The sequence below is a fragment of the Peromyscus leucopus genome, chromosome 4 (genome assembly GCF_004664715.2).
Source record: "Peromyscus leucopus breed LL Stock chromosome 4, UCI_PerLeu_2.1, whole genome shotgun sequence".
Lineage (NCBI taxonomy): Eukaryota > Metazoa > Chordata > Mammalia > Rodentia > Cricetidae > Peromyscus > Peromyscus leucopus.
In genome coordinates, this window is record NC_051066.1 from 103,808,081 (window position 1) to 104,263,080 (window position 455,000).

General features: G+C 45.0%; 5 protein-coding genes, 1 long non-coding RNA gene and 1 pseudogene across 11 annotated transcripts in view; 4 read left to right on the forward strand and 3 right to left on the reverse strand.

Annotated features, from left to right (window-relative positions):
* Positions 1-2,047, forward strand: part of LOC119087889 — a 16,337-nt gene extending 14,290 nt beyond the window's left edge. The window contains exon 4 of the long non-coding RNA XR_005091398.1: positions 925-2,047. This is a non-coding gene — a long non-coding RNA (uncharacterized LOC119087889). The remainder of the gene's footprint in view (positions 1-924) is intronic.
* Positions 1-47,148, reverse strand: part of Nphp1 (nephrocystin 1) — a 50,245-nt gene extending 3,097 nt beyond the window's left edge. Inside the window, exons 1-18 of one of the 4 annotated variants that reach the window (XM_028893389.2) lie at positions 47,036-47,147; positions 40,234-40,307; positions 39,262-39,322; positions 37,131-37,255; positions 33,615-33,816; positions 31,085-31,186; positions 29,863-29,975; positions 29,215-29,257; positions 28,272-28,359; positions 25,703-25,800; positions 22,080-22,208; positions 19,736-19,810; positions 17,869-17,979; positions 15,914-15,996; positions 12,604-12,680; positions 10,203-10,302; positions 4,133-4,245; positions 2,056-2,129 (exon numbers count right to left, since the gene is read on the reverse strand). In XM_028893389.2, coding sequence (XP_028749222.1) covers positions 2,056-2,129; positions 4,133-4,245; positions 10,203-10,302; positions 12,604-12,680; positions 15,914-15,996; positions 17,869-17,979; positions 19,736-19,810; positions 22,080-22,208; positions 25,703-25,800; positions 28,272-28,359; positions 29,215-29,257; positions 29,863-29,975; positions 31,085-31,186; positions 33,615-33,816; positions 37,131-37,255; positions 39,262-39,322; positions 40,234-40,307; positions 47,036-47,104 — 1,737 coding nt within the window. In that variant the 5' untranslated portion in view covers positions 47,105-47,147. Of the gene's footprint in view, positions 1-2,055; positions 2,130-4,132; positions 4,246-10,202; positions 10,303-12,603; positions 12,681-15,913; positions 15,997-17,868; positions 17,980-19,735; positions 19,811-22,079; positions 22,209-25,702; positions 25,801-28,271; positions 28,360-29,214; positions 29,258-29,862; positions 29,976-31,084; positions 31,187-33,614; positions 33,817-37,130; positions 37,256-39,261; positions 39,323-40,233; positions 40,308-47,035 lie in introns of all 4 variants that reach the window. The other 3 variants (XM_028893392.2, XM_028893391.2, XM_028893390.2) reach the window with 3 other exon arrangements.
* A 2,955-nt stretch (positions 47,149-50,103) lies between these two features.
* Mtln (mitoregulin) lies at positions 50,104-51,514 on the reverse strand. The gene is made up of 2 exons (XM_037205205.1): positions 51,246-51,514; positions 50,104-50,529 (listed from the first exon to the last, which is right to left on the reverse strand). The coding sequence occupies exon 1, from the start codon at positions 51,477-51,479 to the stop codon at positions 51,309-51,311; it is 171 nt and encodes a 56-aa protein (XP_037061100.1). The 5' UTR covers positions 51,480-51,514; the 3' UTR covers positions 50,104-50,529; positions 51,246-51,308.
* Positions 51,515-55,521: 4,007 nt separating this feature from the next.
* Positions 55,522-88,080, reverse strand: Bub1 (BUB1 mitotic checkpoint serine/threonine kinase). 3 transcript variants are annotated; one of them, XM_037205207.1, is made up of 25 exons: positions 87,969-88,080; positions 85,685-85,744; positions 85,460-85,598; positions 83,347-83,543; positions 80,825-80,868; positions 79,302-79,402; positions 77,884-77,936; positions 77,614-77,801; positions 75,526-75,680; positions 73,498-73,643; positions 72,136-72,194; positions 70,895-71,023; positions 70,692-70,802; positions 69,883-69,979; positions 68,941-69,022; positions 66,343-66,514; positions 64,272-64,359; positions 62,829-63,037; positions 60,852-60,995; positions 59,644-59,759; positions 59,185-59,346; positions 58,867-59,024; positions 58,598-58,766; positions 57,599-57,705; positions 55,522-56,115 (listed from the first exon to the last, which is right to left on the reverse strand). In XM_037205207.1, the coding sequence occupies exons 1-25, from the start codon at positions 87,992-87,994 to the stop codon at positions 55,920-55,922; spliced, it is 3,108 nt and encodes a 1,035-aa protein (XP_037061102.1). In that variant the 5' UTR covers positions 87,995-88,080; the 3' UTR covers positions 55,522-55,919. The 3 variants fall into 3 exon arrangements, with proteins under 3 accessions (XP_037061102.1, XP_028749237.1, XP_037061101.1); XM_028893404.2 differs by having other exon boundaries at positions 55,523-56,115; positions 73,498-73,724; positions 77,614-77,798; XM_037205206.1 differs by having other exon boundaries at positions 55,523-56,115; positions 73,498-73,724.
* Positions 88,081-101,027: 12,947 nt separating this feature from the next.
* Acoxl (acyl-CoA oxidase like) lies at positions 101,028-393,771 on the forward strand. The gene is made up of 19 exons (XM_037205208.1): positions 101,028-101,259; positions 115,487-115,583; positions 132,013-132,096; positions 136,768-136,854; positions 137,887-137,985; positions 143,772-143,886; positions 144,520-144,606; positions 146,227-146,299; positions 149,960-150,092; positions 172,673-172,707; positions 232,449-232,565; positions 240,777-240,930; positions 273,920-274,009; positions 293,176-293,285; positions 306,542-306,653; positions 332,033-332,120; positions 343,026-343,096; positions 370,155-370,256; positions 392,797-393,771. The coding sequence occupies exons 1-19, from the start codon at positions 101,135-101,137 to the stop codon at positions 392,983-392,985; spliced, it is 1,968 nt and encodes a 655-aa protein (XP_037061103.1). The 5' UTR covers positions 101,028-101,134; the 3' UTR covers positions 392,986-393,771.
* Positions 346,769-346,919, forward strand: LOC114709530 (annotated as a pseudogene).
* Positions 393,772-397,441: 3,670 nt separating the features above from the next.
* Bcl2l11 (BCL2 like 11) lies at positions 397,442-434,174 on the forward strand. Its single transcript, XM_028893395.1, is given in 6 exon segments — positions 397,442-397,499; positions 397,502-397,649; positions 398,462-398,598; positions 398,773-398,862; positions 419,599-419,708; positions 431,256-434,174. Coding segments are annotated over 6 exon segments (627 nt in total). The 3' UTR covers positions 431,340-434,174.
* Positions 434,175-455,000: the final 20,826 nt, after the last annotated feature.

Consider the following 455,000-nt stretch of genomic DNA (forward strand, 5'->3'; position numbering starts at 1 on the left):
CAGTCTTGGTATGGTCAGGGTTATTTCTACCTCCTGGAACTATGACATCCCACCCAATTAACTTGTACCTACTGCCTCTAGGTTGAGAGAACCTATCCAGAGCTACAGCCTTTTACAGCAGGCCAGGTGTCATTATTATTAAAACACTAATCACAAACTGAACTCAGCTAAGTAAAGCCAGGAGACTCACATACTTCAAATGTAAATCTTAGACAATATGGCTTAATGTGAATGCCACTTAGTAACTTAGACTCACTGTCTGGAAAATGGCCAACTGTTTGTCAGTCAGGTATGAAGACTCAACCTTAGCTTTTAGCCCACAGAAAGCAGTGCAGGATTTCACACAGAGGGACTCGGTGGGGATAGAAAGCATGTGTGTGTTTTTTTTTTGGGGGGGTCACTGCCCCCTCACCAAGACCCAATCCTTTCCTTCTAAATCAAACAGAAGCCTATCTTTCCCAGCTCCCTTCAAGTTAAGAGGATCGCATGACTGGTTCTGGCCAATGAAATGTGAGCAGAAGTGATCAGGCTCTTGAGGCAAGGACAGTGGAAATCCCAAGGTCAACCTTCACCTTTTCCTGTAGGGAAAAAGAGCAAAAGAGAGAGCTACTCATTCCAGATGGTTCTAGAAGAGAAGAGGGCTTTCACCAGCCTTCGTCTTTGGGTAACTATGGAATGGAGTCATGCTGGATGACTACCATGAGTGAGGAACAACCCTTTTCTAAACACCCTACCCCAGGCTGCTTCTCAGACCTCCACTACGAAGCCTGCCTGCTTTCTTGACCTCTGACTTAGAAAGTACACCTGGCCCTCTCCTTCTTCCAACTCCCTCCCCCTGCATCGGCCGAGATCCTCAGTCTGCTGGTCCTGTTGTTTTTGTCTCTCAGAATCCAATATGAACATATTCTTGCTCTGTTCTTGTAGGTTCCTCTGATATTAAAGCTGGCAAACTCGTCTTCAACCATAAAAGCCCATTGTTCTAAAGGTTGTACCACGAGATGGGATTATAACTGGACCATGGCTTCCCTTCAAGAAAGCTATGTCCAAGAACACCGGACACAGCTTACTTCATGGATAAAACCTAATAAAACTCCTCAAGTTTCCTTCTGGGTCTCTTCTAAAATCCTTTACCTAGAAGACAAAGAACCTATAAAAGGGAGCTTATGCCTCCCTGTCTCATGACATTGCTCTCAGCAAGAATTTCAACTGACATGGCCACAGTCCTGCTGGACATGTGCTGTTCCTGCCTCTCTGCACTGCCAGAAGAATCATCCTTCAGTGAAACGTCCTGGTCACCCAGCACTCCCTGCCTTCCTCGATCTCCACATGCAGCCTCTGGTCTTGACCACTCATGGCTCCTCCCCATATATCACGCCAGACTGGATCCAATCTGCCTCAAAAGGTTTCTGTTGATCCCCCCACATCTGTGCCATCATCCCTGTCAACAGGTCAAAGTGTGGCCCCAGCCTTTCATTAGGTCCCTTTCACCTAAGGATCTTTAATGAGACAGAGTTCTGATCATCATTTGCTGCTTTCATTAAATCTTTGAGGCTTCCAAAACAAACCTGGCCATGGCACCTACCATATTATCTGTATATGAGCTTTGCATGGTCACAAGGCTTCTCTTTTTGTTGACACTAAAGCTTCAGGCTGAGACACATAAGACAGTGGTTTTGGAAATTCAAATTTAGCCCAAAATCCAAGATTTCAAACTGTTCACTTTAATATCCAGCCGCTATTTCAGATAGCACAGTATGCTGAATTCAATTAAAGAATGTTATGCTCACCCTGACTCTCCTGAAAGTTTAGCCCGCTGTCCACAGACTGCTCTGGAGTTTCGCTCTTAGAGCACCCTCTTGGGCATCTTACATGGCAGAATGTAACAGGCCAGAAAGTACAGTGCTGAACTCAGCAGTCCCCCTGCTTCAGGAAAGGTAGCCCCTGGGGAGTAATATTCATTATGCTTGGAAGGATGAAACTGAGTTAGCTAGACAATGAACAGGAACTGGGAAATACCAGGTTACAGCAGGTTTCATCATAGTACGTGGTACCCACCCTGAGAGCATCCATCACGTCGGGCTGTTCCAGGAGCATAGGGAAGGTGGCCAGCATGGGATGACTAATTAAATCTGAAACACACATCAGGAAGAGTTCAAACTTTATTCGGATTTTACTGTATTTGATCTCAGTATATGTATTCAGGTTAAAATTATTATGCCAATTATTTGCTGATAACACTTTTACACACTTTGACTCCCAAGAGGGTTCAGAGGCTCAAAGCTGTCCCCTTTAATTTTTCTGTGTCTCTACATCTGGGAAGTTCTGAAATGGGGTGCCAGTGAGGGTGGCCATACTGTGTCCTCTGTACAAGAGTATGGAAGAAGGCAGAAGGGCAGTTAGAATTCACTGCAGTAAGCCCTCTACAAAGACACCTGCATCCACTCACAGGGTCATGGGCACTGCCCTTGCCCTGATGACCTCTCAAAGGCCCTTCCTCTTAAGACTACCATAGTGGCAACCCAGGAATTTCGAAAGAGACACATTCAAGCAGTAGTATTTGTTTCTGAATGCCAAGAGCAGTATATTCCACAATCCTGTGCCTCAGTAGAGAACTGCAGAGAACAGCCTCCTTGCCTCTAGGAACGCCAGGAAGCCTGCTTCTGAGCAGGGACCCTGGTGAAGGTTCCAAGTTGTTAACGCCAAGGGCACGTGATGGTTGAAGCCGAGAATCACTCCCTGGAGTCACAAATATTTCTGTGGATGTTTCTGTGCCTCTTTTGACTTTGTCCTACATTACTGGGGAAGACGATGGCGTAGACTCCTCTCTAACAGGGAATATAACAGTCCACAGTGTGAGGCATCACCAGGCTGCCCTGCTCCTGCTCCATCCATGCCTGCCTGCCCTCAACTTCGATCATGCCAGCATCCACGCATTTTCTTGTCTTGGACCTCCAGGCACATCGGTTACTCTAATCAGAAATGATTCTCTCACACATCTCCCCATGGGTCTAGTCCCTTGTCAGGTTTCATTGTTGATATTATCTGCTCATGGAAGCCTTTCTTCTTGCTGCACATCAATTCAGGTCTTCTCGGTGCATATTCTCTCTGTGAAGTTTCCTTAAGACCAATTATTCTAAAAGGCTAAAGGGCGTGTGTTATTTTATTTTGAAGCCTGGTTGCTCCATTAGGGTGGTTACAGCCATACTTATTTCATTCGTCACACAATGGCACAACATCATAGCTCCAGCAGGCAACAGATATCTGGACACACTGATTTCTAGTTTTGGTGATACACAAAAAGAATTAAGATGTTTTACTTTGGGGCTAAGTTCTTATAGCACGTGCGCTCCTCTTGGGGAGTTCATTCATGTATGACAGTTTGTTGATTTTTAAAATTATTCTTAATATTTTACTTGGAAAAAAGTTTTGAACTCAAAACAAATGACCAAGGTTGGGGAGACGGTTGAATGGTGGAAGCATATGCTGTACCAACATAAGGACTGGAGTTTGCTCTCCCCAGAACCCACGCAAATGCCAGTGGGGCCTAACAGCCTACTCATACTCCAGTAGAGAGTGGATCCTAGAACTAGCCAGTCGAGCTGTATGGGAGAGCTCCGGCTCAGCTGAGGCCCTCCCTCAGTGAATAAGGTAGGGATGAAGGACGAAGATGCCCAATACTAAGCTTGGACCTCGACACCCACATGCATTCATGTGCACCCTTGCACATCCACTACACATACACAAAATTAAAGAGAAATACCAAGGATAAAACAGTGCATAGAAACTAGAACACTATTTGATTTACTGACTTGTGACCCACAGACACACTTCAATATTTTAAGAACAGCTATTTGGCATGACTCTGGTTTCTTCCTGAAAAGATGGCATGCATAGGTCACAGGTGAAAACAGGTGATTCCAAGACCGAAAAGAAAAGTGTTTCTACCCAGGCTCAGGATCTGAAAGCCCCAGAATGGAAAATTAGTGGGAAAGAACCGACTATATGTGAGCTCACAAAGCTGCTCCTAAGTGATGTGCTGACCCCAGCACATCTGCAGGCAGGAGGTACAGGCAGGCACAGCCATATACCTTCCAGGGTTACAGCATTAGCACAGGGAACAGCCCAAACTTACCAGCACTTTGCAGGTTCGCCCTGTCTCTCAGGAGTACATCTCCAAGAATTTGTCGGTAAAATATCAGTATATGAGCGGAGCACATACTTCCCACCAAGGTTTCTGGCAGCAGGCTAACAGGAGAAGAGAGGCATTCATTAAACAGACCCTTTCAGTCCAACCTACTGGATTTTTTCTTCTGGGTATGACTTGAATGAACAGTTCCAAGTTATACTTTATTATTGGAAAAAAGATTTTACAGCTTAAAGGAAAACTTACATCACAACTTGGGCACATGAAACCAGAGATAAATGGACTCCTCAGATACACACTTTTATGTCTCAGCACTGGGCTGCATGCTTGTGCTTCTACGCTAGTGTATACACCCGTGTTAAATGTCAAATCAAAAGGAAAGTCATTAATGTGTTGTTTTGGAAAGGGACTAGTGAGCTACAAGCTTGAACAAAAGCCTGTTGCTGCCAAGCCTGATGTGGTGGAAGAAGAGGAAATGCCAGTTCAGACTGTTCATGGGCTGGGTGGGACACAGGAGGCGGGACAGACCTGAAATGAATCCTGACTTTGCTACTTCCTAGCAGTCAGACGAGGGATTAATTAATCACTCTCTGTGTGCTTTTGTTTCTTTATTTGTAGGATGCCAAGTGTAATACCGGAATTTCAGGTTACTGAAAGGATTAAAATGAAGCAAGTGTAGCATTTAATACAGTGTCTAGTATATAGCAAGGGCTCAAAAAAAAAAAAAAAAAAAACAACCAAAAACCAACAATTTAATATTAAAGTTTAGATGGTACTAATTTAAAATAGATTATTATAACTTTGTGGTGCAATATATAAAAAAATTTCCATGGTAAACACACACACACACACACACACACACACACACACAAATATACATAATCTACAGACTATACACAAATGGAAATGGAAAAGTGTCAGTGCCAAAAAAAATCAACTAAACAGAAAGGAAAACTATATGAAAGAAAAAAGTTATAAGACATACAGAAAATAAGTAATAAAAATGACAAAATGATGGCACTCCCCATGGGCAACTATATTAAATGTAAGCGGATCAAAACTCCCCAATCAAAATGTATAGATTAGAAGAAAGAATTTTAAAAGTAAGTTCAACTATGTTATCTACAAGAGGCTTCCTTCAGATGCAGGAAAAACATAATTCAAAGGTTACAAAAAATTAGCCTCAATTTTTATAATTAATCCTTTATTTTAATATCTAGTGAATTTTAGAAGGGACAATGATCCCACAGCTGATGCTCAGGCTTCTGGCTGGTTGGAAGAGGAGATGGGTGTGGCCGTTAGGCTGGAGTGCAGGAGCAAAGGAGTCTATGGGTAAGTAGCTTCACGGAATGGAGAGGAGCATCCCCAGCCACTCCTTATCCCTGCATTTCTAGGGTGTCTTACCATAGTCACATGCACTATTCGGTTCACTGAGCACGAAAAAATACCGACGTGGTATAAAGTCAAGCTAGATTTCATGGGCTGACAGCTGAGGACCACTCACAGTGCCGATGCCACTATGCTGGGACTCCTGGGGTATTCTCCGTCTGCTGTGGCCTCTGTGGGCAGTGCTCCATGGCGTGCCAAGTACAGGGCTCATGCTGGAGACCTCACTGATTCTGCCAGGGGAAGGGGTGGGCCCTTCCTTCCTTCCACTGCCCCCTTTTCCTACAGATCTGTTTGCTCCATCTGTCTGGAGGGCGTGGGCACTCCTTAGTGTGGGCACTCCTTTCCCTCCACTTCCCTTCTTCATGAGGCAATGGTGTCTCATAGAAATTTTCTCATTTTTTCCACACCTAAGATGACCAGAAAGTTCTAAGCTAAAGGCTGAGCCCAAGAAGTGAAAACACACTTTCCTTTAACTCCACCTGGAAATCAGCAAACAGGAACAGAGTGCGGGAAATGGAATGAATGGGTCCAGCAATAACATTCTTACCATACTTTAAATAAGAGTAAACTATAAGTTAAAGAGAGAAATGGATGGAAAAACACTAAACAGATGAAGGAAAATAACTTCGTAGGGATTATAGAGACCACTGCTCTGGACCAATGTTTCCTGACATTCAGAACCCCGAGAGCTTCAACTCAGAACTCTCTCCTCAGGACATAGAAGTATGCCTTGGGTCAGACTGAATCAAGTTAAGCCCCTTTGGAAAATGACTCCAGGTGGGGTGTGGGGGTGGTCCATGTCTTTAATATCAGCGCTCAGGAGGCAGAGGCAGATGGATCTCTGTGAGTTCAAGGCCAGTCTGGCCTTCATAGGGAGTTCCAGGAGAGCCAGAGATACATAGTAGAGATACCCTATCTCAGAAAAAAAGAAAGAAAGAAAGAGAGAAAGAAAGAGAGAAAGAGAGAGAGAGAGAGAGAGAGAGAGAGAGAGAGAGAGAGAGAGGGAGGGAGGAGGGAGGGAGGAAGGGAGGGAGGGAGGGAGGAGGAGGGAGGAAGAGAAAGAAAGAAAGGAAGGAAGGAAGGAAGGAAGGAAGAAAGAAAGAAAGAAGGAAAATGGGACAAGTGTTGGTGGAGTTGAACATGGAGTTACTGTCAGGTAACAGCAACCACAAACTGAGGCTATGGGCCCAGGAGGTGTACGTCCTTCCTTGTTCAAAGAAACTGGTTCAAGAAGTGGGTCTTAGCCGGGTGATGGTGGCACACGCCTTTAATGCCAATACTCAGGGGGCAGAGGCAGGCAGATCTCTGAGTTCAAGGCCAGCCTGGTCTACAGAGCAAGTTGCAAGACAGCCAGGGCTACACCGAGAAGCTCTTGTTTCGAGAACCCAGAAGAGGTGGCTCTGCACTTTGTATCTTCATGTCTTCTGACACACAAATGATATATACCTAGGGCCTATGCAAAACTGCTGGATGGGTGAGGGGCCACAAGCAAGCAGGAGCTGAGTCTTAGGTGAAAATGGGCACCGATGAAAATTCAGTCTGGGCTTCTTGCCAGGGGCTCTGCCTACACTGTTATATGTGTCTTGGCATAATGGAGCCTCTCTCACCACTGAGTAGAACAGAACTGTATTTAAACAGGGATGAAGCTCGTCAACAGGGGAGGATGGGGCTAGAAGTGGGATATACCTGTGAAAGGGGGAGATAATGTGGAAAGTGTCATTACCCTTCTGGAACCCATGGAGAGTGGCTTGTTAGGGAAGTGAGGATGCTGAACAGGAGAACCCTGCCTGTCTTCCCTTCCCTGGTGTGGAAGCTCGGAGAACTGTGTGTAAAGCTCACATGCCTCTCACCTTGAACCCACAGCACAAGTCTCACAGCCCATAATCCTCTGGGCCCAGAAAGTCCATACATGCATGGCCTGGTTTCCATGAGAGCCAACCAGTGCTTGGCTCACATCCACAGGGTGCTCAAAGTAGAATGGCAATTCCCAGACATAGCTCAAGTCTGAGGGTCCACACAGCAGACAGGCAGGAGAGGCTGGGGACAGCGGGAGGGAAATCTCCGAGGAACACAAGAGGACACACAAGCAGGAAGAGCTCTACTTGGAAATCATGTCGCACATCTGTTTCTGTGCCTACTGTGAGCTGCACACTGTAAGGTGGGTCCCTGACGTCTGGGCTTTGGCTCATGACCCTACAACACAGGGCAGCATTCAGCACTTCAGACGGATGGCTGCCTTCCTGACCCCTGTGCCACACAGGCCAGTTTGATCCCGAGACAGTAAAGTGTATCTGAGAAGCAGAATTTGAGCCAAGGAAACAGCATTAAGAGCTGGAGTCTGGCCGCAGCTGAGCAGCAGGCAGCAGCAATAAGAAGGATGAAGACAGACATTTCTCTTATAAAGGCTGCTACTGTGAGGCTTTTGTTTTCTTCACCTTGAAAAGGAACAATTTTTCAAATAAGATTGGCCAAAAGTAGGGGAGGTGGATTAGAGGCTCTATGGATATCTAAGGAGGAAAAAAAAAATAAAAGAAAGCCAAGAGTAGCTAAGATCCACGAGCATATTATTAATGGTTGCCGACAGACTGAACTGTAAGTATACCTCACATTTCAGCATGAGGCTAGAACAAGGGCTGTCTGGACTGAGAGCTCAACCTGGGCTGAAAACAGCCATGTTCGAGGGGCAGACCAAGCCTTCTTTCACTTTCCTGCTTCATTACAAATTTTAAAACCATACCACTCACTTGTGTGCGTGGGTATGCGCATGCCATAGCGCGTACGCAGGGGAAAGAAGACCACCTTCAGGAGATGTTTCTCTCCTTCACCTCGTCTGACTCAGCGGCAAACACCTCGACCTGTGAGCCATCTTCCTGGCACCTCTTCCCCACCCCGTTGACTGGTGAGCAGTAAGCAGGTCCTGGCAGGGTGGCCCTCTGCAGCAGGCTCCACCCTATATATATTTTTCCCTCCCCCTGGCTCCCTACGTGCCCCACAGTCACACCTCTCCGGCCCTTCAAGGCCTATTTAAGTTCCCCGAGCTTACCAGCTAACACGCATGCTCATTTGAACAAATCCTGGAACGGCATTTACATTTATCTATGTATGAAATAATTACACTGGCGCACACAGCGGGCACCACTGTGTCTGGGTGTGTGCCGCATATTATAAATAGAGGCGAATTGTTTTTATATGCTTCCTTTTATCAAGTCTTATTGCAGCTTCGTAGGGCTGACATTGTTTTAAAGTGTGAGCTCCTGGGAGAGATGCTTACATGACTACAGGGCACTGAGTGAGGCGCTGGCAGACCTGAGATATATATCACTCACGTAAAATCATCACCCCAAGGAAATTCAAGTCAAAACAACAGGGGTAAACATTTCTCACATCAGAATGGTCCATCCCCTCCCCCCAAATAGATAATACCGAGTGCTGTCAAGAATGCCCAGTAACTGAAACAGATGCTTTGCTAGGCAGTGTAGACAGCACAGTCATGTGGACAACAGCCTGGTAGCTTCTTATCAAGTTAAGGCGGCACGATATGAGCTAGTAGCTCCACTCCTAGGCATTTGTACCCATAAGGAATGTAGACAGATGCACTGTATGTAAACATTATATGCAAGTATTTGGGGAAGTTTGATTCCTGACTGATCAGATCTAGAAACACCATTTAGAATGAAAAGGACCAAGTTACCAACATACCCGCAGCCTGGCTGAGCCGCCAGTGCATTTTGCTGAGTGAAAGAAAGCAGATTCCGAGTCTACACAGTACCACTCCTGATGGTTTGGAAAAGAGAGGTGTTAAGGAGGAAGACATGAGTGGCTGCTTGAGGCTGGAGCTGGGGAGCCCATCGACAGGAGACAGCTTTTTTCTCAACGAGAGAATGAGAATGCAGGGACTGTTACACCATCATGTACATTTGTCAAGACTTGAGAACTGCTTGGTCAAAAGGGAATTTTCCTACACACGGATTAGTCTTCTTAACCCTGACATGGAAAAGCAGGTCCCTTAGGACAGGGCGACACTGGTAAGCCCTGTCTATCCAAGAGTATCTAAATTATCTAACATGATATCTATCATTTAAAATCCTAGGGCTGGAGAATGACTCAGAGGTTAAGAGCACTGGCTGCTCTTCCAGAGATCCTGAGTTAAATTCCCAGCAACCACATGGTGGCTCAAAACCATCTATAATGAGATCTGGTGCACTCTTCTGGTGTGCAGGAATACACGCAGGCAGAACACTGTATATGTATATATAATTTTAAAAAAAATTTTAAAGAAAAAAGACATTATGCCTCATTAAAACAAAACAAAACAAAACAACCTAGGTGTATATGTGTGTGTATCACATGTGTGCAGGCACCCAGGGAAGTCAGAAGCGGGCATTGTATCCCCTAGAGATGGAGTTATGATGGCTGTAAGCTGCCTGACATGGGTATTGGGAAACAAACACAGGTCCTCTGCAAGTGCTGTTAACCACTGAGCTACCTCCCCTGGCCTTACATCTACCATTTGAGCTAACTGGAGAGGAAGTGAATCGAAGCCTTACTACTATTCTGTTGCCTGTATGGATTTTGGCAGAGTACTCAAAGATGCAAAGAGCAACTGACGAAAGTCAAGAAAGAAGCCCCCACCCCAGTTATCCCCGAGAGGGTCAGGCCAGCCACTCACCTGAGCATGGCCCTGGACCTCCTGTTCAGAGACCGCAGCTTCACCAGCAGTTGAGGCTGCCTCCGCATGCTTATCATCTGACGGAAAACACTGCCCTGTGCTACAAAGACATCAGGAACATGGAGACAGAGCTTAAGTGCTTGGGACAGTGCTCATTTAAACAAATATTCCGTGACAATCTTACAGCCAGTGGTGCTGGATTGCATGAAAGGCAGTGGTCCCCACCCAGCTTCTGTGAGCCTGTCTTGACATGAATGCCTATGAGTCTCGAGAGGGTACCTCACAGGCACCGTGATGGCTGCGCCGTGAAGAAAGGGAGCTGACAAAACACACCTGGCTCCAGGTAAACCCAACAGATCCACAGACTCCAAAGCCCTGTCTCTTCTGAAAGGTGGGACCCTGTACTGTGGGGCAGTGGCAAGGGTCGGGAGCACCAAGCCAGGACCAAGAGGGTGGAGGAGTGCCAAGGTACTGCATGTCTGTGGACTCTCACTCTATGAGGAAGGACCCTATCTGTCTTACTGTCCATTTTCCTGCTTCTCCAGCACACTGCTGGGTGGATGGTATTAAGGGCACTCAGGTTCTTTTGGAGGGCAACCTGACACACATTCAAATATCCTTTGAATTAGCTTGTCCTACTCCTTCTATATCTGTCACAAGTATTATGCTGGCAGTTTTATGTCAACTTGACACAAGCTAAAGTCATCTGAGAGATGGGAACCTCAGTTGAGAAAATGTCTTCATAAGATCAGGTTGCAGTTGGGTGGTGGTAGTGCAGGCCTTTAATCTCAGCACTTGGGAGGCAGAGACAGGTGAATCTCTGTGAGTTCCAGGCCAGTCGGTCTACAGCGTGAGTTCCAGGAAAGGCTCCAATGCTACAGAGAAACCTGGTCTCAAAAAACAAAACAAAACAAAACAACAACAACAACAACAAAAAAAACCAAACCAAAAAAACAAAAAAAACAAAAACCAAAAATCAAAAACCAAACAAAACTAAAGGTCAGGTTGCAGGTAAGCCTGTATGGCATTTTCTTCTTAATCAGTGATTGATGGGGGAAGGTCCAGCCCATTGTGGGTGGGGCTACCCCTGGGCTGGTGGTCCTGAGTTTTATAAGAAAGCAGGCTGAGCAAGCCATGAGGAGCAAGCCAGTAAGCACCAGGCTCCTGCCCTGTTTGAGTCCTGCCCTGACTTCCTTCCATGACGGACTACTGTGGTGATTTCCAAGAAAATGGCCCCCAAAGGGAGTGGCACTGTTGGGAAGTGTGGCTTGCTGGAATAGTTGCATCCTTGTTGGAGGACATGTGTCACTGTGGGGGGGGGTTCTGAGGTCTCCTATGCTTAAGCTATGCCCAGTGTGACAGATCACCTCCTATTGTCTGTGGATCAAGATGTAGACCTCTCAGCTCTTTTCTAGCACCATGTCTGCCTGTTTGCCACCATGCTTCCCGCCACCATGATAATGGACTAAACCTCTGAACTATAAGCCAGCCCTAATTAAACGTTTTCCTTATAGAGTTGCCGTGGTCATGGTATCTCTTCACAGCAATAGAAACCCCAACTAAGCCAAGTATCATTCCAGTGTCCAATAACAAGGAGCTGAGACAGGTCCCCATTCTCCACAGGTGCCTACCTTAGAGTCTCAGACGTGTTAGCAAAAGCCAAACACTCAGATGAAAGTGGCTTAATTTCCATACTAGTGACACATTAAGGTTTTGATTCTGAGTGGAGAGTGTCTCGTGAGGAAACAGTTGCATTCTCGCTCTCCATTGCTTGCTTCCTCTTTAAGGAAGGGAGGGTGATGCAGTTTGGATTGAGACATCACTCAAAGGCCTATGAGGGCTGGAGAGATGCTCAGTGGTTAAGAGCACTTGCTGCTCTTGCGGAGGACCCAGGTTCAGTTCCCAGCACCCACATAGTGCCTCACAACCATCTGTAACTGCAGTTCCAGGGCCTCTGACACCCTCTTCTTACCTCCACAGGCACCAAGCATGCGCGTGGTACAGACATTCATACATACATACACACACACACACACACACACACACACACACACACACACACACAAAACAAATCTTTTTTTTTTTTTTTAAAGACTTGTAAAGAAGAGGTAGTGGGACCTTTTGAGGGTAGGGCCTTCAGGGACACCTTTGGGCCACTGGGAGACATAGGGACCCTTGCCCTTCGGCCCTCCACTTCCCAGCCATCATGGGTGAAGAACTTCTTCACCACACACTTGACCCTGACGCTCTTTGGTGACACAGACCCAAAGCAACGGCGCAGTGACCACAGACTAAACCCTGTGGAAGTGTGGGTCCAAATAACCCCTCCCTCCTTTAACTTGCTTACGGCAGGGTCACGGTGCTAAGAAGCCCCTGACAGAGGGTTACACGTGGGCTGTACCTCTTCTGGACACTGAAGGGTCCACTTCAACGCCTTTTTCGTAAGGAGTGCCGCCTTTCAAGAAGAGTTCATACGTTCTGCAAAAGAACAGTATACATGATGAGTCTACGTCATGGGTGTCTGTGAACTAGACTCAGCCAGGAATACTTTTCAGCACAAAGGTATTCACGGGCACTTTATTCAACTCACTGGTAAATGAGAATCAAGGTCCTGACTCTTTCATGAGTAACATCTTAACAGACAGACGCTCTCCTCAGCACTAACTGCAGAAACTGTGGTTTTCCATGGGAAGAAGAAGGTTCTGACGTCACTAAAATGATTTGACTTTAATGATTTGTGCCAAGAAGTAATGGCTCTCGTTTCTCAAATGTATTGAGTCATTATGTGCAATGAAGTCATTATGAGTTTCTATATATTCCCCACACTTCCCTCTCTCTCTTGCTAGGCAGGCACCGGCTCTCTGAGTTGTTACCCCTGGGTCCCATGTGCTCCTCTTTTATGGAAGTGAAGCGAAAAGTTACTCCCACTCTGCTCCTTGGAGCAGTTGACCTGGATCCACCCACACAGCGCAAATGAACAAAAGTGGAGGCACACTGGTCACATCATTCTACAATTTCCTTCACACGACATACACTGGAGGGGATTAAAGAGAGCTGTGACTCCACTTCTGGAAAGGTGGACATGTGCATTTCCTTATCTCCTCTACCAAGTGCAATATAACCCTAAGCTATATTGTAACATAATTTTAGAGATACTAAGTATAACATACATTTTTAAAAAATTGTAAGAAATCAGGGTTCCATTACAACCCAGTGGTAACAAATGCCCTTTCCTTCCTGCTAGGGTGATGTCAGCTATAACCAGTGGCCAGGACTCTTAACTCTGCCCACTGGTGAGAAAGAAGAGCACGAGGGAAGTGTTGCATAAAGTAATCCTCACATGAGGCCTTGAGACAGGAAATAATCTCCAGATTGAAGAGGAGGAAACTGAGACCTGCAGATGCTACGGAACCTGAACCATCACCCAGGAAGAGCTGGGTCCAAAGCTCCGGACGGTCCAACTTCCCACCCAGAGTCCCAGTCCTGGTCTGTCCCTCTGGCTGCCCACCTGTATCCTTCCTGTAAGTTTACTGCTTATGTCCTTGACTCAAGTCTTCATTTCCCCTGCTGTGGGATGGTCTGTATGTCAAATCTGTTGCTTTGATTGGTCCATAAATAAAACACTGATGGTCAGTGACCAGGCAGGAAGTATAGGCGGGACAAAGAGAGAGGAAGAGAGGAGAATTGGGGAAACAGGAAGAAGGGGGAGAGACACTGCAGCCACCGCCAGGACAAGCAGCATGTAAAAACGCCGGTAAGCCACCAGCCATGTGACAAGGTATAGATTTATAAGAATGGGTTAATTTAAGATAAAAGAACAGTTAGCAAGAAGCCTGTCACTGCCATACAGTTTGTAAGTAATATAAGTGTCTGAGTTTTTATATGTGGATTGTGGGACTGCGGGGCTTAATGGAACCTGGAGAGAAGCCCTCCAGCAACATATGGTGCCCAACGGCTCAAGTTTCCACCTTAAACCTGAGAATATTTAATAACCAATTCTAAACAGAGCCAAAACCAGGTTCCTGCTTCATGTCTCATAAGGGCAGCTAGATACCACAAAACTCAGGTTTGAACACTGGCAGGTTCCTGGCGTGTGTGTTTGACCGGCAGTATGGCGGAAATGAGGCATCTGTCAGCGGCAAATTAAGCTGTGTGGTAGATTTAGTCTTTACTAGTATTTTTAAAAAAAAAGGTTTCTGGGCTATACGCTGCTTTGATAAAAGCTTAGACCCACTATTTCTGAGACTTGATGACTCACAGAACTGGCGGACAACGCCATGTTGGTAAGCTGAAATGGGCGGAGCCAGTAGCCACACCGCCGTTTCAGTCTTATAATGGTGCAGTTTAAAGCAATAGGCTCAAGGTAATATAAAAAATAAGCCACGTAGAGATGGCTACCAAACAGAGAATCTGGATTATGTTCTCTTTGATATTCATAACTGAAAAAAAAAACATTTGATTGCAAAAGCTGTTGAGTTATGCCAAAATGTATATTTTAAAGATACCTTGACTTCAAAATTCGGATTTAAGGATATGTTGCTTTGGAAAAGAGGTTCTGCTTTTGTTTCCACAGAAAGCCAGAGGCTGTGGATTTGTTCCAGATTAAGATACATCAGGTTTGACCAGCCAAGACCCCCTGAAAGGTCTCCGATGACACCATGGCCCAGATGATCCAACATCCAGAATCGTTTCAAGGCAACTGGCTCAGATGATACAGCCTCATGGACTACTCCATGATCCTTAAATTTTCTTTGTGTCCCCATAAGATACAGCGCCCCCTCCAGCAGGAAGTAGTAAGAGAAGCTACGGCCAAATTCCCAAATATACCAAGCTGTCTTTGGAGATGTGTAAAAGTTAAAACCTTCCTTAAAAAAAAAAAAAAAAAAAAAAAAAAGAAAAGAAAAGGGGAAGTGCTGTGGGATGGGCTGTATGTCAAATCTGTTGCTTTGATTGGTCCATAAATAAAACACTGATGGTCAGTGACCAGGCAGGAAGTATAGGCGGGACAAAGAGAGAGGAGAATTGGGGAAACAGGAAGAAGGAGGAGAGACACTGCAGTCACCGCCAGGACAAGCAGCATGTAAAGACGCCGGTAAGCCACCAGCCACGTGGCAAAGTATAGATTTATAAGAATGGGTTAATTTAAGATAAAAGAACAGTTAGCAAGAAGCCTGCCATGGCCATACAGTTTGTAAGTAATATAAGTGTCTGAGTGATTATTTTATACGTGGATTGTGGGACTGTGGGGCTTGGTGGAACCTGGAAAGCAGCTCTCCAGCAACATTCCCCAGTTTAAGATTATCTATTTTCTTGTTAGTTTCTGAGACGGGGAGACGATCCCCTCACCCTTGTGTGTGAGCACAGGTACTGGCCCAGGCTTTGCTCTTATGGCTTCAATGTGTTTACAGCTGTGGGAAGGCAGAGGACTGCAGACCCAGCCTTCTGAAGAATGCCAGGCTCTATTTCCAGCCTGGTGTGTGCGGTGACACCATAAGGACTAGAGACTGAATGCTCTCAGCAGGCAGCCATGCAAGCGTTTCACTCGGGTGAGACTGTGTACTGTTTCCCCATGCTCCCTCGGACACTGCGATCAATATGAAAAGCCCTCTTCCCAAAACTCACTGAAATGGTAACAGAATAAACCTGAGGTAGATAGTCCTAGGAATTTTCTACGAAGTTGCCCATTTGTGAGGAAAAAGAAGCCCACTTACTTTGCTGGAATAGGAACTCCGCTGGCATCAAAAAGCTTAAGAAATACCCAGCCACAGCTTAACTCTCCTCTCTCACCAGTAGACTATGAAATAAAACAGGCACACAGAATGGTGTCATAAGCCATAAGCACAACCCAAGCCCTCTGGATGGAGCACAGCTAACACTCACTCTAAGGACTAAGCTGCCCCTGAAAGAAAATAAGATACGACACACCAGGGCTCCATTTCACCTTCAGGTCAGATGCTAAAAGTGGGACTTCAAATGACAATCCTGCTTTGTCACAGTCGCTTTGAAAGGTCACTTAAACCCAATTCTGAGGTAACTGTTGCTATTAGATCTCCAGTGCTATACACAGTTTGGGGACAATGTCAAATCACAGGATACTACATGACATTTTGAAGCTTTATTTTGTAGGGGGATGGAATATAGGAATCAATAACTCAAGGATTCCCTGTGGAATATTCCTTTACACTGTGTGAATATATGTTGCTGTGATTGGTTTAATAAATAATCTGACTGGCCAATAGCTGGATAGGATAAGGTTAGTGGGGAGAACCAAACTAAGGACACTGGGAAGAAGAAAGGTGGAGTCTGGGGAGTCACTAACTAGACATAAAGGAAGCAGGACATGTACAAAATGAGGTAACAAGCCATGAGCCACATGGTAGAACTTAGATAAGAAATATGGGTTAATTTAAGTTGTAAAAGCTAGTTAGTAATAAGCCTGAGCTATCAGCTAAGCATTTAGAATTAATAGTAAGCCCCTGAGTGGTTATTTGGGAAGTGGCTGCTGAGACACAGAGAAACATGCCTATAATCCTCTGCTAGGAAGCTCAGCCCTCCTGCCAATTGCCAGGGACCACTGGGGCTCACTTGGCTCTTCTCGTGTCCTACCCATCTGTCTTCAAGATGTACAGGACAATGCAGTAAATCAACATGATCTTCCTGTGGCAGCTCCCTGTGAGGCAGCTGTCACGTTTATAAGCTATACCTCTCAAGCTATGCCCAGACACAGGAGTCACTAGTGAGGGTGCACACCGGTGGGCTTAGTATTCTCATGATAACATTAAAGCACACTTAGCCTGTTCCCCTGCCACCCTCTCAAGTCCCTGAGTGAGAACTGTGACCTACAAAGTTAAGAGGACTCAGCTCTAGAAGACAGAATGCCCTCAGGACTTTTGAATTACCTCTGGAAAGTCCCATCCTTTATGAGTTTTTGTTTTTTAAAAGCAACTGGGGTTCAATGATGCTATAAATGCCAACAAATACCCCTTTGCTGCCTTAAATACCACTTAGCAGTACCACATAAAAATCAAGAACCAGGGCAGTAAGAAGGCTCAGTGAGTCAAGCTGTCTGTTGCCAAGCCTGACGACTGGAGTTTGATGCCTGAGACCACATGGTCCAAGGAGAGAGTCGACCCTACAACTGTTCCCTGACTGCCATGCTGTGCCCAGGAATAAATGTAATACTTTTTTAAAAAATGACAATCGTCACCACTCTGGTTCCCTCATAGTTCAATTTCTGATCCACAGAAATCCTCCACTGTGGTTTAAGTGGGAATGTCCCCCAGGTATGTGTGTTTGAATACCTGGTCCCCACCTGGTACTGCTGTTTGGGATTTGGGGTATAAAACCTTTAGGAGGTGGACTGTGTTGGAGGAAGTGGGTCACTGGGGTGGGTCTTGAGGTTTCTAGTCCAGTCCCACTTCCTGTTCATAGTCTGCCTCCCTCTGCTGCCTGGCACGCCTTTCCTGCCGCAACGGAATGAGTCCCGAGAACTGTAAGCCAGAATAAACTCTTCCCCGAAGCTGCTTTTGTCAGGGCATTTTACCACAGCAACAGAAGAGCAGCTAACACAGCTTCTATTATTTTGCTTATAACTCAGACACATTTCTAATTGTTCCCCTTTGATACACCAGAACAGAGTACAGTTTGTCTTTCAACTTTGACATACATTTCGAATGTAAGAAATTCCAAGTTCAAATAATAACCCAAGGTCTGGAGTTGAGGAATTGGACCTGATGAAACAGTCACCATCGAGCAAGCATGGTAAGATGCCAGTGACCTAGAATGACAAGGAGACCAAAGTTACTGACAAAAGTGAAGAGTGGGCCAGGCTTCCAGCCCCAGCCATCCGCAAAGGGCTCTCGCCTTTGCACCGGAACAGAGGGAGATGGGGGCCAGGGTGATGGGGGCCATGGCGATGGCTCAGTGAGTACAGGGCTTGCTGCTGGCCTGAAGACTTGAGTTTGCTCTCTGGACCCACAGGGTAGAAGTAGAGCACTGACCCCTCAAGCTGCCCTCTGACCTTCACTTACATTGTGTCATCCATGCTCACATGGACGTGCTAAAACAGACAAATGTAAACCAAACAAACAGACACTTTCTTGAAAGTAGATGGACCAGATTCACATGTCAACGATGAGAAGTAGAAAAATTTAGCTTCTCTGTTGACAGGGAAATTACCTTCAACTTTCTTAATTTTTTGCTAAGAACAGGCAAAGAAGCAAACGACTTTAAGTCAGTCCCCAGTCCTGTATGTTTTATTTACACTAACTACTGCTCTTTGTAAGCAAAACTAAAGTCAAAGACCAACGCACACTTGTCCTGACTCCTGCCTTACAGACATCCCATTCCCTTTGTTCAATCCATTCCATCTCCCTGGACCCTCCTTTCCTGCCTAGAAAACCCTACCCATTCCCCAAGGTTTACTTTCCCCTGTTCAAAATCTTCCTTGGGCCTAAGGAACGAACCCTCCTCTTCTCTCACCACCACGCTTCCAACATCCTTGGAGCCTCATGAGCACTGTGCTCTACCTGAATGGTACACGGCACCCAACTCACAGACAGCCAAGGACTAAAGACCACAGTGCCCGTGGCCTGTCCACGGCCAGTGTCCACCAGCAGTGGATATTTTAGCTAGTCACAGATGTGTGTGTATGCACATGCAAACTCCCACGTGACTAGAGCATTCAAGAAGCTCCCTCCTCCCTCCTCCCTCCTCCCTCCTCCTCACACACACCCTGGGAAAACAGAAAACCCGACCCTAACACTGCACATGCAAGCGACAGGCAGCAACCGTGAAGGTCTGAGCCAAGGGACCAGCAGTGCTCCCTGGAGGGGGTGAGGGGAACCAAGGGCTTTGAGGAGTTGTGCCACAGACAAGGACGCATGCCACATCAAGAGAGGTGGCTGGGCCTCCAGCACTGCCTGTGTCCTCTCCCTGACCCTTGTGTTCAGACCTGACGCAGTAAGAGGAAGGGAAATGAAGGGCTTCTAGATGGCCGTGGAACAATGGAGTCAGTTGTGGGAGGGCAGCGAATGCTAAAATAATGAGTCCTTGGAGGTAGGAAAAAAGTAAACCACAAATAATACTGTAAAAAGAACAAGAAGAAATCATTGACTCACTGGCGTCTGTGTGAACTGACTCAGTGGCTCGAAGCCCTACCCTCACCCCAGCCTGACAGGATCTGGGTGTAAGGCACCAGACCCCGAGGTGCTGGCTCTGATTTTTATCTGAGGGAAATACAAGAGCCATTAGCGCAGTTGGGAGATTTCATTCTTGAAAATTATCCCAATCCTAATCTTATGTTCTTGCTTTCTGCTCCATCAAGGGACATTTCCTTAAACTGAGAGGGGTGACTCCCAGAAGCCCCAGCTTCAGTGATTCAGGGGCCCCAGGGATCTTTGCCCATATCGTCAGAGAACAATCAAGATTTCCACTTGACCCTCTGCACCGCATGCTCCATCACCACACTTGGGGAGCCTCGGGCTGGATCATACACTCCACAGGTGAAGAAACCCACTCAGCAGATGACTTACCTGGGGAGAAAAGGTCCACGTTTTGGGCTTTTTAGGCTGCCAGACCGCTCGGACCGTATGGATGTTGCTCAGAACCTGAAACGAGATTTTCTCATTGGAAACCGCACTGTAGGAGCCTTTGAGACACCCATACCACAGCTGCACTGGACAGCACCCATGTGTGACCTCTCTCTCTCTCCACGCCACCCCCCCCCCACCCCCCGTATATAGGACAAAGAAAACGGAAGAACAAAAGATTAGAAGGAAGCAAAAACCAAGCACACGGCTGAGGGTGGGGAGCCCAGTGCAGAGCGCGTGTTTAGCACATGTAAGGTCCTGAGCTCCATTTCTACCAACAAGAAAATCAGTAGAGATGAAGTAGCCAGCTGAAAGCCGGGGCCCCGCCTCCAGTTCTGCCTGCTGCCTTGGGCCCTTTAGTGAACTGCTCAGAGAGTCCGGCATGTGGGGAGGCTGTCTCTCCCAGGGCCATGCCCTTGCTTGGTATTAACAGTTTTGGCAGATTTATTGTGGAAGAATTCAAGTCAACAGTGTGAGGATATGCATTTCTACTAGACACACCTGTAACATGAAATCTGTTATAAATCAGCTTCGTGAGTTAATGTCTATGCTTTTGGTGTATGTTTTATTATTTTGATGTATTAGTAAAAAAAAAAAATCAGACTTCAAACAGAAGCATGTTATAGCGGTGTACATCTTCAATCCCAGCAGAAGCAAGAGGATGTATTCCAGCCTAGCTTGGGGAGGACGCTGTCCCAAACACACACACACACACACACACACACACACACACACACACACACACACAAACAAAGCCAGGCTCCTAGTTCTTCTGAGAGGCCAGACTGGGAGTGTGTATCTGGGACCGTCTCCAAAACAAGCAAACAAACAAACAAACAAAATAAAAGGCATTTCTTCTCCTTTGGGTCACCAGTGGTCACCAGTGACACCTACTGGCAGGGGTTTTGTACACAAGTGTGGAAATGAGGATCACTACTATACAGTCCAAGTTCAAATGAAGGATGACCTCATCCATCGCATGTGCAAGTCTAAGACCTCCTGCCTGTTAACACTCTGCCCCGCCCCCATCTAGTCCACACATGTGGTGGACTCCTGCCTCCTCGTCTACCTCTGCAGTGCCCTCCTTCTCCGCTGTAAGCATCACCCCTCGCAGGCCCAGCTCCGCAGCACTCCTGTGCTCCAGAGGACAGTCCTAACTAAGTGCTTCAGTCCTCACATAGCCCCTGAGGATGGTGGGAGCAAGGTCACATCATTTGATCAAGGTCTCCTGCCAGCAAATGGTGGAGCTGCTTCATCGGAAGTGAGCTGGCTCCGAATTTTGTTCACTTGACAATGCCAGCTGGCTGTCCTGACCCCCAAATACTGCAGGATTTCTCTACTTATCTTTCTGCTACTGCTGTTCATAGCAGGTACGTTTCTTACTGCTGGGACAAAATAACCGAATACAGAAACGGAAGGAGGGCAGGGTTCATCGGCTCACTGCTGGGAGTGCACCTTACCATGCAGGGAGTATGGTGGTAATAGAGTGCCTCTAGATGTGGCCTCCCGCCGAGCTCCAGACAGCTGGTCACACTGACCTCAGCCAGGGAACAGAGAGAGCCCAGTGTGGCTGCTCAGCTCACCTTCCCTGCCCTTTCACTCAGCCTGCGACCTCCGTCTATGGAATGTGCCACGCCCATTCTGCACGGGTCTTCCCCCAGGGGCTGGACTCACTCTTCTACTCCTCGGTGTCTAGGATAAGGTGGTAGCTTGGACCACTGGCTTGGAGTCTTCACTCTTGCCAGTGTTTGCAGTTAAAGCTACAAATCTCTATCTAGGTGCTAAGAATTTTCTCATAAAAGATATATTTGTTTTAAAAAGAACCATGCAGACTTTCTTTGGTACTGGGTGAAAAATAGTCTCTAGAATCAGGGAGGAAAAGAGCAGGAAGCTTTGTATAGACATGACAATGCTTTGTTTCCTTAGTGTTGGTTACCCCACTGTACATATTTATCAAAAATGTAGTACTATAGTTAACACCTGAACTGAGTATAACAGTGGGAGGTAAGCATTAGTACCTTAGAGATATTAGCTCAGATATATTGTCTGTGATGTACCAATATCACACTCAACAACTCAAAGAACCAGGAGTTAAATTACCTAATCAGAACCAGTGTGGGTGCATACAGATATGTGAATATATAATGGGGGGGTAGTAACTGCTTAATGTGTATATACTATGTGTGTGTGTGTGTGTGTGTGTGTGTATAAAATACATGGTACTAATAAAATCCTTTCTTCTTATCCCGGGGTGACCTGACTTAGCTCCCAGGGACTTAGTTCTTACCTTATTACCATCAAACAGACAGAGGCGCACATGTCTGCTGAGAACCTGTATGCTTGTTCCTGGGAGAGGGATCATTTTACAGCTCCAGAGGGTCAGAATCAAAGAAATAAGACTTGGCCTTGACATAATCTGAAAGGAAAATTAAAGCACAAAATTTATTAATATTATTTATTATTTATAATAAAATCCATTTTACAAAACATCTTTTATAAATACAGCTTAAGAAAATAAACACAAAGCTGAGTGTAGCAATTCACTCTGGAAATCTCTGCACTTAGGAGGTGAAAGAGAAAGATTGGGAGTTCAAGGCCAGCCTGGGCTACATGAGACCCTGTTTTAAAAACAAGCAAGTGAAGGAATAAAAAGAAAATATATAGAGACTTAAAAAACCCAAGAATGTTACACAAACATATACACAATTTTCAGTGAAGTACACTTAAAATAAAACAGTCATTGCCTCCTCCTCCCTGCACCAAGGCTGAGCAAAGTGTCTCAGCATAGGCCCTAGGTTCCAAAAAGCCGGCTCATGCACCACAGCCTCAACTGAATGTACCAGGCTGGGCTGACTCCTCTAGGGAGACCTTGCCTTGGAGGAGGTGGGAATGGGGGGTGGAGTGCGGGGGAGGGCTCGGGGGTCAGAGGAGGGAGGACAGGGGAATCCGTGGCTGATATGTAAAATGACTAGAAAATCTTCCTTATATAAAATAAAAACAAAAAAAAAATTTCATACAGCTGTATTTCAAAGTTGTATTTTTTTCTCAATTACTTACAAACTTTAACAAAAAGGACATGCAGAACTCACAGGGAAAATAAATGATTCGACTACGGAATCAGTGTACTCTAGTCTCCAGGCATTCCTATAATGTGTGTGAGCATGGACAGTTACTACAGCGTAGCACCAGGACATGGCATTAGTGTCACTCAGCTCAGTCCTCCTTTGTTTGGATTTGTTAGGATTTGACAAAAAGCCCTAATATTTATTCTGTACCACTCCTCCTAAATCCTGATCACATGGTGCTTCGATTCTTCCTTTTAGGCTCCAGGGAAGGAAAGAGAAAAACAATGAAGAGAAATAGCTGGGAAGGAGTGTGCCCGCTCCAATTCTGGACGGTGCCGCCCCAGGGCAGTTGGTAGAAGAAAGCAGACCACGAGGAGCAAGCCAGGAAGCAGCAGTCTTCCGAGCACCTACTTCAGTTCCTGCCCCGAGTTCCTGCCCTGAGTTCCTGCCCTGACTTCCCTCAGTGCCGGGGTGTGATCTGAGAGTTGTAAGAAGAAATACACCCTTTCCTCCCCGAGTTGCTTCTGTTCATGGTGTTTCATCACAGCAATAGAAACTCTGCTTAGGACAACCCCTCTCTGAGGTTATAAAAACTAAACAATTGCTGGGTTGGGGGAGGCTTGTTGGCGTAGTTGCCTATGAGTTGTAGGTTGGTGGGGGGGGCAACACCACCCAATGGAGCTTTTGTTAAGTCGTCACCCATGCTGGGTGTGGCTTTTCAGTGACACAGCTACACAAGTCACCCATGCTCCTGTAAGTGACCCCAGAGACTGACTGGTTCACACTGGACTCCACAGAATTATTTCTTTGGTCTGTCATGGCCCTCTTTATCTGGGGTGAACAGAAATATCTCCCCAGTAAAATCACACAACAGATACTTCACCAAACTCTTAACACTAATATTTATTGAGTTCTTACATGCCTAGCATTGTTCTTTATCATTCAATTCCCATGATAATGCTGTGTTGAAAGAATTATTGTTATTATTATTATTATTAACCACTCCCTTTTTATATATGAAAAAATTGAGGTAAAGAATGATTAAGATAGAGAGAGTGATGGAGAGATGGTTCAGTGGTTAAGAGCACCAGCTGATCTTCCAGACACCTGGGTTAGATTCCCAGCACCCACAGAATGGTTCATGAAAATCTGTTACTCCAGTTCCAGGGGACCCAATTTCCACTTCGGGCCTCTGCAGGCACCAGGCACACATGTGGTACACAGACATACATACATAAAGTCAAAACACCTATGCACATAAAAAATTATATAAAATTTCATTTTTCAGAAAAAAAAGACAGAACAGCCAGAGCTACATGGTGAGAATGTGTCTCAAAAAAAAAAAGAGATTAAGATATAAATTAAGATATAAACTTAGATCTACCACAAGACCCAGCAATACTACTCTTGGGCATATACCCAAAGGATGATCAATCATACCACAAGGACACTTGTTTAACTATGTTCATAGCAGCTTTATTTATAACAGTCAGAACCTGAAAACAACCTAGATGTCCCTCAACCAAGGAATGGAGAAAGAAAATATGGCACATTTACACAATGGAGTATTAGTCAGCTGTTAAAAATGAGGACACCAGGAAATTTGCAGGCAAATGGATGGAACTAGAAAAAATCATCCTGAGTGAGGCAAACCAGACCCAGAAAGACAAACATGGTGTGTACTCACTCATAAGTAGATATTAGCTGTAAAATAAAGAATAACTATGCTACAATCCATAGACCAGAGACTAGATAACAAGAAGGTTCATGGGGGGACACCCTGATCTCCATGGAAAGGAAAAATAGAAGATATTTAATGAGTGGATTGAGGGTGGATGGGGGATGGGGACATGAGTGATCAGGTTGGGGGCACAGAGGAGGAGAGTGCTGAAGGGGAGTTCTGGGGGGCATTTCGGGTCCAGAAGAAGAAGCCTGGTGCAGGGGAATCTCCCAGGGGTCTATGGGGAGGACCCCGGCTTAGACTCCTAGCAATAGCAGATAAGTAGCCTGAACTGGCCATCTCCTGTGACCAGACTGGTGCCTGGCTCAACTGTCATCAGGGAGGCTTCACCCAGCAACTGATGGAAACAGATGCAGACCACAGCTAAACATTAGGCGGACCTCAGGGAATCCTGCAGAAGAGGGGAGAAAGGATTGTAGGAGCCAGAGAGGTCAAGGACACCACAAGAAAACTCACAGAATCAATTAACCTGGGCTCATAGAGGCTCACAGAGATTGAACCAACAACCAGGGAGCCTGCATGGGACTGACCTAGGCCCTCTGCATATATGTTACAGATGTGTGGCTTGGTCCTCTTGTGGGACTCCTAACAGTGGGAGCAGGGGCTGTCGTCTCCAACTCTTTTACAGGCCTTTGGCACCCTACTCCTCATACTGGGTCACCCTGCCCAGCCTTAATACATGGGGAGGTGCTTAGTCTTACTGCAACTTGATATGCCATGTTTTGTTGATACCAAGGGGAGACCTGCCCTTTCTTGAACAGAAATAGAGGAGGAGTGGATTGGAGAATGGGGACAGAGGGGAGGTGTTCGGGTAGGGACTGGGAGGAGAGGAGGGACGGGAAACCAGCAGGGATGTAAAATAAATAAATAAATTTATTTTAAAAAGATATAAACTTAGATTACTTCTTTTGTAATGAGAGAAGAACAGCAGAAAAGAGAGGAAGATGAAGCTGAGGTACAAAGTTCAAATTATAAAGTATCTTTCGGAAACACAGAGTGTATTCTCTGCAATGGATTTGTCAGTTTCCACGTTACATGCTATTTACATCCTTGTCATAGGACAGATGCTGGCACTCCCATGTGATCAACAGAAAGCACACCTACCGTGCCTGCCTTAGCATCCCACAGTAGATCTCTGAAGGCCAGCTGTGATGTCGTGAGATCTGGCTGTAAGAAGTAGCTTGCTCGAAACTGGTTCCCTGCTAAAACAACATCCCCTTTATTTTCTTACAAAGAGAATGGAAGTCAAAATCCCAAATCCATAATGTTACAGGACAACTTAGCAAAAAGTTTCTGAAAAGCCATGTACTCACTAAGAATTCAATTTCCAAGGCAGATGTACCAATATACATTTATATATTAAAACAGGGCGTAAAACTTAAAGATATAAATATATAAAGATCACCTAAAGGCAGCTCTGAGAGTTCTAAAGATTTTTTACACAAAAAGCATGCCTCATGATAAGGATGATTCATTCAAATGTTTGTGTAAAATATAAGAAATTTGTAATCATGTTTTAGAGACTTGAGGAAAATATTACATAATTAGTTTTCATTTTTTTTAATTAATTTTTTGAGACAATGTCTCCTTTTATAAATACCAGTCTGGTCTCTAACTCTCTATGTAGCCAAGGATGACTTTGAATTTCTGGTTCTCTTCCTTCTGCCTCCCACAGGCTGGGATCGTAGGCCTACAACTGGACTGTTTACTACAGAAATCACTACTCACTCAAGAAATAGTTTTGTGCCAAGTGTTACGTTAAAAGCCAGAAACAGAACAGTGAACCCGAGAGATGTGTCCTGCCCTCATTAGCTTACAGCTGCGGAGGGGTCTGACACACGATGCTGATGCATGAGTTTTAAGGTGCTCAAATGTTGCAGAATATTTGTTTATACTGTGAAGATGTGTCTTTGCCAACGCGCCTTCTGATTGGTTTAATAAAGAGCTGAAAGGCCAAGGCAGAAAGAGGTTAGGCGGGACTTCTGGTGGAGTCACCAGCCAGACAGAGAGGAAACAGGAGGTGCAAGATGAAAGAGAGGTAACGCCACGTGACAGAACATAGATTAATATAAATGGGTTAATTTAAATTAAAGAGCTAGTTGAGACAAGCCTAAGCTAAAGGCCAAACTTTCATAATTAATAAGAAATCTCCAAGTTGTTATTTGGGGCTGGCAACCAAAAAGAAAGTCTGGCTATATTCAAGTAGTGTCAAGGGTGCAGGGGAAACTAACACAACCATGGTAGGCATCTTGAGGAAGGATGGAAAGGACATGGGAAAGAGCCATTCCATCAGAGGTAACCTCAAGAAGTCCTTCCAAGGAGAACTGACCAGCTCAGGTACACAGGTGACGCCTGTTACCATGGTTCTTCTTTATAACAGCTTACAGACAGACAGATGTTCTCAAGCACTGGGAAAGCCCAAAATGAACAAGGAAACAAACAACAGGTGGAGAGAATGCTCTGGAAAAGTCTTGCTACAAAGAAGGGCTTAATGGGATGGGGCTTTGGGGTTGGTCTTAAAGGCTGCAGGATTGGGTGTCCTGCTAATACTGATTGGACATGTACCAACAGGGGGAAGACTGGGAAAGGTTGGCTAAAGATATAGAGAAAGGCAAGTGTCTTAGTCAGGGTTCCTATAGCAGGCAACAGGAAGTGGTCTGTCTTACTGGGCGTGGCTTGAGCCTATGAGACCTCAAAGCCCACCTCCACAGTGACACACTTCCTCCAACAAAGCCACACCTCCTAATAGTGCCTTTCCCTTTGGGGGCCATTTTCTTTCAAACCACACAGTAGAAATTGTGTTTGTGAAATAAGGAAAGGGGCTGGAACCCAGAGCAACGCACACAGCCTGGCCATCCTCAGTGCCACAGGGAGGACAAGGAAGGGATGGACACTCAAGAGGGTGAAATCCAGGGCTGGGGAGACAGCTCAGTAAGTAAAGCCCTTGCCATGTGTGTTGTAGAATAATCTCTTTGTACACTGTGAAGATTTGTCACTTGGATTGGTTTAATAAAAAGCTGAATGGCCCATAGCTAGGCAGGATTTTCGGGGCAGAGAGGATGCTGGGAAGAAGGGCAGAGTTGCCAGCCAACTAAAGGGAACAGACATGAAAGAAAAGAGGTAAAAGCCATGAGTCACATGGCAACATGTAGATGAATAGAAATGGGTTAATTTAACTTATAAGAACTAGTTAGAAACAAGCCTAAACTATGAGCTGGGATTTTATAATTAATAAGAAGTCTTCATGTCATGATTTGGGAGCTGGTAGAAGGGATAGAAAAATCCACCTACACGTGTGAGCTTGAGGACCTCATTCTAGCCCTCAGAACCCAGGCAGGGACCAGGTGTAGTGTCGCGATACACATCTGTGGTCCCTGTGCTGGAGGGCAGAGATGGAGGAGGGCTTTCTGGAGCTTGCTGGCCAGCAAGTTTAAGCAAACTGAGTGAGGGACCTTGCCTCAAAAAATACAGTAGGGAACAGTTTAGAAAGATGCACGGCCTCAGCACATTTACACATACACACACACACACACACACACACACACACACACACACACACACGGGGGGGGGTAGATTTAGCATCTTCAACTTGTTTTGACGACGACAGAAAAATTACCCTTCAGCTTTGCCTGCTTTAACTGCAAGGGCAGAGAGGCTGAGAGCCTCATGTTACCTTCATCCAGCAGCTGGGAGAGCATGGAAGGCCGGAACCCCGCAGGAATAGCTCCCATTGTGGCTAACATATCAACAGTGTTTATCTGCTGAAGAGAGGAGAATGAAATAGTCTTGTTTCCATTCCTCTCCTTCTCTCTGTGACACTTCAACACCATTGCAGCCATAACCCAAAGGAGGAAAATACAAAACACAGACTTTGAGGTAAGGAATACCGCAGTGTAACCCCCACTTCCTAGAGGGGGACACTCATCACGAACCCTGGTCTCTTAAGGACTCTGACCCCCATACTGACTAGAGTACAGAGCCCTGGGTTCTACGGCAGCTGCTTCAAGAGCATCCTGCACCAAAATGTCCGCTCCTGTCAAGTCCCACAGCACATGCCACTCCACAAACGGTTACCGCTGCCCTGACACGTACTTCAGGGTCAACGGATGCTTTGTGTGTGAACACCTGCTGACCCACTCACAAGCATGTCCTTGTAGTTAAGGGAGGGGGTGAAGGGTCAGGAAGGTGACTCGCCACATTGCTAATGGGGATGGTTTACAGGATTCAGAGGAAGGATTCTCACCATGTTACATAGTATCTGGGTGATGGAATTATGAATAATTTCTTACTCTAATGTCTTTTTTATGTTTCTCAAGTAGCTGAAATTTAGTATCAGTTTTCCCAAAATGATAGAGATTTCATGTAGGAACACAGGATAATTCCAAGCTCTCAAATCCCATCACAGACGAGACTCTCTATTTCTCTAGAAGGACCTAATGAGAAATGCTATTTGGATCACAGGCCCACTAAGGAAGAAGAGACGCCTTATGCTCTGACCACCTTGCACCTCCATGCTCTGAACTCAGTCTGAACTACTAGGTAACAGAGCAAGTGTAGCTCACTTGTCAATTACATCAATATTATTAGACACAAAACACGAGACAGGAAATACCAACCTCTGAGAGAGCTTTTCGAACAGCACTCCAGTGGGAATCCGTTCTAGGGAGACAAAGGAGCAAGGTCAGTGCACAGACCAGTTATGCCTATTCCAACTGGGCAGTCAGAGAACAAAGCATGTAATCATCAATCAGTACTGACAACTCAACAGTCATCTTCTCGGAGGAAGCCAGGCTACGACTAAATGCTCTAAAAATCATTACAAAATTAAAGAAGCAGCAACAAGTGTCTGCATTTCAAGCAAGTGTTGAATTATTTATGATAATAAAAATAAAGCCCAAAGTTTCTGGGGCTGGAGATGGTTTACTTGGTAAAATGCTTGCCATGCAAGTGTGAAGACCTGAGTTCAAGCCCCTAGAGCCGACATAGAAAGCCGAGCACATGCACTTGTAATCTCAGAGCTGGGGAGGTGGAGACAGGAAGGTGCCTGGGGCTCACCGTCCACGCAGCCTAGCCCAGTTAGCAAGTCCCAGGTTCCCAGAGACCCAGCATCCAAAAGCAAGGTGCATGGCTCCTGAGGAGCAACATCCAAGGTTGTACACATACACACACACACACACACACACACACACACACACACACACATGCACATACGCATGCACGCACGTCTCGTTAAGCTGCGCTGATGCCCCCTCCCACCTCGTTACCTCTGCCTCACTTGGGCTCCATCCGCAGTTTCATCCACCACCTCCACGTCCTCCTCACTGCCCTCCTTGCTGCCTTCTTCACTTGACTCTTGCTCGTCTTTCTTAGTGCAGGGCTGGAAAATATTTGCACGTCAGTCCAAAACCAATCAACAAAAATACCATATTTCAAGGAAGGTCTGTCACAGATGAGAATATTTGTATGTGATGGGGAAATCTTTTAACAAATGTTTGCTAGTTTCACTATTTGAAAAAGATGGAGAGGCATGGTAATTCCAAAACTTGGGAACCTGAGTCAGGAGGATCATGAGTTCTAGGCTAGCCTGGGCTCCACAGCTAGATCATGTCCAAGAGGAACAAAAAAAAGGAGACAAGTTTAACCAAAATAAATCACATATCTGTTTATGTTAGATGGAATTTAAATTAAAAATTAAAAGAATCTGTAAAAGTGCTGGAAGAAGATAACCTTGGAATAAGAAAGCCCTTTTCAGAAGTAATATCAAATATAAAACCAAAAATCATAGTGAGAACACTGACCGATTTACCTAACAAAAATACACACAGCTGGAAGTGACCGAAAATATCAAGCACAAATGTCTGAATGTTAACATCTTCATTAAGAACAGCTGTTCCATTCAGTGAGGAATTATATAAGTTGGAAACCAGGAGTATAATAAATGCAAACAAAACAATAATGAGATTGCTTTTGATGGCCACAGCCAGCACTGTCCAACATACAAGAAAACACTCTCAGCGGGTGGCAGATTGGTGAGATAAGTCAAGTCCAAAAACGGCTGTGTGGGTTATCACCGCAGCAGCTGCTTGGTCTCCAACTCTGCATCTCAGTGCTCAAAGAATTTCTGACTGCAAGAATGATCACTGGGCAGGCACTGGGGAGGCTGAGCCAGGCAGATCCCCCAGACTTGGTGGCCTACTTGGCAACCCAGTGAGAGACCCTGTCTCAAACTAAGGTGGATGGTACTTGAAAACAGCACTAACCCCACAGCATCTTTAAGAAGGGAGTGTTCCAGAGCTCACATGCATGTCCCAGGAGGCGGGTGGTTAATGCACAGCACTTCCCATACTTACAGTGTCTTCAAAATTAAAGCTAATTCTCTATCTCAAACCCCCCACTTGCTAACAAGTGAGAAGTACAGCTCCATGCCTTATTACCATCAAAATGGAAATACTCTGTAGCAGGAAAGGCATAAATGACAGGACTAACCTCCAAGTAGGTCCTGGGAATGAGACCCTCATTTCCTTCAGCATCCTTAGCCAGCCACCAACCATCAGGCTTTTTTTCGATTATATGGAGAATGTCCCCTTTCTTAAATAAAAAACAAGTAGAAACTGAACAAGAATTCAATAACCATGAACAACATTTCATTACAAATGCCTCCAAATATGTGTCTACAAAAGTAAAATAAGCTTTATTAATTATTTAGTCCCATTTAAAAATAAAGTCCATAACACTACTAGTGACTCTGTGACTATAAATGAACCACTTCATTTGGTTACTTAGTATACACACACACATACACACACACACACACACACACACACACACACACACACACACACACGAAGCTTATATTCAAATGAGATGCACCTCTTCACTATTACGTGTGTGTGTGTGTGTGTGTGTGTGTGTGTGTGTGTGTGAATGTTTTGCCTGCATGCATGTCTATGTACCACATGTATGCCTGGTGCCTGTGGAAGTGAGAAAGGACTTTGGATCTCGTGGAGCTGGAGTTACAGGTGGTTGTGAGCCACATGTAGGAGCTGGAAACCAAACCTGTGTCCTCTGTAAGAGCAGCAAGTGCTCTTAACTGATGAGCATCTCTCCAGCCCCTCACTATCATTTTTAAGGCATCATGCTATGCCCACACTTTGATCATTCTATAAGAAACATTGAATTTGCTGGGCGGTGGTGGCGCATGCCTTTAATCCCAGCACTCATGGGGGCAGAGCCAAGAGGATCTTTATGAGTCTGAGGCCAGCCTGGTCTATAGAGTGAGATTCAGGACAGACACCAAAACTACACAGAGAAACCCTGTCTCAAAAAACCAAAAAAGAAAAAAGAAACACTGAATTTGTGAATCTCTCTTTGGAAAGTATCTTTCAGAAGCAGCATGTGAATCCTTGAGGAAAATCAGTTCTGTGAAATTGAAATTAAACCAGATGTTGAAGTGAAAAATAGTACTTGTCTAATATATCCCAATTCACATTTTGAATGACATTTATCCATGCATGAAAATATAATCCATCAGCCAGGTATGGTAGTGCACACCTTTAATCACTGCACTGAGGAGCTAGATGCAGGTGGATCTCTTGAGTTTGAGGCCAGCCTGGTCTATATAGTAAGTTCCAAGCCAGCCAGAGATACACAGTGAGACCATGTTAAATATATATATTATATATTAAAAGTGTGTGTCACCACTGACTGGCATATATTCCATCTTTGATTATCAAAGAAGTTCTACCATTGAAGATATTGAGAAACAAAGTCTTTCTTAGAGTATATATTCTGTCAATATTGAAGGTATTCTTCAGAACTGAAAAATAATTTCATGAATCAAAAATGTAAATATATTAGCTGTATAATATACTTGTATATCATTTATTGATTTGTTATTTAATTTGAAATTTGATAACTACAAGGACTAAGATTAATACAGTCTTTAAAATTTTCAACTTATGTTGATAGCAGAAAGTTGCAAGCTTTTTTAATAACCACAAGTCAGGCTGAAGAGATGGCTCAGCTGTTAAAGGCTAGGTTCACAACCAAAAATATAAGGACCACAAGTCTAGCTGGGTGGTAGTGGCGTCGGCGGCAGCGTCGGCGTCGTATGCCTTTAATTCCAGCACTCAGGAGGCAGAGTCAGGTGGATCTCTGAGTTTGAGGCCAGCCTGGTCTACAGAGTGAGTTCCAGGACAGCCAGGATTGTTACACAGAAAAACCATCTTGAAAAATAAAAACAACAACAACAAAACAAAAACAAAAACAAAAACCCCGCCAGTCTGAAGCCAGGCTGACTTAGTGGGAAATGCTTGCCTAGCACACATAAAGCCTATGGTTTGCTCTCCAGCACTAAGAAAAAAATCCCGAGTTTATTTTTCCACCCACCTGCTACTTATATATGGACTAAGCATGAGTGACTGGAAGAAATGACTTTGGGGGGGTTGTTTTGTTTTGGCTGGCCTGGAACTCACTATGTAGACCAGGATGGTTTTAGACTTACATATGTCTGTCTCTCCTTCCTGGGTGCTGGAGTAAAGGCTTGTGCACAGTGCCAGGCTTCTGAAGAATTGCCTCTAACAAAGTGAAGCATGCCTATTACTTCAAGCAACAGGCTCTGTCTGAGGTGAATAATTTCATGCATACCACGATTATAAAATGTACCCTTAATTAGGAGCTATCAAACTATAGCTATTTTGAAAAAAATCTTTAGAAGTAGTCATTTTAATAAGAGAATCTCCTATTAGTGCTACTTATAAGTTACGGTTATTTTTCTAAAGGTTTACTCTCGGGACTGTGTAACACAACCACACAGACAGCTGTCGGGACTGTGTAACACACAGACAGCTGTCAGGAGTGTGAAACACACACACAGACAGCTCTCGGGACTGTGTAACACACACAGACAGCTCTTGGGACTGTGTAACACACACAGACACACACACAGACAGCTCTCGGGACTTTTCTTACCGTTAGGGATGCACCTGCCCTGGCTAAGCTGCAGACTAACACCTACCTTGAACGTCAGGTCCCCAGCCTGCTGAGCATCGAAGTCCCCGAGAGCAAAGTACTTGACGACTTCTGCTTGTGTCGGGGAAGTGTGTTCCTGCCTTTCTTTCTCCTCTCCTGATTCTTCTTCCTCTCCACCAGTTTCTTCAGTTTCTTCTTCATCTTCTTCAGTCAAATCATCTTCCTCTTTGTCACTGTGTGCCTCGTCTCTGTGAAAAACAATTCTATCAACAGGATCACCTGAAGTCACATCCAGGCAGAGTGAGCAGAGAAAGCTTGTCTGGACAAAAGCTGCCCCTGTTTGGAGCTGGAAGGGGAAAGTAGGAGAAGAGTGTGGATGACAGTTTCCACCACTGAGCTGGGCTCAGGGGCTAGAGGGACTGAGGAGGAAGAAGCTGAGGCACTGGACTGTTTTCAAACCCTCGAGTTGTCCCTGCACACACGACTCAAACATCTCTATACGGTGCTCACAGCATGGGCACTGAGTTTAAATTCTGCCTCTACCCATTCTTCCTTGAATAACCTTGGATTAGATTAGTTGGTCTTGTGTGTTTAGAGTGCTGGGAATTGAACAAAGGCCATATATATGTATATGTATATACACATATATACATACATGATGGGTGATATTGTTCTGTATGCTGGGAATATGTGTTGCTCTGATTGGTTGATAAATAAAGCTGTTTGGCCAATGGTGAGGCAGAATAAGGTTAGGCAGGCCATTCTAACTAGAGAGAAAGGAGACAGAGAGAAGAGACGCTGCTAGCCACCAGGAGAAGCAAGATGTAAAAGTACCAGTAAGCCACAAGCCATGTGGCAAAGTATAGATTTATAGAAATGGGTTAATTTAAGAGGTAAGAGCTAGCTAGTGAGAAGCCTGAGCCATTAGGCCATATCATTTGTAAATAGTATAAGCCTCTGTGTGTTTATTTGGGTCCGAGCGGCTGCGGAACCAGTGGGTAAGAGAGATTTGTCCTGACTGTGGACCAGGCGGGACACACGAATTTTATAAATGGTTGTGGGACTTTGGTGCCAGGTGGCAAGCACAGGCAAACTCCCACCTACACACACAGAGTGCTGACACCAAAGATAAACAGGAACAGAAAACATAGTTTCGGTTTGGAGTTTGGAGCAATAGACTACTGTCACTGTCACTGTCACCTCCTCTGCCTCTCCCTCTTCTTCCCCTCTCCCCTCTTCCTTTTCTCTTTTTTCTCCTCCTCTTTCTCCTTCCTGTGTATAAGACTAACAATGTTCAACCTGTCCTTGAGGTCACAGATTCCTTCCTTAATTGTAATGCTAAACCACTCAATGTTTAAATTTTCATCTACTCTAAGTTTTATCTCAGACCTTTTCTTTCCCTAGTTTTCATTCCCCCACTTACCACTCCAATCTTCTAATCTAATAGGTACCTTTTCGTCTATAAATTTGTCAGCATATTGGAAATTACTGTCCTACAGATCTTTTCCAAACCCTCACATGTGGTTCATCCGGTGTCTAGGCATTCTTGTCCCTTTTGCTTATGAGGTATGTTACCATCTTTTAAGATCTGTAGACTAAACCTGATTTACAAAGTTCTCATCCATTACATCACCTTACACAGTGTGTGTTTCAGCTGTAGACGGCTCCTCTGATTTCTTTCTGTACTAGGATTCTATGAACCTTTGCTATCTCTTCCTATTTCTTCTGTCTTTCCTTCCAGGTTGACTTTTCTTTAATGTATCACTCACATTTTCAGAAGTCCTTGCCAGCCAGCTCCACTGTCTTGTTCAGATCTGATCCCACCTTTGCTATCAGTGCTATTCATTTATTTCCCCTTGCATTTTGTTTATGTTTCGGCATTTCTAGTAACTCTTTATTAGCTATTGTGATGTGCACATTTACACACTGGATTATATTGTGTTCTTAGAGTGGTGATATTTTTAATGTTATACAGTTGCCTTATTCCATTACAGTCTACTTTTATGCTTTCTTGGGCATCTACTTCCATTTTGTCTTTATTCTGAGAGTTTCTTCCTTACTTCTAGTTCCTGTGCCTTCCTATGATCTCATTAAGGTCAGTCTCTCTCTCTCTCTCTCTCTCTCTCTCTCTCTCTCTCTCTCTCTCTCTCTCTCTCTCTGATTTTTGAGATAGGGTTTCTCTGCATAGCTCTAGCTGAAACTTGTTCTATAGATCAGCTTGCCTTAAACTCAGAGATCTGCCTGCCTCTGCCTCCCAAGTGCTGGGATTTAAGGCATGTGCCACCACTGCCTGGTTTTCATTAAGGTTTCTTTACTCTAGGTTCTAAGTCTGAATTTTTCCAGCCTCTACAATCTGTTAAACTCTCAGCTTCCACTTTTTTTTTTTTGAGACAGGGTTTGTCTACATAGCCCTGGCTGTCCTGGAATTCACTCTGTAAACCACACTGGCCTCAAACTCACAGATTCACCTGTCTCTGCCTCCTGAGTGCTGGGATTAAAGGCGTGCGCTGCCACTGCCCAGTGCTGTCAGCTTCTTAGTACAGGCCTTCTGCTAGGTCTTCTGGAATCACACCCTGAGAGCTCAAGCTGACATGAGATGTCTGTACTTGTCTCTCTTCAAGTCCTTCCACTCTATAATACCAGGACCCAGGCCCAGTGGACTCAGCAACTCTAAAATGTGATCTCTGACCCATCAGCTCAGTGAGACTGCTGGTTAGCTGCTTAGGGTCCACTTCATCCCCAGGGAAGAGGTGAGGGCAGGACTCACTTTGAACATCTGGTGTATGAAGGATATCAGTCCCGTTTTGTGCGGTGTCTTCCTATAGCTGACCACCCCCCACCCCCAGACCTTACAGTTGTTTCTAATGGAAGCATAAACACAACACTGGCTACTCGGTCATTCTCAATCCTAGATATCAGAAAAATCCCAAAAATGTGCATGTATATTCATCATTCTCCCTAAATTCAGTGTAAAAGGCCAGAGAACAAGCTGGCCATGCTGGCATATGCCCATAATCCCAGCCCTGAGGCAGCTGAGAAAGGAAGACTGCAAATTCAAGACCACCCTGAACTATACAGCAAGAGCCTGTATCAAACAGTTGAGCAATAGCATTTGAAGAGTCTCAATAATTGATTTAATTGCTTTTTTTCGCCACAACTGGATTTATTTAAACCTACTGGATTTTTGTTCTATAATTTGTAAAAACTATTATTAATGCTCTTTCCAGCAAAAACAAAAACAAAAAGCTCATTTCTGCTTTCAACGTTTCAACATTTACGTTCTTTGAAAGAGGGAATGATATAAGTAGACAACCTAAATCACATCCCTTGCTTGAGTATTTTTAACACTGGTTTATTTAGCTTTTCAGATCTCTAATCTATTGCCTCAGCTAGGATAGTCTGAGGGCAGAGACTATGATGCCTCTTTGCATCTCTCACATGAGCTAACACATTCTAGAATCCACAACACATACACACATTTTTGCTCACACTGCCGTACGTCTCGATTCCTAACCAAATATAAAAGGTGGGGACAAAGAACTGGAGGAAGACAGGAGCATACTTGAGTGTGTCCTTCTTGCTGACGCCCACAGCAAGCTCCTGCAGCTGGCAGGTCAGCTTCTCCAGAAGACTGTACTCCTCCTCCTTTCTCTTCTCATAGTTCCCGACAGGTGCAGATTCATCAGCCTGTGAGAGAACATGGATCTGCTTCATTGGAAAACCAGCCCCAGGTTCCCTAGATATATTTAATTTAAAAAGGACAACATCAGGGCTAGAGAGATGGCTCAGTGATTAAGAGTGCTTACTGCTCTAGCAGAGGAAACAGGTTTGATTTCCAGTACCCATGTTCACAACTGCCTTAATTCCAGTTCTAAGGAATCCAATGACCTCTGCTGGTTCCTGAGGGTACTGCATATGCAAGTGGCACATACAGTCAGGCAGGCACACATTCGTACACTTAAAAAATAATAAATATTTTTAAAAAAATAAATAAAAGAAGCCAGGTGTTGTGGTGCACACCTGTGGTGGTATTTGCTCCGCCCATGACCTTGGGCTATATGGCCCAAAGGAGGCGGTGCTTCCTGCCGTTGTACGTGACCTCTTATAAGGAGTTGGAGAAAGGTCACAGGCCCCTTCTCCCTGCTCCTGCTGAGAGGTGTATTTGCTCCAGATCAGATCAGAGGACGACTTGACTTCTGCTGTCTACTCCGTTCTGTAATCATGAGTATATTTCCTCAATTTATATCTTAATTAATTCTGTTACCCATTTAATAGACTCACATGGATTGATTGTAATACACACCTTTAAGCCCAGCACTCAGAAGGCAGAGGCAGGTGGATCTCTGTGAATTTGAGGCCACTCTGGTCTACACAGTGAGTTCCAGGACAGCCAGGACGTTTACACAGAAAAACCATCTTGAAAAATAAAAAACAACCACCACCACAACAAAAACAAAACAAAAAAACCCGCCAGATGCTCAGGTGCAGAATCGAGCCTTCAGAACAGGGGACTCCACTTTAAATGCTCCATGGGGCTTTAGCCCTGGACACCATGGAAACTCTGGTTCATGTTTAAAAATCCCAGGACTGTCAAGAGCAAATTCTTGTTATCTTACTTCGTAGAATCATTGATACGAGAGATATTATGTCATCAAGAGACCTCTTAACCAGGTACTCTCTCTCCACAGAAGCATTTCTAAACTGTAACACACAACTACTCCAATGTAAAAGAAGGGAAAACCCTGTAAGTAGCTGTTTCTAGGCTTTCTGAGGTGGCAGTGCTGGGTAATGTGATCACAGCAAGAGTCTTTTAGTATCTGAGGTCCTGGCTGCTCTGATTTCAAGTAAAGCTTCATAATGAAGCTAATGGGCAACTGTGGTGGCTTTTCCTGGTTGTCCACTTGATACACCTAGCAAAGGGAACCTCAAATGAAGAACTCAGCCATCAGCTTGGCCTGCTGGCATGGCTGTCAGAGGGCCCAGCCCAGGCAGGGGGGGGGCTGTGTATAAGAAAGGCAGCTGGATGTGAGCCCCAGAGCAGACTAGTGAGTGGCATTCTGTTGTGAGATATTTGACTACACTATGTAAAGATGTGCCACTGTGATTGGTTTAATAAAAAGCTAAATGGACAATAGCTAGGCAGGAAGACTAGGTGGGACTTCCAGGCAAAGAGAGTAATTGGGGATGAATCCTAGCACAGAGGAGACATCAGAAGATGCAGAACAAGTCAGAGGTACAGAACAAAAGAAAGCCATGTGGTGAAATATAGATTAATAAAAGCAGGTTAATTTAAGTTATAAGAGCCAGTAGAACAAGCCTAAGCTATAGGCCAAGCTTTTATAATTAATAATAAGTCTCCAGGTCATAATTTGCGAGCTGGCGGCCCAAAGAAAAATCTGTCTACAGCATTCTACTGCGGTTTCTGTTTGTTTCTGCCTGAGTTCCTGCCTTGAGCTCCTGCCCTGGCTTCCCTTGCTGATAAGACGGTCACCTGTGAGTTAAATAACTTTCCTCTTTGAAGTTGGTTTGGGGCACAGTGTTTATCACAGCCACAGAAGCAAACTAGACAGCAGCAATTCAGAGCTGACTGTGGCCAGACTGCATCTCTAAAGCAAACCCAGGAACTTCCCAGCTGAAATTCTTTCCCACTTCAAGTATTTGTATAAAAGATTTCTGTGATTCATCATACTTACCTTGTTTAATTTTTGAAGAGCATTTTTATTTTCATCTACTGCCTGTTTTAACTGGATACATCTAAAATTTTTAAAAGATAAAGTATAAGTCAGTTCTCTTTTGTCAGAACTAGGAAATTATTTTTATTAAATCATTCAGTCTCTGAGTGGCAAGGTGCACTGTTCACCTAGAATACAGTTTGTCACATGAAGACAGCTGAAGTTTACTACCCCGAGCACAGACAAATGGCTTTTAGAGATTTGTGACCAGGTCACCAAATCTGGGCTCCTCAGGCCAGTATCCTAGGGTAACTCTTCCTAAGCTGCTGTTTTTACAGTTACTGTCATGAGGACAGCAAGTCCACACTGTCAGCTATGTTGTGGTTCTTCTGGATCTGTGCTACATCACTACCCAGAAACTCAAGGCTCATCACCACAGGATGCAGCTAAGTACCACCTCTCCCTTCATAGAACTCCTGTTTCTCGGTTGCCCTAAACATTTGTATTGTCTTCCTACTTCAACGTCTAACTTGATTTTCTCGTTTATGTTTAACAGGTATCTCACAGTGTTATTGTGAAGATGAATGAAGAAAAAGTTTGCACAGTGCCAAGTATGAGGCTTAGTACAGAGAAGAAAATGTAAGCAAGCTTCCCTCTTCCTAACACAATTCCGTCCTCACCTTCTCCATTCTAATACAGACCCCTTGAAAGCAATATTTTTACATACATTTTTGAAAAGCTTACCCACGGTTACTTCCACATTATTCTGCATTATTATTTTATTGGGGGGGGGAGTAAGAGTTAGAGAGTAAGAGACTGACAGAGACAGGGAGAGAGAGAGAGAGAGAGAGAGAGAGAGAGAGAGAGAGAGAGAGAGAGAGAGAGAGAGACTGGGAGAGGGAGAGGGAAGGAGAGGGAGAGGGAGCCTCGCTGGATTGTGCCTCACTGTTGAGAAGTGCAGCCCCTGGACAGCACATGAGCAGCACCCGTTACCTTTGGTAAATATCTCTCCTTTTACTCGGTTCCAGAGCACCTGTCAGTTGGCTTTCAGTAACCAGACTATCAACCTATGACAAATGGAGATAATTTAAGACAACATGTTAATTATTGTATAGCCTTAGGAAATAGAATTTACTAGTCTTTCCCCCAATATATAATAAACAGTTTTGAACATGGGCATACCATAAAGTAGAATTTTATAGCAAACAGCACTACTTGGATCCTTTCATTAACATCTTATTATACCTGTTCGTTTTTTTTTTTTTTTTTTTTTTTTGTTGTTTTTTTTTTTTTTTGAGACAGGGTTTCTCTTTGTAGCTTTGCACCTTTCCTGGAACTCGCTTGGTAGTCCAGGCTGGCCTCGAACTCACAGAGATCGGCTGCCTCTGCCTCCCAAGTGCTGGGATTAAAGGCGTGCGCCACCACCGCCCGACTATACCTGTTTGTTTTATGTATGCAGTTTTTTTTTTTCCTTGCAAGTCACCAATGCACGTTCCTCAAATAATCTACCATTGGCCTCACTAGCTAGAGCTCACTGCTTAATGTAAGATTCCCACGAAGGTGCACAAATCTGAAGCACACATTGGTTGCATTTTAACAGATGGATATGCTTTATAAGCCCAAACCTTATCAAGATAGAGTAAATTGCCCTGAAGAGTGACTTTATTTCCTAATAAATCTCCACTCTGTCTTTTCTGAGATACACCTGCTCACTGTCCCAGTACAAATGAGATTTCCCGCTCATAGACATTTCTGAAAAGGGAGTTGGCTAGCCTGGCTCTGGTAAGCCTTCTGAGCCTCGTGCTTTATTTCATATTTCATTCCTTACTGCCAAGTAAGATTCGTAGTCTTGACTATACCAGGACTTTCTCCTGACTTAGTATTTTGAAGCACTCCTTTACCTTTGGTAGGCACCCACCAAGAGGCACGAATTCTTTGGCTTTTCTACAGAGTATGTGGAAAGGCAGTGTCGGGGAGGGGAGACATAAATTGCACTAGCTTCCTCTTCACTCTTGGTGTGTGGTGCCCAGCAGAGTGCTATTAAAATTTGCCCCCAGTGACAGGGCCAGCCATCAAAGCCATGGCCCAAATGACAGGTGATTCTGTGTTCTGTGGACACCGAGATGGAAATCTATTCCTGGTTTTCCCTTCAGGTATCTCTGCAGGAACAGGCAAAAACTAGCCAATGATATCAATGCATCCTTTCCAGACACGGCGTTAAAGGGCTCCTCGTCCACCAAGGACTCTTCTTTACAATCAAAAGACCATCACAGAAAACCACAACAGATCAAAATGCAGAGTTGTGGAGCCCAGCCCCAATGGATACACCTACAACACAACCTCTGCATCTAAGGTTCAGGGAACATTTTGGAAGAGGGGATGGAAAGATTGCAAAAGCCAAAGGAACAGAAGTCTGCTGTGAGACAGTGTCTCTTACACCGACAAGTCTCACCAATATGGCTGTGGAAACAAGACCTGAACAACCAGAAGACACCAACAGTCATGTTTTCAAATGCTAGATATGGTCATTTAAGGTAAGAGTCCCAATTTCACCTTAGCAAATTGTTTTTCACCAAAAATTATGTTTTACTTGAGATACTGTTTTTGTTCATTAAATAATAATGGTCATTGTTAATATGTGAAACAAATATACAAAAGTCATCCAATGTAGAAGCAAGGGATATCACTTAGATACTTTCTGTTCAGATTCACTCCTTGGATGCTGACTTTACCTGACTTCTTTTACACAGCTTTCTATGCAAGAGTATGATGTAAACACACAGCTAATTACAGTCACCTTATCCTTCTGCAGAACTCTGGTCATGGTCTAGCCAGTTGTACAACTGCATTTAACCTCACATTATACTGACTCATGTTCATCTTGGTGTAAAAGTTTTCCTCATGTACCTTTGTCTCTTAATGCCCATCACAAAGTTGTACAGTTATTATCTCTTGACTTATGCTGTGGACTTTTGCCATCTGTTGGATTTTTCATGGCCCCCTTGGATGGATCATCTTCTGAGACACTCTAGCTGCTGCTCCCCTTTCTGTCAGCCTTGAAGCAGTTACCAAGAGACTGATGCCGCCAAACCCCTAAAAGCAGTTCAGATGACCTAAAAAAGGAAACTAATGGGCCATGGGCCATCCAACTCATCCCTCTTCTGGACACCGTGGACATTGCTTTTAGGACTCAGAACTAAACCAGCTGGACTGAAGCCTCCTTTGCATCCATTAAGTTCTCTGTCTCACCAATTCAGTTCAGCTTATCATCCTTCAGGACCAACTCTATTCTTTGGCTGTTGCTGCACTCCAAAATTACAAAGGACCAGCTCTGACTGCGGCTAAGGATGGGGTTTGTGCCCCTTGAACAGTGCTGCTTTCACACCAACAAATCCTAACTGGTTTGAGATGATGCCTAGAGATAGGAGCCAGATGAAATTCAACCACAGGCCTCCTCCTATTTATGGACTCAGGGTTCCCTCCCATTCTGTACCCCCCACACACACACCCTTGTTCACGCTTTGTTCCTTATTATTCCTGTACTTATGTTTTCAGCTTGTCTTTTAAATATTTTACTTACTGAATTTCACCCTCTACCCAAACAGAAGATTCCATACAAGCTCTCCCAAGAGCTCTCGCCCTACAACACTCCATTTGCTCCCAATACATCTGCAAAAAGACACTTTAGATGTCGTGGAGAAATCTGGCTAAAAGGGACCGTCATCCTTTTCATCCCAGACCAGATGCAGTTCTTTACCTTGTCCTCTATTTCTCCCTGTTCCCTTCTTTTGATAGCTCATTTGGTGCAACAGTCCTGACAACGGTACCAGTCACTGCCACCTTGAATTATGTCCATTCTTTCTCACTGACCCAGTCTCCTGCCTCTGCTCCTCCCCCTCCTCAGCCTTCCCAGAAAATCTCTCAGTTTTACTCCACAACCTAATCATCTGCTTACAGTCCTCTAATAATGATTTTCTAAGCTCTTCAGGGATACAGGGTGGTAACTGTGATCCATCACAGCCAATCAAGTTAAGACTGTCTCCCTGCTACACCACCAGAGGATCCCCTCTTCAATGGACCCAGGACTACCCCCTCTGACAAAGACCCTCCTTAGCAGGAAACAGCGAGAACATCCCTGACCTGCATTTTTTATATCCTCTCAGATTAGGCATAGTCTAAATAATAATCTAATAGCAACTAAAAAAAATTATCCAAAAACCCAATAATAGCTATTATATATACATACATACATACAAACACACACACACACACACACACACACACACACACACACGAACAGGGGCGAGGGGCAGAGGGCAGAGGAGACTGAGAGAGCATCTTGCTATGTAGCCCAGGCTGGCCTTGATCTGTCTCAACTACCCAAGTGCTGGGATTATAGGCATGTGCCACCATGCCCAACTAATAATTATTTTTATAACATACTTCTGAAGCTTTCTTTGGTTTTCTTAATGTCTCTGTAAATTTAAAATAAGATCTAGATCCCCATATTAAAATTCTACTAAACTTAGTGGAAGTCAGTGTTCTACTAATTTATTTGTATTCTCCAGAAGATAGTTTGCTTTTTTTTTTTTTTAAGATTTATTATGTATACAGTGTTCTGTCTGCATGTATGCCTGCCCACCAGTAGAGGGCAGCAGATCTCATTACAGATGGTTGGGAGCCACCATGCCGTTGCTGGGAATTGAACTCAGGACCTCTGGAAGAGCAGCCGGCGCTCTTAACCTCTGAGCCATCTCTCCAGCCCATAGTTTGCTTTTTCTTCACCACTGTGATTCAAATATAAAGTGGTCTACATATTTATTTGTCAAATATTTTGTACTTTAAATTTTTTAAATTTAAGATTTAGCTGACAGACAAAAAAATCGAAGTTGTATATTGTTGGAACACTGTCCAAGAATGGAGTCTGAGAGAATTCTGAGTGCTTTTGAGAAAACTCCCAAGAAAACTAGAGTCTTGTGACCTCAGTTTCTTCAAAACATTGAGTTGTTCTTGGAATATGTTTTCAGGCTCCTCCCAGGAGTAGTGGATAGGAATGAATTTATTTCAGCTGTTGTTACTCATAGGCTTCTATGGAAACACATTGTTTTTGCCACGTGCAGCTTGTCCTGGTGATTGTATAAAGCTTGAACTCATGAGAACTTTACTCACGTGACCTTTCTTAACCGTCAGAGTATAAATTGTCTGAGGCTCTGAATAAAGTTGGCTATGGTGTGAGACTTTAATCCACCTCATTTATTGACTGCATTCTCCCAGGTTCCACTGTCTCTAGCGCAGAAACTGTACATATTTAAGGATGATGTCTGAATACACATGAACATTTAAATTCAGGCTAGTCTATCTATCTTCTCAAAAGTATTTCTTTTTTTCTTTTTTTATTATTTTTTTTCAATTTTATAATTAATTTAATTTTACATATCAGCCACGGATTCCCCTGTTCTCCCTCCTCCTGCCCCCCTGCCCTCCCGCCTATCGACCCCCCATTCCCATCTCCTCCAGGGCAAGGACTCCCCTGGGGATTCAGTTCAGCCTGGTAGATTCAGTAGAGGCAGGTCCAGTCCCCTCCTCCCTTCACCCTGGCTGAGCAAAGTGTCCCAGCATAGGCCCCAGGCTCCAAAAAGCCAGCTCATGCATTAAGGACAGGTCCTGGTCCCACTGCCTGGGGGCCTCCCAAACAGTTCAAGCTAAACAACTGTCTCACTTATCCAGAGGGCCTGATCCAGTTCCATGGGGGCTCCTCAGCTATTGGGTCATAGTTCATATGCGTTTCCACTAGTTTGGCTATTTGTCCCTGTGCTTTTTCCAATCATGGTCTAAAAGTATCATTTCTTTATGGTGAAAACATACAAAATTTTGTACTTTTAAAACAAAAGTCCAAAACTAAGTAACATGCAAACTCCATTAAATCTCTTACTCTGTTAGAGATTATTAAATTATTTAGCAAAAAAATACTTGGTAATAGATTACATATTTAAAAAGTAAAATAGCCAGGTATGGTGGCATATGCCTTTAATCCCAGCACTCAGAAGGCAGAGAGGTTGGAGGAGCTCTGTGAGTTCAAGGCTAACTTGGTCTCCTTATTAAGTTCCAGACCAGCCAGAGTTACATAATCAGACCCTGTCTAAGATAAAACAAGAATTTCTGAAAAGAAATAGACAACCCATTAATTGCTATTTATTTGGTTATTTTATCACTTTTTTGAGATTATAATTACATCATTTCCCCCATCCCTTGGTTCTTATTTTTAAGAGTAATAGGAATTCAGTGCCTTGAAAAAATACATATAAAGGCAAACAATAACCATTAGCAATTTGCCCTACATACTCCTGTCCTGTTTCCTTCTATATCTTTTTATGTATACTATATATAACAAATGTTATTGAAGTAGTGCGTATTCCATTTCACAGTCTTTTTCCTTTTCATACTTATTTATGTGTGTATGAGTGTTTTGCCTGCATGTGTGTCTGTGTACCACATGCATGCCCAGTGCCCTCAGAGTCTAGAACCGGGCGGGCATCAGCTCCTCAGGAGTTAGATAGCTGTGAGCCACCATGAGGGTGTTGGGAACTATACTAGGTCCTCTGGAAGAGTAGCCAGTGTTCTCAACCACTGAGCCATCTCTCCAGCTCCTCACAGTCTTTTTCTAGCTTGATATCTTACCACAAATATTTACCTCCAAACACCAAAAGCTCTAGCGAAAATATGCTCATAGCACTATCAGATTCCACCAGACAATACTAAGTAAACAAGGAATCGGAAATGACATCACCGAGGAAAACTGCAGCCTTGCCTTGGTAGTTGTGTCTCCTGACCAGTCAGAATGCCCCTTTGTGGTTAAACATCCTTGAAGCTGCAGTTAAGATTGTTCCTGTTATAACAGAACCAAGGAGGCCAGAACACGTTCTCAGTTGCCACACATGTACCATAACAAAGTGTCACATCCTCAAAGAATCAGACTTCATTATATTGCTTATATTGCAATTCTGACATCCCCTCACCCCAATACATGGGCATTTCTAGGGGAGCATCAGAAATACCCTAAAACGATAGTCCAGTCAACCGTGATTTGAGAGAGAAAGAGGGTCATGGATATGCCATTCATGCCATCAATATCGATTAAAAGTTGTTAAAATCTACTCCTCTCCAGCTCCTGCAGCCCACTCCAGCCTCTCTGGAGCATATGTTTTGTTTTTACTATGGAAACTTCTGTTTAAGCTTTGTGTCCTGCCACTAAATCCTTTCCCTCAAGACAAGAACTGAGAATCCCTGTATAACAACAATCCATCTATGGGTTAGTTTAATCCTTCCCCCAATACTGATCTTTTATTCATACCCAGTTTTTTCTATTATAAGCAAAAAATGTGGCGAACACTTTTTGTATATCTGCCTCCGTCCTAGTTTTAATTACAAACGGTAGATTCCTGGAAATGTAATCAACCAGCCTAGTGTCTGATTACCTTTGAAATTAACTTTTCTCCTGTCTTTGGCTCGTTTATTGGATCTCAGGTATTAAGACTATTCGTTGACACCTGTTACACTCGACTTTGAGAAAGGGATGGCTTTCCAAGGAGAGCTGCGCAGGACTGGGGTGGAACTGGCTGGTTTAGACATGGGCGGCAGGGGTGAGGCGGAGGTTCGGAGCTGGTGAGTCGTTAGACGGGAGGTGTTAGCTGACCCGCAAGGCTTTCTGGAGGTTTTGTCTGTGGCGGGGGCCGGGGTTAGAACGCTGCCGCCGGCGCTCGGGTCTGGGATGTGGGGCCCTCTCCCCAGCACCTACCTGCAGCTTCAGCTCCTGCCCGCGGCGCCTCAGCGCCTGCAGCGGGTCCCGCGGCCGCCGGGCGAGCATCGGCCTAGCCGCCGCCGGCGGGACCGCGCCGGTTGCCAAGGAAACCAAAGCGGGAGCTCAGCAAGATGACGCTATCAGCAGGCGCCGCTACCCAGCGCCACGGGATTCGCTAAAGGACCAGAAAACAACGCCTCTGGATTCTTAGGGTGGGTACGAACCTCGAGTCCCAGACTTCTTCTTGTCACTATCACGACCTTGTACCATGCAGTGTTCAGTTCTGTGCAGCTTTCCGACGCCTGTTCTGCGAAACTAATCTTTAAAAACAGTTTAAGTATGATAAACTACTTAGTTAATGAGAGCTTTCTTGTGACATTTGTGGGACTCATGGTTTCGCTGCATACTGTCACTGGATAGGCGGTTTTATTTGAGTTTTGAAAAAGCCCCACTGTGTAGCCCTGAACTCACAGAGATCCACCTGTCTCCCTAGGGTTGGGATTAAAGGCGTGTGCCATCACACTTGGCCCAGAGGCGGTTTTAAATTCTTGCCATTTGGGGTATTGCTAAAATGTCTCTCCCAAGTTTTCATGTGGTCCAACCTGAATTCTATGAGGGTGGCGATTCTGTCTCGTGCAGCAAATAGATATTTCTCAAGAGCCCCCGCTTTTTTGTTCACTCTGAGGAAAGGTGGTAGTATTTCCCGAGACTCAACCCTCTAGATCCAATTCCCAAACTCCACTACAGCAACCCTGCACTTATGAACGGTGATGATCCAAGTTCACCAGCTGACCATGTTATCCCCAATGTATCTGATTGCTATTGTGACTCCTGGCTCCCAGTTTACTGATTCCAATTTGACCAAGATAGAAGTACCATCTCCATGGAAGACTTTTCCGGTGTGGGGAAGGAGAGAACTTCATACATTTAAATAAGAGAAGGTAGAAGGGAAAGATATGTTGACACAAGTGATGTCTCAAAGGGGAATGGTCCATTATAAGGCTAAAGACACACAGGACATATAACATGAACACGTAGTAGAAAAAACGAGATTAGTATGGCATAGGACACCAACATGTTTAGAGAGGGATGCTCAGAGGAGACACATAAAAGGAGGTTGAGTGTATCTGGATACTGCATGTAAGCAATTAGAAAAGAGGGCTGAAGATGTGGCTCAGTGCTGAAGGGCATCGACTGCTCTTGCCAAGGACCCAGATCCAATTCCGAGCATCCAAATGGCAGCTCGTAACTGCTTTAAAACTCCAGTTCCAGGGGGAACTGACACTATCTTCTGGCTTCTGCAGGTACCAGACATGCATATGGTACACAGATACGGACTCGGGCAAAACTCACACAGATAAAATTGAAAACAACAAAAACCAATGCAAACATCAGGCCTTCCAGGAACAGGACCAGAGACAGAGCTGGTCCAATCACAACTTAGTTTAACCCTGGATTTTCAGTTTGGGACAAAATGTGAGGGATGTTGACTAAAAAAACTTCCCCCACCCTGGGGCTGGAGAGATGGCTCTAAAGAGATTGGTATCAGCACAAGATACCCCAAGATGGAAGCTGATGCCATGTCATGCACAAGTGTTGCTGAAGATAATTCACTACAGAGAACAAGACAGCTCCTTGTCTCATTTGCTCTTCCATAATGAAATTCCAAAGGAAACTCTGAAATATGCTTGATTTTGTCTTTTTTTCTTGGTTTATACCTTGGGATGTTTGTGCTTTGTTTTTTTGGTTTTCTTCATATTGGATTAAGATTTTGTTATTTCTTTATTCTTGTTACTGTTTTAATAGTTTGCTAAGGTTACACACTATACCTAAGGACTGCTGTTTTAAAGCCCCTGTTGAGTAAAATGAATGTATTTTTATGAATAAAATGCAATTTCCAACTTTTCAAAAAAAATTTCTCAAGATGAATTTCTCAGAGGAAGAGAAGGGGGGGGGATGGGGCCGCGACAAAGGACTGCCTCTGGCTAGAGAGACAGACATGGCCCACAGACAAATGGTGCTTTATAAAGGTAAAAAGGAGAAACCCCATGTTGGGACGAGGTGTTCAATTTTGATTGGCATGTCAATGGGAGCTTTTGATTGCTGCACTTCAATACTTTGATAGCTGGACCTTGGTAGTCAGCCTCAGGAGGAAGTGGCCAAATAAGGGAATGGACCTTAGTGGTTAGCTTTAGAAATGTAATCTAGCAGTTTTTAGCAAGGAAGTGGGAATGGGGGAGAAGGGTAAGGCCTGCAGGTCATGTTGCCATGCTTGGACTGGCTAGAGTCCCTTCAGGCTCAATTAGGAAAATGCTGACTATAGATGCATGAAGATCTACCACCAAACACTCAGTATCCGTGTAAAAACCCGAGGTGGGACAGGGCAATGTGTAACACAAGTGCTGAGGATCAGGGTCTTGAATTTGGAAACAGGCAGACCAGACCAGCCAAATAGGAATTCCCAGTTGCAGTGAGGGGCTGGAGAGATGGGTCTATGGTTAAAGTCCCTGCTGCAAACGTGACTAGTTAGGAGTCCCAGAACCCACATAAGTGCCCAAGTGGAGCAGCAGTCCCTAGGCAAACTTTGGATCTACAACTACATATATATTCACATATGCACTCATAAATGTGCAGGTACATCATATTATACATACATGAGGAAAAGGAAAAGGTGGAGAGCAATCTATGCAGGTACCTGAAGCTGACCTCTGGTCCCCACACAGATATATACCACCACCACCTACAGGCAATAACCCCATTTACTCTACTTCAAAGATCCTCAACTAAGTCTGGGTGAGGGATGTTGACTAAAAAACTTCAGCCTACTAAACAGGCTGGAGCTCTAAGAAGCAACATTTTAGCCCTTGATGGATTCACAGAGTAAGAACAAAGTTAGAAATAATAAGGCACAACAATCCTAGGAAAATGGGTAGTGGGGTTTCCCTGAAGAATGAACTTTCTTAATTTTCTTATGTTAAATGGTGCTGAGACACAAAACTGATTTTCTTAAAAATGAGGACAGTGCGTCAGAAATGCATCTTATAAATAAACAACCAGGGACTTGGTCACTTGACATGACTGGCATTTATCATTAAGCTCTACTCAAAGGTTTCCCCTTCACATGTACATTCCACGTCAGCACAACTTGACATTTGCAGTAAACTTTCATTCTCACATCTATAATGTTTACTTCAGTCACTTGCCACAGCTCCTATCTTTTCTGAATACATCTAGAAAAAGGACCCATAATGGTCCCTGGGTCAAATCTGCCTCTAGGCTGTACCAAGAATGTGAAAGATTCCATAAGAAGATCTCTGCTTTCAGGATCCAGAGCTCTTGCTGCAGCAAACTGAATGGTAGGCAAAATACTCCTTTCCTTTGTGAGGAGGGAAAAGATTCAAAGATATTTAATTTTTTTATTCTAAAAATAGATTCATAAAGTGCAAGAAGAAATGATTTCTTTCCAGTGCTTTATATCCATCTTCGACAAGCTGTTGAAAAACAGAAAGAATAAAAAAATCAGTAACACACAATCTTTAAATTACGGTACTGTGAAGGTAAACCAAGAATGCTAAGAAAACTACAGCGCTGATGAACAGCTATGATGAAACGCAAGGCTCCTAACACCTACTTTTTCTATTCTATCTGGCTACCAAAAACTTAACTTTGAATTGAAGTTTGCAGAAACATCAAAGCCATAGCTCTACAATGGGTCTATTAAAAATTAATTTGGCCAGGCAGCGCATGCCTTTAATCCCACCCAGCACATGCAGGAGGCAGAGGCAGTCGGATCTCTGTGAGTTCGAGGCCAGCCTGGTTACAGAGTTCCAGGACAGGTGCCAAAGCTACACAGAGAAACCCTGTCTCGAAAAACAAAACAAAACAAAACAACCAACCAACCAAACTAACAAAAAAAGAATTTGGGGTCTGGGGCGTGAAATGCTTCACAGTTCCTTCTGTCCTCCCCGCCCCCCCCACTTTTTTCTCTGTCCAGTGTTTTCCATTTCTTAGTTAAATGTTAAGGTGCAATTCTATCGCACGTGGTCAAACATTCCATTAAACTGAGCTGTAACACCGGAAGAGTAAGTAACTAGAGAAGACAAAACTTTTCTGAGCTCTAGGTGCAAGCCACGTTCCTGCAAGCCGTGCAAACTAGCCGTGCAAAGGCGACCCAGGACTCCCCCGGGCGTGCAGTCACGCGGCTCACCCGATCCGGGCCGTGTGGGGCGTGGGGAGTGAGGATCCGGAGAGCTCCGGCCGCGGCGCGCGCTCAGGCCAGGTCCAGCTTCTTCTGAGTTGTCGCCAGCTTGTCCTGCAGCCTCCGCTTCCTCCAGTCCAGGTAACGCCTCCGCAGCCGATTTGCCTGCCAGCCCAGGACCACTCCAGAGGCGAAAGCCACTAGCACCGACACCTGCAGCGTCCTCTCGGATACGTCCGCCATTGCAGCCACCGGGTACGTAGAATGGAGTACGGAAAGGCGTAAGGATCAAACGTCTCAGCGCCCACTTAGGGCCCGCCCCGAGCATGCGTGAGGCAAGGGAGCAGCGTCCCGCGGCTCTTGGGTCAGGGAGAAACTGACCAGTATAGAATCTTACCGTTGCTGCAAGACTGTCTTGATTTCTGGATAGGCTCCGCATTTTTTGTTTGACATTAGACATTGCCTTGCATCATAGCTAAGTTGGTATCATCTACTCCTGTTCGTTTTTCTTAGCAGCTGAATAACTAAGCTTTCTGGTAACTTGATTTTAAAACAATAAACGAATAGAGAAAATTTTTAATAATACATTTTAAATGAACGAATGTGGACGGAATTGCCTTTAGTAGTACATTTTGTTTATCTCAGCACACATGATGTTATGTCAATATGTAATCAATCAGCTTCCAAGTTACTAGTGTCAATGCAATAACCACAGCTCTCACTCACGTTAAAGGAAGTCAGAGTTTATTCTGGAGCCATTATGAGTGACCATGGCCTGGAGACACAGACTTAGGTTACTCCAAACTCCGTGTTCCAACGTGGAAGCAGTTTCATTAAGTTTTATAGATTTACAGAACAAAGAAAGTCATAAATCAAGGCAAATTTAAAATACACTGGCAGTTACAATAAGATGGAGAAGGCTTTTCTATAGGCCTAAGAAAGCATGTGTTTGAATCATTGCCTTGACTGATACAATCCAGGACAGGATGGTTTGTTTTGTTTTCAAAATAAATACCTATTTGGGAATCTCCCCTACTTACCTTTTTATAGCAATGCAAGTGTGAAACCAATTACGTGTCATTAATAGAGAGGGTTAGCATACAGTTGGATCGATACAGATGCAAGAAAACCAACAATGTCAATAGATAGTAACATAATTTAAAATAGCCATATCAGGAGAGTATCAAGAAGTTTAACAGATAAACATTGGAAGTGTTCCCACTGAAGCAGAAGAATGTCCAGTAGCACCGCACCATTGTTTAGATAAACATTGGAAGTGTTCCACTGAAGCAGAAGAATGTCCAGTAGCACCGCACATTGTTTAGATAAACATTGGAAGTGTTCCCACTGAAGCAGAAGAATGTCCAGTAGCACCGCACCATTGTTTAGATAAACATTGGAAGTGTTCCCACTGAAGCAGAAGAATGTCCAGTAGCACCGCACCATTGTTTAGCATCATTTTCAATCTTTAACACAAAGACACAGCAAAAACAGGAATGACGCAAATACACGCTGCTTTCATAAAGATAGTAATATGGCATTGGGTGGTGGTGGCACACACCTTTAATCTCAGCACTTGGGAGGTAGAGGTAGGTGGATCTCTGAATTCCAGGCCAGCTAGGGCAACACAGAGAAACCCTGTTTTGAAAAAGCAAAACAAACAAACAAAAAACAAAACACAAAAACAAAAACCAAACCAACCAACCAAACAAACAAACAAAAAAAACTACCCGCCCAACCAAAACCCAAACCAAAAGTAATATGGAAACTTCAAAGAGTAAGCTGAAGTCAACAGGCTTCATATTTTCAAACTCGCAGCTTAAAAAAAAAAATTAGCATGTGGAGGGGGCTGATTTAAAATAAACAACCACTATGATGGGACACCTCGTGCAGCCTTGAGGCAGGGGAAGGGCTTGGACTTGCTTCTACTAGATGTGCCTCCCCATGGAAGAACTTGCTTTCTTGTTGCAGGGAGTGGGCAGGGGAGGCTGGGGGGGGGGGCGGGAGGAGGGAAAAGGGAGATCTTTGATGGTGTGTAAAATGAATGAAAACTTTTTCTTAATAAAAAAAAATAAACAACCAGGAAATAGTCCTAAATATTTAAATTAGTACTAGTTTTTGAAAAAAAAAAAAAACTAGAGGGCCTTTTTTTCAATTGAGGATAACATTTTAAGACATAAAAGTCAAATGCCATATAAGATTATAAATCAGGCTAGTGCTGATTGGACTAAGAGAGCCTTCATCCAGTGACTGATGGAAGCAGATGCAGAGATCCACAGCTGAGCGCCAGGCTGAGCTCCAGTAATCCAATAGATGAGAGAGAGAGGAGGAATTCTGTGACCAGGGGACCTCGAGATCATGATGGGAAAACATGCAGAATTACCAGCCACACTAGTGGAAACACATGAACTGTGGACTAATAGCTATGGAGCCCCATAGCACTAGACTAGGCCCTCTAGATACGGGAGATAGTTGTTCAGCTTGAACTGTTTGCGGGGGCTTCTAGGTAGGGGGATCAGGATCAGTTCCTGGTGCGTGGGCAGGATTTTTGGAGCCCAGTGCCTAGGGTGTGACACCTTATACAGCCTTGGTGCAGCAGGGAGGGGCTTGGACCTGCCTCAGCTAAGTGTGCCAGGCTCTCCTGACTCCCCATGAGAAATGTGGGATGGGGGGTGAGTTGGGGGGAGGGAGAAGAGGGAAGAAGGGGATATCTGTGGTTGGTATGTAAAGTGAAAAGAAAATTTCTTAATAATAATAAAAAGACTATAAATCAGTCTATAAAGCAGAACTCTAAGTTCATTTGGGATAAATAATTTGAAGTTACATACAAGCCTTACAAAAGGAAAAAGAACATACAGAAAATGGACAAATGGGGGTTCACTAAAAAAGAACACAAGTCTAGCTCCCCCTCCAAAAAAAAGTGGATATATTTGGCCTAATCAATAAGAGAAATGCAAATTAAGACTACAGGGAAATACAATTTACCCGCCAAACCAATGAGTCAAAAGCCTGACATCAGGTGGCAGCGGCACAGGAACAAGGCCTTGTGGACCCCGGCATAACGACTACGGGAGCTGGTTGTGGACATTCCCAGCACTTGGGAGGCAGAGGCAGGCGGATCTCTAGGAGCTCTAAGCCAGACAAGGCTACTTAAACCAAAAGCAAAGCAAAGCAAAAGAACAGCACATGGATGTAGGCAGAACCTTTCTGACTAGAACTCCAGTAGCATAGGAAAGGAGACATTGGCAAAGTGGAGACAGTTTACACAGTGGGGAAAAACTTTCTCTCACTGTAAATATATAGAATATTCAAAGAATAATAGAAACTAAGTGCGCGCGCGCGCGTGCGCGCGCGCGCGCACACACACACACACACACACACACACACACACACACACACACACACGATCTGCCAGTCAATAAATGGGCTAACATGAACGTTCTCAGAAGTAGCAATGGCTTTCAAGTACTTATAAGAGAGCATTCAATATTCTTAGCCATGAGAGAATGCCAAACCAAACTACTTTGAGTCTCTCACCCTCATCAGAACAGTTACCACTAACAAGAGACAAAATGCTAGTGAGTATGAAATGGTTGAAATGTAACCCTGTGTGGCCACTGTGGAAATCAGTGTGGAGGTCTCTCAAAAAAGTGAAAACAGAACTGTTTATGACCTGGCTATCCCACTCCTGGGTATTCTACCAGAGAAATCTGATCATCCATATTGATTGCCCCTCTCTTCACAACAGCAAGGAAATGGAACCAGCGGAGATGTCTATCAACTGATGGCTGTGTAATGAGAATGTGGTATCATACAGAATGGAATTCTATTCAGATGTACATCACGAAATTTGTATGAAAATAGATGGAGTTAGAAAGTATAAATAACTCAAGTTAGAAAAACACAAAATATGTTTTCTCTCATATGCAGACCCTAACTTACAATGTTTACATGCATATAAGTGGAGTCAACAGTAACAGTAGGCTATGAAACTAAAAAGACCTTGAGAAGGAAAAAATATGTTGAGGAAGGAGGAAGGGACATGGACAGATGAGACATGGAAGCAGAAAGTAAGCTATGGGGGAGGATGTGTTAAGAGTACAAAGCAGGGTGGGCTGGAGAGATGGCTCAGAGGTTAAGAGCACTGGATGCTCTTCCAGAGGTCCTGAGTTCAATTCTCAGCACCCACATAATAAATAAATAAGTATTTTTTTTTTTAAAAAAAAAAAAAAAGAATATTTTTTAAAAAAGAAAAGTACAAAGGGGTCAGAAGGATGGGGGAGAAAAATCAACAAAAAAAATTTTGTCTGAAAGTGCCATAAGGAAACCTAATCATACATATGCTAATTAAACATAAAATTTAAGTCTTTTTGGCCTACTTTGGACTTAAATAGGTCAGTGTTTAGGAAGGTGATGTCTAGAAAGCATTAAAATTTGAATCATTCTCATAAAAGCTTGTATACAAAGAGCAACCCAACTGATTAGCCTGCTTCACATGGGTCTCCTTACTTTGTCGTTTTGTTAGACTATTTATAACAACTAGGTCACATGGATATATCTTATGGGCTTTATTTTTTAACATACATACATAAATAAAAGTGTGGAAAAAATAGGATTCAAAATGGGAGGGAGGGAGTTTTAAATTTACAAAGTGTTTTTTTGGATAAGGTCCATATCCGTATTTTATTTTCTCAACCGCTTATATTCTGAGAGCAGCACAATTAGCCTATTACGCAGGGTCTTAATCTTGTTGGAATACTGCTGTTCAAATACTTTCTTCAGCTTTTGTCTCAACAAATCCAAAGATGGAAGATGATGACAATCGGGTATGTTCAACATGGTGTGAAAGAATTCCTCCCACATATCCAAATGAGGAAGCCTGAAGAGACAAAGTATCACAATGGAAAAAATGCAACTTTGAACACACGCAGCAATCTGTTCCTGCATCTATTTCCCATAGGTGTGGACATGTTAAAAGAACAGCTCTTGCCCATTTGTGTCTTAGCAAACCAAGAACCATCACAAACAGGAAGAATTAAAAATCCAACCAAATGTCTAAATATACCTCGTTCTAAAAACATGATTTAAAAGTCTTCTGGCAATAGTTCTTCAGTAGAAAAATCACCTTTTAAAGAAAAATCTGTCTTCTTTTGTTTCCTGTGTACACCACACTGCCAGAATCTGATAATCTAATTATGTGGTTCTGATAAGCCTAACTGCATACGTGGCAAGATATTTGGAGAGATAGGCTGTGCTCTTTAGGATAGAGCTTACACTTAAGGGTCTTAGCCACTTATAGTAAGTAGTTAAAGTTAACTAAAAAACAAAACAAAACAAAACAACAAAAAACAAAAAAAACCTCCAAAACAGGGAGAGAAGGCCCTGGAGAGAAAACAGACACACTGAAATCTCACTCGACATGGAAACCGAGAAGAAAACTTTGGGCTTTTTTTATGCTACTGGCTATAGAGAGAAGCCTTCTGAACGCTCTGCTCCTTTGACAATGGGCAAGGGAAACAACAAAGTGAATGAAATAAAGTACTTGCTGAACTGGATGGCTCTATAAAGAATAAAAAACAACTAAGTTTTCTTTTGGGTTCTGAATCTACAGTACATGATGTTTATAAAATTTCTGCAAACGCTTTCCTTTTCTGCTTTGATAGTGGGTGGGGAGAATGAGAGAAACCTCAGTCTAAATTTTTTCAAGAATTTTCATGTAAATTCCATTAGGCTAACATATGAGTGGCTTTTTTTTTTCTGTAAATGTCTTTATATTTCAAAAAAGTTAATGTTGTATATGGAAACATGCTTGCATAGAATAATCAGCTTCAATTCAATACCACAGAGGTATGTTTACAGTGTTACTTTAGGGACAATGCTGACATGATAAGCTCCAGACCAGTCACTAACCTTCAAGTATTTTATAAACTAAAGTCACATAGGGCTGGAGTTTAAAACCCTGTCTTGTAATAGAAGTTACCCCATTCTATTTGTAATTTACAAAACAGCTTCACCTATATTATTTTGTTTGCTTATAAGATTTGAGCAAAGCAGAACCATCATTCCCATTTGCATAAAGCATTTCTATTTACATAAAGAAGAAAACAAGCAAACAAAACCCCAAGGCTCACCAACATTGACTTCATTTAGAGTAAAGAGAAATAGTTAAGAACAGGATGCTAACCCACATGGCCAGGAGCTCTCACTGGTTTCACAAGGCATTGACTGCTAGATTTGCTCAGTGCCTAATGTCAGGAGTATGCTGTTACCACACTGCCCAGGCTCATTTCCTGGCTAGATAAAAATTTACTATTTTGCTGTTATTATTTTTTTTTATTGTAGTACCAATGCCAATAACCTACCTTCTAAAAAGACCTTCAGGTTTCCAGACTCCTCCTTCATTTCTTACTTTCATATAAGTCCCAAAGAGCATACAGTATATTGTTGCAGCAACTCCATAGTAATCAACCTATGAAGAACATAGATATATGCAATGTAAACAGTAACTTATATGTGAGTATATTAAAATACGTCTCTAACTTAAAGCTCAATAACCACAGGGTTTTTACATTTGCAGAATTCTCAAATCCAGTGATTTGCTTCTCTGAGCGCTTATCCAAGCTTTCAGTGAGGCTTCTATGAAAACAAAACACTAATGCCTCTGAGGTAACCCTTTGGGAAGCTCTATCTTCATTTAAATAATGTCCTCAAGTCCTTTGTTCTATCACTTGGTGCAAACACAATAATCTCTCAGCCTGGCAGTTGTTCCAATTCTATCTCCTGAGACTCTGGTGGTATTGTACATCAGTGCCTCTGTGTGATGTGTTCATAATAGAAAAGAACGTTCTAGTGTGGTCCAAATCTGTGGGGTGGTCCAAATCTGTAGGATAGCAAACTATCTACAATCCACTCCCAGATCAGCATTCATCTACCTGAAGCCTTACTGGGAGTAACCGACTAGATATAAGCCCCCCCACCCGCGTCCATTTTATTATGGTCTTCTGGAAGCCACAGTTCTTATCTGGAAACTAGGCAGTTGGTTTAACCCAGGCTCAAAATCTTTACATTTACCCTAATTAGTAGTATCTCCTTTACTTGCCAACTAATATTCTACTTTGTTAAAAACTCTGAAACTATCTCACAGAATGTATTTAACTTTTCTGCTCTGTTGACAGACTCTGTACTAAGAGAGGAAGACTCTTCAAAAGTAGAATTTCTTCTTCCTCTTTCAGCCTTACATTCTACTTTTCCTTCAATGCCCAAGTGCCCAGTTCAAACTACCTGGAGCTCTAAACTCATTTTGAAAGTCTGGTAGGTGTAATAAAGAACATGTTTCCAAACCTCTTGCTTTCCTTCCATACCTGGTAGTTCCATGGCTTGTTACTGAGCATCTCAGGACACTGGAAACCAGACGTTTCACACTTTCCTGTAAATGCAGTTCCCTTGGGGAAAAGTTTCATATCTATACTCTGACCCAGGTCAATCAGTGCCAAGCCAGTAGCCAAGTCTTCATGATCCTGCTCCAAAAATCTACATTAAATACAAACAAGGACCAGGATCCATGAGCACAAATAACAAAAGGATAGCAGTGAGATGGTAGGGAAGAACTCCACAAGAATGTCACACTTGCCTGTGTCCTAGTATGAAGTTATCTGGCTTAATGTCTCCATGAATGATTTCGCAGCTGTGGACTTGTTCAATCATGTAAAGCATTCTGATAGCGAAAGTGATGACGAGAGCCTGGGGCATCACTTTTTCTGGGGTATTTTTATAAAGGTTAATGGCATTCTAGAAATAATGGATTTGTAGAGAATTAATGAAATTTCAAGTCAAGGGCTTTATACCTGCTTTCTATTCCAATAAATGTTCCAATTGTGAAAAATAGTACAGGTAAAAAGCAGAAATGCACATGCATTTCATGTTCATGTCATGAAAATTAGACACTTACTAGTAATGTCCCATAGCTGTAGAGCTCCCCTACTAATATGCTGCCATTCTGGAATACGTGAGCAGAATAAAACTTGATGAACATGTGATGCACTGCTGGCTTCAGCCTCTCCATCAGCTGCATCCCAATGTAGAATTCCCAGGAATTGGCAGGTTTCTGAACCTGCAAATCAAATCAGGGATGTGATATGCATATCCTTATCCATATTCTGTATAAGAATAGCAAGAAAGCAAGTTAAGGATGTGACAAAACTCGAGGACAAGCTAAGGGCTGGTCAGCAGTATAGGGCTTGCAGGATAATCTTAGTGTAAGACAATTCTGAGTCTTCATAGGATAGCTGTGTTTAACTGTTGACTGAGGCCTCATTGACATCAGTATTTAAAGGGGAGGAGGTAAGGGAAGATCACAACTTCTAAAATTCACATCTACATTATACAAGAAGTTACTCAGATCATTTACCTTCAAAATACATTTCTGTTTACTTTTGGTATCTTTCATATCTCCATGAATAGCTTCATAGACTTGGGCAAAGGCCCCTTCTCCAAGAAGGTGATTGACATAGACCAGCAAAGAACCTTGGAAGATAAGGATGTCAAATTGACAAAAAGCCATAAGGACTATCAAAGTGAAGAATTCCTGGTACCTGAACTACTTTAATAAATACAAATGGGTATGATCTGGGGAAGTTTTCCCAGACTTAAATAAAGTAAACCATATACCTGTCATGAAAGAGCCTCCTTAACAAATTCTCCATAACGGCAGGGTGAGGGCAGCTCTGATGGCCCAGTATACTTATATGTGTGGCCTTGGGTCCTGGCCCTTCCATTACCTGTTCTGTCTGCTCTGTACAACTGTTGAGGTATTACAAAGACTATGTAGAAATCTGTAATGCTTTTTGGAGAATATACATATTTTACAGGAGAATAAAAAAGACATATAATAACTTTATTAATATTTGCAATAGTTTAGAAAGGTTAGGCCAATTTTGTATATCAGAAGAGTTTTGGATTTAGGTGGTTGTGAGCTGCGCAACATGGGTACTGGAACCCAAACATGGGTAAAACCAAACCAAGGTCTCCTGAATGTGCTCTTTTTTGGTAGTGGTCAAGACAGGGTTTCTCTGTGTAACAGTTTTGGCTGCCCTGGAACTTGCTTTGTAGACCAGGTTAGCCTCAAACTTACAAAGATCCGCCTACCTCTGCCTTCTGAGTGCTGGGATTAAGGCATGTGCCACCCCACCAGGCTCAGAAAGTGCTTTTAGCCTTTGAGCCACCTCTCCAGCCTGGAGTACATGTTTTGTTTGTTTGTTTGTTTGCTTGTTTGTTATTTTTTGTTTTTTTCAAGACAGGGTTTCTCTGTGTAGTTTTGGTGCCTATCCTGGATCTTGCTCTGCAGACCAGGAGATCGGCCTCGCTCTGCCTCCTGAGTGCTGGGATTAAAGGTGTGCGCCACCACTGCCTGAGTACATGTATTTTTAACTCTGATAGATTACTGCCAAATTAAAGTCCCAACAGCAATCAAAATTCTACTATCACAGCTTAACAAAATTTCTCAATACTGTAGATATTAATTCTTTCTTGAAGGCAGAAAGGGTAGGGAAATCTCAGAGTTACTATCAGTTTCTCACAAACAAGAATTCAAAGTTCTATTATCCATAAAATTCTTACCCAATTGGAATTCTGTCTTGGGCTTGATGGCTGGAAGTTTACATGGCCACTCAAAAGCATTTGAATAGGAACTCACTGGTTTAGATAGCCCAGACAGAAGTTTAAGAATCAATTCATCATCCCATGGGTTCTCAATAGTAAAGTCTTAAATAGGAAAAATAAAAAAGAAATAAATTCAGCATTCAAATATTTCAACAGAAATTTTAGATAAATAAGATATTCATTAAATAAGCTTTCAAAATCTTACCCTATGTAAAGCACTGATTCAATAATAAAAGAAGCTAAAAATGGTAGTTCTGTCATTATTGTCACTTTAGGTCTACAAATTTAGGTGACTATGCGGCTGTGATAAAGGGAATCAACTAGCTGCTTCCTGACTCATCTGGAGTTGCAGGATTCGTGCCTTCAAAAATTAAAGCTGCATGCACACTTGGACACTATTAATTAGTTGCTTCTAGTGCTCAGACATATACTCTTTTACTGCTTCCCCACTAATATACAAAGTACACTACCTACATACAATTTGCATGAGAATACTGTGTACACAAGAGAATAAACAATCCCTAAAGGAAGACAAAGCCTTGTCTCCAATTTCGTATTATAAAACATTCTATCAGTGGTGGTTTGAAAAGGCTACTCTCCAACATGAAAACTACTTTCTTAGTATATACAGAACATAGTTCTGAGATTTATTAACTCATTTAGTTCTTACAGTAAGTCTCTAAGGTATACTATAATCTTCACTTTAAGATATATTTTAATTTTTTAACGTGTATAGATTTTTTTTGCCTGCATGTATGTATATGGGAAGGCATCAGATCCCCTGGAATTGAAGTCCCAGACAGTTGTGAGACCATGTGGGTGCTGGGAATTGAACCTGGGTCCTTTGGAAGAGCAGCCAGTGCTCTTAATCCCTGAGTCATCCTCCAACTGACCTCTACTTTAAACAGGAGCACCATAAACTTGGTTGGGGAGATGGGAATTGGAGCTTAGAACTTAGTCTATTTCCAGATTCTATGTTCTCAATCACTATGCAAGGCTTTCTGTATAAGGGACAGAGGAAGATACCTCTTAATATTCAGTCTTGACTGATGTTCTGTCACATACAGGGGTGAGGGTAACATTAGATTATATGTTTGACACATAGTAAACTCTCAACCTTAAACTCTTAAAAAAATTTTTTTTTGAAAGAGTTATTTGTATGTGTGTTTGCCCACATGTATATATGTGCACTATGTGTATACCTGGTGCCCAGAGAGATCACAAGAGGGTTTCAGATGCCCTGGAACTAGAATTATAGATGGTTGTGAGCCATCATGTGGGTGCTGAAAACCAAACCCGGGTCCTCTTAAAGAGCAGTCAACAGTTCTCTTAACCAATGAGCCATCTCTCCAGACCCCTAATTCCTTTTTCTTTTTCTTTTCTTTTCTTTTTTGGTTTTTTGAGACAAGGTTTCTCTGTGTAGCTTTGCTCCTTTCCTGGATCTTGCTCTGTAGACCAGGCTGTACTCGAACTCACAAAGATCTGCCTGCTTCTGCCTCCCAAGTGCTGGGATTAAAGGCGTGTGCCTTTAACAGTAGCGATCTTGGTATCTTTCAAGATTAAAATGGATTGACTGATCTCAAATGTGTTAGTAGTGAATTATTTTGTGATGCAGTTACAAGTTTGTCTAAGTTTATTTTCTTTTTTTGTTTTGTTTTGTTTTGTTTTGTTTTTGTTTTTCGAGATAGGGTTTCTCTGTGTAGCTTTGCGCCTTTCCTGGGACTCACTTGGTAGCCCAGGCTGGCCTCGAACTCACAGAGATCCGCCTGGCTCTGCCTCCCGAGTGCTGGGGATTAAAGGCGTGCGCCACCACCGCCCGGCCTAAGTTTATTTTCTATTCAGTATATTTAACTCCCCACTCTGAGTTCTTTCATGGAATAGCTTTTCTATGCTATTGTTCTTATGGCATAACTAAGATTGAGCATGTGTGCATACTTGGAGCATTGACATTTCCAAGTGAACTAGTCTGCATCCATTCAACTTGGAGCCCAGCGCTGGCATCTGGTAGGTCCTCCATGGGCACAAGGTCAGTGCTTGTGCATTTATAAGCCTCAAGGCCGAACACTGCTTCCTGCGTGAGTACACCACCTGTGGCAGGCTGGCTAGGATAATGTAAAGATGATGAAAATTTCTCCTGAATTGGACTGGATGTGCAAAAAAAGAGAAAACAAAAACTTCACGTGATTAGAAGCCTATTAGATTTGATCAAAATAAAATAGCTTCCTTTCATTCTAAGAACACTATTCAAAATTATCTCACAGGTTGAGTTGATCAAATAACTTTCATTAAACAATATGTGTAAATACTCAAGCTACTAAGATATGAACAGAAATAAAACCAAAGCCATTTAATGTATTAGGTAAACAGGTAAGGTGATATATTTGATATTTAATAGGAATTGTAGGGAGGAATGAGTTTTTCCCCCAAAGCTACACTAAGACAAACAAAATATCATCATAATCCAACAAGATTCTGATACAATATCTCAGCACACACACACACACACACACACACACACACACACACACACACACACAATGAGGATTCTCATTCATGTATTTTATATTTGTGATTTCACCTATGTGCTAAATTTGTAAAATCTACATTAATACTTATGTGATTTTGCTGTCATTTGCAAGCTTACAGCACAATGAAAAACTGTCAGTCCTGGTTCAGGTCAAATAGATGATATTCTACCTAATTACTTCAGCTCTCAGCTGTCTTTGTGTGTGTGTGTGTGGTATGGTATCATGGAACTCATGTGCTTTTAATCAGCAATTCCATAAACTAGAAGTTCTATGACTTTAGATCAGCATTTTGTCCCTGAGACCTGATTTCCTCATGTATAATAAGGGTTTAACAGAGTAACGGTCATAACTCAAGTTATTGCAGGGATTAAGAGGACACAGCACATAGAAAGCATAAACACCGTGCCTGCATTATAATGTATGTATCTGTTACATGCACCAGCCTAATCAAAAACAATGGAACTTTACTTTTGCAGCAGTACCTAAAGAGGCTTAAACATCCCATCTTCTCGTAAGAGGCACTGGTTTTCTCAATTAAATGGGTGTGCAAAGCACAAATTATGTGTTTTTTTAGTTTTGCAACAGTTGACCCATCAAAAGAGGATTCACAGCTTGAATCCTGGATTGAATTTCAGAAAATGTTAGCTCAGGGATCTGTTACCCAAGCTGCTTCTCTAATTGCCCTGATATACCAAGTGCTTAGATTCATCAGTGTGTTTACATTAACAAATAATTACCTTCTGACTTAAAGCTACCATTGAATAAAATCTTATTAGCCTTAGCACATTTGAATACAGTATAATACTCTATCTTAAAAAGCAATGGAAGAAGAGAGTGACAAACACAATACCCAAGCTTTCTGTCTTTTGAGTGGCCCACCATGTTTTCTTTACAAGAATCCAAAGCCATATGTGTATACTGTGTGGCTACCACATTTTCTGAAATATAAAAACATCATAGACAGACATATTACATACACATGTAGACACAAACACCATTTGATATGCTCACAAAGGTTGGAACTCCTTTTCATACTGACTTTCACTACAACTTCAAAACAGTGCCCCATAGTAAAAAGTGCTATGATCAGAAAAAAAATTACTTAGGATTCAAAGAATAAATAGCAGGTCCACTCTAGGCAGGATGACCAGCCCACAGACAGTCACTGGCAGGAGAACTTGATATGAGGACACAGAGGGAGACTAAAAGGCTGCAACCCTTCCAGTGGGCTTTATATAGAGTTTTGTGTGTCTTTCAGTTTAACAAACTGTTGAGTCAGCATTTAGTTGACTGAATAGATTTAGATACTGGCAGTAATTAAATCACTGTTTCTTCTAACTTAAAAACAAAACAATTCACCTTTATTGACATGACAATAGATGGGGCAGAATTATAGACTAAACTTTACCAAGTGGTTTAGTACTCTGTAATCCTATCTGTTTATAAACAAGTACTAATACTTATTAATATGAGAACATTAGCTTATTTTTACAGAACCACCGTGGCAAATACCCTAAGAATAGTAACTATAGGCACTTCAAAGAACTCTTCTTGGATTAGTTTTCAATTTGAACAACTTAAAACAAATTTTACTTGAGCAGCAAACTTGTGATAGCATTTAAAAATAGTCCAAGTGTGAACTAACTTCTCCTCTAAGATTGAGAAAAGGAATAAAACATACTGGGTTAGTATTCTAAGAAAATATCCTTATACTCCATAGTTATTGTTTAGGTTTTTAGGTCATAATCCCATTAGAATATCTTCTATCTAGTGAAGTTAAATTTTCCAGCAGTTATTTACTTACTGTTCTTAAAATTGTGTTTGTGTGTGTGCTTTAGTGAGTGCACGCCAGAGCATATGTATGGAGGTCAGAGGACAACTTGCAGGAGTCATAGTCTCTCTTCTTACATATGGGTCCTGGAGATCAAGCTCAGGTTGTCAGCCTTGGCAGCAAGCACTTTTACCTGCTGAGCCATCTCAATACCTTGGTATTGCTTTGGTAAACGATTATTCTTTCTGAAAAGTCCTGACAGTGCTATAAGTCAGCTAGTAAACTGACAGTTATTCAAAGGGCACACTGCTTCCAGACATCACAGTTTATACCTTTTAGATGGGAACTTAGTACCTAATGTCTGTGTTCAATGTAGTAACATTGGAGAAAAATTCAAATGTAGATCGTTTACATATTTTAAAAATTATTTCATGTGGATGGGTGTTCTATTTGTACAATATATCTGTGCATCTGAGCATGCAGTACCTACAGAGGCTGGAAGAGGCTATGAGATCCCCTGAAACTGGAGTTACAAACTGTTGGGAGCTGCTATGTGGTCCCTGGGAACCAAACCCTGAAGGACTGAGCAGTCAGTGATCTTAACTGGTGAGCGATCTCTACAGCTCACACATGTATATCTTTTATATAAAAGTTACAGTAGACATGAGATTAAAATGAGGACTGATAGGAGTTTTATAATTCCTCTCTTGAAATCATCAGATAAAAATATTAAAATGTGATTTTCTCTGCATAGTATACTTGTCCATATGTCTAAAGTGATAAAATTTGAAGATAAGATACTTCACGGACAAAAACTGGTTATTCACTACTAATTAACATATGTTCATTGTTTCTAATATTTAAACAACTTAATTTTTTTGTAGTAGCCCTTTCTTTGCCATCACAATACAACATACTTCTGTTGGATATACACCTTTAAGTGACTGTAAAGGTTTTTTCCCACTTTCTACCTATTTATTAAAATTTTAAAATATAGACTGTGAAGACAGAATGTCAAAAAAAAACAAACAAAAAAATCCCAGCAAAAACAAAAACAAAACCATGGATACACACATAAGTGGATTTTAAGATTCTTTACAGTTTAAACAGTACACTTTTGCAGAAGATACTAAAATAATTGAACACACACCTTTATCTTCTGGAATCTGCACTGAATCTGCTGGGAATTTGTGGAACGGTGTAGATGAAAGCTGGGGAGCAGATGTAAAATCTGTACTTTTAGAACTGGGAGCTATGGTTTTGTTGTATCGATAACCGCATACTGTTGAATCGTCCACAAACTCATCAATGTGAGGCACTTCCTACAACAGAAGATGAATTGAAAAGAGCAACGCCTGCTTTGTTGATGAATTTGACATATCAACCCTTTAAGTCTGGCTGTTAATGTAACCCTGGAGTACAAACAATTCAGGAGGTAAAGAGGATCACTTGAACTTAGGAGTTCAAAATCATCCTCAACAACATAGTGACCTCCTGTCTAAAACAACAAACAAACAAAACTCCAAATATTTTTAAATTGAAAAAAAAAAAAAAAGAGGATTTAAAAAAACATAGATATAAACCTCTTGATTTTAGCAAACTTCAACAGGGCTGTATAACACCTGGACATGTTTTTACTTTGTAAAAATTCATTAAATTTGAAAAGAGTTACAGAGATAGTAAAGAGTTATTTTTCTTCATTATGTTCCTTTTCATGGCAATCTTGTCTGAAATGTGCTTTATTTAAAAAAAAATACTAGTAACTGGAGCCCTTATTTGATTTCTCTATTTCCTCCCCAATCTCCAACATAGGTCAACACATTACACATGGCTGTTCTGTCTACCCAGCTGCTCCTGTCGACAACCACCTATGGAAACAAACCTTTCTTGCACTGATACTTTAGAATAGAGGTCAGGATCTGTGACTGTGCCTCTAGTCTGAACTATAGAGGCTTCTATACTAGGCCTATGTATTTTAGAGAGGACTATCAGATCAAACTTTGGGAATATGTGTCATAAACACACCTTACTATTAGTGAAGTTAACCCAACCACTTGGCCAGGTATCCCTGAGGTTTTCTTCACTAAATTATTTTTCCTCTCCCCCTGTCTTCTTTTGATACAAATCACCAGGACCTGCCCATACAGAAAGGGAGGTAAAGTAAACTCTACCTTCCAGAGGGCATCATCAAAGAATTAGTGGAGAAATACTACATTTACTTATTTGTGAGTGTGTGTACTTGGTACACACATGTACCTGCTCACATGTGGACGTCAGAAGACAACTGTGAGAGTCAATTCTTTTTCTACCATGTGGGCCCCAGGAATCAAACTCAGGTCTTTCAGGTTGATGATAAATATCTTTACCTGCTGAGCCATCTCATTGGCCCTCTCGGAGAAATGTTAAACCAGTCTAGTAATTGATAATTTTGAAAAGATGCTTGGGAGCTATGCAGATACCGTTTCTTCTCAGTGACATTAGTAGTCATCCACGGGCCTTCCCTATAAGCAGTTACTATCTTAGTGTTCTAATGGTGACCTTCTAGATTCCTTGGAATGCTTCTGTAAGGGAGATTTGTCCCCTGTACCCTATTGTATAAATATGGACACATATTCATACAACATTATTTCTTGGGTTATAATTTAATATTACTTGACTTATTTGCTCTTTCAAATCATCCCAGGTTTGATCACTGACTTGTTCCTGTGCCACCCACCTCACTTTACAAAAACACAAAACCAAAACAATCACATCCTTAATTTCTGGCACAGGCTACCCCAGGCGCATCTTCTATTTGCCCTGGCATGGCCTATAGAATCAGACATTTCTTTAAGAACATAATTACAGGCTAAGTTTTAGAATCTGTAGGGAAAGAGAACTAAACTTGATAAATCCCTTCAGTTCTTAAAATGCCACATAAACAGTTTATACATCACATTTTAAAAAATAAATTCCACCATCCCTTCCAGTATTGAAGGAAAAACTGGACGGTTCCAGTTTCTGCTCAGCACCAGCATATATAGAAAATGTACCTTTTTTGTTTTTTAAAGCATGTAGCGGAATAATTCAACAAAATGTAGTTTTGAAATAGTTGCACTGAATCTAAAATCCGGTCCATTATTTGGGAAAATTGTAAGGCTAAGTAAGCAGTTTATCAAAAGATTGAGAGCCTCACAATAGTTAATTCAGTAGAACCTATCATGAACTTAAAACAGGGAGCCAGGGTTCAGCAGCATGTCTCAGAAAGGGTTAAGTTAACAGTGAGGAATCCTTGCTGGTGTACCACTGTCACAGGGGCATGTGGAGTATGGACAAAAAGCATACATGGGAATACTCTGGGCCATGGTGACAGTCTAGATGCAATGGCTGCTAACATACAAGAACACTGCGGGCCAATGAACAGGTGAAGCTTGTCTGCTGTGGTGTACTTGATCTATTTTTCTCAATTTTCTAGGTTTCTCACTAATATCCCATTGTAGGTCTCAATTCTTATGTCTAAGAAAAAAAATATACTGCTGGGTGGCACCTACAAGCTCAAGGAATGGCTCTTGAGAAGTAAGGATCACATAATTATTTTTATTTTCTCTACTTATTATAGAATTCAATTTTGTTGACGAATACATTTTCCATACAACATTGGATTTTCCAGAAGTTGTATACCTTATGCCATTTGATAAGCATAATCATTTGGTAAAAATAAAAACAGATCCTAAGAGCTATTTCACTGATAAAGCAGATATTTACTTACATTTGATGTTGAAGGAAATTTGCTGACAGAGCGTTCTCCAAAGGTCCTGGCTCCTGCGGGCTTATTTTTAGGCTGTGGTAAGCTAAAGAAAGATTTGTATAATTATGAATCATAAAACATACTCATGAAGTAAATAAGCTTAAAAGTGTTAGAAAAATTTTGTCATTTATCCTACTTAATGAGTTAGTGGTTTTACAGAGATTCCTTATTTTTACAGCAATTATAGCAAAACTGGCTCCAAACTGAGTTAACTGTAACAGAAGATATTTTTATTATACTGGGTTCCAAATTTAAGAAGCAAGTGAAAACAAGGACCTTGGCCAGCAAGATGTCTTGGGTATCAGGTAACATTTAAGTCTTATTTATGGTGCCTGTTCTAGATATGGATATCACTTCTGCAAGCTGGTCATGCTGTCTCTTTTCTACCTCAGTATGTAGTTCCTCCATGCCAAGATACCTGTAACTCACATAGCTTCATTTGTTTTAACTTAGTGAAGATTCCTGAAAACACCTCATTCTATGCCCTGATCTTGCTAATGGGTTGTTCTACCTTAAAACATTTTCTCTGTGGTTATTACTCAACATAAGCCACTTTCTGTTCTACTTTATTGGCCCTGCACTTTATGGATGTACAGGCAGATTCATCCACATTTAATAGAATTTCAAATCCAGACAATCCATCTGTTCTCTGACAACTTATAACTAGATTACATTTCTTCTTCAGCTGTGCTTCTGCTACAGGAAGTCTGTTGTTATGGAACTCATGCATAGCACATAAGAGGCTCATTGGTGGCATCAGTGGAACTCCAACCTAGACCACCCTATCTCCTTACTGCCTCACAATGTCAAGTCCTAAAAGGCCCTTCTGCAGCATCTTACGGCACATGATGACATGTATTCCACCCCCACCCCTGAGTTTATTTCAAATAGACTTTTCTTTACCCATAATTTTCTTTGTTTCCATCTTCAAAAATAGGAAAAGCAGATGACAACGACATAATCTTATTAACTCCCCAAGCGCCAGAAGATACTGCATTTTCTGCAAGAAAACAAAAATAGCATCTCATTATTATCTTGTGAAAAGGCATTATTCTTTAGCAAGCAACTTCAGCTACATATAAGAAAAAGTACTGAAATCTTCAAAAAAATACTAGGTCCTATGTAATGACATAGATTCAAGGTCACTGGGTCTAGCTGTTAAGGCCCAATGGAGATCTTGTCACAAACAGTGCAGTGTCTGCCCTCCTATAATGCTGCTACAGAGCTGACTCAACAGAAGTGCACAAAACAAAAGTTGTGGGGATTTTTTTGTTGTTCATGTTCTTTAAGAAAAAAATTAATGTTTGAATGTTAATTTCCAGTCTTCCCAATTCTCACTAGACTCTACTTATCTTTGTCATGATCTTTGGCTTCCAGCACTGCTGGGCTCCAGACTCCACCTAGACATCTTTCTCAGGAGGTGCTTAAGTCTCATGTGGAGAAATTAATTTCCTGACTGTTCCTACCCATGATGCTTTTGTTCTTTAGCACTCATTATTAAACAATAACAAAAAAATCCAACTTAACAAAAAAACCCAAACCAATATCACACGCACTGCAACCTTTTCAATGAAATTTATTCATTCATTCCCTGCTCTGACAAGGCACACTATTCAAAGGCAGGGCCATATCTAAATCTTGATAATGGCTATAGCAACTTCCTGTGATAATGTGTACTAAACTTAAGGAGAAGCTTTTAAATAAATCATTACTTTGAAACTGGGCTTCAAATGCATCTTCATTTTGATCTAGAGAAGGCCACTCATCTTTATCATCAGAAATGTCAGGAAGTGTCGGAGCCTGAAACATATTCATGATGAAACCTTATAGAACAGAAAAAATATATGTCAACAGGTTGCAAATCAGTTTTTATTAATATGTTGGAGGCACTATGCATACAAACAAAATATTTTACCTAACGCTTCCTTGGTGTGCACAGTTGGTGATGGCTGCACTTTGGATGGTGTTGCTTGAACCATTCCCAATGATGTGTTTGGAGTTGTATGAAAAGAATTAACGCTGGCAACCTTATTTGTTTCACACACTAGCAAAGGAATGGGACAAAATGTACTATCAGTATGCCATTCAGAACACATTAGAAGGCACACGATTACAGTCATTACAATTAAAAAGTTTACCAATGTCAATAATAATTATTGTTTCCATTATCATTGATTAAACTTTCCAATCTTTGTAATAATACCATGAAATAAGGTCAAGAATTGTTCTTTTATAGAAAAAGAAATAAAGGTCACATCAACTTAGGAGTTTTGTCATGAAAAAAATCCTTAGCTCACAATACACCAACTGCTACTTGCTTATGGTCAGAGTGTAAATCATTTCTTCCTACTATGTTGTGAATCTTAAGGATGTTTTCATTTCACTCAGCTGGTGTTTGCTCAGACTTTATTTCTCTTTCTCCTTCTCTTCTTGGTGCTCATCTAAAGTACTGACATCTGTGGTGCTTAGAACATAACAGGAATATTGCTGCCCGAAAGCTCCACATTTGCCATTCATTCTGCTGAAAGTGGGCTCACCAAGTTGGCTGCTTACTTATCAGTCCTTCCTAGTCACCTTCTTTGAAACCTAACTCTCCACCCTATAATAATAGCTCTTTTCTTGTGGAAATTCTCACCTTTTCATCATGACTACCTAGCTAACCACTTAGAACATGCTTTGCATTTATCGAGCATGAACAAAATCTTGGTACAATAGGTCTCTATTTCAAATAGTCCTGCTCCTACTGTTAGTGGAAAGGATGCCAGTCACATAAGGAGAGGAAGTGAATGACCAAACTGTGCCTTTATTATTTAATGGACAAAACTATCTTCTATGAAAATGCCTCCACTGTGGTACCAAACAGAATATAATATACTAACTAAACTTTGAATCACCTTTCCCATCTAACGCATTAACTATGACTTTCAGATTAATACACTGAGAAGCTTAATAGAAAAATGCCAAAGGATTCTGAACTAGGAAGATGTGACTAATAAATGAACTTCTATTGTTGCCCAAAAATTGTCTAAGGCTTTAAACATCATTCTTACCCTCTGAAGGGGAAAGCCTTCCTACACCACAGTCACAATACAGACACTTAGCAAACCAAGAGTCTACCCAAACAAGTTGGATGAAGTTAGTATAATGCAACGCTACCTTCTTTTAGTTCTGGTCCACTCTGTGGCATGAATTCATGAATACTTTGATTCACACACCTGAAAGAGAAATCTCTTGAGACACACTGACGAATAAAAGCACTTTACACATTAGAATTTTTAACTAACTCTCAAGAAACAATAAAATATTGTCAACAATGCTAAGTCTGTTAGGGTGAGGATAAAACTGCTTAGGGTCATGGTATAAGTAAATGAAATATTTGCCTTTGAGAATATTAATTCTTTCAAATAAAGATAACCACTGAATGTTTTTTTGGGACCTACTGGATCTGCATTTCAGCACACTAGCAACCACCCCTCCATGTGGCAAGACAGAATAATGGCTACCCAAATTCAAACACACTTCATTTATGGTGCATGTTAAAGCCTAAGACCTAGTTGCAGGTACTGTGTTAGTGGAACTAGTACTTTTCTTGTACTAGTTACCTGGAACCACTAGTAATGTCCAGATTTTAAATTAATAGCAAGGAGGGTGAAGGGAAAAGGTGGCAGACCACTTACATAATAGTTTGCTTTTAAACACACTGTGGCAGTCAACCTCATCTGCCTAATCCTGCCAGAATTCTCTTAAAGAACCTTATTAAAATGTTAAGCAAAAAAGTGCAAATGACTTTTATTTTTACAAATTCCTATCAAATCACAAGTAATAAATAACCAAAGACAAGCCGGGCGGTGGTGGCGCACGCCTTTAATCCCAGCACTCGGGAGGCAGAGCCAGGCGGATCTCTGTGAGTTCGAGGCCAGCCTGGGCTACCAAGTGAGTTCCAGGAAAGGCGCAAAGCTACACAGAGAAACCCTGTCTCGAAAAACAAAACAAAACAAAAATAACCAAAGACAAAAATTAAAACAAGAAATTTGTTGTTATTATTATTTCTGAAACCTAGAAAATTCCTTCAGAACTGGGGAATATTGGGAGATAGATCTTGGCACAAAGAATCATCAGCACAGATCTCAAATAGCTTCATAGCTTCTGAAGGAAGACAAAGAAAACATGAGAATGTATGTCAAGTAACTTTCTGTGCAGTAATAGTGTGACAGGTATGTAGTCAAAGCTAGTAAGTACTTTCAGTTTGCAGTTTACAGCTATCTATTCTGAAGGTACAGAGAAACTGCCTGAAATTTATAATTCAAGAAAAAAAGTACAAAGTAAACAAATACTGTGAAAGAAGTGTGGAATTAAGTCTGAAAGATTCAAGGCCAATATTTTGAATCTTTTCAACATACTTATAAAATTTTAAAAAACAAGAACCATTCATCTTTTATACAACATACTATAGATCATGAAAAGAAATTATACATGCCATTCACATTACTATCACCTCCAGAACAACATTTAGCTTACCTGGAGTCTGTCATTGACTGGCCACTTACAGGAATAGGAAGAGTTGGCTGGCTGGCAGCTGGGATCATCAAAGCACTGGTAACAGCATTTACCATAAGAGGAACAGAAGGAGCCTCCTGTGGTTTCTCTCCTGAGTTCTCTGAGGCCTGTTGATTGATGGATGGAAGACTTGGAACTCTCGGTTCCTGCTGGGAACATGTATTCAGTCCCATGCATACTGGATTAACCTTTCATGTTGAACAAAAAGACATAAAACAAAACAAAACTAGGAAGTCTTGAATATTACTAATCAGTCATTAGAGCTTCTCAAAGTACAGCAACAAAAGACTAGCCTCTATGATGGTTTCTTAAACACGGACACACCAAAAGCTTATATTAAATTATTATTATTATTTTTATGTGTGTGTGTGTGTGTGTGTGTGTGTGTGTGTGTGTGCGCGCGCGCGCGCGCGCGCAGTGTGTGTATAGGTATACACATGGGTAAGTCAGGGGACAACTTTTAGGAGCTGGCTCCCTCTTACTTGTTGGGCCAAGGTCTTAATTCTCTGTACCATATATTCCACTTTAGCTGGCTCACAAGCTTCCAGGTAATTTCTGTCTCTGCCTCTCATCTCACTGTATGAGGGTTGGGATTACAGATGTGTGCCACCATATCTGTTTTTTTTTTTACATGTGTTGCTGGGATCAAGCTCAGGTGATCTGGCTTGTATAGCAAACACCTTCACCGGCTAAACTATCTCTCCAGCCTAGCATCTTATACTTTAAACCACTGAAAACAAATTGGCTTCTATAATAATATCAGCATTTAATAAGTAGCTCAGTTGGACATAGCAGTTCATGGGAGTCCAAGATACAGGAGAACTGCAGGGAGGCTGAGGCTAGTCTGGTCACCTAGCAAGTTCCAGGCCAGCCTAGGCCAGTGTGAAACCCTGTCTAATAAAACAAAAGCAAGAACGGAGGAGTGAGAAACGATACAGTGAGATCACCGTGGAAAGGAGACTACTAGGAGCAAAAGAATACATGGTAAATGGAGGACCAGAGAAAAGAAAAGGAGGGCAACAGAAACAAAGTATGACAATGTCACATGAAACCCATTACTTCTTATGTTAAACTATAAAAAAAGACACTTGAATCACAAAACAAACAAAAAGTGTCCTATTTCTCTTTACTTAATTTTGGGAAAAGACTAAAATTAATGTTATCAAATCTTCTTCACAGTGATCTACTCAGATCTTCTTAGTAGCCATTTTTGTATTTAATGAATAGGATATATTTATATTAATTTCCACAAAGGCACATGGTCCATAAGAGGAAGGATAAACACACTCTTAAAATATCTGCTTTTCTATTTACACGGAAATAGAATGTAATAAAAGACAGAAAGGCTAATTCCTTATCTTACAGAAGCATTCTTACAAATTCTAAGAGTTATCTTAAGCTGGATGTGGTGGCATATGCCATTAATCACAGCTCTTTAGAGGCAGAAGCAGGGGCATCTCTGTCAGTTCAAGGTCCATCTGGTTCACATAGCAAGTTCCAGGTCAGCTACATATTAAGACTCTGTCTCCAAACCAAAAAAAAAATCCAAAACCAGTAATTTAAATGACCCACCTCACAAATTAGTAAAGAGTGAAAACGGTCCCGACACAGATCAACCACCCCATTAGAAGTACCACAGATCTCAGGGTCTCTCGCACTTTTGGCGACTACAGAGACTTGGTTGAGCTAAGTATTTCCACCCTGTCTCTATATTTCTTTGCTCATCCTTTTTTTTCCCCCTGTGTAGTCCTGGCTGTCCTGGAACTTGCTCTGTAGATCAGGCTGGCCTCTGCCTTCCAAGTGCTGGGATTAAAAGTGTGCACCACCACAGTCCAGCTCATTCCAAATTTTATACATCTTTCTGTATCAAATTATTTTAAAACTCAGTAAAATTCCTAGCTAAATTAGAATAACTATAAAAACAGGGCACAGAGAGCAACAGCTAGTAGTCTTAGGGATAAGCTCTAACAGTGAAGAATGTGGACATACTTCAGGCCTGTTCTGGGAAGTAGACAGGTGCTCCTTGTGAGACAACTCCACCACTTGATGCAATTTCTTGTGAAGTTCATCCATTTTCTGTTTTAACAGTTGCTCTTCAAAAGCATTTGCTTCTTTCCTTTTCAAATAATGTCTGTCTTCACTAACTTTAAGAAACATTAAAAAAAGCATGGTTTGCTCTCAAAATTTCAGAGTATTACATGCAAAGTGATCAAAAGGTCACAATTTAGGACAGATATTTTTAAAATCAAAGTTTTCCATATTTTTCGATTTTAGAACTGAAACTTATATTACCTTTTAATTGTAATCTTTACCTGTCCTCACCACAATTACTATTAAATACAGGTCATATGTTATATTTTAAAAAAAGCCTGTTATACGATCAATAATATTCAGCAATGGTAGTCTAATACTAAACATTTCTTATAAAACAATCATATTGTGCTACAAAACACTTGACAATGATTTTCCACTCATTTTTATTTCTAATCACTTTATCTTACATATGTGCTTGTGTTCATGTGCACATGTATGTATGTATATATGGCTCCAAAGCCTCAGGAGCCATCCCTTCAGTTTTGTTCTCACTGGCCTGGAGCTAACCGAGGAGTCTAGGCTGCCACTGCTACCCGAGTGCTGTGATTACAAGTGTGTGCCATAACACTTGTCTTTTTAATGTAGTTCCTGGGAATCAAACTCACATCCTCATTATTGCATGGCAAGCATTTACTGACTGAGTTATCTCCCCATCCACCAATGTCCCCACTTCAGATTTAAAAAAAATGTAACTCTAGGCACTTTTCAAAGAAATACTGAAGCATTAAAGGGCATAAGTCCCAAGCAAGGTATATATGTGGAGGTCAGAGGACAACTTGCTGGTTCTCTCCTCCTACCGCGTGGGTCTTAGGGTCAGAACTCAGGTAATCATACTTGGTGGCTTTTAATTTTTTTTTTATTTTTGTGCGTGTATACACGTACATGTTTGTGATGGTGCCTACAGAGGCTAGAGGTGTTGTGTCCCCCTGGAGCTGGGCATTACAGGGTGTTGAGTCACCTGACATGGGTGCCCAGCACTGAACTCAGGTCCTTTGCAAAAGCACTAGCAGCTCTTAACTGCTGAGCCACCTCTGCAGCTCACCTCTTTGGGGAAAAGTGTACTAGGGTCAGACTTCAAACAAATTTCTAATAAAAATCAAATATGGGCACACTCAATAAATCAGTCTGCTTAGAGACTACATGTTGTGGCACATGAACAATTCAAAATGTGCCCTCCAACAAATATTGACTTTTCTCTATAGTTGATTAAATATAAAAATAATGAACATATGGGCAGTTTAGAGAGTTTTCTGCTCTTGCAAAGTTCAGTTCAGTTCCTGGCCCCTGTATCAGAGCACACAACAACTTCTTCTGGCCTCTGAGGACACTGTACTCATATGCACAACCCACACTCACACATAGCTTTAAATTAATAAAATTTTTAAAAAGATAGTGAATAAAAGGCTCACATAGTAGATCTAGTCCAAATAACCTAGAGGACATAAAACCCTGAGTGGAACCAAGGTTCATTTTCCTCTATGTTGTTATAGTAAAAAGCAAGTGTAAAGGCACATTTCCTTATGAGGAACAAAAAGTAGTATTTATTCCATAAACAAAAATAACCTGGCATGCTGATCAGAAGACTACTTCTGCATATTTTTTTACAGTAGATGCAAACTTGGAAAATCTCTTCTGAACCTCAGTTCTCAATCATATCCTTGCACGAACAAATAAATGCTCTACAAATTTAGTACTACTGTATACAGAGGTTCAAATTCACACAGATGAGAGTGAAATGCTACCTATTTCACTAACGCAAAGGCAACACCAGTAAGGATGCTTACTGTGGTGCTGTTTCTACTGTTACCAGTTCAGCAGTGGAGCCTACAGTCAAGCCTTGCTGCTAGGCTAGTGTCTACCAAAGACTTCTAGGCTTCTGACAGAAGGAGCTCAAGACATGCATTCTCTTGTCTTTCATTCAATTATGTGATTGCTCATCCTTTAAAAAGACACAAAATAAAACAAGACATTGAGTGCAAATACCCCACTCTTCATGCTTTCTCCGTTGATTGTATTTCTGGGCCCTTAGTTCTTCAAAGGAAAATTCTGAATCCCCACGAATAAGCTTTTCCTTGCAGTACATAACAACCTGCTGAGTGTCAGCCTTGGGTGCCACAGATGAACTGACAGAGCATTCTGATTTTGAAATCATGATCACTCTTTGTTCCCTACTGGGGAGAAAGACACCATTTACAACAGTGTACTCAAGTAACTTGAAGGAAACTTAAGTAATAATGTATTCATTGTACTTGCATATTAGACTCTTTATCACAAGCAGAAGGTGTCACACCAAAACATTCTGAGCCCTAAAAGACAGAAAACAAACATGAGCACTCATTTACCCAAGACAAACCTTCACACAAATTACTTCACAATTAATCTGAAAATGCTCCATGAGAAGGAGCCTCTTAATCTCAAGTAGATTTCCATGTTTATAGAAATCATGATTAATAGCTGGAGCTTTAATTGACATTATTTTTACTTAACTTTTCAAACTGAGGTCCCCCAAAAGAAAACACTTTAAATTTAAGACGTTAAAATTCCCTTCTGGTATTTCTTTACTCTCAGAAGTTCCCAATAGTAGCAATAACCCTATTCATCAACAAATATTTATTGATATTTCACAAATATTATACAATGAGCTAGGTTTGGGGAATATGACCAAAAGTAACACTCATTTCATCGGTGTAAAAATCTAGAGTAGGAGAAAGAATGAGGGTGGCAAACATTGTAAGACATAAATTGTGACAATCTGTACAATCTATCAAAGTTAGGCATGCATGTTCTATATAGAAATATGCCGCATTAGTGAAACAGACATCTTAACATTGGATTAAGCTACAAGAATGTCCTAAAGAATGATTGTCTATGAAAGAGAAAGATGCTAAGAAACATAAAGCTGAAGAGGAGATTGGAGTATTTTTATGATTATAAGTAGGCAAGGCAGAAGAGATTTTGATGGGTTAAAAATATTTAGGGGGATGAAAAGTAGGCACAAGTACGAAGCTACCTTTTCCCAGGGAAACAGCAGATAAAGATGCAGTTACCTATGTAATGGTTGGTAGCAGAAAATGAGAAGATATCTCCTGCTATGTTGCAGAAATACTTTGTATTTTTATAGCTATGAGAGTGAGATAGACACATCCCAAATTTGAGGAGAATGAAGTTTAAAATCACAATAATTTGGTATTAAAGAATTAACTGGTAAGTACATGAGACATATAATATCAAGAGTGGTGTGGAACATAGGGAAGAAATGCTTGAAAAGTGCCAGAGCTCTGGTTGAGGTTATGTGCATAAATGTTTGAGGTTCTGGGTTTTTTCTAAAGCAGGGCTCAAAAACCATCAAATGTGATCCAAAATAGAAATTTCCTGGGCCTACAAAGAGGCCAGCAGAACAAATAGAGGATATTAGGAAGAAAGAAACTGCAGACAGGGGTTTGTGTGGCAGGCAGGTATCCTTAAGTCTGACAACAAGCTATATTGGAGTTGAACAGATAGAGGATGAAAAGGCTCAGCGCTGCCATGGAGTGGTGGCTGAAATGGAGGTCAGTCACAGGAGACAGGGCCAATGGAGTTAAGATGCAAAGGCAGACATAAAAGATAGCCAGAATGGCTGTCCAATAACATCCCTGATTTCTAAACAGCATACAAATAAATGTCCTTGTTACCAGACTCTTAGGAACACAGGCTGAGTTCTTTCCTGGACTTGACTTTGTTGTCATGACTTGGTTTAAAATCTGTGCACTCTGCAGAGGTTCTGAGGTTGCAACTATGAGAGAAAAGAAAGTGAAATGAGTAATAAATGAAAAGTAACATTAAACAGAATTAAAACAATACATTCCACTGTTCTTTCAGTATGTTGTATTTAATAAAATCTATTTGAAGCTGGAGAGATAGCTCAGCAGTTCAGAGCATTTGTTCTATTGGAAGACTGAGGTATAATTCCCAGCATTCACATGGCTCACAGTCATCCATAATCTAGTTCTAGGGAATGCGATACCCTCTTCTGACTCATGTGGGCACTAGCCATGTATATAGTGCAGACAAACATGCAAACAAAACACTCATACATATAAAGGAAAAGATCTAACACATAAATAAAAAAATTACTTTAAAAATCAACCCATTTTAAATTGTCAAAGGAAAATGGACTAATTTTCAGTGAAGAAAAATATTTGAGAAAAAATATTCTAACCAACTCAAGAAGTTAAGATAATACCTGGATGGAATATAAAGCCTAAGTGGTTATTTAAAACAAGATGACAGTGACTGTTGTTGAAATGGGATCTTTATTTCTAAGGGAAAAGAAAAGGACATGTTTTTAAAAGTCGCATTTACACCTATTTGATGTCAGTTCTGAACAGATGGAGAGGCCAGCATATCCCTTCTTTGTGTTGTAGGAAATTTAGCAGATATTAGAATGAACAACTGTATTTTTTAGAAGTACTTCGACGTTGAAGAATCCTTGTGGAAAATAGTGATTGTTTCCCGTAATATGTAGAGTTTTTTGCTGAAGGGGCTTTGCAGCCATCCCACAACTTTGGTTACAAGAAGCTTCAGGAACATCATGTGATGCTCTTCTTCAGTAAGACATGTAAATCAAGATTGGGGACCTTGGTATGAGGAAATACTTTGTGTAATAATCAATAAACACACCTTTGTATGGCTTTCGGGGTTCATTTCATCACAAGAGGCTGGACCTTCCTGCTGCCACATTGGCCTTAAAATTTCATCTTGGGAGTGCCTTCTTTCTTCAACTGACTCATGCTATACAGTGCACCCCAACATCTCTGGGATAATCTTTTTTTTTTTTTTTAAAAAGACAGTATACTGTTATGTAGCTCTGGCTGTCCTCAAAACTTATGTTCCTTCTGTGTTAGCCTTTCTTCTGAGTACACTACACTATATCTAGATATTAGCTTATTATTTTTTGAGGTAGATTCATTAAGTTTTGCTTGCAGGTTTGCTCTATTATAGTACTATGACACAGCCCCCCTGCTATCCAGAGCTGTTTTGTGAGATTATTATCAAGAGTGCTTTCCTATTACCCAAAACAGTAATTTGGTTTTTGGTTTTCATTAAATACTACATGAGGCTATTTTTAACAAACAAAACAAAACAAAACACACTTAGTGCAAATTACAGACTAAATTTTCAACAATCTAGACATTTTAAAAAAGTATTATTTTACCTTGAGCTTGCAAATGGGCTCCAGTAAGACGTGCCTGGAATAGACTAAAAATAGAAAATACATATAGATCTTAATCTTACAGTTTTGTTTTTTGTTTTTTGTTTTTTTTTTTTTGGTTTTTCAAGACAGGGTTTCTCTGTGTAGCTTTGTGCCTTTCCTGGGACTCACTTGGTAGCCCAAGCTGGCCTCGAACTCACAGAGATCCGCCTGGCTCTGCCTCCCGAGTGCTGGGATTAAAGGCGTGCGCCACCAACGCCCGGCTAATCTTACAGTTTAATATACATCTATATTGAAATGGAAACTAAATATAACAGACAATAAAAACAGAAAAAGAAAAACTGAGTTTCAAGTTGCTTTAAACTTCAGACACAAAATTCTGGGAATATTTATATTAGAAAAGTCTTCTTTTTACACAGTTTATATCATTATTTTTCAAATTCACCTAGCACATGCATCTTCTTTCTCCATGAACCAAGTCTGCAGATGTTAAAATTCAAAAATATTTCAACTATTACTTCACATATTTTATAATCTGAAACAAAATGATTATATTTCAAAGAAATCAAAGTATAAAACTTAGACCACTGTTTTGAAAGACAATGGGTTATATCACTCATGCTCTGTAAAATATCCACACATACATCATTTCATAGCACTTTTGCATACCAATTCGACCTTTTAAAAATTGTGTAGCTCCCAAGCCTGACATTTGTGGGTAATGAAAGCGAGAGTGTATATTGTATAGAGAAGAAATGCACACCTAAGCACTAAATTTTGATTGATTCATAATTCAAACTAACGGTTAACAAAACCACTTTACCTGATGGTTTGAAAAGGTACAAAATTAGATACTATTAAAGAATTATTGTTAACTTTATTAGGTTACATAGAATAAGTCCATAGATAACTTTTGTTTGTTTGTTTGTTTCTCTGTGTAGCTTTGCACCTTTCCTGAAACTCATTCTGTAGCCCAGGCTGGCTTTGAACTCACAGAGATCCACCTGGCTTTACCTCCTGAGTGCTGGGATTAAAGGTGTGCGCCACCACCTCCCAGCTATGGATAACATTTTTAAAGAGGATTGCAGTGGCGTTTGAGAGAAAGGATTCTCCATCAGTACAGAGACAGTGAGATTTCTGCCAGGCGTGACCACCAGAGTTCAATTTCCAGAAACCTCTGACCTCCGTACACTTGCAGTGGTGTTCTTGCCCCAAACAAATAATTTAAAAAGACAAACAAATGTCATTAGTACAGAAAAAAAAAAAAAAAAAAAAAAAAAAAAGATTAAGGTTAAGAGCACTTGCTGCTCTTGCTCTTCCAAGGACTCAGGTTTGATTCCCAGCACCTAGATGATGGTTCACAACTGGATCCAATGCCCTCTTCTGGCCTCTGTGGGCACCAGGCATACATATAGTTCATATACATACATTTAGGCTACCATATTTTAAACAAACAAACTGTTAACCATTAAACATACTGATTTTTCTTATGTAAATTTGAAGATTCTCATAATAATTTTTTTTTAAAGCACAAATACTATAGTAAAACTGAAAAAAAAATCGGTAGGTATATTGAATGCTGGCAAGGGGTGTAATGCATAGATCTTCAATTCGTCTAATAAGAATGCAGAAGAAAAATCTTTAAATAGATGGTTTGGTTTTATGTCCCACATGCCTTGAAACTGTTTAAACATACTTTTATTCAATTATTCCAATTCTAGATGCTATCAAAACAAGATAAATGTAAGAAATATATTATCTTTAGGGGCAAAGATCTTGACATATAGTATGTATGTAGCAAGACTTTGTAAAGCATGTTTGCAATTCTGTAATATAGCAAGAAAAAAGTTTTCTATATTTTCAAGTTTTCCTAAATGAGGCATTTTTAATAACAGAAAAGTAACAGAACAAAAACATGTGTGCAAAAAACCAAGGTATTCGTTGATATGCAGTATTTACTATGGTTTGAATTGTCACCAAAACTCACGTTGAAACTCAATCCCCATTGGGAGGATTTATAAAATGTTATCTCCAGCAGTGGTGGCACAGGCCTTTAATTCCAGCACTTGGGAGGCAGAAGCAGAGGCAGAGGTAGGTGGATCCCTGTGAATTTGAGGGCCAGCTTGATCTACAAAGTGAGTTCCAGGACAGCCAGAACTGTTACCCAGAGAAACTCTGTCTTGAAAAACCACACACCCACACCAAGGTTATCTCCAAAATGTGATTAGATCAAGAGAGCTCTGTCTTCATGAATGGACAAGTCTATTCATGGCTTAATAGGTTATTCTGAGGGGACAATTTGTTCTGTCTCTTGTATGTGTCCTTCTTGTGATGTGAAATTCTGTATTGCCTCACAATTCTGCAGTCTAAAGTGACATTACAAAATCTGTCACGCACCACCCTAAGAACAGCATGAAGCTCCATGCTTGCATTCAGACCTACAATACACAGACAGTATGACTTACAGTTTAAGTAGATATACAAAATATACACAAAGGAAAAGGTGGGTACAGACTGGAAACTACCTGTACTGTTGTTGTAGTAGTTCTTTAGGTTCAGCCTGGTTCTGAATTCCTCTCCGAAAAACAGCACTGGCATGCTGCAGTGCTCCCTGGGCTTCCAGATGCCCCGCCCAAGATACATACAGAGGAGATGACTTGGTTCCAATTCCCTGGTTGTACAGGAACTCAAAAAACTGATGGAGGTCATTGTTGTACTCAGCCTGCAGAAACCCAGAGCAGAACCACACAAAAACAATGAGGTATAAAGAGATAGTAAATGGATATAGGGGGCAGCTAGACAGGGAGAATGACTTCTAATCTTCCACATTAGGAAACTATGATTGATAATTTTATATTCCAAAATAGCTAATAGAGAGGGTTTTGATTTCCAACACACAGAAATAGTAACTATTGGAGGTTATATACCAGTTATTCAGATCACAATGTCATACACTGTTTACATGTTGTTACTCTATTTCATATGAATAACTGTTATACACAAGACAACCAAACTACTAGGCTGAGTCTGTCCCAGAACCCAGAAAGCCCTACATTGTTTTGTCTTCATGAAAGTCTAGGAATGTATTGTATAGGTAAAGACATTATGTTGTTTTCAGATGATAAATCTAAAAATTATCTCTTCCCTTGATATTCAAGGGTTATGAAAGTATTTCACAAAATACTGATCCAGTATTTCACAATGATCCATTACATGAATAATTGCTTTAGTCTTAACCTGAGGTTACACAAGTTCCACAGGGTGCCTTTAATTATAGTATTTTATAATTTAGGGAACAATTTCATGTGCACTTTATTCCATATGATTTTATTACTAGAATTCATAGCCCCAAGCTTTCATTTCAGATTAGATTGAAGAAGAGTCCTATTCTCTTTTAACAGTTGGTAACAATATTTTTTTATTTTTTGGTTTTTTGAGACAGAGTTTTTCTGTGAAACAGTTCTGGCTGTCCTGGAACTTGCTCTGTAGACCAGGCTGGCCTCCAACTCACAGATCTGCCTGCCTCTGCCTCCTGAGTGCTGGGATTAAAGGCGTGCGCCACCACCATCTGACTTTAGTAACAATATTTTAATTAAAAACGTGTTCCCAGTAAGGATTATTCTACATGTACTGCATGATGTACAAATCTTAACTGGTTTTCAAATTCTTTTTAAAATGTGTTGCTTGTTATATTTTTATTATTTACAACAATTTTTAAATTTAAATACATTTTGACCATATTCTTCCCCTCCCTCAAATCCTTCCAGATCCTCTCCTCCTCCCTACTTACCCAATTTTAAGTTCTTTCTCAAAAACCCAATACAAAAACAACAACCCCCCCACTCCCCGTGCCCCAAACCTAGAAAACAGAATACATCGATGCTCAAAAAGGAAAAAACAAAAAATTGCAACCAAATAAAAGCACACAAAAAATCTGCCAAGTCCATTATTTGCTGGTCAGCTACTCCTGAACATGAGACCTGACACTCCACATCAAAGTTGGACAGGACAAACCAAGAGAAGGCACAAGAGTCAGAGACATACTTGTTCCCACACCCAGGAATCACATGCACTCACTGACCTGGAAGCCATAATATAAACATAAAGAGAGTCCTACCTTCTCCTTTTAGTACCACAGTTCGTCTCTGAGCTCAAACTCCCAGAGACCTTAGCATCTAAGAGCTCTTGCTTATTTTCTCTCTCTCAAGCACAGTTCTCCTCCTCCTCCTCCTTTCCTTTTTTTTTTGAGACAGGGTCATGCTACATACCCTTAACTGGCCTGGAACTCACTATGTGAACCAGGTTGCCTCAACTCAGAAATCTGCTTGCCTCTTTCTCACAAGTTCTGGGATTAAAGGTATGAGCCACAACTGGCTTCAACCACATTTCGTATCCAACCATTCATTTAACTTTTTGTTTCTATCTCATGTTCCTCATACGAAATGTGGTTCCTCAATATTTCAGAAGCTAAGACTACAATACATACCTCTGACTATGTCACTTCTAAAAAAGTTCATGAATATAAACAAGAAATTGGTATGGAAAGGCAGTCTAAAATGATCTTAACGGGGGTGGGGGTGGGGTGGGGGACCAAAAGTAAAACATTATATTTAGTTATCTACCTGAAATTATACTCACAAATTTTAAGCAATAATTGATGAATCTTGAGTCATTATGGTACCTCTTCTTATCTAAAAATTCCTTCATTAAATGTTGCAATAATATCATCAAGTATTCTTTATTTTCAGGAAAATTCTCTTCTATCCACTTCATAAAGCTAGAAAAATATGGATATTAGTATTCCACAGGGTAGCATATGGTTCCTTTGTTTAAAGGAAAACAAACAAAAAAATACACACTAACCTTTCCCATTCCCCAAGTGGGTCATTACCCTGGTAGCTTTGCATATGGGCTTCAAACATGCTAGAACAGAAAAGTACATACATGAGAAATTAGGAATAATTCCTAGAAGCCAAAGATAAATTCTATATTATGTCATCTATATGCTTGAAAAATGGAAATTTTGAGTATCAACCCAAACATCACATAAAAGGACAATCATTCAGAGGTGTTCAGAAAAATCAGAAGCAGTATTTGCCCCCAGGTCAATCTAGATTTACTGGTCCCTAATGTCACCGCCACCCAGTGGGACCGAGACAGGTCTACTCAGGCCCTTCTCCTTATTCTCAGGAGCATAGACAAGACAGGGAGTTAGAATAAGATGCAAAGAAAGCCTCTCCTTTGGTGGGACAGCCCCAGAGACAGTTTGCTTGAGTCCAAATCTAACCCTGTCCCAGAGGAAAAGCTCACGATGACAGTGCTGGTAAACACCCACAGAGCTCCTAGAGGGCTTTCCTTTCCTTACTTCCCCAACACCTAGCCTCAGCTCAAGGAGCCAAGCAAGCAAATCAAATTCCAATGACCTCGGGTGCTAGAGGGGTAAACAAACAAAAATCATAAAAACAGTGCCGTGTCACATGAAGTAATAAAAAGGGGAAGGGGAGTGGCAAACTAAGGAGTAAGCAGAGGGAGTGACAAGTGACCAATGCTAGATAGCTACCACAGCTGTGTGAGGGAAATCAAAAGGCTGACAGAACTTGAAGGACAAAGTCAGGTGGAGCAGAAGAGGTGGCAAGTTCTATCTGCATTTTAACAGTCTTTGTTCTTTCACGGAAAGGAACAGGGTGGGAACACAAGTAGGAATGGGTTAGGGAGCTACAGCAGAGTCCTAGTGGGTAGTATGTGGGACCAGGAGAGAAGAGCTAGTACAACCTCAGAGAGGCAGGATGGGAAGAAACTCTATTCTGAATAGGAAGCAAGTTGGAAAACCATCATAGGTTTTCAAACTGAGAAATGATGAGGGGAAAAGAACTTAAAAGCAGCATTTTTTTTTTCCAGAAATGACTAGAAAATCAACCTCCAAATGCAATTCACTGGCATACTGAAATGGTTATTCAGAGAAACTATAGACAGCAATGGCTTTTTCATAATTTTGTGCACAGAAGTAGTATAGATTTTAGCAGTTCTAGTATTTTTTAAATTAAGTCAAGGAATTTCACTTTTTGGATTCTTTTCAGCATGCCTGAATTGCCAGCACCACTACTTTTGCCCTTTGAGGTTCTTATTTAGCAAAATAAGAATACAACTATTTGTCCAAGGTAAACATTCAATAGCCTCACACCAACCCTACTCCCTGGGAAAATGGCTTACGCACACTGTCACTTAATACTAAAACATCTATCGTTAAAACAAGCTAGCCTTTTAAAAGTCAAAATACCTAGTGTCTTTTTTTAATGGGGAGGGGCTTTCAAAAGAGAATATTTAGTAGATATAATTAAAAATTAAATTGCTTTACGCCAATAGGTTTTGGGTACCTGACTCTTCGGATACCCAAAGGGCTGATAAAAATAAAATTTTACTTCCTGTAATATGATTTAATAATTTTAAAAGTTTTACAACACAGGCTGGGTAAGGCAAATAAATAAATAAATAAATAAATAAATAAATAAATAAACAAACAAATAAACAAATAAATAAAACAAAAGAAAAAAAGAAAAAGGAAAAGAAAAGAAAAAAAAAGCAATCAGTGTGGGAACTTAAAAAAAAAATCTGCTTGCAGGTAGAAACAAATGACTCCCATTTTTTTTTCCCCATAAAATTCAGCTTCAGTTTTTTTTTGGTTTTGTTTTTTAAACCTAGCAGGTAAGTGAGAAATAGTAAATTCTTTCCCTAGGTGACCAGCGTCTTTATTAAGAGACTGAAATTCTCTCCTAAACACCCCACCACCCAGGGTTCGGGGACTCGAAGGCGGGGCGTCGGTCTGGAGGAGGTCGGTTCCCCGCGGAGAAGACACCCGCCACGTCGGAAGGTCCGCACGCCGCCCAAACCCCGCCACAGGACGGCGGCCGGCTGCAGCCCAAACCCCGCCACAGGACGGCGGCCGGCTGCAGCCCAAACCCCGCCACAGGACGGCGGCCGGCTGGCAGCCCCCGCTCGCTCGTGTGGCCCGGGGCCGCCGCCTTGGCTGAGCCCTGCTGGGGCCCAAGGGAACCGCTGAGGAGAAGGCCCGGCCGCGGCACCCGGACTCAACCGCCCTGGCCGGCTCTCAGCGCCGCTCGCGCCCTCACTCCCCCTGAGGGACACTTACCGAAAGACATTTTCTAGGTTGTCCATGACGAGATAAAGCGCGCACGGCGGCGCGACGCCGAACCAGACGCCGCCTCTGGTCACCCACCCCGAAGCCGATTCGAATCCCCCGCGCAGCCGCAGACGTAAAGCCGAGCGTTGGCAGCGCGCCTGGTCATTGGTCTCAGCTGAGGGAGAGCTGGCCAATCGCTGGGTCCGTTGCTAGGAGACGAAGTCCCGCCCCCGGCACCCACAGTTCCTCCCACTTCCACCTAGCCTTCTAGGGAACCCTGTCCTAGGTGCCGTTTCCGTTCTAGCGAGACGCTAACCATTTTAGCACAGGGATTATTATTGTTATTTTTAGAAACCATCTCAATTGCAGCTGGGTTACAAAATTACACCACCAGGCTGGACTTGAGGACTCTGTGACTCTTTGCGCCTTCTTGGATCCTGAGAGTCGCGAATCTTTGCTTTGCTTAAATAACAGAAATTGCTTAGCTGGCGAGCGGACTCAGCGGGTAAAGGCGCTTTCCGCCAAAGCTGACGGTATCCCGGAATCCACAGGGTGAAAGGGAAGAAAACCCACTTCCTCATGTTGTCCTCTGATCTCCACACGCACGCTGTGGCACTTACACATATAACAAATGAGGAGACTACAATCATCCTGCGCATAAACTCACACAGTCAAACCCACACATATGCATAAAAATAAGTAGTTTTTAAAAAAGTCCAGATATCCATGAATAAATACATAACATGTTCACGTGTCCTAAGAGTGAGTTGAGAAATAATCTAGTCTTCTCTGCTTCTTGAGTTTTATTACTTCCCACTTTGCCTCTCAAGGCTCATTTGACCAAAGCAAGTAGAACATAAAAAGCTCATGTGATTACCTTCCTGTTTCTAGCTGTCCAATGAGTGTTTCCGCTCCCTTAAGTTGCTAAACAAGATAAATTGCAGCTCTGGACAGGTAGATATTTCCTAATCTAGAGAAAAGAACTAAGAGTGACTTCCCATTTGATTTCTTAAAATCATCTAATTAGAGGGATGGTTCTGATACGTCTTTTATAGCTTGGCACTAAAATATTGCCTGTAATCATGATAGTCGCAGATATCAGAATATGGTAAGCACCACTAGGGAGTTCTGGGTTCTTGTGGTCCATGTGGAAAGTAGCAAGCAAAATAAAAGATTAAGAATACACTTCCCAATCCCAGCACTTGGGAGGAATAGACAGGCAGATCTCTGAGTTCAAGGCCAGCCTGCTCTACAGAGCAAGTTCCAGGACAGCCAGAGCTGTTACACAGAGGAACTCAGGCTTGAAAAACAAACAAATGAACAAAAAATACACTTCCAAAGAGAGAGTGGTCGAGAGCAGAGAGAAAGCTTAGACACTTGATGTACAAAGGACTGGGGCTTTTGTGTCACGTTGTTGGGCTTTTGGGTCATTTTCATAGCATGAAATTTCATGTGCATGCTCTGTTACGTGTAGTCGTCTTTATAAATCCATGCATGACATGTGTCATTAGCATTTTTGTGTTATAATGTTACCTTCAGGCACCCTGGGGTTCAGTGCCAGTGGCTCTGGACAGTTCCAGATGGCCTCCGCCTGGCAGTCTCCAGCTGCCCTTTTGCCAACAGGTCACTCTCATATACTAATTTAGTAGCCTTTGTGTAAGGCCTGGCCTTCACTCTCCACAGAACTCTTTTGCCTTAGTCAGAATCTGAATAACACTCTCTAGTTTGTATTCTTGGGAGCGAACGAAAGGATAGAGGAGAGGTAAAGTGAACCTAAGTTACATATAGACACATCTACTAGATGTCTAGTTTGGGTATACGTGGCGTCCATTTTCTTGTATGTTATGCAAGCACACACTGTGTTGAACTGAGGATTTCTCTGGACAAAAGCTTCTAGTTAAGATAACGTGGAAAACTGTGGTAGCTTGGTTCATCATAGAGTAGTCATTTATGCTTTTCTATTCAGAGTCTTGTCTTACACATGCTGGGAAGTCTACAGGGCACTGTAGAAAAAAAGTGTGGCCAGTACGACTGTTCGAAATTAACCATGACCTGCCCCCCACCCCAGAGCTGTGGCTCTTTAAACCATGCCTCCAGTCAAACTGTCCTCCCATCCACCCATCAAAACTGTCCTCATTACCTGGTGGGACTCACAAGCGAGCAGCTCCTGTGGACAGACAGCCGTGGGTGACCCCTTCTTTGGCCACGGCCCCTTGTAATGTCCTCCATAACCTTGCCGTTCCTGAAGACACTGTGGTGGCTCTTTCTGGAGTCTATCCCTTCCCTCTCCGTGGACATTTGTCTAGAATTTGGGATAAGAGGTTTCAATACGTAAAAACTGTCCATGTGTTCCCTCCGCCACTGTTGCGTTCATCGTGAGCCTGACCCCAGAGCAACAGCGTGAAGGAAAGCTCTAATGCCTGCCTGTTTTGTTCCTCAGAGCAGCTTTTTTTGCCCCGCTCCCAATTTTGCCATTTTTCTTACTTCACGTTTCTGAACAATTCTGAACGATGACCATTGGAGGACCCCACCCCCACCCCCAACAGTGTCCTCATCTGAAAAGAAGGAACTGTCTGGACAAGCCCCAGGGTATCTGTAAGCTCTTGACTTTATTATGGCTCTATGATTTCGAAAATTCACACACTGAAATGCTGAGGACAGGCTGTACCTTGCTACAGAACCAAAGCCCTGGGTGGTGACATTCATGCCCTGGAGCCTCCATAAAAGCAGCATCCATTAATGAGGTCCTGGCATCAGTCCCACAGAGTGTAACTCAGCTATGTGAGCCCTGAATAGGGCATTCAGGAGGCCGCTAAGAGCCATGTGCCCTTGGGCAAGTCATTAAACATGGCTGGTTGTTCATTTGTAGAAGCAGCTTAAAGGAAACTGGCCCACCAAACGCACGAGGCTATGCTATAACCTACCATCAACCACCGCATGTGGGAATGCCCTCTAAATGACCTTGCTGTATTGGGAGGGAGAGTGTTGGTCTGCTATTCCTTCCAGGGTCATGAGGACAGGTGCAGTGCAGAGAGAAGTCAGAGACAGTTTTAGAGCCTTGCTCTTGTACTGAAGACCTGGACAGCTCTTGGGGACTAATCCTGATGCCATCTCCAGTCGACTATAGACCAGTTCATTCTTCTCCAAGGCTAATCACTGTTGGCTTTCTTCACACCAGCTTTTCTCCTCAGATCTTCATCTGGAATCTCTCATGGGAGAGATTTCTGGGGCTGGCCCAGGATTAGCTGGAACGTCTGCTCTGCTGCCTCTGACCTCTCCGATCTTCCTGATGGCACTGAAGGACTCCTAGTCCCCAGCTGGGTACTTTTTGGTTACTTCTTTGTAGAGCTGTTTAAGAGGCTCCTCAGCATTCTGGAGAGGGCAACATCTTTGTCCAGCTGTGCTGCCTGTCAGGTTGAAGGCTTTGGAAAAAAGGAGAGGGCTGGGGAGGATCTTGGAAAGCAGGAGAGGTGGCTGTCAAAGCCAATCCTCAGGAAGCTGCTGGATGGGGTGGCAGAGTAGGCAGCACCTCCACGTTCGACCCATAAAGCCATAGCATCCTCATAGAGGTTCCTGTCACACACTCAACTGCATTTGTTTGCTCTGTAGTGGGTAGCTGACCTGTACGAAGCCAAAGTCATACTAGAATTATTGCTGCAGCTGGAAATGAGGGAGAAACAAAGGTAGTCCCCCCCCCCCCCCCGTCTCTCTCTTGTTTTCCCAGACAGGGTTTCTCTGTGTAGTGCTGGCTGTCCTGGAACTCACTCTGTAGATGAGGCTGGCTGAAAATTCACAGAGATCCACCTGCCTTTGCCTCTGGAGTGCTGGAATTAAAGGTGTGCACCACCACCGCCTGGTAAAGGTAGTTTCTTATGGTTAGAGCTGAGAAATATGAGGTTGGGGGCCTGTTGATCTCTGTAGTTCCTACTTAGGAACTAATGGGCTTTGGTCTGCCCTAAGAGAAGAAGACAGGAAAGACAGTGATAGAGAGAGAGGAAAAAATTTACAAATATAGACAGAGAGTTGAGACAGCTAGTTCCAGTGTTTTGTGATGCTCTTCACACCAATGACCTTCTCCAGTTATGTCCAAGTTTTCCTTGAGTTTTGTGAATCAAAGCATTTCCAATTTTACTGAAAAGAATTCAAACAGATTTTCTCACGGTAGTCACCAGCCAGACATAAAGGAAGCAGGATATGAACATGCCCTGCTGAGAAAAGGTACCACCACATGGTAGAATGTAGATAATAAATATGGATTAATTTAAGATGTAAGAGCTAGTTAGTGACAAGCCTAAGATATCATCTGAGCATTCTTAGTTAATAATAAGTCTCTGTGTGGTTATTTGGGAGCCTGCAGTCCAACGAAAGACTCCGCCTACCAATGGCATTCTAACATGGGGCAAGGCCACGTATATTCACATAAAACTGATAAAAGCTTAAGAAAAAGTTCCAGATACACAAAAATAGAGCCAAGCACAGTTTCCTAGTCGCAAAGTCTCTCACTTGGGCCCTTGTACAGAGAGGTGTCTCCTGGCAGCTGCCTGCAGGGTTAAGCCGCCAGTACACCATGAACTAAGTCCTGTGTCGGGCTTCAGGTTTTGCTCATGCAAATAGAAAAGTTTACAGATATGCAGTAAAGACAGATCCAGATTGGGGAAAAAAACCTCTAAATGGGTTACAGTGTGTTTAAAAATGTATATAGGCTTGGGATAGAAAAGAGAAAGGATATAGACAGTCATAGGAGAAATAGTTTAAAAATAATAAAGTCTTTAAAGAGAAAAATAAAACAAAGAAACAATAGGCCATGTAGAGATGGAAAATATACAGGGAGTCTGGATCTTATATGTTATTGTGTTGTTTTTAAATCCCTTGATTGCTGATGATCAAACAATAGCTATTAAGTGACATTGGATTATGAAAATTACTGGGTTAAACTATCCTATATATTTAAAAAATATCTTGACTTCAAAATGGAAGTCAAAAGACGTGTTACTTTGGGGAAAAGATTCCTATATATTTAAAAAATATCTTGACTTCAAAATGGAAGTCAAAAGACGTGTTGCTTTTGGGAAAAGATTATGCTTTTGTTCCCACAGAAAATGAAGGGATATGGATTCATTCAGGGTTGAAGAAGATCAATGAAGACCCTTGAAAATCCTGGCCGCAGACATAAAGAAATAAACCTAGAAAAACTATGAGACATATAATGTATATTTTACCTGCTCAAACATAAAACAAAAAATCATCTTTGGCTGATTGTGTACAATACACAGTCCATACTTGTATTAATGCAAATATGTATGTTAACTTCCAAAGTTTATGTATTTTCAGAGCAAGGGGACAAAACACCAATAAAAACAGATGGCCCAGGTGATCCAATATCTTAGAACACCTCTGTTGCAGTTTCCTCAGAGTTTTGCATCCAGAACAACTTCAAGGCTGCTGGCTGAGATGATACAGCCTTACAGACTACTCCAGTCAAGACTTAACCATTATCCTAAATTTTCTCAGGGTCCCCTAAAGATGACAGTGCCCCCAGACAATAGGAAGCAAATCTAGAAAAAAACAATGCCCATATTCCCAAATGATGTTTGTCTTTGTTTAGGGGTGTTGTTGCAACTTATTATTTGTCATAATAAGGGAAAAAAACCTAAACAGAGGAGTTAGATTCAAAGTTCTCTTTCTGAAGGAAAAGGGGTATATTATAGAGAAATTATGAGATAAAAAGGTAGATTACTGAATCTACTCTAATCCCCAAAGCAAATATTAATCATATGTATTTTACATTGGTATGGATTTTGGTTTATTGATAGAAATTTAAAGTTATTTTTGCTATACTGTATATCTGTTTTTACTCTTGTTTGGGGTATTATGTTTATGCAGCTCACCTAAAAAGGTAATGTATAATTAAGAAATAGAGGTTAGTAGTTAGTTATTTATAATAATCAACCTTGCAGTCATATTAGGTATGTATTCAAGGTTAAACAGATATATTTGTATGGATAGATGGTCTTCAAACACTTCAGAGACTTACAGAATATGGCATTTAAAATATTTTAATAACATAAAGCTTGTCTTGACAGTGAGATATGTCTGCTCCTGGCAGTCCAATTTACTTCAAAAGATGATCATGGGCATTGAAAAAAACCTTTGTATGGAGTTTGCTTTCTTTGTGGCAAAAGCTAGCTACTGGGCAAAGAAATTACCCTTGCCTCAATTGCTGACAATACACTGTCCAAACTGGATCATCAGGATGCAAAAGAAAGCAACTGCCAAACTTTGCCAAGACAAGGTAGGATAGTCCTTCAAAATTCCCTGCTTCTCAGAAATGTCTGTCAGATATACTAGGCCTATAGTCCAAAGATAGATGCTCCAGTGTTACAGAAGAACTTTGGTGATTGTCCAGGCAGCCAGATGTCCCTGTTGTTAGGTAACATTACACCCTTCTGGAGTCTTTGATGGAGTTAAAGACTAAATGATTAGACTTAAAGTTTTCATTAGTTATGATAAAAGGCAAATTAGGTATAAAACTTTAGACTCACAAAAATAAGATAGATGATTATTTTTTCTAATTTTGCCAAATACAAATAAACTGACTATTGTAACTATAATTCTTATTTCATAACTGATTTTGTTGTATATAATTTTACTATGTTAAAGTTAAAACTTTCCTTTTTAATTAGACAAAAGGGGGAAATGTTATGGAATAATTTTTTTATACACTGTAAAGTTGTGTCTTTGCTAAGGTGCCTTATGATTGGTTTATTAAAGATCTGATTGGCCAGTAGCTAGGCAGGATTTTGGGAGCAGAGAGAATGCTAGGAGAAAGAAGGGAGGAGTCACAGAAATTGCCAGCCAGATGTAGAGGAAGCAGGACATGAACATGCTATGATGAAAAAAGGTACTGCCACATGATAGAATATAGATAAAAAATATGGGTTAAATTAAGATGTAAGAGATAGTTAGTAACAAGCCTAAACTATCAGCCAAACATTTATAATTAATAATATGTCTCTGTGTGGTTATTTGGGAGCCGGTGGTCTTGACGAAAGACTCCCTTCTGTGGTTTTTATTGACTTATAACTGAGAATGGATAACAGCATGAGGTGACTGAGAGAAGCCATATTTTGCTCCTTCTCCCCTGCCTCCTCTCCTCACATACACATACAAACATACATATGTGCTGGTGGCCCTGTCAGAGGAGCAGCAGGTGACAATTGAAGTTCGAGGTATCAGCCCACCAAGAAGAAAATCCTTGATGGGTGAATCTCAGATAGGCAAGGCCCCAAGACCACAGACCCTGAATGTCTTTTTCTTCTGCTGTGCCTTCACATGTTTGCCGCTGCCATCTTTCTCTGGTATCTGGTGTGGTGTGAATGGGTGTGGGGAGATTCCCCATTGCCTGTAATGTAGTGTGTTTGTCTCATGGAAACATCCCATTCTACTGGGCATCTGTACCTGTAGATTATTATGAAGATGATTTCTTCTTAAGCTGTACTGTCTTAATAATAATAATAATAATAATAATAATAATAATAATAATAGTTTAAATAGAGTTTTGATGATTAAAAATATATACAAGGATTGTCACAAAGCTAGGGCCTATGAGTTTCACCTAAGGAGTTGCATATAGATTGCAGCTCAGGTTATTGATTAAGGAAAATAATTGAGTCCCAGGAGCCAGGCTGGCTCAAAGTCTTTTAATCTTAATGTTGGGAGATGTGTTCACAGGTTTTGAAGTGCATCATAGCTGAAACAAAGCTTTGAAAATAACTTAAAGTTAGACTGAGATGTTTTTGTCAAATAGCTTTGGGGTGAAAAACCCAAGAAAATCTAAAGTTCTAGAAAGGTACATAGTTGAGTGAGGAACTCTTTAAGGTCAGGGAACAAGAACAAAGCAGCCCAATTATCATTAGTTGATATGCCTTTCTTGCTAGAATTGGTTGGTGACCAAAGGTGGTGATTAAGTCCTTATGCCCATTTCTGCCCGCTCCCCACGTACATATGCAAGCGTACACATACAGACACAGATGAATACACAAACACATGTACACCTATGTAGAACGAATCCTAAAGGTCTTATTAATAAAAACAACACCGGAGCCAGGTATTGAGGTAAATGCTGAAAGATCAGAGAAACAGAACGGGCCACAGCTAACCTCACTTCACCAATTCCTTAGCTGATCTTGTTTCCTCAAACTGGAAGCCTCTGTGTCCTCACCTGAATGGATCTCAGCTGAACTGATGCTGAAAGCCTAAAAGCTTAACCAGTTCTAGTTCCTGGTCCTCATGCCTTATATACCTTTCTGCTTCCTGACATCACTTCCTGAGATTAAAGGCATGAGTCACCATGCCTGGCAGTTTTCAATGTGGCTTGAACTCATAGAGATCTGGATAGATCTCTGCCTCTAGAAGGCTAGGACTAAAGGCGTGTGCTACCACTGCCTAACCTCTATGTTTAATATAGTGGCTGTTCTGTTCTCTGACCCCCAGATAAGTTTATTGAGGTGCATAATATATCAACCACATTTCCCCTTTTTTGTTTAAAATTTAAAAAAAGGTATAACAAATGTAAGAAAAAGTATATACAATATATACACTCAAGAATTACATTAACAATGTTTAGGCCATTCACATTTGACAGATTCAGACAAAAAACTCCATTATATACATTAACAATGTCTGGTCCATTAACATTTGACAAATTCAGACAAAAAATTTCATTTCTTATCCTATTTAAAACAAGTAGTTCCTTTTTAAAAGTAGATTCAATTATCTACTTTTTAATCTTATTATATCCATATTCTCTCTTTTTTCTTTTCTGAGTAGATTCAAAAGTCTACCTTTTTCTTATCCCACCTACACACACACACACACACACACACACACACACACACACACACACATACACACACTTTTCTGCCCCTAAACACTTCAATTTGCTTTTAAACACAGAATACACAATATTCACAGTGCTGTGATCAAAATCCGAACCAACTCGGGTACAGTAACATTACACAGACCATCTTTTTTTCTCTCTCACCATTTGCTTCAAGGTTTCAGCAAGCCACTGTGCAGCAGTGGGGGACCATTCACGTAGGGTGAAGAAGAGGTTTCTGAAAATTTAAATGTCTATGCTCAACCTTTAGAACATGGCAAGAATGCCATTGAGCCTTTAAAAAAACAAACAAACAAACCTAGGTTCTCTGGTACATGGTTAACACAGAAATCAATTATCTAAATGAACAGTGATTATTTCTTTCCATTTATTGGCCCAAGATTAATTTGGGGTGAGTGTAATAGTTTGAATAGTACTCCCAACACACACAAAATATGTTCATTTGGAACATCAGAAGTTCTCCTTTTTTGGAAATAAGATTTTTGCAGATGTCATCAGGTTGAGAAGAAGTCATACATACTGGATTAGGCTGAGCTCTTGACCCAGTGACTCGTGTCTTTGTGAGAGAGGGAACTTTGAAAATAAACACAAGGAAGAAGGTCACACGATGAGCAAGACAGTTATTAGAACAATACAACACAGCTACAAATCAAGGAATGCTGGAGATTTCTGGAAGCCACTAGAGTCTATGAAGAGGTAAGGAAGGATTCTTCCCTATAGCTCACAGGACAAGACACTGCTGACAGACATTTCAGCTTCAGACGGATAGCCTTCCTATCTGTGAGAAAACAGGTTTCTGTTGCTAACCTATCAGCTTGTAGTATTTCTGCAGCAGGAAACTAAAACCGTGGCCAGCGGACCTATTTAATTTAGCCAAGTGACTCTAAGGCAACTCTCCTAAGTTGGTTATCTCACAGATTCTCCTTGCTAATATTAAAAGATTCGCAGGAAGTGCCTTGGAGATGGCTAAGGAACTTTTGATTCTTACTGCTCTGGGCAGGGAAAAGGATTATGTGTCTCTGGCCCTTGGAAGAAGGTCTGGCATGTGCAAAGTATCTTCTAGTATCCTCCAGGATAGTCTGGATTATGAGTGTCATCTCTAGTATCCTTTGCCAATCAAGGGGAGTGGATTTAGGTTTGGTCTCTGACGCAGAAGCCTGTAAAGCTTCACATGGGCATCATTTGGAGCAGTGTGGTCTGGAAGTGAGGAGGGGGTTGTTTGTCAGAGTGAAGTCTGTTTGTCACCAGCGTTCAAGCTGGACCTTCGATTCTATCCTTGTCACAGTGTGGAGTTTGGAGGTCTTGATTCCTCATTAACCTTTGTCCTAAAAACAGCTCCCCCTCCCCAAAAACCTCTCTACTACTCAGGTTTATCTTTTCCTAATAGAAAAGAAGTTATGAAGCAATTATCTCCTCCACCCCGAAAGTTCCTCTTTATTCCCTTTCACTCCACTTGCAAAACGATTGTGTCTTTCTTTTGCTTTGTTTGTTTGTTGAGCTAGGGTCTCATGTAGCCCAGGCTGGCCTTGAACTTATGACCTTCTGCCTTCATCTACCAAATGATAGGATTACAGGTGTGTGCCACCAGGCCTGACCAGCTGTGTCTTTTCTAAGCCCACTTCTTGCTAAAAAATGGCTATCATAGCAATGTCAGCCACATACAATGTTCTTTTGTGCTTTTGGTGTCTCCTGGAGCCATGGCTTCATTAAGCATGCCACAAACAAATGACGGTTTTCTCTAACTCCTATCACTTCTTTAAATTTTTAAAATATTTGCTTTATGTGTGTAGTATTTGGCCTACATCTACGTATCCACCACATGTGATCCTGGTGCCTATGGAGACCAGAAAAGGGCATTGGGTCCCCTGGAACTAGAACTACAGATGGTTGTGAGGCACCATGTGGGTGCTGGGTACTAGACCTGCATCCTCTGCAAGAGCAATAAGTGCTCTGAACTGCTGAGCCATCTCTCTGTTCTCATCATCTATCACTTCTTAGAATGAACCTCCTTCCAATACCATCCTTCCTGCCCATATATATGGGCATATATATATATATATATATATATTCATATATATGGGCATACACATATGTACACAGACACATTATTTATGTGTGTCTATATTTAATATTATGTGTACATATTTAAATTCACCAACAACATTCTTCCAGTATCTTCCATAGACATGTAATGCACAATTCTCCAAAAACTTATGGTGACTTGTAACAGCAGAAGGTTTCCCCACCTCTACTTGAACTGCGTGCAATAGAAGACAGGGCAGTCACTTGTCTTCCTAGTTTCTAGATCTTTAGGTCAGGAGAAAATACATCCTGACTGATGCAGTGACCACTGTGCCTCCTGAAGGGACTTTGGACTTGATGCTGTGACAGTGTGGGTCCTTGTTGCCTCCCTTGCAGAGAGGGGAGTTCACTCTACCTGTGGAAGGCAAAGAGTCGCTAAAGTAGCAGATTCAGTAGTCACCAGCACTGCTCACAGACTGATTTGGGTGTTGGCCTTCTGGGCATGCCTAGGATGTTACTTTCCCAAGTCAGCAGTGAAATGCTTTGCCTGATTAATTGAATCTGGATGTCACCTGTGTTCTTTCCAGCTGTGAAAGTCTGTGTGGCGACACATGTTGATGATCCTATTATTTGGGACCTGAAGTGAGAGGACAGAAGTAGAATTCCCAGGTGGCATGGGCGAGAAATAAACTTTTGTCTTTAAAACCCCTAAAATGTGGGTGCTGATGGTGACCACACTACACAGAGCCATATGGTATTGTTTCCCATGAAATAACGGAGAAGATGCTTCTTCAGTTTGGCACACATAGTACTTGACAACATCCTTACTATAGATTGGAAGAGACAAGTGTAAATGAAAAGATAAAGAAAATACAGAGAAATGATTGATAGAGGGGCAGAGCAGAAAGAATGACCCTGAGCCAACCACTCAGTCTTCTGAATGCTCCCACCTCCTGGATTCCTATTACGTGGGAGCAGGGATGTTACTCTCTGCCATCAGGTGGGTATTGCTTCTTGAAGTTACACAGATGGTGTGGTAGACGAACAAATGGCCCACCAATAATGCTTATGTCCTGATCTCTGGAACCTAAGAATATGTGGCTTTTTTTTTTTTTTTTGGCAAAGGTGACATTGCTGATGTGACTTCAGGATGTTGAGATAGGAAGGCTATCCTGTATTATACAGGTGGAATCAGAGTATATGAGTCATTTAAGAGGGAGTCAAGAAGGCTAGTGAGAAGAAAAGAAGACGGAATGCTGGGAGCAGAGGTTGGAGTGATGGTCTTTGAGGCCAGAGAAAGGAGCAGAGAGGCAAGAAAGCAGGTAGCCGCCCCCCCCCGCCCCCCAAAGCTAGAAAAAGCCATGGGAACAGATTTTTCCTCAGTAGCCTCCAAAGGGAACCCAGCTCTACCAAAACCTCGATTTTAGCCCTGGGAAATCCAGCTTCAATTTCTGTCTTCTGGGACTATAAATAATTACATTTGTGCCTTCTAAGGCAATCAACCTGTGGTAATTTGTGAGTCAAAGGAAACTACTCCTTGAGGTGGCAACCCCTGACCTGAAGACAGCACAAAGTTGCCTTTGAAAGGAAGGGAGAAGTGGACATTTTCTTGTATATGACCACAGCAATAATGGGGAGAGATAGATAGTTAGATAGATAGATAGGTAGTAGTAGATAGATAGAGATTCCTGGTGGGTGAGTTGTGTTCATTACCTCTGTCTGTAGTTCCCAAGTACCTTGTCCTGCCATCCTGTAGGTTTGTACAGCCTCCAGATGGAAGGTACATAATGCCCAGTTTGGGGTGGTGGGATCTGAGCAGAGGCCAGACCACCTCAGGTCCTGGGAGCCAGGCCAAATGGCTGGGCGGGTGCTTCTGCTGAGTAGATGAAATGGCTTAACGCTGAGCATCTGGCTGTGGCCCAGAGAAATCAGACCAGCATCCCTTTCAAGGAGCTGACGCTTGCTTCTAGTGATCCACAAATCTGGAGAGACAACTTACTGGTGGGATAAGGGCTTAGAGTTCATGAGTGGTTCCTAGTAAGGATGGGAGAACACCGGTGGAGCTCAAATGCTCTGGACAGCTCTTTGCCTCAAGCCTAGGAGGGAGGGCGTGTGAGGGACAGGTGAAGAGGGAGGAGACAGGCCAGTCAGCTGGGAGGAAACCAGTCTAGTGGAATGATAGGTAGGAGGGCCCATAAGCCGAGAGTTCTGAGGAGGTGTGTAGAAAGAACAGCCTGCAGCCTCAACCACACAGATGGAGCCGACTCCCGACCTGGGCCTTGGGGACTCGTCCCTGCACCGCTACCTGGACGGAGAATTCTGGAGCTTCAAGAACGAGCTGCGCAGAGCCCTGGGGAGCTCTTCTCTCTTCCAGCCCAGGTACCCAGTGGAGTGGCGACTCCTGTCCCAGCCTGGGTTAGCCAGATTTGCCCCTGGTGAGGTCGGGTGGGGTGTGAGTTGTTCCTTAGTGGCAGCCAGCTTCATCCTCACCTCTGGCGAGGAAGGGAATCTAGCAGAAGTGTGGCCACAGCCCGCCACCTTCACCTTCCTGAGCTCCTAAAGCTGTCTGTCCCTCCTGCCACAACTCTCTCTGGATGCCGAGTTAAGGTTTGGGCTGGCTGGAGTAGGTGCTCAGACTCATTTTGCATCTAAATCTGCTTCTGAGTTTCCGCCTGGCCTGGCAGAGTACCACCGGAGGCGGGCAGAACCGGCAGAAAACAGAGATGGGGTGCTCGCAGCTGGGATGGACGCCCCGCCGCCGGGGAGGGGTGGGTACTGCAGTCTGGGTGGCTGAGCCAGTGCGGAGGAACCGCAAAGCTGGGGAGGGAGGTGATAGGTCCGTGGCACTGATATTGACGCCACCGCAGGCCAGACGGGGAGACCCAGGGGTTGGTGCAGCATAAGTTTATGGATGTAGAAGCGGCTCAATCATGAGAGTGAGCACTGAAACTCTTTTTCCTAGGTTCTGCTGGGTCATTGACCCCGTTTCGGAAATTCTGAAAAGCCTGATTACAGCCACTTTGTAGTTTTAGCATAGGAAAACCCCAATTTAAAATGTTAATATCATGCTTTCCACTTGGAAAGTGGAAGCAGGAGGATCAGGAATTCAGCGTTTTTCTCAGCTACATAGATCCAGACCAGCCGAGGCCACAAAGACTCTGTCTCAAAAACAAAACAACCCCCCCCCATCAAAAACACCCTAAAACAAACAGACAAAACTAAACAAAAGTCAGTGTGTTCCAGAGAGAATTAACCGACTCCCTCCTACCCAGTTATCTCAAGTGTAATTTGTCTCTCTTGAGAGCCTGGCCTTGGTGGCACACACCTTTCATCCCAGCACTCGGGAGGCAGGTAGATCTCTGTGAGTTCGAGGCCAGCCTGGTCTACAGAGCGAGGTCCAGGACAGCCAGGGCTACACAGAAAAAACCCTAGAGAGAGAGAGACTCCAGCTGCTTTCCGTTAAGACAAACACTAAAGAATTTATGGAAATGCAGAACAGTTTCAGTTTTCTTCTTAACTTTGTTTTATTTTGAAAAACAGTTTTTTTTTTAAATAAAGCACACTTAATGGAAGTATTATGTTTACTTTAAAATGATTTAAAGATTTGAAGTCTTTTCTGTAATAGCATCTAGGAGGATAACTATCAATAAATATAACTCAACCAAACAAAAGGAATTGAGAGGCTTCATTTTAGGGGTTCAGGGAATCCCTTTAGCCTATATTCACTTCTGTATCACCAAGCCTTCAGTTTATTTCTGGGCCGATGGCTCTTAGCCTTTCCATTTGGGTGACTGTATTTTAAAACATGGAACAGAATTCTACGATCCAAACTACTGATGTGGGCCAATAGAAGGTCACCAGCTTATATATCACACTGCCTCTTGGGGACAGAGGTAATGGCAAACCTGGATTGCAAAACCTCTGACTTCCTGTGTGCAACACTATAGGGTACTTCCCCCATCCCTACCCTGAACACTGAGTTCCTGACTGAGAGTGTAGCTCAGCTGGAGAGTGCATTCCTAAGGCTCAATCCAGGATACCACAACAAAACGAACATACACCACCCCCCCATACACACTCAAATGGAGATAATGTCTGAGCTCCTTGGCTGCTGTGAAGCATAAAAGAGAAACCCTTGAGTAGGGTTTTAGGAAACATTGGTTGAATGCTGTCCTAGTTAGGGTTATTTTTTATTTGGCTTACTCTTCCATATCATTGTTCATCATTGGAGGAAGTCAGGCAGGAACTCAAACCTGGAGACAGGAACTGATGGAGAGGCCATGGAGGGGTGCTGCTTTCTGGCTTGCTCCTCATGGCTTGCTCAGCCTGCTTTCTTACAGAATGCAGGACCACCAGCCCAGGGATGGCACCACCCACAATGGGCTGGGCCCTCCCCCATCAATCACTAATTAATAATTGCCTTACAGGCTTGCCTACAGTCCCATCTTATGAAGACGTTTTCTTTATTGAGATTCCTTCTGTCAGATGGCTTTAGCTTGTGTCAAGTGGACATAAACTACCAGCACAGGTGCATCCCCCCTTTTCTTTCCCTTTTACACTCACAGGAGAAAAAAGACAAACCCCGCTATCCCAATGTTTTGCCATTCTTTCTTGCTTATTTCATAATCTCAGAATCATAATAGCATAGATAATATTTTTACTGTTCCCTTCCCCCAGCCCCTGAGTGGTTCAAGATTCTGATATCTATATGAAAGTTCACTTTGTGCCATCAGATTTCATCTTTATGGGGTTAGAAGGTCAGGGCTCTTATTTCTGGATGAATATTCATTCTGCTATTGCAAAATCTGCCTGGAAGATGTAACTGTGAAATCTGCTTGTCCACGAAAGTGGTGTTAAGCCTCTTGTCGTTAATCCCTTTCTACACCTCCCCCTCAATGGGTCTTTGAAGTTCAAGTAGGTATTGAGGGTGGGATGGGGATTGTGTCAGCCCAGTTCTTTGAGTGTTCTGTACACAGTGGGAAGTTTGTGTAAGGTCAGACACTCTCAGAGTAAGAGTCCAGGAAACAACTTTTCCCCTGAAGAAAATAGTGTGAAACTTCCTATTTACTGAGATACTCCTCAGGGCAGGTTTTTGTCCTTGGTCCTCAGCAATAAGGAGCAGCAAGGGCTTAGCCCACTGCCCCCTACTGAGGAATGGTTCTTTCTCTTTCAAAGACTTGTTTCCAAGGCATATTTCCTAGAGTCCTCCAGACCCTGGGAACTCCCTAGCTTGCTAAAGTCTATTCCTTCTCTGTGGGGGGCCAGCTCCCACATTTACTTACCCCAGGGACTCTTGAGGGGTGAGGAATAAGAGATTTAGTTAGAAATATAGAGGAGAGAGACAGTTAGGAACACAGGATAGCCTCAGGAGGGCCTGGGTCAAAACCCACCAGCCCCTTCTGTCTAGTCTAAAGGCTTTTAAAGGAATGCCAAGGGGTGGAGCAAAAGACCTCTCCCCAGCACAACCAAGTGCAGACCATCCCAAACACCTGGTGACCATGCACATGGTCAAGCCATCCCCTAATGCAGCCCTGTTGTGTAAAGCAAGCTCAGACCTCGCTAGGAGACCTCTGTGGGCTCCCACACTTCTCTGTCATGCTGTTGTGATGATAGCATGCTGTCTTTCCTGAGAACAGGATTTTAGGTGACTTAAGGCTTGTGTGATCTGAATGTGGTTTTGCTCTGCAAGGATTCACGGATAAGATGTTTAGTTCCCAGTGTGGTGATGTTAAGTAGAGGTAGGACCTCTGGCATCTCTTAAGATTATCCCTTGCACATTCTCTGCCTTCCTATTTATCTTTTGGTTACATGTCCTGACAAAAGTAACTTAAGGAAGGCTTATTTTGGGTACCAGTTTCAGGTTTCAAGCATCACTGTGGAGGAGTCAAGGCAACAGGAGCTGGAGAAGGCTGGCCCTATCACACCCACCATTAAGAAGTAGAGTGACAGATGTCTGTGCTCAGCTTACTTTCTCCTTTTTATACTGTTCAGAATCTCAGCCCAGGGAATGATGCCGCCCACAGTGGGCTGGCTTTTGCACTCAATTTACTTCATTAACATAATCCTCCAGAAGTATTGCCAGGGGCTCATCTAGCAGGGGATTCTGGATCCAGTCAAGTGGATAACTAAAACTATCACAACATGTGTGGTAGTTTAGATGATATTGGCATCATATATAGGTTCATACTATTTGCATGCTTAGTCCGAAGTTGTAAACTATTTGAGAAGTATTAGAAAGACTAGGAGGCATGGCCTTGTTGGAGGAAGTGTGTTGCCAGGGGCAGCCTTTAAGGTTTCCCAGGCCCAGTCTCTCCCACTCTCTCTCTTCCCTTCCTCTCTTTCCCTCCTCTCTCTCATCTCTCTCTCCCTCCCCTCTCTCTCCCTCGCCTTCCTCTCTCTTCCTCTTCTCTCCTCTCTTTGTCTCTGTCTGTCTGTCTCTGTCTCTCTCTGCTTGCAGATCAGGATGTAAAGCCCTTAGTTACTTCTCCAGCACCATGCCTGCCTGCTTGCTGCCATGCTCTCTGCCATGATGATAATAGACTATTTCTTTGACACTGTAAGCAAACCCCCAACTAAATGCTTCCTTTTATAAGCTGCTTTGGTCATGGTGTCTTTTCACAGCAATAGAACAGTAATTAAGAAACCATGTGATTTTGTTTTCCCACCCTTGTGATACCACCTACCATGTGATCTTTGCCAGAGCAAAAACTGGCATCATGCCCATGCCCTTGCACCTCCCTCTCTCTCTCTCTCCCCCTCTCTCTCTCTCTGATGTGTTCATGTGTGAGTCTGGTTGCATGTGTGCCGAAGTGCATGCGTGGAGGTCAGAGGACTAACGTTAGGTGTTGGTACTCCCCTTTCTACACTGCTTAAGGAGTCTCTCGTCTCTGGTTCCCACTTCCCATAGGCATGCTGGGATTACACACTGTCATGCTATAGCATCCGGCTTTTATGTAGGTTCCGGGGAGCTCTCCTCAGGTTATTAGGTTTGCAAGCAAGTTCCTCTACCCATTGAGCCATCTCCCCAGCTCAAACCTCTTTTCTTTATAAACTATACAGACTTTGTTATTTCATTATAGTAGCAGAGAGTGCCCTTATACAAGGCTTCTCTCCGGGGGTTGAAGGGGTTGGGAAAAGCAGTGCGGAAGTGAGATGTGCTCCTAAACACTTCTCATTTTGTTTACTTTCAAGCAGAGGCTCTGCCACGGCAGACCAGGTGGTGAGCGGTTGCTTCATCTTAGGGGTATGTCACACTCTTCAGCCAGACAGCTTCAGAAGCCCTGTTAGTAGGTGTTTCTGTTCCTCTAAGGCCTTGTCATGCTTCACAAGGCTCCCTTTGGATGTTTCCCGATGTTTCTGTATCTCCTTTCTCTTCATTTCCTTCTTTTTTCTTCCTTGGAACAATTCATCTTTTACTTCCTGCCTTTTTCATGTTTAATTTTTTTCTCAATCTTATTTATCCACATAAGTATTTCATACTATTCAAATACCCAAAGAGTCAAATAATATTGGAAATAACGTTTTCTTAATGGTTCCCTCTCTAAACACAATTTTAAAATTGTGCTAAAACACATATAACATAAATTTTTACTATGACGAACTATACATATACATATACACATATATACATGTACACATATATACATATGCATACACACATACATATATATATACTTTAGTGGCACTGATTACATTTGCACTGTTGGGCTACCATCACTACCAACCATCTCCAGAACTTTCTTATCTTCCTAAACTAAAACTCTACCCATTAAAGACGAGTTCCCCCTTTGCTCTTAGCTCCTGGAAGTCATCATTCTGACTTCTCTCTATGACCCTTGCAGATACTACACATGAAAGGAACCACACAGCACTGGTTCTTTGTGACCAGCTGGGAGAGACGTGATCCAAAGGAGATGTGCTTGTTCCACAGTTCTCCCTCTGACCACTGGATGCCCGTTCCTTGAGGGCTATTGCTGCTTCTCAAGGCAAATGGGAATGTGTGGCTGTATTTGTGTTCTTACTGGAGAGAAGGATGGTCCTGGTACCACCTTATGGTTGTGAAGTAGTCTCTCAGAAAAGATATGTGTGTCCTTTTTTAGGTTGCCAGTGTATGTATGGGGGTCCCTAGCTACAGTAAAGCTTCCAAAGGTGGCTTCTTCTCACCCCATCTCTCCTTCACTTCTTCCTCCTCTCTTTTCCGTCGTTCTTTCAGAGAAGAGATGAAACTTAGAGAACATACAATTGTTTATTTAGGTGTTCACTTCAGTAACATTCAGTGTATTCAATGTTGTGCAATCAACACTGTGACTTCATTCCAAAGTTTAATCACTCCTGGAAACATTCTGTAACCATTCAATAATCACTTCCTGTTTCTCCTCCAGTCTGCCCTCTGGCAAGCAGTGATCGACTTTCTCTCAATGAATTCTGCTTCATGCTGGGAAAATGGAAGCCCATCAGGGAGAATCCAGGGCTCTGCAGACCAGTGTTCTTTCAATCTTCTGCAGATCTAGAACTTAGCAGGATAAAGAGGTCTGGGCGCCTTGTGTTAGTGTGTTGTGAAAGTCTCCCACCCACTCCTCAGCCTCTGCTCTTTCATGCAACCCTATCCACTCATCAGGCAACAGATGGCACTTCCTGGCCCGCCCCAAGGTGTCATTTTTGAGTGATAACATTCAATCCTTTACTCCTACTTGTAGGTGTGACTCACGGGATAGGCGTGCTGATTGAAGGGCAGAGTATTGCCTCTGAGGTCTATAGGTACTGACCCTGCACCAGGCAGAGAATGTTCCACCTTCAGTCAGGCCTTGTCTGGGCACCTGTCCAGCTAGAGAAGGTGGGTGTGTGGGGGTAGGAGAAGGAGAGGGGAAAGGAAGAGGCAGAGAGAGGTAGGAGTAGGGGAGAGGTGGCAGGAAGGGATGAAAGAAGAGCAGCCTTCAGGTGAAAAGGACTAGGACACCTGCCTATGAAGGACACTTCATTGCCAAGGGGCTCTGGACCCAGAATACATAGGCCTGTGTGTGTCAGCACAATGTAAATGTTTTATAATTTACTTGGCTATTAAAGATGACAATAAGGGAGAACTATTGTGAAAAGCACAGAAAAGGCAGATTAAATAATTTGGGAAGGGGATCAATAGGATTTGATGATTATAAAATACATTTACATGCTCAGTTTGAGGAATTCCCTTGCAGTGCTGATGAAGCAGAATTCATTTCCGTTGCTTCTCCACAAAGCATAATCTTACTAAAGTCAACGTTTGTCCTCCCAGCACGCCCTTCTCAGCATCGCAAGAACTAAAGCAGAGGCCACAGAGAAATGTTGCTTCTTGCTCTTCCTTGCTCTAAATGGCTTGCTCAGCTTGCTTTCTTAGGCAATCCAAGATTGCCCATGGGTGGCACCACTCACAGTGGACTTGCAAGAGCCTTCTAGATGGCAAGGACTCTTTGTAGGCAGAGCAAGGCATCATAGTGGTTGAGGATGTTTCCTTATTCCTTGCCTGGCAACCTCTGCCCTACCACTTTGTTATCCCTACTTCTTGTTACAGGTTAGTTTTGTCTATTTTTAGAATTTAATATAACCCGAATCATTCAGTTTGTTCTCTCAACTTTTTATGGTGTGTTCTAATTTAATGATCCAATCCTACAGTACAATGGGATGAAATGAATGAACTATGGATATAACAATCACTGGAGACAACTCTCATTAGCCATGCTGAATGGCAGAAGCCAGACACAAATGAACAAACACATAGTGTATAATCCAATTTCTTCAATATTCAAAAGAAGTAGACAGTAATTTATGGAGGTATAAGCCAGGATAGCAGCCAGCCTTGGTCAGGAGAAAGGAAGTAGAGGCTTACAGGGAAACTGAGAGCATGTTCTGTATGCTGGCTTGGGAACACCTTTCCTCCATTGACTTGGGTAGGGAGTTACACAGGTAAACGTACTTGGCAATAATTTCGTGAGATATAACTTATAAGGCATGCCTATGTTCTTGATACATTACATATTATTAGAGTGTTTTAAAAATAAGATGCTAGAGGTGAAAAAAGCAAGATTCAAGTTCCTGTCTCCCAATTTTGTATGCATGTATGACAATAATGTATGCACTTGTTATTTGTGCATAAGTAGGAAGTTACTCTAAAGGGTAGCAGGCTGTGTGACATTACAAACTGTCTCATATCATGTCTGGGCTTTGGAGCTTCTGATCTGGCTTGCTATGGCTCAGTCTCCTGCAAGACAACATTTCGGTTGTTGTGTAAGGCTTGACCAGAACTGGGAGGACCACTCGTAAGATGGTCCATTGAACACGGTTGTGGATAGGAGGTCTCATCTCTTCCTGCTGTGAATCTCTTCAGAAGGCTGCCCAAAGACCCTCATGTCATGATAGCTGGCTTTTTCTAGAGCCAGTGACTTGAGAGAGCTCAACATAATGTTTTCCTGATTAACACATGCCATTTATGTGTCTCAACACTACATCCCTTCTTATTTCTAATTTGCCATTCATGAAAAACCATAGCTATTTATCTGTTCTCCTATTGGTGGAGACCTGGCTGTTCAGCTTGGAGTTTTTCCACATTAAGCTGGTATGACAGCTTCCTGTAAGGATTATTGTGAACACGTGATTCCATTTCTGTTGAGTGAAAATGCAGGACTGTGACCATTGGGTTAAAGGATGGCTATATGTTTAGTTTTTATAAAGCCTGCCAGATCGTTTCAAGGGCTTATACTACTTTACACTCCCACAGCGAGATAGGAGTGTTGTCTTTACATTATAGCCTCATCTCACTCATCAGCAGCTGATAGCATCACTTAAAGCAATGTTAGCTGGCCAGATGGGCACACACTGGCATCGCATTATGGTTTTAGTTTGCTTTTCCATGATGCCCGTTGACATTGAGCGTTCTCTTCTGTGTTTGCTCGTCATTTGTGTATCATTTTATGTGAAGCATCTGTTCAGAACTCTTGGAGTGTGTGTGTGTGTGTGTGTGTGTGTTTCTGTGGAATTTCATCCCTGTGTATGACCAACACTACAGTCAGGTGCACAACATCACAAGGTGACCTCTTTGTGTTTCTCCTGTAGAGTCAACCTCTTTCCACAGCCCCAGCCTCTGGCAGCCACTGAGGTGTTTTCCATTTCCATTATTTTTGTCATTTTGAGAGTGCTATAAAATGGCATTTGCACAGTATTACTTTTTTTTTTTTTGGTTTTTCAAGACAGGATTTCTCTGTGTAGGACTGGCTGTCCTGGAACTCACTTTGTAGACCAGGCTGGCCTCGAACTCACAGAGATCTGCCTGCTTATGCTTCCAAGTGCTGGGACTAAAGACGTGCACTATCACTATGGCCACTACCACCACTGGCATTTATTTATTTTTTATGTATGAGTGCTCTGTCTGTATGTACACCTGCATGGGCATCAGATCCCATTATAACTGGCTGTGAGCCACCATGTGGTCATTGGGAATTGAACCCGGGTCCTCTGGAAGAGCAGCCAGTGCTCTTGACCGCTGAGCCATCTCTCCAGCACCGAGGATTAACCTTTTTGAGATTGACTTTTTTACGCTCGCCTTTGAGAGCCATCCAAATGATGCTCGTTTTGTATCTCTGTATGGATACAGCACAGTGGGCCTGTCTACTCCCCACATGAGGGACATTTGGATTGTCTTTAGGGCTTTTCCCCATATGCAAAATGTTTTATAATCATCTTTTTTAGTTAGCCTAGAAAATAACAGATTTCATTATGACACTTTCATATGTATATATTATTGTACCTTGCTCATATTTTCCTCTTGCTACCCTCCCCCACCCCCTCACCGTTTCACCTTTGCCCCGAATGTCTCCACCCCTTCACACAGAGTTCAATCTAAATCCTACATCTGTAAGACTGTGTCCAGTTTTGGATGGTTGCAAATAAGCTGTTTTAAACATTTGTGGACAGTTTGAGTCTTGTTGTTTGATAAACAAAAGGTTTCTTTTCTCTTGGGTGGATACTTGAGAGTGGAATCATGGGTTGTATGTGAAGTACATGTTTAATGCCATGAGAGACTATCAAACTTTTCCAAGTGGCTGTACCGTTTCACAATCCCAACACCAGTAATGAGACATCTGGTGGTTTGGCGTCCTTGCTCACGCTTGGCATGATCTATTTTTATCTTAGCCACTCTTACAGACATGTGTGACTTGACTCTGTTTTCACTTAGACCTTGTGCCTTGGTCTTAGCTTTATGAACCATGCTTCCTGGAGAGAGCTCTCATTTTGAGAGTTCATTACTGCCCCTAAAATACCCCCTTCCCAGCAACTCCTCTCTCAGGACAGGTGGAGCCTCGTATCTTTGACTTTAGTTCCTGCTAGTTGCATGCCATAATGCAGAGAACTTTTCGGTAATTGGTGTTCTCAGTATTCTCTTTTTCAAGAACAATCCCACACAGAGCACTGGTAGCCGAGTCAGGTGAGGGAACTGCTGGGGTTACAGCTGGACCTCCTCTGCCATGTCACTACTCATCATGGCTGACCCAAGATGTCCCTGAGCATGCCAGACCTGGCTCCTAATTCTGGCGTGAGTGCCATTGACTCTTAGATTTAACAAGTCTCTTAGTTCTGTGGGACCCCTGTATGTAGAGTGAGACCGGGGAGCAACATCTGCCACATCTCCATATTTTGCAGACTCAGGAAAACAGAATAGGAATTTTAGCTGCGAAAATACTAAGTAAACTGTCAGGTCTGACTTATATCCCATTGCTATACAAACGGTGTTTGAAGTGACCAACAAAGGTCTTTAAATGAGGAAAATATACCATCAAACCTGCACATGCTTAGAGCTTTAGAGTGTTTGTGACTTTGTACGGCTCTGGTTTACCAGCTGCCTAACTTCTCAGTCCCCTGCTTTAAAGACTGTTAGACAAAGCACAGGGACAAATAACCAAACGAATGGAAACACATGAGCTATGAACCAAAGGCTGAGGGGCCCCCAACTGGATCAGGCCCTCTGAATAGGTGAGACAGTCGATTGGCTTGATCTGTTTGGGAGGCATCTAGGCAGTGGTACCAGGTGTTGGGCTTGTTGCATGAGTTAGCTGTTTGAAACCTGGAGCTTATGCAGGGATGCTTGGCTCAATCTGGGAGGAGGGGACAGGACCTGCCTGAACTGAGTCTATCAGGTCGATTCCAGTCCTCGGGGGAGACCTTGATCTGGAGGAGATGGTAATGGGGGGTGGGCTGGGGGGAAGGGAGGGGGGCAGGAAGGGAGAGAACAAGGGAATCTGTGGCTGTTATGTAGAACTGAATAGTATTGTAAAATAAAATAAAAAAATAAAAAAAAGACTGGTAGACATTTAGGTGGACTATAGTGATGAACAAATATTCATGTTTCCAGGTGTTCCCTAATGCTTTTCATCCAGCTCTGATTTGATCTCTGTGATAACTGTAAGTCAGTTGTGGTGACAGTTCACATGAAGAACAAGTTCCATCTAGTGGTTGTTTTAAGTATGTGCTTTGAAATGTGTTTTACAGTCCAACAAGAAGGTTCACATTTACTGCCAAACCCGATGACCTGGGTTGGATTCCCCAGAACCCATGTGGTGCAAGGAGGGAACTGGCTGCTTCAAGCTGTTTTCTCATCTCCTCATGCACGATGCCATGTTTGGTTTTCAAAGTCAGAACTGACTGCTGGAGGAATTCAAGTTGGAGACGTGTTAGACTAGGGCTTTAATCGCCGGAAGCCTGGCGCTGCGGTTCTGCAGCTGTTGTAACGAGGCTTCCAGCCGCTGTGAGTGGGTATGGCACATCAGCTTTACAGAAACAAGCATTATAGCTCTCGGGCAACTGATATTAGGGCTCTCAGCTTGGGGTGTCTGAGACCTTGGTCCTTAGAGCTTAGAAGTTCCTGAGACCTCTTCCAGCGACCAGGACCCACAGCTTTTCTTCTCTGGCAACAGAAGTCACAAACTTCCGTTGATTTTCGTTTTAGGCTCTTTGCCCTATCTTGCCTTCTCTGCTTCCACTGTCCTGGTTCTTTCTACCCTCGATGATCTTTGACCTTTCCAGCTGCCCTTTTGTCCCTGTGGCTCTTGATGGCGGCTCTCTTTCCAGCTGCTACTACCACTCTCCTGATGCTTTGTCTTCCCGTCACGTCACCAGCTCAGCCCACTCTACTAGGACAAAGGTCAGAGTAAGACAAGAAGAGACTACCCAAGAGAAGCCTGAGTTGGAGGGGCCCAGAGGGTGTTTAGGGTGAAACTGCTTTATCTGATGTTGGATGCATGCAACTATAAATTTGTCTAAACCCATAGACTATACTCCATCAAGAATAAGTCCCAAGGAGCCAGAGAGATGGTTAAGAGCTCTTCCAGAAAACCCACATTCAGATCTCAGCACCCACATCCCATAACTCATAATTACCTATAACTCCTTGGAAGTCCCTTCAGCCACGAAAGACGGTTTCACGGGATTTAAGACCTGCTTTGATCATTCTTTTGTTCTTGAGCTAAGAACAAACAAACAAACAGACAGACAGACAAAAACCAAACCTGAATCCTCTCGCCTCAGGCCTCTGTGGCTTCAGATGAGAAATTTGTTGCCATCCCTGTAAATCTTTCCCTTTGCATTGGTTCTCTCAAGCTGTCTTCCAAATTTTTGCTTTTAGTTTTTAGACTTTGAATTGTGATACATCTCAGTCCATTCATGAAAGTTTTCTCATGTGATAGACTCATCTCCCAAAGGTTCCCACCTCCAAATGCATCACTTTGGTGATTAAGAGTTGAAAAGGGAGAGGACCAGCTGGGGCAGTGGTGGCACACACCTTTAATCCCAGCACTGGAGACAGAAGCAGGCTGATCTGTGAGTGCCAGGCTAGCAGCCTGGTCTACAGAGCCAGTAGACAGCCAGGACTACATAGAGAAACCCTGTCTCGGGGAGGGGGGGGGAGAAAAGAGAGAGGACACAAATCTTCAGACCTAGCACTTTCTCATGGAGTTCACAGACTTACTCCCTGTCACCTCCATAGGTTCTACTTTCATCAGAGAGGTGTTTTTATTTTTTAAATTAATTTTGGCTACCATATTTTTCAGTTATATAATTCCTATATAATGCCCCCCTTTCAAGCAACTTATATTTCTTTGGTGAGAATTTTTCCATTTGTTTTAAGAGAGTTTGAATTTCTTACAGTAATATTATTTTGATGCTCGTTTTAAGATCATTACTCTAATATTTCAGTGTCTGATTGTGTTAGGGTCCTGGAGAAGTCCCACAAAAGACTACCAGCCATGTATGCAATCAACAAGAGCATTTATTACCAGCATGCTGGAGCTGTCCACCCTACATAAAGGCAACCCTGAGAGAAGCTCATAGGCTCCTTTTAAGCATAGCCAAGGGGAGTTTTAGGGACAATTAGGTCATCTCAGATATGATTGGCTTACATGAATGACAATCATATTAGTATGTTCTAATTGGCTAGGGCTAGTCAGGGGCTAGTTAAGGGTACAGCTTTCCCATTTTGGGGCAAGTTTGGACAAATCCCAAGCTCTGTCCTTATTTGAGCTGCTGTGGAGGCTGGCTGGCCTAGTACAAGCTGACTGTGGGGGCTGGCTCAGTGGCCCAGGCTTGGCACATCTTATTTCCTTTGTCCCTGTTGGCAGGGGCACCAGTGATTAATTGCCCTTTGTTTGTGGCTTCCTCAGAAACTGTCTGTCCAGTTTCAAGAGGCAGGAATTAAGGCCTAGTTTTTAACTGAGTTATTAGGACAGGCTGTCATATTTGCCTGGCCCTCTTAGATTCATCTTGGTATTGCCATCATACCGTCAGAGACAGAGGCTAATATCAACCCTGGATGAGGTTCTTCTAGGCTTCTGCTGTGATCTGCATGGAAATATTAGATGACACAGAGGAAACTCTCCTCTTAGGTTTAGGCTTCTTGAGAAATAGATGCCAAGATGGAGCTAGACATGCCAGAGACTTAATGGAGGAAAATAACTGTGAAGGACAAAAGTATTGGGGGATTGGTGAAATACAGATGGGCAGGGTGGACCCTGTGATAGGAGACAGGAAGAGAGCTTCTTGGGTAGTCCCTGACACAGCACAGCCTAACCCTTTGCCACAGTTATGACAGAATGTGGGTGGGGTAGGAGAAGGGCAGAAGTTTCATACTGGGCAAGAGTAGTTTTGACACTACTAGGTCAAGCTCAATCACCTTCCTGGACAGCCAGACAGGAGAGTAACTTCCCAGTGACTCTGAACTTCATTCCAAAGCATGGTGGTGGAGCCAGAGACTCCCTGACTTGACTCTGAATAATTCTCCCCACACTCTCACAGTCTAGTCCTTATACCACATGGGTTCTACTCTGTGCCCCCTCTCTCCACAGAATCTGTCCTTGAGTCATCCCAGGCTGCGAAAGTATCTGCAATCTTTAAAGCTCTGTAGAGGAGATGGAATGGCAGCCTAATTTTAACTCAATCTTATCAGGAAACCCCCCCCTTTCTGCTCCCAGCCAACCTCAGGTGTTGTTACACACCCTGGGCAAAAACATCTGTTCTCTCAGAGCTCTGGATTTGGTTCTGGCAACTTACAGACTCAAGGTCTTAATGCCCGTGTGGTATCATTTCTGTGCAGGTATGATTTAAGTTTGGATGAAATGAGAACTTTGACAAATCAGCGAGTGAAGTTTGTCCTGAGTCTCCCTCTATTAAAGCATGTACTCCAGGAGCAGGTAAGTGACACCATTATTTCTGCAGGAATGTGAGCGTGTGAATACGTGTCTCTGTCTCTGTATGTGTGTGCCTGTAAGAAAGCAAGACATGTTTTATTTGCTTTTACAACGTTGTGTAAACTCATTAATCATGGCCCAAAGCACTAACACAGTCATTAAGAGCAGAGCGTGTTCTGCAGCCCCCTCTCTGCCTCAAACCCCAGACGGGGTCAGTTTTCTTGGACCACGTATTTACTCCTCCCAGACTAGAGAAGAAAAGAATCACAACAGAAGTAACAAAATGTCCATTCATAAAACTGGTATAACTCAGGTCATCAAATAAAAATTGCTGACACATGACGAGCAACTTATTTAAAAAAAAAGTTGGAAACATTTTAAACTTGTCCCAAGTTTATGAGTCTTGGTCATCTAAAAGTTGCCATTTTTATGTCACTGATACTGTTTTAGTCAGCTTAGCCTCATGATAAAGAAGGAGCAGAAGAGAGACAGTGAGATGGGAGTGTCCTCTGCCGTGCTAGTGTTAGAAACTGTATATTCTGTAGTTCTATATCCACTTCCTTCTCATCCAGCTCAGCAGTTTCCTTAAAACCTCACACAGGAAAAAGGCACTTTCCTTCAGAGCCACGGGGAGGGGCCTGAAGACCTCAGTGTGGGAGATGCTGAGAGCTGAGGGTACCTTGCAGGAAGCTCAGCCTCTTGAGAGGTGGGGGTTTTCCTCTGTAGCTCTCATGGAGTACCAGTCAGAGCTGGAGTTGGGCTCAGATCCAAATGAGAATAGATCTGCCAATTCCTCACCTCCGAGTACCAGTCCTGAGGAGATGTAAGGGCTGACTCCAACATTTCAGGAGGGGATTTCAGTGCCTAAACACAACTTCCCCTTAATGTAGCCAGCAACCTTGAAGTGACTGCACTGCCCTTCAGTGGAGAACATGTAGAAAGATGTTTACTTAGAAAAGACAACCCCTCACATAACAGAGCACATGGTTGGAAAAAAGCAAAACAAAACCATGTTTCATTACAGCCATTGCTCAAGATTTTAAAGCTAATAAATTGCCAATCAATATGCACTTAGAGCTATGAGTATACATAAACCCCCTGTTGTAATTATTTTCCATTGGCAACTTATAAAAGGAAACATTTAATTTGGAGCTCATGCTTGCAAAAGGTTAGAGTCCATGGTTACAGAGTGTAGCCAGAAGTTTCTTCACTCTCACCCAGCCCTCCATGGTCTAGACAAATCTCTCTCACCCAAGGTCCCACAGCTGCTCGGACCCAAGTAAACACACAGAAGCTTATATTATTTACACACTGTATGGCCTGTGGCTTTAGCTGCTTGCAGCTGCTCTTTCATCTTAAATCAACCCATTTTTATAAATCTATATGTTGCCACGTGGCCGTTGTTACCTGTCTGCTGACATCATATTGCTCCTTCGGCAGTGGGGCTTGTGCTCTCTGCTTCTGCCTTTCTTCTTTCCTGTCTCTCTCCTTGGATTTCCCGCCTGCTTCTAAGCTGCCTTGCCATAGGCCGAAAGCAGCTTATTTATTAACCAATGAGAACAACATATATTCAAAGCATACAGAAAGACATCCCCCAGCAGTAAAGGGTTCGAGTCTATAGCAGCAGGCAGGCAGTCAGGCATGGCGAGAGAGCAGTAGCTGAGAGCTTACACTGTGATGTATGAGCACAAGGCAGAGAGAACTGAGAATGGCCTTTGAGACCTCAAAGCCTGCCCCCAATGACACACCTCCTCCAACAAGGCCGCTCCTTCTGATCCTTCTCAGAGAGTTCCACCAACTGGGAACCAAACATTCAAATACATGAGCCTATGGGGGACAGCCCCTTTTTGCTCTCAGCGCTGTCATTAGAGATCAGAATTCATTCATCCACTGTGGGGCTGGTGGGAAGGTAGACTCCTGCCATGAGACCAGCCCTCTGCCCCCTTAATCAACCCATTATATCTAGAGCTCAAACTAATGCCAAGACTCAAGACACTGATGTGAAAGTTGATCCTTTAATGAGGCTTGATAATCACTTTCCTGCTTGCTGACTCTGAAGGATTAACCTTTGTAATCAAATTCTTAATGAAGTGTGTTGAACCCTCGATTCAGTTACCTTCCTGTTTTTGCAGCTCCCCTAGTGGCTTTAGGCAGCCTGGACCACTTTCTGTCCTGAATGAATGGATCTAATTCCTCCATGAGGCTCAGGATTAGCCCTTGAGTATCCTTCTGGTTCATCTCCTTTTGATGAGTTATTTTGACACATTTGGCTCCCTTCTCTGTGTGAATCTGCAGAAATCAATGAAACCGAAGGAAAGCAAACCAGTTGTCAGTACAGCAGGCACATCTCACTGGGCAGATGTTATGAGACTTGGCGGCACATCTGTGTTCGAAGGTTCTCAGATCCCACCCTCAGACAGCTGGACAAGCTGTCTACATCCCAGAATCCTAGAAGTGTTATATGATTCATGCTGCCTCTCAATAAAAAATATCTAGTCATGGCTGTCCTGCCCATTCAGAAAGCGTACCAGGCCTTTCCCTCTTTCCCCGGCCCCTCTGCCATATTGCTGTTAACTTTTATGAGTGAGCCAGTGAGCTCAGAGGCAGAGTGCAAGTGTGGTGATGATGTTTTCAGGCACACCGTCAGGGAGCCTTACTTGTTCCAGTTCTTTGCAGACAGTCCACAAGCCAAGAACAAGCCATTCAAAAATATTTCCATTCTGCGTCTTCTCTGTGTGACACAATGTTTCAATCATCTTAAAGGGGCAAAACATTATCTGAGACCAACTAAAGTGTGTGTGAGTGTGTGTATGTTCCGCTCTCCCTCTCACTTCATTCCTCCCTCCCTTTTTCCTGTGTGTGTGTGTGTGTGTGTGTCTTTCTCTCTGTGTGTCTTTTTTTATCTCTAGCTTTTTGTATCTCTCTGTGTGTCTCTGTATGTTTCTCTTTCTGTATCTCTGTGTGCCTCTCTCTCTCTCTCTCTCTCTCTCTCTCTCTCTCTCTCTCTCTCTCTCTCGTGTGTGTGTGTGTGTGCGTGTGTGTGTGTATGTGTGTGTGTGTGTGCGCATACATAGAAACATAGGATACATAGTGTGAACACCACCACTGCACACTGTACTGGTACCTCCTATATGGTTTCTAGTAACATCAGCTTTGTGTGCCTCAGCCAAGAACTTTCTTGTTCCCCTGGCAATTCCAGGATTGGGTCCTAGGTGGAGGCACTGCTGTAGCCCAGTGAAGAGATTAAAACCTCAGGATGATTGTCCGCTCTGTGGCAGGCCTGGGGTAGGAGCTTTCATTCCTTCCTTTGGAGCTGTTACGGTTTGTATGTGAAATGTTCTAGGGGTTCATGCACTCGAGTCCTTGGCCCCAACTTGAGTTTTGTTTTGGGAAGTTATGAAACCTTTGGGACACAGAATCTAGGTGGTGAACCTAGGCCATTGGGGGCAAGCCTTGAGGGTTACGACCAGACCGTCTTCCAGTCCTGTTCTCTTTTAGTTCCTGACACATTCAAGCTCTTGCTGCCATGAACTCTGCCATGCTCTCTTTGCCTGCCATGATGGACGGAGACCATGAGCCAAATAACCCTCTCCTTTAAGTTGTTTCTGTCAGGAGAAAAGTAACTGACATAGGAGCCTGGTCACGTGTGGCAGCATCTTTAGAGACACTTGTCCCTGGAAGCCGATAGAGACTGAAGGTCTATACAATCATCATAACAGAGAACGACGGCACAAAATTAAAACTCACATAATTTGCAGCAACAGCATTAGGAACTTTGAACTGGTAATTGTACTAAATGTTTATCACATTGTTCATGGTGTTCCCAAGTACAGGTGAAAAAGACTGGTAATTGACTTGAGGTGAGTTGTGTCAATTGTATGTGGAACTAGTTGAGTAGATTCAAGCACAGGTCATTGACTTATTAGGCTTTTCAGCCTGATGCTGCTATACATTACAGTCAGCTGGGGAGCACTGAAAATTCTTCTAGCAAGTCCCACCCCTGACCCAGAAACTATCTCCAATTAATTACGTCTCTCAAGGAAAATTCTTCAATGGAGCCTCACTGGGCATACAAACAACACTTAAGGATAAGCCTCATGTCCAATATTGGATGGCCAACACAAAACAAACTCAGCAGTATTTTGTTGTTTATTTTTTTCCTCTTAATTCTTTGTCTGGGCACTTTAAAAAAAACCTCTTTTGCTTATATATTATGGTTTCCAATTTTGTGTCTTTTTAGGATTTCTCTGTGTGTGTGTTTCTAAATTTGTGTTTTTTGTTTTGGTTTTCCCCATTTGTTTCTTTGTTTTGTCCTAATCTGGTTTGTTTTTTATTTTATATTGCTATTATTATTACATTATTATTATTATTTTAGATGCCTGTTTGTTTTATAATGAGGGAAAGAAAGGGCATGGATCTGGGTAGGTGGGGAAGGGTTGATGGAGGAGAAACTATAACCAGAATGTTTTATATGGAAAAAAATCTATTTTCAATAAAAAATTTCTTCTGTCTAGACTTTTGCCCTGACCAGTGAAATTAGCATTTAAATCACTGGGTGATTCAGAATGCACCTAGGGTTTAGTACTGCTGCGCCATGCTTTCTTCCTGGGACCCTTGCAGTATTCTCCCAAACTGCTCCCATTCATCAGCCAGTCTTTCTCCTAGTCATGGCCCAGGGTTGGCTCATAGGGACATTCTAACTCAACATTTCCTTCTCCAGGAAGGAAACAGCTGGGATCAGACTATTCTTGGCCATGTATGGGGCTGGCTGGGGATAAATTCTTGGATAATGAAATACCCACCCCATGGCTGCTCCTCATCTCCACCATCTCTCCTGAGACTGAAAGAAAAGTTCTCCCTGTAAGACCTGATGCCACCACCATCTCGATAATCTGCATAGAGAGGGGCACTGTACCATGACCCAGACCAGTGGTCCTTAGGTATGCATGGTCTGAAGATCCATGGACATCTCTGGGATGTTTGCAGGTGCTATCTGAAAAGTAAATGCCCAGTTCCCTAGGAGTGTGATGCAGGGTTTGCATTCCAAACTAACCCAAATGGCACCTCCCTGCAAAATCAGATGTGAAAGCTGAGGCGTCTTTAATTAGGCCAGCTATTCAAAGAGTTTGTAAAATGTAGGATAACTCTATTCTTCTTACTGTTTTTTTTTAAATTGTGTTACTTACAGAGTTACTTTGGTATGCAATGAGTTTATTGTTATTTACAATGAATAAGTACCAAATTTATCTGTTCTAATTACCAACATGGCAAATTGCTAGTTATAGCCATAAATAAAAGCTCCTTAACATTCTCAGTAGTTTTTCTCTTTCTTTTCTTTTCTTTTTCTTTTTTTTTTTTTTTTTTTACAATTATTTATTTACTTATTTATTTGTTTTGTGTGTGTATGTGTGTGGACACACATGTGCCACAGGGTGCATGTGGAGGTCAAAGGCAACCGGTGAGAGTAGGTTCCATGTGTGTCTTGAGGATCCAAGTCTGGTGGTCAGGCGTGGTGGCAAGCACCTTTACCCACTGAGCTGTCTCATTGGCCTCCCAGTAGTTTTTAAGTGTAAAGGGGTTCAAGGACCTTGAAGTTTGAGAAACACTGATTTAAATCATCCACAGTTTCCAGGAAGCCCACTCTTAGGAGCTTGGAGGGGACTTGGAGAAGACCGATAGCCTGATACCCGTCTGTGTCTATCCTAACTATCTATTACTTTCATCGGAAAACTCACTTTTGAGTGTTTTATATTTAGAGAGACGTGAGTTGGTGACTAAGACAGAGTGACATTCTAAGGTCAGGTCGGTTCACCTCGGAAGGGGTTTGAGAGTGAGGAAAATGGTTACTTTCCTGATGACCTCTGAGAAGTAAGACTGTCCCAGGAAGTCAGGAGTGTGTTTCAAAATTCCAGCTGAACAGGGACTATGTCAAGAAGCCAAGGAAGTCAGTCTGTCATTGGTCCTTCACGACAATCCCATCCTGTTCAGGCCCCAGACACCAACTTCGGTCCCTATTGGTCATCTGGATCATGACAGAGAAGCCTTCTCCCACCCCGACCTTGTGCCGGCTCCTGACTTGCTCTTTCTGAGATCTTTCCTCTTTGGCCTTGGCTTTGGCTTCATTTTTGGCCCTCTGGCTTCTGTTTGTCCTAGAACCCTGGCTTTTCCTAGCAGGCTGTGACAGCCTGCTCTGGATCTTGGTCCTCTGTGCTGCATTTGGCAGGAGTCTTTGTCCCAGCTCCAGCTCCACAGGCTTGGATGCTCGCCACTTGGCCAGCACTCTGGCCAGGCCAGCCCTGGCCCCATGGGATGCTGTGGAGGAGTTGAGCAGAGATGACAGGATGGAGTGGACTGTTTATAGAAGTCCCTCTGTATAGATTGGCATTCGAAGTGTGTTGTCATCTGTGAGGACCACAGGGATTTCTTCCAAGAGCCTGCCAGGGAGTGAGTTGCCTGCCAAGGGACTCTAGAGCAGCTGGGATCATGGTGCTGTTTATTTCTTGATACTGTGACCGTTCTTCACAAATAAAATCTTTTTATCTGAAAACTTAATTACGACTTTTGCAGTAAAGTATTGTGTGAAAGGTAACAATAATTATTACTTGCTACCATTTGTTAGGCCCCTTCTGTGTGCCAGGTGAGGTAATTCACTCATTTTACAGTTATTTACCAGCTCCTTGCTGTGAGCCAAACCCCAAAGGGGAGGAAGTAAGGCAAGTATTTGTGGAGCTTATATTTTAGTATAGGAGGAGACACTGTGGAGTAATAAACATACACATTTATGGTATACCAGACAGTGATAGACCTGTAACTAAAATCAGACAATAAATTGGAGAGAAAAAAAGATTAAAATTGTCTTTGTTGGCAGATGATATGATCTTATAGTAGAAAACTATAATAATTCACAAAAAATATGTTAGAGCTAGGAAATTCAGCAAAGTTTCAGGATAAGATCAATATGCAGAAATATTTTGCATGTTTATATGTTAAAATGCATGATCAAAAGAAAGTTAATTTTATTTACAAAAGCATGACAATAACAAAATGCTAAGGGATGATATAAACTGAAGAGGCATAACACTTACATATTGAGAACTATTCAGAGTGCATCCAAATTTAAAACTTTTTTTTTTTTGAGACAAAGCTTCATTTTGTAGCCCTGACTGACCTGAAACTCTATATAGATCGGGTTGGCTTTGAACTCACAGAGATCCATCTCCTGCCTCTGCCTCTAGAGTACTGGGATTAAAGGCATGTACTATCATGCCTGGCTTACAATTTAAAACTTTTGTGCATCAGGGTGATGTGGATTGAATGTATCCCTCCCAGCTTCTGTGCTGAAAACTTAAGGTCCACCATAGCTGTGTTGAGAGGTAGGGCTTTTGGGATGTGGTTAGAATATGAAGACTCTGCTCCTGTATTAGTATCTCTCTCTATACAAGAGAGATTCATTACTGCAACTTTTAGGCTGTGATGCAGCTATTCTAACAATGGCTATTTACCAACAGAAAGTTCACGAATCCAGTAGTTGTTCAGTCCACCAGGCTGGAGATCTCAGCTGGTTTCTGTATATGCCAGGGTCCAGAAGAAGCAGGCTCTAATGCTGGTGAAGGAATGGACTTGCCAGTGAGAGCAAGGACAAACAAACAAAGCAAAAGGTCCTTCTTCTATGTCCTTTATACAGGCTGCCACCACATGGTGTGGCTCAGATTCAAGGTGGATCTCCCCACTTCTAATGATTTAAGAAAAATCCCTCACAGAGGTACCCAGCTGCTTGGGTTTTTGTCAGTTCCAGATGTAGTCAGGTTGACAACCAAGACTAGCCATCACAGCTTCCATCAAAGGGTTTGCTTTTCTCAGTGGGTTTTATGGTTCCCATAAGGGTGAGTTTTTGTTCTGTCTTCCACCATGGGATGGTACAGCAGGATGCTTGTCAGATGCAAGACCTTCAGCCTTGAACTTTCTAGGCTCCATAACTATAAGAAATAAATTTCTGTTCTTTATAAATTACCCAGTCTCAGGTATTCTGGAATAGCACAGAATGGACTAATGGAATACTAGCATCAGAGTGAAGAGACAGTCCGTGAGATGGGAGAAAATACTTGCATATCACTTTTTTTTTTTAAGACAGATAGCTGTAAAATGTAAAGAACTCCCTCAATTCAACTACAAACAGCCGTGTTAAATAACAGGTGGCATGATCTTATATGTAGGAAACAATGACAATAATTTGTTTTAAAATGGCCAAAGGACTTGAAAAGACTTTTCTCTAATGAAAATATGCAAATGACCAATAAATACACGGAATGATGCCTGACCATTAATCATTAGGGAATTGAAGATCAAACCTGCGGTGAGATACATATTTCTTTACACCAGCGGTTCTCAATCTTCCTAATGCTGTGACCCTTTAATACAGTTCCTCATGTTGTGACCTTCCCCCATCCATAAAATTGTTTTCATTGTTACTTCATAACTGTGATTTTCTACTGTTATGAACTGTAAATATCTGATGTGCAGAATATCTGATATTCAACCCCTGTGAAAGGGTCGTTTGACCCCCAAGGGGGTTGTGACCCACAGGTTGAGACCCACTACTTTACACCCTTTAACATAGCTATCTATAAAAAAAATGAGACAATCCCTCAAGGACAGAAAAATGTGAAACCCTTATGTGTTGCTGGTACTGGGTAAAGCTATATAGCATCTGTTCAAGACACTGTGGTATTTCCTTAATTAAACATTTCATTAAAAATTAAATCACATGATACAGAAATTCCATTTCTTAGTATATGCCACAACAAGTGAAAGTAGAGTCAGGTAAATATTTGTATATATGTGTTTTGATCACAGTTATCCGGAGGAGCGGAGCTTTCTTTATGTCAAGGCTGCTCTGAAGGTACTGCTATTCAGCTAATCCTTCCGGGAAGCACCGCCACAGACCCTTGGAAGCTGGGCGCTTAGTTGACTCCAGATCCAATCAAGGTGTCAACCGACATTCACCGTCACACCACGTTAACAGCATCATTGTGTACAATAGCTAATGTCTGTCAGCAGAGGGAGGAAAGAACAAAATGAGGCATGTAATGCAAAACAAAAATATTTAGATTTTAAAAGTAAGGGAAAGTTGACACCTGTTCCATGGATGACTCTTGCAGCCATTATGTCTAAAAAGAATGAGGCTGTCACAAAAGGACAATTACTGTGTGACTCTATGAGGGGTGTATGCAGTAATCAGATTCAGGGAGACAAGGACTAGAACGCTGGTTATCATGGGCTGGGGGAAAGGTAGATGAGGAGTTTTTAATTGGTTTGGCTTTCCTCAGAGTGGGTAAAAATGGGAAGCTTCTGGAAGTTCTGAGTGAAGCAGGACGTGATCGGATATTTCACCAGGAGCCTTCCCAGCTGCTGGGGCAGGACTGATATTGACAAGAGTTGAGGGGATTTTTACTTCCCTAAGAGAGAGCTGGTGCTGGCCAGGACCAGACTGGCTGTAGTCAAAATGACTGAATTAGAGATCTGAAATCCGATTGAAAAGGCAACAGGATCTGCTGACAGATGGCTAGACAGAGCGGAGAGGAGAATGAGGACCGTTCTGTGCTCAGCTTGACACGGAGTCAGGAGTCAGTCTTTACTTATGATTGGAAATTCGAGATGTATAGGATAGGATGCAGAAAATCCTGAGTACAGGGATGAATTAAGAGCTGTGAAGCTGGATGGAGCTCCACATGTGTTGGCGGAGAAGAGGAGGCTCAAGGACTGAGTCTGGTGGATTCTGGAAAAGGATCAGAGTGAAGACTGGGGTGGGGGACTGGCCAGGGAAATAGGTCACAAGCAGAAGAGAGCTGCAAGTAATTTTTATATGTTATACAATGTGCTGTACAAACTGGGCATGGGGGTACATGCAATTGCCCAAGTAAACTCATCAGAAAGCTGAGACAGGAGGATAAAAAATTTAAGACTACTTTGGGCTGCATGACAAGATCTTGTCTCAAAAACAAACAAACTCCTCCTAGGAAAATTATAAAGAAAAGTTTATTCCCTATTTTACAGGCCACAGGCCATGGGGCCAATGTTTACAGGAAAAGGTTAACCTATCTAAGGTCAAATGCTAGAAGTAACAGAGGCAAAAGTCAAACTCCACCTGCTTGATTCCATAGCCCAAATGTAGTAAAGCTCTACCCCCGCATTGTGTTCCTGTTGTGAGGAGGAAGAAACAAAGGCTAGAGCACAGAACTGCATAACTCAAGAGAAGAAAGAGGCATTCTCTGTCTTTCAAGTGCCCCTGATCTATTGGGCCAGGGCTAGTGTGGAAATGGCCAAGTGAGGGAGTGTGCAATGTCAGCCCACCTGGGCACGCCTGGATGGATGCCGGCCATACGAAGCTGCAAAGGCTTCGACTCTTAACTGTATGTAGTTACATGAGGGTAGGGAGAAGATACTCTAATGAAGATTCCTGGGCAGAAGTCATCCTGACTTTTGAGTATGAAGACAAGCTGTTGTGATTTGGGATAATCTCAACATGGGTATGGATAACACCGGTGGCTCCTGTGGCATCCTTCTTACCCCGTGGCAAAAGTAAGCTTGAACACAGGACTCAAGGCCAACCATCAGAATCTAACTTCAGGACCAGTGAGCAGGTAAGGGTTGTCATGCAGGTGGAGAAACCAGGTTTCAGATTCATGCTGGCCATGTCCAGCTGAGGTCATGAGTTCTGGGCCATACAAGGTTATTTTCTCTGGTTCCTGTACGGGGATCAACTTTTTCTTACCCCATGTTTCAAGCTCATTTCTTCACCTTCTAGTCATGCTGTGAGGTTTGGAGAAGTCACACAATTACAGATAGAGATTATAGAAAAATTCACAAAACTCACTGGAAGAATTGTTGAAAATTCACATTGTCAAGGTAAGATATGCTCACTTCAGGAAAATTAAAATTATCCACACACACAGACTCATAATAACATATCTAACTAATAATGGGCTTATGTATGCCAGTCTTGTTGTCTTTTTCAGTGCACTTCATATATATATATATATATATATATATATATATATAATATTCGTTATTATATATATTGCTTTTAAAATTAATTTGGGGTGGTCAAAATGTAATTTTCTGTTTCATTTTGGAGTCAGATAGATGAGGGTTCATAGTTGGCTTCTTCATTGATAAACCCAAGCCCTTGCCTCTCTGAGCCTTGGTTTCCTTCATGCACCCTAAAGGGTTCATGGGAGGATCACATGACATCCATGTGTTAGGTTCTTCAGACAGTATTTGGCAATGAATGAGCACTCAGTGATATTATGATTTACTATCGAGTTTTTAGGAAGCAATCTTTTCATCTTTCAAAATGTACAGTGACTTAAGCAATTTTTGTCCTTGGACAAAAATGGATGAGCAATCATTAATTTCCATTGAGACTATTGTCAGATGCCTTAGTTTGCATTCACAAGAAAGAAACCTCATGTATTGAGCTGGTAAGGCCAATAGAGAAATTCATTATTACATGCTGTCAGTATCGACTAACTCTGTGATTATTCTTTAGCTGGAAAAATTTCCAAATGTAGGTACGTGGGTAGGGACTTAGGAGGCATCTGTTGCCAAGGGAATGTATATCATTTTGAGTTAAGAATTTGGAAGAATCTTATTTTGTCAGAATGCTGCAGTAATGTGTTCATGAAATGAAAACTAGCCTTAGATAAAGCCATGGGAATGCCACTTTTATCAGCCCTGTACTGGTTTCTTCTGGAGTAGCCAAAAGTTCCTGGGAGGAGAAGTACATGAAGTACACAGTTAGTCTTTGTTACCAAATGTTTCCAGCACTCTGTTAGGACACTCTACACTGTGATCCCAGTAACCATCATGGGACATGAAAGCCAGACAGAGAGGCTGCACTGAGATGATCAGATTTTCTTGAGATGGTAACTGGAGTCATTGAAGGTTCTCATCGTTGGGAAAGGTGTGACATGAGACTGATTTTGGAGGTGTCTGGTGGCATCATCACAATTTACTGGTTGATTCCAAACACATATGGATGTGCAAAGGACCTAGAATGGTTAACACAATTCTGTAACAGAACCAAGCTGGTGGGCTCTCATTACATGATTTCAAGGCTCATTAGAAAGCTTCTAAGATTATGTCTCTGATAAAAAGACAGATATATCAAGGGAACCGAATAAAGAGCCCTGACAGAAATGTACATTTGATCAATTGATTTATTTTTGATAGTGTTGCCAAGGCAACTCAACAAGAAAAGAAATATCTTTGTGATAAATGATGCTGAAGCAAATAGAAAAAAAAAAAACCCTAGATCCCCACCTCACACCACATGCAAAAGTAATTTGAGGTGTATTATATAGCTTTTTAGAACACAGATTTTAGAATCAGCTCACAGAAGAGCAAAGATTATCTTGTTGACTTTAGGACAAGCAAGAGTTCCTGAGGGGGTGGGAGGAAGGAGGGAGGGGAGAGCATACTCTCTAGGCCCCACTGAATGTGTACAAGCTAAAGGTGATAAATTGGTCTTCATTAAAAATGGAAAATTGATGATGACCTCTCATGAGGACATGCCTCTCACAAAGGATCTCCTTCATCCTTCTCTGGAAAAGTAGAAGAAACACAAGAATAGGTGCCCATGGCAGGCCCCAATTTCTGCTTCATGGATGTGGAACACCCCAAATGCTATAAAACAATGCCCTTGCTGTGCGCAAATGGCAGTCTTGTGTGCAGGCTGCTCCGCTGGCCTCCATCAGCCCACAGGTGGAAAAGCAAGGCTGATAGAAGGCTGCGCCTTCAAGAGGAAACAGTACTAAAAGTGCCCGAATTTACAGCTACTGTAGGCTGCCTGTGGGTGCAGAGGGTCCTTGTGGGCATGTTAACATCTGAGGGAAGGCAATGCAGATTCCACACTTCCAATAGTTCTGGACCTTGTTGACGTTCATTGAGGAAATATACATGTGTTTCAGGGACGTCTCTGGGTTAATAAGACCTTTTTCTTCCCAGAATTTGTAGCAGAATATCACAGCTTAGAGATCTGCCACATAAATGCCCTGAAAGAGAGTATTTTAGGACAAACTGTCTTCCTTCTGTTTGAAACTAACTTACTACACAGACACATTTGATGGCATGGGCTGCAAGTTCAGATATAATAAAAGTTTGAATTATTGGCTGTACATTTATGGATTTACTATCATTTCAAATGATGATCAATTTACATGACTCTATAATCATTGAGTTGGGTTTGAATATATCAAATGTGAATGAAGGTAGCTATTGACACAGCAGACATATTAAAAAGGATGCAAAAACCACATTGACTAATGATTGATCACAATCAACATAGACAGTCCAGCTAGTGCTGCCAATTTAATGACAGGATAAATTTGCCAATAATGAATATTAATTAAACAATTAGTCAATCAAAGTCAAGAAAAAAAGAGAATTTATATGTGTAGATGATGTTTGTTAGAAATATATGCCAGCAATACGGTCAATCAAACGGAACCCAGTCCAGGTTTCAGGACTTTGATCTGACTTTTTGAAAATGAACCAGCCCCAGTGCACACTCGAGTTAACACCAGGGAATAGCAAACCTCCACTGACGTTTCCCATCAGCTCTAATCATAGCCATGGCTGTCTCCTGTAGAGACAGGGGAAGGAAAGTCAGCATAAGAAACCATTTCAAATGCTCCAAGATGGATGAATTCAACACATGTGCTTGCAGTTAGTTTCAAACTCGGGAGTGAAAATGGCCACAACTGGATGTTACTAGTAACAAAATTATATTCTTTTATCAATAGCATGAGTTATCAGAATGAAGGAAACCATCTACACTCAGTATTTCTATCTGTCTGTCTGTCTGTCTGTCTGTCTATCTGTCTGTCTATCATCTATCTATCTATTTATCCATATCATATCATCATATCCATATCTATCTATCTATCTATCTATCTATCATCTATCTATCTATCTAATAATTATTTAGAGACAGGGTTTTCTATGTAGCCCTGACTGGCGTGGAATTTCTATGCAGACCAGGCTGACCTGGATTTTTCCTCTGCCTCCTGTGTGCTGGGATTTCAGGCATGTGCCACTATGCACACACTTTAATGGTTTGGGTTTAGAAAAAGCAGAGCAAATGGTTGAAAGCATAGGGATGCTTGTTCATGTGACTGTAGATAGCATGACTCAGGAAGGTGACACAGGGACACCTTGACACAATGGTGATGAGTGCTCTCTGGTGGTAAAAAAAATAAAGTGGTGAAGACTGGGCCACCAGAGCTCTTAACAATGAAGGGCAGCGGTGGCAAGACGTCCTCAGCAGAGCTCCGAAGCTCTGGTTTCTGACCCTTGTGACGCTCACCAGGTAACTCTGGTTGGGTAAAGTCACTTGATTTCCCTGAGCATAGGCTTTTCCATCTTTTATGTGGGGTCAGGGTCGTTCTGAGGATTGGTGAAACAGAGGACACTGGGCCATTTGAAAGAGTCCGTCGATATCTGCTACAGTTGTTTTTCATTATCTGCTTGTAACCGACTCTTCAGTGCGATCCCAGGCTGGAGCCACGCGATGGTTTCTGCGAGAGCCTGGAGGTATTTTAGGAAATAATCAATACAAGATGTGTTGGGTTGCAGCCATGTGGAGAAGCATAAATCTTGACAGTATGGTGTTTGATGGAATTAATAATGCTTGAGAGAAACATTGTAAAAACCTGTGGGAGGGAAAAATATGGAGGATGTCTAGGGGGAGAGTTGAAGCCAGTGTGGAAACAGTGCTCCAAAGAAGGTTGATATCATCCTGCTGCTGATCATCCTACATGTGGATGTGTGTATAGAAACATACACTAAGACATGCACATGTATTTAAAGGAACATGTACATATCCACATATGTGTATATATGCACACACACACACACACACACACACACACACACACACACACACACACGAAGGTTCATGCACACAATATATACAAGATAGATGTATCCACATCTGGATACACAAATACATGTGTGCACAGACAGATGCACATGCAGGCACACATGACCAATCAGCACATGTTTGGTTGGTGGGGGTCTTAGAAGAAACTGGCCCATGAGGACAACTAGCATGATTCCAATAATGAATAATTCCAAATTGTCCACTCAAGGGGCTACCACCTTCTCAGGAAATGTTGCTTGTGGTTTTTTTTTTTTTTTTTTTTGAAAAGTGTGTGTATGTCTGTGTGTGTGTCGGTGTGTGTGTGTGTGTGTGTGTGTGTGTGTGTGTGTGTGTCTATGTGGGTGTGGGTGTGGGTATGGGTGTGTGTCGGTGTGTAGGTCAGAGGTCAATGTTGGGTGTCTTTCTCTGTCGCTTTCCACTGTATGCTTTTGAGACAGGCTCTCTCCCTGTATGTAATTTTGCTAGACTGGCTGCCTAAAGGCTCCTAGCATCCTCCTGCCTCCGACAGAGTCTCTGCTGCTGGAATGACAGACACCCACCTGTCACCGCGTCTGGCCTTTTACACAGGTGCTGAGGCCCTAGACTCAGGCCTCAGGCATGTCCAGCAAGGACTCTGACCCACTGAGCCCTCTCCTAAGCCCCGCTCTAGTTTGTTTTTTATGATTAAACAGTGGAGAATGGTACACCCACTGAGCTTTGGAAGTTGTTGATGTTGTGACAGGGAGAGAATCAGCAGGGATGAGAGACCAGGATCTCATGGTTTTAAAATCATAAATCAACCCCAGGGGTGGCCTGCGCTTAGAAAGAGAAGACCATGGCTTTTCCTTTATCTAAAATGCCCCAGATTTTCTAAAGGATTTTCTTCACCTCAGTGTTGCTGTGTGAACACTTAGAGAAGCTAGGCAGGGTGTCTTGGCTGCCTACACTGCAGGAGAAACATCCTGGGAGCCCAGGGGCAAGCTTGGTCAAGGCTAAGTAGAGTCTGGGGGAGGGCAGCGGATGGGGACAAAGGATCTGTCCCCAGGCTGACTTCCAAGCAGGAGCAGCTGACTTCCTGTTGTGTAAGAAAAGAGGCCACAGGGCTCTTGGTGGTGAAGCAGCAGGTAAAGGCACTTGTTGCTGACCTTAATGATCCAATTTAGATCCTCAGGACCCACCAAGAGAATTGACTCTTACAAGTTGGTCTCTGACCTCTAAACATCCACTGTGTTGCGTACACCCCTAAATAAATGGTTATTTTTTTAAAACTTAAAAAAAGAAAGGAAAAAAGTCCTTGAAAACCACACCCAAATGGCCAGAGACCAAAGGCCACATTGACTCAAGATGAAAACATTTATTTTCAGAAGAGCAATGAGATTATTTCCTAACTAAAAATTGCTTTGTGTTGTTTTATTGTGAAAGTATTACACATATCACATACTATTTAAAATATCTATTTCGAGATCAGAAGACCAGAAGTAAATCTTGACGTTGGGTCTATTATATTTTCAGGAAGAAAAAAGGAAGAACTTCGTCAGCCGAAGCCTGGCCCTGGGAGAAGTGCTCTGCATGGTGGATGTGGCCACGTGTGTGAAGGTGCGAGGCCCTGGGCATCTCACCCTTCAGGAGCTGAGGAGGGGAGTGACATCACTGTGAGCTCTCAGTGTAGTTAGTGAATGGGTGTCTGTAGAGCATCCACATCACGAGCCATCTTCCTGCTCTTTCACTGTCAATCACCACCCATTCCCACATCAGGACCCATCTTCCTGCTCTTTCACTGTCAATCACCACCCATTCCCACATCAGGACCCATCTTCCTGCTCTTTCACTGTCAATCACCACCCACTCCCACATCACCACCCATCTTCCAGCTCTTTCACTGTCAATCATCACCCACTCCCACATCACCATCCATCTTCCAGCTCTTTCACTGTCAGTCATCACCCACTCCCACATCACCACCCATCTTCCTGCTCTTTCACTGTCAGTCATCACCCACTCCCACATCACCACCCATCTTCCTGCTCTTTCACTGTCAGTCATCACCCACTCCCACATCACCACCCATCTTCCAGCTCTTTCACTGTCAGTCATCATCCACTCCCACATCACCACCTATCTTCCTGCTCTTTCACTACCGTCATTCATTCTTGTCTTTGCTTTTTATTGTTTGTTTGCTTTTGAGATAGTTTTCCTATGGCCTAGGCTGGCCTTGAACCCCTGCCTCTGTCTCCCAAGTACTGGAATCACTAGTGCATGTCTCTTTTATTGCTTGGTTTTTCATACTGTTTTCATTAATACACATATCATGTATTAATTGATTATACTTGTTTGTCTTAATTTCTTTAATTCTTTTCTTTTCTCCCTTCCTTCCCTCCCTTTTCCTTCCTTCCTTCCTTCCTTCCTTCCTTCCTTCCTTCCTTCCTCCCTCCCTCCCTCCCTCCCTCCCTCCCTCTCTCTCTCTCTCTCTCTTTCTTTCTTTCTTTCTTTCTTCCTTCCTCTCAGACAGAGTTTCTCTGTGTAGCCTGGCTGTCTTGGAACTCACTCTGTAGACCAGGCTGGCCTCGAACTCAGATCCGCCTGCCTCAGCCTCCCGAGTGCTGGGATTAAAGGTGAGCATCAATACTACCCGGGCTTCATCTGTCTTTATTTCATAAAGACAGTACCCATAAATGTCTGTGACTTACTTTCTTCACTTATATATCACTGCTGAGATCGATCTATATTGTCACAAGTCATTGCCTTCATTATCTTAAATATCGGGTTTTGAAAATTAAACCCTTTAAACTTTTATTAGTTTGTTTATTTTTTACTTAAGTGTATCACATCATGGAGAGCATTACTGCTTTCTCATCAGCCTATGTGGAAGTTCGAAGGTATTAGCTACTTTTGCATTACAGTGACCCAAGTGCCTGCTGGAAACAACCCAAGGAGGAATGGTTTATTTTGGTTCACGGTTTCAGCTCCTTATGGCTCAGAGGGCCTGGTGAAACAGGTGATGCCGTGGTGGCAAGAGTGTGTAGCGGATAACTGGCATCACCACAGAGCAGGAGACAAAGAGCAAGACAGAACGTGGGAAGGGAAAACGCATCCCCAAGTACTGCTCCTCTTGCTATAACCTTCTGAGGTGTGACTAGGGTGTGTGTGTGTGTGTGCGCGCGCGCGCGCGTGCGTGCGTGCGTGCGTGCGTGCGTGCGTGTGTGTGTGTGTGTGTGTGTGTGTGTGTGTGTACTCGCACATGCGTACTCACATACGGAAGCCAGAAAACAACTATGGTGTCATTCCTCGGCCATATTTTTTATAATTAGATTGTTTATGTATTGAAAGAAAGAGAAGAGGGATTGGGGAGGAGAAAGACAAAAGGGAGAGGGAAATCAAGAGAGAGAGAGAGAAACAGACAGACAGACAGACAGGGACAGAGAGAATATGAACGCATCATGGCGTGCCTGTGGAGGTCAGAGGACAATTTGTTGGAGTCACTTCTCTCTTTCTATCATGTGGATTCTGGGGACTGAACTCAGGTCATCAGGCTTGGCAACAGTAACCCCTGAACCATCTTGCTATCTCCTGGACACTCTTCTTCTTCTTCAAAAAAAATTGAGACAGGGCCTTTTGCTGTCCTGGAACTCCCTGAGCAGGCTAGGTTGACTGGCCAGTGGGCCCTGGAGATCCTCCTGTCTGCTTTCCCATCACTGACTGAGACTCCAAAAGCATGTCATGGCACCTGGATGTTTTTTATGGAGGTTCTGGAGATCAAACTTGGGTCTCTGTGGTGACAAGGCAGGCACTTTGCTGACTAAGCTCTCTCACGGTCCACCCCAGGAGCCCTCCTTGGTTATCTCCCAGATGGTGGCTTCATTGGTAAATGGAGGTGAGGTCATCTTCTCTGGTGACCAGAATCTCCTTCTCATCCCCAGGTGTAAGACGAGGCTCTGCCGAGGCTCATCATTTGTCCCTTGATACTGTCCTGACTTCAGATGCCAGCCTCTAGGCAACCCCAGGGGCAGCTGTGGGGGCTGCTGCCAGCCCTTTCTGGGCATGCTGTGGTTATTGCTTCAGACTCCTGATGTTGCAACCATTCTTTTCCCTCTATAGATTGTGGAGAAAGGAGAGAGACGCACCCAAAACAGTACACGTTGAGTACACGTTTGCAGTTAGGGTTTTCGTAAGGTGTCTCAACTGCTCTCCTCAGTTTGTCTCAACACAAATGGGCTTCCTGGTGTTCTGTCTCCTGAGGTGTACCAGGGACAGGACACGGATGGTTTTACAGCAGTGAATGCAGTGTCTTCTGGGAGGAGAGTTTGGATAGATGTCCATCTTTTGTCAGCTGCAGCATCTCTGTCCCGGTATCTTCATTTGAGCATCCCCTTCCTGGTTCATGCCAACTCTTGCAAGCTCCAGAATGACAGCTAATGGGCTTTCATGCACATAGTTACTCAGCCAAAGGCCAGGCATCTTCCAGAATCCCTCTTCCCTTCCCAAATCCAACTCGTAACTTGTTTCCAGAATTTATACTGAATCTCTCCCCTTGTTTCTTCGCTGACCAACATATTCCACCATCACCGCTACCTGCCTGCCTGACTCGGTGTTCTGGCTGGAAAACTGTCTGTGGACCTCTAGGAGCTCTGCGGCAGACATGTCAGGTCAGAGGTCATCTGCTCAGGAATCCCCCTGGACTCTTCCTGCACTTGGTCCGCCTTGGTCATGTTGTCTGCCATTTGGAGACTGTGGTTTTGTGAGGGGAAGTCCCCACACATTTCCTGACTGAGTGAGTGAAAGTGACATAGATGTTGTCTATGAGCCGGCCACTTTCCTTCGAAGATGTGGGTCACTCAGGCCTAACTGCTTCCTAATGTAGCTAGTGCAGGAAGCTTTTCAAGTATGCGTACAAAAATTCCAGTTTTTCCCATTCTTCAGGGGAGGAAAAGTTAAAAAAAACCTAGAAAAGAAATATATGATAACATATACCTTCGCCATCAGACAAAGAGATTTAGGAGTGGAAAATTCAACTTGTTTTAGTTGGAGTAAAATATTGTCCTTAAACTAGACACAGAGAAAAATTATATCGTTTTGGATTGATTTCATTTTCCAAATGTGTGGGTACAGGTGACTCATTCAGTTACCAATGACTCCCCACCACTGCCTCCCCCACCAACAGGTCCAGTTTAAACTTGATTGAGAAAAATAGGCTTAATTGCTAGAATTAATGAATTTCACAGGTGAGGGAGACCTGAGTGCTCGAATCTCTTGGCCATCCTCTTCCTTTGACCCCGTGGTTGTGTGTTGGCTTCTTTCAGTAGGTTGTGGGCGATGTCAGTAAGTTGCCTGAGGTCTCTGTCTCTCTGGATTCCATTGTATCTTGGTAGCCACTGGGAATGGTCCCATTGAGATCCTTGGTCTGTTCCTGAAGCCACATCCTCAGGGCTGTGGGGATGATGCAGCCCAGCTATATGTAGGACACACTCATTCTTAAAGCCACCTGAAAGCCCTGCAGACCCATTCTAGGGAAGGCTGGTCCTCAGGGGAAATCCAGAGTGTGTGGCTCGGAGAGGGAACGGATGCTGAGCTCAACACCAGCACATCTCCACACACTTCCGCCCTTTTGTCTTTGCGGCCGGTTGTCCTGCTCCTTCCATGTGGCTTTGTTCTAGATGTCTCCTCTTCTGCTTTGCGTTTTTTGTCAACCCGATGACGTAAACTAGAGTCACCTGGGAAGAGGGGGCCTCGACTGAAGAATTGCCTCTCTATCAGATTGGCTTAGGTGGCATGCCTTGGTGAATGTTTGATGTGGGAAAGCCAGCCCCTTGTGGGTGGTGTCACCTGGGAAGGTGGCACTGAGGTGTATAAGAGCAAGATGAGAAAGCCATGGAGATCAAGCCGGTCAGCAACATTCCCCAGTGGTCTCTGCTTCAGTTCCTGCCTCCAGGTTCCTGCCTTGGCTTCTCTCAGTGATGGCTGTAACCTGGAAGCTGAAAGAAACCCTTCACTCCAAAGTTGCTTTTGATCATTATGCCTATCATAGCAGCAGAGACCAAACTAAAACACTTCTCCTTTTCCCCTTTCTTAAATCTCTGCTTCCTCCTCCCCTCCCCTACCCCTCTTTTCCTGTCAGCAACACTTCATCAGGGCTTATAAAAGGGCAGGTGAAGACCTGTGTAGCATGAAGGATCCCTAGAGATACCCCTTGAATGGATTTGGCCAGTGGGTCTAGTTTTTGCTAAGCTGTTGATTGTGGCTAGTCATTGTTTGTACTTTCCTTGTTTCTAGTGTGGAATCATTTACTTGTTATTTGGCGGTGCCATCAACAATCTTGGAAGTCCTGAACATGTTACCAAGTGGTTTCAGCAACTCAAGGTATGATGCTTGCCTTAGTATGTTGTTGGTTGTTTTTTGATCTTTTGGGGGGGCCTGCCACCCAGTTCCCAGATAAATTACACATGGAGGCTTATTCTTAATTATAAATGCCCAGCTTTAGCTTGGCTTGGTTCTTGCCAGCTTTCCTTAACTTTAAATTATCCCATGTCCCCTTTGCTTCTGGGCTTTTCCTGTTCTCTTACTTGTATAAATCTTACTCTTACTCCGTGGCTTGCTGTGTAGCTGGGTGGCTGACCCCTGATGTTCCCCTCCTTCACTGACTCCTATTTCTTCTCTCTTCCCAGATTTCTTCTTCTATGTATTCTCTCTGCCTGCCAGCTCTGCCTATCCTTTTTTCTGCCTTGCTATTGGCTGTTCAGTTCTTTATTAGACCATCAGGCATTTTAGACAGTCACTGTAACACAGCGTCACAGAGTTAAAGAAATCCAACATAAACAAAAGTAACACACTTTAAAATAATATCCTCCAACATTAGTAGATAGCTTTTTCCATGGATATTAAAAAAAAAACATAGTACTTTTGTGTGAGTGTGTGTTTGATTAAAAAAAAAACAGAATTAGAATCTGAAAAAAATTTGTTCTAGAGTTTCAAGATTATCTTTTTAAATATTATTCTACATCTGTCATTTTTTTAAGATTAATAAAAATTTATGTCTATGGATATTTTGCCCGAATGTATGTTTGTATACCACATGAGTGTCTGGTGCCTTCCGAGGCCAGAAGAGGATGTCGGATCCTCTGGAAGCAGAGCTGCAGATGGTTGTGAGCTGTTATATAAGTGCTGGGCACTGAACCCAGGTCCTCTGCAAAAGCAGCAAGTGTCTAAACCACTGAGCCAGTCATGTTTCCAGCCTCACCTGTCATGTTCCTGAACCCATAATAGATGTCAACAAAATAATTTTTTTATGGTCGTCTCCAGCTTTCTTCTCCTCTTCTATTGTTAATGGCCTGAGCTCTTCAGTTAGAGCTCATCTGACCAGCTAACTTTCTTTTAATATCCCCTGAACCTCAGGAGCAGAGGTATACTGGGATGTTCGCAATGACAGAGAAGGGCCACGGGAGCAACGTGAGAGGGATCCAGACCGAGGCCACCTTTGACCTTGACAAGCAGGTGAAGAATCTGTTTCCTGTTTCATGCTTCACTGCAACAGGGGACCTGTACAGACCTTCCCATCTTCCTGAGCTGGGCTTCACACCCTCGGCATGCGCTCTGGTTGAGAAGCCGGGGCTCAGAACAGCATCTGATTGTTTTAGAGATGGACATGAGCTCAGCCTTTGAGAACAATGCCAGCCTACACTCACATGCTTCCTGCCACCAACGGACATGGCTCTGTGCATGCACTCTTTAGTGATTCCCTTGAACCGTTTTGGGATCAGCACTAGCCACATTGTTGCTCTTTCCAACAGTAGTCTATGAAGCAGGGAGGAGAGGTCTTGGCTGGTTCTGCACACTGCAGCCCATCCAGAGCTGAGGTTTCCTGATCAGGAGCTAAGTCCTCTATGCTGTCACAGTTGTCCCTCAATATTCATGGGGTCTCACGGCTTCTAGGAACCTCTGATAAGTCTAAAATACACAGACGCTCAATTTCCTCATATAAGTAGCATGGTATTTGTGTAGGACCTGCCATGTTCTCCTGTATACTTTACATCATTTTTGATGACTTCTAATACCTAATATAATGCTGATGCTATGTACCTGTTAGGTGATATCATTTAGGGAATGATGATAAGAAAACAATGTTTGTAGGTAGTCAGTATAGATGTAATTAAAATGTATCCCAGTACATAGTTGGTTGACTCCAGTGATGTAGGATTCATGTGGAAAAGGGGCCAATTAATTGTATTATGCAATGTTCTTGTGTGTGTTTGTGTGGTAGTTTGAATGTAATTGGCCCTTACAAGCTCTTAGGGAGTGGTACTATTAGGAGGTGTGGTCTCGTTGAAGTAGGTGTGGCCTTGATGGAGGAAGTGCATCACTGTGAGGGCTGGCTTTGAGGTCTCCTATGCTCAAGCTACGTCCAGTGTCTCAGTTCACTTCCTGTTGCCTTTGGATCAAGATGTAGAACTCTCAGCTCCTTCTTCAGCACCGTGTCTGCCTGTGTGCCTCCATGCCCCACCGTGATGCTAATGGACTGAACCTCTGAACTATAAACCAGCCCCAATTAAATGTTTTCCTTTATAAGAGATGCCATGGTCATGGTTTCTCTTCACAACAACAGAAACCCTAACTAAGATATGGTGTGCATGTATGTGTGATATATGTGCACACACGTGCACCCATGCCTAAGCATATGGAGGCCAGAAGAAGGGGTAGAGTGCCCTGCTCTGCCACTCTCTACCGTATTCCCTGGAGACAGGGTCCCCCACTGAATGTGGATGGAGCTAGGCTAGCAGCCAGCACACCCTAGTGATGCTGCTGTTTCTGCCCAGCACAGCACGGGGTCACAGCCATGTAGCGCCGCACCTGGCCTTTCCCCTGGGTCCTGGGCATTTAAACTCAGGTCTTTGGGCTTGAGCAGCAAGTGTCCTTCCCACTGAGTCCTCTCCCAGCCCCTGGGCGGTGATCTTAACCATGACTCGCATGGGGTTTCCTTGACAACCTGGAGGCACCACCGTCACTTTTTCTCATTTTTATTCATTTTGTTCTTTTGTTTCTCTTTTCTTTGATATTCTTCCTTTCCCTTCCCTTTAAAATTGTGTGTGTGTGTGTGTGTGTGTGTGTGTGTGTGTGTGTGTGTGTGTGTGTGTGCCACAGCATGTATGTGGAGCTCAGAGGACAACTTTTCGGATTCAGTTCTCTCCTTCCACCACGTGGGATTGAACTTAGGTCTTCAGGCTTGGTGGCAAGTGCTTCTACCCACTGAGCCCTGTCTTTTCCGTTCTTGTTCATGAAATAAACATGTTGGTCAAGACCTTCTCATCTGGTGTCTTGCTCCTTAATGGACCACAGCCAGAGCAAGGTGGAAGCTCTCCTTTGTAGCTCTCCACTACTGGACTCTCCCACCCCCGCCCCCCACTGCCCTTGCCGGATAAAGAAGACCACTGCTGATTTATCTTACCCTCTTGTGTGGTTTCTTATTTGGTACTGGGTATGCCTAAGGACTACGAAGGAGCGACTGAATTCTGATGTGTGCAGCCATGTCTGTGAGCGGGGTGGGGAGGGGCGTCCGACTAGTGTCTGTGCCCAGTTCTAGTCTTCCACTTCCTGCGAGTTTGCCTTTCTGAATCAGGACTTTTGAAAGTAAGGTTTGTTTATTTGGCTGGTGAATCCTCATCAGATGAGTGGCAGTGTTTAGAATGTCATATTCAGGTGACAGATGTCTTAGAGGCTGGTTTTCCCCTACCCTGATGTTCTTTCTCTACAGCAGTCAATGATGTCCCTGGTCATATGGTGAGCAAGGGTTGTGCCCTGCCATGCCATTCCAGCTTCTTCTCTATGGTATGAATGCTCCCTTTAAATAGGTTAAGCAGTTTCTGTTAGTTGAGAATTCAAGTGGTGGGAGGCACTTAGCTAAACACTGAGATAACCAGCCAATGAAACATTTTTGTCCCTATTTTACAGACGAAGAAACTGAGACTCACAGAGGTTAGAAACCTGACTCTAGTGATAGAGTTAATGAGGATTCTTAAGTTAAAATAGAACTGCTTTAAGAGTGTGGCTTCCCAGCCAAGTGATGCTTTATTGACCTGATATCCTGTGGGTTTTGGCTGGCCTCTTTTTTTTTTTCTTTAATTCTTTTCCCAAACAGTGACATTGAGGTGACCTTGCAGTCATTACTGTGAAGGAAAAACCACCCACAATTCTTACTTGTTTCTTCTTACCATTTTTTTCAACAAAAAATAATTGCTTGCATTGGTCCCATTTTCCCCAAACAGTGTAAATGATTTTGTCACCTGGTGGGCCTCCACAGCTGCCTCTTTCTGACAGGGGAGTTGCAGATGAGGAGAATGGCGAGCTCTGTCTCTCCAGTGGGTGGGAGAGGGAACAAGTCAGTCATAAAGTTAGGCCGGGAGGGAAGCAGGATGGTGGTGTGCGTGTGTGTGTGGGGGCACTAACACAGGGGAGTTTTCTCCCTTGGATTCCTGTTTCTCCTTCATTTCCCCTTGAAAGTCATATAGCATATCAAATGAGCCCTCTTTCCCTCCCTTCCTTTTTTGATGGTTTGTTTTTTGGTTCTTCTGTTTTCATTTGTAGGGGAATGGATTAGCTAGTGGTATGGTTAGCTATGAGATAAGCCTTTTATTGTCATACTCTGTGCTAACCAGCCAAAATAAATGAGGTTACGGCCAAAGCTTTTTAAATTTATTATTTTACATTTTATTTATTTGTTTGTGTGTTTTTATTGCACACATGCATGTACCACAGCACTCATGTGGAGGTCAGAGAACACTTTGCATATGGGTTCCAGGAATTAAATTCAGGTCATTGGGCTTTGAGACAAATGCCTTTAATGGCTGAGTCATCTCACTGGCTCCTTTTTTACTTGAGAAGGCTTACTTTTTATTTTACATATGTACGTGTGTGTGTGTGTGTGGGGGGGGTACATGTACAATGTGAGTGCAGGGATCCTCAAAGCCCAGGGATGTGGGTTCTCCTGGAGCTGGAGTTACCAGCAGTTGAGAGCTACCTGACAGGGAGGGGTGCGGAGACCCAAAGTCAGCTCTGTTGTAAGAGCGGTGCATGCTCGTCACCACTGAGCCATCTCTCTCGCCCTCTACCTTTCTCCTGATTTTATTTTATTTCTTTACATCTTAGTGTTTGCAACTTTGACCATTTTGTTGGTCTTCCACAAGTAATCATAATTGTAAGCAGCACACATGCTGGGAGTTGTTTAGATTACAGTTTCAACTCCAGCCTCTTGGCTGATACAAACTTTCCATGTCAAGCCTCTTGCCAGCAGTGACAAACCTCTTCCCCCGGGGTGTATTCGATGAGTACAGGACTGGTGGCCTCCCACTTTCTCCCCTGGCAGCCCTGTGTTTCCAGGGCTCTTCTCTGCCTCCTGACCCATGCACACAGGTTGTTTCTCATTCTTGCCCATCGCATGCAGCCTTGAGTTACCCCCTCTTTCAGAAGCCCTGGCTGGCCAGATAAGCCAAGGGCAATCTCAAGAGACTTCTCAACTCGTCCATGTGTTTTTCTGAAAAGCCCTTGCACATGTTAAAGGTTTTCCTGTACAAACTGATGTCAGAGATTGTTGTCTTAGGCCTCGAGACTGTATTTCTTGGCCCGATGGGAAAGCACAGTCTACACACTTTATAATCTGAAATCTGAGATAATCCTTGTGTGATCAAGAGCATGTTGGTTTAGCTGAATCATGTCTTCTACATTGTCAACTCCAATTAAATGGCCAGTTCAGCTTTCTGCCATTTCCTCTGGGCCCCTGACCTGTCCATAGGTACCCTGTACTTCAGTGCTAGCAGAATGGTCAGTACCTGCTTGGTGAGAGGTTTAAGGGTAACCCATGTGGTGAGTAAGACTGGGGAGATCCCAGCCTCGATGGCAATTATTTCCACTGGTATTGGTTTCCAGACAGTAGGAAAGAGAAGCCTGGGTCTGAGCGGAGACTGGAAACAAACTCTGCCTGCTGTCACTGTTTCTTCAGGCCAGGGTTAGTTTCAGGGTCTTTGGAGCTGGAATCCTTGGCTCTTACTGAGACAAACTGCATGAGGCATTCTAATATTTTCTCAGAAGACCGAGGTTCCTTTACAGGTGTTTCTGTTCCAAGGGCTTGGGGGGCACATGACTCTAGTATGGGACCTTGGGGGCTTTATTGTATTCACTGAATAGTAAGATGTTTGCAACAGGTTCTGAGACAACCAGCCAAAGGCTTTGATAGGTGTTTTCCTTTCCTTTAAAAAAAATCAAAATTAAAATGATTTTGGGGTGATATGCTAAGCAATGATAGGAATAGCTCACAGGTACCTGTTTTGCTTGCAGCCAAGCACATGGCTTTGACCTTTAGATGAGTTGGTTGTCATTTAAACAAAGTTCTTATCATGGCTGCAGACTGGCCAGGCCCGTGCAATAGTGGAAGACATGAGAACTCAGAGTTTACCCAGAAGGGGAAGACAAAATGAAACATACATTTGTGTACTCAGAAACAAGCCATCCCGGGGCCCTGGATCGTTGGGCTGTTCCCTCTTTTCATGGGCACCTCATAGGTGAGGTGTTTGAGGGTGAGGGGTGTGTGGAGAGCTAGGTGACTCTGTGTGTGTGTGTGTGTGTGTGTGTGTGTGTGTGTGTGTGTAAGAGAGAGATGGGAATTAAGTATTCAACCACTGAGCTATAGCCCTATCCCTTTATTTTTATTTTGAGAAAAGGCTTTGCTAGTTTGCCTAGGCTGCCCTTAAACTCACTGTGAGGTCCAGGCAGTCCTTGAAAGTATATTCTTCTTGCCTCAGCCTCCTAAGCTGAGGTTGGGGCCTGTGCCATCACATCTAGCTCTTGTAGCGGTTTTGGTGTTGGGTTCTTTAAAAGCAGAATCCTCAGTATGAGGTAGTTGGATGACAGGAATTGATAATTGAAGGAACAGTTAATACACTGAAACCTGGCAGACGAAGAAGAGGGCACACATCAGCCTGTCACTGTCAAAGACAGAGATGAGGAATGAATGAATGAATGAATGAATGAAAATTGGCCCATTTATTTTTCTGATTGAATTATGCACCAAAAAGGAAAGCCTACTTTCATTTCCAGTCAACCTTCAAAGCAAAGATGGAGGCAAAGGCCATTCACAGAGGGACAGAGCAACACAAAGTTAAGACAATGGCTTTCTGGGAGCCTCTGAGTCTTCTTTACATGGCAGATCTGTCTTACGGTATCCATTGTGTTGAGCTAGGGGTTGAAATGAGCCACATGGAGGCAAATACTCTGTGCCTTCCTCTTCTGTGCAGGAGTTCGTGATTGACACACCGCATGAAGATGCCCAGAAGATGTACATTGGCAACGCCATGTATGGGAACTATGCTGCCGTCTTCGCCCAACTCATCATTGAGGGACGGTCTCAAGGTTTGTTACCAACATGAGAGACTGGAAGAATTTTCTCTCTGCTATTGCTGTTTTCACATCAGTTCTTTACACGGAAAACATGCTTCCCAGGGCCAGCTTTGTCTTGTAAAAACATGCACTGCTAACTTAACCTTCTACGTAAAAGTGATGATCAAACTTGTTGACACTAGTCACTGTTGGGTGCAGTGCCTAGAAATCAGTGGATTCAGAGAGTAAAATAATGTCACATTGCTCCAGAGAAGACATGAAGTTGTATTCTTTTATTTTTATTTTTTGAGACAGGGTTTCACTAGGTAGCCTTGGCTATCCTAGAACTCGCTATTAGACCAGGCTGGCCTTAAATTTACAGAGATCTACCTGCCTCTGCTTCCCAAATGTTGGGATTAAAGACACACGCCACCATACCCAGCTTGAAGGTTTATTCTTTACAAGGGGGAGTCTAAGGCCAGGTATGGTAACTTACTCCTATAATTCCACCAGTTGGAAGGTGGAGGCAGGAGGATTAACTTTAATTAGAGGCCACCTTGGCCTATATGATGAGTTCTAGGCCATCTAGGATTACATATCTAGACTTTGTCTCAAAAACAGTCAAGAGGGAGACCTAATAAGGGCCTGTCTCTCTGCCTTCCTTAGGGCCCCACTGTTTCATCGTTCCTATCAGGGATGAAAATGGAAACTTGTATCCAGGAGTGACAGCCATTGATATGATGCATAAAGAAGGTGAGTCCTCAGGTGGCCCTCCTCTGTCTTTATTTGTGCCTCTTGTGGGTCCTCCAGCCCCCATGACAGCCAAGGAGAATCTAACCACTTTCATCATGAGGAAACCATGGCGGTGGACCAAACTGCCAGGGGACCATGCATTGATGCTGTTATCTCCTTGCTTCTCAGTTTCTTAGTGACAAAGATGCTTTGTCCCCAAAGGGTGTTTCAACTTCTCTCTTCTTAGACTTAGGGCAGGCTTCTGCTCTCTGGTGAGTGTTCACCTCCAGATTGATGTTTGTGTCCAGTCAACCCTTGGTGAGCCTTGAGGACGGACTCAGGACATCTATAACAGGCCTGAGATGAGAGATCTGCTAGGGTTGACTCCTTCTGCTGGGGCAATGGAAAGTTCTGGTCCAGGACTCTTGCCTCAGCTTGTGAATGCCGTCTTCACATGAGCATGTCACCTTCCTGGGCACACATCTGTCTCCAGGTTTCTCCTTCTTAGGAGGACTCCTATCATTTGTATCAGGGCCCACCTTAATGACCTTATTTTAACCTGGTCGACTCTGTAATGCCTCTGTTTCCAAACATGTTTGCATTACAGACATAGGGCTTAGGACTTCAATCCACAAATGGGATCTACAATCTACAGTTCATCCCATGGTACTCAGTGAGACCAGGTTTCCAAGGTGGAGCCAGCTAAAGAAAGGAATGCAGGAGTTAAGGATAAAAGAGAGAAGAAAGAGAGGAAGAGATAAGGGAGTCACATGGGACAGTAGAGGAGTGACCTCAATTCTTCCCTTTGGCAAGCACTGCTGCTAGACAAGGTCCCTGAAGGTCCCTGGAGTGTCAAGTGTCGCTGAGAGCAGAGGGACAGGCCAGGGCTTATGACATCATGCCACATGTTGGAAACCTTGGCAGCTGCGGAAGGACTGCTTTGGTTTTCCTATGTCTTCTGTCATTTACTTTCCTCCTGTGCCTGAGGAGGAAGCTCAGACGGGGAGGAAGCAGGAGCTGTGCTGGGACAGGCTGACTTCTATCTTCAGGGTCCCATGCTTTCTCTTGCCTGGACCCTCCCTCTAAACTTTTATTTGATTTTGCGTGGATGAGTGTTTTGCCGGCATGCCCACACACAGCCGCCCGTGTGCTTGCTGCTCAGGGAGGTCAGAAGGAAGCGCCAGTCTCTTGGAACTGGGATTGCTAGTGGTTGTGAGCCAGCGTGTGGGTTCTCAGAGCTGAACCTGGGTCTTCTGCAAGAGCATCAAGTGCTCTGAACCACCGAGATGTCTCCTCAGGCCCTGAACTTTTCCTTTTACCAATGTTGGCTGCAGGGGAGGGAAATGTGCCCTTTCAGAGCCCGACCCTGAGTCCCTAGCACACTGTGGGGCTGCAAACAAGGAAAACCACATCACCATCTTCCGGTCTTCTTCAGGGTGGGGGTTGGGGATGGGCCAGGTGTGTCTGAGCCAGGGCCCAGAGAACAAACTGAAAGTATCATCACTTTGCCCCCTAACAAAAGAGCACCTGCACTCCTGGAAATGTTTAAGGTTTATGTTTTAGGCCCAGAAGTAGCTGAGGCCATCTTTGGAATGTTGCATAGCTTTCCCTTGCATCTACATTTTTACTCTGTTCCCCCAGGAATGAATGGTGTGGATAACGGAATTTTGATATTTGACAAGGTTCGGATCCCAAGAGAGAACCTGCTGGATAAGTGAGTAGTTTTCTCCTTACGGTGGGTCTGTGTAGAGGATCTACTTGTCCTCTCAAATGAGGCCTCTAGTTTCGGGGTCTCACAGACTGCAGGACCAAGGGGTTTTCCCCCAGATGTTTCCACAACTAACTGGAAAAAGTAAATAAGCAAATAGAGAAAAATTTAAATGCTCCAACATAACATTGCTCAGACATAATGATTGTTACGGGAGACTTTTCTCTGTGACAATCTGTCTAAAAAAAAAGGCCTACATTAGAATTTTAACATAGAAGATCTGCTTTGAGATTCTGTTCTTTGATAAACTTGTAATTTCCATCTAACATTGCATATCAAAAGTACCATAATACTATGCTAAATAGTCAATGAATTATGTACCCAGTCCCTTGTTGTTGGACATTTAGCTTCTTTTTATTTTAGCAATTATGAATAAACTGATGTGTGCTACTTGCTTCCCCTGTGGGTGTGAAAAGTTAAGAGACCACCTTTTGATCATAATCAAAATACACTGTGTACATGCATGAAATGCTCAAAGAACAAATAAGAAATATTATATTAAAAAAAAAAACCACAATACTTTTCAGCAGGGGAGGTTGTTAAAACCACTGTCAGCTGGAGGGAAGATGCCCAGGCGTCCACCAGGCAGTCAAGGTGAATCAAACAGTGAGGTGGAGGGTTCTTTCTCTGGTTGACAGTCAGGGTTAAAGACGCTTTTTGCAGATTCTAGGACACGCCAGCTACCTCAGTGCCTCAGCGGTGTTTCCTGTGAACTCTGTACATCCTGAGCCACAGCTGTACCTAAATCACGGGTAGAGCCAGCAATCTGGGTATAAATAAGTTGTCTGTTTATCTTGCAGTGGATTTTCTCCTTTACTTATCTTTGCTACTTACAAGTTCTTGTCAACAAGTAAATGTGGTCAGCTACAACTGTCAAAGAAAATTGCGCGGGAAACCAACGTAGAATGGACCAAATTCTCTTTGTCTCCCACCCCATGTGAACTGGTGGTAAATAGAACAGAAACAGCAAAGACATCTTTACAGATGTCCTGAAAAATCCCAGCAGCCGCCAGTGCTTGTGAAAGTGGGTCTAAGCCCCCCCCCACCGCCGCCTTCCCTGGAGGGGCCTGTCCATTTCCTAGGCTCTTGGTTAGCATCACCTACTCTGGAGGATGGAAGAGGGAAGGAAAGTCACAATTGGCAGCTCCCATATTCCATCACACTAATCAGAGCCAGCCACAGAAAACCACTGGCCAATGGGAAGGGCTCACCAAATGCACTGGAGATCGGAAAGTCAGATTCAGTGAGAAAGAAGAATGATTGTGGACTTGTGTTGTTTGTAGATAATACATCACTTTGATGAGTCGGATTTGATTTATAATATTATTTCATTACCATTTAAGTTGTCCCTCATACTACAAAACATTGGCTGCATGAGATTTTGAAGGAGTGGTCTTCTGGAGGCTTGGTTCCACATTTGATTAGAAAGTGAACCAGTTAATAGATGTAAATAAATGATTCAATACAGTCTCTCTAAAACATTTTTTCACCTGTCATTTTCATTTTTGAAGAAATTAATAAATTCACCTTAACATTTAGATGCAAGTAGAATTAACCTAGAATTAAAAAAAAAACATCTTTATAAAGAACAAAGTGGGAGGATTCATACTTGGAATCTGAAAGCTTATGACCAAGCTGTGGTAATCTAGATTGTATGGCATTAGCATAAGGGTGGGTCTACGGGCAATGGAATAGAATAGTTCACAAATAAATCCTCATGTTTATTGACAATGATTAGACTTCTGGAGCACTAAGACAAAGAGGAAGAGGAAACAATAGTCTTTTCAACAAGTGGTTCCAGGACATGTGGCTATCTATATTAAAAAAAACAATAGGCTGAAATCTTATCTCACATCACCCAACATACATGCACACAGTTCTTCGAAGAGCCCTGGGGCATAGAGTTAGTGACGTTGGTCTCATGAGTGAGTTATTCAACATGACACCAAAAGTACAGGTAAAGAAAACTCACAGAAAAGTAGAGCAATTAGAGTTTGTGAAAATTTTTAAAAACTTAGTGAAAATAGTCTTTTGAGCTGAAGAAAGACTTGTAAGTAAAATACATCAGAAGGGCCTAGCATCTAGAATGTAAAAGCTATCTCAGTTAATCAAGACAGATGACCAGTTAAAAAAAAATAAACAAAATACGAATAGACATTTCCCCATAGAAGATATTCAGCTCTCTAAGAAAACTCACCAGTCCCACTATCATCGAGAGACTGCTGTGAAGTCACAGTGAGAAAGCATCCTGCACCCCTTCGATGGCTACGGTAAAACATGCAGACAATATCAAGTGCTGGTGAAGTTGAGGAGACATTAGAACCATCACATGTCACTGGCAGTGTTGTGACATGTCTCCATAGATTTGGAAAGTCACTTAGCAATTCCTCAAAAGCTTTTTGTTTGGACTGGAGAGATGGCTCAGAAGTTGAGAGTGTTTGGTGCTCTTGCAGAGGAACCCGATTCAGTTCCCAGAACCCACAGAATGGCTCATGATTGTCTAAATCCAGTTCCAGAGGATCTAATGTTAATCAGATGCTGATTGCATCTCATCTCATCTTCTGGCCTCAGTGAGCTTCTGTACTCAAGTGGTGTGCATTAAACTCATGCAACACACACACACACACACACACACACACACACTATATATATATATATATATATATATATATATAATATATATATTTAAAAAAATGTTTGAAGTTAGATGACCCAACAGTTTTATTTCCAGATACACATGTATATCTGTATGTATGTGTGTGTACATACATACATATATACATATATATGTATAATATATATAGAGAGACATTGTCCATATGCTCATTGAAATGTGTACATCTATTTGTCCCACTTAAACTTGAGCACAAATGTTCATAGAATAATTACTCATAATATCCTCAAAGTGGAAACAATTCTAACATCTGTGAGCTGATAAATGCTAACAACAATTGAGTGAAATAGTAATTCATAAAAAAATAAGTGCTAAAAAAAAAAAAAGTGCTGATATAGCTGGAGCATAGGTGAACCTTGCAATCCTTGTGCCAAGTGAAAGAAGCCAGACCCAAGAACACGGTCCATATTTTGTTCCCAATGATGCAAAGAGTAGGATGATGATCCATAAATGTAAGAAAGTTGCTTGCCCGGGACTGGAGGGCAGATAATATAGAGAGCGACTGTAAATGGTGTGGGGTTTCTCTTCGACTGATGACAATTTTGGAGTTGAGGAGTAATAATGATTGTGAACATCCTAAAACCCACCAAATCCAAATGCTGAAACAGGTGGATTTTATGGGATGTTAATTGTTTTAAGGATGCAAGCCAGTGTGTGTTTGCTCACTTGGGCACTGGCTTTGGTTGATGGTGGTGGTCTTCCTCCTCTCCTTTTTTGGGAGCTGCTACTGCACTGCAGGCTGGCGGTGGTAGAGAACCTGCCCCTACCTCCAACTAGTCAAGTCCTTCTCAGCATTTCCTTCGAGAAGCTCCCAGGATTCCCATTTCTGCGTCTACACGGGAGTCACATGATTTTGTTTCTAGTGGTGCCATACTTTGTTTTGTCTTAAACTCCATCTTCTTTTTCCATCCTGCTTCCCTACATCCTCACAGGTTTGGTTCTGTGGCCCCGGATGGACAGTACCATTCACCCATTCAAAGCAAGAGTGCAAGATTCAACGCAATGCTGGCAACGCTGACCCCTTCAAGATTAGCAGTGGCGTTCAAAGCCATGGGCAGCATGAAGGTAGCAGGCCCTGATTCTAATTAAGTTCACGGCTTATTGTTTCCAGGATGAGTAACAGCATCAGATGCTAAGGTTCTCAAGCCTTATGTGGGCCAGAGATATTCATTATATGCTGAGGGGGGCAGACTGACCGTGAAATCAGAACATTTCTGCATCCTCGAAACTATATTCCATCTAGCTGTATCTCAGATGTGTGTTGCTAGGCATAGTTGGAGAAGCAGCAGAATCACAAAAGATGACCCAGAGAGACGGTCTTATTTAAGACGTGTGTGTCTGCTAGAAAGCGATTAAGCATTAACTCATGTGGGAAGGTCATCATTTCTTTGCTTAGTTCCTTGGTGCATGTTGCTCTACACATGCTATTTGGGTGTGACAATTACCATCACAGGTTAGAGTCCACAAGGCCAGATTTTTGAGGCCATCTGGGTTTCCCCATCCCCTTCCCTCCTGTGCATTGCTTTGGGTAGCGCCTAGAGAGAGGAAAGCTCTGGGTAGAGCCTAGAGAGAGGAAAGCTCTGGGTAGAGCCTAGAGAGAGGAAAGCTCTGGAAGTCTCTTTATCTCTTCCTTGTGCTTCATTGTGTTTTGTTCTTTGGGCTTTCTTAGTCTCTGCATGAGGGAAATTCTGCTTTAAGCTCCACTGAGTTTGGCGAAGCTGGAAGTTAAATGCAGACTCCCCGGTAGTGTGTATCTGTGGCTTGAATCCAGTTTTTCCACCATGAAGGAAGAAATTTCATTCATCTGACTTCAGGCTTGACACTGGCCTGTGGATGACTGAACAGCATAAAATCCACTCTTATGTCTGCAGGGTCCCTGCAGGCACCCTGACCTGCCCCCAGCTGCTCTGAATGGTGCTCCTTTTGTGGGTGGACACAGCTGTCACACTGTGAACCTGAATGCTCAGGACTGAGGCCATGATCTGACACCCTGTGCTCAAGCTTGTTCTGTGGTGGTTCTTATGCAAGACTAGGCGGCTGTTTTGAAGTCTCGTGCCACCAGTCTCTTGGCCAGTCCCTTATCAGCACCATCTGATATGGGAGACCTCAGAGAACTTTGTGATGAAGCCCTGGCCGGACAGCATTCAGGTGCTAAGAAAATGGACGAGCAGGAATGGAAAGCCGATTCAGGGTTGATTGGGGTAGAAGGGGAGGGTCTGTACACTATCTCTCCTTTTTATGGAAGTCTTCCAACAACCACTACTCAGCGATCTTCTGGCAGGATTTCTGGGTGCATAATAATATGCTGGTTGGCTAATAGCCCCAGAGGCCTCTGGGAAACCCTGCACTGTAGTCAAATTTTTCTTTGGGCTGCCAGCTCACAATAATGACCCAGAGACTTATTATTAACTATTAAAGCTTGACTTTTAGTTTAGACTTGTTTTCAACTAGCTCTTATAACTTAAATATTTTTATTAATCTACATTCTACCATGTGACTTTTACCTCTGTCCCATTCTGTGTGTCTGACGCGTTCCTTCTGAGTCTCACTGGCCTCTCTGGTGTAATCTGGTCACCTAGATTCTTCTTCCTCTTCCTCTCTCTCCCTGGAAATCCCACTTTCTCTCCTGCCTAGCTTTTGGCCATTCAGCTCTTTATTAAATCAATCACAGCAGTACCTCTTCACACAGTGTACAAATATTCAACAACACTGAACCCTGGACAGATACATGTGGGAGACAGCATGAGGACATCCACACTGCTGCAAGTCTTGTACATGCGCCATGTGCATGCCTGGTGCTGGCTGCAGCCAGATGTGGGCTTTAGAACTCTTGGAACCCGTTACAGATGTGTGTGAGACATCACATGGGTGCTGGTGACTGAACTTGGGTCTGTTGCAAGAGCAGTAAGTGCCCTTAACTGTTGTGCTGTCTCTACAGCCCTGAGACCTGGTTGTAAATCTCACCAGATCTGTACAGTGTGGGGTGGCAGTTCCAGCAGAGGAGACCAATGGGTGATGTGTGTGTGCGTGTGTGTGTGTGTGTGTCTTCATTTTCTCTTCTCCTGAACATTATCACGGGGCTAGCATTGATTCTCCTGCACATCTCAAGAGCCATGTTTAGATCAGTTCTTTGTGAGTGGTCTGAAATGAATCCTTGGTTTCTGTCAGCGTAGGTATACGATGGTGAGTGTGGGCCCTGAACTCAGGGGACCTGGACTCCAGTCATATCTCATGTGTGTCCAGAAGTGGGCTGTAGGGGAGTCTTTCATCCTCTCTGAAGCTCAATTTTCTCACCAATAAAATGAGACTGATGATGAGGATGGTGAGCGAAGGACCAAGTGTGCCCAGCTCATGGCCTAGAACAGCAATTCTGTGGTTCAGAGAACTGTCGATAACGTGGTTATTGTCACTACTGCTGCTGCTGCTGCTGCTGCTACCAGCAAGACAGAAGTGGGCTGTGGCAAAGGAATAAATGGTCTTTCCCCAAAACATGCTTCTGTGGAGGGCAACCTGAAATGTCTAGGTTCCTGGGTGTCTAGAATAAACAACAGAACTAGAATCTTCCGGTAGTCTCTTCAACTAGATCTCTTCAGCCACTGGGATTACCCAGTGTGCCAGTCGACTTTCTGCTACTGTGTGTAGGGTTCTGAGACAATTAACTCTGAAAAAGAAAAAGGGTATGGAGTTTCAGGCCACAGTCAGGCATCCCACTGCTTCCGGGCATTGTGGGTTGAGTGCATAGACAAGAATGCTGTCGTGGCATCTGGGAAGCAAAGAGACAGAAAGGGGCTATACCAGTTACTTGTCTCCTGCTGGGACAGAGTAGCTGATGAGAAGCAGAGTGAATGGAGGAAGGGCTCCTTTGGCTCTGCACTTCAAGCATATATGGTCTAACATGATGGGGACATCATGGCTGCAGGAAATTGAGATAGCTGGCCATCTTGTGTCTGCAGTCAAGAAGCAGAGTCAAGAAGCTCAGTTCCCTTTCTCCTTTTTATTCAGTCCAGGACCCCAACCCATGGACTAGTGTTCATATACAGAGTACATGGTCCCACCTTCGTTAACGTAGATGATCCCTACAGACATGCCCAGAGAGTTGTTTTCATGGTGATTCTAAATCTCATCAAGTCGGCAGTCAGGATTAACTGTTCCTGGGGCTGAGCTCATGGTGCCTTCTTCAAGGGCACAGCCCTAATGATATTACGTCCTTCTATCAAGCCCTGGGTTCTAAAGGCTCCACAGTTTCCCATTAGTGCCACAGGCTAGATACCAAACTGTCAACACATGGGTTTGGAGGGCAGCATCCGAGACCCCGACTGTAGTACCTAGGCCATGGGGGGTGGCGCTTCCCAGAGCCTAGATGGGGTCAGACCTTGTGCACGTTGCTGTGTCGCTCACCGAATGGCGTTTCCAGTGGCTGTGTTGCACAGTAAGTGACTCAGAGCCACCCCTTGGCAGCTTCTCTTCCCCTGCCGCTCAGACATGTGACGGGTGTTTCCTCGGCTGAAACCTAAGATGCTTCCGTGCCTTCTGCTGTCGCTGATGAATGGAAAATGGATCCTACCCTTCTGCGTGCCTTCTTGATGTATTAGGAAACTGTCATCCAGGCTGCTCACAATGACATTAGCTCAAGGCCGGGCATGCCCAGTCCTTTTAAACTTTGCCCAGATGTCTGACTTTTCATGACTATCTCTCATTTCCATGACATTCCTCGGCGCATTGGGATTTCTCTCAAAGGTTTGCCACGATAGCCATCCTCTACTTGGTGCCCAAAATGCCATGCCCAATTAAATGATCAACAAGAACAGGAGGAAAAAGAAACCGAGATGCTTGGAGTGGGGGGTGGGGTGGGGGAGGGAGGCTTCAAAAAGACTTTTGAAGCCTACTTGGGGTAGCTGGGAAGCCTTTCCCAGCAAGGAAGGGAACCGAGGACAACACCGTGAGTGTGGAGGGTGTGAGCAGACAGGGGTGAGGATGTAAATAGCCAGCTTCTTCTTTTGGATTGATTCTGCATGGAGGTAACTGTTTTAGCACACGACACAGAGAGCAGTGTTGGAGAGTTGGAATCCGCACCTCTTCTCTCTTCTCTCATTAGCTGTCCTTCTAAAGGAAGCATGGTCTCAGTGCTTAGTTAGGGCTTGGGCTGAGTTATTCTTTCTTGAACACACACACACACACACACACACACACACACACACACACACACACACACACACACACCTGGAGAACAGAGGACCAGGACCTGTTATGTTGATGAGAAGTCTGGTGGGATGATGGATGGCTTTAGCCTAGATGATAGGGGTCGAGGGGCACACGTCTGTGTGAAGGATGCACTTTCCAGGTCTCTGTATGGAAACTTCCCAGGACTGATCACCAGAGGGCAGCAAATACCAACTTGCAGAATGTTTCCTTGCCATTGTGTGTTTGCTCTGCGTTGGGTGTCAAGAGTGGCTAGAATTTTGCTGCTGCCATCCGTTTATTTAGCTTCTTATTGTCACTGTGAGCGTGGGGGTGCATCAGCTGTGTGATTGCCAGGCTAAAGATCAAGCTTGTAAATAAGCTAGGGCTATTTTGACGACTTTAGAGTATAATTTGACTCATACATGTCTCTTAAAAAAATAAGCCAAACGATAGCAAAGCTGTTTGTGTCACTTTGGATGGATACAAAAATATTGTTTACATTTTCCACAACAGAAACTTAAACATTTGTCTTTTCTTTTTGAGACAGGGTCTCACTATGTAGCCCTGGCTGGCTTATAGACCAGGCTACCCTCTAACTCTCAGAGATCCTCCTGCCTCTGCCTCCCAGTTACTGGGAGTAAAAGTGTGTACTCAGCAACGTTTATCTTTTGAAAGATTTAACTGCTGTACTTTCCCCCAGAGTCCGAGGCACTGGAGATAAACACAGCTAGAGATAAGCATGAGTGTCTGAAGTGGGTGTTTGGAAGAGTTTCCGTTGTGCACTTAGTTCCATGCGCATGCGCGTGCCGAACAATTTCCTTCTCAGCACTTCAGCGTTGGTAGAGATGACCTGGGACAGGTGCATGCCCCAGAGACCCAGCGTGCACCAAAGGAGCTGGGCACCATTGAGAAGGAGCATCCAGGGTTACCGTGGAAGGGGGACAGAGGTGGTAGTGGTGGGGACCTGGGGCTAACACATCTTCAAAGGAGAGCCTTGGGGTATTGTGGGTTGGAAGGGACCTCAGAGATCATGTCCTAATCTAAGCGCCATACCCCACCATGTTAGGGATTCACTCTAGGGTTTCATGCACTCACAACACTTGGCCTGAGCTGCATCCCGCCCCCACGGAGCTGCACCCCGCCCCCACGGAGCTGCACCCCGCCCCCACTGCATGTCTTTTATAGAAACATTTCTGAGTGAGGCCTCTTGATCCCTGGCAGAGTAACCTAGAGTTGGCGTGCAGCCCATCCCTCCTGAGTCACATATCCAGGTCATATTTACAGATGAACACCCTCAGAACATGTGGCAGGGCTGGAGTTTTTCAGTACTGAAGGAGAGGGAAGTCCTGGGGCATTTACTCCCTGTTTGATGTGGCACAGGAACTTCAGATGCCGCGACCGTGCCAGGAGTTCAAGGATCAGGGCTCCCTGTCACTGAGTCATCAGAGGCTGAGCAGGCATTGGAAACCCAGCTTTCTGAGGCCCCGGGCGTAGCCCTGGCAGCTGTAAGGGGAACTGTGATACTGCCTTGGCTGTGGACCGTTTCCAGCGCTCCTTGCCTGGGTCCTGCTAGGAGGGAGCTGGCCTTCCTCAGCTTGGCAGCCTACTTGCCTGGAACAGAGTGACCTGGGCTGCAGCTGCGGCAGCTTCATTGCCTTATGGAAGCTCTGTCACCTGTCCCTGGGGATCATTGTCTCTGGAAGGCTGGATAATGGCGACTGATGGCTGGCAGGTTTTTCTTAGTGTTTCTGCTTGAACCCCTTTCCAGGTAGGATGAGTGCCTGTGAAGGCCACAGTCCCTTTTCTTCACATTTCACTGTTTCATGCTATTTCACCATTTCCCTTGCTTTAGTAGATTCATAGAGAAAGGGGCCAAAGAGAAAAGCCACAGTCAGACTGTAGCTGGCTATGTTGGGAGCCTCTTGTTAAGGGACAATGTTTTAAGCATTTTATGCACAATGACCCATTTGATCATCTCAGCTGTCCTGCAAGATGGATGCTTTCGTGATTCTTGTATATAGTTGAGAAAGAATGTGGTTCAAAGCAACATAACAGTTTACCCAGAGTTTGTCAGGGCTCACAGTTCACTGGGGTCCAGTTCTTACTCAAAAGTGGGGTCGTTCTCAAGTGAGAGGTCTCCGAGTGTCTTGCACAAGCCCTGCTACCCTCAGCTGCTCCTGGATCATCAACTAAAGATTTAAAACTTGTCCACATTGAAAATCCTGGAGATTCCTACCCAAACTGGAATTTGTCAGGTGTCAGATGACCAGTGGCCGGGCCAGAATGCAGGTCTCTACCCACCTAATTGATCTTTCGTGGGATGCTGACTTTTTCTGATAGTGGTGCCTTTCCCTGGTCCTCAGCATCTATGCACTAGGAGGGCTAAGGTTGGAGGCAGTCTTTATACTGAAAGGGGCCATTTATGATGGGCATTTATGGAAGGTGTCCAGAGGAGTTGTTAAAAACTCAGTCATTGTAATTGTTTTGAATTTCTCTGCCTATTCTACAATAAAATTTAATAGGTCAAAAAGTTTACATTTCATCGGATAAATTTTAAAATATCCTGGGCCATTTAAATCAGACACCACAGAGCTCTGTTAAGAGAGGCAAAATGAGAATTTGTGGATTATTTGTATTTCTGAGTTTCTTGATTTATTAATTTTAGGCATTTCCACATCTCTGCTGTGAGAGATGAGAGTTCGGCTCAATTATGCAAAACCTACTCTTAATTTCCCATTTCACCCTTTTCCTTCGTTTCTGACTTTTACGTTGTTTTTGTTTTTCATGAAGACTACCAGATCACCTACATATATCCTGCACCTTCCCATTTCCTATGCCGACAACTCTGTTTCATGATTCTATCTACTCTCCACTGTGGTCTGCAGAAGTATTAGTCATTTTTATAATGTAGAAACTAAAACATTGATTTTTTTCCTTCTGTACTTATCACCTAGCTCTTGGTTTTTGATTACATTATTAAGGCCAGGGTTATGCATTTGTCCACAATAGAACTATGTAGATTTCCTCTCGCTTCTTGCAATACATATTAAACATCTGGGAGGGTATGTAAATGACTATTTTGTCTCCTTCTGTGTCTTTAGTGGTCTTTAGTTTGCCTTTACTTATGACTGATAATTTAACTGAGACTTGTAAATTGAAAATACTCTCACCCCGCCCCCAAAAACCTTTAAAGGTTTTTTCTCCATTCTGTTTTGCACTCAGTCTGTTCGTGGGAAACCCTGTGTCTCCCTGTAGTGCATCTATACTTTTTCTCTGTGAGCCATTTGTCTTGAGTGTGGGAATGTCTTAGTGATGTGTCTAGGTTTGGATTCTCATTTATCCAGTGTGGCACCCGGCAGACCCTTTCAATTTTAGAGCTTATGTCTCCTTTCTTTCTGGGGAATTTTTCTCTTTGCTTAGAACTTTCTTGTTTGGAGGCTAGGACATTTCTCAGATCACCTCTCTTGTTTATTCCCTCTCTTATCTCTACAGAGTTGTTCTGTATGAAACATTTTCCTGATTTTAGGGTTTTTTTGCATAATTATTTTTACTTTGTAAGACTCCTTCCTGTTGTCTATTTTTTTTTTTTTTGAGTCCGTTGTTTTCTAGGTGTAACTTCTGGCTGAAGATTAGAGTTCTGCTCCCTGAATCACCTTTTCCCCCTCTAATATTAGTGGGGTTGACCAAGCAAATAAAAAGGTTGAGAGACAGAGAGACCAGCAATTACAGTTAGTAAGATACAAATGCTAACATGAGCAGGATCAGAGGGAGTTGCCACCAAGATTAGCTTTGACCATCCAGGGAATCCCCCAAAGACCTAATACTGAAGTTTGAAACCCAGGTAGAAGTTAGTTGGCTAACAAAGTAATGGAATGATGTTCCAGGCAAGGGAGAATGCATAAAATCACAGAGTAGGTGAACAGTGTGGTCTAGTTATGGTGCCACACAGAAATTAACATGGCCTGAGTTTCCATGGATGCTTGAGAGGAGATGGATGTCAGGGAAGCTGCGAAGGAAGAAGATGTGAGGAGAGTTACGGTTTTTTTGTTTTTGTTTTTTGTTTTTTAGACAGGGTTTCTTTGTGTAGCCCTGGCTGTCCTGGAACTCACTTTGTAGACCAGGCTGGCCTCGAGCTCAGAGATCCATTTGCTCTGCCTCCCAAGTGCTGGGATTAAAGGCGTGCACCAGCACAGCCTGGTTGAGACTTACATTTTTAGCCTGACTGTCCCAACTCTTATGCAGGGGCATTTGAAATGTACTAAGAGCCCTAGAACCCTAAATTAAATTTTTAGAAAGCAAACAAAATAACTCTATTGTCTTGTGTGCCGATCCAGAGCTGTGTTCTAATCGTGGGTCTGGCCTGCCCTGGGGCGTTCCAGCCTGGGCAGTGAGTACACAGGCAGAGACGTTTGTGTTTATTTCCTGCGGTGCTTCACTTATTCCTTGGCTACCCTTGCGGACGGCTCATGGGTGAGCCTCCTGGGCCTGACGACACCGTCAGTGTGACTGAATTGCTATTCTGGGCAGATGACACATAGCCCAGGGACGGTCTCTTGTTCTCCAAAGACTCTGTGTAATAGGATTACAGCTTCATAATGCAGTTCAGGCCAAACTTCGGAGCAGCCAGGCTAAGGGGAATTATACCTGAGTGAGAGAAATTGATCCCAAGCCCCAGCAAGGCAGACCTTCTTTCGGCTCCTCAAACAGGCCACACTTTGTCACCTCGGCTCGGTACAGGCTGGTCCTTCTGCTTGTGACTCTGTTTCCTTTCTTAGTCACTGGTTCTTTGTAGGTGGATGTTGTGTTTCCAGGAAAACTCTCTATCCTGTGGAGAACCTACCTTTACAGAAATCTCAAAGTGCCTTGTTTATTACAGTCCCTGATGTGAACTCTGTATTTGCTGCTAGAAGCTGTGCGGGAGGGTGGGGGCATCACACAATACCAGGCCATCACAAATAGGAGGCCTTCAGTAGCTGTCTGTGACCTAGACACAGTCCCATTACAGCATTGCTAGGCATACAGGAAGTCCAGGAGGAGGCAAGGGAGCCATGCATACAGGAAGTCCAGGAGGGAAGGGAACCATGCATACAGGAAGTCCAGGAGAGGGAAGGGAGCCATGCATACAGGAAGTCCAGGGAGAGGAAGGAGCCATGCATACAGGAAGTCCAGGAGAGGGAAGGGAGCCATGCATACAGGAAGTCCAGGAGGAGGCAAGGGAGCCATGCATACAGGAACAGAAGAAGGACCATGCACACAGGAAGTCCAGGAGAGGGAAGGGAGCATGCAAAAGGAAGTCCAGGAAGGAAGGAGCATGCATAAAGGAAGTCCAGGAGAGGGAAGGGAGCCATGCACACAGGAAGTCCAGGAGAGGGAAGGGAGCCATGCATACAGGAAGTCCAGGAGAGGGAAGGGAGCCATGCATACAGGAAGTCCAGGAGGAGGGAGCTAGGCATACAGGAAGTCCAGGAGGAGGGATCCAGGCATACAGGCAGCTGCAATGGGCTGGATTCCTCTGTCCACATGTTCTTACTCAGTGACACTCCTGGTGTCTTTTACAAATGAAAGACAAGGGGCTCTGGGAAGTGAGGCCTCTTGTCAGTGGAGTGCTGTGCCCAGCCATGTCCTTCAGTGATTTCAGGCTCTACAAACTTCATTTCATAGCTGGGCATGGTGGTGCATGACTTTAATCCCAGCACTCAGGAGGCAGAGGCAGGATCTCTGTGGTTTTGAGGCCAGCCTGGGCTACATAGTGAGCTCTAGGATAGTTAGGACTATATAAAGAGACTCTCTCTCTCTCTCTCTCTCTCTCTCTCTCTCTCTCTCTCTTAAAAAATAACAACAAAATCAACCAATCGAACAACCAAACAAACATCCCTCCCTGCAACCCACACACAAACAAAACAAAATAATCTTCCTGTCAATGACCCTTTGTATTAAGGCTTCACTAGAGACAGAATTATGGGCATATTGGGCTCTAAAAGAGCAATATCTCGGTTTCTTGAAACATATGTGTGTCTTTGCTTGGACAACAGCTTCTTTGACTTTGGGACTGAGCTGACCCATGCAATATTTCAAAAATTTCATCCTGTCCATCTCTGTGATTGTGTGGCCTGACCCTTGAATTTAATTTTTGGTTTCAGGGATCTTCCAGGTCAGGTCGTCCGAGTCAAGGACATTAGCTCCATACCAAGCCGCTGAGGCATATTTTTTTTTTTGTGAACTTTCATCTGGTAATAATGTTGGAGTGAGTCAACTTTTAAAAAATATTTGCATATCTCATTTCCTTGTCTAATCAGTGTTGTGAGAATAATGCCCCACTTTTCATGCTTGAATGAACAGCTGCGGTAGTGTGAGGCGCTCGGGGGCTGGCTCACAGCAGCAGTTTCTCTTTCTTACATTTCCCATCTCATCCCAGCCTTGCTTCGACGCACGCGCTGGACTCTCTTAAAAAGAGCCAATCTCTTCAGCGGAACGATCCTTCTGGTGTACGACGTTTGCCTGCGACTTAAAGGGCACCTTTGTCACAGGGGCAGCATGGTCCAAGCATCGTCCTTGGATGTGCATAGTGAAAGGGGTGCTGTGCCTAGAGTCCACTTTAAAGGTCCTATAGAGAAACAAGGGAGCAGTTCGATTTAGGGATGGGTTTTCCTTTGGCATGTCTCTATGGTTACCCATGACCTTACAAATTGTCTTGTTTATAGGTCACAACTAGGCTAAAGATAACAGGAGCCTCTTTTTAAAAACAAATACAATGTCCCTCCTCCTGAAGGTGTTGGTGGGGATTGGCGAGCTTTTATGGTAATAGAGCCCTCTACTTGAGCCTTGCACGGAAGTCCCTCTGTAGATTTTAACGTGATCTTCCTTATATCCCGACAGCATCTAATGGAGGGGTGGACTTGAGGCTTGAACCCAAGGGCCTATTCTGTGTCTTCAGCTAAGGGAGTTACTAAGATGGACTTTGGATCCTTGCGTTTTAGAGAGTATGCAGAGGGAAAAGAAGAAATAGACAGACCGTTGCTCCTGGAGAGAGGACGGAAGGGTGACCGTAGGGAGGGTCATTGAGTTGGTTCGTTGTAGTGGGTAGCCATTCCAGCTTGGATATGGAATAGTTGTAATTTCCTCAGTTATGATAAAAGATAAGTTAGATATAAAACCTTAAACTCACAAATATAAGATAGATAGGACATCTTCTTTAATATTGTAACTGTAATTCTTGCTTGATAATTGTTTTGTTATATGTAATTTTACTATGTTAAAGTTAAAACCTTCCTTTTTAAAAAAAGAAGAAAAGGGAAAGTGCTGTGGATATCACTCTATATAAATAAAACACTGATGGCCAGTGACCAGACAGGAAGTATAGGCGGGACAAGGAGAGAGGAGAATTGAGGAAACAGGAAGAAGGGGAGGGAGACACTGCAGCCACCGCCAGGACAAGCAGCATGTAAAGACGCTGGTAAGCCACCAGCCATGTGGCAAGGTATAGATATATGGAAATGGATTAATTTAAGATATGAGAACAGTTAGCAAGAAGCCTGCCACAGCCATACAGTTTATAAGTGATATAAGCGTCTGAGTGATTGTTTTATATGTGGATTGTGGGACTGCGGGGCTTGGTGGAATCTGGAGAGAAGCTCTCCAGCAACAGTTCGTTTTCCTGTTGTGGTGATAAAGTATCTGACAAGCAGTGACTTTACAGGAGGAAGAGTTTATGCTTGTTTACGGTGTGAGGGATTTCCATCATCTATTACCGCCAGGAAGCCATAGCGACAGGAGCTGGAGGCAGCTGGGAACCTTACATCCACAGTCCAGACGCAGAGAGTGATGAGCGCTGGTACTGCTCGGTCCACTTCCCTTTTTATTCAGCTGATGGCAGGGCGCCACCTGTAGCTAACATGGTCTTCTCATCCAGGCTAACCTCGTCTAGACGGCCTCTTATAGGGATGCCAGAGGACTTTCTCTTGGGTGATTTTTAGGTCCTATTACATTGATAACCGTCCACCTTAGTCACAGAGACACAGGCCTGACTTTACCACGAGTGGAAACTTGACCTTGGTATGAAAGCAGATATTTCTTCCTCAGAGATGGGGAAGAGGATCAGTCTAGAAAGAGGAGGAGCTAGAGAGAAACTTTCAAGGTGGGACAAGAAAGTTGAAGATGGGACAAAATGACATCTTTTGTCCTCAAGGTCTCAGGAGAAGAGGTTGATGTGAAATTTAGGAAGATGCCTGTATTAGTCAGCTCTCTGTTGCTGAAAACAAAGTATCTGAGAAAACCAACTTAAAAGAAGACCATTTGTTTTGGGTCATAGCCTTGGAGGCTGGTTCTGTTGTTTGGGGCCCACGGGGAAGAGTACATTATGGTGAGGAGTGTTCAGCAGAGCCAAGCTGCTCACATCGTGGTGGCAGGAAAGTTGCAGGGGGTAGGGACATATGGGAAGGGAACACGTTCCCAATATTCCCTTCAAAGAGTATCCCCAGTGACCTAATTTCCTTCTGCTAGGGTCTACACCCTAAAGGTTCTACTGCCTCCCAAGAACATCACAGTTGGAATCAAGCCTTTAACACGTGGCCTTTGGGGGATATTCCAGATCCAAACCATGTTTATCGAGGCTCAGCTGTTTAAGGCAGCAGAATACGGGGTGAGAGGCAAAGAGCATAGAGGTATGGGGATCACTGAACGTGGATGGGGATCACTGAACATAGATGGGGATCGTTGAACGTGGAGTCCGCAGAGGCATGCTTTGGGTTAATCTGGGTCCATGGCAGTTCCACACAATATGAAGATGTGATTTTCCCCCCTGCAGATGGAAGTGGGAAATGGGATGGTTGGGTACAATCGATGGACTCTCTAGGGCCCAGCAGCTGCCCTGACCTCTCCACTGTGCCAGGTCAGGTGTCACTGACTTAGCATGTCTAAAATAGGGTCTGTAAGTTTTCTCTAGGCTAAAGTACTGCCTGCTCTCACATGAGCAGCTCATGCTTAACATGTGGGCAGTTATGCTGTACTTCCCTAAGGGTGGGCTATTGACATAAATTACTTGGAATTCTTCTGCCTCAAAATTTGCTTCTTCCCCTTCATTCACTTATTCAGTCGCTTCTTTTTCTCTTCTTTCTTTGGCTTTTGGAGACAGGGTTTCTTACAGCCCAGGATGACTTTGAACTCACATGTAGTCAAGGTTGACTTTGAACCCCTGCTCCCATCTTTCCAATGCTCAGCTTACAGGTGTGTACTGTCACATCTGGTTTGATCATTTCTTTGTATCATTATATATTTATGGATCTTTAATTTATGTTTTTGGTTAGAATCTAATTCTACTCATTTGATTTTGTTGCTTAAATTACTTCACTTGTGCCTACTGGGAAATCTTACAGTTGGCTTATTTCTCTTCCACGTGTGTGTGTGTGTGTGTGTGTGTGTGTGTGTGTGTGTGTGCGCGCGCGCGCGCGTTGTGTGTGTGTTAGATCTTTCTTTCTAGTGCTACAAGGTACTCCATATTCATCTTGTATTTTCCATGCCCCAGGACCAACTGTTTTGCCAAAGAACTCTGGTTTCTCTTGTTGGAGAACATTTTGAGAAACCAAGATTGGAGTGCTGTGTGGTTTTGTTGCTACAAGGGAAATGCATGTATATACCTATGTGTGAATAAATGTATTCACTTATATCTCTATTAAGCTAAACAGGAATTCATATTATGTCTGAACTCTGATCATTATCACATAGATAGTCTAGACTTCTATCATGACTTCTGTGTGAGTTACCTGCTCCAACATTGAGAAACCTGGCTGCAGGCATCTGCCATCCATTGTGGTTGTAGCTGGCTTTCAGAACTGTGGACCCTGTGGGAAGCGTTTAGTTACAGCTTGGCTTTGCAGTTCCCTTAGCCCACCCCGATCTGTCCCGCCCCTCAGTCATGTTGTTCTGTGCTCTTAGGCTCTGCATTCCCTCTGGGCTCTCCTCACCTTCTAATGTTTTGTCTACTTGTTTTGATCTTTCGTTTTCAATTGCACACATTTCATTTTCTCTCTGTGCTGTAAGTTTCTTTCATGTATCTGCTTTGCCAATCCTAAGTGCTGTGTGCTTCTCCTGGTCAATTCTTCTTTCTTCTCCAAACCCTTTCAAACTGGACCTATTTATGATCTCCACAGAGCTGCCGCTTCCAGAATGTCCTACTGATAGAAGTACTCGGCAAGCTGCCTTTCAACATCAGCCCCTTTCACTGAATAGTGCCCTTCAAGATTCATCCACCTGTGCAGGCTTTCCTTATGCTCATGTTTTCAAATTGTGTGTGTGAACACCTAGAACTTGCTCACTAGTTGGTTATACTGGGCCAGCAATCTCAAGGGAAACCCCTGCCTCTGCCACCCTAGGGCTGGGGTTATAGGCTTACACAGCCCCCCCCCCCAGCTTTTTACATGGGTGATAGACATATGCTCTTTCCGACATAGAGACAAAGCTACACGAGATGTCTTCATGCTTTCTACAATGCTTTGAGGCCACGGTAGATAAATGCTGGGCCTCCAGCCACAGTGGAGACTTTTCTTAGAACCCCGAAAGGCATTCATTTCCCCTCTTTACAGTGATTCTTCCCACCTCAGTCAACCAAATCAAGGTGATCCCTAACAGGCACACCTGATCTAAATAAATACCCCCCACAGGTGTGCCAGGAGGCTTGTCTCCCAGGTGACTCCAGATGCTGTCAAGCTGACAGTCAACACTACCCCACTAAGCCTTTGCACCCTGTCCCACCCACATGGCAGGCCAGCGCACCCCACTGTCAAGGTTGCCGGCGCAGGTGACGCTCCTCAGGCCACTGCCCGGCCAGGGTGGCAGTGAGAACAGCTCTCCTGCCCCAGGGAAAAGCTGCAGCTTTGAATCTAGAAGGCAAAGCTTGATTCTGGTGTGGGGCATGAGGCAGGAGAGTGAGGACTAGACGTGTGTGCATTCCTCCGTTTTCAGCTGGTTGGTGCCTGTTTTCTTAGGCTAACTGAATGGCCACGTTTTGGTGTGTCATTTCTGTTAACAACCATCCACGTTTCCACTTGCCTGTCACACCTGCCTTTCAAAGTTTCAGATAGGAGTTACTAGGTTTTTAAAAAGTTGAGTAAATATTTATTTACACACACACACTCACGCGCACACACACACGCCCACGCCCACGCACACACGTGCACTAACAACCCCCCATGTGCACATGTATACACACACAGACACCACGTGCACATGTACACACACACACACACACACACACACACGCCCACGCCCACGCACACACGTGCGCACATACCCACACCCCTCATGTGCACATGTATACACACACAGACACCACATGCACATGTACACACACACACACACACACGCACGCACGCACGCACGCACATGTGCACCCGCACACATACACACACACCCCACATGCACATGTACACACACACACACACACACACACACAGACACACACACACACACGCACACGCATGCACACACACACACACACACAGACACACACACATACACACACACACACCCCACAAGCACATGTATGCACACACACACACACACGCCGCTCTTTTCCTAAGCATGGTTGTGTTGTTTTCTTCCTCTCTCTAGCACATTAATTTCCAGGCCTCCAGGAATGAGCACGCCGACATAGACTCAGCGATGACACATGGCTTGCTGCTTTCCTTCCCCGTCCCGCCCGGCTGTCTTCTCTCCCCTGTTGGTAGGAATGACAAAGAAGAGGTGAGGGCTCCGAAGCCCGCCCTTGGCCTTGATGAAGCCCGCCCACCCTTGCTTGATAACTGGTGGGAACACCTCTCGCCGCTGAGTGGCTGGTTCCCTGCCAGTACTACAGGGCCTGAGTGCACAGTGACTTCAGTCTTGAAGTTGAATTGAGGACACTGAAATGCCATGTAAAGGGCACAGATGGGAGATGCTTCACTCTGAGCTGTTGGCATCAGCAGCACCTGGCAGTCAGTGCCGACCCGTCGGTGCTACGTGCATGGCTGACATCTTTCCATACATCATCGCGTCATCAGACTTGACCCCTGGAGGACCAGAGAAAACACTAACCTTCCTGATCTAGTGGGCTGGGGCTGAAGAATTTGCGTTTCTCACGAGTTCCTTGGGCAGGCTAATACTTAGCATTTAAGTTAATCTGTGTAAGTGATCCCTAGGAAGCAGGGAGTGTGGTCCACATTTCACAGTAAGGAGTCAGTGGTAAAGGTCAAGGGACTTGGCCCCATAGCTCCTGCCTATTCACCATGAGCAGCTCCTATCTCAGCACGGTTAGCTTATCAAAGGAAGTAGAGAAGTAGGGAGAGCCTCAGGAAGTCCTGGGAAGACATACTGAAGAGCCTCAGGAAGTCCTGGGAAGACATACTGAAGAGCCTCGGGAAGTCCTGGGAAGACATACTGAAGAGCCTCAGGAAGTCCTGGGAAGACATACTGAAGAGCCTCGGGAAGTCCTGGGAAGACATACTGCAGAGCCTCGGAAGTCCTGGAAGACATACTGAAGACTCGGAAGTCTGGAAGACATACTGAAGAGCCTCAGGAAGTCCTGGGAAGACATACTGAAGAGCCTTAGGAATCCTGGGAAGACATACTGCAGAGCCTCAGGAAGTCCTGGAAGACATACTGAAGAGCCTCAGGAAGTCCTGGAAGACATCTGAAGAGTGAAGTCCTGGAAGACATACTGAAGAGCTCAGGAAGTCCTGGGAAGACATACTGGAAGAGCCTCAGGAAGTCCTGGGAAGACATACTGAAGAGCCTCAGGAAGTCCTGGGAAGACATACTGAAGAGCCTCAGGAAGTCCTGGGAAGACATACTGAGAGTAGAAGCCTGGAAGAGTCTGGAAGCAAGAATAGGAAGAGCTCAGAAGTCATGGAACATATGGAAGAGAGAGTCCTGAAGAAGCCGAAGGAGGCTCGAGAGTGTCCTGAGCTGTGGAGGTCTGATGTGGTTTGACTGTTAAGCAGAGGCTCAGGGGAGCAGGGGATCTATGTGAAGGACCAGCCTGAGAGGGTGCTGGGGGTAGCATGGATGCCCTGGCCTCTCAGGAGGAAGCCTGCAGGAGAGCAGGGAAGGGGTTAAAGGAATCTGCTCTGTGGGTCATTTCTCCATACCCAGTCGTCTTTGCTATTAACACATCATGGCTCTCTGTGGAAAGCTGTCTACACTGAGGCTGTTTACGGGAGAGCCTGTCTACACCACAGCGGTTTGTGTGGTCTCCTCACGCCATGGCACTGCTTATAAGAAAGCCTTTGCATGCCATGACTGTGGGTACTACCCTGCCCATGATGTAGCATTCTCTCTGTGTGGGGGGCACTCTCTCTTTCTGCTGTGACTCTGTGTGAGTGCCACATACTCTCTCTCTATGGTGTGACTGTATTAGTGACTTTCTCTGTACTGTGACTATGTGAATGGTTCTCTCTCTCTCTCTCTCTCTCTCTCTCTCTCTCTCTCTCTCTCTCTCTCTCTCTCTCTCGTTGGCAGTGTAGAGATATGTCCAATGAGGTTGTAGATGGGTGGTCCCCTTGGCCAAATTTTACTGACATGTTTTATGGCTTTTATAGCATTTGAAAAATATTCAAATTATTTTAAAACACAGGCATTGTTCACAATAAATCCCCTAGTGTCAGCTTTTCTTGAGAAACTGGGAGCTCTGGTTTAGAGGTTGTAGCTGCCCCCGAGAAAGGACCTGGTCATGGCACCTTCAGCACAGGTCTTGGGGCCCTAGATTGTTCTGTCACTGGTTTAGAAAGGTCTAGACTCGGAACACCTTCCACTAGGTTGAATGACTCTGGGGTTTACTGGAGTCCCCTTTGCACCTGCCAGCCGTCTGTGTACAAAGGACTGTGGTGGGATGCGTTTTGGAACAACCCCTTCCTGGTAATCCATGGATTTGGAAGGGAATCTCCCCAGCACCTTCTGTGAGAACTGACACCACTTCTCTCTCTTTTCTCTTTTTTTAAAATTATAATGTGTTTTCAGAATGTGATTTTATAAATTATTATTTTACAAGGGCCACGTTGTTTGCGTAGTGCTTTATAGGTTATATCTGGCCACAGCTGGAGCACTTCTGGGTGTTTTATGGCAAATTATTCTCAGATTACCCTTTAATGCAGGAGGGGCTGCCTGTTGTCTGAGCTCCCTGGGTCATACAGAAACCCCAGCCTTGATACAAAACAGCTGTTTGCGTTCCAAGGAGGAACACTTCAGGCAGAAACAGAAGGGAAGAGGTTTTCATAGCTGGTGGGGGTTTTGAAAAATGTTTAAGTTATTCTTTCCTTGCCATTAAAATGTGATTTAATTTTGTTACCAACAAATTGTGTAAATCTAAGAGAGAAGCACTGTGAAAGGAGTTTCTTAAGAGTGGTCTGGCAATACTTACAGCGTGTCCTGAGGGGGTGCTCCCCAGGGGGGCCAGCACAAAACTCCTGCTGACCTCCACGTCCCTGGGCCTCAGTCCGGCTGGGCCAGGGTCAGGGGGCAACCCCCAGACCCCCCTCCCCTTTCTCCTCTGGGCCCCTTCTGAGACCAGCAACAAAGAGGCCAATTGTCTGAAGCATCCCCCTGTCTGAGGGGCTCTAGGAGCCTTTCTGAATGCCACAGTGTATCCATGCACGTTGGAGTGTATGTGTGATATACATATGTATATGTATGTATGTACACATGTGATGGTTCTTGCCCACATGTGCATGTAGCAACTGTACAAACGCATGCATTCACACATACACACATTTGAGCAAGCATATGTGTGTATATACATTGTGAAGATATGTGTATATACATGTGTGCACGTGTATGTGGATGGATGTGTCCATATGCACACTAATGCATTTGGGTGTGCATGTGTGTGTGTGTGAGTGCATGAGATGCACGCAACTTGCTTAAAGAATTTCTGAGTCATTAGTGCATCCAAGCAGAGCCAGTGGCCTCAGAAGCTGGACTGGCCAATGGTGGCTCCAAGGCTGAGGGAATAAAGGATCTGGCTCACTTCTGAGCAGGTTGCACCAGCTGCCTTTATGTGGTGTTTTCTCTGGTATGGAAAGCTTAGAGCTGTTTCTCCTCACTTGCTTTCCCTGGAAGAAGTGGGGGAGAGCAGGCATAAGCAGTCTCCTCACATAGCCTGTTCTGACCTGGGCTTCCAAGCTAGACCCTCCAGAGATTGTCTGCTCCCTTCCTGTCCCTTCCCGGGGCTGCCTGATTGCATCCAGTACATCTGTGTACAACAACCATGAGATGTCCCGTCCTCATCAACACTGTGAATTAGAGCTCTTTCCTGTGTCCCATCATTTTGGTCCCTAACACAGACTGTTCACAGAGGTCTGTAGGGATCAGTGGCTGGGCCGGCCTTGGGTATATGCCAGCCCTGTCTGATGGAGTCTGCAGGGCTCAAATTTCCTTCTTTATTAAAATTGTCATTCTAAAAAACGTCATCAACACACATTTGACTCTGAAGCTGGGGAGCGAGAAGGAAATGCTTGCGTTCTCTGGTCTACCTCCACAGCAGTTCTCCCGGCTCCTTCTGCTTGCACAGCTGCCCTGGAATAGCTTTCCACTTTCTTTCCCTTCTTGTCTCCCCGCCCCCCTCCCCGTTTCCTCTCCGCTCCCAGCAAGGGCTTATCTTTCAATGTGGAAAAGCCACCAATTAAACTTTACTCCAAAGCTTATCAAAATATTCAGTCGGTGAAATTATCTTATAATTAGCTGAACTGTAAGCCAGAAGTCTTTAAACCGCAGGAAATGTAACGCGACCCAGTGTGTGGCGGGCGTCTGTACAATGCTCATCCCACCTTGGCTGCAGCCGCTGCTTTTCATTCTCTACCCCGCGTTTCCTCCTTGTTCTGTGCGCTCTTAATGGTCCCTGAGGCCTCAAAGAAAATACACTACACGTTTAGCTGAGGTAGATAATGGAATAAATTCAGTTAAGTATAAGATTAACTTGATTTATAATAGTTCTTGCATGCACATTTATATACTCTTGTGTGCATGCATATTCATGTATGTGTGTGTATATATTTGTTGGGGGCTGGGCATGTGTGTAGAGGCCAGGAGACAGATGCTGTTCACCTGTTCTATCTATCTATCTATCTATCTATCTATCTATCTATCTATCTATCTATCTATCAGGAAAGGTCTTTCTCAGGCCTAGAACTTACCATGTAGGCTAGACTGACTGACCATTGAGTCCCAGGAACCTGTCTTGTCTGCTCCTTCCTGATGTGAAGGTTATAAGTGACTGCTACCACATCTAGTTTTTTTTTTTTTTTTTTTTTTTTTTTTTTTTTTTTTTTTTTTTTTTTTTTTTTTTTTTTTGTTTGTGTGTGTGTGTGTGTGTGTGTGTGTGATTTCAAATGTGTATTGAGGGTTGGGATTTAGCTCAGTGGTAGAGCGCTTGCCTAGCAAGCACAAGGCCCTGGGTTCGGTCCTCAGCTCTGAAAAAAAAAAGTCAAATGGGTATTGAACTCAAAGTCCTTCTGCTTGCAAGACAAGCACTTTATCAACTGAGCCATCTTCTTAGTCCCTGCATGCATTTTTTCCCCTGTAAACTTACGCCTGCTTCCCTGGGTTTGCTGATGTCTTGCCATGATTGGGTCTGTATTTTGGATGGCTGCAGTATTATGCTGAACTATTCTGGACCTGTGCTGTTCCAACGATATCCAGGGGATTCTGCAGCGTGGCCAGCTGGACAGCAACTGGGCTTTCTTGTCTCAATTATTTCAGTTTGCTCTCTTTTCCCCCTTCTCTGTTCTTCACCCTTTCTACAATCCCATGGTCTGGAGTCCCTCCTGCCATCTTGCAGCAAATGTGGCAGCACTGGACATGTCACCTGTCACCCTCTCCCCCAACTCTTCTGGGGGATAGCAAGGAAACATGGATGTGTTTGGGGGTCTTCAGGTGCAACTTAGGCTTTCATACAGAAACAATACGGCAGGTGGTACCTAGGTTCTCAGTTACTGTGAGCTTCTAAACGGTGAATGCCATGGCTGGGCATAAGAGGACTCAGGAGACTTACACAGGTTCACTGGACAGTGATCACCACCTTTTCTGTAATGAAGCACTTCCAAAGTTCTAAAAGCAAACTGAAAATTAATTTTGGGATGCACTGATGTTTTCATAGATGGGCATTACAGATAGTACCAGTACAGTAGTTGATATCGATAGACTTTTCTGTATTTGTCAGAGAGCAGGCACACATTTACACAGCTATAGACACAAATGTAGAAAACTTCTCCATCCTTACGTTGCTCTCGAGAGGAAACAACAGTTCTGCTCATTTTAAAACTAGGGCACTGCCATCAAGAGCCTCAATAACTTGCTGTTGCAACCAAACTCAGCCCGCTGCCTTGTTTTGTCGTCCACTGTTTACCTGTGGGAACTGGCCAAGGTCATGCCTTATGATTTTGACCATGCCTATTTGAGAGGTTTCTGTGATACCTCTGTAGAATAAAGAGGAAATCAAAGCCAGGCGGTGGTGGCACACGCCTTTAATTCCAGCACTTGGGAGGCAGAGCCAGGTAGATCTCTGTGAGTTCAAAGCCAGTCTGGTTTACAGAGTGAGATCCAGGACAGGCACCAAAACAACACAGAGAAACCCTGTCTCAAAAAAAAAAAAAAAAAAAAAAAAAAAAAAAAGAGGAAATCACGAAGTTTCATCTCAACCTCCTGTTGCTGCTGCCTCCAGCTATCACATGTACCATCTCTTGAAGTTATATTTCCATGTTGGCCTTGATTTCTTTACTGTCTTTAGAATGAGGCTTGACTGACCTTGAGCTGATGGGATCCCCATAAAGGCTAAGCTGATCCCCAGGAAAGCTCTGGCCCAGGTGTTCAATCCCTCAGTGGTCTGGTGTCTGTGTGTCAGCTCCTTGGAAGGGGTGATGAGGGACCCACTCTTGGCTTTGTTATCTTAATGCAAACCTTAGTATCAGCTGCATGCTGACACCCCATCCTTCCACTACTGTCCCAAGACCTCTACCTTCCAAGTTACTCCCAACTAAGGATGTTTTCTGTCTGATCCACAATGAAATGTTCTTGGCCTTCTAAAGGCCCTTTCAAAATATGATGATCCTTTAAAAGCCAAGTTGAAATCAAGGAGCTATCGTTAAAGGTATTATTTGAGAAACAACAGGGCTCGTTAGGGACTGTTTTAAGATTTACATTTATTATGTGTATGAACGTTTGTCTGCTTACGTATGTATAGGCATCATGTATGTGACTACTGCCCACGGAGGCCAGAAAAGGGCACCAAGTGGCCTGGAACTGGAGTGGCAGCTGGTTGTGAGCCCCCATGTCAGTGCTGGGAACTCTACAAGAACAGCCAGTGCCCTTAACCACTGAGCCATCTCTCCAGACATTAGGGCATGTTTCAAACTGATTGACCATATTGAATTAATTTTCTTGTGAATTCAGCATGTTCTTTCTAGTATTTAATTTGTACCTTTTCTCTTTTTTCTTAATTACAGCTTGGACTGACGATAGCCATCCGCTATAGCCACAGGTAAAGCTTCAAAAAAAATTGTTTTTTTTTAAAGAAATGTACTTGTGGTTTAGAGGTTTTGGTTTTCTTAGGTCCTGAAGAATTTTGAGGTTTGTGTTTTATTTTGGTTTCTTTTGTGGTAGCTGCTTTTCCATGATGTGGACGGCACAATTGAAATTGCTGTTTGGAGGACTATGCATATGGCGGCCGTGGGATGGTTTTAGTTTTTGCTTATGCATTGGATGCTGGCCTCAACCTCATAGTCCTGCTTCAGCCTCCCTAACCCTGGGGTCACAGGATCATGCCACAGCACTCAGCTCTGCCGTCAGTGTTGTTAACACACAGTCTCACTTGTGGCTCAGCGTGGCCTGTCGACTTATGATCCCCCTGCCTCAGCTTTCAAAGTGGTCAGCTCCCAGGTGTGACCACTGTGCCAAGCAGCATTTGCTGAATGACACAAAGATGAGAAGCTATGTTAGGGCACAGATGTGATTTCCACAGATGTGGCGTGTTGAGCCTGAGTCTGAGGACCTGAGTTAGGGAGTTTTACCTGTGAGGCCAGGCCAGGCCTGTTTGTGGAGCCCTTCCCTGCCCACCAAGTCCCTCTTCTTGCCCCTCTGACTGTATTTGGCAGTGCCAAAGCGCCTCTGTTTTGTCTGGCTTCAGGATTTCCACCTTGGTGCTAATCCCATCATGTCAATGAAAAGTAACCATTGTTTTCTTGGGCCGTCGTTACAATCTTGTTCTACGAATGTTTGTTTCCAGAAGCATTCTTTCCTGTTTGTGCACATCAAGACATATTGTGTTGAATGAATTAAAATGAAGGGTTGATAAGCAGCGCCTTCCTCCTCTCATGCACACTGTGTTCACGGCTTCCCCGAAGTGCCACCCTCGGCTCAAAGTCTCACAGCTCAGGTTTACCTGGTCGTGCATTGCTCTGCAAATGGCCCAAAGGAATATCGGCTGCTGGAACAAATTTTCATCCTAAAAATACTTGTTACAAGTTGTGTGTACAGTTTTGATAAGTGTGAGACTCAGACGGCCGCTGAGAAGCAGCATGGGTATGGACAGGAAGAGGGCAGCAGTGGACTTGAACTTCTTGTGTGAGAAGAAAGGTGTTTTTTTTTTTTTTTTTTGGTTTTTCGAGACAGGGTTTCTCTGTGTAGCTTTGTGCCTTTCCTGGAACTCACTTGGTAGACCAGGCTGTCCTCGAACTCACAGAGATCCGCCTGGCTCTGCCTCCCGAGTGCTGGGATTAAAGGCATGCGCCACCACCGCCCGGCAAGAAAGGTGTTTTTAGGAGACATGTCTGGAGCAGGTGGAAGAAGGCTGCCCCACACAGGTCCATGGCTGGGCAGGGGAAAAGCAGTATCTTCCCCTTGCTCGTCACGTGGGCTTATGGCTGAGGTCCCATAACGAAAGGCAGGTATCGAGAGGACAATATACACATTCGTTCAAGATGTTTTCCATGAGAGGGAGCTTTCATAAGGAAACAAGGACCTAAAGTGAAGAAGTTGATTAGATAGGGATATGGTCTAGAGCAGCGGTTCTCAACCTGGGGTCCAGACCCCTTTGGGGGTTGCATATCAAATATCCTGCATATCAGACATTACGATTCATAACAGTAGCAAAATTAGAGTTATGAAGTAGCAACGAAATAATTTTATGCTTGGGGTCACCACAATGTGAGGAACTGTATTAAAGGATCTCAGCATTAGGAAGGCTGAGAACCACTGACCTAGTGGAATAAAGTGATGGACTTTTTCCGCTCAGATCTTTGCTGGGCTCTGGGTGTTTTCAGAGGTCAGGATGTGCCTCTGGGAATTAGGAGGGCACCTCTAAGGAGTCTTACGATCTGTTTTGGCCATCTTCTCTTCCGTGATTTTTCTCATACTAAGGTGCCGTATTTTGCTTGTGTGTTTCTGAGCCGAGTGTGTGAATGGTGTTGGGATGGTGTGTGCACACACAGAAACACTGCTCTGAAGAAGCGTGCTGCCCCCCATCAGACAGCGAGGTTGTTACAGACGATGGGATGCATCTATCTCACTGTGCCCTCAAGACACATGGCATGCACCACACTGAGCTTTAGGCTATTAAGTCAGTGGGAAGCTGGGTAGATTGTATGGGGTGTGTGTGTTGAAAAGACCGAGGGAGGGCGCACGCCTTTCGTTCCAGCAGTTGGGAGGCAGAAGCAGGTGGATCTCGGTGAGTTTGAGGCCAGTGTGGCCTACAAAGAGAGTTCCAGGACAACCAGGTCTGTTACACAGAGAAAGACTGTCTCAAGAATGTAGACTGCTCTAGAATGAGGTGTGTGTGTGTGTGTGTGTGTGTGTGTGTGAGAGAGAGAGAGAGAGAGAGAGAGAGAGACAGAGACAGAGACAGAGACAGAGACAGAGAGACAGAGAGAGACAGAAACAGAGACACAGAAACACAGACATAGATAGACAGAGACACAGAGAGACATAGAGACAGACAGACACAGACAGACAGACAGACAGACAGACAGACAGAGGCAGAAAAAGAAGACCGTGCTTACATTTCTTCTCTCAAGCACTAACACATTCACTTAGGATCCGTGGGAGACTGAATTTTTCAAAGATGGTGCTCTGGTTTCATTTCTGCTGCTGTGATAATATATCCTGACAAAACCCCACTTCAAAAGGATTTGTTTTGGGTCTCAGGTCCAGGTTACAGTCCGTTATCGCAGGAAGTTGAGGTGGCAGGGGCCTGAAGCATCTAGTCACATCACACCCCACAGTCAAACGCAGAGAGGAATGAGTACGCCTCGTGTTCAGCCAGCTTTCTCTACTCTTACACGGTCCAGGACCTCAGACCAAGGAATGGTGCCACCTCCTTGTAGACTAGGTCTTCCCACATCAGTGAAGGCAGTCAAGAAACTTTGGTCTTGCTCAACCTGTGGTCACACTTAGAGAGTATATTCCAGTTCCGTGGCTGCCTGCCGTCACTTATCTCTCATTTCTCTGGCTGGTATATTCTACAGATCTTAGGTTTTGAACAAGCAGTGGGAATGGCTTATCTCTGCTTTCACAGAGTCTGGAGCCTCTGCTGGAAGACTTGAGGGCTGGGAGCCCTGTTGTCTGAAAACTGGGATTTGCTTCTCGGGAGGGAGGTGCTAGCTGAGGTTTTTGTCGTGATATTTTGTCACTGCTGTGTGAATGAAGCTAGGACCCACTCTTTGGAAACTACAGTTTGTCATAGTCTTAGTGAGTGAGGGAGGTAATGTAAGATAATATCTTTTCTACAAAGCACTTGCCTGAGGGATGCCCAAAGGTGCTTGTGGGGCTTAAGAACAGATGCAAATCTTAGAGGAGGCAAAGGAGGCTTTGCAGAGGAAGGGACTCTCCAACTGTTCTCATTCCTCTGAAGTGAGAAAGCAAGACAGAAGCCTCGCTGGCTCAGGAGACAACCCTGGCAGGCTGGTCACATGGATGCCGTAGAACGCATCGTTTTTAAATTATTGTTTAGTCTTTATTTGGAAGAGAGGCAGCATTGGTGTAGGGTTAAAGGTAAGGTGTCATATGAATTCTGGTTATTTCCAATTGCCTCTACAGTTTTAGTACCCCCCCTCTCTGTCCCTGTTCTTTCCTCCCTCCCTCCCTCCCTCCCTCCCTTCCTCTCTCCCTCCCTCCCTCCCTTCCTTTCCCTTTTCTGTTTTTGCATCCCTACTGCAGTTCCCCCTCTCTCCTTTCCTTGTCCTCCCCCACCTCCACCCCCACTCTGCCCTACCATCCACTTATTCTCCATTTCTCTTCAGAAAAGGGCTGGCCTCCTATGGATATCAGCCAGCCATGGTATATCAAGTTGCAGTGAGACTAGGCACCTCCTCTCCTATTAAGGCTGGATGAGGCAACACAGTAGGAGGAATGGGTTCCAAGAGCAGACAACAGAGTCAGAGACAGCCCCTCCCACTGTTCGGAGTTCCACAAGACCAAGCTACACAACTGTCACATATATGCAGAGGGCCTAGGTCAGTCCCATGCAGGCTCCCTGGTTGTCGCTTGTCTCTGTGAGCCCTATGAGCTCACGTTAGTTGATCCTGTGGGTTGTCTTGTGGTGCATCTGACACCACTGACTCCTACAATTCTCCCTCCCCGCCTTCCGCAGGATTCTCTGAGATCTGCTTTATGTTTGGCTGTGGGTCTCTGCATCTGTTGCCATCAGTTGCTGGGTGAAGCCTCTCTATTGACAATTGAACTAGACACCAGTCTATAAGTATTGCAGAATATCCTTAGGAACCAATCATTTCATTGATTTTTTTTCCCCAGTCATGTTTGGTTCTATCCCATGTCTCTGGGGTATCCTGCATGTGGGTCCTGGCCCTCAGGGATCAACTCCCTTTCATGGTATGGGTCTCAAGTTGGGCCCATCATTAGTTGGTCACTCCCACAATTGTGTGCAACCTTTACCCAGCACATCTTGTAGGCAGGACAAATTGCAGGTTGAAGGTTTTGTGGCTGGGTTGGTGTCCCGGTCCCTCCACTGGAAGTCTTCTTGCCTGGTTACAGGAAATGGCAGGTTAAGGCTCTGTATCCTCCATTGCTAGGAGTCTTAGCTAGGGTCACCCTCATGGCTTCCTGGGAGTTTCCATTGCTCTAAGTTTCTAGCTTGTCCCCGAGATGTTCCCAGATTCCAGTTGTCTCTTCCAGTACTCTCTCCCTCCCCTCTCCCCTTACCTGATCCCTCCTGTTCCCATCCCCCTCCCCGCCCAGACCCCCTCTCCTCCACTGGCCATGTCTATTCCATTTCCCCTTCACAGTGAGATTCCTGCAGGGAGGAAGCCTGACAACGGTCACCTAGAGCATGGTTCTTCAGGGCCCAGGTCCAACGGAGCATCAGACCAGCATGCTCCTACCAGCTGCCCTCTCTGCTCTCAGGAGATGTCCTGGCAAATGGGGCTTTCCTTGGTGCTGTGTTTCTGGGGAGATTGCCTATAGGCTGTCCTGTATTGTTTGGGCTCCAAGGTATTAGAGTTCTGTCAAGTTACGTAAATGTAGCAAAATGCAACCAACTAGCCAACAAACCAATACTAAACAAGCTGGAGATGTTACGACAGAGAGACTAGAGGCTGAGGAGGAAGAATGACATCTGCTGAGACTCACTTGCAATTTCCAAGGTCATAGGCTCCTTAGCTTGGGTCTAAGGATCTGGGATGGAGTGGTGACTCTGGCAGTCACAAAAGGCTGACCAAGCATTTGACATCACCTGCCCAGGAGCCAGAAGATCATAGGACCATGAGTACATGCCTAATAGTTTTTATTCAACACTACTTTAGAACCTTGGCATTCTATCACACCGTAACTGTGTGCCTGTTAAATAGTAAAACCCTTCTCACATCCCATCCCCTTCACAGCTATGGCAACCATGTGTTATTTTCTGTTTTGATGAATTCAGCTCCGCTGGGTACCTTGTATTAGTGGGATCAGATTGTATTTGTCTTTTTATGTCTATTTTATTTCACTAGGCATAGTGTCAAGACAGCATTGGGTGTAGCATGTGCCATGGTTTCCCATCTTCATTGAGGCCAATATTCCATTGTATGTGTCTGCCTATTCATTCATCCATCAATGGATTCATGGGTTGGGTCTACCTTTTAGTTACAATGGATATTGCTGTCATAAACACAGTGCACAAATGTTTGGTCCTTGCTTCCACTTCTTTGGACTTACATCAGAATTAGATTCCTACTTTGTGTGGCAATTCTAGACTTAAGTGTTTTGAAGAGTGTTCATACCATTTCCTTCTCATTGCTACCTGAAATGGAGCTGTGTCAACTCCACACAGTTCTGGTTCCTTCAGAAACTCACAGTTGTGACTGAGAATTTCACTGTCATGTTTCAGCAGAACCCAGATACTGGAGTGAGAGTTTTCTGGGTCTTCTTTGTGTGGACAGGAAGACTTTGGGGAGCAAGGTTTGGGGCCTTCAGGTCTCATCATCAGACTTTTTCAAAAATTCCCACAGAAAGTCCAGCAAAAAGCATTGGTGATGAGGGCAACCCCAATAGAAATCTAGAGTGGATGGAGATGGATTAAAGAATCTGGAAAAGGCAAATGTGCTTCCAGAATGACAGATGTGGAGGGATGGCTTCTCTGTAGAGCAACGGCCTGGAGGCATCCCAAGGAGTGGAGTGGGAGGAGGAGATGAAGGAGTCAATAAAATCATGGAAACTTGGTGAGCTGCCAGCAGGCCAATGTGGACAGAGGTGGGGACAGAGCTCTTCCAGAACAAGAGGGGACCCTGCACGGTAACTAAGGTAGTTGAGGCCCAAATGCATACAGGGGCGCTTCAGCTGTTAAATACCTCCCATTAAAAAGAGGACAACATTCAGGATTAAGAACATCTCCCACAGCACACAGAAGTGCACATGTGCACACAGGCATTCACATTTATTCACATGTGTGACTACACATGCACAGACACACACAGACACACAAACACCCACACACAGACACACACCTCACCCACTTTGACTTTTGCACCCATTCCTGTATATCCATCATTCCAGATCTGTGTAGCACAGGGGTGCCTATGGCATAAGGTTGGTGCTGAGGTGTGGGGAAGAGGAGGATAATGCAGCCATATTCAGATAGTATAAATGTATAAAGCAAGAAGAACACCTGCCATGACTGATGGACATTTCACAACAGGTCTTGCTCGCAGTCCATTTATTATCGGGGTGCCTTAATTTATTTTTACAAAGTCAAGTCATTTTTTCTTTTTTTTTTTTTTTTTGCAGAGTGGAAAATTGTCTCTTTGATGCTCATTTCCCATTGTTTAGCTTGAGGTTTTGGGTGGAATCCACACAAGGTGACAACTGGGTAGCCCCCGAGAAGTGCCCTTTGCAGATAACAGCTCTTGGGGCCCCACCACCCACGCAGTGGGGAGCAATTTCCCCAGTGTGTGGGTGTTTCATTTTGTTCTTTCTCTGTAAGGTTGAAAGAATTGCACTCTTCCTCCTTTCTGATCCAGTGCAACAGCCTGAAACAGCATGTTCCCTCGTGGTGGATACCCTGGGGGCAACCCTGAAAGAGGACACGGGCTTAGAAACGGCACCTCACCTTTAGCTCTCTCCTTCTGACACAGGAGCACCCATGTGAGCCGACGGTGTGGCATGTTTACAGGAACCCCTACAATTGGATTTTGAAAGCAGAAGATAACAGTAGGGAAGAAACCTGCAACAGAATAATTTTGTTTGTTGGTTTTGTTGATTTTCTTTCTTAAATAGATAGGAAAGGAGGCAAATTTTCCATCTGATACAGGAAAGTCTACAGGGACTTGAGTTTTAGATAAAACTGAACAATGATTCTTCTCCATAGTAGACTTCTATCTCCTGACTTCCTATAGACCCTAAGAAAGACTAACTTAGCTGTCATTGAGGCCAGTGCCACATCAAGACATCGGGGTTCTGGGGGACAATTCTTCCAAAGGGTTTGGCATCTCTCAAGGTATTCTGGATAGTTTGCCAACTTGAAACACACTAAAGTAATCTAAGGGGATGGAACCCCAATTAAGAAAATGCCTCCATGATTTCCAGCTGTGGGGAATTCTCCTAATTGGTTATCGATGTGGGAGGGCCCAGCTCATTGTGGTTGATGCTATCCCCAGGCTGCTGGTCCTGGGTTCTATTAAAAAACACCCCACAGGCTGAGCAAGTCGTGTTGAGAGGCCAGTAAGCAGCACCCTTCTTGGCCTCTGCATCAGCTCCTGTCTCCAGGCGCCCACCCTATTTGGGTTTCATTGCAGTAATAGTAACCTAAGACACAGGGACTGTAGACCAGAGATGAGGCAGACAGAACTAGAGGCCCTGTGCATAATCAGTCCCAGAGAGGTGAGGAGTGTCTGTGCCCAGTGTGACCACCCTTAGATGAACATGCAGACCTGTGGCTGAAGAGTCACCCCAGGTCTGTCCTTGCTTTTGTTTGGAATGGCTTGGCAAGAAGTGAAGGGGTCATGTACTCTTCTGCATGACTTGGATTAGATTCAGAGTCTGAAGTTGGCAGATAGCTTATTAAATGGACAGGTGACATCAAGTCAGTAATGAAATTGTCATCTTGAAATACAAAAGTAAAGAAAAGAGAAGAAACAGGGTCGTTGGGGCCATTGGGTTTTGATTTCAAGTGCTGGCAAATGCCTAGTGACTCCCATTTGGAGCTGGTTTGATCTTGTGGGGTCAGCTCGGGGAGAATGTTGTTCTCCAAATTTTATAAAAATAATAATAAAAAAACCCGCCTTTCTACCCTTTTTTCCATTTTCAAGAAATAGTTGTTTCTGTCACCAGGGCTCTGGCCAACTGCTTTATCTGTCTCTTTCTCAAACTTCACAGTAAAGCTCTGACCAGATTTATACACAAGACTTGCCAAGAATTATTCAGCTCTGATGGTAGAATCTTAAAAGTCAAGCTATCTTTAGAAGGTTGCATTTTTTTTACAACCTTCCTACTCAATATTATTCTCAAGGGGCAGACTACAGATCTTCATAGAGTGTTCAAATCATGTGTTTTTACTTAGTGTTGAGGGCTGTGGGTTATGTCGTTGGTATTTCATGGCAGAACTCAGCACAGGCCTGGAGATGGGTCTAGTGAGTGACAGATACTCTTCAGGGTATACGTCTTCTGGTGCCTCTTTTATCCATCCCACCCACAATCCCTTGTCACTTCCCAAGTTAATGGCCTTATCTTTTAGGGACCTTTACATCCAACCTCAAACCTGCTCACTGCATGCCATCACCACACTCACAGGGTTTCTCCAAGGGATCTTTGCCCACCAACAAGGGGATCTTCCTCAAACACAGATCTGATCATACTTTTCTAATCAGAAGCCTCTGTGGGCTTCCAGACCCAGAGCATGCAATCCAGATCCTTGCATGGGATTCTGCATTCATTCCTAGTTCATCTCTCCAGCATCCTGCATCTTCAGCCCCTTGATCCTGTTATTTCCTTTGGTGAGCTAGCTTCCCCCTCTCTTCTTCATCAGTGAACTTCTCCTTCGTTCATCAGTGAACTCCTGCTTCATTCATCAGTGAACTCCTGCTTCGTTCATCAGTGAACTTCTGCTTCGTTCATCAATGAACTCCCGCTTCGTTCATCAGTGAACTCCTGCGTCGCTGCAGGCAGCCCCTTTGGGATGTCGTAGTCTTTTTGGAGACTTGTCAAGACCCCATTCTCCTTTCGGTTAGGTCTTAGGGCGTTTCTCAAGATGGATTCTCTGTGTCTACTTTCTGTCTTTAGCTGTACTTGTGAAAGACAGATTATATTCTTGTCACTCCACATTGGACCTATCCTGTACTATCTCTTCCCCAATTAGCACTTGACCTAGAGCTGAGGCCATGGACAATGGTGCTAGGTTGGTGGGTCTGAGAACACTTAGATTTTTCTTTCATAATCACTCCCTGCAAAAAGTGACCTTTCCCTTATTTTCAAAATACTAAGATAACTATATTATTTTTCTCATCATTATGATAAAAATACTCAAATGAAACAACTGAAAGGTTTATATTGGCTTATTGTTCAGGGGTACAGTCATTACAGGAAGGAGTGAGATAAAGGAAGGCATGTTAGCAGGAGTCCGAGGCAGGGAAGGAGAGTACTGACATTCAGATGGCCTTTTCGCTTTCCCATTTTTATTCAGTCCCAAGCCCCAGCCGCCTATGTTAGGTGTTACCACCTACATCCAGGACAGAACTTAACCTCTTAGTCAATCCTTCCATAGGCATATCCAAAAGTGTGCCTCGACAATTACCTAGGCATTTTTAAAATCTAACAAAGTTGACAAACAAAATTAACTGCCTCAAGTCTACCCTTGTCAACTTGGCACTCAAACACGTGACTTTAAACCATAATTTTCTACCCCCAGCTCCATGTTCATCTCATAATGCAAAATGCACTTAGCCCATCTCTAAGAACCCTGAAAGTCTAACAGTGCTAATGTTGTTCATAAGCCCAAATTCAGTGTCTTCCCTGAGACTCAAGATAATCTCTTAACTCAGAGACCCTTTAAAAACAAAAATGAGCCGGGAGCTGGTGGCGCACGCCTTTAACCCCAGCACTTGGGAGGCAAAGCCAGGTGGATCTCTGTGAGTTTGATGCTAGTCTGGGCTACCAAGTGAGTTCCAGGAAAGGTGCAAAGCTACACAGAGAAACCCTGCTCAAAAAACCAAAACTAACCAACCAAACAAAAATGAAAAGTATGTACTTCCAATAAACTGGTATTTCCAATAAATTGGATAGTGTTATTCTAAAACAGAAACAGAAAGATAACAAGGAACAGTCAGACAAAAGTACAACCTAAACCAAGCAAGGAAAACACCAAACTCCGAAGCCATGTCCAGCATCTGGGGCTTGTGATAACATCATCTGGATGCCAATGGGCTTGGCCAGCTCCACCTATTCAACTCTGTTGCCTGTGGCAATTGTAGCTTCTCGTCCCCAGATGACTCCACAAAGTACCTGCAGCTTCCCTTGGCAAACAGCCCACATTTCTGGCATCTCTAATATATACAAGATCTCCATTGCATCCTAGATTTCACCTTAAGTTTGTGCATAACCAATGCAGAAGCTATTTATAGCAACCCTGACCCGGCTGTACGTCATACCACATAGGAGTGATTCTAGAACCTTGGTGTAAGCTCCTGACAGCCCCTCACTCTTGCAACTCCTATGCCCATGAAACCAGCACGATATAGATGCCACCTCCAAGTTCTGCTTCCAGCTCAAGGTGTAGCATGTCCTTCCCTTCTGTAGTGGCCTCTGGGCACCCTGATGACTGACTCTGGAAAAATACTTCTCTGGGTGCTTGTTTTCAATCAAAGAACCTCTTCAATGGCCTTCTCAGCTTAATCTCTCTCCTTCTAAATGAATCGACATTGACCCAAACTGAAACCTTTGATGTTTTGATGTGTGGGCGCTTGTCCTCACATCACCTTTCCTACCGGTTCAGTGAGAGCAGGAGGTTTCTCTTTAATGGTGCTCAGTCCTTATCTCAGCTGTTTGTCCTAAACCCACCTTCTCCACAAGGGCCAACTTGCTCACAACTTTCTCCACCAAGCTGCACATTTTCATGTTGTCTTCTGTTTCTCCTGTAAATATGACTAGTAACAGTGAGCAGTAACCATGTCATAGGCAGTGCATAACCAAATGCTTTGCCAGAATGTGACATGAATAGACTTGCTGGAGCCTGGTGTCAGGGTAGGATCAGAGGAGTGGCGGTAGACACGCTTTCTGTCATTTAGGAAGAGGGGAAAATGCGCGCACGCATGTGCACACACACTTATTTTCCTTAGAATTCTGTCTGGGCCATCTGTTGGAAGATGCTGCCCACCTTAAGGGTAAGCCTACCTCCATCAGGGTAGCCTCTAGAAATGCCCTCACAGATGTGCCCAGTGGTGAATCTCCTAGGTGGTTCTAAGTTCTATCAAGTTGGCAATCAAGATTAATCATCACAGTACCCAAATCAAATTGATCAAAATTCAACATAACTCAAAATTAAAATCCCAATTATTTCTCATATAGAAATCAAGAAGCCAATTACCAAACTCTTTTGTAAAGATGAAGATCTAGAGTAACTACATTAATCAGACATTTGTCACTGTGGCCAGATGTCTGGCAGAAACAATTTAAAGGAAGGAAAGATTTACTTTGGCTCATAACTTCAGTTGTTCGTGGCTCAAGGTAGCTCAGTGCAGAAAGAGTGTCTACACTCACAGGCTTTCTCCTTCTCTTTGGTTTCATTTGGCTTCCCAGCTATGCGGTGGTGCTTTCCACAACTTGAGGAGTGTCTCATCCTAGGTTAATTCCCTTTGGAAATCACCACAGACTCTCCCAGAAGACATATGCTTTATTAATCTCCTCCTTAACCCAATCAAGTGGATAACCAATATTACCCCATTATGCCAGCAGTCTTAAAAATGAAAGAAAACAAAACAGAATCATAAAGAGCTTTATTTCAAGACTGATTATAATGTTACAGTAACCAGTTCAGTGTAGGATTGGTAAAAGGACAGACATATACTGTATATGTGTACACACACACACACACACACACACACACACACACACACACACCCGTCCCTTACCACATATCATCCCTAAATGTAAAACTTAAAGCTACACACCTGGAAAAAAATTAGGAGAAAATCTTTGTGACCCTGTGCAAGGCACAGCTTTCTTCAGTCTTTAAAAAAAAAGCAGTATATATGAAAAGATTGAAAAAGTAGATTTTATTAATTAAATACAAGTGCTGCTTGAAAAAGCAGGGCTAAAAGATGAAAAGACAATCCACAAATTGGGAGAAAAACATTTGCGAATGCACATTTGACATGAGACTTGGATGAAGAATGTATAAAAACTGTTATGGCACCCTTGACAAGAAAACAAAGGAGCCCGGCTTCATTTATGAACAGAAATCTTGGAACCGTGAAGAGGTGTTTGACACCATCAATTACTAAGGAAATGAAAATACACTGAATGTGCTTTAGAATGACTTAAAAGAGCCAATGTCTCCAACCCACACAAAGCAGCTGATGAGATGTGGACCCTCCCATTGCGGGGAGAAGGCAAAATAGTGAGTGCAGCCACTTTGGGGAAAGACTTTGGTAGTTTCTTATAATGTTCTATACTTAATGATCTAGTGATTCTACTTCTGGATATTTGCACAAGAGAGATGAGACAGGCCTGCGTGCAGATGTTTACGGCACTTCTCATGTATAACAGCCTCAAACTGAAAACAATCCCCTGCATCCCGGGAAATGGATGGAGGCTAGCACAGCCGTGTAATGAAATAAATACACTCAGAAATAGAAGCACTGTAATGAGTGAAAGGATCCAGGCTCAAGGGTACACGTATCATGTGACTCCATCTGTACGACCTGAAGAAGCCCGGCTATATATACATTAACGGTGTCCCGGGAGGGTGAAGGGATCGACTGGAAACAGATCTGAGGAGTTTGGGGACAGAGTGAGAGGTGTTCTGGGTCCTGATGGTGATGGTCACACTTCGTTTAAAAGGAGTTTTACCGTAATGGGATTTTGGTTAACGAACGTGAGGTAGAGAGCTGTGGTGGGGAATCCTTGCACCACTTTTGCCGGGGCTCTTTCAAGAAGGTTGGGTTTCCAGTTCTGTCTTCCAAGGCTCCTGTGTGGGGGCCAAGGGAGCCCTTCATTTGGAACTGTGGTGTGTGTTATGTGCCCCGGGGTGAGGCCTGGAGTTCATGTTTTGGCTCACCTTATCACTTTCCAGGAAGCTGTTCGATGCGCAAATGCACTTAGCTCAGCTCGGCCCTCTCTAAGACTTGCCACATAAACACAGGTGCAGCCAGATCTTTTGTCAGCTGTGGACATTCCAGATGGAACAGAGCTTGAGTGAGGCCTTCTCACTGGGGCAGTTCAGCCTGCGGTAATTGGATTTGACCTTGTTCTTCACTCACAAGGCTGCTGCCAGGCGAGAGTCTTGGGGTCTCCTGGGCCCTCAGGGGGCGCTGAGCCAGTGTGCTGGGCTTGGCTTGACTTCCTCCTCGGAGCGGGTGCAGGTCCGGAGGTCACATTCCAGGAGGCACAGCTCCTCCTATCCATCTGGAAAACTCACCCGTAGCTGACCTCTCCCTGGGGACCAAGGAATGGGGTGCAGCTGTTTGCAACTCTCACCAGTGAGAAAGCAGCTCCATGTTCTGCTCCGGTGAAAGCGGCAGGTGTCACTCCATTTTCCACGTGGTTGACTGCCACTGAGTGCTGGGCAGAGGGCAGCGCAAGAGAGGAGCCCAGAGAAGTCCAGCAGCGCGCTTAGCACCACACTGAGCATGCTCAGTGCGTCACCAAAACAGGCAATATTGCCGCAGCTCTTCCAGGCCAGCTCCTCCGTGGTGCTAGTGACAGCCAGAGAGGGGAACGTGGGGTGAGAGCACAGCACAGGAAGAACCTGCTGCTGGGTGGTGGAGACTGGCTCACCGTCTGGTGTACTTGCCTTACCTGCAAGCCTGGTTCTGCTTCTAGATTCTCAAAGTATTTTCTCAAGTTTTTTTGCGTGGCCAGACTGGCAGCACAATTTGAAGATTCTGCAAAGCTAGTCATAGAAAGTTTTATATTTATCTCCTTCAAGTTGTCTTTGTGCCTTTTTTTTTTTTCCTGTATGAATCGTACTTTGGTCTCTCATGTTCCTAAAAATCCCGAAAGTCATCTTTAAATCACAAGGAGGTTGACCCGGGAGGGGCTGGGCACTTCTTAGGAGGGGGAGTACTCACACCCTCAGCTGTAGCCCCAGAGTGAAGGGGTGCTGAGGCAGCTCTTCCTCTTCTTTCCTGAGGTATCTTATCACCTAGCCTTTGTTTCCTGTTGAGGTTGGTAGAGCCTCCAATGCCACAGCAGAGAAAGAAGCCACCGTCGAAATCTACACTCCCAGCCCTTTCCTGCAGTGGGCATGCCTGCTTCTGCCTGCATCTGCCTCTCATGTTCCAGCTCATCTCTGTCCTCTGCGGAGGCCAGGGTGGGGGTGGATGATGAGTGGGTAAGGGTGTGGAAGGGGCCCTATCTGTGTACTCTATGCCAGCATCCACCGATTGCCCTCTAGGGATCAAGTGTGTCTTTCGACCCGTTCACAAGATTGTTGACATATACTGGGCCAGTGTGTTTGTCCTCCTAGTGGTATATGGTGCAGTTATTTATTTATTTATTTATTTATTTATTTATTTATTTATATGTGTGATGTGGTGTGTGTGTGTGTGTGTGTGTGTGTGTGTGTGTGTGTGTGTGTACGTACAGGTGCATGCTTACATGTGTTTATGTGCATGTAGAGGCCAGAGGTTGAGGTTAGTTGCCTTCCTTTAATGCTCTTTGTCTTATTTCTGAGACCAGGTCTCTCACTGAACCTGCAGTTCACACACTTGGCAAGAATAACTGGTTAGCAAGGCCTAGAGATCCTCCTGCCTTCTCCTTGACACTAAGATTACAGGTATTTACTGCCCGGCTTGGCTTTTTTCATGGGTGCTGGGGATGCAGACTCAGGTCCTCCTTCCTGTCTGGTAAGCATTTTACTGACTGAGCTGTCTCTCTAGCCTTAATATGATTATTTGTTGATGTACCTTCTGGGTGATTGCTTCTCAACCAGAGCGATTTTGACCCCCACGGGATATTTGTTGATATTTTTGGCTAACCCGAGGTCAGAGAGGTTATTTCAGGCATTTGATGGGTAGAGGCTCGGGCTGTGGTTACAGTCTATAATACACAAATATGGAACAGCCCCTTAGAACAGAGAATCATCTGACCCCAAACATGAATAGAGGCCAGGTAGAAACCCACTGTAGACAGAGAGCCCCCAGAGGCTAGCACAGTGAACATTCTTCCTCCATCTTCAGGACTTGGAAGGTATCATGTGCTCAGTTAGCACAGACTGAATCAGGCCTGTTATTTTATTTATTGAATTTGTTTTGTTTAGACATAAAGAGTAAATTAGCTTTCAATTAATTATGGCAATGAGTGGGCTGGAATGGTTGTCTCTCCAACATGGTCGATAACTCTGAACCCACCTCTGGTGGCCTGACAATGATACAGAATCAGAAAGCAGCAGCCTTCCTGCCTCCCTGGTTTGGCTTTCAGTGGAGGCTCACGGGAAGGCACTGTTGTGTTAGCTGGCTTTCTTGTCCATGTAACAGAAGGCTCTGCATAAGCTACTTAAAAGGAGGAATGGTTATTTTTGCTTATGTTTTCAGAAGGTTTGGTTCACGAACATCCCCCTGCTCCCTGCCTGTGATAAAGACCATGAGCAAAAAACAAAACAAACAAACAAACAAAAAAACAACAAAAAACCTCTGTGCTCCCTGGCAGGGGGCAGGTGCTCCTCCTCTGACCTAGTTAGCATTCTATTGCTGTGATAAAGACCATGAGCAACAGCAACTTGGAGATGAAAGGGTTTACTTCAGCTTACAACTCACAGGTCACACTGTATCACTGAGGGAGGTCATGGCCATGGAGGAGGGCTGTTGATTGGCTTGTTCTCCATGGCTCTATTAGCCTGCTTTCTTGTATAATGCAGAACCCCCTGCCAAAGGTGGCACTGCCCACAGTGGCCTGGGCTCTCCCACACCAATCCAATCTTCATTGAAGAAAATGCTCTACAGGTCTGTCCACAGGCCAATCTGATGGAGACATTTTCTCAATTGAAGTTCTCGCTTCCCAGAGTATCCTAGCTTGTGTTAAAATGACAGGAAAAAAAACCCCATATAATCAGCACACCTCCCTATTTGTATCATCGTAATGATTGTGGATTTCATCCTAATTCCAAACAAAAACTCATCTCATGTTTGAAATGAAACTCAAGTCAGCCACTCAAACAGCGGTTTTTAAAATCAACTGTTCTAACTCATTGTAACCTAAAGAGCTACTTATTAATTTGGTACTTATGTATGGAGGAATGATGTAAGCAAATGGTTAAAAAAAAATCTTTGTTTTCTTTAATTAAATCATTATGTTTCTGCAAGAGCGAAAAACCCCCCTGTGTGTTAGAAAAATAAAAACAAAACAAAAAACCCCACTGCAATTAATAACACAATGCTCTTGAATCTGAGTGGAGGTGTTTCAGGCGGCGGTCCTTGACTCTGCACGAGGTGTTTTGAACCAAGGCTGTGGTCCCACAATGTAACAGGAATGCCTCGGATTCATTTGATGTTCGAGTTGGTATCTGTTACCTGAACTGAAGAACTCTTTCACTGCTAACGTGTGTTTTGCAAACTTCACCTTCAGTTATGTGGCCCAGAGCTTCAGAAGCTAGCTCTTCAGTAACAAGCAGTTGCTTAAGTCCTGTCCCTGTAGTTACTAAAGCCCCCAAGGGGAGTAGAATCAGTTCTGTTTTGAAGGCAAGGGCATCTATTCTCAGAGGTCAAGGAACCTGTCCAAAGTCACATGGGTGCTTCATGAAGATCACCGTCTTCCAATACTGCTAGGAATCTTGATGTACCTTGTAATAGTAGTGACTATAAGATCCATTTGAGAAAATGTTCTCAGAAAAATGAAAGAGCTACCTCATAAGAGAAAATACAGGGATGTATCTTTATAAAGAAAAAAAACGTGCAACATAGTTATGAACTAAAAGACTAGTATGAGGCCTGTGAGAGGATGTGTAACGGAAATCAGGCTCTCATGCAGGATCACGATGGCCATGACTGTGTCACGACTCACGACACTGCTAAGACGGCCTAATGGTCCCTGCTGGACTCCAGAGTCTTCTTTCACAGTTACTTTTGGTCAGGTGGTATGCACTTAACTGTGAGTAAAGAGAAACCCAGCTCCGCCGCTGTAAACACTCACTACATATTTTATCACTTAATGATTCTTGAAGTGGAGCAGTTTCAGGGCAGTTATTCTGCAGCTCAGTGACATCCTCAAGGACCAGGGTTGCTTTGATCTCTCTTCTCTGCGGCCCTCAGCCTGTCCGTTTTGTCTTGACTGACTCCCTCGTCGTCCCAAACTGGCTGCTGGGGTTCTTGCTACCACGGGCATCTGTGATGGGATTTAGCAACAGAGGAGGACCCATGCCTTCCTCCGTGTTTCTTCTTAGTAGATGGAAACCTTTTCCAGAAACCCTTCAAGACACTTCCTCTCATTCCAAATTGGCCAGATGGACCCATGTGGTCCTTTCTAAGGCTGGCACTGGTGGGCAATCGGGATGCCTACGGCCGGATTGGTAAGGTACAGCGGATCCACAGAGAAGGATTGATCGTGGAAAACAAAACACGGTTCTGTTACAAAGGAGGAAGGGAAGAGGGGCGAGGCCGACAAGTGGAAATATTGCTACAAATTTTAAAATATTTTTATTAAAGACGATCTCAGACATGAGAGAAAACAACAGCAGCTTTCCAAAGTCTTTCTTCCCGGTTTCTGCAGTCATCACGCTGTTGACAGTGTTTGTTCGGGGCCGTTCTTCCTTTCATCTCCGGGAGTATTTTCAAACATCCCAGACACATGGATGGTTAATGATCTACATATGCTGAAGACCTCCCTTATACCTGGGCCTGGATTCAAAAGCTGCTTCATGGGCTAGAGAGCAGGAAGGACTAACTGGTACCAGCTACTTTTTGCTAGAGAAAAGGCAGCATTCGAACCAGCCGTAGTGTCCTTCTCCTGGGAGGCAGAGGCAGGAAGACTTTGAATTTGAGGCCTGCCGGGGCTACATCACAGAAACAACAGCAGCAACAACAACAACAGCAACAGCAACCACAAAACCCAAACAAGTGACCAAACTTCTCAAAGGAAAAAACAGCACTCAGAGAAGAGAGTTCTCTTCGCTTCTGTCCTGGCCCCATCTGGAATCTTTTGCACATGGGGAAGCAGCTGTCCTAGGAAGTCTGGGCTGAGGATGAGGGCTCCTCCCTGCAGGCGAGTGCAAGTTCAGGCTCAGGTTTGCAGTTTCCACTCTCTGGCAGATGAGGCGAATGCTTTCTAAGAGTGGGTTTGGGTTTGATGACACCCTGTTTCTGCATGTTAATAGATTTCTGGGGTAAGATAGAGGCAGTGATGTCATCTGCAGGTGTGCGAGCCTGTGGTGGCGGTCTGCTGTTTGGCATTTGTGGCCACATCTGTCCTCAGCTCCAGCAGGCTGCAGGGTGAGCTCTTTTCCTGCAGAGTGAAAGCCAGAGGCAGCGAGTCACGGGCTGGGCTGCAAACACGTGTACTTTCCCCAAGCTTTGACTGACTTCATTTAGTTATGGAACAAAATACAAATGTTGTTTCTTTAAAATGCCACGGTGGCGGTCAGGGTATATTTCCATGCACCCTTTTCTGAGTTTCCTGAGGCCACCTGCCTTGTTACACATTTGAAAGCTTCCTCTTCCTCTCCCTGAAACAGGAAGCTTGCCTTCTTATTTTCCTTCAGTTTTAAAGCGTGTCCCTCTTTGAAGAGAGTTCACACACTCTCTGTGGGGTTGCACCTTTGTTTATAACATTAAAAAGAACTCTCCATTTCTCTACATGCGCTTCTTCTTCGTAAAGGTCACAAAGCGCAGAGCTCCCTGCTCAGCATATATCAGCCTGGGCTGATTTTATCTGTGTGTGCTTTGTAAAAATGTTTGCATTTGCATAGGACGTTTAGATACAGAAGCACTTTGCATTACTATATTTGAAAACTGAGAGAGAAACACACATACAGAGAGAGAGAGAGAGAGAGAGAGAGAGAGAGAGAGAGAGAGAGAGAGACAGAGACAGAGAGAGACGAGAGAGACAGAGAGAGACTTGTGACAGTCTGTGCCCAGTCTGTGTGGCTACTGTAGCAATTTCACCATCCCTTAGTGAAGGTTTGTAGAGCACACGTGCTGGACAGTACCTTTTGTGTGCACGACGTGCACTTCAGTGTGGTGTGAGAATCCAACTGACCCCAATACATTTTGTTTGACATGCACAGCTGGGGTGCTAGAGGAGAGTCCAGGCCATTACAAGAAAACACACACAATTTATTTGTTAGGACACAGTGAAAGGGAGACATATTGGGCCTGGATCACACCAGGAGGAAGGAGAAGAGGAAGACCCACCTGGCACCCAGGGAGAAGGCAGAAGAGCACAGCTCTTGTTGACAGCTGGGGCTCTCCGAGCAATGCACACGGACGCATGCCCTTTCCAACTTGTGGGATCTTCCCCAAGGCTAAGGGGACAGAAGGGTCACCTGGCATCTAGGAGCAGCTCCTAAGATTTCTGACCTGTGAAGACCCTGAGTTTCCCTTAGAGGCAGAAGAGCAGGCAGTGATGAATCCTTAGGAAGTTGGTCCCCTACCCTTTCTCAGCCACAGGGATGCTACCTTGAGCCCATCTCCAAATCCCTCCTGCCTGGCCCCTCCCCATCTTTTGTTTCCCATTTCCGACCTTTCAGTGTTCTTGGAGGAACTAGAAACTCTAAGCTGATGTTATAAAGAGCCCACTAAAGTTGCTTAGGAAATATTAAGATATACAAAATAAAATTTTTCTAAAGGAGCACTCAAGGATCAGTATGCTATTGAGCATACTGGCCAGATTTGCTTAAAAACTATGGAAAGAGATTTGTACCTGTAACATAATTAAAGTTTAGGTTGCTGCTAATATTTGGTAATTAATTGCCACCAATTAAAGCTCATTCCCATAACACAAAGAAATACCCCTGGCTCACAGCTAGCCATTAGGCCTTCCCATACCAAAGAGCATGCCAAAAATGTTATAGCTGAAGACCTGCATAAGCCTCAAACAATTTCTGTGTGGGCTGGTTTCTTTTGGGGGGCTAGCCAAAACTGGACATATGATCTATCATTTTGAAAGGACTTCTTTCTTATTTTCCCTGAGTTTGTAAAGTGAGTTCTCACGGGGATTAGGGGGTATTTCTCTGCTGTGACAGTTCCGAGTTCACACTTTGCTCTCTGACACTCTCTCTCTCTCTCTCTCTCTCTCTCTCTCTCTCTCTCTCTCTCTCTCTCTCTCTCTCTCTCTGTGTGTGTGTGTGTGTGTGTGTGTGTACGCACATGTACATTCACATGTACATACGTGTGGTTGCACCTGAACAGCCATGCTGCAGACCTGTGTACATCTTGAGATAGATAGATAGGTAGATCTTGAGAAAGGTCCCTGGAAACCTCAGCTGCCTTCAGAAGCTGAGGCAATCTGTGTATTGACTTTGTCACCTGGACCTTTTCAGAGTGGTGGCTCTGAGCCTCGCCTTGACTCAGCTATGGCCCCTGTTGCTATCTCCCTCGTTAGCTATCTGGAGAAGAATGTCAATACGCACATGCTCCCCATGATGGATCTTGGTGGGAAAGGTGCCCAAGAGCCTCCCTCTCTGTCCAGAGCTTCCCTCATGTCTGCAGGGCAGAGGTCAGGGGCTTGAGTAACCCAGGAACAGTCTTAGGATCCCTTCCAGGTGAGTCTGCACACCAAGCTCTTTACAGACAACCTAGAGAAGAGCACCCAGGAAGTGGAAGCTGGCTTAGCTGCATCTTGAGCATCAAAGACAGCTGGTTAAAATGCTCCTTTTTAATAGCAGGCCTCTGCCCTCCCACGAAAGAGTCCTGCTGCAGTTAAGACAGAGCCCACAGTAAATCCTAAAAGAGATTCCAGGCCTCTGAAGGCCTTTCCGTTTGTTACTTCACCTATTTATTTATTATTTTATGTGTATGGGTGTTTTGCCTACAAGTATGTCTGTGCGCCAAGTGCATGCATTATGCACAGAAGCCAGAAGAGGTCATCAGACCCCTTGGACTGGAGTTACAGATATTGTCAGCCACCGCGTGGGAACTGGGAATGGAACCCTGGCCAGTGTTCACAACTGCTGACCCATCTCTATCACCCTGCATTTTTTTTAAACTATGGTTTTAGTTCAGTATTGATCTTTGCATGCTGTTCATTGCTGCCCAAATCAAACCAGGTAACAAACTCATCAGGAACGTTCAGAAAAATGTCCACTTTCCTTTTGATTGCTTATAAAATTCACCAGAAATCTGATGCTATAGTAACAAAACAAAAGCAGAACAAAAATGCCTTGACCAATATGGTTCGGCAGGAATGACTTAAAAATGAACTTTCCTGAAAGACCCCCAAATTAAGGGGAAATGCATGCATCTTTTCCTTTTGGGCCAGGAGTTTAAGGTGCCAGTTTGGTTAGCTGGGCTCTTGAAGGAACAGACGAGGAGCTCCCCTCTGGCCGATTTCATGGCTTCATTTGCTCCAAGCTCCCTGCTTCCCCTCACCTACATTCTGCTTCTTGACCTGGAACGGAGACTCTCCAAAATCTAACCCTGACTACGTCCATAAATGGCAAACTTTTCAATTCACACTGAGTAGTTGATGGGAATTTCAAAACACAGTTAAACCCTGTTCTTCTGCAGACAACACAAGTGCCTTAGCTTTCTGAAGTCACTAATCCAGTGTTTGCATGGGATTGTCACTATGTAATGTCTGAGCAACTCGGAGGGATTTTCAGGTAGTGGGTGTGAGCACACCTCGCTCTCTCTCCCAGTCGTTTGCCCATGGTGTTTATTCAGCAGGATTTTCTCACCAGTCTTCACCTTGGCATGCATTGTTTTCCTGTCAGGGCATCTGAACCGTTCTGTGTGACCCCCACAGAAATGTTCCTGTCATGAGACTCAGGGAACTCTTGTGAATTTTGTGATGACAGATGGCTGAGGCATAAAAGTACCTCTCCATGGGCTTTGCGAGAGGGATTTGTGCTCTCAGGATTTCTCTCTCTCTCTCTCTCTCTCTCTCTCTCTCTCTCTCTCTCTCTCTCTCTCTCTCTCTCTATTGCTCTCTCTCCCTTTCTCAGATCTACAGTGGGACCATTCAGCATGGGGAGGGCACTAAGTGTCAGAACACACCTGCTCCTGACAGTCCTTCCTGGTCCCCACAAACTTCACATAACACAGAGGTCTTAGCCCCTTGTTTTCCCCTAGACGTAAGTGACCACTGTATACTGTGCCTCTGGCTGTACTTGGGTTCCCTTCATCAGAACTCGGGGTACCCGGTGGGTAAAGATGGGAGAATGAGGGAAAGGAAGAATAAGTGGGTTTGGTGCTCCTCTGAAAAGGCACCCTCCTTCCTTGTTGTGGCCAGCAGTAGTGGATATGACACTTTGGGTCACTGTCCTCTCCAAGGTGTGCCATCAAACACACAGAGGCTTGAACTGGCTGTGTAGGGAACTTTCTGAGATGCCGCCTCATAGCCAGAACCCAGGTCCTGTAGGTAGCTGGTCTCCTCTTCATCTTAGACAAACTGACCTTGATTTCTCAGTTGGTCTGGCATGGCTATGGTCAAGCCAGGCTTCTGTTGGAGTCCATGTGTTCATTTCCCAGATGTTTCTAGAATGATCTATAAATTATGTCTTTATTTTTAGTTGGTGTAATAAATAAACACTATTCCATAGGGTTGTTTTTAGACCACTAATGGTGGAAACATGTAGAAAATAACCTTTTAAGGTAACTAAAGGTTGGCGTGTCTCATAAACATACAGAATTTCCTTTTCCTGTAGGCTCATGCACCATCTAGGCCACTACAGAGAGCAGATGTGATCAAGCCTCCCTCTCTTTTTGGAACATCATCTCCTATAGCATCCCCAGTTGATGTTGCATGTAGTTCTGATAAAACATTGGAGGCCAGAGAAGTCCCTTGAGGTGATCCTGGGTGGGTGAACTTTGCTATAAAAGCAAAACTGTTGAATTTGTGAGTGTCATCTGAATTTTCAGACCACCCTATTGTGCGGACACTTGGCTTCCTTTAACGTAGTTTGAACAGGACCTGTCCCTGCTGTACACGGCAGGACACTGGCCTTCAGTCATTTGCAGTCTTCCATCAGGTTCTCATGTTTCCATGAATAACAGCCACTCTCCCAGTTCTGCACCCATCTCCCAGGACAGGTCTGTGATGAAGTCACTGAACACTATCCATTCAGTAGAGTCGATTTCTCTTTTCCAGCTCAGAGACTTAATGCGTTCAGTTTAAAAGGATTTCTGATTTGCTAGGAAATCCAGCCTTCTTTTTAGATAGTGTCTGAGTTTTACTTTTTCCTCTCATAGCACAGACCTAGCTGACAACAGGGCCTCTGTTCGTCTCTCCTCACGGTCACCCACAATTCCCAACATTCATTTAGTGAGACAAATATTTGAATAATTTGAATAAATAAATATCTTAAACAATTCCCCAAACATGTTACTTGCTGGTAAGTATTTAGTATACTTTTAATAATTATGTACATCTGTCTTCCCTCTTTCATTGTTTACGCTTTTAAGGTCGGTATAGTGACAGGTATCCATGTCTCCACAAAACCATCCCAGTATAGGGATATGGGGGAATGGGATGGGATGTGTTGAAGGTCAAGTTCTAGCACCTGAAACAAGCAGTGGTGTGTGTGTGTGTGTGTGTGTGTGTGTGTGTGTGTGTGTGTGTGTTGTCTCCTTTGTTGATTGTTTGAGACTCTTGCTCTATAACCAAGACTGGCTTAGAATTCACTTGCAGCCCAGGCTCTCCTTGAACTCACGGCAGTCCACCAGCTGTAGCCTCCCAAAAGCTGAGATTAAAAGCATGAGCCACCATGCCCAGTTAAGCAGATGATTTAGCTGTACTGAAATTTAGTTTCTTCTAGAATTTAACTTTACTAATTGTGGTGGTTTGAGTGGGAATGTCCCCCATGGGGCTCACATGCTTGAATTCTTGGTTCTCAGTTGGTAGAACTATTTGGGAAGGATTAGGAGGCGTGGCTTTTTTGGAAGAGGTGTGTCACTGAGGGCAGGCTTTGTGGTCTCAAAAACCATTCCCAGTTAGCTCTCTGCCTGGATCAAGATGTAAGCTCTCAGCTACTGCTTCAGCACCACACTTGCCTGCTGCCATGTCTCCCCATCATGACGTCACTGACTCTAGTTCTCTGGAACTGTGAGTCCCAAATTAAATACTTCCTTTTATAACTTGCCTTGGTAATGGTGTCTCATCACAGCAGTACAAAAATAGCCAAAACACTAATACTTCTATCTCTCAAAGGATTACTTTGTGGATTAATTTCTGTAACTTGTGTGAATGCACATAACAGAGTGGTCACATCAGCAGCCAGGGCTCTTGTTCCATAAGTCTTCACTTCCTTTCTTTATCCAAAATACACAAGAGCCAAACTCTCCCCACCCTCTCCTTTCCTAGTCCCCAAGAAAATGTCAGTGAACCGCAGAGTTGTGGGGCCAAGATTCTCATAGGGCCCCCAGTAAAAGGCCCCCGTTGTACTTGGCTGTGTTTGCCTTGATAATAGTGAACAGAAGTTGTTCACAAGGACTGTAGCTTGTATGAGAGCCGGAGGCCCTCCTACTTCCCAGTATCTGGCTTGGTGACTCTCTCAAATCTTGTCTATGTCAACAGGACAGAAGAGCAATGATCTCATTTGAACTTAAGTTCCTTTTGTGGTTTGCTTATGGGAAAGAAATTACATATTCAAATTGTAATGGAACTTGGAGGAAGTTTTTAGTATCTGGGGGAAACCGTGACAGAAGGTGCCATTTAAAACGTATGAATAATGTACAAGCAAAAAGAAATTCATAGTTACAGGAGCAAACCTGTCTATTGGAGAGAATTGCCATGGGAACCAAAGATGCCAGCCCCATAGCTTTCCTTCAGCAAATGAACTTAATGCTGCAGCTAAATTTAGAATGCCTTCTGCATGGAGTGCTCCTGAACTGGGTTTTGTCTTCTATTTCAGAAGCCTTCTATTTTGTCATCAAAATGAACATCTGGGGACATTTTAATTGCTGTTTTGCATTGCACTCTATAGAATCTTCCAGCACCCCATGCATTTACCAGCCGGCTGCACACACTGCCTCATTGGTTGTCTGCACGTCCAGGATGAGATGCAGTCAGCGCAAGTGATAGCAGCAGGTTTCTGGCTGTGGGAACTGAAAGGTCAAGTGCTCCAATGAAGTAAAATTCACCGCCTCAACTGGTTCTATAAAAACAGCTTTATTGAGATACAATGCACACACATGGAAGGTACCTATTTAGCATATACAGTGGTTGTTGGCATCTTCACCAAGCTGTGCAAGCAACTTTTGTCAATCCTCCACCCATGAGTCCTATTTCCCAGTCATCTCCCCTCAACTCAGGTGAGAATTAATCTTTCTATCTGTGTAGGTTCACCTGTTTCATTCTTCCCATTTTGATAAAAATCACACAAGTGGTCTTTTGTGTTTGTTATTCACCTAGCACACTGCTTTACAGACATGGGCAGCATGTATGGGTTGCGCCTTAATTCCTTTTCATGGCCCTGTGCATGGCTAGACCACATTTTATTGATCCACTCATCAGTTGATGGGTATTGGGATCTTCAAAGCTGCTACTTTGCAGCTGTGGTCTGTCATCATGTTCCTAGCAGCAGACATATACAAGTTTTCACGTGGATTTGCTTTTGTTCTTCCTTATAACAAAGTCACTAGGTTGTATGGTAACTGTATATTTACATTTTTAGTTGCTACCAAGTTGTTTTTCAATGTGGTTGCATCATTATATTTTGTCACCATCAGTTTGTAAAGGTTCCAATTTCTGCATGTCCCACCTCGTTACCACCTAGACATATCTGATTAGAGTTTTGATTTCCATTTCTCTGTGACCAATTTTAGTAAACATTTCTCATGTGCATAATATTGGCTATTTGTATGTTTCTTTTAGAGACTAACTCCTTAAACAATTGACTTCATTTGAACTCTGGGTTACTGGTTCTTTCATTAGTGAGCTGTCAGAATCCTTTCTGCCTCTGCACACTGCTCCCTTTTTAGAAATAGGTGCTCTGAAACATAGAATTGTTAATTTTGATGAGTCCATTTTTTTTCCTTTGGCACCATATCTGAGAGACCACCACTTCCTCACAGAGTCCCGCACATTTTACTGTCTGTTTTACCCTGTGGGATAAATTTAGCATCTGGGTTTAGGCAAGTAGTTGATCCATTTTGAGTTAACTTTTGTTGATGGTGTGAGAAAAGTACCAGCTTTCCTTCTTTTGCATGTGGATATTCCCCAAGAACCAATGAACGGTCTTGGACAACTGAATAGCCACATGAAGATGAATGAAACTAGATCCATATCTCTCACTCTGGACAAAAATCAAGTCCAAATGGACCAAAGACCTTTAATGTCAGAACTGGAACTTCTAGAAGGTGGGGTGAGGAAAACACGTCACAGTATAGCAATCTCTCCCAGAACTTTGTCACTTTATTCTTTCATTATTGGTTTTTTTTTGTGCCATTTTTGAATGCTTAGTAGTTCATAAATGTAAAGATTGGCTTTTTGTGGGCCTAGAGAGGCGAGTCAGCAGTTAAGGCTGTTTGCCTAGAACCTGAGCTCAGTTCTTAGCACCCATGTCAGACAGGTCACAAACACTTGTAACTGCAGCTCCGGGGGATCCAGCACCCTCTTCTGGCCTCCAAGAGCACTGCACTCTCGTGTACATACACAGACACACAAATGTTTATGTCTTTTAAAAAAGAGTGGCTACCCAGCTGATCTATGTCAATTCCAGCACACCATCTCCTGACTGCTGTAACTATGTAACAAGTGTCTGGATTGGGAAGTGTGAGCTTTCAAGGCCATTTTTGTCTCAATATTGGCTGGGCTCTTCTGGGTCTTTTCTGTTCCAAGTGAACTTTAGGAGTCTTTCCTTAAGTTTGGAAAACATGGCAACTTTTTGTATGCTTTCTCTCATTTGTGGATGTTAGCATTGAAGCAATAATCTATACAAACACACAAAGAAAATGAATAAGCCTGAGTAAGTCCTCCGTCTCTGATGTTGGTTATTCTGTTTGGTTTTGTCTATTGATAATGCTTCCCCGATGTGTTTCCATTTGACCAGTTGACTCATTCTGTTAGTTCTTTGACTCATTCTGTTAGCTTCTCATTTCCCTTTAGTGAGTGTGCTGTGTTATCATTCTTGTCTGGTCCTGACTTTCTTACTCCTTCAGCTGCTCATTTGAGCCCTTGATCTGGTCGCCAGTCTTGTTGGAAATGGACGTTGAACTCTTCCTGGTGTCCCAGTCATTTTGCTGGGTTTGGCTTCCAGTGTAGAATTGTGAGGTCCTGCATGTGTTATAACCTTGTTTTATAATATTTCTGTCTTGTTTGTTGTGTTTAGTGTGTCTATGGGACAGATATAACTCTGGTTCTTATTGTTGCCTTCCCCTGGTCTTTTTGTTTGCTTGTCCTGTCTCACTTGCTGAGGTTTGGTCCCCCAGTATTATTTAAGGGGAAATCTGACTACTGTGGCAGAAATAGTGGTGTTTGATAGCAATGGTGGCTGAGGGGTCCTCTTCGGCCATGCCCACTTCCACTCTAGGGCCAAGACACCAGAGGCTCGACTCCCAAGCCTATACTTCCACCTGTCCCCCCAAACGAACCCACCCGATTACTCCGAATGTCATTTTAAACATAGAAACAACACCCAGTGTCATTCTTCACAAGAAAACCAGCAGTAGCTTCATGTGGGGGGTTATTATTGCAAACAAATTTTTAACTTGAAATCTTTATCCTGAACAGGTTGTTTTGTGCTTTTGTTTTTGCTTTTCACTGAATTTTTAGTGAAAAATTAACACATCTATAAAGTTTAAAATTAAATTCTGGGTTTTCTGAAGACTTTAAAATGCTATTGAATATTTCATAATAAATTAGGCATCAGTTTTTTTTTAAATGGTTCTTTCTTTTCTTTTTGGTATATGTTCATTGTAAATAGTGATTGGTTTCATAAAGACAATTTCTTCAAGTGTATCTTAACTTTGACCATATTCTCCCCACATGCCTTTCTCTCTTACCCAGTTCCTCCTTTCTACAGTTTTCTCCAGGCTCCTTTGTACACACACACACACACACACACACACACACACACACACACACACACGGATCCACAAGTGAGAGGACAGAAGTAATATCAAAGTCTGGCATATTTCACTTACTAGGGTAACCTTTGGTTGTACTTATCTTCCAGTGAATGACACTCTTTCATTCTTTGTGTCTGAGCAAAACAATGTTGTGGGTACACACCTCCTTTTCTTAGCTGACTCATCTGCTGATGGACATCTACAGTGGTTCCAGAACTGAGTTAATGTGAATAGTGCTTTGATAAGCATGGATTTGCAAGCCTCTGTGATACGTTGACCTAGGGCACTTTTGGGTTATACCAGGAGTGGTGTGGCTAGGTCACATGATAGTTCCAAGTTTACTGTTTTAAGGAACTTATTTCCATAGTGGCTGGACCACTTCACATTCTTACCAACTGTGTACAGGTGTTCCCCTTCCCTGAATCTTTGCCAGTATTTATTGTTGTTCATCCTCTTTAAAAAAATGTGTGTGTATGTGTGTGTGTGTGTGTGTGTGTGTGTGTGTGTGTGTGTGTGTGCACCTGCTTGTCTGTATGTGCATCACATGTAGGCAGTGTCCATGAAGCCAGAAGAGGACACTGAATCCCCTGGAACTGGAGTTACAGGTGACTGTGAACTGCCTGATGTGGGTCTTGGGAACAGAACCCGGCTCCTCTGCAAGAGCAGCAAGTACTCTCAGCCGTCTCTCCGGCCCTAGTTGTTCATTTTCTGAATGACTCATTCTGACTGAGATGAGATGGAATCTCAATGCCGCTTTAATTTGCATTTCCTCAATGGCTAAGGATATGAACGTGTTTTCACGGTTTGCCTTTTGTATTTCACCTTTTGAGAGCTGTCTTTTATTTCACTAACCCATACACTTATTTGGTTGTCTGCCTTTTCTATATTTAGTTTTCCAAGTTCCTTATATAGTCAGATGTATAGCTAACAGTTTTTCTCCGTTGCATCAGCTGTGTCTTAGATCTGAGGATTGTTTCCCTTTTTTTGTGCAGAAGCTTTTAAAAATGAATGTGATATGACTTGTCAATTCTTGATCTTGGTTCCTGAGCTGTAGGAGTACTTTTTATTGTTTTTTAAAATGTATTTTTTTTATATGTATGGGTATTTTGCCTACAGATGTGTGTGGGCCCACATGCATGCCATGCCTGTGAAGGCCAGAAGAGGGCACTGGAGCCTTTGGAACAAGAGCTACAGATAACTTTATCCACCATGTGGGTGCTGGGAACTGAATTCTAGTCCTCTGGAAGAGCAGACCGTACTCTTAATCGCTGAGCCATTTCTCCAGCCCCTCATTCCTATACCATGAAGTATTTTGTCCATGTTGGCCTCTGACAGTTTCAGAACTTGAAATCTTTTGCTGAAGTCTCTGACCCATTTTGAGTTGACCCAGATGATCTGTGCCCTGGATGAGAGAAGGACATGGTTTCATTCTTCTCCGTGCTGATATCCAATTGACTTAGCATCATTCAATTGGGGTTTTCTTTTTTTTCTGATGCACATTTTTAGCATCTCTATCAAAATTATGTGACTATATTGTAAGTCTAGTTACAGCTATTCTATTCTATTGGTTTATGCATTTGTCTGTTTTTCTTGCCAGTACCATGCTGGTTTTGTGACTATGACTCTGTAGTATAATTTGGAAACAGGTTCTTCATAGGTAGGGTTTGGTACCTCCAGAATTATTCTTTTTTTCCCCTCAAGATTACATTTTCTATGTATATCTTTAATTGTGAATGAGATGTTTACCCGGCTTTTTCTCAGCATGTTCCTGCTTGGTACTATGGGGCGTTTACCCACCAACCCCACAGCTCCCCCAGAGTTTTCTTGAGTGTGAGAAGCAGGAAATATTAGATAGAAGGATTTATTGCAGAGAATCTTGCGGAGATACAGATAGAAAATAAAGAATAGCCTCGAGAGGGCCTGGAACCTTTTCCAATAGGCCCTGACTGCCTCTGCCCCAGGGTATTTACGGAGACGCCAAGGGGTGGAGCAAAAGACCTCCTCCCCCAGCACAGCCAAGTGCAGACCATCTCAGACACCTGCACTCAGGCCCGTGGTCCTGATCATCCTCTATTCGGACCTGCTGGGTAAAGCCACGAGGAACCCGAGAACGGGCTCCCACATGGTATGAAGGAAATTCTCTGATTTCTGTATCCTTTTTCTGCATCGGGCCTTGGATAATTGTGATTAGGTCATTGGCTTGATTTTTTTTTTTTTTTTTTTTTTTTTTTTTTTTTTTTTTTTTTTTTTTTTTTTAAAAAACATCATCAATGTATTTTTCAGTTCAAACATTTTCAATGTTCAAGTGAGGCTGGGTGAGAATAGGGTTGAAGTTTTGTTCCTCCTCATTGGAGGAGTGTATCTCAATGGTTAAACCTTAAGTTCACATTCTCAGCGCACCAGATATAATTTCCATAACCACTCCAAGAGTAGAATACTAACTTCAGAAGCAACCATAACTGATAGATGGACCTACTCTGAAAGAAAAGCCATAGCCAATTAAAAATCATAGCCCCCTCGATTCCAATCGCTTTGTTGGTATAACGGAGCAAAGATGAAATGGATGTGTGCTAAGTTCCTCGTTATTAAAGTTAAGAACAGATATAGACTAACAGCATGAGAGCTATAGAAAAAACAGAAAAAGATGAAGTAAACATAAGGGTGTGATAAAGAAGGGGAGGGACTAGGTAGTACCAGTTAAGATATGACAACAACACAAGTGTATTAAGTAGAACCACAGGATCTAAAATAACCACAGTCCTTGGGAAGCCAAGAGTAGGGACCCTCAGTCCCAGGCCATCCTTTCTTTGGAGAGTAGGACAGAGCACTGTACAAAATTAAAATTCGACCTCTCTTCTGTGCCAGGGCAGGTGCTCACCTGAGGGCGGGCAGTCATCACTCACACATGTCCAGATGCAGGTGGTCTGTATGCAGTCACTCACACATGTCCAGGTGCAGGTGGTCTGTATGCAGTCACTCACAGGTGTCCAGGTGCAGGTGGTCTGTATGCAGTCACTCACACATGTCCAGGTGCAGGTGGTCTGTATGCAGTCACTCACACATGTCCAGGTGCAGGTGGTCTGTATGCAGTCACTCACAGGTGTCCAGGTGCAGGTGGTCTGTATGCAGTCACTCACAGGTGTCCAGGTGCAGGTGGTCTGTATGCAGTCACTCACAGGTGTCCAGGTGCAGGTGGTCTGTATGCAGTCACTCACAGGTGTCCAGGTGCAGGTGGTCTGTATGCAGTCACTCACACATGTCCAGGTGCAGGTGGTCTGTATGCAGTCACTCACAGGTGTCCAGGTGCAGGTGGTCTGTATGCAGTCACTCACACATGTCCAGGTGCAGGTGGTCTGTATGCAGTCACTCACAGGTGTCCAGGGGGTGCAGGTGGTCTGTATGCAGTCACTCACAGGTGTCCAGGTGCAGGTGGTCTGTATGCAGTCACTCACAGGTGTCCAGGTGCAGGTGGTCTGTATGCAGTCACTCACACATGTCCAGGTGCAGGTGTCTCTGTGCAGCGACCCCTCGCGTGCAGCTGCAGACTGTCTCTGTGTGGTGTTGTGCCTCAGCACAGGTGCAGTCCCTGTGCCATCCCTTGCCTGATGGTTGTATCTGGATGCCATCTTGCCTTTCCTTCCTTGGCTATTTGGGCTGGGGTCCTCCAAAGGGAGCAGAGCCTTAGCGGCATTAAGTGGCTTAGTGGCTCCCAGTATTGATATTTGTGTGTTTTTACCCCATAACCTAAGGAGGTGGCTTGTGGGTTAGGTAGTGGGCACTATAACAGGGTCTTTCAATCTTCAGGACCAGAAAGGACCATTGGCAAGCTTCCCACGGGCATGTACCCTAGTGGCTTTAAGCAGCTGTCACTCGTCCCTCTTCTGGGGAACTAGAAAGTCTCATTCCTGTCTAAGATTGCACCTTTGTGGAGCATGGCACCACTCTGAATCAAAGGTAATGTGCACGCTAGCAATGCCCTTCTTACCTGAGTCCCAGAGAGGGCTACACACAGAGGGATCTTACTCTGGAGTTGTCCAACTACTGACGTAGCTGGGGTCATTTCAAAGTGGCTTCTTGCAGCTGCTCTGGTGAAATGCTAGAAAGAGGATTTTCCTGCCCCCCCCTATGGTATGCAGACCCCAAGATTCCTGTCTGGTTGGACTGCAGGGTGGATCACAAGGCCAGAGTTGGTCATGCTTTCAGATTCTCTCATTTGTTTTGTTGTTTTTCTTTTGGATTCTGCCTCTCCTTCTGCTAGCTACCACGCAGAACCCTCCCTCCCTCCTCCCTCCTCCCTCCTCCCCTCCTCCCTCCTCCCCTCCCCCTTCCTTCCTCCCCTCCCTCCCTCCTCCCCTCCCTCCCTCCTCCCCTCCCTCCCCCTCTCTCCCTTCCTCCCTCCTCCCCCCCCCCCCCCCCCCCCCCCCCCCTCCTCCTCCCCTCCCCCTCCCTCTGTCCCGTGTAAATTCTCTGCATTGATTAGGATGCTGGTTTTTGGAGACTTCTCCCTTAGCAAAGTCCCCATCCTCCACTGCTGCCCTCTGCTGCTTTAGGAGTGGAGCCAGGAAGGGCTGAGCCCTCCAGCAGGGATGCTCGGCTCTTTCTCCTGTTGTAACTAACATTGTTTCCTTCTTCCTACTGCAACTGGTGTTGGGTTGCCATCAGCCCTGTTGCTGTGAGAAATTGAGTCACAAAGCATCCCCTCCTTATTTCCTAGGGACTGAGTGCATGGATGTGTCATTACCGTCTTCTGGTCAATTACATTTACTTTTATGTATTTCATTCTGACTGATGACATCAAAAATAAAAATATTTTCCTAACCTAATTTCTGAATTGTTCAGAGAACACATATAGAGGTACATATGGACTTCTATGGGTAGATATCATATTATGCAAATTTGCTACTTCTAATAGACTTTCAATGGCATCCTCAAGTCTTTCTATAGATAAGATCGCATCATATGCAAGTAAAGACAACGTTCTGAATACCTAAATGGTCTTTGTGGGTATTGCTTTCTGTCTCTAGCAATATTTTGTCTTTAATTCTGTTTGTCTGTTACAGTGTAGACCACTCCAGCTCAGTGGCTGCCACTGGCTACTGTTTCTACTACTTTGGCTTCCAGTTTGTTGCTTTGAATAGAAAGTCTGTCTCTTCTATAGGGTGTGTAGTTGAATCTTCCTTTAAAATATTATATAATGACCCTTGCTTTGCTTCTTGGATGCTTAATACACTCAAGTTAAAATTTGTTATTGGTGAGGTTGCATTCACACCTACCCTTTATTCTTTCTTTTTCTATAGCTCATGGATTTTTTTGTGTTTGTAGGTATAGGTGTTGGTATGGGCAGATGTGTGTGGGTGAGCTTGTGGGTGGTCTCTTGGAGACAGAAATCAAGACAAGGAATCTTCCTCAGTTACTCTCCATCTGTATTCTTGGATACAAGGTCTCTCTCTGAACCTAGAGCTCACCAATTGGCTAGATGGATGGCCAGCAAGCCCCAGGGGGCCTCATGTCTCTGCTTCCCCAGTGCTGGGATTACAGGATCCACTACTGTAGCAGGCTCAGCTCATGGATTAAAAAAAAATCCTTCTATTTCTTTTTGTTTTCTTTTGTATTATTAAGTAAATATTTTCTAGTATAGCATTTATTCCTTTAAATCATTTAAACTTGAAAATTGCATTTTATTTATTTATTGTGCGTCCCTGCACTGATGGTGCACATGTGGAGGTCAGAGGATAACATGTGGGAGTCAGTTCTCTCCTTCCACCATGTAGACTCCAGAGATAGAACTCTGGCTGTCAGATTTGGTGCGAGTACCTTGATCCACTGAGCTATCTAGCTCACTGTCCATCTTGTAATTAATTTTTATATAGTTCTTTGCCTATCTCCTCCCTTTAGGGTTTTATCTTTTATTGAAAATAGACTTTTTTTATGTTATATACTGTGATTATGGTTCCCCTTCCCTACCATTTCCCCTTTCTGTTACATTATTTTGCATATGCCTCATCTACAGAAATTACACATTATAACATACACTATGCTGTTACTTAATATAATTTTATGACTTTTGTGAAAGAGAAGAAATAACAAGCCTGTATTTATACGGTTTGTTACAGCACCCTTCTATTTTATTACTTTTTTATTTTTTGAGATTATAGTATAATTACATCATTTCCCATTTTCCTTCTTTCTCCTACTAAAAATCTCCTATATACCCCCTCCTTGCTCTCTTTCAGACCTATGGCCTCTTTTTTCATGAATTGTTGGTACTGTTACATATGGATTCACATTTATATTCCTAAACACATAAACACAACCTGCTCAGTCATGTAATGTTACTTGTATGCATGTTTTCAGGGCTGATCATGTGGTTATTGGGTAACCAGTTGCTATCCTTCTCCCTGGGGAAGACTGTTTCTCCCGCTCTCAGCATTCCTCAGTTACCCATAGTTCCTTGTGTAGGGTTGAGGCCTCGCCTCCCTTCATGGCAGCATGCCTATTTGTTATCTTTGTTCAGCTCATGCTTAGGCAGTCACGTTGGTGAGACTTTATGGGTGTAGCTTCTGACATCACTAGGAGATACAATCTCACAGCAAACTCCCCGGTCCTCTGGCTCTTACAATCTCTCTGCCTCCTCTTCTGCAATGTTTTCTGAGCTTGAGTGGGAGCACAGCATGCTTCCTATTTAGCAGGCCTAGCTCTTCTGATTTATTCTGTGGGTTTGCATTACAATCTGGTGCATTTCTTTACTCAAAAAAAAAATCTTTCTTCCCAGTTTACTCTTTGGCACCATTATTGTGAAATATATTACATTTGTAGATGTTGTAGCATCCATGATAAATTATTTTCATATGACTCCATTTGACTGGTCTGTCCATCAGTTAAAGGAGGAAGCATGGGGCTGCAGAGCTGGCTCCAAAGTTGATGGCATATGTTGCTTTTGCAGAAGACCCAGGTTCGAGTCCTAACACTGACATGGCAGCTTGTAATTGTCTGTAACTCCAGTTCCAGGGGATCCAACATCTTCTTCTAACTTCTGCAGGCACCAGGCACATACATACATACATGCCGGGCATACATACATAAAGTGCACATGCATACATGCAGGCAAAACACTTATACACATAAGATAAATTTAAGATATTTTTTGAAGAAATATGCAGTTATCTTGTGTAACTGCCAACATAAATCACCTTTACATGTGTCCTGTTCTGTTTCGACTCAAGGCACTTCAGCTCAAATTTTTATGTTGTCAGTTCTGAATGGCTATGCTGTTTTGTTTAACTGTGAAAGCCATTACTTCATTTTAATTTCTGAAGGATAACTTGGTTGGCTGTGATGTTGGTGTTGTGTTGGGCCTCCATGGCTTCTGATGAGAATTTGTTTGTTATTCTTATTGGTATTCTTTTACATCAGTGGGGGGTCAACCTGGGGGTCAAGACCCCTTTGGGGGTTGAATGGCCCTTTCACAGGGGTTGCATATCAAATATCCTGCATATCAGATTTGTATTATTTTATTTATATTTTATATTTATTATTTGTTCATCACAGTAGCATAATTACAGTTATGAAGCAGCAATGAAGATCATTTTATGGTTGGGGGTCACCACAACATGAAGAAATGTATTAAAGGCCTGCAGCATTAGGAAGGTTGGGAACCACTGCCTTATACACTGTTGCTTTCTTTCTGTGTTAAGATTTTCATTTTGTCATCGTCATCAGTATTTTTACTATGTCCATGGAATCTGTATTTGCTGGATTTTAGCTCATCGAGTCTCAGATGTAGTGATTACTTTTCAAAAGATCTGGTAAATTTTTAGCTGTTAGTTTAACTTTTAAAATAATTTTTATTATTCATATTGTGTGTATGTGCCATGGTGCTCATGTTGGGGTCATGTGGAGGTCAGAGGACAAGTTGGAAGAGTCAGTTCTCTTTTTCCACCATGGAGGCCTTGGGGATGGAGGCCCTGGGGATGGAGGTCCTGGGGTGGAGGCCTGGGGATGGAGATCCTGGGGATGGAGGCCCTGGGGATGGAGGTGGGGGGGGGGGGAGGGGGGGGATGGGGGGGGTGGAGGGGGGAGGAGGCCTGGGGGGGGGGGGGGGGGGGGGGGGGGGGGGGGGGGGGGGGGGGGGGGGGGGGGGGGGGGGGGGGGGCCTGGGGATGGAGGTCCTGGGGGGTGGGGATGGAGGCCTGGGGATGGAGAGTCCTGGGGGATGGAGGCCCTGGGGATGGAGGTCCGGGGATGGAGGCCCTGGGGATGGAGGTCCTGGGATGGAGGTCCTGGGGATGGAGGTCCTGGGATGGATGGAGGATCCTGGGGATGGAGGGTCCTGGGAGATGATGGAGGTCCTGGGGATGGGGGGGATGGAGGTCCTGGGATGGAGGTCCTGGGATGGAGGTCCTGGGATGGAGGTCCTGGGATGGAGGTCCTGGGAGGTGGAGGTCCTGGGATGGAGGTCCTGGGGATGGAGGTCCTGGGATGGAGGTCCTGGGATGGAGGTCCTGGAGAGAGAGGCCTGGGGATGGAGGTCCTGGGCATGGAGGTCCTGGGATGGAGGTCCTGGGATGGAGGCCCTGGGGATGGAGGTCCTGGGATGGAGCTGTGGTGGCAGGCTTCGCAGCCATCTCCCCGTCCTCTTTCCTGTGGTCCTTCCTTTGCTTGTTTCTTCCATTGCATGCATGGGGATATGCTCAAGGTCCTCACTCTGCTTTGAGTCTTTGCACACTTTTAACCATTATTTCTTCTGTTTTTCAGACTGTGTACTCTCTATTGATTTATATGTTTGAAAGTTTTATAGCTTCTCCTAGCAACTCAAATTTATTATTGAGCTACTCTCATGAGAAATTTTCATTTCAGTTGTTTTGAACTTCAGAATCTCAATTTTTTTAAACAGTTCTGTATCTTTATTGACACTAAACATTGCTATCAGAAATACTTAAACCTTTAAACATGAATTGTTATTTTAGAAATATGCTTGTAATAATTGATTGGGATTTTGTTTCCTGAGAACAACATTCGTACTTCCTCCAAGTCACATCAGAGGGCTTTGCTTTGTTCTCTACCTTGTGTGGCTCACACTTGAGTGTTTATAATCAGTTTTCTTTGAGAACTGGATGTTTGGGGGTAATATACTGTAAGTTCTCTGGGTGCTTGATTTCTCTCCAAGAACTTCCTGTTGTTTATTTACTTAACGTCTGTTGTGCCCCGCCCCGCCCCCAGCCCTGTGACGTCATTTCTGAGTGATCCAGTCTTGAGCACGTGACTGTCTCCGGACTGTCTGGGTTGACTGCCTGTTGCCGGCCTGTGCTTAGCTCTTTTCTTATCTCTTCATCAGCTCTTGGGTGCTTTGCTTCTATCGGTAGCAGAATAGTTTGTGAGTTTCCATCATCATAAGCTAGTTGCTGTAGGATTTTCAGCACTCCTGGGACCTATGCCCTGCCCCAGTGAAATCCTTTGGAAAGGCCAGGGTATTTTCAATCTTTGAGGCTGCTCAGGCCAGAGAAACTCTTCATATTTCCACAGTTCTTCCTGTAAAGATTTTAGCAGACATACTGTTTAGTTTCTCTTTGCCACTAAAAGGATTGTGGCGTAATCAGAAACCCTTAATTGCTGACTAACAAAATCTGCTTGTAACAACATTCTACCTAGTCTGTGTGGCCTTTCACATCCCAGGCGAACGAAGCCTGTCTCCTGAGCAGAAGCTCCGGCTGTGATGACGTGCCTCTCTTCCTGGTTCTAGCTTGGCACCATTGTAACAGAGCGGTGTGTGTGTGTGTGTGTGTGTGTGTGTGTGTGTGTGACAATGTCTTTCTTCCCCTGAAGTGACACCCTTTACAAGCAAGGGTAGGGTGGGATCATAGCCCCTGGTCTTCTCAGCTGTCTTCCCTAGTGTGAGACCTTGACCCTAGAAGCAAGCTTGGGCAGGGTGCTCCCCACTGAGCGTCTGCAGCGGAGCTTCTGCCCTGGGAGTGAGAATTGCTGGAGGAGGAGAGTCCTCTGCTTTGCCACTGTCTGGAAAATGCTTGGGACTGAAGTGGGGAAAATAAGAGATGCCAGCGTCTGGTGAAGTCATATTGTCAGATCAGGAGGGGTGAGAGAGTCCTACTTGGCCACACCTTCCTAGAGTAGAACTTTGGTAACACTGGACCTCTGGTGGGGAAAGAGCAGATACAAATGTATCATTTCTCCAAAATCAGATGTCACTGTTTTTTTGTTGTTTAAATTTAGATAGTATTGAATAACTGTTTCTTTATATATATGCCCTAAAGTATTTCCCAAAGATCTTATGTATTGTTGTATGGATCATTTTTCATCAGTTAAATGGTAAATGCTTTGATATTGGTACCATCAAATGTAGGTCAGCAAAAGTAGAGTCTATCCAGAGGTAAAAATCATATTTTCCTTTGTGTAAAGTCTAGCAGCATACTGCTGTCTCAAGTCCAGTCTGTGACCTAGGTAAGCAAGGACTTGATAGCTCTTGGCAGGAATTCTATGGTCCAGCCTTCATTAGCCTTCCAGAACCTTCTGAAATGCATTACCCAGGCTGTCATCTTGAGTTGCATTCTTTGGCATCCCATGACTTAGATAATTTCCAACACCCTAAGATCTTACACATAAACTCAAACGACCTTGTAGAAGTTTATTTCCAGGCTGTATCCGTGTGAAGCAGATGGATTGATTTTGTCACAGGCATAATACATTGTTAATTTTGGAAATGGTTTTTGTAAAGAAAACAAGCTGGGTTATTTTCTTTTTAATTTTCAATTATGTGCAAGGATATATCAGTATAAAGAAACAAAATGGGCTTTTCACAACCTAGAAGACAATGTTGTCCTCTGGGATGGCCCCGGAGGTAACTGGAGTCAGAAAAGGGGTAGGTAGACAAGCGTGGTAGTGAAATGTGGGAAGATATGGAGAACCATCTCACAGTGAAATACGGGAACACACTCAGCTGTACCAGTCACTGTAGATATCCATGTTTGGGGCTAGAAAACCAATGGTGGGTCCTTGGGTCAAGTCCAGCAGAGAATACTTTTCATTGCTATGTTCTAGACCCTGACAACAGACGTAGTCAGGCAACACCTGACAACCACATCCCAAGCATCACTGAGGCCAACAACTGGGTAGCTAGCGAGTTTTAAGTAGAAGATGAAGTGTGTGGTTTTGTTGAGAGGGATGGTTATTACAACAGAGGCCCAGTTAAAGAAAAAGAAATTCCCCATAGGGAAGTATTCCCCGAAGCTTTATATTTGGTTGCCAATAGAACAGTAAAGTTGCTTTTACTTATTATTTCAACTGTAAAATCAAAGATGAAAAGAGATGCTTGGAAGAAGCTGTGCTGGGAGAGGCCAGGACTCATGTTAACTCTCTGATAGATTAGTGAATAAGTGGGGGAGAGGTCAAAGCAAGGACTTGTCTGCTGAGGCAACTGGAAGACCAGGGGCTTGTCAGAACTGGGGAATGACTATTTTCAGCATCAGAAGCAAGAGGCCATTCACCTTCATAGATCGTTCTTGGGTCAGCTAGGTTGGTCGATTTAATGTATCCCACTGGGGCAAACCTGTTATCTCTCACCTCTGTTCATCTATAAAAGTTAAACCAAGCCACGAAAAAGTACAGATGAAGGAAGGCAAAACTTGATCCACACTCTTAGAAACTTGAAAGTTTTCCTGACAGAAAGAAATACCTCAAAGCAAAAAATGTTAGATTAAATTGATTATGTAAAAGTGCAGACTTGGGCTGGAGAGATGGCTCAGCAGTTAAGAGCACTGACTGCTCTTCCAAAGGTCCTGAGTTCAATTCCTAGTAACCACATGGTGTCTCACAACCATCTGTAATGAGATCTGATGCCCTCTTCTGGTACAAAGTTGTATGTGCAGATAGAGCACTTATATACATAAAATAAATAAATAAATCTTTTAGAAGTAAAAGTACAGACTTTAAAACCCTAATTTTAATATATAAAAGCTGCAATAAATAATTAATAAATGATACTAATGCTATGCCACATATAGAGACAAATGGTATTTAAATTTAGAGAAGATTCATACATTGTTAATACATATTGTTTTTGTTACTTTTCTACTACTGTGACAAAAACATCATGACCAACTTAACAAAAGAAAGCATTTTATTGGGTTTATGGTTTCAGGGGATCAGAGTCCATGATGGCTGAACAAAGGCCATGGCAACAGGAACAGCTGAGAGCTCACATCTTGATCTGAAACAGGAAGCAGAGAGAACATACTTTTGAAACCTCAAAGCCCACCCCAGTGACACACCTCCTCCTGTAAGGCCACACCTCCTAATGCTTCCCAAACAGTTCCACTAATTGAGGCCTAAGTATTCAAACATATATATGTGTGTGCATATAATTATATACAATTAAATTAAAGAAAAGCATATTAAGTGATACAGCATTTTATTTTGATGGCTTAGCAAAGACAATAATACTCTCAGATCTGCAGGAATATTTTAAGATAGGCTGGCTTACGTATTGGGAGAAGGAATTAAAACTGATAGAATCTTTCTAGAAAGTGAACTGGTGACATGTCTCAGGAGTTTTAAGGAGAGCTTGCATTTTTTTTAATGTAGTAGTATATTTTTTTCCTTGGAAATTTACCCTAAGAAATTAATCGCTGAGGGTATAGCTTCAAACGTATGTAATAACATAGGGGAATTCACTTGCGATAATGCTTTAGGTGAGAAGAAAAGCACACATAGAACTCTCATGACATATTCATTACCTATGTGAGTGTATGCTGGGGATTTCATCACTGTTTAATTATAACTCATACATTTGTCTCCTTTGCTTTTTCTGACATTGAGATGATCATAATTTTACACGGATTTCCATGTATTATTTTACTGCCAATGTGTCATATTAAATTGATGGTGTGTCTTTAAGACATGATGCATCTTTTATAACAGAAGAGGATATATGACGTATCCCTCCTCTTTGACGTCAGTTCACAGCCTTCTCTTTTCCTTCTGTGTTCATGTGAAAGGCAAACAAGTCTGATGTTGCCACTCTCTACACTTCCAGCAGCTGAGGAAAGGTAGACTTGCTAAAATTTTAACCGTTATTTGTCATGTGTAGAATCTTGAAGTGAGACATCTTCAGGAAGGTAGAATAAATGTGCATTTCTCTGCTCCTCCTATTAAGGACGGCTGTGAAGTCTGGGCATTATGTAGGAAATCTAAGAAGAGTGAAAGGTGACAGGAAGACAAGCACAAGGTCTGAGGGGTGACTCTGTGGGGGAGTTCCTGCTTTTTTCTCTATCTTACATGTCTCAGAGTAGTTCCTGGAGGAGCTGATGACCCAGAAACATCAGTGGACACCCACATGTACATGTGTACACATATACACCAGCACACACACATTCATACACACTCACACATTGCACGGATACACACAGGCACAAGCACACACACATTCTCTCAAATACACACACACACACACACACACACACACACACACACACACACACACACCCTGAGCCTGCTTTCCTTAATTAAAGTTTAAGTCAAGAGACATTTATCAAGATAGAAAAGTTTTAGAAATACTATTCTGTGTAGTCTAATACCCCACAAAGAACTATGATGCCATCCCTACCCCATGCTGACAAAGGACTAGGCCTCTGCCTTCTGTGTCTATAAAGGATGTTCTAAAGCCTGTCGCCAAGCTGAGGCTTCCTCTTGTGTAATCAGGAGATCTCCTGTGGGAGATCTAGACAGCTATTCCACCTAGCAGCTCCTTCTTCCTCCTGCTATGAAGGTGCCAGGGACCTGGTGGATTTATACTTTCATTCTTCCCAGCAGAGATGACGCTGTACCCGCTGCTAGGCTGGTGATGGTCAGATGAGGGTCTAGAACCCTCACCCTAACCCAAAGAACAGAAGGAATCTGACCCAGTGTGACCCAAGATTCAATGGAGGCCAAGAAGGACAACGGGTTTTTACTTCTACTTCTTAAAAATGATGCACTTCTAGGCCACAACAGGCCAGATCTAGAATTTTAAATAGGACCCAGAGAGTCCAATGTAGCATTAAAAGGTACATATTCCAGTTGAAAATTACTCATTACCCTGTGTACCAGGAAAATCTCAAACAGAATGGAAAAAGAAACCAGCAGATACGAAACAGGGGTCCTAGAGATGCTGGAATGATTTGGAAATCATTTTATTTTATTTTTAGTGTGTATGTATATGAGAGAGAGCTGTTTGTGTACATGTGTGTGTGAGAGAGTGTGCATATATACGCATGTACATGTGGGAGCAGTAGTTGATTCCCCACCTCATTTTTGAGACAAAATCTCCCGCTGAACCAGGAGCTTGCAGTGTTGCTAGACTGGCTTACGAGAAGCCCCGAGGATCTGCCCGTCTCTGTCCCCATCTTCCAGCACATGCACTGTGTGCAGATTTTACTTGGGTGTGGGAGATCCAAACTCAGGTCCCTATGCTTCCATAGGAAACGCTTTTCTCACAGTTAGCTCCTCAGCCCTGAGATGCCTCAGTGAATAAAGGTGCTTCATGCCAAGCCCGATAACCCAAGTTCGATCCTGGGACCCACACCAGTAGGAGGAGACAAACTGAATCCCCACAAGTTGTCCTTTGACAAACGCACGCACGCACGCACGCACGCATGCGCACGCACGCACACACGCACGCACGCACGCACGCATGCACCACAGCACCTCCTCACATACACACAATAAAGTAATACAAATTATTTAAAATTTAAATATTAAACCCCATGGATGTCCTTGAAAGCAGAATGGGGAGGACAGAGGAAAGAATCAGTGAGCTGGAGAGAACACGGAGAACAGACCAGCAGAGAGAACAGAGTGTCGGCCTGTGGAACCGTGACAAAAGACCCAATGCGTGTGTCCTTGAAATGCCAGCCAGAAATGCAGAAGAGGGCAGGGGTGAAAATGTAGTTGGAATAAAGAAAGAGAGTTCCAAACCTGACAAAAAGACGTAACTTACAGATTCAAAAATTTGAGCCTATTTCTAAGCGGCAACTCAGAGAAATTCACATGCACACACCACAGGAGGTGGGGGACTGGAAAACTAAAAACAAAGGAAAATTCTTGAAAGCAGCAGAGAAAAACAATCACAGCAGATTTCTCATCAGAAGCCCACGAAGGTCACAGGAAGTGGCTTGCCATTTCTCAACCATTAAAGAACCATTAAACCAGAATTCTGTATGCAGCAAGGTGACATTTCAATACATTCTCAGATGAAATAAAACGGAATGTATTTTTCACTCACAGACTAAAAATGACAGCTGAGTAAATTTCCTGCTGGGCATGGTTGTGCACATCTGTAATCCTAGTAGTCGGGGAAGCTGAGGCAGGGGGATTCATCACAAGTTCAAGGCTAGCCTGGGCTACACATTGTCTCAAAACCACCAAAACAAACAAAGAAAATAATTTAAAAAGGAGAGGAAGAGGAAGGAAGGAAGGAAGGAAAAGAATGAACAAGGAAAGATGGAGTTGAGAGAGGAGTCAGCGGCTGAGAGCCCTTGAAGAGGACCTGAATTTGGTTCCCAGCACCTGCAGGCTGCTTCTAACTCCAGCTGGGGATCCGACATACTCTTCTAGTCCCTGAGGGCATAGCTCTGGCATGCACACCCAACACACATATATACATACAATACAATAAAATAAAATATAAAAAGAAAAAGAAAAGAGAAAAAAGTACCACCACCACCACCAACAACAAAAATGTCCCTTAAACAGAAAGGGAAAAATAAAAGGCATTTTGGAATATCAGGGAAGAAGAAACAACAAAGTCTGTGAAAACATAGATAGCTAAACTCTCCCTTTTTTGAGTTCTCTAAGTCACATCTGACAGCTGGGACAAGTGTTCTGACACCGTTACATGTGGCTATGGGTGACCTTGTGGGGTTTACTCTGGACAGTCCTACACAGCAGAGGATAACGAGCTGTAAGAGAGGCCAGGTTTCTGTACTGCACTTGAACTGGTAGGACAGCACATGGACGGGCTTTGTTACTGATATGAATAAACTATGTATACATCAAACCTCAATGAAACACTAAGAGCAGTATCTCTGTAGTGATGTGCCCAGTAATATGTTAAAATCGGATTTTAAAAAGTGCTGAAGTAACCTGAAGGAAGGCAATAAAGATAAACCCTAGAAATATAAAACACAGTTTCAAAAAACTATTATTTATTTTAAAAATATGTTTTATGTATAATATGTATTTATGTTATATATTATACATAATATTTATATATTATTACATAGTATACATAAACACTACATAATATTACTATTTTATATTAAGTGTATTTACATGTATTTATATTATACATATAATATATAAATATATATTCATATAGATATATATTTAAAGCCCTAGCCTAATTATTACAACAAATGTAAAAAAAAGCATAATCAGTTAAAAAGTGGAGCTTGACAGGGACCAAAACCCATCAAACTCTATGCTGTCTGCTCACTTCAAGTATGACAGTTTAGACAGTTTGTATTTTACAAAGATAAATCAAAGAGAGCAGGAGTGGCTGCATTAATTTCATATGAAGTCGGCTTCAGAACAAAGATACTCACCACAGATAAGGAGAGATGGTCGGTTACAACAAGAAGTGCCAGTCCATAAAGGAAACACAGCAATGCTGCACATGTGTGTAAAACACAAGACACTGTGATGTGAACAACAAGAACTGAAAAGAAAATGAGACCAACCCCCAGTTTCAATTAGGAAATATCAACATCCGTTTCTAACAACTGATAGACCAACTGCACAGAATGCCACGGGAGATGCGGAAAAGCTGGCAATGCTACCAACCAGCAAGAACCAGCCCAAGTTCACAGAGGACTCCGCTCAGCAACACAGAGCACACGTCCTTTTCAGATACCCACCCAGATCTTCCAAAACAGGCACTCTCCTGTGCCACAGAAGAAGCTTCAAGTTTCTAAACCAAAGTCAATGCCAGGCATGGTGACTGATACTTTGCTATCCCAGCACTCAGGAGTCTGACTCCACAGATTCAAACTAATAATCTGTAAGAGGGAAATTCCCAAATACCCACAAACTAAAATACACACTCCTAATAACCCATAATAAAAGAGGAACTCAGAAGCAAAATTTTAAAAATATGAAAGTATCATATCAGATTTTGTGCAAAGTAACTACAGAGTGCTAAGAGAGAAATTAGTGACATCAAATGTATATATTAATATATCTAATATATTATCTATATTAATATATCTAATACAATATATTAACATATCTAATCTATATTAGGAAGACCTAAGCTACTATTCCAAGAACCTACAAAAAGAACAGAATAGACTGAAAAGAAGTAGAGAATAAAACTAAGGACGGAGCAGAAATTGCTGGATGAGACAACCGAGCTATAGAAAACTGAAGAGCAAAGAGCCGGTTATTTGAAAGTATAAAATCCACAAGTTTCTAGCAAACTGTCAACAAAGAAAGAAAACATACATTACTGACACCAGAAACAGTCTGGGGCTATTTCTACTCACAGTGAAATGGGCCAGTTCCTCAAAAGCCTCAAAATACTGTAGCTTATCCACTGTGTATGGAACTTGGAATAACTCCATAGCCAGTAATGAGTTGAATTTGTCATTTAAAGACTCCTGAGCAGGTCAAGTGTGATGGTGTCTGCCTGGATCCCATGCTTGGGAGGCAGAGGCAAGAGGGCAGGAATTCAAGGCTAGCTTTGAGTACATAGTCAGTTTGAGGCCAGGCTAGGCTACACGAGATCCTGTCTCAAAAAAAAAAAAAAAAAAAAAAAGCAAAGAAAATTCCTGAACCATTTCCAGCCGAAACAATGTCACTGCACTACTAAACATTTAAAGGAGGATATACAACAATTTTTTACATAGTTCCTCTACAAAGAACAGTGGAAGGAAGGAACATGTTTCAGTTCTTGTACAGAAACCATAATATTCTGGTTTCCCAAAAAGATAGAGACAAGACAATAAAAAGAAATCATACAACAGTATCACTCATGAATGTAGACACAGGAGTCTAATGAAAATTAAGTGTTAGGGTTTGTCAAAATGACAATTACTCATGGTGACCAAGTGGGCTTTATTACAGGGGTCCAAGCTTGCTTAATATACAAAATTCAGTATAATCTACCCTATTAGATTCATATAAAGAAGAAAAATAACATAGTTACATCATCTGGTACAAAAAAGCATTTAAACTTTGAAACATCTTAATGACTAAGAACTCTCACTTAGAGTTCTGTTTGGTGGCACAGACCTGCAATCCTAGCTCCTTGGGAAGCTGTGCCAGAAAGATCTTAAGGTCAAGGCTTACTTAGACCACAGAGTGGGTTTGTCTCAGCTATAATTGGGACTCCCCATCAGTCACCAGGTAACGTAAGGAGACCCTGACTCAAATACAAAATTAAAAATGTGCTGGGAATATAGTCCAGGGGCAGCAGAGTGTTTACCGAGAATGCGTGAAGCCCAAGGTTCAGTCCCCAGGACCACAGAACAAGAAGTCGGCAAGCGCAGCCCAACAGGGAGGGGCTTCTCACTGAAATAGGAACAGAGGGCTAGAGATGGCCAGGGTGAAGAGCAGAGGATCCGGGTTCGGGTCTCAGCACCCACGTGGTTGTTCACCGCTGTCTGTCACTCCAGCGCAGGGCTATTCAGTGCCTTCTTCTGGGTCTGCAGGCGCCAGGCACACACACATACATGCAGGCAAACTCTCACATAAAAAAAATAAAAAAATAAAAAAAAATGACTAAGAGTAGAGATGACTGTGACTAACTTGATGGAGAACACCCCCCCAAAAGAAAAAGAAAAAGTGCAGACCACATCACACTTAGTGAAAGAAAGACTCATTCTCTAGGAGCAGGCATGGCAAGGATTTGTGATCCTGTTACTCCCATTGAACATGGAGGTGGAAGCTGTGGTCAGTTCAGTAGCGAAGAAAATAAAGTAAAATGAGCACATAAATTGGACAGCAAGTGATCAAACCATTTTTACGTTCCTATGACAGGGCTGTGTAGAAAATGCTGAAATATCTACAGAGCCATCTTGGAAGTGTATAGACAGTGGAGACTGCCTGGGGCAGGCTACAAGTTCACTGCCGAGGTAGCCTAATCTGAGGTCCTGCCTACAGGGAGACACGTTTTCTCATCACACCGTCTCAGGAATATTGTCGAACCTCAGCTACTCAAGTGAGGATTAGATTCCCGTTGGGAGTCGAAGGCCATCTTAAGATGTGAGTTCAGCATGCTCAGGAGACACGAAAGTCACACCGGAAGCCCATCTGTTCTTCTGCACACTTGTAGTGAATGGAAGGCTCCTGGGGCTAAAAAAAAAAAAATGAACCATAGTATTAGTTAGTCATACATTGCTTAATCATGGGAACATTCTGAGAAGTGTGTGACTGGGTGATTTTATCACCATTTTAACATTGTCTTTGGGGATTGCCGTCATAAACAGAGATAGTCGTTGATCAAAATGTCATTATGTACCATAGGGTCGCACAATTCCATAAAAACACTAGCACTAGGTGGGCATTTAAGAAAGCGTCCGTGAGACCTGTGTTCTGAAAACACTATGAAATGAGACAAAGATGTAACGCAATAGAGAGGTGGCGTGTGTTTGTGGGTTGAGAGGCTGTGGTGTTTTAAGAGCCTCGGGACACCTTTCACCTTTAAAGCTGCAGATTAAGAGTGAAGGTGGAGATGCCAGTGTCCTTTCATTATCTCATTGATATTCTCATTGCCAAGAACAGTCTAAGGCCATTCTGAGGCACCGAGATAGGGATGTGTGCACTGTAAAGAGGACTTCATGCTTGTCTATCACCCAATGTTCAGCTTCAGTGATGGGTGCTGAGTGCCAGGGCTCAGCATTTGTCTCTGTCCCCTTACTACTCACCCATGGTCAGGCTCAGTATCTCCAGGAGACCAGAGTCTCTGGGGGCTGTTTCAGTATGTGCGCGTGCACAAACACACACACACACACACACACACACACACACACACACACACACACAGAGAGAGAGAGAGAGAGAGAGACAGAGACAGAGACAGAGAGAGAGACAGAGTCACCGCTGCACCTAACTGACTCCCAGTGGGAATCTATTCCTCACCTGAGTAGCTGAGGTGTTACAATATCCCTGAGACAGTGTAATGAGGGAAAGTGTCTTCCTGTAGTCAGGCTCTCAGATGTAGACTACCTCAACAGTAGCCTACCCCAGGTCATTAGCCCACCCCAGGTCACCAGCCCACCCCAGGTCACTAGCCCACTCCAGGTCATTAGCCCACTCCAGGTCACCAGCCCACCCCAGGTCACCAGCCCACCCCAGGTCACTAGCCCACTCCAGGTCACCAGCCCACCCCAGGTCACTAGCCCACTCCAGGTCACCAGCCCACTCCAGGTCACCAGCCCACCCCAGGTCACCAGCCCACCCCAGGTCACCAGCCCACCCCAGGTCACCAGCCCACCCCAGGTCACCAGCCCACCCCAGGTCACCAGCCCACTCCAGGTCACCAGCCCACTCCAGGTCACCAGCCCACCTCAGGTCACTAGCCCACTCCAGGTCACTAGCCCACCCCAGGTCACCAGCCCACCCCAGGTCACCAGCCCACACCAGGTCATTAGCCCACCCCAGGTCACCAGCCCACCCCAGGTCACCAGCCCACCCCAGGTCACCAGCCCACACCAGGTCACTAGCCCACCCCAGGTCACCAGCCCACCCCAGGTCACCAGCCCACCCCAGGTCACCAGCCCACCCCAGGTCACCAGCCCACCACCAGGTCACTAGTCCACTCCAGGTCACCAGCCCACTCCAGGTCACCAGCCCACTCCAGGTCACTAGCCCACCCCAGGTCACCAGCCCACACCAGGTCACTAGCCCACCCCAGGTCACCAGCCCACCCAGGTCACCAGCCCACCCCAGGTCACCAGCCCACCCAGGTCACCAGCCCACCCCAGGTCACCAGCCCACCCCAGGTCACTAGTCCCACTCCAGGTCACCAGCCCACTCCAGGTCACCAGCCCACCCCAGGTCACCAGCCCACCCCAGGTCACCAGCCCACCCCAGGTCACCAGCCCACTCCAGGTCACTAGCCCACTCCAGGTCACCAGCCCACACCAGGTCACCAGCCCACCCCAGGTCACCAGCCCACCCCAGGTCACCAGCCCACACCAGGTCATTAGCCCACCCCAGGTCACCAGCCCACGCCAGGTCACCAGCCCACCCCAGGTCACCAGCCCACCCCAGGTCACCAGCCCACCCCAGGTCACTAGTCCACTCCAGGTCACCAGCCCACTCCAGGTCACCAGCCCACCCAGGTCACCAGCCCACCCCAGGTCACCAGCCCACTCCAGGTCACTAGCCCACACCAGGTCACTAGCCCACTCCAGGTCACTAGCCCACTCCAGGTCACTAGCCCACTCCAGGCAGTCTAAGCTGTAATCTACCTCTCTGCATTTTGTACCATTGTAGATTTGCTTTGCATTCATTAGGATGCATTAAAAAACAATCTCAAGGAAGCCCAGTCCTGATGCCTAGCATTAACCAAGTCTTGTCACTCCTAGATATTGCTAAGGCTGGAGTTCTGAAAAAGTAAATTCACTTCCTGTGTGTGCAGCCAACTGAATGTCACTCAGGCTCCTCACTAAGGCCGGCTGATTGGCTCTGGGAAGAATCTGCTGCTCTCGTGGCTTTCCCACACCACCCTCAGGCTGTGTGTTGTCCACCTTGTTTCAACCTGGAATTTAGGGGGGAAACCATTAGGGTTCCTGGTACATAAAGGGGGCAGCTTACATTAGTTTTCCACCACATGGGGACACACACACACACACACACACACACACACACACCACACACCACACAGACAGACACACACCTCTCTCTTTCGTTAGTAGCCTTAGCATGCTTCTTTCTTAACAATTTCATTATCTTGAATTGAATGTTGGGAAACAGACTTTCTCCTTTGCCTTAAAGGTCTTCTTATAGAAGCTTTAGTGAGACAGAATAAAGAAAGAGTAACTTTTGGGGAAATTTTATCAGCACTTTCTTAGTCAGGGATGAGTAGGCTGACAGATTATCTTGCAGAGGGTGGTTTGAGTGTGATGGTGACCCCTGCTGTTCCTCGGACACCTGCTGTCAGGCATGTAGCTACATCTCACTTGGTTCTGGCTGTCACTCTAAGCCCACTTACAGTCGAGGAACCTGAGGCTCACAGACTTCCTGAACAAGATAACCCACACACAGGAGGCAGCATCTGCATCTCCGTGCAAGCCAGGTGTGCATGGGCCCAAGCCAGGTGTGCATGGGCCCAAGCCAGGTGTGTATGGTCCCAAGCCAGGTGTGCGTGGTCTCAAGCCAGGTGTGTGTGGTCCCAGGCTAGGTGTGCATGGTCCCAAGCCAGGTGTGAAATGGTCTCAAGCCAGGTGTGAATCGTCCCTAGCCAGGTGTGAATGGTCCCTAGCCAGATGTGCATGGTCCCAAGCCTGAGCTCTCACCTTCATGTCTTTTGCCTTCTTCCCCAGTCCCCAGTGGTATAAATTGGGATGTGATGGCTCAGTCCCAGATAGCCTCTCACAGGCAGCAAGAGGTGCCAGAATAGCACAGGAACATATTGAGCAGAGACGAAGCCATGTTCCTTGGTGTTTGTCTTCAAGAGGTTTCTTTGAACCATAACGTGACAGGTCAGATCTACTCTTATTTAAATAGCTGAACCCTCAAAGAAGAACTGGGACTTGGTCAGTCTCTGATGCAAGGAGAGCCTACTTTTGGTCCTTTCCATCAGATAGTAATGTTGGTCAGAAAGAATCTATTCAGCAAAAATTCGGGGACAGTGCTGTGGGTCTTCTTACTATGCCTTCCCTCCGGCCTGAAGGGCATCTGAGTTCTCCAGGTCACTTGTAGGAAATATGTGGCTTGTTTCAATAACTCTAGACTCTTGCGGGAAGCTCCATTCTGTGCTGCTGCTACAGTGTCAATGATGACAATGGTCTTCACTGTCTCAGAGAGCAGAGTCTTGGGCCCTGCTAGACACTGACCACAACTTAGATCCAAGTGCTGCCTGTTGGGTAGAGCCTTTGACTTCCTAGCTCTCTGATCTGGTGTGGTCTGTGAGAAAGGGAGATGGGGAGAATGGCGGCAATGACCCTTTCCCAAAGAGCTGCATGCTCACAGTGACACGTAGGCTCCAGCATCTGTTTGTAGGCTCGGGCCACTGTCCTTATTTGTCACGTAGACTTTCCAACACTGGCATTAAAGCAATAAACTAACATTTCTTTCTGTATATTCTTACCAAGTATCCCATGTTTAAAATGTGTCATTGTCATTAATCTCACATTGGAAGAAGAGCTGGGTGTCTAACATCTGCCCTCGACCTTGAGATGTCTTGGGGTGCAAGGTCAGTGTGCAAGCTGGTTCACAGGCATCCCTGGAGCCAGAAAGGAGATCAAAACCCTTCTCTGTCACTCTAAAGATGTTTGGAGACACAAATGTTATTTCTAGAGTGTTTACAAGATTAGGATTTTGAAAACTTTCTTGGGAGCAGTTTCCATACTTAATCATACTAAAGTTTTTTTTTTTCTTTTTTTTTTTTTTTTTGTGTGTGTGTGTATACAGCATCCATGCACGTGCATATATAGGTCAGAGGTCATCCTCTTAACCCTTTTCACATTGTTGTGTTATTACTATTATTTGAACCAAGATCTCTCACTGAACCTGGAGCTTACCATTTTGGCCAAAGTCTAGAATCTGCCTGACTCCCTCCAACCCCCCAGAGGTTATATTTGTCCAACTTTGACTTGGGTGAAATCCAAACTCAGGTGCTCATGCCTACAAAGCAAGCACTGTATCCCCTGAGCTGTCTCCTCAGCCCAAGGCCCCTGTGAAAGCAATGTTTATCTATGGCACACATAGTCCTGTAGACACACACTTCTTCCATTTGCTGTAGAGATGGATGGAAAATTGTCCAGTTGAAGAATGGCAGCTAAAACATGGTAGATCTAACATGGTGAATAAGATGTTCAGTGCTGGATTGCTCAGAGTCCAAAGAGAAAGCTATTAGGCATTCAGCTTTAACCAAAAAGAATATTATGGGAAGCTAGTCCCCACTTTGATGCCAAGCTCGACCCCACAGGGAAACAGATGGGGTTGAGTGTGGCAAGGCTGAAAGCTGGGAAATGGAGTGTTGGTGCCCACGTTTTGTTTGATGATAAGAAGCCAGGTCTTTTTTGTTGTTGTTGTTGTTGGACTCCAGTCTTCTGGGTCCCATAAGTGCTTGTGTTAGTGTAGCCATGCTCCAAATACTCCGCACAAACAACTAAGGAAATTTAAGTGTGGATGATTAGTTGGCCGCAAGGTTTCAGTCCATCAAGGCAAGGAAGGCCCAAAGGCCTTTATTGTGGAATGTGTAGTAGAGTCTCCCCACATTTACAAAGGGGGAAACGCTGGAACCAGGAGCCTTCTGTAATCTTCACGTGTCCACCCTTGGTGACCTGCTTCTGCCAGCTAGGCTCTACTTCTTAAGGGCCCATGTTCCCCTAAAATAATGCTACTAGCTGGAGGGCAAATGTTGAAACATGAGCTCATGGGGACATTTTAGATTCACACAGGGCTGTGATAGTGGCCTTAAAATGTTTTGCTTTGATTCTGGAGAGATGGCTCAGTGGGTAAAGTATCTGATATGCAAGCATGAGGAGCTGAGTTCAGATCCTCAGAAGCCACCTAAAAGCCAGACATGGTGCTGTATGTCTATAACTCCAGTTCTGGGCCATGGAATTAGGCAGAGCCCAGGGGCATACTGGCTGTACAGCCTGAGCACAGCATCAAGCTCCCGTTAAGTGAGAGACCATGCTCAAAACATAAGTGTGAGGACACCCTGCTCAAAACAATAGAGGACAGACACCTGATAGCAACCTCTAGTCTCCACATGCACACACATAGACAAGCATGCCCATATATGTGTGCTGCACACATGCACACACTGCACACAAATTTGCACATGTATACACGCACTCGCATGCACATACACATGTGCATGCACACATACACTGATTTGTATGAATAGTTGCACTCTAAGTTCTATATATCTAGGAATGTCCCCTGAAAGAGGAGAAACAGAAAGGGTTGGACTGAAAGCTCTCTGAGAGGTTGAGGTATCTCTGTGAAGTGATATGGGAATGTGATGTAGGTGTCCCACTGTGGGCACTAACTAGTTCCCTTGACTGTCGCCTAAAATTGAATTATTAATAAATCCCAGTGGCTATGGATATGTGTCTGGGGCCCAGCTTCTGTCTGCAGAGGTCAGCACCACGACACTGAAGGAGGTGAGTTTTCCTCTCCTTTCTTCTGGCTGAGGGGATGCCTGTGAACTAGCTTGCACCCTAGCTTGTACCCCAAGACTTCTCAGGGTCAAGGACACAGGCTCAGCCACACAGGCTTCTCTCCTTCCAGGGTGACTGGGTGTCATTCACAGCAGACTGATGCAATGATGCTTTGGAGCAGGAAACATGGGAAGCAATTATCTTTTTAGTAGGTCACTGGCCTCCTTTGGGAGAAGAGACCAGAGGGAGAGCAGGGAAGGCAGGCAGCATGGTCCCCCTAGAGGCTGCGCCCGCAGTAGCTGCCTTGGTGATTAATAGCCCTGTCACTTTCCGAGAATGTTGCTTTAAGCAGCCGTGTTCAAAATTGAGTGGGGATGAAATACAACAACCCAAAATAAATGTTTCCTCTATTCCTTCGTTGTTGCTGGAGTCCAGAAATAGCTCTTCAGATCTATAATTTTAAAAGGCATCATTCACAGCACTCTTCCAGCCCTGGATTGGTTTTCACATGGATACCATTGTGTATATATATACTGCTATTGGTTTTATAAAGATCATGAGAAAGCTAAGTGATTTGGGTTCTTTTCCTTTGGAGGGAGTGCTGGAATAAAAATTGTGTTTACAGAGAAAAATATACCCTTTACACGTGTTTTTAACGAAAAATAGTAACTTAGTGGAGGAAAAGACGGGAAGAATATTGTGTCCATATAGATCATATTTTGGAACAATAAAAATGTCTGGCAGGCAGTAATTGCTGGCCAGCTGCAGGGATTACAGCCCAGTAAGCTGTGTTCAGGGCAGCATGCCAGGATGCTGGCAACCAGGGAAGGAGCCTTCAGTGTGCCCAACTACATCCTGAGATCATAAACCAGAGGGTGACTTCAGAATGGCTGGGCAGGTTTGCCATATGGGTCATGCCTTCTATGGCCCAGAGCCTTGATGTTCCTTCTCTCTGCTGCTTCTCCTGTAGCCAGGCAACCAGCTTGGTGCAAATAGTGACAGTCCTAGGGCTGACCTCTATTGGCATCTCTGAGCAGAAGAGTCGTTAATCTTTCGTGTTACATTCCCACTTCTAAAACCAGATCAAACTTCTGATAGGTAAGAAGCCACTGGAGACTCCGGATCAATGCTCTGGAGACTGTCAGCATCCAAGGCCAGAGAGAAGCAGTGGGCATGCCCCACTTTTTGCTCATCTATTGATTTCTTTCTGCTCACCTATAAGAAAGCCCAGGTAGGGCTGTTGGCATCCAGGGGCTTGATTCCTCTCTCCTGCTTTCTCCTTGTCATTAATTTCTATCCTGTATACTGCTTCTATCCGGGCTCCATTGTCAAAGTTATTTCTTTGTTCATAATGACTATGAATAAGTAAACATTTCAGGAAAAAGTGGGGGTGGCAGGTGGGAATCTGGAGTACAGTTGCTGTGATAGTGGGGTAGTCAGTGTGCCCTCCTTTCTTCCTTTTCTTTCTTTCTTTCTTTCTTTCTTTCTTTCTTTCTTTCTTTCTTTCTTTCTTTCTTTCTTTCTTCCTTCCTTCCTTCCTTCCTTCCTTCCTTCCTTCCTTCCTTCTCTCTCTCTCTCTCTCTCTCTCTCTCTCTCTCTCTCTCTCTCTCTTTGTTTCTTTCTTTCCTGAGAGTTCTTGTTCCAGGCCAGGATGGGTCACATGAAAATGTGCTGATGGCAGAGACTGTGAATGTGTAGGTTGTTCTGGCTTTCAGATATGTGGAGGCCAACAGGTCAGGAAGATCTTCTTCTTTAGGTTATTCATTGTTCACAGTGCCCTAGAAAAAAAGGGTATCTGCTCACCAGGTCCACACAGGGAAACACTAGTGTCAGGAAGGGGGTGGAGGATGCCAAAGGAAAGGATGGGCCATGCAGGCTGAGCAGGCTAATCAGGTTAAGTAGACTAGGATTGACTAGTTGGGTACTAGGGTTCTGATATCTTGGAGTTCTCCTCAGTTGTCTGACACCTGGCCCTGGGTGTCACCTGGGGTGACTCGTGCTGGGTATCAGTGGCCTACATTGTGATAGCCTTATGAAGGAGGTATTGGGGCTTTTGGATTTGTTAGCTTACATTTGGATGATGCAGTCATGGGGACATCATTTGCTATCTTTAGGAATGAGCTCACCCTGGGAGGTGGGGCTCATACTCTAGGATCAGCTCTGGGTGGAGAAGCATCAGCAGCTGTCAGTTAGTACAGACTGAAAGAGAGAGAGAGAGAGACATTGGCATTGGGGAGGTCACAGAAGGAATACTAAGGGCATTCTAAGGAGAAGCCACTTTGCTTTGGTTGGTTTGGTTCTGTTTGGGTGTTGGAGAGGGAGAAGAATCAGAAAAGTCTCAGCGTGAGGAGAGAGTGGGTGGCCGAGCCTCCACAAGTGAGTCCAGTTAGGTATATGACAGCTGGGCTTGAGACTGGTGGAGGCAGTGAGCCCTGCGTGGACAGAGGCCCCAGATGGGGAGGGTGTGAAGAAGCATCCTTGAAGGTTCAAGCAAAACCCAAGTGGACTCCTAGATACCAGGCAGAGAGGCATTTGGATTAGATTCCCAACCATCTGGCTACTATATTTAAAATGCCTGTAGAATGCCTGTGTGTGGCTATGTGTCGCAGAACTAATTAACAGGTTAGGAGGTGGTGATAAATTATTGTGGCTGAAGTAAAGAAACCCACAATGGTGGGTGTGGTAGTTTGAATGAAAATGGCTCAGAGGGTGTGGCACCATGTGAAAGAATTGGGGTGGGTGGCCTGGTTGGAGGAGGTGTGGCCTTGTTGGAGGAAGGGCGTCACTAGAGGTGGGCTTTGAGGTCTCAGAAGCTCAAGCCAGGCCCAGTGGCTCACTCTCTTCCTGCTGCCCGCTGAGATGTAGACACTGTCAGCTAATTGTAGCACTGTGTCTGCCTGTGTGTGGCCATGCTTCCTGTCGTGATGATAATGGACTAAGCCTCTGAATGTAAGACAGCCCCAATTAAATGCTTTCTTTTATAAGAGTTGCCATAGTCATGGTGTCTCTTCACAGCTATACGACACTGACTAAGACAATGGGGCTAGAAAACCAGTGCCTTCCGAGCCATTAGCTAAACTTGGTGAGTGGATGGAATTCTGTAAGCTTAGAGGGCAGAGTTATCTCTGCCCTGAGCAAGCAGTTTGGTGGCCCCAAGGCCTAGCATACCCCATCATGAATGTAGACTCCACAGATGCCAGATCATCCTGTTTTACAAGGAAAGTTGGAAATGCATGTATTCTTGTGAAATCTCTCAAGTTCATGAAATCACCTAGACTCCTGCAGTGGATTGGCCGATCTCCCTGTCACATGACAAGATATACTCTGAGGCTTGCCCGTGTGGACTCCTGGTGGTCTCTCTGGCCTGCACCTATTACCGGAATTGAACTATGAGGGTCAAAGAGGAAACGGGGCCGTCACAAATGATTCCTACACCTGATGGTGTTAGTTTTGTTTTCTGTTGCTGTGATAAAAACACCTTGGGGGAAGAAAGCAGCAGAAGGGAGGATTTTATTTATTCATTTTAGCTCACAGTTGGAGCAGCAGTCCATCATGGTGGGGAAGTCAGGGCAGCAGGAGCGCGAGGAAGCTGGTCACATGGTTTCTGTAGTACGGAAGAAGAAAGTGATAAATACTTCTGCTTGCTTTCTCTGTCGTAGGCAGTCTAGGACCCCAGCCCATGGAATAGTGCCCATATTCAGGGTGGGTCTCCCCACCTCTGTAAACCTGGTCAGAGAACCCTCACAGGCTTGCCCAGAGGCTGTCTCTGGGGTGACTCTAGATCCTGTCAAGTTGACAACCACTGCTAACCGCACCCTGAATAGCATCCTAAAACCTTCCCTGAGGTCTTGGTCAGGCCACTCTGCCATGTTTGCCTGCATTTCTTCATTTGAAAAACTCATTCATTCAGTGTGTGCATCTGCTGTGTGCTGGGCACCAAAACAAAGACTTGCGTGAAGAAACAGAAACTTTGATAGAATGCCATTTAAAATTGTGTGGTTATCATGATTTTTTTCAGCAAATCAAGATTTAAAAGACGTTGTTATTGATCATTTCCTTTGCCATCTCTGTGTGAGTAAAGTACCCTGAAATGATATTTTGGAACTGGTGATTGACAGGAATGGAAAGCTGGGTCACCCTATCTGGGTCTTTTCTGTGATCTGGCCTGTTAGCTTCTTGTCTGGGACTTGACTTTGAACATGGTAGATGCCCAGAATCCAGTGCACCTGTGGCACAGGTCAGACTCAGCTGTCTCCCAGAGGAGTGGGTTGGATATGGCCATGTCTAGTGTGGATAAAAATTTGGCTTTAGTAATTGTAAATAAAGCTATACCATAATTTTAAAACTTAAAATTCAAGAGAGTGGGGACAGATAGAACACTCTAAGTAACTGCATGGGACCACTTAGGTTGCTATGACAAAAATACAATAGATGGGGTGACAAACAGTGGGCATTTGTGTCTTGCAGTGCTGGAGGCTGGAATGCCAAGGTCTGAGGACTGGCAGATGCAGCATCTGCATGATTTGTCTTCCTGATCTGCCTCCTTGAGTGTCCTCACCTGACCTTCTTCAACCCATGGAGTTGAAGGAGGGTTTGCTGGGCAAATCGGATTAGCACCCCACCCTTATGACTTCATTTAACCTTAATTACTTCCTAAAAGCCCTATCTCCAAATAGTCACTTGGGAATTAGGGCTTCAACATATGAATTTTGTGGGGACACAATTCAGTCCATAGCAATAACCTAACATTATGATGACACCATTATTGAAAATGCAATTTCTTTTTCTTCCTGTTTTTGGTCTCCTCATGATCCAGCCGAAGTTGAGAGGTCGCCCTGCATGCTGTTCAGCCTCTCATTTGAGACCACACCCTGCTGTGGTTGGGTGGAGATGGTGTGGACGAAAGGGCATGGGCCAAGGGCAGGGGATGATAGTGTTCCTGGGACAACCATCTGGAGTGGTCAAACTGTGCCCTGGGATATCTCCTCACCCTGGGTAGCATCTGCCCCTGTGTATGCCTGGTTTTGTTTGTCTCGTCCCCTCCCACCTCATAACCAGGTTGTGACTTCTAAATGACTTATGCCAATGGTTTGCAACCTTCCAAGTGCTGTGACCCTTGAATACAGTTCCTCATGTTGTGGTGACCCCAACCATGAAATTGTTTTTGTTGCTACTTTATAACTGCAATCTTGCTACTGTTATGCATCATAATGTAAATATCTGATATGCAGGATATCTGATCTATGACCCCCAAAGGTGCAAACATAAAAACTTTGAAAAATTTGCTCTTAAGTGTATGGGTATCCTTGGCTCAATAGTGTCTACAGCTACAAACAGGTTTGCTTGTGTGTGTGTGTGTGTGTGTGTAAAATGTTGCTTTTTAAAAATTCAAAACTAAGCTCATGGCTATTTAAAAACAGAATGTCACCAACCCCAGAGTCAGAGCATACTGACCTGCACCAGGGTTTGCCCATGGGCATCGCTGCAGGAACAGTCCCAGGAACGGCTCTGAGGAAAGACACGAGCTGTATCTGCCTCTAAGTGCCCTGCAGCCGCTGTAACAAGGCACAGGGGCTGCAGGATGTGGCGAACACTATTCCATGCGGAACTGCAGGGGTGCTTAGGAGGGCTGAGAGTAATGATCCACCTGTGAATCTGACGGGAGCGGGGAGGCCACCGCCACCCTCCTTGTTGGGATGTCCATTTGAAATATGTTCTAGGCTACGGCTCCTGTCCTATTAATTATGTCCCAAACCTAGTAAAGCTGAATAATTAATGATCACAGGGCACTTGAAGCTCTAAGATGTCATGTAAATGTTAAGGAGTACAAATTACTCTCCGTAGTAGATAGCTCTGTTGCCTTACCCGGATCCCGTGGTGGGAAGGTTCGTTTCCAGGAAAGCTAAAAAGCTTTCTTTGGACTTTTCTTGGAAGGTTGGACTGTCTTAACTCACTGTCTTAACCACACTTTAGGAGGCTTGGGTTTCCATATCCTGCAGGATTTGAAACACCAATGGCCGGCTGCCACTTGCAGCTGTGAAAATGAAGTCACCTACTTACTGCGTTTTGGTAAAAGTTGTGTTTGTTCATTCTCTCAGCCGAAGGCAGTTTGGGCCCAAGGGCAAGGAGGAGGTGAAGATCATCGAGCACCAGATGCAGACACTCAGGCTGATGTCTCACCTGGCCACTGCGCTGGCCCTGACCTTCACCAGCAGGTGAGCTGGCTCTGGGATCGCTTCTCCCGGAGGAAGCCATGATAGGGGTGGGACACAGACTCATTTTCTAACTGTGAACAGGAATGGACCTGTGGGGAAAATCTGCTGCCCAGGCTCAAGGTGGAACCCCAAACTTAACTGAGTGTTCAGAAGAGTAGAATCCACCAAGGATTCAAGAAGACTTCAATCAGTGCTTGTCTATGGATACTAAAGCTAACAGATGTGAGCTGTAGAGATGGCTCAGCAGTTAAGGCATGGCTGATCTTCCAGAGGACCCAGGTTTGGTTCCCCGCACTCACATGGTGACTTATAACCATCTATAACTCCAGTTTCAGGGGATCTAATGCCCTCTTCCAGCCTCCATGGCCGCAAGGAACTTGCATGGTGCATAGACATGAATGTAGGCATAATAGTCACATAAAATAATGTTAAAAAAAAAAAACAGAAAAAGTAACAGATTTGAACAGTTAAAATACCTCCATCTTCTCATAAAATTTCTAAGTGGACAATAAAGCTTTGAACACTAGGTCAAGGCGTGTGTGTGTGTGTGTGTGTGTGTGTGTGTGTGTGTGTGGTGCTGTGTGTGTTGGGGAAGGAGGCAGGGTGCTGAATGAAATAGCAGAAATGGTACTGTAACTGCACATGCATGATCACCTTCACCACGGGCTTTTAAAATTTTTGTTTTAGATTTATTTATTTTATAAGTGTCTTACCTGCATGTATGTTTGTGTACCATATGTGTGCCTGGTACCTGACAAGGACAAAGGAGGGTATCCCATACCGGAACTGGGGTTACAGATGTTCTGAACTATCATGTGGGTACTGGGACCAAACCTGGGCCTCCGAAAGAGCAGCAAGTGCTCTGAACTGTGGAGCCATCTCTGCAGCCCTCACCAGTGGCTTTAATAGACGACAGATGCCTTCAGGTAACCCTGACCAGTGGCTTTAATAGACAGATGCCTTCAGATGCTCCGTCTCGCAGCACTTGGGCAAGGCCTGGGCTGTGTGTTTTGTATCATTGTCACCTCTACATCCTAAAGACAAGGACCACAGGACCCAGGAGGATGTGGACTGGGAAGAGGGTGTCAAACTTCAGACCTTTCTCCTGCTGTTCTTTTTTCTCTAACATGCTAATTCTGCTTCTCAGTGGGGTTGCTACGGTCATCTTCTGGGTAACTCACAGCGCCCTGCACTTGTGGGAAAATTTACACCCTGATGAGTGTGTGCTGGGATCTATAAGACGGTGGACATCAGAGAAACCCTGCCATGTCTGGTGTACTGCTGACCTGTGGGGTGTCACAGTCCTTGGGCCTACCTGGGGGGAGGCCTCTTCTCATAACACGGGTGGGGAGCGGAAGTCCAGGACTCCAGGGAGTACCAAGAATGAATTCTGTGGCAGGAAAAATGAGCTACCTGAGAAAAGTATAAGCCACTCACATCCAACATCTGTTGCTTAAAAATTTTCTGAATTTTCCTTCCCAGGACTGGGCTGTCCTAGTGTGCTACTCTGTTGCTGTGATAAAACCCTAACCAAAAGCAAACCGGGGAGGAAAGGGTGCATCTGGCTCCCACTTCTATATACTAATCCGTCATCGAGGGAGGTCAGGGCAGAACACTGCAGAGGAACACTGCTTACTGGTTTGCTTCCCCTGCCTTGCTCAGCTTGCTTTCTCACAGAACCCTGGACCACCTGCCCAGGAGTGACACCACCCACAGTAGGCTGGGTCCTCCCACATCAGCCATCAATCAAAAAAAAAAAAAAAATGGCCACAGATCTGCTAACAGGCCAAGTCGATGAAGGTAATCCCTCCTCCCAGATGACTCTATTTTGTGTCAAGTTGACAAAACCTAACCAGCACTCGGGATTAAACCTTAGGCTGCTGCACATGCTGGGCACTTGGGATTAAACCTTAGGCTGCTGCACACATTAAAACTAGTGCTATACCACTAAGCTGCTCGCTCAGTTCTATGTCCGAATATTTTTGAGGTTCAGTTTAGACAGAGTAAAGTGCACAAGTTGTAGTGTATCATTTAGTGAGTCTGGGCAAATACGAACAGCGGTGTAGCAAACTCTCCTGTTGAGTATAAACCGTTTACATCGCCCTGGCAAGCTTCCTGGGTTCTTCGAAGTTGGGCCCCACTTCACCACCATAGCTGAGACAACACACATTTTGGTTTCTATCCCTGTAGCTTGGTTTGGTTTGCTCCAGTCCAGAGAGGCCACTGTTCTGGCTTTGAGTTTCAAGGTGAGAAATGACAGGTGATTGACGCTAATGAATACCAAATCGCAGAGCCGTTATTGTGTGGCATGTGTGGTACTGTGCTGTTGAACACCTCACCAACCCAATTGCTCCATGGCCTTCTTGACTATTGCTTTTCCGTCGTGTGTGTGAGGAGGTCAGAGGTCAACCTCCGAGGCTTCCTTTCCTTCAGCCTCTAAGGAAGCAGCCAGTCCAGTTTGTGGCAGCATGGCCAAAATCTGTGCTGGCTTCTGCCTCTCCTCCTCTTTTCATGTTCTGTCTCCACAAAGGTTATCAGACCTGGCCGCAGGCTTTGGCTTCCAACCGTCAGCTGGCTTCGGGTGTCAGGGGCTGGGTAACTTGAGGCGTGACTGGTTGACTGGTGAAATACTCAGGGCGTTGAGTTCTACTCAGACAGAGGTGGGCCAGGTCTTCAGGTACACAAGGCTGGAGTTCGTAAGCAGGAAAAACAGCTCTGCAGCCAGGGTCAGCTGGCCCTGCCTGTCCCGCAGCGTCTTGTGATGAAGTCACACGTAGTCAGACTCACTCCACAGCGGAAAGGCGGCAGCAGAGGTGAGGTGGGACGGGCTTTGCTTGGGTCATGGAACTTGACCCCACCATTTGCTACTTGGAATTCTGTCTCAATTTCTCCGAATATGGAATAGTAATAATAAAACCTGACTTAGGGGCTTTTTGTGAAGATCACATGGGTGAAGATTTGGATATGCTCAGAGTAAAGTACTGGATGCTCAATGGTGTTGGTTGCTGTGGCCATTACCAGCAAGATTCCTCAAATGTCATTTTTTTTTTTTAATCCGAGTATCCAAGTTTATATCAGCATTAGTCGTGGTTATGGAGTCAACTTTATTGTACATCAACTGGAGAAAGAGAAAACGTGGCACATAGTCCGCAAACCTTCTGATCGCCCACCCTGCCAATTCTCACCTCCTGACAGAATGATTTCCTCCCCTGTCATCTCACCTGACCCTCTTCAGTTCCACTCTTAACCGACCACCACCAACCCAGACCTCTTCAAATTCACCACCAGTAGCCTCTGAAACAAAGTCTGAGTTCTCGCGGGACCCTGGAATATTCATCTGCTCTGGGCAAGCTCAAGCTCCCCTGTGTGTGGGCCCTTCTACCTGTCCGTGTCTCTCCTCTGTTGGGCTCTACCGCTGGACTCCAAGCTCAGTTCCTGAGCTCACACTCCTCCATCAGACTCTCCTACATGTACCTGCAGCCCCCCCCACCCTCCTCAGACTCTCCTACATGACTGACCTGCCCCTGCCCCTCACACTCCTCCATCAGACTCTCCTCACCACACCTGCAGCCCCCCCCCCCCCATCAGACTCCCTACGGCACTGACTACCTGCAGCCCCTGCCCCTCACACTCCTCCATCAGACTCTCCTACGCACTGGACCCCCCCCCCCCCCCCCCATCAGACTCTCCTACATGCACTGGATATACCTGCAGCCCCTGTCCCTCACATTCCTCCATCAGACTCTCCTACAGACACACTGGATGTATCTGCAGCCCCTGCCCCTCACACTCCTCCATCAGACTCTCCTACAGACACACTGGATGTACCTGCAGCCCTGCCTCTCATACTCCTGCTTCCTCATTACTGAGACTGCACAGTCACACTCTTTCTTCATAGACAATCATTTTCCTAGACAGACTCTCCCAAGCCTCTTCCTGGAGTAAGGAATGGCCTAGTCCACTTTATCACTGTACCATTATTCTTGGTGGAGGACTTGACTTCTGTGAGCATAGAAGCTATGGGTCCTTAACTTGGCATCTTCCTGTCTCCCAGTACCTGACTCTGCATATGTTAATTCAACTAAGGGGATGAAATTACCTTGTTCAATGACATCACATTTGGCCAAGGAGTTGGTTAGAGTTTTGCATTTAAACCATCCTGATAGTGTGCGGAGCAGGGATTTCATGTTATGAAGTTCAGAAGTTACTGGCCAGGGAAGCTGGTGACTGATACCTCCCTTTGGAACCATCTAGAGAGATTTGCTATGGAAAGAAATCTCCTCACTTAGAAAGTAACTAACAACTTTTTTTTAAAAAAAAATGCTCTTTGCAGTGTACCAGCTCAAAGGATTGTTTGGGTCAGCCTCTTATTTACTTCTGGCCAAGTGGGCATCTCAAGCAGTCAGGCGGGGCTGGGTTCCAGACCAGCAGTGGAGGGAAGGATGTAGAAACGCTCATGCATCTGTCTTTCAGCTGCATTTAGTCATTCTTTAGAGAATTTTTTCCACTCAGCACCTGTGAGGATACATTTCAGATAACTGCCAGTGCATATTCAAGTGTGTATAGCGTAGCAAGCCCTGCCTTAAGATTTCACATGTACTGACTCATTCGACATCTCAAGATAATTCAACAGAGCAGATGTTTGGTGTGTGTGTGTGTGTGTGTGTGTGTGTGTGTGTGTGTGTGTGTGTGTGTGTTGTTCAAATGCAGAAGCCAGAGGAGCACATTGGGTGACTTCTTCCATCTCTATCCACTTTGTTGACTTGAAACAAAATCTCCCATTGAGTGGGAAGCTCGCTGTTTGGTCTAGGCAGGCTGGCCAGCAAGCCCCAGGGATCTACTTGCCTCTGCCCCCAATACTGGGTTACAGGCACACATGTCCACACTACTTTGTGCTTTTTAACATGGGTACTGGGAATTCGAGCTAGGTTCTCTGGCCAGCAAGCCCAGGGACCTGCCTGCCTCTGCCCCCAACACTACATATTTCATTTCACTGCTACATATCTACCTGAGTGAAAAGAAGTCATGTGCCTCCTTTAAGACGTACATATCCATTTTCATAGCCATTTTATCTATAATAGTTCCAAACAGGAAATATATGAAGTGTTTATTGACAAGCAAATGAACAATGGAAGTGTAGTCTATGCATTACATAAAATGGAATACTAATTGGCAGGAGAAAATAACAGTGACCAAGAACAAGAATAAATCTCAAAGTCACACAATAATCGAAATAAGGAAGGCACATCACACTGCGCAGCCCTACTGTGAGTAAGTCCGTAGTGAGTGGCAAAGAGCATGTCCGTGGTGACCTTGGGATGGGACTGGAGGGAGGGATAGACTGAGAAGCATGTGGGGTAATTTTGGGGTGCTGTTGAAAATGTTTTGTGGATTGATAATCTCACGAGAATGCATACCATCAAATCTGTATGCTTTGAATGAATACTAAATCATTCCTCAATAATGTTGACAAGGAAAATCTTTGAGGTGAGCTAGTAATGAAGCTTATACCTTGTAGAAGCGATCCCTCTCTGAATACGCTGTATTTCTATCCCCCTCTCTCTTCATTTATAAACATATTGGTAGCACAATGGATGAGAAAATGAAATGAAAGTACACTTATGGGAAAACATTCCCGCATCACCTACACAGTGACATAGCACTCTATGAGGGAAGTCTATAGCCAAAATACGTATCTTAAGCCCTAGAAGAATCACTACAAATAACATAGTGTGTGCTGGTTAAGTACCCAGATTAGGCTGTCTCCTGGGGGCTGTGATGACTGATGTGGAAGAGCCCAGCCCACTGTGGGTGGTGTCACCCCTTGGTAGGTAGTCCTATGTTGTATAAGAAAGCTGAATGACCTGAGCAGGAGAGAGCCAGGGTGCAGCTTCCTCCATGGTCTTTCTGCTCTGGGTTCCTGCTCTAACTCACTCAGTGATGGACTGTTATCTGGAAGTGTGAGCCAAATAAATCCTTTCATCCCCAAGTTACTTTTAGTCATGGTATTTATCTCAGCAAACCAAAACATAGTTTAAAGGTTAATTGTGGATCTCTGGTTTCTCTTCAGAGCACATAAATATTTTCCTCTTTAGAAGTTAATGGTGGAATATGATAGATAGATGGGATTGAATAAGACAGGAATAGAGGGGGGAAGGGAACAAAGAGTATAGGAATAAACAGCAAATAATTTCAAGGAAAGAGTTTTAAACCCATTTTGTTGAGAGTTCCAAAATGGCTACCTAAACGAGACCTAAACAATGACAACACCAGTTAACACCCCAAAGTGGATAGGGGAAATATCGCAGGATACCGTGTGACCATACTTCAGTGTACTAGTCTGGAAATTTCCAGTAAGTTTTAGATCCTGAGACAATGGTTCCACACTTGGCATGCTGGCCACCCTTGACTTTAATGCCCATGCCTAGCGCCTTTTCTGTGTCCTAGAGTTTGGCTGACTACAGAGAGAATTCAGGAAAACCTTCACACTGAACATTAGTTCTATGACAACTTGTTAAAAGAACTGGAGACGAGACCGCAGTGAAGGCATTCAAAGAGAGAGTGAAAGAAAACCTGGCCCTCTTCAACTACGGCATTTTGAAATACAGAAAGAGAATAAGAATTGTGGAAGTGAATGGGCACACACGGGGAGACCAGCAAACGTGACGTTGTGTAGAAGTCACACCCACAGATGGATGAAAACATTCTGAAGAAGGAATTAGTCACAACCTGCATTAGCTTCGGCTACTGCTGTAACTATAACTGTTCCCACCTCTTGGAATCCGTTCCAATACCCAGTGGATGCCTAGAGCCATGGGTGACAGCAAACCCGACACATACTAGTTTTCCATACATGCCTGTAACAAATCTATATAATTTATGAAATTAGGCAATGTAAGAAATTAGCCGCAGTAACTAATAACAAAATAGTATGAGTGTAACTATGTGTTGTAAAGATGTTCTGTAGATGTGATCCCTCTCTCTTTCAAAATGTCTGATTGTACTGCGCCCACCATTCTTACGGTGTGATTAAGGCAGTGCCTGAGAGGTGGCCAAAGTGAGAGGAACCGTACGGGCATATTGGCATGCCGTGTCAGGCATCCATGCAGAGGTTACCGGGACACAAGCACCTTGGCAGGACCATAGCCAGTCGGATAACTACGACTCCCACAAGTCACTAGCGAGTGGTTAGAATGGATACGATTCAGATACGTGAGAGATCGTTTGTGCTCCAGACAAGGCACAATGAGATTCTGTGAGGTTTTAGCATGCTGCCCAGGATAGCGTATAGTTGAAAACTTATGACCTGTTTATGTTTGGAATCTTCCGTTGAGTATTTTCAGATCCTAGTTGGCCACACTTCAGTCGAACTGTGGAAGGCGCAACTGCAATCCACAGACTTGGTGGCACAAAACAGCACAGCATTATACTCTTACAGTTCTGGGAGTTGGAAGTCAAAATGAGGCCTGCTGGCTTAGAAATCAGGGACTTGGCAAGTCTGCCTTCCTTTGGAGACTTGAAGGAGCGTCCATATCCTTGACCTTCTACAAGCTTCCTGGGACCGCCTCATTGCTTGTCTTGTCCCTTCCTTCCATCTGCAAAGCCAGCAATGTCCACTTGCTCCCTAGGGCCGCGTTACCTCGGTTCTTCTCTCCTCTTCTTGTCTCTAGCTCCTTCCTCTCATACACAGACACGTGTGTTCACCTCAGCCCAGCCGTATCCCCCAGGACCCTGCTTTAATCACATCTCCCAAGTCCCTTTTGCCATATGAGGTGACATACACACAGATTCCAGAGGTAGGAGTATGCCCTTCTTTGGGGACCATTATTCTATTTCCTATACACTCCATGGAAGAATTTCCAGTAGACAGGGACTTTAAAAAATGACCACCTCACAAGGTATGCAAAACTTACTTCGTAGTCGGCAGAAGAAAATAATATGGAACATATATACATAGACAGAGAAGCGTGGAGCAGAGGCCAGCATTAGTGACGGGGTTTAGGGACTGAGTGCAGAAACGTGCTCTCGGGCTGGGAGTGAAGGAGAGCATTTACAAGGGGAGAGCGATGTGGTGGAGATGTGCGAATTCAGTGGTAGTGCAGAGTGACAGTTTTGAAGGGGATCTTGGGTGGTAACTGGGGCTCGTGCGTGCTTCTTCCGTGTGGGTGTGACACTGCTGTACCCACCACACGTCTCTCCTTTGTCTCACAGGCATGCGGCCTTTGTCCTGGATGAAGACATCTTCCGGGGGAGGGAGCTCATCAACAGGCGCTCACTACAGGCCCTAATGGCTGGGCTGAAAGCCTACAGTACCTGGGAGACTATCAGCTGCCTCCAGGACTGTCGCGAATGCACCGGAGGCATGGTGAGTTCCCCCAGCTGAGCAGGCCTGTGGGCCCCATGGTCACCAGATCTGCAGGGCTCTGCACCGTGTACAGTATGTGTGGGGGAGCAGGACATGTTGGGCAAAAGAAGTCTTTGAATCTGAAGGGAATGGTCACTGTCCCCAGACTCTGGGTACTTAATATCAGCCTGTGGCTTGGCCCCTTACACGGTGTTGCAAGACCTGAAGTGGACCATGTTGGTGAAATACTTGGCATGCAGTGGCTGGCCGTGAGGATTAGTGGTGAATGTCTTTGAACTGGAAGGTTGTGGTTGATAAGATAGGAAATGGCCACCAAAGGTTCAGATGCTCAAAGCTCCGCTCCATTAGTCCCGTGGGTAGAACACAGGAAATGTCTCCAAGAGTCTCCAGCTCTGGGAAGGAAACAGTGTTTGTAGTCTGCGGCAATGTCTCCAGCTCCAGGGTTGCCTGGACTGTGCAGTGAGGGAAATTAGGAGGGAAAAAGTGCAACGTGAGTCTCGGGGAGTGGAGGGGATTCAGAGAACAGCTGTGTTGTATTGCCTTCCCGGGAAGACATCTGTTCATCCCAGATAGGGCGTGGACGGCAAATCAAAGACATGTCGCTACTCAAGACCCGCTTGGTGAGCCTGTGAGTGAGGGCACTGGGGTTACTTACAGGAGCATGGGTGATGCAAAGGCATCCGCACCACTGGGAAGCTCACTACTGGATTCCGGATGCATGCTAACATGCCTGGCTTTTACATGGGTTGTGGGATTTGAACTCAGGTCTTCAACCCTATACAGCAAGTGCTTTAACCCACTGATTCATCTCCCTAGCCCCACAACATTGTGCATTCTTTACAGAATTCTTCCTAATTGTGTGACCCTTGCTTATGTCTTGGCATATTTCTTCCCATCCCACTTCCTCTCCCCCACCCCCTTCACTCCCCAGGAGTGGCTGGCAACTCATGAAAATTGCATCCCTGGGGTTCCCCATACAACGTTCACACAGCTCCCTCAGAAAGAGTCTCCTCTCCCCAGCAACTGATTTTTACTTTTATAACTTTGGGGCAGGATCCTGTGAATTGTGCGGCTTTTGTCTGCTTTCTGGGCCTCCTGAGTCTCCAGGAAGGAGCACTTCAGCTTAGAGAAGCATTTACACCACAGGAAGAGATCTGTACCAGACTCTTCCACGATCCTGAGAGCTGAGTAAGATTCAAGAAAATGCCACTCTGTGTTGGACAATGCCAGTGAGAAGGTGTGTGTGTGTGTGTGTGTGTGTGTGTGTGTGTATGTGTGTGTATATGTGTGTGTATGTGTGTGTATGTGTGTGTATGTGTGTGTGTATGTGTGTATGTATGTGTGTGTATGTGTGTGTGTATGTGTGTGTATGTGTGTGTATGTGTGTGTATGTGTGTGTGTATGTATGTGTGTGTGTATGTGTGTGTGTGTATGTGTGTGTGTGTATGTGTGTGTGTATGTATATGTGTGTATGTTTGTGTATATGTGTTTGTGTATATGTGTGTGTGTGTGTGTATGTGTGTAGGGCATGTGGTTGTGGCATTGTGGATCTGTGACTCAGCAGTCAGATATTGGCGGGGGCAGTAATTGGGGTTCAGCCCCAAAGGAAACACAGCATTGGTAATCCCAAGAAACGCACCACTTCGGCCACACGCAGTCTGGACTCAGCAGTTCCTGCAGCTCCCAGGGGACCTTCCTAGGGGAGATGGAAGGAACGAGCCCTGTTGGGCCTTTGGTCTGAATTTGATGCTGAATCTGGTGGAATAATACCCAAGACAACTGTATCTAAAAAGGAAGAAGAGAAGTTTTGGCCTTTTGGAGAAAAGGTCGAGAGAAAGTCAAGGAAAGTTCCAGAAAATCAAAGGGGAAGGATGTTTTGGAAATCTGTTTCTCAGAGTTGGGGAACCCTGTGGAGGGGTAAGTGGAAGCGGCAGAGCTGCTGGCAGAGCCGGGGGCTTCTCCATGAGCTATTATGCCGGCTCATCCAAAGGCCAGCATGGTCGAGCAAAGCCGTACCCAAGATGGAGGGGGTCCTGGAGGACACAAGTGCATCTTCCCTACAGGACATTTTGAGAGAGACCCCTTGGAAAGGGAGAGTGAAGAATGTTGACCTTTGGCCCTAGAGTACACCTGGGCCAGCTCCTCCAAGGTCGCCAGGGCAGTGGCTCATAAGGGTCTCCCTTAGGGACCTGACAAGTCAAATAACTGATTCCCACCAGAAGCTGTGGGAGTTGGCTGTCTCTTCAGATAGGAGGGTGACAGCACCTGGGGACACAACTGTGGGATTCTAGACTAAGGCTGGGTGAACAGGTGGCGGGTGAGATCTGTAGGGATCCCTCAGGTAGTAGCTGTTCACAGGGGGCGATCAGGACACAGCTGGAATTCTAAACTGGCTCAGACTGTGTCCCTCTGAGAGGTACCTGAGCCCCGAGCTCTGCTCATCCACCTGTGATCTTCTGGTCATCGTCTAGTCCCTCCTCGGCTTCATCCACTCTACTGTGTTGAATATGGCTCTGTTTCCACTAAAGCTCATATTGGGCCTTGGCTCCCTGATGCACTGGTATTGAGTGATGCCCAGTTGTGTTCAGGCCCAGGGCAGGTGACCTTAACTGCTGTGGGGTCATGAATTGTGTCACACTCAGAAAATAGTTTTTTTTTAAAAAAAACCCTTCTATCATCTGGTTCTTATACCCTTTCTACCACCTCCTCTGGATATTCCCTGAGCCTGAGTAAATGATAGAAATGTCTTGTTTAAGGCTGAGTGCTCATCAATCATGGCTAGAGCAGTCATGAGTCTCTCTATTCACTGCAAAGAGAAGTTTCTCTGATCCATGCTGAGAGTAGCATATATCTATGAATATAAACATAAATATTTAGAAGGCAATATTCTGTGATGTCAGATTATGGAAACAACAGTAGTGGGTCCTTCCCCAACCCCAGGGCCCATGACCTGCCTAGCCCTGAGTTTTTGAACAGGTTTATAGTACCAGGCATGGGTTCTCTTCTGTGGCCTGAAAGCTGTTCAGGGCTCTGCCCTTTACCCCACTAACAGTCATGCCTCTACTGCCAGTGCTGGCATTTGCCTAGCAGGTTGGTATTATGGGTGGAAGGGCCCCCAGTGGTAGAGGGCTGTTAGTGACTTTTCTTCTCTAGCAGCTTACATGGCACCTGCCAGCAGGTAGTAGGCATGCCAGCCCGAAGGAAGGGAGCCTCCAGTTCAGTTCCAGCTTCATCTCTCTACTTCCTGCCACCAAGGTGTGCCCCACCTTGCTTTTGGAGACTGAACATGGAGATCACTGATTTGGCTGGCCAGGTTGGCCAGGGAGCTCCAGGAACCCACCTGTGCCACCTCTCCAGTGCTGGGATTACAGGCGTGTGTCACCACGCACTCTACAGATTATAGGTGTGTGAGTGTCACCAGACACTCTCCAGTGCTGGATTACAGGTGTGAGTGTCACCAGACACTCTCCAGTGCAGGATTACAGGTATGTGTGTCACCACACACTCTCCAGATTATAGGTCCATGTCACCACACACTCTCCAGTGCGGGATTACAGGTGTGTGTGTCCCCACTCACTCTCCAGTGCTGGATTACAGGTGTGTGTGTCACCACACACTCTCCAGTGCGGGATTACAGGCGTGTGTCACCACGCACAGCTTTCTGCATGGGTGCTGGGAATCTGAACTCAGGTTCTCATCCTTGGACAGCAAACACTTTACTTGCTGAGGCATCATTACTTTTTAGAGAGAAAACACCGGTACCGGGCTTAGGGTAGTCATATTCAAAGCAAGAGTGCCCCGCTGGCAGCTCATTTTGGGGGAACGTAAATTTGATGCCATGTTTAGTACGGGAGCAGGAAACCTGAGGAGAGGAGGAGAAATCATGCATATGCCAAGATATGAACCTTCCTGTCACTAATCTTTGCCTTGTCCCTCACCACAAGCAGTCCTCCTAACCTGTGACACACACACACACACACACACACACACACACACACACACACCTTAACTGCTGGCTTTCATATTCGTCACCTAGTACAAGTGACACCTAGAGAAGGCAGCTTATTTCCTCAGTGAAGCCATTTTATAGCCACATGTATTAGACTACTTTTCCTAATTATAAAAACAATGCATGCCCACTGTGGAAGTTTTTTGAAAATACAGAAAAGCACAAAGAAGGAAGTGAGTGTATGCTACACCTATGCTTCCAAGCTACGGCTAGTTTCTGAGCCTCATTCTTTCCATACATTGTGTGTGTTTAAGTTTATAACCACTCCTCACACCCATGAGCTGGTAGGGACGATGCTTCAGATCTCACTTATTTAATGTAGTTTTAATGACTAGTACCATTTATGATGTAGGCGTAACATGAGTCAACAACTAACCTTCAGATATGTAAAAATTTTCATTATTATAAAAATATTCTAGCACCCAACTTTGGTGGTGATTTTGTGCATATTCTGTTTTCTTGGGATCCTATGTTTAAACAAAATTGACACTGTGAACAAGGGTTATGCTTATTTCTACTCCCATACCAGCAGTCCAACACTGAACCTTAATCGTTTCTGGATCAGTGACTTTCAAGTTCTCTCAGTCGTGACCCCAAATAAAAGGTACATTTTTTCATCACAATCCAAAAATTCCACACATACATACATGGAATCAGAAAAACATGAGAAATTTTCATGAATTGACGCTGGCCTTTCTATCCTGATGTATTCTAGTGATTTCTTTTTATTTTAAGAAGAGCAGGTCACCGGTGCATTACCTTGACCTCATGACCTGCTGACATGTCACAGCTTGCAATTTGCAAAACACAGCCAGCCTCACTGAGCAAACCTAGAGTCTTGCCTCTGGGTAGGCCCGGCCACCACAGTGTGTATCCCCTAAGCTGCAATGTTGAGGGAATACATTGTTTAGCCCAGGCTGTGGGATACCTTCTGTGACTAGAATGTTTCTAATTTCACTGGTTGTTACTTAAGATTTTGTTTTTGAAGGTGAGGAAGAATGAGGGCCCCTAATTATCTCCTGAGATCCAACACAACATAGTAACCATTTTTCCCCTACCTGCCTACATGTTCTAGTCCAGACCCCAGGCCATTCAATTAGGACAAAATTACACACAAATGACGGGGAGAAGTGGCGGAGATATCTGGTGAGGGTCCAGTGGCCTTTCCCACCCTCTCCTTCTCTGAGAGAATGTCAACAGCCCACAGGCCTGAAAGTGATGGGCTCTTAGCTGATCTCAGGAAGATGGCTGCAGTTTGTCTCAAAGGATAGCTCCTTACAAGTGTGAGGGTGTGCCTCAAAGCTGAGCAAACCATCTCTCAGAAGTACCGAGGCACAGTGCTCAGTGATCACATTGGTCTGGAATGGTTGTTTTTGACACTTTAAAAAAGAAATGCTCCATATCAAAGGATTACCTGTAAAATTGACATCAAATTTCTCACTGGGAACAAGGCAAGTCAGAGGATGTGAAAAAGCATTTTTTCAAAATTATGAATGGGACAAAACAATCTAAATTTGTACACCTAACAAAATTATGTTTCAAAAACAGAGGTATAATAAAGGTGCATCACCCAATCACAAAAGTTGAAAGAATTAGTCATCAACAGGCTTTTGCTGTAGGAAATATTAAGAGAAATTCTTTGGGTAAAACAAAAGAGTCCTAGCATAAAAAGAATATTAGTAAGTGCCTGGATAAACAAAGTGTTTTCTCAGTATTTAAATCTCACACACACACACACACCGACCAGCATTTTGGAAACAGGTCTCACTGTGTAGCCCAGACCGGTCTCTTGCTCCTCCAAGCATTGAGATTACAAGTATGCACCACTCTGCCCAGTTTAAATATCTTTAATGAGCAGATTACTTAAACAAAAGTGATAACCTTGTAGCCTGAGGTCAAGATGTAAGTGTGGTGTGTCAATCCTCTGACTTTTGGCTGAAATTAAGTGTAATGTAAGATGCGTGAGTGTGTACAGAGAGCAGAGGAAAAGAACTCCGCTATTGCAAGATTCTCAGGCCACACACAGCCGTGAAACATCACTTGAAAGCATATTGAGAACAATTAGAAGTGAACAATGCAGGCTGAGTTTTCCTTGTGTGGGATGTTTAGGACCAGGAGTGTTCCAGGTTTGGGGATTTTCTGGATTTTGGAATGTTTTCAAAGACTTTCCTACATTGGAATGCTGAGGCACTATGAAATCTGAAGCCTTTTCCAGATTTTAGAGCTTTTGGGATTTCCGATTTTTATACTATAAGCACTGAGATCTCCGCCAGAATAATACAACAAGCTGTATAACCAGCATGTGATTAAAGTGGAGCTTGAACAATATAATACCGAAGTGATCAGAAAGAAGGCAGGGAAGCAGTCAGAACACTGAGCCAGACATGTTAAATGAATTGCTCTTTAAGCACTAAATGGTGCCCCAGCCTGGCTCAGAAGCAAGGCCCCCCCTTTTATAGCCCTGGTTCATATGCGAATTGGGTTGTGCTGGCTCACTCCCCACTCAATAAAGAATGTGGGTAACAAGGAGCAGGTAAAGACTCACAAAACAGCTGAGTCCTGCCTAACGGTGAGCAATTTGAATCTGACCTGTGACTTTTGCAATTCTATGGACTTGGCCAGGCCCCTCACCTGCCTAAGCCTGCTTCCAGGAGTCTAGAGGCCACAGCAGTGGGAGTCCACCCACTGGGCGGACCTTTCTTTTTCTTTGAGACAGCTCCCTGATGTTTCCTTCAGCGGGAGGTAAGATGGGATGTGTAGCTAGAGTTTTCCTGCCTTGCCCACAGTCAGGGCCAATCTTTGTCACCCGCCAGTCCCACAGCCGCTCAGACCCAACCAAGTAAACACAGAGACTTATATTGCATACAAACTGTATGGCCATGGCAGGCTTCTTGCTAACTGTCCTTATAGCTTAAATTAATCCATTTCCACAAATCTATACCTTGCCTCGTGGCTTACCAGCATCTTTTCATGCTGCTTGTCAGGGTGGCAGCTGGCAGTGACTCCTTCTGCCTTCCTGTTCTTTTATTTCTCCTCTCTGTTAGTCCCGCCTATCCTTCCTGCCTAGCCACAGCTGATCAGGTTTTATTTATTGACCAATCAGAACTACTTGACATACAGACCATCCCCCAGCACAGCCAAGTGCAGACCATCTCAGACACCTGCACTCAGGCCCGTGGTCCTAATCATCCTCTATGCGGACCTGCTGGGTAAAGCCACGAGGAACCCGAGAACGGGCTCCCACAGGACATACAGAACATCCCACAGCAGGGATGTAGTTAAATTACTCACCCCAGTCCTCTTCTGAGTCGGGGAGGGGCGGGAACTGGAGTTGGGAAAGCCAAGGCTGCCTTTGGTGTGCTGCATTTCTGCTTCTAACCTTGGTATGTAAGTGAAGAACCAAACTGGCCCTGTTCCAATGTGATGGAAACCCTTCCCCTTGCCTTGTGGAGAGCTGGCCACTGAGAGCTTCACTCTGCTGCCTCTGCTAGGTCACATGGCCAGAGCTCCTGTCACCCACAATCTTCCTTTGAGGATTGACGGGGTCAGTCAAGTTCTCAGGACTGCTGATACTTACGCATTGGCTCGTTATCCCGTTTGAGCACCTCCACTGAATTCTCTGAACTCATCCGGTAGAGGAGTGGCGAATGGCCTTGCTTTTACACTTCCGCCTTTGTGGACACGTGGAAGAGGTATCTTGTCATGGCAGAGGTACCACTTGTGTTTGGACCCTCATGGTCAAGGCTCTGGCCTTGGCTCTTCCCACTGACGCCTCAACTCTTAAATCCCAGGACCTGTGTAAGCATTCAGTAAACACAGCCAGTCCTCTGCACCCATGTATCCCACCCCCGGCTTTCACCAACTGCAGGTTGAAAATATTCAGAAAATAATTGTGCCTGAACTAGACATGTTCAGACTTCTTCTTAAAACGACTCCCTAAGCAATATCATATAACAACATTTACATAGCATTTACAAGGCACCAGGTCTGGGAAGCAATCTGGAAATGATTCAACATATATAGGGGGCTGGGCAAAGGTTAGATGTAAACACCATGCTGTTTGATGTAAAGAATTTGAACATCCAAGATTAGGGTACCCACAATAGGTTCTGGAGCTAATCCTCCACAGATACCAAGGGACAACCATACCTGATCCTCCTTATACTGAAGGACCACTGTACCTGATCCTCCTTATACTGAAGGACCACTGTACCTGATTCATCTTATACTGAAGGACCACTGTACCTGATCCTCCTTATACTGAAGGACCACTGTACCTGGTTCATCTTATACTGAAGGACCACTGTACCTGATCCTCCTTATACTGAAGGACCACTGTACCTGGTTCATCTTATACTGAAGGACCACTGTACCTGGTTCTCCTTATACTGAAGGACCACTGTACCTGGTTCTCCTTATACTGAAGGACCACTGTACCTGGTTCTCCTTATACTGAAGGACCACTGTACCTGGTTCTCCTTATACTGAAGGACCACTGTACCTGGTTCATCTTATACTGAAGGACCACTGTACCTGGTTCATCTTATACTGAAGGACCACTGTACCTGGTTCATCTTATACTGAAGGACCACTGTACCTGGTTCTCCTTATACTGAAGGACCACTGTACCTGGTTCTCCTTATACTGAAGGACCACTGTACCTGGTCCTCCCTTCTTTCTCTTTTGTGGGATGACATAACTGATCACACTGATGAATCCCAACGTTTCCTCTTCCTTCTCCTGTTCTCCATCACAACTTATTGATGTGGGAGCCACCTGGTTGGAGTCCTCAGGATAAGGCAATGGACTATGGAGGCTGAGTCCAAAGCCTCAGGGCCTACAGAAACAGTCCTGGGGTTCTGACACAACTTGGGGGTCTTGCTGTCTCCTTAAAAGGGTAGAGCCCTTTGGGTGGTAACTGTACCTGGATACCCATAGCCACATCTTGTGTCCTCTGTCTGGACGACAGAAGGTACCAGTCCTGTGCTCACTGCATCCCTGAGACCAGTTTCCCCAGGAGGATTTTACGTCCCGCTTCCACCCATAAAGCCTGCTTACTCTGCTCTCACTGCTCCGGTTCTCCTCTGCGTGCTCCAGAATCCCACATAGAAGAACAGAATTGGCAAAAGCAGAGTAAAGAAATAATGGAACAAAACTGAGCAAGCCAGTCTCCTAGGAGATGTGCGATCCAGCTTAGTGATAAGGTTATCAGCAAACATGTCTTGACCCTGCCTTTTATGTTCCACATGGAGCTGCTGTTTGCTGTTCAGGGATAAAATGCAGCTGGATGAAGCCTGAGTGATTACATTCAGTGATTGCATAAGAAAACACTGAGCCGATGCTTGTAAACTAAAAAATGAGAGGAGTATGATACATAGCCCCTGCTTAGCCAGTAGACTTCATCCCAAGGCTGATTCCTCAGAGAGATCCAACACCACCTCATTTGTCTGGCATCAACCAACTTTGGAACAGATCCAAGGCCTGACATAAACAGAAAAGATATCTGGGAAGCCCAGAGATGTCTAGAAGCCTGTGCTCTGGAGTGAAAGCCCTACTCCACTCCTGAAGGGGCCTGGCCAGTCTCTGCTGTGAGCAGTGTTGGTGCTCACACTTGGTTCCAGCCTCAGGTACTCTGCAGTGGGAGGTTCGAGGTTCTTTGAGTGCAGGTGGCTAAGAGCACCCAGGAGAACCTGCTGGGCTCAGAAAATTCGAAAGGACTATACTTTATTTATTAATTTATTCCAAAAACAGGGCTAAACAGTCTTGGAACTTGCTTTGTAGACCAGGCTGGCATTGAACTCACAGAGATCTGCCTGCCTGTGCCTCTTGAGTGCTGGGACTAAAGGTGTGCACTACCATGCCTGGATAAGAACTATACTTTAAAGAATGGCTTAAAAATCCAAGAACATAAAAAACAATCCAAGAACATAGAGACCCCCAGCCAGCCCTGAGAAGGAGTCTGATGTCACTAGGAACAAGGAGGCCACTCTGTCATTTGGCAGTGTGGGCTCTGTGTGCCCAAACAGGCTAGCACCCGAAGGCACGACTGCCTGTTGGTCACCCATCCTGTCAGGTCCTATAGACGGATTATCTCCCAGGGCAGCAGTTCTCAACCTGTGGGTCATATCAGACATGTATGTTACTATTTATAACCGTAGCACAATTACAGTTTTGAAGTAGCAATGAAAATAATCTTATGGTTGGGGGTCACCACAACAAGAGGAAGTGTACTAAAGGGTCACAGCACTAGGAAGGTTGAGAACCACTGGCCTAGAGTTTAAAAAGATAGCACTTATTTAAATCCTTAGCTTTCACAGCAGTCTGAAGGATATGTACCTTTCAAAACAGGCAAGTAGGTCAGCCTGACTCAGATCTGTGATGACAGAGACCGTTTGGCTCCCTGTCCAAATTGTGCAGGGGAAACAGGGCCAAGAAAAATCCTGGCTGGTGCCTGGGTCACGTGTTGTGAGTGGTGCTGCTGAAGGATTCTGGCTCTGAAAGTCATGTTGGCTGGGACTGCATCTGTGTGTAGGGTTAGAGCACGCTGCAGGTTAATATCTGCTGCAGTGTGAGGGTCTGCTGCAGTGTGGGGGTCTGCTGCAGTGTGAGGGTCTGCTGCAGGTTAGGGTCTGCTGCAGGTTAATATCTGCTGCAGTGTGAGGGTCTGCTGCAGTGTGAGGGCCTGCTGCAGGTTAGGGTCTGCTGCAGGGTGAGGGTCTGGTGCAGTGTGAGGGTCTGCTGCAGTGTGAGGGTCTGCTGCAGGTTAGGGTCTGCTGCAGGTTAGGGTCTGGTGCAGTGTGAGGGTCTGGTGCAGTGTGAGGGTCTACTGCAGTGTGAGGGTCTGGTGCAGTGTGAGGGTCTGCAGCAGTGTGAGGGTCTGCTGCAGGTTATGGTCTACTGCAGTGTTAGGGTGTGCTGCAGTGTGAGGGTCTGCTGCAGTGTGAGGGTCTGCTGCAGTGTGAGGGTCTGGTGCAGGTTAGCGTCTGCTGCAGTGTGAGGGTCTGGTGCAGTGTGAGGGTCTGCTGCAGTGTGAGGGTCTGGTGCAGTGTGAGGGTCTGCTGCCGTGTGAGGGTCTGCTGCAGGTTAGGGTCTGCTGCAGTGTGAGGGTCTGCTGCCGTGTGAGGGTCTGCTGCAGGTTAGGGTCTGGTGCAGTGTGAGGGTCTGGTGCAGTGTGAGGGTCTACTGCAGTGTGAGGGTCTGGTGCAGTGTGAGGTCTGCTGCAGTGTGAGGGTCTGCTGTAGGTTAGGGTCTGCTGCAGGTTAGGATGTGCTGCAGTGTGAGGGTCTGCTGCAGTGTGGGGGTCTGCTGCAGTGTGAGGGTCTGCTGCAGGTTAGGGTCTGCTGGATTTCACAATAATTCAGGTAACTGGGGTGGGGAGGCAGGTGGAAGAGCCCTTACTCAGTGCTCAATGCATGAAATGTCAGACCTTCAGAGAGGGGGTTTCTAGGTCCACATGTTGATTTTGTTGTGGTCAACACTTACAAGTCTGTCAGCCACAGTCTGCTCTGCCTTATCCCTACTCTTCTAGAATTCGTCATGACTGCTGACCAGCTCTTTGCCTTTCTAGTTTAGCTTTCAGAAACCCCTTTCTTAAGTATCAAGATTCCTCCAGAAGATTCCATTGCGTTAGAGCTCTGGACTGAACCTCTTTTTAGACTCTCCTGTTACTTTCTGGGTGTTACATAGACGATACTTAGTCTGCTTACAGTGATATAGAAAGACAACACAATAAAGATCACTTTATGATTTAAATGATTTCTCAGCATTATAAGATAAGAGGAATCAACTCTTGCTTTTCAAAAGAAATTTTAATTTTGAAGTGAAATTGCTGATAATGTATGTATGTGCACACTGTGTGGTGCAGGCACATACCATATGTGGAGGCCTGAGGACAGTTGTCAGAAGTCAGCTCTTTGTTCACTCTGGGATCGGGTGACCGAACTCAGATCATTAAGTTTGCTACAGGCTTTTTTATCTGCTGAGCCACCTCACTGGCCCAGAAGGTTTCATTTTTTTTCCTGCCTTATTCTGAGCCCCTGAAGCGTCAAGTACCTGGGGCTGTGTTGATGTCCAAGGAGCAAGGATTGTTAGTTATCCTGTGACTTTGCCACAGCTAGAACAACAAGGGGTAAGATGTCATCTCCCCAGATCTAGTGAAAGGAGCAGATGTTCTGAACCAGAGCTTCACCTGGCACCAGGTGTGGTGATGCACACCTGTAATTCTGGTTCTAGAAACATCGGCAGGCAGGAAGATCCATGAGTCCAAGGTCAGTGGGCTTCACAGTGAAACTATCTCAAATACATACATACAAAATACACACACACACACACACACACACACACACACACACACACACACGCGGCAAAGAGTGGCTCGTAAGTGGGGCCAGTTTCTGAGGATGGGTCCTTGCACGTGGGCAGCTGAATTCCCAGGGAGGAGGGCTCCATGCAGGGGTAGGCTCGGTGGGGAAATAAAAAAAAAACAAGATAAATAAATAACGTAAGTTAGTATGTGTTTTAAAATTTAAAGACAAATATCAGACTTTCCAAATCCCAGGCTCCTGTCCCTGATTTAGGATTTTTTTGAAGTTGGAAGGCCATGGACTTTGTTCCTTGGCTCTCTGTGTTAGTGATTCACACTTAATTCTTATTTAGCATAATACACTTTTTTTTTTTAATAAGGCTCTTTGTCTTTTGTGATTTTTTTCAGTCACTGGGGTGGGGGTGGGGGAATCATCCCTGTATGTGGAAGTCCCTGTGTCGTCACTGTGACAGTCTTGTGTTAATGGGTCCCATCTTGTTAGACAAATTAGAGTGTGCTCGTAACAGGCAGTAAAACTGACCCTTGTTACTGATAAAGGAAAGAGAAATTGTTACAATGACCCAGGGATAATTAATTTCATTGGCAATATGCCTCTGAAAAATCTCAGCCCAAACTTCTTAGGGGCGAAAGTGAGGTGAGTGTAAGTTTTATACAGAGTGGAGAGCATCCAGACGTAGGGGTGAATAACGGATGTGCTGGCATGGAACCTGAGCTGCCTTGCCAAATTTGGAATCTGTTGTGCACTTCTTTCCTCTCTCGTGAGATAACCCATAACTCTCTAAATGAACCCACCCTGTATCGGGGTGGAACTAAATGGAGTGGAAGCCATAAGGCTTCACAGTTGACTTCAGAGAGGTGATCACATCAGCTAAGATCCTTCTGGGTGAAAGCTAGAGAGACTCGTTCCTACTTACTCAAGCCAGAATAATTCATCTTAGGAGGGGAGGGGAAAGAAAGAAGCAGCAGAGAGGAGGGCAAGGAGGAGGGGAGGAGGGAGGGCAGGAATTCACGTCTCACGAGAGCTAAGAGCCAGGAAGGGTCAGGAGCCCCCACATCCATCCCTCCCGATTCCCAGACTCCGCCTTTGCTGTCTTTCTTCAGTGTCTGCCTGTTCTTGTTCTTTCCGGCATCTGTGACTTCCCTTTGGCTATGGAATAGATAGGCTGAGCAGTAATGCAGAAACCTCAAAAGTCTGAAATGCTACGACACAGAAAACTTTTTGAATTTCAACATGATAACACAAGGTGAAGAAAAAAATCTCACACCCAACCTTCTTGACACGTGGAAGTAGAAGACAGGCACACTGAACACTGTGTAAAATGACCTTTAGGCTGTGTGCACGAGGTACACAGGAAACATACGTTTTGTGTTTCAAATTGGATTCCACCCCCAGGTGTCCTAGCTTGCTTTCTGTATCTGTGATAAGACACTTACTAAAAACAACTTACCTATCCCAGTCAGATTCTATCATCTCGGGAGCCAGGGCAGGACTTCCGGAAACTGGGCATCTATTACACCCTCGGCAACAGCTTTCTGGTGTATGTAACTAACCCTTTGTCACTGACGCAGAGACATGTTGATCTTGCGTCCAGTGACCACAATTAAACTGTCATAATTGTCCTCATAATTGGTTTATAGTTTTCTGGCTTTTTTTTTTTTAAGGAAGATGATTGTATTGCTTGTGAAAAATGATAGCTTTGCTTTTATTTCTATGTCTCTTACCGTGGAAGTGGTGAGGATTTCCTGTGGTGGTAGCTGCTTACATGCCTACCTTCGCATTTTATTGTCGACTTTAAGGTGGGTGTGCTTAATGCGTTGGTGTGGGAACTTTTCACAGACGATTGATTCTCTTGAGAAAGGTCTGTGCTATCATTTGAGTATGGAGTGTTCCCCCATAGGTTCATAAGCTTACTGGGGGAACTGTGTCGGTGGGTGTGGGCTTCCATGGTCCCCCTTGCTGCTCTCTTTCTGCTTCCTGTGCACAGATGCAATGGTCAGCTGACTTCCTGTACCTGCCACCCTGTGTTTCCCACCACGATGGGCTCCATCCCTTCAGAGCTGTAAGCGGAAACAAGCTCTCTCTCCCCTGAGTTGTTTTCTGTTAGGGCATTTTATCACAATGATAGAAAGTAAACGGATATAGTCTGTTTTACTCCTCGTTTAGGAAGAGATGTGTGCGTACGTGGGTTTATATTATTGGTTAGTTTTTAAATCTAGGTGTATGGAGTTATTTATCTGTATTTTTTTATTGTGATGATAACATCTTTTTCTCTCTGAAATCTGTAACACGGTGGATATATGTTAATAGAGACTCTTAATGTCACCAAACCTTGAGCTTGTGGATGTAAAACAGCTTAGCTGTCCTACTCAGGTGTAGTAAGTGTGCTGTTGACTTGCTAATTCAGGCTTGGGGTTTCCATCAGCAATTGTGAGTAGCGTTAGCTTGTGTTATTGTTTTCTGGTCGTGCCCTTATTTTGATTGGATATCAAGATGTATATTGCTCTCAGGGATGGGGAGATCGCTAAGAGGGTTAATGGTTTTCTGGATAAGCATGAGGCTATGAGTTCAAATCCCTAGTACCCACATAAAAGCTGGGTAAGTATGAGGCTAACTGTAATCTCAGATCCCAGGAGGCAGACACAGGGGATCCCATAGACTAGCCTAATCAGTGATCTCTGGACTCGAGTGAGAGACCCTGTCTTCCGAGGAAGACACCTGTTGTCAACTTTGGACTTCCACATGCTTACACACACACACACACACACACACACACACACACACACACACAGACATCTCTTCCCCAGCCCCAAAAGATGCACCAACACATATGTGTACATGCATGTGTACAAACATATACACATGTAAAAATATTATACCCTCACTGAATTACTCCAAAGTGTTGCTCATCTTCTCCCCATTACCTGGAAAACTTTGCATGGAATTGAGCATTGAGTGATCTGTCCCTTGAATATCCAGGACAGACAGCTGTGGATTGTACAGGCCTTGTTGTTTCTTTCTAGGAACACATCAAATGAAGGCTTTGTTTCTTCAGTGGTTTAATCTGCTCATATTTCTTCTTTCTTCTTGGGTCTGTTTTGACAATTTCCACTTCTCTGTAATTTTTGCATTTCTTCTTTGTTTAAAATTTTTCTGGTAGAAAGTTCATAAACCCCATTATACTTCTAATTCCTGATGTATCTATAATTACAGATCCTTTGCCATTTCTACTGGCATTTCATATTTGTCTTATCTCCAGACTTACTTTGTTCTTATTATTTAAGTCATAAGCTTCTCTCTGTTCACTTTATTGCATCTGGTTTTTCTGCTTTACAGATTTTTCATTATTGTATTTCCTTCCATCTTATTTGAGTTTATTTTCCTGCTTATAGTATCTTTCTAAAACTTTTTGCAATTACGATTTTTTGCATATGTATGTGTGGTATGTATGAGCATGTCTGTGTGTTCTCGTGTGTGTGGGTACACATGTGTGTGTAAGCTCAAGACTGATTGCTATCCACCTTACACATCAAGGCAGGCTCTCTTGCTGAATCCAGGGTTTACTGTTTCAACTAGTCTAGCTAACCAGCTTGTTTTGGGGTTCCTCATGACTTTAGGATTCCCAGAATCCACATAAAAGCTTGCCAGCTCACCTGTAACTGGCTCACACCTGGATAACAGGTGGGCTGGCGTGCTTTTACGTGGCTCTGGGGATCTGAATCCTGGTTCTCAGCACTGCTGAGCCGCTTGCCCAGCCCTCTTCTAGTATCTTAAGTGTTATTAATTTCCTTAATTTCTCACTTGTTAGAAGCATTTAATGCTATAACCCTTCTTCTGAAATACTGCTTTGACGTTATCAATTGTGGTTTAATGAAAAAAAAAAAACTTTATTCATTCTAGGTATATTTTAATTTCCACCAACACTTACTGACTCATATGTTTATTGAGTGTTTTTCAATTTCCTGATGCCTGATACTTAGAGATGGCAAGAAATGCTTAACTGTTATTAAATTTTTAATTTGTGTCAGGAGCCCATCTTTGCACTTGACATTACTTAACATAAATTCTGACAACAGCCACACAAGATAGAGCTAGTGTGACCCCAGTATTGTCTATATGAAACACAGGGCACAGACACTTCAGCGATTTCCCCAAGACCACAGAGCAGCTGAGCAAACAGGTCTCTGGTTCAAACCCAGGCTATTCAACTCAGGGCTAACCGCTTCGCAAACAGCCCTCATCTCTGTTACTGTTCTTGTTGATATAATAGTTAGTCTTTATTCATTTTTTTTTCTGCTTAATTCTGCCACAGTGAGAGAACATGGGCAGTATAGCACAGACTTTCAAAAATTTGTCATGACCTACACATCAGGTGTGTGACATAGAGTGTGGTCAGGTTCCAGATTCATCTCAAAGGCATGTGTGCTGTTATCTGGTACAGAGTCTTTTAGCTTGTTGGATAACGGCTCCTTGTAACTGTGTTGACCTCAGATTTTAATCATAGTGAAATTATGTTAGTAGATGATCATACAGTCAGGCTTGCCTTATCTTCCTAGTGAGTTAAATCTTTGATCTTAAGACAGTGACTCTCTCTATCCCTAAAAATGCCTTAAGGTTAGAATATGGTTCAGGCCCTAGAGTTGTGGTTTGGAATTCCAGGGAGTATACCCCCTCCACCCACTACTAGGACTGTAACTAACAAACCCCTCATCTTCTTGGGTGGGCACAGAGTTTTATCACCATACATGGTAGTCACCATTTTTCAGAAAGCTAGCTGTTTGGACTTGACTTTCTAGAACCCACCACCTGGTCTCAGCACCTGCTGCCCTCTTTGAACTCATGTCTGTCCTTTGTTTATTCTCTGAGTTCTGACAGCCTGAACATTCTTTCTTGAAGACATTTCTCAAGCATGTTTTTGAGGATTTTTCTACGAAAACAATGTTGAAAACAGTATCTGGACGGCTGCATTGGCAGAGACGGATATCCTCTGTCCATACCAGACTTGTTTTTGTTACGCCACCCTGGATTCCCAGTGACTCAGTTCAAAGGACCCTTACCCGCTCGGGCCTTCAGTAGCATTCTTGACGGGAGAGTTCCTTCCTGAGTATCCCTTTCTCTCGGCATTCGGGACTCAGGGCTGCACAGCCAGCTTCGCCCTTGCCTGATCAGCTTCCTCTGCCAGTATCTTTCTAAGCTCTTGAGGTTGCTTGGCATCTTCTTCTTCTGTGTGCAATCCTCTTAAGTCCACTTCTTTGTGGGTTTAAATACTTCCCAGGGGTGAGGACTTCTTCCATCCTGGACTCGCCACATCTCTAGATTCCCCTGTGTCCCATGGCCGTTGAGACCAGTCCCCTGGGAGGTCACACTGACTCTCACATTTAACACAAATTTCAATGTCTGCTCTCCCCACACTCCCATCCCCAGGAAAGCACTTCATTTTGCAAAGAAGCAGCTTCTTTCTTTGTCATGTGCCTGGGCAGCTGCACTCCAGTTCTCCACGGTACGTCTGTCCCTCCTGGGCTTCCCATCTCTACACCACCCGCTGCTCTGAGTCTCCTCTTTCCTCTCGGTGCTCCACTCAGTGGCAGGAGTCATCTTTTAGAATGACACCAAGTGACCTTGCTCCAAACATCAGCATTTATTTTTAACTTTACTTTGCTCCTAAGACACCAGAAAAGACGCCCAAGGTGGCTCCCAAGCCCCCAAGTGACTCGATCCTGGTGTGCCTCCCCAGCCTTAACTGTAAGCCACTCTGTCTGCTTTGTGTGATCTCAGGGTGTTCTCATACTCTGCCCTCTTGGTGTATGCAATTATGTCCCATTCCTAGCTTAAATTAATTCATTTCTGTGAGGTTCCAAGTTAAACAAAATATTCCTCCCTTTAAAAAAAAAGATTAGGTCTTGCTCTGTTGCTTAGGTTGGTCTCGAATTCCTAGGCTCACACTATCCTGCTTCTGCCTCCTGAGTAGTTAGGACTCTAGGTACACACCACTTCATTTGGCTTTCGCTTGCTGTCCCTCCACTCTCCTCAGAACTTCCATTTTTCCTTTCTGGAGTTTGCCTCGCGTGCGTGTGTGCGTGCGTGAGTGCGGTTTGCATGTGCCTATGTGTGTAATGGAGCCCAGAGAACATCCATGGCTGTTGTTCCTCAGGCACTGTCCGTCTTCGTTCAGTTGACTTAGGACCTCTCACTTGCCTGGCACTTGCCAGGTAAGCGAGGTTAACCCACTGGTCTCTGCTTCCCCAACAGTGGGGTCCCAAGTGCAAATGCTGTTTTGTTCCATTTCTGTAGGTTCTGGGGGGTCTCCCTTGGGTCCTCTTGCTTGCAAAGCAATCACTTTCCTGACTGAGCAGTCTCCCCAGTCCCATGACCACTGACTTTCAGTGACCAATTTTATTTCACTGGTCTACCTGACTGATGTCTGTCTCTTTTGAGGGCAGGACCATGTCTAATTCATTATGGACAGCCTAATGTCCACTACACCGGGCAGACAACTGGTGACAGGATTCATGAAGGAATAGCCTCTCACCCTCACCAGTTCCAAAGTTCTGAGAATGCAGTAAGTCGCAGAGGGGTCACTTCAAAGCATGGCGGGCAGAGTGGGGCAGCTCCTATCGGTTCTGTGGGACCCAGAGCTCTGGATTCAGAAGACTCAGCCCAGATCTGGGCTGCCTCCAGAAAGGTTACAGTTGATCTCCACACACCTCTTTCCCCTTGCCTATAGGAGTGAATGGTGGAGGCATTCAAGAGCAATATTAACACAGCTCCAAGGCAGTCCCCTGGCTGGGAGGGTCTATTCCTATGCATTTTTCATTGGCCCTCCCCTAATAAATAAGATAAGATTGATTACATCTGTTTCTTCTTTAAATTAACAAAATTTACCCTCAGTTGGTTTAAAAAGAGGGAATAAAGCCTGTTTCTAATTTGTTCTGATATATTTATTAAATGTAATCATCCAGTAAAAAAATTCAGAGATGCTGAAAACAGCAGGAAAATATTAAACTTTCAAAATGCAGAGCTTGAATCGTAAACTATGTTTCGTGGGGCTGTGTCTGAAATGGGACACAACCTCAGTGACATTCGCAATTAGCTGCTAAGCGGTTTGATGGAACCCAGAAGGCTGAGAGAGGGTAGCACATCTACCCAATATGCCCCCTCTTCTCAGAGATGAGATTCTGGGCTGTGTCACCCCCTGAGGACTCTGCTGGCTTTGGGAGCATGGGTTTAGAGTTCCCTCTGTCTGCTCCACACATTTCTTCCTTTCGTTCTCTGTTGTTTTATTAAGAGTGAAGTCAGCTAATGGAAAATATTACTCACTTTTGGGGGATGATGACTTTTTCTTTCCCCCACTCCCTTCTTCTTTCCCATCCCCCCCTAAACTCCACCAAGAATATATAAACGAATGTCCCACTTGGGAGGCCCAAAGAGAAGGAAGAAAAATTTCCCTCTATAATAAAGCCCCAAGGTGCTCTTTAAAAGCTGAGAGAAGGATTCCCCCAGACTCCAAAAGATTTATTCACTCAAAAAGATTTATTGATATATCATAAACACCAATATGTATTTTGGAGATTTGTGTGTGTATATGTGTGTAGACACATAGGGTATATATGATATAACTATATGGGTAAAAAATTCTCAACAAGATGCTAGTAAACTGAATTGAACAGCACATTAAAAGATCATTCACTGTAACCAGGAGGACTTCATTACAAGGACGGGATGCAAGGATGGTTTGATAGTATTCAAATCAATAAATGTGATAGCACATTACCAGAGTGCACAGTGACAGCATATGATCATTGTCATAGATACAGAAAACAGTGCTGGACAAAATTCAACATTCTTTCATGATCAAAACAAATTAGGCATAGAAGGAAAAGTACTTCAACTCAATGAAGGCAATATGACAGACTCATAGTTAACGTACTAAAGGAGGAAAGCGAAAAGATGTTCCTCTAAGATCTGGAATAGAACAAGGAAGCCCATCCTCACTGTGTTTCAGTCAACACGGCCTAGAAGCCTTAACTTGAGCAGCTAAGCAAGAGAAAGAAACAGACATCCAGATTAGAAAGGGGGGAAGTCAAATTAGCCCTCTTTGCAGATGACAGGCTTATGTAGGAAACTGCAAGAAAATATTTAATAAATAGTTTACCGAGTGGCAAATGAATTTACTAGAGTCTCAGGTTGCAAAATCAACACACAAAATTAGCAGGATTTCTACATGTTAATGCAAAGCTATCTGAAAAATAAAGAAACCATCTCATTTATAATAGCTACCAAAAATTAGTAGGGATAAATATAACAAAAATGGTAAAAAACCAAACAAACAAACAAAAAAAACCTCTACTGAAAAACAAAACAATAAAATATTGGTGAAAGCAACTGAAAAAGACACAAAGCTGTAAATGAAGCCCATGCCCTTGAATTGGAGTAATTAATATCATTAAAATGCCCATCAGACCCAGAGTGATTTACATGCTCGGTGTGATACCTACCCAAACTTCAATGCAGGTCTTCACAGAAATGCTATGAACACTACCAAAATTCATATAGAGAAAAAAAATCTGAGTAGCCAAAGCAAACTTGACCAAAATTACTAAGAGCTCGATCACTACATGACTCCAAATCCGTAGTAACCAAACAGCAAGATTCTCACAGCAAACCAGAGACACTGAAACAGAATAGAAAGCTGGACTCATGCACTTAGAGCCAAGTGATGTTGGACAAATGTGTGAAGAACACACACACACACACACACACACACACACACACACACACACACCACACACAGAGGGCAGTCTCCTCAACTAATGGGAAAATGGGACACATACACACACACAAAGATTCAATTAGATCCTTATCTTTAACTATACACAAAACTTAAGGTCAAGCCGGGCGGCAGTGGCGCACACCTTTAATCCCAGTACTGGGGAGGCAGAGGCAGGCAGATCTCTGTGAGTTCGAGGCCAGCCTGGTACAGAGTGAGATCCAAGGCAGGCACCAAAGCTTCACAGAGAAACCCTGTCTTGAAAAACAAAAGCAAAAGCTAAAAACCAAAAATGAAAAAACAAAACTTAGGTCAAAACTGACTGAGGGCCTAAAGGTAAGACTCCAAACAATCAAACCATCTAGAAGAAAACAACTCCTAATTTTCTTTTTGTCAGGATGTTGTATCACAGTAACAGAAAAGTAACTAATACACTAGACTAGGAAGAATGGGTGAGGTCTACAGTCAATGAGAGACTCTGCCTCAATAAACAAGTGGAGAACAGCTGAGGAAGACCCTCAACATCCACATTGGGCTGTGTCTTAGTCAGTGTTCTATTGTGAAGAGACACCGTGACCACGGCAACTCTTATAAAGGAAGGAAAGCATTTAACTGGGGCTGGCTTACAGTTCAGAGGTTTAGTCCATTGTTATCATGGCAGGAAGTATGGTGGCACACAGGCAGACATGGTGCTGGAGAGGTAGCTGGGAGTTCTACATCTGGATCCAAGGGTAGCAGGAAGAGACAGTGAGCCATGTGCTTGGCTTGAACTTTTGACAACTCAAAGTCCACCTGCAGTGACACACTTCCTCCAACAAGGCCACACCTACACCAAGGCCGCACCTCCTAATAGTGCCACTCCCTGTGTGCCTAGAAAGCCATTTTTATTCAAACCACCACAGGCCTCTACATACATGTACATGTGTACCTGCATATACATGTATGCCCTCATACATGCAAACATACATACACACAGTACACTGGACACATTCATACACATGCAGAAAAGAATTAGACAAGAGACTTAAGTAGATGTTTTGTAAGAAATGAAATAAACAAGTGTCTACTAAGCTTGTGAAAAAATGCACAACATCATTAATCATTAGGCAAATGTAAATTGAGACTACAGAAAGATATTGTCTCTTCCTAGTGAGAATGGCTATTCCATCAAAGAAAGATGGAAGCTAACAAGTGTTGGTTAGGATGTGGGAGGGGGTACCCTTGGATGTCGTTGCTAGGAGAGTAAATTAGTGTACTCATTATGGAAAACAGTATGAATGTTATCCTAAAAATCTAAAAATAGTGCCATAATATCATACAGAAATCCCACTACTGCATATGTGCCCCAAATAAATAAAACCACCTTGTTGAGGTATGTCTTCACTCTGTGTTTATTATAGCACTAATTGTAATAGTGAAGGTATACAATCAATCTATGTGTTCATCAATAAATGAATGGATAAAGTATGTTTGTATATATGTGTGCATATATAATATTATACGTATATTACTCAGTCTCAGATATTCTACTATAGTAACAGAAAAGGGACCAAGAGATGCTCCATGGTCACATTTAATGATAAATATCTTTGTATGCATGTATGTGTATACATTTATATACACACATACTGCATTTTCTTTGTCTGTGTACATGGCTATAAAAAGAATGAAAGCCTGTTGTTTTATGATGTTATAGAAAAAACTGAAGGACATTATGTTAAGTAGAATGATCCAGGTACAGAAAGACAAATACTGCATAATCTGACTCATGTAGAACCTAAAAAGTTTGTCTTAGAGAAGAGAAAGTAGGGTGTAGCTACTGTACCACTTGGGGTACTTGGAGCTTGAGGTGGTTAATGGGGATATGGTAGCAAGACACTGGTCAAAGCAACAGAATACAGCTAGAAAAGGGAAATGGACTCTTAAGAGGTTAGCTGGTGATGATGTAGTATATTCTTCAAAATGTAAGGAGTGTGAGTGTTACATGTTTTTACTACAAAAGTGGTCACTATGTGAAGTGGTGTGTTTGTTAATGAGCTAGCATTACTGTTTCACCATGTGTATATACTTAAGAATACCTCGTACATGATAAAATCATATGCTGATCTGTCCACTTAAAAAGTGAGTTCAAGAGGCTGGAGAGATGGCTTAGTAGTTAAGAGCATTTGCTGCCCTTGTAGATGGCTGGAGTTTGGTTCCCAGCACTCACACGGTGGCTCATAGCCTGCCTGTAACTGCAGTTCAAGGGGATCCAATACCCCCTTCTGACTTCCTGGGTGCCAGGCATGCCCATGGTGCACGTAAAGGCATGCAGGCAAGACAGTCATATGCATGAAATTTAAAAAAAAGAAATCAAATCTTTAAAAAAGAAAGGATGAAGTACCATTGCGGGTGGGGAATTGTTGTTTGGTGTGCTCAATGTTTTTAGGGATGGGGAGATGGCTCAGATGTTAAGCACACCCACTGGTTTTGCAGAGGACACAGCTAAGTTCTCAGCACCCATTTTGGGTGCTTCACAACTGCCTGCAACTCCAGCTCCATGGGATTCAATGACTTCTGGTCTCTGTGGGAACCTGTACACATGTGACGCACACATGCACGTGCACATGCATGCACAAATAAGTAAGTAAATAAATAAATAATTAAAACAAAATAAAAAATCTTTTTTTAAAAGGAAAGAAATTGAAATAAAGAAAAGCAAGAAAAGAAGTAAGAAAGGAAAAGGAGAAATTTGCTGTGGAACAATCCTTTTCTATACTGTGAATATGTATTACCCTCATTGGTTAATAAAAAGCTGACAGGCTGGTAGCTGGGCAGGAAGGTAGATGGGAAAGCCAAACTGAGACTGATGGGAAGAAGGAGGATGGAGTCAGGAGAGACACCAGCCAGCTGCTGGAGGAACAAGACCTTCTAGAGCACAGGAATAGCCATAAGCCGCCTGGCAAAATATAGATTAATAGAAATGGGTTAATTTAAATGTAAGAGCTAGTTAGTGACAAGCCCGAGCTATCTGCTGATCATTTACAATTAAAATAAGCCTCTGTGTGATTATTTGGGACCAGGCAGTCAGGACAGGAAATACCCAATTACATATGGCTGAAATGTGACAAAAGCTTTAAAAGGATTCTAAACACACAAATACAGAACCAAGCATGGCATCTTGGTAGTTGCCTTTTCTCTGGTGGGCTCTGTTTGCTGGCAGTGAGCAGAGACATGGCTCCTTTAAAAGACAGCTTTCTGGCGGGTGGTGCGCATGCCTTAATCCAGCACTGGGAGCAGAGCCAGCGATCTCTGTGATTCGAGCACTGGCTACCAAGTGATCAAAAAGAAAAAGAGAAACTGTCTCGAAAAAGACAGCTTTCTGGCTCCGTGCTAGTGGCAAAAACAGGCAGCTCTTTTAAAAGGCCCTACTACCAAACACGTACATGGTGTTTATGAGCAGCTGGTGACACACTACTTGGTGGTAGCGTGGACCTAGAAACTTCCCAGAGTTGGAGCGGTAAACATGGCTCCCAGAGCTGGTGGTAAATGTGCCTCCACCATGAAACTAGCCTCTCAGGGAAATGAAGGGGAGGAGTCAGCACCAGCATCCCATGATCTAAGTTACAGAGCAAGTTTTTTTGCTGATGCAGACAGTAAAGGTTACAGATGCACAGTAAGGACAGATTCAGACAAAAAGAGCCTCTAAACAAGCCATTGCATATTCAAAAAATGTGCATGGGCTTGGGAGAGAGAGAAAAATAATATATATAGTCTCAGATTTAAAAAAATATAGTTTTAAAATAAAGTCCTTAAATAGGAATAGAGTAATAAAAAATATAATTAGCCACATAAAGATGGAAAATACACAGAGTCTGGATACTGTATGTTACTATGTTGTCTTTAATTTTTTTGTCTACTAATGAACAAATGATAACTTCTGAGAGACATTTGATTATGAAAGCTGCTAGATTAAACCAACTTATATATTTAAAAAAATATATTGACTTCAAAATTTAAGTCAAAATATATGTTACTTTGGGAAAGAGATTCTGCTTTTATTTCCACAGGAAATGAGAGGCTGTGGATTCATTCTGGATTAAGAAAAAATCAAGTTTGATTGAGGAAAAATCTGTGATGGGAATGGATGGCCCAGATGATCCAATGTTTTAGAGCTCCTCTGTTGCAGTTTCCTCTGAGTTCTGTATCTGCTGTATTCAGAACTGCTTCAAGGCTGCTGGCTGAGATGATCCAGCCTCACAGAATACTCCAGCCAAGACTTTACTATTATCCTAAATTTTCTCAGGGTCTCTCAAAGATTATTAGTGCCCCTAATCAACAGGAAGTAGTTTAGAGAACTATGCCCACATTCCTAAAATATTGGTTATAAATGTTTACCATCATTTAGGAGGGTTGGGTTACAAGTTGTTATTGGTAGTGGTCAGGAAAAAAAAGCTGAACAAAGGAGATTAGTTCAGAGATCTCATTCTAAGGAGGAAACGGGAGATACAGAAATAGGATTAAAGGATAGATTATTGAATCTACTTTAATCCAAAAACCAGCTATTAATCTCAGGATATTTTACATTGGTATGGATTTTAGTTTATTGATACTAACTTAAAGTTAAAGTTATTTGTGTTATGCTGTATGTATGTTTCTACTCTTGCTTAGGTATTATACAGCTCATTTAAAATGTAATATATAATTAATAAATATAGATTAATAGTCATCTATAATAAGAAACTTATAGTCATGTTATTTAGGTTTTCAAGGTCATACAAAGATATATTTCAGTTAGATAGGTAACCTTCAAACACTTCAAAGACCTATAGAATATGGCATTTAAAATGTTTTAGGAACTTAGACATTTCATGACAGTGAGATACATCTGCTCCTGGCAGCACCAATATACTCCAGAGAAGATGGTGGACATCCAAGAAACTCCATATGGAGTTTGCTTTCTTTGTGGCAAAAGCTAGCCTGTGGGCAAAGAAACTGCCCTTGCCTCAATTGCTGACAGTTACTGTTCAAACTGAACCAGCAGGATGTAAGAAAGGAGACTGCTAAACTTTGCCAAGACAAGATAGGACAGTCCTTCAAAATTTCCTGCTTCACAGGAAAGTCTGTCAGATATGCTAGGCCTATAGGCTAAAGATGGATGCCCCAATGTTGCAAAGGAATTTTGAGTGACTGTCCAGACAGCCTGATGTCCCTGTCATTAGGTAACATTTCATCCTTCTGGGGTCTTCGATGGAGTTGAAGACTAAATACTTATAATTAGTTTTCCTTAGTTATAACAGAAAGTAAATTAGATACAAAACTTTAGACTTACCAAGATAAGATAATTAAATATTTTCTCTATTTTTGCCAAATGCAAATGAATTGGGCATTGTTACTGTAATTCTTACTTAATAACTGTTTTTGTTGTATATAGTCTTACTATATTAAGGTAAAAACCTTCCTTTTTAATTAGACAAAAAGAGGAAATGCTGTGGAACAATCCTTTTCTATACTATGAATATGTATTACCCTTATTGGTTAATAAAAAGCTGACAGGCTGGTAGCTAGGTAGGAAGCTAGGTTGGAAAGTCAAACAGAGAATGATGGGAAGAAGGAGGGTGGAGTCAGGAGAGATGCCATCCAGCTGCTGGAGGAACAAGACATGCTAGAGGACAGCTAAAGCCACCAGACATGTGGCAAACATAGATTAATAGAAATGGGTTAATTTAAATGTAAGAGCTAGTTAGTAATAAGCCTGAGCTATTGACCAAGCATTTACAATTAATATAAGCTTCTGTGTGATTATTTGGGACTGGGCAATCGGGACAGGAAACACCTGATCACAGAAATTAGAAGGGAAGTGAGAAAAGGGGAAGAAAAATGGGAAGTGAGACACTTGACATAAATGGAAAGGGGAAGCTAAAGAAGGGAAGTGTGTGTTGGGGGGACATGAAGTAAATGAGCAGATGGGGGAATCCAGATAAGTAGGAAATTTGACTTAAACAAAACTGGGGAAATAAATAAAGGAAGTGAGAACTGTGATGTACATGGGGGTAGAAATGGACCCAGATGTGAGGCATGGGAAAAGGGAAGTAAGAACTGTGATGCATATGGGGGTGGAAAAGGAGCCAGATGTGAGGCATGGGAAAGGGGAAGTGAGAATTGTAAAGTGTATGGGGGTGGAAAGGGACCCAGATGTAAGGCATGGGAAAGGGGAAGTGAGAATTGTAAAGTGTATGGGGGTGGAAAGGGACCCAGATATGAGGCATGGGAAAAGGGAAGTGAGAATTGTAAAGTGTATGGGGGTGGAAAGGACCAGATGTAAGGCATGGGAAAGGGGAAGTGAGAATTGTAAGTGTATGGGGGTGGAAAGGACCCAGTGTAAGGCATGGGAAAGGGGAAGTGAGAATTGTAAAGTGTATGGGGGTGGAAAGGGACCCAGATGTAAGGCATGGGAAAGGGGAAGTGAGAATTGTAAAGTGTATGGGGGTGGAAAGGGACCCAGATGTAAGGCATGGGAAAGGGGAAGTGAGAATTGTGAAGTGTATGGGGGTGGAAAGGGACCCAGATATGAGGCATGGGAAAGGGGAAGTGAGAATTGTAAAGTGTATGGGGGTGGAAAGGGACCCAGATGTAAGGCATGGGAAAGGGGAAGTGAGAATTGTGAAGTGTATGGGGGTGGAAAGGGACCCAGATGTGAGGCATGGGAAAGGGGAAGTGAGAATTGTGAAGTGTATGGGGTGGAAAGGGACCCAGATATGAGGCATGGGAAAGGGAAGTGAGAATTGTGAAGTGTATGGGGTGGAAAGGACCCAGATGTGAGGCATGGGAAAGGGGAAGTGAGAATTGTGAAGTGTATGGGGGTGGAAAGGGACCCAGATATGAGGCATGGGAAAGGGGAAGTGAGAATTGTAAAGTGTATGGGGGTGGAAAGGGACCCAGATGTAAGGCATGGGAAAGGGGAAGTGAGAATTGTGAAGTGTATGGGGGTGGAAAGGGACCAGATGTGAAGGCATGGGAAAGGGGAAGTGAGAATTGTGAAGTGTATGGGGGTGGAAAGGGACCCAGATGTAAGGCATGGGAAAAGGGAAATGGAAACTGAGAAATATGAAAGGGGAAGATTGAGAATGTGCGATAAATAAGAAATGGGGACCTAGATAAGTCAGAAATCTGAAATAGAAATGGGGAAACCAGACGAGGAGGTGAGAAGTGTGAGAAGGGAAACAAATACAGACGAGAAAGGTAGCAGGATGGAGGAATTGAGAAAGGAGGAATACAAAGTACAAGAAACTGAAGCAGGAGATAAGGAAGCGAGACCTGGAAAGTGAGCAAACGGAAGAAATTAAGAAAGGGGGTGAGGGAACTGTGACGTGTTGAGAAATGAGAAGACAAATACAAAGTGAGAGAGGAACGGGCAGACAAGGGAGTCGAGAAATGAGGAGGAGAGGAAACACCTCACCCAAGGCCCCTCACACACTCTTCTCTGCAGGGAGGGGCTGGTGGCTGGGCCGTCAACGGGGTGTGGTAGGTGGAGAAGAAGGCACACATCCTGTGCTGTCTAGATCCCAGCACCAGCCGTCCTGGGTGGTTACTCAGGGCAGGAACCTGCGGGGACAGAGGCACGCTGGTGGCCCCGATAGAAACGCAGAGTCCGCGTGCGGTGGACACGGACTAAACAAGGAGCCGAGGGACAGTGGCAGAGGAGCTGATCAGAGAACGTGCAGGGATCCCCTTGCAGGTCTCAGGGGACGGAGGGAATCCTACTCCAAAGTGCCAGGGAAGGGGCAAGGCCAGAGTGGTCAGAACAGAGTGGTAAACCTCACTGAACTTCAACCTTCTCATCCCTCCAGAGCAGTGGTGAGATGCGAGACATGCTGGACCACACAGCCCATAGTGCAGAGTTGATGCTTGGGAATGGCCTCTGGGAACATCCGTGGAGCTGGGTTTTAAGACTTGAGGAGGTCTCCCTTGATTGTTCCTGTCGTGGTCCATCATATCCCTCTTCCCTCCAGCTGTGTGACGCCAGGTTTCCATCCTAAGCCACAGCCTCTGGATTGTTCTTTCCCAAGCATTCATTTATTTCTGGTACTGTAGATTGTTATTTTCCATTTCTTCTTTTTTTCCTTTCTTTCTTTATTCATTCATTTATTTCTTTTGACAGGGCTTTGCTGTATACTGCAGGATGGCTTTAAGTTCTGGGAGAGTCTGTACCACCATGCCTCCTCATCTTTTCTCCTTTTGATTTTCCTTTGTTTGTTTGTTTGTTTGTTGTTTGTTTCTTTCTTTCTTTCTTTCTAAAAATGGGGATTATTTATTGCTTTTAGCAACCAATAAAATTTTTATTTCTTATTACTTTTTATTTTTAATTAAAGACAAGCAAATAATTACTGGGAAACTGAGATTCTTTTTCTAAGTTTTTAGTCTCATTAATAAAAGAATTTAAAAATTGACTCAAGGAAATTCAAGGATAATTTTATTAGAATTTGAGAAAACAACAACAACAACAACCAGTAAAGGCAAGCTGGAGATCTAAGCAGCTGTCAGGAGGGGAAGTAAAAAAAGTCATGGCTTTTAACTTAGCCACAGAGGTCAGAGAAACACTGAGAAAGCCCTGAACTTGCGTAGGTGTGCCTAGCCGCAGACCTCACTTCAGAGGACGATGAATCCAGGCTCTGTGAAACTGTCATGTGAACAGCCTATTAAGAACAGAGAAATGGGGTCTGGAGAGATGGCTCAGCAGTTAAAGACACTTGCAGCTCTTGTAGAGGACCTGGATTTGGTTTCCAGCACCCACATGGTGTTGACTCACAACTACCCCTAACTCTAGTTCCAGAGGGTCCAATGCCCCCTTCTGGCCTCTGTGGACACTGCATGCAGGTGGGGCACACACACACACACAGGCAGATGACACTCATACACATGAATCAAAAAAAATTTTTTTTTCTTATGAAAGGAAAAGTGAGTTTGAGAACAGGAGTGGGTTAGTTAGCTGAGGAAAGAGCCCCCAGCATGGCCCCTTTAAGAACACCGCCTCTACTGTTTGTAGTGCTGGACTTCTTCTTTGCTTTCTTTCTTTCTTTCCTTTTCTTTTTTTTTTTTTTTTTTTTTTTGTTTTTTGAGACAGTATTTCTCTGTGTAGCTTTGCGCCTTTCCTGAATCTCACTTTGTAGACCAGGCTGGCCTCGAACTCACAGAGATCCACCTGCCTCTGCCTCCCAAGTGCTGGGATTACTCTACCATCGCCTGGCTGCGCTGGACTTCTTAAACATGTGTTCCACTCTGCTCCTTAGCGGAAGCTGATAAGAAAGGGCTTCCAGCCTTCCTCTGCAGACTGGCTTTTTTAATGAGCTAATCTTGAGGCATCCTATTCTCATTCTCCTGCCACAAAACCCTTTATAATCATTTGTTCCCAATGAATTTTGGACCTCAAATTTAGAATTTAAGCCACTCAGTAATATGGCTGCAAAGTCCCTTTTAGGAAATTCAGGGCACTGTGGGTCTTTAAGCTCACATGCACTTTATGTTAGGTTTTTCTCAGCATGGCTAGCTTCTAAATAGGTCACCCCAGATGTCCTAAGGATTTAGTCTTCGGTGAGGCCTAGCCTTCCTACCCTGTTCTGAGGAAATTAGGTTGTGTACACAGGATTGGTGATTCCAGAAAAGAAGAAGGACCAGAGCTCACACATGGTGGACATTGTATTCTTTTTGCTCTCTCATTTCCAGTTGTCCAAAAGCCCTGAGAGGGCTTCTGGCCAGGATATATATAATATATAGTATATAACATGTAACATGTAACATATAACATAGCATATAATATATAATTCCTCAGGTCTGAAGGTACCCCCAGAACATCTGCAATCATCACACAATTTTATTTCCCTTTCTAAGCAGATGAGACATTCAAAGAAGGGACTCTGAGCTAGGAAATAAATAAATGATGCTCACGTGAAGACCTGATAGAAGAGGGACCCTTTCACGTTCACAGGACGCTGGGGCCTGCCCACTGAGAGACCGCTGCTGTCTGTGTGAGTGGATTAGGCCCCTCTCTCATTACAGTCTCCATCGGTTACCCGGCTTCCAGGGCAGGGTAAAGAGCCTACTTCTTCTCTTTCACCGCGAGAAAGCAGAGGAAAATGCTTAGGAGAAAAACAACAGCCACATTGTTTCTTCAGCATTGTGTGTCCTGGATGTTGTCAGCAGTTGTACTTCTTAGGTGTAGCCTCCGATCTTCAGCACTCGGGCAGTGAACTATTTCATGTTCATCTCTTTTTCCATACCACACCATGTGAGATACTTCTAGAACACTCCAGGAACATCCCCCAAGCTGTCTATCTTCATCTGTAAATTGGGGGCGCTGTCCATGTCACGGGGCTCTTCATGTGAGGACGGATGAAGGAAGTGAAGTGAAGCAGAGTCATGTGACGCCTCAGCAGAGGCTGCAGTGATCGTCCCGTGTGCGGTGGAATCGAAATGATGAAACTGAGTCAGCCCAGGGTGGGACGGTCAGGAGACATATTACTGACTGACTTCTCGTGTTTGCCAGCAGGGTAGCTCAGCCGTGTGTGTGTGTGTGTGTGTGTGTGTGTGTGTGTGTGTGTGTGTGTGTGTGTGTGTAGGGGAGATAAAACTTCTCCAGGTTGGAAATGTTACTGATTTATTTATCCACGAATAGGGTTGGTTTACTTTCATGAAAGTCATTAAGGATTCTAACAGGCTTCTGAAGAACCTTTGCTTCTGTTATCTGTGAGTGGTAACACCTCACAGTGTGACACTGAGGAGGAGAGTGGTCTATGTGCCCAGTCTTAAAGGGTAGTTCTTCCTGCAGGGAGCAGGGCGGATGTGCACAGGTTTTCACAGTTCTATGAGCAGCAGGATCCTGGGTGTCCAGGCTTCTAGGAGCTTCTGTAGCCACTTTCAGAAATGAGGCAGGTCCCCCATGTATTGAGGGTCTCTGAGATTCAGGTGTGTTATTGGCATGTAACTACTCTTCTGTGGACGTGTGGCTCTCATGTGGCTTAAACATTTTAACAGAGGTGAAAGCCCGTCTTTCCCTATTCAGAGCTGATGTGCAGACTGCAAATACTATGAGAAGTAACAGGATGGTCACCTCTGATATGACAGGTAGGCTGGAGGGACAGCAGGCTAGGGTCTAGAAATATAGGGAGAACCCTGAACTGAAGAAGATTGAGGGGTCTTGGCAGGGAAGAGCTCTTAGGCCTGAGACAAGCCATGATCCCCTCGTTTTGCTTGGACCCGTACCAACATTTTCCTGAGGGACCAGTTTTTCATGGGAGGAGACAGCCAGCACTTGGATAATTGTGGGTTACTACTTTTGAAATAGAATTTCAGGAAGTGAAAAGGAGGAAGAGGAGGAGGAAGAGGGGCAGGGAGGGAGGGGAGAGGAAGAGGCTGAAGAGGAGGAAACAAATTAAAGAATAAACTTACAATGCAGAATAGTTAATAATATTAAGACGTGAATGTCCGTGTGAGACTTTTATCCTGCTGTCCAGTAATCCTCAGAGTCTAGTGGCTAGCTTTTGGAAGGAGCATTTTAGGGTGGAGGTGCATCATTCTCCTGAACACATTGGTGTAAGTCACTAGTAGAATTCAGAAAAGTTGGAAAACAGAAAGAATATTGGTGTAATTAATTGAAATCTTTTGGTTAAATTTGAAATGACCACTTGTAGATGCTTTACTGTCAATAAAGATAATACTCAAAATAGTCCTTATGACCTCGAAGGTAATGTGATAGATCAAAATTATTCTGAGTAAGAGTTATGTGGCTCCTTTATTCTCCCAGTGTCCTGTGTTTTTAATTTCAAGTAAACTATCCTTTCTATATAATGATGAGATTGAAAATTTAAATTTCTCTCTTTTTCCTCTCCCTTCTTTTCTCCTCTTTTTCTGCAACAGGGTTACATGATGGAAAACCGGATCTCAGGCCTGAAATGTGACACCGATGTGTTTGTGACCTTTGAAGGTGACAACGTCGTCATGCTTCAGGTAGGATTCGGGACACGTTTATCCATTTTAAACAGCATGGTTTCAAGACCAAGAGTTATCCAAAGAATATGAAATGTTCTGTACGGTTTATCTTTATCTGAGATCTCCATTTAATCGGCAGATGTTTTCCTGTTAGGCAGCTGAACAGGAGATTGGGTTATTTCTCTTCTAGGTCATCTTTGATGTTGAAATATGTCTTTGTAGTTTCAGAAAACTGCAGGCATGTTCTAACTCAGATGTTTCTACTAGCAAGGCTATTCCAATAGAGTATGTGGGCCCTGGAGAAAAACAAGGGAAAGACAGAATGCTAAGTCACAGAAGGCTGGGCTAGTCCGCCTCACTAGTCAACACAAATCCGTATCAGGACACATTGGGACACTGTTCTCTTTTCAAGTTAGCGCATGTTGCAGAGCATGTTGAAGTCTCATTGTTGGAGAAAGAACGAGAAGGTGTGCATGTTGCTGTGGGACTATGTGTGATTCTACCCTGGACTCTACCCTAATCATCACAAACATGGAAGAAACAAACAATACATTCTCACCACTACATAATTTATGAGAGTAATGAATATCAGCAGCAAAATGATTATGTAAATCATACTCTGACCACTCTACAGGGAATTATATATCACCTTTAAAATTGTGCTTGCAAGCAGTTCTGCTTCTAACAGAAGTTTAAAACTTGTGCTAAGTAAAATGTTATAAAATTGCATACAGGATATAGTGGTTGTGTTTTTAAAAGAGAATAATGGATGCTGGTTGAGTCGGTGAGTAAAATCCTTGCTGGACAATCATGGAGACTCAAGTTCAGAGCCCCAGAACCCATACAAAAAGCTGGGCAGGTGTGACGGCTGCCTTAACCCCAGCACACGGGAGATGCTCCCATAGCTGAAGGACCATAGGGCCGCCATGGGACAAGCAGGGTCACTAAACTAGACAAAATGGAGAGCTCTGGGATAAGTGAAAGACCCGGCCTCAATAGAGAAGGTGGAGACATCAACCTCAGGCCTCTGCACGTGCCATATGTACTCCCACATACATATGCCATCACTCCCCACATACTCCATGTCACTCCCACATACGTACATATGCACATGTGCACTCCCACATACATACATATGCACATATGCACTCCCACATACATACATATGCACATATGCACTCCCACATACATACATATGCACATATGCACATAGAATGCACTGTGCACTCCACATACGTATATGCACTGTGCACCACATACATACATATGTACATGTGCACTCCCACATACGTACATATGCACATATGCACTCCCACATACGTACATATGCACATGTGCACTCCCACATACATATGCACATGCACTCCCACAACTATGCACATGCACTCCACATACGTACTGGGGGCTTGTGGTCTGTCAGTGGAATAGCCGCATCTCCCTGGATCCTCTCTCTTAATAAGTCAACATCCTGGATAACACCCAGCAAACAAGCAGGGTGTCACTGAAAGGGGAAGAAGATACTGGCTGCCTAGGGACCTTGGGGCTTGAGACATGAAAAGGCTATTATTTCCCCAGGTTTCTAAGAAGCACGGACAAAATACACTCCAAACGAAAGATGCTCTCATAGCTGAAGGACCAGGAAAACGGTGGCCGAACAGTGGGAAAACTTGATGTCCACTTTGAATCAGTTAGGCACAAGGAAAGGAGACCCTAACCTTCTTCCTACCCCACCCACCAACAATTTCAGTGGGTTCAGGCAGGGAGCTGATGTGTGTTTCCCATAGCCCAAGGAAGTAGGTAGTATAAAATGGTAGCATCCATGTCTCTACCCAGTGACATGCAGGGAGCTAATCTCTATTCTTCCCATGGAAGCAGAGAATGCTCGAGATCTCACTTCAGGTGGGTACCACTGGAGCCTGTTGTCAATGGAGCCTTTGTATCTACCAATCAGGTGATGAAAAATGATGCTCACTCTCGTGTCAGCTGTGGGAATGAGGGCCAATCATCTCGAAGCTTTCCATCACTGTGACAAAATGCCCAAGAAGCAGACTGTAAAATAGGAAGGGTTTATGTTGACTCAGTGTCAGAGATTTAGTTCACAGTCTCTTGGCTTCATTGTTTTGGGGCTGTGAGACACAACATCACAGTAGGGACCATGTAACAGAACACAACTGCTCACCTTGTGGGGACTGGGAGGCAGGGAGTGAGGGAGAAGGAACAGGGGGTAAGATATAGACCCCAAGTACATACTTTCAAGGATCCACTCCCTTCTCTCAGGTTCAACTTTATCACCAATAGCCTACCAAATTTTGAATTTATCAATGAACTAATCCATTGACTAGTCCAGAGTTTTCATGATCCAGTCACTTCCAAAGCCCATCTGGTGGCAAACAAACCCTTAGCACATGGTATCCAGTGGTATTTTCAGATTCAAACCACAGCTTGCACCCCTCCCTCTCAACCCCAAAATGGTCAGGTGGGGGAGCTGAGCACCAGCATCCCTTGGTCTCAAAAGAGGGAAATGATATGAGTAATACTCGGCTTTCTCCCTTCATCCGGACAGAGAGCTGAGTCCCTGTCCTCACCCAGCATCAATAAGAGGCATAATGAGGTGGTGGAGAATGTGACCAATTGGCACTCTGTCTCCTTGTTCCCAAGCCCAGGCGGTGTAAATTAGTGGTCCATTCTTGTTAGGACAATATTGAGGGAATAAATGGAAAGAGGAATGCACTTAAGCAGGGACCTTTGGAAACTCAGAATGAAACAGGAGTTCATTCTAATATCCAAATAGCCTGGATACAAGCAAGGCAAAAAAGAGCCTCACTTGTCACATGACAAGCCAGGAAAACATGAAGGAAATTCGAAAATCAGCAGATGCTAAATGAAAAGAATCGGAATTTCATGACAAGGGTTTAAAAGTAACCAACACACACACACACACACACACACACACACACAAACAGCTTCTATGATAATAAGAAGGGAATTCCATAAGAAGGGAATGAACAAGCTGGAAACTCAAATCACAAACACATTAGCATTTATAGTTTTCCAAAGGAAAATGAAATATCTTGATATAAACCTAGCAAAACATATATAAGATTTATATGTTCAAAATCATATGTTTTCCCAGAAGGTATCAAAGAAGACCTAAATGAACGTAAATGATAAAAATAGAAGACTTTTAGAAGGAAATAAATGACTAGGCATGTAGCTTGGTTGGCAGAGCGCTTGCCTGGTATGCTGAAGCTCTAGACTTAACGCCCAGCGTGGCATGAACTGGGCATGGTGGTGTGCACCTGTAATCTCAGAGCTCATGAGAGGCATGGAGGCAGGAGGGTCGGAGGTTCAGGGTCATCCTTAGCTTATATCATAAGTCAGAGGCTAACCTGAGCTACAAAACACTTGTCTCAACACAACACAAAACAGAAAGTGGAAAGTTCATGAGACCTGTAACAAAGGAAGAGGACATAGACTTGGCATCAAAAGCGTAATTCATAAAAGAAGAACCGATAAAAACAGAACTATGTTCGCCCCACCTGTTGCTTGTCTCTGATTGATTTCTAGGGATGGAAAGTGCTTTCTGCTCCCGGGTTTCCAGAAATTTCTCTGTTTCAGTTAGGACCATCAAAGTAGGATGCAGTGCAGAGGGAAGCAACTGCCTCACAACTGCCGGCTTCTCAGTGGGTCCCTTCCTTCTCAGGGAAGGCTGCTCCAGTCAGCGCTGTCTGCCAACGCCATCTTCACCGTCCTTAGCTAGGGATTGCCTCTGGAGACCATGCAGCTTGGAGACTCTGGGCACACAGCAAGGCATGCTGCGGGTGTCTTTCTGGCGTGTGACCGATGGCAAGCTGGCAGGCTGACCCCTCCCCAGCATCTGCACTGTCAGAAGTTTCATAATTCTGTTATCAACCACAGCATTTTCAGCTCACTTACTTGAAGACGAAACTCCCAATTCTACCATGTTGGGTGGCTGTCCCATAGGCTTTAGAATTGCTGCAGCCTTTTCACATGTCCCTTCTGAGAAAAATGGTTGGCTTTCTGACTCTTCCATTATTTTCTAGGGCAGTGGTTTTAGGCTCTTAATGAAATTTAATTACACCCTCCACCAAATCCAATTATGATCTGAATCCATGAAATCCCATTAGAACTTCCTTTTGCCTCATTAGGTATACACCAAGACAGATCCCTGCCTAATCCACCCTGGCAGATTTCCTAAATAATGGCATCCAGAGACTTTGCATATATTGTTTATTACCCTGAAGTGAAAATATGCAAAACATGCAAATGAACCACAGGGAACTTGCTTAAAGACCAAGTGGGGGCATTCTGTTCCTACCTGGGTGGAGGGACTTCTGTTCTAGACACTCTGCTTAGGAGCTCTGATAGAGTATTGTCTGTTCATAGGAAGATGCCTTCCGTGACCCCGTGAGTCCTGTGATCCACAAGAAGAAACATTTTTTCCCAGCAAGTGAGAGGTAGCTTGCTGTAGCCCTGGGCTGCTGTGGGCAGCCATGAGCACAAAATTTCCCTTTTGTGTTTTTGTTAAAATACTAGATTTTAGGGCTGAAGAGATGGCTCAGCAGTTAAGAGTCCTGGCTGGCTGTTCTTCTAGAGGACCTGAGTTCAATTCCCAGCACCCACATGGCAGCTCACAACTGTCTGTAACTCCATTCCCAAGTTACTAGACACCCTCATGCATGCAAAATACCAATGCACATTAAAAAAAAATAAATACTAGGTTTTAGATTCATTCAGGACAGGGACTGGGCCAGGCTTTTCTTGTGCAGATTGGAGTAGCAACATTTTTTCCCTGGCCAAAGTGATCCATGCTGCAAATGGCAAGGTTTCATTTCTTCTGTAGCTGAACAATATCCCATTGTATACACAAACCTAGTTTTCTTTGTCTACTGATGGGCACAGAGGTTGATCGCGTGTTTAGCTGTTATGAATGATGATGCATCAATACTGGCACGCAGGTGTTTCTTTGGCATGCTGATTTCATTATTGGATAGATACTCAGAAGAGGGAGAGTTAGATCAAATGGCCATTCTGGTTCTGACTTTTTGAAAGGCTGTTATGGTCGCCATAATGACTGTGTGAAAATGGTTTTTTTCTTCACCCACCCCCACAAGCATTTTTTTCTGTTTTGTTTTACTATTAGCTACTCTGGATGGTGAGCTAATAGCTCACTATAGTTTGATTTGTCTATCCCTATGACTAATCATATTGAGTGGTTTCCATGTATTTGTTGGCCGTTAGAATCTCTTCTAAGAAGTGTCTATTTTAAAGTCGAGTTATTTGGTTTGTTTTTCTGTGAGTTCCCTCTGTATTCCAGATGCTAATCCTTTGTCAGATGGACAGTTGGTGAATGCCCTCTCCCATTCTGTGGGCTGTCTGTTTACTCTGGTCTATTCCTTCTGCAGTGCAGAAGGTTTTAGTTTAGTACAATCCTTCTTTATACTTTCCCCATGCTTTTAAGGTCAAATCTCCAAAATCGTCACTTATACCATTACGTTAGAGTGTTCCCTTGTATTTTATTCTTGTAGCTTCATAGTTCAGAGGCTTAAATTTAAATCTTTGATCCATTTTGTATTGATTTTTGTGTAAGAGAGACAGGGGCCAAACTATCCCAGTTTGTAGATGATATTATTCCTTGTATGGAAAAGCCTGAAGACCCCACCAAAGGTGCAATGGGGCTGATGAACTCAGTAAAGCTGCAAGATAGAAAACCAACACGCAAAACTCTAGCATTTCACACATCCACTGACAAGATTCCTAAGAAAGAAATCATGAAAGCAGACCTATTAAAATTAGCCAAAAGTATAAAAATAAAGTGCACAGGAAACGTTGAACAAAAAAGGCCTTTACCATAGATATCACCAAACACCAGTGAATGAAAATGAAGACGATGTTAAAAACTAGAAAGCACAGCCATGCTGGTGGTGCACTGTTAAGATGTCCCCGGAGCTCAAGGAGATTTACAGATTCATAGTACTCTCCATCAATGTGGTCCACAGAACTACAAAACAAAAACAAAAACAAAAAAACAACAAACACCCCCCCACACACACACTTAAATTCATATGCAAGAAATCTTGATCACAAATACATCTCTTCACCAGATTTCACAAGGAACATAAACAGTAAGGCACAGACATAAAGCCAAGGTAAGAAGGCAGAAACCCAGAGATAAATCCAGTCATCTGCAGCTGACAGAGATGCCATAAGCTGAGAGAAAACACAGTGGAGAAAGAGCAGCCTCTTTGGTAAATGGGCAGCCTAGGTAGCTAGGCACACAAGAATCAAGACCTTAAAAGACAATGGCTTCCTGGAATTTGCCCAAGTGGAGTCTGTGTTTAGAAATACCTGGACGGCAGTAACGCGGCAAGCCCAGGAAACATTCAGTCTAAGTGAGAACAGGAAAGCAGCGGGATCAAAGGGTGGCTGCGAACAGGAAGTGGTTTCTGTTCAACAAAGAGCACGAGTAAGAAGCCGGAAGGTCTTAGCCATGTGATGGGGAAAGCATGTGTTCCTTCTTGTAATGAGTGAGAAAGAAGAGAAGCCCAGTAGACACCAGGACAAACAGGCTGCACTGACGCGCACTCCAGAGCACACGAGAATCTATCTGACCTTGGCACCTTCTGCTGGCTTGACCAAAACTACCAAAGAAGAATTGTCATTTCTGGAATGAGACACTGGAGGCAAAGCATTGAGTAGGAGCCTTTTACTTTTTACTTAAGATTCTTCGTTTACTTTATGTGATTTTGAGTTTTTAAGAATCAAGTATGCTTGAACTACAGTCCTTCTCTGGACACGACATGACTGTCACAGCCATGAACTCCCCATAGCTGTGGTGACCTACACAAGACCTACACAAGATCAAGCCCGCTAAAATTTCAGCATAGATAATCTCTGGCCCCACCCCTTACAGGGGAGCTATTTTTGGCAGTGGATAGTGTCTGGGGGAGTAAGTATCATTATTTTTTGAGGGTATGATTACAGGTAGGTTTCCCATTACTCCAGTGGAAGGCCCCACATTCATGCATATATGGGCAGTGCTAACTGGATTTACTGAGTTATCCAAAAAAACAAAAACAAAACACATGCACACACAAAACAAACCCAAAACAAAGACATGCAGTTGATAAGGCACATGTTGGGGAAAAATATGGAGGAATTGGAGAGGGAAATGAAGGATATATATATATATATATGAATGAAATTCTCAGAAATAAAGAAAAATTCTAAAAATATGTAGTTCCTTCTTGAAACTTAAAAAGTAGGGAAGGAAAGAGAAGGATTGAAGATTAACAGACAAGAAGTTCTTTCCAAGGGGCCAAATCTATCCATAGATGTCATCTATCATCTATGTATGTATGCATGCATGTATGTATGTGTCCATCCATCTATCTATATCTCTCTCTCTCTGTCTGCCTGTTTGTCTGCCTGCCTGTCTGTCTGTCTATCTCTCTATTATCTATCTATCTATCTATCTATCTATCTATCTATCTATCTATCTATTATCTGTCTGTCTGTCTATCTAATCTATCTGTCTGTTTCTATCTATCTATCTATCTATCTATCTATCTATCTATCTATCTATCTATCTATCTATGCATCCATCCATTCATCCATCCATTCATCTATCTTTTAGCCTTACTTATCTCCTCCCTCCATAGTAGAAAGAATTTGAAAATTTTCCCCAGATAAGTAAGACATGGTGAACTAGAATTGATATCTTTGAGGCCAACCTGGAGTGGAGTAAGGGCTGTACCTTGATCTGAAGTTCTGGAGTTCCCTCTATTCTAGGGAACGCTGTAGTGAATCAGAACGCAGTTTCACAGATGCCGGTCCTCTGACTTTGGGTGAGTACAGTGGCTAGCAGGTGATGTTGAGGGACCCAGCATTAGGACAAGCATATCCCCCATATCAGAAGGTGGGACCAGCTCAGTTGCATAGCCCATCTAAAGGGCTGAGATCTGGTTGGCAACAGTATCTGGACTGGTGACCACTGTTGTGGATCATAGCTCCTGTTTTCCTGGAAGATCAGCTTCCTGCCTCCTGGAAGGCCAACAGACCCACAGAGCTGACCCACAGAGCTGGAGGTGGGGTGGGGAAATAGTTTAGAGCCTTCCCTCAGATCTACAGATGAGAGACATCATAGAGATACCTGTAATGTGATAAAAGGAGAGTAGATAAAATTAAGAGTAGATAAGAGGTGTGAAATAAGGGTGTGTAAAATGAGGCCAGAGAGGCCTCAGAGCCCTGGCTAACAGATGCTGGAAAGCCATGAGAGAGTAGGGCAGCCAGAACTGTGCCTGGGACCAAGCTACAGACTTTAGAATGATGGGGGAGCCCAAGTTAGGGTGATGGCATGGATACATAGAAGGATATCTCCAAGATCTGTTTAGGGGTAGGGTTGATCCCAAGCAATTCCAAATGTGATCATCCTCTCTGGGAACTAGAGGGACTTTGGAGCAGTTTTTTCAAAAGCTGACCAAGGTAGTTTGAATAGGCATTGTTTTTCTCTTTCCAAGTCCATTGACCCGCACACAAAGCTGGTACCCAGTTCTCAAAACCAGATGTTACATCGTCTAAATATTTAAAGCTCCCTTCAAGGATTCCATGTGTGCACTTTTGGAGAAAGAGAGCCTTCCAAATCCAAGTCACTCTTTTTTCTTTGCTTCTCTGCTCTCCAGAGAAATGCCTTCACTTTCTACACAGACTACAACAGTTCCGCAGTGAAGGTTGATGTTAGCATTGTTGCACAATTGATGCCTGTGGGTCCTTGACAAAAATGTGTTAATTGTGTATTTTAATTTTGATGATAATCTAAACAGAAATAGTCTAAGTAGGGTATGTCAACTGTTAGAATAACAACCATCCAACCAGGGAGTCACACGAGCTTCTAGCCTTTGTCTTTGTACATGGTTCCCTGCCATCCATGAGACCTCCCTTGATCCATGGGGTAAACATCCTGAGATCCTTTGTCGATGCCTAAAGCCATGAGTCATACATAGAATACCACCCCTTGGCTATGCTATTTGTTCCTGGACACACACACACACACACACACACACACACACACACACACACACCTGTGATGAGATTTAATTTATATGTTGGGTTCAGTGAGATTAGCTAAAAATGATAATAGCACAATGATAATGATATACTATATATAATAGTTATTATCAAAACTTAAGACTATCTGTGGAATTTTCCATCTAATACTTTCTGCAGACATAACCATGGGTAACCAAAATCTCAGACAGTCTGTGAGTGAGGGAGGACGGTGGGATTTGTCAGCTATCTGTACCATGCCCCACCTTGGTCACTGGAAGCCAATAAAGGGAGAAAAGACATAGGTTCAATTTAAGTGAAAAAAAGTGTGTGTGTGTGTGTGTGTGTGTGTGTGTGTGTGTGTGCGCGCGCGCGCGCGCGGCCAAGGAAAGCCAAGGGACAAGGGACAGCATGGTGTGTTGCTGTAGGGAGGGCTTCACAGGCCACAGAGAGGGTAAGGAGGTAGGCCTCTTCCCCAGCCAAGAGCAAAGTGTCTGGAGTTCGGCCACAGTCTAGGAGGGCCAAGTTTCTGCCACAAAGCAGTTTACCCCTTGCTAATTGGGCAGTCGATGTGAGAGTCATTGGTGTTTGTAGTGTGGCTTGTATTTAATTTTATCATTTATAGTTGGACAGATCTATAAACATAAGGTATTTATATATAGTTTTACATTTGAGCATGTTTAAGTAACATAATTTGAAACAAGTAAAGTCAACATTGCAGGGGAATTTACCCTCCCCACCCCCAGGAAGGTTTCCACATTACTCAAGTTCAAGAAAACTTGAGAGGATTTGTTTTCAGCCGTCTCCTAGATGTTTATTTCTTTGTCACAGATTTTAGACTTCATTTGCTTTTGTTTTGAGTAATAAAAATTATACACATGTAACATTGGAGTTGTGATCATAGCCAGGATTTGGGTGTGAGGGAGAACTGACATTTTCCTGAACACAGGGACCTGATGGAAGTGAGGGACATGCCCATAGGGGAAGCCTGGGATGGGGTGGGAGTCAGGATGAGGAAACTTCAGTTTGGGAGGGGATCTCTTTTGCTTTGGAGAGATTAGTCTGAACCACTTGCTAGAGGGTCTATCAATCAGTACATTCAGTAATGTGGCTAAAACCATCCAAACACCTATCATTCTCCATGGGGACCCCGGGGACAGCACTGTAGCCCATCTGTCCTTGAGCTTCACTGAACTGACACTGTCATAGTTTCTGGGTCATTTCGTAGGTCTCAAGGCAGCCACCTCAAATCTGGAGGAGGATGGAGCCTCAGGAAGTCCCCCACCCCCATGAATCCTTCAGCTGGATTCCTCTCTGGTCCCTTTGAATGTCACAGTGCACATGTCTGAGTTTTGAGCTTTGACTTCACAGAAGGCTAGGGATGAGGATGAACATTTTCTGCCTCTCAATAGGACAGGGTTTGGACCCAAACGGCAAATCTGTGGGGTGTAGAAGTACTGAGCCAGCTGATGGTGGAGCAGACCTGCTCTGGAGCTGGCCTCCATGGCCAGCCACACAAAGCGGTTCTTTAGGGTGGTAACAGACTGGCAGGACTGCGGGCCAAGGCCACACTCCAGGCGCCTCGTGTCCAGCTGCTGTGGGTCCTTGGAAGATAACTGAATGATAATCTCTACCTTCAGGGTCAGGTGTGTCCTTTAATAATTGCAGCAGGCCCAGGAGGCTCAGAGTATGGTGGGGAGCTAGAAAATCTGAGGTCCCTTTTCTTCTTCCTAGGGGACTACAGCTCCTGCTTAGCTCTTGCTGATAGCTGTCCTGGGGAATGTGGGTTCAGGCTTTCCAGAATTTACAGAGTCTCCAATGGCGAGCGCAGTGATTTTAATGTGGAATGGTTGCTGGCATGGTGGTATCAAAACGGGCTTATCTACCAGGAGGGTTGAGAGCCACCCACACAGTAGGCATAGGCCTTGGCTCCAAACTGATAATCCTCCTAGAAGTTTCTACTCTGAACACTAGCTTTGGACACTGATGGAAGAGATTGGTGGCGCCCTGGGGAAGGCAAGGGACCAGGATTGAGCCTCACAGGTTCCTGTTCTTAGATCCAAGACATTCCTGGGAGATGGCCTCTTGTGACTGTAAGTCCCCTGAGTTGGCAGTGACTATAAGAAGTACAGAGAAGGGGGTACTGGAGGGATGATGCTCACTTGGGCTAGACAGCCTGGCTCTGTTTTATCACATTGTGAAATTTCTAGTTTGTCCTTTTCCTAGAAAATGGGGGCATCAGCTACAATATACACAGGGTTGTATGTATATTGTACTCTGTGTTGCCATAGACTGCTGGGTGCAGAGCATGAAATGCAATTATGCTGTAGTGTGGCCGTCCTGTGCATACAAGCTCTGTGTCTGCCCCTACACCAAAGATGGTGTTGGTTTCTGTACGGTGAGCTGGGTTAGTCACCAGAGAGTGCACCAGTCCGTCTCTGGCAAGGGTGAGTCTGAGCAAGTCCCGTGAAGGGGTGCTATATGGCCCTGCTGTAATAGTGTAAGATATGAGCCACATGGTGTGGCAGGCCTCAGAGTGTATGTGGGAAATGGAAGGGGCCAAGGGAATGGAGGAGAAGACTAAGGAGGAGGAGGCCTGGGCAAACTCTCCGAGTCTGGCCTCTACTGCACACAGCACTGCCCACAGACCTGCACATGCAGACACGTCAAACCATAACTGCCACGCTCCACTCAAAGAGTCTACATCAGACGCTCCAACAGGAAACAGCAAAGGCACTTTTCCAGAAGCCTCTCTGTCCTCTGAGGTGTTCTTCCCACAGCCCCGGAAGTATTTCCCACCCAGCCCAGATAATGGCGTTGTGAATGGGCGGAGCCTCTCTATGTCTATGGTGTTGGGACCTGTTGTCACCCGTCACCCCCATGCCTACTGTGGAGCTGTCTCTGCCATCTGTCCGGTACTCATCTGTTCCTGGATTCTGTATGAACCCCCGCTACCTGTCACTATGCCTGTCACATAGTAGGTGCAGTTTAATAATTCTTTAAAATTATTAAAGGTGTGAACCCTGGTTTGAGTTCCAACCCTTGCCCTTCCTGGCTCTGTGACCCTGGCAAACCACTTGAGTTGTCTTAGCTAGGAGATCAATTCCCAAAGATGCCCAAGCGGGAAATGAGCTTTCTGTCTAAAGAGGTTTAGAACAGAGCCCAGGTAGGTGCTCAGAGGAAAAGGCTGTTACCATCGTGAGTGTCACATAAAGAATTAAGGAAAGAAGGAATGGAGGAAGGGAGGGAGGTTAGTTCTCTGCCCTCTAAGTTCACATCAACTCTCCCTCCTCCATGAAGTGCCCTCTGCCCCTCCCAGTGGAAGGATCCACTCTCCCGTCCTTGGGCTTCTGGGCCTGCCTTGTCCTTGCTGGTGCATCATGGCTTTGTCCAGTCCGTTGTGCACATGCCGACCTCTCAAGGTTACACACAAGCTCTCAAGAGGCACATGTGTCTCATTCATCACCGTAGTCTGCACTAAACATGAGCAGTAGACATGGTGCACACAGTAGGCGCTTCATCAATGTGGTAGACTGAAGGAGAACGCAGTTAACCCGCAGTTCATTTAACTGGGAAGAAACGGAAAGTAAAAGGTAAATTGGGTCCAGATTTGGCTAAAAATCACCAAATTTCACCACTCCCATTCTCTTGAAGTGTGCATTTCTGCTGAACTCAAACAACCGCTTCCCTCCTCCTAAAAAGTCAAGTACAGGTTTAAGGGTCAGGAATTACTCAGAATCACACAGGTTGGTTTACCTGTTAACTTCGAATCACCTCAGCTCCCTCCTTCCCCTCCCTTCCTTCCTCCTCACCCTCTCAGTATTTTCCCTCCTCTCTGTCCACCCAGAGGATTCTGAATGTTCTCCTCAAAGAAGTCTTGCCTGGGTCGGTGACCCGGCACCCAGGAGAAGTAGATGGCTATGGTGTCCGATGAAGAGTCATACCTCCTTGCTCTTTTCTGATCTCCACACACTGAAGTGGCCTCTGAACGGCACCTTGGGAGCCTCGTGTCTCTGCTACTGCAGAGAAAATTATAGGATACTCAGTTCCACGTGCATTTTGAGTAAGAACAAATGACGTTTTAGCATACACGCCATGCAATGTTTGGGTGTCCGAATGTTAGCAAAGGAATCCTACATTCTCCGTGACAGTTCCAACTAGAACTCCCAGGGCTAGGGCCAGCCTTGTGGGGTGTGGCCTAGGCAGCAGCACAGGACCCATGACAGAAGGTCCCCACTTGGTTTTCTGTTCTCCTGTCACCATCTAGAAGTCAGTGAAGGACTCCTCCTTTTTATTTTGTGTCTGCAGCACTGTTTGGGCCTCTGAAGCCACAGTACTACTTCTTTGTATGACTTCGTCACCAGACACAAGGCAGACCAAGTGCAGACTGAGGCCCTCTGTGCTGCCTCTCCTCTCTAGGGGTCATCTGCATGTTTCTCCTCAGAGTCATAGTTTTCTATTCTAATGGCTCCCATGTTTCCACCTTGGCAGCAAACCCTCCGTGTGACTTTGAATCCAAGCTCACTGGACCTGGCAGGACCCACTGAAATCCTTAGCATGTGGAAATGCAAGGTTGCCTCATAGATGCCTTGAAAAGCGATTTGACCTAAAAAAAAAAATATTGGTGTTATACAATCAGTGTTCCAGGATGCATGTGATATTTATTATAAATGTGTGTTTCTCGTGTCGTCTTTCTGTACGGTTACTCACACTCATAGTCTTCATTGTTGGCTATAGATTATCTTAATTCCTCCTGTATATGGGCTTTTTTAAAAAAAAAAAAAAAGAAAAAAAATGATGTCTGCTCTGGCTCTTCGGTCATTCCCAAGTTCTAAGAAAGGACTCTTGGGTAGGCATGCAAGAAAATAGGGTACTCACGTTTAGGACCAGAGAGCCGTGTAAGTGGCCACACACGTAATCCCCAGACAGAAAGTTTCACAACCTTCCTGAGGGGATTTGGTATAAGGACAACACCAGACCTGGCCAAAGATGTAACCATTTGTATAAAAAAATTCATTTTTATAAAAGGATATATTTTAAGCCAGGTGGTGGTGGTACACGCCTTTAATTTCAGCACTTGGGAGGCAAAGACAGGGGCTGGGGTGGGACCAGGGGCGGGGGCCAGAGCCAAGGGCAGAGGCAGGACAGGGGCAGGGGCAGGAGGATCTCTGTGAGTTCCAGCACAACCTGGTCTACAGAATGAGTTCCAGGACAGCCAGGGCTACACAGAGAGAACCTGTCTCAATAAACAAACAAAAAACAAAAAGGGGAGAAAGGAAAGGATATATTTTTTAAATAATGAAATTTCTACTGTGACGAATAAATTTGTTGCAGAATTTCCTGGTTTTGAGAAGCACTATTGTCACATCTGAGGTCACTTTCCTCGTATGTATCTCTCCACACTACTTTACTTTTTGTAACTTTTTGTGACTCTGTGATGGTTTTAAAATGGGAAGGTATAAAAATAGTGTAAATACGATAAAATATAAAACATATTCTATTCTAGTCTATTCAGGAACGTACCTCACGGGTAGGAATGCTCATTTTAGCTTTTCTTGTCTCAGGCATCTGACCTGTCTTGGCCTTGTCTGCTATTCTGTCTGATAAAGTGTTCAATCTAGAGGCTGTAGCCACTGTATCTCTAGCTGAGAGCTTCTATCGCTGATCTGGGTATCAATCTTGACTTTCTACTAACTTGGATTTAGGAAGCACCTGGAAGATTATCAAAACACACCTGGGTATACCTATGAGGATTGACCAAGAGGGTACACCCTTGACTGTACCATCCCAGGGGCCGGGCACCCGGATGGAATGACCAGGGGAGATGAGAAAGTCGGTTAGTGAGATACTCTCTGTCTCTGCTTTCTGGCCACAATGATGCCTGCGGCCCTGCTAACCTACTATGCCCTCGGTGCGGTGAAGCTGGGAGCCCGAGCAGACCCTCCCACTACTTTGCTGGATATTTGCCACAGTGACCAGAAGGTCTCCTAACACCAGGGAGCCACCGGCAGTGCGAAATAACCCATTTGAAAAGCATATCGATTTGTCTCATGACCTAGAAAAGGAGCAGAGACCCCCAAGGGGGTTACCTGCTTTTGTGGTGCTAGCCAAGGGGCAGCTTTTCTTGGCTCTCTTAAATTTAGCAGGAAGAAGTTGATTATTATATCATTCTAATTTTATTCTAATTAGAGTGACTTAATATTCTCAATTTAAGTCGCTTAAATCAGAGAGATTGCCGCAGTGACAGAGAGTGTTGCTGAGGGACTGGAGGTGGGGGGTGAAGGAAGGCAGGAAGAGAACATGCCGTTAGCTCACTGAAGAGCGAACTGGAATCCAGTGACCTCCCACTCCCCAGACTGTTGTTCCTTGTCCGCTGGTGAAGGACAAACACATCTGCCCTCCTGCTACCTGTATTCCAGGGAACAGAGAGACCACAGCAGCCAACGTGCGCTCTGTTCTGGGGCGGCCGTAAATCCAGGGAAGACTGCAGTGGGCAGGAATCAGAGACAGCCATTGTTTAACAGTTGGAATGATGTTGCTTTTGGCACTAGAGGGAGAGCAAGTTGGAACAATCCTACATTAAACAGAACAAAAACTGTAAATGTTCACCAGAACAAAACCTGTGAATGTTAGTCTTGATGATACAGTTGGTGAAACTTGAGCTTGAATGCTGGATCGTTTTAACTCTTATTTCCACTTATTCTTAGCTGTTTCTCTCACGTAACTCGAATTGCTAAATAGTCTTTTAATAAAAAAAAAACCCGGAGCCAGATGTTGGGGTAAATGCTGAAAGATCAGAGAGAGGAAGGACAAGCCACTGCCACATCTTACCTCTAGGACTCCTCAGCCGAAAAAGGGCTTCAGCTGAAAAAGCTTTAGTTCCTGTCTCCTCACGCCTCATATACCTTTCTCTGCCCAGCCATATCACTTCCTTCTTAGTGCTAGGATTAAAGGCGTGTGATTCCCAAGTACCAGGAGCAAAGGCATAAAATCTCAAGTGCTGGAATTAAAGGTGTGTGCCACCACTGCCTGGCTCTGTTTCTCTCCTAGACTGAGTCAATCTCATGTAGTCCGTGGTGACTTTGAACTCACAGAGATCCAGATGGATCTCAGCCTCCCGGGTGCTAGGATTAAAGGTGTGTGCCACCATGGCCTGGCCTCTATGTTTAATCTAGTAGCTTGTTCTGTCCTCTGATCTTCAGGCAGATTTTATTAGGGTACACAGTCTATCACCACACACTCACTGTTGGCGATGTTTGATTTTTGTGCTTGTTTTATATCAAGCTATCATAAAATTGTTCATGTTACTGGACCCCATAATACAGTGACTCCCACACCCACTGGACTTAATGCATTATGCTCTATATTCCATTACACCCCCTATATCCAAAGGAAAAAAATCTTTGGCCATGCAGTCCGTCTAAAGGTATAACTTACTTTTGAAAATATTTATTTTTATTTTATGTGTATGAGTGTTTTGCCTGCATGCATGTCTGTGCACCCATGGAGACCAAAAGAGGGTGTCAAATCCCTAGAACTGGAGTTACAGAAGGTTGTGACCTGCTGTATGGGCACTGGGAATCAATCCTGTGTCCTCTGGAAGCCAGTGCATGTAACTTCTGACTCATCTCTCAGGCCCCTAAAGATAGAAATTTGAAGTTTCAAGACAATACTTCAAGGAACCAAACAAAAATGTTATATGCTCTGTTCCTTGTATAGCCCAGGGACTCAACCCCATGAGGAGGTGTGAGTGAATAAAGAAATAACAGATTATACATACATAAATCCTGGTTTTGGGTGGACTGGGCTCCCTGCTGGAAAAACTGCACCCTGGAAACCCAGTGTGTTCATTGTATAGCATTGAACAGGGAGGCAGGGTTATTACATGCAGATAAATAAGGACTCTGTTTATCAGATAAACAAAGTTCCCCCAGACACCCCCCCAAAAAAAGATAAAGGCTCTGAGACCTTTCAGCATCTCTCCCATGAACAGCATGGCTTTCCCTGAGAACCCTGTGTTCATTTGCATGAGGATTTGGTCTGTGGGATCTAAAGAGGAAAGTACTACCTGTCAGAATATGTGGCTATAAAGATTAAGGGCTAGGGAGACACTTCAGTGAGTGAAACCTGCAGGGTAGGCATGAAGGACCTATGTTCAGATCCTCAGCACCCATGTAAAAGTTGGGTGTGGCTGTGTGCAACTTTAACCCTAGCAGTCAGGGAGCTGAGACAGGCAGACCCCAGGGGCTCCCTGCCAGCCAGCCTAGCCAAATGGCAAGCTCCAAGTTCATCCAGGAAACCTGTCGCAGAAAAACAAACAAACAAACAAACAAACAAAAAAAACCCTGGGGGTGGGGGTGGGGGTGGGGTGGGGATAAGAAGCCTGACATTTACTTCTGCCCTCACACTCCCATACATGGGTGAGTGTATCTACTCACATGTGTGTACTACACACACTGCACACACATGCACACATATGATACCATGCAACTAGAAGTGACCTAAATATCCTACTGAGTGGAAATGTTTAACGAGTTATGATTTGGCCAAACAGAATATTATACAGACATTCAGCAGATAAGTAGATTCCTATGTCACAATGAAAATCAAAGGATTGCTTAGGATGCTGTTGTGAATGAAATCACATATCATATCCATATATAATCCATGTAAAAGCATTTCAGAAATGCAGGGCCTGGGGTGCAGTCCTGTAATCAAGGTACTCAGAAGGCTGAGGCCAGAGGATTGTGGGTCTGAGACCAGCTGGAGAAACTTACTAAGATTCTCCCTTAAATAAAGTTAAAAACAAAACAAAAATCATACACAGGGTTTGGGGTGGCAGAGGTGGCTCAGTGGGAAAGGAAAGGGCTTGTCATGAAAGCATGAGGACCTGAAATCTGATACCTGGAACCCATGAAAAAAGGCAAAACTGGACACACACACACACACACACACACACACACACACACACACACACGAGAGAGAGAGAGAGAGAGAGAGAGAGAGAGAGAGAGACAGAGAGAGAGAGACAGAGAGAGAGACAGAGAGACAGAGAGAGAGAGACAGAGAGACAGAGACAGAGAGAGACAGAGAGAGAGACAGAGAGAGAGAGGAGGGGGAGGGAGGGAGGGAGAGAGAGATATGATGATGATGTATGCTATTGTGAAGTAATGAAGAAAATGTCCTAAAATCGAGAGCTGAGGAAATGAGTCGGCACAGGCTTGGTGCCCTGACAGCCGTTTCTGAGTGTGACTGCAGTCGTCATGTGGCCTGAGCTTCAGCAATGTGGTTCAAGGCTCAGCTGGTTCTGCTTCGGTTCTTTCTTCCTATAGGGGCTTAGTCAGTGGCAGGTGGGGCCAAGGTACGTCACTCACACGTCTAATACCAGCTGTGCACTGTCCACTGAGTCCCTTCTGTGGTTGATTCAGAGAGATCTTTGAACAGATCTGCAACAGTATTCAGTATTTTGAAACAAAATGGTAACTTTAAAGTCACTGGAGAGTAAATATTGATAAATTAATGGATATTGACAGATTGCTTTGCTTGTGGGTTTTTCTTTGGGGGGGGGCAGCATCGAGACAGGGTTTCTCTGCGGTTTTGTGTGTCCTGGAACTCACTCTGTAGATCAGGCTGACCTTGAACTCATGGAGATCTGCCTGCCTCTCCCTCCTGAGTACTGGGATTAAAGGCATGCGCCACCACCGCCTAGCATATTTTATAGTAGTATTCTCCAAAGACTGAATCAACCTGAGAATGTCAATGACAGAAAAGGGAAGGGAGACATCTGGGCTATTGGAAGCAAGCAGCTTTCACATGACGCATTGACTAAGATGGTTGGTGCCAAGGCTAGTGTGAGAGGCTGGCAGAAGCCAGGGGAGAGAGAGCTGTTCTCCAGAGTTAGGACTCAGCCATGGGCAGGGATTGAAATGGTCTGGAAAATGCCACATATCTACCATGGGATATGGAGGCCCCCGGAAGGATGGGGTCTTAGATTTCTTTCTCTCTAAGGAGTTTGCTAATGGCAAGTGGACTTCATCTGGCTGCAGCTTTTGAGGACATTGATAGGTCCCACACTTGCGAGACATGGCTGATGGAGGATAAACTAACTCTCTGTGCAGGTTGTGGCCCGGGAACTGCTGGCCCAGAACACCAAGCAGCATAAGAAGAACCCAGTCTTGGGGCTGATACAGAACTGGACTGCAACTGCTGGCGACAAGCTGAGAACCAGGTACACATCACCCAAGACAGCATCCTTACCTCCTTAAGGGTTTTACTCTGAGCCTGTTTACAGAGCCTTGACATTGAGTCATCTTCCCTTTGTTTGACAAATCTAGTATCTGATGTAGGCAAATGCAGTAGCGATGATGTAAAATTCTTATGTGCCTACCACCCAACTTACGACCTAAAATATTTCAGGCTCTGCCCTTTCTCTCAGGTTCCTTTTTCGCTATTTATTGTGTGAGTTTAAATCTTAAAACTTCATGAGGCAGGTTCGTATTTACATTTTACAGGTGGAAGGAGAAACTGAGGCGTGGAAGTTAAGTGTTTTTCTCAAATTTCATGGCCTATGGGTGGCAGGGCTCAGGTCTGACCCCAGCCAGTCCAGTTTGGGGAATCTATGTCTGGGTTGTTTTTATTTATTTTTAGTATATTGCCTCTAACCTCAACTGAAAAGGCATAGTATCTGATGTACTCTATAGCTTTCTGTTTTCACCTGAGATTTTGCTTCTATGGTTTATCTAAGTTACAGGAAGTTTCGTTGCAACTTGTCATAATAGTTCTGCATGTATAAATGCCACAATTTGACTGTCTTGTTCAAGTCTCCACCTTTGATCAGTATTTGAGTTGTGTTCAATATTTTGATATTTTTTACAAATTGGTAAAACGCATTGCTCATGTTTTCTGGTGAACACGGGGAATTTTTTTTTTCTTCTGGGAAACAAGGGGAGAGTCTTTGTAGGGCTTTTCAGATTGGAGCAAAATGTACATCCTACAAAACCACAGACATCTGTAGAGTGAGCCCACCACCTCAGATACAACTGAAGCCAATTCCATGAGATAACCTGACTTTTCCAGTACTCAAGAAGTTTTCTGGTGGTTTTTTTTTTTTTTAAGGGATATTGATCTCAATCCTTTAAACTGATTTCATGACTCATTACTGACTTGTAACCTATTGTTTGAAAAACACTCCTCTATGGTCTGTTACCCCGGAATGGAATTGCTCTATTGTGGTGTACGCCCATTTTGACTTTATTAGACAGCTCCAAATATTTTTCATGCTACAGTTGCTACCAGCAGCATGCAGGAGTGTCCAGATTTGAGCTTCTCTGGACCACATTGTCATCTGCAACGTTCATGCTTGTGAACCAGGTGGTCAAGTGAAAATTTCATTCTCAAAACAGTAAGAACAAAAACCTCATCATGTTTTAAGTAAGTTTGTGATTTTATGTCAGGCTCACAAACATCTTAACTCCAGCTCTAGAGGATCTGACGCCCTCTTCTGGCCTTGCTGGGCACTGCACTCACATGTGTATACCCACACATAGACACACACATATACACATAATTAAAAATAAGATTAAATCTTTAAATAATAATAATGTGAGTGAGCTGAAGGCCACTAAACTCTACATGTAAAGTAACAACAGTAATTGTTGTTTAGAGCACAGGCTGCCTTCTCACCTCCAGTATGCAGACACATGCACACACACATATGTACACACAGGTACACATAGGCACACATGTGCAAAGACACACACAAGCACACATACATATGCATGCACACGCATCACATGCACACACAGATACACACATGCATACACACATACATACAAACACACAAATAGTAAGTATAATAAAATTTAAGAAAATAATGTTGTTTTCTGAGAGATACGATTTCCTTAAAAATTTCTCTTTATTATTTTAGTGCACATTTGTTATTACTACATTATAAATTTTATCAAATGAATTTTTTGCATCTATGGAAAGTATGTGATTATGACAATCCTTTATTCTCTTAATTTGATATGCCTTTGTAAAATGTCTTACATTTGGTGTGTGTGTGTGTGCCCGCGTGCAAGAGCACGCACGCCCAGCACGTGTGCAGAGGTCAGAGGACAACTTGCAGGAGTCAGTTCTGGGCTTCTACCATATGACTTCTGGGGATCGAACCCCGACAGTCGGTCTTGGCAGCAGCTGCTTTTACCCACTGACCCGTCAGCTGCTTCCCGTTTTATGCTTCTCGGCTTTAGGGTGTTATTGTTGACATGTTTGGGGAGAACTTCTTATTTGGTTGGAAGAAATCAATAAGTGATTTTAAAATGACCCGAGCTTGGGACAAGATTTAACCCTTGAGTTAACCCAATGCTTTAGGACTGTTAAAACTTTGTCTTCATGGTCACTTTTGGTAAGTCCCACCTTCGCCTGTGTCCTCTTTGTCCTTCTGTGCCTGTCTATTGTGGTGTCTCTTTGCTTTATTGCTGTGGCTCAGTCTTTCCAGAACTTAATCCAGCTTAGCAGTATTTTTCAGATGACCCCTGCTCCCTGAGCTGCTCCTCAGATGTACCCAGCTGGTGTTAGTTCTCTCCCTCACCTTGACACAATGTAGGATCACCTGAGAAGGAATCTCATCCAGGAATGTCCAGGTCAGGTTCACCCGTGGGCAGCCTGTGAGAGATTGTCCTGTTGGGTTAACTGGAGTGGGAAGGGCAGCACCATGTCACGCGCTGGCCCTGGACTGGGAGGAGGGTAGGCTGAGTACTGGTGAGCACGCATCAGGTTGTTGTTCTGCTTTTAACTGTGCACGTGGTGTGACTGGCTGCCTGACACTGGCTCCTGATGCCTTGGCTTTCCAGAAGTGATGGACTGTAACCCAGGACTGTGAACCAGATAAACCTTTTCTCCATTAAGTTGCGTTGTCACAGTGTCTTATCACAGCAAAGTAAATGAAATTAAGACATCTCTTTTCTGCTCTATTGTTTCATGCCCATACATTTTTTTCTTTTATTCTACTTTGGGAGAGCTCACAGTATTTTTTTTTAAATTATCACTTTTCTTTAGAAACTAAGTATTACTCACTATAACTCAAATATACTTAACTAATTTAAAAATGATTAGAAAATACAGTCTTATGATCTTGACTGAAAATATGAAGAGGGGGCTGGAGAGATGGCTCAGTGGTTAAGAGCACTTTGTTTCTCTTGCAAAGGACCTGGGTTCAATTCCCATAACCATGTGTAACTGCAGTTACAGGGGATCCAGTCCTCTTCTGGCCCCTGAGGGTCCCAGTAACACACATGGTACACATACATATGTGTAGGCAGAACATCATACAAATAAAATAAATAAATCCAGTTTTAAAAAAACCACAGACTATACAATAAATGATGTATTGCAGTCTCATAATCATTGGGATGAAGCAAAATGTAGAGAGCTGTGGCCTGTCTCCTTTCAGCCTTGCCCCTTCACTTTTTGTTGATCAAACTGTAGTTTATTTTAGAGCTTGAACTGCTTTAATGACGTCTCTCTTACTTTTATGTCTCCGTTTGTCCTCACACACTTCTTTAGGGAACCAGTGACTCTGTTTTAGCATTTCGAGCCCCACTGAGGACTTTACAGTGCCCCCCACTTACTGGTTTGACTGTTTTCCAAGGAAGAGCTGAAAGGAGAGTGCAGTTCCCTGGTAGCATCAGTTGGGTCTTTTCTGGAACCTTGTTCTCAGCTTGCTGCAAACCATTCACACTTTTGTTTCTGTTCCTGACAGCAGAGCAGGACTTGTTTCCATCCTTAGAGCATGGAATGCTCTTAGCATATGCAAATCGATACCCCTCTACAAATTTTCCAGGATAGACTTGAGATGTGCCAAGGCAGTATTCCAATTGTAAATATTTGGAAAGTGCTAGTTATTAACCTCTGGTGGTTTGAATGAGAATGGCCTCCATAGGCTCACATATTTGAATGCTTGGTGGAACTGTTTGGGAAGGATTAGGAGATGTGGCCTTGCTGGAGGAAGTGTCACTTGGGCGTGGGCTTTGAGGCTTCAAAAGCCCAGGCCATTCTTAGCTTTTTCAGCCTAGTAGGTGCGTCTGAAGATGTAAGCTCTCAGCTACTACTCCAGCACCATGCCTGCTTGCCTGCTGCCATGCTCCCCACCATGATGGTCCTGGACTCTAAACTCTGAAACCATAAGCCCTAAATAAACTCTATAGAATTAGGAATGAACTAAACAAGTTCTAGAACAGTTCTCTCTCCCACACAGCCAGGATTTGCTCATTCCATATGTTGGTGCATATTCACTCAAATCCCGAACTTTGGTTTTTCTGGTAAGGAGAGCTATTGCCACCAACACATTTCCAGGACTCCCTGTGTGCCCAACATGGCTCTTCATATTGGTGTGACACAGCCATAGCTAGACTCTGCTCCTGTGGAACTCACACTCCAATGTGGCAGAGTGAATCTACTCTTAATGGCAATGTCCAGGGGAAGTACCCAGGAGCAGGCGGGGGCATGCAGAAAGAAGGGCCGAGAACTCCCTGATTCTATGAAGTTTCTCCAAGCAGGCAGCCATTGTGGGGTCACCCAAGGCTCTCCTTCATTTGGACTGTAGAGGTACCAGGCATGACTCAGAAAGGCTTCCTGAAACTGGGGTGGGGAAGACAAATATGGCTTGGCGGGGAGGAAAGCTCTGGAAAGAGGTTGCTCTGGGAGGGATTGTACCTGGGTTGTTCCAGGAAGTCCTGCCTCTTGCCCTCCTGCAGGTGAGCCTGCCACTGTTACCCTCACTGCTCATATCAGTCTAGAAAGCTCTACAGAGGCCTCTGGATGTTGAGGAGAGTCAAGATTCTGCCTCACAGTGGAGCATTATCTGTATTAGATTCTGAAACGTCTCAGAGGTGCAGCAAGATGTGAGGGTGGACATTCATGTATTCACCTCCCATGGAGAGGCTCCCATGGAAACTCTACTGTGAACATGCACTTACTGTTCATGCTAAATCTCTACCACATGTTCACAGTCATGTGTCACTTGACAGCAGGGAAGCGTTCTGTCAGTGCAGTCCTCAGGACGTTTTGTAGTAGGAGCATTATGGAGTGTATGTAACAAATCTGGACAGTATAGATCAGTGTTCAGCTTGGACTCTTGGTGAAATCACAGGACACAGTACCACCATGGGTTTACAAGGCCATCACCAGTGGAATGTGGCACACTGTGTAACACATTGTAAATATTTTAACAACTTTTTTTTTACCTTGTATGCTAGAATAATGATAAATTATAGCAGAGTAAATACATAAAAGTCTAATCTAGTTGTTTATTATCATTGCATGGCATTAAGTTTTATACCTATTTGCTGATATACTTTTATATGACTGGAAAGCAGCACAGAAAAGCTGTTTGCAGCAGCGTCTGCACAAACACACAAGTCCCATAGTGTGCTGTGATATAATGAGAAATCCACGGAGCCTTTAATGGGCAACAGAATTTATTGGGGAAAAACCTCATCGTACAGAACATAATGATACAGGTTCTGGAATACTGTTCTGGCTGCCTGGATCAGTCCCGCATCCAAGTCCCACAAGGGACTGAAGAGAGCGATGCCTGTGTGCATCTCAGGTCCTAAGGGTGGCCGAGAGGCCACGTCCCAGGGGGCGTGTACTTCAAGGTCATAGGCAGGTAGAGCAATAACCAGCTGCATCTCTAGGGGCAGTGCTTCAAGGTCATAGACAGAACAGCTATTCACTCCATCTCCCCCTTTTGTCTAAATAAGAAAGTTCTAACCTAATATAAACCTATATATAATAGGAACAATTATTGTCCAGCAGAGGGGAAAAGTAATAACCTAAAAAAAATAGAATAACAACCAGCAAGAACAACATCAAACAAGAGACACATACTAAAATCCAGAGATGTCCAGAACATAGGTACATGGCACATTACAGAGATTACTCCAATAGCTGTCCTATCCTGAAGAATCTGAATCTAGTACTTAACATGTTCTAGCTAAGATATGATAAGGTTGTAACTGTAACTATTTTGTTTTCAATCCCATTGAAGACCTAAGAAGGAACATAATAATACCTTAGAAAATGGAAAATGCAAGCAAGCAATTTTTGAAATTCTTGTGAGAATAGACAGAGACAGCTGGCAGCCTAGACAGTCACCTAAATTTTCACACCATTGTTGGGGCATCCAGTTTGGCTTCAGGCCTAGTATGTCTGACAGACCATTTTCAGAAGTAGGAATATTGAAAGACTATATTACCCCGTCTTGGCAGAGTTCAGTAGTTGCTTTTCCTTGTGTCCTGCTTGTCTGGAAAGGACAGTGTTTATAATGTCAGCAGTCGAGGCAAGGGAAGTTCTTTGCCCAGCAAGTCATTTTGTGCCAAGAAGAAAACAAACTTTCAAACGAAGTGTCTTGGAAGCCCAACATTCTCTTGGGATCAGGTTGGTGCTGCCAGGAGCAATTGTGTCTCATGTCAACAGAAATCTAAGTTAATAAAAAACATTTAAATGCCATATTCTCTAGGTTTATGAAGTGTTTGAAGATTACCTATCCATCTGACCTATGTTTCTGTAAATCTGGAAAACCTAACTAACATAACTATAAATGTGACAAATATGGGTGACTATTAACCTGTAATTCTTGTCATCTAAATAACTTAAAGACTAAGGCTTCACATTAACAAGGTAAACAGTCTGTAAACAGATGTACAGTATAAGGACAATGACCTCAAAGTTGTGACAATACACAAAATATCTTAAACAGAGGTAGAAATGTATAGTGAAATATGCAATATGAGAGCAATATCCTTAATATGTATCAATATACAAAATATCCTAAACAGAGGTAGAACATACATACAGTATGACAATATAATTTTACATTTTTATCAATATACAAAATATTTCAAACAGGAAGAGGAATATATGTACAATACAACAAATAAAGTTTTTATTTGTATCTATATACAAATTATCTCGAATATGAATATAAAAATGGTTTATATTTGTATCAGTATACAAGAATCCATAACAGTGAAAATTATCTAAGAGCTGATATTTTAATAAATAAGTTTATTAGTATATACAATAATCTACCTTAACATACTATACCTATCCATTACCCTTTTTTCTTTTCTTAAAGAGAATACTGAGTCTAAATTTTATTGTTCCACCCATCAACCCTATAACCATTTATCCATAACCCTGAAAAATTGAAAACTTTGGGAGAGGGGGCATCATTTTCTTAGAACTGCTCCCTGCTGTTTAGGGGGTGATGGTTTCTGTGGGGTCCTCTAAGAAAGCTTAGATAGTTAGGTCTCCATAGAACTAGCTGTAGACTTTGTAACCAGTTTCAGAGTAATGGGTAAGGCTGTCTGTGATTCTAGATAGAAGTGTAGTATGATGGACCATCTTATTTTGGAACTGTCCTGGAGAGTTTTCAGTCTAAAGCTGATCATTGAGTAATGTTCTTAGGTACAATGGCATCATTCTGGACTGGGTAGAGTAGTTGTTGTGGGGCCCCATCTTTTTTTTTTTTTTTTTTTTGAGACTTCAGAGATTGCTATTGGAAAGACTTATATTTCACTATGGAAAACTTGAACATTATTAATCTCAAAATGGAAAGTTTGGATTTATGGTGAATCAAGAAAGGATTCCCAGACATCAAGGATAAGCATGGAAAGAAATAGAATCTTGACAACAATGGTCCCTAGATCATTGGTTTTTTTCTATCCCACACCAGTTGGCTCTTCTGATATGAGACAGAATCTCCTACTTTTTTTTTTAGCAATATGTTTGGGTTTAGAGGAGAGAGCCATATTACAACTCTAAAGCCAGCTTGATTTATAATTGAATCAGGACCACAACTATTCTAGAGTTAAAGAGATATTGATGTTAGGTAGTGAGATATTACCGTGTAGGGTTTATTGGTACCAATAGGTCCTTTCTTTCTGCTGTAGATGTCTAGGTGTCCAAGGCCTTATGATTTCTTGAAGATGAGTATTCTATTATCCTGTAAAGACAAAAAACAGAACCCTGCCCTGACCCTTGTTTGTTGAGTTTTTCTTATAACTTGCTCAGTTGGTAGAACATGAGATTCTTAATCTCAGGGTCGTGGGTTTGTGCCCCTCATTGGGTGGCAGATATAATGAGAATTCCACAGAGCCTATTCAATGGGCAAAAGAATTTATTAAGGGGAAAACTCATTGTACAGAACAGAATTGACACAGGTTCTGGAATGCTGTTCCAGCCACCTGAATCAGTCCTACTTCCAAGGCCCACAAAAGAGCAAAGGAAACAATGCCTATACGCATGTCAGGTCTTAAGGGTCACCAAGAGGCCATGCCCCAGGGGCATGTACTTCAAGGTCATAGGTAGGTGGAACCATTACCTGCTGCATCTCTAGGGGTGGTGCTTCAAGGTCATAGACAAAACAGCTGTCCACTACACTGTGATCTTCCTTCCTTTCTTTCTTTTTGTATTTTAAAATAGGGTTTCTCTGTATAGCCCTGGTTGTCCTGGAACTCACTCTGCAACACAGACTAGCCTCAAACTGACAGATTCACCTTCCTCTGCCTCTTGAGTGCTGGGATTAAAGTCATGTGATAACACACCTGGCTGTTGTGCTGTGGTTTTATGATGGCCATGGTACCACTAGGCAAGGGTAAGTTTTCAATTTTATTGTAGGCTTATGAGATCAACATCATCATATAGTCAGGGCATCATTAACTAGAATACACTGATGATGTCACTCATCAGTTCATGTCCTTCCTGTGCATTTTGAAGTAAACTGAAGGCATTAGCACACTTTGAAATAGCATTGTTTACTCAAGTTCAACCTGTGGAGACAATTCCTTTTCCTCTTATGTATAATTTTCTTATAATACCTTTCATATGTTTTAAATGTACACTTGTTGAGTTTTGGCAAATGAATAGACATTATTCTGATATTTTTCCACCAAAGACTAGAGTTTCCCATTCTAGGATTTCATATAAATGGAACATACCGTCTATACTCTTTTGTAGCTGCCTCAATAATTCAATATAATGCTTTCTGAGATTTACTCATGGTGTCATATGTATTACTTCTTCCCTTTTTATTACTGAGTGCTATTTTATGGATATACTCTGATTTGTTTTCCATTCTCTTATAACGGATAGACACCTGAGCGTTTCTAGCTTTTCACTCCAATGAGCAGGACAGCTATGACTATTCTTACATAAGCCGTTTCTCTTGATTTCTCTTGGGCATGTAGGAGACATGGAATTGCTAGGTCATAGCACATGTGCTTATTTTATGAGAAGCTGTGAGAGATTTCCAGAATGAGTGTGACCATTTGACACTTTGATGAGTAGGTATAAGCATTCTGGCTTCTCTGTGTCTTTGGCAACATTTGGCACAATATATTTCATCTTGGACAGACTGCTGGATGGAGTGTGCTGGTTCACTCCAGTCTCCATTTGCGTTTCACTGGTGACCAATGAGACGCATTCGCATTTAATCTAGTTTTACTTCTACAGTCTTTCTGACTTCCTTGTAAAGTTATCCAAGAGATCCCCTTTAGCAGTGGTCCAGGTTTCAAAGGCTTTCTACTTTGGATGACTTCCTTGGATTCACAGGGGACACAGATGTGTGGGTGAGGTCCTGCACACACAGTGCACAGCTTCAAGGGAATAGACATTGACCTATGGTAAACATCCCAAGATAGAATGGTGGTTTCCAACACAAACATTCACAGCTCCAGGTTTCATAGAATAGCCCCTGGATGGCTAAGACATGTTTTAAAAAACAAACCATGTAAGTTCTTTATACCTTTTATGAACTAGACTGAGACAGGAGCTTGGCTTTCTGAAGCTAGGTTTGGAATGAGAATTGACATATAATTGAGATTTCCCAGGAGCTGGTGTGTAAACATCCTCCTCTGCCTTCTGTCTCCATGAAAGGCAACTGCCCAGTCAGCACTTTGCCATTCTGGTTCATGAAGGATCCTCTTCTGCTTAGAATGAACAGCAGCTACTTGGGTCTTTAAGGTTTAATTAGTAGGAATCTGACTTATTTTGGTCTTATAATCATTCACTTTCTCAGGACATAGGGAAAGGGGAGGCAAGCTATGGGAAAACCTTAGTATGAATTAACTTCATACATACTGGTTAGTTTTTAGTTAACTTGACATAACCAAGGGCCAGCTGGGAGTGAACTCCATTGAGAAAATGCACCCATCAGATTGGCCTATGGGCAAAGTCCATGGGTGGTTTTCTTGATTAATGGTTGATGTGTGAGGGTCCATCCCTTCAGAGATGGTGCCACCCCTAGACACGTGGTGCTGGGTTGTATGAGAAAGCAGTCTCAGCAAGCTATGAGGAGCCAGCCAGTAAGCAATGCTCCTTCATGGCCTCTGCTTCAGTTCCTGCCTCCAGGTTCCTGCTTTGAGTTCCTGCCCTGACTTCCTTCAGTGATGGCGAGTGACCAGGGAATATAAGCCAAATAAATTCCTCCCCCCACCCCCAAAAAAAAAAACCCAGTTGGTTTTGGCTAGTGTTTTATCACAGCAACAGAGAAGCAAGCTAGCAAAACACACCTTTTAGAAAATTATATTTAATTATTTACATGTGTGAGTACGGACCTCTGTGTGGAGGTCAGAGGGCACTCACTTCTGTTCTCTCATTCCAACATGTGGGTCCCGGGAATTGAACTTGGGTCATCAGGTTTGATGGCCAGTGCCTATACATGCAGAGCCATCTCACTGGCATCTCTGGACCTTGTGATCTAGGTTATTGGGAGGTTCATGGGGAAGAAACACAAAGTCAACACCAAGTTGATGTGTGTGAGGAAAAGCCCAGGGTGGGGGCCATTTTGATGATCGGTCTTTATGTCTATTGATGCCCCATGTTTCATTTTCCCCATTAGCCAAATAGGAAAGGTATCAATGGCTACCCCATGAGGGAAAGCATAATCTATTACTCTGTGCTTGCCTTCTGCCCTCTAGGGCACTTATTCCCTCCAGCACTGGTGTACCCCCAAATAAAACCCACCAAGTCTCTGTGTGACATCCAGTGACTGCATCCTTCTGAACTTCAGTTTCCTAAACAGTGTTTTAATTATGATGGAATCTACATGCTAGATAATAATAACTCAATAGAGATAATTCTCAATAAAAACTCAATACTAGCCATTCTGGTGTGTAGATGTAACCAACCATCTTATTAAATAAGAAACACAGAACCAATGCAAAGAAGAACGCCAAGAGGTCAGAGCTAAGAGCTAAAACCTTACCCTTCCTCTCACGGTGGTCCTACCTCTCTGAAAGAGACCTACTTCCTGTGTGTCTGTCTTTATAAAGACTTTCTGTTCTGCCTTCTCATTGGTTGTAAACCCAACCACATGACCGCCTTGTCACTGCCTGTCTGTACAGACCTCCAGGTCTTCTATGGTTGGTATTGAGATTAAAGGCGTGTGGACCCAATGCTGGCCGTATCCTTGAACACACAGAGATCTACTTAGCTTTGCCTACCAAGTGCTGGGATTAAAGACGTGGACCACCACCGTCCAGCTTTCGCTATGGCTTATTAATAGCTCCGACCCCCGGGCAACATTATTTATTAACATACAAATAAAATCACATTTCAGTACAAATAAAATATCACCATACTGATGGGTGTAAGATGGTATCTCAGAGTCATTTTGATTTGCATTTCCCTGATGATTAAGGATGTTGAGCAATTCTTTAAATGTCTTTCAGCCATTTGAGCTTCTTCTATTGAGAATTCTCTGTTTAGTTCTATAGCCCATTTTTTAATTGGACTGTTGAGTATTTTGATGTCTAATTTCTTGAGTTCTTTATATGTTCTGGATATCAGCCCTCTGTCAGATGTGGGGTTGGTGAAGATCTTTTCCCATTCTGTAGGCTGTCGTTTTGTCTTATTGACCATGTCCTTTGCCCTACAAAAGTTTCTCAGTTTCAAGAGGTCCCATTTATTATTTGTTTCTCTCAGTGTCTGTGCTACTGGTGTTATATTTAGGAAGTGATCTCGGGTGCCAATGCGTTCAAAACTACTTCCTACTTTCTCTTCTATCAGGTTTAGAGTAACTGGATTTATGTTGAGGTCTTTGATCCACTTGGACTTAAGTTTTGTGCATGGTGACAGATATGGATCTATTTGCAGTCTTCTACATGTTGACATTGTTATGCCAGCACCATTTGTTGAAGATGCTTTCTTTTTTCAATTGTACAGTTTTGGCTTCTTTGTTGAAAATCATATGTTCATAGCCAAACTAGCGGAAACATGTGAATTATGAACCAATAGCTGAGGAGCCCCCATGGAACTGGACCAGGCCCTCTGGTTAAGTGAGACAGTTGATGAGTTTGAACTGTGTAGGAGGCCCCAGGCAGTGGGACTGGGACCTGTACTTGATGCATGAGCTGGCTTTTTGGAACCTAGGGCCTATGCTGAGACACTTTTCTCAGCCTTGGTGCAGGGAGGAGGGGACTGGACCTGCCTCAACTGAATCTACCAGGCTGGGCTGACTCCTCAGGGCAGACCTTGCCTTGGAGAAAATGGGAATGGGGGTGGATGCAGGGGAAGGCTGGGGGATGAGAAGAGGGAGGACAGGGGAATCCGTGGCTGATATGTAAAATTAAATTAATTATAAAATAAAAATATTTATTAAAAACATCAATACTAGATAATAACTCAAAAAATACTGAATGTTGTTATAAGCTTCACTTGATGGAAATTATATAACTGTTAATAAAGAAAAGCTGCATATAAAATATTGACCCTTACTTAAGGTGCCATAGTATGTAGGAAAAGCAGGATGCCATATTACTTCTATATCATAAGGATAAACATGTAGAATAACCAGAGCCAAGCACTCACCAGAAAGTACTGAAAAGAAACACAGATATGCCAATGGGAGGAGGGATGGAGGAGCATGTTCACAATGTTCACAATGCCTTCCTATAGGGAGAAAGTGCCTTTTGGTTTTTAAATATATATTGTTATAATAGTAATAATTATCATCACCACCATCATCACATGTCTGTGTGTGCACACACATGTGCCAAAGTGTATGTGTGGAGGTTAACAGACCACTTTTGGGAGTTGATTTTCTTCTTCCACTACAGAATCCAAGGATTGAACTCAAGTCATTAGGTTTGTGTAGCAAATGTTTTACTCACTGAGATATCTTTCTGGCTCTTTCATTTTTTTTTAAATTTTTAAAAATTAGACTTACATGTATGTATGTCTGTGTGTGCATTTATGCATGTGAGTGCAGGTGCCTACAGAGGCCAGAGACATTGGCTCATTTGGAGCTGGTGGTACAGGCAGCTTGTCTGGGAATTGAACTCATGTCCTCTACAAGAGCAGTGTGTGTTCTTAACCACTTGAGCCATCTCTCCGGCTCTCACTAGCCCTTACAAATCATCCTTGGGGGACTCTTTAAAAGCCAAACTAACAGCAATGGTCTCTGTCTTTTCTCTCCAGTTTCCTGGCATTTAACACTGACACAGTGGGCCATCTTGCCTTTTTGCTGAAAGCATTGAATTTTCGAGAAAGGGTTCTTCAGCGGAGTTTGGTGTCCAGAATTTACAATAAGGTAAAGATATTGTTATATTTTTCCCCTTTTGATGAATGTGTAAGGTATAGCTGAACTCCATGATAAATTTAGCAGCGGATGAATCTGCATACTCGGAGGCTTGGGGAAGTGGTCAGGTCTCTACTGGCTGTCTTACAGGGCAGCCTTGCCTGCTCTGGAAGAAGCACCATGCTACTGTTTAACCCTTTGTGACCTGTTCTAGAGTCCTACCTATGAGCATCATTTGGCGCCATAGCAGGTGCAGAGTGTAGGGATTTTCACTGGAAATGAAAGACCACCATTCAGATGTAGAACAAATGTCAAATATTGTCCTTGGGAGAAAATGTGTGCATTGAACATATGTAAAATTAGCATTGTGTTTGTCTGAGGTGCATTGCATTTCCCGTTAAGAAATTTATGGATTTCTGTGAAAACATAATGCAGGACGTGGGGAGATGGCTCAGTTCTTAAAGTGGTTACCCCACAAGCATGAGGACCTAAGTTTGTATGTCCAGTACCCCACCATGCACACACAAAGCTGAGTGTGGTAGCACATGCTTGTAATCCCAGTGCCAGAGAAGTAGAAACAAGAGTTTCCTTGGGGTTTGCTGGCCACCCTGTGTAGTCAGTGGGTAAGCTCCATGTCCAGTGAAAGACTCCGTCTCAAAAACAAGAGAATGGAAACTAGAAGGGATTGGGGAAAGCACCTCATGTCGATTTCTGATCTCCACATGCATGTGTACATCCACTCACCCACACAGACCTACATACAGGTACCACACACAAACATACACAGGTACAAAAATGCATACCTTCATTGATAGATATCAAGAAGGAATAGGCATCATGCAGAGTGCCAGTGGGGTTGGTTTGATGAAACACTCCAGCACTTTATGTTTTATCATTTGGACCAAGGCAATTGGTCAACAAGACCCCAGAAAGTTTCATCCGTCCACTCTTGATCTTGAGTCATTGCTCAGAGCTGAAGAAGCAGGATACAGAGAGCTGCGCTTCTTCTGTACTGGAACTAGGTGCTAAAGGACCAGAACTGAGTCCCTGGAACTCTCTTTCAATCCACCTCCTTTTATATCAATTATATAGTGATGTCATCTAGTCCAACACAATGGAGCTAGGAATAAAGAGAGTGCAATCCATGTAGAGACAGGCATTGTCTCAGGACACGTGCTGGAGGCAGAAGACTCCTGGAAATACAGAAGCAGTTAAGACTCACACCTATGGGACAGAGCCACACTGTCTAGGAACTTCTAGGAAGCTGGGCTCAGGGGTGAGCACAGTCCATCCCTCAGGCAGAGGTACGAGGTGACGCTCTGCCTGACCACAATGGCGCAATCACGTGATTTAAGTCACTCCACCCACCCTGGCCTTTTCCCAGTGGAGACGGCTGCAGAGAGGGAAGTCTATAAACCAGGGCGAAGATGCAGCTGGAAGAAGAGAGACAGTGAGTGCAGCCTGCAAACCATCCTTTGAACACTGGAGAAGAAAAGGTTGAAGATGAAATCGCAAGAGAGGGGAAAAAAATGATAGCAATCCAGCCAGTGGGAAACCCCAACGTGCCAGAACAAAGGGGGCCACAGTAATAGTCATAGACACGATGGAACGATACTTCCTTTGTATTGAAAAACGTGTTTGTGGGTGGAAGCCTGCACCTGTAGCTCATAGGTTCACTACTTTTCTCACTGTTGTAACAAACACCTGACAAAACAGTGTAAGGAAGGTTTGTTTTGGCTCACAGTTTTGGGGTACTTATCCACCCTAACAGTGGAGGCATGGCTGCCGGAGCTTGAGGCAGCTCGTCACCCTGTCTGTATCTGCAGTCAGTGGTTGGCTCCCTCCCTCCCTTTCTATTCAGCCCGGGACCCAGCCAGTGGGATCCTACTGCCTGCATTCAGGGTAGATCTTTCCTTCTCAGCTAGACCTTTCTAGAAATACCCTCATAGGCACACATGCAGGTGTGTTTTCATGGTGATTCTGCTGCTCTTAATTCTATTCCCCACATAGTATAGATGCTCTGAGACTCGCTAAACACTCAGAAATATTTTCTGTTTACAATTGTTCTCTGCCAGAGGAGGAGTAATCGTTTTCATTAGTGTCTATTCTGATTTCGAGAGAAGAAAACTTTCACACATGTGAGCGTGTTTTCCAAACATCAAATAAACACTAGGCAAAGGATGTGCTGAAAAAAATTGGAGAGGGCTTTAGAGCCCGACAGTTACCATTCGCTGCTGCCAAACTTCAGCGTCCTCTTCTGTAATTTGGAATAATAAGGCTGAGCGCGATGCAAATGTGCCGCATGGCTCGAATACCACTGGATATGTAAAGCAGCTGTCGAGCGCTAACTCTTACCTTCATGTTAATTACCCAAGTTTCCACCGTCTGTGTAACCTGTTTATAGACAATACCATTAAATATTCATAGCACACAAGACAGTTTCAAGGGCTAATCAGAAAAAAGACCACGAAGATTATCAAGCCGGCTCCTGCCTTGGGGAAAGGCTACATCTAGTTTTAGCCTGAGGCATTTTAAGACAAAACCCATAAGGTTAGTAGAAAGAATATGGACATCTATTATTTTGGTTTGTGTTTTTCTCTCCTCAGCTTGTGTTTGCTTCCATAGATTGTGTATTGTCATAAAGTGATTCTTATCAGCAGTTTGAACATCGAACCTGAGCAGAGGTTGGTCAATAGTCTTTGGCTAGTGGTCAAAGAAGAGACAATTCATCCAGCATCCATATCTTCCTGAAAACAACTGTAATGTTTGGCTTAGAGCTTTCAGATGAAAAGGCAAAGCCATGAGGGCCTCGGGAATCTGTGTGTCTTCCTAGTTCTTTGATAAAACTTTGACTAGTTTTTCTTCCTCAAAAGCACATTCTATTACAGACATGTTTGGCTGACCTTCTTAGTGCATTGGACAGCCACTCTGCCTCCCATCCTGCAGTGGCCAGTGGGTCCCACAGCAGAACTAGCCTTTGCAACCATTTGACAATGTGTTTCTCTGCCCCGAGTAGTCAGGTTTTCACTCAAAAGGAGTCCCAGGGAAGCCTTTGCCTTATGAGTAGCCTTGGAGAGCTCTTGTCCCCTGGGCTCCCGTGGGGGCTCATTTCTCCAGTTTTCCAAACCTGTGTGGCAAGGACAATTCATAGTTGCTGCCTCGGTTCCCCACTGGTAGGAGAAAACACATACCATTGAGCAATGGCTTGTCACATTGAGAATATTGCATCATGAAAAGCTGCCATTCTGCAGGGAAACTGTAGACAGGAAGATGAATCATCAGTAATCAGTTTGTTTGAAAAAAAATGTGACTTGTAAATGTACATGACAGAAGCTGGATGGGTAGCAAAGTGAGAATGTAGGTAAGTGAACTAGTCCTAGCTAGTTACGGGTGGTTGTGGTTCATCTGATGTGGGTGCTGGGAACCAAAATGTTCTCTGTAAGAGCAGCACTTTGCTGGTGACTACGGCGGAGCTGTCTTTCCAGCCCTAGTTCTTAAGTTTAAAAACAAACAAGCAGGCTGGAGAGATGGCTCTGTGATTGAAAGCATATCACATACAGCTCTTTCAGAGGGCCTGGGTTCCATTCCCAGCCCCTATGTCAGGTGGCTCACAATGGCTGCAACTCCAGCTCCAAGGAATCTAATGCCCTCTTCTGGCCTCCACAGACACTGCACTCACATGCTTATACCTCTGGACACGTAATTAAGAATAAAAAAATTCAAAAAACAAAAAACCCAGCGTGGTGACTGGAGCAAGCAGGTACTTTCCTAAAAGTCTTTTGACACAGAATTAGCAAGAGCTTTTCTCCAAACACAGATCATTAGTCAGAAAATGGAATGAGAAATCACATGTCCCGGATTCATTGTTTATGTTGAACTCATTTTCTTTCTCCTCGTGGTCTAGCTGGGCTGGGAAGATGACCTGATGGAGGGATCTTTCTGTGTCTTTGGAGTGTGGTGACTGCGTTTCCAAGGGTCACTTTGAGCAAAACTGCAACTTCCTCTCAGCTGGCTAGTGTTATAACTTCTGGAATGTGAAACAGATTCCTATTGCTCAATGAGAGATTAGGGCTTAAATCCTGAAACTCCTGACACAGGGAAGAGGTGATGTGGCCCGGGAAGGAGTGGGTGGTGGTCTGGAGAGTTCTGGGACTAGAGAGGCAGGAAGCCCCAGGGCAGCCGGCACTCTCCTCCCAGCTTTCACTGCTCCCAGGCATTTGCATAGCTCTTCCCTCTTCATTGTGGCCATCATTACTATCTTAAAGCCCACTTAATGAACTCTCTTCTCTCTCTCTCTCTCTCTCTCTCTCTCTCTCTCTCTCTCTCTCTCTCTCTCTCTCACACACACACACACACACACACACACACACACACACACACATACAAAATCATTCATCCCCTCTGAAGGGATCCTTGAGATCATACAATCACACCCACTCATTATGGGCAGTCAGCCTGGGATCAGGAGTCCACATTTCTTCTGTGTTAGTCACCAGTGGCAAGACTAGGATGGAGGAATGTCCAGATGTGAGACTGTGAGGACAGCTGACTTTTCCTGTTAGTGGCTCTGCCTTATAACCATTGGTACTGGCTAATTTCTTGGCTAGGAAGGAGTTTCTGTTTTCCCTATTCCTGAATGTATTACTTGGCCTCTCCACAGATTATTCATTCAGTGAATTCCTATTTATATCAGGATGGATTCATAGGTAATTATTTTATGCTTTAAGTTAAAATCTAATACTGTTGATTGCTTTCTTGATCAAATTGTTGCCAGTTTTGGTCATGGTGAGCTGTTTTGTTGAGGTTGGTTTCTATGTTCCTTTGATACACACCCCACCACCTCTGTCTTCCTTCCTGTCTCTCTTCCTTCCTTCCTTCCTTCCTTCCTTCCTTCCTTCCTTCCTTCCTTCCTCCTCCTTCCTCCTCCCTCCTCCCTCCCTCCTCCCTCCCTTCCTTCTTCCTCCCTGTAGCTGGAAGTTTCCTTGTGTTCTACCCAGCCCATGGTCAAGACAAATCTCTCCCACTCATGTCCCAAAGCTGATAAGTCCCAAATAAACACACAGAGGCTTGTATTATATATAACTGCTCAGCCATTAGCTCAGGCTTATTACTGACTAGCTCTTACACTTAAATTAACCCATAATTCTTATCTATGTTTAGCCTCATGGCTTGATACCTTTGCTGAGTTCTGCCTTGTCATCTTGCTTTCTCTGTGTCTGGCTGGCGACTCCTGAATCAGCCCTTCCCCTTCCCAGAATTTTCCTCATCTGCTCACCCCACCTATACTTCCTGCCTAGTTACTGGCAATGGGCATTTTATTTATCAACCAATCAGAGCAACACATATTCACAGCATACAGAATGACATTCCACAGCACCTTCCCTTCCTTCCTCCCTCCATCCCTCCTTCCCTTCCTTCTTTCTCCCTTCTTCACTTCCTCCTCTCTCTCTCTCTCTCTCTCTCTCTCTCTCTCTGATATTTTTTTACTTCCTGGTTTATCTTTATCTTGCTTTATTACTGGCTACCCTGAATCAGTCACTTCTCCAAGGAGCTCAGGCTTCTCTGTTGATAATTGTATTTAAAATCCAGTGTCTTGTCCTTGGGTTCCTTCTGCTTCCTATTCAAAGCCATAGGATAAATATAAATATGAACACATATTAAGTCACGTATATTTGAAATCACAGGTTTTTAATGATAGTTCCAACTTCTATATAAACAGTAGGGGTCATTCTGATGTCACGCTCCCATTCGTTGTTTCTTGCTTGTTTGCAAATTCCCAGGATACATGTTAAGAACTTGACAGAATGGCCCCTGGTGAAACACATGGACTACCTAGAATGCAGTATTTTTCTCTGTAACGGTAGCTCTACATCATAGAATCAAAACAGCATTTCTAACGTCTAACTAGTCATTCATTCTGCATGGCTATCTACTCGTGCGTCACAGACTCTTTCCTATTTGTAGTCTTCTTTCAACTCCCTCTGTATCCGGGCTGAATTCTCACCCCTTTCTCTTTCTTTTTAAAATTATTTTTATTCTTAGGGTCTCTATGAAAACCTGTGAAGTTCCCTAGCCTCACTGCTGTACAGGAAGCTACATTCAGGGAACTAGTACCCCTTTCTCATCCAAATACCCCAACTCTTTGGCTTTTTTCTCTGTTAGGGCTTGAAGATGAAATACCCCCTATGCAGTCTGAAGTGCTGAAGACTTAGCTCCTATCAGGCAGTTCTTGAGAGGTGACTGAGGACTCAGACCTGGTTCATGGAATAATCCATTGACAGATCCATAGTTTAGTGGTATTATTGATTAGTAGCAGAAACTAGGAGGTAGGTCTTAGTTGGAACTGGGTCATTGGGGCTGAGCACTTGCAGAGTCTCTCTCTCTCTCTCTCTCTCTCTCTCTCTCTCCCTCTCCTCTCTCTTCTATCCCTCTCTCTCTCTCTCTATGTCTTTCTCCCTCCCTCCTTTTCTCTCCCTTCCCCCCTCCTTTCCAGACACCATGAAGTGAGCATACTCAGATGTTCTGTTTCATCATGGCCCTTGTTCATCTCAGGTATTGTGTCCTGATGAGGAAAAAAACATGGACACTCACCTTTCCCATCCTCAGCGCTCCATTTCCATCTCATCCTTTCTCCCTTTACTCACCTTTGAATAGTATTTCTTTCCCACAAATGAATGTATTATGCGTGTGTGCCTGCTCGTAATGCCTTTTTCTTCTATGAAGTGCAGCCTACTGTGGACTTGCTGTGTTTTTTTTTTCTCTTAACAGCGTACCCCAAATGCTCCACGAGCACAGAGCAATCCGCCGTTCACTTTCCTGTGCTGCAGAGTCATCTGCTTTGTGGTTGCATCTCTGCTCACCGAGCCTCTCTCACACATTTGATTTCCCGCTTAGCATTTTGTGATTACTGAAACTCCACACAGAGGGAGAGGGTGACGTCAGCCATGTCTACTTCCTCATAATCTCATCACAGAACAGAATCTGTCCTCATGATTTTCTTCTTGCCGGTGTGCTGGGTGGTGGGTGTTATCTCCATGTCACATTGCATGTGAGCAGCTTTGGTCTGTGTGAGCAGCTTTGGTCTGTGTGAGCAGCTTTGGTCTGTGTGAGGGCCACTTCAATTTTTCTTGTGTTTTCTGCTCATGCCATCTTCCCTCCTTCTCCTTAAAATTTTGATAGTTTTCCCACCATTTTTTTTTCTGTGCTGAGGACTGAACCAAAATATCTTCTTTTCTGGGGAAAACCTCTCCCAAATATTTGGATATTAAGTAACACATCAAGAAATACTCTGTGAGCCAGGCAGTGATGACACACGCCTTTAATCCCAGCACTCGGGAGGCAGAGGCATGTTGATCTCTGTGAGTTCGAGGCCAGCCTGGTCTACAGCGAGATCCAGGATACACTCCAAAAACTACTCAGAGAAACCCTGTCTCGAAAAACTAAAACCAAAACCAAAACCAAAACAAAAAAAAAAAAAAAAAAAAAAAAAAAAAAAAAACCCAACAACATAATAAATAATAATAATTAAAAAAGAATTGCTAAGGAGAAACCATGTCAATTGGAATGACAAGGAGAATACAGCACACCAAATTCTATGCAGAGAATTCTTAGGAGAAAATGTACAGATTGAAATTTTAAAAAGCTTGAAAGAAATGATGTAAACTGCCACCTTAAAGGGCAGAAATAGAGTAACGAATGAGTAGAGATAACAACAAAAATGAGAGAAATATAAAACACAGGGAGAAAATCGACAAACTTAAAAGTTTGTTCTTTGAAATGATTAACACAATTGATTGACCCATAGCAACACTGGTCAAGAAACAGAGGGGCAGAGAGCAAACAAGTGGCATCAAGAATGGGGGGACCCTGACATCTCGACACACTCCAGGCTCTGCAGTGTGGCGCAGCAGGGACGAGCCATGTGGTCCAGAGAGGGTGAGGAGAAAATTCCGGAAAAACGACTCCAGCCAGGAGCACTGGTGCACACCTTTAACCACAGCACTCCAGAGGCAGAGGCAGGTGGATATCTGTGAGTTAGAGGCCAGCCTGGGCTACAGAGTGAGTTCCAGGATAGCCAGGGCTACAAAGTAAGACCCTCTTTAAACAAAACAGACAAACAAATGCTAACAAAAGAGAAAATGTCTAACAGTACTTATTAAATGAATTTTATCTTAAAAAAAAATTCCTATAAAAGAAAAACTCCAGGTTTGTGTCGTTTTGTCGTTGACTCCAGTCAATTCATTTTAAACACAGCAATGCTATTTCTGCTGGTCAGTGCTTTGTTGCTGTGACACAAAGACACACGACGTAACAAGGAAAAGATTGATCTTGGCCCACAGTTTCTGAGGCCTCAGGTCACACTGACTGGCATTCTCTTCCAAGCTGTGGTGAGTCAGAGCCTTCTGGTACAGGGTGTGGCGGCGGCTCACCCTTAGCAGCCAGGAAGCAGAAGGAAGAGAAAGGAGAGGCCACAGACAGCACACCACTCCAAGTGCCCCCCAGTGACCTGCTTCTTCCAAAGGCCCCACCCCTAAAAGTTACCATCACCTCCCCAAAAACTGCACCCCGAGCTCAAGATCATGCCTTCAACAGGAGCCTGTGGGGGATTCTTCATGTCCCAACCACAGTACCAGCCTGCTTTTAAAAACAATGCCAGATTGGTCAGTACGTGTAGAACAAAGAATAAACAAGAAATGAGTGTTCTTATAAATACAGGTGAAAATGTGTACCAGCAACATAATGACTAACAGCAGGAATATGTTTTAAAAACAAATTACATTGTAACCAAGAAGTGTTTATTCCAGGGCTGTAAGACAGGTTTAATATTAAATATTAGCCAGTGATATAAACATCAGTCAGTGAAAGCTATAATATTAACAAAACAGAGGAGATGATGTGTATGATAATTGATTATGAAAACATTTTTTTGAGACAGGGAGCTCACTGCGTAGACCAGGCTGGCCTAGAACTCACAGAGATCCCCATGCCTCTGCCTGGGGAGTGCTGGGATTAAAGGTGAACACTACCATGCCCAGCCATGAAGACACTCTGACAAAAGTCCTGATTTAAAAAAAAAAATCTTAGTAGGAATATAAAAGATTTTTCCTCAATTTGAGAAGGGCGTATCTATAGAACACGAAAAGCTAACATCATGTCTAATGGCGGAAAATGACACGTGTCCTCCTACAGGAGCCAAAGCAAGGGTGTCTAGTTTGACCACCTCTACTTGGCATTGTACTTCAGATCCTTGTCAGAAGAGAGAGAAGACATCAGGGACAGAGGGGAGGGGGGATAAATGAGAGAAGAGGGAGGGAGAGAGAAAGAAAGGAGATGTAAAGGTTGTAACAGAAGAAATAAAGCTGTCTTCATTCACGAATGAAATAAACCTTTTTGTTTTTTTGTAGAAGACTTAAAAGATGGGCCAGCAGTGTGCCTCAGTGGGTCAGTGGGTAAAGAAGCTTGCCACACAAACCTGGAGACGTGAGTTCAATCCCCAGCACTCTGTATAGGTAGCTGGGGAACCGACTCCACAAAGCTGCTCTTGGATGGCTACATGTGTGCTGTGGCACATCCCTGCATCAGGCACACACACACACACACACACACACACACACACACACACACACACAACACACACACACACACACACCACAGCACAATGATAAACACACTGAAAAATGAGAAGAGGACCTAGAGGAACTTAACCAACAGACCCTACAGAATTGAAAGAGAACTATTCTAAATAACCCAGAGGCACACCACGTTGGTGTTGCCATGAGACGTCCAAACTCCTCCCACAAAGTCAGCACCACTTCAGTCACAATCTTGGAAAGAGTGTTTGTAAACTTAGAAGCTCACTTGACAGTTTATATGGAAATGCGAAGGATGTAAAACAGCCCGCAGAGCTTTGAAAAAAGTGGAAGTCTCTGGAGAGTTGGTGCCAACTGATTCCAAAGAGTGTGCCGACACTGTCCTAGTCCAGTCAAGGGAACGTTGGCACGAAGTTACACAGACCACCAGGGCACTGCCACATCACTTAGCCATATATATTTGTTCGCTCAATTTCTGACAAACATGAAATACATTCAATGGTGAAGAGAGGTTTTTTTGTTTGTTTGTTTTTAATAGTGGGGTAAAGTAGATTCTGAATGGAAAAGAAATGAACTGTGGACCGTTTCCTACTCGATACACAAATGCTCATTAAAGATCCATCATAGACTTGAATAGAAACAGGGAAACTATAAAATTTCCAAAGACAACAGGGAAGTATCAGCAGCATACACTGGAAGCCAGAGTAAACAGAGATTTCTTAGAAAAACAGAAAGCACCAATCGTTTACATTAGCTATTGATAAACTGCTGTTGTCGAAAGTCACCCATCAGAACCGAGGCAAACTCTAAAGCCTGGGAGAAATTCCTTACAGTGTCTGTGACTGGCACACATTTTCATGCCGAGTGTGTGAAGAACTCTAATGATGCCGTAATGAAAAGACACAATCTAAGAAAAATTTGCACAAAAGACTTGAAAAGACACCTCATAAAAGAAGATAAAAGAATAGCTAATGAGCATGTGAAACTTTGCCTAATCTTATTAGTCAGAGAGAGAGCTAGAAATCAAAACCACAATGAAATACCAACACCCACCCACTGATGCAGTTCAACTGAAGTGCTTGATAGAGCTCAGACCCAGCAGTGATGCAGGGCAGCCCTGAGTCTCGTGACTAAGACATTTGAAGATGGAAACAGGAGCTGGGCTGTAGCGTGGTGGTAGAGCATTCATCCACCTTCAATGCACAAGACCCCAGGTTCAATTCCTCTCTCTCTCTCTCCCCCTCTCTCTGTTTCTCTCTGTCTCTAACATACACACACAGAGAAAGAGAAAGAGAGAGAGGGAGGATAGAGAGAGACACAGAGAGAGAGACAGAGAGACAGAGAGAGAGAGAGAGAGAGAGAGAGAGAGAGAGAGAGAGAGAGAGAGAGAGAGAGAGAAGGAGAGAGAGAAGGCAGTTTGGGAGGCTCTCACAATGTTGAAAGTACACTTATTCTGTGACCCAGAAATTCTGTCCCTAGAGATATGGCCAAGAAATAAAGCTATGTGGTTCATAACTAGTCTTACACAGGACCGTTCATAGCAGCTTTATTAATAACCCCAAGTTGGAAACTGGAAACCAAATGTTTATAGATAAGAAAACTAGACAAGTAAATTGTGGTTGATTTCACATGGTGAATCATGTGAACAGCATGTGTGAATTTCACAGACGTGCTTGGCGATATGAAAGAGTTTATACTAGATGGTCCCATTTATGTGGCAGTCGGGGGGCGGGGGGACTAGCTGAAGGTGATATAGTAGTCCCACCCAGAGAGGGAGAGGACAGCGTTGCAATGGATCTGGGAAATGCTGTCTCTTGATTGGCATGCTTCCAATGGGTGTGTACACAAATACTTATTACACACACAAAAAAATCACTGGTGGGTGTTGGAGAAACAACTCAGTCATAAAGCCTTCTATATGAGCATGAGGACGTGAGTTCAATTCCCAGCAGCCACTGTATCACACACATGTAGTCACAGTGCCGGGGAGGCAGAAATGAGGACCTCTGGGGGCTTCCTGGCCAGCTAGTCTTTCCAAATTGGGGAGCTCTAAGTCAAGCAAGAGAGTCTGTTAAAAAAAAAGTGGGGTCCTGGAGAGATGGCTCAGTGGTTAATAGCACTGGCTGCTCTTCTAGAGGCCCTGAGTTAGATTCCACATGGTGGCTCCAACCATCTAAAATGAGATCAGGTACCCTCTTCTGGCCTGCAGGCCAGAACACTGTATACATGATAAATAAATAAATCTTTTTTAAAAGTGAAGGGCAATTAAGGAAGATACTGACATTGATCCTTGCTCCCACACACACTCACATGAACACATACACATGCTTAACGTTGATACATGTTACATATCTAACTGTGCATGTGGTGTATCTCAATGACAGGATTCAAAGGTCTAACTCAAACAGGACATCCTGGCAGTTAGGCTGTATCTATACATGAGAGTCACTCATTTTTCTATATAAGCTGGAAACTTTGAGGTCCAACAGGTGGCCTAGCCTGTGGTCTCTGATAGACTGAGAAAAAGAACCAATGACAAATGGCATCCATGAGGATTCACTAGGGCCTATTCTGTGCTGGGCTCTGTGTTAAACAATTTTCAGTGTCACGTGGAAAAATAGCAGTGGTTCCCCAGGCCACCCAGCAGCGTAGACCCTAGACAGCATGGTGACAGTCCAAACTGCAAGAGGTGAGCCGTGGAGGGCCAGCCCTGACTGCAGACGATGAGCCAAAGAGCCTGGACATTCTACAGGGACCTTGATTTGAGGCCAGACCTCAGGAAACAGGACTTTGGTGAGGATGGGGCCAGTCCTGATAGTTCCTTGGAGCTCTCCCTGACCAGGATTGACATAGGGACAGATAAATCAGTTCATGCAAGAATACACCTGTCAGCCAGTTGATGATGGTACATGCCTTTAATCCCAGTAATTGGGAGGCAGAGGCAGGTGGATCTCCGTGAGTTCGAGAACAGCCTGCTCTGCAAAGTGAGTTCTAGGATAGTCAGAGCTGTTACACAGAGAAACCCTGTCTTGGGGCAGGGGAAGATGCACCTGTCACTCCCTTCAGACTGTCCCCTCCAAAGGCAGATCCTTGTGCTCAGCTGAGGTCACGGTCCTTGGTGGAGTTCTTTCCACCGTGATCCTGGACTAGATGAAGGGAAGCAATGAGGTGATGCCAGCACATGCCCTCGCTGGCGTGATGCCAGCTCAGTAGGGCAGCAGCCCCCCCCCCGCCGCCCCCCGCCTTCAGAGATGGCAGTTAGACCACAGGCAGGCAGGGAAACTTCTGCTTCCCCCAGCCAGGTTGAAGCAGCTGGTGTCATCGGGATGAAGCATTTAAGACCAAACACAGGGTGACATGTGACATCAATACACAGCCAAAGTATGGAGAACAGAGTCAGACGGTCCATCTGAGGGTACACATCCAGTCTGTCCGCTCAGAAGACAGCGCTAACTCCAGATTTACTCCTGCATTTCAGAGGCTGACAAGGGAGCTGAGAGGCCCCTTGCTGACACAGAATCCTTCGTGGTAGCTCTTGTGGACGGACCTGCTCAGATTCCCACTGCTCTCCTTCCTCTGCTTACTGGCAACTCTGAGAAGTTAGCGTTGGTTCCAGTGGGTGGGTGTTTAGCTTAGTAGGTAAAGTGCTTGCCTAAGAAGCATGAGGCCCTGGGTTCGATCCCCAGCACCACATGAGACCAGTGTGATGAGGCACATTTGTAATCCTGGTACTTGAGAGGCAGAGGCAGTAGGTCATCTTTGACTATGTAGGGAGTTTGAGGCTGACCTGGGTACCATGGAAAGAAAGAGAAGTGAGTTCCTTACTCAGTGAAAGAAACTTAACTGCTTAGTTGAAACTTAGGATGTATATTTAAGTAAGGACAGATGGGGAGGAAAGACCTATGGGTGATTTTATTTCAACTATGTTCTTGCTTGAAACCGTTGTTATAGGGACTCACATGTACCAGGCACTGAGAGAGTTATGCTGTACAGGCGTAATCCCTGTCCTCTAGGAGGGAGACTGGCTTGAGTTCTCTACACAGAGAGATGGAGCAGAGAGAAGGCCACTGTGTTCTGGGTTCTGGACAGATGGACGGCGGAGTCAGTGAGAATGGAGGTGGGTCTTGAATGATGATTGCAGCCCCAGGTGCAAAGTGAGGCTGGACCTTCCAGGCAAGACTCGGGGAGGTCAGGGAACAACTGCTGCAGCCACCCTAGCACTCAGCCGGTCAGATTTCCATGCCACAAGCTAGAGAGACCAGTAAGGGAGGATGACAGTGCCTTATGTTTCCTGCACTGAGGACCTTTCATGTCCCCTTCAGGAGACAACTGTGACCTGGTCACACAGGTGTCCTGTGAAGATCCTCCTCTCATCAGTGCTGCGAGGGTGACCTAAGTATTGGCCACAGTCACCAACAGCCCAGAGGTGTGACCCTCAGCTGAGGTGGTAGCAGAGAAACCAGAGTGCTGGGTGAGAGCTTTGGGTCATTTGATAAAGAGCACTGAGGCTCCAGCTTGCATCCTGGGAGCGTAGGTCAGCATTACCAAGGAAGAAAGACCCCTAAGAAGTCCCAAATTACAGCAGGGTTAGTGATTTTCTTCATTCATTCCAGATGCTGTCTCTTCTCCGAATTCATCCCCATTCCCCCCAGATTTCTGCACACAGTACCCATCTCTTAGTTCTCACCTCATGTCTCCCAGGACCCACACAGGCAGAACAGCTCGGGTTCAGGAAACAAATATCTCAAGGCACAATTTCTTTCGCATATTAAATGTACATTTTTCTGCCCTTTGTGGACTTGAAGCAATCACTAAAGGCGATCAGGTCCAATAACGCAGTCTTCATCTGAATGGGAAATATATACTGAATGGGAAGTATATGCTGTTGAAATGCGATCTAGCTGAGCCGCCTCCAGCTGCAGGCGTCGGTGCCTGTACAATGATTGTATTCTTCCTCTTCTCTCTCTACTAGAGCAGCTAAGGGGGAACTTTTGAAGATGAGGATGCTGTTAGGAAAGGGACCAGGTCAGCAAACATTTACTTACCAATCTGTTACTGGAAATCAGCAAGATCCATTTCAGGAGCTGAGCTTTCAAAACTACTCTAAATGACCAAAGAGAATGCATCACTCATAATCATTTTCTATCTCCAATGGCTCGGTAATGAAAAGCAGACTCTTCACTGGACATGAAAGCAGGAGAAATTAGGAAGTAATATATTCACTTATAGAAGCCCTTTGCCAAGACTGTATTGATCTCGTGTTCTGACAACTTGAGTTAAGTCTCCATGGGCAAACACTTTTTGAAGCAGGTCACATCTAGGACATGCATGCTCCCACCACTTGGGGGTGATGGAGGTGGCTGTGTCTCTACTGGGGATGAGCTCCATCTTCTCTTTGTGACCGACCTGTTCATACTGTTTGTGGGAGAGCATGGGCTGCAAAAGCCCTAGCACAACCATCATGGCCTTGTTGGGAGAGGCTGGCCCTCTCTGCTGAACCTACTCTTCCTATTTCTCTACTTCCTCCCCGTGTGTCCTTCCTCTAATCCAAGCACTCATCTGCAGCGGACAATTCTTTCATGTAGCCATTAGTTCTGGTCAGGCACTCAGACTTGTGCTAGGTGCTGGGGTCACGCAGCCAACCAGAGCAGTACTCACAGTCCAGCATTAAGGACTTTCTGGGATGGATGTGCCAGTTGGGTAGGAAGGTAGAGGAGAATGTGGAAGACACCGAGAAGACCGCATTTGGGGAAAGAAGATGCTAGGAGTCTTCCAGGAGGAAGTGGAATTCTTGAAGCCAGGAGGAGGGAGCAGAGGAAGAAGACATTCTGGTAGAGAGAAATGTCTGAAACAAGGAAGGGTTGGGAATTTAAAGCTCATTTGGTAGAGTGCTTGTCTGGCCTTTACAAGGTGCCAAGCCATTCCCCAGCACTGCACAAACCCAACATGGTGGCACAGGCATGTAATCCCAGAACTCTAGAGGTAGAGGAAGGATCAGAAGTTCAAGGCCATTCTGTGTTACATAGCATGTTTGAGGTTGCCCTGGAGACATGAGACCCTGTCTCAAAAAATAATTATGTCTGAAGAAGAAATGGAAGTACGTGTCATAGAACTGGACATAGATCTGGGTAGAGGAGAACCGTGCGTATGGACATAGGTATGTGCGTGCGTGCGTGTGTGTCTGTGTGTCTGTGTGTATCCAAGTTCATCTTTTTTGTTTCTGTTTCCCTGAGTCGTCAGGATGGCCTGGAACTCACTGGGTGACCAAGGCTGTCCCCAAACTTATATCAATCTCCCTTCCTGCTTCTTCTTCTGAGATTACAGGTGTGAGACACCAGATTTGAGCCCACGTTTATGGAGTGCACACTCTTGAAGGCCCTGTTGGCAAGATGGTGCCTTTGCTGCTGTGGGCAGTGCAGCAGACTTCTGTGTGAGTGATGATGTGGGTCTAAGCCACATCTCTGATAGACTGAGTATAAAGTACCCAGACAGTCACAGTCTTTGGAATCAGACACTCTTGTGTTCCAGAATGCGACTTAGTGACAGTTTCTGGATTCTTCTAAGCCTCCTCTGTGAAAATCAGAAGAGTTTCTTACACAACACAAGCCCATCATGCCTGTGCTTGGCATATACAGTGTGTTCCAAGTGCGAGTCCCGTCCTACCATTGGGACATCTGCTCTGTGTTTCTCTCGGAACATGCACTGTGAATTCCAACTCTGCAGCTCAGGGTGCTCCCCCAAGGTAAGGCTGCCACACTGTGAGAGAAGGATTCTGCTGCAATAGAGGCTGGTGCAGAGCCAGGGACAGGCGGGGGTCTGCACAAGGGGAAAAGAAGAGCAAGGTAGCAGAGAAGAGTACCCTGGGAAGAAAACTGCCTTGGTATCTGTGGTGATAGAGTGTGTACCCCGATAAAGCTTACCTGGGGATCAGAGGACAGAGCCAGCCACTAAATTAGACATAGAGGTCAGGCAGTGGTGGTATACACCCTTAATCCTATCACTTGGGAGGCAGAGATCCATCTGGATCTCTGCAAGTTCAAGGCCACACTGCGCTAGATGAGAGAAACAGAACCAGGCAGTGATGACACACGCCTTTAATCCCAGGAAGTAATATGGCAGGACACAGAAAGGTATATAAGGTGTGAGGAAACAGGAACTCACTCTCTTTAGGCTGAGGATTTCGTAGAGGTAAGAACTAGTGGCTGGCTGGTCTGCTTCTCTGATCTTTCCCCTTTCACTCCAATATCTGGCTCTGGGTTTTTGTTATTATAAGACCATTTAAGATTCATGTTACAGGTATCTGTATCACCTGGGGTTTCAGAATCCAGTCAGGAGCCCATAGTGCCTCTTGGAGCTGCCAGGAGCAATCTTTGGGGGGGGGCGTTTAGCCTGTGTAGTAGGGCTCCTTAAGGGCAGTGTGACAACCCAGAGGGTAAGGGAACTTGCTGCCTAGCCTGAAGATCTGAGTTTGAGCCCTAGCAACCCCACACAGTGGATGGAAGGGACCAACACCCTCCACAAGTGACTATGTCCCACCCCCCGATGAAACCCAGTAGGGTTCTCCAGAGGACCAGAACCTATAAACTGTATACATGACTAAAAGAGAGGACTTAACAAAGTGGCTTCCACCCTCAGTAGAGTTTTGTCTGCTGGAGAGCTTTGTAAGCTGAGAGTCATTAGCTGTAAGCCCAAGAAGCTAATGCTTCACAAAAAGAGACACCTACAGACAGTGAGCTAATGCTTGAGCCCCATGTGGACCCAGCCAAGAACAGAGTGGGAGGAACCGACAAGAGGAACCAGCTCATCTGCCTGGCTGAAGAACTTGGTGGGCACAGGGCACAAGGGCCAGGAAAAGCCCTGGGCTAGGCACGTGCTGCAGCCTCGGAACATGAGTTCCTAAATGGTCTTAGTAAAAAACCTACAGTCAGATATTGAGGTAAAAGCTGAAAGATCAGAGAGACAAAGGAACAAGCCACAGCCACCACCTCTTACCTCACCAACTGCTCAGCCCGAAATACCCTCAGCCGACAGCCTCTCCTGAATGGGATGCTTCTGCCGAAAAGCCTTTAGTTTCTGTCTCCTCGTGCCTGATATACCTTTCTTGCTGGGGTTAAAGGCATGCGATTCCCAAGTACTAGAATTAAAGGTGTGTGCCACCACTGCCTGGCTCTGTTTCTCTCCTAGACGGAGTCAATCTCATGTAGTCCATCTTTTGAACTCACAGAGATCCAGATAGACCTCTGTCTCCTGAGTGCTAGGATTAAAGGTATGTGCCACCACTGTCTGGCCTCTGTGTTTAATCTAGTGGCTTGTTTTGTCCTCTGATCTTCAGGCAAATTTTAATAGGGTATACAATATATCACCACACTGCCTTGTTGGGGAAGCCACCGTAGGAGCCTTAAAATGGGTTGCTGGGGAGAAGGAAGGCTGAGTGTACCTTGTGACTTTGGAGATATGGAAGAAAAGCCCAGAGTTGAGATGGTAAAAGGGGGTGTGTGGGTCAGGAGAGCTTGGCAAGGAGGAACCAGGCATCTGCTCATCCAAACCACCGTTGCCTTGGGCTCGACACAGTGTGCAAGTTGAAAAGCCCGCACTCCCACTGATTGGGTCAGGAAGGGATCAGGATGCCCCTTAAACACTCAGAAGATGGAGCATATCGGCCATGGTGCTAGCCCACAGTGGTTTATCTAGATGTGGCCTTGTTCTCTCACAACAGGAAAACAGAGGCAGGCAGCCAGGGCCCTGCTGTGGCTCCGTGGCCAAAGCCTGGCCGGGTTCTTGCTGTGCTTTTTCTCTGCTCTTACATTGTGAGTTAAACTGTTTGCCACAGAAGGGTATGTTCAAGTCCTAATCCTCAGGACCACAAATGTCGACTTAATTGAAAAAAGGGTCTGTGTAGCGATAACCGAGGAACTCATCCCAGAGAGCAGTGGACTTACTCCAGGATGCCTGGTGCCCTCATAAGAAGAGGGGAGATGCACAGAGCCAGAGGCAGAGAAGAAGGCTTTTTAGCAAGGGCCACTGAGATTGGAGCCATACAGTGGCGAGCCAAGGAAGACCAGAGATTGCCACGGCCTGAGGCTGAGCAAGGCGAGTCAGCATGTGTGGACAGAGTGGGTCCTGCTGACACCTTGGCTTCAGGCCAGACCTGCAGAGCTGTGAGAACAGCCACCTCTGTTGTCTCAAGACTCCTGAGACTCTGGTCATCTTGTACAAGGGCCTCCAGAAGCCATCGAAGTTCTGTAGCACAGGTTTCCACCATTCTCACAGCTGTGCGGGGACTGGGTTGTAGACGGGGAGAGGACAGAGAAGAAGGCATGCACCTGCTTGCGTGGGGGGGGGAGCATGGGGAGGGTATCTTTTTATCAGGGAAGTGGTGGCTTTCACAGAAGAAATGCCCAGCGGACCAACTGTCTGCTCTCGTTGGCCTTGGTGGCGGTGTGTTAACCCTAGGGACAGAAGTCCTCTGTAGAAAATCATCTTCTGTGTACAAATGTGCAGATGCATATACACACATATGTGGAATTGATATAGTGTATATTTTTAACTTACTAATCTCAGGTGTTGGCACTGGGTTTGAACAAATGCATGTGCTCAAAAAGCTCTCACAGAATCTAGGTTCAGAATACACCCATCACCCCAGATGGTCCCTTCAGGCCACTTTGTCATTTCTCAATCTCCCCTTGCAAACAGTTCCTGAAAAATTCTGATCTTTACTATGCACTCATGGAACCATCTCTTGCCTCTTCATTTTGCTTAATTTATCGGAAACAGAATAACAAGCCTTTTGATTCTGGCTTCTGTCACTTTATAAAGTGCTTCTGAGATCATGCAGCTGGGCCTGTGTATGTGTGGTTATTCCTTTTCACTACAGAGTAGTATTTCTTTATACGGGTCTGTACAATCTGTTTGCCCAGTAACTGATTGCTGGATATATGGATTGATATCTGTTTGATGATTATGAATAAAGCTTTAATGAACATTTTCTTATAACACTTTCCGTAGACAACTGTTTTGATCCATCTGTGTAAATACCTCAGGGTGGAAGTACTCACCTCACTGGTGGCTACATGCTGAATTTTTTAAGGAACCACCAGACTGTTCCCAAGGTGGCCACAGCATCTTGTATCCCTACCAGCAGTGGCACTTCCTCGCTCGCCTTCAGATTGCCAGTCTTACTCATTGTCGCCATAGTGGGCGTGAAGTGGCATCCCACTGTGGTCTTGATTTGCATCTCTCAAGCCATCTTTGCGTGTTCATTTTCCATTTCAGATACAGACGGTGAAATGTCTGCTCACAGGTTTTGCCACTGTGTTCAAGTGGTTTTCCTTTTGCATGGTGTGTTTTTATATCTGTGATTCCTGTCCCACTTACTACTATTACTATATGTATATATATATGTATGTATGTATGTATGTGTATATATATATATATATATATATATATATATATATATATATATGCCACGATGCTTACGGTAGCTTTGTGAAAGTCCATCATTCATATGCTTTGCAAACATTTCTGCTAATCCATTGCCTGACCTTTTATAGCAGTGTGCTGCAAGAAAAAAAGAATTTATTAAATTAAAGCTTGTTATATCATAGCTCATGGATTTTTTTTTTTTTTTTTTTGGTCTGACCCGATGTTACGAGGATTTTCTTTCTATGGTTTCTAAATTCTTATGAGTTTAACTACCACTTAGGCCTGCTCCTCACTTTTGCACAGAGTGTCAAGCAAGTGTTGAGGCTTGTTTGGGTTAGCATGTGGGTGTGCACTTTCCTGGTAATATTTGTTCAGAGCGTTACTTTCCCGCCTTCAATTACCTTGAGGACTGTAGGTGTGTGGCTGTATTCCTGGACTCCCCGCCTTCTTCCATTCCTCTCTATCTCTGTCCTTATCCCAATTACACACCGCTGTGTTTACTAAAGCTTTATCAAAGTCTTTAAATCAGATCACGGGAATCTTCCAAGGTTTTCCTTTCTCAAAATTGCCTTTGACTATTCCAGGTCTTCTGTTGGCCTTGCAGCTTTTGTAGCCATCTCACAAATTCCTGTCAAAGCTGAAAGTCTGCTGGAATTTTGGTGGGCGTGGGTTGACCTGCAGATCAGGATGAGAAGTGACATTGTAGCAGAATTCGGGTTTCCCATCTATGGACATAGTACCTCCTCCTTTCATTGAGGGGTCTCTGCAAATTTCCCTATGCAATATTTTTTTGTTTTCATGTATAGATTTTTACACATTTTATAAATATTTCATGTTTCTGATGTTACTATGATATTTTTTAAAGGTTTATTTTATTTTTATTTATGTGTATGTGCCTGTGTGTATACCACACACATGCAGTGCCTGTGGAAGCCAGAAGAGGGCCATGGATCTCCTGGCACTGGAGTTAACAGTCAGTAGTGAGCTTCCCAGTGTGGGTACAGAGATGCGAATTTGGATCCCCTGAGAGAGCAGCGAGTCCTCTTAACGACTGAACTGTCTCTCCAACTCCATAATGGGATTTTCATTTCACATTTTTGATTGTTCACTGCTAGAATATGACACAGGGTAAACTTTTAAAATATTACTCACATACCTTGTTACTTTGTTTAATTCACTTATAAGGTCTAGAGCCTTAATTATATATTCCTTGGCATTTTCTTTAGAGACAAGCTTTTCTTTTCCTTTTTTTTTTTTTTAAAGTATAGAGTGTTTTACTTATTCCTTTCATTTCTTTTTTTTGCCTTATGGCCCTGGCTAGCTCCTCTAGCACCATGTGAAGGAGAGCGGTGATGGCAGACAACTTGGTTGACCTTTCTGGAGGGGAAAACATTTATTCTTTCACCATTAAGTGTGATGTTAGCTGAGGGTATTTTATTATGGGTCCTACATAAGGAATTCTTTCTAACTGGTTATAATGCTGCTGAAATCCATTTGAGGCCATCTTGTAGAAATGGAAGGGGCACGGGTATGATCATCCACCACAAGGAAGGTGTTTCTCCGTGTCTTCAGCTCTGTCTTTTGGTTGTGCTTTTCATTAGGCACTTGGAGGACAGGCTGCTGCTTACAGGCATGTTGTCCCCTGTGGCAGCATGAGCAGAACAAGTGGGAGGGCAGGGCTTCAGGGGCAGTCCCTGCACCCATCGGGAGGCAGTGGAGCATTGAAGTCCGTGTGCCCAGTTCCAGCTCCACTCCACAACGTGAGGCAAACTGTTCAGCCTCTCTGGCTCACCATCTTCTTCTGCCCATGAAATGAAAATGTTGGCAAATACCTGAAGTCTTCTGAAGATTAAATAAGTGAACAAATAAAATTAAATGCTTAAAGCAGTCCTGTTGCCGGGCACATTTTAAGGACTCCTTTTGCATGCGCCTAGTTTAAACTCAGATGAAGACTTTAAAAGTCTTTTTGACTGGAACCTCCCACAGTGATGCTTAGGCCGGCGGGCTGATTTCCTATGTTGTGTAACATTGCTCACGTGGTAAATACTCTTCGAATTTCCCTCCATTGCCAGACAAGGTGTTACATCGGTGGGCAGTGACGTTCTCCGAGCTGATGCCAGCATATAGGGAAAAGATCCAGGAGCCCACTGGGACCCTTGGATTGTCTTTTCCTTCTTTCCTATGCCCTTTGAGGAAGCAAAGAAGCCTCCAGGGACTTTCCAGTCGGATATGTGTCCCTGTTTTTTTGTTGGTCAGGCCGGTGAAAAACTTAGTCTCCATGTCATACTGCTTTTAAAAAGCGCCCTCAATTCTGTTTGGACCATTGGCACAGTGGGTCATCCTTCCCACTGCCTCCCTCCCATGTGCTTTCCAGGAGAGCCTAACCCTGGCATTATTCTGTAAGATGATGGATGCGTGGTGTTTCCAGACTTTATTTGGGAGCTTCCAGCAACTTCCAGAATTTCCGTGAGTGTTCCACAGCGTGCTCACGAGAGTCGCCCGTTAGAACAGTGGCACCAGTACAGGGAGATACTGATTCAGGAAGCATCCACACTGACACTGTCTGTCCTTCCACTGTCACGTCACGCCCGGTTAGAGGTGGAGCTGGAGGGTCATGTGACACGGCTCTCCTGACTGCACCCACCGCCCCGGGTCCTCATATTGAATTATACATGGCCGAGCCTTTCTGCGGGGCTGTTTTTCCACCAGCGCACAAAGCACCGTGTGAGGAGGCACCAGCCAGTGAGAGCTCCAGGCCCCGCAGAGGCGAAGCTACCACAAAGCTGGTTACTTTCCAACTGAGAGGCCTGTCAGCTTGGTGTGTGTGGGGGGGTGACACAAATGGGAAGTCGATCCATCAAGTGTAACTTTCTATTTGAGTCTTGGTTCCTTGAGAACACACTCACAATCACTAAAAGTTTAATATCAAACCATTCAGTTTTTGAAACAAAGAAAGAGAAGGAGGAAGAAAGAAAAGGTCAGCCGTGCCAAATTTAACTCTCTTCTCTGGTTAGATAAGATGTGCCCCAGGCTCCACACACAGGGGAGCCACGAGGTGACTCATCTGAATGATGTTACTCGGTAGGTCCCAGTGAAGCAATGCACACAGACAGGCTGTGGTTCCTATTTCCATGATTCTGTTTGTTTCTCACATGGATCAGACACGGAGACCACTAGACGCCAATTTGTGAGATGTTACAGACCTGTAGGAAGCCCCTGAGGACAGCAGAAACAAGGAGGGAGAGAGCAGCTCACACTGAGTGTTATATCTAAATAGTGAGTTTGTTGCCCGTGGCTGAACCTACTACTATTACTTTGCTAAGAGGACATGGTATTAAACTGTGCCCCAAGTTCATATCCGAACCTACAGATTAGTGCACCTATCGTACCTCATCAGAGAAGTTTCTTCAGATAGTGGCTGGTGTTAACACAGAAACTCACAACTGGTCAAAGTGCAGAGGATACATGTCTGTGGAGCGCTCAGCCACAAATGGAACATCTGCATCACTGCCCCCGTCCCCACAAAGTTTCGGGACCCGTGGTTGAAGAAGGGGCAGAGGTGGGGAGGTCTGGAGTGAAACGGTGTCTTGGTGTCTTCTCCACATGGCAGAACCACTGCATGAACTCCCAGGGGCTGTGGTTGCCGGCACCAGACCTGCTCGTGATCAAACCACTCAGTATTCCAGCCTGAAAGAGAGAGAGACTCAGGAGCCCCACGCCGGGCTGAGGAGCTGTAGACAGTTAAGGGCTTCTGAGGGAGGGAGAAGTCAGCAGTTGCCTTTAAGGGGGACGGCTCTGGGTAGGTTGAGCACACTATGGTGAGTGGCCCCATGAGTATATGGACAGCACAAATTGGACTTGGTGAGTTATTAAAAAAAAAAAAAAGGGCATGAAGTTGGGGGTGAGGAGGTGTTAGTCGGGGCTAGGGCAAGGATGGGTCAAAATATGTATGAAAATTCTCAAAGGTTTAATAAAAATATTAGATATAAAGAGAACTGCCAGTTTCAAGTGGCACATCTGTATCCTACCCCACTCCCAAATCTCTGGGATCGTTGCAAGAGAGGGGACAAAAAGACTCAGAGACAGGTGGTGGGTGACCGCAAGGAAACAGTGTTTTCTGTACACAGCTGGGCACTTGGGAACTCACAGTGGTTGTGACAGTGTGCACAAGGTGTGCAAACTCAAGCCAGACAAGATCCCAGCATGGAGAGGGGAGGTGGACCGGAAGTCCCACCCCAGCTGAGGGACTATGGCGACTGATAGCAGCTGGGTGAGGGAGCGTTTTTCTTTAAGGGGGTGACTCCTGGTAGGCGGATGACACTTCAGGGGTGACCCTACACCCAAGAGAATTGGAGCAACACAAAATTGCCTGGATGGGTTTTTAAAGAAAGACATAAAGCTGGGTAGGTGGAAAGTGGGGGTGAACCGGGGAGGAGTTGGAGAGAAGGAGGTTGAATGTGAACTAAATACCCTGTATATAATTCTTAATTAATTCAAATATTATTTTTTTTTAAATTCTTCAGGAAGTGAATAATCCTATGCAAACAGCCTCACTGTGTTTGGGCATGTGCCTGGGTCACTCACATTATTTCTCTGTTTTTGTTTTGTGGTGCTGAGGGCTGACCCTCACGCATGCCAAGCAAGTGCTCCACCACTAGGCCACCCTACCTGTCCTATTTCCATTTGTTTGTTTGTGTGTTTTGAGACAGGGTCTTCTCACTAAGTTCTGAGACTGGTCAATCCCCCTGCCTCAGCCTCCCGAGCAACTGAGATGATAGGCCTGTGCCACCAGGCTCACCTCAAACTGTTGCTTGTGCATATGTTGTCTCCTGAGTATCAGGTATAACTAGACACCGTGCCTGATGTGTGAAGACAACATACAGATGCACGCACGCACGCACGCACGCACGCACGCACGCACACATGCATGCATGCACGCACCTGACTGTCTGGACACCATCAGGATATTTACTCTGCTCACAAGTTGCTGTCCCAGGTCATGCAGCCAGCCCCTCAGTGACTTGACAATGCCCATGCTTAGGTTGCATTGACAGTTGGGATATGTGCTGGGCTAGTTGGTAAAGGCCTGTAAGCCTTAGGTACTTAGGAGGCTGGGGCAGGAGAATCACCAGTTCAAGCCCATCATAGACAATGCAGTGAAGTTCTGTCTCAGGATATAAAGTATGAAGAGGGTACTGTTGGCTGGTGTTGTTCAGTCCATGGCAGAGTGCTTGGCTAGTATGTGAGAGGCCTCAGCACTTCCCTCTCTCTCAGACACCACACAGCCCCCCAAAACAAGCCAACAAAAGAAAAAGGAAATTTGCAAGTTTGCCTTTCTCCAAATGTTATTCATGGATATTCTCTCCCCTTATCTGACAGGTGGTAACCAAGCAGGAGGAATTCTTCAACGCCTGGAACTCCTGTATGCACCATGTCACCTCGCTGTCCCTGGCACACATTCACAGAGGTGAGCTGGCTCTTGTTGACTGTTGGGTGGCTCATGGCCCTGAAGGCCACAGGGGAGCACAGCTCTGGAGAAGGGAATCTTGAAGCCATCTGAGCCTCCTGCTAGAGTTAGGGCCCCAAGTACCTTCCAGAGACTTGAAGCCTGTTGTAACTCAACTCCCTGCTTATTAGGAAAACTAACCAGACAGAAAGCCCACCGGGGCCCACTAACCAGAGAGGCACTAGTTTGTACACATCAGTCCCCCCAGGACCTTGTCCTGCAACATCTGGAATTCCTGAGTAAGCAGGGGGAGGCTACATATACAAAATAAAAGCGAGTCTGGTAAAAGGCCACTGAAGAGGTCTGAGCACTGTCCTAGCTGCTTAAACCTAGTCCTCAAATGTAGTATCTGTGTCAACCCACAGTCTCTGATTCTCAACCAAGGACTGTTCTACCCTCAAGGGGAGTGTTTGACCATGTTTGAAGATGTTTGCCTTATTTGGTGCAGACAATGTTATGGGCAGGTGGTAGGTAGAAGCTTGAATAACATTAAATGTCCTTTACGATTCCCCTGTAGTCCAGTATGTAAATAATGCTGAGACTAAGAGTATTCATTTTGGTCCGAAGAGCCTAAAATAACAAAAGAAAATGAAGCATTAAGTATTTGGATCCAGGATTTCATACACTGAAATTATTTAATATCTAGAATCATTTCGTTCACATCGTGATGTCACTGTGAGGGGAAGGTATTAAAAAAGAAAGGCCAGGCTCTCACTCAGTGTGCTGGCTGTCTGGGGCTTCCATCATGTGGGACACTGATGGTCATGTAAAGCAGGGCCGGGTTGGTCCCCCAGCCTGCAGGAGTCTGGCTCCTGGTGCGACTCATCCCATAGGAGGGAATTCCTCAGTGGATCTGCTAAGAGTCAGGGCAGGTATTGTGGCCAACAACCCAGGAATGAAGATGTTTGACCAAACTTCCCAGCCTGCCTGCCACACTCTCTCTCTCCAACCAGCATCTTCCAAACAGTACAGAGTGTGCTGTGGGATTCTGTGCCATGTTTCAGTAGCTTCATGGATGCCCAACATCATCACTCGGAGCTGAACTAGAGAGAATGGTTTCAGCTCAAATGAAGTCTGGTTTCTTCCCTCCCTTTGAAGTCCAGCTCTGGGGACCTTGTGTGTTAGAATGAGTGTCATAATTCAGGGCTAGTGAGCACAGGCTGGAATGAGGATGTGCCAGGGATACAGGTTCATCATGGAGAAAGGAAGCAGGTGGGTGGCCCACAGGAGGGCCACCTCAAGGTGGCCTTTGCACACAGTGACCCAAGCCTGGAATAACCAGTGCCACATCAGCATCCCTGATTCTGATTGAATTCTACCTTCTGCTCCTTGGGACAAGAAGGAGCAAGGAAGGGACAGAGAGGGTGGGGCATGGGAGAAACATTTACCTCTCTGTAAGTTACTGAGAGACAAGGCTGGGTTCCCTCATTTGGAGATCCAGAAATTTTGTCTGTATACCCTAAAGTGTGCTAGCTGTGGGGAAGCCAATTCATAGTAACTGAACTTGGAAATGACTGGTATAAACCAGAATGCTAATTTATTCACCAAGTCAGAACCCGACTGCCTGGATCCTCTGCAAGTCATCCTTGCACGGGCAGAACTCCACGTGGAATTGAGTAGTAACCGAGGATGCAGCAGGTCATGCCATCTGCATAGCTCTGCCTTCATGGCTGCCGATCTGAGAATCCACTGTCAACTACCAAGGATCCTGTAGGCTCCAGGCTGTGTCCCTGCACTGTCTCGGTATGCTTGGCTCCAGGCTCATTTACTTAAGAAATGTGTGTAAACCACCTTCTTCTATTGGCGGTTTTGTTTGCTTGTTTTCCATATTCGTTGATTAGGCTGAAACACTTTAGAACACAAAGCACCCACACACACACACACACACACACACACACACACACACACACACACACACCCTAGCTGAAGGCAGGTTTGTCTCAGACCTCTTTATCCATGGCATGCAACTTGTGTTGGACTCACTCTTGGAGGTACTAAGACCCAGGTGCTGGAGATCTTCCCTCTGGGCTCCTGTGCACTGACCACAGACACCGTCCATCCCAAAACTTGGTTCTAAGGTAAAGGCATGGGGAGCCCTTGACTCCCACTTCTTAAACATAGTCACATCTCCAAATAGCCATCAGCTGTTTAACTGGAGCCTGATGGTTCACCACGGAAGTAGGACTGTGAGTCTTCCAATGACCCTGCACATTTCAAGTCTAGGTGAGCTTAGACTGTGTGAGGACTGAGGACATGGACTCAAGGTGCTGGTTATCTGAGTTCGTGTCCTGGCTGTCCTTCCACCAGCTCTGTGGCTACAAGTGAGTCGCCCGACCTCCCTGAGCTTCATTTACAGAGACTGTGAGACTATAGCAAAGATTAATCCAGATGATTCCCCGAAGTCCTTGTTTTAGTGTCTGACTCATTCTACGTAATAAGAAGAAACATGTTGTTCACTATTCTATTAAAAAAAAAAAAAAAGAAAGAAAACTTTAGTTTCTGTATCTGAAGCAGATCTTGTCCCTTAAGAGGAAGTTAAGCAAGTTGAGTGTGAATGTTTGAGGTCTGAATGCCAGGAAGAAGCATCAGAGATTTGCTGTCACCTCAGCACTAAAGAAATCTAATCCATCTTGAACTGTCAATTGGCTAATAACGACCAAAAAAAAGTGTTTGTTTTCAGAAAATGACCCTCAGGATTAAGGCCAGATACATTGTTCCTAGGTGTATAAAAAAGTATTTGGGGGACTGAGGAATAATTTGAAATAGAAAACTCTGTCTGTTGCCGGGCGGTGGTGGCACACGCCTTTAATCCCAGCACTCAGGAGGCAGAGGCAGGCGGATCTCTGTGAGTTCGAGGCCAGCCTGGTCTACAAAGCGAGTCCCAGGAAAGGCGCAAAGCTACACAGAGAAACCCTGTCTCGAAAAACAAAAAACAAAACAAAAGAGAGAGAGAACTCTGTCTGCAGTGCAGAAGTTTAGGAGCTGGGGCGACGGCTCCGTGGGGGGTAAGACTGCTGACTGCACACACCTGAGGACCTGTGATGCCAGGTGTGGCTGCCCATCCCAGCACCGCCAGCGCCTTGGTGGGCAGTGCCAGGAGGGTCACTGTGGCTGACAGGCTGCTAGGCTATCGTTAAGGGAATAGGGTGGGGAATGAAGAAGCAGATCACCCAGCATCCTCCTCTGGCCTCTGCGTGCACAAGTGTGCTCATGTCCACACACTCATGTGCCTACACCACACACAAAAAGAGAACAGTGCATGCAATGCCAAAGTTTGAACAGACAGATGTGTGGCAGGTAGGTCCTAAGGATAGGAGAGCACTGAGCCTGTGGCAGCCAGTGGCAGCCAGTGGCAGCCTGTGGCAGCCAGTGGCAGCCAGTGGCAGCCTGTGGCAGCCAGTGGCAGCCTGTGACAGCCAGGAAGATCTAGCCCAAATGCTGCTGCCTTCACATCTGTCGCTCTCCAGCAGAGGTCTCCAGGGGAAGGGACAGGAGCTCAAAGAGCACACTGGTCTTTGCTGACCTGCACAGATGTGGCCTGTGGACACTTTTGAAGGAAGAGCATGCAGAAAGGGAGAGGGGAATCAGTCTGTTAAAGCTCAAACCTTAACATCTCCCCAGATGGAAATAAACCCAGAATCGAGCCAGTTTTATTAGGAACAAATGGGAAGAAAAGCCTTTTGGCACCGGGATCAGTTTGTCATCTGAAGACTGGGGAAAACGAGGCTTGAGATAAAAATGTTAAGCAGTCTCCAGTGGCTTCTGTAGTGGGATGTAACCATTACAGTGATAAATTGATATTTTTCTGTGATGCACATATTTATCTTGCCCCAGAAAGAGCAGCTCTGAAACCTCATGGTATCTAAGCCCCTAAGGGTGTGCCCATTCCAGGCAAAAAAGCAAGCAAGCATTCATTAAAGAAATGGCATCATCCACGCTTCCCAGCTCTATGCAGAACTGGCTGTGACGTCCCTCAAAGCTGGTGAGCTTCATGTAGCAGAAAAAGCCCCTTTCTACTTCCTAATAAAGCGCCTGATAATTTTGAATGTCCGTGTTAAGGGCAGGTTGTAATTATAATTAGAACACAGAATGCCGTGGGGTTCTGCCTACTGAGAATTAATTTCAGATTCCTTTCAAGGACGTGTGTGTTTTGAAACGAGGCTTTCTTTGTTAATAAAAACATGATCGCATGCATTATTTAAAACAGCATGTCATGTTTTGCCTATTAGTGCTGATTCCAATATTCTTCGTGGGGTTAGCTCTTTCCTCCCAGTTGGCAATGGGACTAGTCTTTGGACAAATTGCACTTGCCTTGTTTAGCTGAAGCTTGCATCCATTTTCTATGAAATTATGAAAATAAAATTGCCACCTCCTTGAATGCCTTTTAGTATTATGGGAGTGCTGAATGCCACCTCTTCAACTGGAAATCCTGTGTGGGAACTTATCACCCTTCACAACTCCTGAAGAGCCACCCCATGGCCCTGTCACCCCTTTCAGCTGAAGGAGAGATTGTCTTCTGTTAGATCCAGAGGTTTCAAGTCCAGGTTTCCTACTGTTTGAGTAACGGGTTCATGCAATGTTTTGTTGCTGCTGGAGGGTGGAGGATGGAGGGGTGTGTCAGAGGGGAGGACTCGAGGCCCTGTGCCAGCTGGGACAGTGTGCCACTGGTCCTGTCAACTTGGTAACACAGACTTCCCCACAGTGGCCCATGTAGATCCCATGTGCGCCTTGGTTTCTTTTCATCTTGCTGTTGATGAAATACCCTGACGAAAACAGCTCACGGGAGAGGGTTTTGTTCTGGTTCACAGTTCAAGAGCACAGTCCATCACTGGGTCCAAGTCAAGCAGCCGGAGCCTAAAGCAGCTGGCTGTGTCACATCCACAGGCGAGAATCAGGGGGAATGAGCACAAGCTGCTACTCAGCTCTGCCTTCATCTCTGCGGTCCAGCATCCCCGCTGCAGAGAGAACCTTTCCCGCCTCAACCTCCACAGTTAAGATAATTCCACAGAGGGGTTCCCCGAGGTCCATCTCTCAGAGAACACCGGATTTTGTCTAGTTGACAACACCAGCCATCACACCAGTGAGATTTAAGTGGCTCCAGGGAGGGAATCTTCGGTATAGCTGTACCTTCTCTGTGTGTCTATCCCCATCAAATACATGGATGGTGGGGCTGGCCAGGGGTCCAGGGTGCTAAGAAGGCTGACAGGTCTCTGCAGATCCAGCCTCTTGGAGGCCCCAGGAAGGGAAGGAATGCATCTGCTTTGTCTCCCGCTCCCAGTCAGTCATTCAACTCAGACCCATGAATGTATCTGTGAGCAAAAGGTGCTTCTGAGGATGGAGGGTCCACATTTTACAGAGTCTACAATGGCTGGCTGGAGGGATAGTTGCACATTCTACAAAAGCCCAGGAAACCCCACCTGAAATCAGAAAAGCCCAGAAGGCGACGACAATGTGGTAGAGAAGAGCAAGAGACCATTCTCTCACTATACATGTTGGATAGGGAGAGCCATGAAGGTGAAGGCCCAGGGCCAGCCCCTTTCGTGGAATCCATCCCAAATGGGAGCATGAGGTACTCTGTGTTCTTCAGAAAGCACATGATGAAGGACTGGAGAGATGGTTCAGCAGCTAAAGGCACTCGCTGCTCTCCCGGAGGGTCCGGATTTAGCTCATAGTACCCACATGGCAGATCACAGCTACCTATAACTCCAGTCCCTCCGAAGGCACCTCCATACATGTAGCACACAGATATACGCAGAGGCACACACCCCACCCCTACCCCCACACACAAATCTTTTAAAAGGAACTTGCATTTTGGTTGGTTGTGGTTTTCTGTAATGGTCTCTGCTGGAAAGAGAAGTTTCCTTGATAAGAGTGAAGACCAGGGTTATCAGCAGGCATACGGACAAATATTTGCTGGGAAGTTTAAGGATGGTGTTGGTTTAGGAAAGTGGTAGCTGTAGGTTCTCCGGCAAGAGTCATGATTTCACCAGCCCTGGGCAGCTCTCTGGTTTCCAGTACCAGACACGATTTCCCTCCTGTGAGTGGGTCTTACGTCCATTTAGGGAGCTGTCGGTAACTGCCGAGGTCCGCACATCATTACTGCACTCATGGAGGTGTCGTGTTCTGCCGAGTGTTGTTATGGTTCCTAGGTGCTGAAGCTGGATAGGACTGTTGGATGCTTCCTTCCTTTGGAAGTTTTTGTGACGCCTTCGGGTACCATGAAGGCTAGTCCTCAGGGAAGAGGATTTCAGGTCAGTTCCGGCTCAGGGACATCTGGGCCCTGTGTCGGAAGCAACAGCAATAGTCTCTGATGTGTTGGGGATCTCTTGGACAACCCCGATCAACAGTTCAACAGTTCTCATGCCTGATGTGGGGAGTTCTGCTAGATGGTCTTTGTCAGCTTTGTCAGCCTAGATGGGAAATTTTCATTTAAAGTATCTATGTTTACTGACACAATGATTCTGTATTTCAGGTGTTTTTAGGTAGATAGTTAATATCGTGATTCCTTTTGACTTTTTTCCAGACACCTTTACTGCTGTTTTACCTTTCTGCCCCTCCCTAACTAGAAACCTCCCTTCCCCCACTCTCCTGCTCAGACCATAATACTCTGCTGTTCTCCTCTCTGGCTCCCCCAGTCCTGCCATGTCAATGGTCCCTTGTTACTTTTCTGGGTTTTGTAGTTATCCCAGGCTATGCATGCACATCTGAAGATTTGGAACTAGGAGCTCCAGACGAGAGAGGACATGGGACGTTTGTCTTATCTGGGACTGGGTTACATTGCTCAATATGTTCTTTTCTAGTTCCATCCATGTAGCTGCAAAGTTCATGATGTCATCTTTCTTTACCACTGAATAGTATTCCACGGTGTATGTGGAATTTTCACTATCCGTTCATCTGTTGAAGGACATCTAGGTCGATTCCATTTCCTATCTATTGTGGATAGAGCAGCAAAGCAAATATCTATGGAGTCCTTTGTGCACATGCTGAGGGGTGGTACATCTGGGTCACGTGGTGTCTGGCTGCTCAAAACCACTGAAAAGGCAGCAGAAATCTGCCCTCCCTGGTTTTGAAATATGCTCCTACCCCTTTGTTTCCCACTGTGTGATTTAAAAATTATACCTTGTACAGTAAACTGCAAGATCTGTGTCAGCATTCGAGCTGACTATAAGTGAATATATGGGGGGAGAGAGAAGGAAAAGGGAGGGAGCACCAAATTGTCTCAAAATAATTAGTATCCATTAGTATCCATGTTGGTGGAGGGAAATGTAAACGTGCAAAACAAAATAGATGGTTTTGTTTCCATTAGCATCAAGTTTAAGGATAAGACCTTCAGGGGACAGGCAGAGTTCCTGGAGTCTCTTGACCAGCCAGTCTAGTTCAATCAATGATCTCAAGTTTAGGGACAAAAAAAATAAGGCGACAAGCAATAGAAGAAGACACTTGACATCAACCTCTGACTGCAACATGCATGCACTTATGTATGTATGCACACACATAGGCACACCTGCATGCATGTACAAATACATACACAGTACATTCAAAATCTTAAAAAAAAAAAAAAGATTAAGACTCTACCCCATCAATAAAAATAGATGTACAGAAACTCTTGTCTTACCATGGCAACTCTGGATGTGATGTTATATTAAAAACCCATAGTGCACTGTTAAGTTAGACATATTTGCAAGGAGCACACACTTAAACATGAGTTTTAAAGGGCAGCATATTCTAGTCTCCAAAACATTTAGCAAATAACCTTTGAGTTCACATGAGCCACCCACACAAAAACCAAAATGAACTAGACAGAAAAAAAAATCGCAAAAGCAACTGTCTGTTGACAACCAGATTTTCTTTCAGCCCTTGAGTTTTTGTCTATAAATAATCTGTGTGTTTCGAGTCTGACCATTGTCTTCAGCGGCCCCTCCTGACATGTTCTCAGTTCAGTGTGTCTTAAAACAAATATTAAATGTGTAAATCATGGAAACTATTATGTTTTTAGAGGGGAGCTGTTAGAGATATGTGCTTTTTAGATACCCATAGTGTCAAAATGAAACATTAAGATGATGTATTCTTTCTTTGGAGCATCTGTTTATCTTTTGTGAGATCTTGAGCTTGATAAATCACCAGAGATAAAAACTTCATTTTTAACTTATCGTAGATCCCAAATGCCGAGAGGAAAAATAGCACCGTGTCTTCTCTACATGAATTTACCTCTCTCCCTGCTGATGACTTACAGGGTTTTATTTGCAGAGAAAACATAATGCTCCGTTGACTGGAGAATGATGACTTTTGCTCAGAAACCTGAGAACTGGAGGGAAAAAAAAGAGAAACATCCATTGACAGATATGATAATTTAATGTGTTTTAATATCGGCCTGAAGTGATACAGGGTGTTAAATAGAAAAAAAACACAAGATAATTTAAAGCTGAGTTTTAAGAATTTTTTTAGTTTTTATTTTTAAATTTGTATATATTTGTGTGTTCTGTGTGTGTGTATACCACATGTGTGTGGGTGCCTGAGTCCAGAGGTGTCAGATCCTCTGAGCTGGAGTCACAGGTGGTTGTGAATCACCAGATATGGATGCTAGAGACTGAACTTGGGTCATCTACAATAACAGCAAGGGCTTTTAACTAAGGAGCTCTCTCTATAATGTAAAGTGGGGTTTTTACCAGAATTTTACCTTCATCTGTTGACACTTAAAACCTCTGAACAGATGTAGCAGAATAGATATTGGATACTTGGTGGGGATATGATTTTGAGATGAATCCAAATAACTGATGAAGGTATCTTTTGAGATATATAGATAGATAATATATACATATATTATATTCATTACACAGAGAGTTTTGTATCTCAAAATCACTACAAAATTCTCTCTTAATTGGCAATCTGTCTAATCAATAATCCCCACAGATTTTATATATTTTAATGTATATACATATATACATGTATATATGTATGAATATTCTTCTGTATCTAAGAGGACCACACAGAAGACTGTAGAAATGGCTTCTTAGTAGCTCTTACTGAGAACTTGAGGATCAAAGTGTGTGACTCGTAATTAAGTCAATCAAAATGGCATGGCCTGAATGTTAAAACTGACTGCAGTCTGTGGGTAAAGAAGTTCCCTGCTGCAGTGACCCCCCCCCGCCCCGGTGCCTTGCCTTGCCTTTAGTCTATTGTTCTTCAGCCCTGAGCAGGTTGAGACACATTTAATTGTATGCCAACCCCTTCTAGGTCAGAGGCACACACTTGAGTTTTTCTGATAACGACTGCCACAGAGGGCTGTTTAAGGAGATGGCTTCTGTCCTAGGCTTCAGAGGTTCCTAAAGTCCCTATAGCACATGACCAATGGCATCTGTGGGCAGGTGACCTCAGTTTGCCCTTCTCTCTCCTCTCTTGAGAAGTATGCAAGTTGTGATAAGGAGCAGAATCAAGGCATTGCCTCCTACCATGGAACTCAGATGGCCAGATGTTCTGGAGTTTCAAGCCTCACTCTGTTTTCTCACTCCAACAGCTACACAGAGAACTGGCCTTTAGACCAGGAAGCCATTCCACCTGGATGAAGCATCTGCTTACTATATCAAAGGGCTTCAGTCCCGCATGGTGGGGAAGGGATGGCAGGACAGGTCTTTCCATGGGGCCAGGCTTGTGTAGCAGAACCTGTTCTCATCACAACAGACCAGGAACCAGAGAGCAGGGTGGGGAGGCAGGGCCAGGAATCACCCCTAAAGGTCTGTTTCCTTCAGCTAGACCCAACTCCAAATGTTTCTAGAATCTTCCAAAATAGCACCTTGGGGGAACCAAGCCTTTAAACAGAGGTCTCTGGGCAACATTTCAGATTTAAATCATAAGCCTCTGCCCACACACACAGGGTTTGTGCAGGTCAGGCTAGAACCTGGGGTAGTCTATTGCTTTGCCCAGTTGGGTGGGCTAGCCTTCAGTGTTCACGTGCAGGGCTCAGCTGAGATGATTGACAGCAGAGCAACAATGAAGGGCAGGCAATGGGAACCCAGCCCTCAGTCCAGCAGCAAAAGGATGATCTAGATGGGTTAGTGAGTAAAGGTCTTAGTCCCTGTCACAAGAAGAGGACTGAAGTCCAGGGATGCCAGGGGATAATGCAAACATCTTTAAAAGCGAAGTAATACAGTCAAAACCCCATGCCAGGAACAAAGTCCATGTTCTCATGCTTATTTAGATAGAAGAGGGCGCTCACACAGCAGACCTTTGATGAGAGCCTGGCCGTGGGTACGGAGAAGAGTTGGGGAGTACTGTATAGAACTGTAACATGCCCAGAAACATTAAGGCTGATTAAATACCCATTAAAGCATTTTTTTTGTAAACCATCTTGTACTTCTCTTAACCATTCTGTCAGGGAAGATTGGTTGAGAAAAGATGACGAAATACATTTGGAGAGTCTGGGGCTTGCTTGGGTCAATATTTAGGGGCCATTATCATGTTTCCATCACACAGTGAACTAATGCGTGGAAATCACTGTGGAAGAGGGTGGTTGAAAGTTGACACCCAAAGTACCAAGGCAGTTGGGATTCTTCTTCATGGAGTCACTGGAATGGGGATAGAGTGTAGCCTCTCAGGGTGGCTTACGCAGTGGCTTGGCTGAACCCAGGACTCCTGGTGGTTCCCACGGAGGCTGGCTGACTCTAGTGGCCTTGTGATCTCCCCAGCTGACTGGGGGGAAGTCACTGCACACAGATCCCAGCCCATGCAGTGGACAGGCAGTGAACTCTACATGTCCCCAAGCAAGCATGACTAGCAGTCCATTTGTTTCCGCCGTAACCACGAGGTTCCCCGTGGATGTGCTGGCAGTCCCCAGAGAGGCCACTCACCTTTCTATCTCTTCCCTTCCAGTTGCACTAGAGCAGTTCTCGCTGGCAGTGAGGCGCTGTCCCGACAAGGAGGACCAGGCTTTGCTAATGAAGGTAGGCTATCAGATAAGTCTGTATTCCCTTAAAGCCTCCTAGAGCTCTGATTGCCCAGAGGAGAGTGCCGTGTTTTACAAGCGGGAGTAAATTTATCATCTCTGAATTTTGTGCTCCGTGGGGATATGCTTGTCAGTGGCTGGTGGGAGGGTGGCTGGTTAATGAGCTCAACCACCTGTCTGCGGAACACCAAAGTGACAGGAAAGTAGGTGTCGACGACGAGCGGGAAGCCTACGTGATTCTCGGTGGATTTGCTTGGTTTTATTTAAACTTATCTGACAGTCCCGATTCTTTTAGCAGATTTATGAGACTTGGCCAACTTCCATGTCTCCGACTATATTTTTTAATTAAGACAAAGGATCCCACACCTTCCCGGCTGGCCTCACCTTCCCTTTCTTCACCAGAGGGAATGCCACACAAATTAGAGCGCTCGTGTCAACCGCCGAGACAGTAAACTTATGTCATAGGTCCTCTGTCCTTGAGTCGAAAACAAACTCCTTTTCTTCTCAGGAACAATCATTCTATTTCTTTCCAGAGGGCGCAGACAGAGGTGCGGTAGAACACATGTTTGGGTTGTGTATCTAGGAGAGCCCGGAGAGGTCAGGCAAGCAGCCTGTGCGATTTTAATAGAAAACCGTCTGGAGGCAGACAGCATCAGGCTCGAGGCACGCGCACATTTCCACTGATGACTAAGCCCTCCTGTTTTCACCTAGCAATGTACAGACTGACCTTGAACACCAGTGTTTCCATGATGTCATTTCCATTCTGCGCCATCAGGAAACGGTATATACTAGGAGTTGCATTTCTTTACCTAAATACAGACTCTTTACCAGGTGTCTTCAGACTTGAGAAATGGGTGGGAAAAAAAAAACTAGGATGTCACTCGAAGGGATTTTCAACTCATTTGCCTAAGGTGTGATATTTTCGGTCTGTCTATTTTTTGTTTTGTTTTGTTTTGTTAAAAAAAAAAAACTTTCAGTGATATTTACTTTGTAAGAAGGAAGGGCTGCTGATTCCAAGTGTGGGGTTGGTCTGGGAGACCTGGTTCATCTGAGTCCCGGGTGTGTATGGCACTGACTTGGCATGACCGATCCAAGCGCACGAGCTCGCTTGCTAGTCTGAGGTCTCCCACACTGGTTTCACTCCCTGCTCTGGGCGCCATTCCTTAGCCTGTCCCTTCAAGCACAGGTTGGCTTCCTGCAACCTCAAAACAGCCTTGGGTCACAGACACTCATCTTTTAAGCGTCACTCGGCCACTGTTCAAGACGCAGAGGCTTTGCCCTCTTCCTTCACATTCTGTCCATCATCTTCTCCCATCTGCTCCTTCACACCTCTCTCCTCCTCCTCCCTTGATCACCCTGACCCTTCTGCAGGGGGAGAGACTCCTGGCCCCCCGCTCCATCCTGCTAGCGAGCCTCACTTGAAGCTTATGTGGGCACCTCAGGGGCAGTGTAGTTTAGAGGACAGAGCCACTAAGCTCAGGAGCCCGCCACACCAGGCCTACTTCTAATCGCCCTTGTGGTTACCTGTCCATTTCCCTCTCAAGATTTCTTCTGGCCCAAGACAAGTAGGTGAAAACAGGAACAGACCAAAGGCCCCTCCTCCCAAGCTGCCTCCTGTTGCTTCTCCTGCTGGCCCGGCTTCTCTAGTCCACTTGGTTAGAAGCAAACATTTGGATGTGGGAGAAAAATCAAGCCTTCCCAAGATGTTCTGGAATGTGTGTACCTCTCTGTATTTTGTGTTTTCCCTGGTGTTTCTTCAGACTGCATGACCTCAGTAACGGAGAGAGAGGTCTGTGGTGTTTTTACAGAATCTTCGAGATATTTGAGCAGGCCTCATCAAAGGAGCTTTACTGAACAAAACCGTGTGCTCAGTTCATATCTACCAAAACTACTTTGTGGATTTTTTTTTCAAGAGATTGAGGTTTCTTTCATGTCACCTATGAGAGGCCACCATGTGGGTGTGACAGGAATGTGTAGGATTTTTTTGTGGATATGTGTAGAAAAACAGTAGGTAGTTTTGAACACGCTTGATCAACTGTCCGCTGTATGTTCATACTAGTGTACTTTGGAGTTTATCTGTAGTAAATTTCGTGTGTGTGTGTGTGTGTGTGTGTGTGTGTGTGTGTGTGTGTGTGTATGTGTGTGTGTGTGTGTAGCTGAGAATTTCAGTAATGTATTTTGACCATATTCATCTCCCTCCCTCAACTCCTCCCAAGACCATCCACCTCCTTTACCCACTCAACTTTATGCCCTCCCACTAAAATGCATCAAGTCCAATTTGTGCTGCCCAATCATTCCTGGAACCGTGGCCTCACACTGAAATGTGGGCAACTTATGAGGGGCTGCACCCTTAGACTTTTCCTCTCCCAGCAGCTATCAGTTGCCAGTAGTCCTTGGTGGGACTCTGTGCCCAACTCCCGTCTCCATGTTGGGATTTGGCCTCGGTTTGCACAGGGCTTGTGCACGCTGTCACAAACCCCGTGAGCTCCTAGGTGCAGCTGTGCTGCTGGGTCCAGAAGACACGGTTTGACGGCTGCCATCCACTCTCCGCCTCTTACAATCTTTCTGTAGCCTCTGCTACAATGAGCTCTGAGCCTTGAAAGGAGGAAGTGTAGACTAGATGTGCCGTTCAGGGCTGAGCGTTCCAAAGACTCTTAATTCTGTGCACTTTGGTCAGTTGTGGGTCCCTGTGTTAATCACCATCTACTGTGAAAGAGAAGCTTCTCTGATGAAGGTTGAGGATGCATTGGTCGATATGTTTAATGATAAGTCATTAGGAGTCAAATCAATACTGTGACCATTTAGCAGAACAATAATAATAGTAGATTCTCACCTAGTGCCTGTGACCTGTGTAGCCGTGGTCTCTTGGCCCATTAGCAGGCCAAGTCTGGGTTTCAATTTATGGAGCAGGGCTTAGATCCAGTCAGAAAGTGGTTGGTTACTTCCACAATGTTCCTGCCACTGGTACGCCATCAGGCATGTCTTGCCAAGCTAATCATCACGGTAGCTCACAAGATTCACAGCCAGATAACGTTGATGATTACTTTTCTCCTCCAAGAGTGTGTATAGAACCTTTCAGAATGATAACATCCAGCCAGCAGGGATGAAGCTTCCATGTTAGTGCCAACTTGACTTCTCCATATTTATATTCATAGATGTGGTTGGTGTCTTTTGCAGCAGGGTCTTACTGTTGAGCTCTGGAGTTTGACCAAGAGTATTGGAGACAGCCTGTAATATTTGAGGTCCGTGGGAACCTCACCGGCCAACAACTCCAAAACAAGGAACCCATTCCTGGCATTTGTAAGACAGTGTGTCTAGTCGGGGCATTGTCACCCTGTTTTGGAGTAACTATTTTAACTCATTTTATGAATATATATATGGGGGAGTGAGCATGCATACACACGCATGCATGCACGTGCACGCGCGCGCGCGCGCGCACACACACACACACACACGAAGCTTCTAGAGTAGTAGGCTTCTATATGAGTTCTTAGAAAGGTCCCTAGTGTTATTTATCCTTCCCAATATTCCCTCATCCACCCTGCCCCCTTCCCCCCCCCAGTTTAACACTTCTTATTCATCATTCCCTTTTATAAATTTAAAAATTTGATTTCACCTCCTGAAAAGTTGTTGGAGGCCAAAAGCAACAACAACAACACCCAAACTACAAATATTTACTTGTTTGGTGGAGACTGGCCAAGAAGGTGATATCCCCAGGGTAATGCTCATTCACTGTACTTGGGATGTACCAATCCTTCTAATTTCTCCAAATTTGGGAAACTTGACTGGATAATTTGTGGTAGTGGAGGAGTGCACTTTCAACACACACACACACACACACACACACACACACACACACATACACACACACACACACACACACACACACACACAGGGGGAGGGTGGACCAAAGATGATGTTACATTTCCATGTGTGTTGTTGAATCCTACTCTGTCGATCATTACTGAAACCAGAGGACAGGTACTTTAACTAACCTGTGAAGGTGTCCCATACATGGACCTCCAAGAAGACAGAAGAGACAAGCACAGAGAAGCATATAGCAACACCAAATTCAAGTTCCCCTGGAAGAAACAGAAGTGGTGGGCAGGGCTCAAGATGGCCAAAGCCAGAGTCTCTGCCCATGAGCAGAATAAGCAAGAGGGGCGGGAAAGTCGAGACCTCTGGGTCCTTTAGCTGCTCTCTGGTGCAGCCTGCTACTAGGTAAGAGGACCTACGGATAAGCCCTGCTCCCGCTGCCCCCCAGCCAGCGCCTTAAGAGCACAGACAGGAAGCCAGGCTTTGATGGACCCAAGACAGTTATGGCTGGCTTGAGGTTCTGTCCTCCCGGTTGTCAGTCACATTCCCCTCTGTCCTGTCAGATGTGTAACTGTCCACGTGCTCGAACAGGGAGAAGGGGCAGCTGGTGAGACTAGAACACGGTGGTCCAAATGCAGACTGTCGCTGTGAGATCCATCAGGCCTCCCTTCTCCTGCCCGCTAATGAGCTGTGCCACAGTTGCGAGTCACAGCATCCTCTTCCTCCTGCTTATTCTGATGAAGGACCAAAGCTCTGGCTCCTACCGCTTCATCTGGGCACAGCATAGTTTCTTACCCACCTGAGGGTGCCGTGAGACAGAGGAGAGGGACTCTGTGTCTCAGTGTTTCCCCTATGCCAAGGATCAAGACTAGCAGTGATTTGTTTAGGGCTGTTCTTACGACTTCAGCCTGCAGAGGGCTGGGAATGGGGCACTGAGTGGAGAGACGGAGGTGGGAGGGGCTTGCTGCCTTTTCCCACGCCACTCACTTGTCCTCACTGCCGTTTATTGCCTGCTCTTGCTCACCTGCCTCTCTATCCGTTTGGGGTTTTGACTACGCTAGTCCTTCCAGGCCATGGTGGTCACCATCCTGGAAAGCCTGCCTCCTCCTGGTTCTCCCTGCCCCTCCCTGGGGCTCCAGGTCTCACCCAGGCCCCCAGCCTCACATCTGAGCCAGTCTCTACTCATCTCAGCCCCTCTTCAGTCTCCCGTCACACTCTTCCCGTCCAATGGCCTCAAAACGGTACGGTGAAAGATGACTTTTCTCTGTCCTGAAGCCGCCACCAGGTCCCGTAGGGCCCCGGGCACGACCTGCCAATGTGTGGCTGGACACGGTTGTAGCCTGTGATGCCGAACGTGCTCCAGAGAGAATCGACATGGCAGCCCTCCCCACCGCTCTCCTTCCTTCAGGCTCCGTCAAGCGGACTCGGGTGCCCCATGCCCTGCGTCTCATTTTCTGGATTCATTTCTGTACCAAACTCCACCCCCCCACCTTTGGAAAAGAATGATTGCAGAATCTGTCATGCAAACCTGGAAATTTTTTTTTTGCAAGTAAAAGGGACCACCATTAGAAATTTAACTTGGATGACAGGCATAAACCATGACTGACCTAGACAACCCGGGCCATCTGGGCCCTCCTCTTGCTCAGTCACGCTCCAAATCTCTCCCTGCTATGGGTTAAACCTAAGATGTCACCTGCAGACTCACGTTTGAAACCCTTGTTCCCCAGGTAGAGGCACTATTAGTGAAAGCTGTGGATCCTTCTGGAGGTGAGACTTAGCTGGTGGAGTTGGGGGAGTGGCTTTTATGGTGATAGCCTGGCTCCTGGTTCTGCCCACTCTCTGCTTCCTCTGATGTGGGCAGGCGCCGCTACCCTCTCCCACGGCCATGAATGAATGCTGCCACGCTTTCCCCACCTCGGTGAACTGGAACCCTTGGAAGCCACGAGGCATAGGCCTCTCCTCTCTTAGGTTGCTTCTGTAGGGCATTTCTGTCACAGCATCATGTAAGTAACTAATCCCCTCTCTAAATCAAGCAGTTGTACCTTAGCTATTCTGCTTCTCTCTCTCGGTGCTTGTGAAGACTCTTCTGTCCCAATTCCCATCACATTTGTCCTGACACTTTTAAAACCTACACCTCCTGGTAGGATGACAGACTGTATAGCTTGGTCAGGCTCTCGGTGACGTCTGTGTTTGGACCATCACGTTCTAGTCTGAGAGTTACCCCTCCTCACCATGGTCTTACACTCATAGAGTTCCTGCCATATCTGACAGACAGCATTTGTTTTCCATCTGGGAAATCAGGAGCCTCCCGGGACTAAAACCTCTCAAGTCCACCACCTTCCAGACCTCTAGGCTTCCCTTGGATAAGCTGGAAAGGTGAGTAGGATGCTCATGAAACAGGGGCCCTTCCTGGGAGCTGCCACGGCTTCCCAGTTCAGGGGACAAGCGAAACTTGGCTTATACTATCCTTGAAGCAAGACAGTAGAGCTTCCCCAGCCAGTGAGGTGGAGTGAGTGCCCAGAATGTTCCCCATGCTAAAGCTCCCAACTTGGGCCTAGCTCAGTTTCCCTGCCTACGACCTTGGCTAGAATGGTGACAACAGACCTTTCTGTAGGTGGAACCTGACATCACAACACATGGCCCATAGAAATCAGTAAAAGGAACCAAGCTGCCTGTGAAAATAAGTGAATACACCAACAGGCAGCCAGCTGGGCCTGCTTATCTCACACCTTACACTTCTCCCAAACCACAGACCTTTGGTAGGGCTGCCCATGAGTTGGCAACCACAGCACGTGGCTGGGAAGGGAGCTGTCTCCTGGTGGAATGGTGATCCTTTGTCTTAAGGAGACATGATGAACATCTCTCCTGTTTCCCATTCCCCTGGCGTCATACGCAGGGCCCACAGAGGGTGACGGGCACAGCCGCCAGGTGTGAGACCCAGGCTGAGCAAATGCACAGAGATCATGGTGAGCTGGCAAGGGCCAAATGCTTCTGGAAGCTTCCTTAGCATCATACCACCCACGAAGCATTAGTGCTGCCCCAGGTGCAGAGGAACCTGGGTAGATGTGGAAGGAGGGCCTCGCTCTCACACTTGCCGTTAAGTCTGGCTACATGCAACTGTTTTTTTCTGTCTATCGATGTTCCAAGAGCCCAGAGACACTGGAGCCTTTTTTTAACACCAGAAATCTGTTAGCGGCAGACACCCCCTGGCCCTTCAGCCTTTCACATTTACCAAGTCAGCCTCTTCCAGAAGCAGGCATTTTCTCCTAGCCTGATAGAATCCTGTCAGGGGAGAGGGCTTTCACCAGGAACACAATGCCAGTGCCTTTGCTTGGAAAGGGCTGTGTTGAAGAGAAAGGAAATTTTCCACATGACGGCTTCACTGCTCTGCCCCCCTCCAGAAAGTTCAGAAGCACCCAACAAGCTGGCTGTCTAGTGTTTCTTAAATTGTCATTGTCACAAAGATTCTTTCTGCTTCACTTCTCTCCAAGGTCCCCATCCCCCACACTGCCTGGCCAAAGAGGAGTGGCTGAGCCATTCAGCATCCAATGTGGGGCACGGTGCTGAACCTCCACACAGGTGCCCTTTGTGTCCCTTTGTGCTTAGAAGGGACCTTTGGTTCCCAAAGGGTACTCACCACGGCAACTAAACCCCTGAGCAGAGCATTCAGAGGGGACTGTCCCGCCCTTACAGGCTTCTGGCAAGCAGCAATTTGTGCCTGTCAAGTGGGCGAGGTGGGTTTTTCCCTCTTTCCTGCACCCTAACTGTTCTTTCTTCCTTTTTTCAATGTGTGTAGGAGGTAGCCAGTTTAAGCCAAACCTAGCAACCAATGGTTACTCGCAAACACCTCTTCTCAGGCACACGTTCTCTCTTTTGCAGGTGGCCCCTGTTTCAACCCCTGAGACCCATCCCAGCTCTGTGCCTTTCAGAGTGTCTCCAGTCTCTGATTGGCAAGGGTTTCCCTCTACCTCTCAAGCTAGGACCCTTTATGGGCTGTCACACAGGGCGCATGTCCCATACATGCTCAAGGTACCAGTTGGTCATCTGGGATTGGTCATGGGATTGAGCCTCCCACAGGAAGGAGAGGGCTCTCATCTGGGGCTTGCCTGTTTTTCCTAATCCAGTCCAGGGCGAATTGTATCAGTCTGTGTTCTGACTCCCATGGGTGCCAGTGACTAGCGTCAGGGACTATGATGGTGGGACCCAGCCACCTACCACTGTTCTGTGTCCATGGTCTTCTCTGCTCCTTGCAATCAAGGGCCACGTAGACAGGAGGGCATGAGTGAGTGCAGCAACCCTAAGAAAGGTCAGCAACAAAAGGTTGGCTGAGTTCCTATTGTGTGGCTAGTAAGGTTTAGTGTCTGGCTTCTTTGCAAAATTTTGTCCGCTGACTTTATGCATTTCAGAAGGGAAACAGATACTGGTAACATAGAAATCAGTGTCAGGCCGGGTGGTGGTGGTGCATGCCTTTAATCCCAGTGTTCAGGAGGCAGAGCCAGGCGGATCTATGTGAGTTCGAGGCCAGCCTGATCTACAGAGTGAGATCCAGGACAAGAACCAAAACTACACAGAGAAACCCTGTCTCGAAAAAACAAAACAAAATAAAACAAAAAAAGAGAAAAAGAAAAAAAAAGAAAAAGAAATCAGTGTCAGACCTTGACTCCCAGAAATGAACTGTTTTCTTTCCTTCCTGTATCTCTATCACACTCTGAGCCCTCGTCACACCTAGAAGGCTTCTCACTCACAAGTGGTTGTGACAAAGCTCTTCAGGGCTCTGCTTAAACCACATCTCCAAATCTCAGTGGCACTTATTCATCAAAATGAAAATTTAATTTTGGAAGTGATCTCTGGTACATAGGACTAGCCTTCCAGCTCACACAGCTTTTAAATTCAAGGAATAATGGTGGAATACTGGGCCCCATGATGAGCAGAGAGGAGAGATATTTTCCTGGATGTTGCACATATTTGCTACAATCCCATTTTTTTTTACTTTCTTTTTATTTATTCTTTGTGTCTTTCACATCATGCATTCCAATCCCATTCATTTCTCTTGCATGCCTGTGTATCCACCCTCTGCTCTTGCAGCCCCACCCCAATAAAATTTAAGAGAAAAAAGAAAAAGGAGGAAGAAAAATCTCATCATGGAAGCTGCAGTGTGACACAGTGAGTCACATGGTAAACCCTTTTGTCCGTATATCTTTACTTGCAAGGCCAATTACCTCTTTTTGACTTTCAAAACAGGGTTTCTCTGTTTAGTCCTTGCTGTCCTGGAACTCAGTCTGTAGATTAGGCGGGCCTCGAACTCAGAGATCCAACTACCTCTGCTTCCCAAGTGCTGGGATTAAAGGTGTGTGCCACCACCGCCCGGCCACAATCCCACTTTTAAAGCACTTGTGAACACCTGTTATGTGTAAGACTCTGTGCTAGCCACTGGGGGCTGCAAATGTCAATAGGACATCAGCTACTTTTGTGTAACCCTAGGTGACTAGTTAGAGACATCATTGCACCCCAAATATGCAAAAACCCTGTAATAAGTTAATCTCGGTGGAGGATATTTGATGATAGGGGAGCACTCGGCTAGACCCTAAGTCAATCTGGATCTTGAGAGGACTCCTCAAAGGAGGTGGCATTGGAGTTAGGTCTCTGCATCTCTGCAGGAAATTAAATTTAGCTGACTGTGTGGGTTCCACAGCACTTACCAGTGTTGTTGACGTGACAAGGTATGTTCTGAGTTTTCCATTTATAGAGTAGTTGCAGTGCACTGGTGTGTGCCCTGAAAACTGATGGCAAAGCAGGGACCCTGACAACTGCCCTGCCAGAGGAGGGTGTCCTGGTACTCCATTCCGAGGTGTATGTTTCCCTAAATGACCCAGAGATGACTTGAGGTAGCAGTAAGTACTCCTTTTGTCCAGGAAGACCTGGCTTTCTCGAGTGGGTATCAAGACAGATGTTCTGGGAGAGACTCTAACAGGAGCTGCCGTAAATAGTCACCCTAGAATTGTTTTCAGAGTGTAATCTCTAAGCTAGAAACCAGGGGAAGAGAAGGAGGGGGGTCTCTTGTCTTAGAACAAGAGGTCTGCTGAGCTGTGGGATTCTAAGATGACAACTAACTCCTCACAAAGCTCTCTGCTTAGGAGGAAGGGGCCAATGTCATTCTGGTACAAGTAGCATGAGGGTCAGGCTGTCTGTGTGCTCCATCACCCAGGGGAGCACAAGCACGCAGATGACATCCGTTGTGGGGACATCTCACCAGATCTTTCCCTTGACGCTTCATCGTCAGACATCTAAATCCATAGCTAAGCAGAAAAGCAACGAGGTGGCAGAAATCCTCATGTTTGGAAATGCGGCGAGCTGCTGCTCCTCCAAGCACGGCAGGCTCAGCTCTCTGGGGACCTGCTCATGCATGCCAGGCACGGGGCCTGTGACGAAGTGGGGCCTCCTGGCATACACTGGCCCCCATTTCCTCTGTGCACAGATGTATGGAGCGGATCTCATTTCAACTCTAAAAGACGGGGCAAGAGGAGAGGTGTCACTCGGGACAAAAATGAGAGTGTTTGGTGGGAATTACATACAGGAAGCCGAGAGTAGCATCCGGCGCTGAGAGACAGGGTAGTGTGACCAGGGAAGGGAGCCTGGCTGACATTTGCCACTTCACCAGTAAAATGGGGACCAAGATCTGAAGTGCGCAGGGAGCCTCCCTTCTGCACCCGCTCGGAGGGTGAGTGGAGAGATCCATCAGTGGCTTTCCGTGCTGTGGATCCAGTCGAACAGACAGCCGTCACACAGTGGCCCTAGAAGAACACACGTTTCCCAGAAGACAGCTAGGGGACATCAGTGCTACCGTTATGGGAAAAGTCACACTGCGTGGCTGACGAGGCGGCAAACCCCAGCACCTGCAGGAGGCAGCCCGCCACCTGTCACATCTGCACCCTGAGTAATAACGGGAATTGTCTGAGACTTCGTGACTTCTGCTCTCTACACCCAGTGAACTCTTCCTTTTGTCCTTACTAAATTTTAGTGGCTTACTTTTGGTTGAACGACCATTAAAGAAAAAATAAAATAAACTGCCCACCAGGATATCAATTCTGGTATGTGGTGGGAAAGCTGAAGGACTGGTTAGGTCTCATCCTTCCTTCTGCCAGAACCTAGGCAGGTGGGGAGAAGGAAGAAGGGAGAGGGAGGGACAGAGGGAGGAAAGAAAGTGGGTTATTTTTAGACTAAAATATCAGGGAAAAAGTGGCCTACATGAAGGCACCAGCTAAGCAACCGATGTCTCTCTCAGTCTCCTGATACAATCTTTCCAACTTTAAGGAAGTCTTTTCCACTCTTTTTTGTCCCTCCTGGACTGTCAAAGAGTGGACAGGGACTTGTATTCTGAAGCCTTAGCCAGATGGGAAGGACAGCCAGGCAGAGCCCACCCACAGCTGTCTGATTAATAGATTACATCCTGAAAGGGATTTCACAAATGCCAGGACTAGGAGCAATTATGGAAACAAGACTAGCCTGCCTTTCAAAGTAAAAGACCAGATTGTATGAAAAGTCAGACTTCCTCATATCCATGATTTCTGTTAAATGTAAGAAGTCACTTAAAATAGACATTAGGAGACAGGCAAGCCAGGAGACCTGGCCCAAGGCATGGTGTGCCTGGAGTCCTCCGGGTTCTCGGGAAGTTTCATAGCCCAGAGTTGTTGAAAACAAAATAGAAAGAAGAGCAGCTCCCAATCTGGAAAAGGCTGCTATATACCGCCGCAGCAGCATGAGGAAGAGGAAGAGGAGGGGAGGAGGAAGAGGAGAAAGAGAAAGTGGCACTGCTTACTAAAAGGTCCAAGAAGGAGGCAGCCTATAAAGACGGTAACCTTGACTTTGGTTCTAGAAGCCAGTGCAACAGGGCAAGAAACAGAAAAAACGCAAACGGTATCCTTTTAGACAAGCGAGATGAAAAGCTACCGCTGACTTCCATGGGACATGCTTGCCTGTCTGGTTAGACACTAGCAGGTGTGTCCAGCTGGCAGCCACCTGCTTGTGTGCCTGGGATAGCCACGAGGGTTCCCAAGACAAAACAGTAAACCGACTTAAAAATTCATGGGCTTTTTGTTCTGTTTTGGTTTGGGGTTTTATATATATATAAATTGATTGCACCCTTCTCAAGTACGAGCTTTGTAGATGACAATCCTGTGTCACAATGTCAAACGGTTAGATGCACCTGTAAGGTGTTTCAAAGCAAGGGGAAGAAAGAAAAAAGAAAAACATTAATTGCTGGAACTAAAAACTGAGTCCACCAAAGTTATAGATACAAGGTCAACATGAAAATATTGATATTATTTTTGAATGCTAGTAATGGACACCTGGACACTGAATGTTTTAAATACATTTTAAATGTACAGTATATTAAAACACATGCATGCATACACACACATACACACACACACACACACAACTACCTACCAAAACATTTGTAGGGCTTGAATGTGTGGGACTGATTTGAAATGCTGATGAATCAGATCAAAGTGGATCTACATAAATGGAGAGAGTCATGAGCTAGAAGCTTCTACACAGTAAATACGTAAGTTCTTTTTATCAGGATACACAAGATTGACATAATTCCTATTAAAAAGTCTTATTGCTGGGAACAAAAGCGTCCTGAAATTTTTAAGTAATGTCAAGTACCTAGAAGAGCTTAACAGATCTTGAAAAGAAAATGAAGTGGGAGGCATCAGTCAAAACAGTTTCAACTATTGTAATTAGAGTAATCCAGACTACATTGTTGGTGGACGCATGCGCACACAACTCAACAGATCATGCCGGGGAATGCAGAAACATGAAACACATACTCCAGTAGGGCCACCTGGCTTGTTGAAATGGAGACAGAAAACCCAACAGAAGAAAGACAGCCTCTTTAACAAATGGTGCTGTGGTAACTGGGCACTCACAGACAAAATAAGACGAGGAGAAGCCAAAGATGGTGGAGAATCTGGGATGGCAGTAAGTTAAGTCGGGATCTGTGTCTGACTGAGCTGAGTGCTTATCCACAAGTCTCCAGCTTGGTTGCGTGCTTCTCAGCCAATGTGTGAGTCAGCTTTCTGTGACTATGACCAATACCCAACCAAGCAACTTATCGAGAGGGAAGGTTAGTGGCTATAGTGGTGCAGGCCTGTGGTTCTGAGAGCTGGGATGTAGCTTGGGGTAGGATACTTGCCTACAATGCATGAGGCCCTCAGTTGATCTCCCATACCATAAGAAATGGGGGGGGGGCTAGGCGGTGGTGGCGCATGCCTTTAATCCCAGCACTTGGGAGGCAGAGCCAGGCGGATCTCTGTGATTTCGAGGCCAGCCTGGTCTCCAAAGCAAGTTTCAGGAAAGGTGCAAAGCTATACAGAGAAACCCTGTCTCGAAAAACCAAAAAAAAAAAAAAAAAAAAAAAAAAAAAAAAAAAAAAAAAAAAAAAAAAAAAAAGAGGCTAGAGCTGTAGCACAAATCTTAAAAGGTCTTATTAATAAAAACAAACCTGGTGCCAGGTATTGGGGGGTGAATGCTGGAAGATCAGAGAAGCAGAACAAGCCACAGCTACCTCACCTTGCCAGTTCCTCAGCTGATCCTGTTTCCTCATACTGGAAGCCTCTGAGTCCTCATCCAAATGGATCTCAGCTGAACTGCCGCTTAAACTAAAAGCTTAACCAGCCTAGTTCCTGGTTTTCATGCCTTATACACCTTTCTGCTTCCTGCCCTCACTTCCTGGGATTAAAGGCTTATGTCACCATGCCTGGCTGTTTCCAGTGTGGCTTTAAACTCACAGAGATCCAGACGGATCTCTGCCTCCCAAGTGATAGGATAAAAGGCATGTGTGCCACCATTTTCTGGCCTCTATATCTAGTGGCTGTTCTGTTCTCTGACCCCAGATACGTTTATTAGGGTACACAATATTTTGGGGAACACAATACCACCACATAGAGCTCTATTTTGGCTTATGGTTCCAAAGGTTTCGGTCCAGGACCGGGTGGATGTCCTACTTTGGGGTTCCTTGGTTCCGGAAGCTGTGTAATATAACAAAGCCATTCATCTCTGTGCCAAGATGCTAGGGTGAACAGAAGAGCCCTGCTCCCCAGAACGCCTTCAAGGGTGCATGCCAGTGACTAGATGTGCCACCCTGCCGTGCCTCTTAAAGGTTTCAAGTTGGAGACGAAACCTCTAAGATACAGGCCTTTGAGGGACATTTAGGACCCAGGCTGCCGCCCTCAGCCTGCACAGTAGGTTATGCAGGAGCCCCTAGGGGTATAACCTAGCCTGCGTGGCTGGTTTGCTGAATTTCCTCACTCCTGTAATGCATGGTAAACTCTACAAGGTGGAGGAGAGTGGATCTTCGAGAATATAGCAGCCACACGCCAGCTGTCTGACACCATGTTACAGAACTTTCTCCCTGCCGTCCCTACTTGGTGCTCAGACAAAGCAGGGCTCAGGACTCCTGCCGTCCAGACCATTCACAAGGTCATAAAAACATGGCCTCCGCCTCCATATCTGGAGCTTTCTCTCATCTCCCTCTGTGTTTGTTGATTTCTGTACATTTTCTGTCATCTGGAGAGCAGGATGCATCTGTCTCCAGGCCTGTCATCAGTGAAGGCAGACGGCAGGCTTCTCTGGGGCCATCCCTGTCTTTTGTCAGCTCCTATGTGTTGGATCAGCCATGACACCAGCATGTGTCCCATCCTGAAGAGAAGTCATCTCTGCCTCAGAACATGGTGCAAAAGAGAGAAAAAGCCAAAGAGATCCATGAAACTTCTCCCCCACCTTCCACTCCTAGAATGAATAGGTTGGGATTTTTAAGTGGAGACACATTCCAGATAGTTTGGAAAACAAGCTTTAATGATGAACAACTCCCTCAGATGGTCAAATAATATTACACTAAAATTGACACAATACTGCCTTCCCTTTTGGGTTAAATATGATTGTGACTGCCTTACCTGAGCTCACAGCTGGGACCTGAAGGGGACGGAATGGGAACTAGGTGGCTCAGAGGTAGGCATTGCTCCAGTCTGGTCCAATTTAAGTCACTTTCCTGTTGTAAGGAATGCCCTTAGAAACCGCAAAGCTGGTACTTTCTTGCTAATGCTGACAGAAATTCCTTAAACCAAGAGAGCGCACCATCGCCCATCAATTTTACAAGGCAGTAACGGGGATCCCAAGCGGCTAAAGGCTGAGGCTGGAGGCAGACCACTTCATCACAGTGAGAGAACTGGGTTGCTGCTGGGGAAGCTCTTCTGTGCTCACGCTGCTCTTCCCATGTGTTAATAAGCTTTGTTCATCTTCTCTGACACCATAGGCCAGCTTGGTCCATTTGCTTCATCTCCCAGCTGATTATGCAGCTCAGGCTATGGATGTAGGCCACCGGCTTGTCATAAATCGCAGGCAGCCCCCCACCCCTCTCTGTTGTGAGTCCCAGTGGGCCTCGACTCCTGGGAACCAAGGCTCTCTGAACTCCATGGTTTCACAAATGCACATGGGGCCCAGATACTGGCCTGGGCACAGCGGGACATTCCAAGATGCATGAGCTACACCTTTTTGATCATGTTGTGGTCAAGGAGTGAGTCACATGACCAGATAATTACACCAGCAGGCAAACTGTGTAATGGAGGGGAGAAAACCACATAGTTGTGAGAACCGAAGAGGGAGGAAGACAAGGTTTGAATACAGAGGCCTTCTGAAAACATGGACATTTCAGCTTGGGGTCTGCCATTTCAAAAAAGAGGGACTTGAGCATCAATGAGATGCTGAAGTTGTTGAGTGAAGGGGTAGGCTCTGAGAAGCCCTCCAGACCCTGACACACTCAGGAGACAGAGCAAATAGGAGAAGCCTGCGTCTGTGGCTGGCATAAGGGTTTTACTGGCAACTGCTTTTGTAAGAGGGGAGACACTACAAAATAATGCTATGCAGTCTAGTCAGTGTTCAGTACCACACACAGTACATGTTCACTATTATAAAGCACCGTGAAATGCACGTAAGTGCATTGTTAAACTTTTAACAGTCGGTAGCACCACAGATGTGCTCACAAGAGCATCATCAAATGGGTATGTAATGCTTTGCTCTGCAGTGTTAGGGTATCTTCATCTCCAAGGGGAAGTTTGCAAACCACTACAATATTTTGTTTTGTTTTGATGCAAGGTCTTGCTCTACATCCAGGTTGGCTTGGAACTTGCTACACAGCTCAGGTGGAACTAGAGATAATGGTGATCCTCCTGTCTCGGCTCTCCAGCATCCATTATAATCTTACAGGCTCCTGGGTGATCTGTTGAAGACAGAAATGCCAGACTTGGAGTTTAATTTTAAAAAAAAATACATATTTTTAAGTTACTATGAAGCCACATGATTTTGTTCAGGAAAGTACAGGACTGTGAATTTTGACACACATAGATTTGTGGAAACTCTCACAATCAGGATCCAACACAATTTAACCTTTCTTAAAAACAGTCTTCTGCTATGGTTTTTTAATTCTGTTTTCCCTTTCTAGTGCCTCCTGGAAACCAATGTTCTAGTCTCTGTCACTATATTTTCTCTTTCTGAGACTGTACAAATGGAATTCTACGACCTTTAGACTTTTTACATTCACATCTTTCTCTTGGCATGATGACTTGGAGATTTGGCTGAGTCAGAATCTATCATATAGATCTACCACAGTTTATCTGTCCACCCACTGAAAGATGTTTAGCTGCTATGAATATTTGTGTGTAGGCTGTTATGTGAGCATAGGCCTTCAGTTCTCTGAGACAGCATTTCTCAGCTTTGGCGCATCCTTTGGATCGTAAATGTGCTCATATGTATTAAAGGTTTGATGCCCACAGTGACAACACAGATGTGAGGCCTGCTGAGAGGGTGTGGATTACTGTGAGCGTGTCCTGGAAAAGGGAGGTGTGACCCCAGGCTCTTCCTCTTTTATGTCTCAGCAAACTTGGCTGTTATCTACTCCCCACTAGAGGCCTAAGAGTAGTATCTCTGCCTGATCGTGGACTAAAACGTTCAAAACTGTGAGCCCGAATTAACTTTGTCTCCTTATCAGTTGGTAACATCAGGTATTTGTTACAGTAGCAGGTAACTGTTATACTCACATGTGTGTCTACATACTCAGCACGTCCAGCCTCAGTGTGTGGGGAGGGAAGTGTCCCTGCCCACTCCGGGATATTTGGTGGTATCACCAGCTTCTACCTCTAGATGCTAATGGAATCCCTCAGTTTCGATGAACAAAATATCTACAGAAGTTGCCAAATGCAAAAACCATCCATGGCTGAGAGCCGCTCCTCCACTGGGGTAATCGAGAGTTGTAAGAAGAAATAAACCCTTTCATCCCGAGTTGGTTTTGGTGATGGTCTTTAATGCAGGAATAGAAGCCCTTCTAATGAAGACAGCAGGAAGACATTATACATGTTTAGTGTTATTCGTTAGAGAGAGGTGTAATTCACCATCATGTCTCATGGTTGTTCTTCAAAAACTTTTAAATGATAGATTCAGCTTCTTCTATCTTTGTAATACTATTCTAGTCAAGTATTTCATCTTGTGTGATTCCTAATAACATACAATGTTCTATAAATTGCTCTATTTCTTCTGAATTAGGGGATTTGCATGAGTGATGCCCATGGTTTCCCATTTTGCCTTTGGGTTTCTGTGGGGCTATGTAGCTTTCTGCTACTTCATATCTGATTTTTTTTTTCTTTAAGCACATGAGGGCACACCCTACTTCAGGGCCTGAGTGACTATAATTTCTTTTATTTATTCTTCTCTCATATACTATATCCTGACCTCAGTTTCCCCCGCTTCTTCCTCTCCCATTACCTCCCCCTTCCTCCCCATCTCCCATTCACTCCTGCTCCGTTTCTCTTCAGAAAAGGGCAGGCCTTCCATGGATATCAACCAAATATGGCATATCAAGTTGCAGTAAGACTAGGCACTTCCCATCATATTAAAACTGGATGAGGCAACCCAGTAGGAGAAAAAGAGTCCCAAAAGTAGTCAAAGAGTCAGAGACAGCCCCTGCTCCTGCTGTTAGGTGTCCCGCAAGAAGACCAAAATACACACGGCTCCCTGATTGTCCGTTCAGTCTTCGAGCACCTTTGAGCCTAAGTTGGTTGATTCTGTGGGTTGTCTTGTGGTGTTCTTTACCCCTCTGGTTCCTACAATCCTTCCTCCCCCTCTTCCTTAGGATTCCCAGAGCTCCACCTAAGGTTTGACTGTGGGTCTCTGCATCTGTTTCCATCAGTGGCTGGATGAAGCCTCTCTGAGGACAGCTATGCCAGGTTCCTATCTATGAGTATAACAGGATACCATTAGGGAGCATTGCACTGACTTTTCATTTCCCCTTTTCATTTCTGATTTTGTTAATTTGGATTTTCTCTCTCTGCCTTTTGGTTAGTTTGGGTAAGGTTTTTGTCTATCTTGTTGATTTTCTCCAAGAACCAACTCTGTTTCATTGATTCTTTGTATTGTTCTCTTTGTTTCTGTTTTATTCGGTTCAGCCTCAATTTGATTGTTTCCTGCCATTTACTCCTCTTAGGTGTGTCTGCTTCTTTTTGTTCTAGAGCTTTAAGGTGCGCTGTTAAGTTGCTAGTATGAGATCCCTCTAATTTCTTTATGAAGGCACTTAGTGCTATGAATTTCCTCCCAGCTCCACTTTCCTGTGTCCCATAAGTTTGAGGAGTACCTTCATTTTCATTGACTTCTAGGAAGTGTTGAATTTCCTTCTTCTTTCTTTCTTAATTTCTTTCTTATTTCTTCCTTGACATGGTGATCATTCAGTCACGAGTTGTTCAGTTTCCATAAGTTTATATGTTTCTGTTGTTAATATCCAGCTTTAATCTGTGGTGGACTGATGGGATGCAGGGGGTTATTTTAATTTTCTTGCATCTGTTGAGACTTGCTTTGTGACTGAGTATGTGGTCAGTTTTGGAGAAGGCTCCACAAGGTGCTGAGAAGAAGGTATTCTTTTGTGTTTGGGTGAAATGTCTGTAGATCTCTGTTAGGTCCATTTGAGTCAGAACGTGTTAGTTACATTATTTTTGTGTTTAGTTTTTGTCTGGATGCTCTGTCCGTCGTGAGAGTGGAGTGGTGAAGTATTCCACTATTAATGTGTGGAGTTCAACGTGTAATTTAAGCTTTAGTAACTTTTCTTTGACAAACGTGGGTGCCCTTTCATTTGGGGCATAGATGTTCAGAACTGAAATGTCATCTAGGGGGATTTTTCCTTTGATGAGTATGAAATGTCCTTCCCCATCTCTTTTGGTTAATTTTGGTTGGAAGTCCATTTTGTTAGATATTAGAATAGCTACAGCAGCTATTGGGTCCATTTGCTTCGAAAATCCTTTTCCAACCCTTTACTCTTAGGTAATGTCTATCTTTGATGTTGAGATACTGTTTCAGTAGGGTATCTCCACTATGGTTTTTGGCAGCCTGCCTGACCTCTGGGGTTTGGGGTGCCACTGTTGTCTCTGCGGTTCTGGGAGCTGGTGTGGTCTCTGGTAGGTCAGTGGCTTTCTGCTGGAGTTGTGGGCTAGGATCTTCATATCCGAACTTAATAACTGGTATCTCTATTTTCATGTTCTTAAGCTCATTAGAATTTTGTTAATTATGTTGATTATATCAAATAACAAATGTGGTTTTCATTTATTTATCTTGATTGCTTTTCTATTGTTACTTTTACTTTTGTCTTTTTATATCCTACATTTATTTTTTGTCAGGTTGCTTTGGATTTGTTTTACTCTTTTTTTTTAAAGATTATTGAGCTGAAAGTTTACATTAAATTTTTCTTCTTTAAGCTAAAAATTTGATGTGAATTTGCCTATGAGAACTGCTTTCTCTACATTCCATAAGTATTTGCATATTTTATTTTAATTTCCTTCCCTTCCCTTGAGATTTATTTCTTCATTTATAAATTATTAAGAAGGGTACAGTTTAGTCTCCAAGTGTCAAAAGGTTGTCTCTGTTTCTCTTGTTATTATTGGTTACTTGGCCAGCTTAATGAAAATTATAGGACATATAGTGTTTTAATATCAGGAAAATCAGACCAGAGCAAAGAAAACATCTGGAAATAGAGATAAGTATACCACAATATGAGAAATGATGTAGCCAGTGGTGGTGGTGCTCACTTTTAGACCCAGCATTCAGGAGGCAGAGGCAGAGGCAAGCAGATCTCTGTGAGTTCGAGGCCAGCCTGGGCTATAAAGTGAGTTCCAGGAAAGGCACCAAAGCTACACAGAGAAACCCTGTCTCAAAAAACAAACAAACGAAAAAACAAGAAGAAGAAAAAAAAAAAAAAAAGAAAAAAAAAAAAGAAGAAGAAGAAGAAGAAGCTGAAATCTCAGTAATGAGGGCCTGAGATGGTAGATCCCGAGAGCTCACTTGCTACCCCACCTAGAATAAGCGGGTTCTCACTGAACCAGAAGAGACCCTCTGCCCCAAGGCAGTAAGATCAAGATTGATAGAGGACACCCAGCATCTTCTCTGGCCTCCACACTTGTGCATATGCATGCCTGTACATTCAAGTGCAACATACATACACACTCTATAACATATAGAAACAGATAGATAGATAGATAGATAGATAGATAGATAGATAGATAGATAGATATAGATATGTATGAGAGAGAGAGAGAGAGTACATATGTAATACAAAGCCCAGACAGAACTAAAAAGATGTGTATTATTTACACTTCAATTGTTAAAACTGTTCTTATGATCCAGGATATGGTTTGTCTTTCTGATTCATTCATATACCTTTAAAAAACAATGTGTTATATGCTATGTAGAACGTTCTGTCAGTAAGATCTAATTGGTTAACAAAAAGTGTTTAGTTCTGTGTTCTTACTGATCCTCTGTCCATCAACAGTCTCTTGGCTGACTCAAATTCTTATCTCTCAAATTCTTGTCGCTGAAAGTCTAATGTTGACACCTCCGGTCACACTGTGGATCTGTCCCTTGCCCCTTTAGTCTTGTCTGAAGAATTTGTCTTGAATGCCTGTTATATCCCTCATATTCAGCAGCATATCTATCTGCAGCTTCTTCAGTTCTCCTTATTATTATGTGATTTCCTCTTTACTCCCGGGTATTTTCTTTGCCCTCGTGTCTATTTGACTTGTGTTGACACACCACTGAAGGATTCTTTGGATTTCTTTTTGCATGGATTATCTCACTCCATCGCCATGGGTTTAGCTTACCTCTATCATATCTGAATTGATTTATACACAAATTAGATTCTTAATTTTGAGGGATCTGAGAGATGGCTTGGTGTTAAGCACATATACTTTTCTTGCAGAGAACCCTAGCCCAGTTTCCAGCACCTACATCAGACAGCTCACAACCACCTGTAACTTCAGCTCCTCTGGTGGTCAGCTCAGGCACTGTACTTGTGAGCAACACACACACACACACACACACACACACTTTAATTATTTTTAAACTTTAAAAAACCATTTTGAAAATCCCTGACTTGATTGGTGTGTTTAGATGACTTCCCTTTACTGATGTTTATGTCTATATGTCACTATTGATGTTTATGTCCACCACTTTATTTTGTTTTTATCCACTATTTGTTCCTTTGTTTTCCCTTACATGCTGTGCTGATCTGCTATGGTCGTTCCGTTCAGAGTGTCTGCTTATCTGCCACTCACTGGCCTGTCCAGTTTCTGCATTCACCTCTGTGCCCCAATTCCATGTCCATAGTCCTCTTGGTGCTTAGCAACATCTGTTCAAATAGACACACCTCTGGCTGAGCTCAGAAGTTCACAAACAGTTTCATGGGTCTATTTCCCCAAGACCACCCTCTCTATGACCTTCCTGGAGCTGTCTGGTCCCCTGGGGCTCCCCTTCCAGCTACAAAGCAGTGGCTTAGCTAGGCTGCCCCTGTGCACCTGCCTTGAGGGACCAGCAGCACGAAGACTGAAGGAGGGAAGATTCAGCTCCCCATCAGCTCAGCCTTACGTGCTTTGAACGCTGGCCTCACGGCTGCCACCATTCATTTTGAAGAGTTTTCCCAGTCTCGACTCCACTGTCTTAGCTTCTACTCTGTTGCTGTGACAGAACACTTGGATAACGGTGACTAAAGAAAGGAAGGACTTATTCTGGCTTACCATTCAAGAACACAGTTCACTCTGGCCAGGAAGTCAAGGCTGCAGAAGTCTGAAGCAGCAGGTCACATTACATCCACAATCGGGAAGCAGACGGCAATAAACGCATGCTGAGCTTGGCTCCCTTTCTCTACGTCCATAGTCCAGATGCCAGCCAGGGAATGGTGCCACCCACAGTGGACAGGTTCTCCCACATCACTTGGTGCAATTAAGATAATCCCCATAAGCATGACCAGAGACTTGTCTCCCAGGTGATCTCTAGATTCTGCAAAGTTAGCAATTAACATTAGCCATCCTGGTCATGTCACCCCAAACCAGAGCCCATAGGTTTTTAGAAAAAGTTATCTGATTTCTTTCATTAAGCTCTGAAGAATAAAGTTCTATGGTATGGTAAGCAAGACCTCACAAATGTATATAATATGGTATCAGACGATTGAAACAAAATCCATAGTGATTTTGAAGGGTTTGCGGTAGAGCACACCATGGAGGTGACTTTAAAAGAACAAATTTATAAGCATTCCCTTAGGGTGAAGTTATGTCTTCGTGGGTTTGTTGAAAGCTGTTCATAGTAGAGTGTAGGTGGAAGTATTAAATGATCAAATATTTTTTATAAACCAAATGGCACGTGATACTTTTCACTCATTTATTTAAAAATGTGACTGTGTGAGAGTACATTCTATCTCACTTTGCATTTGAAAGCATAGATTCCAAACTCAAGGCAGCAATGAAGCTCCACAGATCACAGGGATGAAACAGCATCTGGATACAGTTCCTCCTTTCCGGCATCTTAAAAAGAGAATGAAATACCCAGGAGCCATGGGGTTCAAGACAGCACAGAAACTAAGCTGGTCGGCAGAAGTGGGCTCAGCAATTAAGAGCACTTCTGTTCTTCCGAGGAGCTGAGTTCGATTTCCAGGATCCATATCAGATGACTTACAGCCTCCTGTAACTCTAGTTCTAAGGGATCTCACACCCTCTTCTGATCTCTATGAGTACCCTCACACAATGTGGCACACACACACACACACACACAACAACACATAACAATATTTAAAAAAAAAAAAATTAAACTAAGTTTGTGTAGTAAGAGGAAGGCTGATTCTATTACAGACAAAAAGGCCAGGACGGTAGCATTTGGGAGGCAGAAACAGATGGATTTATATAAATTTGAGGCCAGCCTCATCTACATAGCGAGTTCCAGGCCAGCCAGGGCTATGATGTGAAACTCTTGTTTCAAATGGAAAAATAAATCAACAAAAAGAGGGGCTAGAGAAATGGCTCAGTGGTTAGTAGCACTTACAGTGCAGGTATGAGGATCTGAGGTTAAGTCCCCACGTGAAAAGCCACGAGGGAGTGGACAGGTGGATCACTGGGGCCTGCTCACGGCCGCTAGCCTCACTTGGGGTTCAGTGAGAAACTCTGTGTCAAGAGAATAAGGGGGAGAGTGATACAGTGGGATACCCCTCAGCCTCTGTATGGGCATCAACAACAACAACAACAACACACACACACACACACATGCACACACACACACACACACACACACCACACACGCACATGCACACACACATGCATGCACACACACCACACACACACACGCACACACACACATGCACGCACACACACGCACACACCCCCCCACCCCCCCCACACACGCACACACATGCACACACACGCATGCACACACACGCACGCACCAAGGTGGGGGGGAGAATGAATAGAAATATAAAAGTATCTGTACTGTTAAGATCTGGTATTTAGAAGACATCCTAGACTCCTGATTTGTTTTTTAGGCAGCAGAAGTTACAAGGTCAACAGTATGAGTCACTGGAGACTGAGTCCTACCAGTCCCTTTGTGGAACCCTAGACAGAACCAAGCAGGAACTCTCCAGACCTCTTGGAGCTCATCCGAGCTCATTCATAGCCTCACAGCCAGCATGAAGAAGAGCTGAACATAAATGACTCTTCCAGCACCCAGAGTCCCTGAAGAGCTGTACACAAATGGGGGCTGACCCTGGGTCCTTGATACCTCTACCTAGATGTGATTCTGGCTGCCACAGCCAACCAGCACTCACTCCTATTTACCAGAACAAGCAGGGAGGGCAGCCTCCGCAGAGTCTAAGCTATATTCGTGAAACAAGGCGAAACTAAAGCCAGTTCACAGACTGTGAGCAGGAAGGCAACTTAAGAGCTTAAAGCAGACCCAGTCCCTAAAGCTCCATGTTGAGTCTGGTGCAGTTGGCAGTGTGGAACTAATCCTGGGTTGTGTAGACAGATTCAGGCTTGCCAAGAGCTCTCTGTGATTCAGTGGACTTTTGAACTGGTGGGACTGGGCGAGAGGCTGATGATCACAGATAAAGCTGGGACTTATGGTGAATACCTTGTCTTCTCTCCAGTTCTATTCTCTTCTCTATCCTGTTACATCCCTGGGAAGCTGACCTACTTGGCTCAAGTGGATGCAATCTATCTTAGTTTCTTTCCTGTTGCTGTAACAAAATACCTCAAGTGGATACTGTACGCATTGCAGCTCAGATGGAAAGGGATCCTGGCAGTGAGGAGCCAAGGAATACCACAAAGTCACCGGAAGCGTAGCAGTGGCTTACAGCCATGCTCCGGGGAAGGTTTCTCCAATGTAACAACTCCGCTGCAGCAGGGGAGGATTTCCCCAGCCAAGTTGTTACCAGTTCTCAGATCCCCTGGAGTGTAACAGCTCTGCTCTGATAGCGGAAGGTTTCCCCAGTGAAAGTGTCTGCTCCACTCTTCTCCGCTCCCGCTGGCGGGAAAAGTTGTTACTTCTCTGCTGTACTGCACTTAGAGGAAAGAAGGTCTCACACAAACCTCATTCGAGAGATTCATTGGGAGGGAAGAATCCAGGAGGGCGACTGCCTCTACCATGGTGGAAAAAGGCTGCTCCCAACTGAACAGGCACAGGGCTTATATAGGGCTTCTTAGGGGTGGAATTTTTCCAGGGTGAAGATTTCCAGGGTGAGAATTGGTGGGATTTCAATTACTGAGCTTGGACAAGCTCAGAGATTGACTGGATTTTGTGCTCAGGGATTGGTTGGTTTTTGTATTGAGTTGGTCAGGGGCGGAGTGTGTTTCTTTGGCTCTGGTTTCAGGGCCAAAGTATATTTCTTTCACTGGCTCTGGTTTCAGGGCCAGGGTATGTTTCTTTGGCTGGCCCTTTTACCCTACAGATACTTTATGAAGACTAGCAGTTTCGTTGGCTCACAGCTGTGTTGTAGGCTGGAAGGTCTAAGAACATGGCACAGCCATCTGCTCAGCATTGGTGAGGGGCTTCTTGCTGCATCCTAGTATGGCCAAGCACATTGCAGGAAAAGGGTTCTAGTTCCATTCTCTCTTCCTATAAAAGCTGTCATGTCGTTCTCATCCTCAGGACCCCATGTCACCCCCATTTGCTTCCAAAGGCTCCACCTCCAAGCACCATTAACATTTGAATTTGAGGATTATGTCTCCAACAGGAGGACTCCTGGGAAACATGTTCAAGTCATGGCAGAAGCCTTTCCTCTCAACTCTGTTGGGTTCAGATAACAGCGGGAGACCCCAGAGACAGAATTTCCTGGTTTCCTTCTTACCTCCCTGAGGGGAAGACACCTCCGCTGAGGTCCAGGACTCGTCTTCCTGTAGCCCTTTTTGCACTGCTCTTTCGGACTGTGACAGCTGCCCTTTGCATTCATCTTCCCACCTGACTCTTCTCACCAGACTTGCCAGCTGGAAGGAGCCCCACTGCCCCTGATGCTTTCCCTACAACTTGCCCACACATATCGTGTGTGTAATGCACATGCATACGCACATGTCTGTGCATCCGTACAGGAAGATACGCTCACCCATTTGTGTGCATATGGGGGGGGGCAGAAGTCAACAGTCAGCATCTTCTTTGATTGGCCCCCTCCTTTCTTTTTGAGACAGGGTCTTTCACTGAACCTGGAGGTTATCGCTTGGCCAGACTGGCTGGCCAGTGATCCCCCTGCCTCCACCTCCCAGCTCTGGGATTACAGGCATTCTCTACCAAACTCGGCTTTTTTTTTTTTTTTAAAGAGGGGGAGTTTATCTTTTTTTTAATTTATTTAATTTTATTTTATGTGCATTGGTGTAAAGGTGTTAGATTTCCTGGAACTGGAGTTGCAGACAGTTGTGAGCTGTCCTGTGGGTGCTGGGAATTGAACCTGGGTCCTCTAGAATAGGAGCCAGTGCTCTTAACCACTGAGCCATCTCTCCAGCCCGGCTTTTATTTTTTTTTAAGTGGGTGGTGGGGATCCACGTTGAGCACCCTGCACGTGCAGGTAAGCACCCTGTCACCGAGCTGTGACCCCAACCTAAAACCACCTTCGAAAGAGTCATTATCTTTTAGCGATATGAAGGTGATGGGTGTTCGTGGACGAAGCGGTAGGGTTAGGCTTTGTGCCGCAATGCCACAGAGGGGCTTGAGTGGGAGTCGAGATGAAATGGGGCTGAGGTCTGATAACTGCAGCTGGCTGTGGAGACACGAAGACCTCTGCACAGAACTCCCCCACTCTCTGTGTGATTGGAGATTATGGGATGTTAAACAGCGAATGGATGAATAGCTACATGAGAAGCCACTCTGCCTCTGGAAAACTGGTTGGCTTTTTGCTTGGCAGCTGCCTGTGACATCATTCAGGGTGCTCAGTTTCAGAAATGTAACAGAAAAAAAAAAAAACATGCCGAGGCAAGATGTAAATGAGGAGTGCTATTTTTGTGAAAGTTAATCAAATGCTGCTCAGTGGAAAATATCAAGGTGACATTGCTGAGCATTTTTCATGAATGAGGAGGGAAGCAAACCAGAGTTACACATGGGTTTCAAAAGCTGTTCTGTGTGGACTTCTAAGTCACCTTGGGTGAGGAGGATACAGGGAAGTTACGTATGAACCAAGAAGTCCACACAGAATAGGTTTTTATCTTGAATGGGAGTGATACAGAGGACTTCATTAAACTGTCTATTCTTTTAGAATTGCTTTCAAGGCTTATTGAAATTTAAAAAGCATGGCCATTTTAATTAAAGCAAGCCTTTCTGGTTTTAGAAGGCATGTTGTGATGTTATCCCTGATTCCATACAGTCACACTTTTCTAACATTAGCTTCTTTCCTGTCTCTCACTCTTCAGTTCTGTCTGCTGTATGGAACAAAGCTGGTGTTCCAGGAGCGGGGCTGGTACTTAGAACACAAGTACCTGACTCCCACAGCCAGCATGCGGATCAGGGCTCAGGTAAGAGTCTCCAGTGCAGAAGAGGTGCTTTGTGCACCAGCCTTTGGCTTGTTGCTCTTGTAGGAAACAGTCCTGCTTATGAGTCTCTGAGCGTTGACCTTTGACCTCTAGGACTTTGTGTTCCATAGTCTCTTATGATTCTATTAAGTGACAAGGACTGACTCGCTGTGCATGAACTTCCTGACATTGAAAGTGGAGACAGGAAAGTGTGGGGTTTTTTTTTTTTATCTTGGGGGCGGGGGTATTAACAATTTTTCTTTTCCTTCCAAAGTATATTAACTCATTCTTCATATTCAGAATGTCCTGTGTATTTTTATGTCAGTAGCAACCACAGAAGTGAAGAGCTACTTAATGCCTGAACATAAGGTGGGGCCATTAACCCATCCTAAGGCACTGCTCTAAGGAGAGATAACACAGACAGCAGCAGCAACTGTGAAGCCTGTTTCTAGCACATCTCCTCTGAGAAGCACAAAGAGGTAGAAGACTCAGTCTGAGCAGTATTCAAAGGGGCTTGTTGTAGTGAGAGTCCCAATACAGACTTTTAAAAATCCAAATAATGTGGTTCACGTGCTCAGTCACCCCCCACTGGAGAAAACTGATTATCCCTTTGCCTGCAGTTGTAAATTGCAAATAGCTTCTTGGTTAGGATTGGGGCCACTTCCCCCTCTCAGTGCTGGGACCCCATCTGCCTTGAACCTGGATGGGTCCTGTGCATGAGAGCACAGTCTCCATGAGCTCATGTGGGCATCAGTCCTGTTGTGTCTGAAGGATGACATTCCTTAGAGTTATCCATCACCTCTGACTCTTACCATCTTTCCTCATCCTCTTCCACACAGATCTCTGGGCCTCAAGGGGAGGGGTTTGATAAAGGCATCCCACACAGGACTGTGTTCCAAGTCCCTCATTCTCTATACATTGTCATGCTGTGGGTTGTAGTTGGAAGTTTTTCTGTGTCCCACCTGGCCCACGGTCAGGACAAATCTCTCTCACCCGCCAGTCCTGCAGCCGCTCGGACCCAAGTAAACACACAGAGGCTTATATTATTTACAAACTGTATGGCCATTAGCTCAAGCTTATTACTGACTAGCTCTTACACTTAAATTAACCCATAATTCTTATTTATGTTTAGCCATGTGGCTTGGTACCTTTTCTCAGTTCTGGCTTCACATCCTGCTTTCTCTGTGTCTGGCTGGCACCTCCTGACTCAGCCTTCCTGTTCCCAGAATTCTCCTCTCTCTGCTTATCCTCGCCTATACTTCCTGCCTAGCTACTGGCCAATCAGCATTTTATTTATCAACCAATCAGAGCAACACATTCACAGCATATAGAATGACATCCCACAGCAGTGGGTCTCTGTTAATTCTCATCTACTACAAGAAGCAGTTTCTATGTCAGATCTCCTAAGGAAGACAAAATGTTTCAGAGAGACCAAGGGAAACCAGAATAGGAGGATTAAGTAGAGAGGGAGATGGGAGAACAGGGTAAATTTGGGGAACTTGGGAGGGACAACTAACACTAAGGCCATTTTAAATGTGATATGGAAACATACTACTGTAGAGACTTCCTAAAAATCTATACCTATAGGAAAGAAATCTAAATGGAATTGCCCTACAATGGGGAGGACCATGTCCCAACTGGATTTCTTATCCCACCAACAAAAACCTTGTACCACGAAAGGGTTACATCTTATTGAATTATTGGCCAATGGGGTCCATGGAACCCCCAAACATCACAGGCTATTGCCAAGGCTATAGGTTGTGCATCACAACCTGATGGTGGAGCCCTATTGCTAAAGACACCTATGTCATTCATTTTTATCTTATATGTATGAGTGTTTGCCTGAATAATATGTCTGTGCACCATGTAGTACAATGCCCTCAGTGACCATAAAATGGCATTGAATCCCTTGGGACTGGAGTTTCAGACAGTTATGAATCACCATGTGGGTGCTGGGAACTGAACACATTTCCTCTGGAAGAGAAGCCAGTGCCTTAACAGCCAAGCCATCTCTCCAGTGCCTCTGATACAGAAACTCTGAGGGTGTGCTTGAACAATAAGAGAAGCAATGACTACATGGCAGCTGTCTTTGGTGAGGACATTTCACAAATACAGTGCTTGCTTTGGAAATAAGAAAGAAAATCAGATTTTTGTTGTGGTTGTTATTGTTTGTTTTTCAAGACAAGGATTCTATGTATAGCCATGACTGTCCTGGAACATGCTCTGTAGACCAGGCTGGCCTCGAACTCAGAGATCGCCTGTCTCTGCCTCCAAAGTGCTGGGATTAAAGGTATGTGCCACCACCACCTGGCTAAGGAAACCGCCTTTTAATTTAAACAATATTGCACAGAGAAGAGAGGCTAGAAATATAGTAAGAGCCAGAGGACCAGGACACTACTTATTAGTGATTTCTACATAGACAGGACAGCTGCACCCATGAATGGTCACTTGAAATGATCAGTAATGATCACCTGAAAGGGACCTGCGTAAAGACAACAGTTGGCATGCCAATATGGATGGAAGTCCCTCAAGGCCCCATCCCCAGATGAAGAGGTACAGGCAATCAATGGCTGCTATCTGAAGGAGAATTCATTTTCTCCAGGGACAAGCTCACGATTGGTTATCTAATCCCAAGCAATCACCCCTAAACATATGTACATAGAAGCAACACTGAATTGACTCGGTAGATGTTTTACATATACTTGAGTATATGTGTGTGTGTGTGATGTATGTATGTAACAATAATAATTAAAAAAAGAGGTCATGAACTTGAGAGAGAGTGGGAGGAGTTAGAGTGGGGAGAGAGAGAGGTGTTGAATAATGTAAATACAGTATTCATGATATTCTCTGAAATTTTTTACTAAAAAATTATATAAAGAAATATTTGAATCTATGCCACCAGTAATGTGGAATTAGCAGAAAAGAAAAATACAGCAGAGGAAAGTTGAGTAAAGACCACCTTTTATGTAAGACATGAAAGTGCTTTTGTATTCTTGTAGTACAACATGGTTTCCACACTTGTCAACCATGGGACCCTCACAGCATCCTGGGAGGTAAGCAGGAAGGAGCCAGCCACCTCAGAACTGGCTTTCTCTGGAAGGCCAAATGGGGTTGCTCAAAGGCCTCCTTGTCAGATTTCTAGGCTGCCAACTGGGAGCACGCAAGTGTTCTTAAAGGGGAGAGAACAGGGGAGCCGCCATAGCTCCATCCTCTCCCACCTCCATCACACCCCTTTACAGGAACCTCATCATCCATGAAATCAGGAGCTTTTCCTCACCAGGTTTGGGGTCTTCAGTCAACTGAAGATGGATACCCAGAACCAGGAGGGGTCTGAGAAATACACGAGATGGACTGGGGTTCTCTGTGTTCCTGAAAGTGGCCTAGGTGCTTCCCTCAATATTTCAAGTTCCCTGACTCCTCAGGTGTGATTCTCTTTTGGGCTAGCCTATCCCCTTCCCTGAGTGTTATCTCAGGTGTTACAATGTTTTTCTGAACAGGTCCCTTCTTTCTTTATCATGTGATCTCTGGCACATTTAGTCTCTATGCACCACATTGACTTTTATTTCTCTATACATTAAAATATTTTTGTTTTATAGCCTTTAGCTGCCAATTCCAAGTTCTTAGGTCTTCAATATTTTATTTCCCACTATGTCAGCTCTATGTCTAGTTGTCTTCTGTTGTATGCTGCTAAGTGTTTTTGAGTAATGATCTGTACAGTTTGTGTAAAGCTGATTGAAGTTACTAATAGGTTTTCTGTGCCTGGATGATAGGTTTCTCTGCCAACGCACGAAGCCATGCCAAGCTGAACTGAAAAAGTATAACAACAGGTTTATTTGAGCAAAGCAGCTCCCGGGTGGGGTCTCCAGTCCCAGAGATGGAGGCCAGAGAAGCCTCATGCTGAGCTAAAGCAGGGAGATTATATAGCCTGTAGGGGAGGGATGATGATGTGTCTGCCGAAAGCTGGGCTTGTGCCAGGTGTGGTCAAAAGCTGAAAGCCTAGGCAGGGACTTGGGCTGCTGGAGTAGCAGGGGAGGAAGGGGCATTAGTCACTAGGAATGTGGAACCGGGCTTTTTGGTGCCTTTTCTTTGCTGGAGACTCTCTGAGAGGGCGGGGCTTGGCGGCTTGGAGAGAGAGAGACAGGAATGGGGTTTTCCAGATGGTGCAGGGGTGAGCTGGAGGTTCCAACTGAACAGTTACTTCACCTTACAAGACACTCTGAAGAGACATTCAGGAGGAGGCCAGCCTTAAACAGAATGCCTTACTTGAGGTTTCTTCAAAAGAGCCATAAAATTCAGGGAGGAATGACTTCACCTGCCTGTTCCCTAGCATGCAGTTTGTTGTGGCAAAGGTCTCCTGTTGAGATTTTTACCTAGCGTTGCCTCTGGTGTTTTTCCTATCATGATCTCCTGCCTCCTCCTGAGCTACTGTCCCACTGCCAAAATGAAAGTTCAGATCTGCTGGAAGTGATATATGGCTTCAGGGAAAATGCAATTTTCTTTTTTGTTTCTCCAGATTCCTTTTTTTTTTTCTCTTAAAATGGCTTTTATTGTTCCATCAAGTCATTGATGCTTTGAAGATGTTTCCCAGAATTTTCCCAAATATTTTGATAATGTTCAGCAGAAACATTGGTGTGAGAAAACAATCTATTCTCCGAAGCAGCTAGCCCATCTGGCGTCGTTCCTCACAATCCCGCAACCCTGTGAACAGCTCTTGTTTTGCCTCGCTCACTGATGAGGAACTGGGGTTCAGAGTGAAAAAGTAACCAGCCCAATGTCAGAGAACCTGTACCCTCCCAAGCCCAAGCCTTTATTTAATGTGCTTGCTGGAAAATGGTACCAGCAAACACTCCTGAAGTCCATGCTTGGCTCCTAACCACATGTTGCTAAAAGGATCAAGAAGTCTTGGAAAAGGCTAATTCTAGGGTTAGGACAAAAAGTCAAAATAATTGGGGCTGGAGAGATGGCTCAGTCATGAAAAGCATGTACCTGTGTGAGGAGGCTCCCAATGGTCTGTAACTCTGGTTCCAGAGGAATCTGATGCCCTCTTTAGGACACTGTTCTCAATGTGCAAGTGCCCACACACAGATACACTCACATGCACATCATTAAAAATAAAACATTTAAAACCAAGAGTGTGCGGAAGATAAACCTGACAGATTTTACTGTGAGGAAGTGAGTAATATTACTCTTGCCAATAGCGAAGTGTGTTCCTAGCATGTGCCGCTGATACTGTATGCCGAGAAAGCACTTCTTTCTTCCCTGAAACCCATAATGCTAATCATGAGAAAACAAACATCAGGCAAAGCCAAAGTGAAGGGTCGTCTATACAATGTGACCAAAGTGCCCTGAAATGGGGAGTGAATCAGACAGAAGGAAGGATGGAAACCCTCTCAGAGACCAATCAGACATGAGGACCGACCGCCATGTGTAAATGAGCAGAGAGGGACTTCAGTAGAGGAAATAGTGAGATTGAACAGCAGCTGTAGTTTAGTTAATAGCCATGCTCAAATGTTGCTTTTTAATTTTTACAGTGGGCTAGAGCTATGTAAAACATTAGAATTAGGTGAACCATGTAAAGGGCATAAGAGAACTCTCTGGATCATCTTTGCCACTTTTCTAGAAATATAAAAGCAGTCCAAACTAGAAAGTTTACCAAGGCATGGGTCGGAGCAATGAGCCTGAAAGCATTCCAGCCCCTGAGGCCTCCCAGGATACCCAGGAGTTACAATGAAGCTGTGGTCTATTGATAACTAGAAATGCATGTATTTGTACTAAAAGAAAGTTTTGTTCATTCTCACAAAGACTTCAAGGTAGGTGAGGCTGATAGAATCCCCATTTAATAAGCGAGTAAAAGTAACAAACCGAGAAGTTAAAAACCCATCCAAGAGTCTAGCTCAGCACACAGGGCTAGGGAAATGACTCAGTCAGCACCTGCCATGTAAGCAGGGGGACCTGAGAAAGAGAGTCCATGACGTTGACCTCCATGTACATGTATGCCCATTAAGTACTTATGGTTTGGTGTAGATAAAGTGTTTGCCATGCATACACTGAACCATCCTTGCATCTCCAAACTTCATTGATTAAAAATATAAAATTCTAACCTCAGCTTCCAAAATCAGCAAATGTGAACACACATGCATTTTTTAGTTTAGCGCCGAGTCTCTTAGTTCATGGCATCCTTCGAAGCAGACAAGTTGTGAATGGAATGGTCTCATTTTTCCCTCTGACCTGGACACGGCCACCCTGCGCTGTCAGTTCTACCAGCTCTGCAACTGTGACCTCCCTCGAGGACACACAGAGAAGAATCAAGCACAGGTGGCCCTGTGGTCAGATCAGACTGAGAAATCGACACCCAGGGGAGCTCTCCAGTTGGTGTGTGTTGAGAGAACCACAACCTAGCTGTGGCCTTCCGATCAAAAGAGGGCCCTCTTCAATGTGGTGGAGCTAACGCTTAGCAAAGTGCTGAGTAGGGTTCTGTTTCCTGCTGAACTGGAAATACAGATGCCAATGAGTTACAGGTAATGAAGGATTTGCCAGGCATCCAGGGAGGCTTGGGAAACCCAGGCCCAGCAAGAGAAGGGTTAAACCTCTCCCTCTCAGAGGGAAATCACCCATGAGAGTCACAGAGGTCAAACACCAAAAATTCATTCATGAAATGAGAAAAGAGACACCAGCCAGGACTATGTCCAAGAAATTTTGATACTCCTACCCTTCCATTCAAGCACATTTCACTAGTTTGCCCAAACGTCGTTCTGTTTTGAGTTGGGACACGTCTCTGCTGGAGCTGAGCCCACCTGAGTCTTTCTCCCATGACTCTTAGGCTGTTTTCTTCAGGGCAGCCACAGCTGTGTCCAGCAGAGCCCCGTTCTTGCTTTGCTTCACCAGTAAGAGGAAGCAGAGCAGAGCCAGCAGCCTCAGTCTGCCCCGCAGGAAGGGATGATTCATTTTCTCCCAGAGTGGATGAGAGCTGCCGGGAGTCTGCTGATGGTGTGTGATCTGGGCTCTTGGCTGTGGCTGCTCCTACTAGAATGACCCCTAGGGCTAGAGTTTCAGTTTCAGCTCAGTCAATCAAATAGTTGAATTGCCGAGGAGGAAAAGCATTCAAGGCTGGTGATTGATGGGCCCTTGCGCTAGTTCCCATGGCTTTATTCTTAGATATGACTTGGAGTAAGAATGTACAAAAATGTGGCCAACCCCAGGTCCATAAAGCAAAGATCCCTGGGCTGCTATTTGACAACAGGGGGTGGGTAATGTAGGGTAAAAGGGCCAGCAAAGAAACACACTCTGACCTGAAACCAGAGCCAGTGAAAGAAACACACTTTGGCCCTGAAACCAGAGTCAAAGAAACACACTCTGCCCTGACCAACTCAATACAAAAACCACCCAATCCCTGAGCTGGAAAACCAACCACTCCCTGAACAGGAAACCAGCCAATCCCTGAGCATGAAATCCAGATAATCTCTGATCTTGTCCAAACTCAGGGATTGAAATCTGACCAATTCCCACTCTGAAAATCTCCACCCTGGAAAAACTCTTCTCCTAAGAAGCCCTATATAAGCCCTGTGCCTGTTCAGTTGGCTGCTGCCTTTTTCTACCCTGGCAGAGGTGGTCACACTCCTGGATTCTTCCCTTCTAATAAATCTCTTGAATGAGGTTTGGGTGAGACCATCTTTCACCAGAAGCAGAGTGGAGCAGAGCAGAACTGTACCACTTTGGCTGGGGAAAGCTTCCCCTATCTGAGCAGACTTGTTACATTCTTGGGACCTGAGCAGAACTGTAACAACTTCATTGGGGAAACCCTCCCCTGCTGGGTCCGAGTTGTTACATTGGGGACCTTTCCCTGGAGCAGAGCTGTAAGCTGTTGCTACGCTTCCGGTGATTTAGTGGTACTCCTTGGCTCCTGACTGCCAAGACCCCTTTCCATCCGAGCTGCAATGCTTATAGGTAATGCTCATTTATTACATTTGTACTTTACATTGTTTTTATTTATTTATATGTGGTGCATTTATTCACTCAAATCACTCATTTATTGTTTTAGCTAAGCATAGACTATAAATGAAAATACTGTCCAGTGGCTAAAAGGTTTTGGGGGGGGGACCCAACATAGAAAAGAATTAGGGGAAGAGCTGCAAGCAGGAAAGACAGCATTGGAACCCCAGCCCTTCTCATCAGTCTTACCTTCCAGGACAATGTGCTCCGCACTCAAAGTCGAGACGCTCAGAAAGAGCACATAGAGTTTTCACTTGCTGCAGACGCCCCCTTGGCTGTTGTCCATGTTCCGAGGATGATGTTGTTTTTCTGAAGAACACTTAGATGTCCCATCCCTGTTTCCCTCGGCCCAAACTACCTGGATGAAGGCAGCTCAGCAGATGTTCGGATGGGAAGATCCAGTGCAGCGTGGGCTGAGGTTTCAAGCAGTGGATGTTAAAAACACCCACCGAAGTAGGAAACTGAGGCAGGGCTCCTTGGCCCTAAAGCCTCGGCTACTGCCCACAACTCTCATTTTCTTTGTAAGAAGTATGAGAAAAGTTCCCTGCTTCCCACCAGCTTAAACTCATCTGATGTGGCTTCTGGCACGTGCTGACGCATAGAAATGCTGCTGTGACATTCCCCCTCAAAAGGGAAAGGTAGTGAGACCTAGTCTGCTAGGGAAAGGAGACACAGGTCCTGCCTAGGGCCAAGGTCAAGGAGTAGGCAGTGATGTTGGGATGGCATTGCTTTGGAATGGTCTCACTGGACATGTAACTAGAAAGGCTTAAATTCTGGTTGTCATTGAAGGGATGACCAGGAAGGGGCTAAACTCACTGTCCCTTCTGTAGGACTGTTGGTGCCCCTCCAGGGGACAGCAGGAAACAACTGGAACATCCATCCTAGCCAACCATCTATTCCTAGGACCCAAGACCTTAAAGCAGAGCGATGGGAAGACCATTAGTGCCACAGATCACTGCTAAGGTCAGGGGATCTCTCCTTCTCCCTTCCCCTCCTGACCCTGTGTGCACCTCCGTGGCACAAAGCACAAGCTTGAAGTGATAAATGGAGTCATTCAGCTGAGGTTAAGAAAATACGAGTGGGGTATGGTTTCTTCAGTTTAACCAGTAGCAGGAGATCGTGAGGCCATACCCAACGGCCAGTCCTGGCAGCCACCTGGTCAGACATTATGCCCATAGTAGAGCTTTGTGTATATGGGAAGTGAACCAGGATCATTCTGTTTCTTTCGTTCAAGGGCAGAGTGTTATAACTGCAGCAGAGGCAAGTTGTTTTGCATCTCTCCAGCCTCTGGGTTCTGGCAGGGGCATCACCCCCAAGCCCCTTGGGGCGATGCTTAATGTGCTGGGCAGTTGGGACACTCTTCTCCATCAGGGTTCACCCCCTCAACCCAGGATTCACAAATTTATGATGGTTGAAATTTGTACCTAAGAATGACTGTGTTGTATCAAAAAGACCTTTCAGGAGATGGATCCAACCGGACCTCAGTCACAGCTATGGACAATGATTTTATTATGATTCCTGTAAAATGTAGTGGATTTCACTTCAAACAGAAGCAAGTAATCCCCACTGTATCCATTTTGATGTAAGTTTAACACACTTATCAAAGCAAATCTGTTTGTGGTTGCTTTTCATTTTCTGAAGGTAAGTCACCTGTTCCCTTCAACTATTATTTTTAAGATTTATTCATTTATTTTTATGTATATGTATGTGTGTGCCTGCATGGGTTTATGTGTGCCATGTTTATGCTATACCTAAGGAGACCAGCAGAGAGTGTTGGATCCTTCAGAACTGAAGTTATGGACAGTTGCTAGCTTCCAGATGTGGCTGCCGGGAACCAAACCCAGGATCTTTGCAAAAACAATAAATGCTCTTAACCACTGAGCCATCTCTCCAGTGCTGATGCCCCTGGCCCTGTGCCTTCCCCTGTCCCACCTGCTCTTTCGTCTTAGAAGAAAACGTTGCTGTGTGATGCTAACAGTTTCCCCTTCTCTGAGAGATGCAAAATTCTTGGGACTTAGTAACCAGGCAAGGAGTATGTAGGGCGACAGAAAAGGGACAAGACTGACCTGTACGAGCCAGTGCATCTGTGGGAAACTGGGGCTCTTGCACCCTTCTTTCCTGGACAGCTAGTTGCTTCTATGACAGCCACATCATATCACCATATAGGTACCCATTCTGTTAAGCTAATGTAATAAAAATGTCAGGTGTGAGCATAGCAGACTTTTTGGAAGTCTTTTGAGAAGCAAATATTCTATTTCTTAACCTGTGTGATAGGTAAGTGTGCTCATTCTGGGATAATTTAGCAAGTTGCTAAGCTTAGATCTCTTTGTAAGGCATTATATGCCAACTAAAAAGCATTAAAAATCAAGGGAGGAGGCTTCTGGCTCATATATAAAATTCTCCTGTTAGAATCTAACTTGAAATTTATTCTGTGATTTCTTTTGTTTTCTTTCTTGATGAAATGTTTTTTTTTGGGGGGGAGAATTACAAGTTCATGTGTAGCTGTTAAGAATAATGCACAGCAGTTTTACAATTCTTTACTTAGTTTCCCTTTTGGTAACATTTTGTAAAGCTTTTAGAACATCTCATGTAGGAGTTGGATACAGTTGCCTTGACACAGAGAGGATGCAGTGTGCTTCCAGGGCCACAGGAATCCCTCTTGTGGCACTTGTACAGTCATACCCTCTTCCTTTTTCTCTCTCTTTAATCCCAGGTCACATGCACCATCTGCATAATAACCATTTCAGCACTGGGTCACATAACATACACACTTTAAAATCAGCTTTCCCCTTCTACATAATTTTCTGGAGATACATCTAGGCTCTTTCGTGTATCAAGAGCCTGCTTTATAATTACTGAGTAGTGGTTTTCACTATGGCTATACGTCAGTTTGAATAACCAGAAACTCACTGAAGGATATGTTAACTGCCTTTAGTTTTCAACAGTGAATACTAAAACCACTTTCATTGTCAGTGTACAGGATTTTGTGTGAATATAAATTCTGATTTCTCCAGAGTAAATGCCCAAGAACTCTTGCTAGATCATATGGTGGACATGTGTTGATATGTTTGAGGACTTGCTGAACTTCCTTTCTAGAGTGGATGGGACATTTTTACACTCCCACAAACGTGTGTTAGTGAGCCAGGTGCTTTGTTTTCTTTGCTTGGGCGCAGCATTTGGTTGTGCCACCATTTTCTATTTTTACCTGGGAGGTGTGCAGAGGTGGTTCCTTGTGTCTAGGCATGCTCATAAGCAGTCAGTGGTGCACTTTGCGTGGCTGCTTGATAATCTCCATCCATTAATCCTCATGTCTACATCCTGTCAGTGTTGACTTTATTGCTAGTCGTCTTCCTTTAGCCGGACATTTTCCTGGTTCTGGGTGTGATGAGGGACTTTTGACTGAAACCAGAGTGTCGGAGGCTTTATATCGCAAAAGATGCCAGACCTGCTTCTGCTTCTTTACCTGGCTCCCTCTAGCACTGTGGGGGGAAAGTGTTGGGGGCACATCTCACTTTATCACCATGTAATAGGGATAAAAATTCCAAGTTCTCTATTCAGTCTCTGCTGAGAGACGTTCTTAACTGTCAACTCAACATAGCCTAGAGCAGTGGTTCTCAACCTTCCTAAGGCTGTGACCCTTTAATACAGTTCCCATGTTGTGGGGACTCCCAACCATAAAATTATTTTTGATGCTACTTCATAACTGTAATTTTGCTACTGTTATGAATCATAATCTAAATATCTGATATGCAAGATATCTGATATGTGACCTGTTTGACCCTCCCCCTAAAGGGGTTGTGACCTGCACTTTGAGAACTGCTGGTTTAGAGTCACCTGAGAAGGTGGTCTCAACTGAAGGACACCCCAGATTAAGTTGACATGGGGAATGATCTCATCAATTGATGCAGGAGGGCCCATCCCACTGTGGATGGCACCATCCCCTGGATTGGTTAAGAAAACCAGCAAGAGCATCAGCGAGCCAGTGAGACAACAAGCAGTATTCCTCCAGTTTCTGCTTCAAGCTCCTCCTCCATTCCTGCCCTAACTTCCCTCAATGAAGGACTGTGACCTGGAAGTGTCATCTAAAAACCCTTTCCTGACTCTGGTTGCTTTAGTCAGAATGTTTAATCACAGCAACAGAGAGGAACCTCGAACAATATATAAGGGTGCTATCCTCTTGTTAGTTCTAGGGAGTATGGGGTGTTCATCCAGGCCTCACTGATTGCTCCCTGGAAGGGGGAGACAGCAATGCCTGATCGCTTTGTCCATGTGGCCTTGCCACTTTCATGTTAATGCTAAGTTCTGACAGCACCCTATGTGGGAGAGGAAAGGGCCGCTCCACAGCCAGGAGATGGAAGGCCTAGCTCCCCCTGAGTTCTCACTACAAACCCGTTGGGATAGAAGACTGTCCATGTGGTCCATTGAGCTATTGGGAGTGTAGACACAGCCTTCTCTGTGCGGTTTAGATGAACCAGAACAATCATATGGCAAAACTCTGTGTGGTGAGGCGGCCTTAGTTCTTTGGCTAGAGACAGCAGGCTTTTGTTGGGATATTTGTCCACATCTGTTGGGATCCCTAGCTTCTTCAGCTACAATGTGGATGTGGGAGTCAGAAAGAAAAAAGGAAATTACCACTGTCACCAAGACCCCACAGTCTCCATACGGTCTGTTTCTTTCTTCTCTCGGTTTGTTTTACTATAATATCTACAGTGTCTACTGTGCTTAGGGAGGAAGAGGGACTCTGTCTTCTCAGAATGAGCATTGGTGACTTTTGAGCAAAAGAAAAGTAGGGTCAGACAGGATGGGTTTTGCTAGAGAAGCGCAGTACCACTGAGTCACAGCTAGAGTCCAGTCAGGGGCTTTCTAGAGAACTTGCTGAATTCCTCAGGCCCTAGGTCAATTGGCTCTGTGAGTCCCATTTTACCTGAGCCATTTCTGGTGCCTTGGCCTCATGCTAAAGAGTCTTCCTATGCTCTTTCACCTTGTGACCTTATTGCCCTTCATCTGATCGAGAGGATCCCGTCCAGTCATAGCTGGCCTGAGAGCCATACAGGCCAACCTCCAAGCAAGGGCGATTCCTCTGGAAAGGGCTGTCCTGTTACGGTAAAATGAAGAAAACAAAATGCATTGCATTTTCCATTTAAAAATTATATTGTGGGGCCAGCAAGCAGACTCGATGGGTTAAGGCACACACAAATACATAAATGTAAAAAAAATTATTATGGTCTTCCTACTTTCTAGGTATCAAAAGGCACCCTCTATACCTAGTGCTATTTTATTTTTTATCTTTTACAAAAACGAGTTTGCCATCCCATACTGCTTCCCCTAAAATTGCTTTTGTCTTTCTTTTTCTTTTAACTTAAATTTTTTTAATCAAAAATTAAAATTTTAAAAATGGGGCTGATTTTGCATACACCTAAATGTGTGAATTTCTGTATGCTTTGGTGAGTTTTGGCAGAAGGCAGACTGCACAACACAGGCTTCAATCCCACTGGAGAATGTGTCCATTGCCAGAGAAGCCTCTAGGAGCCACGTTTCCATCCCTGCCAGCCCCTGTGCCCTGCAGTTTGCACCGTGTGTCTATAACTCAGTCCACCTGCTGCAGGGCTCCGTAAGAATTGGAGGCCCACAGACTGCTTGGCATATGTCTGAGATTTATTAGTCCATCCCTCCGTTATTCCCTGGGTAGTGTTTCTTTACGTAGACTTCTCTGGCCTCTCCCTGCCTCGTCTCCCTCCCTAAGGCTCTTTGCTATTAAGATCCAGCTGTGTCCTGGCCTCCAGCAACCGGCCTTCACCTCTAGCTGACCTCAGGCTTGAATGTTCACAGAGTATGCAAGTCACATTGTCCCTGTGTATTACCAGACATGCTTCCTAATCGATACATTCTCTCACTGTGTTAATACTCATTTCTCAGACATCTGATGATACTGAGCATCCTTTCAAGTGCTTACTGGTCATTTATATGTCAATATTTATCTGATTTGGTCCTCTTCCCTCTTAAAAACTATATAATGCTATGTGGTAGGAAAAGGCTAGACACGATAAACACAAAAACTTTTAATTTTCCCATCCTGTGGCCTAGTCACTTTCTCAATGGTCTGTTTTGGTAAGCATTGGGCTTTAGGTTTGGTGGAATATAAGTTATTAGTTTTTAATTTCTTCCTTGTGCCTTTTCTGAAAACTTTTTGCCTAACTGAAGGCTGTAAATATATGTATCTATGCTTTCCTAGAAACTGAATGACATCTGCTTTTACAGTGATGTCTACTTCCTATCTCAAATTAACTTCTGAGTATAGATGATGTAGAGGTAGGTTAATTTTCACAAAGTTATCCAAGGGTCTAATCACTACTTGTTAAGAAACCTTCCCTTTTCCATAGGAATGTTTTTACTTCTACGGGGAGAATCAATTAAACATATAATAATGGGGTTGTTTGGGGGCTTCATATCCTACTCCTTTCATCGATTTTTCTATTATTTTTTACTAATTTTGTCTTTGTTGTTATAATCAATCTTATATTGACTGAATATTGCAAACCTCCAATATAGTATATTCCTTTACAAAATTGTTTTGGCTATCCTATGTTTTTTAATTTCTCTGTACATTTTAGAAGTGCCTGTAGGTCTCCTGCTTGTATTTACATTGACTCTAACTCAGTTTGGAAAGAACTGATGCTCCAACAATCCGTGAACACGGTGTGTCACTCCGTTCAGTCATTTGGCTCCGGGAGATCTTTTTAAATTAGTAATAGAATCCTTAAACATACTTCATTACATTCAGCCTTGACTTGTATGTTCTTAAAGCTATTAAATGGTATATTTTCATTGTGCCTATCCCAATTACATGTCCTAGATGTAGTGTATACACTACTATTCTTTTCAATGTGCTTGCATACCTAAGCCTACTAAGTCCATATCCTACTTATAGCTCTTCTAAGTATTCAACTTTGGAGTATGTATTTATCATTATTATCAAGAAGGTATGTATCCTGAAAGTTTTATCTTCATGGACACAAGTGATTTTAATAGCAACTTGCAAGGGCTACTGATTCTAGTTAGGATGGGAAAGAAGTTGGGAGAACTTTGCTCCCCTGAGAAGAAGATGCAGAATCTAGACAAGTAAAGCCATACTGTGGAGCAGCACCACAACTAAGGAAGAATGATGAAGGCACGTCATAGAAAAATGAGGTCTTTGGGGAGAAACCAAAAGCACTGGATGTTTCCAGCATGGGGCGAGCGGTTGTCTAGAAAGCAGACAGGCAGCAGTGTGGGCTCGTCAGGCGGGCGAGACGCCGAAGGATGAGCTAAAATAGCTAGAACTGGGGAACGAGAAGCACGGGAGCAGATTCTGCTCCAGCAGCTCTGTGCTGTTGAATATCACACTGGCAAGGACGTAGGGCACAGGGAGGGTCTGAGGGGCTTGCAAATCCTATCGCATTCTAGTTGAGAGACTCAAGCATCCATAGATGTTGGTATCTGCAAGAAGGTATCCCGGTCTCAGAAACACTCCCTGAAGACACCCCAGGGATGGCTGTATTTACTTCTGGCAGTTTGTGAGGCTTCTGCCCTTGAAGAAATTTTCTTATGACTGACAATCACTCCCTCTTGGTTATGTACTTATCAGGCTAAACCATCAGTTGATTAAAATACCATATTCTTTGGTATTAAAAGGTGTGAAACTAATGCTGCAGCTCTATGATAACCACCTAATTGAATATTCTTTCTCGTTTTGTGTAAATGCCTTTGTCTGTTAAAAATGCTACCAAGCACAGCCCTGTGGTTGCTTTAATTCCTTTGCCAATACTTTCATATGGTTTCCTGTATTCGGAAGAGAAAGCGGTGTGCACTTGCCTTCTTTAGAAACTGGTCCTCTTATGAATCAGCAGCAGTGTGAATCAATGTCAGACGCTTTATTAAGTGGTTGAAGTTGATGCCCCTGTGTCAGCACTCTTAGGAACGGTGAGTAAGCATTCTCAGTAAGAGAAATGCCGGAGTAGAAAGAAATCATATTCATTGCTCACTGGAGACTCTAGAGGATTTGTGATAATAATCATGGAAGGGCTAGGGATGTAGTTCAGGGGTGGAGTGTTTGCATGATGTATATGAGATCCTGGGTTCAAGCCTGTGGATCACAAGTCATCGTCATCATCATCACCACCATTTTTCCGTCTTCATGTGTGTATGGCATGCACGTTTTTACATGCGTATGAGCACACGTGTGTGCGCTCGCGTATGTGTATATGCGTGTGCATGTGGAGGCCCGAGATTGATATCAAGAGTCATCCTTAATTGATCCTTTCCCACCTTATTCATTGAGGCAAGGTCTCTCAGTAAAACCCAGAGTTTGATGATACGGCTAGCCTTGCTAGCTAGCTTACTCTGAAGATTCTGTTTCTGCCCTCTAAGGCTGAAATTACCAATGGAACTCATGACCAACAGTCATTTACATGGCCCTGGGAATCTGAACTCCAGTCCTCAAACTTGGTCAGCGTGTACTTGAACCATTGAGCCATCCATCCCCTCAGCCCAGTAATAATGATGTTTTATATACTCAATCCGTGCAAGTCATGTGACACTTCTTAGTGATAAGAAACATACTTGGTTTAGAATGGTAATGCTGAGGTTCAAAGTCTCCATTCTTTCACTAAAATGGGCATTTCTAGGAATTCTTAGCAAAGAGTTAATAGTTGAATGCTGTGTTACTCAGTTGAAAAACATTGCAATAGGAAGAAAAAAAATTTTTTTTTTTTTTTTGGTTTTTCAAAACAGGGTTTCTCTGTGTAGTTTTGGTGCCTGTCCTGGATCTCGTTCTGTAGACCAGTCTGGCCTCAAACTCACAGAGATCCACCTGTTTCTGCCTCCCGAGTGCTGGGATTAAAGACATGTGCCGCCGCCACCCGGCTAGGAAGAGCATTTTGAAGGTCTGTCCGTCTGTCTGTCCTTGAACTCTCTACTCAGCTTGAATGAAGAGATATTGCTGCTGTTGGGCGGGTTAGAAGGTGACCTTTCAAATGTAACTTTCCCAATTACACAAAACATTGTCAGCTAGAATTTAAATGGATACAGAGTATTCAGCTGGAATCCTGACCCATCTGACCCACAGAATTCTGTTTTGGGCTCCTGGATCTCAACTATAGAGGACACCATGAGATAGCATGTGTTCTTGAAACTGGGGGCTTGAGAAAGCGAAGGCCTGATGCTGCCATGAGCTATTGACCTGTAGTCAGTAAAGACAGAAGAAGAGCTCTGTCTCTGCATGGGTGGGTAAATGGGAGAAAGAACCTCAGAGTCAGGTGAATGGTTATGCTTTGCATGAGCATGTTGGACATATCAACCTTTGTGCTGACTACCAATGAGATGGTGGCTGAGAGGGCATGTTATCTGTGGAAGGGCTTACTCTCTAACTATCCCATGAGATGGTGTTTGCCTTTATAAAGGCTAAGCAGCTTGAATTACTTTTCTCACATCTGTGACCTAATACCTGGCAGGAGGCAGTTCAAAGGAGGAAGGATTTAGAAAGGCTCGCCCCTGGAGGGTCCAGAGCCCATCACTCCAGGGAAGACCCAGCAGCAGGGGCTGCTCACATCTTAGTGGATGGGGAACTGGCGCTCAGCTGGCTTTCTCCTTTCTCCCATTTTTATTCAGGCAGGACCCCAGCCGATGAATGGCCTGCAAAGTGGTTCTCCTGGCTGGCTCAGAGCAATCCTCTCCTTAAAAGCCATCAGAACTCCCCCGCCACACACACATACACAAAGTGAGTCTCATGAATGTTCTAGATGTTTATTAATCCAATGAAGTTGACAATCAAAGTTAGCCAAGGTAAAAATCTGAAAGGGGTGTAAATGGGTAGGGAATGAGCCAGAGCAAGGCCTCTGGGTGTTCAATGAAAGTGCCAGTTATAAGTCACAACAGGAGCAAAGATATTAAGTGATAGTCACAATCATACAGAAGCTGGACTAGGTGGTGCACACCTTTAATCCCATCACTCAAGAGGCAGAGGCAGATAGATATCTTGAGTTTGAGGTCAGGCTGGTCTACAGAGTAAGTTCCAGGCTAGCCAAGGCTATATAGTAAAATTGTCTCAAAAACAAAACAGAAGTAATACTGAAACCTCATTTCACCAGTAGCTTGAATTTTATCCCCATCACATCTTTAGATCAAACAATTTTTCTCAATTATTACAAGATGTCCATTCACTTTTGTATGTGTGTACTTGTGTGTGCACATGGGTGTACATGTTCGTGTGTGCACATGTGGTAGCCGAAGTCCACATCGAGTGTCTTCCTCGGTAGCTCTCCTCCTCTTTCTCTGTTTCAGAGACAGGGTTTCTCACCAAACTCAGAGCTCACGGAGTGGGCCAGACTGTCTAGCCAGCCAGCCCCGGGAGTCCCCACCTCCACCGCAGGGCTGGCATGGCAGGTGCATGTTGTACCGGTTTCTGTTATGTCTCTTGTTTAATAGCATGGCTGTGGGTCCTCACATGTGTGTGGCAAGTACTGTAACAACCAAATCATCTCTCCAGGCTTGAAGATACTCTTGCTTTTTAACAAAAGATTCATTTTATTTTTTATGTGTGTGTATGCATGTTTCTGTGTCTGTGTGTATACACACACATAGATGCCATGAAGTTGAAGTTACAGGCACTTACAACCATATGTGGAATCTGAGAACTGAACTCAATCACTCTTCACTCCCAGGCCATCCCCAGTTCCAATTCCTCTTCTCTTTTGGTTTCTCTCCCAATATCCAGGTTCATCAAAAATCAGGTTGGCTGAAAAGAGCGGACAAGAAATTACTCGATACCAAATGGTCCTTTAGAGGATGGAAGTCAACTCTGATTCCTTTTGAAAATGGGGCATAATTGATATAGCGAGTTTATTTGCTTTACATGTCTGGACATTAGCCATCGACGGTGATTCATTCCAGCTCTCTGAGGCTACAGCCTTAAATGTGGTCATTTCTAGGTTACAGTCAGGAGGGCACAACCGTGAAGGTGGCCTTCAACAGCATCAGCAGTGGGTGCTGGCTGTTGGTCAAGACTCCTTGGTCCTTCTTCATTAGGTTTCCATCCTCCAGCAGGTGATACTGGACAGCAAGTGGTATCATACTCACAGGAAAGCAAGAACGGGACTGCAAAGCCTCTTTAAGGCCTAGGCTGTGGAATTCCCTTTCTCCACATTATACAGGTTAAGTGAGCCATATGCCTTCTCACATTCATGGCATGGGTATACAGACTCTAGCACAGTGTCCAAGCAGGAAACTGATTAGCTACTCATCTCTCCGTGCATTTCATGGATTTCCCCAAAAGCATCTGGAGCTGGAAGCAGAGGCAAGACACAGAGGCAGGAAATCTTTATGCACAGAGTGCAAACCGTGGTGGGGTGCCACACCCTGCAAACTCCTATATTGTCAGGGCCTTGCTGAGTGGAAATCAGAGAGCTGAGAGGGTGGGAAGCTTAGAGATTGCAGGTGCTAGGCTGCCCTATCCTAATTGGATATGGTAGCACAGGGAGAGTCAAACAGGGGAGAAGTAAGAAACTCAAACAGGTGGGTATAGAGAGCCAAACGAGACAGGAATCCCTCCTCCCAGGTTACATGGTAATATAGCCACAGTCTTGAACCTCATGTTTCTGCTTGCTTTCTTATTTGCTATTTATTATCTTATGTGTCTCTGTGTATGTCTGCTAGTCTGTATGTGTGCCACATACATACATACATACATACAAGTACCTTCGGAGGCCAAAAAAGGGCATCAGATCCTATGAAACTGGGGTTACAGGCAGTTGTGAACCACTTGACCTGGGTGCTGGGAACCAAACCTGGGCCCTCTGTCGCAGGACATCAGTTTACACTGTGTGAAAGGCACCTCTGATCGGTTTGATAAAGAGCTGAATGGCCAATAACTAGGCAGGAGAGGATAGGAGGGACTTCTGGAGAGAGATGGGAACTCTGGGAGGAATCTGAGGCGTGGGGAATTTGCCAGCGAGACGTGGGGAAGTTGAATGTACAGTATGGGGGGAGAGGTAACGAGCCGTGTGGCAGAATGTAGGCTAATATAAATGGGTTAAGTTATGAGTTATTAAGAACGAGCCTAAGCTAAAGCCAAGTTTTCATAATTAATAAGAAATCCCCTTGTCATCATTTGGGGGCTGGCAGTCTAAAGAAAATCTGATAGCATTCCTCTGAAAGAGCACCATGGGCGTGTAGTCCCTGAGCCATCTCTCCGGGCCCTACTCAAGTGCTTTTTTTTTTTTTTTTTTTAAGTAAGGGGATTGTGTTTAAGATTTTATTTTTATTTTATGTGTATGAGTGTTTGCTTACATGTATGTATATGCACCATGTGTGTCCCTGGAAGGCCAAAAGAGAGCACTAGATCGCCTGGAACTGGAGTTACAGACAACTGTCAGCCACCATGTGGGTGCTGGGAACTGATCCAAGGTCCCCTGTAAGAGTAGCAAGTGTGCTTAACCACTGAGCCGTATCTCCAGCCCTTAGGTTTCATTTTTTGAAGCCTCTGACATTTTGCAATAGCTTCCTGATGCAAGAGGTTATGACTGTCTTCAGTGTGCAGTGTGCACATGAGCTTTTCAAGTCCATTATGGTACCCAACACAGGAGAGGACTACAGTTCAAATATTGGAAGTGAAAGGGGGTAATCATTATGATCTTACTAACAGGCAAAGCTGGACGGAAGTAGGGTGTATGACGAGAGTCCTGGCCCATCCTTCCCTCCATACACTCAAGCTTCTGTTGCAGGAAGGGTGCTTTAGACTCCTCCAGAACTTGAGATTTAGAAACTATCTTGCCAGTCAATGTTTGGTGTTCCTAGGCAGTCCAATGTTCTTTTCCAGTGCCTGATGGGGTCATTACTGGAGAATTGTGAGTACAGAAATACTCGTCCTCACCAGGCATTTGGTGAGTCCTTCTTCTTCTTCTTCTTCTTCTTCTTCTTCTTCTTCTTCTTCTTCTTCTTCTTCTTCTTCTTATTCTTATTCTTCTTCTTCTTATTATTATTATTATTTCTTCTTTCTCCTCCTCCTCTTCATCCTCTCTTTCTCCTCCTCTTCTTCACAGAAAATAGAAACCACTTTCTGTAATTTCTACCTCTGACCTTTAAGTCTATAGTCAGCACTAGACAAATGAAACCCGTAGTATTCTCTCATAAGCCTTCTTTCAAAGTGAGTTTCCCCCATTGGCGACTACATGACAAGAGTTGCCTAGCTGCCTTAATGAAACCCAAAGGGAACATTGCCTTGAATGACAACATATGGCAAGTTCAGGGCCTGTGTATACCATCATGGTTTTGAAATGTGTGGTTAAAGACATCAAGAGTTGACAGATTAGTTGGGGATTTGTCAAGAGTATTAATTACAGACTTGGAAACCCTGGTCAGTTACAGTCTGTCTTGTCGCATCTTGCAAATGTGATCAAAGTCTTTTCAGTACTTATTTGATGGTGCCTAAGCCACAGTGTGTGAAGAACGAAACTTTTCATTAGGAATCACCGGTGCAGTGGGGCACATTTTTAAGGAAGACACCCTTGAATGTGTTCCCCCCACCTCCACACTTCTTCCCACCTCCCTCTTTCATTTGGGCAGTCACTATAGTTTCTGAACACCTGAAATTTTTTTTTGAGGGGGCTGTTGGGGGGGGGAGTCTTAAAATATGGACAGCACACAAAGATAAAGATGGGGCCCATAAAAGTGTTTTTTAAAACTATAAAAATAAACCATGAAGCCTGAAGGTTGTTGTGATATAGTCAGTCAAAGAAATGTATAGCTAGCTTTATGAAAACTTGAAAAAATGTCAGTCACAGTATGTAGCTGCTTTGGGAAAAGAAAAACAGGCCTCTGCCCTTGCGCGTGCTGGCACCTAAATCATGGAAAGTGAAATAGAAACACAGCCAGCCAGTGCAACTTCTCCAAAGCTCTAGCCTGCCACATCCCCCACCCCACCCCCCACCCCCACACACTTCTTCTGGGAAGTCTATCCGGATGTACCTGCACTGGCTAGCCGAGTGCAGGCGACCGCTCGTCCATTTTGCACAGTTGGAAAGCGCGGAAAGTGATCAGCACCTAGTCTTAGCTTGCTTGGTGGTCCACTCACTCCAGGCACGGGGACCCTCGCTTGCTCCTTTCGGGCTTTGTTGGCACCCTTCTGGCGAGATGGGTCAGGTCTTTTCGGCCCCTCATCTTTTCAGAGGCTCTTATTGTCAGTTGCCTCTGCGCGCCAGAGGGTGGCACTCCAGAGGTGAAGAAGGGCAGGAAGAAGAAAAGGGAGCGGAGAGGAGGCAGCGTTCATTCTCAACCCCGAGTCTCTGGTTACCAGGATAGCATTGGGAAAGAGCTCCTATCCTTAGACCCTTAGCGGAAAAACCTAGATTTCGGCCGGACCTGAGGGTCAGAGACTTAGTAATTTTAAAGAAGACACAGGTTGTTTAGAAACAATAACTTCCTGTGTTGTGAATTTCTGCTCTCTTGAGTGATTGGGGGCGGATGGAAAGTCCTCCGTGAGCGCGCCCACACCCGACCTATCCCTTTGTGTCGTGTTTTGCAGTTGCTGGATTTGTGCGAGTCCGTGAGGGATGACGCCCTGAAGGTGACCTCTGCTTTCAACATTCCACACACCATCCTCCATGCACCAATCGCAGGAGTCCCCAGCCCCCGGGCTGCCTGGGCCTTCTACCCGGCGCCTATGCCAACGCTGGTGCGGGAAGGAGCGCGCTCCCAGCTGTCCAAGCTGTGAGCCAGGCTTTTGCCGGCGAGTCGAGAAATGGAGTGGCCGGTCCGCAGCTTGCCATGGAGTTCTCTTCAAATAGCTCCCAGAGCTGGAGCAGGGGCCAAAGTGGCAGGTGCAGGACCGCCACCCTTGGGGTTTTGGTCACACAGAGGAGGAGGTCTGGCTAAGGCTGGCAAGGTTCAGGACAGGTTGTCGAAGACAAGGAGACTAGGCGGATGCCCGGAGAGTACTGTAATTTATCCCAGTCTGGTAACCTCTCCTGGCCCTTGCCTTGACCTCTTCCAGCTGCGGCACTAGATCCCCAATCAGGTGGTCTTGCCCAGAGCCACCAAAGATCTCTGCTGTCATCGGTGACTCAGATTCCCAGTGACTTCGAAAAACTCTGATGCTGGGTGAAAAAAAAAAAATCAAAACATGAAAATCAAACACCCTCAGGCAAAAGGGTGGGAGGAAAGCTCCACCCACTCCAAGCGCGGGCAAAAGTTCAGCAAGGGATGATTAGTGAATCAGACTTGCTCCAGCTCTGCTAGAAAACCGGCTGGCGAGAGAGCGGAGCATGACCCTGGAGTCGAGCTGGTCCCACCAGGTAGGCGATCTCCCGACCGCAGGGCGCACCGCGCTAAACTGTAATCCGCCCTTTTTTTTAAAAAAAAAAAAAAGCGTAGATGCAAAGTTTAATAAATTAAGCGATAGAAAAGTGCTCCCGCGGCTTGGATGGGTAGGGGAGGTGGGCCTGGGGGAATAACTGCAATAAACTGGTTTTGGAATTTGGAGAGACTACACAGGCGGAAATGAATTTCTCATTTATGTCCTGACTTTGGCGTTGCCCAGTTTCATTCTCAAATCTAGCCATCGCCTTGCTTTCCTCTCTCCACATGCGGTTGCCAGCCTCAGGAAGGCACGGGTGACCCACTGGCCTTCCCACGCTGTTCTTCTCTGCTGTCAGATTGATCCCAGGAGTTCTCCTGACGCTGCGGGAGAAGGCTGCAAGGGCCCAGGGGCCGGTGGCCGGCACCTGCCGTGAGGCACTTGGTGGAAGCTCCCTAAACTGCCTTGATCGCTGGTGATGCAAGAGCCTCCGCTTCCAGGCCGGCTTCCTAATTAAGCCCTAAATAAGAGCACCATAGCCCAGCCCTTTGCTTTCCCCAGGGCCTGAATGTTTTCTTTTAGCGTGCCCGGAGTTGCAAAATCGGAAGACTCCGGGCAGCCCGCTCCTACAAAGAAACAGTGGCGATAAGATTTTTTTTTTTTTTTTCTTGTGTAGTTCTTTTCTTGTCGGGTTCTGAGGTGCCTGGCTCCCGGCTGAGAGCGCGGAGCAGACAGACTTGGTATTGGCTGGGGCTCTCGGAGCAGCAGCAGACCGGGTTGCATGGGTGGGATGCGGAGTGGCCAAGGCACAGTACTAGCTCACAGCGTTGGTCAGGATAGACCTGCATCTGCCGCCACTTGGCGGCATCCACACCAATGCCCTGTGCGCTCTTGTAGCGAACACCCCTCACCCACAGAAGTGGCACTGCTTTGCCATAAGCCCCCAGCTCCTCTGAGAACCAGTGGCTTCTTTGATCTCCCTCAGGATTCATCTGAGAACCAAGACTTTAACCTAGGGCTGTGCTGTGTCACGCTGACGTTAGAACCACTTATAAACACCGAGATGGTCCGACATTGGGACGAGTCACTTGTTCATGAAAGAGTCACTTCCTTCTCTCTGCCAGCCTGGATGCGGGCTGGGTAGCCCTTAAATCGAGTTTCCTTAATCTCCACACGTAGGATACCGGATGCTCCATTTCCAGACCAACTTCACCCGGCCGCCGCGATGAGAGAGAGAAGGGGTGGGGTGTGTTGCACCATTGACTTCGAGACTTCGATGGCGGGGGCGGGGGTGAGATACGAAGACCTCAGGAGATTTTTCGATCCCCCATATGGCTGCGCGACCTGAACTCGCCAGCTTCGGACAGACAGTTCCTGGCGGTACTCTGTGAACCCAATAAATATCGAGGCTCCCAACAGAACGCATGGCACAGCCGTCTTTCCTCGGTAGCCCCCCCTTTTTCCTTATACTCTTTTTAGTTACTTTCTCATTCCCCTATTTTATTTGCTTGCCATGCGCACTCATTGCGATCCAAAGCTGAGCTGCAGACCTAGGATGATCTTTCGCCTTTCTCTCAACTGTCCTTCCCACCACCAGCTCTGCTTAAGTAGCTGGGCATTGGGGAAAATAACACACACACACACACACACACACACACACACACACACACACACACACACACTCAACCAGGTAGATCATAAATGGCGACAAAAGGCAGTGGCGTTAAAGAGTCCCGCATGAGGCACAGCCGAGGAGGTGTGAATATCTTGCTGATCTGTGTTCCCTGGAGGCCATGAATTCTTGGAGATGACAGTCAAAGGCCAATGCACCAACCCATGGCTTGGGGCTGAGAAGCTCCGCAAAGCAAGGGCGCAGGGACGCCTCCTGAGACTTCCCACTGGTGCCCGCGGCCAAGCTGGACACAGAGCAGTGTGCCCTGAGCGCCCCCTAAGTTCCGCTCTGCGAGGTGGCCGCTACAGGCGGACAGGGAGGGGCAGGGAGGGGCGGGTACATTCAGGGTGGAGGATGGGCTTGCATGCGGCTGCCCGCGGGCCAAGTCACTAGGGTAAACACGCTGGGGTAGGCGGAGCGCGGGCGCTGCAGGCAAGCTGCGGGGTTACCCTCGCCAGTACCTGTCGCAGCCTGCACGCGCCAGCGGCCTAAGGGCCGCGGGGGGGTGGGGCTTGCTTTCCGGTTCGCCGAGGGCCGGACCGAGCGGGGGCGGAGCCCGCGGTGATTGGGCACGGGAGCGGGGGCCCAGTAGGAGCCGAGTCGCTGGGCCAGGCTGGTTTCACTTCGCTCCCCGCAGGCACTGGGTCACCAGCTGTTTGGAGCTCTGCGGTCCTTGCCGCCTTCGCCGTCACCGGATTTCTGCAGCCGCTCTGCGAACTGTGCCCCACTTGCATCTGCACAACCTCTGCCGCTCCCCGCCGCCACCACCTCGGCGCCCTTCCCCGGCCCTCGTCCCCCCAATGTCTGACTCTGATTCTCGGACTGAGAAACGCAAGGTAAACACTCCGCGATTCGCGATTCCCGGGGGCGCCCGCCGGGGACCGATGGAAGACAGGCGCCGCAGGCGCAGAGCGGCTTCATCTGTCTCTGGTGTCGCACGTGCGGGTGGAGGCGCTGGTTTGTCCCGCTTGGCGCGCGGCTGCAGGAGGCGAATGCCGCGAGTCGCGCCGAGGTCCCTGCCTGGCAGGGCACTTCTGGGAAAGGGTCGTAGGCACAGAAGCTGCGAGCACTGAGCCGAAGTCTGGCTTGGGCTGCGATGCCGCACGAAGGGCTGGTGAGGCATCTCTCGCGGGCCGGGAGGGCGCGTAGTCTCGGCTTGGAGCCGAGGACCCGTTCCGTGGTGCCCGGCCGTACGTCCAGCCGGGAAGCGTCGCCGCGAGCCAGGCGGCCCGGGAGAAGTAGCCGCGCGTTAGCCGCGGGCCGGTAGACTTGGCTCTTTGCTGGCGCGGCTTCATTGCGGAGGTTTGAGTATTAAAATCACACGCGCCTAGACTTTGCTTGTATTCATTCAAGCCCCGGTTTGGCCACAGTGGCCGATTTCGTTTTCCCGGATGTCCCTGGCGGCCCTGTCCAGTAGTTTGCGAGCGTCCTATGGACGCTGAGGGCCACAGTATCTACAGGAGCTGAAAGACCCCATAGGACTCCCAGGACCACTTAGGCCACGAGTGTTCCGAGCCCCGGCCAGCTGACTGCCCGGTCGGCTCTATGGAGCGGGATCGCACCGGGACCCAGTCGCACAGGCTGGTGGCTTGTGAGCTCCCGGGCCTCTTGCCCCCAGGCAGGCGCAGCTTATGGAGGGCTAACTGGACGCTGGGGGTTTGGATGTACACGCCAAGACCCGAGGTGGTCGTTCATATTGGGTGCGTGTCGGTGGCACATGGGGCACAACAGGTGAAGTTGCAGAGAAGTTCGGCTCGGGACTGCGGAGGGTCTTTGCCTCCAGCGGCTTGGAGTGGGATCGTGGCCCGGTGGATCCCAGGAGGACGCGGGTCCCGCTTTGTCTCTAGTGTCCCGCTGCCCAGGCGGCGGGAACTCCCGCAGGGCGCGCGGCGACCGGGCCGGGCCCAGGGGCGGGGCGGGGCGCGGAGCAAAGCAGCCCGGCCCCCTAAGTTCCAGCCAGAGTTGCGGCGGCCGGCAGAGCCGGAGCGGCGCTGGGCGGCGAGTTTGTCAACAATCGCCTCGCCTTCGGCTGCCTGACCCGTAGGCGCCGCCCTCGCCGCCTCTGCCCATTGGCTACAATGGGGAGCCACCGCGCGCGGGCCAATGGGGAGCACTGGCAGCCGGCGCCAGCGGCGCAGGGCTGGCGGTACCCGCGCGGCGGCGGGAGCTGCGCGCGAGGGGCGGAGCGGGAGGAGGCGGAGGATGATCCCGGCGGCGGCCGGTGCAGCGCGGGCCACAGGCGCGGCGCGCGAAACCTTGGGCTCCCCGCGGAGCGTGGCGGCGGGCGGACGGGCAGGCGCGGGACTCTGGAGCCCAGGGCCCGGCTTTGTTTTCCTTGCCTCCTCGGCGGCGACGCTCTGGGGTCGTCCGATCGGCGCCGGACACCGCGCTCGGAAGGGAAGGGGAGGACGTGAGTCTCGTCGTGGTGGCCCGGGGAGGGAAAGAGTCTCCGGGGTGGAAGCAGCCGCGCGCCGGGTATTGCCGAGCGCGCTCAGTTAGGTGTGAAGCTTGCAAAGGGGATGGCTCTGAAGGCCCCCATTTGGAAGTGTACACATTCGGGCAAGGTTGCTCCCGAGAGAAGTGGTTTCGTGTTTGGGGTGGCGCGCAGGGGCTGGCAGCAGGAGGGACCTTGCGGCCGAGGGCGCTCGACCCGGGCGGAGCTGCGCTCGGAGTTACAAACTCTATTGTGACGCACTTACTACGACTGACGGCCGCTGCCAAACCTTCTCCAGACTTGCTGCCCTCAGCATTTTCGGCAAACAATGGGGCCGGAGCAGGGAAGGCGGCCAGCCGCCTGCAATCTCTGCATCTGCGCCCGCTCCTGTGCTCCAGCGTCGCGTCTGAGCCCGGGAAGTGAGAGCCCGCTGGGACTTTCAGACTTAATTCAAGTTTGTCCTGAACGAAAAGCACGAAATGTAGTAGGCTTCCCACAAGCTGCTCCTCATGAAACTTCTGTGCTTGTGTATGTGCGTGAGCGCACCGACTCCACAAGCTATGGAGTTGATACTTTGTTTTGTTTGGTGGTCTAATTTAGTTCCACCCTGCACCAAAATAAACACCTTCATTATTTTGGATGCACTTTTAATCTTACTTGGAAGATGATCAGAAAAGTAAACATAACAAAGATATAAGATTGACTCTAGAATTCTTAAGGAGTAGATGGAATGATTTTATAACTTAGTTTGCTGAAGATAATCTTTTTTCCTCCCGATTTCCTTGCAGAAAAAAAGACCAAATGGCCAAGCAACCTTCTGATGTAAGTTCTGAGTGTGACAGAGAAGGTGGACAATTGCAGCCTGCTGAGAGGCCTCCCCAGCTTAGGCCTGGGGCCCCTACCTCCCTACAGACAGAACCGCAAGGTAATCCCGACGGAGGCGGCGAAGGGGACCGCTGCCCCCACGGCAGCCCTCAGGGCCCGCTGGCCCCACCGGCCAGCCCTGGGCCTTTTGCTACCAGATCCCCACTTTTCATCTTTGTGAGAAGATCTTCTCTGCTGTCCCGGTCCTCCAGTGGGTATTTCTCTTTTGACACAGACAGGAGTCCGGCACCCATGAGTTGTGACAAGTCAACACAAACCCCAAGTCCTCCTTGCCAGGCCTTCAACCATTATCTCAGTGCGATGGGTAAGCCATGCCCGGGTAAGAAAAGAGGCAGTTGGTGTGTGCTTGTTTGAATACAGGCTTCAAGGATGTGGGTGGCCTTTAAAGCCTCGGTCAAGTGGCTTGTTCTATATTTTGATGGAAACGGAAGACGTTTGGAGAGCTCAACACGTTTTTGTAATTTGTAAATTTTGTGGCATGAATTTATGAAGTACAAACATCATCAACCTGTTGAGCTGCAACGTTTGAGTCTCTGCAGCCTTCAAGCTGAATCTTATAACCAGGGTATAATTGGTCTCAACCACTAAGCTTAGGTATTAATGTCATTGTGTTAGAAAAGGACCTGGTCAGATATATAAAATAGTTTAATAACCACTGGAGATGTGAAGAAAGAGATGGGCAAATTGATCATCTCTGAAGACAGGCTCCACAGAGGTGTCTTCAGCAGACCCAACATAGAACCCTGAAGATGCTTTTATGTCCAAATTCCCCTATAAGCTCCTTCTTGCTTCAAGGGATTGGACTTAGTATGGATGAGATTAGACTGTGGATTTTTATTTCAAGGGCTAAAGTCAGTGTTAGAATCTTTTTTAAAAAAAATACCATCCTTATTTCTGAGATTTCATTCATGCATACAGTCTCATTTGATCAAACTCATGCCCCTGCCCCTAACAACTCCCAGATCTATGTGAGACTCTTAAACCAAGAGAACATATTCATGGTGATGCACAATAAAACTGGTGAGGGAACAGAGCCAGCAGGCTCAGTGGCATTTTGGAGAGTGTTTGCACCATCAGCATTAAGGTTGCCCCGGATGATGGCTGTGGGGACGTGAGGTCTTAGAGTGCCAGTGTTTCTACAGTGCATCATAACCAGGCCTGCCGATTCTGAAGTCAACTATCCAACATTCAAACATCGACAACTTCTTTAGCTCCTTTAGTGACTCTTGAAAGCCAGGTTGAGACATCTGTAGACTGGATTTGACTCTTTAGACCTCTTAGCTTGTGACTGGGGCTGTGCACATTTCTGGTTCACCTCAGGGAAGAGATGGCTCTGCATGTCACTTCTCCACCAAAAGCAAAAGTATGTATTTTGATCCTTATCATCCACAACCATGTTTGGTATGTGTCCGGCTAGCCTGTCCTGTAGAAGACATCAGGAGTTTGTTCGTGGTATCAGCACATTTGATATCTAAGCCATATGTTAGCTGCGAGTTGCCTGAGTTCTGGGGACTGTTAAGCCCTCCTAACTGAAAGGAGCTGGAAGTCTTATGTCCGCTATTACTTTAACTATCACTTGTAGTAGTGTTTCGGAACAGGCGCTTGCCACCGTTCTACCATGAAGTAGCCTAGCATATGCATACATCTACAGCATGTGCTGAGTTAACGGGGCTCCATGGCATATGTGCTTAAAAACCTATGCATTTAAGGACCCTCTGGAAGCTATTAGAGTTTTACACTGCTGGCCAGGGTAATGATCTCTGCAGGTGGTGGGGTAATCTGGGGAAATATTTTCTCCTTCCCTGTTAACTAGGAACAGTGGATGAGTCAGTGTCTTTTAGTTCTAATGTGAAGAAAGTCACAATTGTTTTTATTTGGGGTCCTGTACTATTAGGAAGCTAAATATAATGTCATTCACCATGATTTGAGATGGCAGGTACAGGACTTTAAAGATCACAATCTAAATTCTTAGGCAGAGTTAATGGTTGTACCTTTGCGGTGTTAACTACACTCCAGGAGTTTGGGAAGGTAGCTTGAGGTGAATGCATAGGTTAAAACAATAACTTACTGGGTTTGTGTGAAGTTAATGCACCAAGGTAGGTTTTTAACAGTAAGTTCTTGAGAGTTTTGCTTGGGGAGAGGGTATGTTGGGATGGGATGGGTAATAAGACTTAGCTGGATGTGATAGGAGACATATTAAATACACGTAAAATGTTTGTCCACAACTGATGTTTTTTTCTGGCTAGTCTCACAATCTTGCTTCTGCCTATAGACTGCTTAGGCTGAGCCGAGATGGGGTCTCCATCTTTATGGACTTGTTTAGTGTTTTTTACTCAACCATTAAGATCTTCAATGGTGCTTTTGATAAGTTATTGCAAAATACATTTTTCACAAAGGAGCCTTTATGATTGGTATGACCCACTGGAACACAAATGGGAGGTTACACAGAGGTCCTGCTTAGCTAGGGGCTCCTCTTCCCCACTGGTAGCATGTGATAGGAGACACAGGGCGTGACTTAAAAGCTATGTCCTTGTATTCTTTCTCCACTAATTTCTTGAGATTGAACCTTGGGCTTTCCCCATTAAGGTAAATTCTCCTCTACTGAGCTGAACCCCACATCCTTGATCTGAGTCTCATTGGAGATACCCAGCAGGTAGACACTGTATTAGGATGTCTTCCAGTTTCCTCCGTATCCGATTTTTCTGAAAACATCTTGAAAGAACATTTTGTTTACACTGTGGAGGTCAGTGTAATGAAACTACCCTTTTACTTGATATTCACCTCCATATACTTGGGGAGGATTGACTTGCCAAACTCTTTCTTGGTGAACGCCTGATTATCTTAATAAAAACCTTCCGCACACTCACCGGCTGCCTTTTATCTTGTTTTTGTTCCATATGTGTTTTCCGCATCACTTGATCCTCATACACATTCTCAATCTGAGGCCTAGGCAGTATGAACTGGAAATGCAGAGAGGATGAATGGTGATTGACAGTAACGTCTCTGTGTGGTGTTTGTGGATATCTTAAACTTTAGACTTGTTTCTGGCATAGCAGAATTCACGTGTGATGGTTAGTTTTCATTCTTCTGTGTACCCCTTAGCATCCTGTGGCAATTGGCCCCTTCTTTAGATTGAGAGCCCCCTGCGGGGGATTGGACCTGCTGGAGTGTGCCTAACAGAAGACACCAAGTGTTGGGATCTGTAGAGCTCTGTCTGTGAGCTTGTCCATGGAGTTGTGTTTTGTTTTTACCATACTGGGAGCAGAACTCAGATCCCACATAAAGCAGGATTTGATAACATATATCTAATCCCAGCACATTTGTGGTGAGATGGGAGGTGTCTTCTGACCTCTGAGTTTGTGCCCCCTATCACAGACACAACACACATGTGCGTGTGTGTGTGTACACACAAGTAAATGAAGTAATTTCTTGGGCGGTCCCTGGAGACACTCGCGTCATCTGTGCATAGGGACTGTTTCATTTCTTTCCCTGTCCTGCTGCACTGACTAGAACTTAGTAATTATGTTGGATAGAAGTCATGAAAGCAGCCCCGAGGGACAGCAGCTTTCTGTCTAAAGAGCAAAATCGTTAACTGTGTAACTATGTTGGCTATAGGTATTTTGAAGATACTTTTATAAAAGTAATAAAAATTAGGACGTTTTACCCCGACTCCTAGGTTCCTGAGAATTTTCAGAGTTAGGTTTTAACGATGTGTTTGCACTGTGACTCTGTTAGCCTGTTTGCGTGGTGTGTCACTGTATTTGATTTACATGGTTAAATGCTATCTGTATGCCTGGGATAAACCCTGCTTGGGCAGAACATATTATTTGTATACAGTGCTGGACTGAATTGAGTATTTTATTGAGAAATTTTCACACCTTGAGAGGTATCCTTCATGGCTGTTTGCTTTCGATATTAAGGACTCAGTGAGTTGAGAAATAGTCCTCCTCTTGTATTTCCAGAAGAAACTGTGAAAAAGCAGTATTAATGCTTTTGGATTTTTGTTTGGTGTTTGTTTGTTATTTTTTGAGATAGGGCCTAAGTAGCCCAGGCTGGCCTTGAACTCACTACGTAGTCAAAGATGTGCTTGTTGCTTGATCGTCTGATCCTCCAGCCTCCACTTCCCAAGTGCCGAGATTACAGGCATGTGCCCCTGTGCCCTTTTGTATGCAGTGCTGAGGATCGAACCCAGGGCTTCGTGCATGGTAGGCGAGCATTCCGCTAACTGAGCCACAATCTCAGCCAGTATTGACTCCTCTTGTGAGAATGTGGTTGTCGGCTCTTCGGGGAGGGAGGGTGGAGGATATACATTTTAGATTCTAGACTTAATTCTGTGTGTTTATGTGCTTCTGGGACTATTTTGGATGTTGGCTTCATCTTGATTATACTTTGGTGGTTTGTGGGTTTTGAGAAAGGGGTACATTTTTCTAATTTGTTGGGTTTATGGATGTAAAAAGCATTTGTAGCATCCTTGTTGTTTTAGATGAATGTGGATTCTGTTGTAATAGCTACTGTGGCAGCTCCCATAGACTGATTTGTTTGAATATTTCATCCCCCACTGGTAGAACTGTTTGGGATGGATTAGGAGGTGTGGCCTTGTTGGATTCGGGCACTGAGGTTTCAAAGGCCTGCAGCCAGCAATGATATGCCCTTTGAGGATAAAGATGTGAGCTCTCAGCTGCTGGTCCAGCTGCCCCTTCATCTCTCTGCCATCAAAAGCTTTGGCCCCCTGGGACCTTAAACCCAATTAAACTTTATTTTATAAGTTGCCTTGGTCTTGGTGTTTTATCTCAGCAATAGTAAAGTAACTAAGACAGCTTCTTTCCTGATGCTGGTAATTTGTGTCAAGAACAAACAACAAAAACACCTGTCAGCCTTTTTAAGGTTTATTTTCTTGCTTTTTGAAATAGGTGATTTTTGTTTCATTGATTTTTTTCCCCCTGTGTTCGCCCTATATTTTCTTCTCTTTGCTTTTTGTTAATGATTTCCCTGCAACTCCAGCTTCTGGAGCCTAGGAACGCAGAGTCTGGTTTTGAGGCCTTTCTTTTTTGCTGATGTGAAGCACTCAGTGCTGAAAATGTCCGCTCGCCCGTGCTGGGGCTGTCGCCTACATGTTTGGGTGCAGTGGTTTTCATGTTCATGGAACTTGTGTGTACATCTTTGTTTTCTTTGCCTGAGGGCTACTTAGATGCAGAGTTTCCTTTATAATACTTGAGGGTCTCCTCTCGTCTTTCTGTTACTCCTTTTATAGTTCTGTGAAGTAGTCAATGTTCGGTTTTTGTTTCATTTTGTTTTTGTTTTGCTGAGGTGTCCTCTGCTTTGGAGAAAGATGCAGGAATTCTCAAAACGAAATGAAAACCTACCTATTGTGTCTCCTACTAGGTTGGTTCTCTGTTGCTGCTGCAAGTTTTGCTTTATGCAATGCTAATATATTAACTTTTTTGAAAGAAAAAAAATTGGTGATTCGTGTCTATGGGTCCGTCTTCCTCTGCCCTTCATGTCCCCAAGATACGTGCATTACATTTCGAGTGCATTGTGTCACATGTTGTGGGTGTGTCGGTTGCTCTATGGTGGGCCTGCAGCCTCGCTTTGCACGGCTCCTCCGGTGGGTGTGTATTGTGTAGACAACCTGACCTTGCAGCCTCTCCCTTGCTACTTAGTTGGAGATTTGCCTGGCAGCCAGAATCGGCTGCTGCTACCTTGACAAAGGACTAAGGCCACTGACTAAGGCATCTGCAAGAGATGGAGCCAGGTGGTCATACTACTCCGCCAGGAAGGACGAAAGGATCGCTTCTGCCGGACAGGGACTTGCCCTCTGCCCACAGTGGCTCCTTGTGGAATCTAAGCACCCCCAGTCTCCCTGGAAAATACCTCTCCGATGGCCAGGCTTAAACTGAGTGGGTTCCTCTGCTACAGTCGGTTCTGTGTTCTTCCGTCATCCTTTCCCTGGGCCCCTTGGTGAGAACACACAGTTCTGGAGCAACCTGTCTGGGCTGTGTGAAGGCCATGAGAGGACTAACTACCCCAGGGTCGGTCTCCCTGTGCTGAGAGTCCCAGAAATCTGCCTCTTACCCCCTCTCCATTTTCCTGTGTTTTGCACACGGTGTTAAGGCTCTCTGTGATCAAGGAGGAGGGCCTGGCGATGGGCTGCCCCTCCTTTGGGGAGCCTGTATCTTTTAACTAGGTCCTGTTTGCTATTTGTATTTGTCTTACTCCATTCAGGATGCCTATAACAATTCCAGGCTGAATGGCTTAATGACGGCTCACTTCTCACAGCTGCAGAGGCTGGGGATCTAAGATCAAGGTAGATTTGGTGTCTGAAGAGGTTCCCACTTCTTGGCTCAACAGCAGCACCCCTCAAGGTGTCATCCCTGGGGGAGAAAAGATTATGGTATCTCTGGGGTCTCTAAAGGCACTCATCACACTCAAAGGACCCCACATTTTAATGCTGACCCTTCAGTGGCTATGGAACATCACTGTAGACCAAGGGGATGTTGAATGGCTCTGGCCACAGAGAATTCAGAATTTCAGAAATCACCTCTTTTGCCTTTTGCTATTCCTGTCTGCATGGAATAACATTAGAAAGAGATTAGCCACAATCCTCTTTTTAAGAACTCCAGTGTGTGTTGTTCCAGTCACTGTGTGACTGGTGGCCTGGCCCCAGGCTGTGCTCTCTTGCTTCCTGTATGCATGGATAACCAGGCCTAATTTGATAATAGGTAATGCCCCTGGGGGCATTTCGTAAAGAAAATCCCAAGTCTTAGAGTTATGTGTGGTTAGATTATAAGACAGAAGAGATGGAATGGAGAAGGACTGATGTTAGTTTGTGTGCAGGGTGCTGGTGGGGGAAGATGTTAGGGTGTCTGTCTACCTAGAGCTGGAGCTCTGTCCTGGGCTGCGGTGCCTTGCTGCCTGGGACAAGACTTTCCATGCACACACAGACACCAAAATAAGTCTTTTAAAAAAAAAAAAAATTAATGGAATGAGGGACATGCCCTGGCATGTTCTTTTAAAAGATGACAGAATTGTTGATAACAAGTTTTGTTTTAAAGAAGTTCACAGGCCTAAAAAGATGAAGAAAATGTGTCCAACTGTAAGTAGTGCAGATGTATGACTTTTTTGCTCCAAAAGGGAAAAAAAAAAAAAAACTCACCTGGATAAATATAACAGTGTCTACTGCACATTTGGCTCTGTGACCTTTCTTGTCGGCATTTGCCACACCCCATCACCATGCAAGCCTGTCTCGTCTGTGTAATGTAGCACTGACTGTGACACTCTTGGTGCTGGTAGAGCAACATCCAGCGGCAGCCTGTCATCAGAGGCCTTCCGGGCAGACGCTGTCCCCTCATAGACTTCTTTGGGAGCTGTCTTTATATCCTGGCAGAATGGACCATCTCCAGCCCGTGGGACCCTGTCAGCTGCCCTTCTTGGTCGCCTCTCTCTTCAGCCTTGTACAACCACTCAGAGCAAGTCTGGGCAGGATCTTGGGGTCTCCTCTGCTGACCCAAGGGCCACAGCACATCTGTCAAGTCTGTTTGAGCTCCAGTTTCCTCGTCTATCTTGTGAAGACCCGAGTTCTCTATGTGCTGTGGGACTTGGGACAGGAATCCCCTAGTAGGAGCTCATGGCTTCTCCTTGCCTCCCAGAAAGTGTCCCAGCTGGTCATAGGCATGGCTGACATACAGTGTTCCCTGCTGATGTCTGTGGAAAGGAACGGCTCTTCTGGAGCCTAGGAAACTCACAGGGAAGTGTGTTGGTGGGAATGTTGCTGTGTGTGACTCAAAAGCCCTCTGGTTCCAGACCAAACAAGCAAAAAGGGGAAGATATTTTCTAGAAACTCACTTGAGTTGAGGGGGTGGAAGGTCTGAACCTGCTGTGGTTCTGCCGGTGGACCCGAACTTTACCCTAAAAAGAACCTTGACTTCGTTGGCAAATCTTCAGACCGTGGAGGGGCATCTGGAAACCCTGCCCACACCAGCTCTGCCTGGCTTGGGGTTGAGCCTAGGCCACCTGCTGGAGACAGACCATTTGATGTGGCAGAAATTTGACTAGAGTTCAGAAATGTGTAGTTTGAAAAGAGAATGGTGGCCAGACAGAGGCAGAGAACCACTTTCCCCAGCGGATCAGTGTTCTGGAACAGCTTTTCAAAGTAAGGGGTGCCTGAGCTTTTTACCACAGAGAAGGCCCGTTGTCTGAAAGTCAAGACTTCCCCCGTCACTTGCGAGGTCATGAGCCGTCCTTAACTAAGTGTTTCAAAGGCCTTCTAGGTGAGGCTTTCCTGTGCTGTGGGGGCCCAGTGTTGACAGCATAGCCCGGCACTACCTAATAGCAAGCTGAACCTGGGTTTGCAAGAGGCCAGGCCCCTCTGGTCTCTGAGTATTACTTAGGATGAGTCTTCGAGTCCCTTGTGTCTTGCGGGGAGCCCAGACTTGACTCTGCTTTCTCTTCCCTTGCTTTTCTTCTTCTTCAAATCAGAGCTTCATGTTCCTGAGGAGAGCTGTGGCCTGTCCCCCGATGATGTTGATGATAAAGGGCTCCTGGCTCCTGTTGCGTGGCCCATTGCCAAGGGGACAAGAGAGGGCTGTGCTGGTGACTCATCTCCCCTTCGAGCCTGTGTCCCTCATGTATGCAGTCCTGGCTCACAGTTGGTGCCAGCCAGTCGGACCTGGCTTGTGTGTGTGGACGTGGGAGTGGGTTTTCCCCCTGCCTTTTCCCGGTGTGAGAGCTCAGGAGTGGGCTGTCTAATGGTGAGGCCTGGCCTCAGGATCGTTCTTGGTACTGCTACTGGCCGCCTGCACAGATGGATTACTGACTGTGCTTGGACGTAGCTCTGCTTCCTTAGGAATGAAAGTGTGTTTGAAGCTGAAACTGAAAAACAATAAAAGTCAACCATTTCAGTTCAAGATGAGTATACATGTTGAATTGAAACAGGTTGGATGTAACAGTTTTCAGCCTCACCCCTCTCCCCTCAGGATAGATTGTGTTCTCAGGTACCAGAGTGTAGTTTCCTATTCTTATTCCTAAAACATTTGAATATAAGCAACTTACAGAGGAATAAATGAGAAACTCGATACTTTTAAAAGATTTCAATTGTAATTGTTGTGTGTGTGTGTACATGTGTGTACATGTGTGTACATGTGCCTGCATATGCACATGCTTGTACAAATGCCTAAGCAAGCCAGAAGAGGACATTGGATCTCCAGAAACTGCAGTTCCAGGCTGCTGTAAGCTGCCTGATGTGGGTGCTGGGAACTTGGGTCCCCTGTAAGAGCAGCAAGCGCTCCTAACCACTGAGCCGTATCTCCAGCCATTTAGGAAGGAAAGGATCTGTTTTTCCCTTAGGGATGCTTGTATCGGAAGGTATACAGAGTGTGTGGTGTTACTTTTCTATAGACTAACTGTACTGGAGAAAATGCAAGGAAGTTTCTTGGGGTTCGGGTGTAACTCAGTGGGATAACACTTGCCACCACTTCCAAGGCCCTGGGTTCGATCCCCAGCCCCACAAACAGTGAGAGAAGCTTTGGTTTTTTTGTTTGTTTGCTTGTTTGCTTGTTTGTTTTGATTCATCTGGATTTGGGATCCTTGAGAAGTTTCTTAGCACAAAATGGTGACGATGAAGTCAGGATCAGTATGACGTTAGCATAGATGAGAATCCAAACCTTAGCTTAGTATGTAAATTCTGCTGAACCAGTCGAAGCAACTCAGTGACTTGAGAAGAAGATGGACTGTTCGTTGACGAAGAGCCAGGGGTGCTTTGCATGCTGTGCCCTGTAGCAGCTCACCTCCGACTTTGGCTTGGATTTTACAGCTCTGTGTGGTTTCTCCACTGCAAGCTTGGCCTACATTGGTGTCACCGTGTCCACCCTCTTCCTGTGCTGATAGTGTGATGAAGCCTAGTGGTGGGAAGTTTTAGCCCGGGACCCCCAGGGAGTCTCGGTCCTTCTTCTTCCACGAGGATAGTCCCGTTATCATAACGCGTTTCGGGAGCACGTGCCTGACATAGGAGCGTGGAGGCCGCTCCAGTGGTCAGAGCAGCAGACAGCGACGCCAGTGTCCCGGGTCACCCAGGGGATTTTTTCAGACTGGGCTCAAGCTGTTGAGCTGCTGGCAGCTGTGTCTGCCCTGCCTTTGTGGGTGAGAGGAGAGGCATGTCAGGGGCTTGCTCAGAGGAGCAGACTGTGGCCTTAAACTCACGCTGGTAGCAGGTTTCCATGTCCTCCGGTACCTGCAGTCACCGCAGCTAGCGTTTGTAGTCAGGACAGGCCTATTAAGCCGAGCTATAAACTTCATCTTTATTTCAGTCTGGTGTTTTCCCGACTGAGAAGTCACCTGTGTGGAGGCAGGGCACAAAAGTTATGTAACAGTTGTACAGTTTGGGCTAGTTCTCTGCAAGCTCCCTCAGACTGGTCCACTGTTCAGAGGTTAGCTGTCACCCCAAGTTGCCCGTCAGGTCAGTGGTGAAGGAACTTGGCTCCCACCTCCTCTCTGACTGACTAATCCTCACTCCGTCATCTCAGGAACGCTCAGGCTTCCTTTGGCAGCAGCGTCTAGCTCTTCCTACATTTCTCTCTGTTATCATGAGCTGGCTTCGGCCTGTGTTGTGTCGCCCAGGGGTGCGATGTCACCTCCAGCCTGGATGTGTCTCACAGGCGTGCTCAAGGTACACAAGGTTTTGGGGTTGTCTGGGGAAGAGTCTCCGAGCCCAGCTGGGACAGACATGGAAACCATGAACTGTCCAGGCGCGATGATTGTCTTTGTGATTATGCAAAGCGCCGTCTGGGACGGAGGTGGGAAGGCCCTCATTCTTTTCCTGCGGGATGGGTAGAAGGAGGCAGCTGCCTCTGTGCACGTCAGTGGGAAGTGTGTGTTGTCTCCGTCCTCACGGCGAGTTCCCCGCGACGACCGTACATCTGTGTTGAATTACGGCCTGAGTTTGTATATGGCTATTATAAATGCTAAGTTTGTAACTAAGGCTTTCATTTGAAAAAACAAAGAGCTAAGGGGTGACTTCGGCAGAGGCTGTTTTTGCCCCCCCTTTTTTTTCAGCCCGTGTCTTGATCTTTGTTGTCACTGAGAGATAAGGAACAGTCAAAGGTGAAACCTTACATGAATTTAGGGGGGAAACTATTGTCACTCTTTTTTTTTTTTTTTTTTTTTTTTTTTGCTACTGGTTTTAAATTACATATGGGAACCACAGTCAACTCTGGAACCCAGGAGTTTTTATATTATAGGGTAAATTCTTATCTCCCCCTTACCCTCGGCCCAATATGATTTCTGTCTAGAAGCAATTTATAGTTACTAAAAGCTAGTAACTTGGGGTTTTTAAATTACTTATTCTGGAAAATAGTCTTAATTGGGTTAATGTATTTGGAGTTGGATGTTGGATGTTGACTTTGCGGTTTGGATGGGAATGTTTGCCTTGTTGGGGGCGCGGCTCAGACTCTCCCTGAGTAGCTCAGGTTGGCCTCACGCACACCCTGTAGTCCAGGTCTTCCTGGTGTGTGAGCCACCAGCTGGTATCACCCTGAGGCCTCCCTCGTGCCAGGTAGGATAAGTATCCTACCACTGAGCTATGTCTTCCGCCCAGGCCATACTTGTGGCGCAGGGGGTGGAGCCCAGGGTTTCCCACTGAGCTAGGGCCCTTGTGTTTAAAGGGTCTCCACGTGGTTCTTTTGACTGCTTAGTGGAGTAAATGGTGGAATGAGCTGTCTCGATAGAAAAGGATGTTGGTTTTATGTTTTTGTCCTAAAGCAAATACAGGGCTGGTCTTCATTTGACCTGCTAAGTTTTGAAGTTATTTATGCTTATTAAAATAAGATGCACAGTCAAATCCCCATAACCTCCTTAATATAAACAACAACTATGCACAGAGATAGAGCTGTCCCAGGGACTTGGTGGGACAGGTCAAAGAGACCAAGACACAGGCATGTCCCATGTCCTGGCCTGACCAGTGGGTATGAAATGCTGCCCTGGGCTCTTCAAAGCACTGATTTCAGGAGTACGGCATGGGGGGGCGGGGAATTAGGCGGGGAGGCACCGTGATGCTGGTAGGAGCCTCCCAGGGGGTGTTACTGGTGAGAGGAACTAGCTTAGGATCAAGTTTGGGAAGTGTGATGGCAGCTTTGTTGATTAAAAAGAGATGATATGCTGGAGAGATGGCTCCAGAGTTCAAAGGCACTGGCTACTCTTTCAGAGGGCCTGGGTTCCATCATCAGCATCCACGTGGTGGCTGACAACTGCCAAACTACAGTTCCAGAAGGTTCATTGCTCTCTTCTCTCCACCACATGCACACGGTGCACAGACCTTCATACAGGCAGAACACCCATATGCATAAAATAAAAATAATCAAATCCAAAATAATTTAAAGGAGATGGGGGAGTAGTTGAGAGGGATTATTATGGGTTGTCTTACAGCCCTAGGGGCAGAATCATGATTGGGGTGGAAGGTTAGAAAGGAGCATTCAGTTCCCCAAAGAGAGCTCTGTAGTACTTAGTGGTCATCAGTGGAGGATGCAGCACCTGACCCTGAAGTGAGAAAGGCCAAGAAACCGGTGGCGGTCACCAAGGGCTCCCGCCCTGTCTCCCACTAGATGCCATGCTTCTCTTGGGACTGAGATGTCTCTGGACAGCTCGGGCTCCTGGCCCACCTCCCCTGTCTAGTAACTATGTGAGTGTGCGTTTCGGGGCAGCTCAGGGGAAGCGATAGCGGAGACTTCCGGTGTGGAATCAGAAATGAATGAAAAGGCCCTGGATCTCACTTGCCACTAAGTTTGGACTTGATTGCACCAAACAGACCTTGGTGAAGGAGAAAAGGCCTGTGAATACTAGTTTCCACATCTCTGTCCAACTCCGGCCTTGGTTAACTTGGGCTTTGCAAACCATCCGGCTGGAAATGGATGAAAGCAGCCCGTTATGACTTATTAGCTCAGGGCTGTGTGAAGGCAGTGGGGAGGACACGCCGGAAGAGTGAGCAGGAAAGCTCTGGCTTTGGGTCATGCACTTCATTACTGAGCATTTTATTCTAGCAGGCTGTTTTTAAGGTGCTGTCTTGAATTCATGCGACAACTCAGGCTTGACACCAATGTGCACCAGGGAAAAACAGATTGAGAGAAACTTAAGCTCTTAGGCTGCATGCTTTTGCTTTATTTTTATTTCTTTCTCCTTTTAATTTCATTTGCGTATGTTTGTGGTGTGGGGTGGGGTGGGGTGTGTGTGTGTGTGTTCGTGTGCAGGCATGAGTGCATGCATTGGTACACAGTCTGCAGAGGCCAGAGATGTTGAGTGTTTTCCTCAATCACTCTGATCCTTTAGAACTTAAAACTGGGTTTCTCACTGATCCTGAAGGTCACAGATTCCAATAGGCTGGTTAGCCAGTGAGTCCTGGGGTCCTCCTGTCTCTGCCTCCCTGGTGCTGGGTGCCAGGGTTCCAAACTAGAGCAGACACTAAACTTCCTGTGACCTCTTCCTCCAGCCCCCTGTGTTATTTCCAATAGCTTTCATTCTTGTCAACTGGCTTGGTGGACTTGTTAAATTTGTCTATCAAGGAATAAAATGATGAAGCTAAAAAAAAAAAAAATAGACCTGGAAGGAGGTTGAGGGAGGAGATGAGAGGGAGGAGGGAGACTTGACTGGTTTCTGGGTGCTATTTCTGAGTACACATTTCAAAAGGAGCGTCTGGTGGCCTTTAGTGTACCCTCACCACAGTGGCAACAGCTCTCCTGGGAAGAGACGGGACACCTTGGCCCCTTTAAGGGGACTTTGAAAGTGCCTCTGCACACTGGCCGGTTGCTGTCTTCCTCCTGTGAGCTATGGGTATGTCTGAGTGGAGGAAGATTGTTTCGGAAGATATTTAAGTAAGCAGATTACTGTGTTGATACAACACCCCAGAATTTTTTATTTGCCCCACTGAACAGTGAACATTGAGCATCAAAGTGGCCACCTGCGGACACCACCCACCCATCCCGCCATATTTGGAGTATCTCTTTGGGGATTATTTTATAGCTTGTTTGAATCTACAAGTGGATCATTGGAGAGGTCTTTATAGACGTGGGTGGTCCAGTCAGAGCTTCGGCGACGGGGACAGAGATGGACAGCCCTGGGATGGTTCTGGAGGGTAGCCATCTTCTTTCTTCCTACAGTCCATGGACTGAAGGCACTTGACTGTCTCAGTGTGTTCTGTTGAGTGTTTGAAATAAGCAACATTTTCTTCAAAGTCACACATTCCGTGTCTACTTGGACATCAGGGAATCCTTGTCCCGTTCTGAGTTGAATATAGATTTGGTTTAATTCATGCTGATTACTTTAAAATCTAATCTTTGTGGATTCCCGACCATCCAGAGACACGGGGCTGAAATCCTCCTGCAGGTTTCCAGTTGGCGTCTGCTACTGCGGCGCTGTAATGCCAGTGGTAATCGGGGGCACCAGAACAGGGCCTGCCCCCTAGCCATGGGGACTGAGCTAGCCGGCTCCTGGGCTGAGCTTGCAGTCCAGATTGTAAGTGCGCTAGGATGAACGTCTGTGTTGGCTCACAGCACTGTTGCAGGCCAGGACGTCTGGCAGAAGGGCCGTGAAGGCCACAATGTGGCCTTAGTTCTTTGAACCCAGTGCTGTTCAGCGCAACAAAGTCCCAGCTTGACTACACTCCCAAGCACTTACCCAAGATGTTAATCCTTTCAGTGACTGAGCTTTGAAGATCTCGTGTTACTTTATGAGTTGGAAAACTGTTAGCCAAGTGACCCACATCTTGCATCACGAGGGCCTTTGGCATCAGGAATGTCCTTTCCCTTTCCTCCTCCTGCATAGAAAAACGAATTGGTATCGTGCCGTAGAAAATCATGTTTTGGATTTCAAAAGATTATTCCTTTGGAGTCGTATGAAAACTCAGCAGGCAGAGGACACTTGGCAAAGCTGCACGTGTCTGACCCAGCACATAAGAAAGTTTTAATAGTGGCATTTGTTCACAGTAAAGAGGAACAACCCTGGGCCTGGGAAGTCCCCTCTGGTGCAGGCTAGTGGCCTGCAGGGTTGGAGTCTTGCTGCAAGTCACAGCTTCACGGTCCATGTGTGGTCTCAAGCACTCTGCTCTATCTGCTTGGGGTGTGTGTGTGTGTGTGTGTGTGTGTGTGTGTGTGATGTGCGCACGCACATTCATGCCAGGTTCACAGAGTAAAATGTTTCTCAAATACTGAAAGTATGTTCCAAGGGTAAAAATGTGACTTGAGAGCTTCACCTTTGAAGAATTTTTATGTGCATGTAAAATCTCCTCATTGGTTTAGAAGTGTGGCTCTCACGCTTAGTGGAGCTTTTGTAAACCACTTTATCATGAACGCATGTGAACATTTATGATTCTCAGGCATATCACTAGTAGAATAAAATATTTATAGTTGATGCTTACCCATCTTTAGGACTGAAAATGTAATGGCGATTACCTTTTGGGCCGGCTGACCGTGGGAGTAAGCGGGTGTGTGCTGGACAGAGTGAACAGGAGTCAGGAAGGTGGTGTGGCAAGGTTTCAGAGCACTGTGTCTCCAGCCCACAGACTCCAGGTGCACCTTCAGAAGATCAACAACTGTGGCGGCTGTGGACCACAGCTGTGGTCGTCAAAGCTCAGGGTGACTGTGGGAGGAAACTGAGCCACTCCGCCTTGGGAATGGAAACCCTGCTTCTAGCTCACCTGCACACTGTCGAATGGATGAGCTGGACCCCATTCTTTGCTCTGCTTTGGTCTCACAAGGCACACGGCCAGTTATGGCACCCACTAGCATAAAGCTGTTTGGGGAGCTCAATGGAGAGCTTCCCTATACCCTATTCCCTATACTCCAAAGAAAATATTTTGTCACCTGAGAAATAAGGTGTATTTTGTTGAACAGTATACCATAGTAATTAAAACTAGTATACTTTAAATAGGATTTTTTTAATATATATAAACTTAGTATATTGTAGCTGAAGGGATGGCTCACTGGTTAAGAGCACTTGCTGCAAGATCTGAAGACCAGAGTGCAGATCCCAGCACCCGATGACAGTCCAGACATCTGCACACATGCCCGGGACCCCGGCTCAGAGTGCAGACAGAGGCAGGATTGCTGAGGTTTCTGGCTTCCAGCCCAATGGAGGAAAATGTGAGCTGGGTTCAGAGAGAGACCCTGACTCAAAAAGCAGTGGGAAGAGGAGAGAGAGAATGCCACTACCTCACTCTTCTGTGCTGTATACACACCAGCATAAACACATGGACTCATGCGCATAGACACATACACAAAGGCCTTTTTTTTAAGTGTACAACTAACTGCAGTGTCTGGCTTAGGGCATATCTACGGTGTGCGTATTACCTGTGCCTTGTGGAGTGGATACTAGCCGTTCGTTTTCAGTTTAGATCAGAAGAGTACTTTTTGTTTCTCAAAAAAAAAAAAAAAAAAAAAAAAAAGAAGAAGGCTGAAGAGATGGCTCAGAGGAAAAGAGCACTGACTGCTCTTGCAGGGACCCAGGTTCAATTCCCAGCACCCACATGGCAATTGACAACTGTCTGTAACACCCTAGTTCTAAGGGGACTGACGCTTTTATCTAACCTCTGCAGACACCGTTCATGCACATAGTGCACATAAATACAGCTATACACATAAAATAAAACTAAATAAAAATTTTAAAGCACAACTATCCTGAACGCTGTGGTTCAGCGGTAGAACACACTTACCCATCACACTGGAGGCCTTGGGATCTCTAGCATCACAAGCAAAAAGAAATAAACATTCTTGATCATTTAAAAAAAAAAAAAACACCAGCCAGGCATGATTGGTGCATGCCTTTAATCTTAGCACTCGGGAGGCAGGGGCAGGATCTGAGTTTGAGGCTGGCCTGGTCTATATAGTCAGTTCCCAGCTCAGCCAGGGCTACATAGTGAGACAAAGAAGAAGAAGGAGGAGGAGGAGGAGGAGGAGGAGGAGGAGGAGGAGGAGGAGGAGGAGAAGAAGAAGAAGAAGAAGAAGAAGAAGAAGAAGAAGAAGAAGAAGAAGAAGCAGCAGCAGCAAGGCTGGGTGGTATGTTAGCATGTCTAAGACACACCAGCCTCTTCTGTGAGTGGTGTTTACACTGTACAATACTGTTTTGTAACAGCTTTTGAAAATTACACCTAAGTATGGCTGGTAGCCTGCTTACTAACCCAGAGCTATTGACTGCCAATTACAGTGTAGACTAAGCCGAGTCTAACCATTATCTTGGGTTAATACACCCTCTTGACTCCTAAGTGCTCTCAGAAATCACAGATCAGGGCCCTGGGCTTAGCCACTGCTTCTGGTCGTTTGTTCGGTGCGTTTTCGGAGTTCTAAGGTCTGTGGACCTTAGGTTCCCCTTCCCTCTCATCCTGACCCTCGATGCGGGGCTGTGGGGATCTGTTTGTATCTATGCACCTATTTGTACTAACAGCCTTTGAGCTGTTCTTTATGGGGGAAACAGGCTGTCTGCTTATCTCCTCCGACAACAGGGCATTTATCTCTGAACAAGTTGAGTTTGGCCACCAGAGATCCATGGCTGCTAGCAGTGTGGGTGTGCTTCCTAAGTGCGAGTTTTGATAAGTCAACTTGTGACCCAGGCTAGCTCCTTCAGTGGTTTTTAAGTTCCCAGCCAAACATGAAACAGACCACCTTCGGAAGCCTACGAGTGAGAGGAGGATCAGCTAGAATGCCAGAAGGCTTCTTTTACAGTGTGCAGGCATTAGTCAGAGTTAGCCATTGTTTTGTGTTCCAGTGGAAGAAGATGGTGATGCTTATTAAAGCATAATTCTCTCTGTACATAAAGAACAACCTGGCTCCAGACATGAGATGCATGGGAAAGGTCATGCTTCATGAGAGGATCCAGTCAACCCATCCCAAATGGGTGGCTCAAAGAAGGCACACTTCCTTGAGTTCAGAAGGGGTTGCTGAGAGCTAAAGCAGTTTTCTGTGAAGGTTTTAAACAGACCAAGACAAAAGTGTGAACCACATTGTAAATATCTAAGTCCAAACAAATGGTGGCACACACCTGTAGTCCCAGCACTTGGGAAATGGAGGCAAAAGTTCAAGAGTTCGGTGTCAGCCTGAGCTACATGAGACCGTGTGTGTGTGTGTGTGTGTGTGTGTGTGTGTGTGTGTGTGTGTGTGTGTGAGAGAGAGAGAGAGAGAGAGAGAGAGAGAGAGAGAGAGAGAGAGAGAGAGAGAGAGAGAGAAGAGAGAGAGAGAGAGAGGAAATTTGTTTCCTTTAGTCCATAAGAACTTCGGATCCATGAGACTTCAGCTTGGCCTCCTAAAACAACATGGCTCTCCATCATTCCTTGAGTAAATCAGTGAATCTTACCCCATATTGATCATCGGATAAGTTGACCGGCGAGCTTGATCACCCACCAACTTTATAAATCAAGCATATGATGTTTTTTTCCTTCAGTCATTGGGTTTTATTTCCAACCTCAGAGTTGAAGCTATATCTCTCTTCCGTGTGTTTGGGGAGAAACAGTGGAATTAGGAAGCCAGGGAGGCGGGTGATGGGACCTGTCATGGTGGCACGGTACCTCTCTGGCCTGCTCAGCTGTGTAGGTGATAGGTTTGTCTCCCCCGGGGCGGGGGGACACTCAGCAGAAGGCCCCTAAGTCGGAGAGGGCTTGGCAGCACATGGTATAAAAACTCTGGTCATGACTGGGGTGACGGTGCGTGCTTGTTATCCCAGCACTTAGAAAGGTGATACAGGAGGCTTGAGAGAGGCCCGGGCTACATGGCGAGACCGTCTCAGACAAAGAAAGATAATGATTTGGCTCCTGGTACCAAATCCGTTCAAAGCTAAGAACCCAGGAAGAAACCGGGAACTGATATCATCGCCTGGCATGGTGTCTACCCTTGAATTTTTTTGTCTTTTTTTTGCCAATTATTTAAACTTTAGTTTTAGTAGACTTAATAGTAACATTAATATTAGAAATATTTATGCTAAAAAAGTATGGACAATGCAATTTTGTGTGTGTGTGGCTGGATGTGTGTTCAGGGCCCATATCTGACTTAGCCTAAAAATTTGACTCCTCCATAAGACTTCCTGTCTGTACTAATCCTTCCTGTAGTGACGTCCCCCTCTGATGCTCAGAGTGTAGGTAGCTTGGTGGGGCACAGAGCTCCCCCTCACTGAGGCCTTATGGAATACCTGCTTCTTAAGCTCTTGATCTTTTTTTTCCGTCCATGGAGATAATACATCGCTAAGTAGCCCAGCATTCTCCTCCTGCCTCAGGTTCTGTGGTGCTGGGGCCGCGTGCTGAGCCCATCCTTCACTCTGCTGAACCACTGTTGACTTCCCTTGCTTAGGGAAGATGTGACAAGAATTCAAAAAAGAATTATCCACGTCGTGAAGTGTTTGCTTTCATGTGCTTTTGTAGAGTTATGAATCCGCAATTTATGGACCTCTTTCAAAATTTAAAAAAATTTAATGTTTTTTTGAAATCCAAGAACCTTAGGTTTTTACTGCTTTGCTGAGTGGGAAATTTAGTTGGGAGTTCCTTGTGCTTGTTTTTAAAATATAAAGGAGTCCAGGAGTCTCTTCCTGGACTATTACTAACTCTGAGCAACATGGTGTATTCTTGTATTGTTACAGTATTAACTCCCCAACATGATTTTTTTTTCTTGAGACAGGATCTCACTATATAGCTAGCTCAGGCTGACCCAGAACCCACAGATGTATATGTGTAGCTCAGGCTGGTTTCAAACTCACCCACATTGTGCCATGATCCAATCTTTTTCTCTCTTCTCAAGTACCTTTACTCCCAGACCCAAAGCGTTTCCTCCCCTCGTGTGGTGTTGCAGACTTGGTGTCTGTCTTTGTTGACTGAGTTAATAGTCAGTGAAAACATGCACTTATGCTCCCATTTGGACGAGCTCGGGATTGACCCTGCTTCTGTAGGAACCCACCTGCCAGGCAGCTCAGCTCTCCCCATTTTGTCAGGTTTGAATTTTTCCCAGCAATTTGTACCTTGTTCTAAGCCCAAAGTGGGTGTTTTACTGAGAAACTCAAGTTTTATGTTCTCTAGTGTTTTATGTATTTTTTTTTCTTTGCTAGTGTAGTTCTAAGGGTGGACTTTGGGACCCCATGAATGCTAGGCTTTGTCACTGATTTCTCTTTCTTTCTCTCTCTCTCTCTCTCTCTCTCTCTCTCTCTCTCTCTCTCTCTCTCTCTTTCCTTCCTTCCTTCCTTCCTTCCTCCTTCCTTCCTTTCTCTCTCTCTTTCTTTTTTTCCTTCCTTTCTTCTTTTTCCTTTTTCTTTCTTTTTTGTTTGTTTGTTTATTTGCCTTCACCATGTAGATTCTGGGGATCGAACTCAAGGTTGTCAGGCTTGGCAGCCAGTGCCTTTGTGATTAAGCCATATGTCATCAGTCCCTATCATGTCTCTTTGGTGATCCTCATTGTGCTGTTTAGGATTCTTTTTGAAATAGGATGGCTGGGCCAGGATATTTTTGATTCTTCTAATTCTGTGGAGTTATCCTATGGCACCTATGTCTCCTGGTTTTGTTTTGTTCTGTTGGTCAACTTGACACAAGCTAGAGTCTCCTGGAAAGAAGGAATCTTAGTTGAGGCATTACCTCTGTTGGGTTGCCTGTCAGTAAATCTTTGGGTGGTTTCTTGATAAATGATTGGTGTGGGAAGGTCTAGCCCACTGCAGGCAGGGCCAGCCTGGGCAGGGGGTCCTGGGTCGTACGAGAAAGCAGACTTAGCAGGCCATGGCAAGCAAGCCAGGGAGCAAGGTTGCTACTTTGTGCCTTTGCCTCTGCTCCTTGAGTTTCTGCCCTGACTTCTCACAGTCCATGGACTGTGGTCAACTGCATGAGCTAAACAAACCCTTTTCTCAGCAACAGAAGTCTAACTAGGATATTGGCTAAAATGATACTTCTTTCACGGTTCTTAACACCGGATTGAGAGTCGCTGAAACCAGAGAGCTTCCAGAAAGACGAGAGTGAGAGAGATGGGTTTGTTGCTGGAAAGTTGTGTACCCTGTTCTCAGTGCTGCCGACCCTGGCGTGATTTCTGCTTTCTCTGTGCCCACACAGCTTCCATAAGGCAGTCTCAGGAGGAACCTGCAGACGTTCGCCCTGAGATACGGATTGCACAGGAACTTCGGCGGATTGGAGACGAGTTCAATGAATCCTACACGAGGAGGGTAAGGACCCCTTCCCACCCCCCCAAAAGAGGAGGCTGATGAACTACAGCCTACGTCATGTCTCTCCTCACTTCCGCTCCTGCTGCATCTGAGTGCTTGCCTTTAATTAAGATACAGTGTGAAGCTGCAAGAGGTATTTTATATATGAGAGACCTCAACATGTTAGTGCTTAACATTCTTTTAAAGGGTCATCTATATACATTTTGAAATGGTCCCACGTAAGTATGGAGCACGTAATTTTCAGTTCAAGTGCTTCTCCGTGTAGATAGAGTTGCTAAATTCGACACTGTCACTCAGCGAGGACTCCCAGCAAGCGGGGCTGAGGACATTTCACATTTCGTTATTGAAATGTATTAGGAGGCCAGGAATCAATAGCTTATGATGGGAACCTAGTCAAGGCCAACTAAGGGTAGCAGGCTGCTTCCTAGATTTCACAGGTATGTTCTTGATTTTAATAAAGTTATAATAATAATAATAATAATCAACTTAGTTCATCTTCTAGCAGCAGTATGTTTAAAAACAGTTTTGATGCTTTCCTGATGAAATGAGGACATTTGTCTGTTTGGTACCCCACTTCCCATGGAATCCACTTTTGAGGGTATAGGCTTTGCTTCTGAGGTGCAGGGTGACTATGAGTGGGGTGACCAGTTACTTAACAAAGTGTCCTGAGGTGACTTTGGCTCCTTCTCATTCATTCAAATGAAACCTCTCTTCTCTCTGGAGAGGTGCCAGGCCTAGGACCCTGAGATGTTTTTGTCTTTACATAGACATCTCCTTTGTAGCCAGTTGGTCCAAAGTAAGCAAATGTTCCCCATGAATTGCTTGGGGTCTTCTTTTCTGCCTGCAGAGCTGCTCAGACTTTCCTCAGGCACACGGGGACACCACCACCAACTACCACCACCCTAACCCTTCCCACCCCCACTGAGGAGGCTTTTTCCCTTCTGAATAGCAAATCTGTTAGGGAGTCCTGGACCTTGAAAATAATTTCTGTTCCCCTTCCTGCTTTTCCATGGGATGTGTTGGGGGATGTGTGTGTGTGTGTGTGTGTGTGTGTGTGTGTGTGTGTGTGTGTGTGCGCGCTATGGTCATGCTTCTGTCGTTAAATGGGAACTGTCACATTGATGAATGGACTGAGGACTTTTTCAAGATAATTGTGTTTAGCTGGCACAAGCTTGGTATCCACCCCCTGACGTGGATCACTTCACAGAATATAAATTCCTTCTTAGTCTAGATCCAAACTGGCAATCTTTTGGGAAGATGGGTTGATTTCATAATTTACCGTTACAGTTATATCCACTAATCCCTCTGCGTCGGATTCTCTAAAGAGGTTTCTGCAGTGACTGAACTTGTTGACTGTATGAGGCGATGGTGTGTTCAGGAGCCTGGTCCTTCTGTTGAGGGCAGGGGTAGGAAACATGAGGCTGTTTAAGGGAGAGGGGACTACATTTTAGTCATGGACTGCAGTTGGGTCCAGAGTCCAGGAGGACATACTGTCTTAGTTCAGTTAAATGAAAACATTTAATGGAGGCGGCTCACTTATAGTTTCAGAGGTTCAGTCCATTATCATCATGGCAGGAAACATAGCGGCACGCAGGCAGACGTGGTGCTGGAGCTGAGAGTCCTATGTCTTGACTCAGAGGCAACAGAAAGTCAACTGACTGTCACACTGAGGAAAGCTTGAGCAAGAGACCTCAGAGCCCACCCCCACAGTGACACACTTCCTCCAACAAGGCCACACCTCCTAATAGTGCCATTTTCTTTCAAACCACCACACGTGCCATTCCTGATGAACATAGAGACATCTAAGTCTAGATAGGAGCTGCCTATGATGCTGCCTCTGCATTGGAACATCGTAGATGCATGCCCTTGGGGCTGGATCTGGTGGGTGGGGATGCCTCAGGAGAGACGCGGCTGTGGGCAGGTCTTTGTACTGCTGGGACTTGTACACTGAGATGAGCTGGCACAACACCCCACTCTTGGGTTGTATCAAAGGCTTTGTCTGCAGAACCAGGCGTCGGATGGATAGTTTGTACAAGTTTCACGTCAAACCATAAGGTGTGGACAGAGGACTAGGAGGCCCTCCCAGGTGAGCCTGCTTGAGGCAGCTCCCTGGGGACTGTGAGTGGTTAAGGATGGCCAAAGTGAGGGATAGCTAGTGAGCGCAGTCACATGCCATGGCTGGCCCCTCAGGGAGGGCATCCCAGTGATGAATGGTTCAAGTTCTGTGCGGGTGAGATATGGACCGTCCCAGATTCTTCACTCACACAGCTGGCCTGGCAGAGAATGAGACCAGGGCTGTGTGGTCTGCCTCCCGCTTCCCTGCCAATGTTATTTTATAGTTCCGTGTTTAAGTATGCATTTTGTGATGGTCACATCTCTTTTTTTTTTCAATGAGATGTGACATTGTTATTTCCCATCCTTTTAACACAGTCAATGTAAATACACATCATTGTACTATTTTGCAAGATTTTATACTTTATTTTATATATCTTTTGTGTGTGTGTGTGTGTGTGTGTGTGTGTGTGTGTGTGTGTGTGTGTGTAACACACCTTGTGAGCCACTGTGCTTGTGTAGAGGTCAGAGAACAGAGAACAACTTTTGGGAGTTAGTTCTCTGCTTCAAACTAGCAGGCCTGCAAGCTTCTGGACAATTCTCCTTGTTTTGCCTTCCGTCTCTCCAGTCCTGGGGTTACAGGTGCACATGCCGTCACTCCCAGCGTTTTTATGTGGGTGGCCGGGGTCTCGCTCGGACGATGACGCCTCTGTGACAAGTGCTTTCCCTAACTGAGCCATCTTGCCAACCCTTAGCATATCTTACCCCACGCTGAAGTGCAGCCACCCATAAAGGGCTTTACAGCTTCCTTAGCTGGCTGTTGGGGGAGGGATAGGTTCTAGGCTAGACCTTAATTCCTCTACAGTGAAAGCAGATCTTCTCCAAATGGTAGGTGACAGCAGCCAGTTCAAAATGTCAAACTCAAACTCAGGACACTGACCCAGTGACCTCAAAAGCCGCAGCCACCAGTCTGGCTGGTTAGAAGAGCAGCCCATTGTCTGTTATCACAGCCATGGTCCATTGTTGAACACTGGGGACAGGAAGCCAGGCAGGAAGTGGGAGAATAATGACTTCAGATGAACCATTGACGAGCTGTGGCCCATCCCTTGCCTACTTGAGAGGATGCACCAAAGCTTCTACAATCTAGTGTCTGCATCGGGACAGTTATCTTCTCTCTAGTGTTAGTTAGCTTTTATTGCTACCAACCTTACAAAGCCTGACAGGACATCTTCCCAAGTTACCGGTTAGGAGACTAGAGATCCCACTGTGTAGCTGTTGTATGGTGAGTACATTTAAGAACAGTGGGGCAGTGTGAGGTGGGCTGTGGAGGCTGAACCCTATAAACAGAGAAGGGAACATCATGGAGAGGAGGGGTGCAAACCAGTGGAACAGGGCATGCACTGCGAGGGTGTGTCTTCTCTGTAGGACAGGGAAGCTGCCCTGTGAGCTCTCAATATGGCCACCCAAACAAGACCTGAGCAAGGACAAGCCTGCTTGGCATGCCAGTGTGGATGGGAGCCCTCCAAGACCCCTCCCCTATTAATACGGCAGGGTGTGCTTCCTGAGAGCAAGAACATCTCGGCCACATGCAACGGTCATGATCACCAATGGATAGTGACCCCATGCTGTCGTGGGACTGTAGACTTTAACTTCTCATCTGTCCCAAAATGGCAGACAAGGGGGCAGACACCGATCCAAGCCCCAGTGTAGACACACGCGCTGAATGAAGATACTAGGGTGCACCTCGGCTCTGTTAGCGCCTCTGTCTTTGGAGAGGCGACGCTTGTGGAGGGCCTAAGACAGTTGGAGCTTATAGATTCCCTGCATTTCTTGTACCTGGTGCTTCCACGGGATGAGAGTTGGGTTTTGTGTTCCTATAGGACTACTGCAGAGGCAAGTTGTCCTTGGTCCCTTTCCCTGGAAGGTGTATGCTGGTCCTCTGGTGCTGATAATGTAGGGCCATGGTGGTGTCTTCTACTGTGGAGTTGGTGCTTCTCCTAGAGCTCAGGAGGGAAGGGACAAAGCCTCACTGGGGAGGGGCGAGGCCTCCTGAAAGATGGTGCCTGATCAAGTTATACCCAGGTGATGTACCAACCACGCTAACCCTTGCTGTCCACTCTGCGGTTTGGAAGACTCAGGAGGATGGCAGAGGCTTTGGGGGAAGCTGGACAGCCCAGGGAGGCCAGTGGGTCCAGAGAGAAGCTCAGAGAACCTGACTGTGTGGAGGTCATGGGGAAAGCAAGCGGTCTGTGTTTAGCTGAGTGGTGTCCGGGCATTGGGCCTGGGAGCCTGTGTTTGAAGCCTCTTCATCCTCATGAGGGGGTGTGTCAGTGTGAGACCACCTACTCCTCACTCATCTCCAGTAGCCATCATCAGTGCTGTCCACATGCCTTAGCTGTGGCTCCCCTACCCATACCTGGCCAGCTCATCTTTTGGAAGTGACATCAAGTGCAAGTCATATGGTCCCCAGCAGCTGTGAGCACTAATTCTGGAAATAAGATGTCTACTTATGGGCATTTGAAAGCCCCTCAGCCCTTCAGAGAGTTGTTCTAGGAGGAAGTAAACTCATTCTGCAACTCATCCCAACCTTGAAGCTGGCATCCATGACCCTCTGTGGCTTCTTTAGGATTTCAGTCAGATTGTCCACCCTGAGTCCCTGTTCACAGAGAATGTTCTTGGTTAGTGGGGATGTCCTGGCTGTGAACAGTCTAAAGCTGAGAGAGACCCTGCAGATGGGGCAATGAGCCAATGGAAACCCTTCCATCGTCTGCTCACAAGAAAGAGTGCATCTTTAGTTCACACTGCCTGCTTCCTCCTCAGCCCGACATGTGCAGGCATGAGTTGACTGAAGTGTGTGTAGACAACAGCAGAGCCCCGCACCAGTCACAGTGTAGCCGGAAAGGTGGCCCACAGATCAGTGTTGACAAAAACACAGTTCTCTGAAGTGTTGTGCACACGAGCATTTGTGTGTTTTAAATGTGAAGCCTGTGTCTCTCCCTCCTAAGAAAGGGTAGCCACTGTCCTGTCTGCGTCCATGCTTTTAGAAACGAAGGTGGCTCCTATAAATCACCAGCAAGGGAGAGGCTTAAATTATAGCTTGCTTGGATGAAACCAACCAGAGATGTATGGCCTCGGGCCACGTTCTCCAGAGGCCTTCATTAATTGAAAACTGAAGTTTAACAAGATAAGCTGCTTTCTTAGACTGTTGTGAAAAGCACCATTAAAGACCTGAATATCAAATGTGAAATCCACACTCGGGCCTGACTCACAGAAGGATGGGTCTCTTCACACGTTAGTCACAGGAATTTATAGATGAGCAGGTCTCTGGTAGCAAAAGCAGCCTCAAGGAGGTTAGGTGAACTGGTACCTGCCATTGTCGGAGACACAGTTACATGTGTTTCCCTTGCAGTTGGAGGAAGCAGTTTGGCATTTTGGTTTCAGGCTTTGTCCACACACCTGACCTGGCCCACACTGTTTCTGTTCAATGACCAGAGGTGGCGACCGCTTCAGTCTCTCCTCTGAGGCAAGTGGAGGGAGTTTGTGTTAGATTCGCTCCACGGTGTTGTGCTGCTTTTCTGAATAAGAAACTGCTGGGCTCCTAAGCAAATGCACCCCACCAAGAGGCATGGACCCACTCTAGCGTCGGCTAGTGCACGCTGCATGCTCGAGAATCTGGGTGCCATTATCACTCCGTTCTCTGTCACGTTGAGTACTGCCAGGAACCCTGTCCACCTGGCTGCCTTTAGAGGCTTTGGACGTGCTTTTCAAGCAAGTGCGTTGGAGCCTAGAGGCCCGGGCTGCATCTGTCCGGGTGTACGCAAATAGGAGAGGAGACCGGGGCACTGAGGTGTGTTCGAATGGCTGGCTGGGTGTCGGGCTAGACATCTTGTGTTGATCTACACCACGTGTGAGGATTCCGGCAGGTGCTACATCTGCAGGGCTACCCGGCAGTTGTGGGACGGCGAGCCCTGAGCCTGTAAGCATGAGGAGACGCAGGTGCCTGGAGGGGAACTTCAGGCAGGTTTACGGGGTAATTTTTTTTTTAATCTCTGGAGGAGGAAATGAAGATGCGAAGAAAGGAAGGTTTGGCCCTTCTGCAGACACATAAAAATAATAAGCCCTGTTGCATCATCCCTTGCTAGACTTCACCTCGCTGAACCAAAGCGGGAGGTTTGGGTTGTGGTTAAGAGTGTGTTACATCCCACTTAGCATTTCAGAACAGCATGTTCCTGCTCTGAATTGAGTCTGTTGTTCCTTGTATCTCTCCCAGGAGACATAATACCCATCTTGAACCCTGTTTGGCTGGCCATAGACCAGGACCCAGCACCAGTTCTGAGGCCTGCCTGGCGGGGTCCCCATCAAGTAGAAGTCTGTGTCACACTGCCAGAATGGCTAGACAGGTGGCCCCCACTGTGAGTAACCCCATGAAGTGGTTTCTGTGTCCCCATGCAAGACCTTCACTTTTAACAGTTTCTGTTGTATGATACGGAGAAGGAGACGATGTAAGTTGGGTTTGTGAGAACGTTTGCAGCCAGTGACTTTTGTGACTTTCAAGCCGGTGCGGCCATGATAGATCTGTGACAGACAGCTCCGCTTGCTTTCAGTGCTGGGAGTGGGAGCACATTTCTTCCTCTCATGTCCAGAGGCCTTCTCATTGCATCCGAAGGCGCCTCGTGTGCCTTTTCTTCAACCGTTGTGGTGACTAAGCTATCACACTCAGGCTGTTTAAATACCCTGGTTCCCTCGGTGGCAGATAGAAAGTGAGTGTGGTCTTTAGGCAGCAGTCATCAATGGCCATTGAACTGGTAGGGAAATCTCAGCAGATTCTCTGTCTGAAGGTGGAGAGGAGCTAGGGCCTCACGGCTGCTTTAGGAAACATTGTTTAGATGCCTGGACTGGGACCGCATAGAAGTCGTACAGCTGTGTTCTGGGTACCCTCAGCTTCCTGGACGGCTCACTCTGAGCAGCGCTGATGGGGAAGAGTGCAGCATCCAGGTGACATGGCATCGCATTCTTCGGAGCCAGAACCTGCAACAGAGACGACTAGAGTCCTTCCTAGTCTCATAGTCCAAAATTCAGCTTCCTATGAATTACTGCCTGCGTATAAACCTGTTAGACGCTTAGGACATCTGGAGGCTTCAGTGCGGGCATTCTATGTGAGACATACTTCCAACTAGTCGAATTCTTCTATGGCTCAGAGTTCTGATGGGGTTCCTATTCTGAGATGCTTTTATATCTAAGAACTTGAGATAGGGTACTGTCAATTTTTAAAAGTGTTTATTTGTTTATCTTTTACTTATGTGTATGTGTGCATGCATTTATGCATATCATATATGCACAGATGCCCTCAGGGGACAGAGGGCATTGGAGCCCCCGTAACTAGACTTAGGGGCAGTTATGAGCCATCTGATGAGGAGGCAGAGAACCCAGGTCCACAAGAAGAGCGATAAGTGCTCTTAACCACTGGGCCATCTTTCCTGCCCCAATGCCTGTTACCTTGACTGCCAGGAAACATGACTTGAAGTGTGGTTATGTCGCCGCAGATCTCACCCCTAGGCCTCACCGTGCTCCCTCCTTGCTGTGATTTTTTTAATCTGCATCAGCCTTTAATTGTACTGTGATGTCGCTGTCACTGGAAGCCCCTCAAGTCTGCTGTCTGCATGGGGTGATGCTAAGTGCGGGCCCTGCCGTGGAGACTGGCGTTTGTACCCTACTCTAGCAGAAGTCTGAGCTGAGGTGCTGCAGTCCCTCGGAGGGGAGGTCTCTAGTCCCACTCCACAGAGCCTACTCTGAAATCCCTTTTGAGCCAAAGGGAAGGTGACTTGGAGCAATGCAAGGCTCTGAATGGAGGCAAAGATGTGCTGATTCCAGAGTCACCTCTGAACTTGTCCTGTCTCCGGCATACAGTATCCACATCATCCACAGTATCCACATCATCACTCTGGGGGCTTGAATGTGTGGTCCTAGGTGACACGTGTCTTCTAGGAAGGTGTGGCATCCAAGGTGTGTGTGTCCTGGGTCTGCCGCCTCTTTGCCCTGCTACTTCCAGCCAGTTGCCGCTTGAGGAGAGCCACACCGGCCCGCGGGGTTGTTTGGAGGGCTTAAACGCCTGCCCTGCCGTTAGTTATTTCATTTAGCAGTGGCAATGAGTGACCCTTCGGTCCCCAGGCCTGTCCCAGCACCTTCTCTGGGGGGGCTGCTTGTCTCGGGAGCCTTTTCAGTAGCCCCTTCACCCAACTGCAACAGTGTGCTAGACCTCCCGAGCATCCCTGTGACTTCGTCTCAGACAGTTGCTAAGCTTCCACCTAAGAAGTGTTTTCACTTAAACGGTGCATAATGGACTGAGAATGACCGTTCAGGAGGGTGGGTGAAAAGCTCACCAGAGCTGCAGTAGCAGGGGCCGCAGATGGGGTGCTGTAAACAACAGAAGTTAACTGCTCTACAGTCCTGGGGGGTGGGGGGCCACAAGTCCGGCATCAGTCTCAGCAGCGCTGGTGTCTTCGCATACCCGTCGTCTCTGGCCTGTGGGCACCGGGTCCTCCATGCTGTCTCTGTCCCTCAGGCGCTATATTCACACCTTGCCCCCCCACCCCACCCCGAAACCGGTGAGTTTTCTCATCTCCATCCCCTTGCTGCAGGCCCTGTCTCCGTAGACAGCCACATTCTGAGGTCCTGGGGCCAGGACTGCAGCCTGAGAATTGGGGGCACCCTGTGGCCCCTCTCGAGGGGTTGCCAGGGAGGGAGGCGGGGCTTCTCTCCCTATTGTACTTTCTTCTCTGCATCAAGCGGTGGCGATCAGGAAAAGCGCTCGGTTTTGCACCGGGCGGCCTAGGCCTGGTCCTGAGCTGTAGACCCTGAGCACACAGAGGCTCCTGGGAGTGCCCGAGTGTGAGTCACTGATGCGGACCCGCTGGACACGAGCCGGGGGGTGGGCTCTGCCAAGAGCTGCGGGCCCGGGAAGAAAGATCCGGTGCCCTTGATCCCGTGCATGTTCTCTCGTCTCTCTAGTTCTGACTAAGTTGTGAGGGGCCTTGCCCGCATGCTAGGTGGCTTCTCCCCCGTACACTGACAATTCTAGCTGATGGCTCCCACTGCAGATGATGGCCGTTTTCAGGCCTGACTTTCCACCCTGGACATGTCGTCCTGGCCAGGTGCTCTCTTGTGGGTGTGGATGGTGGGGACGGGGACGGGAGAGACGAGTAGGTCTGTAGGATCCGTTCAGCTCTCCTGACCCTTAAACCAGAAGACAACTGAAGCGCAGGCTCACCCTTGGGTCCCCACGCAGGCGTCACAAAGAGTTCCTTCTCGAGAGCCCGTGTTCTAAGTGCCAAGTCCTGGCTTCTTGTCTCCATTCAGCCCCAGCTCTCACATTAGCAGCTTCCCCCCAACCCCCCCAACCCCCCCCCCCCCGCGCGGCTCAGACTGAGGCACACCTGCAGCAGCCTCCAGCAGCCTCCCTGCTGAATCTGACGTAAGTTAGAGCCGCCCACCCATCCTCCAGCTGTTTTCTGTCGTGTGGGCCACATGTGCTGGGAGGAGCAGCTTGAGCCTCTGTGCCAGCTGTCAGGGCTGGCACTGTGCTCTGAATCAGTACTAATGGCTTCCTCCCTTGAACGTTGTCCAAAAGCAATTGTTCACTTGCTAAAGGCGCGTGCGTGCCTTGCTGTCACACCACGGCCCGAGAGGGCGGCACCCCACCACCACCATCACCGCCGCCGCCGCCACCACTGGGGACTGGGTCTCCCGGGTCTCCCCTTTGCCAAAATTACCTGCATTCCCACCACTGTGCCACCTGACACGATTGTATGTGTCCTTTGTACAAGTCTTCCCATTAACCTTGACCACAGCCACCACTGTCCGCCTGTCATCCGCAAATGGTTAGCCAGTCAGTGTCTCCCCAGATGCGACCAGGACTAGAATTTGCAGCTTACCAAGCGTGAGCGGTTGAGGCCCATCCCTTGGGCGACCCACTCATTCTCGGTGTGTTGACGGTAGATACCCGGCCATCCCCACCGTGTGCTTACTCAGAGGGCCTCCTCGTTGACACTAGGTCTGTCCAAGTCTTCTCACCTTGGATTGATGGCTTAGTCAATTGTAGCCCTGGCTTGCTTTATTTTAGTGAGCTGCGGTTCTATTTTGAATAAGTCTCGTTCAGTCTATTAATATTCATTTTCACCAAAACGAACCTTCCCCTGAGTTATTCTCACACAAAAGGAGCAAAGTAATTTTGAAAGTTAAATCAAAACAAAGCAGTCTTGTGTGGAGGGCTGATAAAATCGCAGCCTGTGGTCACGGCAGCTCCTCCACAGGAATCGCTGACATAAAGCTGATTTCCTCCCATCTTGTTATGGAAAGAAAAGGGGAAATGCCCTGGCCCCTTGAGCTTGAGAGCTGTGTGTGTAAACAGTGGGGAGAGGGGGGCTTCCCTCGCAGCTGGTGTCTGCTGGGACCTTTGGAGTCTGAGAGGGACAGACAGCCCCAGTGTGATTCACGGTCATTCCCAGACAGGCCTGAGGAGCTCTTCCCACCCGAGTGAAGGGGGTGGGGTGCCGGGGGTGGCCACGCAGCCAGGTCCTGTTGGTGGGTTAGTCATTAAGGAAACGACCAGGGCCGACTTGAGACTTGAATTTGAACCACGTTGTGGCTGATGGCGCTGGGGCAAGTGTATTTATTGTTCCCTGGCCTTATGTGCTCCAGTGAGATGAATTGGATCCCAGATGTGGATATTCTGGAGGGTGCAAGGGAGTCTGAACTCTTCACGTAGGTAAATCCTAGGCTTCCTTCTGAACAGTCTTCAAATTGTAACAAACCTAAATATGTCACAAGCAATGAGGCTTTGCTTTTAATTGCCCTTTCCTTCCCAGGCCTGATGTGGGACCGCGGGGTTGACTCAGCCCCTTGTCTGCGACAGTGGGCAGCCCCTCCCTCCGGGTCACTGTTTATCCTTCGGTGCAACCAGGGGCCCATCACTCTTCCACTTTATTTAGCTTCTTGGGGCAAATTACCCCCCACCCCCCACCCCCTCACCCCCCCCAAACACCTCCCCCCACCCCCCGCCCAAATCACTGCTTTCTCAAGTCAATTATAGCTACCGGAATCCACCTTTGAGGGAGTCTGAGCATGTCTGAATATCAGTGGATGTGGTGGGTGGTAAAGAAACCCAAGTCCATCCCCTGCTTTCCTTGGCCCCCTCCCCTCGGCTGGACCACTTCTCCCGAGACACCAACAGCGGTGACCTCTTGTCCAGCACCCACGGGAAGGTTTACAGTTCCAAGATAGCTTTGGAGTAGTTTGATGTTCGTCCATTCGCTTTATTTTCTCAGTGATGGACAATCTGTTTGGTACGCTTGTACTCTGTGATGTCGCATCCTCATCCCGGCAGGGCAGATGGGACTGAGTTCCTCTGCAATTCAGACGGGAGGCACCTCTTGCTCTAAGTGTGCCGGCTCCAGGGTTACCAGGGAGTAACGCAGAACTCTGCTTGTATTGTTGCAGGCTGAAGACCACCCTCACCACCCTCAAATGGTTATCTTACAACTGTTACGTTTCTTCATCCGTCTAGTATGGAGAAGGCATTGACAGGATCTTCATGCAGCCAAGGATACATGTGGACATTGCTCTTGTTCAGACCGCCAGAACCCCAGCACTTCAGTCTCCTGGTGCCGTGAAGATGCAGCGGCCGCCGGCGCTGCCGGTGGCGGTGGCTCTGTACCAGAGAGGTGCTGAGGGCGGACGACACACTGGACACACCGCACTGTGTCGACGTGAACTTAACCTTTCTGTTCCTCACCACATGGCAGAATTTCCAACAGACGTTCATTGTGAATGTAAACGAGGGAGGGCTCTTCTCTTTTTAATGTACAGATTCTGGGTCTTTTGGCATCGAGTCAAATGCAAGAGAGGTGTTTACATGTGGTGTGGTCATGTGGTTTTTAAACCCTCTTTCTTTGATAACTGTTTGGGTTGGGGGGGGCTGTTTTTTTGTTTTTGTTTTTGTTTTGTTTTGTTTTTTTTCCAGAAAGGAAATGAAAACTTTTTAGCCAACTTGTGGATGATTTTTATACTAAAATTCTAAGAACCTGACTCCAATTCTCAGAGGATTATGTAAGCCTGCAGTGGGAACTGAGCCAGCTGATTTATAAGGCTGCCTTAGTTTATTTTTAGAGATTACTGTACAGACTTTTTCAACAGGGAGAGTATGGTGCTGCCCTCTCTCCTTTGCCGTGACTTCCTTGAGTTTCTTTTTTAATTATTGCTACCAAAACAGTTCTTACGAAATGGAATGGATTCAAGTGGCCAAGGGTCGATTTCGGTGTGCCATTCCCATTTTGTAAATACTTACCTCCTTAGCTCAGTTGCTTCTGTCTCAAAATGTCACCCTTTTTGTGGTTTCCCTCATCTCCTCCTGCTCCTCCGTCTGTCTCCACACTGATGCACAGGTTTGGCCCAGGGTGCTCTCGTGATGCAGTGTGTTTGGGTCAGCAGGGCTAGGGGCTGCCGGGATTGTTCCCAGCCCCATCAATCAAGCTGACTCCCGGGAAGGGCTCTTGAGCACCTCACTGTCTTGTGGTGGACTTGTTTGTCCCTTGCATCTCGAGAGAATGCAGACTCACCCAACACTTAGGGAAGCTGTTAGCTCTTTGGGTTGCAGGCTTTCCTGCAGTCATAGGCTCTGCTTTACTGCATGTACCAGATGGGCCCACACTTTTCTTGGGGATTGGCCGGGTCATTTCGGGAGCAAGGGGCTCAGGGAGTCATTTACCACGCTTCTTGGCATTTAGCCCTGCTCATCCCAGCTGGCCCATGATGCCTGAACTTTATCCCCATTCCTTTGAACCTACCTTGAAATAGAGACTGGCTCTGCCTCACCAGTTACCTACCATACATAGGAAACCTCCGTGACACCGAGTGAAACATTCTTTTTGGTCTTCCAAAAGATGACTGACCACTTTGTTCTCCATTTCCCTAATAGTTGGATCTTGTTGGGCCGTCTGTGTCTGGGGTGGGGGGTGCTCTTTCTTGGTACCTACCCCTTAGGACCACGTGCACCAGGAGGCCACACATTGGTCAGTCATTTCAAGAGCAGGCAGGACTGGAAGTGTATAGATAGCCTGGTGAAGGAGCACTTCCCTAGCATGTGCAGAGGCCCCGGGTTCCCTCCGAAGCACCTCCTAAGACAAACAGCACACATGTAGACAGACAAGCAGGGAAGACAGAGGAAAGAACACCGGAGTGGTGGGGGGAGACTGTGAGCCCTCTAACTTGTGAAAACGTCAATCATCAGGCAGCTTGCGTAGAGAAGTGCGTGCATTTCCCAGCAAGTCTGCGCTGCCAGCAACTGTGTTCACTTTTGCCCCATAGAGGGCCAGTGTTTTTATGTCATTGAGTAGAGAAATCCATTCATTCCTACGTTCCTCTGTGTGTGTGCGCGTGTGCGTGTGCGTGTGCGTGTGTGTGTGTGTGTGTGTGTGTGTGTGTGTGTGTTGTGTGTTGTGTGTGTGTGTGTATTGCCTGTATGCTTTTCCTTCTAGATTGAGATCATTTGATTCCAAATATTCTTCCTTTTAAACCCACTTCTTTCCCAGCTTCCTTAGACTTTTAATAGTTTGAAAGCTGTGTTGGCACTCACCTTGTTCCCTGATGTGTTGAGCCTCGTGGAGGGTTCCCCATATGGCCCACTGGTAAAAAGTGATATTGAGTGCAGCCATGGTTCTGCTAGACACACACACACACACACACACACACACACACACACACACCAAAGACATACTTGGTTCTGGGCCACCCACCTCCTAGGACCTTCGTGCTCATGTGCCAGTCTCTCCGACTGGAGCACTTTACTGTTTCAGCCCTGTGGCTCTGTGGTACCTCCTGGGCAGGTGCAGAAGGCTCCCAGAGCCAGGTGCCAGTGGCATGTGTGACCCCTCAAGCATGCCTACCTCTGGCCCATTGGCCTCCAGCCTGGGGCTGACCATCAAAGCAGCTCATGGAGAAATAAAAGATTCTATGAATTGTAGAATTCAAGGACAGGATGTGGCACCCAGACCTTAGACACGACTGGATGTCCCTGTACTGTATCTGTTTATTGAAATGCAAATTAGGAAATATGTCTGCCTACTGTGGGTAGACCCTTGTACTTAATTTTTATTTTATTATTGTTATCTCTCTTTTTTGTAGAACAAAAACTAGATCCCCCAACCTCTCTCTCTCCCTCTCTCTCTCTCTCTCTCTCTCTCTCTCTCTCTGTGTGTGTGTGTGTGTGTGTGTGTGTGTGTGTGTGTAAACATAATGCGGGTTTTGTGCCTTGGCAGCCTCCCCATGTGAGGTTTGTGAGAAGGTGAAGTCCTGTGACTTCACCCCAAGATGCAATAAACACAAAATGACTTCCTGAGTGACTCTTCAGATTTCCTTCCTAGAAACGAGTTGATGAATTGGGGGCGGGGTGGGGGTGGGTGGGGACGCTGAAAAATCAATTTAAAATCACTTTTCATTAAAGTATGTAATGGTTAATGTACACAACCTCTCCTGTTTCCTCTTAGTGTTGTATATATTTTGACTATTTATTAGATTAGGAAGTCGTGTGTTTATTCATCAACTGAGCCAAATGTCTGTGTGCAATTGTGTTTCCTTTACCTTTCTTTGTAAAAATTTTGTACGGCATCAATGAGTGTAAAAAGAAAATCACTGTTTTTCTAAACTTCTCGGAATTAAGGATTGTAAATATCGTAGGTTCTTTTTCTGTGTGAGATGCGCTCTACTGTTTTATAATGCTGTAACTTGTACAAATGTTGTATATTTATTTTCCGCTTATTTAATGTCTTACGTTCTTGAAAGTGTTGACATCCCTGTCCCCCACGCCCCTGCCATCCCATGAATTGCTTCAGCTCCTGAGGTGGGGGTGGAGGGGCGGTGACTGGGTCCGCTTTGGCTCCCGGCATTCACTTCTTGGATTCTGCCACCTTTCTGATGAAATGAGTATTTTTGCTGCCCATGAGATACCCCAGGTGTGGTAGGCTGGAAGATTTGGACTCTTAAAAAAAACACCCATCAAACCCATTTGTTGTAAAGCAGCTGGTTTCTGAAAAAGAACAGATTTACCAATAAGTTGGCCATGTCCTTAGAGAAGTATTATCAGCAGATGGGCAAGTGTTTTGTTTGTTTGTTTGTTTTTTAATTGAGAGAATATCTTTGACAACCCAGTGTTGAGAGAAATACAATCCTGCCACCTCTTGAGGTGCTGCTGTGTGGCTGTCCTGAGTAGGAGGAAGGCAGGTAGGGCCTGTTTCTAGAGAATTTGCCAAGCCGGCTTGTCTCACCCGGACACCTGCTGGCTGCTGTCCCCACCAGCGGAGTGCTTCTTCTGCCGAGGTGTGTGGACTGAAGCGAGGAGCCAAGCCGTTTGCCCCCCATCCCCTGGGCACTGCGCTAGTCCAGCCCGCTTCTGCAGGCCTGGGCCCTCGCTCCAGCTCTCCATTGCCCTCAAGAAGAGGTCAGAGTCCCCACTGGCCTGGGTGTCACGATGGAAAAAGCTCACTGACGCTCTAGGGGGCATGTGACTTCATGTGGAGGGCTCTGTCCTCTCCGCTGATTTGGCCTGGTGCCTGTGTGGGTAGACGACGACGTGTGCGCGGGTCGTGTCCACACGTGTCGCCAAGTCAGCGGGGGCTCCCTCCCAAACAGCACTGCACGAGGCATCCTCCAGCTCCCGGCGAAGTACTTGACTGCACTTGTTTGGGAATCTCGAGATGTAGCAGTTCAAACAGTCTTCAGTGTCTGGGTTCTCTGACCGCTGGTGACTGTAGCCACACCTGTCGGGCACCTTTAGGAAGTAGCACTGATCTCTGTGTAGCGCCCCGCCGCTCACATGCCCAAGGACCCCGCGTGTGTAGCGTCTGTCCTGCAGCTCCCCTGGCTTCCTGTCTGTTTTGCACTGATGAATTTTGACAGGGTAATCACCACTGTACTTGTGCAATACTGCTGTAAATAACTGCAGATTTTTTTTTAAGACACTCCATCTTTTATGTTCCCTAATGAATTTTATATAAATAAAACTTGCAACTAGCTTTTGTGAACTGTTTGATGTTGTTTTCTTTAAAAAAAAAAAAAAAAAAAAAAAAAAGGCCAACCACTGAGGGTAAGTGTTGCTGGACACACCTGCCTCCCATCAGCCAGAACACATTAGCTGTATGCAGATCTTGTAGCTTCTTGCTTGGCGATGAGAGTCTGCGTGGCATACTTAAAAGCAAACTACGTTGTACAGTTTTTGAAGTGGATGGCGGACATCCTGCCCACGGAGTCAGCCATGACTCAGTACTTGGGAGGAAGAGATAGATGGGGAGCAGACTGTTCTCTGGTCACCTCAGAGAAGAACTGCTAATCTCTGTGATTTGGGGGGTATCTGCTGGGTGTGCACTAAATTAGGAGTGAGCAAGAGACACTGAGGCATTTTGGGGGGAATACAAGTTGTAAGGTCCGTGTGAACAAGTTCAGGCTTTGCCATTTGGATCTGACATTGGTGCTGGGAAAGCGCTGAACTGTTTTAAACCAGGGATCTATTCATGCCGTTAATTAAGCAAGCAGCACACAAATGGGGCTTTGTAAAATTCACCAACCTGCTGCAAAGCAGATTGTTGGGGCTACCACCCTCAATCCTCATCCAGGTAGGAGCCTGCATTTTTCCAGAGCCCTTTTCCTGCATTGGGGGCGTGGAATGTGCACTCATCTAGGCATTTTGCATAAATGCTGGTAACTGTATCCATTACCTAGCAACCGGTCATAGATCTTTCTAGAATGATTCCATTTCACCCTGACTACTGCACTGGATACTGAGAACGGTGCTCCGGGGCCTGGCTCACCAGCAGCAGCCACCAAGAGTGTTCACTCACCCTTGGAAGCTCAGTCAGTGACATGCTGGTACCTGCCTGGTGTGTGAGGAGACAATGGCCTTCCTGGTTTAAATTAGACCGTCTGTTCACAGCTCTGATGACACCTGGCCCTGTCGGCACTGCCCTCTGATCTGAAGGGAGCGGTCTTAGTTTTAGACATTTGTTTCATCTTCTCATTGATGATCAGCTTGTTGTGCATAATAATCCTTCAGTCTTGCTTCTTTTCTCTCTGCATTTTATTGTAAAAATTTTCAAGCACGTGAGAAAGTCCACAGGACTTGGCAGCATCCACATAACGTCCTAGTTCTGACTCGGAACATTTTGCTGTGGTGGTATGCAAGCATCTACTGACAATTGGTTTTTTTTTGTTTTTTTTTTTTTTGTCTTCATATTTAAAAGTAAGTCATAGTCATCAGGAAATGTCTTCCTAAATATTCAACTTACATGCCACTCATTTTTCCTGATAAAATTTACATACAACCAACCACAGATTGGGGCTGAGGAGATGGTCCAGCAGTTGAGAATGATTCCTGTTCCTACAGAGGACCCTGGTTTGTTTCCCAGCATCCATGACCAATAGCTCACAACCATCTGTAAATCCATTTGCAAGGGATCTAATGCTCTCTTCTGGCCTCAGGTTTCCCCTCTGCCAAACACACACACACACACACACACACACACACACACACACACACACACACACCACATAAAAATGAATAAATACACAGATAAAAAATGAATAGAACATGCATGTATATATTAAGCATGAATTTGCTAAGGCTTGGTTAAGGAAACAGCTGTTACCCATGGGCCTATCAAAATAGTGTTACTACCCCTTCAGAAAGTTCCTTCCCAGGCAGTGATGTCATCCACACCCAACCCCACCCCAGCCCCACTCTGGCCCCAGGTGTGGCCTCTGTTCCCCCTCACCACCCGCATTCGAAGTTCATTCTGCCTGTTTCTCTACTTCATATGAATGGAGTAATTTGTGTCTGGTTCCTTTCGGTCAAGGCAAGTTCTGGAGATACGTGTTGCAAGGCCTGGTAGTCATTAATCCATTGTCTAATAGGCACCTGAGCCCATTGGCGATGAGCAGAGTCTCTGTGATCATTCTCACAGAAAGCGGGAGTTCCCGACTGAAAAGCCAGATCTAACTCTCTTGCTTTAATTTCTGTATTTTGTCTTCCTTGTGACAACCTCTGCCAAAGCTTTAAATATACTTTATTCACATAACCCTACAGTTTGGTTTCTCTTCCTCTGAACCAACCTGGAATTGCTTTTTAGTGACATGCAGTATGAGTCTTTCTATACCCCAGGTCACTGCTTCTGGCTTACCTGACCCAATGCATCCTAACCTTCTCACACACCATTCTGTTTCTCTTCTCTCTTCCATTGATCTTTCTGTTGGTATGAGTTACTAGTTTTATGTTTTCAGTGCTCTCTCCCACTTTCTGTTCCATGTGCATTTCCAGAAGCTCTTTGGGGCTCTCACTTGGGATTATGGTTCTACAGTAACTTAAGGGCAAGTTGCCATTTCTCATACATGCTTTCCAAGGTGTATGGCTTCTTCCGCAACTCGTTAGAAGTGGTTTCCTACCCACTGTCGAAACCTGGAGTCCTGTGACTGGATAGGAGGGTCATGAAAGTTTGGCAACAGTGGAAGGTTTCTGAATGCCCAATGACCAGACATGAATTCACAATGAAACACACGATGAGTTGGGGATGCCCTGGCGCTCGCCGCTGCTCAGCTATGGTGGGTCTTGCGATTTTCCCGAGGCTTTGGTTATATCGTGCTGTGCTGTGTAGTGCCGCGTGACCAAATACTACCTCAGCTCATACTCAAGACTACTGGATGTTATGAATGCAGTGTTTACTGCACTTGGTAATTTTGCTCATAATGCTTTATCACAAAAAATAAAGGAGTGTAGTATTTCCTTACCTCCGTTCCTCATCATGGAAGGATCGTGAGTGTATCTTTGGGAGGGATTATGTTAGAATGTTTGATTTGAAAAGCTGCCATTTGAGCTCTTTTTCATGGCGCCTCCTAGGCAGTCAGCCGTGTCGAGGTGAAGCTGGATATCTCCTTCCCAGCCATCAGCTGTCAGAAGCTCGCTGAAGTGGGTGATGAACGCAGACTTCGTACTTTCTGTGAGAAGCCCATGGCCGCAGAAGTAGCTGCTGGTGCTCTGGGTGAGGAGTGGAGAGGTTCTATGTGGTAGAATCAGTGGTGGGAACAACAAACACGGTTTTCCCATGAAGCAAGGTGTCTTGAGCCATGGCAGAGTGTGCCTGCTGTTGAGTAAGGACACACACACACACACACACACAGAGAGAGAGAGAGAAGAGAGAGAGAGAGAGAGAGAGAGAGAGAGAGAGGAGAGAAGAGAGTGAGAAAAGAGAGATGAGTCATCCTAAAGAGATGTCCGTGTGGTCGTTTGAATGCAATTGGCCCCCATAATCTCAGGGAGTGGTACTGTTAGGAGGTGTGGCTTTGTTGGAGTGGGTGTGGCCTTGTTGAAGGAAGTATGTCACTGTGTGAGAGGACTTTGAGGTTTCCTATGCTGAGGGCACTGCCCACTGTCTCAGTCTATATCCTGTTGCCATCTGATCAAGATGAAACCAGCACCATGTCTACCTGCGTGCCACCATGCTCCCCGCCATGATGATAGATAATGGACTGAACCTCTGAAATGTAAGCGAGTCACCCCAATTAGATGTTTTCCTTATACGAGCTGCTGTGGTTATGGTATCTCTTCTTCATAGCAATAGAAACCCTAAGTCAGAAAGCCATAAACGAGGAAGGTCAGAAGCCCAGAACCAAAGCACCCGAGATTCAGTGTCTTGTCACTTCAGGTGCCCTGCAACACACACACCAACATGTTGCTCTGAAGAAACAACACACTAAGAAAAACGAGGAGGAGGCTGCAGAACATGCTAAAGGGAAACAAATAAATAACCAGACATTGAAAAGGCAGAGAGAGGTGGGGGTGGGGAGAGAGGTCGCTGACTCCCATGTGGGCACCTACACACACTCACACACACGCAAGCACACACATGCACACAGCTTTGGCATGGGATTAGAACAGAATTTCCAACAATTTCTAAAATGGCCCTAAACAAGCTTTGGCCATTTGTACTATGTATTTATTCAAGGCAGTATCCTCAGCACGGCACTGATGATTATAAAAATCACAATATCAGTCAACTGAATAATGTTGAAGATGTTCTGTAACTTCCAGGATTGGATATTGAGCCAAGATTTAATTCCTTGTGCAAAATCAAATGAGCGCACTTCTTAGTATGCAAGCTTGCTTATTTTTAATAACTAATATGTGTCAAGAGTTGTTTTAAATCACCATGATTTATTGTCAGTAAATGACTTGTGCACATATATTATGTACTTGTGAGCCCTGGGTTGTGTAAATATTTCTCCAACAGCAAATGATTACACGCGGAAAGGTTTGAGAAGCGTTGGCTAACTCGGTACACTTCGATTTTCTTCCTCTAACACCTCCAAGTGCCTTGGCTTATTCGAAGAGTGGGCCGTGCATCGTCTGGCATCCAGCCGGCTGTTGCCCTGCACAGCTCTCTTCATATGCTTGATATCCGGCGTCTCTTCTGCCTGTGAAACTCTCCCCTGCCCACGGTGCAGCTGAGGACAGGCCCAGGGCCAAGGCAACCCTCTTTCCCAGCACTTTGCATCTGGAACAAGCGAAATTGTGAGGGCAGCATCCTCAAGGCTGCCAAGGGCATGTTGACCCCCCGGTTGGCGATGATGCTCGGCTACCTAGCCACCAGCAACAGTTCCCTTTTGGTGTGCGGGGCAGGTGCCCGCCCCTCCGGTGAGCTCTCTTTATGCTCAATTAGCCGAAGTTGGCCTCTGTTGTTGGCAACTGAACTGCTGACTCACTCCTGCCTGTCAGAGGACTGAAAAGGGGGTTGTGAGAAGTTCTCTACAAACAATACGAATTCAGAGGGTTTGAGGCAACACGCCGATGGTTTGAAATGCCCCGTGGGACAAGACCCGAACAGGGCAGTTAGGAGGGGCAAGCTGTGACAATGGTATCTAAGCTCTGGGCAGCTTACTCCTCTGTCCTTTTCTCTTACCACCTTTTTTCTGAAGCAAGCCTGAAGTGACTCACTGCTATTACCAAGCTGTTTCCGTGGTCACAAGCCATGGCTTTCCCGCCCGCTGTCACTTTGTTACAGGTGTTGCCGAAAGGGACCCAGGGAAGCAAGGTCTTGCTGACTGCTTGGCTGGCTTCACCTCCTTAAAGCAAGCTTGAGGCAGATGAACTCTTAATAACCCCCTTTAGATGTCTGAAGAGCAGACTTGGGCTACGGTCTTTGGCACGGACACCACAAATGGAGAGCTGGCTCGGTAGGTAAGGGCGTCTGCTGCCGCCAAACAGGATGATGACCTGAATTCAATCCATGGTGGAAGGTGAGAGCTGACTCCCACAAGTTGACCTGCAAACAATCACACACACACACACACACACACACACACACACACACACACACACACGACAATAATTTAAAAATACACCAGACACCAACTGAAAAAGTCATTTAGATGATTGTTTTCCTATAAACCATCAGTTTTAAGACCCTACCATGTGTCTAGCATGGAAGGGAATATAAAGGACTTTAAAACTAGGACATGCCGGGGAGGCTGTAGAAGGACCGCAGGAACAGTTAGAGGTAGAACTCCCAAACAAGAGGCTGCTTCAGGAGGTCACGAAGCAAGTGGACTTGACTATGACTCTACGGGTTGTCTCTCCCCTGCCTCCTGGCCTCCAGGGCTTGCTCTAATGACACCCATAATGGCCACTAACCTCTGGACACTTGCTACCTGTAAGACACAGCTCATTGCCCCCCCAGAACAAACAGCCCTTTGAAGTAATTGCCATCAGGTGGGGAAACTGAGTCACGCGGGTTAAGCCATTTGACAGAGGTCCCCGAGCTGGTCAGTGGCAGAGCCAGGATGAGCTGAGGCGTTGTGGCTGTGCCTTAGCATGCATGTCTAATCACTTCCCTCTGTTCCTTTTCTGCTCCAGCTTTGCCTCGGACAGGGTTCCAGAAGTCAGCCTCCTTGCAGAGGAGTTCCAGGCACTGTGGGGACTCATGAATCTGCAGCTTGGTCCAAACTCACCTTGAGGGAATTCATCTGTGGGTGCAAGTCTCACTCGGCCACCAAGCGTGCTTCAGCTGTCCCTGAGTGGCTCACCTTGCAGACTTTACTTCCTGTGTGGTCTCCCACTTCCCATTTAGTTCTGTGCTTTATATCTAATACTGCACTTGCCACAGTTTTGACCTAGTCTGAAGTCCTGCTGACATACAGGTTGTCCTGGTAATTCTGTCTGTAGGAAGGTGTGGTTCAGCTGATTCAACACACGTATTACACCATTGAGAATAGCTTCCCAGATGAGGTCATTTCAACAGGGCGTCCGCAGTGTCAGAGAGATGGAGAAAAAGGGCGAGGCCCCCCAGGTAAGGTAGAGAAAGCATCCTTTTTAATTCAGTAAAAAACAAACCCTTCACCGCCCCCCCCCACACTTCATATCTGGTCCTTCACGTGCTTTCTCTTTAGACCTAGAGCAGGGAAGTATTTTGAACCCCTCAATTCCCCAGGATTCAACATCCCCACAGCATCTGCCAGACAGGTTTGGAGCACGAGGCCACAGCCCTAGATGACAGAGTTGTCCCTCTTTGCTTGTCTTATGCTGCCCTGGATTCTGAGGTAGAAGGAGAGCTGGGCTTTGGGTTATGGGGAGCCTGATGCGTCCTACTCGAGAGTGAAGGTGTGGTGCCTCAGGCTGAGGTGAGTACACCAAGGGTCCAGGCAGGCCAGGCCCAGCTGCTGCTTCCCTTCTGGAGACATGCAGGGCTCAGTTCCCTTGTCTGAAAATGTGTTGAGGTCCATGTGCTCACAGTTCAGGGTCTGGGTGTGACTTGCTCAAAGGCCTTTAGGCATGACTCCGGCCAAGGGGTCATCTCCACAGTGAAGGCAGAACTTTTCCACTATAGGTGTGTCTTTTATTTTTCTTTGTGTGTTTTTGTTTTCGTTTTTGTTTTTTTTAGAAAGAAATCTATTTTTTTAAGATTTATTATTTATTATGTATACTGTAGTACTAATTGTTAGAAGGTCTTATTAATAAAAGCAAACCCGGGGCCAGGTATTGGGGTGAATGCTGGAAGAACAGAGAGACAGAGCAGGCCACAGCTAACCTCACCTCGCCAGTTCCCCAGCTGATCCTGTTTCCTCAGACTGGAAGCTTCTGGGTCCTCATCCAAATGGATCTCAGCTTAACTGCTGCTCAAAAGCCTAAAAGCTTAACCAGAGCCCTAGTTCCTCCTCCTCACACCTTAAATACCTTTCTGCTTCCTGCCATCACTTCCTGGGATTAAAGGCTCTTGTTACCACGCCTAGCTGTTTCCAGTATGGCTTTGAACTCACAGATGGGTCTCTGCCTCTGGAATGCTAAGATTAAAGGCGTGTGTGCCACCATTTTCTGGCCTCTATATCTAGTGGCTGTTCTGTTCTCTGACCCCAGATAAGTTTATTAGGGTGCACAATATTTTGGGGAACACAATATCACCACAGTATACAACATTCTGCCTCCATATATGCCTGCACACCAGAAGAGGGCACCAGATTTCATTATAGATGGTTGTGAGCCACCATGTGGTTGCTGGGAATTGAACTCAAGGCCTCTGGAAGAGCAGTCACTGCTCTTAACCTCTGAGCCATCTCTCCAGTCCTATAGATGTGTCTTAGGGTTTCTACTGCTATGAAGAGAAACCATGACCACTGCAACTTTTATAAAGGAACAACATTTAGTTGGGGTGGCTTACAGTTTCAGACCTTTAGTCCATTATCATCATGGTGGACATGGTGGCATGCAGGCAGACATGGTGTTGGAGAAGTAGCTGAGTCTTGGCTTACAGGCAACGGGAAGTGGTCTGAGACACTGGGCATGGCTTGAACATATATGAGACCTCAAAGCCCGCCCCCACAGTGACACACTTCCTCCAACAAGACCACACCTACTCCAACAAGGTCACACCTCCTAATAGTGGCATTCCCTTTGGGGGCCATTTTCTTTCAAACCACAACAATGAGCCCATGACCCCAGCTCATCCCTAACTTCTAGGCTCGCTTCTTCTCTGGGACCCCAGCTAGGAGCTCCATGGGAGATGATAGAGGTCCAGAGGTCCAGGCCTCCAATCTCAGCATGAATAGGTTTCTCAGGATGCTGCTGGCTACCCAAGGCCACTGTGACAGGAAAGCCCTTAGCCCTTGGTTCCAAGGTCCCAAGAAGTCACTTCTTGGTGTGTCTCAGCTCTGGCCTCATGTCAATATGATTCCTTCTTTCTGCTAAGAAGTCTCACACACAAAGCCTGAGATGTAGAAGATCTGTCAGGTCCTCCTTAGGAGTAAGTCTGTTCTATTACCTTCATGTCTGACAACTAACGAGAGGAGAACTATGGACTAAAGCCTTCTTGGTCAGTGAGTGCCATTTTGAGAGGCACATGGGGGCAGAGGGATGCTTCTCTTCCATCAGCTCCTGCCAACTATTGATCCCATTCAGGTGGAGGTGAAAGGATTCTCTCGTCTGTAATTCAATCATCTGAAAAGACCTTTGTTTTTTTTTTTTCCATGCATTTGTTCACCCTACAAATGTTGGTTGCTCGCCTATTATCTGGCAGGCACACATTATTCTAAGCATTTGGGAATCACTAAAGACAAGACTCCTACACTCCAGCAGCTTATCTGCAGTGGGGTTGTAAGATAACAAACAGATGAGTGAGTGAACTTTCCACTGGCTGGTGAAAGTGTAAAAAACAAACAAGGTAAAGTGTGGTGGCCCAACTCTGTGGACAGTACTCAGTCAGCACAGCCTGTCCTCTGTGACCCCAGAATGAGCGAGAAGCAGCCAGAGAAGTGTAGTCCAGACAGACAGACTACAGCCATGGTAATCCTGGGCAACCAGAAGGCTGGTACTCCTGGAACAAACGGGAAATGGAGTGGGCACGGCCATGAGGCGCACTGGCTGCAGGCCCAAAGGACGTGTCCAAAATACTGAGTTAGCTCCAACTATGGCTGGGGGTGGTGGTAGGGGTAGAGGTGGGGTAGGGGTGGGGTAGGGGTAGGGGTAGGGTTAGGCTCTTGTCAAAGGAGTACCACCAGCTGCTAGGGATTATTTAGCAAGATCCTGCTGAAGTCCAGAAAAAAAAAAAAAGGAGAATAAGGAACCACAATGACTGGAAGCCATTCATGACCTGGGAAGAGAATGAGGAACCATGATGACTGAAAGCCATCGTGACCTGGGATTTTCTACTGCTTATTTATATGACATTTGGGGGGACAAATGGTAAGAAAAAATTTGAATAAAATGTGTGGGTAGATAATATTGACTTGTCTTTCAGAGACTATTATTGCTGTAAGTTGACTGTGTCACCCAAGAGTTCTAGTGTTGGAAACTTGTCCCCAAGTCGTATGGTGCTGTATTCTGTCCTGCAGCCTTTTTGGGGAATTGGGATTAGGTGGGTCACATGGGTTAGTGTATTGATTACTTTTCTATGCTGTGATAAAAACCATGACCAGAAGCAACTTGTCGAAGAGTTTCTGTATGGCTTGCAGTCCCAGAGGGCATCGGGGAAGCATGGCAGCAGCAGGTAGCTGGAGCAGAAAACTGAGAGATCACATCTTCAACCACTGGTAATGGGACAAGCTAGACACCCTCAAAGCCTGCTCCCCAGTGACGTACTTCCTCCATCAAGGCTCCACCTCCTAAAGGTTCCATAACCTTCCTTAACAGTGCCACCAATCAGAGACCGAGTGTTCAAATACCTGAGCCTATGGGAGACGTTTCTCACTCACACCACCACAGGGGAGCACCCGCATAGCTTCATTGGTCACTTTCTAAAAAGAACCCCTCGCTAGCATGCTCGTGTGGGGTCGACATGTTATTTCCACCATGTTATGATACAGGGAGAAAACCCTAGCCAGATTCTAGGCACGCGCTGCCGATACCAAGCTCTGGAACTTCCCAGACTATAGAACCACCGGCCAAATAAACTCTTCTCTATAAATTACTCAGCCTCAGGCATTCTGTCACAGCAACACAAAATAAACTAAAGAGATCTTTATTTTTAGGAGATGTGCGCTCAAGTATTTAGAGATGAGGAAACATCATCTCTCAAACATTCCGGGGGCGGGGGGGTGTGTTTACAGGTGTATCATGTCTCAGGAGTGGTTGGTGCTTAGCGGTAGGGAGAACAAAGGATATAGGAAATGTACCAAAATGATATAATAACATGTGCGGGATCTGAGTGGAGGCTCTGAGTAAATTGCCCACACTTTTTTTTTTTTTTTTTTTTTTTTTGCAACCTCCTCTGAAATACTCAAGGTAAAAAAACAAATGCTGTCCATTTACTTCAAAGGAAAAACATGAGGAGTGTAGACAAATAAAAAAAAAAAAAAAAAAACACCTCAATAAGGTACCATTATGTATTTAGGCATGCATTACAGTGAAACACTCTCATAAAACAAACCTCCCCGAACGGCAACTCGTGTGTGTTCACGTGTGGAGGCCCGAGGCCGATGTCAGACGTCTTCCTCAATCACTCCCCACCTTATATTTCAGGTCTCTCAGGGAACCTCTTGCTCTGGGATCCTCCAAGCCCTCCCTCCCCACTGCTTGTCCACACTGCTGTACCTGGCTTTTTACGTGGCTGCTGGGGACTCCAAATTCAGGTCCTCGTGCTTGTAGCATTTACTGTTGAGTCGCCCGCCGCCACCTGCCAGCCTCCCAGAGTCTGTTTTAGTTGTGGTAGACAGGTAATGGGCCAATGGCCAATCTCCAAGCCCACATGGAAGCGTCAATTGTACACTAGCCAGACAGTACAGAAATGGACGTCCTCAGCTCCAGGTTTTTGTTTGTTTACAAAATACCAGGGGTAGGAGCCCATCTTTCCAAATCTCCCAGAGGCTCTGCTACGAAAGTGACTGCGAGGTGTGTCTGGACCCCACGGCCTTTGGATCAGGCCTTCCCCAAATTCCCATGGATGACTCCAGAATCTGGGGGCCGGCAGTACTGTTGCCCCAAGTGCTTCTCCCCAGGGAAAACACTGAAGGACAGGTGCTCTCTGTTTGTGTGAATCTGTTGTAGTTGCAAAATGTTCAATTCTCATCTCTACTTCCCTCTGCCAATTTGCCCTGGCACGGGCACCCATGCCTCTTGCCAAAGGCAGGGTGAGTAGGAGGACAAGAGCGGGCTGGAGGGCCCAGGGCCAAGGCCATGGCGGGAGCAGGTGAGGCAGCCCCAAGCTGTGCGCCTGGGGAGAGCCCGGTCACCAGGTGAGTCAGAGCCTGCTGTTTGTTGACAAACCTAAAGGGCTAGATGAGGTCAGGGAGTGGGAGGAGCCATGTGTGTGCTCTGGGAGGAGGGAGAGGCCGCCTGTCTAACAAGCATCAAATGACAGCATGGATCACTATGGATCCATGGATCACTTGATAGCCGTCTTAAACGGCTCAGCGGGGTTTGCTATCAGGGAGGGTCTTGGCACAAGGAAGGTATCAACCCCCACCTCACCCCACCCCCGAGAAACAAGGCCTGGAGGTCACGCAGAAGGTTCTGAGACTCCCTTTCAGGTGTGCAGAGAGAGAGGAAATTGGTCCTTTGCACTGAGGTTCAGCGGGCCGACACTGGCCCCAGTAGGAGAGAAAGTCTGTAAGAAGGGGATCTGGAGCTATTCCTAATCGCCCAGTACCTCATGGGCCCGTCCAGAAGTGACTTTTTGTGGCAGCTGCCTGTGCTAGACCAGACTCTGTCCCACCCACCCCTGCAGGACTGGGCTCAAGCCAGATGCCCCTTGGGTCATTTAGGTTGTCCCAGGCTGGTCTCCCATTGACTTGGAGGTACATGTGCTTTGCTGATTATATTTGAAGTTGTCCTCTGGACCGAGGGTCAGCCTTCCGACTTGGCAGGACCTGGGGATGTCTGGCACCTTTTGTAGGAACTCAACACACTATCTGCGAGGTGGCTGAGTGCAGTACTACGCCTGGTTAGAATTCAGTGGTAAATCCTCTTCATGTAAGCCATGATCCCCTCATGGCTGAAAAAAAAAAAAAATGAGCACAGGTCAGCAAGATCGCCAGTAGATAGGGGTGCTTGCTGCCCAGCAGGATGATTCAGTTAAATGGTGAAGGGAAAGAACTGACTCTCACAAGTGGTCCTCTGACTGCCATGCTCACACGTGTGTACATACACACATGCATACAAATGAAATGTAACAATTTGAGTAGGGACAATGGGCCCATTCCAGTGAATGGCCTCTTTCTGAAGTGGTGAGCTCGGCGTTTGTCAAAATGGCTGTTCTTCTGCAGTCATGGGAGATGTGGTTGCTTCCTCTTCTGTCCCCAATCAGCCTGCCTGGGTCCCAGGACCTCGGTGTGTCTTCTGAGCCCTTCTCTGTGAGAGCCCCTGCCCAGAGCGCCACAGAGGCAGGATGTGATGTGTGAACTCCCCAGGGAGAATGGCTGATAGTGTCTGCACACAGCCTCTGCTTTAGACAAGGTGCTATCTGAACCTGGTGGCCACTGTAAAGCCGCCGTCCTCATTCGTCATCAGAAAGTGACACACGGGGGAAATAAATCCAGGTAATCGCGGCTCCTTCCTGGAACACACCACAGACTGCTTCCCAGAATGCCCAGTCCACTCCCACCTGATACCCTGCTCCCAGTGAACCTCTTCCCAGCCAGCCCTGGAGTGCGCTCTCCAGCAGTCCCCTGACCACCCCACTCTGCTGCCTTCGAGCTGCAGCCTCTAGCCTGCATACTCAGGGGGCTGCAGTTGTGGTGAGCACACAGGGACGGAGGGACAGTCGAGAAGGACTCAGGCCCCGGGTTCTAGTGCTCCAGGCGTGCAGAGCTGTGTGAGCCCCGACCCTTGTATTTCCAGCACTCTGAGGAGGGCAGAGTTCTGCCTTTAGGAGAAGACCGTGACTGCTCCTAGGATACGGTGAAAGAGCACCAATGATGGGGGGGAGGGGAAGCAGCCTTCGCAGCTCCCTCCAGACCTCTGGTGGTATCACGGTGGCCGGTCCGCTGTGGGACTCTCACAGCACAGTCCAGGGAGTCGGGGCCTCGGGGGGAATTAGAAAAACACTGGAACCCATGTGCCTCTGAATTCTCTTCCACAGGAAACTTGGCTTCAAACCCTTGTCCACCAGAAAGGCCAAGGCAGCCTTGGGACACCATGTGTCTTATCTGATGGTGTCTGGACAGAGGACTCTGGAAGCTCTCCTTAGAGCATCAAAAAGACCTAGCTGGTGACCTCATGGGTCACAGCCTTATTCCCTCCAGTTGATTTCAAAACATGGGTCTGACCTTCCTGGCAGGGCTTTTAAGTTCAGATATGCAGACAGACAGACAGACAGACAGACAGACAGACAGACAGATGTGTGAGAGAGTATACTTGCTCTTGCGACTGAAATTCCACCGGAGGTCAGGGTGACTGATTACTCATGGAACAGGAGAGGAAGGGGGGGGGGGCTGTCCCTGAGGTAAAGATTAAAACCAGGTGTTGGAAGCAGGGGACAGTTTGTTACCAGATAGCTGACCATATCCCTGCTGACAGATCCCCTCTCCTAAAAGCATAAAGCACCTGAGAGACAGGTGTGAAATCTGAAGGACTTTGTCCTTCTGAGTCACGTCAACGCGCGCAAACAGCACCTGTAGGAAAGACTGATGCATCAGCTGGGGACAAAGGCATGCCCCGCTGCCCGGCTGAGGCTCCCTTTCTCCCGCTGGCCACCAAATATGACTCTCAAGGTCCACAAGTCAATCTTACAAAGACTCGAGGAGGGAGGTGACAACTGTCCTAAGCATAGTCTTGACTAATTTATTTTTTGTCTGACTGTGAAGAACTGTAGGTCTATATAAAGTAAGTTAAACATTTGTTCTCCTAAAAACATCAACTGGAACTCTGTGTTCAGAGAGACAGAAGTCTTTGTCCACGTTCCTAAATGTGGGGACCTTCTTTTCTGTGTGTTCTGTGACTGAGAGCTATTCTCTCGAAAACTCAACACCGTTTTCTGTTGAAAAGGAGCCAGGATGAGAGCAAGCCTAGCCTAACAAGTATCATGAATGTGTGCTCTCCATTTCTGTCACTGGGGAGAGACACCCAAGAGGAGGGTAAGAGACTGAAGCAGCCCTGATTCAGTGTCTGAAACTGATGAGACACAGACCTGTGCTGAGTATTGATTGAGGGCACTGCCCTCAGACTACTTCTACCCAAGAGGCTGCTCTCTGGGAATCAGTTTTAATGCCTGAGTTCAGACATCAAGAGAGGCTGACCTCCAAAGAGAGACAGCCCCCACCTCTGATGGCTGGGTCCAGCCTCTTCTGTGTCTGTTTGGGGCCTTGGGTTGAGCTGTGGCCTGAAGAAGGAACTCCTCCATCTATCATGTGGTCCTCACAAATGCCCAGCCAGGCAATGACATAGTACCGATTTTTCCAACATTATCACATATGACGATGGTGTCCACCCTGAACATTCATCTTATCCATGTTTCATATATGTGTGTGCATATAACTATGCCAGCTGCCTATCTCTGGCCACTAGTGGCAATGTGCCTTTTGGAATCCCAGGTTCGGTGCACCAGGAACACACCTAAGGAAATACACCACTGAGCCAAGCCACTTGCACAGAGGTTCATGCCTACAGACACCAGGTTGGAAAGATGCTGTGCTACTTAGTTTACAAAATATTTGACCACAGCAGCTGAAGTAAGGAAGGGCTTTTTGAGCTCACAGTTCGAGTCCATCATGGTGCAGTCATGGCACCTAGGGTGTGATGCAGCTGGTCATACGACATCCTCAGTCAGTTAACGAATACTGAAGTTCAGCTCTTTCTTTCTATTTATTCATTTGCCTTTTTATCTGGTTCCGGTGCCCCAGGCCATGGGATGGTGCTGCTGGTAATCAGGGTGGGTTTCCCCTCCTCCCTAATCCTCTTTGGAAGCACCTTATAGACAAGCTTGGGGCGTATCTCCTAGGTGACTCTAAAGTCAATCAGTTTGAAGGTGGAGATGAACCACAATTGACCACAAGATCTACCGAACCCTGTGTACCCGACATGTGTCTACCTCTCAGTCTTCTAGTGCTCAAGTCAGTCTCCAAAGCTGAGGGGGCTGAGAGCCAAGCCTGTGAGGAAGACACTCGTTTCCTGGAGTTGCCTTAGCAAACTGCCGCCATGCCCCAACTTAGCGCAACTCACTCTGAAGGCTGCGATTCAGCCCCGTGCATGCGATTTTCAGTGTTTTACCTGAAAAATCTGCTTGTGTTCACATAAATATTAAGATGCAGCTACAAATTATCGTCTCCACTTTTACAAAGAAATATACTGAAGTGGAAAGAAGGGACGTACGCAGCTAAAGAGTGATGGGGCCTGGCAGGGGTGTGGCTCACAGACCAATCAGAGGCAACATCGTCGGCTCCACCTCTCTCACGGTATCTTAGTCCCTTCGTCCTCGAGGACAACTATATTCTATCCAGTGGGGTGTGCGGCATGTAGTCCCCACTTCTCTGGAGACCCCTCCCTTCAGATGCTCTATTCCTGTAGCCACCATGGGAGTCTTAGCAGTGAAGCTACATCCCCAACACCTCTGCCCTCCTACCAGCCCTGCAGGATCCTGGCTAGCCCAGCTCCTCCATTTTGTTCTGCTTTTCTCTCAGGCCTTCTTCCCGCCTTCTCCTTCGGTCTGTCCGGCTTCTAGTCCTCAGAATCTTTCTGAAGGGAATTCCCTCAGCCAGGCGGCCTTTGTTACAGCTACTTGGCAAAACCCCAACTCCAGAGAGCCCTCCCTTTCACCTCTTGGTGCCTACACCGTAGCTTCTGTCTCTTTGGACAGATAATCACACCGTCAGGCTTGGTGCTTCTGCGCTGGGTTCTCTAGCTCGGCTCAGCCTGCACAGCGACCCTCAACACTGCCCAGCTGGCTATAGATTCCACCGTTCTCTGCAGTCACCTCGCCTCCTGTGCCCAGAGCACCAGCTCGCTTTCCTGTCTCTGTCACCGGCCCTCCTTCTGCTCCTCCGACCCCTGCACTCTCCTCCTTCCACACGAGCTGGCTACTTAACGAAGATTTCATCTTCCTGACACCGACTTGGCCATCTCCTCGAGGCTGTGCCTCTCTCCTCCCTGCCTGGATGGCCAGAGGCCTCCCAGCTGGGCTCTAGAGCCAGCCATCCCATCCCCTAGGGTCCCTGGCCTCTTGCTCAGTGCTCTTCTGTTTCTGGACAGTTCCAACCAGCACCCAGCACAGTTTCCTTCACAGTCCCTCTGGCACACAGACCTCTGAGCTCCTCTCTGCCTTCAGAGTCACAGTTTTCAAAATAATCGGATTTGTTCCCCTTGGGTCTATTTTCTTAGCTCCTATGTACTCCTGGGCCTGCTGCAGCCTGGCTCAGCTCCCAACGCCTTTCCTGGAGGGCTTGGTCAAGGTTGCCAGTGACCCGTCTGGCTGGCTCTTGGACTTTATCCTCGGAGTCTGGACACACTCAGATCATCTGTCAACAGACTCTCCCAGTTCACCTTCTACCCCCAATGGTCCTCTGTAACCCCCCACCCCCCTGTTTTTCAGACTCCTGAATGTGAGTGCTCCCTGGGTCCCCTGGACTTCTTGACTTCATTTCCCCGGGTGTTTTCCCTCAGACCATGGATTTAAACTCTCCAGCCAGTGATCCCAAACCCATCCTGCCCTTTGAGCTTCCTTCCAATTGATCTGCAGATGCTACAGCCTTCCCTGGTTTCCTCCGGAGACCCCAGCCATCCCATAATGGCACATTTGGATTCTATTTTCCCCAGCAGTCCATCCCCTACAACAGTCGCCACCCCAGGAAGCTGACGCGGCACCTCCTCAATCACTCAAGCCTTTCTCCAGCAGTCCTCTTCGTGGCATCGAAAATCTATGCCCTATGGTGGCCTGGAGGGCACAACCCTTTTCTCCATACTCTGCTCAAGATACTGTCCCAGAGATCAGAAGTTTTCTCAGTTCCTACCCAAGTCCCTTCCATGTGAAGATCCTGGGGACACAGTCTGTCCCGCCCTAAATAAGCTTCCCTGTTCTTCACACAGGGCTGTTTTTCTTACTGTCTCCCTCAGTTTTAAATGCCGTCTAGTCAACGTGATCATCACTAACCAGCTTTATCTAAAGTAAACCCTTTTTATATTCCTTATCTCAAACCTATTTTCTTTATTTCTAATATCACAAGCTTAAAATTGATTCTTCTTTGTTTTTGAAAGCCCTTTAAAATTAGATTTGATCTTTGCTTTTGGCAAGAACAACTATATACGTATAAGAAATATAATACATATTTTCAAAATATGTTTATACTGGCTGGCATCGTCTGACGGTGTTAAGCAGCAGCACATCTGTCTCAGATGTTAAAATCGATTTCTTTGCATGTCTGTTTCACTTGTTTTCATGTTGCTGTTGACCCAAGAAAGCCCGAATCTTGCTTTACACGATACCCCTTCAGGAGGCAGAGTGGTGCCCGCCATAGTCTGTTGGGTACGAGAATGAATGAGAGAAGGACAGAGAGCAGGATTGGAACCACCTGTGGCTCATGTGGGTGCTGGCTCTCTCTCATGGCTCGAACAGCTTCCTGCAGAGGATGGAACACAGTACGGAAGTGTTGAGAGTGGGTGCAGGCTATCTGAGATGGCAAATGGTCAGGGAAGGCTTCCTGGAGGAAGAGGCTTGGAGCTGAACAGCTGAGAGCCTGTCCCCTTTACTCTGCCATCAGATCACAGACCTTGTGCAGCTCAGCTCTGATCATGATGGCCCGGCACTGGGTTCGAATTCATCTCGTCCCCCTCCTGTGTCTGGTCTACGGAAGAAAAAAGCCAGGCTCTTCCAGGACCCCTGTAGGCACTTTCTTTGGAACAGCTGCTTTGATCACCTGAGCTTCCCACCCTGACCCAACTCCACCCCCCACATGCTCTGCTCCCCCGACTCCATCTAGCCCCTTGGCCAGGTCTGTCTTCTTCCAGCCTTCCTTGGGGAACCCTGCACTCCCTGACGGTGTTCCTCCCACTGGTGTCTCTGGCCTTTGCTCTCCGCCTGTTCCCACCTTCGTCCACAGTCATCCGAGGGTGAATCAGGTTGACTGTGGTCACAAACCCCGGTGCCCCACGCCTCACAGTGACTGGTGTGTGTGAACCGGGAGAGGAACAGGGTCTAGTACTATTCGGGCACCACGGTTTTTCCCATGGTCTCCATCAGAGGACACAGGCTGGTGCAGCCTCTGCTGTCTGGAGTGTTGCCAGGCACCACGGTGGGAGGGAAAAACGAAAAGAATTATGAGTCAGCTCTTACCAGCACCCATCCGGAAATACTTCATGTCTCTTTCCCTCCCATGGTATGGGTCTGCGGGCTTCTCTGGGCGGGGAGAGGTGGGGGCAGTGGGTAGAGCGTGAGGCTCAGGCGCAGAAGCACACTAGCATGCCAGGGCTCCCACCCTAAGCCGAATGCTCTCGGAGGGTGGGCACTGTCTTCTCCATGCCCAGCCTGTAAGTTGTGCAAAGATGTGGAGTGAACATGAACCCCTCTTCCGGGCTGGGATGCTCCCTTCCATTTCACTTCTAACACACACAGTGGTCGTCGTCGTCGGTGATTTTTGAGGACTTTGGCTCAAGAGAGTACCGGCAAAATTTTGGAAAAGGTGGTCCATTAGTTGACCTCATTTTACCCTGTGCGTTTTTAGCCACAAACTCTATTCTTTTCCTTTTAGGGTGTGTTCCCCTCCCCCACCTCCTACTCCCACCCAGCTCTCTAGACACTGCGTTGGTTCGGCCTAAAGCTATAGGAGAGGTGTCTGAGAAGTTCTCTGCCCCTCCTGAGAAATGGGACCTCAGCCATCCTGGGCTGAGCCCTTCCAAAGGCCAGCACTGGGGTCAATGTTTAATCACTTTTTTATGACTTCTTGTCACAAGCCAGCTGGTAAGGAGACAATTGTCCTCAAGCCACTTTTATAGAGATGAGGAAACTGAAGTTCAAAGAGGATTTAAAACCTCCCAGCTGGTGGCTGGACCTCTGGGCATTTCCCTAGTCTGTGCCACAGGCGCACCTGCCTCCTGACTGGCTGGCTCCACTGCTGAAGGGGTGAGCCGGTGAAGGTCAGCCCTGGAGCCAGCTGCCAGCTTGCCTGGGAACTAAGTGTTCTGTGTGGGGGTTGAAGTGCATAGATAATGGTGGAATTTACCTCTCAAGACGGCAGGGCCAAGTGTGACTTTGTTTGATAAGCTTGGATTTTATGTCTTCAGAAGCAAACAAACAAACC

Coding starts and splice junctions, on each gene's coding strand:
- Mtln (XM_037205205.1), bottom strand. CDS start 51,479: ATGGCGGACGTATCCGAGAGGACGCTGCAGGTGTCGGTGCTAGTGGCT.
- Bub1 (XM_037205206.1), bottom strand. CDS start 87,994: ATGGACAACCTAGAAAATGTCTTTCG. Junction 69,023..69,882: donor GGAAACAAAGAAAATTATGG/GTAAAGAAAAGT, acceptor ATCTTTCTTTAG/CTTACCACAGCCTAAAAATA. Junction 63,038..64,271: donor TCAAAAGACAGAAAGCTTGG/GTATTGTGTTTG, acceptor TTGCACATCCAG/TCCAATTCAGGAGAAATTTT.
- Acoxl (XM_037205208.1), top strand. CDS start 101,135: ATGGAGCCGACTCCCGACCTGGGCCTTGGGGACTCGTCCCTGCACCGC. Junction 132,097..136,767: donor ATGTGGCCACGTGTGTGAAG/GTGCGAGGCCCT, acceptor CCTTGTTTCTAG/TGTGGAATCATTTACTTGTT. Junction 150,093..172,672: donor AAGCCATGGGCAGCATGAAG/GTAGCAGGCCCT, acceptor TCTTAATTACAG/CTTGGACTGACGATAGCCAT.